General features: G+C 35.1%; 5 protein-coding genes across 7 annotated transcripts in view; 1 reads left to right on the top strand and 4 right to left on the bottom strand.

The window, feature by feature from the left end:
* The window catches only part of ccdc141 (coiled-coil domain containing 141), a 34,434-nt gene extending 29,955 nt beyond the window's left edge, over nucleotides 1-4,479 (bottom strand). Inside the window, 2 exon segments of the mRNA XM_051118288.1 lie at nucleotides 1,670-1,792; nucleotides 4,061-4,479. Coding sequence (XP_050974245.1) covers nucleotides 1,670-1,792; nucleotides 4,061-4,171 — 234 coding nt within the window. The 5' untranslated portion in view covers nucleotides 4,172-4,479.
* A 4,630-nt stretch (nucleotides 4,480-9,109) lies between these two features.
* sestd1 (SEC14 and spectrin domains 1) lies at nucleotides 9,110-51,121 on the bottom strand. 2 transcript variants are annotated; one of them, XM_051118300.1, is made up of 19 exons: nucleotides 51,019-51,121; nucleotides 48,298-48,393; nucleotides 47,157-47,242; nucleotides 45,082-45,190; nucleotides 43,530-43,620; nucleotides 38,462-38,575; nucleotides 30,772-30,885; nucleotides 29,613-29,707; nucleotides 29,348-29,403; nucleotides 26,811-27,034; nucleotides 23,622-23,744; nucleotides 15,369-15,563; nucleotides 14,500-14,614; nucleotides 13,853-14,012; nucleotides 13,683-13,764; nucleotides 13,472-13,594; nucleotides 12,542-12,733; nucleotides 10,912-11,033; nucleotides 9,110-10,292 (listed from the first exon to the last, which is right to left on the bottom strand). In XM_051118300.1, exons 3-19 carry the CDS (start codon nucleotides 47,209-47,211, stop codon nucleotides 10,136-10,138), a joined length of 2,127 nt encoding a protein of 708 aa, XP_050974257.1. In that variant the 5' UTR covers nucleotides 47,212-47,242; nucleotides 48,298-48,393; nucleotides 51,019-51,121; the 3' UTR covers nucleotides 9,110-10,135. The 2 variants fall into 2 exon arrangements, with proteins under 2 accessions (XP_050974257.1, XP_050974258.1); XM_051118301.1 differs by having other exon boundaries at nucleotides 48,298-48,361; nucleotides 51,019-51,110.
* A 14,516-nt stretch (nucleotides 51,122-65,637) lies between these two features.
* On the bottom strand, nucleotides 65,638-249,325 carry znf385b (zinc finger protein 385B). 2 transcript variants are annotated; one of them, XM_051118304.1, is made up of 9 exons: nucleotides 249,216-249,325; nucleotides 214,126-214,452; nucleotides 120,192-120,334; nucleotides 100,202-100,312; nucleotides 82,319-82,499; nucleotides 72,902-73,213; nucleotides 69,522-69,706; nucleotides 69,152-69,253; nucleotides 65,638-66,920 (listed from the first exon to the last, which is right to left on the bottom strand). In XM_051118304.1, exons 2-9 carry the CDS (start codon nucleotides 214,448-214,450, stop codon nucleotides 66,708-66,710), a joined length of 1,572 nt encoding a protein of 523 aa, XP_050974261.1. In that variant the 5' UTR covers nucleotides 214,451-214,452; nucleotides 249,216-249,325; the 3' UTR covers nucleotides 65,638-66,707. The 2 variants fall into 2 exon arrangements, with proteins under 2 accessions (XP_050974261.1, XP_050974260.1); XM_051118303.1 differs by lacking the exon at nucleotides 249,216-249,325 and adding an exon at nucleotides 214,521-214,633.
* Nucleotides 249,326-255,465: 6,140 nt separating this feature from the next.
* On the bottom strand, nucleotides 255,466-310,975 carry cwc22 (CWC22 spliceosome associated protein homolog). Its single transcript, XM_051118299.1, has 21 exons — nucleotides 310,851-310,975; nucleotides 305,945-306,044; nucleotides 300,641-300,858; nucleotides 298,726-298,778; nucleotides 298,559-298,645; nucleotides 298,180-298,440; nucleotides 295,753-295,881; nucleotides 293,152-293,320; nucleotides 293,008-293,061; nucleotides 291,879-292,014; nucleotides 291,596-291,802; nucleotides 290,822-290,884; nucleotides 289,216-289,323; nucleotides 286,957-287,041; nucleotides 279,762-279,822; nucleotides 262,274-262,351; nucleotides 261,692-261,844; nucleotides 261,388-261,515; nucleotides 261,196-261,297; nucleotides 260,904-261,112; nucleotides 255,466-256,352 (listed from the first exon to the last, which is right to left on the bottom strand). The coding sequence occupies exons 1-21, from the start codon at nucleotides 310,911-310,913 to the stop codon at nucleotides 255,775-255,777; spliced, it is 3,042 nt and encodes a 1,013-aa protein (XP_050974256.1). The 5' UTR covers nucleotides 310,914-310,975; the 3' UTR covers nucleotides 255,466-255,774.
* Nucleotides 310,976-393,613: 82,638 nt separating this feature from the next.
* On the top strand, nucleotides 393,614-448,257 carry ube2e3 (ubiquitin-conjugating enzyme E2E 3 (UBC4/5 homolog, yeast)). The gene is made up of 6 exons (XM_051118332.1): nucleotides 393,614-393,752; nucleotides 395,340-395,546; nucleotides 396,497-396,547; nucleotides 436,962-437,094; nucleotides 443,084-443,231; nucleotides 447,422-448,257. Exons 2-6 carry the CDS (start codon nucleotides 395,347-395,349, stop codon nucleotides 447,517-447,519), a joined length of 630 nt encoding a protein of 209 aa, XP_050974289.1. The 5' UTR covers nucleotides 393,614-393,752; nucleotides 395,340-395,346; the 3' UTR covers nucleotides 447,520-448,257.
* The last annotated feature ends 101,190 nt before the right edge of the window (nucleotides 448,258-549,447 follow it).

The raw sequence follows: 549,447 nt of genomic DNA on the forward strand, positions 1-549,447 counted from the left end.
TAGGGCTAGCCAACACAAAATATATTTCTTTTAAATAATTAACAGATTAACAAAAGGGAAAAAATTCTTCGACAAGAATAGGTCACTTTCGTTTTGTGACACTCTTAATGCATTTTATTTATTATATCTTTACTTTATTAAATGTAACTGATTGTGCAGGCGCCTCACGTGCACACACACAAATTTCAGCGTGGCTAACTTGACATTTCAGCCATTAATCAAACAAAAATGCAGTCAGCCAAACATAAAAGTTACACTGCTCAATTTAAAAGGCTGGCTGTAAAATCAGCGTGCAGCGACAAAATAAACATTTTTGCGCATGTGAAGGATGATTTAGGCGGATACTGGAACACAAGTGAAGTACAAAGACTTGTTTACATCATGGATAATAGTTTGGCAAAAAACAGAAATATCTGAATGTCGATGAGAGAGGCTTGTGAGCCCAATTCCATTTAGTTTCGCTTTACTCATTTATTCATTTTAGCTCAACGTTTGTATTGTGTATTCATTGTAGCCTAATTTGTGTTTTACTTTATAGTTTAATATTAAATTTTAAAGCTACTAATTTTTTTATTCTTTATCTGTTAAATTAAAAGAGTTTGTTGTGGATTAAGGAGAACTAAGCTATAATGTTTATAAATGTTTCATTATATTTATTGGTATTTAAATGTACATACTGTATAAATTAATGCCATTGTTTGCAAACATTGGCTAAGGTTAAAGGTTAAAGGGTGTTTTTTAGAGTAAGATTAATTTCTCTTTCATGAGTGTACTTCCTCTTTTTGGCCAGATTTTGTTTCTAAACCTGGGTGTTTTTAGGGGAGTGATATTTAAATGACGATTTTTTTCAGCCGCCACATTTATCAACGTACGATCATTCGTACGATGGGATTGGCGGCATACGAATGTTTCATGAAATCACATGTGAACTCTGTTATAAGTTGATTTGTGCGCTCGGATCTGTGTTTGTTTCTATGTTAGATTGATAATGAGGCCCCTTTTGTTTGTGTGTGTTTGTGAATCAGTCTGAATGAACAATGTAATGGGGAAGACTAATTTAAAAAAGTAAGTAAACAACTCCTCCACTTAAATATAACCACTTCGTTATGTCAAAATACAACTTAAAATGGCATTAAAACATGATCTTTAGGTGTATTAGTGAGTAATCAGCCTGATGAAATTTAAAATAAATCTCAGTGTCTGTGACAAATATTTACCGAGATTTGATGACTGATAATCCAAAAAATTCAAAAAATAGTTAAAAGTTAAATAAATAAAATTAAATTAATTGTTACTGCCTTGAGTTATTATTTCAGAATAAATGTAAAATGCTTAAAGACACTAACTTGATGAGATTCATACTTGGCTTTAATAAATAGAATACTGACTATATGGTTAAATGTAAAAATATAAAATAGAATTTATTAGAATTTAAATAGAATTTAAAACAGAATTTTTTCTTCTTTTTCTGGTAATGTAAGTAATGTTTATTTAACCAAGAAAATGTGACTGGGACATGAATTTACTGCTGATTTAAAAACAGAAAAAAAAAAAAAGAGATCTAAAGATTGTGTTAAATCAGTCAATGTGTCCAAACATGTCTGTACATACAACTATCATGTTTTGAGACCAAAACGTTTTTATTTCGTACTGGTACAGGAGAGATTACCTTAAGTTTGGCAAGGAGCTGCTCGTGTTCCTCTAAAAGCCTTTTGGTCTCATCCTGGTTGTTTCCAATCTCCAGCAGGTTGGGCTGTGCTTCAGTCAGCTGTAGATGTACCAGCTTCCCACACTTTAAAACACACACACACACACACACACACACACACACAAAACTTGTTAATGTATGGCTATGCTTCAGCACATGCACCTCATGTATCCATGTGGCCTCAAGTGCATTTCACTCACTGTAAACAAGCCTGAAAGAAGCTAGCCAAAAAGCACTTTGATTTCAATGCAAAGCCCCCTTGGCGAATTCTCATCCGATCGATTGCAAGTCCCAATGCAAACTTTGGCACGCAAATTGCGCTGATCTTAAAATCGCATTGCAATTTGCAACTACGGGAAGAGCCATTCTGAGAGTGAATGAAATGTGGAGCTGCCACAGCTGCCACAGCCTGTCATGTTTGTTAAACAACTGCAAAAAATACAGTTTAAGGTATGTGGACTGATGGCTAATTATCATTTCTGTATACATTAAGGCTGTTTACAGGGCCTGTTGCAGGCACACATTAACTGTATAAAGAACTAGCCATATAAACAAAGAAAGGGGTGAATATTTAACCTAAAAATCAATCATGTCAAACCTGCAACACATATATAGGCGTAATCTATGAATAAAAATGAGATTTGACAGCTCTGGTGGAGAGAAGATTGTCAGTAAATAACTTAAATTCACTGTTTCCTCCTATCAAATGACTTAAGAACACTTAAGGATTAAAGGATTAGAAGCGCTGTACACTTTTATGGAGCTTTTCAGAGCCTAACACAGACACATAAGGTAGAAACAACATCAGGAGTACATAGGAGAAGTAAAAAACTGCGGTTTTCATTTTTTGGGCTGAACTATTCCCTACAAACAACAGCAGGAACAAGCATACATTAGACAATAACAGAACTCTTAAACCTAGGCACAAGGATGACCAGTCACAGAGGATCATTATGAATAATTCAGGCCATTAGGAGCTTGGACCATCACAGAGCTCTGTGTTTCTCTCACAGCTGTTTTTGCTTCCCCATTAAGTCACTGCGTCAGGCATTATGGAATATTCACATTCCATGGAATTCTCTCACGGAAAAAACAATAAGGTTTTATTGATAACCCAAGCCAAGGGTCTGTTTAATAACACGAGTTGTGTGCCCATAACATCACTGTTGAGAGCAGTTTCCTTTCCGTGTTTATAGTAATGATGTTTTTGAACAGTAAGATTTTTAATGTTTTTTAAAGAAGTCTCCTCTGCTCACCAAGCCTGCATTTATTTGATCCAAAGTACAACAAAAAATTTTAAACACAATTTTAAAAATTTTAAATTTTTGCTATTTAAAATAAGTCTTTTCTATTTGAATATATTTTAAAATGTAATTTATTCCTGTGAAAAAAGAATAATGAAAGCTGAATTTTAGCATCTTTACTTCAGTCACATGATCCATAACAATAACAACATCCAATACTACTACTACTACTACTACTACTACTACTAATAATAAATGTTTCTTGAATAGCAAATCAGCATATTAGAATGATCTGTGAAGGATTGTGTGACACTAAAGACTAAAGTAATGATGCTAAAAATATAGCTTTGATCACAGGAATAAATTACATTTTTAAAAATATTGTAATAAAAAGCAGTTATTTAAATAGTAAAAATATTTCACAATGTTACTGCTTTTGCTGTATTTTGGATCAAATAAATGCAGGCTTGATGAGCAGAAGAAAATTCTTTTAAAAAAAAATCTGACTGGTAGTGTACATATCAATAAAATAACTATTAGATGAAAAAAATGAAACATTTGAAAAGATGAAGGAATGTATTTGTACTCAAATTACTAAAACTAATAAAAATGTTTAGTAATTCAATATAAATTTAAATAATTAAGAAATAAAACTATTAGATGAAAATCATGAAATGAAAATGATTAATTGAGATGAAAATGCTTTGATTGAAGTACTAAAGTGACTAATACTAAAAAGTTAAATTGAAAAACAAAAATTACTAAAAATCAAATGACAACTGAAAATATGAAATTTAATTACTAATTTAATTACTATAATGGTATATAAATAATACTAGAATATCGCAGCTGGGACATTCTGATAAATCTCTTTCTTTGTGGTCCACAGAATACTGATTTAGAACAACATGGGGGTGACTAAATTATGATTTAACTTTCATATTTGAGAAAAAATCCTATTAAGTCATTTCAAGACATGAAACATACTGATACTACAGTACAAGCCAACCTCAGTCACACTGAATAACTGTATATACAGTACTACATTCTGAGTGACAAACATAAAATTCATATGCTCAGACTACATAAAGGATAATATCTCAAATACCTTGAGGACTGTTACAACAATCTGCGAGTCTCCAGCCTGTATGGCCACGGTGCTTATTGTTGTTGTGGAAGGCTGACCTCCAGCATCACCTTCATTGGACATTGTGAACATTGTCCCCTCGAGTCCACACGTCCAAGAAACAGAAAGGTCAGAACAAAGCTCAGTACACACAGATTCTTGCTGTAATCCAAATCTCCCCTTTTCACAACTCCATAACTGTCCCGACAGGCAGCTAAAAACAAACAGAGTGAAGTCTCTGAGGGTTTTTAAAGTGACACAGCCCACGTCCACATCAAAGATCCACTTGCCCTGCAGGTAAACTCTGCAACTCCTCAAAAGTCTTTCAGCATTGCTGGACTCCTACAGCAGTCTCCACCGGGGCCACTGGCCTGAATGAACAGTATGGTGCAAACACAGCCGTCTATGTTGACAGGGCAGAGAGAGGCGTGTTAAAAATAGAAATATCCACTAAGTTTATCACACTGTGCAGAGAGCCATTTGACACACCCCCCCGCTTGGTTGCTTTGGTGCCTCTGTTGCTCTCTCCCCTCCCCTTGCATATCTCACTACGGCTAAACTTTGCATTCACAATAGAGCGTGTCGGAAACAATTATATGCTTAGAAAAATAGCTCACCATTTTGACATTATTTAGTCCTATGTCAAAGTTACAAAAAAGTACAGCCCATGCAAGTACTGTATTCCAATACTGAAAACATAAGTCATGACTAAAAAGCACTAAAAGTCACTCACTGTGAAAATCATGACATTTAGCTTTTTCTAATGCTTTGAGGAGCAAAGCAACCACATCGTATTTTTAATTAACAATTTAACTCTAGTCAAATCTTTTCAATGACCCAATTCACAAAACCTGTCTAGACGATTCGCTCACAAATGAGACTGATCAGATTGTTTCAAGATCATCTGACTGATGCAACTCACTGGAGGGTACAAATGTTTTACATCTTTGTCTGTTTCACTATTATATGGCTTCACAACACTTTGAATATATGTAAACAATGCCCCTGAACTGAACGAAACTTGATTATTTTTGCTGAAAATGGTCAGTTATTGTGTTTATATATTTGGGGTGTACTAATTGGTCGGACCAGGAAAAACATTTGGAGTACTATAGACTGCCAAAAGTTATAACAAATCAAGGAGAAGAGTGCAAAAAACTGTCTGAGGTATACAAGACACAAGGTTGGCCAAACTGAACCAGGATTTCCAGGGCAAGAATCTTGACAACATTCATGTTTGTTCTTATGTCAGGTAGGTAAAATATTAGGCCAATATCTTAATTAATATTGCGTGCATGTATCTTTACCACCTATTAACTTAAGTTTGTCAAAATATTGCACCCTTTCCTGCTTACTAACTCCTATATGATTTAGCAGCTTCCACACGTTTTTTCCGTGGTTTAGACAGCATAAATTAGCAGAACAAGCATTCAGTAGTACATTAACCATACAAATTATGCTGTTGTTTACATCCGAGTATTGCCGTTATGGCCGTGCATCCGGGTAACTGACCAAATCGTGACTAATTGCAAAACCTCTAAGCACACAAATTTTAGAGTTAGCAAAAAAAAAAAAAAAAAAAAAAAAAAAACTTAATATTTTTTAAATAAGTTTTCTCTTTTAGTCTATTATAAAACGCAGTTTATTCCTGTGTTGACAAAGCTGAATTTTCAGCATTATTACTCCAGTCTTTAGTGTCACATGATCCTTTAGAAATCATTATATATGTCGATTTGGTGCTGTGGATAAACTAACATATATATCTGAAAACAGCTGTGCCGCTTAAAAAAGGATTAGTTCAACCAAAGAAGAAAATTTTGTCATTAATCACTCACCCTCTTATCGTTCCAACCCCATAAGACGTTTGTTCATCTTTGGAACACAAAATATGATATTTTGGATGAAATCCTAAAGCTTTCTGACCCTGCATCAACAGCAGCAGAACTACCACTTTAAGGCCCAGACCATCATCAAAACAGTCTAAGTAACATCAGTTAATGTTATAAGGCTACGAGTATACTTTTTGTGCGCAAAGAAAACAAAACAAAACAAAAAATTAATTCAACAATTTATTCTCTTCCATTTCAGTCGACCTGTGTTCTGAGTACCACAACGCAATGCGTGTGATGACGTTCTGTTGTAGAACCTGAATGTGCTGTGCATTGTTTACATGCAGAGCAATGCACAAACATGCCTCGTTTATGTTTCAAATAAAGTCCAACATTTTGAGCAACATGAGGGGAAAAATAAATTACGGAATGTTCATTTTTGGGTGAACTAATCATCTAAGAAGTGTTTATTTTCACTTTGTCAGCAGCATAATTTAATGGTAAGAAATGACAGAAAGGCATTCACAGTGTGCCCTGCATGGCATCTTTCCATGTTGTAGCATATGTTTAAAATGATCATGAAAGAGGACTGTTCTGTTCTTAAATGCCTGTTCCAAACCACAGACCACCAGAAAGCCACATTGCGTGCCTTCCTATTAAATGTCATGGATATGAAATTATTAAAATAACCACTTTTAGAAATCCCTTATATTTCTTTCTAATCCTTTATTCCACCAAACAACAACAATGTGGAACTATAAACAATCCAGTGCATAAATTAAAGAATGCCCAGATAGCAAAATGATACATGATCACCTGAATTAAGCATTTCTGAGAGATGTATTTACCTACATGTTGTTAATTCAATTACTTAGTGTATTTATGCAAATGCATAATAATACAAACACAGTAACAATGCAAGGAGTTTAAAAATATAGAAGGTTATTGAAAGGTGGCAGATTTATCAAGTCTAATGTGTATCAGTCAACCACAGCATAATGGATGGAAAAAGCCAGAGAGACACTCTGATAGTGACCAGTCCAAAGAAAAACAGTCCCCCAACCCTTAAAGGGATAGTTCAACCAAAAATTAAAATTTGCTCTCATGTCGTTCCAAAACTGTATCCATTTCTTTCTTATGCAGAACATAAAAGATGATACTGATATTTTGAGAAATATCTCAGTGTAAACAATGGAAATCAGTGGCCACCAAAGCAGTTTAGTTACTAATGTTCTTCAAAGATCTTCTTTTATGTTCCACAGAGAAGTCAAACAGATTCTGAAGGATCACGTGGCACTGAAGACTGGAGTAATGGCTGCTAATTAAGCTTTTTCAGCAAATTATTTAAAATTTCATGATGCATAAATGCATATGCATAATGATGCATTAAAAAAACTGATGCATAAAAAAAAAAAAAAAAAAAAAACAAAAAAAAAAAAACTTATTTTAAAAAAATTAATTTTTCCAACCCCAAACTTTTGAATAGTAGTATATTTCAGTGATGTGTGCCAGGCAATATGGACTTTTATACTTAGCATTCCTATAATAAAAATCACTTTCTGGAATGATCACTGCGAAACAGTGAAAAAAGTTACCTTTAGATCAGCATCACACCACATACTTACTGCTGCAGTAATGTTGTCTTTTCCATTGAGGACAATAGTGTCTGCAGAACATCCTGAGGTCTTCCTATGGGGTCTTCCTATCAAAAGCCTGCTGGAGGAAATGTTTTGAGATAAAGTGGGGGAGATTATAACAAGGCAGCATTTGAAGAGCAATTTAGCTGTACAGTTGCACATTAAAGACTTATTCAGCAAACAGAGGATTACCAATTACAGTGCACATGGAGAGGATGATTATAGACACAGTGCCATTTCATCTTCAAAGATCATTGTGAATAATGTATCGCAATACACGTTCTCATCATCTTTAAACAGGTTTTCCATGAGCGACTTTCCATGACCATGTGATTTCTAGAATAAGATTTTTATAATCATTCACATTCAAACTTAAGTACAGATATCCACTGCAAAGACTGGGAACTGTTTAAAAGTTTGCCAGATAAAAACTATTTTAAAGGTTTCCAGGAAACTGCCACAGAGGGTCTGTCTTTTTCCACTGTTAAAGACATCCCAGCAGTCCTCCCAAAACCAGCACAGAGGCGGCAGCTGCTAAGACAGCTGAGAAATCCAACGGACTTTAGAAAGCACCAATGGGCAGTGCAGGACTAAGAAGGGTCCTGTGGCCCTGGACAACACCCGTGCCACCTGTCAGGGGCCCTGATAAACTCACAAGTTTATTATTAGACAGAACTCTGATTCACACGCCAGTCATCACACAAACTCTGTGACTAAGCTTTCCGTAAACATGACAAGCATGCAAGTTAAACATGATACCCTTTATCATCTTTATAAAAATGACAATAAAATTTTGAATATCGAATTGTCACTGGATTTTTTTTTGTGGCTCTGATAGAGTGTGAAACTCAATTAACATAAGAACATTACTTAATAAAATTACTGACATTAAGATAATATTGCAATTCAAAAAATAAAAAAATAGAGACCCAAGCAAATTATTGGACAAGTGGGATCAAAATCAATGCCCAACTATGTCAGTGATTCCCAGTACAAACTAAGTAAATCATTTAGAGCCCATAAATAACCAGAAAGCGAGAGTTTGAGATGAGATGCAATATGAAATATTCAGTATATAAAAATATCTTTCATCTAAAATGATACAAAATTGACAAAGACTTTCTCCCGAGAACTCCACAGGGCAGACAGAATGTAAGTGCATAGCAATGCCTCAGGCAAATAATGACCCGCTTGATTTATGCACTCACAGCCTGGCATCTTGGGAAGTTCTAGGAAATCATTAACACAAAACAAGTCAGAGTTTATGCAATATGCATGAAGATTTTTGAAAACATTTTTAGTGCACAAACCAGTCAACAACCAAAAAAAAAAAAAAAAAAAAAAAAAAAAGTTTAACATTAATAAAGAAATTTCTTGAAATTCTTGCATCTTAAGAATTTTAATATTTCACTGTTTTCACAGTATCTTATAAACCCTTAAATAAATACACCCAAACTTTTGAACTCTGGAGTAAGTAAAATAAGTATGCATAAATGCACAACAACTGGTATAATCAGTCAGAAATGCTAATTAGTTGGCACTGCACTGACAAAAATCAAGAAACGCAATATTGCCCATGTTTATTGAAGGGTGCTAGAATGTTCCTGTACAGCAATGGACATTATGAGGCAGATTTATGCAAAGCATACATACAGTAACAAAGTCCTGTAAACTGTAACAACCTGCCAGGTTTATGACACTGTAAAAGAGACAGCCTTTCCTCTCCTGTCTTATGGCGCAATTTTTTTCTTCATTTATTTTATACAACTTATATTTTCATAAAATACACTATAGCCTTTAAAAACGGCAAAAGCATTATACAATTTAAATGGTATGCAAGATAGAAAAAAAAAAAAGAAAAAGGAAAATAAATATGCAATTAAAATTTTATGACATGCATTCATATGCAAGCAGCGTACACATTAGACTGACAATTTAAAATGAGATGAAACAGTCACATTTTACTGTTAAAACAAAGCTCTAAACGATGAGTCTACTTTAGACCTTAAAGCTTTGCTTTGTTTGTACCTTCATGGTTGAACTACAACAGTTCAATACCGGTTCGACATTAGACACCATCTTCAGCAAAGGCCTTGCGGATGGATATTTATACTGGCACAAGTGAGAGAAGGTTTGGTAATTCTCAACAGAAAGCAACTGAAGGAAAGAAATAGAAAATACAATGCTTGCGGTCAGGAAAGGCCTACAAATCTAGAGCACCAGATACAAATGGGGTAAAGATGCTGCTTTATGTACATTCTATAGGTTTAGTAGCACCATTACAAGCTCAAGGCGCCTCGCTGGGAGGAGAAAGAGTCGACAGGTAAGGATAAAGCTTTGTAGGGAGGCGAGAGTTCAAAGTAGTGTGGTCGATTTAGTATTCAGCTGTCCACGCAGGCAATGTCACGCGAGCCTGTGGAGTCTATCTTTAACTGCGCTCGGTAAGTTAAGATGGCTTGGTGAGGTGGAGTACAACAGAGACGGCGGGTGATTGGGGTCACGTTTGGACCGGGCCGGCAGAGCAGCGAGATGTGAGGATCAGGCGCTGTGCTGCCGATTGCAACGCTTCCTGCAAGAAGGGTATGGGGTTCTCAACTCTCCCTGGGCCCTGCCTCCAGAGCCTCCTCATCCAGTCGCTGCTCTGCCTCTTCCTGCAGGAATCTCTTTTCCTCCACCAGTTTCATCCGTTCACGGATGCTTTCGGCTGAGGAGGCCATATCGCCCGGGCTGCCGAAGAACTGCTCACTCCTGCAAGTGAGGCAAATGGGGATGGAGGGAAATGACGGGAAAAACAAAACATTTCCATCTTGGTGATTATTAAATAACAAGCCATGATGATAAAGCAACCCAACTGAGGAAGTAAATATTAAAAGTTTATGCTCAAGTTTCAGAGAAACTAAGGTGCAATAGTTCACCCAAAAATGAAAATTATGTTGTTAATTGCTCACCCTCAAGTCGTTCCAAACCTTTGTTCAAATTAAGATATTTTTGACGAAATCTGAGAGCTTTCTGACCCTGCATAGACAGCAACGCAACAACCACATTCAAGGCCCAGAAAGGCAGTAAGGACATTGATAAAATAGTCATGTGACAGTGGTTCAACCTTAATTTTAAGAATCTACGAGAACACTTTTTGTGCACAAAGAAAACAACTTTATTTAATAATTTCTTCTCTTCCGTGTCAGTCTTTGCCATTTTAGCCTTAAGTGTCCTTACTACCTTTCTGGAACGTGGTAGTTGCGTTGTGGTCTATATAGGGTCAGAAAGCTTTTTTTTTTTCCATTTTTGGTTGAACTATCCTTTTAGGAGAAAATATAGAGTAAAAGAGTTTGATAGGTGCACTGTACTTTAGTCTTTCAGTTCTTACCCATCAGGGAAAATGACTGGCACAGTTAGCCTGTCCAGCAGACCTTTCCCCACCGTCTCCACCTCTTCATATGCCTCCACATCCACCATCAGCTCGGCTAATTCAGGGCTTTCCCTCAGAATCTGAAAGCAGGGAGAAAACCGGTCACCGTCTGATATAGTTGAAGTCAAAAGTTTACATTCACCTTGCAGAATCTGAATTATTTAACCAAAATAAGAGAGATCATACAAAATGCATGTTATTCTTTTTTTTATTTAGTACTGACCTACTGTTTTTCAGAAAAATGCTTCATTTCCCACTAATTCTTTGATTTTTCAGCATTTTTGTGTATTTGAACCCTTTCCAACAATGACTATGATTTTGAGATCCATCTTTTCACACTGAGGACAACTGAGGGACTCATATGCAACTATTACAGTTCAAACGCTCACTGATGCTTCTGATGGAAACAATGCATTAAGAGTCGGGGGGTGAAAAGTTTTTTTTTTAAATCAGGGTAAATTTAACTTCTGTGAAATATGTAAGTTATCTTCTGTAGCTTTTGAAGGGCAGTACTAAATGAAAAAAAAAAAAAAAAGTATTTAGGCAAAATAAGAAAAATGTACACATCTTCATTCTGTTCAAAAGTTTACACTTCTGGATTTTAATGCATTGTGTTTCCTTCTGAAGCATCAGTGAGTGTTTGAACCTTCTATAATAGTTGCATATGAGTCCCTCAGTTGTCCTCAGTGTGAAAAGATGGATCTCAAAATCATACAGTCATTGTTGGGAAGAGTTCAAATACACAAAAATGCTGAAAAACCAAAGAATTTGTGGGATCTGAAGGATTTTTCTGAAGAACAGTTCAGGACAAACAAGGGACTCATGAACAACTATCACTAAAGAATCAAGTGTATGTAAACTTTTGAACGGGGTCATTTTTATAAATTCAACTACTAATTTCTCTTGTGGACTATATGTAAACATCTTTTATGTAAAATATCTTATTCAGATCAGTACTACATAAAAATTAAGCATTTTGTATGATCCCTTTTATTTTGGTGAAACAATTAACATTTTGCAGATTCTACAAGGTGTATGTAAACTTTTGACCTCAACTGTATATTACAGAGCTCTGGATCACTACAGCTGGGGAGTTTGTAAACAGTCTAGTCTTCTCTAAAATCTTGGAATGCAATTACCAATATTATTATTAATGAGAAATTAGTTTAACATACAGCATGGTCCAAAAGTCTACATCAAAATCATCATGGTTTGGATAGACTGTGGCATCCCAACTCGAATACAATATTCCCAGACTTTTCACTAAAATGATAATGATGGTGATGATGATAATAATAATAAAGGAAAAAACAAGTATTAAATAAGTAAAATGCAAATTCAGTCTTTTGAACCCGACTGTAGGTTTATAAATGTGTTTGCTTTCATTTGACTTTGCTAAAAATAGACATGAATATGCAGATTTCCTCCAGCATCAACATGAATAAACATGCAATAAAAATCCCTTAGTACTGCCAACAGCCAGACCCGGTTATTTATAAGGTCATAAATACAGTTAAGCTAACAATGGTTTTCCTTAAACTACTCTTTTAAATTTAGTATGACACTTGTTCTGTAAAACTGCATCAACCTTCTCTGCAGCTGTGTGGAAAGCACTGGCCATCTCCAGCCTGTGCTGCCTCTCGTCAGATGTGACCGTGAACTGTTTCCACACACGGTTGAGTCTGGGCAGCGTGTCCCCTGAGGAGCGGGTGGTACAACGCAGAGACTGGCACAGCACCACTGTGGCCTGCAGCAACTGGCGCCCATAATCATAGGTGCTCTGAAAGCAGAAAAGGAAGCTGTTACAGTGAACAGATAACAAAACATGTGCTGAACACTCTAATATAATACTCCAAAAAGCATAAAAATAATTTCTCATACATATAAAGAAGGAAAACAGGACTTTTAATAAGATATTAAAAAAAAAAAAAAAAACTTTTTTTAATGTTATTAATAATAATAATAATAACGGTGGAAAATTCAGATCATATAATGCTGATTAATTAAAGGAGAAGTCCACTTCCAGAACAAACATTTACAGATGTACTCACCCCCTTGTCATCCAAAATGTTGATGTCTTTCTTTCTGCAGTCGATAAGAAATTATGTTTCTTGAGGAAAACATTCCCCAATTTTCTCCCCAAGTTTGAACTTCCAAAATGTAGTTTACATGCAGCTTCAAATGGCTCTAAAACATCCCAGCCAAGGAAGAAGGGTCTTATCTAGTGAAATGATCAGTCATTTTCGAAAAACAAACTGACAATTCATATACTTTTTAACCTCAAACGCTCATCTTGTCTAGCTCTCAAACTCGCGGGCAACACTGAAGTTCACTATGTGGAGAACATTCCTGAAATGTTTTCCTCAAGAGACAATTTCTTCATGACTGAAGAAAGAAACACATGAACATCTTGGATAACAAGGAGGCGAGTACATTATCTGTAAACTTTTGTCCTGGAAGTGGACTTCTCTTTTAAGACTGTGTGTGCCAGCAGAGGAATTTCAAAACCTTCAAATACCTGTGCAACATCCACAAACTTCTTGTGTTTCTCCAGCAGCACTTTGGTTTCTTGCGAATCATCTCCCAGTCGAATGTGGGTCTTCAACAAAGCGTCGAGCAACTCTCCTAACCACTCCACCGCCTGTGAAGAAATTAAACAGCCCTTACAGCCCCGCAGGAACCACAGACGCACTTCAAAGAGTCTTTCCATTTGAATTTCAAGCTCTGACCTGTGACGCATCTTCCTCACACTTGAAGAGCTGTACCATCTGCAGCATCTTGAGTCTCCTGACATCAACCATGTCCTCACATCTATAAAACACAAGTGATCAGATCTTCGCACTCTCTTGGTACACTGGAAGTGCAGTGTCCATGACAAAAAAATCATGAAAAGAGAAACCTTTGTTTGCGGAGCTGCATGTCTTCCATGACGCTGTGAATATGGTCGATATTCTCTTTGTTCTCAATGCTTACATCCTTGCCATAAGAAAAGGACGTCTGGGTAGACATCTGGTCAAGCAGTACTTGGCCTTTTTCTCTCAAGCTTTGCAAGGCACCCTCTGCAAAACAGCAAGAGACTCAATACACAGTGTGCACATGTGGAATTTCTTTTTTTTTAATTTTAAGAATCAGATTCAGATGTCAGTCAATCTGAAATAAAAGTTGCGCTTACAAGGCATCTATCTATTAAAACAACTAAACTACTAAGAATGTATATGTAGCTTTAAGCACCAATTAGCAAGTAGAGTAGCGCATTTCACTTTTGTTTTAATGAACACCTTATGTCAGTTTAATTTTGTTTGTTTTTTTTGGTAATTAGACACTTTGTATACAAGTGTCTGGACAATTTTTTTTTTTTTTCATGTTTCATGATAAGACACACCTCTAAATGATACAAGGTGACCAGCTGAGGTTAATTTTATTTCTTGAAAATCAAACATATGGTTTCATGATACTACTGCATAACCACAAAAAAATCTGGTTTATCAGATTTTAATTGCATGAACCAGGATCAGGCATATAAGTAGAAAAGCAGATCTTCCTAACCTACGCTCTTGAGTTTCTCCTCCAGATGTTTTAGAGTTTGCTGGATTGCAGCTCCATCTGCAGGGGCGACATCTGCGCACAGCATGCCTAATAGCCCATCTAACTGCTGGGACAACTGAGACAAACACATAACATTGGCGTCAGAAAGCAGCTTGCTATACATGTATGTGTGTATGTATGTATGTATGTATGTATGTATGTATGTATATATATATTCACATACTGTTGAAACAATCAATAAAATATTACTTAAAAGGCATTATAAATTATGTAGGCACACAATGAATACGTACACTCATTTTTTGTGCTGACTGAGGAGGAAATGTGTGGCTTTAAATGTGTGTAAATGGCCTGTGAATGGCATTTTGTGTTGACTTCGAGATATGTCTGTAATTTGATAAACACGCAAGGGGTACAGGATATTTAACAAAAAAAATAAAAAATAATAAAAAGCAGGGCGAAACTCGATTTTTATCCTTCTGGAATTTCGATAGGATAGCAAAAAGTTGGTGTTAAATACCACAATGGAGCAGGGTGATGAAAATCTAAGTGGGATTCATACAGTTAAATGAAAAGAAAATGTATTTCAGAGATGAGATGATTAGATTTCATTCAGAATGACATGCACAAATGAACTAAAAGAGCAGAAATCTCTGTTTGAAAAGCAAAAATGTTCAAATTTGATTTCATGTTGAATAGTATTACACTGTATCTACTGACAGCAGAAGAATCAAAGTAGTCGAAATATTTACTTGTATCTACACGCACATGTTTGTGTTCTGTGGAAATTCGCAGAGCTTTAATTGCAATTCTGTGAATGCAGATTCCATGAAGGTCTAGTGATATAATCTGATCGTACTGAATCTTACATCTTGTGCGGTCATGTGGAACTCATGGGCAGACTGCAGGACGTTTTGTCTGAACTCTAATTGGCTGGCCTGCCGGTAACAGACGTCACTGAGCTGCTGCTGCAGACCCTTGAGCTCCATCAGATCCTCTTCATCTCCTGCGCTCAGCAGCGCTGCGATCTGCTGGTTCAGCTCCACGTAAACAGCAAACCACTCCTGCAGCAAACAGCATGACATGAGCTGTTAATACACAGTTAAACAAACCACCAGCACTCATAAAGACCACAGGTCCATAAACACAGTACAGCAATGCTGCAGGCCAAAGGAATACAACAGCACCCATGAAACATAAATATACACACACAAGATTCACAAACACCACAAAATCTCTAAAATATAGAACATTTGCAGTTTATACAACGCTGATGACAAGGCCACTGAATTCTCTTTATCAAACAAACTAATCAAATGTTTTTTTGTAGTTAACAAAATGTTCAATTTACCATCTATTTTCATAGAAAAACTAAGCTAATTAAAGCTGCAAGCAGTGTTGAAAGGGCCCCGGGCTCACCACCACCGGCTTTTGGAAAATAGCGAATGGTGGGCAATATGCATTTAAAGTAGTAATAGAAGGAATATGTCAAAGTCAGTTATATGCGGCAAACTTACTGCTACCAGGTGGTGGCGCTATGACTATAACTGAATATTGGCATGTAGATGTCTTCAGGTCAGCACTTTTATAAAACATATGAAGTCTGGTGCAGATTGAACATGGTATGTTTGAGGTAGTGAAAAGCATGACGTTTCCTGTTGCCAACAGGTGGTGCTATGATTATAACTGAATATCAGCCTTTAAATGTCTTTAGGCCAGAACTCTTACCAAACAAAGTTTGGTGCAGATTGGACATTGCATTTTTTGTTGCCAGCAGGTGGCACTATGATTATAACAGGATATTGGCCTTGACGTGTTCAGGCCAGGATTCTTATCGAACGTGTGAAGTTTGGGGCAGATCGGACATCACATGGCTGAGCTACAACACCTCCCTGATATCACACGTACGTCTGCAAGATGTCTGTTAAAGATCACTTGATCTGGAAAGCGTCTGCGGTGTACAAAGTTCTGACAGACATCTGTAAGATGTCAGTTTTACAAACATTCTAAATCATCTGATAGACATCTAATAGACGTCTGTTTGACATCTGATAGGAAACGTCCAATAGACGTATGAGCAAACACTCTAAAAAATACGTCGTTCAGATGTAAATGCAGATGTCAAATAGATGTCTCCATGATGTATGTGTGCTATTAGGGCTTCTGTTCCCATGATGAAACACTGAACTTTGTCAGGCCGCCACAAACACACCCTTTAATGAAAACTCAAGATCTTCGCAATTTAACATTGCAAAGGCCTTTAGAGTAGACTGAGCAAATATAATGTTGATGTCACTAAATCTTTATGAGGAGTTTGTTAGAGCATAAAACATGCCACTTTGTGTTGCCAGCAGGTGGCGCTATAGCTATAAGTGAATATGGTCATGGCCATGTGTTCAGGACAGGACTCTTAGCAAACGTGTGAATTTTGGTACAGATTGGACATTGTATGCCTGAATTATAACAACTTCCTTTTTCATGGCGAAACAAAGTTTGTCAGGCCGCCACAGAAACGCCCTTCAGCGAAAACTCAAGATCTTTGCAATTTAACGTCTCAAAAGGCTTTAGATTACACTGACAAAATTTGGTGTTAATCGGTTTAAATCTCTAGAAGGATATTTTATATACGATGCCTGAAAATGGCAAAAACAGCACAAAGCTTGCTGAGAAAATGCAAAATAACAGACTTCCTGTTGGGTTTCGGACTTCGTATTTTGCCACACCCACTCCCGAAAACCATATCAAATTTATGTAAATTTACACCACTTTGGCATGTGTGCAAAGTTTCATGAGTTTGAGCATTTTTAGGCCCTCAGAAATGTGATTCATTTTGAAGACAGGTCCTCACACCAGAAATATGTGATAAAAGCATTAAAAAAAGTTAATAACACCACTGCTAAACTATCTATCTAGAAAAGCCCACCACTATGGCTACATATTGCATACTGACTAACAACTAAATCACTTTTACATAACCTACAGTTTGAACCATGTCTATAATTGGCTCAGTTCCTGACTCAACGTGACAAAGAGGCTGCTGTTCAACAAACCATAAAGCTACTGAGTCACACACACACACACTCCCAAAAAACACCTTCCTGTAACAAGGCATCAATACCAACAACTCTACGTCACAGAGATCCCTATCCCTGTAAATCAAAGAGGCTGTTTGTGATTTCACTGAGCCACAAACCACACCGAAGAAATACAGAGGCAGTAACTACTTCAGACAAGCCAAGAGCATACCACAAACCACTCCTAACACAGACAGCCAAACAGATGACCTTCAGGAAAACTGGCTGTGTGCAAACCTGCGGGTAAAAACCACCAATTTAAAGCAAATCAAATGCATAAAGCTTTGATTGATGTCTTTATCTACTTAAATCTATTAGGTAGCCTAAATCAAAGGTTCAAAATGAATCTAAACACAATATACTGTAATTTCTTCGAACAAAGTGTGCATAATCAGACACAAAACATACTGCGATTTAATCCAGAAGAGCAGCATGCGATTCCCTCAAATAAAATACACCAATACTGCCACCTACTGGCAGGACATAAACTGCAGCATGTGGCATTTCAGTGTCTTCTGACTGACTTTAGCTGATTTGGCAGAACAAAAAAAGCTCATAACACAAGAACACAATAGAATAAAAGACATATTACTGCACATTTTTCACTCAGCAGCTCTGATTGTTTAAGTTTTATAGTGTACAACAGTGGTTCTATAATAACAGCTGCAAGTAGTGATGAAAGGGTTTCAAGCACCTTCCCAAAATGGTCAATTTCAACAGTATTGACCTTAAGAGTCCAGAGAATTTTACCACAGTGTTTTTTTTTTTTTTCCAAGATCGAGGTAAAAAAAAAAAAAAAAAAAAAACTAGCACTAGTTTGCAAAACTAGGTTTTTTACATCATCTTGATCATTTAACAAACAATTTGATTGAAAGCAGTGGTTTTAGAGGCAAAGTTGTCCGGAATGAGGAATTCCATCATATAATATGAATATTGTGTGCATATGCGAAAAACCATGAAATGTACAATTGCTTATGCCCTTGAAAAATGCGACAATGCCCCCCCGTGGCCGTTTCCCCCAAAATTTTTCTCAGGTCTTTGGGGCCGTCAGTCAAACATGCCCACCGAGTTTCATTTTGATCGGCCGTTAACCTTGTCTAACAGTTGTTCAAACCTCATCAGGCAATGGCGGCCATGTTTTTTTGAGGTACGCAAATGTCCTTATAGACACTTGTCGCACTTTGGACTTTTTAATGTTGATAGGCCAAATGGTTGCGTAGTTATAGGCATTTTTACTTTTTCCCCCTCTTACTGCGCCACCAATTGTGCCAAGTTCTTTGATTTTTTTTCCTGTTACCTCAGATTGAGCTCTTACATGGGTGTTCTGAGACCCTGCCCTTTTCAAAAAAGTTTTGCCATCCATTTGCGATGGGGAGTCGAAAGTTCAACCTTATATTTTGATAATTATCGATATTCAGTCTCCAGAGAATCTTCCTGGACTGGTTTGGTTCCTATCAGGTGAAAAATCTAGGACTAGTTCGCAAAAGTATGTTTATATTTTAAAAATCCAAAACACTCGAAATTCTGCCAGGTTCACGATCGAATCTGAGGCATGCGTTGTGTCCAGCATGAGCCAAGGATTCCAATGACACAAGACACCTGAGCCTGCAATTGACATTTGGAGTAGTTATGAGCAATTTTGCACTTTTGATTATTGTAGCGCCCCCGTCAGGCCGATTGGGGCGAGCCTTGGTGATGTTGTAGATGGTGTGAGTACTACCATCCCTACAAGTTTCAAGTCTCAACGACTTACGGTTTGGTCTGCATGATCAGTTTTACGTGGAGATTGCTGATCCTTGGCCATTTTAACAATTACAATAGGGTTTCAGCGCTACGCTCTTGAACCTCTAATAATTTACACACCCACATTTATTTCTATACATTTAAATGTACACAAAATGCTTGAAGCTGCAGTTCTTAAGTTTTGCCTCTTTGTTTGAAATTAGAAATTGCAAAATAAGAAGCTTCACTGGAAAATGTCGTCTGAACAAGTAACATGTCTGCCATGTTTTGCTCTGACCACTAAAAGTGCAATAAATCACACTACCAACGGTGACGAAATCTACAATCATTGATCCGTGCAAACTACTGTTGTTATATTGCTCTCAAAATTTTAATGTTAACATCAACATTGTGTGACTGTGTGTATTTAGTGTGTAACAGCGTTATCTGTACATTTCAATTTCTGTAGTCTAATCTGTAATTATCATACCATTCAAATGCCATTGAAAGTAGTTGTTTTTACCCTTAAAAAGCAATTTTAACCTTCCTCGTTCTCTTCGAAATTCAAATCTTTTGTAAGTACAGTGTAATCTCACTTATCTGTAATCAGACGCACAATTAAAACTGGAATATAATCTAATTTCAGTCCCTTATGAGTTTCATTACCATCATGCACCGTTTAAGACTCTATTCTCAAAATGACAAGTTTAATTATTCCAGCTGCTGTGAGAAGAGGCTACAAACGATCCGCCAGCGGCAGCATCCACACACGATATAGCATAATAACTGGGACTCCTTTTTTATGTCTACAAATGTAACGTAATGACACCAAGACGAATGACCTGAACCACTCAAATTAGAAAACATTACTACAAGCTTACCATTGTGAATTACGCTAAGGTAAGGAGATAGTTTTGAACACTGATTGATTATGTACTTGCTCAATTAATGATCGTTTTTAACCAAAAAAACAAAACAAAAAAGCAGCTTTAAGCATCAACGCTATTATTTATTTAACACAGACACACACAAAACAAAACAAGACAAAAAAAAAGATAAAAAATACATTGACAATCTTCACCTCCATAAGCTGTTAACTCGAGAACTATGGAAGCATATGGGTAGCAAAATTAATTTTGAAATGTAATATGCAAAATGGCAATGCAATATGTAAAATGACAATGTATTTCTGTATTTAAAAATGTACATTTTCCCATACATATGTGCGATATTTAGTGCAAAACGAAAATTTAATAATGTAATTTAGACTAGATTTAATATGGAAATTAAAACCATATTTTAATGCTTTATAAAATGTCCTATCCATAAGTCTAAACGCATTTAGGAAAAATAGCATTTTTAAATGATAACCCTAATTTTGCTAGCAGTTTTTTCTTGGACATGTTAAACTTATCTGATCAATTTTGGAAATACATTTTAAATCTAGTGTAGGAAATGGCAAGTTTAAATTATATAAATTAATTTTCATTTTGCACTAAATGTTGCAAACTGACAGACTTCATTTCCAATGAATAAATTGATTCAGTTTGATTTGTATGATTTGAGAAGACCTGGAATATAGTGCATGAGCCATATGGATGACTTTCATGCTACTTTTAGGGCCATATGAAATCAGTTTTATTTTTTCCCTCATTCCGTTTTTTCCGTTTTAATTTCTTTTTTTTTTTTTCTCTCGTTTTTATTTAGTAATCAACTCCTTTTTAATGGTTAAATTTTATTTTATTAATCATCATCTAATTAATTAAAATCATGAAACATACAATTTAATAAAGGTTTAACAAAAATAACACGTTTAGGGTCCTATGAAATGTTTTATTTTTTCTCACCATATGTTTTATTGTTATCAAATTCTGTGTTTTAGCATGTCTAATTATTTAAATGTTACTTACAGCGGGGAAAATAAGTATTTGACACATCAGCATTTTTATCAGTAAAGGGATTTCTAAGTGGGCTATTGACACAAAATTTCCACCAGATGTAGCCATCAAGCCAAATACTGAATTCATACAAAGAAATCAGAACATTTAAGTATACAAATTGAGTCATAATAAATAAAGTGAAATAACACAGGGAATAAGTACTGAACACACTTTATTTAATACTTTGTAGAAAAGCCTTCTTATTATTACAGCTTCTAGACGCCTCTTGTATGGAGAGACCAGTCGTCTGCATTGCTCAGGAGTGATTCTGGCCCATTCTTCCACACAAACGGTCTTTAAATCTTGAAGGTTCCTTGGGCCTCTTTTATGAACTTTGATCTTCAGTTCTCTCCATAGATTTTCTATGGGATTTAGGTCAGGTGATTGACTGGGCCATTCAAGCAACTTGATTTTCTTTCTTTGAAACCACTTCATTGTTTCCTTGGCCTTGTGTTTGGGATCATTGTCTTGCTGAAATGTCCACCCTCTTTTCATTTTCAGCTTTCTGGTAGATGGCAGCAGATTTTTATCCAGAATGTCCCGGTACATTTCTCCATTCATCCTGCCTTCAATAATATGAAGTCTGCCAGTACCCCTTGCTGAAAACCAGCCCCAAACCATGATGCTTCCACCCCCAAACTTAACTGTTGGTATGGTGCTCTTGGGGTGGTGGGCAGTGCCATTTCTTCTCCAAACATGGTGTGTAGAATGACTGCCAAAAAGTTCAATTTTGCTTTCATCTGACCATACCATAGTCTCCCAATAATCCACAGGCTTCTCCAAATGCTGTTTCGCAAACTTTAACCGAGCCTCAACATGCTTTTTGCTCAGCAATGGAGTCTTGCGTGGTGAGCGTGCATGGATGCCATGGCGGTTCAGTGCATTGCTTATAGTTTTCTTTGAAACAACAGTACCTGCTGATGCAAGGTCTTCCTGAAGTTCTGCCCGAGTGGTTCTTGGCTCTTGGAGAACTCTCCTGATTATTCTTTGGACTCCTCGGACAGGGATCTTACGTGGAGCACCTGATCGTGGCCGGTTTATGGTGAACTGATGCTCTTTCCATTTCCGGATAATGGCCCCCACAGTGCTCACAGGAACATTCAGCATTCTGGAAATGCGCCTATAACCATTCCCATCAGAATGCTTTTCAACGATAAGATTACAAAGATCTTGGGAGAGTTCTTTGCTTTTACCCATCATGAAGTCTTTCCTGTGTGACTCCTTGGTAATGGGAAGCCTTTATAGGCCATCAATTAGGACTAAAGCAGCTGATATCAATTAGTACTGATAGGAGGCAGGGTTTCTCTCTCAATACTGACAGATTTCAGGTGATCTCCTGGCTTTCTATGCCATTTTGCACCTTATCTTCATGTGTTCAATACTTATTCCCTGTGTCATTTCACTTTATTTATTATGACTCAACTTGTATACTTAAATGTTCTGATTTCTTTGTATGAATTCAATATTTGGCTTGATGGCTACATCTGGTGGGAATTTTGTGTCAATAGCCCGCTTAGAAATCCCCTTACTGATAAAAATGCTGATGTGTCAAATACTTATTTTCCCCGCTGTAATTTATTCTTAAAATAGCATTAGGAAAGGTTTTTTACCCTCAAAAATTCTGTTGTGTATTTAAAATGTTCTGGTTATCAAATGAAGGCATAAATCATTAATTTCATTTATCTTTTAATTATTGAAAATTAAGCAAACTTTTTTTGACAAAAAAGGGGAATTTTCTATTAAAATTAAAACATGAAAGAAATGTTGTGTGATTATACCCTAAAAAATAATGTCTGTTTCATTTTAGTAGTAGTAGTAATAGTAGTAATATATTTCTGGCACAATCTCTTCAAGTTAAACCGGACTTTTATTTTGATGGGTTGCCGTGTCTACCTTTACATTTCTGTATGTATATGATATAATGCTAGTTTTCCTAAAATGGGAAGGTCAAATGTTGAAATCACCACGAGTATCATGTGCGCTTCAGTGTGTGTATTAAACAAAACTTCTCGTCTGCTCCATTTATTAAAACAGAGACACGCAGAACATGCAGGATTCATATTTAAATGGTATTTTCGCAGTGTAATATTTACAGATACTACTCCATATTGTGGTTTGATTTAAGTGAAATGACCTACTTTTGATTAATTAATTCAAATTTTGACAAACTCTGTGACATTCTGCGCTAACCAGTAAATTCCGTTTTTATGACTGGATTCCGCATCGTGTTTTCTACACTTTCTTTGTAATTTTTGGATCTCACCTAACATGGTCATTCCAAACTGTCTTTGTATGGAATAGACCCATGTATAAATTCTGCATTTCAAAGAGGCTAGATATACCACAAAAGCCACATGCACAAGTCAGAGATTATGGTTGTACTTACACTATGTTGACTCTCAATCTCCTCGTGTTTCTGCTGCAAGGCCTGAGACGCGCGAATGGAGTCTCCGATCCCCCACTGTGTGCGGAGCTGCTCTGTGCCAGGACCCTCCAGCCAATTTACAACCTGCTCACAAACAAAACACATAAACACAGACAAAAAAAAACCTTTAATTAGTGAATCACTACCACATTTGACCTCCGAGCCACTGAGAAGACTCTAATCGGAAAGAAATCGGGAGGAACAGTGAGCAAACCTAATTAACTAAATGACAGGATAGGGTCGATGAGAGCTCAAATTAGAGATTTACTCAATCAGATATTTACTTGTTCACAAAAAGACAAATGTAGGTTGCATGTCTGGAGGGCTGCACAATCCTTCAGCTGTCAGATTTTGAATGAACATCAGTATGAGAGCACAAATGGGATTTCAGAGCTGCAGGAAAAACTAAAGTGAATAATGACTTACTTTTTAGTCTGTTCCTCAAACAAATATTTCATCTTCACAAGTCAAATGAACTGTAAGGTGTTGTTTTGTTCTTTTAAAATCATCTTTTTGTGTTGCAATAAACTAACCATTTAATTAACTTGCTTGATATGCTAGTTCAGTCTCAAACAGCTGAGAGTTAAAAATGGGAATTACAACTGAAATTGCAGACAAATTAATTTCACTTGTGTTGTTCAATGAACTAGGGGAGCAAATGCAAAGTCTGGAACAGCAGCGAGAGAACCTGCTTTGTGAAGAAAGTCATTAATTTGTCTAATGCTGAGGTGACTGAACTTTTTAAGAATCGCTGCTTAGCTTGCACGGCTTCCTGTCTGTAATTGCTTCAGGCACTGCGGCTTACAAATGACTCCTTGCACAATTTTTCACAGAAGGTAAGAAGTAGGCCACACTCAAAGATGTGCACCTTCCAATATCCTGATCACCATGGAAACAGACATTTTATTTTCTCCAACAAGAGTGGTTCTGAGAAACTTTCATAGGATAAACAACCTCTGAGCTCACCATCACCTTACATGACCTAAACATTACCCTTGCTGATTCCAGATGTAACACTAACCACACAAATACTGGTTTTAGAGTTTAAAACTTACAAATTCTTAGTTTAATTCAATGAAGAATGTCTATGAGCGCACAGTTAAATATTAATATAAATTACATCCATCAGAGGCTTTTCAAGATTTTAAAGTGTAATAATATTATTTCCTTCACATGGTGCCACATAAGTTGAATTCAAAAGAAAAATGAAAAAAAAAAAAAAAAAATACAATTTATAAAACTGGTTTTCTATATTAATATATTTTAAAAGGTGCTTTATTCCTTTGATATTTTCAACATCATTACTTCAGTCTTTAATGTCACACAATCCTTCATAAATAATTGTAAAATGCTGACTTTGTGCTTTAGAAACATTATTATTATTATTATTATTATTATTATCATCATCATCATTATTCAAACAGCAGCTTATTATTTTTTGTGGAAACTATGACATTTTTTTCCAGGATTCTTTGATGAATGGAAAGTTTCAGTACAAGTTCTAAACCAAATGATATCAACTGGTGCAGTGAGAGAAACAAAACAAAACACCGAAGCGCTATATATAGATATATAGATATATAGATATAGATATATAGAGATATAGATATACACATAGAGATATAGATATACACATATAGATATACACATAGATAGATAGACAGATAGATAGATAGATAGATGTACACTGTTTTTCAACAGTTTATGATCAGTAAGATTTTTATTTAATGTTTTTTTAAGTTTCTTAAGGCTGCGTTTTATTTGATCAAGGCTGCATTTATTTGATCTTGGAAAAAAAAAAAAAAAAAAAAAGTAAAATTGTGAAATATTATTTTAATATAAAACAACTGTTTTCCGTGTGAATACATTTTAAAATGTAATTTATTCCTGTGATGCAAAGCTGAATTTTCAGCATCATTACTCCAGTCTTCAGTGTCATATGATCCTTCAGAAATCAATCTAAAATGCTGATTTATTATCAATGCTGAAAACAGTTGTGCTGGTTACAATTTTGTTGCAACCCGTGACATTTTTTTTAGAATGCTTTAATAAATAAAACATTAAAAAGAACAGCATTTATTTAAAATTTTAATATTTTGTAACAATATAAACTACCATTTAAAAGTTTGTGGTGAGTAAATTTTTATTCTTGCTTTTTTTAAAATTAATATTTGTATTCACCAAGGATGTGTTAAATTGATAAAAAAAAAAAAAGGATAGCAAAGACTTTTTAAAGATTTCTATTTTGAATAAATGTTGTTCTTTTTAACTTTGTATTCAAAGAATCCTGAAAAAAAGAATCAGAAGAAAAAAATATTAAGCAGCACAACTATTTCTAACATTGATAATAAATCAGAATATTCAATTGATTTCTGATAGATAATGTGACACTGAAGACTGGAGTAATGGGTGATGAAAAATTCAGCTCTGCATTATAGAAATTAATTATATTTTCAAATATATTAAATTAGAAAACCATTATTTTAAACTGTAATAATATTTCATAATATTACTGTTTTTTTCTGTATTTTTGATCAAGTAAATGCAGCGTTGATGAGCATAACATTAAAAACATTAAAAATCATACTAATCTCAAACTTTAGAAAGGCAGCCCTACTCTCTACGGTAATCGGATTCTCGGTGGGAATTTTGTGGGAGTGCATTTTGTAAGCCTTCCAAGAAGTCAGCACAGCACCGCTTGTGAAAGAATTATGTGACAAATCTTCTCTGTGGAAAGACTCAAAGATTGTATGGTGCGAAGAACCACCAAAAACAGCTCTATTTGTAGACCAAGACTGCTGATTCACCAAGTACCAGAGCCCAGCCAGTCTTCTTTCAAACCTCAATGATATTTAGACATACAAATAAAGCAGAATGGATGACAGATGAAATTGTAGCTCACACTCCACATTATCATGTGGCGTTCATGAAAAATGACTGTGCAAATGTATTTGGAAAAACTCAAGGCTATGTTCTCCCAAACAAAAAAGTTTTGTTTCTTAGCACAAAGAAAGAGCACAAGAATGTCTGAAGCTGAAAAGCACCAAAGGCAATCTAAGGACAGTTCTTCTACAAGCACAACCCAAATATCTGAAAGAAATCTTTTACTTTTTGGTTTACAATTCTTACAAATCCCCTCAAGCGTTTTACCTGCATGACCTTGGTTTGGATTTCTTCTAGCTGGGAGCGTTTGCTGCGCTGTCGGCAAACTTCCTGATACTTTGTGTACTGCTCCCTCAGAGAGTCTAGGAGCTTCATCACCTGAGGCTGAGCCAGCAGCTCATCGTCCATGGGCGACCAGGCTGTGCCTCCTCCTCCTCCACCCTCAGAGCCATTGAAACGCCTTTGCTGGAGCTCCGAGAGCAACTCATGTCCTGTAAGAGAGGAAAACAACAGGGGAGAAAAATAACATTTAGGAAGGAAATCAGCCATTTGAAAACTGATCGCAGTAAACAGTAATAAAATGTTTCATAAGCAAACTGTCAAACAGAAAGAAAATGATGAACGCAAATGTGATGGCAAACTTTCCCATCTGTCAAGGAGTACAGATTGAACTGATGTAGTATGAATACAAGCAGCCAGTTTTTCACCTAAATTAGACACAAAGTGACAGATTCAAATACAAGAGAAAGGAACAGAGGAAAAGCAAACAAAAATTGTACCATTGCTGTGTTTTTTATTTGTCCCAATACCAAGGTTAGAATTTATTGCTTTTCAAATATGAACATGAATAGAATTGGACTAACAGGATGCTACATCGAAATTTGAATTGTAATGACAGGAATTTAAGGAATTTAATAGGCAAAACAAAAGCACAGAGGACCTGAATTAGCTCAAAACAAAAACAAAATAGGCAAGAACTGAAGAATGTTGAGAACAAAAGAGGACCCAAAAAAAAAAAAAAAACCTGAAATGCAGCAATCCAAAAAAATTTTCATAAATGTGATCATGGATCACAAAACCAGTCTTAAGGGTTTTAAGATTTATACATCATCTGAAAGCTGAACAAATAAGTTTTCCATTAACGTATGGTTTGTTAGGATAAGACAATATTTGGCCGAGATCTGGAATCTGAGGGTGCAAAAAAAACAAAACACAAAAAAAAACCCCAAAACAAAATATTGATAAAATTATCTTTAAAGTTGTCCAAATGAAGTTCTTAGTAATGCATATTACTAATCAAAAATTAAGTTTTGATATATTTATGGTAGAAAATTTACAAAATATCTTCATGGAACATGATCTTTACTTAATCTCCTAATGATTTTTGGCATAAAATAAAAATAGATCATTTTGATCAATACAATGTATTTTCGGCTATTGCTACAAATATACATGTGTTACTTATGACTGGTTTTGTGGTCATACGTCAATAAAAAAAAATATAAAAAAAATATTTACAAACATTTCTTTTCTTTCTTTCTTTTTTATATATATTATCTGTTATATTTACTTCATTTTATTTTTTTATTTTTTATTTTATTATTTGGTTTTTTTTTTTGTTTTGTTTTTTTACATTAATTTCAAATGTTCATTGAAAATGCACATTTGAACATTGTAGATAAGGCAGAAGAGGGCTGATGCAAGATCAATACCAATATATTCACATAAAAATAAATACACAAAATATATTTTATTTAAATTGCTTGACACGTTATTTTAAAATAAATTTATAATGAACAATTCAATCAAACATTTATTTCATACAGAAAAACAAAGAACATTAATTAAAAATACAATACTAAAATATAATTACATTCTAATCCCTTTTAAATGCCTTAAAATTCAAATTGCAGCCTGAATTGCCCTTCCCAAACAGCTTGATTGACAGGCGATCTGATCAATCATTCTGCCCAACAAACAAATCAGACAGGAGAGTAGATTAACTTCGGTGGACTTAAACTTGAAACGTTATGTGTATTGACGTCTTTCCGCAGTTGAAATAAAATATGTTCTGATGTTCATTCATGTTTTTTTATGTTTGAATTAAAGAAGAAAAGCCGATCAGTTCATTGATCATTGTCATTGATCTATAAGGCAATACACTGATCTGTCACAACACATTAAAGAGCCACAAAACAGTATATATTGTTTCAGTTTCTTAAATGACAACATTTTAAAGCTAAGACTTGTCTGTCAGCATGTTGTCACTTTTCTCTTTGCTCCACAATGTTTTTTTCATTTTTTTTGTCGGACATAGCAACAGTAACTGAGGAGGGCGGGTTTTTTGTGTTTTTACAGGCATTTATAAAGGATTCTCAATTCAGTTCTAAATGGTGAACCATCCTGCCAATAACAGTTTATTCAAAACACAGTCACTTACACTGGGCACAAGTTCACTGAACTGACGGAGCCATTATTTAGAGTAGGGCATGGTGTCAAAGAAATATTTAGAAATACGGAAATACTGATCAGGGCAGAGTCAGCATGTTATACAATAGCTGTGAAATCGCTTTAGTGTGTTAAACAACTTTAAAGCCAAGCTCTTAGCTCTACCCCACCAATAAAACTGAATGGAGTCACAGGCCAGCTGGAAAAACAGCTTCACTGTTGACATCACATGCTGGATAGAGCATTCCAATTAAAATTCCCAAACCAAAATCTGCTTTTGCAACTAGTTGTACAAATCAAACCCAAAATATTTAAGCAGCAACTACAGGCATACAATCACAGAAGTTGGCACTTACCAGTTTGAAGGACCGTTTCTGGATCAAATGAAGGCAGGATGTTACTCTCTGAAGACCTATGAGTTTAACAATATGTTGTTGCTGAGCATTTATCTTTAAAAGCATGACCATTTAATGTAACAAACATGTTGGTTTCTCTGTATACGTGATTGGTTTTTTAAATCCATTAACATTATAATTATTAGCTAACAGAAAACAGTGGCCCTTGAAATGACTCATGTCTTAATTAGCAGCTCACACCAGGAGATAATGAGACATATAATACCTGTCCTTCTCCGCCTGGCTTCCTTTCTCATTTTCATTGATGACGGTAAGTTCATCCAGAAGGGATGTGGATTCCTTCGTGAATTTTTCGAAGACCTAAACAAGGAACAAATCCCAAATAAGACCTTAAGTTAAAGGAGAAGTCCACTTCCAGAACAACAATTTACTAATAATTTACTCACCCCCTTGTCATCCAAGGGGGAGTAAAGAAATTATTTTTGAGGAAAACATTTCAGGATTTTTCTTCATATAATGGACTTAAATTGTGCCCCCGATTTTGAACTTCCAAAATGTAGTTTAAATGTGAGCCGAGGATAAAGGGTCTTATCTAGAGAAACAATCTGTTTTTTTTTTGTTTGTTTTTTTTTTTGTTTTTTTTTCGAAAAATAAAAATTTGTGTACTTTTTAAGCACAAAAGCTAGTGTAGCACAGGCTCAGAGATGCGCATTCACGACACTATGTACTATTGAATCACGTCGAAAGGTCAAAGCGCAAAGACTAACAAAGTGCAAGTAAGTCAAACTCGGTTTACAAACAAAAAGCTATAACGGCTCAAAAAGGTAGAGAATGGCGAAAAACTCCATCTTATTTTCTCCTACAACTTCAGAATCGTCCGTCATCGTTATAGCTTTTTGTTTGTAAACAGGATTTGACTTAGTTGCACTTTGTTAGTCTTTGCACGTTAGCTTTGTAAACACTGGGTCTGTAGTTTGACCTTTCGACGTGAGTCAATAGTACGTAGTGTCATGAACGTGCATCTCAAAGCCTGTGCTACACCAGCTTTTGTGCTTAAAAAGTATAATTTTTTTTTTTTTTTTTTTTTTTTTTTTTCCAAAAGACAGATTGTTTCTCTAGATAATACTCATTTAGAGCCTTTTGAAGCTGCATTTAAACTACATTTTGGAAGTTCAAAATCGGGGGCGCAATTGTAGTCCATTATATAAAGAAAAATCCTGAAATGTTTTCCTCAAAAACCATAATTTCTTTACGACTGGAGACAGAAAGACATGAATATCTTGGATGACAAGGGGGTGAGTAAATTATTTGTAAATTGTTGTTCTGGAAGTGCTATTAACTACAATAAACATAAACCTGAAATCACTGTGGTCTACCAATTAGGAGAGCAATTTAAATTTGAAAATAAGGGATTTGGTTCTCACCAATCTTTTGTTAAGCCAGTCCAAATGATCATAAACCAGACTCCCGCCAAATTCATCTGTAAGCTGGCATGGTTCAATGTAGCGTGTGAGTTTATTGGCAGACACCAGAATCACCTGAAACAGAGAAAATTAACTCTGAGGTTTGATTGAGGACCAAAGCTATTTCATCATCTGTGCTGAGAATATTAAAAGACAACAAAATAAAACCACCCCGACTCATTTTGGAGAAGAAATAGTAGTAACTGAGAGCAAAGTGCAGCATCCACTAATGTTACCAATTAAACAAGCATCTGTGTGTGTAATGTAGCATAATCTGAAACCGTTCAAGACCTTCTGCAGTGGAAATGTCATGCAAGGTTAATATCCATGAATAATTTATTTGATATTTGAAGGCATATAGGACAAACTCTGCAGGTGACACAGCTCTTCTGCTGGGTCGAAATCACAAATCATCATTTAATGTCAGAAGCACAAAACTCTTTAATAAAAACAAGGAAATGACTGTAGCTTTTTATATAATGTTGGCTGACAGCTATATATTATAAATAACTTTTTTTTTTCCTTCTTTTTTAAAGATGAGTAATTTTTATTACTACTACTACTACTACTACTACTACTACTACTACTACTACTACTACTACTACTACTACTACTACTACTACTACTACTACTACTACTACTACTACTACTACTACTACTACTACTACTACTACTACTACTACTACTACTACTACTACTACTACTACTACTACTACTACTACTACTACTACTACTACTACTACTACTACTACTACTACTAATTCTATAGGACAAAAACTATATTTGACTGTTTAGCTTAGACATAAAAAATTAGTGTACAGACTGATGTGCAAATTAAATACTTAAAATCATACAGTAACAATGTCAATTATTATTTTTATAATTATTACTTTTTCTGTAAAAAAGCAATTGATATGATTTATGATAATATATATAACAATGTGTGTCAATTATTTGACTGTTTTTGGCTGCTTTACATAAAATAGCACAGAGACTTTTGTCCCACACACACCACATAGCAGTCTTTCTTTTCAGAAGATAACCAGCTTAAAATCAATATTTCTTGTCTATTTACTTATTAAATTGATATGTAGCCATGTAACAAGCGGGATAAATGTACAATCAGCTGGTCATTAATGCAAAACCAAAATGTTTACAGCTGCCAAACAGCGTAACAACTTTGCATTAATACAACGAGAACGAGGCTCATTAAATCAGAATTTAGAACCGGAAGCTTATGTTATGCTTTAAATGCAAATGTTTATCACTACTATGTCTGTGCTTTACACATGCCATTTCAAAAAGCCCTCCACCCTGCACTTTGGTGTGTGCTGTGTGGACAGGAAGACAGACAGCACAGCTGTCTTTACAAATATGTTCAGCTGAGTCAACACACGGGACGGAGGGACAAGGCCTCGCTGCAAACAAATCCGGTCCACGTTCCAGTGTAGAGGAGATGGGGAAAAATATTTTGGATTCATAATATCTGGGGTACATTACTCACAGGATGTCAGGGGCGTGTTTGCATCTGCTGTGTGGCTGTCTGCCTGGGACAGTTTGGGGAAAAAAAAGCCTCTTCAAGTATGAGCCACAGTGAGGTTTGTTCATGTCAACTTCACAAATTCTTTCTAACAGGAGTTCTTGCATCTAAAAAGCCTTGTTTTGAGCTGTGAAGTTTCCGTGGCAGATACTAAAATCCAGTTTGAGCATAAAAGCTTTTGAACTATTTCGTTTTATCTCCTTCTGTCATGACATCACTGCAAGTCCACAGATGGAAGGTGTGCAGACTAGCGAAAAAGACAGGGGAAAAAAAAAGCCCAACACCTTTCTCAGAAGCCTTAAAAGAAAAAGTTACCACTCATACTCCAAATGTGTGTGTGTGTGTGTGTGTGTATAAAATAAAGGCATATCAAACAACAGCAGGTGGGGAATGAGATTTAGGAGCTACAGCAGAGAAGAAAACTATTAGCAAAATGATCGGTCATCACACAAAGCGGTCGTATGATTTCAGAATCCTTTTTGGGGCTTGACATCTGTGGACAATCTTAACTATCTGTGTCAGTGAAAAAAAAAAAATCATACAAGTGCAGTATGAGAGTAAATAAATGACAGAATTTTCATTTTGGTGTATACTACGCCTTGTAAAAACCATCTGCTCACAAAACTTTAAATCTGTCTATTTAATCAAAGTAATGTGCACTCTTTGAAAACCTCCTCACGCACAGTGACCCTAAGCACAGGGACGCAACAGCTTGGACGTGTGCCAGTGGTGCCCTCACATCTGCAAGGTTAGCTGGAGGAGATTAAACACTGCATCTGCTAAAGCACTCTGATCAATACAGTCCCCTCAAAGCAGCTCGCGTTTTTGGTTACCATAACACAATTTTAAAAAAGTACAAGCAAAAAAAAAAGGAAAAAAATGCTGTGCTCTTAAGTGCTTGAAACTGAAGGGGGTCAGTAAGTTTTTTTTTTTTTTAATTTCTTTTCATTTCTGCAAGGATTCTATTCAGTAAGGACACACTAAATTGATCAAAAGTAACAAAGATATTTGTGTTTGAAAAGACCTTTTCAAATAAATGCTGTTCTTTTAAATTTATTCCAAGGAAGAAAAAAAAAAAAAAAAAAAAAAAAAAAAAAAAAAGTATTACACTTTCTACAAAAAAAGACTAAGTTGCACAATGGTTTTCAACACTGATAATATTAAGAAATGTTTCTTTAGCCCTAAATCATCATATTAGACTTTGCAACGTATCATGTGACACTGAAGACTGAAGTAATGTCTGGCAATTCAGCTTTGCCATCACATGTATAAATTACATTTTAAAATGCATTTAAATAGAAAAGTTACTTTATACTGTAATATTTTAACAATATTAGTATTTTACTGCATAAAATAAATGCAGCTTTGGTGATAAGAGATTTCTTTCAAAACAAACAAACAAAATCTTACTAACCCCAAACATTTGAACAGTACTTTTTAAGTTGTTTATAATGACAAATTAGGGGGAAAAAAAAGTAGTACTTGTTTAACAACACCTGAGTAAAATAAAATTAAAAATAAAAAATAACAAAATAAAATAAAATAAAACCTTAATTTTACAGAGCAGGGTGGCTGATATAATGAGAACTTATGTATTACAGCAATAAGTTCTACACATAAGGAAAAAAAGAAAAATAAATAAATAAATAAATAAATAAATAATAATAATAATAATAATAATAATAATAATAATAATAATAATAATAATTTAAAAAAAAAAAAAAAAAAAAAAATCACCACATGAATTTTTTTAAAAGTTGTATTTATAATTTACATTTATATAATATGCTAAACTGTCAATGCCTGCCAAAAAGTCATCAGTTAATGTAAAGCGATTCAAAATGTCAAAACTGACCCGGTCAATAAATTAATCAGTGGGTCAAGATTTGGCTGGTTAGCATGATCCACTTAACCTCTGCTTGCAGATGTCAATACCCTTATGAAAATTAACCATGGTTTTGTTGTAGTAAAAGTGCAGTAACCATGTTTTTTTGGCATATTGTTATTATTTGTATAACCACAGTTTTACTACAAACACCACTGTTAAACTATGGTTAGTGGTTACCATAGTTTAACTATAGAAACCATGTTTTTAGATTTTATTTGTAGTAAAACCATGGTTAATTTTCATGAAGGGTAATACAAAAAAAAACAACAACTCAACTTTGTGTCACTGAAGGCCTTGCTCTTTCAGCAAGCAACATAAATACGAGTCAAAAGTATGAATGAAAATTCTGCTGATTGACCCTTCACAAACAGCTTGATCTGACCAATCATGACGCCGAATCCGCCATTCTGTCTGACAAACATACCAGACGGGAGAATAGATTAACTTTGGTGGACTTAAACTTGAGAAATGGTGTGTATTGACGCATTTCCACGATTTAAATAAAATACGTTCTGATTTTCATTCATGTTTTATTTTGTGTTTTAAGCAAATAAGCTTGGTTCACGTGTCATTAATCTAATAAGGCAATATAGTGATCTGTCACGACACATTAAAGAGCCACAAAACAGGATTTATTATTTGAACATTTCAAAGCTGAGACCTTGTTTCATACCTAAAGTAACCTGCTCTGTCTTGTCTGTCGGCGTGTTGTAAGTTTCATCTTTGCTCCACAATGTATTTTTCACTGAATGAAAACATGATGCGCAGTGTGAGAGTGGCATTGTTTGTCGGACATAGCGACAGTAAGGAGGGCGGGTTTTAGCGAAGAGTCAATTCCAGGTAATAAAGACCTTTTTGATATCAGTGTATCACTATCATCTCCCTTTGTTCTAAATGAAAGTGAATCTCAGCATCAGCATCTTGAACTCCTTAAGAAGAGAAAAATCAGCAATAATAATCATAAAAAATGTGCAGTCCTGTAACAGATGGCCCTGTGGACCCTAAATGGCAGTGAAAGAGGATCCACTTATTTAATAAGGCCTCCGGGTCTTTTCCTTCCCATATGCTCACTTATGCCTGGCCAAGCAAAAGTGATGAAGAGGTTATTGGGCAGAATGATTAATGCAGAGCGTACGGTCCTCGTGCACCTCAGCGATCGGCCGCACATACAAAACCCCCATTCAAGTATGGATCCTCAAGTAGGTCAAGAATATGGTAATGACCATTTTCACTAGTCGCCGTATTCAAGCCTCCACTTCCTAATGCTGATACACTGACCTCCATTCAGCCAAAACTGTGCCATCTGGTTGTTGTAGGGAGCTAGAGGGGCCTGCTGGCCCAGATCACAGCGCAAACAACACAATGACCCCAACAAACATACACATACAGAGGTTTCTATTTAGGAGACAGTGGTTTGACTGTCCTTCTCAACACGTCATCCAGCTCTTGGCAGGATCCATGTGATGGTTGCCAGGCAACATGGCGTTATTGGTTCATGCCCAGTGAGGGCACGGAGCAAGACTTCAGCCAGACAAATGAGTATGCGGTTCGAGGCCAGGCCTCATCAGCGAACACACTATGCACAGCTGCATACTGTAGTGCACATCTGCACAATCATGCTACGGTTACGTTCACATACAACTCCATTTTCTGCTCCTAAAGTGCATGCCGAAGGGCTGCCCATTTAACACAAATGCCACCGGCTGCCAACTTTACCCATTTTCTTCATGGCCCAATTAGGAGGAAACACTGCAGTCTGCTGTAATTTATGATCTTACAGGAGAGATGATGAAATGGAGAGATCTATTAAAATGAAGGCTCAAATCCAACCTATTTGAAACAGTCCCTTGTATTTAAACACGTACTACATGCTTAAAGTACTATTCAGCAGGGATGCGTCAATTAAAAATAAGACCATTCTGAAAAAAAAATAATAATAATAATAAATAACAGCAAAATATGCATTTTTTACTTTAAGTAATAATAATAATAATAATAATAATAATAATAATAATATAATTTAGATTTATAATTATTGTACTAAATATTCTTATAATAATAATAATTACAATTTATAATTAAATATCTAAATTTAATGAAAATAAACTACTACTACTACTACTAATAATATCACTTATATATAATTATCGCACTAAATATTTATATAGTTTTAAATACAATTTATAATTAAATAAATTAAATGGTTATTTTATTTCTACTAAAAATAAATGTAGTTATTTTGTTATTAACAACAACAACAACAATAATAATAATAATAATAATAATAATAAACAACAACACTTACATATTTATAACTATTGTACTAAATATTCATTTAATTACAAATACATGTTATATATTTTTACTAAAAAAATTTTTATAAATAATAATGATAATAAAAAAAATAATAAACAACATAATATAATTTATATATTTATAATTATTGTACTAAATATTCATAGATTTATTACAATTTATAATTAAATATCTAAATTTAAGTTAGTTTTATTACTGAAAAAAACAACTATTTTATAATAATAATAATAATAATAATAATAATAATAATAATAATGATAACAACAACAGCAATAATAATAATAACAATAATAACAGCTTACATATGTATAATTATTGTGCTAAATATTTATATACATTTTAATTAGTTAAATTAAACTATTAAATAGTAAGCTTATTTTTACTAAAATAAATGCAATTATCATCAATAATAATAATAATAATAATAATAATAATAATAATAATAATAATAATAATAATAATAATAATAATAATAATAATAATAATAATATCACATACATATTTATACTAATTTATACTAAATATTTAATATTTATACTTAATAATAATAATTGATTATACACCATGAAGCTATTTTCAGCTCTGCTAAAGGTTCTATTAAATTTACTGAGATACTAAAGAATAGCTTTCGATAAGTGCTAGATGACAGAAAAGGTAAAGTGAACGCAAAAATAATTTAAACCAGTAAACAAGAAAAATAAAACAAGAAACAAAAAAACAAAAAAAAAACAAAAAAAAAAAAAAAAAACAAAACAAAAAAAAAAAAAGTAAAAAAGCTGAAATCAATGAAATAAACTTTTGATGTTTCGCAACCGTTTCCAAGCATGATTAATTCAGGCATGCCCAGATGTGCTTCATGACCTTTAAAGCCATAAAACTGCTCTAAAAAAAAAAAACTTTATTCTCATCACAGCACAACCCTCATAGTGAAGCCCCAGACCATTGTAAATGAAGATGTGCAGCTTCTGTACTTGGAGTTTCATTATTCACAGCGAATGAGGGAAATTACCTACTTATACGCATGAGATCCTTCGGGCGTTACTAATTAAATACACTGTCTGTTTGATTATATTTTGCACAGCTATACAAAGTGATGATGCCATGGTCTGGTGTATATGGGAAAACACAGGGGAACCATTCTTAATGGTCCATTTACAATGAAAACAAAAGCTGGGGTGACGAAATCAGTTTTTAAAAAAAATAAATTGTGGAAACAAAAAAAAAAAAAAAAAAAAAAAAAAAAAGAGATTTAATTAAATAACTGAGTGCTGAAATATTGCCAATAACTTGCCAATAAATAAATATATTACAAAAAAAAAAAAATCTGAAGTTTAAAAAAAAATTCTGAATTTGTTTTCCATAATCTTAAGAATCATTTAATAGAAACAAAAAGTGGTTTAAATAATACATTATAAAACAACAAGTTACCCAATTTAAATAATTAAATACATTAATTTAAAAAAAAGGCTAAAACGTAAAAAATTTAACAATAAAATAAGCAAATGTGCCCAAACCAGAAGTGTTAACCTGGTAATTTTGTGCACTTTCTCTCAACTTTAATGTTAGAATTAAAGAGTACGGTTTCCTGTACAGCTGTTTTGAACAGTATGTATTGTAAAAAGTCAATGTACAAATAAAACTGTGAACAGTGTCTGTAAACGTTTGTGGTCCCAACCTGTAACCAATCACACCACAAGATACCACCCAGCATGTAACCGCAACCAGTCACAAAATGAAAAATGAAATGTTTAGCAGCTGAAAAGTAACACAAATATTACATTCTCATGTTTGACCACTGCTGTCACTGCCAAGTACTTGTGTACTCTTGCCCATCCCTAATGTCAAACACAGTTGATTTAAAGTGTAGCTCTTTGTCTGCTAAAAGAAAACATCTCTAGTACACTTACCTCAAAGCCAAGCCTGTCCTTCTCCTTCCAGAAGCAGAAATGGGTCACTTTTTTGTCCCAGAATTCATCAGGTTTCACCACACACACAAGAGAGACCTCAGCTGGGATCACATTCTAAAGGAAAAAAAACAACACAGTTCACACTCCAGCTCCAAATAACAAAAAAAAAAAAAAAAAAAAAAAAAAAAAAAAAAAAAAAAAAAAAAGCAAACATAAAAGGTCAGCATTTTCATTTTATTGATCAATAGTGATGGATCAATCATTGATGTACAGATATAACAGTGGACAGAGGTAACACAAACATTTCAGTTCACTCAACATAACTGCCAAACCAACATCTTATTTCACCTCCTGGTCTAAGGGGCAGTTTGATTTCAGAACAAACTCTTATAATTTCATATTTCCTGAAGCTCTCAAACAGAGAAACAGCTGAAAGATAAAACTGCTGCATTCTATCTGTAAGGTCTGTTTAAAAGTGACACTCAACTAAAAGCTGCAGGTCATGCGGAGGACACGTCAAGCAGAGAACAAGGAGAGGTTTTGACATCTCCACCAACAATAGTCTGAGCTGAACTGCACAAATCTACAAGGTATAAACTACTTTTAACAGGGTTTAAGAAGGTTGTTTAGCAAATCAATATTGCAATATATAATAAATAGTCCATATGCTGTGTTCAATTCACATAGATGTTACAGGGTATAGACTTTTCACAAACATTGATTTTCTTCACAAATATCTGCAATAAATTAATAAGGAACACAACAAAATGAAGAGAATTCATCCTTTGCCTGAAGGTAATGCTGGTTTTATTTTGCCTTCTGCTATTTCCTTCAGAAAACCTAGTAAATCTAATGCCTGAGGCTGAGATGAAGTACAAAGAAACAAAATGGCAAGTGCAAAAATGCAAGTGTATGTAAAAACAGGGGTCTTCTAATAACTAAACTGCAAAAAAGAACTACCATTCAAAAGTTTGGGATTAGAATATTTTAATGTTTTCAAAAAAAGAAAAAAAAAAAATTTGATGCTCACCAAGGCTGCATTTATTTAATCAAAAATATAGTAAAAACAGTACTATTATGAAATGATATGATTTCTGTTTGACTCTATTTTAAAACGTAATCTATTCCAGTGATGGCTGAATTTTTAGCATCATTACTCCTGTCCTCAGTGTCACATGATCATTCAGAAATCAATGTAATTAGAGCTGCAAGATTCTGGAGTATCACGATTTTTCTGTTTTAAATAGAGATCACGATTTTCACACAATTTTGAATTTAGCAAAATAACATGTAACAATATGATTTAATGACAAATAAACTAAACCGTCACTTGTCACTTTGTCTACTAAAACAACACCCCACCTTTCAGTTAAAAGAGAAACAATGTAATCAACACTGTAATCACCAAACATTATTTGATGTGCCAATTTGAAGTAAAAATTACTTTCAAAAGATGATTTGCTCCATTTTAATTGCTGCCTATAACTATAAACTGGTAGGGCTACCCTCGACTAAAGATTCCCCGATCATCCCCTTGTCATCATGTCTTTCTTTCTTCAGCCGTAAAGAAATGATGTTTTTTGAGAGAAACATTTCAGGATTTTTCTCCAATGGACTGCTATGGTGCCCCGATTTTGAACGTCCAAAATGCAGTTTAAGTGTGGCTTCAAACGATCCCAAATCTGGTTGTAAATGATCCCAGCCGAGGAAGAAGGGGCTTATCTAGCAAAACGACCATTATTTTCAATTAAAAAAAAAAAAAAAAAAAAAAAAAAAACACTATTTAAATACTTTTAAATCTCAAACGCTCATCTTGTCTTGCTCTGCCTGAACTCTTTGTATTCTGACTCAAGACAGTTAGGGTATGTCGAAAAACTCCAATTGTATTTTCAGTCTAAACTTCAAAAATCATTTCAAAATCATCCTACATCATCGAGCCAGTCTTTGCAAAGTAAACATGCAAAGAAGATCAAACACCCTTAACAAAAAAGGTAAAACAGCGATACAGGACGATTGTGATGTTGAGGGAGAACATGAGAACATACCCTGTCAAAAAAAACTTGTTCAGACAGAGTAAGACAAGACAAGCGTTTGACAATAAAAAGTATATAAATTGTATTATTTTTATTAAAATAACCGATCGTTTCGCTAGAGAAGACCCTTCTTCCTCGGCTGGGATCGTTTACAACTGCATTTGGGATCGTTTGAAGCCCCATTTAAACTGCATTTTGGAAGTTCAAAATCGGGGCACCATATCAGTCCATTATATGGAGAAAAATCCTGAAATGTTTTCCTTAAAAAACAATTTCTTTATGGCTGAAGAAAGAAAGACATGGGGTGACAAGGGGTGAGTACATTATCTGTCAATTTTTATTCTGGTAGTGGACTTCTTTAATAAACCATATAAATCATAATAATGAGCTTTTAACTGCCTACATGGGCTAATGAGCGCTGAAGCACATGCAAAAAAAGCACTGCAAGAGCAGATTTAATAATTATGAATGTGTCTGCACGTTCTTTGTTTTCGGCTTAAGAGATGAAGTTGGTGACATTGGCTCGTTACCTCCGCAGTAGTGGATGCACCTGTATGCTTGTTTCATACAGATTACGTAATCTGAGAATATTTGTTTTCTATTTGAACCAGTTCAATTGAAAGTAGACATTTCACTCTCTATAGATATATTTTTTAATGTCAGAGTTTCGAAGTTTCGTGCTCAAGTTCACAGAGGCCGAGACAGCAGAATGCGCATCCTGTTTGCTTGAATTATTTTAATCAACATTTCGTTGTTATTGTGAGAGCACACAAATAACAGCTTTAAAAGACCAAAAATTACAAAGTATTTTAAGAGCAAGTAAGCACACCAGCGTCTCCATCCGTCATGCAGTCAGTGAGCTACTGTTCAGCTTTCACACTCCGCACAGACACTTGAATAGCACACATTTTTCTAGGTTAACATAAGATTGAGCGGCTATGTTAAGCTGCTACTACATACATCTTTCAGATGAAAAGCCAAATGTCCTGCCCGATGTATTGTACTACCACATAACTTAAAAAATAACTTTTTGTGAAGCTGTTCATACTGTACCTAAACATGATAACTGCTCTCTCTGTGTTAGCAGCAAACGCAGATTTGCATGTTCCAATAATGACTTTGTCAAAGGTTTAAAAGAGACAGAAATATTTGTTGTCATTAAGAAATATGATTGTGTGAATGTTTGAACCGAGATCACAATCTTTTCAAGGGGTCACCAGATGCCCATTTTCCACAAGTTGATATGATTCTTTACGAATGATTTGCGTGAACACATACGCATTTATGTTGATCGGGAGGCACATTCCCTTCACAAACAAGTAATTCTCTGTAACTTCAGCAGCTCAGATGTTGGGAGTAAATGACGACTATGTTCATTATTACACCCAAAAACAAAACACCTCAATCACTTAGGAGCCATTCTTGTCTACGTCCCTGCTCCGGCGTCGAAACAACGGCGGTCAGACTGTTACAGCTCACTCAGGGCGGGTCTAAGGTAAGACGGCCATGTCAATCAACTATCAGAGGAGCGGCCTTGGCACGTGTGACATCACACAGGCAAGAAGCTAAGAACGGCCTGATTTGAAAAAGGGGATATTAATTTTAGGGATTAAATAAAAAACACTGGGTGACTTTTTATCATTATAGGGTGGATGTGTACATACAGTGCCAACACACATTTATGTTCAAACAATGTAAAAGTGAACTTGCATCCAATGATCCCTTTAATGATTAATCACGCAGCTCTAACTGTCATATGCTGACTTGGTGCTTAAGAAACATTTATTATCAATATAGAAAAAGATAATGTTTTTAAACCCTGATATATAATTTACTTAATATAAACTGCCTTTACTTGTACACAAGTATTTTGTAACATTATACTTTTTTACTGTAAGTTAATGTGTCCTTGATTCCTTGAATAAAAGAATACATTTCTTTAAAAAAAAATCCCTAACTTTTGAACAGTAGTGTGAATTACACTGTTACGCTAGTATGTGTATCAAGTGTACCACTATAAACAGAGAATATCACTATTATGTTCAACCCATCTGTCTCTACAAACACATCAGTGTAATGTAGAGGGCCATTCACTGATGCATTTTATTTGTTTGAAAGTGGCTGTTTATCATTAACTATGTGCAACGCCCTGGATGTTGCCATGTTTGTGCAATGTCGCACACCAGCATCACTGATTTCACAACAAAAACTTCTGAGTTGGAAGCTTAGCTGCAAGTGGCATTTAACTGTAATCTTTGGGATCAGAAATTCTTTGATACAGTATAGGATACATAATAATAGGATACATAATAGGATGCTACAATAAAAAAATAAAACTGCAATGATTAATACAGGCACTGTAGGACATCTCACCTTTCAGTTAAAAGAGCCAACTCCCTATGTTCACTCAAAACATGCGCCTTAGTTGGCACATCCTAAAGAAAGTATTTTAGCACAATTTCAGCTTAATTTATTATACCACCGTCGCCAATATTTTATTGGCGCTGCCCAGAAAATAGCTGCCCAGAGGCACTGCCAAGATGGCCACTTAGTGATTGGACTTGCATTTTGGGACCTTGATGGAATGCACAGCAAGTCATAATATAAAATAAAAGCCCAAGTTAACAGGAGCAATTCAGTGGTGTGTCCCATAAACGGGAAAATAACAGGGCAGAACAAGCATCCATTCTGTTCAACCAAGCTCACAGTCAACGATTTCCAACAACACAATGTGCTCGACAAAACCAGGGAAGGCCGCCAACACACAAGCCGCATGGGTTTCTCATAATAGAAGTGAAATCTCATTATTTACAGGTATTCCTTCAGAAGTGACTTGCATTTGAGGGGAGTTAAGCGCTCATTAAATAATCACCACAAATATTAATGGGGTTCATTAGTGAAAAGCAAGAACCAGATGTCAAAGAAACAAGAACATAAGTTTCACATAAACTACTTCTCCCTTGCTGCTTTCCAACAATCTGAACAAAACTCAAAAGCGCCCAAATAAAACAAAAAAAAAAAATCTATTTTCCTACCTGCAACATCAGAACCACCGTCTTCACTATATTCCACTGAGATTTCCTGCCATCGACGATGACGGTGAAACCACGAGCTTTGCACTTCTCACTGCAGAGATACAAGAGAAAAACATGACATTTGGTTGCATAACACAAATGATACGCAAATACGTGCTGTCAGTCCACATACAATGAATCGATTACAATGACTCCACTGTGGCTGTGTTGCTAAACAGACTAATTTGTTTGTTCTGTGGTGGCATTTTAAAAATGAACAAACTGAGTCGCAGTGACTCACAGATTCCAAGAAATATGTATTCAATCATAGTTACTATTTTGGTTTGTAAAAAGAAAAAAAAAAGAAAAAGCATTTTAGGCCAGAACAACATTTCTTTTCATTCTTGAGGGAAGAGAACAGCCAACTCACCCTGTAAAACGACTCTAAAAATGTCACCAGAAAGTAATTTGGTGAAGGTCACTATAAAAGCGTTAAACAAAAGAGACTACAGAACCAGTGAGGCTCAACTGTCAGACTTTTATGATTCGTCAAAACTGAACGCTGCAGCTCAGGATATGATTATCTTTTTAATAACAGGATCAGATTAAAGTCATAAGAAACTGTGCTTTACCTTGATTTTTACCATGGACAATGTACATGCACAAGCACATGCTAAGTACATTTTAACTTAACTTTTTTCCTAGGTAAGTTTTGACTGATATTACACTTATTCATTGGTCATCAAAAAATGAATATTTAAATGTCATAAAAAATAATTTCCCACATTTTTACATTTAAATTACATTTATCATCCAATGCTCCCTTTTAAAGTTCATCTTTACAAACACTTTTGTCTAAATTTAATTTTAACCAGTCAAAATTGATTTGAAATTTCTAATCTTTTTAAATCTTTAAAAGTTTAGAATTATGTATAATAATTAAATAGTAAAGAGATGTACACAATTCACAGTGATGAAGAAATCTAAATTTATTTTCTTATTTTTTGTTCATTTCTACCAACTTATTTTTATAAAAATGCAGCAACAGCAATATGATAAAAGCATAGTCTTTGCTAAATATTTTCATTAACCCTAAGAATTAGAATACATTTATTCTGTATAAAGCTTGTGGTTGCCAAGCAACACAGCAACTTGCACGAATACAGAATGTGCATATTTATCCATTTGGCTTAGAATGTGCTTCATCCAATCAGAATTTAGAATCAGAACAATTTGTTCCATATAAAAACCAACACAGTACAATACAAATGTAATAACTACAAACTAACAAGAAACATACAGCAAAATCCTTCCAGAGCCTTGGAGCCTAAAAGACCTTCAAAGGTCTGGAGAAATCAATAAAAGCATTTTTCAACTTCTAACCACAGTCTGACCATGAATTATGGCCACTTTCCATTCCATGTGTGAATACCGTAATAGTGTGCATTAGAATTGCAATGATCAGATTAATGTTCCATTTCTGCTTTCAATGCTTTGACAGGTGCTTAACATTCAGCCTTTGCAATGGAGTAACACACTCATTTCAAGAAAGGTTTCCAAAGCTGTGTTTTACCTGGGAATACTCAGTAGGTAATCCAAAGTGGCACTGAGCTCCTCCATGCTGGTCTGTTCAGTGCATAGTGGGATGGTCAGGATCAAACCACTGCGCCTGTCCTTGCCTCCTGGAAAACCAAACAGGCCGAGTCAGGAAATATGCAGAAAATCCAGCAGCACAGAGTGAAGTATGATGTACGAATGGAAAAAAGAGTGTCAGAGTCTGAGGCTTTAAGGAAAAGACTGAAAAAAAACACCACTGAAGTAACACAAAAAACGATTGGAGGAGTAGAGCCTTGTGATGTTGCAACCTACAATTAATTCAAAGGATGCCAACTATGGGAACATGCACAGTTTCAAGGACACCAAGCATGAAATGCTTCAGCAGTTTCTTTCCTATAAGCTTTCATTATCCAATTTAGTGCAAAGACCTTGATAACAAAAAAATACTGTTGAGGCACAGTGCATCTCAACAAAATGACAGACATTCAAAGAACTTATCAGAATCCAATTTGCCAGTGTTCTTGTTGATATGCAAGTGTCATTCAGAAGACATTTCAAAGCGGGATCCATGCTGACATAAAAAGTGCAACCATTAGGCTATGATAATGGGCAAAGCAGCCAGGGGTGCCAGGTTTTCACAACAAAACCCAACCATTTGCTACTCAAAACTAGCCCAATAGTAGCTCAGTGATGTTTTTGAGGGGGATCTCCTGGTAAAAATTGCATTCCAAGAGGTAAAGTACAAGTTTTTTGGTGTGGATCCTCTGGTAAATTAGAATTCTAGGAGCTAAATATTACGCTATTGGGGTGGCTTCAACCCATCAACATTATTAAAAAAAAAACAAAAAAAAAAGCAACAGTAATATGAAAGCAACTCAATTCCGTGGAAAAAAACACAGACTTGACAACACTGAAAGCAGCCTCATACTGTGATAATACTGAGTTCTGGAAGGTATATGAAATAAGATAGACATAAGAACGTCCTCTCAGAGTTATGGTACATATGAGTGAAAGCAATTTTTCATACGGCGTTGCTGTCAGAGATGTGGTTTAAGGGATTTTGCATGTTGAGCCATGGTGTTAACTCTTATATTCTCAAAATTTAGGACAATTTTACAACTATCATTATGGTTAGCCTTGGTGTGAATGGGCCTTTAAAGTCCAGCTTGTGTAAATAACTAAGAAAATAAAATAAAACTACTTCCCATTATTTGCCCCCTAAAAATCCCTTGCTAACACTCTCTGAAGCAATTTTAAAAGCCAACACCTTATATATGAGTCTACAATACAGTGTTCAGCTTCACTGAGTCTAAGCTGAAAGTAATAACAACATATAATGATCTCTGACTACATTTTATTGAGATGAAAATCTTTTGCAGTCTTTCACTTCCATCAAAGCAAACAAGAAAGCAAGTGTAGGGTTTCAAATCATCACTTAGCACTGTTGGTTTTATCGAATAGCAGCTTATTTCTGCTTCACTGCTAGTCACATCTAATCATGAAATGTGAATGGAGTATTCACATCACGTACTACACCATAGAGGAGAGCGGCCTGCAGCAAACATTTCCATAACACACTGAGAGAGTTTTTTTTTTTGCTGTGCTAAACTACAATCTTCATTAATTAATTAAACACTTCAAAGTTAGCAAATCTCTCTCAATCTCTCTATATGCACATTATACATTATATGTAAACCTGGACCACAAAACCAGTCTTAAGTAGCACAGGTATATTTGTAGCAACAAAAATTTTTCTTTTATGCCAAAAATCATTGGGATATTAAGTAAAGATCATGTTCCATGAAGATATTTGGTAAATTTCCTACTGTAAATGTATAAAAAAATAATTTTTGATTAGTAATATGTATTGCTTTAAACTTTAAAGGCGATTTTCTCAATGTTTTGATTTTTTTTTGCACTCTCAGATTCCAGATTTTCAGTTTTATCTTGGCCAAATATTATCCTAACAAACCCTACATCAACAGAAAGCTTATTTATTTAGCTTTCAAATGTATAAATCTCAGTTTCAAAAAACTGACCCTTATGATTGGTTTTGTGGTTCAGGGTCACATATATATTGCAGGTCTTTACCTGACAGAAAGGCCAGCTTCTTCTTCAGCACAGGCAGTATTTTGGAGGCCTCCATCCTGGAAAGTGACTTTTCTCTACTTATGCAGCTGCAAGAAGTTGACAACATAGTATCTTGTTAAGAACATATTAAAAGATAGACTTGATAGAAGATAACAAATTCATACAGGATTGGAACAACTTGAGGGTGAGTAAATGACTGGATTTTAATCTTTAGGTGAACTATCCCTTTATGATTCAGTTGATAAGTCATACGTGATCATTTAGAAGTAAATTACCTGCATTTTCATGATTATATCTCTAAAAATGTTCCGCAGAATGTGCCTATGACAAAATATTTCTTCTTTGAGAGATTTTAGACACAAAAACTGCCTTTCTGTAAATAAAGGAATAGTCTACCCTAAAACAGAAACCACTAATGTTAAGATCTGAAAAAACACTTTAACAGAAACATAAAATACAACAGCTCTGCATTAGAAGCCAACCAACCATAACTGAAGTCATTATTCACACAATATCAAACCTGTTGTGACCGGTCATCATTTACTCAACCTCATGTTGTTTCAAACCTGTATGACGTACTTTCTTCTGGAACACAATAGATACTTCAAAGAATGTTGGCAACCAAATTGTTTTGTCCATAAAATCAAAGTCAACTGTAACCAAAATGAAGACAGTTCTTAAAATATCTTCTTTATTGTTCTATAGAACAGTCATACTGGTTTGGAACAACATGGAAAGATGACTTCAGAAGATAGCTTGAAGGAACTGAGTAAAGATTCTTCAATATTTTTTCACTATTGTTTCATTGAAAAAATAGGTTTGGAACGCCATGAGTGACTAACTAATGGCAGAATTTCAATGGAGTGGACCATTCCTTTAATGCCAAGTCACACACTGCATTCCTCTTCATTTTGATGATAAATAAAAGTGCTTCCAAAACCCTTAACAGAGCAACATTCACCATGCCAGAAATACCAGAATGATACAAAAACAGACAAACTGGCAAAACAAGCAGAAAAGTAGGTTAAATCACTATAATTAGGAAACAATTGAACATTCACAGCATGATTCAACTACATAGCGATCTGAGTCCTCAAAGGCAGGCTGATCTAGATTTCAAAAAGCTGACAGTCTCACTCACCTTCAACAGTGACGCGGCACATCAAGTACATTCCATCTCACACGATTCCCTCCTGGTCCATGTTCTGCAAAGAGGCAGAAAGATGCAGAAGAGAAGCTGAGGAGGAGAAAGGGGAAAGCAGGACGTGTGGAAGAGTTACAGATAGTGAGAAAGAAGGGAAAAAAAAAAAAAAAAATTCTACTTTAAGACCTTCTCTGATGATTTGGATTCTGGCATCCAGCTTATAGCAAAGACAGTTTGATTAATCTGAATACATCAGAATTAATTCGAGTGGTAAAGACCTCTTCATAAACTGCTGCGAATGCAAGCATCCAATAATCAACCAGCAACAATCAATTGCTAGTAAAAATCATTCCAATAAATAAGCATAATAAAAGATTATCAGCAACACCCTTTAACGGCAAAAAAGATTTAGGGAGGATTGCACAGGAAACATGGCTTGGCAAACTTATCTTAACATAAGCTGATGCACGGAAAAGCGCCTCATCATTTAGAAAAGAACAGCTCAGCAGCGATTACAAGGTTTGCTGATGTGTCTGCAAGCCAGAAATGAGTGCTAGCACAAAAAAATAGGCCTTTGGACCTTTAAAAGTATTACATTGCACTGCTGCACAAAGAATTACCAAGCAACCCACTGGCCAACCCCAATGCAAATGTCTGCCAATGCCCATGTTTGTGCAAATCTCTCCAAATGGTTTTAAGACGTAATACTAACAATCATTCTGCATTGTCGCTTGTAGGCAAAACTGATTTTAACACTAACTTCAGCTTCAATATGTAAAACATGGCATATTTTGCATTTACAAAGAATTAACTGAGTTACTATAACACTAAAAGAATAACGAATAATTCAATCCAAAAGAAAAAGCACAAAAATGATGCCTTTTAAATCCATTAAAGACTTTCGCAACAACTTTCCCTCAGATTCTCACGACCATAATACATCTGGCTGTTTCACTATTGAGTATAGAGTGTTCACACGTCATCAATCAGCCATATTGGTGGCACTGAATGTAAACAATGCCACCAAACCGAACGCAACTTGCATATTTTGCTGTTTATGACTGCTGAAAATGGTAAGTTATTGTCATGTTTTGGGTTGGACTAATTGTTCAGACCAGGAAAAAAAACACTTGGAATACTACAGACTGCCAAAGGTTACAACAAAATGAAGGAGAAGAGTAAAAAAAAAAAAAAAAAAAAAAAAAACTGTCCAAGGAACGAAAGGCATTTGAGGTTGGCCAGACTGAACCAGGATTTCCAGGGCAAGAATCTTAACACTTGTGTTTGTTCTTATTTCCAGTCAGGTAGGTGAAATATAAGGCTAATATCTTAATTAATACTGCTCGTAAGTACTTTAGTTTGTCAAAATATTGCACCCTTTCCTGCTTACTAAGTCCTTCTCTATATGATTTAGCAGCATCTACACATTTCTTCCATGGTTTAGACAGCACAAATTAGCAAAACAATGGATTCAGTAGTACATTAACCATGCACCTGACCAAATCGTGCCGCAAGTGCAAACCCTCTATTGAGTATTTTTTCTTTAGTGAGAAGGAATGAAAGATTTCCATTTCATATGGATTATATTTGGATATTACAAACACCATCTTTATTAAATTAAAGACTGACATTTACTTTGATTTAGATTAGGCAGTTAAGCAAGTTGTAACTGTAAAACAAAAACCTAAGCATTGCATATCATCACAAATCAAAAGAAAAATAAACCTTTTTTGGACCTTTAATTACATTATGACAATTTCATGACAAACAGATACATTTTTCCATCAAAATTTACAATGCAATTCACATGACTGTAACAGTCAGTCATGAGATTCTCTTTACTGTACTTTGCTGTATTCAGTAAAACCAATACTGTGATCCAAGACAAGCATAAATGAACTATAAATATGATCTGATTTTGGATTACAGTAATGAGAATCAGAGGAAATGTGCTTTTAAGTTATAAACAATGTCAACATGTAAAAAAGAGGCTATTTTATTTAAGCAAAGCATAATTGTTGTATCCATTTGCTTTAATTAAATGATGAGATAGGACTTGGACGTCTCTTTTGAGATTCACTCTGTGCGTGTGAGTGCAGTTCTAGAAACATAAACTTGGGCAGTTCAAGCATTAAAATTCATACTGTGGTCTTTGAGACTCATTTCTGGACACATAAAGACAACAGTTGGCTGGTCCTGGGAATCAGTGTCTGGACTCAACCAACAGCTGGCTGAGAGTTGCAGAAATGAGTCGTTTGGTGCTCAGGAGCGAGACAAAGACGGGATCCACCTATATGGCCTACATAATATTATGATTACAGGTCATCTACGCAGTGAAACAATCGCCCCTATTAACGACAACGTACGAGGTTGGGGTGTCATGAGAGAATACATATTAAAATGCAGTTTGGCATTCATTCCACATGAGCATGAAGCATATTTTCTGGCAGCGTGCATGGCTGCTGGCACACACGAACCGCAGATCCGCATGCAATGACCTATATTTCATTCTGTGGAGGTTAATGCATGACTAACATGAATGCGGTGTATTCTGGGGTTGAATATAAGGGCAATCCCTGACTAACTTACCTTAGATGGACGTCGAGAATAATGCTGTGATTGTTAGCCCTGCTAAAGACGCGGATGCATGATCCATGTGCTTTCGATCAGCACCTCACAGCATATCACATTCATGGATTATATGAAAAATAAAATTACCTTTCTCCGTAATGGGCCCCGGAGACGATCTACGTTATTGATAATCGCCTTTGATACCGAGAAGACTCTCGGCGTTGTGTTTTGTTAGAAAGGGGCTGGTATGTTCATATAACTCCTCCCACATGACGGCGCAGGGCGTGTCTTTCACGGTAAGGGGCGGGGTCTGGAGTTTCTTTAAACACACAGTGCATCTTTTAAATAAATGATATATGTGACCCTGGACCACAAAACCAGTCTTTAGTAGCATGGGTATATTTGTAGCAATAGCCAAGAATACAAATCAAAAGAATCAATTTTTCTTTTATGCCAAAAATCATTTGGATATTAAGTAAAGATCATGTTTCATGAAGATATTTTGTAAATTTCCTACTGTAAATATATCAAAACTTAATTTCTGATTAGTAATATGCATTGCTACAAACTTCATTTTCAACTTTAAAGGTGATTTTCTCAATTTTCAGATTTTTTTGCACCCTCAGATTCCAGATTTTAGCCAAATCTTGTCCTGTCCTAACAAACCATATACCAATGTAAAGTTTTCAAAAAAACTGTCCCTTATGACTGGTTTTGTGGTCCAGGGTCACATATTATATTTATACGGCGATTGAGAGGAACACTGACGTCAAACATTACATGAATTGAATTTCTTTTTGCCATAGGAAAACTGTCAATATAATAAAACATAATCTGGGTGTTTCTTGTTTTTTACTGTCTCTAATCAAAATGTTTCAAATATAAATATATTTTATATTAAGAAATCAGTTGAAGGTTACAAAATGTTGAAACAAACAGATGGTAACAGACAAGTAAAGACTGCTTTAAAAATACAGCATTAACATACTAAATTATTCTGAGAAGAAAGAAAGAAAGAAAGAAATGTGTAAAATCCTTAAAATTAATAGTTTTTTATATTTATTTATTTATTTTTAGGGACTTTTACAGTGTATATTTTTTTAGTCAAAATAAATTAGATTTTGGTATAGACTACATTTTGCACATATTTGTGAATGTATTCTTTGGCATGCTGTATCTAGAAGTTTATCATCTCTATTTTAAATTCAACACATTTTCTTTAGAATACTGGTTACTGACAGGAAGTGGCGATTTTAAAGAGAAAACAAAAATGAGCAAAACATTTATTTCATATTAGGTACAGTTCAGATCTATTAACATATTCACTGACAGATTGCTCATGACTTAATGACATAAAAATTATAATGAAAGTTTATTTGGAGTACTACTTGTGCACAGTGCACATTTCTTAATATTAAGCCTAAAATGTGTTTTAATGTCACTGTTGTTGAGGACTGTATGATCTTTGAGCAATATCGGTCTTTAAATGCAAGATATTTCAAGTGTACCTAAAGTATACTTGCAATAGTTTCACTTTAGCACAATCAAATATACTTCAGTATATGTTTAGTTGGACTTCAACACTATTTCAATTAAGTATACCAGTTTAGTATGCTAAAAGTACAATTGCAGGGCATTTTTATTAAGTACATAAATATGCAAACACATTTGTAGTATACTTAGCATGAAATAAATGTATTAAAATACAATTTAGTATATTTATTTTTCACTAAGGGTTTTAGAAATAGATTTGATTAAGTAATCTTGTTGTTTTGTGGTTGCTGTTTTGTTGTGTCACTTTAAAACATTACATTCTGTTTAATAAATGACAGAAATCTGTATGATGACTTCAAATTGTAAAAGATTAATAGGGTCTATTATTGAGAGGACCATATTTCTGAAATATCTCCTAAAATTACAAGACAAGCATATTTATAAATGTCACAAAGACACTGCATGACATGTTCAAAGAACTGTATAGTTTGTATTAAAAGGTCCTTGGCAATAAAAGTAAAAATGTTTAATAGCTTTTCTCTAGCCAATACAATATTGCATTTTGAAATATAAAATATACTGACATTTAAAAAAAACCCAACTAACATTCACTGCAAAGTGTAAACCTCATTCTTTCCTGTAGTATATACAGTACGCAGTTTTTATACAAGCCTATATTTATGTATATTTATGTTTTTTTAAGTTTAAAAATCAATTGGTATGCTTTGGTATTTGGTATATGTACACTGCTATTAGTCTCAATAAGTTCACCGAGTTCCCCCTCAGTCACATGCTGTTTATTAACCTCCATCTTCTATTTGACTCACAATCAGTTAGTGGGACTATGACTGACAAGTAGTTGAAAAACCCCTCTGCTAAATGCTACTATAAAACAGACTTGGCACTTGGATTTCTTAACAATTTTGGTTTAAGATGAAAACATGATGTTGTGGATTGTAAACAGTAACATATGAGGCATTTGTAAATTATTTTGTGGTGTGCATGGAAAACAACCTAATTTACATTGAATACTGCAGTGTCACTATTACTATTTTAATAAACAAAATGCAATAGAACAAACTAATACATATGACAGACGAATCAGGCTGTAACTGATGACAGACTCATCTAAATGCGCTTTAAGATGCATGAAAGGGAAATGAAGATAAGTGGGCCCACGTTCTATGTTGTGTGGGTTCCAAAAATAGAAGAACATGGATAGATTCAGTTGCTATGGTAATAATATTAGCTCAGAGTAGCCTAATTATCGAGATTTAAAAAGGTGTAGAAAGATGCCACTAGATGTCTCTGTTTGCTCATTGAGTCACCATACTGGAAACTCTTCTGATTTGTCACTTGTGTCAAAGAATCATTTTTCGCTTTGTCTACAGGAACCTTTTTTGACCAAAGAGCCTTTTTTTTTCTTCCATTTTTGGTTCATTTTTTTCACACACACAATTAAACTTTTTTTTTAAACATTTCAATCATATAACATTATTAGGTCTCAGTCTCGACAACTAAAAACAAACAAATATGAAATATGGAATTAATTGTGCAGGGCTTTCAGTGAGAGGTTGGCTAAATCCTCTTCTGAGTTTTGTGTGTGTGTGTGTGTGTGTGTGTGTGGTTTGAGGTTTAGACCATCTGTGTGAGGACAAAAGAGAATAAAAGTGAGGTCATTTTGGCTAGTCCTCACTTTCTGACAGCCATTTAATGGCCTGTTTGAGGGTCAAGACTTGGTTTTAGGGATGAGGTCATAATCGGGTAGAGATTAGGTTTAGGGTAAGGGTTTGGGTGAGGCACTTAGTTCTGATATAGGGTAAGGAGCTAGAGATTGCATTGTGTCAGTGAATGTCCTCACAAAGACAGCTGTACAGGGTTGTGTGTGTGTGTGTGTGTGTGTACTTGTTTTTGCTACATTGTGGGGACCAAATGTCCCAACAAGGATAGTAAAACCTGAAATTTTTGACATTGTGGGGACCGGCCTGCAGTCCCCACAATGTTAAAAAATGTTTAAAAATAGTAAATGATGTTTATCTGAAAGTGTAACGATGCAAACATGTTTTCTGTGAGGGCTAGGTTTAGGGTTAGGGTTGGGTTAGGGGATAGACAATATCATTTGGTCAGTATAAAATCTATAGAAGTCTATGGAAAGTCCCCACAATTCACAAAAACAAACGTGTGTGTGTGTGTGAGTGAGTGCTTACACTGACTGTGTTTAAGGCTGGACATATTTCTGTCACACAATGAATCTCTTATTTACATCATGTCTATGCTTTGTTTGTTATAATAAGAGGATTCTCAAGCATGTAGAAGTCAGTACTGGACAAAAAAAAAAAAAAAAAAAAAGCTTGTTGAACAGTGAGTGATTCTGACTATGTCTCTGATTGGCCAATGCGTTCAAGAAATCAAAAGATATGTCTGTAATTGGCTACACTGCTCAATGCTGCATGAACACATTAACATATTACAGCAGGGGTGCCCAACTCTGTTCCTGGAGATCGACTTTCCTGCAGAGTTTAGTACCGACCCTAATCAAACCCACCTGTCTGTAATTATCAAGCGCTCCTTGAGATCCTAATTAGCTAGTTCAGGTGTGTTCGGTCAGGGTTGGAGCTGAACTCTGCAGGAAAGTCGATCTCCAGGACCAGGACTGAGCACCCCTGTGTTACAGCAACTGAGGGCACTTTTGTTTTCAATTAAATTTAATCCAATTCAAATAGGTTTTTGTATCCACTTTGTACCCCGTAAGAATAAACATGGCCATTTGTAAATTTTATGGGTCAGTCTCATCCGCATCCAGCTATTTTTAGCTGTACAAAACAGCTAATTTTGCTACTTGATATTTCAAATGGTGTGTCTTACCATATTATTTCAATGTACTATCTTAATTATGAACACACTGGTTTGTAGTGCAAACAGCTTTACGGTTTACTGCAAGTTTATTCTGCTCCTTATTTCCTTATAGCGGCTAATGAACCGGAAGTTTCACCCATAGGCTTACTTATGCGTTTAAGAATAAGATGGATATACTTTTACATTTTCACTGCTGTTCTTGAAATCTTTTATGTCATTACCACTAACAAGCTACATAGATCCATTCCAGATCTTTGGAAGTGAGATAGGAAACTTTTCAGGTTGACCCTCCGTCATGTCTGAACAGTTCTATTTTAGAATTCACCTTTGTTATGAAACTTTATTAGGCTTTGAACGGGTTGTTTGGCCACTGGTGCATCTGATAAATACACTTTGTTGGCTTGAATTTCAGTGATTTGGCGAGATCAAGTTGTTGGTCAAATAAAGCTGCTGGGCTTAATGGAATGGCAGTGAAAATGATATGCGGTCACCACAGCGAGACGCTTGCCGCTGGATTACACAATGAGCTTTACTGCAGTAATGAGCAGATGCAAAGATACGGCCAGCTCAGCGTATTGTTCTCATGGCAGTGCGCAGTAATTGTGCTGATATGTAATTACTGCCTGTCACCCCTGGGGACAGTTTGACAAGAGCAGACTGGCAGGGCATCTGTGTTCCCCACACAGGAGTTTCTACTGGAACTCACATTGCAAGGACAGTGTGTCCAGCCACCATTGGTGCCGTTCTTGTTTTCCTCAGGCATCAGCTAAATTGGATCTCGTCCACTTTTGAATGTATGATGTACTAGTACTTTTCTATCTATCTACAGTCATGTGAAAAAGTTAGGACACCCTATTGAATTTCATGGTTTTCTGTATCGGGACATAATAAAAAATTATCTGGTCCTTGGCAGGTCTTAAAATTTAGAAAATAAATCATCAATCATCAAATAAAACATCATCACATGTCATATCACACTGTGTCATTATTTATTTAACAATAATAAAGCCAATATGGAAAGGCCATGTGTGACAATGTTAGGACATCCTATGAGTCAGTTGCCTGTAGATCCACTTTTAGCAGCAATAACTTAAAGCATTCATTTTCTGTGTGACTTTATCAGTCTCTCACATCGCTCTGGAGGAATTTGGACCACTCTTCTTTTTTTTAACGTTGCTCCATTTTATTGAGGTTTGTGGGCATTTGCTTATGCACAGCTCTCACCACAGCATTTGAGCCAGGATGAGCTCTAGACATGGACTGGGCTATTGCAACACCCATTCTGTTGTAGATTTGCTGCTGTGCTTGGGATCATTGTCCTGTTGCATGACCCAATTTTGGCCCAACTTTAGATGTCGGACAGATGCTCTCGCATTTGACTCTAGAATACTTTGATATACAGATGAGTTTATGGATAACTCAATGACTGTGAGGTGCTCAGGTCATGTGGCTACAAAACAAGCCCAAAATGATCAGCCCTCCTCCAGCATGTTTGTCTTTTGGTATGAGGTGTTTGTGCTGATATGCTTTTTAGGTTTTCACCAAACTTGGTGCTGTGCATTATGGCCAAACATCTCCACTTCGGTCTCGTCTTTTCAAAGGACATTATTCTAGAAGACTTGTGTTTTGTTCAGATGCAACTTTGCAGACCTAAACTGTGCTGCAATGCTGCAATGAAGCTTTCTTCTGCCAAGCCTTCCAAACCTGACATTTTCGTCCCATATTTTTCTAATGGCATTGTCATGAACTTTATCATTTAACATGTTAACTGAGGCCTGTAGAGTCTGAGGTGTAGTTCTTGGGTTGTCTGCCATTTCTCTGAGCTTTACATGGTCTGATCTTAAGGTGAATTTTCTGGGACATCCACTCCTGGAAGGAGAGGTGTCTGTTTTAAATGTCTTCCACTTGTGAATAAACTTCAAATTGTTTGGAAATGGCTGTATTACTCTTCTCAGATTGATGGCAGCAACATTTGCTTCTCTAAGATGATTGCGGATGTCTTACCTCCTTGGCAATGTGTTAACGCACACCTGAAGGCTCCAGACCAGCAAACTGCCAAAGCTCATGCTTTTATAGAGGCGCTCAGACTTGCTGATGATCAGTTAATCAAAGGTATTTAATTAGCAATGCTTGACTGTGATTTACCCTCTTAATTCCAATGTTAACAGTAAGGGTGTCCTAACTTTGTCACACATGGCTTTTCTATTTTGGCTTTATTTTTGTTCAGTGAATAATGACACGGTGCAATTTGTTATGTGTTGTTATTCATCTGAGGTTTTATTTTCAAAATAAGACCAGCCAAGCACCTTTTTTTAAAAAAAAAAAAATTATGTCCTGATACAGAAAACCATGGAATTCAATAGGGTGTCCTAACTTTTTCACATGACTGTGTCTATCTATCTATCTATCTCGTGTAGCATTGAAATTTCTGAGTAAAGGAAGTTTGAAACACTCGTCTAAATATCAGCAGACTAAATGCAGTCAACAGAGGGCGCTGGAGAGAATCCCAGCGACTTCAAATGGCCATAATTAATAGCAATTATATGGCTCAGACATCACATCAAGAGCACATGTTAATATATTTTTTTAGTCAGGTGTGAATTATCATGCTAATAGATACCGAAGAAAATGAATGTATTACATACCTGGGGTGTGAAAATGCAATGTCCATACATGAATTTAAGCACTTTGTGCTTGTTCTGTTCTTTGATTGTGTGTAAAAGACATTATAAAAGGATGGAGATGGTCCATTAGTACAATGAATGAAGAGAAAAACTTTATGGCAGCTGTAGTAACGCATTCCACTTAAAAGACTCAGTCTCACTTTTGATAGACAAGTGGAAGCCCCGCCCTACAGGTAAATTAGCCAATCGCACTCTTGGGGGGAAAAAGTCCCGCCCTGTCAAGAGAGATGATTGCCAAGTAAACTGATTTACCTTAATACTGATCTTTGTTGTGCATGCAGATGACAAATCATTTGTTTACAACAGTTTTATATATACATAGTGCAGACAAAGTTTCTGGAGTTTCCAGCAGTCTCATGAGATTCCAATTTATCTTACAAATCCCATTTACAAGAATAAATTGGAAATTCACCAACAAGTCTGAATTAAATCAATTCATGCTTGTAAATAGATCTTCTGTTGGGGCTTTTAGAAGAAGTATAATGCAATTTTGTAGGTTGGCACTGGATTATGGGTCACTTTATGTAGAAAAACCAGTATTGATCAGTCTTGCAAAAAGAAATTAATTACAGTACATTAAAGACTTAACGACAAAAAAAGCAAGCTATTGTGAGAAGCCAATACAGTCCAGAGATGACTGTTGATTTATAGGGAATTTAGTTATATTAACTCAGCATATATCTGTGGTGAAAGTTGGAAATAGTCAATACTAGAATACCAGCTGGGTTGTAGTGTTGGAAAACTTGAATCACATGAGACTCTCAACAAAATATATCTTATAAGCTTCATTGCTGTGAAGTACATTTATGGTTTGATCTGAAGCAGAGTTGACTGATATTTGTTAGTAAAGAGCCCTTGTGAAAATGTTAAAGTGTCTTACTGCAGTAAGCGACAGTGAGCTTGATTTACACTAACAGCCTATAGTCAGTGTACTTTAGGTAGTTAACAAGTTGGCACACAAGGATTTTGAGAGTGCTTGTCAGAGAAAAGCTGAATACAAGCAATTTCAAGTTGTGTGGGCTGTGCTTATAGCAGAGAGGATGTGTTAGTATAAAATGAGCTTATGAAATGAGTTTTTATAAAAGTGGCATTATGTCACAAAAATGTGGTCTCTGTCCGGGTTTAGGGTGCCATTTTTGACAGGGGTGGCCACATTTTTCTGACATAATGCCACTTTTATAAAAACTCATTTCATGATTTTCCTGTCAAAAAATCCTCAGGTCAGCCTGTCTTTTTAAGAAAATTAACAAGACAGGTTGTACCTCAAAAATGTACTCCCATGTATCTATTTTTGCATTTTAAATGATTTTAAAATAAACATTTGAAACAAAAATGATATTTAAAAGCTATAAATGACCTACTGATCTATGAAAGAGCAACCTCTGAGCAATAACATTTTCCAAATATGTCAAAGAAAGCCACGGGAGATGGCAAATAAGACTTCCCTCGCCGGATCCTGTCGAAGACAAATGATTTCGGTTTTTATTGAAATGCTGAGTAAACAGTGAGGATTAGCTGCCCTTTCAATGGAGCTGAGCGACGAAACTGCTCTTGTTCGCAGATTCAGTCTCCAAGGCACAATATTGTCTCCATGTGAAGATCTCTACAGCTGATTTATACTTGACAGAAATGGAGTATCCGTCCAGTTCAAACACAAGAGACCAAAGCATGAGCTGGACACACACTAGCCGCTCAAATAGACCCCCACTGTCACTCAAAAGGATTTACAATCAGCCAGCATTAGTGGCCGTGTATTATATTACATTAGTTGACTGCCAGCCGTTCCTCATGTATTTTCGGATAAGGCTTGAGTGGACAGGCCGTGTAGCCAGCGATATCCTCTGACAATAATTCCTGTTCTTTTTTTACGCCGATTACAGAATCTATACATAGACATAAGAACGGTGTGTGTAACTATGCGGGCATCTAACACAAACTATCCTACACGTTCATAATCTTGTTTACCAAAATGAGTCACTATTTTGTTAAAGCTCAACCTGGACCCAGCGACTTTGACGCAAACGTTTTGAAAATGAGAAAATGGCACAAATAATTGGGGCACTTAAAATGATCTGGCTGCTGCATCAAAAGCGTTGCGTGAGTCAATAGAGAACATCATGTACATTCTGTTAAATGTGCCGTTATCTAACGAGCAAATATGTTTTTGGATGTAGGCCTGTACTGTAGATGAATGCTTTTGTGGATGAAACGTCTGGAAAATCTTCAATCCTTTCAGCAAACCCTCTTTTTGGATCAGCAGTCGCACTACCTTTCTGCCTGTAGGACAGAAAAATATGAAAAACATACAAAAAAAAAGACAAAAAGCTATTGTAGAATTGATGAGACAGGCGCCTACCAATCACCCGCTCCACGCAGAGCCCATTCTTTTCAAAATGACTCTCTTTTGCTGTCGGGATTCATTCGTGCACTTTCTTAGGGCATCAAAGTTACACAATGGAATACACAAACCAAACACATTACTGACAAAGTCAACAGCAATGACAGCAATGCATTTTTTATTACAATATTTATACTCTAGAATTGATTGTCAGGGCCTTTTAAGTAGGATTATTTGTTTTCAGCGTGTGTTTGTGCCAAAACAAAACCAACTTAACCCTTCAAAGCAAATTTATAAGTCCACTAAATGATCAACATAATCAAAAATTGGCAGAAAAACCTCTTGAACACAATCTCCTACATGTGTTCTGTCATCCGACTGATTAAAATGAAAAGTAAATGCCTTTTAGTGCAATTATAAAACATGCTCCTTTTCATGGTACACGTGTCTTTTTGCTGTGAAACCTTTGCTGATTGTTATTAAGGAAATGTAAGAATAACCCCTATATTTTTAATATATCAACGTGAACATTTACTGTAACTTTGATGTTCTTGACTGTCCTTACATAAATCTTTTGAAGAAGGTTTAGTTGTACATCTCTCAATCATCATATTATTGCACTACATTATGTATGCACAATAAAAACTACAGAGCTCTGATCATTAAACAAAGCATTTAAATATCATCTTAAAACATTATTGGGAGATATAAAGTAGCAACTGATATTTATATGCATTTTATGTCTGCTATACTGTTATAAAGATGTCACTGATTTACATCACAAGCAAAAATGTAATCTTTTTGGCCATAAAAACATCAAACGTCACCAAATTGCACATTTTTCTCAGTTTGGGCCTCTGAATAAAAGTTCTATGAGCGTAAAACAAACAATAACTAGCAATCACCTTGTTTTGCCCTGTCTTGTCATCAGACAGACGACACAAATCTGAAATGCATGAAGTGCAATGGACTGTCAAAGAGGACTGTTTTACCTTTTTTCACTCTGTCGTTGTAGTCCCTCATAAAGAATGCATGAGTATTGTTGCTGTAGCTCCACAAATATTTCCTCTATTGTAAAATTCCACCTAGCAGGTTTCGGCATGTTTGAAAGCTTGTACGAAGGTGTTTCTGTACTCCTATTGGCCTGTGTCACAGATGTGACGGAACTTGTCCTGTATGATGGGGGAAAAAAATAAACATGCTAGTCTTTCTGTATTGACATTGTGAAGCATGCACTTGTATGGCTTAATATAACATAAATGATGTCTCTTACTAGTAGTAAAAAAACCTATTAAAAGTGTATGTTATTTAAAAAATTCACATCGTTTTATACATATTTTGGACTATGGGGGGCACCATTATGACGTGAAATGGTTACATTTGGTGAGCTACTGGTGCTACTACCTGTTACTATTTTTACCGCAACACAACTCCGAAAACAAAACAATGATACGATAACTACAGCTACTGAAAGAGCTTACAGTTGGCGATGGATATAAGTGCAGGCCTCAACCAAATGCCTTACCATCGATTTTCCCCACAAGGAGTCTAAACGCCCCGGATATCGAGTGAAATCCTTGCTGAGAAAAACTCCTTCAATGGCTGCTGCGTCATGACAAGCGTCAACATGTTTACATCCTGCCAGGATGGCATCTAGTGTTTCTTGTCTCTGCCGTTTGTAGCTCTTTCAGTAGCTGTGGTCTACTAAAAGCCTCAAAGCAAAACAGCATAATGTGGTATTGTATCAGCATTTTATTTTTAGAGTTGTGTTGTGGTAAAAATACACCAGTAACTCACCAAGTGTTGCCATTTCGCATCATTGAAATAATGGCGCCCCCATAGTCTAAAATATGAATAAAACGTGGATTTTTTTTAAGGGGTCATCGAATGCGAAGTTTTCTTTTTCATGTTGTTCGAACATTAATGTGTGTTGGCAGTGTATGTACATATCTACCCTATAATGATAAAAATCCATGCAGTGGTTTTTAATTAATCTGTAAAAATAATATCCTCTTTTTCAAATCGAGCCATTCTCAGATGCCTGTCGGTGTGGCGTCACACCAAAAGAGGCCACTCCCACGATAGCTGATTGACATGAGCATCTTACCTCAGCTAGATCAGCTGTCACAGTCTGACCTCCATTGTTTCGATGCTGGAGCAGGGATGTAAGTTAGACAAGAATATCTCAGATTGAGCGATTGCGGTGTTGTGTTACTGGATGTAATAATGAACATAGTGGTCATCATTTACTCCCGACATCTGAAGATGCAGTGGATTAAGTTTGTTTGTGAAGGGAACGCACCTCCTGATCTACATAAATGTGTCTATGTTCATGCAAATCATTTGTGATCCAGATTCACCTACAGCAGAAGTGAGTATAGGAGTTTTTTTTATGAATCTCTGCAATCACCTTTCCTAATAACGTGCTAGTTAGCAGGTTTAGCGGGTAAATGCAGCTAAAGTAAACAGGCTCGTCACTCCACAGAGAGAAGAGAGGGGCGGGGTGAGCAGAGCTCATTTGCATTTAAAGCAGCCTCGACCAGAACATGATGATTTTTGCAGAGCTGATTTTGGCAAGGTAAAAATTGTGTTGTTTTACACTACCATTGAGAATTTTTAACCAAAGTATATTATAGACTTTTCATTAAGACCCTAAAGAATCATATCAACTTGTGGAAAATGGGCATCCGATGACCCCTTTAACTAACCTAATGTTAGAAAGTTTCTCATGGGTTTTCTACTATATATTTCAATAAGAGACATTATGTATGTTATATTAAACCATACAAGTCTTAATACCTGGGGTTCCTTTTAGGAGGAATGCTTTTTTAGATTTTTTTTTTTTTCCACTTCTGGTGACATTTATACCCTGAGCACTGGTTAATGTCTTCCTCTGGTAAACTGAGACTTATTTTCTTTTAGCCATCCTGAAATATAACCTCCGACTTACCTCTCTAAAAGTACTGTATGTGGAATGTTGCCACATCATTTTATTAATGCCAAGGGTGACATTGGTATAGGTCAGTGGGGGTGTTCAGTACGCGGTGAACCAGAGTCTGGCCCGTGGTTTTGATTGGCTCTTCTGAGTGTTTGAAGGGAGTATGTCAGAAAGGATTGAGCGTCTCTAAGCTGCTCTCACTGAGAGCTGGACATCTGTCAGCCAGTATTACTATCACAATCCTAATGAAAAGCAGAGGTGAAGGGCAGTCCCATTATATCAGCAATCACGGGCTAGACGTCCTGATCTGTGTCTTATTGCAGTTGTCATTGCATACATAATCACAGGCAAATTATCATGACAAATGAAGTCACAATATGGGAGAAATAGTGAGGTGGTAAATCAAAATGTCAAAACAAATACACAGAGATGATACATTGTGCTTGGCATTTACTACACAAATATTATCACTATATATGTACATTGGGGTGAAAAAGTATGAAACAACGTTGAAATATAGATTTTTTAAATTAAAATAAAATAGAATTAATAATAGAACTATAAAATGAATAACATCCAAAAATATTTTAAAAGAAAATTTTAAATAAATATTTAAGTCAATGCACTAATTCTAGGTCACTAGTCAAATAAGTGAATTTGTGACATTGATTATGGGAGAAAATAGATTTCTGAGGTTCATGGACAATGTGTGCATTCAAATCACCCAAATTGTAATGATAAAGTAATTTGTAATGAAAAAAAAAGATGAGAAATTATTAATAAAATGCACAACTGAACCATTTTCACCAGTGGTCTCACACTTTTGAAGCACTTAATATAAAACCCCCACATTAACTGAACAAATATGTAAGAAGCCACTTTGATTAGGATGTTTTAAACCTTGAAATATACATTTTTTTAAAAAACATTTAAAGTCAATGCACTAATTCTAGGTCACTAATAAAATATTTTTTTAAGAATTTGTGACTGATTATGGGAGAAAATAGACTTTCTGACGTTCATGGACAATGTATGCACTCAAATCACAAATAGTGATAATTAAATAATTTGAAATGAAAAGAAGTTAAGAAAAATATTAATAATAAAAAGCAAAACAGCCATTTTCACAAGTGGTCTCACACCTTTGAAGCACATAATGTGAAACCCCACGTTAACTGAACAAATATGTAAGAAACCACTTTGATTAGGATGTTTTAAACCTTGAAATATTTTTAAATTAAATCAAAATAGAATTAACAATAAAATTATAAAATTAATAACGTTAAAATAATAAAATAATGTTATATAACATTGAAAATAAATATTTAAGCCAATGCACTAATTCTAGGTTACAAATCAAATAAGTGAATTTGTGACAGTGATTATGGGAGAAAATAGATTTTCTGAGGTTCATGGACAATGTGTGCACTCAAATCGCTCAAATTGTAATGATAAAGTAATCTGTAATGAAAAAAAAGATGTAAAATTAAAATAAAATGCAAGACAGAACCATTTCCACTAGTGGTCTCACACTTTTGAAGCACTTTATATAAAACCCCCACATTAACTGAATAAATATGTAAGAAACCACTTTGATTGGAATGTTTTAAACCTTAAAATATAATTTTTAAAATTAAAATAAAATAGAATTAATAATAAAATAATATATAATATATATATATATAATAAACAACATTAAAACAATAAAATAATTTTATATACATTTTTTTAAATATTTAAGTCAATGCACTAATTCTAGGTCACATATCAAGTAAATTTTTAAGAATTTGTGACATTGATTATGGGAGAAGATAGACTTTCTGAGGTTCATGGACAATGTGTGCACTCAAATCACTCAAATTGTGATGATAAAGTAATTTGTAATGAAACAAACAAACAAAAAAAAGAATATGAAAAATTATTAATAAAATGCAAAACAGAACCATTTTCACTAGTGGTCTCACACTTTTCAAGCACTTTATATAAAACCCCCACATTAACTGAATAAATATGTAAGAAACCACTTTGATTGGAATGTTTTAAACCTTAAAATATAATTTTTAAAATGAAAATAAAATAGAATTAATAATAAAATTATAAAATAAACAACATTAAAATAATACAATAATTGTATATAAAATTTAAAATAAATATTTAGGTCAATGCACTAATTCTAGGTCACATATCAAATAAGTTTTTAAGAATTTGTGACTGATTATGGGAGAAAAAAGACTTTCTGAGGTTCATGGACAATGTGTGCACTCAAATCACTCAAATTGTGATAACATTATTAATAAAATGCAATATATATATATATATATATATACATATATATATATACACTATTAGCAAACAACATTTGAATGACTCATTCATCAAGAAGATGAAATCACATGAAAAGACTAGAGACTCTGGAGGAAAAAAAATAAATTAATAATCAAATTAGACAACACTGATCTGGTTTTAATAAAATTTATCAAACAAACCTCCTGCACAAATGAATGAAGTCAAAGAAAAATGTACAGCAGAAACAACATAATTAAAAAAGTCTCTGAAAATAAATATGAAGATGATTCATGTGATATTGATTCACTTCACTAAACATTTAATAATGACCTGTAATGATTCATGAAAAGCAATATACAGTATAAATGCATGAAGAAATCATTTAAATATATTATTTTATTGAAAATGTAGTATCTTTATGTACAGACTCTCATACATACATACATTTATACTATGGATGATGAAATTCCACAGCCAAATAAAGAATTCTCAGTGAATGGAAATTGTTCTCTCTCGATCTCTAAAAATAATGTACCAAATATCGTACCTAGTGCCTCCTTCAGCTCATAAAATACAACTAGTATTGCAACCTGGTAGGTAAACATTAAATACACTATGGAGAATATCAATATTTAACGATCTATACATTATTGCATCATCGGAGAGCTGCAAAGAAATACAGTCTCGTGACAAATAAGGATTTCACAGAGAGATGAAAGGCCCACAGTTTTCCTAGTACACAAAAAGAGAGTTTGTTCCATGATGAAAACAGGTTGAATCTACTTATATGAACCCCAACACATGAGGAGAAGAGAAACGCTGTGTTTCCTGTTAAAAGGGAAAGAGTGGGCGGCACTGAAGTACTGGTGATTGAGCTTATTGACTACACGATACAAGACCAAAACTGCATCACAGGCTCCCTGACAACATCAAGCCGTTGACTGAACACGTACTGTCCTACGGTAAGATTTGGGATCGTTTCGAGCGCTTGTCGAGTTGGTTGGTTGAGTTGAAAAGGAAGACCATGATAATTCAAGTCTTTCAGGAAGCAGTTCAACACTTTGTTCTCGTTTATTTGTAGTGTTTCAAATGCAAAAGCCCTCACGGAGACGACATCCTTCCTGGGTTTTGTGACGGTGAGGACAGTTGAGGAGAAGTTTTAATAAATACACCGTTGTTTCAAGATCTGCACTCAGCGTGGCATAGTTCGAGAAACGTCCGCTGCGACGTGGATGCTCGCTCAGTAAGGCGCAAATAAGATGGAGCCCGTGGTGGGTCGGATCGGTCCCGGGGCGGCGCGGAGAAAGGAGGGCGGAAGCGAGGCCGTCTGAAAGATGGAGGCGCTGGGACGAGGGTGGAGGGAGATGGACGGGACTGTGGTGGGGGAGAAGGGTGTTGTGAGGAAAGCTGGTGAAATGGGCTTTACCAAGTCGTTCTGCAGGGCGAGTTTGGCCTGGAGGAAAAAGAAAAATCACTGAATCACTTTGGCGGCAGAGGAACAGCAGTGTCAATAATGAAATTAGAGCAGCACAATTAATCGAAAGGAAATTGATTTTATGGCCTAGTGTGAGTAATAAACCACAAAAGCCTGAGATGTAATTAAATACTGAGATTGAGTTCTATTTTTTAATATATATTACATATTTGTGAAAATAATAATACAATAGTTGATCACTTTACAAATAATAATTATTTTATTACTGTCGCTGTAATTATTATAATTATACCATCTTAATATCTTACTGATGATGATAATATAATTACATAATAATAATATAGTTATAAATATTCTAATTAACTATATATTTTTTCAATTTTTAATACTAAAATATAAATATTATTACTAATAAATACTATTATTTATTACTAAAATTAATAATTAAATATAATAATAACAACAATTATTATCATTATAGTTTAACACTTTATAAATAATAATAATTTTATTATTGTTGCTGTAATTATTATAATTATTAGTTATACCTATTTTAATAGTATACTACTCTATTATATAAATTATACTAATATAATTAGACAATAACATAGCTATAAATATTTTATTTAACTATAAATACAGTTATTTTTCAAATATTTTATTACTATACTGATAACAACAACAATAATAGTAATTATTATTATACAATTATTATTGTTATATATTATATTATTATTTATATTTTATACTTTGCAAACAATTATTTTATTATTGTAGCTGTAATTACTATAATTATTATTTATACCTGTTTTAATAGTTTACTGTAATATAATAATAATAACAACAACAACAATAATAAAAAAAATATTTTTATTATTATATTTTAACACTTTAAAATAATACTTTTTATTATTGTTGCTGTAATTATTATAATTATTATTATACCAATTTTAATAGTTTACTGATTATAATAATAATAATTTTATTTAAAAAAATTGTATTACTATAATAATAATAATAATAATAATAATAATAATATATTAATGAACCACAAAAGCCTGAGATGTAATTAAATATTGAGTGATTAAGTGATTGTATTTTATAATATACATTATATATTTGTGATAATAATAATAATAATGATAATAATAAAATATAGTTTAACACTTTACAAATAATAATTTTATTACAATTATTATTATTTATACCTATTTTTACTGATATAATAATAATAATAATAATAATAATAATAATATAACGATAAATATAATTAACTATAAATACGTTATTTCTAAATACTATTATTAGATAATAATCTAATAATAATTAGATAATAATAATAATAATAATAATAATAATATAATTATACATGTTATAATTAACTTTAAATATAATTATATTTATTTTAAATATGTTATTACTATAATAATAATAACAGTTATAATAATAATAAATTGTAAAAATGGCAAAAATTGCAATTAAGAACATTATTACTATTATTTTAATAAATAATATTTTAGTAATAGTAGTACAATAGTAAATATTTTAATACTTCACACTGTTATTCGTAATCATCATCATTATAAATTGTTTTATACTCCACAAATAAGAATTATTATTATTGATATTATTGATAGTAATAATATCGATAATTGTTGATAATAATATTGACTGTTTTTATTAACATTTGAATACTTTACAAATTATATTTTTATTAGTTTTTATTATAATTATTTCTATTAATAATAATCATAATAATTTTACATTTTTTAATACTTTACTGACAACAACAACAGTAATTGTTGTTATGTGTAAAATATTTACAATAACATTACAATTATTTTCTAGTGCAAGTCTATGGATAGTGCATATGGATCTGTAAGTGTAGACAGATTCAAATGAGATTTCTATAAATAATTCACAAATATGGTAAACAAAGAACAAAGAAAAATCAATCCTACGTGACATTTTTAAGCTTGTCTGAGCTAGCAGGCTAAGACAGTAACCACGGTAGGCAGAGTTTAGCGACGGGCCAACTGCTCTACAAACAGCAAGTTGTTTCAAACATATTTTGCATATAATTTGAAAACGGACGCGCGAGCATTAAACCCTTGTGAAGCATTAACATCCCAAAGAGGCATTTGTCAGCCTAGAAAGTGCGCAACAAACTCCTCACAGCACTGACACTTGAGATGCAAGTAACACTTGATGAAAGCGCTTGATTATAAAGAGCATAAATAATGCATTACTGCCAGAGAGCCGGAGCTCCGCTGCTGCTTGTTGTAAGGGCTGTATTTGGGTTTGGTGGGTTTGCCTGCCACTCTGTCCTTGTGCCGCCTACTGGAGATGTGCTGTGAAGAAAGCAGAATTCATTTCCATTGAAATGCAAGTAAAACACATTTGTGACCGAACGTAACGCTGAACTGAATTATCAAAGCCTGAACTACATAATAGAAAGTACAACATGCAAATTTGGAAAGATCAAGCTACAGAATCACATTACTATTTAAAGTGCTTTCATTATTCATCAGTGTTACGTGTTATGTTTTGTTGTCAACTGCATAAGTAATGATCGCGCCAAATGCAAAAACAAAAACGCATGCAAACTGAACTGAATACCTGTTTAAGCTGGATTTCTGAGTTGACGTGGACATCGCAGATTTCGCAATGAAACGTCTTGTTCTGTAAGCCTGAGCCTTTGTTAATTTGTGTGGCTTGAACTTTGAGTTTGGACCCGGGTCTGGGGTACGCTTTAATGGGACCAGCTCCATTTCGTGCCTCCAGCATCGTTTTGTGCTTTGAACCTGATGAAACAGACAAAGCATGATGTTTTTTTGATTGTATTCAGTGCAAACTGTAAAGCTTTGGGTGTCGGAAGTCAAGTTCTAACACCGAATGTTTGAATTTTGTCACTTAAGAACTAAAATTTACTCGCTGACGTGCTTATTTGTACAGTTTAGGGTTTTGGAATAGACTAGTACACAGTGATTTTATTGTGGGTTTAATTAAAGGGATAGTTCACCCAAAAATGAAAATTCTGTTATCAAATACTCACCTCATGTCGTTCCAAACCCGTAAGATCTTCGTTCACATTCAGAACCGCATTGAGATATTTTTAATGAAATCCAAGAAAGGGCTTTGAACATGTCAGATGTGTTGCTGTCTATACAGGGTGAGAAATATCTCGAATTTCATCCAAAATATCTTAATTTGTGTTCTAAAGATGAACAAAGGTCTTATGGGTTTGAAACAACATGAGGGTGATTAATGTGTAATTAATGACACAACTTTCATTTTGGGGTGAACTATCTATTTAATTTGCATTGTATTTGCCCATTGTGTTTACTAAAGACTCATTAGACTAATTTTGTGTTTCCTCTTTATCTCATGACTTGGGAGTAAGAGACTATTAAGAGATGCTGAGTCTCTAAATGACACTTCAGATGCAACAGAAGTATTAGAGCTGTATTATCCATGAATCAGTTCAAACTGTGTTTAAGTGAATCAGTTTAAAATTACACGATTGTTCAAAAGCTTGGGGCGATGTGAGATTTTACTTGAAAAAAATAAAAATAAATAAATTATATATATATATACACACAAATACATACATATACATACTGCCGTTCAAAAGTTTGGGATCAGTACGTTTTTTTTTTTTTTTTTTTTATAGAATCTCTTATGCTCATCAAAGTTCTAATCAAAAATACAGAAAAAAGTAATATTGCAATTTAAAATAACAGTTTCCTATTTCAATATACTTGAAAATATGATTTATTTCTGTGATGCAAAGCTGAATTTTCATCAGTCTTTACTCCAGTCTTAAGTGTCACATGATCCTTCAGAAATCATTCTAATATAATAATTTTCATTTAATTTTTATTTTTAAATCATTAGTGTTGGAAACGGTTGTGCTGCTTAATTTCTTTTTGAAACTTATTTGATTAAAAATACAGAAAAAACATTATTGCAATTTAAAGTAGTGTTTTTTTATTTATTTATTTTAATATACTTTTAAAGTAGAATTTATTCCTGTGATGCAAAGCTGAAATTTCAGCAGTCATTACTCCAGTCTTTAGTGTCACATGATCCTTTAGAAATCATTCTAATATGCAGATTTATTATCAATTTTAAAAACACTTGTGCTACTTAATATTTATTCATTCATTCATTCATTTATTTTTGGAACCTGTGATACTTTTTTCAGAATTCTTTGATGAATAAAATGTTAAAAAGAACAGCATTTATTCAAAATAATAATAATAAGTCTTTATTATCACTTTTTATCAATTTAATGTATCCTTGCTGAATAAAAGTATTAATTTCTTTCAACTAAATTACTGAACCCAAACTTTGAACAGTAGTTTATATTGTTAAAAGGTTCTATTTTAAATAAATGCTGATCTTTGTAATGTTTTATTTATCAAAGAATCCTGAAAAAGTATCACAGGTTCCAAAAAGAAATAAATATATGAATGAATGAATATTAGGCAGCACAATGGTTTCCAACACTGATAATAAATCAGCGTATTAGAATGATTCCTGAAGGATCATGTGACACTGAAGACTAGAGTAATGATGCTGAAAATTCAGCTTTGCATCACAGGAATAAATTCTATTTTAAGGTATATTAAAATAATAATAAAAAAAACACTATTTTAAATTGCAATATTATTTCACAATATTACAGTTTTTCTGTATTGTTAATCAACTAAACAGCCTTGATGAGCAGAAACGATTTCTTTAAAAAAAAACATCCAAAATTTTACTGATCCCAAAATTTTGAATGGCAGTGTACATAAATAAATTAATAAATGAGTACATTAAAAAATAAAATAATAGTAATAATAATAATACTTTTATTCTGCAAGGACCTATTAAAGTAATCAAAAGTGATTGTAAAGATTTATAATATTTCAAAACTGAAATTATAATTTCCACCCAAAATTAAGCAGGCACTTTTTCTAAAATGGATAATAATAATACATTTTTCTTCAATAGCAAATCATCATACTAAGATTCCTGAAGGACCATGTGACACTGAAGACTGGAGTAATAGCTGCTAAAAATTCAGCTTTGCATCACAGGAATAAATTACATTTTAAAATATAATCAAATAGAAAACAGGTATTTTAAATCGCAATAATTTTTCACAATATTACAGTTTTTACTGTATTTTTAAACAAATACATACAGCGTTGGTGAGCAGACGAGACTTCTTTCAAAAACTATTAAAAACAATATTGACCTCGAACTTTTGAACTGTAGTGTATGTTTCAATTATAGACTTTTGTGTTACTGTGATATATATAACTCTTATATAATTCTTCTTAATGTTCAGTGAAAAAAATGATTAACTACACTTTTACTGTATTTTACTTTACATTTTAAAAAGTACTTTGCTAAAACTGGATGTTTGGTTAAAATACTAGTTCTTTTGTTTGAAATAAAGCCTTTTAAGCCATTTCAGAGCAAATACATAAATATCAAGATGTACAGCGAATGTCGCCTGAACCATGAAAAATATGAATATATTAATACTAGTCTGACTGCAGCCCACACATCTGAACATTTTCCTTCCAGTGTGTCTGGAGAATGTTTCTGAGCATTAAAAAAAAAGCAATTTCTTGCAGCTGAAATATTTTCAACCTAGAAACTAGAAAAAATGCATACTGACTACATAAACGTCCATGACTTTTTAATATTGCATTAGTTTCCATGAATTTTCCAGGCTTAGAAATTGCCTAAAATTCCACAATATCTCCAGGTTTTCTACGACCGTGGGAACCCCGTCTACATTTTCCAGTTCTTTATATATTATCGATGATGAGCCTCGCATCGCTACGCTGGTTTTGATTTACGTCTTAACTGTAAGTACAGTTCCATACTCTTAAGCCTCGGAGGGTCACCCTATGAAACATTTATGATAAAGAAGAACGCATAACCATGAGAAAACCGTGGGAAAGACACTGTGATGCAGAGGCAGATGTTCAGCACACCTGTGTTGTGCGCCTCCAGCTGCGAGAGGGAGTTGACAGCCACTTTGCACAGCGAACAGTACAGGAGCTTCTTGGCTTTCTCCTCCTCGGACTCCACGCTGGGCTCTGACGGGGCCGTTGGCACCGCTGCTGGTTTGGAGGTGTTCTTCAGGGCCGTCGCGTGTCCTGTGGGCTCAGCGGGTGGGCTGGCATGCGCCGGTGTCGTCTTGCTAGGGCTGGGCACTAATGCCACCGCAGGTGCTGCGGGAGCTGGCACAAAGGCTTGCGGGGAGTCTGGGACTTTGTGCACAGTCAGTGGCTCTGTGCTTTTCTCTGGGAACATAAGAGAGAGAGAAAGAAACAAGGAAAGAGCAAATCTGACAGTTAGTGGTGAAGGGCTCAGCATGTTGTACTGTGCGCTGGCACATTTTTCAACTTCTTCCTGTCTATTTTTTTTTACTATTTCATGTATTAGGGTTTGATATAAGGCAGCTTGCTGCAAGGAAAGTGCTCTAGTTTCTATGTCAGATGACTTAGGTGAAGAAGCAAAAACAGTTTCTATGTCAATAAAAAAAATCAGGGCTGCACAATTAGTTGAAAAGATTACATGGTCTAATGCGATTAATAAACCACAAAAGGCTGAAATGTAATGAAACATATTTGGTCTATATCCACCATATACATTTTTTTTCCTTAAGATTTGCAATAAAATGCCTTTTTTCAGTTCTCCAAAACAAAGACTTGAGTAAATGCATATAATAATAATAATAATTATATTATTATTTTAAACTTTTTTTCAAATAAGAATGACTTTTTATTGATTGTTATTGTTATTTTATTGACTGACTGATTGATCCAATTTGTAATAAGAAGCATACTAAAATAGTCAACAACATCAAATTATTATTATTGTTATTAAAACACTTTTCAAAATAAGAATGACTATTTTATTGTTAAGCTTATTTTTACACATTTATTTATTTAGACTTTAAATATATATAACATAATAAAAAGGATCAACTACAACCTAAAATGTCTTCCTTCAGTTCCTTCAAAAAAAAAAAAAAAATTATAAGCCTTTTGTAATAATAATAATAATAATAATAATAATAAATAATTTTAACCCTTTTCAAATACGAATAACCATTTTTATATTTTGACAATTATTTTAACAATTATTTTATTGTAATGTATTTATTTATTTATTTATAGATTTTGATTAAAAACAATAATAATATTTATTTATTTATTTTGATTTAGAATAAGAAGCATATAACAACAACAACAATAATAATAATAACAATAAAATTATTATTATTATTATTATTATTTTATATTTGTATCATTTTATAGATTTATTTATCTATTTATTTATTTATTGGAATAGGAGGCATATTAAAATTAGTCAACTATAACCTCAAATGTCTTCCTTCAGTTCACCAAAAAAAAAGTGTTTAAAAACATGTTATAATAATAATAATAATAATAATAATAATAATAACAACAATAATAATAATAATAATTATTATTATTAATACGATTAATTATAATATTATTATTATTATTTTAACTTTTTTTTCAAATAAGAATAAATATTTGTAATTTTTAAAAAATATGTGTTACATTTTATTTTTTTTTTACAATTATTTTAAAATATTTTTAATGGATTTATTTATTTATTTATTTTGGAATAAAAACATTATAATAATAATAATAATAACTACTTTTAATTTTTACAATTATTTTTATATTTTGGTTTGTTTGTTTGTTTATTTATTTATTTTATTTTATGGGTAAGGTTAGGGACAGGTTCGGTAGGTTGCGGTATGGGTAGGTTTAAGGGTAGGTTAAGGTGTTAGCGACGCATCAACAGTGTAACTATAAATATAATTCCAGATGTAATTACATGCAGGTATTTATTAAAATATAAGTACTATGTAAAAAACATGTATGTACGCAATAAGTGTATTGTATCAAATGATTAATTTACATGTAAGTACACAGTAGTTGAGGCAACCTAATATAAAGCTGACACTTATTTGTTCATTCATTTTTTTTTATAACCTATTTTTGTGTGGATGGGTTTGATATAAGGCCCTTCGCTGCAGGCAGGCACTCTAGTTTCTATGTCAGATGAGTTACACCGGGTCAGGCTCCCTTCTAACGCCGCAGTGACTGCTCCGGTCCCACGTGCTGTAATGTGATAGGACGTGACCCCTGGATCGCCCACCACCCTTACGCCCTTGTCATAGCGTTACATGCCACGGGAGGCCCTAAAAGCACTTGATGTCGGATGCCTGTACTCTCCACCCACTCTCTAACAGGCCTCTGAGGGAATACTCCGCTGGTTTATATGAATGTCACTCTCTGCTCGTGCTTTTTCTCTCTCCCCTAGGACTCAAAGCAGCCAGAACAGTCTAATGTTCCCCCATACAGTGACATTACACTCACTGACACTAACCTGAACCTCTAGGCTGGAGCTGCTGCTCTTTTGCATTTTTTCTCTCTATCCAAGTTCAAGTTTATATTTCAAATCTTCCAAAGCATGGTAGGTTGATGTGGAGACATATGCCTCTTTGTTCTTGTTCTCGATATTTTTGCGATGAGTCATAAAGAACATATTGTAGCCGAATAAGAAAATAAATCAGAGGTAAAGTACAACTATTTGGCAAACTTTTCCAAACTAACAGAATCAAGGCTCTGTTTCAATACCTAGAAAGCTTCCTCATTCCCTACATAGACAGCATTCTAAACCAGTTTGTAAGACTCAAGATACGCTGTAACTCTTCCTAAAAATATTGGTTACACTTTATTTTAATGCATCTTTGTAACGGTGTAATTATACCTTTAAGTACCGAGTGATATTAATTAACTACATGAACTTACTATATGGTTAGGGTTAAGATAAGGTCTGGCTTAGGGTTACTTGCATGCAATTATGCATAATTTATTGTTATTATAAAAACAGCCCCTTAAAATAAAGTCTTTCCAATCTAAAGTATACAGAGACAGCAGCACACACAAATATTGAGTAATTTAATTTTTTTTTTAATAGTTTTTTTTTCCATTAATAGTCATAAACTAAACTAAACTAAACTAATATAATATAATATAATATAATATAATATAATATAATATAATATAATATAATATAATATAATATAATATAATATAATATAATAATTATATAAATCTTGAATATAGCTCATAATAATAAAAAAAGTTTTTGTTTGGTAATTTTTAAATGTTTTTTTATGTTTTTATTTTTGTTTGTTTGTTTGTTTTTCTTATGCTCACTAAGGATGCATTTATTTAAAAAATAATGCATAAATAAAATATAGGAAATAAACTAAACTGAACTACTGTAATATATAATATAATATAATATAATATACTGAATATAGCTCATAATAATAAAATACACACACAACCATGTGGTTGGTAATTTTTAAAATGTTTTTTTTATTGTTTTTATGTTCATCATTATTATCATTATTTATTTATGTATTTTTTTAATTTTTATTCTTATGCTCACCAAGGCTGCATTTATATAAAATAAATAATGCGTAAATAAAATAAATGGAATGCATAAACTAAACTGAAGTAATATTAAATCATATAATATAATATAATATAATATAATATAATATAATATAATATAATATAATATAATATAATATAATATAATATAATATAATATAATATAAATAAAATCAATATAATATATCTTGAATATAGCTCAAAATAATAAAATACACACATAACCATTAAGTTTGTGGTTGGTAATTATTAAAATGTTTTTTTTTTTTTTTTTTTTTTTTTTTTTTTAAATGTTTTTATGTTTTTTTTTTTTATTATTATTATTATTTTTTTTTTTTTTTTTCATTTTTATTCTTCTTACCAAGGCTGCATTTATATAAAATAATATAATATAATATAATAATATATAAATATCTTGAATGAATATAGCTCATAATAATAAAATAATAAATTGGCACAAGTATTGAGTTTGTGGTTAGTGCATTTTTTGATTTTTCGTTTTAAAGTTTCTTATGTTAACCAAGGCTGCATTTATTTAAAATAAATAATGCATACATAAAATAAAGGGAATGCATAAAATATATAATATAATATAATATAATATAATATAATATAATATAATATAATATAATATAATATAATATAATATAATATAATATAATATAGCTTATGATAATAAAATGGCACAAAAAATGTTGTTTTTGAAAGTTTCTTAAGCTCAACAAGGCTGCATTTATTTAAAAGAAAGAAAGAAAGAAAGAAAGAAAGAAATACAATAAAACAGTAATATTATGAAATATATTTAAAAAGGTTTCTATTTGAATGAATATATATATATATATATATATATATATATAGCTGAATTTTCTGCAGCCATTATAACATGATCTTTAAAAATTAATTTTATGCTCAACAAACATTCCTTAATATTATTAATGTTGTGTGGCTTAATATTTTTGTGGAAAAAATTATACATTTTTACAGGATTATATGATGAATAGAAAGTTCAAAAGATCAGCACTTATCTGAAACTGAAATTTTTGTAACAATGTCTTTAATGTCAGTTTTGATCAATTAAAATTTGTAGCATATAATTCCAATTTAGAATTTATCTAAGAAAAGCTGTCCGTCCTTCGGAACAAGAGTGTGCCTATGACGCCTTAAAATACAGCCTGCATAGGCAGCTCCCTAGGTTTTGGAACAGAGCCAAAGAGATGACAATTGCCACTTGTTGTTTAGATGCAGATCAAGCAGTGACCGCAATGTTGAAACGACCTTGCTCTATCCTTTCTGGGAAAGTCAGTGAGTGCAGAACATTACTTGCATCTTTAAAAAAACAAAAAACAGAGCAATTACCGTGCACACACACACCCCGTGAGTACATAATCCAACACGCCGAGTTGAAACGTTACATAAAGCGGGCTCTTACGTAAAGCACTGGAGCTAGCAATTTTAATGATTTAGTGCTTGAAGTTTTCCCATGTAAACTAAATCTGACTATATTGTGCGTTGCCAGGGTTCGGGGAGAGAGACGGCTTCAGCAACCCGCCCCGCCCCCATCCCGAGTCTCGGTCCGAGCTCAACGCCGCGATAATACGGCGGCGTGACAGCGAGGACCCATAAGCCATCTGTGAATCAGGATGACATTCATTTGGCCTGATTTGCGCAAAGACACTGCATATCAATGAGGACCACCACTGCCTAATAAATGAGGCGCACCCAAATCTGTCTCCGGCTAGAGAGCGAATGAATTCAGAAAGTATGCGTTGGCTTGGGTTTTGCACCCCGTAGGGCATGTGTCTTGGTACATCCCGGTCTTGATTCTTAATCAGACACAAGGGCCTGAAATTGAGTGGGTCACAGCATGAAGCAAAGATCAGATGATTATGTTCTTTGAAATGTAACACAAATCTAATTCAGTCAAATCAAAGGCCAGGGAGGAAGAAATAACAGCATCCCAGCACGCATCCGACCACCCACTCCAATCCCGTATGCGTTTTCCATAATTAAACATTTAGACGCAACACAAAAACAGACAAGAAGATCATGTGCAGGAAACTCAATATGCAGGTACAGATTTTTAGAATCTGCAAAATGTTAATTATTTTACCAAAATAAGAGGCATCATACAAAACGAACCTGAATGAGATATTTCACATAAAAGATGTTTACATACAGTCCACAAAAGAAAATAATAGTTGAATTTATAAAAATGACCCCATTCAAAAGTTTTCATCCCCTTGATTCTTAATACTGTGTTGTTACCTGAATGATCCACAGCTGTGTTTTTGAACCCTTTCCAACAACGACTGTATGATTTTGAGATCCATCTTTTCACACTGAGAACAACGGAGGGACTCATATGCAACTATTACAAAAGGTTTTTATGTAACTTATTTTAACTTATTTAAATGTAAATGTAACTTATTTTGTCTTCTAGTAAGCAAGTAAATATCGTCTGTAGCTTCTATAGGACAGTACTAAATGAAAAAATATGACATTTAAGCAAAATAAGAAAAAAAAAATTGTACACATCTCCATTCTGTTCAAAAGTTTTCACCCCCTGGCTCCTAATGCATTGTTTTTCCTTCTGAAGCATCATATGAGTCCCTTAGTTGGGGGATTAGCCAAACTTTAGCGATGCAGTGCGGAGAGCCGCTTCAACGAGCCGCAGTGCGGCAGGTATAAACACAAGCATTGATTAGAGTGGCCGCTTCAGAGCTGTAACACGCCAGACGTGTGCAGCACATAACGAAGCCGCAATCTATTCTAGTTGCCGTGTCGGAGCCGTAACGCGCCGTGTGCAGTGTGTGGAAAGAGATTTATTCATCATACAGTGTAGATCAGGGATGTCAAACTCAGTTCCTGGAGGGACGCAGCCCTGCACAGTTTAGATTCAACCCTAATTAAACACACCTGATCCAGCTAATCAAGTCAATCAGGCTTATTTGACAACTACATGGTTTGTGTGTTAGAACAGGGTTGGAACTAAACTCTGCAGGGCTGCGGCCCTCCAGGACTGGAGTTTGACACCACTGGTGTAGACAGCGTCACTTATAACGTGAGTGTTTTTTAAAATGCATAAACTTGCACTAGAATAGGCTAGGCTGATCAGTGATGATGTTTTATGAGAATGTTAGGCTGCTTTTAGCCTTATGCTGGAGCTGGTTTTGGGCAATGAAACTAAGTATGTAAAATAATTAAATAAATTAGCATAATAATATCATGTACAGTGGGTACGGAAAGTATTTAGACCCCCTTAAATTTTTCACTCTTTGTTATATTGCAGCCATTTGCTAAAATCATTTAAGTTCATTTTTTTTCCTCATTAATGTACACACAGCACCCCATATTGACAGAAAAACACAGAATTGTTGACATTTTTGCAGATTTATTAAAAAAGAAAAACTGAAATATCGCATGGTCCTAAGTATTCAGACCCTTTGCTGTGACACTCATATATTTAACTCGGGTGCTGTCCATTTCTTCTGATCATCCTTGAGATGGTTCTACACCTTCATTTGAGTCCAGCTGTGTTTGATTATACTGATTGGACTTGATTAGGAAAGCCACACACCTGTCTATATAAGACCTTACAGCTCACAGTGCATGTCAGAGCAAATGAGAATCATGAGGTCAAAGGAACTGCCTGAAGAGCTCAGAGACAGAATTGTGGCAAGGCACAGATCTGGCCAAGGTTACAAAAAATTTCTGCTGCACTTAAGGTTCCTAAGAGCACAGTGGCCTCCAAAATCCTTAAATGGAAGACGTTCGGGACGACCAGAACCCTTCCTAGAGCTGGCCGTCTGGCCAAACTGAGCTATCGGGGGAGAAGAGCCTTGGTGAGAGAGGTAAAGAAGAACCCAAAGATCACTGTGGCTGAGCTCCAGAGATGCAGTCGGGAGATGGGAGAAAGTTGTAGAAAGTCAACCATCACTGCGGCCCTCCACCAGTCGGGGCTTTATGGCAGAGTGGCCCGACAGAAGCCTCTCCTCATGGAGTTTGCTAAAAAACACCTGAAGGACTCCAAGATGGTGAGAAATAAGATTCTCTGGTTTGATGAGACCAAGATAGAGCTTTTTGGCCTTAATTCTAAGCGGTATGTGTGGAGAAAACCAGGCACTGCTCATCACCTGTCCAATACAGTCCCAACAGTGAAGCATGGTGGTGGCAGCATCATACTGTGGGGGTGTTTTTCAGCTGCAGGGACAGAACAACTGGTTGCAATCGAGGGAAAGATGAATGCGGCCAAGTACAGGGATATCCTGGACTAAAACCTTCTCCAGAGTGCTCAGGACCTCAGACTGGGCTGAAGGTTTACCTTCCAACAAGACAATGAACCTAAGCACACAGCTAAAATAACAAAGGAGTGGCTTCACAACAACTCCGTGACTGTTCTTGAATGGCCCAGCCAGAGCCCTGACTTAAACCCAATTGAGCATCTCTGAAGAGACCTAAAAATGGCTGTCTACCAACGTTTACCATCCAACCTGACAGAACTGGAGAGGATCTGCAAGGAGGAATGGCAGAGGATCCCCAAATCCAGGTGTGAAAAACTTGTTGCATCTTTCCCAAAAAGACTCATGGCTGTATTAGATCAAAAGGGTGCTTCTACTAAATACTGAGCAAAGGGTCTGAATACTTAGGATCATGTGATATTTCAGTTTTTCTTTTTTAATAAATCTGCAAAAATGTCAACAGTTCTGTGTTTTTCTGTCAATATGGGGTGCTGTGTGTACATTAATGAGGAAAAAAAATGAACTTAAATGATTTTAGCAAATGGCTGCAATATAACAAAGAGTGAAACATTTAAGGGGGTCTGAATACTTTCCGTACCCACTGTATCTGTGATCTCGTAGGCTGAGGATGGGACTCAACACTACTGTAGCGTATTATTTACTCACCCTCCATGCATCCTAGGTGTATATTCTTTCTTTCAGACGAATGCAATCAGAGTCTAATCTCAAGTCTAATAAAGTGCATCCATCCATAATAAAAATTGCCTCACACGGCTCCCGGGGGTCTCCTGTAGCAAATCGATGCACTTTTGTAAGAAAAATATCCATATTTAAAACGTAAGATTCACCATTAATCTAGCTTGCGCTAACTGCTTTGACAAGGGGCGTGGCAGTACTGAAACACTGTCTAAGCTGTTCGCCAATCGCAACGCACTGGGATAGTTAACCAATCATAACACATTTCCTTTTTTTGGAAGGCTGGCCTTCATTAAACCCAGAACTAATCGAGCTATTTGTGCCAGAATGGGGAGAAAGGTATTGTAATAATGTTTTTCGAACCACCAAGCATTAGAGCATGTTCTAGTACACCCCCAAAACAAAATCAAGACTTTGAAAATGAGCATAATAGGACCCCTTTAAGAATCAAGTGTATGTAAACTTTTGAACAGGGTCACAGGGTTAACTATTATTTTCTCTTGTGCACTATATGTATGTGAAATATCTTATTCAGGTCAGTACTAAATAAACAATAACAAGCATTTTGTATGATCTGTCTTATTTTGGTAAATAATTAACATTTAGCAGATTCTGAAAGGGGGATGTAAACTTTTGACTTCAACTGTAATGATGAAACAAGCAGGAAAAGTGATCTGTTGTTAGCATGATAAAGCATATGGCTGATTACAGCTGCACCTTACCTCACACACAAGCATGTTTTTGAGCTTGACAGATGCCCCGGTCACCCTAAAGTGGCTTTTACGGGGAAAAATATGACTACATAAAGTACACACAAACACAAGCACATAGATGAAGCGTTAACAGGGTTCAGGGTTAGAGCGGCGGGAAGAAAAGCATGGGAGTAAACACACACAAAGAAGGTAGGAGTGGAGAAAGAGGACGGGACAGGTGATGTGGAGCAAGAACAAAAGGAGCTATTAACCTGGTTGGTCAGAGCAGCTGGCAGTGACTGCAGTGCAGGAGGAAGTGGTGGTGGTGGTGGTGGTGATTGTCTTAGCGCCGCTGTCCTGGGCGGCTGCGCTTTTCTGCTTATTTTTCGTGGACTCCTGTGCTTTGAGCTTCTTGGCATGTTTACTGCCTTTGTAGTGCGCCTCGGCTTGGCTCTACAAAGGAGAACAAATGAACCATCCAATCAGGCTCATTTCTCACACTAGCATCTACCATCATGGACTGCAATCACACACGCACACACATACACACACACATCTCAAACGTGCTTTCAATAGCAGGCACTGTTCCAATCAAGGTAACGATGAGATTGACATGGAGCCGGACACACTGTTCGGAGGGAATTGATTGTCAATGGAGAAAACTAAACAGACGTCGATAGCCGGCACTCGTTGAGGCCGTTAATGGAGTTCACTCATATCTCTGGTTCAACTTCCATGTGAAGATTTATAAAGGGAAAATGACTACTTCACACTTAAATAGAGCGAGATGAAGCGGGAGAGAGTGCTTATGAGGGATTAGGATTCCTTTGAATATCTGACTGCTAAGAATTAGGAGCTCAATTTCTCATTTTTATGACATCAAAAGTGACAAAATCCCAAAAGACCTGCAGATGGATTTTCTCTCCAAACGCTGATACCGTGTCACATTCGCTAACTGCAGGTTTAAGGGATTTCTGACAGTGCCAGGAAAAGCCAGACAGCACCGCTCATGGATGTTTTTACTGCAAAGTTTGGGGTATTCTAGGTGTTTAAATAGCAATTACAGGAATGTGACTGCTTTGTATTCATTTTTGCCCTCCATTAATGAGATAAACATTTAAAACAATAGCATTTTCATTATAAATCAGAGAACTAAAATCTAAGGTAAGGGCCAAGTTCACACTGACAGAGACCTTTCAGACCAACACAGAATAAGAAATACACAATAAAATATTATTTATAAATAATTATTTAATTTAAAACAACAATAATAATTTCTAATTACTTCTAATTAATTTCTAATTACTAAAATAATATACGTATAATCAATTGATTTTTATGTTTCATAATTTTCATTTTCAAAATAAAACATAAAACGTATATTATAAAAATGTTTTAATAAATCAATAAAATAATGGTAATTATGGTTTTTAAATAAAATAATGAAATGTATTCATTTATTAACTGGTAATTTATTAATTGGTACTGTCATTTTTTTTTAAATGTTTAAAATAATACATAAAATATGTATTATAAAAATGTAAAAAAAAAAAAAAAAAAAAAAACACAACCCCGGCAATAAAATGTACAATAAAATGATTCTAAAATAAACACTATGTAATAGTTATTTCATAATTAGGATTTTTAAATCAACTATTAAAACCTAATAATTCATTAATTGGTGCCGTCATAACTGATTTTTAATGTTTAAAATAATAAATATTTCATAATTATGGTTTTACAATAAACTAATAAAATGCATAAATTTATGAAATGTTGCTGTCATAATTTATTTTATTAGAAAAATGTTTCAATAAAACAATAAAATGTACATTAAAATATTTCTAAAATAAATACTATATAATATTTCATAATTATGTTTTTAAATAAATTTAAAATGTATTCATTTATTAATTTGGGGGAGTCATAATTGATTTTTGATGTTTAAAACAATATATAAAATGTTTATTTTAAAAATGTTTCAATAAAACAATAAAATGTATAATTCTAAAATAAACACTATGCAATATTTGTTTTGTTTTTTTCATAATTATGGTTTTTAAATAAACTAATAAAATGTATTAATTAAGTGGTGCCATCATAATTGATTTTTAATTTTTAAAGTAATACATAAAATGTTTGTTAGAAAACTGTTTCAATAAAACAATAAAATGTACATTACAATAATTCAAAAATAAATACTAGATAATATATTTTTTTCATAATTATGTTTTTTAAATAAACTAATCAATTGTATTAATTTATTAATTGGTGCAGTCATAAATGATTAATGTTTAAAATAATACATAAAATGTTTATTATAAAAATGTTTCAGTAAAACAATAAATTGTACATTAAAATAGTTCTAAAATAAATACTATATAATATTTATTTCATAATTATGTTTTTTTTTTTTTAAATCAAATTTTATACATTTTATAAATTAATTTTTTTATTAATTTGATCAAATTTATTGTGTGCCATCAGCTAATTCAATCACTGTCAGTCTAAACACAACTTCATTGAACCTGTATTTGGGGGACTTGGAAATTGGGACAAGTGATTTTAGAACAGTATTGGATGTGCCTCTATTGAAAGAAACATATTAACTTTACTAGTTAATACATATATACATTTGATCAAAACAAACACACAAACAGACAGACAAAAGAACATCTATAACAAAGCATGCGGCTAACACCATATCGCAAGGGTGCTGTGATCAAAGAGGGGTCAAAGTTCTTTTCTTTCTCTTTTCTGTTGTAAAGATAAAATGGCTGCAGTTCACTTGTGATCTTGTGAATGTGTGTTGAACCATCTGAGCCAGAGCTGGAAAAACATGAAATATGATAAGATAGAAGAAAGAGAGAGACAGACCAAGCGAAAATGAGGTGCGCAATGTCCATCGCACCAACAGCACAGACTGCTTGTTCAAGTGACAGGCATGAAAGTCATAATGACACACAGGACGCTGCTGCAGACAGTGACAGAAGAGAATGATGTGACGACCCGGGGCGTTTTGTCTTCTCTGCACTGTGCAAATGTTAGCAGCTCCTGTGACCTGGATTAAGTGCACTTGACATTTATAAATTGACTTTCTCCCAAGCTAAGTGTGTGCGCCAGTTTTTAATATTTACTAAACATCCACACTCTGACTGTAATTTCAGTCTTTATAACATCAAGTGTCTTCCAGCTTAGTTCCAGCAATCATGGGGCTTCATTCATGGAACACGAGCAGCACAAATTTCCCTGTAAATTGTTCTGAACTAAGTTTCGTCAAAATTAAAGGGAAAGTTCATCCACAAATTAAAATTCTGTCATCATTTGCTCATGTCGTTCCAAACCTGTATGCATTTCTTTCTTCTGTAAAACACAAAAGATGATATTTTGAAGAATGCTGTGGTCCAGACAACACTGGAATAAGGCATTTTTTTTAAATACAGTCATGGCCAAAAATGTTGGCACCCTTGCAATTCTGTCAGAAAATGCAACCCTTCTCTCAGAAAATTGTTGCAGTTGCAAATGTTTTGGTACTCAATTTTTTTTTTTGTTGTTTGTTTGCATTGGAACAACACAAAAATTATCTGATACAGTTCCACACAGAACCCAAAAAATGCACTGGACAAAATTATTGGCACTCCTAACTTATGGTAACACCCACTTTGGAAAAAATAACTGGAATCAACCGCTTCCTGTAACCATGAATGAGTTTACACCTCTCTACTGGAATTCTGGACCACTCTTCTTTTGCAAACTGCTCCAGGTCATTCAGATTTGAAGGATGCCTTCTCCCAACTGCTGTTTTGAGATCTCTCCACAGGTGGGACTCAGATCTGGACTTATTGCTGACCATTTCAGAACTCTTCAGAGCTTTGTTTGTAACCATTTTTGAGTGCTTTTTGAAGTGTGTTTCGGGTCATTGTCCTGCTGGAAGACCCAAGAGATGCAGCTTTCTGATACTGGCCACCATGTTGCGCCCCAAAATTCTTTGGCAATCATCAGATTTCATGATACTGTTCACACAGTCAAGGCATCCAGTGCCAGAAGCAGCAAAGCAACCCCAAAACATCTTTGAACCTCCACCATGTTTGACTGTAGGGACTGTGTTCTTTTCTTTGAAGGCCTCATTTCTTTTTTTGTAAACAGTGCCATGATGTCCTTTACCAAAAAGCTCTACTTTTGTCTCAGATGTCCACAGTACATTCTCCCAGAAGGATTGCGGTTTTGTCACATAAGTTTTGTCAAACTCCAGTTTTGCTTTTTTATGCCTTTGTGTCAGCAATGGTCTCCTACCATAGCGTCCCTTTTCATTCAGATGGCGACGGATAGTGCAAGCTGACACTGTTGTACCCTGTGTCTGCAGATCAGCTTGAATTTGTTTGGAAGTTAATCAGGGTTCTTTATCCACCATTCGAACAATCCTTTGTTGTAATTTTTCATTAATTTTGCTCTTCCGTCCACATCCAGGGAGGTTAGCTACAGTGTCATGGGCTGCAAACCTCTTTATGATATTGCGCACAGTGGATACAGGAACATTAAGATCTCTGGAGATGGACTTGTAGCCTTGAGATTGTCCATGCTTTTCCACAATTTTTCTCTCAAATCCACAGATAACTCTTTACACTTCTTTCTTTTCTCCATGCTCAGTGTGACACACAACACAAAGGTTGAGTCAACTTTTCTCCATTTTAACTGGTTGCAAGTGTGATTACTATATTGCCCACACGTTACTTGCCACAGGTGTGTCTAAATACAAATTACAGGAGCATCACATGCTTGAAAAGCAATTATTTCTTACAATTTTGACAAGGTGCCAATAATTTTGTCCAGTCCATTTCTGAGTTCTGTGTGAAATTTGATCAAGTTTCTTCTTTGTTTTTTTGTGTTGTTGCATTGCAAACAAAAACAATAGGCATGTGAATACCAAAACATTTGCAACTGGAACAATTTTATGAGAGTTGCATTTTCTGACAGAATTACAAGGGTGCAGATATTTTTGGCCATGACCGTATCTTGTTTTGTGTTCCACAGAAAAAAAAAGTCACAAATAAATGTAAAATTCCAGATGTTAAAAGTGGAAATCAGCTTCACTGATTTGAAAAAAATCTGTAACTGGGATCAAAGTCATTAAAAAAAAAAAAAAATCTACAAATCAAACAGACCTTTGAATTACACTTTCCATTCAACAGTTTGTTTAAAATGTTTATTTATTTGTTTATTTTATAAAATTAATTATTTATTTATGTTTATTAAGTTTTTAAAAGAAACACCTTATGCTCAACATATCTGGATGTATTTTTATCAAAACAGTAAAAAATTAATATTGTGAAATACTATTAAAAAAATTCTACTTAAATATATTTTTAAAATGTAATTTATTCATGTGATGGGAAAGCTGATTTGCTGTTCAAGAATCATTTCTTCGTATTATCAGTGTTGAATATACACGTTATACACGAACATGTATACATATGTATACATATGTATACAAACGTTTTGGAAGAGTACGATTTTTAATGTTTTTTAAACAAGGCTCTTCTGCTCACCAACCCTGAATTTATTTAAACCAAAGTACAGCAAAAACAGTAACATTCTGAAATATTTTTACTATTCAAAATAACAGTTTTCTATTTGAATATATTTTAAAATGTAATTTATTCCTGTGATTTCAAAGCTGAATTTTTGGCATTATTACTCTAGTCACATGATCCTTCAGAAATCATACTAATATTCAGATTTTCTGCCTAAAAACATGTATTGTTGTTGTTGTTGTTGTTGTTGTTGTTATGTTGAAAACAGCTGAGTAGAATTTTTGTCAGGTTTCTTTGATGAACAGAAAGTTTAGAAGAACAGCATTTTGATCAATTTAAACCATCCTTGTTAAATAAAAGTATTAATTTCTATAAATTCATTAAAAAAAGTTATACTGACTCTAAGCTTTTGAATGGTATATCATTTTATAATAAATTACATTTTAAAATATATTCAAATAGAAAGATTATTTTAAATAGTAAAAATATTTCTAAATTTTATTGTTTTGCTGTACTTTGAATCAAATAAATACAGGCTTGGTGAGCAAAAGAGACTTCTTAAAAAAAAAAAAATAATAATCTTACTGTTCAAAAACTTTTGACTGATAGTGTAGTTGTTCTGCTTAAAATTTATGTGGAAAGCATAATACATTTAGAAATAGAAATCATTTGTAACAATGTAAATGTATTTAATATCACTTTTGATTTATTTAATGCATCCTTGCTGAATATAAGTATTATTTAGAAAAAAAAAAATCTTACCAACCCCAAAATTTTGAATGGCAGTATACACAAAGATTATCAAAATTAATCAAAATTTTATGCAAGAAAGTTTTGCCAGACATTTTAAATTCTTAGAAATTTGTTCTGCTTGTTTTGTATGAACTCAACTAATTCTGCAATTTGCTTAAGAATCGTTTATCAAACTTGTTACACAGAAATTAATTCTGTTGGTGTTTCATGAACAAGGCCCACTGAGCGTATATGACATCCTCAGTGAACAGTCAAGACACATACACTCTTTATTAATAGCTATGTTGCAAAAACGTCTTTGCAACAAGAGCAGGACACGAACGAGCAAACAAAAAAAGGCTTGCATATGCAATAAGCACCAGTAAGCCTTTCTGCTGATATTTGCAAATAGGAGCTGCCAGCAATATCAGTGTATTACCCTACAGCTGTCTGTGTATCCTCCCGTTCAGCGCTCATGTACTGTACAAGAAACCTGTCAAAGACATACACACCTACACATTGTAACAGCTTGTTTTATGAAAGTACACAGTTGATCTTGTAGGGAGCCTATTTTCTCATGCATACATGCTTTGTCTTTTTGGTTTTCACAGGCTGGCTGATGCAATAAACAGACCGGCCTCAGATGGGGCATCACTGTCAAACATGTATTTGCTTTTCTATTTCTCACACATTTTTTGGTTATGCTCTGATCCCACTTCAATTTGATGTCTTGTACGCTATTTCTCTTACAGGAAAGACTAGTTCAATGTGTGGAAAAGCCTATGAGAAAGCCATCTGCATCACTCTGAACACAGCTCCATTTGTAGTAGGACTACCCGTCTTTCCAAACAACTACAGGTGGATAAAAAGTTCAGAAAACCTATTTAGAAACAGTCATTGTATCTGAAAATCTTGGTTTTTGCTTTTAAATGCGTAAATGTGCTTGTAGTTGTGCATGCAACAAATTTGGTCTTGCACTGACAATCTCAGATGATTCAGCCAATTATGCAATACAAGCATTATTAGTGCTAACCGCTGTTGTTTTTCCGAGGCCACAGGTCCCTGCCACAAAACCTCTGCTCGCAAACTCCCTCAATGCATGAAGTCATACGGTAATTATGGCATACTCTTTCCCTTCACTTTACCCTTTAAAATAATTTTTAAGCACAATAACAATCTTAATTTGATGAAAAAAAAACATGCCAAATGTTAAAGTCTGATTACTAGCCAATTTACACTCTTCAGTTCTTTATCTCAGAGCACAGATAAAAGTGTTTTATAATATGCATTTTCATTTAAAACAACAATAACGTCACACACACACTTTTCCCCTTACTCAAAGCTCAATACATCAGAAGACTTTTAGCAAAACATGCCTTGATCTGAACTCCCACCGGTAATCCATCTTCCAAATAACTACTTTCTAAAAGACAAAAGAATTAGCTCTGATTTCTAACTAGGGATGGGAATAACAAGGACTCGAATTACTCTGATTTGAGTTTCTTAATGATTCTGTTATTGATTCTTTTAGTCATTTTAAAGAAATGCAAGAGCACGGTCAGTTGAAGTCAAAAGTTTACATACACCTTGCAGAATCTGCTAAATGTTAATTATTTTATCAAAATAAAAGGGATCATACAAAATGCATGTTATTTTTATTTTAGTACAGACCTGAATAAGATATTTCACATAAAAAGATGTTTAGTCCACAAGAGAAAATAATTCTTAATACTCGGTTGTTACCTGATTGATCCACAGCTGTGTTTTTTTGTTTAGTGATAGTTGTTCAAGAGTTTCTTGTGTGTCCTAAACAGTTAAACTGCCTGCTGTTCTTCAGAAAAATCCTTTACAAGGATTTGTGCGCCACAAATTCTTTGGTTTTCCAGCATTTTTTTGTGTATTTGGACCCTTTCCAACAATGACTGTATGATTTTGAGATCCATCTTTTCACACTGATGACAACTGAGGGACACATATGCAACTATTACAGAAGGTTCAAGCGCTCACTGATGCTTCAGAAGGAAAAAACATGCATGCATTAAGAGTCGGGGGTGAAAACTTTTGGAATTTGAAGATCAGGGTAAATGTAACTTATTTTGTCTTCTGGGAAACATGAGAGTATCTTCTGTAGCCTCTGAAGGGCAATACTAAATGAAAAAATATGATATTTAAGCAAAATAAGAAGAAATTGTACACATCTTCATTCTGTTCAAAAGTTTTCACCCCTGGCTCTTAATGCATTGTGTTTCGTTCTGAAGCACCAGTTATTGTTTAAACCTTCTTTAATAGTTACATGAGACCCTCAGTTGTCCTCAGTGTGAAAAGATGGAACTCAAAACCATACAGTCATTACTGGAAAGGGTTCAAATACACACAAATGCTGAAAAAACAATTTGTGGGACCTAAAGGATTTTTTTTTTTTTTGAAGAACAGAGGACAGTTTAACTGTTCAGGACAAACAAGGGACTCGTGAACCACTATCACTAAACAAAAAAACACAGCTGTGGATCATTTAGGTAACAACAAAGTGTTAAGAATCATGTATATGTAAACTTTTTAACGGGGTAATTTTTATAAATTCAACCATTTTTTTTTTCATTTGTGGACTATATGTAAATGTCTTTTATGTGAAATATCTTACTCATTTCAGTACTAAAAAAGTAACATGTTTTTTGTATGACCCCTCTTATTTTGATAAAATAATTAACATTTTGCAGATTCTGCAAGGTGTAAACTTTTGACTTCAACTGTACATATACTCTAGAGAAAAAGGCAATAGGAAAACAAAGCTAAAACCCAGACATTTTGGGCATTTTATCCAAGTACCAGTATTATTAGAACTGATTCTCAATTCCCAAACCTCAAGTTTACAAAAACATCTGCAGATCTCAGTTCAGTGAAACATTCCTATTTCCAGCTTTTTTCCCGCTTATCTCCTCACATGTAAGCTCTGCACAAACCTGGTTTTAAGATCTGTCTCTGTGATCCAATCACGAGTAGTCATCCGAGAAATATCACTGGGTACACCTGTTAGCATGGTTTAAATTGAGGTTTTAAAGGTGGAAAACCCCTAATATCTGGCATGCATTCTGATGCCCTAGACAAGATCTGATACAACATCCTCAAAAAAACTGAAACAATTACTTATGCTCACAAAACCTGCATTTATTTACCTAAAACACAGCAAAAACTAAAATATTGTGAGTATTATTATAATATAGATATAAAATAATATATTTTAAAATGTAATTTATTCCTATGATGTCAAAGCTGAATTTTCTGCAGTCTGAAGTGTCACATGATCCTTCAGAAATCATTCTAATATGCCAATTTGGTGCTCAAGAAACATTTCCTAATTTTATTAATGCTGAAAACAGTCGTTGATTGTGTGATTGTCACTATCATTCAATTTAATGCTTTCTTGCTGAATAAAATGTATTTAAAAAATAATAAATGACAAATAAAAACATAAAAACAATTACACTTGCTGAAAAAAAATACAAATACATATGAAATACAAATAAATGTATTTAATGGTGCATAAAAACAAAACCAAAACAAAATATGAGCTTGTTCCACATCTTAATACCAGGTGTAAACAGGAAATTTGAGACTAGGTTTTCCTTATGCTGCTTGGTAACGTTAGTCAAGCAACGACACAGCAGTTCAACAGAGACACGTGTTGCGGGGGTGTGACGGCTGTACTGACACGGCATGTATAAGAGACCATAAAGCTTTAATGAGATGTGCTGGTTATCTGCCATATTGGCTTGTTCTCACATAAGGGCTGTGTGTCTCTGGAGGGAAGCCACCACTTCACCTAATGTCACATCACAGCAGGCCACACACCTTCAGATCAGGTAACTTCAAATGAAATGGCCGGGGCTTCTCTGTTACGCAGAGCGCAAATGGAGATAAAACAGCTCATTTACAGGAGATAAGGGAAACCTAAGAGTGCACGCCAGCCATTATTCTCATTTCTTTAATGCAGTCTTCAAAAGAACACACAACCTTCAAAACACACACATCAGACCTCATCAGACAATGTAATGTAACTGAAAAAAAGACAAAGCTGACGGGGAATAAAAGGTTTTTGTGTGTTTGTAAAAGGCAGTAGAGTGAAAAGCTAAAAATTCAGCTTCAGTTTTCCCACATTCGCAGAGTTTATTCAGGCCACATCTGCAAAAATTTATTTTAACAGCTAAACAGAGGGCCAAGATTTCTGAGTCAAAATATGAAATAAAAACACCATATCAAACCAAAAACAATTTATAGAATTGTCAGCTGCCTGCAGGCCTTGCCTGAAGTGTAATTACGGCATTAAAAAAGTTGCATTCTACAGAAAATGGGAGCATGTTTCGTTCGTGGAAAGCACATAAAAAATAATGCTGAACACATTAATGGTAAGGTCATTTATATGAGGCATTTCAAAGGCTGGAGTTGAACTATAAACTTGCACGGGGTCAGTAAATTGCGTGGCGCATTTGAACAGTTAAAGACCGTAATTATACGCCTGGCAAAGTTTTAAAACATAATGGACATGAATGCCATTTAAGGTTTGGCTTTTACTCACATTGATCTGAGCCATTAATTAGCGCTAATCTATAGTGATTCGGGGAACATGTAATGCGTGTGAGTGTGTCCATTTGTACACATTAGCCCGACGGCAGTGGTGATGCTCACCAGCAAGTCACATTCGTGATGACTGATGATGTGATGTTAAAATACTTAGTGTGACAGCAGCTACATGACCGTTTAAAAGTCTCTCATGCTCACTAGGGATACAGTAAAAACAGTAAAACTGTGAAATATTATTGCAATTTAAAATAACTGTGTTCTATTTCAATATATATTAAAATGAAATTTATTCCTTAGTCTTCAGTGTCACATGATCCTTCAGAAATCAGTCTAATATGCTTATTTGTTAATCAAGAATCATGTCCCATTATAACTAATGTTAAATTTTTTTGTGGAAACCATGATACATTTTATATATGTGACCCTGGACCACAAAACCAGTCTTAAGTAGCACGGGTATATTATATATGTAAATTATATGTATATTATATATGTATATTTATGTAGCAATAGCCAACAATACTATGTATGGGTCAAAATTATTGATTTTTCTTTTATGCCAAAAATCATTAGGATATAAAGTAAAGATCAAGTTCCATGAAGATATTTTGTAATTTTACTCCCATAAACATATCAAAACTTAATTTTTGATTAGTAATATGCATTGCTAAGAACTTCATTTGGACAACATTAAAGGCGATTTTCTCAACATCTTGATTTTTTTGCACCCTTACATTGCAGATATTCAAATAGTTGTATCTCAGACAAATATTGTCCTGTTCTAACAAGCCATATATCAATGCAAAGCTTATTTATTCAGTTTATAAATCTCAGTTTAAAAAAATTGACCCTTATGACTGATTTTGGGGTCCGGGGTCACATATTCAGATTTTTTTAAAGAATAGAATGTTTGGATGCAATGATGATTTGAATTCAAAATTCAACATTGGCCCCGAACATTCAGCAACAACCTAGAACATTCTAGCAAATACAAAGCAACAACCTGGCAACCACCTAGAATGCTCTGGAAATCATACAGGAACAGTCTAGCAACTACTCGTTAAAAAAAAAAATGAAATAGTAGAAATACCAGAAACATCCAACCAAAAATATACTATATATATTTTTTTCTCTAAATAATAAATAATATGTGACCCTGGACCACAAAACCAGTCATAAGGGTCAGTTTTTCGAAACTGAGAAACTATTTGAAAATCTGGAATCTTGAGAAAATCACATTTAAAGTTGTCCAAATTAAATTCTTCAATGCATATTACTAATCAGAAATTACGTTTTGATACATTTACGGTATGAAATTTGCAAAATAGTTTAATGGAACATGATCTTTACTTAATATCTTAATGATTTTTGGCACAAAAGAAAAAATGGATAATTTTGACCCATAAAATGTATCTTTGGCCATTGATAGTATGATAATATAGTATGATAATAAATGTCTTACTATAACAATGTGAGACCTTGGACCGCAAAACCAGTCAGTAAGGTCAGTTTTTTAAAACTGGGATTTATCATCCCATCTGAAGCTGAATAAATAAGCTTTCCATTGATGTATGGTTTGTTAGGATATACAATATTTGGCTGAGATGTGACTATTTACAAAAACATCTGAATATTGAGAAAATCACCTTTAAAGTTGCCCATATTAAGTTCTTAGCAATGCATATTACTAACCAAAGTTTTGATATATGTACGGTAGGAAATTTACTAAATAACTTTATAGAACATGATCTTTACTTAGTATCCTAATGACTGTTGGCATAAAAGAAAAATCAATAATTTTGACCCATACAATGTATTGTTGGCTATTGCTGCAAATATACCCGTGCTACCTATGACCGGTTTTGTGGTCCAGGGTCACATATACTAATGCATTGTTTTTAAGATCCAAATGAATCTAAATATCATTGCTATTTTACACCACTGTGGGAATATTTTGCAGAATAAGCAGAGAGGAATATCACAGCCTATTTATTTAATCTGTTTATGGTGTATTTTCACAGAAAATGCCCATTAGACACTTCACAGCGGCACACTTGGACTCATTATGGAAACAAAAGCACTGAGTGGAACTACTGCTTCCCTCAAAACTTCATTAGAGCTTGGCCGAGGATGTGTTCAACCTTTAGTTGCACAATGTTTTTCCCCCTCTGGCAACAGGATTGGATGACACAGTGAGTCCAGAGCGTGCACTAAATATGGGATTAAATTACATCACAGAACTGTGGCAAAACGAAGAGGCGTTTGAGCTTTAATAAAGCCACAGATGAAGTTTGCAGCTTCCGAGGGCAATGGCTAATCTGCATGAGCAAGCTGTGAGACCGATACAAGTAATTTTGCCTGTGCAAAACGTGTGCGGATCTCTGTTCCCTTGGAACATAAAATAGTAACAGCACAGCGCTCGACAAACACGGCATCTTCAGGCCTGCAGAGAATGAAGGTAAACACGGGACATGGACTGATTTGTTCTGACACGCCAACCAGAGCATCACTTCCACTTAAGCAAGATGTGCTTTGGACTGGGCCTGCAGATGAGCATCTCCAGGGAGCATGGAGAGCAGGAGAGACAGCTCTATCGGTGGAGATCACAACGTGGCAACACATGCACCCTGAATTAGCATCAAAGAGCTTAGCGATCTGGGGAACATCCGTTGACACTTCTGCTCGCCCCACGCTAGCTCAGATACGCCGCTTAAGCTTTAAAGCATTGTTCAAACGGGCAATTGCAAGAGGAAACTGTTTTAAATTATCCCAAGAAAGGCAGTCATTTCACTTTCCGCTTTATTGTGCATGTTTGGAGCATGAGAGAGAGAGAGGGGAGGACGATAACAGGAAGCTGAGACAAGTTAATCTCTAGCAGTCGCTTCTATTCAGAAGCATGTTGGCTGTGTTGGAAAACGTTGGTTTCGAACTCGATAGCAATCAAGCAATTATGCACCGCAGGAGCGAACAACAGGCCGGCTGGGACACCCAGCGATCGCCCCACTGAGACAACAGGACCACGTCTGCCTTTGCTCAGAAGTCCAAAGGGGTTCCCCGGGTTCCTATGCTGCATTCCTGCCTGTTTGTCATGATAAAGATGAAAAAGACCTGGAGGAGACAAAACAGATGCACAATGGTGCTCCTGTGTCTGTTTTCCACTCGGAGAGAAACCTTTTCTCAATTACCGCTCGCAGTGGGAGCCCTCTGTCAGCCAGGGCTTATTGCCACCCTGTGCCATTCATCTTAAATTAAATGGCTTAATCAATGCCAAGACAGAGTGGAACAACATGGCAGTACAGTAAGTAATTACCCCTCTCCCATAGAGAACAACGCAACACAAGCCTCTGCCAGCGAACTCGGCGCTGAACCCCACACCTGTATGCGCACTCGTAAACACAACGGTACTGTTTAGTGCAACCGCTGAGATTTTACCACTTTGCCAGTGAGTAAACAATGCCACATTTTATTTGGGACATTATGCATGAAAATCTATTACAGATTACAAAAAGTATGGAAAATCATAAACAGCATCTGAGTGACAAACCAACAAACTAATGTTTGTTGTACTATATGTATCTGTATCTACAGTTGAGGTCAAAAGTTCACATACACCTTGCAGAATCTGCAAAATGTTAATTATTTTATCAAAATAAGAGGGATCATACAAAATGCATGCTTTTTTTTAATTAGTACTGACCTGAATAAGATATTTCACATAAAAGATGTTTACATATAGTCCACAAGAGAAAATAATAGTTGAATTTATAAAAATGACTCTGTTCAAAAGTTTACATACACTTGATTCTTAATACTGTGTTGTTCCCTGAATGATCCACAGCTGTTTTTTTTTTTGTTTGTTAGTGATAGTTGTTCATGAGTCCCTTGTTTGTCCTGAAGAGTTAAACTGCCCCCTGTTCTTCAGAAGAATCCTTCAGGTCCCACAAATTCTTTGGTTTTTCAGCAATTTTGTGTATTTGAACCCTTTCCAACAATGAGTGTGTGATTTTGAGATCCATCTTTTCACACTGAGGACAACTGAGAGACTCATACGCAACTATTACAGAAGGTTCAAACGCTCACTGATGCTTCAGAAGAAAACACAATGCATTAAAGGCTATTAAGCTTTTTTTCACTTTCTGAATTTTAGTCAGTGTGTGGTGTGTATGTTCGGGCATAAAAAAGATCTACAAAGTTACAAATCTCAAAGTCCACTCCAAAGGGAGATATTTTGTTTTAAAAAAAATCTACATTGAACGGCTCCTTTGGACTACAGCGTTTGTTTTCCGCATGCAATGATGTCACAACGCGGTCCGTTAAAATATCATTAAATTACATCCCGCCTAGGGAAATTCAAATTGTTGGGGAGGGGGGGTGTAGCGGTGTGTAGGGATGAGGTGGGGGATTAACCAAACTTTAGAGATGCAGCGCAGAGAGCCGCTTCAACGAGCTGCAGAGCGGCGGGTATAAACACAAACATTGACTAGAGTGCCCGCTTCAGAGCAGTAACACATTGCAGACGTGTGCAGTACAGGGGGTCGAAACACATGCCAAATCTGCAATCCACTCCGGTTGCCGCGTCAGAGCCGCAAAGCGCCGCAGATGTGTGCAGTGTGTGGTAAGAGATTTATTCATCATACAGTGTAGATAGCTTCACTTATTACGCGAGTGTTTTTTTAAAATGCATAAACTTGCACTAGACTAGGCTAGGCTGATCAGTGATGATGTTCTTTGATAATGTTAGGCTGCTTTTAGCCTTATGCTGGAGCTGGTTTCGGGCAATGAAACTAAGTATGTAAAATTAATTAAGTAAGTATTAAGTAAGTATTTACTCACCCTCCATGCATCCTAGGTGTATATGACTTCCTTCTTTCAGACGCATGCAGTCGGAGTCTAATAAAGTCTAATAAAACGTTTCCATTCATAATAAAAAGTACCTCACACGGCTCCCGGGGATCTCCTGTAGCGAATCAATGCGTTTTTATGAGAAAAATATCCATATTTAAAACGTAAGATTCACTATTAATCTAGCTTGCACTAACTGCTTTGACAAGGGGCGTGGCAGTACTGAAACACTGTCTAAGCTGTTTGCCACTGGGACACACTGGGACAGCTAACTAATCATAACACATTTCCTTTTTTCGGAAGGTCTTCATTAAACCCTGAACTAATCGATACCTAAAAGGTACTGTAATAATGTAAATGATGTGAAAAATAATGTGTTTTTCGAACCACCAAGCATGAGAACATGTTCTAGTACACCCCCAAAACAAAATCAAGACTTTGTAAAACAGCATAATAGGACTCCTTTAAGAGCCGGGGGGTGAAAATTTTTGAACAGAATAAAAATGTGTACATTTTTCTTATTTTGCCTAAATATCATATTTTTTTTTTTCATTTAGTACTCCCCTTCAGAAGCTACAGAAGATATTTACATGTTTTCCCAGAAGACAAAATAAGTTAAATGATGTTCAAAAAGTAAATATGTTCAAATTAAAAAAATCCACCCCCACCCCCCAGCTCTTAATGCATCGTGTTTCTTCTGAAATGCTGAAAAACCAAAGAATTTGTGGAACCTGAAGGATTTTTTTCTGAAGAACAGCAGGCAGTTTAACTATTCAGTACAAACTAAGGAGCTTATGAACAACTATCACTAAACAAACAAACAACCAAACAAAAAAAAAAGAAGAAACACAGCTGTGGATAATTTTTAATGGGGCCATTTTTATAAATAAACTATCATTTTCTCTTGTGGACTATATGTAAATGTCTTTTATGTGAAATATCTTATTCAGGTCAGTACTAAATAAAAAAAATAGCATGCATTTTGTATGATCCCTCTTATTTTGGTAAAATAATTAACATTTTGCAGATTCTGCAACGTGTATGTAAACTTTTGACTTCAACTGTATCTATCTATCTACAGTATCTATCTATCTCTCTACGCACACACACACACACACACAGTACTGGAAAAAATAAATGAATGAAATAAATGAAGGAATAAGTCACCATTTTCATTTCTGGGTGACTTATCCCTTCAAGTGGTTTTAGACTGAATTGTGAGTCTTTCTGATGATTCATCAAAAAGAATCTCATCAAAAGAGTCCTTCATTGAAAGATTAATTCACAAAATGGACTACAATGTTGCTGTAGTGTGTAATCAGCACTGGCAGGGCAAAATAAAGATGTTTTTCCAATTTATTGTCTTTTTTCTTACAGTCCTTCACTTTGATATTCAATTTAAGCTGCAAGCTCGTAACCAGGGTTTTGAAAAATTCAAGTGAAGACAATTTACTTGTTTTTTTTTTTATTTAATGAGTTAAATTTAAAAATATCACAACCCACAGGAAGCTGAATTGGAATAACATGAATTGTAATTCAACAAATCTTCACACTTCAAGGCTTTTTAAATAGTTTCCAAAGCTTTCAAACAAGGCTTTCTCAAGGAAACATTCAAGTTTTATGAATTGCTTTAAGTTAATTTCCTTGCATTTAAATTTGAATTGCAATTCTGCATTCTATTTCAGAACTGACTGGGAATTAAAAAAGACATTTTTAATTCAATTTTAAATGGCACACAGGCCCATTCACAAATTTAATTTGCCATCGTTTGGCCATGATTCATGCAACAGGAATCAAAAACAGTAAACAAAACCAATTATTGTTAAAATAAATTATTTTTAATAAAATGAAACATTTCTGAATAAGAAATGATTTTTGATTCCAAACCCTATGTAAACACTAAGCCTGTGTATATATGACTAACAACATCAAAAATGCATTTTGAAGGCGTACTTGGGTATCTGTGCTGAATTGCTGAGTGTATTATGGGCCTAATGATTTGCAATCAACACAGGTAAAGAAAGTGAATGAGAGAAAACGGCAAACATAACAATTGATTTAATGAAACGATTTAAATGATCCAGCATGCGTCTTGTCAAAAATGGCTGAGAAGTGTTCATTAAAAGCTGGCTGAGGGAACTGGCAGCATCACGTCTGCTAAAATTACCATACATTAGCGCACTTACCTTGTTTTGTATGATTAATGAAGAGCGTTGCCACTTGCACCCTAAACGGCTGTACTGGGGCTAGTTTTAATCAGCCATCAGCGTGCAGAGCAAAACACAGCACTATAACAGCCACTTTTACACAGGCAAAACTGGAATGGGCTAAGATCACTTCTCTTTCCATATTTAAGAGAAAAGTGTACACTGAAAGGAGATGCCGCACATGCACAAACCAAAAGACAAACATTTACACGTCCTCATATAAACACACACGAATAACCAAAGGAGAGTTTGTTTTTGTACTCACATCTGAATTAAAGCGGAGCTGACAGATGTTGCAAGAAATAACTTGCTTTTTCTTGGGAGGAATGGAGACTCCAAATGTGTGGTTGATTACTGCTTTCTGGACAGGGTCCATCTGGAAGACAAAGAGCAGAGGAACACACTTTAGGGCGCTGGTGTGGACTACAGTCTGTTTGTTGTCAGAGTTTGAATCATTTGGCTGGTGTAAAAGGGTTTTTCTGAACTTACTGTGCTCTTAAACAAATCTTCAGTTCACAGTTGGTACAGCGGTAATCTGTCTATTTTGTTGATGTGAACTGCTACTACTGATGTTAATATTCCATCTTTTCATGATATAAAATCAAAGTCATTTGGGGTTAGAAATAAATACTTTTATCTATAAAACATGCAATAAATTGACAGTAAATACATTTATAATGTTACAAAAATAGGTTTTCATCAAAAAATACTGTAAAACATTTATCCCAGTTTTCATAAAATTATGAAGCAGCACAACAGATATTAGTAAGATATGTTTCTTGAGCAGCATATCTGCATATTAGATGATTTCTGACGAATCATGTGACACTGAGGACTGGAATAATTACTGATTTAAAATTCAGCTTTGCAATGCAGAAATAAATTACATTTTAAAATATATTAAAACAAAAAACAGTTATTTTAAATTGTAATAACATTTCATAATATTACTGTTTTTACTGTATTTTTAATCAAATAAATTCAGACTTAGTGTATTTTATATGCTTCCGGTTAGTTTTAAAAAGCCTGCTTTAGGACAATTTCATATTTAACATTATTAAAATATAAACATAAAATGTTGTCACTGAGGTGGTATGCTTTCAAAAGGTACTAATATATACCATTTAGGTGTGAATATGTACACTTTAGGTACTAATATGTGGATCATTCCAAGAAATCGGTGCCTTTTTGCATCCTTAAGAAATAATCAAACATTGATTTAATATAACAACAGATAAATGTGCAATTTAAAAACATAACAATACTATGTATGCTTTCATCAAAAAATCAATTAAATATTATTTTAAATAAATTAAATAGCATTTATGCTGGTAAGGGTAAGGTTTTTGGCCTGTCCCTCACTATGATTTTTCTTTTTCAGCAGGACTATTAATTAGCAAAATTATGGCAAAATTATATAAAAGGCACATTTGCATATTGTTGTAAATATAGTCTCATTATTAAGCAATGTTTTTGGCATAAGTATGCATTTTTTCTATTCATGTCAGCCCTGTTACCCTCATCTAAAAACACCTGTAAAATAATGTACATTCAAGTGGCATCATTTCTAGGAGGTTACATCATCTCACAATCAGGATTCCAAAACTTAAAACACAAGCTTGTTTCTCTCACTCCTCTATAATGTTCTATTTTTGATGATTTATGAGGCTTGACTGAGCTTGGCCATTATGCAATGTCAATCCTGTTACCATTTTTAAAATGTAAATTTAAACAATTATTTCTTACATTTAATATAAACAATATCTACAAGTAAAATCCTTTCAAAGTGTACAATATGTGCTTTTTAGCAATTAGCAAATTCGTTTGAAATAATCAAACCTGTTACTGTCAACCTGTTACTTTTTAGAGTAACAGGTTTTGACGTGGGTAACAGGGATGACATTGATTAGGTTTGACCCTGTTTTTAAAGATCGTCAAACATTTTAAAGGTCACCCTTGGTATATTATTGAGCTAATGCCTATATCGTTCAGTGGCATTTGAGTTCTAATTAAACTATAGAATTTAGTAACGCTTGTGTCGGTAACAGGGTTGACAAAAATACCAAAACATGAGGTAGAAAAATAGTTATTAAATAATAAATGACATAGCCTGAGATAGCACAGTACAATTTCTTGTCATTTTAGGGTGTCTCCATTTCATAGATATTTAAAAAATATTGATTAAACTTTTTTTTTTTTTTTTTCAATTTTTCCACATTTGTACTAATATGCACCATTTCGGGGTAAATAAGGAAGGTAAACAATTTCTGATTTACTAATGCAGGATAACTGAAGAATGCAGGTGTAAATGACAGCACAAACCAACCAGCCAACCAAACAAAAAGTGTGACAGAGATTTGCATCATAAAATTTGGAGAAAACATTTCTCCTTGCAAACCTTAAGATTCTAATTTGAAGTCCAAGCCAACTGACTGTTTATCTGAGTCGAGTCATGTTGATTTTGTGAACTAGATTTGAGTTTCCATCTCTGCTCAACAGCGGTTTCTATTGCAGCAAGTGCCTGGGTTCTATGCACGTTTGGTGGTAAATTCTAAGTGACAAAAACAAACAAAACAGTAAAGCTGGCATCTTCTTGTCCTGACTCGTTAACTAGTTGCAGTGGTACCCAGCTGCTGCTAGTACTCATTGATGAACGCACCAAAAATTTCAAATCGTAAAGAGACCAAGAAAATAATCAAAAAAGTATGAAATCAGCAATATAAATGAGAGTTAGAAAAAAATAAGTTGATGTAAGATGTGAATCAGACACACATAGTCTCGACGACCCTGAATGCTAGGTGGAAATGAGAGCAATAAGGATCCCAAGCTGCAGGCAAGACAGCTGTTTAATGGTGAGAATCAATGGCAGCCTTGCTGGTCTCCTGGGCTCAACCTGATCGAAATAGATACTTTGATTACTGAACCAAGGAGGATGAAGACAGGAAAGCAAATGTGAACTCTGCCACATCAGAACAGGAGAGCATCCAAGCACCTCTGTGGACTTGATCACTTGCAGCCTCTGAAGTTCTGCCAGCTAGTTATCCCTCATTCAAACAAATAAAATGAAATTCGAGCAAACAAAAGCCTTTTATAAACCTTTACAAATATGCCCTCATTTTCTCCAATTAAATCCTAAATGCTTGTAATGTGACAGCGAAATGACACAACAAATACAATTACTGCAATCCAGAAATAGCTCAGCGTAGGCTGGGTTTTAACATTTACAGGCATGTATTAAAATCAAACAAATATTTTCATCTAAACAGTGAAAAGTTTGTTCAAGTTCAGAGCAGTTGCTCTTTTCATATAAATAATTGTCTTCCATCTTTGAACACTGAATAGAAACATTAAAACAAAAGATTCTTTTTGATTGCTTTTTATAAATGTTTAAATGCAATGATTTGACAAGTAAAAGTCAACATCTGGTTTGTGCCAGAGCTAACGCATCAATCAAAAACATCTGCCATTATTTATTCAACCTTTTTTTTTGTAAAACACAAAAGAATGTTTTTGAATAATCTTCACACATCTCATTTCCAGCTGTCAAGCTCCCAAAAAAAAAGATAAACACCATGTGTGTGCTATTTTCCCTCCAGCACAGCTCTAAAATATCATTTTATAACATTTAAATGAAAAAAGTGTAAACGTGATGTCTTGACATGCCAGTGTGTCATAAGCGAAGCTGTGACTTCGATTTTTTAAATTTAAAATTTATATTTTTTAAAGAAATCTCTTATGTTTACCAAGGCTGAATTTATTTGATCAAGAGTAAAACCATAACTAATGACAAATATCATCAGCTTTTAAAAGAACTATTTTACCCCTTTAACTGTCACCGCCTTTTTTGAACATAGACATGAAAGTGCAAACTTAAATTGTTATAATTCATGAACAAACACATTTTCTAATATGATTTTGAAGTACCATTTCCATGGTAATACAAGGAAGAATTCTGAGCTTTTAAACTTTCAATTAATATAGAATTTATGATAATTTCTAAGGATGGGATGATAAATCGTTGCAATGCGAATCGAGAAATGAATTGAGATTTTCCAAACACATCGCGATTCTTTCTCAAATCGATTCTGAGCTTAGTTTTGAACAGCAGATGACACTGCTTGCTTTAGACACAGCCGTACTCTGCTTGTTTCCAAATCCTTACACGCACCTGAACCTAAAATAATTATTTATACATTTTAAAAAGGTTGAAGCGAAATACAAGGGTGTTCACAGAGAGCTGTTTACAATAATCTCACGTCATAAAAGCATTCTGAGCCGAGGTGAAATTACATGACTCAGCCGAACGCACAAGTTCTCTTTAGCACTCTTCTTCACGAGAATTTGAGTGTGCAGTTAAAATCCAAGCTCAGAATCGATTCCAAAGAGAATGGTGATGCATTCGGAAGATCTCAGAATCGATCCACAAATCGATTTATTGTCCCATCCCTAATAATTTCTAAAACAAGGAAAAAGCCATCGTAAAAACAGACTTTTGGTGACAAAGATCAGAACTAAGTTATGATATAGATTTTTTAAGGTGCACACATGTCATAAATGAATCTATTACTGTTCCTACATAATTTGTAACAAAAAAAAAAAAACAATGGTAAAATATCTATTTAGGAGTCTTAAGCCATTTCTCAATATGTGTTCTTGTCTGTACTTGTGTTCTTGTCTTGCCGTCACCCAAGTACTGTTCCAATTCAAAGTTTACATCTAGCCAAGCACAGTTCAAAACCCTGGATGTGTTTTTACTCTGTCCCTTTTATCAAGCATGCATCAAGAGGAGACTTGTGCGAACCTGAGGCATGTATCCCAGAATGCATTTCGCACCAATTAGAGAGCGTTAATGAAGAAAAAATCCGCAAATTTTTCAAAATTTTACTGTTATTGTGTCATGAAATGTACTTTTAAGAGTATTTCAGGTGAGAATGTAGTTGTTTAAAACTCAAATGTGTGGTTTGTTTATAAAGACAGCGCCTATTTGAAAATTTGTTTCGCCGATTTCTGAGATGTGAGCTCCAGATGAACACCGGGCGCTCAGTGCTCATGTATCCCGCAGAGAGAGCCTCACCACGGCTTCACATGCCTGGTAGATATGTTTTGATGCTGGTTTAAGCTGGTCCTTTGCTGGTTTAAGCTGATCATGTTGCTGGTCAAGGACCAGCATAAACCAGCGAAGGACCAGCATGAACCAGCAAAGAACCAGCTTAAACCAGCATCAAAACATACCTAACTAGCATCCCAGCATCAAAACATAGCTACCAGCATATGGTGGTTTTTTCACCAGGGTTGTCCTTCTGACGTTTGCCGCTGATTCTGATGTCTCTGTAGTGGTTAAACGAGAGGTATAATTCGTTTTGAGTAAATCTAACAGCTAATTTTTGGTCTTGTGAATCTATTATTTATTCCAAGTCATATAGTTTTGACTGAGGACAAGTTATGCTTCATAAATTATTTATTTATCAATCGTAATTCAACGCTGACTTCGTAGCATGCATTTGACTGAATTGTTTACTTTTGCCTTTATTTCCGATTAACTTACGTAAGTCTCTTATACTTTATACTTATACTTTTATAACAGCTAATATTGTTCATTAAAACTGACATTTAACAAAAAAGGCAGAGTTGTGCTCGTTAGGTTTCATTTTATCATACATAGTGTAAATATGTATTATACACAGTGCACATATTGCCTAAATCAAAAATTAATATATTTTATTTTTTAAAATGAGTACAAAAAGAGGGTTGTGGTTTATATTTTGAAGAAAACAAAAAGAGGCAGTGGTGTTTGATATCATTTCGTTTTACTGTAATGCGTGTACGCGTTGCATGAAACGCATTTTTGTCACTATTAAATTAAATGTTTAAATATTAAATATGTTTAAATGAAACAGAAAAGAGGCAGTGCTGTTTGATATAATATTTCGTTTCACTGTAATGTTATGTACATTGCCTGAACTACATTTTTGCAGCTATGAATGTGTTTAAATGAAAACGAAACGAGGCGTTGGTGGTTGATATCATATTTCTTCATGTAAATCCATACAGTGAAGATAACCGGAGTAGAAGATATTAAGTTTGTACTCCCGAGCCAAACTTGTGAAACACAAACTTGTGAAACACAAACTTTGTGTACTTGGTATTGAGAAACGGCCTTAGTCCTTTCCAAGGATATATAGTTTGCCATGATTATAATAGGATTTAATTGCAATATAGTGACGTAAACAAAAAAATAAAATTAATTATAATTAAATTAATAAAACGTAATTTATTCCTGTGATGCAAATCTGAATTTTCAGCATCATTACTCCAGTCTTCAGTGTCACATGATCTATTAGACATCATTCTAATATGTTGATTTGCTGCTCAAGAAATATTTTTTTTACTATTAGATTTTTGCCAGGATTCTATGATGAATAGAAAGTTAAAAATAACAACATTTATTTTAATAATAATTTGTAACATTATAAATTAATTCACTGCTACTCCATACTTTTGAACAGTATTGTAATTAAAAGCATCAGAGCTGGATTTTCAGCGAATAACTACTAACTTTAACAGCAAGTAGTGTCCCTGTTAATTTATATTTATAGATAAAATAATCTAACCAATAAAAATATGCCAGAAACATGCAATGCTTAAATTACATACAATTACAGCAGCAATAATGACAAGGACTATTCAATAGTTTCTAACTGTGGTAGGGACATGTTTCCGTTCATATGGTATCCCAAATCTACGCTCATGGATCTGAGAATTTAATGAGACAAGAAAATAAACGGACAAAATTTAACAAGCTCTAAAATATGTGCTGTGCAGCGTCCAACAGGATTACGCACAGTGTTTCACTACTTCTCGAAGCCATGCATGAAACCCTGGCACGAGAGAGACGACTTCTGAGTTTGCCTCCAAGTCATTTAACCATTTCACACACTCGTCTCTCTGAGCAAGAAAGCATTTCACAGCTCACTTAAACAAACAGACAGAAAAAGCCCAGCATACTCAACTTGAGGCACAATCCTGGCATATTTTACCTGGAGCAAACGGAGAGCGTCCATAGCGCACTTTTGTGTGGAATCACAAGCGAAGATAGAGACGTGGTGTGGCGTGCGCTCCGACAGCGATGCGGTGGAGGTCTGTTTGCACAGCAACACCTCTCCCTCTCTCGCTCTCTCTCTCCATCTCTCAAACACACATGCACGCTCGCTCGTTGTCACCCTGCCTGCCTGCTGATCCTTGCATCTCAGGCTGATTAGCTCTGAATAACTGATGAGCTTGGGTAAACAGGAGTCAACTCTACACAGCGAATTCTGTTCACTCCTGATAAGAGTTGGTATGAACTCGGTCCATTAAGTATTTACGACAGTTACCCTTCGAGCTGGATGGATTACACCTAAAGCCTTGACTTTATTTAACTAAAATGGATGGTTTGAATGAATTCCATGTTAACCAGCTGGATGTTTAACTTAATGACATTTCAAGCCCAGTTCACAGCGACAGCAATTAAATCAGTGGATCACTGAAAGTCTGCAAGTCCCTGCGCTGCTAGTTTTTAGCACTGACAGCACTGTCAGTGGATAGAAGCAGATTTTTGTATTTCTTTTGAGCATTTTGAGTGAACAATATTTTTTTAAATTTCAGTATATACATATACATTTTGTAAACTACGAAAATATTTAGTTTTTAATGTTTTTTTAAAGAAATCTCTTATGCTCAAAGTTCCATTTATTTGATTTGAAAATACAGAAAAAAATAATATTATGAAACATTTCTGCAATTTAAAATAACCGTTTTCTATTTTAATATACTTTAAAATATAATTTATTTCTGTGATGCAAAGCTGAATTTTCATCAGCCATTACTCCAGTCTTTAGTGTCATATGATCCTTCAGAAATAATTCTAATATGCTGATTTATTATCAATGGAAACAATTGTGCTGCTTAATATTTTTTGGAACCTGTGATACTATTTTCAGGATCATTCACTTTTTATCAATTTAACATCCTTACTGAATAAAAATATACATTTCTTCGAAAGAAAGAAAAAAATTACTGACCCCAAACTTTGAACGATAGTGTATATTATTAAAAAAAGATTTTTATTTTAAATAAATGCTGCTCTTTTTATCATTTTATTCCTCAAAGAATCCTGAAAAAAGGATCACAGGCTCCAAAAAAATATTAAGCACAACGATTTCCAACACTGATAATAAGTCAGCACTGAAGACTGGAGTAATGATGCTGAAATTTCATTATTGCATCACAGGAATAAATTCTACTTTAAAGTATATTAAAACAGAAAAAAATTATTTTAGATTGCAATAATATTTCACAAAATTACATTTTTTTCTGTATTTTTAATCAAAGGAATGCCTTGAAGAGCAAAAAAGACTTCTTTAATAAAAATTAAAAATCTTACTGATCCCAAACTTGAATGGAAGTGTACATTAATACAACTTTAAATGAATTAAATTAATACATTAATATAATAAATTAATTTTAAAAAGTGTGACAGAAGCAATTGCTGCTAAAAAAAAAAAATCAGCTTTGCCATCATATATAAATTATTAAAATATATTAAATGGAAATAAGTTATTTTAAACTGTAAAACAAATAAATAAATGCAATACAATAAAAAATTAAAAATCCATTATTACTGTTTTGACTGTAATTTAGACTAAACAAATGCAGCCTTTGTGCGCATAAAATACTTCTTTTAGTGTAAAAACTACATATAATACATATTTATTGTTTACTGTTTTTGGAAAATGTTATCATGCTACAAATATGCAAATTATGCCATCAATAACAATTCACTTTCTCAGATTAAGAAAGATTTATTTTAACCAATTATGAGTTTGTGTGAACCGTACCACCTTTTCAAGCAGACTTGGTTGCATTTTGCTGCTGCCATTTTATCCCTGGATAAGAGTGGCATCCTCTCTATTTGATTAGGGGACAGTAGAGTGGACTACCAGCCATCCATTCATGACCTCTGTGGGTCACTAATGCATTTCCTCACCGCTCCGCTGCTAACTCTACAAACCACAACACAGAAAATGCCCCCTACCACCCCCAAAAATGTCCTGTTTTTAAAGAATCCAAAGTCCATAGATGCAGTCTGTCAGTTCTCTGACACGCTACCTGTTGTGCATGACGCTGAACAGCGGTAATCTGTAATTAAAATCTCGCTCTCCCACCACAACAACCACAACAGCTATCAGTAAAGAGAAGGCACAGGCTAAAGATATAATGACTGCGGGAAATGGAGGGGTCAGGAGAGAAGATACAGCTGGTGGGATTGTTGTTGTGCTCTTCCTCGGCATGTGGCCCGAGCGCCCTGATGTGTATTAAAAATCTGGCGTATAGGACGCAGCTCAACCTGTGGTGCTGGGTTGTGATGTCCTTATACGGCAAAATATGAGCTCATGAATATTAATTAGCTTGCACTGACATTACTCAGAGATTGCAAATCTGAAATGTCAACAATATGATTTTAAATTTAAATGGACAATCAATTTTTAAATGTCAAACGTCAAAATACTATGCGATCGGACATAACATATTCAAAACCATAAACGAATAAATGTAAATAAATGTTAAACCATCAGAAGTGTAAATAGTACACTGAATGGCTATATGAAATTCCTTCCTATACAAATACTGTATTTTCATTTTAATTTTGTACTAAATTTTAAATAATCAAAACAGATGTCCAATTAATTGAATTTATTTTAAAAAATCATAACATTTCTGAATTTTCAACTCCTCAAAAATCCTCAAAAAGTCTGAGAATACAAGTAAAATGCCTGTAATTTGCATTTTTTTCTTATTTAATTAAATCAGAAAACCTGTTTGGTTGAAAACTGAACTGAAAAATGTAGACATTCCAGAATAATTAGCTTCAATGACAGCACCACTGGAGATAACATGAAGAATTGAGTAATTTATTACAATTTTAACAATATTAGTGCCTTGTGATTTTTCCCCTCCACAAATTCTGCAGTCTGTTTTAATTTTTTTGGATTCTGTGTTTATGATTCATTACAAAATTATTATCAAAAATGGTGGTTATCAAACAAATATATACTTTTTATGCTTAATTACTATAAAATTAATACTATTGTATAAATGTGTCCTTTTAACTTAATTCACAAGTTCACATGAATGTGGCCATTTTATATTTTAATAATCAAAACAGATCCAATTCATTGAATTTATTTTTAAAAAATCATAACATTTCGGATTTTTTTTAACTTCTCAAAAATGAAAAAGTCTGAGAACACAAGTATTTTTCTTATTTAATTAAATCAGAAAACCTGTTTGGTTGAAAATTGAACTGAAAAATGTATACATTCCAGAATATTAAGCTTTAATGACGGCAGCACTGAAAATAACATGAAGAATTTAATAATCGATTACAATTTTAACAATAATAGTTCCTTTTAATTGTGTTCCACCTCCAGAAATTTTATGCTGTCTGTTATGATTTGTTTGGGGATTCTGTTTATGAATCCCCGAACAAAAAAAGACATACAACTTCTTATGCATAATTACTATAAAATGAATACTATTGTATAAATTTGTTCTTCTAACTTGTTTACAAGTTCACATGAATGTGGCCGTTTTATTCATTTTAAATTTTAATAATCAAAACAGATCCAATTCATTGAATTTATTAAAAAAAAAAAAATCATTTTTTTTAACTCCTCAATAATGATAATTAAATCATTATTTATTTGGTTGAAAACTGAACTGAAAAATGTATTCCAGAATAATTAGCTTTAATGACACAGCACTGGAGATAACATGAAGAATTTTTAATTATTGACTACAATTTTAACAATAATAGTGCCTTATGATTTTTTCCCCTCCAGAATTTCTGCACTGTCTGTTTTAATTTTTTTTAATTCTGTATTTATTACAAATTCATTGTCAAAAATGGCGGTTATCAAACAAACACATACTTTTTATGCATAATTACTAAAAAATTAATACTATTGTATAAATTTGTTCTTTTAACTCAATTCGCAATTTCACATGAATGTGATTTTAATTTATTTTTTATTAATTTAACTTATAAAACAAATTTGCTCTCATATGTTTGATCTGTCAAGATTTATCACATCTTGCATATGATTTTCTTACTTATTTATGTCTCTGTTCAAGTGTGTTCTGACTCTTCATTCCATCTGCCTTTTTTTTTTTTTTTTTACTTCCCATACAAACAGAGATGATGATGATGTCATGTTTTGTGGGCGGAGTATAATCTCATGAGAATTACCTGTCAGTCAGGCGTTGTTAATCTCATTAGCTTGAGTGGAAGTGAAGAGCTCTCAGTCACTGTCAAATGAATTTAAATTACACTTCCCCATCATTCACCTCTATTCTGACATAATTAAAAATCTAACAAGTAAACAAACATGAAATTTGAAAAAGTAATACCATCCAGAAAGCGTGCGCTCACACAGTTGACCTGCAATTTCAAGAACGCACGCAAATGAAAAGGCAGATTGACTGATCTAAACATGCAAATTTTAATTAATTCTCTTTAAACTGTTGCGAAGCCATGACAATAGTCGAACGAAAAGAGAAAACAGTCCAAGAAGCAAGGAGTTCATGGTAATGCCCTCTGTGGCATCTCTCAGGGACAAGACTGACAATGCAACAATCTTTCTTTCTCTTCCATCATTCTTTCCCCGGCTGTCTCTGAACCTATTTTCGAGCTCCCTCAATGATATCTGTAGCTCTGTAATAGCAAGAATATCTTGGAGTGAGTCGATAGCTGTGACCTTGCCAAGGCCAGAGCCCGTCTCTGAAGCACAGAAAGTGCAGCAGATGGATAATGTGGTGCTTCTCTTCATGGCTGAGAACACCTGGCTGAGCACAAACCGGCCTCAGTCTGTTGTGACTCTGGCAGCATTGATTTCAGTCAAGGAGAGAGAGAGCCATGACTATGCGGCCGCTGTAATCATGCTGGGATCCCTGATCGGGCACAGTGCTCTCAAGCACATAAACACAATCACACTGATGACTAACTCCTCTTTATCCAATGCAGCCGCAACTGCTTCCACCGCAGAGATTTATTCATTATATTTGACAAATCATGAAACAAATTAGTCCAATTCCACTTATTGTTGTTATGATTTGTGTTCATTAGAGACGGAAACGGAGAATCGGTTCTTATTCAGAGCAGGTGTCAATCGGTTTAGTTAACATTTCTGATCCGCCAATGTGGAACAATAAACAACGTATCATGGTTTAACCATGATATATATTTGTAATTTATTTATATAAAAACAAATAGAAATATTATTTATATACAGTCAAAAGTCTAAAAGTTTACATACACTTTGCAGAATCTGCAAAATGTTAACTATTTTACCAAAATAAGAGGGATCATACAAAATGCATGCTATTTTTTATTTAGTACTGACCTGAATAAAATATTTCACATAAAAGACGTTTACATATAGTCCACAAGCTGAATTTCGAAAGTTTACATACACTTGATTCTTAATACTGTGTTGTTACCTGAATGATCCACAGCTGTGTTTTCAGTTTAGTGATAGTTGTTCATGAGTCCCTTGTTTGTCCTGAACACATAAACTTGCTGTTCTTCATAAAAATCCTTTAGGTCTCAACAATGCTTTGGTTTTCCAACATTTTTGTGTATTTGAACCCTTTCCAACAATGACTGTATGATTTTGAGATGCATCTTTTCACACTGAGGACGACTGAGGGACTCATCTGCACTATTACAGAAGGTTCCAATGCTCACTGATGCTTCAGAAGGAAACACAATGCATTAAAAGCCGGGGAGTTAAAACTTTTTTAATTTGAAGATTTAACTTTCATTCGAGATTAACTTATTTTGTCTATTGGGAAACGTATGTAATTTCTGTTGCTTCTGAAGGGCAGTACTAAATGAAAAAATATATTTTGGCATATAAGAAAAATGTACACATCTTTACTATGTTCAAAAGTTTACACCCCTGGGTCTTAATGCATCATGGTTCCTTTCAAAGCATCAGTGAGCGTTTGAACCTTCTGCAATAGTTGCATATGAGTCCCTCAGTTGTCCTCAGTGTGAAAAGATGGATCAAACAGAAATTGCTGGAAAGGGTTCAAATACACAAAAATGCTGAAAAACCAAAGAATTTGTGGGACCTGAAGGCTTTCTCTGAAGAACAGCAGACAGTTTAACTGTTCAGGACAAACAAGGGACTCACAACACAGAATCAAGTGTATGTAAACTTTTGAACAAGGTCATTTTTATAAATTCAGCTACTATTTTCTCTTGTGCACTATATGTAAACATCCTTCATGTGAAATATCTTATTCAGCTCAGTAATAAATAAAAAACAACATGCATTTTGTATGCTCCGTCTTATCTTTGTAAAATAATAAACATTTTGCAGATTCTGCAAGGAGTATGTAAACTTTTGACTTTGACTGCATATATGGTTACTTTTTATTAATTAGCTGTATTTCCTGCTAATTAAAGGAGAACTCCACTTCCAGAACAACAATTTACAAATAATTTACTCACCCCTTTGTCATCCAAGATGCTCATCTGTTTCTTTCTTCAGTTGTAAAGAAATTATGGTTTTTGAGGAAAACATTTCAGCATTTTTCTCCATATAATGGACTGATATGGTGCCCCAATTTTGAACATCCAAAATGCAGTTTAAATGCGGCTTCAAATGATCCCAAATGCGGTTGTAAACGATCCCAGCCGAGAAAGAAGGGTCTTATGTAGTGTAACGATTGGTTATTTTAATAAAAAGAATACAATTTATATACTTTTTAATACCAAACACTCGTCTTGTCTTACTCTGCTTGGACTGTTTTTGTTCCGGTTCGTGACAGTTAGGGTATGTTGAAAAACTCCCATCTCATGTTCTCCCTCAACTTTGAAATCATCCTATATCACTGTTTTCAGAATCAGAATCAGAATTAGCTTTATTCGCCAGGTGTGCGCAAACACGCAAGGAATTTGTTGAAAGTAAAAAAAAGTAATGTCTCCAAACCTTTGAACATAAGTGGAATAATATTTAGGAATTTCTTGTTGCTTTTATTGGAACCGTTAATAACCCAATTATTCAATTCTTCACAATTCCCATCCCTAGCATGCATCATATTGTTATCACCTGCAAGAGGCAGAATGTGTTTTTTTGAGATATTGTCTTCAGTAAGACGAGGGGTGCTTGTGTTAATAGCAGCTTGGGAGGACTTGCAGGCTTCTCTGCATGTGGAGTGGAGGAAGCACTAATTATACATAAGGACACCTGCTCATGATGTTCCACAAACAGTCGGCTCTGACGGTGTGCCAGGAGAGGCATATGTCAAGGCACACACATGAACAACTTTTGTTATTATGACACAATGGCAGCTCTCTTTCCTCTAAATCTCATCCACTGAGTCATGCCTGTTATGCAGTACTTTCAAAACTCAGTAACTTAAAAATAAAAAAAATATTTATGCTGTAATTTAAAGAAGCATTTCTAAAAGAGGATATATGAAACTTTCTGAAAGATGCCCTGGTAGAGCTGAGAAATTTATATTTGACTCTTTACTCAGTGGCAAGAAAATGATTCCTGACAGGACATAAAGAATTAATGGTAGGATGTTTTTTTTCTTTCAAAATTATGACTTATACCAATTTCTGTCATTTAATCAAAGAAGATGAAACAAAACAGCTAATATCACAAAACATCACAAAAAGCATCATAGGTTTGGTCAGTTACCTGGAAGCACAGCCATATTGGAGATACTCGGATGTAAACAACAGCATGGATTGTGCATGGACTGTAGAAGCTGCTAAATCATATAGAGAAGAACTTAGTAAGCAGGAAAGGGTGTAATATTTTGACAAACTAAAGTTAAGAGGTGGTGAAGATACATACAAGCAGTATGAATAAGGATATCAGCCTAATATTTCACCTACCTGACTGGAAATTATAAGAACAAACACGAATGTTGTCAAGATTCTTGCCCTGGAAATCCTGGTTCAGTTTAGCCAACTACAAACGCCTTCTTTCCTCACACTTTTTGGCACTCTTCTCCTTGATTTGTTGTGATTTAACTTTTTGGCAGTCTATAGCACTCCAAATGTTTTTCTCGGGCCGACTGATTAGTACAGCCCAAAACATGACAAAAATTGACCATTTTCAGCAGCAATAATCAGCAAAATATGCAAGTTGCGTTCGGTTCAGTGGCATTGTTTATGTTCAGTGTGACCAATATGGATTTACGACGTGTCGGTAAAACGACCTACACTCACTGAAGCTTGAGCTGTTGTTTTACATCCAAAATTATGTCACTTCCTGAAAGATGATGTCATTAAGTAGCTTTTGTTATGTGATATTACAAAAGACTGACAGGATATGAAGTGAAACTGAGGACAAAACCCTATCATTTGGTTATCAATTAAAACAATCCCTTACCAAAATTAACCATGGTTTTACTACAAATAAAACCAAAAAAATCATGGTTGCTATAGTTAAACTACTGTATAGGCCTAGTTATAGTTAAATTAACCATGGTTTTGCTACACTAACCATAGTATTTGTAGTAAAACTGTGCTTATATAAATGGTAATCAATACACAAACACTTTCACTATAATAAAACCATGGTCAATTTTCATAAGGGATATGACCAAGAAAATAAGTTTTTCAATTCAGTTTCAAAAATGAATTCACTTCAGGAAAAATGGTAATATATGCTTAAACCAAACTGCTGAAATTGTTCACTGTGTGATATTTTGATGAAAGAAAACTCAATGTTAAAACTGAGTTCAATGTTTTATTCAAGATATTAAGACAGGTAGACACATGGAAATGTATTACATAGTAGAAATGACCCAACTAAGCACCTCAGGTGCTGATTAGAGGGGAATCACCATGACTCCATGAGAGGCAGGAGAGGTGAGTTCAGTATAAAGGACAAACAAACAACAGCGCTGATCAAGCGCTACCTCAAAAATACCCACAAATCATGTGCATCACTAACTATAATTAGCCTATGCCATTCCTGGGAAGCTCAACAGAGACTACTGTGATTAGTTTCATTAGGAGAAAATAATTCATTTGATGGCCTTGTAGGGAGACGGTATAATTACGCTAATTTTGCGGCGCCGTGATTGCAGCCCGGAGAACCTCTTGATTTGCACCAACAGCCAAGCAGTAATTATGACAGCTTCTGCCATGTTTATTTGTTTATTTTCATTGCAGTCCATTGGGTTCTGGGCCATAAAAACACTACGGTCAACTGCAGGCAAATCGGTGAGAATTTAAGAATTTTAAAAGCAAATTAGCACACAGGAAACTGAACTGGAATTAGAGGAACAGGACGCAGAAAGCAAAATAGCAAAGATAGATAGACAGATTCTGTCATTTGGAATGGCACACTATCCGTGTGTCATGCTGACCCAAGACTTGGCCTTCCCTAACCGCATTAAAGAGCATTGTCACTTTGAGTCAAGGCAGGACAATGCATTGCAGAGAGTGAGAAGAGACAAGAAAGTGAAGGAGACAGAGGGAGAAAGTGAAAAGAAAGAAGGAGAAAGGCTTTGAGCCGCACAATAAAACGGCGGCAGTTAAACAAGCCCCAAATTCAGACTGACTTTCTTTCTATTTCAGAACCCATCAACCTCTCTCTCTCTCTGTCTCCCTCTGTCTCCCTTCATTGCCATCACTGCAGCAGTCTGGGTGTGGGGAGATAAAAGCACAAATCGATTTTGCTCCCTCTCATTTTGGGGGTTTGGATCGGGGCTGGAATCAATGCATGAGGGGTCGACACGGCTGTAGACTTTCCGTCATACACACACTGGCGACGTTCAGATTAGGGGTGGGTGATATGGCAAAAATATCACGCATTTATTTTTCAGGAAAATCACAATCCACGATTTTATCATGATTTCTTTAGTCATGTTGGTTACGCTATTTTGCAAGTTGTCTGAACAGTACAGCCAAATTACTTGCCCTATTTTAAAAACAAAGCCTTACAAAGTGACAAAATATTAAAATAAAACAGAATAGCAGACATTTACGGCTATAGTACTGTTAGTCTGCTGTCACTTTAGCTGCATCTAATATACAGGCATGCATCTGTTTTTCTCTCAACTGTTTACTATTACTTCAGACATAAGCTGTGTTTTTATGCAAACCATGTGTGTTTTTGACTGTATTGGTGCAATCGGATGCGAAAGATAACTTAGTCGAGTAATCAGGTGATGTTTGATAGGCTTTTTAGTGTACGCTTAGAAAAAACATGTTAGAACAGCACGCAAATTAAATGTTTTAACTGGCAAGGCTTTAAAGCATAAGCAGATAATGTACTTTTGTGATTGCGATTTAGTGCAGTGTCCCGTGAATGTTACCCTGCCCCTTAGTTAACATTTGATGTGAATGTTTGTTGCGTTGTACAGTATATTAAGACGAAGGTGCCAGAACTGCAACTGATAAAATGTGTGCTGTAGCACGATACTACAATATTTCTTCAAAAGCAGACCATGGAGACATTTTAATCATTCACGATCAAAAATCGTGATACCACGTACCCCTAGTTCAGGACGGAACATACTGCATAGGGCTGCATATCTTGAAAAATAAAACAAAAAAATAAATAAAATAATGAACTGCACGTGATACTGCTACTGTTTATATATCAAGCCTACAAGAAAAAAGGCAGGACATTAAAAATAAAACATTTCATGTTGAAAAGAGTGAGCAAAAATGACTCTGCTAAAAATAGAAAAAGTAAAAAAGAAATAGACGAAAAAGTGAAAAAAGAACCCAATTTATGTTGAATTCATATTGAAATGTATTAATATATACTACATAAGCCCAACAATAGTTTGAGGGCTGTATAATATTTTAAAGTTTTGGAAAGAAGTCTCACCAAGGCTGCATTTAATTGATCAGAAATACAATATATTGTCAAATAATATTACAAATCAAAATAATTGTTTTCTATTTGAATATATTTTAAAATGTAATTTATTTACGTGAGGCAAAGCAGAATTTTCAGCATCATTACTCCAGTCTTCAGGGTAACACAATCCTTCAGAAACCATTCTAATATGCAGATTTTTTGCTCAAGAACCATTTCTTGTTGAAAACAGTTGTACTGCTTATATTTATATGGAAACACTTTTGATTCTTTGATGAATAGAAAGTTCAAAATACTAGGATTTATCTTTTGTAACATAATTAATGTCATTTTAATGGAAGCCCATTTCTGCCACTGAATGAAAAGTGTAAAAAAAGGTATTGTGACTTTTTAATCTCACAATTCTAACTTTTTTCTCGCAATTACAAGTTTTTCGCAATTCTGACTTTTTTCACAGAATTATGTGATAAAAACTCGCAATTCTGACTTTTTTCTCAGAATTGTGAGATATAAAGCCACGATTGTGAGTTATAAAGTCAGAATTGGGGGATATGAACTTTTTTCTCACAATTGCGAGTTTAAATCTCGCAATTCTGACTTTTTTCATCAGAATTGCTTGATATAAACTAGCAATTGTGAGTTATAAAGTCAGAATTGCAAGATATAAAGCTGCAATTATGGGACATAAACTCACGCAGTTTTTACTTTTTTCCTTGCAATTCTGACTTTTTTCTCATAATTGAGAGATATAAACTCTTTGCGAGTTATAAAGTCCCATTCCAAGGGGGAAAAAAGTTTATATCTTACAATTCTCACTTGAAGGGATAGTTCACCCAAAAATGAAAATTAGCCCATTATTTACTCACCCTCCAGGCATCCTAGGTGTATCTGACTTCTTTCTTTCAGACGAATGCAATCGGAGCTAAATTTTAAAAATTTATCCTGGCTCTCACAAGCTCTGACATGGCAATGGGTGGGTGCTTCTCGTCAACAGTCCAAAACAAGTCCAATAAAGTGCATCCATCCACAATAAAAAGTGCCTCACACGGCTCCGGGGGGTGAACAAAGGCCTCCTGTAGTGAACTGATGTGTATTTGTTAGAAAAATATCCATATGCAAAACATAATAATCACTTTAATCTAGCTTGTACACGGAAGCAGCTCCGGGCAGATGACGTAATACGTCGCCGTTGCGCATGTGTCTGTAAACCTCGTTAAAACCAACGTTTCTTTACAGGAGCAAAGGAAGCAAAGTTTCCTTACTTTCACAAAGGAAAACCAGTTTCCTCTTTGCTAATATCGAAATCCTCCGACATTTTTCTTTACAAATCCTCGTTTTGTACTTCTACTTCATGACCGTTGTTATGTTTTGGTTTCTCCACTGCGCGTTCGCATTTGTCAATTCTCAACGCAGACATCCTACGTTATCCGGCTGGAGCCGCTTCTGTGTATGACCAGTTGGTGCAAGCTAGAATAAAGTGATTATTACGTATCAAATCTGGATATTTTTCTTACAAAAAGGCTTCGATTTGCTACAGGAGGCCTTTATTCACCCTCCGGAGCTGTGTGGAGTTCTTTTTATTGTGGATGAATGCACTTTATTGGACTTGTTTTGGACTGATGAAGAGAAACTTCATTGCCATGATAGAGCTTGGGAGAGCCAGGATAATTTTTAATACAAAACCGATTGCATTCGTCTGAAAGACGGAAGTCATATACACCTCCAGATACCTGGAGGGTGAGTAAATAATGAGCTAATTTTCATTTTTTGGGTGAACTAACCCTTTAAAAACTTTAAAAATTGTAGTGTTATAATGTCAGAATTGTGTGATATATTTAAAAAAAAGTTCGATTTACCTGGGTAAATAAATATTTCTCTACCTTAGTTTTTTGATGAGACCATATCGCACAACCTGTCCATGTTGGCATCTAATTTGGCAAGGTTCTAGGTTTCTGCAAGCCACGAAATTGCCAATTACCTTTTAAACACTGAAAAGCCAGTTTATGTCGCTGTCCTAACTATGCAGGATTATATGGCTAGTCGCATTTTGTTACTTGCATTCAGCATGTCTGCTAAACTCATGTCTCGTTTTTGGCCAAGCCTCCAGTGTAGTAGCCATTCTGAATAGCCGCTAGCACATATTTATCGGACCCTCTTCCGAACAACCACACATGCTGCAGTTTGTGAAGGACGATATATATACACCTAACAAAGAACATTATCCCTCCTCACTCCATGTTTTTGTGAACCTTCAGAGAAGGTTTTAATTCCATCAGTGTCAACGTACTCAGGAACGAGGCCAACATTAAAGGGGCAGGCGGCCAAGAGCAGGGAGATGAAAGCAGGCTTGCTTACCGTATTGAAATTAGGGAACAGGCCGACCGGAGAGGAACTCTCCACGGGGAAGGTCATGAAAGGCTTCATGTCCAGACCGGACTGCATCATTAGAGAAGGAGTCCGAACCAACGCGGGGAGTGTGTTGCTATGACAGGAACTTCCTGCAGACGAAGAAGAGGGAGAGAGTTAAGACACAGAAGAGAGGAAACTTACAAAGCTTCAGGGACAAAATATCCATTCTTGCATTCACTCATGCATACACGAGGAGAGCAAGAGAAAGTACATTAGAGAATGGGCAGTGATTAGAGGAAACTCATCATCATCATCCTTGGCTAAAGAAGCAGAATACCTGAGCGCTCTAGGGAGGAAGACTGGCACAAATAGAGACAGAACAGAAAGAAACGTTGACAGAGAGTCAAAAACAGATCAGAAAAGACTATTTCTGGTATGCTATTTTCCAATGATGTTAATTCACCCATAAAAATTCTGTCATAATTTACTATTCCTCATCATATTTCTTTATGACATCACTGACACGCATATTATTTGCAGAGAAACTAATTCTACAATAAATTGCAACAAGCTCCATGCAAAAATCTAAAAAAAGCTTACATTATAACATGCTTATATTATAGTCTTTTTTTTTCCACCCAAAATTCATTTATACATTTGTTTATTAATGTATTAGAGCAGGCTTACACAAACCAGTGTTGTTATTAACAAAAACTATTAAAACGAAAAATATTAAAAATCATTTTTTGAAATAAATAATAAAAATAAAAATAAATATTAGAAGACAAACCAAAAAAAAAAAAAAAATGTAACACTAAATAATCACTACCTTGGCAACTAACTAAAATACATTTAGGCAGAAGTACTAAAACTACAAAATAATAAAATAAAACAAAATAGAATAAAATAAAATTCATGAATAAATAAATGCATTTCTTAATATTAAAATTACAAAAGCACAATAAAAATTACTAAATTTTTAATGTTAAAATGAAAAGTGAAAATAAAAAAAAAATAAAAAAGATATAAAATAAAAATAAAAGGCAATTCAAAAACTATCTGTAAAAAAAGAGACAATTCTCTGTAAAAAATTAAATAAATCAATTTTAAAAAATGAGAATAAAAGCCAAAACAGTGTTGTTATTGTTAACAAAAACTATTAAAACTAAAAAAAAACAATTAAAAATAATTTTAAAATAAAAATAAATACTACATGAAAAACTCAAAAAAAAGAAAGAAAAGAAAAAAGAAAAGAAATTTAACACTACTAAAATAAGTTTAAATTGACGTAATAAAATTACTTAAACAACAAATACAAATAAATCATTTTTTTTCCATTCAATAATTAATTAATTAATAAATGCATTTATTAATTTATAATAAGGTTACAAAAGCACTAAAAATGACTAAAACTAATATTAAACTGAAAAGTGACAATTAAAAAAATAATATATAAAATAAAAATAAAAGGTAATTCAAAACTGTAAATAAATACTGATATTTCTCTGTAAAAACATAAAAAATAACTCATAATATTTATAAATGTCATTCTTTTGTACCCAATATTCATTTATACATTTGTATATTAATAGATTAGAATATACCTAAGCCAAGCTAGTGTTGTTATTGTTAACAAAAATTATTAAAACAAAAACTCAAAATTCAAAAATAAAAAAATACTAGATGAAAAACTCAATAAATTTAAATTTAACACTAAATAAACACTGCTGTGGCAACTAACTGACATAAGTTTAGGCTAAAATAAAATAAAATAAAATAAAATAAAATAAAATAAAATAAAATAAAATAAATAGATAATTCAAAAACTGTAAATAAAAAAATGACAATTCTCTGTAAAAAAAAAAAAAAAGATTCAAACACTATAAAAGTCCAATAAAAGTATAAAAGTACTATAAAAGCACATAAGATCAAATTCTATTAAAATTGTTTCTCCTTACATGTGGAGAACTATTTGTAACAATGGAGTTGTGTGACAGAGAATAATGATCTTGGCTTGAACACTGATTTTCACTATCGCGATAATGACAAGTCTATAGTAAGCGGCTCTGAATAAAACCATCTGCTAAATGGCTTCTTGTCATTTTAGCATGCACATTTGCTACAAGTAAGCTCATTCATTTAATCACTTTTAATTCTATACACTCAGTAACTTAGTCTCTTTTCATTTACTCACAGTTATTCATCCTGACCGGAGATCTGGATCACGTACTTCAACTCTAATAGAAGCGAGTCGTAACGTTAGTGCGACATCGCTGAATAAATTGGCCCCTAATACGCTTTGATCAGCGTGAGCAGCACCATGTCCATTCATATGACACAATGACAGCTCCAATCGGACGTGTAATAAAGAAGGATCTCGTGTAATGCGGCATGGAGATATCTAATCATGTATGTGACGAAAGGAAAAGGGTCCTTTCCAGTTCCCTGCACGATTAAAAGAGATCCAAGATCTTCGTTGTATGCATCAGAGGTCAAGCTGTGAAACATAATCAGCCTGAGCACAGCCAAAAAACCTCTGACCGTGTCATCTTAGTCTTGAATTTCTATAATGGTTAACAAATCCTTGTCTTGTAATGCTTCTACTGTAAAAACGAGGGTAAAGCAAACATGCTTTCAGCATGGCAGGGGATACGAGAACGGCACCCCGGGAGGTATAATGCACACTAATGCTGGTTTAATCATAAGCTAGCATGGAACATTTCTGCTCTTTGCAGAAAAAAGCAGGCTGCAAATGTGCTTTTTTCTTGTCATTTGGTCTGAACAAAAGTATGAAAAATAAACAGGGAATCAGTGGCTGTCAGAGTGAGCTAAACGGCTAAAGCAGAGTACGAGGAATGCTTTTTGGCTTTCTTTTCACATGTCATCCAACAAGTCGAGGCTGACTAGACGCCCTCAATGAGGCGTCTTGTAGTATGTTTTGTGGCTGCCTTACAAGTATTATTTGGTTATATAAAACTGCATTCGTGGCTGTAAAACAAAATCAAATTATGGAGATGAAAAAACAACTGTAATGGTTACACAGAGCTCAGACTGTCAGAGTCGACATCTCAAGAAAATCGCTTCTAATTTATGTGTAAAAGCGTGTTGTTTTTTTCGAAACATGCACAGGCCAGAACAAGTCCACTTCGGTATAATACAAACGCACACTCTCCATCACTAGACAGATGTCTCCCTCACCACCTGTACATCCGAGCGTTGAAACAGACTTATTTTATTCCCATTTGCTGAGTTTAATGAGAACCACATGCAATAACTGAACTTGGTCCTCTGACTGGCATCAAAATTCATAGCCGTGATTTGAAGCTCTGTGGCCCGACCAGAACATTCAGTTTCAATAAAACAACTGCGTTTTCATGGTTCAGATGAGGCAAAACGCTGCATATTTCAAAGTTTAATGAAACCATCAGAGATGCAAAGACTCTGATGGGTAATGATTGTCCTCATCATTTAGGTTTTGACTCACTGTATTAGCTTAACCGCTTTGATGCATGAATTGTTTAATCGCAAAGGAAAATATTCTTAGTGATTTTTTGCTTCAAAATAAGACTATAATCGTTACCAATATTTTTATCTGCCAAAATGATTCATTTTAAGAGAGTTACACATCTGGCCACTGCAATAAAAGATGCTATTTCAGAGGTACTTTGTGCATTATCACGTTTGTCAGCCAATTCTTTGTCATACAATAAAAACACAGGCTGGATCTAGAATCACATACTTTTATACAAGTAGGCGAAAAATAGCATGTGAAAAAAAAGTATGTACGAATTTACAGGCTGCATCCGAAATCACATAGTTCCCTACTACAACAATAGACGAAAACAGTATGTGAAAAGAGAAGTATGTCCGATGCAGGCTGCATCCAAAATCACATACTTCTGTACTACATAGTAGGTGAAAAGTAGTATTTGATAAGAGAAGTATGTGCAAACTCGCAGGGTGCATCCGAAATCGCATACTTCCCATTATACAGTATGTTAAAACAGTAGAATGTAAGAATTTACAGGCAGCATTTGAAATTGCATACGTCTGTACTATACAGTAGGAGAAAACAGTATGTGAAAAGAGAAGTATGTCCGAACTCACAGGCTGCATCCAAAATAACATACTTCTGTACTTATATAGTAGGTGAAAAACAGTATTTGAAAAGAGAAGTACATGTGCAAATTCCCAGGGTGCATCCGAAATCACATACTTCCATACCTTACAGTAGGCGAAAACAGTATGTGAAAAGAGAAGTATGTCTGAATTTACAAGCTGCATCTGAAATCACATACTTCCCTACAATAGGCAAAAACAGTATGTGAAGCGTAGTATGGACAGATTCACATTCTGCATCCAAAATCACATACTTCCCTACTACACAGTAGGCAAAAACAGTGTGTATGTGAAAAGAGAAGTATGTTCAAATTTACAAGCAGTATCTGAAATCGCATACTTCCTTGCCATACAGTACAAACAGTATGTGAAGAGTAGTATGTACAAATTCACAGGTTGCATCCAAAATTGCATACTTCCCTTCTATATAGTAGGTAAAACAGTATGTGAAAAGAGAAGTATGTCCACATTTACAGGCAGTATCTGAAATCGCATAATTCCGTACCATACAGTAAAAACAGTATGTGAAGAGTAGTATGTATAAATTCACAGGCTGCATCCAAAATCACATACTTTCATACTATACAGTAGGAGAAAACAGTATGTGAAAAGAGAAGTATGTCTGAATTTACAGGCAGCTCTGAAAATCGCATACGTCCGTACTATAAAGTAAGTGAAACACATTATGTGAAAAGAGAAGTACGTTTAAATTCACAGGGTGCATCCAAAATCACATACTTTCATACTATACAGTAGGAGAAAACAGTATGTGAAAAGAGAAGTATGTCCGAATTTACAGGCAGCATCTGAAAATCGCATACGTCCGTACTATAAAGTAAGTGAAACACATTATGTGAAAAGAGAAGTACGTTTAAATTCACAGGGTGCACCCGAAATCACATACTTCCCTACGATATAGTAGACACAATTTGTATGTGAAAAGAGAAGTATGTCCAAATGGCTGCATCTGAAAATCGCATACTTCCCTACTATACAGTAGGCAAAAATAGCATGTAAAGATTAGTATCTACAAATTCACAGGCGTCATTTAAAATTGCATACTTCCTTCTATATATAGGTGAAACCGTATGTGAAAAAAAGTATGTCGGAATTCACAGGCTGCATCCAAAATCACATACTTCCTAACTATACAGTAGGCAAAAACAGTATGTGAAGAGTAGTATGTACAAATTAAGAGGTTGCATCCAAAATCGCATACTTCCTTAGTGAAACACAGTATGTGGGAAAAAAAGTATGTCAGGATTCAAAGGCTGCGTCCGAAATCACATACTTCCCTACTACACATTAGGTGAAAACAGTATGTGAAAAGAGAAGTATGTCCAAAATTACAGGCAGTATCTGAAATCTCATACTTCCCTGCCATACAGTAAAAACAGTGTGCAAAGAGTAGTATGTACAAATTTACACGCTGCGTCCAAAATCGCATACTTCCATACTGTATAGTAAGTGAAAAACAGTATGTGAAAAAAGAATTATGTTCATATTCACAGGCTGCATCCGAAATCATATTCTTCAATAGTATACAGTAGGCGAAAACTGTATGTGAAAAGAGAAGTATGTCAGAATTCACAGGCTGCATGCAAAATTGCATACTTGCCTTCTATATAGTAGGTGAAACACAGTATGTGGGAAAAAGTATGTCAGATTTAACAGGCTGCATCCGAAATTGCATACTTCCCTACTATACAGCAGGTGAAAATAGCATGTGAAGAGTAGTATGTACAAATTAACAGGCTGCATCCAAAATTGTATACTTCTCTACTATACTGTATGTGAAAATAGTATGTGAAGAGCAGTATATACAAAAATCACAGGCTGCATCCGAAATTGCATACTTCCATAGTAGGTTATATAGTTTTTTTTTTTTTTTTTTAAAAAGAAGTACCTACTCAGACAGCACATGATTTTGGATGCTGTCACTGTGACATATGAAGACAAAGGTCATAGAATTTTGGATGGGGTCAAAGGTCATGATGGATAGGTTAGGATGCAACTTTAAAACCTGGAGTAAATGATGGTTGCCTAGCATCAAAGAGTTAAAAACAAAGTGAATGTATTTCCCTAGCAGTTTCTCTTTTTGTCTCTATTTATTTTAGCACTCATACTCTACTTCAAGCGCCAGCATAAATTGCTGGGAACAATACTGGAAGACCATTACAGAGAGACATGGAGCTGTGTTGCAGGGCAGACATGCCAGTGGTTTGAAGACTGTGGTCAGGGCCAATCAGTAAAACCGATGACAGGATAAAGTGTGTGTGTGAAAGGGGCCGCAGTAATTACTGTTCTTCATTGTGCACTCTGCAGGCAAAAAGCTGTGTTTGGCCAGAACAGGTGTTATGAAGCAGACCAGAGCATACAGAGCATTGGGAGGAAAAGGCATCATGAGAGTCAATGATGATTTATGATGTGCACTGTTACAGGAAAATCCTGTTAATGGTACCGTTACCTCACCGTATATTGTTATATACTCACACGCGTACATGCATAGTTTAAAACAAACCATACTTTTGTGATTCAAATAAAATAATATAGCGATTGCTTTTTTAAAACAAGAACATATTTATTAACATATATTGCAGACACGACACTGCCACTAACTTTGTGTGGTTTTGCTCTGCCAAAGAAAGCTAAACTCCAAACCACTGCATCGTGCATCTAATTTTTGAACGAACAGTGAAGAATTCTATGACTCACCAAGACACTAGACAACTGAATGAACCAGTGCATTTGAATGAATCGCCTGAATGATTGATTGATTCAATTAGTTACTAGAAGTCTGTGGCCAAACTCGCATACTCTCAAGAAGATACTTATATAGTGAGCACTAAAAAAGTACATTCTATATAGCATGAATGAGTGCAGTATGTAATCTGGACGTAATGCATTTGCTATTTTGTCATTATCATGTGACCAATCAGTTGTATCGTTTCACTGCCATTCACAAATCCTCTCTAGTGGAACAGTAAAGTGCCCATCATATACCTACACATCAGAATCTCGCTGGAAGTTTTTGGTCATCCAGGTACTTTTTGCATACTCATTTAAGAGTACTGTGATTTCAGACACTCTTCCTTTGTCACATAATGTTTTCATCTACTATGTAGTAGGGAAGTATGTGATTTCGGATGCAGCCATAAAGACATACACATGTTTTCTTATGAATAAATCTGGATGTTTGAACAAATTGGTTCAATGACTGATTCAATGACTCACTCATAAAGACATTCACATGTTTTTTCACAAATATATCAGAATGTTTGAGTGAATCGGTTGAATGGATGATTCAATGACTCACTCATGAAGACATTCACATGTTTTTTCCCCTAACAAATCAGGATGTTTGAGCAAATCAGCTGAATGAATGATTCAATGACTCACTCATGAAGACATTCACATGTTTTTTCCCCTAACAAATCAGGATGTTTGAGCAAATCAGCTGAATGAATGATTCAATGACTCACTCATAAAGACATTAACATGTTTTTTCATGAATAAATCTGGATGTTCGAGCGCATCGGTTGAACAACTGATTCAATGACTCACTCTTCAAGACATTCAGATGGTTTTTTTTTTACAAATAAATCTGAATGTTTGAGCAAATTGGTTGAACAGATGATTCAATGACTCACTCACAAAGACATTAACATGTTTTTTCACTAACAAATCAGGATGTTTGAGCAAATCAGCTGAACGAATGATTCAATGACTCACTCATAAAGACATTCACATGTTTTTTCACAAATATATCAGGATGTTTGAGTGAATCGGTCGAACGGATGACTCAATGACTCACTCAAAGACATTCACATGTTTTTTCACTAACAAATCAGGATGTTTGAGCGAATCAGCTGAACGAATGATTCAATGACTCATAAAGACATTAACGTTTTTTCATGAATAAATATGGATGTTTGAGCGCATCGGTTGAACAAATGATTCAATGACTCACTCATAAAGACATTCACATGAATTGGTTGAACAAATGATTCAATTCACATGTTTATTTTCACAAATGAATCTGTATGTTTGAGCAAATTCATTGAGTAAGCGAATTAGTTGATTGAATGATTTCTACTGGCATAACTATGCAATTTGCAGAAAGAGTCAACAATCCTCAGTCCTAAAAATCCTCACCACTAATACACAGACCAACATTATGACTCAAAGCAAACAATGGTATGAAGAGATAATATAACACAATAAATAGAAATATGAATCATACCATGTAGCTATGGAAATTAATAGCTACCATATTGCTACGATGCCATAGTATATCCAAAAACCATCCATTCTATTTATTGTGTTCAATAAGATTATAGACTCCAAACATGAATGAACAGGGAGCTTCTGATGTGATATTCAATTTGTTTCTCTTAGAGCAACAGTCATCAGGTCTGTCAGAGGCTTGAATGTATGTGTCATTCAAATAGATTCAAAAGCACCATCCCTTAAACCACATCAGCATCCAGCCAATGAAACTGATGAAAATAATGACTGTTACCTGGGAAACGGTGGTGACAGCCAGAGAACATGTTGTGAGGTGAGGTGGAGTTCTGTGTAATTTACTTGGTTTCTGAGGATGTGATTTGAACCGTATCAGGATTTGCATTGACCCTGATAATGGAGAGAGTACAAATAAACTCTTCATTTACCTTTGTAAATCTGTTTGGTGTTTGCATATGCTGATAGTAATTCAATCTGAACACGGGGCATGTTTTCATTTGGAGGTTTAAAAACAAGCAAAATGGGGTAAACGCTATTAAAAATGTGTGTTTATTATGCATCCGGTTCTGTTGACATAGTAATTAACCCCTTAAAAGGGAAAAACAGCAGCAAACACTCTACAATCAACCTCCAACAGGCTAAAGTGCCTTATACGCTCATAAAAAGCAGTCCAACATCTACCGCATTCAGCTGCTGATGCAGGTACTGTAATGATCATACCAGTTCCCTGTTTCCAAGGTTAGCTTCTCCTAACAAAGCTAAAAAAAAATTAGCCGCACCACCGAAAGCTTGTGTGGTGCATGTCATTAGTAAAGGTAAATGAAAGGTTAGAATCAATTGCAGGATATAATCCGAAGCTGAAACTACCTCGGCCAGGTAAACAACAGGGGGTTTTATAACAACCTCACAAAGACCCACTAGTGTTTTTAGCCTCTCGCCTGATGGCTTGTTAGTGAAGCTGAAAATGTGTCCACAGGTAGTCTTAAGGTTCCTTAGAAAACATTTGTTTCTTCATTACTGCATTGTGTTTTGCCAGTTTATTACATACCTATTAAAATACTAATTTGTAATTTAGCTGAAAATTGCTGGCAGGAAAATGTCTGTGATTATGCTATATGTGAACAAGGCTGTATGATTAACAGTTTGAGAAGATATGAGGTTTGACGTTTGAGTAGGGCTACTTCTGGATAAATTGAGATTATCCCATGATTCTGGACATAGCAAAAATAACATGTAATTTACTAGAGGCTGTGAAAAAGATTGCCTCATTCTATTAAAAAATGTCAACTAATTGTAAATTTGTAAAAAAAAAAAAAAAAAAAAAAAAATTATATATATATATATATATATATATTTGAATTAATGATTTAACGTCTTACTGACTTATAAATATTTGACTTGTTCCATTACTAAATAATCAGCATTTTTGAACAAATCACTTGAATGAATGAATCAGTGACAATTTTTTAACAGTCACTTATTGTCACCACCGCGGTCTCTGTGGCTCCCTCCGACCGCCGCCAGCGGGAACCCTCCCCGGACTTTTAACCAACTACATTTCCCATAACCCCGTACCTGGACTCCCACTTCCGGTTCCGGGTTTCCCGGTTCACTTCCCGTCAGTCGGCCATTTTAAGCCGGCCGATCTGGCGGGATCTTCGCGAAGTTTTGGTTAGCTAGACTATCAATCCTGAGCGTTTTCCTTTCTATTGTTATTCTGTTGCCGACTGGACTGTTTGTTATCGTTTGTTGATTCTTGCTGCCTGCCCCGACCCCTTTGCCTGGATTACTGTTTACTCTTTGGATACTCCTCGTTGTTCCCGTTTGCTGGTGTTTTGAACTCTGCCTGGTGTACTCCGTTTTGCTAATAAAGATGTCGCATGTGGATCGCCCGTCTCCGGATCAGTCTCTGACCCCGTCACAGAAAACTTCGCCACCTCACGATCCAGCGACAGTTCAACCAGCGCCCACAACGGACCCCGCTACGGTACTGCAAATCGCTACGGAGTTATCTTCACAAGCCTCCACGCTATTGGCCCATCAGCAGCAGCTGGACCGTTTAACCAACCTCACAGGACAGCTTGTGCAAGCTTTGCAGGGATTGCAGCTGAGCCCACCAGCGACACCACCGCCGGCGCCCACACCACCACCACCACCAGCAGCGCAAGCGGTCGCCGCCGGCCCACGCCTGGCTTTCCCGGAAAAGTTTGATGGGACTCCCGCGAAATGTAAGGGCTTCCTGCTTCAATGTTCACTTTTTGTCATTCAGCAGCCGCACTTACACCCCACTGACGAGGCTAAGATAGCGTTTGTGTGTTCACTGCTTACTGGGAGGGCATTGGAGTGGGCCACGGCGGTTTGGCGCCTAGACCAACCCACCTTTCCTTCGTTCTCTGCTTTCCTGCAACGTTTTAGGGAGGTGTTTGAACCTAGCTCAGGGAACGGAGAGGCGGGAGAGCAAATAATGGCGCTGCGGCAGGGCCGGCGTACGGCGGCTGATTACGCACCGACCTTCCGAACACTCGCGGCCCAGAGTGGTTGGAACGATGGCCCCTTAAAATTACACTACCGCAAGGGACTCAACCCGGACTTACAAGTTGAGCTGGCGTGTCGGGATGAGGGCCTCCCATTAGAGCAGTTTATCGATCTCTCGATCCGGGTGGACAACATCATGCGGGCTCGCAAACCCAGCCGGCTGCTTGCGCCCACGCCTCATGCTACCTCCGTAGTTGACACCACGCCTGAACCTATGCAGATCGGCACGACTAAGCTGTCTTCGGAGGAGAGGGAGAGAAGCTCTCGAAGCAACTTGTGTCTGTATTGCGGGCAACCTGGACACATCAGAGCAAACTGCCCCACGCGTCCGCCACGTCCGCCAACCTCGGTGAGTAGTGATGAATGTTCACTCAATCGCTGTGAGATCCCAGTGACTGTGGCCTTCGGGAATATTACAATTAAGACTACCGCTCTGATAGACTCGGGGGCTGCGGGGAATTTTATGGATGCCCAGTTTGTCACCACTAATCACGTACCTGTTTCCTCTTGTTCCTCACATATTACAGTGGCCGCCCTCGACGGGCGACCACTAGGCTCCGGCAAGATCCATCACACCACTGATGACATCACCCTCCACATCGAACCCAACCATCACGAGATCATTCGCTTCTTTGTCATCACATCACCCCACACTCCCGTCATATTAGGCTACCCCTGGCTCAACCTTCATGGACCCACCATCACCTGGACCAATCGCACCATTTCACATTGGTCACCCTACTGCCAAGAACACTGTCTCCAACCTAGGATCCCCCTCGTTACAGATCCCTTCTAAGACCCAGCCCGTCAAGAAAGCCATCCCCACGGAATATCAAGACCTCCTCGAGGCCTTCAGCCCTCTCAAGGCCACCCAGCTACCTCCCCACCGGCCAGGGATTGTGCCATCGACCTCCTTCCCGGGGCAACACCCCCTAGAGGGCGCATCTTCCCACTATCACAAGCCGAATCTACAGCCATGAACACATACATCCAGGAGGAGCTGGCCAAGGGCTTCATTAGACCATCCACCTCACCAGCTTCGGCGGGTTTCTTCTTCGTCAAAAAGAAGGACGGAGGTCTCCGCCCCTGCATCGACTACCGAGGGCTAAATGACATCACCATCAAATACCGCTATCCACTTCCGCTCGTCCCCGCCGCCCTGGAACAACTCCGCACTGCCAGAATCTTCACCAAGTTGGACCTACGGTCAGCCTATAACCTCATCAGGATCCGCGCTGGGGATGAATGGAAGACCGCCTTCTCCACAACCTCGGGCCACTATGAATACACGGTGATGCCCTTTGGGCTGGCCAACAGTCCGTCGTTCTTCCAGGCCTTCATCAACGACGTGTTTCGAGATATGTTGAACCGCTGGGTGATAGTCTATATTGATGATATCCTCGTGTATTCCAACACCTATGATGAACACATCACTCACGTTCGGGCAGTCCTCCAGCGTCTCATTTCACACCAGCTCTATGCCAAAGAGGAAAAGTGTGAATTCCACCTGGACAAGATCTCCTTTCTTGGTTACGTCATCAGCCCCGAAGGAGTATCTATGGACGAGCAGAAGGTGAACGCTGTGTTAAACTGGCCCCGACCCAAGACCCTCAAAGAACTCCAGCGCTTCCTGGGCTTTTCGAACTTTTACCGACGATTTATCCGCCACTTCAGTACCGTAGCGGCACCACTCACGGCCATGGTTAAGAAGGGCACCTCACGTCTTACCTGGTCCGAACCAGCACTCCAGGCCTTTAATGATCTCCGTCACAGATTCACATCGGCGCCTGTCCTCCACCATCCCGACCCTGACAAACCTTTCATAGTGGAGGTGGACGCTTCTAGCACCGGGGTAGGAGCGGTGCTCTCCCAACGTCAGGGCGAGTCACTTAAGATGTTCCCCTGTGCGTACTTCTCCCACAAGCTGACTTCCCCCGAGAGAAATTACGACGTGGGCAACCGCGAAACTCCTAGCCATCAAACTAGCCCTGGAGGAGTGGCGACATTGGCTAGAGGGCGCCAAACACCCCTTTACAGTTCTCACCGATCACAAGAACTTGGAATACCTCCGCTCAGCTAAGCTACTCAATCATCGCCAGGCCCGTTGGGCTCTGTTTTTCTCTCGCTTCGACTTCACAGTCACCTACCGCCCCGGTTCCCAGAATACTAAGGCCGACGCGCTCTCCCGCCAGTTCGAACCCGACCAACCCGCCAGCTCATCAGAAACCATCCTGCCCACAGCCATCATCGTGGCTCCCGTGAACTGGGATATTATGACTGAAATCTCTGAGGCCCAGGCCCAAGACCCTACACCAGCCGACTGCCCCGCCAACCTTACTTACGTACCGCTCGCCCTTCGACCCCGGGTCCTAGCTGACGTACACAACTCCCCTAGCTCGGGCCACCCGGGGATCGAGGCCACCCTGCAGTTGCTCTCCAACCGATTCTGGTGGCCCCACCAACGCGCCCGACCATCGACCTTGTCAAGAGATGCGCTACATGCAACATCTCCAAAGTTCCCCGCCGCCTGCCGGCCGGCCTGCTCCAGCCCTTGCCCTTGCCACAACGCCCTTGGTCACACATAGCCGTCGATTTTATCACAGACCTGCCTCCCTCTAACGGCTACACCACGGTACTCTCGGTAATTGATCGCTTCTCCAAGGGTTGCCGATTCATCCCCCTCACCAAACTTCCCACCACCATGGAGACAGCTGAACTCCTCTGTAACTGGGTTTTTCGATTCTATGGGCTACCTGAAGATATAGTGTCCGATCGTGGACCCCAGTTCTCGTCTCGCCTCTGGACCAGCTTCTGTCGTCTGCTCGGAATAAACGTCAGCCTCACCTCGGGATACCACCCCCAGGCCAATGGCCAGGTCGAGAGACTAAACCAGGAACTGTCTCGCTTCCTACGATCCTACTGCCACGATCATCAGGAGGACTGGAGTCGCTTCCTGTTTTGGGCCGAATACGCACAGAACTCATTACGGAAACCCACCACTCAGCTCACCCCCTTCCAATGCATCCTAGGGTTCCAACCGCCTTTGTTTCCCTGGTCAGGTGAACCATCAGACCACCCCGCAGTCAATTCCTGGTTTCAGCAGAGCGAGGAGACGTGGAACCGGGCTCATGTCCATCTCCAGAGTGCTGTGCGCCGCACCCAAGCCCAGGCCGACCGCAGGCGCCGGCCCAACCCTCCTTATGAACCGGGACAGTGGGTTTGGCTCTCAACTCGAGACCTGCGCCTCCGCCGACCCTGCAAAAAGTTAAATCCCAGGTACGTGGGTCCCTTTAAGATCATTAAACAAATCACACCTGTATCATTCAGATTGGAACTGCCTGCAGAGTATCGTATCTCACCCACTTTTCATGTTTCTCTGTTGAAGCCCGCTGACGACCCGGGAGGAGTGGAGAACCTAGAGGAGACCGCCTCACAGGGACCTCCCCCATCATCATCGACGGCGAGGAGGTCTAAGGTCAACACGATCTTGGACTCCCGGCGCCGGAGAGGTCACCTCCAATATCTCATAGACTGGGAGGGCTTTGGCCCTGAAGAGAGATCCTGGGTCGCGGCCGAGGACATCCTCGACCCCTCACTCACACTCAGCTTTCACTCGGCGCACCCGGATCGACCAGCTCCTCGTAGGAGAGGTAGACCCCGGCGTCGGGCACCTCCTCGCGCCAGGAGTCGCTCGCAGGGGGGGGGCTCTGTCACCACCGCGGTCTCTGTGGCTCCCTCCGACCGCCGCCAGCGGGAACCCTCCCCGGACTTTTAACCAACTACATTTCCCATAACCCCGTACCTGGACTCCCACTTCCGGTTCCGGGTTTCCCGGTTCACTTCCCGTCAGTCGGCCATTTTAAGCCGGCCGATCTGGCGGGATCTTCGCAAAGTTTTGGTTAGCTAGACTATCAATCCTGAGCGTTTTCCTTTCTATTGTTATTCTGTTGCCGACTGGACTGTTTGTTGATTCTTGCTGCCTGCCCAGACCCCTTTGCCTGGATTACTGTTTACTCTTTGGATACTCCTCGTTGTTCCCGTTTGCTGGTGTTTTGAACTCTGCCTGGTGTACTCCGTTTTGCTAATAAAGATGTCGCATGTGGATCGCCCGTCTCCGGATCAGTCTCTGACCCCGTCACACTTATCACCTTATAACCAACAAACGTTATTTGAAGCGTCAATTTAAAGTGACTTTGAAAAGATAGTATGCCCCATTTTGATCACCACCGCAGACATCAGTGTTTAAATCCAAACTATATACATTTATCCCAGTGCCTCTGGGAAAAAAGGTCTCAAAGTACCTACTCAGAGATGTAAATCTGGATGTTTGAGCAAATAATTTGAATGAATGATTCAATGACTCATTCATAAAGACATTCACATGTTTTTTCACAAATAAATCTGGATGTTTGAGCAAATCAGTTGAACGAATGATTCAATGACTCATTCATGAAGACATTCACATGTTATTTTTACGAATAAATCTGGATGTTTGAGCAAATCAGTTGGACGAATGATAAAATGACTCTATCCCAGTACTCTATCTCTAGAATGACTTCTATCCCAGTACTTCTTTGATAATATGAATGACTGTAAGACAGAAATAATACTGTGTGGTTGAAAAGACTGTGAAGCTGTTTCAAATATAAACATGATAATTGGTCTCTCTGTGTCAGCAGCGAAAAAAACGGAATGTTCCGATATGACTTTGTTGAAGTTTTAACAAACACAGATGAATCGTTGTCATTATAAAATAAGATTGTGTGGGTGTTGGAATCGAGATTATCTACGATACTGTTCAAAAGTTTGAGGTCAGTATGATTTTTATTCTTATTATTTTAGCAAGGACACATTAATTATAATGCTGCAAAAGATTTCTATTTCATATAAATGCTGTTCTTTTGAACTGTTTTGCAACACTGATAATTAGAAATGTTTCTTGAGCAAAAAAATGGATTGTGTAACACTGAACACTGGAACAATGGCTGCTAAAAAGTCAGCTTTGCCATCATAGGAATAAATTACATTTTAAAATACATATTTTACAACATTACTGTTTGTACTGTACTTTTGCACTTCTATTAATAAAAAGCAATATTACTTTTCTTTTTATTTTAAGAAATATTACAGACCCCAAACTTTCCTGTTCATGTACAAACGTTTCTCTTCTTCCCAAAGGTGTTTACTCTATCACTGTACCTTTATTTCCAGGTGAATTGGTGCACCCCTGATTCCCAGCTATCAGAATATCTTGAGATTTCATCAAGCTCTTTCTGTTTTGTGTTTGCAATATGCATCAGACGGTCAACAAGCAGACTGTGAGCAGCCTGTGGGCGTGAGACTATATCTGGCTCGACAGACTCTAAGATGCAAAGCGCTTGTAAGTCACAAAAGCACAAAGAAAGAAACCATGGCAGACCACTTCTGATTGTGAAAAAGCAACATGTTCAAGTCTACCATAAAGCCATGAAACCTGAGTTCAAAAGTCAGTCTAGGTGGATTCAATTGACCATTCAACAAAGAGAGACTGAAGTAATCTGTAATTAAAGCTCACAGAATGGGTCAAAGATCTTCTGCGGACAAGAATGCTGTATTTGCACTCAAAGTCGTCTGCTTTTTTGAGAGTATGAAGTCTGAAATTGAGAAGATAAAAAGTTATTCTCAAATCAGCCTTGACCCAAGTTTCTCTTTCAACTCGGTTTCATCATCTAGCCACGTGCTTCCAAGTCCGATTCGAGAAATGAAACGCATGAGCAGCAGCTGGCAGAGACACTTGTCTCTCAAAGGTTTGCTCTCGGAGCAAACGGCCAGCAGACTTCAGTGCCATTAATAAAACTGCAACATACAGCGGCCAGAAAATATTTGGACACTTCAGCAACACTAAAAAATGTTTGAATTTGTTGGGTTTTAAATGATAAAACAATATGTATACTGCATAAAATTAAAAAACTAAAGGTAACTGCACAGACTGTTTAAAATGTACACATTTTAAACTGTAATAACATTTCACTGTGTTTATCAAAAAAAAAAAAAAGATTAAAAAGATTAAAAACACAAAACATTATTCCAGAGTTTAAAGTCTAAAATCTTTCATATTTTGTTATCTAAAGCAGTGACATTTGTACAGTTTTAAGTGTGACTTAAGTGTCTAAAATCGTTCTGGGCCACCGTAGGTCAGGACCGAAGTGCTTATCAGTGCTTTGCCTTGTCGGATGGGACGCCGTGACATTTGCAGTGTTGATTTAGTGAGAGGTTGGGCCCTCCCGCAGAGCAGGAACGAGAGCTGGCAAGAGCCCCTTGGCTCACCTTCACCCTTTCGCAATTCTGAGTCTCTCCGTCTGATTGTATTTGACAACGGCAAATCAAGTGGTGCGCTGTGTGAGGCTGCTCTTTTCCCAAAGGTTAGCCAACATGCACCTTATCTCACAGGGGCACTCTGAGAGATAAAAATAAGTAGAGAAAAGCACACAAATAGAGACTTTTCATTCCAAATTTAGCTCTTAAGAGCCCGACAGGGATTTTCTACAAAAACTTTTTAAAAAAGAGACTCGCAAGCTATCTATAAAACGTGTGAAGTCACAATTTTTTCGAAAAGCGTGGAAAAATTTATTCACAGAGAAAGTATGAAAAGATTACCAAATGTTTTCCACATACAAATCTTGAATATTTTACCTTAAACCGACCTGTGAACCAAATCCAATGTGTCTTCCAAAGCACACGATGCGAGAAATGCTATACGAATGCCTTCTGATGAATCAGAGAAATGTGACAGCGTAAAGAAGCCTGCAGCAGAAAACAGAGGCTATGTGTCCTTGAATAGAGTCCTAACATTAATTCAGTGCATACAGAACAACAACCGCCAAAAATGCACTCTCCATTAATCACACTGACTGAATTGTAACGCTTTGGAACAACGCATGGAATCAAGCAGAGCTTTTGGAGTCAAAAGTCTACGTTTGGGTAAGTTCTGTGTGCCTTATTTCTTTCACTACTGGACAGCTTTGTGAAAAATGTAACAGACGCACATGAAGATTCTGAGTATTAGGAATTCTGACTAACTGCAAATCACTTACATTGAACCGTTTGTTACAATAAACTGAATCAAGGAATGATTCAATGATTCTTTTATGGTCGCTTCCATCCTGACATGGTATGTTGCATGCTCTAAATCGTTCTAATAAAACCAATAAAGTAATTTCATATTTCTTAGGTCAGTTTGTTGCAAAACTGCTTCAGCTTGCAGAAACAAAGTAATTTGGAACCCAAACATAACTTAAAAGGGTAACACTTTACAAGGTTCATTAGTTATCATTAGTTAAGTACATTAGTTAACATGAACTAAGAATGAACAATACTCCTGCAGCATTTATTAATCTTAGGTAATGTTAATTTCAGCATGTACTAATGCATTATTCAAATCACAAGTTGTGTTTAACATGTAACGCACTGTGAACATGAACAAAAGAATGACTATTTTTTATTAACTAACATTAAAAAAAGATTAATGAATAGTGTAATAAATGCATTGTTCACTGTTAGTTTATGTTACTAATGTTAACAAATAACGCATTGTTTTTCTTAAAAAAATTAATAATTGTATTCAGCAAGAATACATTAAATCAATTAAAAGTGACAGTAACAACATCGTCTCTATTTTAAATAAATACTGAATTTTCTATACATGAAAGTTTGTTTGCCATTGCAGGAATGGATTAAATTTTAAAATATATTACAACAGAAAACATGTTTTTATTAAAATATTATTTTACAATAGTACAGTTTTTACTGTATTTTAAACAAGATATATAAAAGCTAGTGTATATTAAACAATAAATAAATTATTTAAATTACATATGCTTTGCACATTAATAAATAAAAAGCAAAAATATTTATTAAACAATGTAAAAAAATGCACTTATGCAGATGCTTTATTATTTTTTTATTTATTTTATTTATTTTTTTTTTATGTTTTTGATATTTGTTTATTAATATACAAAAACAGCCAAGAAATGCACATTTATTTTATCTTAATAATTTATTCTTTAGTGTACACTACAGTTCAAAAGTTTGGGGCCATTATTGTCATAATTATTATTATTTTATTTTTTTAAATGTTTTTTTTTTTTTTTAAGGGGTCATCAGATGCCCATTTTCAACAAGTTGGTATGATCCTTTAGGGTCTTCATGAAATGTCTGCAACATACTTCCTCTGTGTTCGTGTAAAACAACACCTTTTTACCTTCTCAAAAACAGCTTTGTTCACAGTGACCCGTTTCGGTGCATGTCTCTTTAAGTGATAATGAGCCACTACAGACCCCACCCCTCGCGTCCGCTGTTTGTGTATTCGAGTTACCATCAAAAACAAAGCATATCCACTTCTTCTTCAGTGGCTCTGAGGCTCTGTTCACTTTTACATCCAACTAAAAAAAACACCTGCATTGCTGACGAAACGTTGTCACAGTTTGATCGAACACGGAGAAAATAGCATACTGGCTGAGGGTGGAAATATGGTAATGTGGGACAGTACATCAGCATTCGTGGGCGGGGCCTGAGCAGTATGATGTCATATTGATATCAAAACGGCTTGATGACTGAAACTGTTCAGGTTTTTGCGGGTTAAAAAAAGAGTGAATGGATTTTCATCATTGTAGGGTGGTTGTGTCCACACACTGCTAAGACGCAGTTATAAGCAAACACCATGTAAAAGTGAATTTTGCATCCGATGTCCCCTTTAAATATTATCTAAAACTAAAAACTATCTTCTATTCGATATTCTACTATCATCTATTTTATTATTAATAGATTATTAATATTTAACTCATATTTCAAAAATGTTAGCCAATAAAGTAATGTGATATGTGAATGATTCATGAACGAATGATTCCGAATGTTTTTTTGCACACAGATTCACCGAAAAGATCCAACTCAGAAGAAATGATTCATTCACTGCACTGTGTGGTCTCTGATTCCAGGCTGTTTGTCAGGTCTAGGTTTTCACTCCATCTCTCCCAGGCGGGAATGGAAAAGGTGAGGTAGGTTTCGGAGAAGGGGGTCTCTTCGGAGGGGGCGAGTGCATCTGTGGCAGGTGGGATTTAATCAGTTTAATCCTTGTACTGGAAGCAAGAAACCAAGCTGAGAAAGAGAGATAGAGCGAGCGAGGGAGATCTTGAGATGTGGTCAGTCGCTTGCACCCTGCAGGTCTCTAGCCACCTGGTGCAACAAATGAGCGGCAAAGAGAAATCATATTGGACTTGCACTGGCTCAGATGTCATTTGAAACCTAATCTAACCCAAGCTGCAATGAAAAACCACATCTTTGCACTTCAGCAAACACTACAGCAGAAGCTTTTCCAGAGATCACAAACATCGGATTTGTATTTTCACATAGCGCTGCCCTGATATTTCTATCCACGAGACAAAATAACAGCTGAATTTAGGCAATTAGAGTAGAGTACAGTAAATGAGGGTGGTGGCGAGGTTTTTCAGATCTAGCTGGAAAAACAAGCAAGACCAGTACTTTGAGTAAATTAAGCCCTCCCAAATTCTGACAGCCTTCCAAACCCAACCGAGAGTGACTTTTCCTTTTAAATGGCCCTCGGAGAATGATTTCATCGCTAATTCCTACAAAAGGCCTTTCCAAAGGGTGTACGTTATTAGACTGGGATAATGTTTCTTAAGCTTTTGTACAGGGGAAAACAGATACTGTGGTTATGACTTCATATTTTTTCTGGCTGTGACTATTGGAAGCGTAGAAACCCACTGAACGGGAAACTGAAAAAAGGCTGCGGTGAGATGCAGCTTGCAGAATTAAACAACAGGAGAACACTCTGAATCGCAGAAACACTCGTTTCTGACAGTTTGAGGACAATTTCCTACGCCAACAAAGAAAAACGTTTGGGATTAAATGAGCACACATCAGGCCAGGTATAGAGGGGCTTATTCATCCTTGCCATAAACGACGAACATTCAATGCCGCAGCTATTCTCTGAGAGCGCTGCCGAAACCCACACATCTGAATCTGATTCTGAGATCTCTGAGGAGAGAAAATAATTCAGCCCAACAGAAGACTGTCTCTGTGATCTACGGTGTTTAGGATATCCGCAAGCAGGTGCACGATTAAACTCAACGGTGGATTGCTTCTGCTGTTTAAAGGAGTAGTTGCGACAGAAATGAAAATCCTGTCATCATTTTTCCACCCAGAATTATTCATCAGAATTTCAAAGCTGTTCTGTTTCATTCAGTAAAAGAGAACACATATAAAAGCGGTCCATATGACTCCTGCACTATATTATAGGGGTAGTCATAAGGGACAGTTTTTAGAAACTGAGATTTATATATCATTTGAAAGCTGAATAAATAAGCTTTCCATTGATGTATGGTTTGTTAGGACAATATTTGGCTGAGATACAACTATTTGAAAATCTGGAATCTCAGGGTGCAAAAAGTCAAAATATGGAGAAAATCACCTTTAAAGTTGTCAAAAATTAGGTTTTGATATATTTACGATAGGAAATTAACAAAATATCTTCATGGAACATGATCTTTACTTAATATATAAAGAAAAATCGATTTACAATGTATTTTTTGGCTATTGCTACAAATATACTTGTGCTGCTTAAGACTGGTGTTGTGGTCCAGGGTCACATACAGTGGGTACGGAAAGTATTCAGACCCCCTTAAATTTTTCACTCTTTGTTATATTGCAGCCATTTGCTAAAATCATTTAAGTTCATTTTTTTTCCTCATTAATGTACACACAGCACCCCATATTGACAGAAAAACACAGAATTGTTGACATTTTTGCAGATTTATTAAAAAAGAAAAACTGAAATATCACATGGTCCTAAGTATTCAGTATTTGGGGGAGAAGAGCCTTGGTGAGAGAGGTAAAGAAAAACCCAAAGATCACTGTGGCTGAGCTCCAGAGATGCAGTCGGGAGATGGGAGAAAGTTGTAGAAAGTCAACCATCCCTGCAGCCCTCCACCAGTCGGGGCTTTATGGCAGAGTGGCCCGACGGAAGCCTCTCCTCATTTTTAGCATGGAGTTTGCTAAAAAACACCTGAAGGACTCCAAGATGGTGAGAAATAAGATTCTCTGGTCTGATGAGACCAAGATGGAACTTTTTGGCCTTAATTCTAAGCGGTATGTGTGGAGAAAACCAGGCACTGCTCATCACCTGTCCAATACAGTCCCAACAGTGAAGCATGGTGGTGGCAGCATCATGCTGTGGGGGTGTTTTTCAGCTGCAGGGACAGGACGACCGGTTGCAATCGAGGGAAAGATGAATGCGGTCAAGTACAGGGATATCCTGGATGAAAACCTTCTCCAGAGTGCTCAGGACTTCAGACTGGGCCGAAGGTTTACCTTCCAACAAGACAATGACCCTAAGCACACAGCTAAAATAACGAAGGAGTGGCTTCACAACAACTCCGTGACTGTTCTTGAATGGCCCAGCCAGAGCCCTGACTTAAACCCAATTGAGCATCTCTGGAGAGACCTAAAAATGGCTGTCCACCAACATTTACCATCCAACCTGACAGAACTGGAGAGGATCTGCAAGGAGGAATGGCAGAGGATCCCCAAATCCAGGTGTGAAAAACTTGTTGCATCTTTCCCAAAAGACTCATGGCTGTATTAGATCAAAAGGGTGCTTCTACTAAATACTGAGCAAAGGGTCTGAATACTTAGGACCATGTGATATTTTAGTTTTTCTTTTTTAATAAATCTGCAAAAATGTCAACAATTCTGTGTTTTTCTGTCAATATGGGGTGTTGTGTGTACATTAATGAGGAAAAAAAATGAACTTAAATGATTTTAGCAAATGGCTGCAATATAACAAAGAGTGAAACATTTAAGGGGGTCTGAATACTTTCCGTACCCACTGTATGAATTTTGATTCAGTCTTTTAGAAAATAGCACTGATTCATCGATTCAAAAAAATCAATTTTTTTCCAATCAAACATGATGTTGTTGGAACAATGGAAGAGAAAAAACAAATGCATCTTGCCTCATTTTTTAGCAAGGGCATGTGTTTGGAAAAACATTATATTAATTATTGATCTTTTGGTATTATAAGAAATAGGGATGTGCCCGAATAGCGAATCTGTATTTGGAAAGGCACGGAAAATGAATAACATGTTTTACAGAGCTGCTAAAGCGGACATTGTTAACTGCTTGTTAGCGGTAGCCTGTTACATTACACTACATAAAATTTCACTTACCACATAAACAGAATAAGGAGATATGACTGATAAGATGATGGTGAATGATTTGCAGATCCTGACAAACATCTAATCTTGTAAAATGATTGGGAAGTACTGCTGCTCCATAGTATACACAGAGAACGTGTGATCGCGAATTTCGCAAGTGAAAGTAAAAAGCGAGCGTGCATTCAAAAGCGATTTCAATGCCCTGCATATTATTAGTGGTTCCCTGATGTCCGCAATTTATATACAGTGTAATTACCCAACAATTGTGAAAGAAACCACTGACATATATTTTTTTTCCTCCCATCTCGTATTTATTCCCTTTAGAGGTTCCATAGCACACGTCTTTCCTTCCGAATTCGGGCACATTGATTTATTTTTGATTTTTGATTTATTAGTAAGTTAACAGTTTCTTGAGTCAGGACTACCTATACTATAGACTGCTGTGTTTTGTATCAAAATGCTGGTGTGCTTGATCTCCAGTGTGCACAATTTGATGAAAAATCTACCTGATCTCATGACAAAAATGTACCTGTGGGAACTTTTTTGCAAGACGTGAAATACATACCAATAAGTACACATCACTGCAGTTTCCAACAGAAATGAACACTAGAGGGTGTAAACGGCGAGCACTTGTATTCAGTTTCATATACAGTTATTAAAGTAGATTAAAGCTCCATATTTTTTGTTTCTGGACGTAAGTTTGCTTGGTAGCTCAGCCGGCAAGGAATTGGACTTAGGATGTGGAATCCTTGGGTGCGAATCAGGGTTGCCAGGTTTTTGCAACAAAACCCGCCCAACTGCTATTCAAAACTAACCCTAAATAGCCCAGTTGCGTTTCAGTGGTAATTCCGGTAAAATTGAATTCCGGGGGTAAAATACACGTCTTTTTGGCAGGGTTCCCCTGCTAAAATTCGCATTCCAGGGGATAAATAGCACATCATTGGGGGCGCTTTAATCCCTGAACATGAAAAACAACCCGCAACAACAGTGTTAGCCCAAATTTTTGGCAACACTAGTATGAATCCCGTGAAAAACATGACTGAAAGATGAAAGCTGAAAGATGAGAGATCAAAAAAGAAGCTAAAGCGGCATGCTTGCGATTGTGTTTTTACATCAAATTCACTTTTGTTAATATTATCGGGTAGGTTTAGGTGTAGTGCAGATGGTACGTTATTTTAAAATGTCAAGGAGCCTTAGATTTATAGCGCTACCTAATGGACATTTCAAGTCTGAACTGCGATACAAAACCAATGTCACATTAAATGTACCATAGATACATTCATCTGTTCCAACAAACACTCTTTTTAGCGCCACTCACATCGAATATGTAATGAAACGTACATGGCAGTACGTATTTCGCGCATAGTTCCCACAGATACGTTTTCCTCATAAGATCAGGTTGTGAAAAATCATGAACCGTGATTAAAAATCGAAAAATTGTGAATCGAATCATGAGGTACGGAATGATTCCCACCGCTACTATATTACAAGGATCACTGATCCTTGCATGACCAACTGAGAGCTTTTTTAATTGAATGCAAATGAGATTTCAGAGCAATGTGGAGTAACAGCTAAAACTTCAGTCTGTTTCTCACAAAAATCTGTCATATAACTTCAGAAGCCTTGGAATCTAGTGGACAAGCCACACTTTTATAGTATACTTTTATAGTGCCTTTTTGTTCCTTTTGGAGCTTGACAATACCAGTTCACTTTCATTGTATGGAAAAGATCAGCCTAGCACCTCCTTTTTTTGCATTCCACACAAGAACATAAACCCTGTGGGTTTGGAACAACATGACATAATGATATCTTCATTTTTGGCTGAATTATTTCTTTATTTTGTAATAGACCTTTTTGCCACTGTACATGTACTGGTGCCAAATTGCCTGGCTTCTCTTAAAGCGTTGCTTCTCCACTACTGTCACCTGACAGAGTTTGGGTTCCTTGCCACTTTCGCCTTTAAATTGCTTACTTCGGGTTTAAAAAAAAGGAATAATTCATCCGAAAATGAAAATTCTGTCATTAATTACTCACCTTCATGTCTTCCAAACCCATAAGACCTTTGTTCACCTTCAGAACACAAATGAAGATGTTTTTGATAAAATCTGAGAGCTTTCTGACCCTGCATAGACAGCAACGCAACTGACACGTTCAAGGCCCAGAAAGGTAATAAGGACATTGTTAAAATAGTCCATGTGACACCAGTGGTTCAACTGTAATGCAATGAAGCTATGAGAATACTTTTTGTGCACAAAGAAAACAAAAATAATGACACATATTCATGAGAGTACCACAACACATGAGTGCGGTGCTGCTGACAATATTTCGAAGCTTAATCAGGTCCAATGTTGTTTGACTTCCATTGTATGCACCAAAAACTTTAAATCAAATTAGCATTAAATTAGGATCAGGCTTGCTGACGTCAAAGTTTCAGGTTAAAGTCAGGTGATTCTGGAAATGAGGAGATGCTAAACACAGCATCCTATTCATTCATCAATGAGGCTTTTGAGGACAGCACTTAACCCTCGCTTCCTCTAGAGGGATGGTCTGTGTAATTAGTGCACCGTAAGTCACAATAGATGGAAAATGTCTACTAAGGGCGAGTAACTTCCTTCCATCACAAAGATATTCATTAGAAAGAAGACAGCAGGTCAATGATATTAGCTTCATCTGATTTGAAGCCTGCAGAGGAGAGTCTAAAAGAGCAACAGCAAAAACCCGCTGTGAAATGTACTGAACTAAACCGTACGAGCATATAGACGCAGTGCTATTATAACAGCAGCATTCAGCTCTCCATCCACCACCCACACACCAAGTTTACATGTTTACAAACTAGCTGGCGCACTGAGTACACAGAGTGTCTAAAAACACTCATTCATAGTAATTAGATTAAAAGAGAATTATGTGTTAGAGCACTGCATTAAAGAAAAAAGCTACTTCAATAAATTATTTACTTCCTGGAAAACTGCTCAGTGATGCAAAAAGAGTCTTGGCTATGGTAATTAACAGGTTTAAATCATTGAGGTGCCCTGAAATCACACGCACTAACACTGTCCACTTTTACGGAGAATGGAAAGATCAGGAAATGTTGCAAGTCTGCATTGTCTGCATGTGCACCAGAGCTCAATGTGTCAGAGCATTGCACAAACTGCTAAGTTACAGCTTCAAAACACACACACACTTGCATAGGGTATATCTAAAACACACACACTTTTATCACTTTTTAATGTAATTTCCAACCTATTTACTTCCATAATCTGATATTTCTAAATATTAAGTACATGTATATTAGGAAAAAAAAAAGAAGAAGTAATTTTGGGATTTGAGAAAATGCACACTGTGACATTCAAAGTCAGATTTGTCTTAATTTTAAAGTATATCCTACCATTTAGTCAGTAATTTTTTTTTTTTTTTGAGAATTGTGAAAGTCAGAATGGCAAGAAGTAAACTTAGAATTCATCGAAATTGGGAGCATTTCACAATTCTCACTTTTTCTCAGAACTCTGAGATTATATCTTGCAGTTCTGAGTTTATATCTCAAAATTTAAAGTTTTTTTCCTCCAATTTTTTATCTGGCAATTCTGAGTTTAGACTTCACAATTCTGACTTTTTATCAGAATTCTGAGTTTATATCTCAAAATTCTGAGCTTTTTCTCAGAATTCCAAGTTTTTATCTTGCGGTTTGGAGGGTAATTTTGGGATTTAAGAAAATGCACACTGTGACATTCAAATTCATAATTGTCTCAATTTTAAGATATATACTACCATTTAGTCAAAACGATGAAAAGTGACAGAAACATTATATTTACAAAATAATTCTACTTGCTGTTTTTCTTTTTTCTATTCATCAAAAAATCCTTAAAATTTTTGTGGAAATTATATTTTTAAGCAGAACAATCATTTTTAACACTGATAATAATAAGACATGTTTCTTGAGCAGAAAATCAGCATATTAAAATGATTTCTGAAGGATCATGTGACACTGAAGACTGGAGTAATGATGCTGAAAATTCAGTTTTGCATCACAGGAATAAATTAAATTTTAAAATATATTAAAATAGAAAAGAGTTATTTTGAAATATAATAAAATTGTACAATATTGTTGCTTTTATTTTATTACAGTTTTTATTTTATTTATGATTTTGTTTTGTTTGTTTGTTTTTGTTTTTTATTAATCAGATTAGCTTGGTGAGTGTAAGACACTTATCTCAAAAACATTAAAACAATGTTAGTGACCAAAAACCTTTGAACGGGATTGTGTACAATTAAAAAGTATAAAGTCACATTACCAAAAAATTACAACTAATAATTGTGGTAATACAGCATATAGTCACATTGTGGAACAAAGTTTATATATATATATATATATGAGACAGCTATTAGATATATAGTCACATTGTAAGAAAGTGAGATTAGATTTGTGTCAGAGTTGCAATAGGGCAACAGAAAGAAAGTAAATGGGATCAATTTTGATTTCATGTCGACTTCAAAACATATTTTTGGATTTAATAAGTCTGGGCTTAGTATTGACTGACTGTCTAGTGTAAATGGATATGATACTGAAATAGACCAACTATTAGCCGGCTTACGTGGCTTTATGAAGTCAGTCATAGATCATGAGTGGTGCTGAAAAGTAAACAGGAGGCATAATTCTGGCACATTCTCTGTCAGACTAGATGACACAAAGGGTGATATAGACTGTCCATCGCAGCTAGACGCAGGTATAATGAGACAGTCTCTAGATGCCATAGTGACCGCGGTCGGGATGAAACTACTTAATGCGACGCAGCTGCTCAAATGTGTTTTTTCAGTGGAGCTGTTCATATGTAGACGACGCATGCAAAGCCATCACTATTTCAGGCAAATCTAATAATGTCCTAAATTCAATTTAAATGCAGATTTACAAGCCAGTGCTTCAGGTCTGCATCAGAGCGAGACAGAGCGGGCTCAGTCTGTGCCTTTAAACACAATTTGTGAAAACGAAGTTGGTGTGGCTTCTAATAAAAATCTCCTGACAACGGGGTAAATGAAATCATGCCTCACAATGAGCGTGTGTCCTTGTGCTACAGGGAATGATTAGATTGCCAGAAATTGCCAGGTGATGCAATGAACATCTTGGAATTACGAGAGCATCCACAGGTCACAATGGAGCGTTCTCACGCTGCGCTGTTTTTCTCGCAGTCTTTCCGTGGATTTGGAAAGTGTTTGCGCATATGAATAGCTGATTATAGCTGGAAATGTATAGCCAGTTACCAGAATAACATCTCATCCAGTTTAATTTGTTAGATTGATAGCCATTCAGTTTTTTTTCCAACGACTTATAATTTTGAAAGTTGATTAATTTGTTGATCTATAAATCTGAAATCTATTAATCTTTCTTTACTCACAATTCTAAGAAAAAAAAGTCAGAATTGTGATATATAAAGTCAGAACTGCGAGATCTAATGTCAAAATTGAGAGATAAAAACTCAGTTCTGAGAAGAAAAGTTATAATTATAAGATATATACAAAAAGTTCGAATTATGAGATGAAGTCAAAATTGTGAGATAAATATCTTTTATTTTTAATTTCATGGCGCAAACAAAAGAAATTAATTTCAAGACGTACAGTGAGAATTGTGAGAGAAAAAGTCAGAATTGCAAGAATTAATTCATCAAAATAGTCAGAATTGTGAGAATAATAGTCAGAATTCTGAAATTATATTTCACAATTCTCACTTTTTCTCAGAATTCTGAGATTATATCTTGCAATTCTGAGTTTATATCTCAAAATGCTGAGCATTTTTCTCAGAATTCCAAGTTTTTATCTTGCAACTCTGAAATTATCTCTCACAGTTCTGACTTTAGTATCTTGCAATTCCAAATTTTTCTCAAAATTCTAAACTTTTTTCCAGTTTTTATCTTGTAATTCTAAGATTATACTTCACAATTCATATTTTCCTTAGAATTCTGAGTTTATATCTTGCAATTCTTAGTTTATATCTCAAAATTCTATTTTTTTTTCTCAGAATTCAAAGTTTTTATCTTGTGATTCTGAAATTATATCTCACAATTTTGACTTTTTTCTAAAATCCTTAGTTAATATTTTGCAATTCTAAATTTTTCTCAAAATTCTAAGCTTTTTTCTCAGAATTCCAAGTTTTTATCTTGCAATTCTGAAACTATATTTTACAATTCTGACTTTTTCCAAAAATTCTGAGTTAACATCTTGCAATTCCAATTTTTTTTTTTTGCAATTCTAAGTTTATTTTCCAGTTTGTTTTTCCCAGAATTGTGAGATAAAACGTTGCAATTACCTTTTATGTATATATTTCAGTTTATTTATTTATTTGTTTTTTATTCCATGGCAGAATCGGGCTTCCATATTAAACTAGTCAAAAGTGGCAGTAAAGTCTTTTTACTTTGTTACAATTAAATTTATTTCAAATGTATCACAGTGTCCACAAAAATATTAAGCAGCACAACTGTTATCAATAGAGTCCTCTTCAAATATGCATCTCATAAAAATCCAAATACAGAACGATTCCTTGCATTTTAAAGTTGACTTTATCGCCCCCTTGAGTTCTGAGGTTTGTTACTTCCAAAACAGCAAAGTAAAACAGGACCTTGCCTGCAATGACTTTCTGGCTCAGTCATGTCTATCTTTGCATACTTGGAATAAAAATGTTTCTGGCTTTGGTTGAATGAACACAAAAATAATGTTACAAAGCACACCATCTCATTCTCAGAGCGTCGCTGCCGTCTACCATCTGTTTAGTATACTCAAAGCGTACTTCACAATAAAATGGGTTCACTTATCTCAAATACTGGCTTTTGAGTAATACATATACAAGAACCAGAGCGCTACAGATTGTTTTGTAACACATTTTGTGGGAGACGATGGAAAAGTTTCGCCCCCACCCTCAGGTGTAAAGCGTGCGGGAAGTAGAGCGGCGTTTGTTCTCCTGAGAGGGGGCGGACAACTAAAAGTGAGTGTGCAAATGGAAGCGAGGTCCTTGAGTGAAAGTGCAAATGAGCAGATGCATTTCAGCTATACCGAGAAAGGTTACTCTCGCTCTCTCAATCACCCTGTGGAATAGTGGGTGGTGAATCTTTTACTCTTATTTTACTCTATATATGTACCCCGGAGTGACTCATTGAGATCGACTCAATCCACCTGCAAGATATGACCGATGTAAATAGAGATAAAGGCTGGAAGGAGGTGGAGGAGGATAAGCATGGAATCAAAGGGCAAAAACTGGAGCCAACTTCTAGTGTTTGGATGCTCAGAAGATGCAATGCATCCCACCGCCAAAATCCACAGCTGTCAGACCCTCGCCGTCAGAATGAAGTACAGGAGATGTGCGTGTCCACGGATGGATCGTTTGCTGAGATATACTCTCGTGTTGACAGAAGGATTAGAGGTTCTCTGGAAGATACCGACTGGGAGACAATGCTCCGGGAACATTCCAGAGATCCATCACCTGCTTTCTGGGCACCTGTGAATTCACCGCACTGAGACGTGCCAGCAATGGGATGGCAGCTAAATCTGTGGCAATATTCAGCCCACTGAGAGACATGCATCAGAAACGTAATGTTGGCGAAACACAGCATGAAAGAAATACCACCAATATCATCGGTCCCAAAGGCTGCATAATAAAACACCGCATACCAAATCAAACCACAAGAAAGTGATATAATAGACTGCGTACAGTTATTCAGCTACAACACTTTAGCTGAGAATGTCTGACATGTTGGCAGCTTGTCAATAATATGATTACTAGTTTCTCTAGGCGTTTTCTGAAGACTAGAATCAGACAAAAAACATTCAGTCTTCCCAATGTCACAGTAACATGTTAAAAGCTGTGATGAGGAAAAGTGCAGAGTAAAATCAACTAAATATTTACACTTTCAAAAGAAATTGTGAGTGCTTTTGCCTTTTCCAAAGAGTCTTCTATTTGTTTGCTGCTATGTGCTCGCTAAGATGCTCTGAGTGGTGTTTAACACTTATTACACAGTTGCTGGGGTGTTCTAAATGATTACTGATGTGTTCTGTGTAGTTGCTAAGGCTTTTTCATGTGTTCTGAATGTTTTAGCACAATGGTGTTTTGGGTGGTTGTGAAGGTGTTGCTGAAGAATTGAAAACGGCTCAAAATTTGTTTTAGAACTCGCTAAAGCACCGCTTCACAACAAGCCAAAAAACGCCCCCTTAACTGTTAAATTCACTGTAAACTAGGGATTGAATAACTTCGTTTTTTAAAGGGATCATCGGATGCCCATTTTCCACAAGTTGATATGATTTTTTAGGGTCTTAATGAAAAGTCTGTATTATACTTTGGTTTAAAATTCTCAATGGTAGTGTAAAACAACACCCTTTTTACCTTGCCAAAATCAGCTCTGCAAAAATCATCCTGTTCTAGTTGAGGTTGCTTTAAATGTTAATGAGCTCTGCTCGCCCCGCCCCTCTCTTCTCTCTGTGGAGTGACGAGCATGTTTACTTTAGCCACATTTAGCCGCGTTTAGCTGCTAAACTTGCTAACTAGCATGTTATTAGGAAAGGCGATCACAAAGATTCTTAAAAAACCCTTATACTCACTTCTGCTGTGAGTAAATCTGGATCAAGAATGATTTGCGTGAACATAGACGGATATATGTAGATCGGGAGGCGCATTCCATTCACAAACAAATGTAATCCACTGCATCTTCAGCAGCTCAGATGTCGGGAGTAAATGACGACCACTATGTTCATTATTACATCCAGCAACACAACACCTCAATCACTATTAAATATTCTTAACCTACTATTAAGGCCAACTATTATGGGAGCGGCCTCTGTCGGTGTGACAGGCATCTGAGAATGACTCGATTTGAAAAGGGGGATATTATTTTTACAGATTAATTAAAAACCACTGCATGGATTTTTATCATTATAGGCTAGATTTGTACATACACTGCCAACACACATTAATGTTCAAACAACATGTAAAAGTGAACTTTGCATCCAATGACCCCTTTAAAGTCGACATTTATGCGATGAGATTCAACATCGACTAGTCGCTGATGATGTAATTAATAAACAAATAAGCCTGAATCTTGAACACCTTGTGCACAGCTATGGCATATGACACAGCACTGCCCACATGGCTCTGCTCCTATAAAAGCTCATTTTTATTAGTTCATTTGTTAGATTCCTGCTCGTTCTAAATCAGATACAGAAAAAGTAGCACAGTAAAGATTACATTTATATGAATGCATTAGTGAGAGCGATTGTGTGTGTGAATTAATTCGACCTGGCAGTGTCTCTCTACTAAAAGCGAAGCTGTGGGTTTTAGTTACTAAGAAATATGTGCTAGAACATTTCCGTTTCTAAGGTATTTTATTAAAAAATTCAACGTGACATCATGAGAATCTGTATGTATTTTACATAAAATATGGTTTTACACAACGTAGATTTACTTACGTTTTCACAGGCACTAAAGTGTACAATACTGACATTTTTAAATAATTTTAACATGCAGTATTGACATATTGATAACACCTAACTTGACAACCAACTTTACAGACAAATGAATCCTTATGAATACTGAAATCGTGGCATTAATTTTATTATTATTGTATTATGCCATATCAACAGCATTATGTTTTCACCTGCATAACTAAATTAACTTTATTCATTTACTTAACATGAAATGATAACATCACTTATCATGTAATATTTATTTTGTTTGCTGTGGGACACAAAAGATGTTTTCTGCTGACAGTAGAATCATAAAATACACCAAAAACACAACATAAGAAAGAATCTGTTTTATTCCGTTTTATTATACTGCCAGAGAGGACTACGATTACAACACATCATTTGGACTGCTTTTGGTATTTTTGCAAAAAAAAATTATTTAATTGATCTTATCTTTGTCAAGTTTTTCTTTATACTGTATGTTTTTAAGAATTCTTTTTAATGCTACATTGTTACTAAAATGGTCATTTCCCTGCAGATTTTGGTCAATTATGTTTTATATCTTTTTATATTCACTATAAAATGGGTAGGTTTAGGTTTGGGGGTAGGTTAAGGGGTCTAAAAATCTAATGGCTTATCAATACAACTATAAAAATGCATTGATACAAATATCAAGTAGCTAAAAATACATATCAATTTTTATGTTTTAAACACTGTAATATGTCCAAATTGTACATTTCAGCATTAACAAAAACACACAAAAATGTATGTTTTGTGCTTGTAACTGTTATGTACTAATACCTACGTATAAACGCATATGTCAGATTACCTCATGTCTCATCCACCTGTGAGAAAACGTACAATACAAAGCGCATACATAATATTACAAAAATAACGCCTTTTTCTCATTTCGTCTGCAATAGCGCAATGGAGTGTGCTGATTACATATGTCTGCACGAGGTATGCAAATACATATGTTGACAGGCAGGTATGACAGCCTGTCATAGCTCTCGGACTGAGGGATATGATTGGACAAACATTTTATGTTTTTACACCTTCCACAGACAATATGGAATGTGAAGAGACTTTCAACCAGCATAACAAAAATGTTTTTTAACCAAAAGACCTACCCTGCTTTTAAAAGCAAAATATATGTACAGAATATATGTTACTTTTTCCAAAAAATCATTAAATGCAATACTTCGGCTAGAAAAATCAGTCTCATCTTGTCTTACTCTGCTTGGACTGTTTTTGTTCCGGTTTGTGACAGTTAGGGTATGTCGAAAAACTCTCATCTCATGTTCTCCCTCAACTTCAAAATCCCCCTATATCGCTGTTCTACCTTTTTTGTTAAGGGTGTTTGATCTTCTTTGCATGCTGGAAGCGGACTTCTCCTTTAAACATAATGCCAGAAGGACTCACTTATACTTCATTAAATAAACAATAGTTAATTTTGCTGAAATACATCATATGTGAACCACGACAAAACACAGACGCAGTGGTACAGGAATACTGATGTAATGAGGTCAAAGGTGTATGTTTGTAGAGTAATTTACAATGGAACATGGCTCAACCAATCAGAATCAAGGTCTGCAACTATCCGTTTGCATTTTTAAAGTTACAGTCACACAAGATTGCACTCCATTCACTTTTATTCATTCACATGTACAGTTGAAGTCAAAAGTTGCAGAATCTGCAAAATGTTAATTATTTAATTAAATATTTTAAGCTGGAGGGGGGGTTAATTTAACTTATTTTGTCTTCTGGAAAACATGTATGTATCTACTGTAGCTTCTGAAGGACAGCAGTAAATGAAAAAAATATGATATTTAGGCAAAATAAGAAAAATGTACACATCTTCATTCTGTTCAAAAGTTTTCACCCCTCGACTCTTAATGCATCGTTTTTCCTTCTGGAGCATCAGTAAATGTTTGAACCTTCTGTAATAGTTGCATATGAGTCTCTTAGTTGTCCTCAATGTGAAAAGATGCATTTCAAAATCATACAGTCATTTCTGGAAAGGGTTCAAATACACAAAAATGTTGAAAAACCAAAAAATTTGTGGGACCTGAAGAATTTTTCTGAAGAACAGTGGGTGGTTTAACTGTTCAGGACAAACAAGGGACTCATGAACAACTATCACTAAACGAAAAAACAGCTGTGGATCATTCAGGTAACAACACACTGTTAAGAATCAAATGTATGTAAACTTTTGAACCGGGTCATTTTTATATATTAATATTTTCTCTTGTAAACATCTATGAGAAATATCTTATTCAGGTCAGTACTAAATAAACAATAAAATGCATTTTGTATGATCCCTGTCATTTTGGCCAAATTATGAACATTTTGCAGATTCAGAAACTTCTGACTTGAACTGTATATGTGGTACACCAGAAATGTTCTGCTGGGTGCCAATGTTGACCTGTAAAGCACAAAAACATTTATTTGACCAAACACACAAATGTAAGGCTTACTTGACTGCAGCAAAAATTAATGGAACCACTCCATTTTGGACCCCAAAAAACATAAACCTAAGCATGAACAACAATTACATCGGTAATGTCTGGCTTAGCAAGAAGCACTGATAATTAAAAGCTTACAAAAATGCAAATAGATGCAGCGCAAATCAAACACAGAGATTTATGGGACGGTAATGTTGGGAAAAGTGGGAGATCACAAAACGCAAACAATCGTTAAGTCACCAACATCTGTTCTGCAAAGAACAATAACAAGATCATTAAAGCGGGCTGTCACGGGATCTCTCACACACGACTCGGGGAGCATGTTTCATTATTCACACTAAGAACAAACCCTGTCACATTCAGCGAGCGGAGCGACACAAGACCCCCTGTCGGAAACAGATCTGGATTAACAAACCTCCCGTAAAGTGCGAGCGATACCATTAGGGCTGTGTGTGTTCACCTATAAAAGCATCAGCCAGGCAGTATCAAATGACACAGTGGTTTTCGTGTGGCTCGGCCTAAGATAACACGGTATCCGAGTGGGCTGTTTTTGTTTTTAACACAAGAACGGTCAAAAACAGAAACGTAAATATCACTCTCCTAAGAGTATGCGGCCCGCTCGTCAGCACGCACGTATCCGAACGCAACACTCTTGCTGTGCAAATTACTTTCATAAAGTGATTTTACCAGCGGCAGTACTTGTTGTTTCAGCTCTGTGGTTTCCATGGAGACTAAGGAACAGCAGGAACAGGAGAACCTCTTGTCACGCTCGAGCCCAAACTCCGTCCCTAATGCCTGTTTCCAAGCCTGCCTCTCTCTGGTAACAACATCCCTTGAGCAGACAGACGCATAGACAGACAGATAGACAGACCGACCGACCGCCCCCTCCGGCCACCCGTGTTAATGTGCTTTGGGCGTTTTTTTGTCAAAGAATCTTGAGTGCCTGCTAAAAGCCAGCTCTGAGCTTTGGCAACTCCAAAACCCCAGGGCTGGTTCGAAATGTACCTTGCGTCGGCCCCGGTAGGTTTGCTCCCTCGCCGCGTGGGCCGATGCTCCGAGTGACTACTCTCTCTCTCTCCTCCCGATGTACTCTCTGATTTTACTTTATCAAACAATATTGGGCATTAATATTCAGTGCAGTGAGAAGCATAGAAGTGCATGCAAATCAAATCCTGTCAAGGGGATTATTGCTTTGCTCAAAGCTACGGCTGACATATTCGCTATGTAAGCCTGCCGTGCCATGCCGCGCCGTTCCTCCTGGGCAGGAGTTACGTTTTGCGTCAATTAAAACCAAAACGGCGGCTGTATTAACCTAAGGTCAATGAGACAGGCCTGTAGATTTATCACTGTTACTGCTGACAGAGTTGTTTGCTATAACAAATGTTTGCAATTACGATTACTTCGCGGTGAAGCGTGGAAGAGCGCTTCGACTCTAATTACAGATAAGAGACGAGAGATCAGGTCCACAAATGGTGACCACGGTAATTGTCATGCATATCAGTGCAGTCTACCATGGCAACACAAGACACTTGGTACCTGCAAACTTATTTCCCTTAATGATTTGGAAATATTTTAAAACAATGGACCTCAGAGTCTCGCTTGTTTTGCATACTGATAGACCTGGGCTTAAAGGGACAGTCCAACCAGACATTTCATTATTCACTTACCCTTATATCGCTCTAAACCTGTGTTACTTACTCATGTGAAATACAAATTATATATATTTTCGGGGTCCAAACAACATTGCACTCTATATATATATATATATATATATATATATATATATATATATATATATATATATATATATATATATATATGGGTTGTTGACATGAGATGGCATTTTCACTGTCCCACATAAAAATGTATATAATTAATACTGTCGTTATTTAAAATGCAGTAAATGCTTAAACATTTCTTTTTCCTAAATGGACCTGTTGTTATAAAACCTGCCATGTTATTCGATTTTTTTAAATTGTTGTAACATGGCAAATCTCCTGTCACAATTGTCCTATGGTGTGACTGTCTCAATCATGGTTCAACAACTTTTATAAACTAAGAAAAGCATAAAAATGTTAATCTTGATTTTAAATTGGCCAATTCTAGAGAAAACTTTAATTAGTTGAAGGATCCCATTCATGATCATGATACTGAAGCCCCCTGTGAAGCCCATGACACGTGAACATGGTCAATTTTTGTCTTAGAATTGTTCAGTTAACTTTTTTGGAACCTCTACAAAAGCGTTACGTTTTGTTGTCCTCTGGTGTGACAAACCTGAATTATATTTTTTAAATAAAACTGTATGTTAAACTACATAATCATGGAAAATTATGCAAATGTGTCTCGCTAACCGCTAACGACAGACTAGCTCGGAATAGCAAGGTCATTAATTGACATAAAAGGCTGAAATGTCCTCTGGAGTGACAGAAAATGTCCTCCAGTGTGACGCCTGTACTGTCACACCATTGGACAAAGATGTCTCTCCAGAGGACACGGTCTCTTTAAAAAGCATTTTAAATGATTAAATAAGATTTGCTTTAATTATTTATTTTTTGATCATTTTCAGTATTTTTAAATGCAATAATTACATTAATTAAATTATTTTCTGTACCATTATAAAGTGTCATAAAAATAAATGCTGCAAATGCCATTTACCATTTCTGTCCTTTAGTGTGACGTAATGTCCTATGGTGTGACACACATAAAATAACCACAGATTTGTCTTTTATCTCAAAATATTTTTAAAAAACAGTTTAGTATTGCAATAGGTTAGATAAAAATATAAAAACACTTTGAGTGGACGGCAGCAAAATTTGTCTTCTTGTCAAAGTTTGTCTTGAAATTGGCAACAAGCCATGGGGAAAAATTATGTCCATTAGAATTTTATATTAAATAAAAAACACTATATGAAAATAAGTGTCTAACAATGAAGATACTGTATCTCTCTCATGCTATTTATATATTTATATAAAAGGTTTTTTTTCTTAATTTTTGCTATGTTACACAATAGGACAAATTTATGGTACAGTTCAGTAAAAATGTATAAAAAACAAAACAAGCAAACAAAAGAATTCACGAAGTTAGGGACCCTTTATATTTTCTCAAAGATCAGACTTCACACTACATAAATATATGCATTTCTTCTTCAAAAATGTTTTTTTACAAAATTAATATTTTTACTGCCTATATCGATAGATAGATAGATAGATAGATAGATAGATAGATATTATATATTACATCTTGTCAGAAGAAATAATGTCATATATTTTTGCAAGGACATAAATGTGAGTATATGAACATTTTTAATTAAAGGTTAATTTAAAAAATGTGTGAACAAAATGCTAGATATAGAGTGTGAATTTTATCATTTCTGTTCTTAATAAATGTCTCAATAAAGCTATTTAATTAAGCCACACTTTCTCACTGGTACAAAAATGTCTTTCAAATAAATGCTGTTCTTCTTAACTTTCACATGAAAAATATGTATCACAGAATCCACAAAAATAATAACAGCACAGATGCTTTCAACATTAATAACAATATAAATTATTTTTCTTAATAACCAAATCAGCATATAAGAATGATTTCTGAAGTCAAGTGACACTGAAGACTGGAGTAATGATGCTGAAAATTCAGCTTTCCCATCACAGAAATAAATTACGTTTATTAAAACAGAAAACTGTTATTTTAGATTGCAATAATAATTCATATTTTTGATGTAGTTTTAATTAAATAAATACCTTAACTTTTAATAAGCAGTTAGGAAACCAATTAATTTGCCTTTTTACTTTCTTTATGCAACATACATATGAGTCAGCATTTTATTTGGATTTCAAGTTGTATTTAAGGTATAACAACTGTGCAACTGGCAAGCACAACAGGACTGGAGAGTATGAATCATAATTAAGATATATTTTCATGAAGACAAGTATAGCAAGCCAAAAAGCATTCCTTCTTTCAACACTCAACTATCAGATTCCTCTGACAGAAAGCGGAAACGGTGAGAGAGAGAGAGAGAGAGAAAGAAAGAGAGAGCATCAAAACTGCCTTTGCTCACAGGGGATGATGCTCAAATACAGTGCTTAAATATTTAATTACATATACACCAATTTAAGAAACCTGATTATGCAAATGCCTCCACAATGAGAGACATTATATTCTGAAATCGAATGATGTAGAATCTGCTTTGAAACATTATTTCAGGTATGTGGAATGTCGTGAATGTTTAAATATATCTGTGTGGGCATAAACACCTCTAAAAATGGTGGTAGTGGGTGATGAAGAACATCCTGGATGAAAAACAAAACCAGTTTCGATGAGTATTCTGTACTGAGCAACAGATGAGATCAGAAGTCATGTACTACGCCTCCACACACCGTGAAAAAAAAACATGATGCACTTGTTTGAAAAAGAGAAAACAAAAAAATAAATAACTACCACAGAAAAAAAAAAAATCTAATTATTAAATGTATTTTTTGACAAGCTAAAATAAAAAAAATAAAAATAATAATAAAATAAAATAAAATAATATAAAATAAAATAAAATAAAATGTTCATCAGTTGCTTTGGGTGAAAAAATGAGTTTTTCTGATTTTCTGTGTTAATTGTGTTATTTTACGTGATTTTTGTGCCACTAATGGCACCCATTAAAACTGCTAGTTTTTTCAAACAGGTTTCCCTAGGCACTCAGTCTTCCGTAATCCGACAGATCGTCTCACCCCAGACTCATGCCATGCTAAGTTGGGATACTTAAACAAACAGCACAATGTTTTGATATAGCCACAGAGCCACAGTGTTTACTCTTTTTGGTCAAATCACCCCATAAATGGCTTACTTACAGTCTCTGCACATTAAAATGGGGTGTAAAAAGTATTTGAATATTTAAAAAACCCTTGCACTGAACTCATTTCTTTAAGTCCCTCTATTAGTGCAATGGAGCTGCAAGCTTAGCGAAACTGCTAAAGTTCTGGCAAAAGCCTGAGCCCCCCAGGTCTTCTCCACGGGGGGCTTCGGGAGACTGGCAGACAGCCGCACAGCGACCATCCACAGCAATTTCAAGCCTTTGCTCCCCACAGACATGCCTGATTATTCCAAGTCGCACTCCTCCGGAATGTGACACTGCATTAGTACTTCATCGAACGAGACGCTCCTGAGAGAGGCTTTCCATCTCGCTCGTATCAATGAGCTTTTGAAGGAGCCCGATCGCTCACGAACACCCACGCGTCAGTGGTGGAGCGTGTAAGCCGCAATGTCACGCTACGAGGGCGATCAGCACGGGTTTCGGAGCGGGTAGGTGTGAATATGACGTGAGAAAATTCAGGATAAAAGTGTGTCAGAAGATCAAATCAAGGCTTTAAAATAAAAACAGATAATTCAGTGTCAAAGATAAAAACTGTTAATAGAGACTTCTGGTCGTACTGTAAGTCGCCAGGTATTATAAGATCAAATGTCTGATCTTTAACTGAGCCACTGATTGTCTTTATTGCAATCAGTTTGGAGAAGTTAACGTCAGCGTAAGGTGTCACGGTGTATTAGCGCTGGCACAAACTTAACCCACATAAACAAACAATGGTGCTGACAGGATCTCTTACATAAATCCAGAGCACAGTTGTATTTCAAAGCTCAGTTCCCCTGGCAAACAAACAGCAAAGCGAAACAGAATATATCACAAATCACAAGCTATCAACTACATATCTGGATTGAAGGCAGGTCCATTCAGATACGGGAAAATAAGCATGCAGACGAATCAATGCCGTAAACCCTACTCACCTAAGAGCATGGCTGTGTTTAGGCGCAGCTGGTGAGGGTTTCGGTGCCGGTCAAGCTCAGTGATGAAGCACTCGTGCAAGAGCAGTCCGTGCACTACAACGCTGACAGAGAGAGAATACACTCTGAACGCGTGCTGCTCTCAGCTGAGACGAAGCGGAGAGAGAGAGCTAAGAGAGAGAGAGAGAGAGAAAAGAGAGAGAGAGTCTACCCAGTGACGGAGTCGGCAGATGCGGCTCCCACAGTCCCTCTGAGCGTGGAGAAAAAGGGAAAATCTGGGTCGCTGCGCTGTGGATGTGGCACGAAAAGCTGTGTAAAATCAGCAGAGCAGCTGATCAGACGGGGTTTTGGCCGATCTGCTTTGGAAATCACGCACCTGGCTGTGATTCAGCTCGGAGGAATCTGGTTCTCGTAAATCAGGGGCAACCCCAGGCTCACTTTGTGAATGCTGGAACACAGACTGGTCACTCAAATCATACAGAAAGAGTCAGTGCTGGAAAGTGAGTGCTGCAAAAGCTCCTGTTAGGATTTGGATGAAATATTAAGCAAAATGTCTTTTATGAAATAAGGTGTGGAGTGCACTAAGGCATTGAGAATATCCAATGTGCATGGCAAAAGAAATCCTGTTTTTGTGAAACAGAAAAGTTCTTCAGATGTTAAAGGTTCTCTATGAAACCATTAATACAAAAAAGGTTCTTCTACAGCATCGTGAAGCACCTTTATTTTTAAGAGTGTATCATTACATTTTTTTAATCATTTTAATATGAATATATACTTGTTTTACTTGATCCCACGATGAAAACGTACCTATAGGAACTTTTCACCGCAAAATACGTACCAGTAAGTAGGGATCAAACGATAACCGGTTTGACGATAAATCATGATAAAAATCCCCACGGTTAGCATTACCATTTTATAATTTAATCATCACTGAAACAGTATTTGATTACCGCAGTTTGAACAACTGATGATAAATAAATACTATCCAGCATAAAGCAAAACCATGTAGAATAGTTTTGTTTTGTGTGAAAAGGGTGCTGAGGGAATTATACAAATAAAAACATGAATGAACTAATTAAATGAATTTAATTTAGGTTCTGAATGTCTTCAGAAAAGATTCGATGGAATTTTGTTTTCATATTTGCTCCATGTAATACCTAATAAAATAGTGTTCCTAATCGCAATGCTGTTCTGTCAACAGAGTTTACAAGGAAACAGCTGTAACAGTGTTGCCAAGTCTGCAGTTTTCCCGGGAAATCGGACTACTTCAACGCTGTTGCTGTGGGTTGTTTTTAATGTCCGCGGGTTGAATCCAACCCAATAATGTCATATTTAGCCCCTGAAATAAGAATTAACCAGGGGAACCCTGACAAAAAAAATGTGTATTTTATCCCCCAGAATGCGATTTTTAATGGGGGACCCCCCTCGAAACGCCATTGGGCTAGTTTTGAGTTGCAATTGGGCGGGTTTTGTTGTGAAAACCTGGCAACCCTGAGCTGTAACTTTGCTGTTCCCTAAGCGCCACCTACTGTCAGAGAGTGGATTTACACAGACTTACATTTACATTCAGCCTGTGTCTGGCAAAAACGGACTGAATTTGACCGAGTTTAAATTTGATGATTTGTAAATTTTGACCGGTTGATGAAAAACAAGCTTATGTGGATTCTACACACTGAAACAATTCTGAATTGAATGAAAAGATGAAAAATATACATGCCTGTCTATTGAATCCCTCGTGGGGTTGAAAGAAAAAACAAACAGACTGTGACCAATGCAAGCAGATTTATTAACAAATGATGACTTTTATGAGTCAGTTCTTGTAATCACTCAATCAAAAATAACTAATTTAAAAAGTTACTGGTTTAAATTGGTCGAATTCTTCACTGAACCAATCAGAGCGGTTAATAAAAAACAAAAAACAAAACAAACAAAAAAAAAAACGGGAAAAGCTGTAAAATTGTGAAATATTACTACAATTAAAAATAGGAGTTTTCTACTTTATTATATTTTAAAATACAATTTACTCCGGTGATGGTAAAGCTGAATTTTTAGCATCATTACTCCAGTTTTTAGTGTCACATGATGCTTCAGAAATCATTCTAATATGCTGATTTGCTGCTCACAAAATATTTCCAGTTAACAGTTACTATTTTTGTGGAATTTGTTTCAAACATTTATCCGGAAAAAAATCTAAATAAAATAAAATAAAATGAAACAAAACAAAACAAAACAAAACATACTGTCCCCAAACACTTAAAAGGGGTAGTTCAGAAGAGATTAAATTGCTGAATAAGTTGTTATTTTTGTTTTGTTTGCACACAAAAATATTTTAGTACCTTTACAAAATTACAGTCGAACCACTGATTTCACATGGACTACTTTATTGATGCCCTTACTACATTTCTGGGCCTTGAATGAGATTACGTTGCTGTCTATGCAGTGTAAGAAAGCACTCGGATTTCATCAAAAATATCTAAAAATTGCTTACTGAAATCTCAAATCAGCTGGCTGCTTATAAATATATGTGCTATCAGATCTTATAAAGACATATTGTGGCAGACCACCTGTCCTCTGTGTTCAAAAGAAAACCAGCAACCCTGACAAAGTACAGAGCTAGTAAATACAACCAAACAACAGAAACCTCTGAACAGAATCGCACGTCAGCCACCGAGATAAGCGACAGCACATACAATGAAAACAAGACAAAATCGTGACTGAGCTGCAACCATGTGCCGCATTTGCGGAGAAATCATAATACGATTCTGTCACAGCAGACCCAGCATGTGCAAATACACCAGGAGCGCTAACGAAACCAGATCTGCATTCAGAGAAAACAAGCAGCCACACAGTGACTTCATGAAGGAAGCGCTCCGAACGTGTATATATAAATACACAGGTGGAGAGGAGGTGCAAATCTGGGGGTGAAACATCTGTGAGTGGGCTTTTTTCAAGTCTCAAAGCCCTTCATCTGGTATCGGGTTTCCTAGGGAACATTTTGAAAGAAATTAAACAGAATTCTCACAGGATCAAGTTACTCTTCAGGCTCGCGATGAGTGCAAGACCTCACATTCGTGAATACAAGGGTTCATGGCATGTAAATCCGAAGGGCTTACAAAAGAGAGACATGCATTGGTTGCAGCTGAGGAAGGGCGGAGAACAAAATGGCAAAATGAGATTACTCTACATTCAACCACTCCTACTTCTTTTTGAAGTGCCTAGATCTGGTTTCCGACCTACAGGTTCGACCTGAATGGAAACTCGTAATCGCTGTCCACTCGGACATACCACAAGTATTATTTTAGTGTCTTAGATTAGGTTGCAGAGTCCATAAGAGTTACAATGAGCTGACAAACCTGTGACAGCAGCAATTTCCATCTCCTTTTCAACAGAAATCCGCTTCGGAGAACAACGGTTCGCACAACAACGCTTCGCAATGCTCCTGACGCCGTTGTCCCGATCATCACGACAAATATTCCAGCGTCCAGCCGGTGCCCGCGGAGCCTAGGAGGTTATGAGGGTTATCGCACCCTCCCCCCCGGAGGTGCTGATGTGATTTACAGGGACAGGGACAGCGGCATCTGTTTGCAACATTTCAGCAACTGGAAGTTTGTCTCCTTCTCTGGTTACAGTGCTGGATAGAGAGGCCTTACAAGCGCTGATCACTTAGCAGACTGCCTCCATTACGTTCCGAAAACTACTCTAACCTTTCTCTGTTTACAACAACATGCAAAGCTAAGGGAGAACTATAAATATATCAAGCATATCAAGGATTCTTTCCACTGACAATACAATGCAGTCTTGAATTCGGAGGGTTGCACAGTGTCTAAGGTGAAGTTTGCTTCTGGACCAAAAATAAATTACTTAAAGGAATAAATAGATTTTTAGTCATATTTTTATGCGTTATGTCGTTCCAAACCTACAAGACTTTGATTAATCTTCAATTAATTGAGATATTTTTAATGAAACATAAAGGTTTCTGTTACTCCATTGAATATCCAGGTAACCAAAATTTAGAAGATTCAAAAAGTTAATTAAGATGATTTGATCTATTTGAATTGTGGGGTCTTAATTCATGTGAATTAATTTGTCATCTTTTTTAACTTTTTGGATCTTCTAAAGTTTGGTTACCTGGATTTCAGTGAAGGGACTGAGGTTCCATTAAAATATCTTAATTTGGGTTTTAAAGTTGATCCAAAATCATATTGATTTAGAAGGACATATGGTTGAATAAATGATAGATGACAGGGTTTTAATTTTTGGGTCTATCACTTTAAGGATGACCTTCAGTCTTCCATACTTCACCATTAAACATGAAAGAATACAGAATTTCTTTTATTTTTTATTTTTACTTTTTTTTTTAATTTATACTATACTTTTATAGAATTTATTCATATTTTGAATTTTTTTTAGTTTTAAGTTGTAGTTATTATGTTGTGTTTTTGTTATTTTTTATTAGTTTCTTATTCTTATTCAATCTTATCATTATTACTTATTTACTTTGTCAGTTTTAGTAATTTTAGTATTCTTAAATGAAAATTAGATCTAACTGATCTAATATTTATATTGTATTTTATTATTTCAATAAACAAAATTATTTTTACGGTGCCTTGCGAATGTATTTATTTATTCATTTTTTTCATGTTTGTTATGTTGCAGCCTTATGTTAAACAACTTTAAATTACCTTTTCCCCCCACATCAAACTATACTCCATACACTATAATGACAAAGCACAAAACAGGTTTGTAACAACTTTGCAAATTTATTAGAAATAAAAAATTCTGAAATGATTCTATTGCATAAGTATTCATACCCTTATCTGGAACACTTGAAATTGAGCTCAGGAGCACTCATATGACTTGTAGATGTTACTACACTTTGAGTGGAGTTAAGCTGTGGCAAATTCATTTGAATGAGTATGGTTTGGAAAGGCACACACCTCTCAGAAAAGGTTTAACAGTTGAAAATGCATATCAGAGCAAAAACCAAGCCCTGAGGTCAAAATAACTGATGGTAGAGCTCAGAAACAGGTTTGCGTCAAGGCACAGATCTGTGGAAGAGTTCAGAAAAAAATCTGCTGCATTGAAGGTTCACAGAAGCATGTAGCCTCCATTATCCACAATGGAAGAAGCTTGAAATAACTAGGACTCTTCCTAGAGCTGGCTTCTTTGCCAAACTGAGCAACTGATTGAGAAAGGGCTTGGTTATACTGGTGACCAAGAAGCTGATGGTCACTTTAGTTGAGCTCCATGATCATATATGCAGATGGAAGAAACTTAGCAAAAAAAGCACTTAAAGGACCCTCAGACTGTAAGAAACAAGATTCTCTGGTCTGATGAACCTCACTTTCCCAAAAGTAAACTTGAAACAGAACTTGAAAAGTGATGAGCTGAAGCGAAGAATGGCAGATAATTGCCAAATGCATATGGACAAAGCTTGTCGCATCATACCTAAAAAGACTTGAGGCTGTAAAGGTGTTTAAATTAAGTTCTCAGTTAAGGGTATGAATACTTATGCAATGTACTTATTTCAGTGTTTTATTTTTAATAAATTTGTAAAGTTGTTACAAATCTGTTTTTGCTTTGTCATTATGGTGTATGGAGTGTAAAGTGATGTGGGGAAAAAAAAGTAATTTAAAGCTTTTTAAAATAAAGCAACACAACAAAACGTGAAAAAAAATTAAGAGGTATGAATACTTTTGCAAGGCACTTAGCTTTTATAGTTTTAGTTTTACAAGTAGATACACAAAGTAAAAAGAAGATAAAATGCAAGAAGATGTTTTGAAAATTCTAAAAAAAAAAATTTTTGGACCCCATTTTAACTGGACAAAAACAGAAGAAATTCACAGTTTTTACCCAGCCCACACTGCTGTGGACTTTACAGGGGGACTATTACCCACCAGCCTACGCGGCAAAGTATAGGATTGTGAGCGCTGAGGGTGCCATTTGGGACATTTTGTAAACTGCTCCATTTCACCTTGGTGCTGTCAAAGACATTCATTTGAGAACTGCTGCCCTAAGCGCTTGTTTGGCCTGTCGTCATTGTCTAGGATAATATAGCATGTGCGAACGGTCAGGAATCGAAGTAAATAATGGCTTCCTCTATAAGGACGCTGTCAGGCCGCAGAGTTGTAAATAACCTTTCTTCTGAACAATAGCGAGCGCAGGGAAAAAAAAAAAAAGGCACAGAGCACCGGGCGGTTTGTGTCTTCTTACAGGGAGTCAGTTACTTCAGATCGCCATAATCTGTTTTATAATATCCAGATTTCAGCTGCCTTTTCCCAGGAGACGGATCAATACGGTAAAAAAAAACCCCATATATATCTTAGAGATGCTTTTATTTTGCCTGGATAGCCTTCAGCCATCTAATTTCTCAGAAGTATCTGTGAACTTCCTCGTGAATATTTTTTAATGCGATGAAGAGAAACAGCAGCCATAAAACTAAATTGTTACATTTCATTTTTGCCTGAGGTTGCTATGTGGTTGCTAGTGTCAATGTCAAGGTCAATTTTATTTTTATATCACCATTAAACACAGAAAAGTGTGTTTTCTTATTATACATCTTATTAACTGATCTACATAATTGAACCTAATCTTATTGACTTACTTTAACAGTCACTTTAAGTAAACTGTAAACGGTTTAATTCAGCGTGTTAATTGCTGTCGCTTTGTAATTGTTTGTGAAATTAATTAGCAATTTCTGAGTGAAAATTGTTTCTACACCAATTTTTATTTTCAGTGTACATAAATGCTTACGAAGAGCATTAAAAATTCTCCATAGGATACTCTAATGTATTACTTATGTTTAAAGCACAAATTAGGTATTTTTGTTCCCTTACTGTTTTTCAAACATTTAATTATTAAAAGCTATTTAAGGAACAGACATCACTGCTTAACTAACTTACACAGCATTTAATATTATGCAAGTTTATATGCAGCTGTAAGAGCCATACAGTGTGTCTGTATTTCATTAAGATATCATTAAACTCGAGGGTGCCAGACCTTTACGTGACTATGTTTAAAGTGTGGGTGGTGTACAACACAAACAAAGACAGCCTGTGGCAACAGTTTGCTAATGAGGATGAAGACATGTAGGAGAGATCTCCAATTTGTTAATGCTGTAAAGGGCAGAGTAAAGATAAGAGGTGGGATTGAGTCAGGCACAGGAACATTAGTGTTAAATCAGGTACAAAGCGCATTGAACCTTGAGAGGACGGCACACTGCGCAAGCTAATGGACTAAAAGCTGGGTTGCTGTTGGCAGACGCCAGGCAAGCAGACAAGAACAAACCCAAAAATTGAGTGTGACGAATACTTGTTGTTTGAGCACTTTATGAGCTGACATGAAAACGAAAGGGTCGGTTCACCTAGAAATAGATTTTGTCATTGTTTACAATACAAAGCTAACGATTGTATTGAAAACAGCTGCATGAAAGTGTTTCAAAATGATTTCCACAGAAAAATAATTACATATGAGGATGAGTTAATAATGATGTCATCACATAAAATGATAAAAATGATCAATATTGTATGCCTAGACTTAATAGATCTTAACTCGACTTGAATAAATCTAAGCCTGAATAAGCCAATATGAAAAATCACAAATTAAATTTTTTATTATCTCCACTGCTTCTCCCACACAGCAGTCTATGGAAGCCATTTCTGAATTCACTGAATAAAAAAGGGTAACTGCAACTTTTTATCTTACATTTATGACTTTTTCTTGTAATTGCAAATTTAGCGACTATTTTTCTCAGAATTGTGATATAAACTTGCAATTGCGAGTTATAAAGTCAGAATTGCGAGATATAAATTCACAATTTTGACTCAAACTTGGGACTTTAACTCGCAAATGTGAGTTTATATCACGTAATTCTGAAAAAAAGTCTGAATTGTGACTTTGTATGTTGCAATTCTGACTTTATAACTCACAATTGCGATTTATATCACAATTCTGAGAAAGAAAGTCAGAATTACGAGTTTATATGCCCCAATTACAACTTTTCTGACTTTTTTTTTCTTGCAATTGAGTTTATATCTTACAGTTCAGACTTTATAACTTGCAACTGCGCGTTTAAATTTTACAAAAAGGTCAGAATTGCAAGAAAAAAGTCAGAATTAGGCGAGTTTGTCCCACCATTGCAACTTTCTATCTCGCAATTCTGACTTTATAATTCGCAATTTTGACTATTTCTTGCAATTGTGAGTTTATATCATGCAATTCTGAGAAAAAAAAGGTCAAAATTGTGACTTTATGTCTCACAATTATGACTTTATATCACAATTCTGAGAAAAAAAGAGTCAGAATTACGAGTTTATATCTCACAATTGCAACTTTATATCTTGCAATTCTGAATTTTTTCTTGCAATTGAGTTTATATCTAGCAATTCTGACTTTATAACTTGCAATTGCGAGTTTATATCTTACAATTCTGAGAAAAAAGGTCAGAATTGCAAGAAAAAATCAGAATTGTTTATGTTCAACAATTGCAACTTTCTGTCTCGCAATTCTGACTTTATAACTCACAATTGTGAGTTTTTAAATCACTCAATTCTGAGAAAAAAAGGCAAAATTGCAAATGTATATCTCACAATTCTGTCTTTATATCTCAGAGTTTATATCATGCAATTCTGAGAAAAATTCTGAATTGCAAGTTTTATCTCACAATTCTGACTTCATTTCTTAGAATTGCAAGTTTCTCTCGCAAGTTTGACTTTATAACTCTCATAATTGTATATTAACAATTCAGAGAAAAAAGTCAGAATTGTGAAATAAAAAGTCACAATAACCTTTTCTTTATTTTTTATTCAGTGGCAGAAACAGGCAGATTCAGTGAAGAGCAATGACAATTTTGCTTAAGTCTTTTGCTTCTCATTTTTTTCTTCTGAGAAAAAGAACGCTGAAATCTCATGTGCATTTCAACGTTTTAAAAAAGTCAAAACAAGTCATATTTTTCACCAAATTCATCCAAGAGCAAATGATCTGAGTTTCACATTGATTTTATGGCTTACTGTACAGAAAGAACTGCTTAATTTGTTCCAATTCGTTTTTTATTTCCCCTAAAGCAATTTAGAAGAATCTGAGACAAAGAGGAACATCTGAGCAAAACCTGTCCGGGTGGTTATTTTACTACTACTACTACTACTACTACTACTACTACTACTACTGCTGCTATGTAAATAATATGCACTGAAGAATGATGCACATTAAGACCAAGCAAATAAATCATTTCAGTTATAATTTCATGTCAGCCGTCCGAGGTGGTTCTCATTAAAAGAATATCTGAAGAGAACCAAGGTAAAACTCACACCGCCCTTTGAGTTAGCAAACTAGCAAAATCAGAGGCGATCTGTTGTCTGACATGCCTCGTGTCTGGAACACACAGGGAAAACCCTTCAGGCCTTCCGATTTCACACGGTTTAGAATTAAACAATTTTTTATCGTTTTCTCTCCGGGCATTAGATCAGAATGACAACCACTACAAAGATTCCACTTCTGGAAGTTCACATTTTCCCAATTTAAAGATTTATCCCCTGCCACCTTCATGCTCTTGGACACATCGCACGCTGGGAATCTCTGCAGCCGGGACACAAATATTTCACTCAACATGGCTGGCCGCCTCCACCAGATCGTAAATCAAAATGCTCACGAGACAATACAAAATCTGCTTAAGAGTCCAAATGAAAGATGTTAGACACATTGCACTAATGAACTCCAGTGTGGATTGCGTACCTCAGCGGGAGAGCCCAATCCCGGGATCACTCTGTGCTGTCGCTGGCTCTAACAGGATTCTTCTGCACATTAGACATCAAAACACGTTGGAATGTGGACTGCCTGTTCTATCTCAAACTCGGTCCTCTTTAATTTCTTTCAGCCCTCCCCTCAGGCCTGTCCCTCTAGCTATCTTTATCTCTTACTATCCTGTTCTCTTGACCCCTCCTGAATCTTCCAGAGTCCTTCACCTCCCTTTGTTTCTCCTTAAACGTCTTTATTTTAGGACTTCCGAGGAGAACCTTATCAAAGCCTGGGCCAAACTCGCTGTGAGAGCTCCTTCTCATGCCAGTAGAGTGCTGATTGAATTACTGCCCGGGGACTGGTTGTTTGTCATCGCCATTTGAGCTGCAGCCCCATGGTGACTGGAATGATCACTTGTGTCAGGTGCGGCACAACTGCTTAATCCTGCTGTGATTTCTTCAGGCTGGGGCCGGGGGCGTAATACAATCCCAATCGTGCCCCTCAGGCTGTGGAAACACGGGGCATGAGAATAGAAAAGGCAATTTGCGGAACTGCTGAGGCTGTCTGATACTGTAAAATCTCTCTTCTAGGCTAACGATTAATATAATTCTTGATTTTTGTGCAAGATTTGGGATTTGAGGTAAATTTAGGCCTTGTCCACACTAATATGTTTTTGTTTGAAAATGCATCTTTTTCTGCCCGTTTTTGTCAAGGAAAACTGAAATTTGACTGCTGCACGTGTGTCTCTTGCAGCGTCTCATGCATGAAATGGCATTCAAAAAAACACGGCACTCAAAGTTAAAAAAAGTTTAAGCCTGGAATACACTACACAATTTTTGCCCCGATTTACAGTCTAAAGGCCTGTTCACACCGGGACGAATATCGCGTGCGAATATCGCCGACGTTTAACGCGCCGTGACTAAACAAAGGGCGCCAATGTAAGTGTACACACCGACGCGCAAAACGCCAGGCGTAAAAGCGTAATTTTTTAAAGAACGCCTCGGGCTCGTTTTTTTGGTTTGACGCGCCGCGTTAAAAACTGGCAGACCAATGAGATTGGTGCTTTTGCCAAGTGCCTGGAGCTGCTGAAGTTACAGTAAAACACGACTTGGTGGCGCTCAAGCACAAAACACTGTCATGTTTTGGATTGTTATTGGAAACTGTAGTTCATTCACAAAAATAAATGTTTGCTTTTTCCAAAAATATTTAAAACAAAAATAAGTGACATACTTGCAAATAACTGGATATATTTTGGAAATTGGCATATATTTGTACATAAGTAGTCTTGTCCTCTTATTGAAATGTATTATTATAATTTAAACATTAATTGTAATAAATATTATAAATTAATTATTCGATTGTTTAAAATACTGTTTTAACGTATGTCGCAGCAGCCAAATCATAAAAATTAAAAATGCACATTTTCAAAAAGACAGAACATGTTATATCAAAAAAATATTTAATATGCTGTGGTGAGTGCTGGTATATTAACTGATGAAAGAATTGGGTGCAATAGATTCGATAAATCGTCTATGGGGTGTATCCAATATCAGCGTCTTTTCCGTCGTCTTTCCTCATTCAACACAACAATAATTTCCTCATCGCTGAAGGAGGAGAAGCTGCTGCTGCTGCTTTTTGAAAAATCCATGTTCTGTTTAGCAGTTAACAAAAAGCGTGTGAATAGGTTTGACCATAGATATATAAATTTATATATGTCTATGGGTTTGACAAGCGCGTATGCTGGCTCTCTTCTTCTTCTGTGTGACAAGCGTCAGAAGCGCAGCGCCATCTTGTGTACAGAGGTATTTCTGTTGTTTATTAAGCGCCATGCGAGTGAATTCGCCAGTGAAAATCGCATGGGTATCCTGGCGAAAAACGTCTCAAAAAACGCTGAAGAAATGCGCACGCGATATTCGTCCCGGTGTGTACAGGCCTTTAATCACATACACTGACATGTGGTTGGATCGTTCTTTTCTCTTTACTGTGGCCTAATGGCTGGGGAGTTGGGCTTGTAACTGAAAGGTTGCAGGTTAAAGCCCCAGGTCCAGCATGGATTGAAGGTGGGGGGAGTGAATAACCAGTGCTCTCTCTCCACTCCTAACACCATGACTGAGGCGAGTCCCTTGAGCAAGGTACCAATCCCCCAACTGCTCCCCGGGCGCCGCAGCGATAGCAATATTGCTGCCCACTGCTCCGGGTGTGTGTTCACGGTGTGTGTGTGTGTGCGTGTTTGTTCACTACTCACTACTGTGTGTGTGCACTTGGATGGGTTAAATGCAGAGCACAAATTTCGAGTATGGGTCACCGTACTTGGCCACACGTCACGTCCTGTTCCTTTATTGGCACATTGTTAAAGTGCCTAATTCTAACATTTGGTAATATTTCTTTTCAAACTTGTAATTCCTTGATTTCTAAAAAATAAAATCGTGGCAAAACATTAAATTCAAGTTAACTGACTTAATTCAAATTAATGTAGACGTAAAAGCTTAAAAGCATCTCACGAGCATCTCATTAGATATCTTAACAATGCCTCAAACTGTACTTTGATTGGCAAGTTCAAAATTCCAAAAGCAAGAGTCGATTTACATTAAAGAGCAAGTGATCAGCACTTGCAAAAAAGGCATTCAGAAATAAATAAATTAATACATTTCTCATTATAGTGTTACTGTAAGTCTTGAAAAATTGGTCTACCTCTTAAAAAAAATAATTAATTAAAATTCTACCCTCATATGTACACTTAAATTTTAGTTAGTCTGTTTTTTTTTTATCCAAAACAGACATGATTTCATTTTTAATGACCATTTCTCACCCTCTTTCTGAACTTTAGCACTAAACAAGCCGTACACTTAATTTTTAGTTTTTTTTTTTTTTTTTTTTTTTTTTTTTTTTTTACCCAAAACAGTCATGATTTAGTTTTAATGACCGTTTCTCATCCTCTTTCTGAACCTTAGCTCTAAACAAGCAGTATTTTTTTTTTTTTGCATGTGAATTGAGGACCACTAGGTTGCTCACAAAAGAGCAGGTTTGTTCCAACAGCCCCATCCTTCAATATCAGCCTCTTCAAAGCCTGAATTACACGGTAAAGATCTACACTAAAATCTGTGATGGAATGTGCCACTCAAACCGTTCAGGTCAGACATACAATTATCAGGCATCCTGTTAAACTTCAGTAGAAAAATGGCAGGTGCTAAACAGTCAGGAATAACACATTTTCTGCAGCTTCACTTACCTATTTCAGAGAAACTACATCTATTTCGTATGTATTACATCAACACGAGTGAGCAGGTTAGATTATCTGATGACGTAACAGCAGTCAACGACCTTTTTTTCTGCTGTGGATAAAGTTTTGAAGTCTGAAAGTTTCGAAGTCTGAAAGTTTCAGTATGTTTTGGTAGTACAATGAACTCTTTTATCTCAAAAGATCAAGGGAAATTTTATCCCTTATGAAATGACCCCTCTAATAGATTCCCATCTCACTGCTGCACTTCATATTAAATTATTTGTGATGTTTTGAAAATAACGACATGCTTCATTTCAAGTATATTTGTATTCATACCGAATACCACCAGTCATGTCTAAATCTGAATGAGGTTAAGGGAATTCCTCAAGTTCAATACAAGTTAAGCTTTATTGACAGCATCTGTGGCATACACTAACAATCAACACTGTGGAGTCAGTTTTCTCTAAAAATCTCTTACGCTTACTAAGGCTGCATTTATTTGATCAATTCTGTAAAAATAAATAAATGTAACAAAACATAAAAACCTGAGGAATGAGAAATTATTTGAGTAGTAAACAGAGCTCGACTTGTATTACACCCGGAACGTTCCTTCAACGGCGGAAAACGGAATCATACGGCTCTAATAGTGTACACATTTGAAGCTTTTGAAGTGAGAATATCAAACACATTTAAACGCCTCGCTACATAAGCGCAGCCGTGCACCGGAGGCCTGCTGGGAAATTCTCTGAAGAACAGTAGCTACAGGCCCCTATTGTTACACCACTAAAACGCCTCAAGAGTGAACGGTGTTCAACTCACCGCAATTTAGCCATCTGACTGCTTTTAATTATACTTGTAGAGTTAACTTATTCAATAATTGGCTCTCAAAAATGTCAGTCTACCCCAGCTGCTACCCAGAAGCTTCTCAGGGAGAATTCCGTCTAGTGTTGGAAGGGCGACGGCATCGGCACCATCAGAGGAAGCTCATCAAAAATAGATTAGAGGGGCTTCATATCAAGTCTTTTCCAAATAAAAGCTCAAATACGCCTTGAAGAGTCTGGCACGGTGATTCCCTTAGTGCAGAATCATGTCTTATTCCGCCATGCCAGTTTCAGAAATTAGGTTGCAACACTCAGGGGAATTTGCATACACTTATCTTCTCTCATGAGCGTGAGGAAACGGTAATGAGCGGCGTATGTGGCCAGTCATAGTCGGGAGGAGAACACGAGGCCAGTCAAAGTTAAGAATTTACCTTCTGCTACTTCACTGCACAATGGACAGGCCAAGCTGTCGTTCTCCATCTGGACTTTCCTTCTGCTGAAGCTTTCAGTGAGATGTCCTTCATGCTAATTCTCTTTCCTTCCAAACACTTTTCAACTCGATCACCGCATTACATCCCTAATGCCGGACTCTTCTGGAGTGCTGTAATGGCCGTGACTGACAAGTTCATGTTTACAGATTTTTTTTATAGAGGAAGAAGCCCTCGTGTCTTTTGGTTTCCTGATTTTTGGCCTCTTTGTTCCTAAGAGTCAACAGCTAAATCACATCCTTAAAGGGACACTTAGTGAAATACTCTCAGCGTTAGATGAGCTCTGCGTCAGAATGAATTAGTCTGGCAATGAAGAAAAGAGTCGGCCACTTTAGAAGTTTGAAGTACAATCACTAGGCCGACCTACAAAGGACTTCCACTGACCTCTTATAAAACTACATGCAATTCCGTTTTAAGGACCGCAGAGCAATAAAGGCTAAATTGCAACCTGTAATGAACAGGGAGCCCATGAAAAGAGCTAATAAAAGGAGCTCCCAAGATCAATTTACAATAATGACGACAACATGATTTCCCAGAGTCTCTACCAATGCAATCATAGCTTTCGTGATTCAATGGCTAAATCAGTAAAGGGCTCAACAACAAGACTTTTTGTTTGCTTAAAACGGTTCGTTTTTGTACCTTTTGAAGTCAAATGCTTACATACACACTCCAGAATCTGCAAAATGATAAATATTTGACCAAAATAAGAGGGATCATTCAAAATGCTTGTTATTTTTTGTTTAGTACTGACCTGAATAAGATATTTCACATAAAAGACGTTTACATATAGTCCACAAAAGAAAATAAAAGTTGAAATTATAAAAATGACCCCGTTCAAAAGTTTACATAAACATTATTCATTGTACTGTTTTGTTACCTCATTGATTGAAACAATAAATGTTTTTTTTTTGTTGTTGTTGTTGTTGTTTAGTGATAGTTGTTCATGAGTCCCTTGTTTGTCCTGAACAGTTAAACTGTCCGCTGTTCTTCAGAAAAATCCTTCAGGTCCCACAAATTCTTAGTTTTTTTTTTTTTTAAGCATTTTTGTGTATTTGAACTCAAACAATGACTGTGTGATTTTGAGATCAATCTTTTCACACTGAGAACAACTGAGGGACTCATATGCAACTATTACAGAAGGTTCAAATGCTCGCTCAAAAAGGAAAAACAATGCATTAAGAGCCAGGGGGTGAAAACTTTTGGAATTTGAAGATCAGGGTAAATTTTACTTATTTTGTCTTCTGGGAAACAAGTAAGTATCTTCCGTAGCTTCTGAAGGGCAGTACTAAATGAGAAAATATGATATTTAAGCAAAACAAAAAACAATTGTACACATCTTGATTCCATTCAAAAGTTTACACCTCCAGTTCTTAATGCATCGTGTTTCCTTCTAAAGCATCAGTAAGCGTTTGAACCTTCTGTAATAGTTGCATATGAGTTGCAAAATCATACAGTCATTGTTGGAAAGGGTTCAAATACACAGAAATGCTGAAAAACCAAAGAATTTGTGGGACCTGAAAGTTTTTTCTGAAGAACAGCAGGCAGTTTAACTGTTCAGGACAAACAAGAGACAACTGTCTCAAAAAACAGCTGTGGATCATTCAGGTAACAACACATTACTAAGAATCAAGTGTATGTAAACTTTTAAATGGGGTCATTTCTTTTTAAATTTAACTATTATTTTCTCTTGTTGACTACATGTAAATATCTTTTATGTGAAATATCTTATTCAGGTCAGTACTAAATAAAAAATAACATGCATTTTGTATCATTCCTCTTATTTTGGTAAAATAATTCACATTTTGCACATTCTGCAAGGTCTGAAGTAAACTTTTGACTTCAACTGCATTATAGTTATTAAGTATATTGACATACATTTTTGACACTTCAGGAATATCTATATATCCAGAACTATTTAGTAATTATACATAAAAATCAAAATATTCCGTTGTAAATATGTTGTTTATTGTATTGTAGTGTACTTTTCCTCAGCTGTACAGTAGGTGTGTATCTAAAAGGATCACATTTACATTTTTCATATTTTATGCATTTTAAACTAATGCTTCCCAGACACACTCCTTGCAATTCTGACAAAAAATGTTTAAATGAAGCAAGTCATAACAATTCATGCATACTATTAACAAATGTAAGATTGTTGGAACGTTACAACGTTCTGACTTGATAGACAAAGCCAACTGGCCTAAAACTCATTCACACCGACTCCACAGCATCTCTATTGTTGAACCCCATCGTATTCATCTAAAAAACATAATGTCTCTAACCTGCCACAGTTGGAAAACACACGTCTCAGTGAGATGTGCACATAGACACAATCCCAAACATTAAAGACATGTCAAATCAAAATGACACACAAGCAGACAAACTGTGAGGCAGTTCAGAGGCAATTACTTTTGATGCTCTGTGCTGAGAAAGAAAATATGTGCACAGACAAACTCCGACTCGCTACGTGGCTCTGAGAGAGGACTTGCATATGGAGCGTATCTGTTATTTAAAGAGCAATAGAAATGACAGTCTGGGGGCTGCAGGAAATGTGCAGTATGCACTTTTAAAAGCAGTAATGTAACACTCATTAAAGGAACAGTTTGGCTAAAAATGAACATTCTGTCATTGTTTACTCAACCTCTCGTCGTTTTAAAACCGTATGAGCTTCTTTCTTGTTTAGAACAAAAAAGGGAAAAAAATGTTGTACATGCTAATACTTAAAAAGGTCTTGATGATGACACTTTCATTTGTGGCTAAACTGTACCTTTAAGACTCAACTCTGTTGCTTAGGGCTGTTCCTACATAACATCATAAAAGCATGACAATACTCTCAGTGAAATCATGTTTGTGTTGCAGCGCTACAAAGGAAATCAATCACAGTGGACGGACACGTTCCCCGGAGAGTCCAACGTTTCATTAGCCTAATGGTACAATAATTACTTCCCACTTGAATCTAGCAAGTCACAGAAGAAAGCTTCGGAGACCAAACAGCACGTGATGGAAAACAGGTGCCGATTTGGTGGGCTTTTGTCTTCTTTTTCTATCAGCATCTCCCAGTTCTTCAGCTAACCTAATCCATGTGTAACACTTATTGGAAGGATGAAAATGAGCTTTGACGTGAGGCTTGGAAATGTGATCCAGAGCCAAAAGGTACAATTCTCTGAACTCCAGAGTCCAGCTGCAGGTTTTCACCATGACATCATCTCCGAATAACATCGTTTTAGGAAAATTGATTCCAGATAACCCTTGGAGTGAGTTTCCAAGGGAAACCACAACTATTGGCTTTCTCTTGTGGACTTTGATTGGAATTTACATCCAAGAATTTATTATACACCTCTACGACATTCCAGAGACTCAACCACTTATTCTCAGAAACATTCTGCATTTCCAGACTATTTAAAATGGGATTTGAGGTCAGTCACCTGAATTTTCAGTTGGTACCAATGGCAAGCCTAGCTCATTTGGTTCCTTAGACTAGATAAAACTATAAAATGCTTTTTAATATCCTTGCAGTTCATTATTTGAAGGAACTTTGGCCTCTCTATTGCCATTTGTGGTTGATACATGTGATTTTTCCCCACAAATGAATGGCATAAAATCCAAAAGCTTACTGCAGTAAAGCAAATAAGGAAAGTTTTGTTCATTTTTACCCAAGAAATCTTCCAAAGTACATTTTCAAAGAAACAGTTCACCCAATAATACAAATTCAGTCAACATTTACTAACCTTTGTGTCATTGTCAACTGGCTGCTATTAAACCTCTCATTAAAAAACCACAACTTGACCCCAACGAATCAATTAATTACAGACCTATTTCGAATCTCCCATTTCTGTCAAAGATATTAGAAAAGGTTGTATCCTCACAATTATCTTCCTTTTTACAGAAAAATGGTATCTGTGAGTAGGGCTGCACGATTAATCGCACGATGTCGTGAGGCGCGTTTAGAATTAGAAAATCGTTTAGAAAATCGAATTCGATTTTGCGCGCGATTTGGCGTAGCTTGTCAGTGCTTTACGGCTCTGCGTATTACTTGCCGCTCCAGCTGAACGCACGTGATGGAGCTTTACTACTAATCAACGTACCGGCTTCATTAACTAAACGCGCCTCAGGACATCGTGCGATTAATCGTGCAGCCCTATCTGTGAGGATTTCCAGTCAGGTTTTAGACCGTACCATAGTACTGAGACTGCTCTTATTAGAGTTACAAATGATCTACTCTTGTCATCCGATCGTGGTTGTATCTCTGTTAGTGCTACTGGATCTTAGTGCTGCGTTCGATACTGTTGACCACAACATTCTCTTGAACAGACTTGAAAATTATGTTGGCATTAGGGGTACTGCATTGGCATGGTTCAAATCGTACTTATCTGACCGCTATCAATTCGTGGCAGTAAATGAAGAGGTATCATATCGGTCACAAGTGCAGTATGGAGTACCGCAAGGCTCAGTGCTAGGGCCATTACTTTTTACGCTTTACATGTTATCCTTGGGAGATATCATCAGGAAATATGGTGTTAGCTTTCACTGTTACGCTGATGATACTCAGCTCTATATTTCTTCGCGGCCCGGCGAAATATACCAATTGGAAAAACTAACGGATTGTGTAGTTGAGTTAAAAAATTGGATGACAAGTAATTTCTTACTGCTAAATTCTGAAAAAACAGAGGTGTTAATTATTGGACCTAAAACCTCAATGTGTAATAACCTAAAACACTGTCTAATACTTGATGGCTGTTCTGTCAATTCTTCGTCATCAGTTAGGAACCTAGGTGTGCTATCTGATGGCAGTCTTTCCTTTGAAAACCACATCTCTAGTATTTGCAAAACTGCATTTTTCATCTCAAAAATATATCTAAATTACGACCTATGCTCTCAATGTCAAATGCTGAAACATTAATTGATGCGTTTATGACCTCAAGATTAGATTATTGTAATGCTTTATTGGGTGGTTGTTCTGCACGCTTAATAAACAAACACCAGCTGGACCAAAATGCAGCAGCTAGAGTTCTTACTAGAACCAAAATGTATGATCATATTAGCCCGGTTCTGTCAACACTGCACTGGCTCCTTATTAAACATTGTATAGATTTTAAAATCGTGCTAATTACTTATAAAGCCCTGAATGGTTTAGCTCCTCAGTACCTGAGCGAGCTCTTATCGCATTATAGTCCCTCATGTTTGCTGCGTTCTCAAAACTCTGGCAATTTGATAATACCTAGAATATCAAAATCAACCGCGGGTGGCAGATCATTTTCTTATTTAGCACCCAAACTTTGGAACAATCTACCCAACACTGTTCGGGACGCAGACACACTCTGTCAGTTTAAATCTAGATTAAAGACCCATCTCTTTAACCTGGCTTACACATAACACGTTAACACATTTCTATAATTCAAATCTGTTAAAGGATTGTTAGGCTGCACTAATTAGGTCAACCGGAACCGAGAACACTTCCCATAACACCCAATGTACTCAGTGCATCGTCAGAAGAATGGCATCTACGCTAATATTAGTCTGTTTCTTTCTTATTCCGAGGTCACCTTAACCACCAGATCCAGTCCGTATCCAGATCAGATGGTCACTGCAGTCCTCCGGATCCAGTCCGTACTCAGCCCAGATGGTGGATCAGCACCTAGAGACGACCTCTACAGCACTGAATGTCAGGGAGACCACTTTGACTAGATGAGCCCCAGAGACGGATCTCCAGTGAAGACCTTGTCACCTAGACGGCTGTCGGCACAGAACCACGGGACCTGGTGAGTCCTCTGTGTCTGGCCAGAGGAGAACTGGCCACCTGACTGAGGCTGGTTTCTCCCAAGGTTTTTTTCTCCATTTGTCACCGATGGAGTTTTGGTTCCTTGCCGCTGTCGCCTCTGGTTTGCTTAGTTGGGGACACTTTATCTTCACTTTATCTTCACACAATATTGTATTTTATTTCATTGTATTTGATTAACTACCTTTACCTGAAAATTGAGTGTTTACTGTTGCCCTTGGCACTGTTGATGTACTATTTCCTATTTAATACTGTACAGCCACCTTGTCACAATTCTGTATTGTTAAAGGCAGTATATAAATAAAGGTGATTTGATTAGATTTAATTTCTTTCTTCTGAAAACAAAAAAGATGATATTTTAAAAGACAGCAATGAAAGTCAATGGGGTCCAAAATGGGTTCTTTTCAGATGAACTATCCCTTTAAGAGTACTGTATGTTAGTCTAGTCATGCCCATTCAAGTTTGAATGGGCATAACACTTCTGTTTAGGTTGATGAGGTTTTATATGACATCCAAAGAAAACTATTCACAAGTCATGTATCTACATTTGCAAGGCCGGCAGTCATGCAGAAAGCTCATGCAAAATGGTATTACTCTGGAAGAACTCGAGCTCTGGTTCAGTAAACTGCAACTTTGGGCTACATTCAAATGCACCGTAGGGAACTTGAAGTCGACGCAGTCTGACAGCCAGAGCCTCTAGATGCTCAGATGGCGCTTAACTCATTTTAGATAGCCAGTCCTGCTAAGCAATAACAAAAAGAAACAGAATATGTGTAAGTTCTCATATGAATTGAGATGGTCTCAATAGACTTTCACACAGTAATTTGCAGGTTATATGTACATTATCCTCTCTTCCTGCCTCCAGCCCTCATGCATTTAGAATGCAGTACAACAGAGGGATTTAAAATGTTACTTACTGAAAATTATAAAACAGTCCAGCTGCAGTGCTCATAACACCAGTGTATAAAAATATCATATCTGCATGCATGAAAATGTGAATAATCTATTAGAAGGCAAAAGACGTAGGAAATCATAGACAAAAAGCATCAAATATAATGCTTATAGCTTTATATGATTGCACAATTTTGACCTGGCATTGAAATTTCTATGTGAAGTTGTACTGATAATCCATTTATCCATACAAATGTACATTTGCTATCTTGAAGAAAATGACTTCTGATTAGCTGATTTTGTTCTGATTGACTAAATCCATCCATGTATAGAGGTTATAAAAGGTGACATTATGTTTTATGAATAGACTTGCTCTATTGTGTCTGTGATCAGCTGAAGATAAAGGCTGTCAATCCTTAACAGCTGAGCTGCCCATTATTCAAAGCAGCTGGCCAGGTAGCAAAATCCTTTATTAACTCACCACAATAAAGACATTATCAGCTGTTCACATCTATTTCTGAAATTAAGCCTTTTAAATTGAATGCATTCAATTTAAGAACATGAATATCCTTTCTTTCCATCTGAGTTTTATCGCCATCTCTTGAGGATAAAAGTGAAGGAAACTCATTAACAAAAGAGGTTCATTTCTCACAGTGATTTCGAGAGGAACAATCACTGCTGCGGCAATAATAAAATATTCATCTTAACAAAACTTTAGTTGGAGGATTATGACTAAAGTTTGACATTTATAAGATTAACAAGTCCAATAGTGCAAACTGTTTAATTTGGCATTTAACTGAGATCCCAGTTCAAAGTTTTGAGTCTAAACAAAGGTTTTAAACATAATAGGATTGTAGCAGGGGTAAGCAGAGCGTCACCGTAGCACACTTGAACAATGCTTCAGAGGGGAAAATGGGTTGCGTGAGCCAAGACTTACATAACAGCGCACTAAATGAGAGAGAATGAGCTCTTCTAAATCATAATACACATTCTGACTTCTGAAAGAGATGAAGACAATTGCTGGGAGCTTAATTAGTCCAGCAAACCAACACAACTACTGAAGATCCCCACAAATCATCTGGAAATTTCACTTCACAACTCTGATCTAATTTATGAATTCTATGTAATTCTATTCTAACTATTCTTTTACTAGATAGATAGATAGATAGATAGATAGATAGATAGAAAGACAGATAGGTAGATAGACAGATAGACAGAAAACGACAGAACGATAAAACAACATCTATAATAGATACATAGAAAGAAACGACAGAACGATAAAACAATATCTATAGATAGATAGAAACGACAGAATGATAAAACAACATCTATAATAGATACATAGATAGATAGAAACGACAGAACAATAAAACTATCTATAGATAGAAAGATAGATTGACAGATAGATAGATAGAAATGACAGAACAATAAAACAACATCTATAATAGATACATAGATAGATAGAAATGACAGAACGATAAAACAATATCTATAATAGATACATAGATAGATAGAAACGACAAAACGATAAAACAATATCTATAGATAGATAGGCCTATAGAATGAATGATAGAACAAATGATAGATAGACAGATAGATAGAAAACGACAGAACAATAAAACAATATCTATAAATACACAGATAGATAGATAGATAGATAAAACGACAGAACGATAAAACAATATCTAGATAGAAAGATAGAAAGATAGACAGAACGATAAAAAACAATATCTAGATAGATAGATGATAGAAAATAGATAGATAGATAGATAGATAGATAGATAAAACAATATCTATAGATAGATAGAACTTTGGAATAATAGAACAAATGATAGAACGAATGATAGACAGATGGAATAATAGAACGGTACAAAGAACGGCAGATAGAAGGACAGAAAGATGGATGGATGGATAGATAAATAGATGGAATGATAGAACAATACAGAATGGCAGATAGAATGAAAAAATGATAGAACGATAGAAAGATAGACAGATAGATAGAACTTTAGAACATTAGATAGAACAATAAATAGAACGATAAATAGAACGATAGATAGATAGATAGATAGGTATATAGAAAACAACAGAACAATAAAACAATATCTATAGATAGATCGACAGAACGAATGATAGATAGAAAGAAAATGACAGAACGATAAAACAGTATCTATAGATAGATAGATAAAAACGACAGAACAATAAAACAATATCTATAGATAGATCGAACTTTAGAACAATAGGACGAATGATAGATAGATAGAACTTTAGAATGATAGATAGATAGAAAATGACAGAACAATAAAACAATATCTATAAATAGATAGATCAATAGAACAAATGATAGAACGAATGATAGATAGACAGATAGATACAAAACAACAGAACGATAAAACAATATAGATAGATAGATAGATAGATAGATAGATAGATAGATAGATTTTTTTTTAAAGATTAATTTCTAAACAGATTAATTTTTAAAAGTACAAATATTCTATGTAGTCTCTGAATTAATATGAAGTCATGAAAATTGCCTGCATATTAATCATGCAAGCACTGAAATGATAGCATGTCACACCGCAGGAAACTGCAGAAACTGCCTAAAATGTGTCGACCAGAGCTGTAGCCATGTGATAGCCAATGTGACAGCTAATCTAACCACCCATTCAAAGCTACTGAAATGATGTTTGGAAATAATAACAAAGCACATTTGTCAGCCTTCCTACTGATTTGAACTCATGCATGCTAACATCAGTAGAGCACTCAAAGAGAGATGATTTACAAAGCAGGAATCTAAAACTGCAGGTTTTTAGTAAACGTGGAAAACGTTTCTTTAAAGCATTGTTTCAAGAACTGCATCACAAAACTTCACTACCACGAGGAGCTTTCAGACGACGTCAAGGATTTCATTCATCACGCCCACTGTCACGGTGGCCTCTTCACAAAGGACACAAGCTGAACACCATGTTAACGCAGGCTTTGAAAAGACATGAATCAAATGCAATTCTCTAATCCAAGGGCATCACAGGCTCTTTCGGGTATTTCGCAGAGTAAAAACTGACACGGTAATGGCCCGCATATGGCGGAGGTCTCTTTTGACTGAGGACAAACCACACAAAAGCTTGGCAAAGTGCATGTGAATGAGACACCAGCTGTTTCTCACCATAATTCCACTATCAGGCGTCAAGAAAAGACATTTGTGGTGAGGATGAAGCCATAATGCCTATAATAAAATGCAGAGAGGATGCTCAATCACACGCAGGTCTCGACCTCCATGCTGCGGTGGAAAGAGTCATGTCAGTCTTCTAATAGCACAAAACCAGTGTCACTGTGGCTCTAAGCTCTTTAATACACACAGACACAGCTCACTGAACTCCAAATCCTCACATTTGGCCATTTACGTCAGTCTTCAAAACTAAATACAGACATTTGCTGCTCCTCAAAAAAAACAAAAACAAAAGAGAACTAAATAACTAACAGCTCTGGTTCTACAATCTGATTCACATTCTGAATATCAAACTACTAATAAAACACAGATCTGCATCATGGAAAAAAAGACAGATTTGCAAAAAACAAACTAATATTGCCTAATTTGATACTGTAGAATTTAAAGATCCCACAAATAAAATAAAAATAAAATAAAATAAAATAAAATAAAACCAAATAAAATAAAATAAAATAAAACCATAGGTAAAAGAATAATTATTTTTCAAATAAAATAAAATATCAATTATGTAAAAAAAATGAAAATTTTTCAAAATAAACAAATAATAAAATAAAATAAAAAAATCAATTAGGTAAAAGATGATTTTTCAAATAAAATAAAATAAAAATCCATAGGTAAAAGAATGAACATTTTTCAAATTAAACAAATAAAATAAAATAAAATAAAATAAAATAAAATAAAATAAAATAAAATAAAATAAAATAAAATAAAATATCAATTATGTAAAAGAACGAACATTTTTCAAATCAAACAAATAAAAAAAAATACAATAAAACCATAGGTAAAAGAATAATCATTTTTCAAATAAAATAAATAAAATAAAATAAAAACATTAGTTAAAGGAATTAACTTTTTTCTTCAAATTAAACAAATAAAATAAATTAATAAATTAAATTAAATTAAAAATGCATTAGGTAAAAAAATGAACAATTTTCAAATTAAACAAATAATAAAATAAAACAATAAAATAAAAGTCATGTTAGCATTTTCTTTTGTCACTGGACCTAATTTTAACCCTGAAATCAGGATAAATTAGGATAGTAAGAAACAAATATCAGTATTCATTCAGCAAATATGATGCAGGGCGGTGAATGCATTTTATTGAAAACATCTTTTATCACACTGCTGCTGTCGCCATTTATACAATATGATGCATTATGCATGGATTTTATCACAGATGCATGGATTTTAGGTGTATTCCTGGTAAAAATCACTAAAATGCATGACCTCAAGTGACTTTCTTTATATACACAACCAGAAATGGATCTGTGGTCATCAAACATACATTTGTACATTTTTAATAATCAATTGACCGCTATTATATTTGTTTACATTCATAATGAATGGTGGAAATGCCTGTGTGTAATGTGCCTGTATGTCAATGTCCAAATCAATTAACATCAGCTGTTATCTGAGACGACTGATATTGCGTGCAGAGCGGCTCAGAGTAGTGCAGCGGTAACACTGCTGCAGCATCTGTGTTTGCAGACTATCAATGCTGAAATCTTAATTGCTGCAGCACTACTTGAAGGTGATGAAGTAACAACATTAGAGCTAGTTTTCTCCAGAGACGCTGCAGATGAAAAGACAGAGATACACGCTGACAGGAGCCTCGCAGGAGCAAAAATCAGCGAAAACACAAGAGCCTTGTACCAATTCGACGCGCTGGAGAAACCATATCTCGACACTCTTTTTTAAATTGAGAATATGTGAAATGAAGTGACTTCAATTGATGAGGCTAACCCAATTTAAATGAAACTGAAAAGGTGGATAAAAGCTGCTGGGAAAATAAATGAAAACAAACTTGAAGTGAAAAATCAAAGGAACATTCTTACATGAGCAGATATTGGATTGGGGCGTTAAATGAACGCTGCTGCTTTCATGGTGCTTCTTAACTACTGCGTATTTACTTATTTCTATAGCAGCATTAATGGCTATTGACTCACATTTTATCTCATGGCCAGTGTGCTTTTTTATGATGGTTCTTCTTACAACAGCTGATAAGATGAAAAGAAGCAATTATAGGGGAATAAATCGTATGAATGAGTCTACAGAAAGGTCATGGGAAAAAAACTGCCAAGCTTAGAGCTAAAACATTTAAATTTGTTTCACAGCTGAAAGTCATCTTTATCAACTCGCTCTATATTCTTTTTTTCCCTCCCAGATGAAGTCAAGGAAAACAGTCCTCCATATCTGCTGGTAATGAGTACTTTTCTCTGTGAAGATTCATGAGCCAGACAGAAAACAAAAGAGCAGAAGCGATAAAAAGCGATGAAAACACCTGCCACTGTCCTTTCAAAACCAATCTCTCTGAACCTTTAAAAAGAGCAGTTTTCTCCTAAAACTTGTCCTGGGTGAACTACATTTTGTTTGTATTTCATAAGACTGTGAATATTGCACACAAGACATACAGACTACATTTATTAGTATTCCTGTTTTTATAGACTTCTGGAGCTTTGTCAGTGAAAGTCGACTGATAATTTCATGTTTAAATGGCTGATAACAAATATTCAGAAACAATTTTACTAAATTATTATTATTCTAATTTCAATATGTTAATATTATTATTTTATCTAAATATATACAATATAATATTTAACCTAAACAGTCAAAGGTTTATTTTTGTCTTTGTTTCCAGTCACATTACCATGCAAAAGTTTGGGGTAAGTAAAAATAAAATAAAATAAATAAAAAGTCTAAGTTCACCGCAATGAACTGACACTTTCCCTCTACTGAGCTGTTAACTGCTGCAGCTGAATCACTGAATCGGTTCAGTCCAATCAGAATCATAAAAACTTCTGAACTGAGGACTTTACAACCAAAGTTCTCTATAACCGAATCAATTTGATTCACTAAATTTGTGAATCAGATCAAGTGTTTCAACTCAAATAATGGTTTGCTGACAAGTAATTCATGATGGTGCCAAGAATCAAGGACTTTATAACCAAAGTTCTCTATAACCGAATCAATTTGATTCACTGAGTCATTCAGTTTGGCAAATCAGATAAAAGAGGATTTTATAACCAAAGTTCTCTATAACCGAATCAATTTGATTCACTGAATCATTCAGTTTTGTGGATCAGATCAAATGTTACAACTCAAATAATGGTTTGCTGACAAGTGATTCATGATGGTGCCAAGATATGAGGATTTTATAACCAAAGTTCTCTTTAACCGAATCAATTTGATTCACTGAGTCGTTCAGTTTTGTGAATCAGATCAAATGTTTCAACTCATATAATGGTTTGCTGACAAGTAATTCATGATGGTGCCAAGAATTAAGGACTTTATAACCAAAGTTCTCTATAACTGAATCAATTTGATTCACTGAATCATTCAGTTTTGTGAATCAGATCAAATGTTTCAACTCACATAATGGTTTGCTGACAAATGACTCAAGATGGTGCCAAGATATGAGAATTTTATAACCAAAGTTCTCTATAACAGAATCAATTTGATTCACTGAGTCATTCAGTATCGTGAATCAAATCAAATGTTTCGACTCAAATAATGGTTTAACAAGCTCTATTCGACTGTAGCAAGCTCTATTCAACTGTAATGGCTACACAATGTCCGTAGAAGACTCTCCTCTTGTGTTCCACCATACAGGACTGGAACAAGTAGGAAGGACTGGAAGGTAATTAATGACAGGATTTTCATCTCTAGAAAGTGTCCTCACTTCAATCAGCTGGGGATCAGAGTTCTTGTCAAGGGGAAAAACAAAAGGACTCAGCATGCCAAGCGATTACGGAGGAAAAGAGGCAGAGATCGGTTTGCGGCAGCTGTGTGGTCTGAAGGGAGAAATCGATTAGTGGAGCTAATAAAATCATGCTCTAAAAGCCGGCCGACTCACCACGGCTCTGCTGACATACAGCTCCTTTACGCCGAGTGCTTATTGATCTGCCAAGGAAGTTAAACTTCATGTGCATTGTCAGTCAGCATTGGTTGTAAAACACTCTCACACATCACAACAGTAATTCCTAGAGACAAGCGCACATACATCCAATGCTGTGTTTCTCATACAAACACAAAAGCGTGCACGAAAAGCCATTACATGAAATTAGATGGCGGTAATGAATCGTGCATTTCCCAGCACTGACAGTGATCCCGCTGAATTAATGCAATAACGCCCTTGGCGTCTCGGTTGGATGGTTAGCCTGCTCTCCGGTGTGTCATTGTGGTGTTTTATCTCACACAGACACCTTGGCTGTCCCGATACCGCATCAGGGCTAGAAACAGAAAGCGGCCAATCCTGGCAGTGAACCATAAACTGACCATTGCAATAAAAGAGCCTGTAAACAGGGGAAAGAGAGCACGGATCAAATGCAATTTCCAGCCTTCAAAGCCCACTGAAAAACTCAAGAAGAGCTCTGTGGAGTTCAAAAGTCTGATAGGAAAACTTATTTATTTCTGTGATAGTCGTTTGAAAATGCTATCAATAAACTAACCTTCAAAAAAAGATGCTGATTTTGTTCCAGCCATCGGCATGTCAACATAAGAAGTCTACAATCTGACTAACTACCATAAGTGTAACCTACAATTTTAATTCAGAAGCAACCAGATACAACCTTTTTGAGGAGAACATTACTGCATTTTTCTCCATGCAATGAACTGTTATGGTGCCCCAATTTTGAACTTCCAAAATGCAGTTTAAATGCGGCTTCAAACGATCCCAAATGCGGTCGTAAACGATCCCAGCCGAGGAAGTAGGGTTTTATCTAGCAAAAAGATCTGTTATTTTCATTAAAAATTGCAATTTAAATACTTTTTATCTCAAATGCTCATCTTGCCTTTCTCTCCATGAACTCTGTGTATTCTGGCTCAAGACAGTTAGGGTATGTCGAAAATCATTTCAAAATCATTTCAAAATCATCCTACATCGCTGCACAAGTACCAACACAGGCTTTGCAACGTGAACATGCAAAGAAGATCAAACACCCTTAACGAAAAAGGTAAAACAGCGATATAGGACGATTTTGAAGTTGAGGGAGAACATGAGATGGGAGTTTTTCGACATACCCTAACTGTCATGAACCGGAACAAAAAGAGTCCGGGCAGAGTAAGACAAGATGAGCGTTTGGCATTAAAAAGTATATAAATTGTATTTTTTTAAATGAAAATAACCGATCGTTTTGCTAGATAAGACCCTTCCTCCTCGGCTGGGATTATTTACAACCACATTTGGGATCGTTTGAAGCCGCATTTAAACTACATTTTGGAAGTTCAAAATCGGGGCAACATATCAGAAGAAGAAAAATGCTGAAATGTTTTCCTCAGAAAACTATTTCTTTCCGAATGAAGAAAGAAAGACATGAATACTTGGATGACAAAGGGGTGAGCAAATTATTTGTAAATTGTTGTTCTGGAAGTGGAGTCCTTTAAACTGAAGTGGGAAGAAGTCAATTGTTTGGTGGTAACTGTGGTCTGACTCACCTTTCAAAAGCAGGCAAAGCACAACTGAATGTTTTTAAAATTCAAGTGGACACTTGAAATACGAAAAACGTGATGCTCATGAAAAAAGGTGAGACTCAATGCAACATTCAAAGATTTACATGTAAACAAACTTAGAATTAAAAAGCACAGAAGTATATTAGGGGCTTATTAATTTGAGGAATATACAAAAATACCAAAAGGCCATCCTTATTTGGCATGACATCTTGAATGTTTATTGTTTTATGTTGCTCATACATAAATTAATTTATTTTCACTCATTATTTTTTTTTAACTAATAGTCTGGCTGTGCTTCAGTATACCTTTATGTGCCAAAAAATAAAGTATTTTTAAAGGCTATTGCTTGCTTAAGTTTATTTTTATTACCTCAAAAAATGTATTTTAGTTATCCAATTACTCAATTAATTATCAGACGAATCTTCTGATTACTCGATTACCAAAATTTTAAGTAAAAAGTACCCATTAGTGCTGTCTGTTTTAGCATCACGCCTTTAACGGGACCTCAAGTCATATTGACATATTAACACAAAATAATTTACATTTAAAATTTAGTTTGCTAATGAATGTATCAAGGTTAAACAACCACCATGTAGAACAGGCCTGGAAAATTAACCATGTTTTTTAGCGGCTTGATTACAATGTGTTTTAATTCACAACTATAGTTTTACTACAAATTGCATGGTTAGACTCTGGTTAGTGTGGCAAAACCATGGTTTTATCTATAGTAACCACGATTTTTGGTTTTAATTTTCGTAAGGGTTGTGTTATCTGCTCTAGCTCCCTCTAAACGTATTATGAAACGATCTCTTAGAACATTTGTTTGCTAAATTACTACTATAACTTTACAGTAGATAATAATGATGCCCTTTTGCATACAGTATTTTGAGTAATTGTAATTTTGTAATAATTGTAATTGTAAAAGTTTAGTTTACAGTATTATTAATCCTCTGGCTGCTACTGCTAAGAGTTGCTAGCACTTAACTAAGTAATCAAAGACAAAACAACAGATGAAACTGACCTGAACTTGAAGTCCTGGTCAATAGTTTTGCCTTTCAGATCCATTCCATTCTCGAATCACTTGCAATAATTACTATTACTCTGATAAAAACCGTTCAGCGAAGATTTTTTTTTTTCATTTGGCGAAGATGCGGAGCGCGCACGAGAGCCGAATCGCGTTGCCAGTACAGACTAACCGATTAATGATTTAGCGATTCGTCATCGAATGGTGATCCACCAAATGCAGACTAAAACTAAAGTAACGAGCCTGTTTTGAAAATGTAAGTAAAAAGTACAGATATTTATGTAAAAATGTAAGGAGTAAAAGTAAAAAGTAGTCAAAAAATAAATAGTGAAGTAAAGTACTGATACCAGAAAAATCTACTTAAGTACAGTAATGAAGAGTTGTACTTAGTTACTTCCCATCTCTGTCTAAAATAAATAAATATTATGCTTATTATGAATAGTAATAATAACATTCAAGCACAAGATAGGTTTTTCAACTGTGTGTGTTTTACGCATTGCCAACAACCAATTAACATGATACTGTGGCTCCAACATGATTAGTCACAGTCACACCTGAGGTGATTTTCTCAAAGACAGCACCGAGTTGGCAATGCTAACTGAAATCTTCCTCCAGGTATTATCCACCTCTCCTTGCAGATTACCTCCTCATCTGCATGCAGCGAGTCGTACTGTAATCTGCCTCAAATCCACGTTTTGCTCCATATTGAGCAAAACAAGCTGAATTCTCTCTCCCATTTCACCTGATCCCAGCATCCTTCTTTCCTCTGCATGTCACACTCCATTGCCTCTCACGCACACAGGAGAGTTTGTCCGTTATGCCCCGCGGATGCAGACACAGACATGGAAAACTTCTGCCTCCTCCCTTCATGCAGTCTCCACACTGCCCTGCCGCTGACCTGAAGTCTGGAGATGAATTACGGATGAAAGCATCCACGACTCCTGTCACGATGCTGGGTTACAAACAGGGCTTCAGATTAAATGAGAATTTGCCTTAGAAATTAGTGACTACATTAAAACTGCCACAAACAATGGGCGAGAGCAGAAATAACATGCTACACTGTTGTGTATCCATGTTAGGGTTTCATTTAAGTATCAACTTTGTCTTAAATGTTTCTCCTACTATTCCAGCAGAAATAAAGACTGAACAGTAAGTGAAATTAACATAAAATTAGAAGAAGAATTAGAAGAAAATACTTGATCTTATGCTGAGATCTTTCACCTTAAAGTCTTTAAAATATCAACACCGACCAGTCAGTTTCAAAAAAACATTTAGGTTTTAAAGTTTTCATTTTTTAATCATGAATGTAAGTACTCGTAAGGTAATTAAACTTCTCAATATTTGACTCACTATTAATAACGTAAATAACAAAATTAAATTAATAAAAAATACAAATAATGTAAAATACAAATACAAATGTACCAAATAATAAAACTAAATCTAAAAATCATAAAAAACTTAAAGTGATTCAATTTCTCAATATTTGACTCACTATTAATAACGTAAATAACAAAATTAAATTAATAAAAAATAATTGAAAATATAATATAATAATATAATAATGTAAAAAAAACATACAAAATGACAACAAATAATAAAACTATATCTAAAAATCATGAAGAACTCGAGGTCATTCAATTTCTCAATATTTGACTCAATATTAATAATATAAATAAATAAATTAATTAAATGAATAAAAAATAAAAATAAATTAAAAAATAATTTAAAATACAATATAATGATAAATAATAACAAAAAAACACAAAATGACAACAAATAATAAAACTAAATCTAAAAATCATAAATAAAAACTTAAGGTTATTCAGTTTCTCAATATCTGACTCAATATTAATAATATAAATAAAAAAGTAAACAAATAAATAAAAAATAATTTAAAATATAATATAATAATGTAAAAAAACATACAAAATGACAACAAATAATAAAACTAAATCTAAAAATCATAAAAAAAACTTAAGGTTATTCAATTTCTCAATGTTAATAATATAAATAAAAAAGTAAATAAATAAAGAAAGAATTTAAAATATAATATAAATATATATATATAATAACGTAAAAAACATACAAAATGACAACAAATAATAAAACTATATTTTAATAAAAGGATATTCTTAGATTATGATTAGGTTTCATTTAGGTATGAACACTGTATATCCTAAATTTTCCTAAATATCTATATATTTTTTAAATATTCGACTTCATGTTGAGATCTCTCACTTTCTTTGGTGACAAATGTGAGCACAGACATTTTTATGATCTTTTCTGAAACTCCAAATGAGATTACTAAGGTCTTTTCTCAGGAGAAACATCTGAGACGCAATAGATTTGTGCAAAGACATTTGTTCTCCATTTAATCTTGCTTCTGAGATATTAGAGAGATCTCATTAGCAATTTGTCATTGCTATGAATACTGCTGCTAGAAATCATTAAGACTATTCTCAAGGCACTTTTTGTCAAAAACAACAGTGCAAATGTGACCACAGGGTCATTTTTTAATTATAGAACAGTAAATTAATTTATTCCGCAAGTGACAGGAACATTAATACGCAAAAACAGAGAGCAAATTTGTAATGCAAACAAGATTGCTCACCTCTGTTGAGAAAGCTTGTCCACATTTTCACCAACAATAATGTATTCAAGTGACGAGTCAAAAAAAATCTAAACCATAAGCGTGAATCCCACAGATTGCGCGGTGCTGTGAGCAGCGCTACAGCGGCTCAGCCTTGTGTCTTATCATCTGTGTGACAATAGTCTTTAAGATCAATGCACCACCTCAGACACTGCTTCATTTCCCCTCTCAGTGGAATCCCTGAGTCTCTGACACACACACAGTCACACACACATAGATTCATATACCCATCTGCATGAGGAGGAGGGAGAGAGAGGGAAAACTGTGTCAGCCGGCTAATTACCTCAGGTCACTGATGCTCACTCATTGTAATGCACAGACCACATATTTTGCACCATAAGGCATAACTCAATGACAAAAACACATCATTTTCCATCCCTCTTCTTCCTATAGACTAGCAGAGGCAGCAGTACAGATGATGTTCAATGAATATTTGTTTGTAAATGCAATGATTAAACTTGTCAGTGGGCATCAGAGATGATGAAAGTGTGAAATATTTGCAAAATCTAGTTTAAAGGGTAAGTGGCAAGTTCTCAGAAATGTAAGCTTTATTCATGTTGTTTGCATATGTTTTAAGTGAAAATGTAAAAAACAAAATGTCAAACATAATCATCAGGTGAAATGTAATAAAATGAATTTCCTTGCACATTAAAAGCACACAAGCTTAAACATCATAAATAGCAATTTCAAAAATGCTTTTAAAATATTAAACATTTTTAATTATATCAATTTATTAAAAATGCAATACAATATAATATATATATAATATATAATATAATATATATATATATATATATAATAACTATGTATATATTTTATATATTATTTACATTGTTAAAATATTTTTAAACATGTTTATATATATATATATATATATATATATATGTATGTGTGTGTGTGATAAAATATGCATATATGTATATATAGGTATGTAAAACAATAATTTCCTTGCACATTAAAAGCAACCAAACTTAAACATCATAAACAGCAGTTTCAAAAATGTTTTCAAAATATATCAAAATGTTTCATTTATTTATTTATTCATTTATTTTTTAAATAAGCAATGCAATATGATATATATGTAAAACATACAAAATAAAAATCAATAAAAAAATATATTTTTAAATAATTATTTTACATATTATTAATTTATTATTAATTAATACAATTTACATATTATTATATATTTAAAATATATATATACAATTATTCATATATTTATTTTATATATTATTTATATTTGTATCATTTATTTTTACATTTTTATGTTTAATATCAAAATAAGAAATAATACAATTAAATTATTAATAATTATACATTTTATTTTACCAGATGGTTATTTTGACATTTTGTTTTTTAAAATTATATTAAATCAGGTTATTCTAAAATTCTCCTACCACTCATCATCTGTGACTCATCATCAGTCTCTACTCTCATCTACAGACAGCTTGTTTTGGCCACAGGAATGGGTGGTTTTACTGCTTTGATAAATGTAAGCACAAAGCTTCACCTGCTTGTCGTCTCCTAATTAGGATCCAAAACAGATAATTATTATGTCTGCTATTTAAAACAAAGAAAAGAAGCAACGGCAGATCAATAGTACATGCAAAACAAGAGGAAACTCTGTATATTCATGCAGCGTGCATGTCAAATGATCAAATCCTTTTGGAAGTGTGTGACATAAACACGTACATCGACCCAATCATGTAATTTAGCGTTCGTGTAAACTCTACTCTACTCTAACGTTTGGATGCATCAGTCAGAATGCTTTAAATCCCAGAATGCTTAAAAACACTGAAAGTAGTGACAGAGCTCTGCTGATGACTGTACTAAACCGAATGACACATTCATGGCACCCCGTCGCTCAGAAGAGCCTTGTCACAAATCAGAATGATTGGCGATCTGAAAGGACCCGGGACGCTGAGAGAGAGAGAATCAGATGGACGGGCCCTGCCACTGGAGGTGACAAAATGAATGGAGAAGTGTCTTGTACAACCTGACACTCGTGAGTAAACGGCCATGCTGGCTTAGATAAATGTGTGAGTATATGTCACCGGATGAGCCCCGTTACCCCACGGCTCAGAAAGCTTCAAACAGCTGCCAAACGACATACTAACACTGTGGGTAACTGAATATTTCAGCCCTGGTTAGACTACACAAGCCATCAGTAATGTCACACTGAGCTATCACGGTTACATCTAGTCATCATTTCCAAAGACTAGCATCACCTGTTCGTGTGTGTGTGTGTGTTAATTACAGAACAGTGACAATGTTCCACTGATGACCGCTCGCTGAATGAGATGGATGTAAAAATAATCTTTACTTAAGCCACGCAGCTACACAGAAGTTCAACATGTGATGCAAAACATATTAAGTGAACACGAAATACAAGCTGTGATCCAAAACCTATTGCACTGTAATCATGCTACTGTAACTGAAATGGAAACAAGTCTGTTAACAACTCATTTGCCTTTGACATTTCACATTTCATCACCTGTGATATAACTAACTAAAAATAAATACATACAGTGCCCTTCACCAAGGTGGCCATGAAAATAAATCTGCATTGTTAATCTTTTTGATCTTTCATTTTAAAAAGTCACAAAATTCTAATTTACATACACCTTTACATACACCTTGCAGAATCGGCAAAATGTTTATTTTACCAAAAAAAAGAGGGATTATACAAAATGCATGGTATTTTTTATTTAGTACTGACCTGAATATGACATTTCACATAAAAGACATTTACATTGCATTTATAAAAATGACCCTTGATTTTTAATATTGTGTTGTTACCTGAATGATCCACAGATTCCGGTCAAATAAATTATTTGTTCTTTCAGCATTTTTGTGTATTTGAACCCTTTCCAACAATGATTGTATGATTTTGAGATCCATCTTTTCACACTGACGACAACTGATAGACTCATATGCAACTATTACAGAAGGTTCAAATGCTTCAGAAGGAAACAAGATGCATTAAGAGTCGGGAGATGAAACAATTTTGAATTTGAAGATCAGGGTAAATTTAACCTATTTTGTCTTCTGGGAAGTCTTGTTTTCATGTAAGTATCTTCTGTAGATTTTGAAGGGCAATATTAAATGAAAAAATATGATATTTAGGCAAAATAAGAAAAATTTACACATCTTCATTCTGTTCAAAAGTTTTCACCCCCAGCTCTTAACGCATTATGTTTCCTTCTGAAGCATCAGTGAGTGTTTGAACCTTCTGTAATAACTGCATATGAGTCCCTCAGTTGTCCTCAGTGTGAAATGATGGATCTCAAAATCATACAGTCATTGTTGGAAAGGGTTCAAATACACAAAAATGCAGAAAAAACAAAGAATTTTTGGGAACCCCAAGGGTTTTTCTGAAGAACAGTGGGCAAATTAACTGTTCTCGACAAACAAAACTCAAAAAAAAAAAAAAAAAAAATACAGCTGTGGATCATTCAGGTAACAACACAGTATTAAGAATCAAGTGTATGTAAACTTTTGAACCGGGTCATTTTTACTATTATTTTCTCTTGTGGACTATATGTAAATGTCTTTTATGTGAAATATCTTATTCAGGTCAGTACTAAATTTAATAAAAAAAAAATTACATGCATTTTGTATGATCCCTCTTATTTTGGTAAAATAATATTTGCAGATTGCAGATTCTGGTGTATGTAAACTTTTGACTTCAAATGTATATTCTCATTCATATTTCTATTTTTTTTTAGCACACCAGGGTGACTAGGAGCATTAAATTCTCCAGCCCTAACATTTTTTTCCACAGTGTGGAACACAAAGGACAAATTCCCTTATTTATCTACCATAAGTAGTAAAACCAATGAATGTAGTTCTGATGTGGCTGCAAGAAAACAGCAAAGACATTAAAAACCCTCATTTCCACCATCGGGGCTATAATTAAGAAGCTCCAATCAACTGATGATGTTACATATCTGCCTGGAAGAAGACGTGTGTCTATATCATCCTAAATCATGAAGAGAAGAGTTTGAGTGGTCAAAGACTCTCCAAGGAACACAGATGGAGAATTGCAGAGATCATATGTATATATACATATATATATCAAACAGCCCCTACATCACCACATGTTGTTCAGGAGGGTTTTAAGAAAAATTCTCCTCGCTTATCCAAAAACAAACTCCAGAATATTCAGTTGTCAGACACATCTGAAACTTCAAACAGGACTGGCTTCTATGGTCAGAGAGCTTTTTGGCAGCAAACCCACCAGATGCCCATGGTTAAATATACTGCTAGATCTTTAATGTTGTGGGCCTATTTTTCTGCCGGAGGTCCTGGACATCTTGTTCAGATACACAGCATTATGGATTCTATCAAATAACAGCAGATATAAAAAATAAATAAACAAAAAATCTAAACCTGACTGCCTCTGGGCTGTGGCTGGATCTTCAGTCAGGACAATGATTCAAAACAAACATTAAAAAAAAAACACAAAAACATGTCATTGAGCACAAAATGACGATATATACATTTGTGCAAATGACATACCTTATGGCACGTTTCGCAGCAGTTTTGTAGTGAAAAGTCCAAAGAGTGGGGCTATAACACACATTCAATATGTGACCACGGCACATTTTTATTACTTATTGCTGCGTTTTTATTACGCTGCTTGAAGTACATATTGCGGCTGTTCAGAATTCGAATATCCGGGAAATGTCACTAAAGGTTAAAGCTGTATCGTGTTGGAAATATCACTTACACCAAAAACCCAACCCTAAATCTAACAAACGCAAAAGTGACAAAAAAAATTTGTTGATGCAGCCATGCTATTTTAACTTCCTTATGCGGATTACAGCTGTTTTGTCGAACCATAGTTTCACAGGGTTTGTATCAGAGCTCTTTATCACTCAAGTGCAACACAATATCGCGAGCTACCGAACAAACCTACTGAATTAAAAAAACTCATGCGTATGAAGCTGTATATGTGACGACAACGTTCAGAAGTATCAGTTTTCAAATCGCGCAGGATTGTTTTGAAGCCACAATATAATATTCTGCAAGTAATTGAAAATTAGGCTTTATTAATCAAAACTCTGTGTGTAAATCATACTTTGTGTGAAATAAAAGTTGTCAGAGTTTTACTGCCTCTAGTGTTTATTTTAACTGGAAACTGCAGTGATTTGTCCATATAGGTACATTTTTTCAGTTTTGCAGAAATGTATGTAGAGGCACACATTTCCAGTGTTGGTTTCCTGATCTGAACCCTAAAGAAAATGAGTGGGGTGAGTGAACTGAAGAGAAGAAGCACCAACATGGTGCTTGGTGATAATGTTTTTAAAATACTATATAAAACTTCTTCTAAAAAAAATCTTTTTTAATTGAAACTTTCCCATATTTAAGTAATTATACAAAACATATTGAAATAAAATATTAAATTATATTATATTATAATACATATTTTAAACAATATCTTGCCTTGTCTGCTGTTGTGGATGGATTTTTCATTGCACTTGTTGCAATGCAGTGCATTATAGTACTGCTTTATCACTGGAAGCTACATGCAACATTGCCTTAGAATTTGTGCCAAAAAACAACCACAGAGTATATTTTTGGCCTTAGACCGGAACTGCGCACACTCCAGCTCAAGAGCTCCACATAATCTAAACAATGAACTGCCTAACAACCTAACAACTGCTCATAGACAAATCTGCCGAAGCATGAGAGGAAATTATTCATGCAATCATCCGGTGAAATGCCGAGGGTAAAGCCATTAGGCTTAAATCCATTGTTAATGAAATGTCACACCTCTGGAGTAGAGTCCTGCTGTGTTCCTCATTTACGTTCCTCTCCATCTCATCTGTATCCGTGCTCCGGTCAGGCCAGCTCACTAGCTTTGAGCATTCTGTGAGACAGGAGTCAGACAGGAATACTGAAACAGCCAGTCAGGCTGCCTTCCCACAAGAAACAATGATTCACTTTACTCAGGAAAAGAATAATTGGATATATCATGGGATATTTTCTCCTGTTATATAGAATTTCCTATAAATTGAATGAATGAATAAATAAATAAATAAATACCTTTTATATAGAATATGAATGAATCTCCCAACAATAAGTAATTAAATAAATAAATAAATAAATAAATATCCTTTATATAGAATAAGAATGAATCTCCTAGCAATCAATCAAAATAAATAAATAAATAAATAAATAAATAAACAAACTCATTTTATATAAAATAAGAATGAATCTCCTAGCATTAAATAAATAAATAATTATCTTTTATACAGAATAAAAATGAATCTCCTAGCAATAAATATAAATAAATAAATAAATAAGATCAATTTCTTTTATACAGAATAATAATTGATTTCCTGATAATAAATATAAATAAATAAATATATATAAATTATATAGAATAAGAATTGATCTCCTAGAAATAATTAAATAAATAAATAAATAAATAAATAAGATCCATTTCTTTTATACAGAATAAGAATTAATTTCCTGATAATAAATACAAACAAACAAATAAATAAATAAATAAATAAATAAATAAATAAATAAATAAATTTTATATAGAATAAGAATTGATCTCCTAGAAATAATTAAATAAATAAATAAATAAATAAGATACATTTCTTTTATACAGAATAAGAACTAATTTTCTGGTAATAAATAAATATAAATAAAATAAATATCTTTTATATAGAATAAGAATTAATCTCCTAGAAATAAATAAATAAATAAATAAATAAATAAGATCAATTTCTTTTATATAGAATAAGAATATATATATATATATATATATGTGTGTGTGTGTGCGTGTGTGTGTGTGAGTGTGTATGTTATATGTATCACTTAATAAATATCGTTTCTATAGAATAAGAAGAAATAAATAAATGAATAAATAAATAAATAAATAAATAAATACGATCAATTTCTTTTATACAGAATAAGAATTAATTTCCTGGTAATAAAAATAAATAAATAAATAAATAAATAAATAAAATCATATCAATTCATTAAATCAATTCAAAACGTGCCACTGCTCTGCTTTCTGGAATCCCTTTACACTCCTTTCAGGTCAAGTCAATATTTCTTGTCTATTTATGTATGTATTTGGCAAGGAACTGTATAATAAGCAAGGAAACTCAAGTCAGCTGGTCATTACTGCTAAATAAACCCTTCTGAGTTTATTTTGCAATAATGACCAGCTGACTTTCTTATTTTGGTGGGGGGATCAAAGTGAAGTGTCTAGAGTAGCTGTGCAGCATAACAAAATAAAAAGAACCAGGTGTCTGTCTACTGATCTGTCCCCATTGGCCACTGCAGACAGTTCAGTTGATTATAATTGAAGTGATCTAGCTCTATCATGTCAGTCCAGCAAGATTTTGAATGCTTTAAGTGTTAAAAACATTACCCAGCACCATTAACCATTCCAGATTTCCAGACTTTTGTCAGCATTTTTTCCAGCCCTTGGTTTGTGAAATGGTGCTTTAAGATGTTTAGATGCTTTGTGGTCACACAAAGCAGCAGCATCTCTCTCCAAAACATGCTTTTTGCATAATGATGAGCTCATGCTTCGGAAGAAAGAGGAAACGAGAACATAAACAACAATGAAAAATAATTCAAATATCTTTTGTTTACCTCCAAACATATGGGCCCATTTTTCAACTTCAAACGGCGAGTAAAGGCTGTTTTCAAGAACAAGGCACGGCATATTCAAAGAAAAACCCACACCAAACTAATCCCAGGCTACTTATTTTACAATGCAGAACGGCAGGTCAGAGAGGCAAATGAAGATAAGGTGCCTGCTGCATATAAACAAACAGAAAGCAAGAAATTCATGCTGCACACACGCTCCCAACAACATCACAGCCATGAATAACTTGTCATGCTGTGTGTGTGACCCAAACAGTTTCTCTCCAGGATATATTTTGAAGGTTAATCTAAAGGAGCTGGACGGGGGGGAGTTCGTTTACGGACACACGGACAAATGTAAACCCACATGGAAAACAGGCCGACGGGAAGGACAGGCCATCTGCTGGGAGGCGTGTGCTGGCCGTCCTAGACTCATCAAACGCCCGTTGGGTGGGTTGTCTCTCCCTCTGTCTATTCGACAGAAACACGTTTGATGGCGTTTGAATAGCAAATCGTCCGTGCAGCGTAGCACTCACATGGAAAATTGGATCTGAACATTTGCATAATTTTTCTTGCTCAAACAGGAGATGGTTTTTTGTGCAACAGGATGCATTTTTTTTCTCCCATCACAGCACATATATGGCCTACTCTACACCTGGCATGCTTCACAATCATATGTGCCTGACCACTGAATTCAAATGTAGATGAAGAAGGAGGAGGAAGAGGGGGAGGAAGAAGATGTGAAGGTGGTGGAGGAGGAGGAGGTTAAGATCAAGAAGAAAAAGGTTTAAAAAAAAAAGGACTTAGAAAGAAGATGAAAACAGCGAAGAAGAAGAAGAATAAGAAGAAGAAGAAGAAGAAAGGATAAGAGGGTGTCAAGAAAGAAGAAGGGATGAAGAAGAAGAAAAAGAAGAAGAAGGTCTTGGAGAAGGAGGAAGTGGTTAAGATCAAGAAGAAGAAGGTTAAGAAAAAAGACTGGTAAAGAAGAAGAAAATTGTTAAGAAGAAGAAGGTGAAGAAACTGGAGAATAAGAAGAATCTGAAGAAGAAGAAGGAGGAGGAGGAGGAAGTTAGAAAGAAGGGGAAAAACTGTGAAGAAGATGAAGAAGAAGGAGGAGGAGGAGAAGGAAGAGGAGAAGGTGGTAGAGAAGGAGGAGGTTAAGATCAAGAAGAAGAAGATTAAGAAAAAGACTGGTAAAGAAAAAAGAAAATTGTTAAGAAGAAGGTAAAGAATCTGAAGAAGAAGAAGGTGAAGGAGGAGGAGGAGGAAGTTAGAAAGAAGGTGAAAACAATGAAGAAGAAGGAGGAGGAGGAAGAAGAAGAAGAAAAAGGAGGAGGAAGAGAAAGTTAGAAAGAAGGTGAAAATGAAGAAGAAGAAGAAAAAGAAGAAGAAGAAGGAGGAGAAGGAGGAGGAGGTGCAAGAAGAAGCAAAGGAGAAGGTCGTGTAGGAGGAGGAGGAGGTTAAGATAAAAAGACTGGTAAAGAAGAAGAAGAAAATTGTTATGAAGAAGAAAGTGAAGAAATAGGAGAATAAGAAGAATCTAACGAAGAAGAAGCTGAATAAGAAGAAGGAGGTGGAGCAGGAAGTAAGAAAGAAGGTGATAACAGTGTAGAGGATGAAAAAGGAGGAGGAGGAGAAGGTGGTAGAGGAAGAAGAGGTTAAGATCAAGAAGAAGAAGATTAAGCAAAAGACTGGTAAAGAAAAAGAAGAAAATTGTTAAGAAGAAGGTGAAGAATCTGAAGAAGAAGAAGGAGGTGAAGGAGGAGGAGGAAGTTAAAAAAAAGGTGAAAACAATGAAGAAGAAGGAGGAGGAGGAGGAGAAGGAAGAAGAAGAGTAAAAGGAGAAGGTCGTGTAGGAGGAGGAGGTTAAGATAAAAAAGAAGGTGGTTAAGAAAAAAGACTGGTGAAGAAGGAAAAGGAAATTGTTAAGAAGAAGAAGGTGAAGAATCTGAAGAAGAAGAAGAAGAGATGGTCTTGGAGGAGGAGGAGGAGGAGGAGGATAAGATCAAGAAGAATAAGGTTAAGAAAAAAGACTGGTAAAGAAGAAGAAAAATGTTAAGAAGAAGAAGGTGAAAAAAACTGGAGGAGAAGAAGAAGGAGTAGGAAGTTGGAAAGAAGGTGAAAACTGAAGAAGAAGAAGAAGAAGAAGAAGAAGAAAAAGGAGAAAAAGAAAAGAAGAAGAGAGGGTCTTGGAGGAGGAGGTTAAGATCAAGAAGTAGTTTAAGAAAAAGACTGGTAAAGAAGAAGAAAACTTAAGAAGAAGAAGGTGAAGAAACTGGAGAAAGAAGAAGAAGAAGAAGGGGGAGAAGGTCTTGGAGGAAGAGGTTAAGATCAAGAAGAAGAAAGTTAAGAAAAAATGACTGGTAAAGAAGAAGAAGAAAATGTTAAGAAGAAGGTAAAGAAACTGGAGAATAAGAAGAATCTGAATAATAATAAGAAGAAGACAAAGAAGAAGAAGAAGAAGAAGAAGAAGAAGAAGAAGAAGAAGAAGAAGAAGAAGGAGGAGGAGGTTAGAAAGACGGTGAAAACAGTGAATAAGTAGAAAATACAGCAAAAAATACAGCAAAGAAGAAGGAGAATGTCTTGGAGGAGGAGGTTAAGATCAAGAAAAAGGTTAAGAAAAAAGACTGGTAAAGAAGAAGAAGAAAACTTCAGAAGGTGAAGAATCTGAAGAAGAAGAAGGAGAAGAAGGAGGAGGAAGAAGAGAAGAAGGGGTTGAAGAAGAAGAAGAAGAAAATAAGGTGGTTAAGAAAAAGAAGAGGAAAAAGAAGAATGTGAAGAAAAAGAAGAACGTGAAGAAGTTTAAAAGAAAAGAAGGGTAAAAAGATTTAAAAAGCAGACAAAAAGAAGAAAAAGAAAAATGCAAGAAGAAGGTTAAAAAGAAGAACAAGAAGCCTTTTTTATTTTGTGCTGGTAACTAAGATCAGAGCTCCATCCGATCACACTGGAGACGTCTTGGATTCTAAGGTATAACTGTAATCCAGCTAAAGAATACCCACATACAATCTGGATACGAGATGCATGTTAATGGCAGGTGTAAAGGTGACTATGTGTTTGAAGTACACATTCACAAGGGAAGCCCACAGGGCAACATGCTCTCACAGCTCCGCTCTAAGAGACTAATTTTCCCAGGTTGAGATGAGGGCCGCGTTCAGGACATGATGTGAGAACGCCACCTCACACCCCTGCTGCTCTAAATAGTATAAATCTTTCAACGAAAACCATTAAAGTTTCATTCTGGCGATGGTCGTACCTCACGCACACGTCATGACTCATCAACTGAAACTACATCACCATGAGGCGACCACATTTCACCAGACGGCAGACGACTCGCCAAATGATTTATGACATTTATTCATCAACACGCTGCATAATTCAAGCCGTTTCACTAATGAGTTCATTTACAAAAAAAACTCTCCTGAGCAAAGAAAACATCTCAAATCTGCCGTTTTTTGTGTGGTTGCTCTCTTTAAATGTGGTCCATGCAGACACAGGTTTGTTCATAAACTGACCCGCATGCATTAAAGACCTTACACTGGCTTTTTCATAAGAAGTAAACAAATAAAAGGAGGCACTGCCTGTGAAGCTGATGCGCAGTGAAGGCTGGCATCATATTGCATGTTGATTAATTATGAGGGCGGAAGGTAAAAAAGGGTAAAATTTGAATAATGCATTCTATGGAGTCATGCACAACATCAACAGAGCAGACTAGATGATCAAAACTAGGAAAGATGGGACAAATCAGCATATTAAAACGATTTCTAAAGTAATTTCTGAGTAATGGATGGGGAAAATGTAGCTTTGCCATTACAGGAATAAATTAGATTTTAAAATACTAAATCAAAGTAATAGTAAACATTTGTTTTTTTGGTGATCTAATAAATGCAGTCTTGGTGAGCATGCATTTTCAATTTATTTCCAGACATGACAGTGGACAAATCAGAAATGAAAAGGTCAGATTCAATCTCTGAAAAAAAAAAGCAAAAGTGCAAAACATGAATCTTATGGGGTACAACAGCTTGTTAAAAGGGCATCTTTGCATCTTATTTAACCCTAAAAGGCTCATAGTACTCTACTCCATTTACCTTTAAGGGGTAAATAAGGTAAATAAGGTCTCTAAAATGGTACTGCCCCAGTGACAAGTGGCTGTAACCTTAAAGGTATAATTTTTTACACACTTTATGTCTGGCAGTGTTTTTGCTGGTAACATTATAATCAGACAAAAAAACACTATGACGCATGTGATAGAAAAAAAAAATACTTTTGAGCCACACTCATCTGTGCTGTGAATGTAGCTTATGTTTGTTTTAATCTGAGGTACTTCAGAGAGAATCAGAGCAGACAGGCGTGAACCGTGATGACTCAAAGAACAGGAGGAATGAATTTGTCTGGTTTATTCATGTCATTAGTCATAATGTTCTTTGGCCACTTTATCAATAGTGTAAAGGGAACAGGACTTGGAAATATGCGTCTGCCAGACTTGTCAAAGTCTGACTTTTTTAAATTATGTTTACAAACACCATTAATCTTTAAAGTTAAAAATAGATCACATTTACTTGCAATGAACAAGCCATAATGATGAAAATGTCCTTTTTTTAAGATGAAAGCACTGCCATCTAGTGGTCACTGCTGCTCTGACCACAACAAGGATGTACACAGGTACTGTAGGTCTACAGTCACACACACACGTATGCGGTTTCACACACATTGATTATAGAAACGTACTCATATACTAAGTAAATGAAGTGCCACGTTGGCAGAAATGCTCTCAATAATCCATCAAAGTCAGCGCACAGATGTGAGGAGTGAGGCGAGCACAGCTTTTTTTCCACAGCTTTGAACAGTGCTGATCTACTGTCAGTCTACAGGACACCGCGGTAAAGCACAGCACATCCTCCCTGCTGTAATTACATATGTCCGGCTCAGACTACAGCAAATAATGAGCAGCCTGCTTAAAGATTCAGAGCCACTGACACCGCCTGCAGCGCGAGCCACTGTCCAACTCAAACGGCCTCAATCACAAACACAAACGCTTAATGAATTCATTTGAATGAGAATTCACTTTACAAACACAAAATCTATACAACAGATAAAGTGAGCAGAACGTTAATGTTTATAAAAACAATAATATATATATATATATATATAATTAATAATGATAGATAGATAGATAGATAGATAGATACACACATACATACATAGATAAAATTCTTTTAATTTTAGTTTAATTTAGAATTTTTAAGTGTAACCTGAATGCACATGAGATGTTTATGACAAGTACATTATTTTCCAGACAATTTAGAATTTCAGATATTCACATTAAATTCAACGTGAATTTGTGCATGATAGAAAAATTATGTAATATTTTATGCAATAAAATATAGCACAAAATATAAATATACACTACCAGTCAAAAGTTTTTGAACAGTAAGATTTTTTAAATTCTTACTGTTGGTGTTCACCAAGCCTGCATTTATTTGATCCAAAGTACAGCAAAAACAGTAAAAAATGTAAAATATTTTTACTATTTAAAATAATGGTTTTCTATTTGAATATATTTTAAAAGGTAATTTATTCTTGTGATTTCAAAGCTGAATTCTTAGCATCATTACTCCAGTCACATGATCCTTCAGAAATAATTCTAATATTCTGATTTGCTGCTCCAAACAAATATTATTATTATTATTATTATTATTATTATTATTATGCTGAATGTTTTTTTTTTTTCAGGTTTCTTTGATGAATAAAAAGTTAAAAAAAAAAAAACGCATTTATCTGAATTAGAAATCTATTGTAACATTATAAATGTCTTTATCATCACTTTTGATCAATTTAAAGCATCCTTGCTAAATAAAAGTATTAATTTCTATGATGTTACAAAAGCTTTTAATTTCAGATAAATGCTGATCTTTGGATCTTTCTATTCATCAAAGAATCCTGCAAAAAATGTACTGTTTTAAATATATTATATTTAATAATAATAATAATAATGAATATTTCTTGAACAGCAAATCAGCATATTAAAATGATTTCTGAAGAATGATGAAAATTTAGTTTTGATCCCAGGAATAAATTACATTTTAAAATATATTCAAATGGAAAACAGTTATTTTAAATAACAAAAATATTTCACAGTGTTGCTGCTTTTTCTGTATTTTAGATCAAATGCTGGCTTGGTGAGCAGAAGAGAATTCTTTAAAAAAAAAAAACATTAAAAATCTACTTGTATGTAAATAATTTTAAAGGTGTATTATGACAATGAAAAAAAAAACATACGGGAATATATATCAAATATTATAAATGTGCAAAAAAAAGAAAAAATACTGCGTAAATGTGAAAATTTCTTTGGCTCTTTGGCCTAGCCCTAGCCAACCTATTCTTTTAAATGGCAGTTGAGGTGTTTACAGATGACTGCTCAAATGCACCAGCCCCTGCAGCTCTTATTGCTGTTTATTGAAGCTCCATAGAGCATCAGAGACGTTCCTACTGAGAGAAAAAGATGAAAACACGTGAGCTTTCACTCCCAGACACCCCTGCAGGAGCAGCAGCTGTGCGGGGTAAATCAAACATCACCTCTGCTTTTCACACACTCATACAGTTAAAAATAAATAAATAAATATATAATTACACTCACAGTCTCACAGTGATGCACATGTGGGCTGACGTACAAAACACCAGCCAAATGTATAAGCTGACAAACACATGAAAAACTTGATGACACTTACAAACTATGCACTTACATTATGTTATGAGTTTCAAAACCAAATTCACTATGGGAAAATTCAGGTCGTGACACGTGCATTTTAAATCTGCACAGTCTGTATAGAACTGAACTGAACAACTAAGGCATTTAAGGCATTTAAGCACATATGAAAAAAGATATTATTTAGCAAGCCTGTAACCACCTAAATCAATTACGCATTTTTGGCAAATTTTTGGTAATTTACCATAGAATTATTATGTTTTTTTTATTGTTTATGACTGTTATAGCGGCAACTGTGGTCCAATCTCCTTAAAATTTTGCATGCTTGTTTAGGATCACCTGTCGTATGTGCTCAGCAGGTTTTGTACAGTGTTTTCTTTTTTGCTTTATAAGATTTGGGGTAAATTTAGAACAGGCCCCTTTTCTAAACGACCCTGTTATAGCTTCCCAAAGGGTAAATTGGAACATTTTTTGATAAGTGTTGACCTAAAGAGTCCAGAAAATTGTACCACAGTGTTTTTTTCCAGACTGAGTGAAAAATCATGTTTTTTTTTTTACATCTTCTTGATCATTTAAAGAAGTCCACTTTCAGAGAAACAATTTACAAATAGTGTACTCACCCCCCTTGTCATCCACGATGTTCATGTCTTTCTTTCTTCAGTCGTAAAGAAATTATGGTTTTTGAGGAAAACATTTGAACATTTTTCTCAATATAATGGACTGCTATGGTGCTATGGTACTATTACTTTGGTTATTTTAATAAAAATAATACAATTTATATACTTTTTAATGCCAAATGCTTGTCTTGTCTTACTCTGCCTGGACTGTTTTTTTCCGGTTCATGACAATTAGGGTATGTCGAAAAATTCCCATCTCATGTTCTCCCTCAACTTCAAAATCACCCTATGTCGCTGTTTTACCTTTTTGTTAAGGGTGTTTGATCTTCTTTGCATGTTCACTTTGCAAAGACTGGGTCGGTACTTCGGCAGCGATGTAGGATGATTTTGAAATGATTTTTGAAGTTGAGGGAGAAAATACGATTGGAGCTTTTCAACATACCCTAACTATCTTGAGCCAGAACACACAGAGTTCATGGAGAGAAAGGCAACACGAGCGTTTGAGATTAAAACATTTCGCTTGATAAGACCCTTCTGGGATCGTTTACAACCGCATTTGGGATCGTTTGAAGCTGCATTTAAACTGCATTTTGGAAGTTCAAAATCTGGCACCATAGCAGTCTATTATATGAAGAAAAATGCAGAAATGTTTTCCTCAAAAAACAATTTCTTTGCAACTGAAGAAAGAAAGACACGAACATCGTGGATGACAAGGGGTGAGTACATTTTATGTGAATCTTTATTTTGGAAGTGGACTTCTTTAACAAACGATTTAATTGACAGCAGTGGCAAAGCTGTCCGGACTGAGGAGTTCTATCATGTGATCCAAATATCGCATGTATTTGCGAAAAACCGCACAGTGTACAACCATTTACGCCCTTGAAAAATGCAATATCGCCCCCCCCGTGGCCCGGTTTCTTAAAAATTGCTCACAGATCTTTGTGGCCATGTGTCAAACAGGCCCACTGTGTTTCGTACTGATCAGCCTCTGTTAACCTTGTCTAAAAGGTGCTCAAACTTCATATGCAAATGGCGGCCATATTTTTTTAAGATATGTAAATCTATCTCAAATCTATTAAAGACGCTTGTGGCACTTTGGACCATATCTGTCCACAGCTATTTTAAAATTGACAGGATAAATAGTTGCGTAGTTATAGCCATTTTTAAGGTATTTCCTTCTTATAGCACCACCAAGTGGCCAAACTCCATGAATTTTGTACCTGTGACGTCAGATTGAGTTATAGGCGTTTTACTAAAAGTGTCCCCACCCCTTTCGAACGTTTTGGCGTCCCTTTGCGACGGTGAGTCAAGAGTTCAGTTTTTTTTTTTTTGGATAATTATTGATATTCACCCTACAGAAAATCTTTCAGCACTGGTTTAGGCTCCGATCGAGTGAAAAACCAAGTAGTTGGCAAAAGTAGGTTTTTAAAAAATTTCAAAATACCCGAAAGATGTTTTGTCCGGCGCGAGTCAATGACATAAGACACTTGAGCCTACGACTGACAGTTTAGGAGTTACAAGCGATTTCGTACTTTTGATCGCTGTAGCGCCCCCGTCAGGCCGACTGGGGCAAGCCTTGGCAACGTTGTTGGCGGTGTGTGTACTACCATCCCTCCAAGTCTCTGCAACTTACGGTTTGGTCTGCACAATCAGTTTTACATAGAGATTGATGATCCTTGGCCATTCTAACTATTACAATTTAAAAAAAATAAAAAAATAAAAAAAATTCACAGAAACGGATAAGTGTCTAAACTCATCCACAATTTTTAATATCAGATTTTTCACAAGTAGGTTCTACCACCACCAGCCAAATATTATGACATACATCTTTTACATCTTTTAATAGTAGAGTTACATCATGGTGGGAAAAAAAAATCGTATCTGGGATTCTTCATGAGGGAAAGCACCCAGATTATTTTACCAGCAATCATAAAGTCACGAAACTCGCTCTGACATAGTAGACTTTCTAATAGTGCAATAAGCTCTTTAAACTGAATAAAAATTTCCATTTTGCTCTGGCTGCCCCTTCAAAAGAGGCAACAGTTTTCCCATGGACTCCAACACAGTCTGTCTAATGTCTGTAGCCTTTATGCTACTTTTCCACCAATCTAATGAAAGCTTGGTCACCACCGTTCTGACACAACGCTGGCAGCAACAGTCTCGCCTGCCAGTCCAGTAGCAACTTCTCACGTTCCTCTGCTCATCTTGCACCAGTGCAACTCAAACAGTTTCCCAGGTAACATGCAAAACAAGAGCATGTGTGTTTAAATATAAGGGTAACCTGGTCTGCATGTGGATCCTGCTCGTAAACTGAATGAGCTGTTAATACAGGTTCATCTTTAGACTCAACAGTGCAAATAGCTTTGTTCCACCCACCAACTAGACTGTGAACACACTGATAAATTGTCACTTACTGGTCAAGTGCAGGTGCTGCCATTCGCACCAGTAACACATGCCAGCACCACCACAGGCCTGTTAAAGAGACAAGTTATCCTTGAAGGCCCATGTGAGAAGCATACATCAGGAAAAAAACTGACATTATTTGGCAGAGACACCTAAGATGTTACAAATATGATGTGCACATCTCGGTTCTGATATTTACAGGGTCAGAAATTAACCAGGGTTCACAACAAAAATGCTACAGAAAGGCCCGTATGGCCTATGGAAGGCACCTAATATGTGACCCTGGACCACAAAACCAGCCATAAGTGTAAATTTTTTGAGATTTATACATAAAAGCTGAATTACAATCTATCTATTGATGTATGGTTTGTTAGGATAGGACAATATTTGGTCAAGATATAACTATTTGAAAATCCGGAATCTGAGAGTGCAAAAAAATCGAAATATTAAGAAAATCTTCTTTAAAGTTGTCCAAATGAAGTTCTTAACAATGCATATAGCTAATCAAAAATTAAGTTTTGAGATATTTACGGTATAAAATTTACAACATATCTTCATTGAACCTGATTAAACTTATATATCCTAATGATTTTTGGCATAAAAGAAAAATTATACCCATGCTACTTAAGACTGGTTTTGTGGTCCATGGTCACATATGGTCAAAAATAATTGAAGGAATAGTTTACTTAGAAATGAAAGGTTGCCTTATTTATTAATGTTCTAAACCTCTATGGCCTTTCTTACATAAAATAAAAGCAGTACCCTGGCCACTGTTTTCACTACAATGAACGTAATGAGGAGTGAGACTGTAAAATGACAAAAAAGGCATCATAAAAGTTACACCGAAATCACAACTTGTACGTTATATTCTAAGTCTTCTGAAGACAGACAAATAGTTGTTTCCACTAATAATTCAGTGAGCTGTTACTTTAATATTTCTGACCACATAATTGAGTCAGTGAGTTCAAGTTTGAGATCTAAACTTGAGAACAAATCACTCAGGGTTGTTTTCCAAAAGCAACTATGGTTGCAAGTTCTGATGCTACTAGGGCTGGGTATCAAATTTGATACATATTAGGCACCTACTGAATTGCCTTGATCGAGTATCCAAAAATATCCTGTTGTTCGGTACCAAACATCGATACCTAAAGGGTTAAATCTCACCAGTTTCAATGAGCCAATAAGCATGCAGCATGCTTGATGTGCCTAAATCAAGTGCTGGTAATTGGGCTTGGTGAGGTATCAAGGAAAACACTAGTTTATACCAGTTAGGCCCAGAAATATTCCTTGTCATGTCTTGTTCATGTCTTTCTTTCTTCAGTCATAAAGAAATTATGTTTTTGAGGAAAGCATTTCAGAATTTTTCTCTATATAGTGGACTTCAATGGTGCCCGTGATTTTGAACTTCCAAAGTGCAGTTTAAATGCAGCTTTAAAGTGCTCTAAACGGTCCCAGCCGAGGAAGAAGGGTCTTACTTAGCGAAACGATCTGTCATTTTCATTAATAAATTAATATTTTTACACTTTTTAACCTCAAATGCGTGTCCCGTCTAGCTCTGCGTTGCGCATGTGTACTCTGTGCACTCCCAAGACATCTCATTGTCTCCTCTAACTTAAAAATCGTCCTACAATACTGTTTTACCTTCATCTGTAAAGGGCGTTTGACCTTCTTTGCACATTCACTTTGTAAACACTGGGTCGGTACTTCTGCAGTGATGTAGGACGATTTTAAACTTGGAGGAGAAAATGAGAGTTTTTCGACCTACCCTAACTGTCTTGAACGGAAGGAGTGCACACAGTACGTATGCGCAACGCAGAGCTAGACAGGACGAGCATTTGTGGTTAAAACATGTACATATATTACATTATTTATAAAAATGACCGATTGTTTTGCTAGATAAGACCCTTCTTCCTCGGCTGGGATCATTTAGAGCCCTTTGAAGCTGCATTTTGGAAGTTCAAACTCGTGGGCACCACTGAAGTCCACTATATGGAGAAAAATCCTGGAATGTTTTCCTCAAAAAACATAATTTGACTGAAGAAAGCAAGACATGAACATCTTGGATGACAAGGGGGTGAGTAAATTACCTGTAAATTTTTGTTCTGGAAGTGAACTAATCCTTTAAATTTCGATCTGTTCTGTACAAGAGGGAATCATTTGACTTAAGATACCCTGAAATAACAGTGAACATGTAGAAATAGACAACATCCATGACCCTTTCTATGATGGCCTTTTGTCATTTCGGAGTTCGACATCCATAAAACTTGCCAGGATATTCTTTAAAAAAATTCTCGGTCACAAAAGAAATAAAATCAAACAGATTTGGAAATGCTGTAAGGGTAAGGAAAGATGACAGAATATTCATTTCTAGGTGAACTATGACTTTAATAAGAACAACTCTTTAAAAATGCCACATGAAATGACAAGTCGGGCCCTCTGAGTCAAACGCTAACTCAGGGCGCATTACCGTCAGAGCTGTTTACGCCTGCACGAAAAAAGCACGTCATCTCAAAGCATCTGAGCATTTTATCCTCTGGGTTACGGAGGTCTTACCTTGACTGCTGCCGCCGCCGCTGCTGCTGAGAGCGTGCAGAGGAGCGGGAGCCGAGCTGATGCTCGCCGCGGGCAGCTCTCCATTATTCAACTGTTTGACCCTCTTGAGGTGAGACTTTCCATTGTAGTGGACCTGGGCCTGCGCGGCGGAGTGCAACTGGATGTTGCAGACTTCGCAGAGCGAGTAGAGCAGCTTTTTCTTCTCTTGTTGGAGCTGCATGTCAGAGTTGGTATCACTGGGTTCCTTTACCTCCACGCAGCCTGGGATGGTGAAGCACAGCTGTCCATTTTCAATCAGTTGGGTGGGGCTCAAGGGGGTCTTCATACCTGCGGGACAACAAAGGGGTTGAAAAACGGTAAGTGTTTAATCCAAACTAGGTCTGGTGATGACTCACCTTCTGAATTCTGCATCACCCCACAGACAGCTTTCTGAAAACCAGGTGGGGAGAGTTTACATCCTAAAACCACCAAGGTAGAGAACCGCAAACGTGTGTGAGTGCGGATGTCTGGAGCGCTTGTGTGGGCTACACGGGTGGCTGAATGTTCTCATCTCCCTGAGCTCTGACTCCTCCCCTCCGCACGCTCAAGCCAAGCTTCCCCACTTGTGGAACGGGCACAGAGCTACGAACTGACCTCCTGTTCCCATCTGTTGCCTTTGGTAAGAGACCCGACTTGCATACCTCATGCCTACGGTTCTTACACAACCAACGTGAAGAAAGTCGGCCCAGGGGGCCACGTGCAGCAACGAAGGGCTTATTCCTGTCAGTGGCAGCAGACGCCAAACTCACTATTGTGTTTCTAGGGGTCTGTAAGATTGAATAAATTACATAAAACCTCCCTCCTGAGCCTCGACCTCTCAAGCACTACAATTGAATGGCCGGCGTAATGGATAACTGGAAAAGGGGAGTGATGCGCTCTGGGAAACGGTGATCTCTTTAATCTGAAAATTGCAAAAACTACATGTCTACCCAGTCTGCACTAATGCCACGGCTGGAGGCTTCCTTTGCTGGATGATAGAGGATAAAGGAGCATAAAGATACCAATTGAGTCAGCTGTACTTTTGAGAGCATGCTGGGGATGAAATATCCATTGCTGTGCGCACGTATGCGTGTGTACATGAGTGTGAGAAGAGATAAATTGCTGCTAAGCTCAGCCAGGTGAATCTTATGAAAACATGTCTACATGTCATCTCAAAATCAAAAAGAAAAAACTGCATTTTGCATTGGGAAATCATTTCCAGGTTGCTGAGTTTTGCATATTGAGTCTTTTTGTAATTTCAGTACATATGTAACTGACAGTAAAATGACTTTAGAACATAAATGAAAGGCAATGCAACAAATTGTATGATGTACAAATATGATGTACACCAAGATGTCAAACTCAAGTATTTTCAAATGCATTATTATATATTATTACATTATTATTATTATCATATTACCATAATAATACATATTACATAATGTTCTGTCTAGATTACTCTAGATTACTAGATTTTATATAAATATATATATATATATATATATGAGGAATGAGTATTCTAGACAAGCAGGCAGATTTTATTTCATATATACACATAATGGTTAGGGAGTCGGGCTTGTAACCAAAAGGTTGCGGGTTCGAATCCCTCAATACCACGACTGAGGTGAGTCCCTTGAGCAAGGCACTGAACCCCTTTGTATAATTTGTATTTAAGCAAAATAAAATTTCTTGTTTCTTCCTGTTGATTTTAGGGTGAAATTACCCAGACACGGATGCAAGTATAAATGCTGCACACATGGAGTCCATGTTTGGGTCTCTGTCCAATAATCCTCCTGACACTGTCTCAGTAATCTCTGCGGGCAGCTGCACACTCTAATCCCTGCAGATAAACTTCCTCTAACTTCCCCTGCCTCTCGGGCCCTTCAGCTCTCCTCCATTCCTTCGCACTTTCTCAAGAATCTATTGTATTCAGAGAAAGAAAAACTGTAAGTGGAAATCCCTGATGTTAATCACTTTCTTTCAGTGTTGTGAATCTATTTCTCTAACTCCCTGCTATTACTTAAGCTTGAGCTTTGCTCTACTTTGTGGTGGAAATGAGGCCAGTGAGAAAAAAAAAAAAAGAGAGAGAAGCTGCAGTGGTTTTTGTTGACCTGTATTCGCAGGCAGGGTTTCCAGATATGTTGCGCGGGTTGTGTCCTGGGGTTTGGAGGAAGTAAGCCGCCTGTGATGCTCAGTTCATATCACAGACACATCTGTTCATTTAGCGGTCAACTAATCAACCAGCCAGAGTTCTCTACTTTTCTCCAGTATCATCTCCAACACCAACCATCTCACATCAATGTGCAAACACTTGGAATGCAAACCTACTCCACAATATGCACTGTAGTATAGTATTTATGCATTATTCCACAATAAACATTTTTAAAAAAGTATGAAAATGACTGCTCATTTTAATTCTGGTTCATTTGTCAATTTGGAAAGTACGGAAGCCTGTTTCCACCACAGAAAATAGTAATTGCAACTTTTTATCTATCACTTTTTAACTCACAATTCTGACTTACGAGATATAATATCTAAGTTTACATGTCACACTTCTGAAACTCTCTCTTTTTTTCTCAAAACTGTGACGAAAAGTCTGAATTGTAGGTTATAAACTCAAAATCGCAAGAAAAATTTGAAAAAAACTTGAATTGTGTGATAAAAGAATTTATTTACAAGAAAAATGTAGTATTTCTGAAAAAAGTAATAATTTTTTATAAAATAAATTAATTATAAAATAAATTGATTATTAAATCCAGAATCCAGAAAATAAATGGAAAATACAGAATCTGGTAAAAATAAAACTGAATTTAAGAGAGAAAAAAGGAGTATTTCATTAGGGCCTTTAAATTTATTTATTTATTTATTTTTAATAAATTGCTGTTAAATTGTGCAAGTTTCATGATTTCAATTAATTAGACATGCTTTTGGATTAATCAAATTTAAACAGAGTCGAAAATAAAATCTTGCAAGTCTCTCAATTTCATTTTTTTTTTTTGCCACAAAATAAAAAAAGGTAAGTGTGAGCTTTATTTTATAATTCCGACTTTTATCTTGCAATTGTGACCTTATATGTCAAAATTCTAACTTTTTTCTCAGAATTGTGATAGAAAGTCTGAATTGTAAGTTATAAACTCCGTAAAAATTTCTGAGAAAAACTTAAATTGTGTAATAAAAAGAGTTTATTTACAAGAAAAATGTAGTATTTCTGGAAAAAGTAATTATTTTTTATAAAATAAATTAATTATAAAATAAATTGATTATTAAAATTTATTAAAACCATTAAAATGGAATCCAGAAAATAATGGAAAATACAGAATTTGGTAAAAATAAAATTGGTAAAAAAAAAAAAAAAAAAAAAAAAAAAAAAAGTATTTCATTAGGGCCTTAAAATTGTATTTTTTTTAATATAAATTGCTGTTAAATTGTGCCAGTTTCATGATTTCAAATAATTCTCTCAATTTTTTTTTTTTTTTTTTGCCACAAAATGAAAAAAGTAACTGACCTTTATTATATCTTATAATTCCGACTTTTATCTTGCAATTGTGAGTTTATATCTTAAAAAAAAATTCTTAAAAAATTATGTCTTAAAAAGATGTACATTACGTCATGAAATTTGGGGACAAAAGGTTTGTCACAAGCCTATTCAAAATGTGACCCTGGACCACAAAACCAGTCATAAGTAACACGGGTATATTTATAGCAATAGCCAACAATATTTTGTATGGGTCCAAATTATAGATTTTTTTCTTTTATGCCAAAATCATTAGGATATTAAATAAAGATCATGTTAAGATCATATTAATATATCAAAATTTATTTTTTGATTAGTAACATGCATTGCTAAGAACTTCATTTGGACAACTTGGCAATTTTCTTAATATTTCAATTTTTTTCCGAACCCTCAGATTACAGATTTTCAAATAGTTGTATCAGTTGTATCTTGTCCAAACATCAATGGAAAGCTTATTTATTCAGCTTTCAGATGTTGTATCAATCAAAAATTTACCCTTATGACTGGTTTTGTGGTTCAGGGTCGCAAATAATAATAGTTCTGTGTATAATAGTCCTATTTGAATCTTTTGAAGTTGAACCGAACCACTAGGATTTATCATTTAATCAAGATAATACATAATTTAGTACTAGAAACTACTGAATTGCTCAATAAACTCTGTGCCCTTGCTATATATAATAGGAAGGCCATAAATGCAGTAATCTTGAATCAGATCACAGATCAAAGCAGCCCAAGAACTATAAAATGTTATCAATATGACTGATCAGCTGAATGCAGTGACTTCATGAAAGTGGTCTTTTGAAATTTATGAAGCAGTTCGACTGTGTGAAGTGCAAACATTTCACTGAAGGTCTTTCTGGAAAATGCATTTGATACATACAGTGAAAATAAAGAGTGATTTGATCCTGATACTGAATTTCCACAAAATGTCCATTACAGCACTCTGGTACAGAGAAATACAGACTGATGTGGACAATTCAAAGGAGGTCAAAAGGCTTTGCTTCTTAGGTAAACATTTGATTATTTCATGATAAAGCTGACCTTTGAATTAAATTGTCTAAATGTGCATCAAGTTTCACTTATTCACTAAGCCAAGCAGGAGAGCAAATGCAAATGTTGGTGCAAGATATGACAGACTGCAGAGGTTTAAAATAGTGTGAGAACATTGCAAATGCATTATATTAGCATGCAGAATGTGAAAGCTGAATGTGATGTTGGCAGAGCTTTTGACTGATTAGCGTGTTCATTTCATTGCACATTCTTTGTAGTTAACTGTTCTTGAACATTTCGTACCCTCAAATCATTCCTATTTCTTTCCCTCTCTCACTCCTGAGATATAACTCCTAAAGGTCAGGTGATTATTGGATTAAAACAAATGCGATTTGATAAGTGTCAAGCTGTGGTCATGTCAGATGGATGCCTGAGGGCAAAGGTGAGACCGCCAGCTGAGGAAATCTTTGTTTTCACATTTGAGACGATGAAACACACTCCCACCCCCCAACTGCTCTCCTCCATCAGCTTTAAGAACGAGAGCTGTGCACTCAAGCATGTCATGTGCAATCAATAGTGAGATTCTGAGGTCAGACAACAGGAACTTAATCAGGTGCTCACCAGTCAAGCGAACGGTAATAGACGGAGATGCGTAATGCACACACACACACAAAAAAATACACATCAAAGGAGGTCAGAAAAGAAAAGTCAAACTTGATAAAATTTTACACAGAACCCAAAAATGGACTGGAAGAAATAATTACTTTTCAAGCATGTGATGCTCCTGTAATTTGTATTTAGACATACCTGTGGCAAGTAACAGGTGTGGCCAATATAGTAATCACACTTGCAACCAGTTAAAATGAAGAAAAGTTGACTCAACCTTTGTGTTGTGTGTCACACTGAGTATGGAGAAAAGAAAGAAGTGTAAAGAGTTGTGAAAAAACATGGACAATCTCAAGGCTACAAGTCCATCTCCAGAGATCTTAATGTTCCTGTGTCCACTGTGCGCAATATCATCAAGAGGTTTACAGCCCATGACACTGTAGCTAACCTCCCTGGACATGGACGGAAGAGCAAAATTAATGAAAAACTACAACAAAGGATTGTTCAAATGGTGGATAAAGAATCCTGATTAACTTCCAAACAAATTCAAGCTGATCTGCAGACATTTATATGCACACACAGTGTTTCCCATTCATTAAGTAGACTGTGGCGGCCCGCCAGTCTAATTTGTCCCACCACAGTTTCATAACAAATATATTAAAATATTCAGAAAAAATATTTAAACGTCTTTAAAGCTTTGGCATTGAAAAGTATGTAGATTGTATTTTTTTTAATGAAAATAACCGATCGTTTTGCTAGATAAGACCCTTTTTCCTTGGCTGGGATCGTTTACAACCACATTTGGGATTGTTTGAAGCCGCATTTAAACTGCATTTTGGAAGTTCAAAATCGGGGCACCTTAGCAGTCCATTATATGAATAAAAATGCTGAAATGTTTTCCTCAAAAAACATAATTTCTTTACGACTGAAGAAAGAAAGACATGAATACTTGGATGACAAAGGGGTGAGCAAATTATTACTTCTCCTTTAATTTTGAACCCTCAAAGTGCATTAGATATAAGAATGGAACTTTTGAATGTCTGAAATTTTCTTAAAACCACAGTCCACCCACCACAGTCTCACAAAACCCTGCGGGGAAACACTGTAGAGAAGCATCTGCTGTATCTTTCTATGTAGAGTAGCTAGAGTCCATTTATTAAGTGAAGGCACTTCACGTTGTGACACGATACGACAGAATTGGTGCTTCCAGTCTAGACAGCTTTGCTGATGATAATGGGGATGGTCTACTTTCGTTGCGCTGCACTCATAAAATGTACAAAACAGAGAAAGGATCTTAGGGAACTATGAAAAAAGTGAGAGTTTATCTACACTCTGTTTAGAGATGCTAAAATCCAAACAGAGGCATGTCTGAGGATCAACAGTGAATCGGGAATCAGCACTAAACACATGTCTCAAGTATAATGGTTTGTGACCTTTGGCACAGAGCTTGAAAGGGTGACCTTTGTGTGGGCAGGTGCTGATGAATATACTGCAGGCAATATTTAAGAGCCGCAAAAGGTAAATGTTACTGCTTTGGCACCCTTAGCTTCTATAACAGTTTGGGCTTAATTACCAGCTTTACCCAGATATTGAATTCTATGCCAGGTTGTGGGAGTGGGATAAAAATAGCAACAGTAACTAAAAATCACTGTTCATCTAGAGACCACAGACAGTGAGAGAGAGAGACAGAGAAAGAAAAGACAGAAAATAGAGATGGAAGGAGAAAAGCATGGATATGAAGCTTTTTTTTTTTAAATACAGAGAAATCCTGAGAAAGGATTATTGTATTTTATTGATTATTTAATTCTATTTAAATTACTGAATCATTGCAAATGTATTTGTGCCACTGAAACCTTAAAAAGTAATGGCACAACTTCTTAAAAAACATAATCCTATGTATTAACAATAGTAATATGCTTGTGTTTTATTCATTATTCAATCCTATTTAAATCACTGAATTTTTGCAAAGTACGCATCACAGGAACTTTAAAAAGTAATACCACAACTTCTTAAAAAAACGTCTAACCCTATGCATTAGCAATAGCATGCTTTCATCAGCAATCACTGATAATTATGATATTCACCGCTAATTGCAAAGTCTAAAAATACAGAATATATTCAAGACCAAGAACCTATACATTTGGTTTGATTTTAACATTATAAATACATAAATGTGTAACCCTTTGGATGGCAAAACAACTTTGCATACATAAAAATGTCTTAATAATGAAAATTAATTATATTAACAATTAAATGATTTATTAAAAATAATTAAAAACTGTATTGCATTTTCACTGATTATTTATTACATATTCAAAAGCTGAAAAAGATCTGCATGTCTGGACACTTGAACATAAAATATGTTATAAAACTGACTGGCCATAAACAAAAAATTAATACAAATAAAACACAGACACACTATCGCACACCTCAGTGGTCAAATGAGTGTATATTAAACATAAAAAATAAATAAATAAAAAAATCAGTGCCACATGATCTTTCAGAAATCATTCTAATATGCTGTTAATATGTAATATGTAATTTGCTGTTCAAAAAACATTATTATTATTATTATTATTATTATTATTATTATCATTATTATTATTATCATCATCAATATTTAAAACAGTTGAGTACCTTTTTTCATGATTCTTTAATGAATAGAAAGAGTCAGTATCATTTTACTTCTAAACTTTCTATACATCAAAGAAACCTGAGAAAAAAATTCTACACAGCTTTAATAATGAATGTTTTTTTGTTGTTTGTTTGTTTTAGATCACATGAACACCTACACACACGAGCAAAATTCTGCTTTGAAATCACAGGAATAAATTAAAAAAAAAAAATTCAAATAGAAATCGTTATATTTTAAATAGTAAAAATATTTAAAAATTGTACTGTTTACGTTGTACTTTGAATCAAATAAATGCAGGCTTGTTGAGCAAAAGAGATTTCTTTATAAAACATTAAAAATCTTACTGTTCAAATACTTTTGACAGGTACTGTATATTTAATTTTTTATTTTTTATTTTTTGCTTTCGGTGTTAACTACATTTTTAGCTTTACACACTGCACCTGGTTAGGACAGAGTGTAATTGCTAGGAAGCACATCAGAAAGTAAATTACTCCACAGCTCTCCCAGGGATCGTAAAGATGGAGAGACGCTCGTGTCGCACCCGGTCAGCCGTGGCTATTTCAAACTTGCGGCCCATTACGAAACCCAGAGCTAAAATCTCACAGATGGAAAGGCCGCGGACGTGTTTCTGCAGCCTAATTCCACGCTAATGCCTTTCACTGAAAGCTCTTCGCAGAAACACAGAAAAAGAAAATGAATGTGAAAGTTTTCCACTCCGTGTGCGTCTGTCACACGCAGGGAGGGCTTGGCATGCACATGCGTAACATCTGGACAGGAAGCGGTCTGTTAATGGAGGGTCGGCAGCTTACAGCAGTGTCAGGTGAGGACTGGAGAGTCTCGATTGCTAAGCTGTTCACAGATGTCCTCAATGTGCCTTTGGTCAGGGCACATGGATATTATATAGCCATTTACGCCAATCCACTATATAAGCAGTTTGTATGGAAAATTCCTGCACTGATAAGACTGTGAGTTCAGCAGACATATGTTGGCATGCGCTTGACCTTGTGCTGTCGCTGTCTGATGTCAAAAATATTCGCTGACCATTAAAAGCTGACAGAACAGACACAGGGACAGTAGTTAAGTGGAGCATCGGATGGGCATTAGTTGTGTTGATGGAGGTCTTTCACAGTGCTGAAGCGTGTGGAAACACAAGAGGTAAATCTGCTTACAAAGGAGTCTGGTATCACTGCACCTGCTCTGCCGGTTACGCACAGCCTGCGTTCCCGATGAGTGACCTCTCAGATTCAGCACACGAAGAAAGTAACTATGAGGGAAGGAACATTCCCTATTACATTATAACTCAATAACTCAAAGCAGAACATTCATAATTGACCACTTATATTGGATGTTTCTGTCCAAAAAGTGTTGTAATGAGAGACCATGTACATATATATAGATATATGATATAGATATATATATATATAAACTTTTCCGATCATTTCCATTTATGAAATATCATGTGGCGCGACTATCAAGAAACTACCATTTTGGGACTTTTACGTTGAAATCCATTCAAAGATAGGACTTTGTATCATATACCAATTTGCCAATGACTCATGGAGGCATCAAACAGGTTTCTAACTCTCTTTCAAATTTTGAAAAAAAAAAAAAAAGACCTTTTTAACGGCTGGTATGTAGTAACCACATTTGGATATCATGTGGTATGACCTCAAAAAAAAAAAAAAAAAAAAAAAAAAATTAACTTTTCATTTAAGTATTTTTTTTATTATTATTTTATAATTTCATATTGACCTTTTGTGGGAAGCTAGCTTGTTTTGTTTAGGTGGTCAATTCTGTGCTTGTAAATTTTGACTTAATTTTAAATATGTGGTGATCAAATGCATCAACATAAGAAATTATGTTAATATGTTAAGCACGTTAAGGACTTTAAAACACTAAAATCACTTAATTTTAAATTCTAATATGAATTTATGTGTACACAACATTCTTAATGTTTGAAGATAGTATTATTTTTTATTACCCTGTCGCAAATACTTATACGTTAATAACCCATAACGCTAAGTGCCATCTGAAATTTTCATCAAATTTTCATAGATAGATAGATAGATGTGTGTGTGTGTGTGTTTTATTTTTAACTTGGTACTGGTACTTTCAACTTCTCTAATTGGAAACTGAGTATGAACAGTGTGTGAAAATTCATAATTCACCACATATATTGGATTTTTCCTCTCTAACAAGTGTTGCAATGAAAGATGGTGTCATGAAAGAGCAGCAGAAACTAGATGTTTTTCATTTTCTACAAGAAATGTCAGTTGTGTTTGCACATACAAACTACCTACCAGTGAAGGAACATTTCGACTTGTGTTTTGAAACCATAAAAAAGCAGGAAATTCATAATTTGCCTCATATATTGGGTAAAAAACTGTCAAAGTTCCAAACTTTCAGTAGTCAATTCTAATACCACATGAGTTCTAGAAAGAAATGGTCTGGAAAGAACGGATAATATTGTGAAATATTATTACAATTTAAAATAATAGTTTTGTAATTTAATACATCTGAAATTGTAATTTATTCCTGTGAAGTCAAAGCTGAATTTTCATCATCATTACTCCAGTCTTCGTGTCATCTGTATGTTCTAATGTTCTTCTGTTCTAATATGTCAATGTCAATTATCAAAAAGTTGTGCTGTCCAATTAAATATTCCAAGTTTGTCATTGAATATTTCAAGTAGCCAAAGAATTACATTAAAAGCAATGAGTCTGTGCATTAAGCACATACCAGTAATTGAAATCAGCAGCCTGTCAGTCCGCCTTAGCAAACATATATTCACTTGATTCTGAAAAAGTAATTCAGACCTAAAAAACAGACAACATAAATTTGAAGAAAAACAAAATTATCAGTGAAAAAATAAAACAGGCTATTGCATGGACACTCATACGCACATGAGTGCACACACACAATCTCAGACAGACTATAAATAACGGTGATGAGACATGACTGTATTTACCACTCATTATCAAAGAGATCCATGGAGAGACAAGCTGAAGAAGAAAGAGGCAGACAGAGAAAGTGATGAGGGCACTGAAGAAAAGATGGAAAAATAGAGTGAAAGAGACAGGAATAAAATAACAGGGTATGTGAGAGAAAGATCAGCAGAGATTGCAAAAGAGACAGAATAAAAAAAAAAGAGACAGAATTAACGGTACAGGCCTGTACATGCCCGCATAGCTGTTCCAAGATTACTATATTAGCGTTCAATAGTTGGGGTGAGTAAGATTTGAGTAAGTCCCCCTGTAGTCAAAATTTTTATCCCTTAAAACTGCAAATGTTTGAGAAAATAATTTTCTCATGCCTTAAAACAGCTTGAATGTAACTCTACCCCCCTTGCCTCATTTACTATATGTGGATATGAATATGCAAATTAGCCACGCCCCCACGCAGTCACACCAGTCAGATCCCCTTGATCCACTAACTGAACTGTAGTAAACGCGATATTATGGCGAAACACGGATAATGACTGATAAAACTACGTTTTTACTAGTGGTCAACTACAGTGGATACTGTAACATTTGTTAAAGTTACTTACTTGATGCTGTGCCCTCAAAATGCCTTGAAGGTTCGAATGCAGCCTAGTTTGTGATTCCAGTTTGCGCCCGCGAGCATATGCGAGTAAAGTGCAGACGGCAGTGCGGATAGGTGCGTCTGACTCCGGGCTGCTTTTACACTGTTGCCGTGGTTTATTTTTCAAGTTAGCGGTTAGTGCCTAGCGGTTGTGCTCTATTTAATATTTGGTTTTGTGCTGATAATCCTATTGGTGTATTGTGCATGCTAATTATAGGAATCTATCCTTTAATGTGATTGGTTACTTAGTTTGTGACGTAGCAAAAAAAGGGCTGTTTCAAACCGCATTTCTGGGACAGGCCTTTGGGAAACTACAGTTTTAAGGAGAAAATACTCAGCAATGGTGTTGATTAGTGGACTGGCACATGGTTTGTCTAAAAGCATACTAAAAACACCACATAGACAAATAAACAACATAAAAATCTTGATTTTCACTACAGGGGGACTTTACATTTTTAAAGAAATTAATTATTTTATTCAGAAAGAACGCACTGAACTGATCAAAAGAGACACTTTTCATCCAGTTGCAAATTTAACTTTGAGCAAAATGGAATTTAACTGTGCGCAAAATTGGAATATTGCATAAAACAGTTGGGAATAATCACAGCGCTTCCATCCTATGAGTCAAAGAGAACAAAATCGCCACTTCTTAATAAACTGGCACTAAACATCACTAAGAAAAGTAGGAGAAGCCAACTGAATATAACCATTTTTATATATAATAAATTACTCGTGCCTTAGAGCGAGCAGACGAAACACAACAAATGCGGTCATTGCTTTCAGAAGTGGATGCCTGCTGTTTGGGAACACAGTCATGTAAGACAGTTCTGGGAGGCAATTAAACAGAAATACTTTGATGACAGACTTTGCTCTGGCATTTCAGAATGGCCATAACAACATTTCAGATGCTGTGTAACAAGATCAGTCCTCCGGTTAGACGGGTTATGCCGTCCCATAGAGCAAAGTCACATGACTTTTTAAAGCGGATGGAAGAATTTATTCAGCAAATGCGTTTCCATTTCCATTTATTCACATTTTTTCGCAACTCTTTTTCGCACGAGTCAAAAGCCACCTCAAACGAGTGTAAAAACATTTTTGCGAATTAAGGGATTTTTTATTTTGTATTTTTCGAAATTTGGCATTGCCATCATTAATTTCTGTTGCAAAACTTCAAAGTGTGCATAAAAACAGAGCTACTAAAGAAATGTATGATGTTACAAAAGATTTCGCTTTTAAAAAGCAGGTCATATGATATTTTAAAGTGTTCTAATATTGTGTTGCTGTCCCCTATAACAGGTTTAAATGCATCTAAGGTCAGAAAACATTCTAAGTTTCTCAGAACATACATTTAAAATTATAGTCATTTTTCAGTTATTTCAAAACGATTCATTCAAAGTAGGGCTGTGCCGATAGACATAGTATTGTGTATCGACGATAGTCAGAGATATCACCTGTCGCTGATGCCTTTGACGATAGCAAGACGATTATTATTATTATTCATCAAAAATAGACTAGGCGCCTAACTTTAGCAATGCAGTGCAGAGAGCCGCTTCTGGGGCACTTCAGAAACTTGCCGCAAAGTGGCTGGTATAAATACAAAGGCACAAATCATGGTGAGCGGGAGGGGGTGTTTCAGGTGGGAAGCATGCAATCTGTAATTGCGTCCAGTTGCTGACGCTCACGAAAGCATGTAATCGCTTTATTATTAGTGCTGTTTTTCTGGTTTTACTTTCATTTTGAAATCGATCCTGTTCAGCAAGGAGGGGAGAAGGAAAAGGGGGACACACTAACTTGTTTTAGGAGGAACGGCCTCCCTTCGCACCACAGACCTGTGTAGTGTAAATAAGAAGTAAGAAATAATGTAAATGTTCTTTGCATGTTTTCTATAGCTGCTTTTTAAATAACTAAGGAAATGTAAGCACTAGTTACTTACAATGTTTTTATTAAATTGTTATCATGTTAAACACAAATGAAGTCATATTGAAAACATTAGGCTGCTTTTAGCCTTATGCTGGTTCATTTGCCAGCAATGAAACTAATTAAGTAAATAATTAAATTAATTAGCATGATAATATCGTGCATCGGCGATCTCACAGGCTGACGATAGGATGATATGAAAATTGAGCATATCGCCCAACACTAGTTCAAAGCAGTTCTGAGCGTAAGGTCTGTAAACCCCTCCCTTCCATATGCCTACTCTGCTCTGATTGGCCAGCTGGCCAAGTCTGTTGTGATTGGTCTTTTTGTATACAATGCGTGGCAGAAATGAAACGACCAATTACCATAATTATTTTTTTGCTCTAGAGGGACGTATTGACTGCTGAAAATGAAATAATACAATTATTTCTTAAACATTCTGTTTAACTATTTACAATTCTGTGTTTTTGAATGAATGAACTGAATAAATGACTCAATGGCTCACCTATAAAGACAATCACTAGTTTAGTTTCAGAAAGAATCAGTGTTTTTAATCAATTAGCTGAATGAATGATTCAGTGACTCACTCAAAAAGACAAACAATTCAATTCCAACAAATCAATCAATCAACAAATTATTAAATAAATCACTCATAAGCATGGCAGCTCTTGGCATAAAAGTGTAACCTGCAGGGAAATAAAATGTAAATTACAAAACTAGAACCGCTGAAAAAAACTAAACTTCATAAAAATCATTTTGGTTACTGTATCTCTGTAAAAAATACAAACTGGTTTTCCATTCCCAGCCCTATGACTGAATGAGAGTTGAGCGGCTCAAGCACACAGAAGGCCTTTGGGCACATTGCTGCCAACTTAGTGACACAGCTCATGAGGCGCTTATAAAAAACCATCACACATGCCATTTCTATGTAATCGCACCCTCTGACTGCAGACTTACTGTAAAACTTACTCAACTGTGAATTCATTGTGGTCCAAAGTATGCATTTCATGGCTCTGTCACATACTGGAACTCAGAGCCAAGCTGCTTAATGGTAAAGTGGTGTAATTGTGTTTTTCTCCCATTCTGTGACTAAGTATGGACGCATTGGGTTGTCTGAAAATGTGTCTGGTCCGTTTGACTAATTTGGACTTCGTTGTACTGCTTTAGCTGGCATGTCTGAGAAAAACAACAACATTTGCAGCTGATTCATGCAGTCAAATCTAAAGGTGGGAAAGCAAATGAAAGGAAAGGACGCTACTGGTTTGGAGGTACATGCTGGTCATTTGTCATGCACATGTTTCACCGTCTGAGGAAGGCTCTTAAATAGTCCAGACTTGAGTAAATACTTCTCTTGGTTGAGCTGGCACTTCTAAGAAAAACAACAACATTTGTGGGTAGTTTCAATATGAATGGGAAAGTGTGACATTCTTGACGTTTGCAACAGAGCAAGGTTAGACTCAACACCAGCAGACTGTCTCTCCAAACCAGAGGAGGTAGAAATGCATTCAGGGTGTTCAAGGGGAAAGTACAAATGAAATTCATGAGGAAACACAGGAGATTTGAATGGTTCTATTTCATGACCTTGATTTCAGGACAACATTCAGTTTAAAGGAATGTGACGTTAAATTGTATGTTTCAGGTTGATTATAAACTCGTCGTTTTTCATAGAAAATCATTTTGATTCAACCCTTATTTTGTTAAAAAATAAATAAATAAATAAAATGTGTTTAATGTATTTGCAATGGAAGTCTATGGAAAAATGCAATGCACAGAGATCATATATTATACACATATTACAAAAAAAAAAAAAAATCACTATGTCATTAAAAGTGCATATAGTACTTTAAAAATACATATTAGTACCAAAAATGACCATATTAGTACTTTTTTGTGTACAGGCAAATATTATCCTAGAATATAGTGTTCAGGAGAGGTTTAAAAAATATGAAGTGAAAATGAATTGAAATAACCCTGTTAACAGATGTATTTTAAACTGTTTTATTTATTCTGTCAGACCAAACCTCGTGTCCAGCTTTTTATTCAGACCTCACTGTGTGCCAGCTCTCCACTCACACTAGCTGCATTCACAAACCCACACAGAACCGAGTTTAATTCCACAAGTTATTGCTTGACTGTACACAGAGAATGAACGCATTGACCTCTGACAAGGTGAACTAGCCTAAAACAACCCTGCAGACGATCCCAAATGTGGTTGTAAACGATCCCAGTCAAGGAAGAAGGGTCTTATCTAGTGAAATGATTGCTTAAAAAATAATACAGTTTAAATACTTTTTAATCTCAAACGCATGTTTTCCTCAGAAACCTTAATTTCTTTGCGACTGAAGACAGACAGACATGAACATCTTGGATGGCATGGGGGTAAGTAAATGATCAGGATAATTTAATTCTGGAAGTGAGCTTCTCCTTTAAGACCATCACCAATCTAGATGGGGATCAAAATGCAGTAATCCCTTGAAACCAGATTCCCCATCCAGCACCAGTGCAACAAAACAACCACACCTCAGACCTCGAAACCAGAGCAGAGTGATACAAACATTTCCACCCTTAAAGTCCCTACGGCATTCACATGTGCGCTGCAGGAGCATGCAAACAGTCAGAGTGTACCATTACAAAGCGCCGCTGTAAGCACGCGTGTCCTTGCAATAGCGGTCACGTCTGCCAAAGCGTGCAATGTATATGTGTCTGATGAGTTGTGTTTCAAAGGCTGGGCATCACCTTGATGACAGCATCCATTGATTGGTTATGAACATCAATATTGCTGAGCTATTTAAAGCAGAAGGTGATGATGATAAAAATGCACGGCATACAAGGAAGCTGAGAAGAAACACTCTTGTAGCTTCATAAAATTATGGTTGAACTACTAATGTCACATGGACTATTTTAACAAAGTCCTTACTACCTTTCTGGGCCTTGAACGTGGTGCATGCAGGGTCAGAAGGCTCTTAGATTTTGTGTGGAACAACATGAAGGTGAGTATTTAATGACCGAATTTTCATTTCTGGTTGAACTATGCCTTTAACACAGGTTTTCTGCACTAAAGATGTCAAAAGTACCAGTACTTTGTCAAAAAAATTGTTTTTGCAATATTACAGTTGAAGACAGATAAAGAGAGTGCTGCAAGTATTACATATTTTTGTAGGCCAAAACCTAGAAACGATTTAACACCCATATCCTCTCATCAACAGTCCAATTCTCATTGAAAAATCAATGATTCCAAGGTTCCTTTGCTCTCAGTCAGTGTGAACACCCGCTGAAGGCTGAAATTATCAATACATTTAAATTTAATGGAGTCTATAGGTTTAACTTGGGCTGAATTAGTCATAGAAATTTGTAAAGTAAAGCAGCATAAAAATCGCAATGTTTGAGACCTTGAGAGCACTGTAATGAAAAAAGTAAATAACAAATATGCTAATAGCTTACGTGTGTTTATTTGCTCACACATCAGAGCACAGTAGCGTGGCTGCTCTGCCAAAGAGCCTGACACAGGTCAAGGTCACTGTATTTAGCCCAGAAGCTCACAGGCTGCTTAGACAGGAGAAGAACGTGACGCCGTTACTGATGAATAAGAGCCACATACGCTCTATGAGCAAGAAAAACGAGAAAAGACTCTACCTGACAGTTCATCGCCTGACACAACCAGGCTGTCAGCTCTCTCACTGAGCCAAAGGAGGAGAAAAATGTCTCCTTTTGCCCTTCAGCTTGAAGAAAAACCACCCTATTTGAAAGCTAGCAAGGAGACGGTTCCTCGCATTAGTGGCACTTCCTGTCACTGGGGTTGGAGAGCTAGGGGGTAAAGCAAGGAGGAAAGATGCACGAGCACACCTGCACACACATACATCAACACAAATACAAAACACACAAAATAGGCATGTTTAAATTGAGTTTTTCAAGCCTAGAAAAGTCATGAACTTGCTTGACCACTAAGCGACTCTGGGAACAGAACATTCAGATGGTACCAGTTTTTGTTGGGAGAGAAAGAGATCTGGAGAAGCACGCAGTTTATCTGAAGGAGTGAAGGTTTTCAGATTCGACTCACCTTGCTGCGGGACATCCTAATGAACCTGGCCTGACTATATGTGCCGTAAACCAAGATGACAGATGAATTATTAAAAAGGGTCCAGAGACAGGACAAGCTGGACATTTTATCAATAGACTTAAGTTGCTGCAATGTAAAGAGCCCAGTGGCAGGCAGACAATATTTAACCAAAAATTCTTATTTGTGACTCTGGACGACAAAACCAGTCATAAGGGTCAATTTTTTTTGACATTTTGATTTATACATTATCTGAAAGCTGAATAAATAAGCTTTCCATTGATATATGGTTAGGAGAATATAGTACAATATTTGCCTGAGATACAACTATTTGAAAATCTAGAATCTGAGGGTGCAAAAAAAATAAAATAAATCTAAATATAAAAAACAAAAAAAAAACAAAAAAAAAACACCTTTACAGTTTTCCAAATTAAGTTCTTAGCAATGCACATTACTAATCAAAAATTACATTTTGATATATTTACAGTAGGAAATTTACTAAATATCTTCATGGAACATGATCTTTACTTAATATCTTTTACTTAATATACTTATTTTTGGCATTAAAAAAATCGATAATTTTGTCCCACACAATGTATTTTTTGGCTATTGCTACAAAAATATCCATGCTACTTAAGACTGCATTGGTGGTCCAGAGTCACATTTAAATTTTAGAAAAAAGCAAAAATGATGATTTAAGTCACGCTATGTCAGTGTTAGTTGGACTGCAGATAGTTTGTAAATAAGACAATGCATCTTTGCAATAAAAACAAAGAACAGAGAAAACTAAAAGGGCAAAAAAGGGGGCAAAATTGAAAAAGGGGGCACATTTGACCCTCAATTTGATTCACAATTGACCGTTCGCAAACAGCTTGATTGACAGGTGATCTGACCAATCATAATGCATTTAAGTAAAGAAGACAAGACGATCAGTTCATCATCAGTCATTGATCTAATAAGGCAATACACTGATCTGTCATGACACATTAAAGAGCCACAAAACAGTACTGTTTGAATTTCTTAAAAAACTGACAACATTTTAAAGCTGAGACCTTGTTTCATACCAGAAGTAACCTGCTCTGTCTTGTCTGCCGCCGTGTTGTCAGTTTCCTTTTTGTTCCATTATGTATTTTTCACTGCGTGAGAACATGGTGTGTAGTGTGAGAGCGGCGTGTTTGTCGGACATAGCAACAGTAACTAAGGAGGGCGGGCTTTTGCGAAGGGTCCATTACTCAACATTGCAAAATGAAACAATAAATAAATAAATAAGGCAAGCAAGCTTTCTCGGTTAACAGATAATACACGGCCAAATCCCCTCAACTTTGTTTTCCCAATATTTTACCAGGGGGTCAGGAAGAGGGCATATTATTATTGGCTGCGGGATTGCGCAATACTATTCATATTTGTGTACTGAAACACCAACTGGATTAGCAGTCATAACCGATTTACAATCATACCACACAGAGAGAAAGGAAGAAAGGGGCAGGGAGTATTTTCAATATCATAACAGCACAGGGAAAAAGGCCATGTTTGTCCGTACAGCTGCAGTGTATTCAGGATTGGGGATTTACCCGCATAATTATCTCTGAGTTAGTAATCCATCGCTGACCAATCATCTGAGAGATGGGGCTTACAAAGGCCGGCTGTTACCCTACTTGTGTGGCCCTTTATGCTATAATTTGTACCTACTATGCAATCAGATTACTCTTAATCTAAATGACTTGCGTCCTCTCTGGACAGATAATCTTTAAGCTTCATGTTCCAAGAATGAGCGAACATGAGACTCCATGTAAAAAAATAGACAGATGACAAATTAAATAATTCAAATGCATTTCATTCTTTACTTGCATTCATAAAACATCTTACAGTAGTAAAATCCCTCTAGGAGAATGATGATGCTTCATGAAACATTAAGTTCATGTCAGTGGCATCCTAAATCAGAACAGATCCAAGGAGGGGGAAAACTGAATCAGCATGTTCTCTTCTCTTTAGCAGAAATTTAAAAATTAAATTATATCTTATGCTAAGATATAATCAGGAAGAGCTATCAGGAAGGGTGGTAAAGTAGCCTCAATCACTATGATTTCCGTTATAGGAGACGATTCACGAAAGATTAACAAGCAGCTCCTTAGATCACATCAACTAACATCTGACAGTGAGAGAGAAGTGGTCCTGTGAGGTGCAGCCCAGGGTTAGTCCAGAAGCTAAAGAAGCTGATCATATTAAGGGTTTCCCCTGTGGGTAATAATCAAGAACGCCTACAATACCTGGAGAAACTATCCATTACTGCTTATCACAATGGCAGTTGCTTATTTCCTTTACCTGAATTTAAATTACAAAAATTGAGGTAAGAGTACAGAATTACAATTTTAAACAAAGATATGAAAGAGTGATAGATAGAACCACAGAATGATGGATAGAAAAAAGAGATATATTGCAAAAGACAGACAGAATAACAGACAGAATGACAGACAGACAGAACGACAGACAGACAGAACGATAGACAGATAGGCAGACAGAACAATAGACAGGCATATAGAGTGATAGACCGACAGACAAGACCGACATGACAGAAATCCAGACAGTCATAACGACAGACAGGCAGACAGAATGACAGATAGAAAGACAGACAAAACAATAGATAGACAGGATGAAAGATTGACAGGCAGGGCGACAGACAGGCAGACAGTAGGACAGACAGACAGAACAACAGACAAAGAGACAACATCATGACTGAATGATAGAAAGACAGACAGAACAGTAAACATATTGGCATACAGTACAGATAGACAAAAAGACAGATAAACAGGCTGACAGAATGACAGAAATACAGACAGGTAGAACGACAGACAGGCAGACAGTAGGACAGACAGACCAGCAGACAGGATGACAGACAGACAGACAGACAGGGCAGTGAGACGACAGACAGGCAGACAGACAAACAAACAAAATGAGAAACAGACAGAACAATGACAGACAAGACAGAACAACAGGCATACAGAGTAACAGACAGACAGACAAAAGGATAGACACACAGGCAGGCAGAACGACAGGTAAACGAAATGACAGAAAAACAGAACGATACATAGAACAATGGATAGACAGACATAAAGACAGACAGAATGACAGACAGATAGAACAAAAGACAGACAGTCAGAACGACAGATAGAGAGACAGAAAAAACCACAGAAAAACAGACAGAATGACAGACAGAGAGACAGACAGGATGACAGAAAGACAAAATGCTAGAAAGACAGACAGACAGAACAATAGACAGACAGGCTCGTAGAATGATTGATAGACAGGCAGACAGATAGACAGAACGACAGTCAGAACAACAGACAAACAAACAGAATGATAGACAGGCATACAGAACAACAGATAGACAGACAAAACATCAGAAAGACAGACAGACAAAACAGTAAACAGATAGGCAGACAGTACAATAGACAGGCATACAGAGCAACAGACAGACAAAATGATAGACAGGCAGACAGAATGAAGGACATACAGACAAAACAACAGAAAGACAGAACGACTGACAGACAGACAGACAAAACGAAGGCAGACAGAACGATAGACAGACAGGCTGACAGAATGATAGAAAGATAGACAGGCAGACCGACAGACAGGCAGACAGTAGGACAGACAGACCAGCAAGCTAACTGAAAGACATAGAGATGGACAGAAAGACAGACAGACAGACAGGCAGACAGAATGACAGACAGAACAACAGTCAGAACAACAGACAGACAGGCAGACGGAACAACTGATAGACAGACAGACGATACGACAGAAAGACAGACAGAACAAAAGAAAGACAAAATGACAGAAAGATAGACAGAACAATAGAGAGACAGGCTGACAGAATGATTGATAGACAGACAGAGAGATACACAGACAGAACAACAGACAGTCAAACAGAATGATAGACAGACAGGCAAACAGAACGACAGATCAACAAAATGACAGAAGGACAGACAGAACGACAGATCGACAAAACAACAGAAGGACAGACAGACTGACCAACAGACAGACAAAATGAAAAAAAAAACAGACAGAACAACAGACAGAATGAAAGATATGCACATTCACAAAACCCCTTTAGCAGTGATCCTGCTCTGTGACATTCAAGGCAGCAAGCAAAAAAATATAGCCTAAAAACATATCTCATGCTTTCAACAGCCCCCAAAAGAATAAAAAACTCTGCTATAATAATATATTGCAAGAACATCTGAGCGATTTATGTGCTGCTTGCAATAAAATGTTATTTTATCTGACTAAATAATAACTTTTGAATGACATTTAATGAAGAAAATGCTTTTGCTCAAATTATGGTGCAGTTACAACATCTACCAGCAGGGGCTAATTGGGTCATGCTAACCACCAAACTCTGACCCCTTGATAGAATTGCATTAACTCTGCCTTCAGTGTGTATATAAAGCTGCACCGAATGCTCTCTATTCAAACAGAGCAGGTCACTGACCCATGCCGCTGCTCTGCTCCTTCGGTAGCTTTAAGAGATATACCGCGTAAGGTTTTCTGCTTTGTACGTTGGTTTCAGGCACTGTGGGTGTGAGTTACCTCTCTCACACTCTGGTGTCAATGTTGAAAGGATTAGAGGAGCCCTAATGTTTCCCATCTGTCACTGAGCCAAACCGTCCCTCGGCTCATCTGATCCGCAAGCTGCTTCCTTCCTCAAAATCACATTTAACAAATGACTCCTCGCTCTCTGATTAAAGTCTAGATTCTGTTTTAATCCACAGTCCATCGCTTACATTCTACATCAATATTTACCTACCTTTCTGTTCTGTTATCTTTTTGTTTATTTATTTATTCATTTATTTACACTTTCTGGGCCACATACGCATATACCACCTGTGCAGACCTATAAAAAGGCCCAACAGCTTTTCCAAAAACTACGTAGGCAGCATTTTAAGGCATCATGGGCAAACACACAACATGATGTCTATTCTGCCTTATAAAATATCTTCAAGACAGAATCTCAGAATCCGGTCATAAAAATAGAATTTACAGTACACCACGGAATGTCCTGGAATTTGGATTATTAAATCAAAAGCAGGGTTATACAACAAACCAAATTGTGAAATGGACTAATGTCTATGATTATTAAAGCACAAAAAGACTGCTACTGAATATGAAGTCTGCATGTTCTGCAAGTCTACTGCACACATCCAAGTATGCATGAAGCTCATGGTGTTTTCAGTGTCTGCATCTCAATATGAGGAAAATGTACATGAGCTTCATCTCCAGAGCTGCTCTAAAAGCTCACTGCATTTCACTATTTTATTTGACAAAACTAATGTCATATCATATAAACACAAAAACTCTTCACAACTTAAAGAAATTGCAACAGAACTACATTAATATTGTCCAGTGGACTGCACTTCTTAAAATTGTTAAAACTTTATTATTTAACAGAAAACCTCCGTTGTAAAAAATAAAAATAACTGTTACAGTTTTGAATTAATTACATTTTAAAAGATTAATTACATTTTTAATGTTTGATGCCTTTCATTAATGTTTGATTGCCACTGATAATACATTTGTATCAATCATAAATCCAGAAAAATTAAAACAAACAACACAGAAATAAATGAACAAACAAACAAATAAATAAATGTCATAGGGCCATATTACTATAAAAATTGTAAAAATACTGTACTAAACATTGATTGTCAAAATGTAACTAAACCATTAGAACTTTAAATAAATTGTTGTCAAACGTTTCATGATTTCAATTACTTAGACGTGTGTAATTACACACGTAAATTTTATTTAAACAGAAAAGTTTGGGGAAAAAACTAAAATAGAATCTGGGAAAAAATTAAACAGATTTCATAGGGCTCTTTTTCTGAGTTTTTTCGAAGTATTAGAGACTGTAAAAAATATGGACGTAGTGTCCATCACCCGTAGGTTTCTGAAGAGCATTTCTGAAGCTGGGCGGGAGTCGGTCATCGCCATCTTGGAATTGCATCACTACACGTCACTCCCGGATAATTGCAAATGGGCAAAGAGGCGGGACGTGGGTGGAGCTGGTTGCTGAAACCACGCCCGCCTAGCGCAACAGTGATGACAGCAGCAGCAATCCACCTGTCACTCAAGTGGCCACGCCCTAAATTATGATTAACTTTAAGACTTAATATAAATTAAACGGATGAGTTATAAAAAAATTCACCCCCCTCACAGTTGACATATAGGGCAAAATTGGCTATACAGACCAAAACCACTTTTTGTACCAGGCTATAAACAAATTTTTTTCTGCTGTAAATTTGGGCATTTTAACATGGGGAGTCTATGGGATTGACTCCCTTTTGGAGCCAGTCTCTAGCGGCCAGTCGATGAATTGCAGTCTATGGGATTGACTCCCTTTTGGAGCCAGTCTCTAGCGGCCAGTCAATGAATTGCAGTTTTAGTCACTTCCGCGTTGGCTTCAAGAGGGAGGTTTCCGCTGGGAGACCACATGCAAATATACAAGATTTACCAAAAAAAAAAAAAAAATTCCAAAAGTGGGTTGTTGGAGTGTTGCAATAAGAAGAACCATTTTGGGTTCCCCAAAGAACCTTTTTATTCAAATTATTTTTTTCCATTAATGTGAAGCTCATTAATAATCTATAAATAAAAAAAGAATTTAAAGAATTTCAGATTCTAAAGAACCTTTTTCCACTCTAAAGAATCTTGTGCAATGGGGATGTCAAATGGATGTCTTCATGTAACTATAGATGCCAATAAAGTCTTTATTTTTAAGAGTGTAGGCAGCAAGGCGGCTAGTCTGTCTGCTGCTGGATCCTCTCTGATTGAGTTACACGCATGCCATTATCTAGGATTAGGTATGTGGTGAAATTCCAACATGAGCTACACTCATGACTTAAATCATTAATGCACATGCTGAAATATAAATAGAGAAGAGGGGCTTTTATCAGATTTTTTCAGGGTTACATTTAACCTGAGGCGATGCTAAATAAACCACTATAGTTGGGGCAGCTGTTGCAGTTCAGTTCCTCTCTTAGGTCCATTACCCAGACCTGGATTTCAGCAGTGGGAGGAAGTTTCTATCCCAGTAACCACAGCTGACTGACAGGAAATCTAAAGAACTTCGAAGTCTAGGTGAGGACAGACACCTCGTGCCAGTAGCCAATCAAAAAGAGATCAGCGAAAGCCCAGTTGAGCCAAGAGTTTTAAGAGGTAATGGATGCATGCAACCTGATTAGAGTCAAACTGAATTAGCGGATGCAGACTCAGAACTTAAAGTCTGAAGTTTACATAATGTTAATTATTTTACCAAAATAAGAGGGATCATACAATTGCATGTTATTTTTTTTTATTTAGCACTGACCTGAATAAGATATGCCACATAAAAGACATTTACATATAGTCCACAAGAGAAAAAATAGTTGCATTTATAAAAATGTTCAGAAGTTTACACTTGATTCTTAATACTGTGTTGTTACCTGAATGAATTTTTTTTTTTTGAATAAATTTTTTTTTTTTTTTTTTTTTTTTGTTTAGTGATAGTTGTTCCTGAGTTCCTTGTTTGTCCTGAACAGTTAGACTGCCTGCTGTTCTTCAGAAAAAATATTTCAGGTTTCACAAATTCTTTGGTTTTTCAGCATTTTTGTATTGTGGAACCCTGTTTAACAATGTCTATATGATTTTGAGATCCATCTTTTCACATTGAGGACAACTGAGGGAATCACATGCAACTATTACAGAAGGTTCAAACGCTGACTGATGCTCTAGAAGGAAACATGATGCATTAAGAGCCAGGGGGTGAAAACTTTTGAACACAATAAAGATGTGTAAATTTTTCTTATTTGGCCAAAATATCATATTTTTTTTCATTTAGTACTGCCCTTCAGAAGACACTTGCATGTTTCCCAGAAGACAAAATAAGTTCAGTTTACCCTGATCTTCAAATTCAAAAAAGTATTCACCCCTCGGCTCTTAATGCATCGTGTTTTCTTTTTTTTTGTTTTCCCTCAGTTGTCCTCAGTGTGAAAAGATGGATCTCAAAATCATACATTCATTGTTGGAAAAGGTTCAAATACACAAAAATTCTAAAAAAAAAAATTTCTGAAGAACAGCGGGCAGTTTAACTATTCAGGACAAACAAGGGACTCATGAACAACAACGACAACAACAACAACAACAACAACAAAAAAAACGACTGTGGTTCATTCAACACAGGTAACAACACAGTATTAAAAATCAAGTGTACGTAAACTTTTGAACAGGATCATTTTTATAAATGTAACTATTATTTCTCTTGTGGACTATATGTCTTATATATGAAATATCTTATTCAGGTCAGTACTAAATAAAAAAAAAATAGCATGCATTTGTATGATCCCTCTTATTTTGGTAAAATAATTAACATTTTGCACATTCTGCAAGGTGTATGTAAACTTTTTAGTTTAACTCTAACTCTGATTATATACTGTACAAATATGTTGTCAGCTTACTCAGAAATCCTCTGCTCAGTACATAAGGTGCACTGAATGCTGTACAGCCAAATGAATTAGAACACAGTCAAACAGTACAACTCAGCATTTGTCACCCGCTATAAAGCTCGAAGCGGTTTCTGGCCACTCTGTCCTCGCTTCCAGACTAGGACCAATCACACGGCCTGTAGGAGCGACTGATGTAAACCATTTTGACATCAGGGTTACATCCTAGATATTGGGAAAACATAAAGAGATGACGGCTTCAAAAGCACTGACATCATTAGCACTGACCTCAACAGTTTAATTGTGGTATAAACTATTTGAATAAATACAGTTACTGTCAGTCAAAGAGGTACGACTAAGAGTGTTAATTGATTTCTGTATGCACCACAGTAAGACAACTGCACCTCATTTTGCTGATGCAGAAAAACAGTTTTAGGTCTGTTGCTGAAGAGAGTCTAATTGGACGCCACAGAGGGATCATTTGAAAGTGCTGACTCCTTTACCTTTTGATTTGAACTTTCTATTATGTTAATTTTTTTTTCTTTTAATGATAGAGGGAACAACAGTGACAAAGAAAGTCAGCCACAAAAGCACCACAGTTCACCATTAATCATAGTCAACAAAGTCAAAAATAACTTGAAAATAAGTCCAAATAAGACCTGGTAGAAAAATAATTTTTCCAGTCCTTCTCTAAATCCGATCAGTTTCCTCCCATAAAATCAAGTTTTGCCTCCATACAGCTCATATCCTGCTTCTCTGTCAGATGCATATGTTTTGCAGCATCCATAGGTCTTTTAAAGTAAAGACATGATCTATTAATATAAAAGATTATAAAAGATCTATTATGCATATAAAATCTACCATTGAGTTGTCAGTTCACATGTGTATTTAATAATGCAAAAGATACTGTATCTGTCTGCCTCTCTTTGGGAAATGTAATGATGTCTTAGTCCCTGTGCTGCTCTTTCTCATGGCACCCATAGCATCCGTCCCTTGTCATCGGCACGCGGTGTGATTTCTCACAGCTACATTACAAATATAAACACACGTGACAAACTGGGACGTGACAAGCAGGAGCTGGCCAACTTAGCATCAGCTTGATGGGACACCTACAGCAGCGCATCGTTTGACTTCACAAAGCAAGAACAAAATGAAATGGCTAATTCAGAGGAACTTAATGGATGTTGGAAGAAAGATGCACACAGGGGACATCCACACAGGGGTTAGGGAGCAGAAGAGAAGAGGAGGCAGGGCGGGGCCAAAGGGAAAGGCAATGAAATATTCAGAGAGCATGTGGTTTATACAGCACAATAGTGATGCCCACTTGCATCCTGACCGTGGTTTCCGGAAATGTTTTTTTTATTGTTTTTTTCCTCCACAGCAATTAAAAAATATATTTTTTAATCCATATAGACTTTGAAAGGAACTGAAATGAACATTTGATTATAAGCAATAAAGCATTTAAAAATAGCATATGGCTGACCACTTAAATGCATTTTTGGAGGAATGTAATAAAATGTAATAAAAAATAAATCAATAAGAAATAAAATTTAAAAAATAATATAAAGTAAAAATGTAAAAACATAATAAATACAATAAATAAAATAAATAAAAATAAAATAACTATAAAGTAAAAATTTAAAGAAATGTAATAAAAGAACTAATAAAATAAATAAATGTAAAAATTATATAAAATATATTTATAATAAAATAAAACAATGTAAAGTAAAATATAAAGAAAAATGCATTTATATAATAATAAATAAAATTAAAATATAAAGAGATATAATAAACTTTTAATTCACTTTTAAATTAAATATTTATACATAAATATTATATTTTATATACATACACACACACACACACACACACACACATACATATATATATATATATATATATATATATATATATACACACACAATACCGACGATTATTCAGAATATCTGCCAGTGCAGAAAGTTTTGTTTTCTTAAGGAAATATAAATCTCTGCCAACAAATGTTGTAAACTATATAGGAAACCCTCTAATTTAGTACAACAGAGAATAACATGAACAACAACACTATTATATTTAATGCTATTTATTTTCTGATATAATAATCACACCTAAATAAAAACATTTGTATACATCTTAATTGCAAATGTCTTCATGACAGATTTATTCAAACATACATATATAGCTAACAGTAAATAAGCTCTCTCTAGTGTATTTATAGCTAAGTAATTATAGCTAAGTAGTGTATCATATGTATGAACTTCATAATATCATATGTAAATGCAATGTTAAGTATATATTGTTCACATGCTGTTTCACTTGACATCTTTCTTTCGGTTGAAATGCTGACTGAGTATATGAGACATGATACATTTCGGTAAGCTGTATCTTTCAACATACCTTTTGATGTTTGTTCATGTTTATTTTGTGCTATAACTTGTATTAAACTGGAAGAGACACACTACTACTTAAACTAAAACTGCTACGGCAATCCTTCACGCTATATTTAAGAGTGTCTATATAATGGCATTTATTGTTTGAATTTTGTCCTAAAAAGCACAGGATTTCAAAGCTGAAACTCATAAGAAACAAAGCACAAAGCTCTTTGACATAACTGGATTGGAGGTGCATTACAAATAAAGTTTTATGAAGGGAAAATGCGGACTTGGCCACCCTGGCTTGAACTACGGGTGGTTCATAGTGCTGATAATTGTGTTTATAGGCCGACACCTCAGTCACACACATAGAGGTTGTTTTAAAGTGTAGGGAAACTGATTTGATTTGTAGTGTTTCATGGACGGGGGAGCAGTTCTTGCCGAGGTATTTTGCTTTTAACAATCTCAAAGTTCATGGTGGAACTTTCAAGATGGAACTTTCAAGAAGTTACAGTTAAAACTAATTTCTCTGTGGAGAAAATAAACAAGACACTTAATTCCGGAACCATATTGTTGCTGTTTTCTGCCAGATTTTGTGAGGCTTCTCAATTATTTGATTTTCTTAAGTCTCTGAAAATATTCCCAGTCCTGTCAGTAAAAGCACAGTAAGAGGGATTCATTACCCCCTCCAAAGAGGAATATTTCCCCTCTCCCTATTTCACCTTCCATCTCCATCCCTCCTGCTAATTACTAGAACTAGCTGACCTTCCCAATATCCTAGTTTCCCAGCTACGTTATCATTCGTTAAACTCCGCAGAGACGCAGGAGATGTGGAGGCAATTTATTTCTGCCCCATTCCATACCCAGCCAGGAGCTGCAACAGCCCCCTCCCGGGCTTTTCCGTCAGTAAAAATAAATGTAAGGTCAAAGGAGCTACGCACACAATGACGAAGGTATACGTACGTGCCTTTGTGAATATTGACAGTAATATACATGCTAATTTAGGTCACGTCAGACATCATGTCACAATTGCATGTCACTCCAAAGCAGTCATGACCTTAACAGCAAATGAGTTTTTATATAATTTAGCTGGTGAAAGACTCTCAGTAGTACTGTGCTAAAATGACAAATGACTATTAGACCAACTGAGACGTATGTTAATAGACATTACCGGGCTGCGGTGAGATGATGCTATGTACTGTGTGACAGTAGAAATGTGTCAGGTTTTATAGTGCGGCATGAATATTTGCATTGAAAACATGGAATAATGTCAAAAAAAAACAGGTTGATGTCTTCCAAAAAAGACCATACCTAGTAGTAGTAAAAATGTGGAACCAAAAAAGGCCACAAAAATAAACTGTAAAGATATTAAAATTTAAAGGGCCGATTAATGGTTTGAGATTGTATTACTCTAGGTTAACCTACATAATTTTACTAACACATGAAAATGCAACTAGCTCACTTGTGCAAAGCGTCTACCTTTTTGGCTCATGGATCACTTTCACGCCTGATGGTGAGCTCCATAAATCATGGCAGACAGAATGGGACTAATTACCAGTCACCTATACAGGCATCTCACAGCTGCAGGGGGGGGACAAGCTATACCACAAAAGCAGGCGTTATTGTGGCATGGCAGCAAGGCTTTTGTGCAATAAACGAAAAAGATATGAACCACAATAGGGTTGGTGACTCAAAAAAAAACAAAACAAAAAAGCCATGAGGCAAACAATAACATTCATGTGGAGTATGAAACAAATTACTGAGAATGGCTCATGTGAGTTGTTTACTGTAAATAATGCACAATGTATGGTCTGCAAGCAATACCGGGGAGATTTGAGGAAACAGCATTTTTCTAGAACTGTACGTGGGTGCACTCTTCTTTTCTAGTAATCAGGACAACATGCTATATAAGTTCATTTAATGAGAACATGCCATTTGCAACCTGTTCTGTTAACATAATCTGATGTATTTTTAGAGTTAAAAAAAACCCAGGCTATTCAACTATAGGCTATTTTTCTGTTTTTATATTTTTGAAAGGAGTCTCTCATCTTTACCTTTCAACTTTTTCTCAGAATTGCGTGACATAAACTTGCAATTTTGAGTTATAAAGTCATAATTGCGAGATATAAACTCACATTTTTGATTCTTTTTCTCAGAATTCTGATATAAACTCGCATTTGTGAGAACAAAGTCAGAATTGCAAGATAAAAACATGTAATTTTGACTTTTTTCTTGCAAATGCAAGTTTATATCTCAGAATTGCGAGCAAAAATTTGAGATATAAACTCGCATTTGCGAGAAAGTCAGAGTTGCAAGTTTTTATCTCTCAATTCTTTTTATTTTATTTTCTTCCTCATAATTGTAAGTTTATATCTCGCAATTCTGAGAAAAAATTAAAACAATTGCGAGATAAAAACTTGCAATTCTGATTTTTTTTCCTTGCAAATGCGAGCTTATATCTCACAATTCTGACTATTTTTCAGAATTGTGAGATAAACTCACAATTCAGATGTTTTTTTTTTCAGAATTCTGAAATATAAAAAAAAATTTTCAGGTCAAAAGTGCAAGTTTTTCCCTTGCAATACTGACTTTTTTCCTTGCAAATGCGAGTTTATATCTCACAATTCTAACTTTTTTCTTGCAATTCTGAGATATAAACTCACATTTGCAAGAAAACAGTCAGAATTACACGTTTTTAATCTCGCAATTCTTACCTTATATCTCGCAAATGAGAAAAAATAAAAACGGAATTGTGAAATAAACTCAAAATTCTGACTTTTTTCTCACAAATGCATTATATACTTGGCAATTGCAATTATATACTTGGCAATTGAGAGTTATAAAGTCAGAATTGCGAGATATAAACTTGCAATTCTGAGAAAAAAGTCACAATTTGGAAGTTTATAGAATTTTGAGTTATATATATCTTGCAGTTGACTTTATTTCTCAGAATTGCGATTTTGTCTGACTTGATAACTTGCAATTGCGAGTTCATATCACACAATTCTGACTTTTTTCTTAGAAATATGAGTTCATATCTCACAATTCTGACTTTATAACTCGCGGTTGCGAGTTTATTTCTCAATTTTGAGAAAAAAAGTCAGAATTGCAAGTTCGTATCATGCAATTTTGAGAAAAAAGTCAGAATAACAAGACGTAAACTTTCAATTGTGAGAAAAAGTCAGAATTGTGAAATAAAAAGTCACAATTACCTTTTTTTTTCAGTGGCGGAAACAGACTTCTATAGTATTGCATTGTTACTGCCGAACTATTTTTTCATCTGGGTGACAAAGGTAACAAAGACTCTCCCAATGTTAAAAACTCATCAGCTATGACCTACTTTGGATTCAAAACCAAAAGGTTTTGAAAAGTTCGCCAAAAGGTGACAAGTTTGCTTCCCTGCTGCAGACAGATATCATACTACAAGATGACACACACTGCTCAGTTCTCACCAAGAAGCTCGATTCCTGCTGTAAACCTGTGAATTACGCATTAAAAATCTCATGCCGTCGCCAGATCTCCAGGGTATAAACTTTCCTTTCAAAAGGAAAGTATGAAGTGACATCATATTTATTAAACCAACCAATGACAGACAGGAGAATGCATTCGGGAAAACTGCTTGAAAACAAACATTATTTTTGCAATTCCATGTAGTGGTGCAGAAATAACACACTTCCACTTTATGAAAATCTATGACATTGCCAAGATATTCTTACTGACCTTGAATAACCCCAAAGTGGGGTTAAAAAATATCAGTGAAATTGCCAGGATGTTCTTGGTAACCTTGTATAACCATTAGTGGAGGTGAGGAGGTTAAATACTGTACAGGCAAGCATTTTCTCTCTGGATCTTAAAGCATGCCTTCTGTATAACGAGAAGCAGCATGATGTTGATTGAGATTTTACGAGTGTGATTAATACAGATATTGAACAGCAGCAAAGAGACGCTGTGCAGAAAGGAAACTCTTTGATTGTTCTCTCCACAAGTGCTACACTGCACTTATTGAGCAAGCAAGTGCACATCACCAGCTCCTATATTTCTGAGGGAGACAGCAGGTATAATAACAGCCCTGTGAACATTTGAGAGCTCTGGGTTACAATTTTGTGCTGAGCTGAAGTACAATCTCAAAAGTTGAATTAGACAGCTCTCTTTACTTAAAAAAAAAAATGCATAGTTCATAATATTTCAGACTTACTAAATGTTCTAGAAACTCTTCCAAGAAGAAAGTATGTGTGGGAATAATGAAATGCAGAAGGAAGGAAGCAGGGAAGGAAGAAGGAAGAGGAAGAATAAGCATGTGCGCTGTACTATTCTCTGCCTGCAAACACTTACTTATTGTCACTGTGGGTACATTTATCTTCGGGACGCCTAGAACAAAGGTGGACTAATATGTGTTTATGAAAAGAGGCTTCTAAAAAACCCATTTCCCAAGTTGCTTTGAGTCTACAATGTGTTTTGCCTTTCAAGGCATGATGCAACACTGCTGAACAAATTAGTCCTGATGAGGAAAGGACTTAAGTGCTCTATTAATTATGTACAGGTAGACCACACTTCAGGGAGAAGCCACACCTTCTGCCTTATGTTCACGTTACACAGAGAGAAAAAGAAAGAAAGAGAGTGAGCGCAACAACCCCACGCAGAAACTGACACAAAAGGTCAAATTTTCAAAGCCTCTGGCTGCATTAAACTAAGCAAATTTTGTTGAAATAATGCATGAAAGAAACACTTCTTGACCAGCATGCAATCAACTGTTCATTCAGTATTTGATTTTGGACATTTATAATGCATTTACAATTATTTAAATAAATAAATAAACAATGGTTGTCTAAAGACACAAAGGGCAGAGCTTAAAGTCAGTAAAAAGCCTTTAGGTTGCATATATTCTGAGGCTTACTGTAGAATTACAAATATGAGAGGATTATTTAGTACAAGGACAAATGCAAAAACATGACATCAAACTGTCAAAGATGCAAATTGCAATCCTGTATTACTGGCGTACATGCACTTCCATTATTTGTTTCTTATTTTACACACAATTACATCAATATAGACAAAAATAGCTATAATCAATATACAGGGATGAGAATGTCTGAAGTTGAACACCTGAGAATACCACAGAACTAATGTATGTATATATAGTGTTTACATAGGTGTATATGTGACACTGGACCACACAAACAGTCATAATGGTCAATTTTTTACAATGGTCAAAAGCTGAATAAATAATCTTTTTTTTTTTAATTTATGGTTTGTTAGAATAGGACAATATTTGGCCAAGATGTAGCTATTTGAAAATCTGGTATCTGAGGGTGCAAAAAATCATAATACTGAGAAAATTGCCTTTAAAGTTGTCTAAATGAAGTTCTTAGCAATGCATATTACTAATCAAAAATTGCAGTAGGAAGTTTACAAAATATCTTCATGGAACATAATCTTTATTTAATATCCTAATGATTTTGGCATAAAAGAAAAATGGAAATTTTATACCCATACAATGCATTTTTGGCTATTGCTACAAATATTAACAAATATTATAATATTACAAATATTATATTTGCAACTTAAGCCTGGTCTTGTGGTACATGGTCACATATAATTTATTTAATTTAATTAATTAATTGAATTTAATTTAATGTATTTAATTATTATAATTTAATTTAATGAATTGTTTATTTATGAATATAGTTTATTTTATTATTATTATTACTATTATTATTGAAATGTGTCTAACAATAAAAGATGCCTAAAATAGATGCATGATTACGGATCGCTGAAACCAGTTTATTGAATCAGCGAGTTAACCTCAAGAACCGGATCAGTTTGATTCGTTAACGAATCATTTACATTACAATTGGCGATTAATTCAAAAGATTCGATTCAAATGAATCGTTCATTCATGAATCAGACATTCTACTTCTCAAATGTGACCCTGGACCACAAAACCAGTCATAAGGGTCAGTTTGATCATCTGATGAGTAAACAAGCGTTCTGGTGAATAAATAAGCTTTCCATTGATGTATGATTTGTTAGGATAGGACAATATTTGGCCGAGACACAACTATTTGAAAATCTGAAATCTGAGGGTGCAAAATAAAAAATTTAAAAAAATTCTAAATATTGATAAAATCGCCTGATCTCCAAATAAAGTTCTTAGCAATGCATATTACTAATCAAAAATTAAGTACAGTATGAAACTTACAAAATATCTTCATGGAGCATGATCTTTACTTAATATCCTAATGATTTTGGCATAAAAGATAAATCGATCATTTTGACCCATGCAATGTATTTTTGGCTATTGCTACAAATATACCCATGCTACTCAACATTGTTTGTTCCACAAACCATCATGTTTTATGAAAACCTGGTATGTAGAATACAATTAATTTGGATTACATTACATTCTTCAACAACAGAAAGTAAGCCATATGCTTTGAACTGTATGATGCTGAGGAAATAATGACAGACTTTTGCTTTCTGAGTGAACTATCCCTTTAAGTCGTATAAATATCTGTAACACAGAGAAACTGTCTTAAAACCTCGTTCACTACAACCTTTTTCCCATCACTAGCGCGTCAGTTGAGATACAACGCCTGTGGTGCCTCAACACTGACAGAAATGACAACCGCTTTGACGCTGAATTGGAAAGCGGCGCGAACAGGTAACGTAAGGGGAAAGTGTTTGCTAAAGTTGTTAATGAAATACACGCTCCGGTTACGGAAAGACTCCAGAAACACTGAGAAAAGATGCGCTTACGTGAGATTTCTATCTAAAACATTAATAAATCACATAGGAGGTGGAATATCAAACACTGGCTTGATGCTTCAAGTTGCTCTTTCCCTCACTAAAATGAAGTTGTGATAGACTGAGCGGCTGTCAGTATTAAAGCTGTCAAAAACGCATTTGCATATGAATCCTCCTGAGGCTCACTTACCTGAACAGCCGATGTTTGCCGGTAAACTTGAACAGACTTGGCGTCACTCTGTGTTGCAGGTTGCAGGGCGCACACGGACTGTGAGGCGATGAGCCGCGTCCTGACTGAAGTTTACGATTCATACTATGGCGACGGTTATGGGAGTAATATTCATGACACAGGGCTTCGCCATTGGCAGGTTACAAAACAACGTCAACCTAAACTAATTAATATTCACCATCGGTATTATGCCATTGGAGCGTTAAATAGAACGTCAGCGTTGTGTTATTAATATTCACGAGCTGAGACTCGCTATTGGATAGTAACCACGCGACGTCAGCACGGCGTGAGTAATATTCATAAACCGGAACGTCGCCATAGTATTTGTATAGAATTCGGAATTTTGCGTTAGAAATCATCACGCATGCTCATCCCGATACCTCAGGGGCAAAGCTACCTGAGCACATACTGTATGCCCTACTTTCACTGTCTGTACACTGCTTTCCTCTCATTCTCCCCATGGAAGCAATCATTTTGCAATGATAATTATATGCCAATAAATTGAAAAAAAAATTCCCTTGGAATTAAAAGTTTTCTTTTCTTGTAAATGAAGTCCTTGTTAAGCAGATGTTGTTGATTCATAATTTTGCGTCTCAGGGGAAACTTAAAAAAAAAAAAAAAAAAAAAAAAAAACGTGGAAACTGTGAAACGTTTTAATTTTTCAGGTCATTCCATACAATACCTGCCTTGTCTGTTTTAAAAGGTGATTTTAAAGTAAATTTCCATGAGATTTTAAACACTATCAGACCAATAACATTTATATTTACATGCAAGCTAAATATCAGTTATATACACTACCGTTCAAAAGTTTGGGGTCAGTAAGACTTGTAATAGTCTTTAAAGAAGTCTCTTATGCTCATCAAGGCTGCATTTATTTGATTAAAAATATAGAAAAAAAACACACAGTAATATTGCAAAATGTTTTTACAATATAAAATAATGTTTTTTATTTTAACGTACTTTAAAATAGAATTTATTCCTGTGATGAAAAGCTGAATTTTTTTTATCAGCTGTTACTCCAGTCTTAAGTGTCACATGATCCTTCAGAAATCATTCTAATATGCGCATTTATTATTAGAATGATCAATGTTGGATAATATCAACAGTTGTGCTGCCAAATATCTTTTGGAACCTGTGATTTTTTTTTTTTTTTTCAGGATTCTTTCATGAATAAGTTTAAAAAGTACAGTGTTTATTCAAAATATAAATATTTTATAACAATGTAAATTATTTATTATTAACTTTTAATAAACTTTTAATTATTAACTTAATACATCCTTGGTGAATAAAAGTATTAATTTCTTTAAAAACAAACAATAAAAATGCACTGACCCCAAACTTTTGAACAGTAGTGTATATTTAGCTTGAGATATTGCTGGTTACATGAATTTAAGCAATGGTCCTGGGTATAATATTAAGTTTTAGATATGAAATAATTTCACAGTTGTGCACTATTTTACAGAATGGAAAGATCTGGATAGAGGAACATCTGCAACCCAAGAATTCCCTAGCAGGACCAATGGCTCTCATTCTTTAAGGAAGGGGCAGCTTGAGTCAAGTTGTACTTCAGTAAACAAGGTTTGAATAATGTGTAAGATGTCTGCTGTGGCGAGACGGTCTGTGGCCAGAACGTATGGACCCCTAATTGCACGCTACAGTAATAGTGATCTACAAAAACTCTATTTTAGAATTTAAAAGCAGGGTTTGAGGAAGCACCCACGCTGAACTCCACCCGTTCATTCACTTCCTGTGGTGACGTTGGGCAGAGCTTCCATTCACAGAGATATTTTCTTTCCAGGCATTCACAGGACTGCCCATTCTCACACTGACAGTCGTCGGCATGAATATGAAACGTACCGGCTGTATTTTTCAGTGAGATATCTGTAGCAGTAGGAGGTAGATGAGAGTGGTAGGTGTAAATCAATTTTTCTATTAATAATCCTAATACAAACATGCATGCAGAGATATTAAAGGAATAGTTCACCCAAAAAATGAAAAACTGCTGATAATTTATTCACCCTCAGGTCATCCAAAATATAGATGAGTTTGTTTCTTCATCAGATCTGGAGGAATTCAGCATTACATCGCTTGCTCACCAGAGAATGCCACTAGACTGAGAGTCCAAACAGCTGATAAAAACATCACAATAATCCACACCACGCTTTCAATAAACACTTGTGGATTGTAATGTTTTTATCAGATGTTTGGACTCTCATTCTGATGGCACCCATTCATTATTGATGAGAGAGTGCTACATTTCTCCAAATCTGTTTCGATAAGGCATCAAACTCATCTACTGTACATCTTGGATGGCCTGAGGGTGACAAAATTTTCAGTAAATTTTACTTTTGAGTGAACTACTACTTTAATGGAGATGGATGCATTATATCACTTACTAACCAATGGATCATCTGCAGTGAATGGGTGCCGTCAAATTGAGAGTGCAAAAAGCTGATAAAAACATCATGATACTCCACACTACTCTCTCAATTAATACTTGTGGATTATTGTAATATTTTTATCAGCTGTTTGGACTCTCATTCTGACGGCACCCATTCACTACAGAGGATCTATTGGTGAGCAAGGGATGTAATGCTAAATTTCCCAAATCTGTTCTGATGAAGCAATAAATTCATCTGCTTTTACATCTAGGTTGGCCTGAGGGTGACTAAATTCTCAGCAAATTGTACTTTTTGAGTGAACTATTCTTTTAACAGAGATGGACGCATTATATCACTTACTAACCAATGGATCCTTTGCAGTGTCGTATTGAGAGCCCAAACAGCTGATTAAAAACATTAAGATCATCCACAAGCAATGCACACTACTCTCTCAATTAATACTTGTGGATTAATGTAATGTTTTTATCTTATTCTGATGGCACCCATTCACTACAGAGAATCTATTGTGAGCAAGTGATGGAATGCTACATTTCTCCAAATCTGTTCTGATAAAACAAACTCATCTACTGTACATATTGGAAGGCCTGACTAAATTTTCAGAAAATTTTACTTTTTAAGTGAACTATTCCTTTAATAGAGATGGATGCACTACCTCACTTGCTCACCAATGAATCCTCTGCAGTGAATGGGCGCCATCAGATTGAGAATCCAAACAGCTGATAAAAACAATGATAACCCACACAACTCAATTATTACTTCTGGATTATTTTAATGTTTTTATCAGCTGTTTGAACTCTCACTCTGACGGCACCCATTCACTACAGAGGATCCATTGGTGAGCAAGTGATGTAATGCTACATTTCTCCAAATCGGTTCCAATAAGGCAACAAACTCATCTCCTTGTACATCTTGGATGGCGTGAGGGTGACTAAATTTTTATCAAATTGTACTTTTTGAGTAAACTATTCTTTTAATAGAGATAGATGCATTACCCACTAACCAATGGATCCTGTGAATGGGTGCCGTCAGATTGAACGTCCAAACAGCTGATATAAACATCAATAATCCACAAGTAATCCACACTATTCTCTCAATTAATATGTTGATTATTGTATTGTTTTTATCAGCTGTTTTATATTTTCATTCTGACAGCACCCATTAACAACAGAGGATCCACAGGTGAGTTTTGTAATGCTACAGTACATTTCTCCAAATCTTTTTCAATAAGGCAACTAACTCATCTACTGTACATCTTGGATGGTCTGAGGGTCTATTATTCCTTTAACAGAGATGGATGCAACTATCTTAAGTGAATCAGATGTGGATGTCGTCTGTCCCATGAGTCCCAGGAGTGAGTTGGGTCTGATAAATGCTGGAGTCACATCTCTAAATGTATTCAACTATCTCACCTCACTTCACATAATATCCACCATAATGCATTTATGTATAAATGCTGATTTAAATGACACCAACAGAAGATGATCTGATGCATATATGCACAAAAACCAAAACGTTCTGCAATAAATGACCACATGGAGCAAAGTGAATCTTGAGTCATGCATGCAAATTGGCAGTTAGCTGTGAATGGAAAGGGTCTGCTTACAAAAATGTCTCGTGATACCGAAGTGCAAAATTCCTGCGGAGCTGCTGGTGACGAAGAAGGAGCTTTTCCAGAAGTGACTCTGACAGTGTGGTGTCGAAGGAGTTGGAAATAACAGGTCTATCTCTTGCTCCACTGATAATGAAACGGGCAAGCTTTTCCCTCCAGAGCGCTTTTCTGCATCTCTTGTAGCGAGAATCAAGTTCTTGTACTCTGATACTGTCAAGAGCCTGTCTCGAACAAAAACAGATGATAAACAAGACATTTAAGCACAGAAACAAGAAAGTCATTAGATATTAATGTCATAGAGACACAGCGCTTGTTATTTGCTTTAAAAAAAAAAAAAAAAAAAAAGACTAGGAAAAAAATCTTAGAACAAATAATCTAATGCTTATAGAAAAAAACCCCGTTACATCCAATGTTTTTTTTATTACATGTATTTCTATAAAAATGAAGCACATTTACCAATGTACTATGTATGCTATGTTAAATATATGGGGATAACTAAAAGAGGCACATTTTTGTTTTTCATAAAACAACCCTGGGATCCTTCCTCTCTGAATTGACTGGCAGCTCTCTATTGATGACCTTTAATTCATATGCGTTTCGCTGCTTTACAATCCCAGTGGGCTTGTCCTGCATCCCATTAACATTGGCTACAAAGGAACGGGCTGTTTCTATATCGGGCTTCACTTATGCAGTCTAGGCTCAGTTACCCCTGAAGGTCACGGCAGATGTGAATCCTATAGGGCAGCACGACAGAAATCAGTGAAAGCAAAGTAGCTTCATCTTCAGTGCCGGCATGCTGCTAGAAACACTGCAATGAAATTTCAGTGCATCTGAAATGAGATGTGACAGAAATCGCATGTGGTGTATTACACTAGGCGCAACACCGAACAGATTGTGTACCACAGAAATGTTACTTGATTAAGCTCTAACACAGACATGAGCTACAAACTGAGACAGAAAACCTATTGAGACATAAAAAATAAAAAAGAGTTTTTTTTCATTTGTATTATTACCTGTAAAATGAAAATCAGAACAGTCAGGGCTAGGTGAAACAAAAATATGCATATCCTGATAACCATCATTACATAGCCACCAAGATATAAATAATTCTAAGTGATTCTGGAAATTGAATCATTTTGAATCGATTAACTGAAACTGACAAAAGAATGAACCTTGGAAATACAATATTTGCTTAGTGATGCACTTGTTTTAAAATTTAAATATCAAAAAGCTGATAAGAAATATTTCTTAATCAGCATATTAGAATGATTTCTGAAGGATCATGTGACAGTAAAGAATGGAGTGATGTTGAAAATTCAGCTTTGCATCACAGGAATAAATTACATTTTTAAATATACTAAAATAAAAGTTATTTGTAATTGTAAAATTATTTCACAAAATGACTTTTTATGGAAGCCCATTCAATCACTGAATAAAAAAAAAAGGTTAAAAAAAAAAAAAAAAAAAAAAAAAGGTAAATGCAACTTTTTTCGCAATCGTGAGTTTATATCTTGTTTATATATGAACTTACAATTGCGAGAAAAATATCCAGAATTGCGAGAGAAAAAAACTCCCAGTTGCCAGAAAAAAAGTCAGAATTGTGAGAAGTCAATTGTGAAATCTAAACTTAAAATTGTGATAAAGTCAGAATAGCAAGATACAAACTTGCAGTTGCGAGAAAAATATCAGAATTGTGAGTTTTTAAATCACGCAATTCTGAGAAAAGTCAACGGCAAGAAAAAAGTCAGAATTGCGAAATATAAACTTACAATGAGGAAAAGTCAGAATTGCAAGATATAAACTTGCAGTTGCCAGGAAAAAAAAAAAAAATCAGAATTGTGAGTTTTTAATCACGCAATTCTGAGAAAAAAGCCAGAACTGTGAAATATAAACGTACAATTAAGAGGAAAAAGTCAGAATTGCGAGTTTATATCTTAAAATTCTTCATTTCTCAGAATTGCAAGATTGACAATCCTGAGAAATGCTTTATAACTTGCAATTTTGAGTCTATATCTCACAATTCAGAGAAAAAAGTCAGAATTGCAATTTGTATCACGCAATTCTGAGAAAAACTGCATTACATATACATATATATGTATGCATGTATGCATGTATGTATGTATGTATGTATGTATGTATTTTCCTAATTTAGAATCAAATGTGACTGTAAAAAGCACAACGAACCTTTTAAATTTCTAGCAAATGTCATCTTTAATCTTGCTTTTCCCAATTACTTCCAAAACAACAGCAAAAATACTATTGGGCAAGGATACATAAAATACAAAACGTCCCCGAAATATGAACATAGCCTCATTTAACCGCTAAAATTGTTTTGTGTGTACGGTACATTTCCACGAGTCCTTCAGCGACTGCTCAAAAAAAATCATTATGTTTTACTGTATAACAACATGAAGGCTAAGCAAAAGCACATGGGTGAAAGCCACAGTGAACAAGGAACGGCTCAAAATTGGTATGATATCGCAATCTTATTCCGTCTTCCTTCAGGCAGCTATCTGTGTCTCCTCGGTGAGCTATCCCTGCTCCTCTCGTCTTTTTTCCTGGACTCTTTGTATCTGTCAGAATGCCTGTTCTCTTTGTCCGCCCTCTCCAAGCCATTCCTGTACGAGTCCCTGGAGTCAACCTCTTTGCGGCTCCTCTCTCGTGACTTTGACCTGTCCCGGCTCCGCCGCAGAGGCTCCTTCTCTCTGCTTCGGCGTCTATCTTTGTCCTTGTCCGCTCGGGAGTTTTTGCCGTCGTCCTTGTGCCTGCGTGAATCCGGCTGTCTCTCCTCGTGGTCCTGAGTGTGCCTGTGGTGCTGCTGCTCTTTATGTCCTCTCCCACGCTCAGGTTCTCCTCGTTGTCGAGCAGGAGGCGACTCGTCCTCGTGTCCCCGGCGGCGAGAATCTCTGTGGTGCTTGTCAGCTCCGCGGCGGTCCTCGTTGCTGCCGTCTTGCCGCCGGTTTTCATGTCTCTTGCTCGGCCGCTCTTCCAGAGGTGAGCGCTGATTTGCTGCCTTGCTGGACTTTTTCTTCTCCTTGTTTTTGTCCTTTTTCTTGCTCGAGGCCTTCTTATGCCTTGAGTCGGAGTCTGTGAAGGGAGAGAGGAATTCGTAAGTATTCAGAGGAACTGAACATAAATCTAAAACAATGTTCAGTTTGAAGAAGTTCATTCAGTAATGTATGAAAAGCAGAAGGAATTGAAAGGAATTCTGGTTCAGATTTGCAATAACGCATTGACCTTAGGGGCCATTTACACAGAACTCATTTTTCCATTTCAATGCACTACTCAAGCTGATCTACTAAAGACCAAGTTTCTTCTTCTTCTGAGCCACATTTTAACACCTAATTCCTCCTACAGTTTTAAGGGTATAACCACCAAACTCCGGTCAGACCTTCAGACTGGTCTGACTTGGTGTTCTATATCTTTCCTAACTGTTCTGACTTACGGTTTTCGTAAACCAGACTTTTAAAAACCACCAAAAAACCCATAGACTTTAATAGAGGGGGTGAAAACTTTCGGAAAATGAGTCTTAATGGTGTATTTAAGCTGTCTACTGCTATAGCAAAGCTAACAACTCCCTTCAGAAAAAGCAACTAAAACCAGCCTAAGGTCGATGGCTGCTTTGGCTGGTTTTAAAGTGGTTTTGGCCTTAGCTGGTCAAGCTGGGAGACCTGCTAATAGACCAAGCAAGCGTAAACCATCTAAGGCTAGACATCCAGCTTAGGGTGGTTTTAGTATGTCTTTTAATAAAATCAACTGGTTTTACCTGGTTGTTAACTTATTTTTTTGTTATTTTTTTTGGTTTTATGTGGTTTTTAGCTGTTTTTGCTAAATGAGCTGGTTTTAAGCTTTTCTTTTTAATGGAATCTGCTGATTTTAGCTGGTTTTTTTCTAAACCAGCTGGTTTTTAGATTCAGATTTCATGTTAACAACATGCTAATCATGTTAACAGCTAGAAATCATTTTAGACATGCTAAAAACAAGTTAATCATGCTTGTAACATGCTAACAACATACTAACAGCATGTTAATCATGCTAACAACATGCTTGTTATGCTATAAACATGCTGCCAACATGTTAAATCATGTTAGCAACATGTTAAATGAAGCTATCAATATACTATCAACATCTAACTACCCTAGTGAAAAATAAATATACTAAAATGTATTTAAAATACATTTATTTCATGCTAAGTATACTACAAATACATTTACATATTATGTACTTAATAAAAATACCCTGCAATTGTACTTTTAATATACTAAACTAGTATATTTAAAGTCTGCTAAATTAGAACAACTAATTTTGTACGTAATGCACTTTAATTGTCCAGAAGTAGTGCTGAAGTCCAAGTAAACACTACTGCACTACCAAACTACTGCAAGTATACTTTAGGTACACTTTAAATATTTCGCATTTAAAGACTGATTTTATTTAATGACATGCGATATGTCAATAATAATGTTAATAGACTTGAAATAAATGCATTTTAAATGTATCACTTTTTTACTATAGTAATCAAACCATCCATCTATACTTTCAAACTTCAAGCTTTAACAGCTGCTTCATATGTTCAGGCTAGGCTTTCTCAAGCCAACTTTAAAGTTTTTCTTTCCAAACTTTACTTATCTAGTTTCCTATTGTTTGTCTATGCAAAATTGTGCTAGACAGACGTGTCTAACCATTGCGCTCGTATCTTGCCTCTTTTGCAGCTTCTCACACGAGTGCCGTGTTTTTAAGATGCGTCAAGTTAAAGGAAATTCAACTTTTACATGCAACACAACTCTATGTCAGTTCCAAATCAATGGACCAATCAGAAGACCCCGGAGGCGGGGCAAGGCATTTTTAGGCGCTAAGACGAATTCCATCAGAACGGCCCCTTAAATCTGCATTGTAACTTAAATAGTGACAAATCTTTTCTTACATATTTTCTATTTTTAATTCCACTTTTGCAATCATGCACTAGCCTTAAAGTTGTGATCTTCCATATTCTTCCATGTATGATTTCACTTTTACGATTACTCACTGGCCTTAAAGTTGCGATATATATCTTAAACAGTTACAGATTCAAGAGTGGTGTGTGAGGTTTGGTGAACCTACAGCACTCAAAAAAAAAAAAAAAAACCCAGCAGGATCAAACCACTAACTTGTTTACACACAGAAAAATGAGCCACGTTTAATACGCTTGCACATGCACACGTTTGAGAGAACTGTTAGAGAACGAGAAGTATGTCTTTCCTGAAAAGCAGCAATAAACATCAATTAGCATTCATTAAACGGTATCAGAGGAGATGAGAGGCCTGACATCACATCTTTTCTAAAAATGCAACTTCATTAACAGCCTCGAGAACAAATTACTGCACTTGAATGGCTGCGGCTCACAGACTCCTGTCAGAATCTGCCTGTTCTCAAATCTAATTATAATCACTTTTTACACAGTGTTGAAACCATAAAAAGTGTCTATTTGCATGCAGCCTGGGAGGGGAAGTGTTTAAAACGGTGTTTGTCATCATGCTGTAATTCAAAAGAACTATTTATGAGCAATTTCTGGCTGGGATGAAGATATTTCTGCCCTGGAAATCCGATCCATTACACAAATCAGGGTTGTGTGCTTTTGATCAATCAATCTGAAGTCTTTCTTTTCACACAGACTGTACCTCATAACAGGAAATGTTTTAAAAGTGAGCAAAACTAGGAAAATGACGGAAAAAATTGCATACTGTTTCAAAGCCTGGAAACTTAAAAATGCCCTGATTTTTTTCCAAGTTTTCCATTTATCCAGGAATTCCAAATAGCTGAAACTTGAATGAATTTCTTGACATTTACAAACAACTGAATTTGAGCTTTGGAAAAAATTGTGCATTAATGTAATGCGATCTACAAAGTGGACACTCCGTCCTGAAGTGCAGGTTGGTGAGCGACCGGTCATCTCAGCTCAGGAAGGGAGGGGGAAAACACTCCATAACAAGCAGAATAATTAAGGAAGAAAAACAAACACAAACACAAAACAGATCTCGCATCAAGTCCAGACATGAGCGGCATAAATAATTAGGCCCTGGGCCAATGGCCACACTTTCTTTCCCACTTAACGAGGTTTTAAAGTTATGATGGAAAGCAGGATTGTCCCTGCTCTTGTTCCATACGACAGTTTAGTCTACTATGCATACACAATGTAATCTCAACAATCCAAATCTTTCCATTCAATCTTAACCATAAAAATGGGACATTTAGTCGTGATGACGACAACACAATCATGAGCAAATTAAAGAAATGTTCGAGTTGGCCTGCATGACTTAGGCTTTGGCACTGCTTGGCTTAGTGTGATAGTGAAGGCTGTGATTTCACTCAAATGCTGGTTTTACTGAGCTGCTTGCATGTAAACGAACACAGTGCTGCGCTCCAAAGTGCATCAAAGTAATATATTCCATTATTAAATGCATTCATTGATCACTTTATGGTAATTCAAAGAGGTTTGGGCTGGTTCTTATAAAAATGAAAACACAAGTGTGAACACCCACATTTTTCAAGTCTTTCCCCAACAGTTCGACCCTAAAACCAACCCAGGCTCATGAAAATACATGCCTCTATATACATTTCTGCAACACTGTAATTACATACCTTACTGCATGGAGAGAGTGACGCTAAAACATACATTCAATACGTGAACGTGGCACATTTTTAACACAGACATTTAAATGAAAAGCTTAAAAACACTGCACAGTTTTCTTTTCATAAATAAAATATAGATTAAAAGTAAAATTATAAAATATATTCAGTCAAAATCGGTTAATGATTTTTGTTCTTGCATTAACATTAATGACAGGCAGCACATTTATCAGGCTGCTGTCTCTTTAACACAGAACTCACACAGATCTAAAAATACTGTTACACATGCTTTTTCTTTCTCATCTGTTTACTTTCACTTTCAAGTTTCATTTGCGTTTATGATGATATACTGGTGTATTTTGTGCATATTAGGTGGTAAATGTGAAAGAGAAGTTAGATATGGCCCGGAACAACCTTTCCTGGAGTGGAAATGCACGAAACGAGAAAGTTCGAGAATGGACACAGGTCGGGAACCCGCACAAACAGTGAGCAAGTTCTTTCCCTTCCTGTGCTTAAATCATTTGATTTTAAACTTTAAAATCGCATTAAAATGCAAATGCAGGAATCCTTAAGCGGAACTGAAATGCATGTGTCTTATCACATACCCGGTTCTTGGAAATTTGGAACCGGTTCTCGATACCCAACACTATTCATAACATTACTTTTGAATCACTGATGCTCCATGGACTATTTTATAAATGTCCTTACTACCTTTCAGGGCTGTTTGAACATTTCTGTTGTGTTGCTATCTATGCAAGGTTAGAAAACTCTTGGCTTTCATCAAAAACATCTTGTGTTCTGAAGATGAACGAAGGTCTTACGGATTTGGAACGACATGAGAGTGAGTAATTAATGACAGAATTTTCATTTTTGAGTGAACCGTCCCTTTAATTATAAGGAATATTTAACTAGTTTAATCTATTATAGATATGAATCCACTTAACCGCTCAATAATGATCATAATAGAAGATTTGAGGAAGAGAATAACAAACTCTTTTTAAACTAAACTGAAAATTCTGATGGTTTTGTTACCCGAGGAGCTGTCGCTGCTGGAGGAGGAATCTGAGTCGCTGGACGAATCCGAGTCGCTGTCGCTGCTGTCACTATCAGATGAGGAATCTGAAGATGAGGAGGAGTCTGAAGAAGAAGAGGAAGAGGAGGAAGAATCAGAAGACTCCACCTCCTGTTTCTGGGTCATGATCATCTTAGGAGCATTCTTCAGATGTTCTCTCAACTCATCCCTGAAAGGAAAAAAAACAGTTTGGTGAGAATTAGTTCACAATATTTGAAGAAAAAGAGGTACATAGATTTTACAAGCACGTACGTAAGACCTCCAAGGCCAATTGATGTGAAAAAATTAATGGCAAATCTTGTGTTCCTCGGGTTGTCACGTGGGAAAAGACCCTCGAAGAAAGACTGAAGAGTCCTGAGGAATGAACAAACGATACGCTCCATTATTATTTATCGATTGATTTAACTCAATAAAACAGCACAGTACTTAAAGAAAAGCACTTACATGTCCTTTAGCCTCTCGTTCAGTTTTGGCAAACCCATATAAGCACAAAGTTCCTGGAACAAAATTTTCACAAAGATTCGGCTGGAGGACGTTGTTGTGTCTTCACTCATTTTAACGCATTCAAGGACCTGAGGAGAAAAAAAACCCAACTGTATAATTGCATCAGGAAACTAATAATGTGTCTGGCCGTATTGATGTGTTGCGGTCTAAAACGTAATCACAGCTTGCGTGATGCATTCGTTTATTAGCCTAGCTAAATGCTGATGTGGTGAACATAAAGAAAGAAGTAATAAAAGTTACTCACACTCCATGGAATGGAGTCCGTGTAGAGCAGATGAGCAAACATTCGAGCAACGTTGCGGAGTTTGTTGGTTTCAAGCCGGTGGATGGTTTCGTACTGTTCCTGGAAGATGGCCTCAAAACTCTCCATGTATTCTTTCTTCAGCAAGCAAAACCTCTACATAAAAGATGAAAATATCAGATGAAGAAACAAAGACAACTCTTGCAATCTTGTACCAATATTGCAGATGAGGTTTATGCCACTTTAAATATTCATAAATCTAGAGAGAAATAATGTCACCCTACGCCATGTTGGAATCTATAAATAAATAAATAATTGTATAAATTATGAATTTAACAAAAAAAAAAAAAAAACATTTAAACAAGAGAAAAAAAAAACTCATGATAAAAAGCAAAATGAAATAAAAAAAGAATAACTAAAATAATAAACAGTAATAAATAAAATGTAAATAAATAAAATCACCCTACAGTAAAATAACAAACAAAATAAAGATTAAAAAAAAAAAATCTAACTTGCAAACGTATAATTAAACTTAAACAATGAAAAATTTAAACAAAATTTAAAAAAAGCAAAAGATAGACTCACCCCAGCTAGGAGACCAAAGAACTTCTCGTATGTTCTTTGCTGGGCACAACAGTCCAGGATCATGTTGCACAGCTCTTTCTGTTGAGAAAAACAGATGCTCATAAGAAAAAAAAAAAAATCTCAAATGCAGACTGAGCGTCAGGGAACGGCACTTTGAATCAAACATCAAGGAAAGGTGTGGGGCTGATCATCCATTCCCAGCACTTCTCCACTAATGCCTATTGATCTCATAACCTCATATCTTCACCAAGGAGCCTGTGATTCTGAGACAGACAGAGAGCGACAGACAGGCTCAAGATCAATTTAACAAATTAAACCTGAATGCATTTGATGCGATGATCTAAAAACAGTTCGGGTGAACTCAAGGCTCTTTCCTCAAGTGCACTGGATATTGGTCCAGGCAGATGAAGCACTAAGCACTTGAGATATGGATTAATCATTAAGAGGTTTTTGTAAAATAGAAAAAAATACTTAATGAAAATATCACACAAAAATTGGCTTCAGAAGACTTGGAAAAACAGTGCATGAGTCAAACAGACTACTTTTATGATGCTTTTTGTGTCATTTTGGTGCTTTAATCCTCATTTACATTATGTTCAAAAGTGTTGCCAGGATTTTATACAAATTTATGGGTATGGAAAAAATTAGAATGTTATGAAAGACTTTTAAAATAAATGCAAATGTTTTCAACATTTTCTTTAGAACAAAATCAGGATATTAGAATGATTTCTGAAGATTCACGTGACACTGAAGACTGGAGAAAAATTCAGCTTTGCCATTACAGGAATAAATTAAACAGAAAATATAGCTGCAAGCAGCGATTACTGGGGTTAAAGCGTTTTAAGGCATTTAAGCACATATGAGAAAATACATTATTTAGCAAGCCTGTAATCACCTAAATCAATGATTTAAAACAGCATTTTTGGCTTATTTATTATGTTTTATAATGTTTATGACTGTTAAATCACCAGCTGTGATCTGATCTCCTTTAAACTTTGCATGCTTGAATCACCTGTTGCATGTGCTCAACAGGTTTCGTGAAGTTTTCAGTTTTCCTTTAGGCCTCATGGGATTTGGGAAGAATTTGGACAGGCCCCTTTTCTAAACGACCCCTTTATAGCTTAACAAAGGATAAATTTCAACCTTCTTTTGATAATTATTGACCTAGAGCGTCCAGAGAATTGTACTGCGTTTTTTCCAGATTGAGCGAGAAACCTACAACCAGTTTGCGCAAAAGTAGTTGGGGGGCTTTTTTCCATTTTTCTTTGATAGGACAGTGGAGAGACAGGAAGTGAGCGGGAGAGAGAGAGGGGGTGGGATCGGGAAAGGTCCATGAGGCGGGATTCGAACTCAGAACACCCGAGGCGCAACTGCACCATATGTCGGTGCACTGTCCACAAGGCCACTGGCGCCGACTGAGTACGTGTGGAAAAATTGCGCAATCGTTTACACCCCTAAAAAAATGTGATATCGCCCTCCCAGTGGCCGATTTCTTTCACAGACCTTTGGAGTCATAAGTCAAACAGGCCCACCAAGTTTCATTCCGATCGGCCTCCGTTAACCTTGTCTAATATGTGCTCAAACTTCATTAGCCAATGGAGGCCATGTTTTTTTGAGAAACGAAAATGTCCTTATAGACACTTGTGGAACTTTGGAACAAGACCATGCACAGCGATTTTCATTTTGATAAGATTATGATATGATTTTCATGTTTTGTCTGACGTGAGCCAATGATTCCAACGACACTTGAGCCTGTGACTGACAGTTAGGAGTCATGAGCAAATTCGTACTTTTGAGCGCTGTAGCGCCCTCGTCAGGCCGATTGGTGCGAGCCTTAGTCACGTTTTTGGAGGTGTGAGTACTACCATCAGAAGCTGCTACGTGCTTGAATCCCGAAAATATATTAAAATAGAAAACAGGTATTTTCAATAATAATTATATTTGACAAAATTGCTGTTTTTATTACAGACTAATCGACCCCAAATGTAGCATGGAAAAAAATACTATGGAAGTGAATGGGGACCAAAAACATTTTTCAAAACATCTTCTTTAGCTTTCAGCAGAAGAAATAATTTCATACAGGGTTGGAACAACTTGAGGGTGAGTAAGTCATGACAATCTTCCTTTTTAGGTGAGCTATCGCTTTAAGGAAGGTTATTCCAAGCATCTAGAGCAGAAATGTCAAAAGGTCTGCTGTGACTGGAGGCACGCAAAGAAACCTATGGTGAAGTCAGGTAATTCTCTTCAGGTCAAAAGTTTGAAATCCCTTATCGAACCTTTCCTCATGTCTGGCCTTGCTGTGAGCCTACCTCTACAGATGTCCATTCCACCCCTCACAGGAAACAAGAGCCATTCAACTCTTCCCACTTCACACCTGCGGCTCAGCTAAGCTCCAGAGGCTTGTGCTGCCCTTCGCTGTAGGTATAACATCTCATCCTGCTGCACAGATATAGGAGCTGCCACACTTCTGTGCTTATAGCACTCCATAAGCCTATTGATTTCAGGCCCACATATATTCATCAGGGAGCTCAGGATTATATGGAGGAAAGGCATGCTTGTGATCAACTTACAACCGAAACCCCGACAGGCTGCAGTCTGGCACCAAATTAGTGCTGAAACTAAAACTTAAAAAGGTTTAAAACACTTTCAACAGAAGGATATCAAAAAACCGTAGAGTCCAGACAGAAAAAAGTACTGAGTACTTGAGGTACGGCAGAGTTTTTTTAGCCCTGATGAGATTGGTTCTGACTCTTCTAACAGGTGCCTGCAGGCAGCGAGCCACATGTACCAGGTGTGACGGTAAGGTGTTCTGATCACAGGACAGTTTGTGACAGAGTATATATAGCACATTATATATACTGTTCAAAAGCCTAGGGTTCGGAGGTAATAACAGTAATATTGTGAAATATCATTATCAGTTTTCTATTTAAATTTATTTTGAATTCTCATTTATTCCTGTTATGCAAAACTGAATTTCCCACAGCCATTACACCGTTTCAGAAATCATTTTGGTGCTCAAGAAACATAATCATTTTGAAAACAGTTGTGCTGTGAAATATTTAACTGTGAGGGAAAATGCTTTACTGCATTTGATAATGCAAGACCTTACTTTCACATTTGATCAATTTAATGGATACTCACCCTCAAGCTATCCTAGGTGCATATGACTTTCTTCTTTCAGATGAATATATTTGGAGTTGTATTAAAAATGTCCTGGCTCTTCCAAGCTTTACAATGGCAGTGAATGTCCAAAAAAGTGCATCCATCATAAAAAGTGCTCCACATGACTCTGGAGGGTTAATAAAGAACTTCTGAACTGAATCGATGTGTTTGTGTAAGAAAAATACCCATATTTAAAGCTTTATAAACCATAATCTGTAGCTTCCGCTAACTGTCATACGCGTGTTCACAAAGAGTGGCGTTAAAGTGGCGTAGGCATAGCGTAAGATCATAAGTGAATAAGTAAGTATAAGTGAAAATAAGCTAGTCTTGTGAGAACCAAGTTTACAGCAAAAGAAGAACCAGTCTCCTCTTGGCTTATATAGAAATCCTGTCATTTTTCTTGACAAAGACTAATTTTTTACTTCTAATTTTTTTTTTTTGCTCTCTCATCTCTTCGCCCACGTCCTACATCCATTGTAATGCACTCTCTTGTGACCGGTTAGCATAAGATAAAAATGACAGATTATAAAGTTGTAAATATGGATATTTTTATCATGCATTGATTCGCTTCAGAAGGCCTTTATTAAAGGATTAGTTCCAGAACAAAAATTTACAGATAATTTACTCAACCCTTCGTCATCCAAAATGCTTGGGTCTTTCATCAGTCGTAAAGTAGTTATGTTTTTTGAGGAAAACATTTCAGGATTTTTCTCCATATAGTGGACTTTTATGGTGTCTGCAAGTTTAAAATTCCAAAACACAGTTTAAGTGCAGCTTCAAAAGGCTCTAAACGATACCAGCCTAGTAAGAAAGGGTGTTATCTAGTAAAACAATTGGTTATTTTCGAAAAAAAATGCAATTTATATAATTTTTAACCTCAAATGCTCGCCTTGTCTAGCTCTGTGATGCACATGTGTACTCTCTAAGACAGTTAGGGTATGTCAAAAAACTCCCATGCCCCAACTCCCATTCCCCCAACTTCAAAATCGTCCTACATCGCTGCAGAAGTACCGACCCAGTGTTTACAAAGTAAATGTGCAAAGAAGGTCAAACGCCCTTTACAAAAAAAAAACAAAAACAAAAAAACAGCGATTTAGGATGATTTTGAAGATTTTGAAGAGAAAATGAAATGGGAGTTTTTCGACATATCCTAACTGTATTGAACGGGACTACACAGAGTACAAATACTTGTTGCAGAACTAGACAAGACTAGCATTTGTGGTTAAAAAGTGTTTAAAGTGACTTTTTTTTTTTTTAGGAAAATAACCGATCGTTTCGCTAGATAAGACCCTTCAGCTGGAATCGTTTAGAGCCTTTATGAAGCTGCATTTAAACTGTTCAACTGTTCGTGAGTTCAAACTCACGGCACAACAGAAGTCCACTACATAGAGAAAATCCCTGAAATGTTTTCCTCAAAAAACAATTTCTTTACAACTAAAGAGAGAAAGACATGAACATCTTAGATGACAAGGGGGCGAGTAAATGATCTATACATTTTTGTTCTGGAAGTGAACTAATCCTTTAACCCCTGGACCACCATTTACTGCCATTATAAAGCTTAGTAAAGCCAGGACATTTTTTTTTATATAACTGACTGTATTAACTGAAAGCGGAAAGTCATTAAACAATGATGATTTTTATTTAGCTTTTCTTTATATCTGAGATCACCACACCAGAAATTAGCAATACAACCATCAGTAAAGCTTACAGTTCCAGAAGAAATCCAACTACGGTTCCCTGACTCGGCTAATACCTGTTCCTCATGTATGAACGGGGAAATCCCTGCTAATTAAACTGCTCTTATAACACCGGCAGCATTACTGTGCAGCCAACCAAGCAGGAGTACAAATCTACATTTTGGCATCGGTGAATCATTCTGATTCGCTCATTAGCATTATCCCCATTGCTTCTAGCAGAGAAACCATGGTGGAGCTTTAGAGATTCCGTCAAGGGAGATGTCAGGTAAATCTCTTCAGCCCAAAAGGCCAGAATCCCATAGTGACCCTTTGCGCTAATCCTACCAACACAGCAAACTAGAGGGATTACATGAGCAAAACAGCCATTTTAGCACTTTCTTTTTCGCACCTGCATGCCCTCACTGTAATGCAACATCTTATCCCTCTCCCCTCTGCTTTGACTGCTTGGATATATTATATCTAGAGGAACTACAGAATGATGGACAGATTGTGATTGACATGAACTGATAAAAGCGTTCCCCTCAGGACAGACTAGTAATTTTTGAAGAGAGATATGAGAGGAAGGGAGCGCAGGGGAGCATCCGTGATGTGAAATCTGTAATCGTGCACAGCAAGACTGTTGCCACAGATGACCGGCCATCTGCTCTGCAAAGAGTGATGGAAAAGAAATGACGAAATGCCATTAGCTTTTATTAAAGCAGCAGCACATGAAGAACAGAAAGAAACAAATGAAGGGCTTTAACCATTTAAAGAAACTTCAAAACCACGGCAGGCTATTTCAATTCCTCTGAAAAGAAATTGGCAATGCTGTCAAATCGACAGCACAAGAACTGAAACCCAGACTCACACCCAGACAATCAATAACCATTTACCTCCAGTATATCCACAACACAATAAAACTTCTATATTGACAGCAAAAAAAAAAAGAGAAAAACTTCTCATCACGTCTCTTGCTAAAACCCCAGTATCAAAAAATTAGAAGCTGAAACCTCACAAACAAACCGGCTCGACTGAATCACTGGCACACATGGGACACAGAGTGAACTTGGTCAGTGCTCAGCACCACAACCTTTTCTTTTTGCGTGGATGAGCGCAGCCTGAGTCTACACATCTACCTGTGGGACAGGCAGAAAAAGTCAGGCTGAAGAACTGGCCGGTCAAAAACAAGCTGGAGGATTCAATCAATAACTCCAAGCAGTGAAAGCTCCAGTGAAGAGCACTGTGCAGGAGAAATGTTTTTTCCATTACCCCCATATCGGGTGTGAAAAATACTCCACACGATGAATACATTTTGCATGCGATTTCATAAAGATGTCAAAAACACCATAACTACTAATAGCAAAAATCTTCATTGTTAGTATTTAGTATAGTATGAAAAATTTTGAAATTTCTACTACCTGTTGCTATTTTTCCGCAAAACAACTGGGAATACACAACTCAGAAAATAAAATACTGAGAAAATGCCACATTGTGTAGCTTTTGATTGCAATTTTCAGCTGAAGAGCAACAAGAGAAGCGATATAAGTCTATATAAGAAGCTATATATGAAGAGGAGAAAAGAATGGGAAGATGCATGCAGACGAATAAAACTTCCTAAAGACCCACGTCTTTGTTCTCTCCACTTCAGCCCTGACACCTTTAAGGATTTTAGTAGACCACAGCTACTGAAACAGCAGAGACAAGAAATGCTAGATGCCATCCTGGCAGGATGCAAACATGCCAAAGCTTGTCATGAAGCTGCAGCTACTGTTTCTCTGCGCAGATTCGAATGTTTCATTGTTTAGACTTCTTGTTGGGAAACTTTGATGGTATTAGGGTATCTTGGTATCTTTCAGCAGCTATTGTCTTCATATCAGTATTTTATTTTCTGAGTTGTGTTGCGGTAAAAATAGGGCTGCCCTCGACTAAAGATTCTCCTGCTCGACTAGTAGTCGTTCATTTTAAGCATTGGTCGACTATTTGTCTAATGTTTTTTTTTTTAAAAAACATCAGTAACAATAATGAGACTTTAATTGCCTACATTTCCTAATAAGCACTTAAGTGCACACATAAAGCTTGCCACAGCACATAAACAGATTTAATAATTATGAATGCGTCATGGAAAAACAGCAAGGAGACTGCATTAACGTTTTAATCTATTAATAAACTAGCTTTTTCTTTGTTTTCGGCTTCAGAGATGTAGTCGGCGACACTGACTAGTCACCTCCGCAGTAGTGGATGCACCTGTATGCGCGTTTCATACGGATTACATAATCGGAGAACATTTGTTTTCCATTTGCGTTTCAAAGTTTTGCGCTCAATTTCAGAGACCAAGATGACAGAGAGTGCATCCTGTTTGCTTTATTTTACAAAAGCACAACATTTCATTGTTATTGTGAGTGCACACAAATAAACTTTACAGTCTTTACAGATTCGAAAGATGCATTTTATCTGTATGACCATAAATGACGGAGTATTTTAAGAGCAAGTGACCACACCGGCACCTCCATCTGTCATGCAGTGAGTGAGCTACTGTTCAGCTTCCACACTTCGCACAGGTCTAGGTTAATATTAAATTGAGTGGCCATGTAAAGAAGCTACTACATGCATCTTTCAGATGAAAAGCCATATTTGAGGTCGCTGAATGATAGGTGAGCATTTTGATGTCCTGCCTGATGTACTATATTACTACATAGACAAGCTGTTAACGATCTGTCTGTCAATGCGCGACTTCCCCATTTCCTGTGGAATATTATTTTTCTCCAACTAAACAATTAATAAAGTCGATCCAGCCTCCTCTCTCGTCGACCAACAGTTAGTCAACTATTAGGGGGTAGCCCTAAGTGAAAATAGCAACAGGTAGCACCAGTAGCTCACCAAGTGGAACCATTTCACTTAATCAAAATAATGGCACTCCTTATAGGCCAAAATATGTATAAAATGATTTGGAAGGCTTTCATGGGGTTTCTACAAGGTATTTCCATATGAGACATCATTTGTTATATTAAGCCATACAAGTCTTAATACCTGGGGTTCCCTTTAAGAAATTAATGCTTTTATTCAGCAAGGATGAATTTAACTTATCAAAAGTGACAGCAAAGTTGTAACATTTATAATGTTACAAAAGATTACATATAAACGCTACTCTTTTGAACTTCCTATTTTGAACTTTCTGGAAAAGTGCATCATGGTTTCCACAAAAATATTAGGGATATTACAGATCAATTCAGTGTTGGCAAACTGTGATGTCATTTTTTTTGGGGTGAAGCCTATCTGGTGGCAGAAAATGAGTTTTCAAGAGGCAGTCTATGGAAGTCATGGAATAAAAGAACTAAAAAAAGGTAAATTTGAGTTTATATTTCAAAATTCTGACTTTATTCTTGCAGTTCCGAGAATATATAACACAATTCTGATAAGAAAAATCAACTTGTCATTCTCTATTTTCCCCTCGTCTCACAATTATGTGTTTATATAGCACTACCTCTGGCTTTCCCCCCCCCTCAGAATTAACAAACTAACTATTGTTGAGTTAAATCGTAAAAAAATGATAAAGTCCAAAATACAAACTTGAATTTGCAAGAACAAAAAGTATGAATTGTGAGATTAAATGTGGTGGTCTATTACTTTAAGTGACTAGTCTTAGTATTTTAAATGGAGATACAATAAATAGGTATAATATAAAAATGGGTAATAATAATAATAATAATAATAATTATAATATCACAGAAACTTAAGCAAGTAAACCACCTAACAAGCAATGCCCTGTCATCTAACTACAACATCCAGTTTCTTCCAACTCAATACTGTTTTGATTAAACCAAAAAACAAAATGATAATCCGACACAATTATCCTAAATGAAAACAGACCACAGAGGAAAGCTAGTTATAAATACTAGACGACACACCAAATAATCAATATCCTTCTCTGAACTTGATGCACTCTCACTCAGTAAGAAATACAAAGGCAGCAGAAGCTCTTTGTGAAATGAATCATCATTCGATTAGCATCTCATGCAGATAAATTATCTATCCGCTAACTGAATGTAGTTGTGATTCAGTCTGATGCGCTCGATCCATACGTTTGTACTCCATGTGGCTGAGGCTGGCGGAGGCAGAAATGTGGCTGAATAATGAACAGGCCATCTGTGAAGTCCCATGATTCATTCTGCACTTGTGATGTGTTTATTGCTCACAAGACTAATAATCGCGCCATCAACTTCACTGCCAGACAGCGGCTGCTCAGCATCAATTGTCATCGCCTTTACTAATTTTCAATCGAACTTTGTCGAAAGTGTGCACTATGAAACATTTTACAATACTCTTCTGGAAGGGAAACTTTGATGTGGCGACACGGAAATTATGAGACTGGCTGTGATGTTTTCAATACTTTCTGCACTCGACATTTTAATGTAAACATCAACGCAGCAAGTTAAACCATTTACATTTTCAGACGCCAAGGTTTGGCCTTCATGAAACGATCGCTTTAAGCAGAAGGCTGAATAAGAGCGAATCATTTCTGCTTCATGGACCTCAGTCAGTGCAGACAGAATATTTAATGTGACATGAATGAAAATGAGGCTTCCTAGTTTTCAAAATCCACATTTTTTCTTTCACTAGAAGTTAGGGCCTGACCTACTGTTGAACTACTTTTAAAAATTTTTTTTTTAAAAAAGATTACTTTTATTTGGCAAGGATTCATGAAATTGATTTAAAGTGACAGTAAATACTTTTACAATGTTACAGTTTTTTTATTTCAAATAAATTTGTTTTTTTTTTTCTACTCAAATAATTTTGGTTTATTTTCTACTCATCCAAAAAATGCACCATGACAAATATGAGCAGCACAACCGTTTTCAACAATGCATTTTAAAATATATTAAAATAGAATAAGGTTTCAATTTAAATTGTAATAATATTTCACAATATTACGGTTTTTACTGCATTTTTGATTAAATAAACACAGCCTTTATAAGCAGAAGAAACTTTTTTCAAAAGCATTATAAAAATAAAAAAAAATAAAAAAAAATAAAAAAAACTTACTAGGGCTCTATGATTTCTTCTATCATTTTTTTCAATTGCAGTATCCAGTCATAAGACTGGAATTCACTGTATAACACGGAATGTCACGGAATGTGACCATTTTTGGATGAATACATCAAAAGTAGGTCAGTACATTTAAATCAAAACGCAATATGAACTACTGTCTGTGAATACTGAGCTGCAAAAATACTATTTAAATATGAATCTTGCATGTTCTGATGCTCAGTTCCATTTACTACACAAATACTGAAATGCGCGTGACATTTGCAGTCTTTTCAGCCTCCGCCGCCTCTATATACGAGTACATGAACACAAATATAATCTGTAGAACTGTATATATATTAGGGGTGTGCAAAGCAGCCGGTATTTGTATCTGTATTTGTATTTGTTGAGGGGGGGAAAAGTATTTGTATTTGCATTCGAGTAAAATTCAAAATAGGCGTAAAAATCCATTTTTTTTTTTTTTTTTGCGTTACACTTCTACACACTTTTTTTGGCTGGTGGAGGACCAAGAGATCTCAGCAGCAGCCACACTCTTTTCTATTTGGTTGCCCAAATCCATGTGAGGAGTTTCAACTAAGTTAATGGGTGACGGGAAGCTATGCTAAGGTGAACTGGGGAGTCGCTCTCTAAACGAGGGCTATTAAAATTGCTTTTGAATGCGCGCGCGCGTTTTACTTTCGGTTTCGTTTTAACGATGGCGCGAAACTCTCGGCGGTGCTAAGCGTGCATTCCACAATACAAGACATTAATTTAACAAAACTATTCAAAAGTGGTGGGACACAAACGGGATTTTGAAAAGTGTGTCCCCAGTGGAAATTACGCCCCTGCGTGAGTGGAGTTATCATTTGATGTGAGTGTATGCCAGAATGTGCGCTGTAGCACAAAATATAGTATATTTCTTCAAAAGCAGATTGTGGAGACATTTTAATTGTCCACAATCAAAAATCGTCATATCACACACCCCTAATTGCAATGTAGTTTGTGCAAATCCGGAACAGAGGTTGGTTAAGAGAGAGAGAAAAAACGGCCGGTTCCGAGTTTCAGCGGAGCAGTGTCAGTGACAGGGAGTGATTGACGACTAATATCTAAAATCTGTTAAGAATGTACAGATCGAGTTTCATTAGTTATGTAATGTTGGAGAAAACGGCGAAACTGTCACTGTATCAGCTCACAGCGGTCTGGGCAGTAGTTCGGCTAGCGAAAGTTTTGCAAAGAAATAAAAACAAGTCGCACCGCAACGATTTCTCGCACTCGCACAAATGCTTCCAAATATATTTTGAGGTCGCGCAGATTAAATTTTGGGAGCATATGCCCTGCCCCCAACCCCTCCGACTCCTGAATGTCACTAACTCACTCGCTCATGCGGGCGTGCACTGCGGTCTCATGAGGAAACGCAGCTTTTTGATATAAAGTTTTTCTTGTTCCCGAATACAAATATTTTTTTAAGTATTTGTTCGAAATAAGTATTTGTAAAAACACGCTATTTGTGCCTTTCCGAATACCGTATTCGGGTTCGGCTCCACCCCTAAATATATATATATATATATATATATATATATATATATATATAAAATCTGTATATATATATATATATATATATATATATATATATATATATATATATATATATATATAAAATCTGTATATATATATATATATATATATATAGACACATATGTGTATGTATGTGTGTATATATATATATATGTGTGTGTGTATGTATGTATACATGTATGTATATGCATAGAAAAATTAAAACAGAAAATTAAATGGAATCCAGAAAATTTTAACTGGAAAAAAACAGAACTTAAATAAATAAAACGGGAAAAAAATTAAACAGATTTCATTGGGTCCTATCTTAACAACCCCTAAATTTTGACCAATATTGTTTGTTAGATGTTTTTAACAACTTTTCTGCTAACCGAAAACAAGGTAAATATGTTAAATGAAGCTGAGAGTACTACATACCCTTACTGGTAACTAAAAGCATACAACCAACAAACTGGCCAACCAGTTAAACACACAAGGGGCAAAGTATGTGTAGAACCTTGGTAATAATGGAAGTTCCAATTCCACATGGGCTCAGTGCAGATCTTCAGCTCGTCAACATCGAGTGGAAACTGGAAACCAAACATGTGGTGGACTTCTTACAGACTATAAACAAGCTCCACCCTAACAGAGACACCTGCCAATCAGTAGCAGCTGCACAGAATTTAAAGCTACATTCCAACTTTTTATAGTAATCTTTAGAACACATGAAAGTGAATGACCTCATCCAGAGGGATATTCCTAAAATAGTAATATTCCTTATCTTAATAATGACAAAAAATATCCACCTTGGAATTACAGCTGAAATTCCTGTGTTTTGTAAGGCAAATTCAGTGTTATGATTTTACAGCCTTCCCACACTTTTGACTAATGAATTTTCATGAAAATGAAAAAATGAATACATGAAAAGGGAATAAGGGAATAAGTGAACTCAATAAATAAAAACCATTCAAATTCATACTGAATGACTCATTTATCATTCAGATGGATTTTAAAGCAATATATACCTTATACATTTCCATACAACCTTATACATTTCCATACATTTCAAGCTTTGATTATCCCCATGACTTTTGCAGTCATGGAAAGCCATTTCAAAATTCCCTCATATTTTCAGGTCTTCCATAACTGTGGGAACACTGCAATTTAGGAGCAATGCCAGATCACTGGGCAGAAAGAGCCATCACTAAACACTCAAGGACGGTTTATTCTGGAGCGACAACTCAGGAGGGACAAAACGCAGTGGGTTCCAAGGACGTGAACCCATATGTGTGAAAGAAACACAGCGCATGCCGCGATGTTAAAACGAGCTCTAAACAAGGGACTGCACTTATTGTCTCTCATTAAACGGAACGACCTTTAAAGATAGATGCGGCATACTAAAAAGAATCAGGCTCAGGTAAAAATATATTCGTTTTATGTTACGTTATACGTGTATGTCACTGAGACGCCTATAAGAGTGAACATTTCATTGACCGTACAAAACCCTAGCCAAACTTTCAGATTCTCAGTTTCAGATGTCTAGTTCCAATAATAACTTATTTATCAAACAGTGATGTTGAGGAAACCAGAGGAGTTGACGTGTTTCCTCATGTTGCAGAGACACATGGGGGTTTGAGGCAGGCTCAGGTGTGTGTGTATGTGTGTGTGATGACGCAGAGGACTGTGGTAGGTCTGGACGTGAGCCATGTTCTGCCAGTTTTGGCTTCAGGGACAGATCTGAGTACATCCCACTGCTAACAAACTGGCAAACACGAGCACTTCTTTGGAATGAGGTAATCATTTACACATGTATTTATTTCATGATTTAAATCACTTTTACGACGCATTATCAGCTCAATAAAACAGTCTTGTCAATTTGCTTGATTTCAACCCTTTAAGACCTAAGGGTAAAATAGGTCATTTTCACATATTTTGTTTATCTGACTGTAAAATTCTAAATGAATGTGCTATTTTCAAGTGCAAAATGTCATTTTTCTCAGAAAACAAAAGGCTTAAACAAAAAAAAAAAAAAAAAACACAGTTATTGATCATTAATATTGTGTGGTGAGTTTGTAAACAGAATTTATTTAGACCAAAAAAAATTCACAAAAAAGAAAAATCATGATCTAAATAATCCAACACTTCTTACTTCAAAATTCAACTATTTTACATATATACAAGTAATTTTGTTGAGGCTTTTTTATTCATACACGCGCACATTTACATATGCATACACCCATACATTTACACGCAGAGACTCATTTTAGCGATGCACACAATACATATGGAACATTTGCCAACAGAGTGCAAAAATTACTGTAATAAGCCATATATTGCTGAAAAGCGCAAGTTGTCTGCTGTCAATAGTATAAACGGTTATGGCAACCAGGTATACAGCTTGGTTTAATGTGTCAGCGCCGACACATTAGGTTTAAAACGGTTAATAACGTAACAGTTAATATAAAAACACAATAAGAATTTAGGTCTCACAGTAAATTGTTAATATATTTATAAAAAAAAAAAAAAAAAAAAAAAAACACTTTTCCTGGCTTCTTTATACACAAAAACCGATCAGTATCTGCCGATCCGATCATCGATACCGACCTTTTTAAAGCTTCCTACTAATCATGTAAAATTATTTATAGAGACACTCCAATCAGGATTTTTAGACAGGATTTCTCTTAGTCAGGGCCTGTTTTTTTTTGTTTGTTTGTTTTTTTTTTTTTTTAAAGGAGAGAGAGAGATGGGAGTTTTTTAATTTGAGGGGTGGAGGGGAGCTTTTTTTTTTTTTTTTTTTTTAAACATATATCTCACATAAATGTTTGATCATGCAGTGCATTTTTGTTTTTAGAATTGTGCAATTATTGCACAATCGCTTACACACAGCACAAGTCTGATTTCCACAAACACATTTATCCATTCTTTTGATTTCGAATCCAAACATTGTTATTGAAAATACTTTTCAGCATATTTACCGCAAACAATGCGCTGTCACTAATTCTGCACGTGCAGCACAGATTCCGTTCAGAAACGATCTCTACACTGCTGCAGATGCACCGTTCCTGGAACGCACTACTAGACTGCAACCGTGTGCAGCCTGAACACTTTAATACCTTAAAGGGGTCATCGGATGCCCATTTTCCACAAGTTGATATGATTCTTTAGGGTCTTAATGAAAAGTCTCTAATATACTTTGGTTAAAAATTCTCAATAGTTGTGTAAAACAACACCCTTTTTACCTTGTCAAAATCAGCTCTGCAAAAATCATCTCATTCTGGTCGAGGCTGCTTTAAATGCAAATGAGCTCTGCTCACCCCGCCCCTTTCTTCTCTTTGTGGAAAGATGAGCCTGTTTACTTTAGCCGCTAAACTTGCTAACTAGCACTTTATTAGGAAAAGCGATCGCAAAGATTTATAAAAAACAAAACAAAACAAAAAAAACCTTATACTCACTTCTGCTGTAAGTGAAGCTGGATCATGAATGATTCGCACGGATATATGTAGATCGGGAAGCGCATTCCCTTCACAAACAAATGTGACAAACGTAATCTACTGCATCTTCAGCGGCTCAGATGTCGGGAGTAAATGACGACACTACGTTCATTATTACATCCAGCAACACAACACCTCAATCACTCTATCGGAGATATTCTTGTCTAACTTACATCCCTGCTCCGGCATCGAAACAAAGAGGGCGGACTGTTACACCTGATCTGAGGTAAAATGCTCATTTCAATCAACTATCGTGGACATGACAGGCATCTGAGAAAGGCTCGATTTGAAAAAGGGAATATTATTTTTTACATATTTTTAATCCCCCAAGGGATTATTGTCCAATAATGATTGGTAACCGATCAATCGGACCAGCCCTAAAAAATTGACAAGAATTTTTTTTTTTTTTTTGAGCAGAAAATGTAAGTGCAGCCTAAATGTGAAGACTAAAAGCCAGCCAACATATAAACAATTACAATTATTTAACAAAAAGAATAAATATAGCGAGAAAAGTACATTTTTGATGTGAAATGAAAATACTGGCAAGGAAAGTGTAAAATTGGACTACTGGCTTCAAAAGAAATAAATCTTTACTGCAAAGACATAGCAGATTTATTTGGAGGTGACAGTGGGCTGTAGTGATGTCACCCACACCACAGCTGACATATGTTTGTATGCTGTGGAGTGAGTAGATGCTTTCCCCCTCCTGACCCGCTCTCGCTCCTAAGCCTGTGCAGAGGGCTGGAGCGACGCGATAAAGAAGACATTTGTAGGATGCTACCCCTGTTACACAATCTCCCTCAGGCCTGCAAACACAATGTTTCCATCTTGTGCACCTCACTGGCTCTTTTCTCAAATGGCCAAAAGCAGCAGATGTGGTGGTGAGGCTGAGGGGGCTCTATTCTATTTCGGGACATTTTTACAATCCCATCTTATTTGATACAGTTCCGTCTTAGCAGAAGTCATTTCAAAAGGGGGACAAAACATGATGACATGAGGATTTTTGTTGACATTACATATATGCTCCAGGGACAACATACAGATTTATCTGTATAGCACAAGCTAAACAAGACAGCCCATATTTGGAATAAGAAGGCAGAGTGGACCCAGGGGATTTAATCCGGTTATCATCCACATCTCTCTTAAAAGGTCAAACGGAGCGATTAAAAGGCTGAAAGCCAAGAAAACCAATGTGTGCAGAGTAGGGCCGAGGGATACAGCCAAAAACATCTATTTCAATATTTAGCTTTTCAATGACATTTGATATATAGCTTGAGATTTATGTATTTTTGCTCTGAAAAGGCTTAAACGGCTGATTTTTTTTTTATTTCAACAGGGGAAGCACTGCAGCTGATAAAATTCACAGGATAAACACAAGGAAAATTGATAATTACAAATAAAAATAATAAATTATATTTAATATTTTAAATAAAGCTGTCACTAACGATTATTTTGGTAAGCGAGTAATTGGCCGAATATTCGGATGATTAATCGAGTAAACGGATAGCCAAATATTAAAAACTAAATAGATATTTGAGGTTTATGAATAAAACCAATGAACAGAATCTTGTTGGTGTTTGAATAGTGTTCATGATCTTTAACAATCTGTTAAAATAAAGTGCTTTTTGTCATGTTGGCGGTGACACATTTCTTGCAATAGCAGCTTATCACAAATATTATATTTGGCTTTTCCAGCCTCTGATCGCAAGTGTAGCCAAACTCTGAAGTGCTTAGATTAGCGAGCAATGTCCTGGCAGATCGCTATCGCTAGGTCGGGTTCTCACAGATTTAAAAAAAAAAAAAAAAAAAAAGCATACAAAGGAATCAATATGCGGAATCAAAATTTTAACTTTACAACAAGTACCCGATTCCTGAACTTAAGTATCCGATTCTGGAATTGGAAACAATTTTTGATTCCCAACCAAACGTGCTCATCTACTGAATTTACATAGAAAAACAATGGCAAAGCAGTGCAAGTGTAATGGAAAAACAGACCCTTATTCAACTAATAATTTGCTTAATCCACTCACATGTGGCATTTTAAATTATTATTAGATTGTTAAATCCATTTAATAGTCTATGAACACTGTTATCTGCCACATAAAAGGGCATTTAAGTTTATATTGTCAGAAAAAATAGCTAAAGAGACGTTGTGAATATTCAACATATCGCCTACTCCAGTGCTGTAACGGCAGATCTGCAAAGCAGAGCTCAGGTGCTGACAAATACAGAAATTTCCATCAAACTGATGAGCTGCTGGCACTGAACTTGTGTTTTATGAAACAGCAGGGTGACAATCACAAACGGGCCGTTTCTGGAGAAAGACATTTGATCAGTTAAACAGGAGGGAACACCCAGTTGCCATTAGCCAAAACAGCCATTTTTCCCTACTGTGAAACTGCAAAACAAGGATATTAAGATGACAAATGCTTCCCAAGTGACCACAAAGGCACAAATTACCTCTGAGACTGAAAACAAATATTTAGATGAAGTTAAAAGCTTCCGATAAACAGCTGTGTGCAGGGACACGGAAAGCAACATAGATCTGCAGGGCTTTAGAGAGAACAGCAGCGTTTATTTACGTACCGTCTGGCTCTCGGGGAAATCCATTTTTATCAACTTGTGGGCGCATTCTTCGAAGTCCAAACTGTGAAAATAAAACGTGAAAACGTCACCTTCTGCATCTCATGTGCTAATGAAACACATTGAGTTTAAACAGACCCCATGATATGCATGCAATTTCAATACATTACATATAACTTCAGTGCATAATTAATTCAATGTAATATATTAAATATAAACCAGACTGCATTCAAATTAAGCAAAACAGCATCAGAGGGCATCATCTGTTGAAGGTTAACAAGGGGAACACCATGATCAGAATAATAATATAGCTCTAACACCCCGAAGATATTACAAAATATGTCCGCTCTGAAGAGGATTGAGGATTTCTATCTTAAGCAGGCTGGCTCTTTTGCCATCCTGGGATTGTGTTGGCTCTTCAGTGCTTCATTTAAGGTCAGACCAAGATTCTCTCGCTTCAAAGCCACACACAAACGACTCTCACAACCCATTTCTGTATAATGAATCAGTCACGATAACTACAATCAGGGGTCTGACCAAAAAAAAAAAAAAAAAAAAAAAAAAAAAACACAACCAAATCCTATACCTAATTTTTGTATATTTTTAGACATTGCTTTGCCGAAAAACACAATAAATATATTTTAAGGAACATTTTTGCATTATTTGTGCATTTTTAGGCATTATATTTTCCTTAAAAAGAAAATTAATTTATTTTAAGGACAAATATTTTAATATTTTGATAAGGAAGAAAAACAATGGCCATTTGTTATTATTATGTGTGTGTGTGTGTGTGTGTGTGTGTATATATACACACACATATACATATATATAAAATAATGTATATATGTAAGAGAAATGTTATTTATGTCCAAAATATTTATATTCATATATAATATAAATTATATAAAAAATATATAAAAATATAAATAAATACATAAACTTGTAAACATTTCTTAAGTATATACATGAATGTGTTTGTATTTGCATATACATAATTACACACAGTACACACACACAAATATATGGCAAACCCGTTGGATAGCCCTACTATATTCATATAAAAATTAACCTAAATTTTTTTCGTATGTATGTGTAAAATTTCACCTAAAAATAGATTTGTTTCTCTTATATTAATATAACAACTCACCCAAAATATATTTTTTTTTCTTTTGTATATTCGTATGAAAAGTCACCCAAAATTTAAAAAATAAAAAAGGCAAAGGTTTGTATGTATGAATTGGATGAATGAATCGGTCAGGATCATCAAGAAAGAGGTATTTTAATCAAGAAAATATACTTTATCAAGAAAATCAAAATTAAAATAAATATAAAATACATCTATGCGCTATACCCATTATGTTTGACTTAATACTGTCATTTAAATTACATAGGGCTTGGTTATACAAAAGTCTTTCTACACTTTGCTAGTGCAAAGCAAACTAAAGCAGTGGCCATTAGTCTTGCATCTCTTTCAGACATTTTTGCCAGAATTTTGCATCTATCAGTTACTTTCACAATCTGCTGACAAACACAGTCATGTGAGACCAACAGATACTAATCTCTCCTGCACACAAAACAAAACAGCCCAAGAAACAAACTCAGCTAAATGCTTTAGTTTACGGAGTGGAAATGCGGTGAAGTCTGACCAGACTAGAATCTGAATATTTCTGTTCTAAATAAAGTTCACTCTGCTCTACTTCTTTAATGTTTGAATGCTGTGCCAAGACCACTTCAAAGGGCAGGGGCAGCCAAAAAGAGAGGGACGTGACAGCTAGACCTGACACTACAGGTCCCATGGTGCACAGTTAGCCACCAGGACTACTCCATATAACTGCCAGTCAACCCAGTCCCTATCCACATCAACACACAGCAGTACACAGCCAGTATCAGAAATTTTGATATCAAGACCTTATTTAAAGTACAAATCTTGTTTATATATATATATATATATATATATATGTGTGTGTTTTTAAATTCAGTCTTAGATTAAAAATTAAAAAAGTCTTACAAAATTACTTTTTATTATTTAATAAAATAATTATTACTACAAAGCGTTTTCGTTTCAGTTTTTGGTAAAGTGCGGTTAAGGGTTCGAAATTACTTTTTATTATATATAAAAGTTATATCTGACTCTGTTGCATAGAACTGAATAAAAATAAAATATTGATATTTAATATTAATATGATATAATATATTTTCTCTCCAATTTTACTGCGTTACTTTCAATAAATATGTGGTTGTTTTATTGGCTTGTTTTTGTTACTGTGAAATAAAAGTACTCATATCATGAAATAAATTTTTGGTCATATCGCCCAAAAAGTAGAGACAATTGTAATGTTACATAACATTTCTATTTTAAAATAAATGCTGTTCTTTTGAACTTTATATTCATCAAGGAATCCAGCAAAAAAAAAAAGTTACACTGCATTTTAAACATTTTTAAAATCATTTTAAAATAGCATTTTAAAATACATTACATTTAAAAACAGTTCTTTTAAAGGGGTCATCAGATGCCCATTTTCCAGAAGTTGATATGATGCTTTAGGGTCTTAATGAAAAGTCTATAATGTACTTCTCAATGGTTGTGTAAAACAGCACCCTTTTTACCTTGCCAAAACGAGCTCTGCAAAAATCATCCCATTCTGAGGGACTGTTCCTTTAAATCCAAATGAGCTCTGCTCACCCCGCCCCTCTCTTCTCTCTGTGGAGTGACAAGATGCTCTGAGAGATTGTTTACTTTAGCCGTGAAACTGGCTAAGTAGCACGTTATTAGGAAAGGTGATTGCAGAGATTCATAAAAAAATTCTTATACTCACTTCTGCTGTAAGTGAAGCTGGATCACAAATGATTTGTGCGAACATGGATGCATTTATGTAGAGGGAGGTGCATTCCCTTCACAAACAAATGTAATCTACTGCATCTTTAGCGGCTCAGAGGTCGGGAGTAAATGACGACCACTATGTTCATTATTACATCCAGCAACACAACACCTCAATCGCTGAATCCGAGATATTCTTGTCTAACTTGCATCTTGCATCTAACTTGAGGTAAGACGCTCATGTCAATCAACTATCGTGGGAGCAGCCTCTGTTGGTGTGATGCCACACCGACAGGCATCTGAGAATGGCTCGATTTGAAATAGGGGATATTATTTTTACAGATTAATTCAACTGTACATACACTGCCAACACACAATGTTCAAACAATGTGTAAAAGTGAAGTTTGCATCTGATGACCCCTTTAAATTGCAGAAATATTTCACAATACTGGTTTACAAAATTTTTAAACAAAGCATAAGACACTTCTTTATATAATATTCAAAAAGCAGCTCTTTAAATCAATTTAAAGGAGAAATTATTTTCCAGGAAAAAAAAAAAAAATACAGATAATGTACTCACCCCCTTGTCATACAAGATGTTCATGTCTTTCTTTCTTCAGTCGTAAAGAAATTATGTTCTTTGAGGAAAACATTTCAGGATTTTTCTCCATATAGTGGACTTCAATGGTGCCCCGAGTTTGAACTTCCAAAATGTAGTTTAAATGCAGTTTCAAGGGGTTCTAAACAATCCCAGCCGAGGAAGAAGGGTCTTATCTAGCAAAACAATCGGTTATTTTCTTAAAAAAAAAAAAAAAAAAAAAAAAAAAAAAACTCAGGTTCAAGACAGCTAGGGTATGTCGAAAAACTCCCATCTCTTTTTCTCCTCCAACTTCAAAATCATCCTACATCACTGCAGAGGTACAAACCCAGTGTTTACAAAGTGAACGCGCAAGGAGGGTCAAACATCCTTTACATCCTTTACAGCGATGTAAGGCGATTTTGAAGCCTTCTTCCAAGCCTGGGATCGTTTAGAGCGTTATGAAGCTCCATTTAAACTGCATTTGGAAGTTCAAAATCATGGGCACCATAGAAGACCACTATATGGAGAACATTCCTGAAACTGTTTCCTTAAAAAACAATTTCTTTACGCCTGATAAAAGAAAGACATGAACATCTTGGATGACAAGAGGTGAGTAAATTATCTGTAAATATTTGTTCTGGAAATGAACTTTTTCTAAAGCATCCTTGCTGAATAAAAACACTGGTTTCTTTCTAAAAACCAAACTAACCAGATTTTTAAACAGTAGTGTATGACAATGTCAAAACGGCCAAACTTAGACACTGTTTTCCACTCTCTTCCCATTCTTTCCTTTCTTTTCTATATAAAAAGAAAGAAACCCACACAATGGGAATCACAGGGTTGTGCCACAAAACCAATGCACTTGATTTCAACTGAAAAATAGCTGGGGCTAATCTAATTTCCTACTGGGTCATACTTTTTCCTGTCCATACACGAGCCTTGCCTCAGGGCGGGGGATTTGTGGGCCAAATCAGTTTCATCCCATCCTCAAAGGCAGTTTGTAGAAAGGCAGAGTGAGAACCTTTGTAGTGCCTTTCTCTTTTAGCTCTGCCCTCTTTCTGCACTCAGGCCAGTTAACAGAGAGACCGGGCGACCCCTCACTGAGCTGCAGTAGAGCACTGTGAGAGACCAGGTTTGTTTAAAGAGGTGAATCCAGCTGCCAGCGGACAAGTTTAAAGACATTAAGGAAGCTAGTTGACTCCCAGCTGGTGAAATATTTAAAAGCTTGTTACACAGCAGTTGAATGTTGAATGAATGAAGCCTCACTGGAAGCTGTGTGTCATGTTAGACGTGTTCCCGTGCAGCCGCGATCGCATGCGGAGTACATGCACTTAAAGAAAACCAGATTAAATGAAGCTAGTATGCATGTAAAGCCTGATTCTGACTGCTCTAAGTTCTAGATACAGAATCAGCCTCTGCTGCATCTTTAACGTGCGAGTGCTCGGCATCCCCGAGGCGCTGAGAGGTTTAGTGCTTTCAAACATTCTCTGCAATAGAGGCCTTTTTAAAGCTCCAGGTCAATAGAAGTGGAAAAGGGAAGCTGTGAGGATGCCTGTGAATCCACACACACACAGCGAGAGAACAGTGTGTGATCTGGTGCCTGCTAGGGATGCATAAATATTCATGCTAGATTCACAGTGATTTTGCAGGTGATAGAAAAAGTAAGTCACATTGTGATTACTTTAAAGCACTTCTTATTTAACCATTAAGTTTCCTTAAGCCTCATTAGGCATTTTGCCAACATTTCCCTGGTCTCAAGACTCATCATTACGAGGCTGTGAAGGTAAATGTTGTGACAGCACCTCTGATTTAAACTTTAGTAGCACAAATTGCACTAATAGATAAAGATTGTGAGTTCAGTTCATTTATCGTGAATCAGCTGAAACGGTCAATGTGAATTAACTGCACTCGGTTTAACAATTTTCTTGCATCATATTCAAAAACGTGCAATATAAACGGTTCACAAGACTATGCATGTTAACTATTCCAGTGTTTTAGTGACAATTCATATTTTATTAAATAAAAATTATTATAAATGAACAATACACAATTATAAATTAAAAAAATAAAAAAAACAAATTAATATTTATTATTTTATTAAATAATAAAAAGTAATTTTGTAAGAATGGTTGATTTAACTTCATTTTAATGATACTGAATTTAAAAAACAAGCCAATAATCACCACACATTTCTTGAAAGTAACACAATAAAATTGTAGAGAAATTAAATAAATATTTTATTTTTATTCAGTTCTATGCAATAGATTCAGATATAACTGTTTTTTAAAATGATAAAAAGTTTCGAACCCTAAACCACACTTAGCCAAAAACCAAAAACGCTTTGATTTTTTTTTTTTTTTTTTCAAAAATAAAATTTTATTTTGTATGACTTTTTAATTTAACTCAATTTTTATTATACTGAATTAAAAAAAATGCAACCCAATAAAATAACCATACATTTATTCAAAGTAACACAATAAAACACATTGGAGGGAAAATATATTAGTACAACTTATTAACATTAATTATTCATTATTCAGTTCTATGCAACAGAATCAGATATAACTGTTTTTTTAATAATTAAAAGTAATTTCGAACCCTAAACCACACTTCACTGAAAACCGAAAGCACTTTGTAATAATTATTTATTATTTTAATATAATACAATATAATATAATTTTTTGTAAGACTTTTTAATTTAACGTAATAATTTTAATGATACTAAATTTGAAAAAACACAAGCGAATAAAATAACCGCACATTTATTAAAAGTAATAAAATTAGAAAGAAATATATATTAATATTAAATATCAATATTTTATTTTTATTCAGTTCTATCAACAGAATCAGATATTTTTTATACCAAATAATGTATAGTCCTACAAAGCTATTATTTAGCTATTATTATTGTTATTATTATTATTATTATTATTATTATATTATATATTATAATAATAATAATAATAATAATAATAATTATTATTATTATTATTATTATTATTATTATTATACTATGTAGATTTTTTAAAATAATTATTATGCTTGTTGTTTAGGGTTGTTATACTTAATTTAAAAAAATTAAATAAACTTAAAATAAAATAAAAAAAAAAAAACGGTAACTAAACTAGTTATTGACCTTACAACACAGGATGAATGTCCTTAAATTCACAATAAACTCCTAAGTAACCTAAAATTTATGTTGATATGATATAATTAAATGTTGGAGATTGTTGGAATGCTGGAAAAAAGCTCATGAACATGTTACGCTTCAACAACCCAAATATCAATATGAATATATGCATTAAATATCAAAATATCAAAAACCTGAAAAACTCATAGGACATTCACACTGAGAAAGAGTCCTGTGATGTCGAGGCAAACAGACTTGTGCTGATTCCTCCTACTCTCGTCAATCAGCGCCTGAATTGTTGTTTAAAGATTTTTCAAACCCTCTTGGTATCAAAGGATAACTGATTTTGAAGTCTTTCACCACAGCGATTTCTGATGTGTGACGGCACTTCTGCTGCTCCGCGCCGACGAAATTCAATTAAAAACAACTAATCTGAAACGTCATTAATTCAATCCGCGTACTGTGGCCCTCAGGGACTTCAGGAGCTTGGGTTCAAAAACAAGAAATAACAGCCTCATCTCTACACTCAAATCTAGGTTGTTTTCAATCCCAGACAAAAACAAGCCTGTGCACAGACTATTTCTGGTGGCTTTTAGAGCCGCTCCCGTTCTGCTGACGGAGGCACGGAAGACGACACAGAAGCATTGGATCACATGACGCACGCACTCACCTTGACTGGATGGCGAGGTAAATCGTTCGACGGAATGCAACCAAGTTCACCTCTGTCTGGTCAAATATGGTGACTTTCTCTTGTTCTAAATAAAGAGAATGAAAAGTCAGTACAGTTAAACAGGACGAGACTGGCTGAAGTTTGAGTCATATGATATGTCTCCCTCCAGAGGTCAATAGCACTTGTTCTTTGCAGAGTTATTTTAATTCACAGGTTCACAGCCTTCTTTGATGAAGCAATTAACACAGCTAAGCTCATCTGATCACAGGAACGGAACTGAAGAACAGAGAGACTCACAGCTTACACCGTCTGCGCTCAATGACAGGGAGCTCTTGAACCTTCACATTATAATCAATGAGACATCTGACAGAAGTGACAAATGCAAGAATAGAGTGGCCGATGTATTTGGTACAAAGGAGTCATTCCATGAAAACATTCATTCATTTTCTTTTCAAAATTATATTATATATATATATATATATATATATATATATATATATATATATATATATATAATATATATATATATATATATTTATTTGTTTACAAATGTAGATATAAAAACATTATTGTTGCATTAACTAAAACCATAAAAAATGTTACTTGAAATAAGTTGATTAATAAAATAAAATATAAAATAAAAACAAATATACACCAGTCAAAAGTTTTTGAACAGTAAAAAGCGCCTTTTAAAGAATTCTCTTCTGCTCACCACAGCAAAAGCAGTAATATTGTGAAATATTTTTACTATTTAAAATAACTGCTTTGTATTTGAATACATTTTAAAATGTAATTTATTCCTGTGATCAAAGCTACATTTTCTACATCATTACTCCAGTCTTCAATGTCACATGATCCTTCAGAAATCATTCTAATATGCTGATTTGCTATTATTATTATTATTATTATTATTATCATCATCAATATTTAAAACAGTTGAGTATTTTTTTTTTTCAGAGTTTCTTTGATGAATACAAAGATCCAAAGATCAGCATTTATCTGAAATAAAAAAGCTTTTGTAATATTACACACTATACCATTCAAAAGCTTGGAGTCAGTATTTTTTTTTTTTTTAAATTGTAGAAATTCTTTTATTTAGCAAAGATACTTTAAACTGGTCAAAAATGAAGATAAAGGCATTTATAATGTTACAAAAGATTTCTATTTCAGATAAATTCTGTTTTCCTGAACTTTCTATTCATCAAAAAAACCTGAAAAAAAAAAAAAAAATTCTACCCAGCATTTTTCAACATAATAATAATAATAAAATGTTTTTGAGCAGCAAATCAGCATATTATAATGATTTCTGAAGGATCATGTGACTGATGTAATGATGCTAAAATTTCAGCTTCACAGGAAATCACAGGAATAAATTACAATCGGAATTATATTCAAACAAAACAGTTATTTTAAATAAAAATATTTTAAAATTTTACTGTGTTTGCTGTATTTTGTATGAAATAGGTGAACAGAAGAAACTTTTTATAAAAGTGTAAAATATAAAAATTTCATCTAGTTGCCCAAATTTCATATTTTTGTTTAGTTTAAGTAATAAATAAACTAAAACTAATAAATAAAAATATGTACACATTAAAAAAATAATAAAAAACATAAAAACACAACAAAATTACTTTAGAATTAAAGTGAAAACAGAAAATATAAAAACTGACTGACAGAGCAACTAGTTTATAGTGAATCTTGCTAAACATGCTCGACTGTACAGGTAAATAGGACATCAAAGTAACCATCATCCATTTCCGTACTGAGGTTTCTTACCGGCATAGTAACGCAAATGTTCAACAGAACCGCATTCTTGCATCGTATTGCCCAAGCATCTGCATTTGCATACTTCTATAAAGTTGTTTCTATCTTAGACTACATTACATCTGTTTTAAGTGCAAGAAACATTGTTAGTGGACCTCAGAGAGGGAAAAGAAACAAGTTATGATCCCTTTAATGCCTGCAACACAATGTGCTACAGTCTAGAACAGGCAATCTCCTGACAGCCATAGTGTTTTATGCAGTTTCTCCTCAGCTCAAGACCCAAGAGACCATATGAGCAGGATTATCTAGGGGAACTAATGCAAAGCATTGTCCTCAAACACTGGCACTCGCATAAGAATAAGAACAAGGCTCATAAATGACAGAGGATAGCGCCACCAAGCCACATCCTAACACTGAATATTAATACAACCGTGCCCATTTTCTCTAACTATACGGCGGTGCATGTGACACATTGTACATATTTTAAATTAATACCTTCTCCAGCTGCCTCTTCATCTTCATCATCATCATCATCGTCATCCTCATCATCTCCACTGCCGCCAGCGTCGTCACCAGAATCACTGCTTCCTTCGTCAAGAATTTCTGAGGTACGAAAATAAGACAGATCAATTACATTTTAAGCTTGAACATTTGAACATTTGTTATATAACAAATCTCTGTAACACTTTACAATAAGGTGTCATTGGTTAACATAAAATAATGTATTTACAATGGATTTATTATGCATTTATTAATTTTTGTTAATGTTAGTTATTTTGTTAATGTTGTTTATTGTTAGTATATGTTAGTTCACAGTGCACGAACTAATGTTAAACACAACTTGTGATTTTGATAATGCATTAGTAAATGCTGAAATTAACATTAACATCAAGATTTATAAATGCTGTAGAAGTATTGTTCATTCTTAAATCATGTTAACTAATCAAGCTTATTGTAAAGCGTTACCAAAATATCTTTATTAAAAAACACAATAAAATGCTTTGTAACTTTATATGTTGGTCAGATGAATGTTATTATAGGTTTATTTACATTTTTTATTTCAATTTCAAATTTCAGTTTAGTTTGAGCTAATCTTGATGGTGCATAAATTGCTTTACTTTAATTGGTAATTTTGAAAATGCCTTTTATTGCTTTTATTTAGATTTTAGCACCACAAACTCTTCCATTTGTCAAGTTGAGGTTTCAAATATTTTCTTAAAATACCCCCATGAAAGGTTTTTTTTTTTTTTTTTACCCTCAGAAATTCTGTGTTGTGTATTTAAAATGTTCTGGTTATCAAATGAAGGCATAAAACATTAATTTTATAAATTTTGGAACAGGGTCATTTTTATAAACCGTTTTATAAACTTTTATAAATATTACTTTCTCTTGTGGACTATATGTAAATGTCTGCAAGATGTACGTACACTTTTGACCTCAACTGTATAAGAATTAAATTTCATTTAATTGACTGAACATTTATAGATTGTTTTATTAAAAAAAAAAAAAAACACTACTGTTATTTTTTTAACAATTATAACATTGTGCTTCCTATCTTATTGAATGGTTCTGGTCCAAAAAAAGCTGGACCAGACATTTATTTTTTATTTTTTTTTGTCTTTAGTGAATGTTTGTAGTGGAGAGCCTGCAAAAGTGAAGGGACAGATGAGTTGCATTATCGTAAATAAATTTAAGTCTCCAACAATTTAATTTTCATCCTACTTGGGATTTGACTTTAGGAAAAAGTGACAAGCGTAACACAAACACACTCTCATTTCTGCCCAGGTCTCCCATTGGCAACTTAGGTCACAACTATGTCCTGTCCCTGTCTCCACTGCCCAACGATTCCACTAGCTTTGCTTCTCAAGCCGTAAATGGAGTAATCATTTCTGCATCAGAGAACAAGCATCTCCAATTGTCGCAATCAAGGGCCACCATTTCAGCTTCCTGTACCATATGGCTGTCTCCAGTCCGTCGTACAATTAGTACACAATTAAAATTCAAATGCTCTAGCAGAGACGGTGCATCAGAGGGCATCTCTTTTAATAGGCAGTAATGAGAAGAATGGAGAATGCGTACAGCAAAAGAATCATTAACTCACCCCGTTTAATTGCTTTGTACTTCTCCTCGTTCTCCAGGAAGTTGGGATCCAACTTGAAGACATCTGCAAAAGGAATATTGTTGATGTAAAGCAGACATTCGTTTGCAATTACACGTTTCGCAGCAATTAAGTCAGTGCCAACGAGATGTAATCAGAGGCAATTACCCATAAAGAAGAATTTGCTGTGTATTAGACGTAATACATAAAAAGAGCTTAATGTGATAATGGCTGTTCGTGCTCCCCAAAGGGCCGCTTGTATGGATTTTCAATTAGCGCACTTTGTCTCAGAAGCCTCGGAAAAGATGCTTATCCGCAAACATCGGTACAGACAGTGGCTAAATATGAGAACTGAGAGAGCAAAACCCTCAATTACACACAGACAGAGCGAGGACTGCAGCCTCTGGTTTGAGAGTGTGCCTTGCCTCGTGGGTGGCTTTACAGAGAAGGAAGTCATCCATTATGATCACATCAAGGTAATTAGCCGCTAAACATGAGAAATTGAGGCCTGGCAGGTTAGGTGAGTAAGGTAGCGAATCTTACACACTCAATTCCTTCAGGAGCAATGATGAAAACACCAATGCTTTTAAACAAAACAGTGCAAATTAAAAACCTAAAGCATGTGTTTTGTCAAAACTGACACATTTTGGTATTAAAATTCATATTCCTGAAATCTTAAATTAGTACTTCAATGATAGTTCACTGGAGTACCTTACTATTTGACATTTTTAGCAACCACTCATATGAAATGGCATGTAGAAGCGCAGCCAATCTTACTTAAGATGTCTTCTGTGTTGTAATCGTCCTCTAGAGGAAGCATGTGTGTGAACTGGTCCTCTTCCTCCACTAGGTCAAGCCCTTCTGGGACGATGGGGTGGTCCTTAAACCCATCCTTCCTGATGGCAAACATCACCTCAATCATGTACTGCACACGCTTATCTATCTCCGACTCGTGCAAGATGTTTCTCAGACGTTCAAAGATAGCTGAAAAAAATGACAGTGTAGATATAACACAAGATAAAATCAACCACTCAATAACAATAACAAAAAAAAAACATACCATTGATGCCTCGGGGTGAGACCTCTGTCAGTTTGAGGCCACACTCTTTTAGGAAGCTGATGGCCACTTCAACACTGTCATCTGTGGGTCTTTCCAGCAGCAGGGTTAACATCTCTAGACACAGGACTTCATGAGCCTTGAGAGAAAGAAAATACATTTATACTAGGGATGCAAACATACAGTTAGTCCACGGTTCAATGCATACCTCGGTTTTTAGCCACGGTTTTCGGTTCTGATATCTTGCCACTTTTTTGCCAACAAATTAACAAAATACTCCCATAAACCTCTGTACACCGAAAAAGTGTCTGCTTAATTTTTCTTTCAAGTGGGGTATTATTTTTTTGACTTTTACGCAAAATATAATGGGTTTCATTCATACTGGACGCCAGAGGGCGCCCTTGTGCGAAAAATCCACATATGCGTCAAAGTAGCACTGATGACGTTCCGTTCCAGCTTCTCTAATATGGATAAAGGCATCGGTATTGCTGTAACTGATTAAAAACAAGATATAACGGTAAACGTTTTGAACGATAAAATGTAAGGACAATAAACACTCGTCTGCAATACTATATTGCTTATCTGTGTTCTTAAAGCCATCTCGGGTATTTTCATAATGCTAACTGACATACATAGAATATGAGTATAGAATTTTATTGTCTGCCTCATTCTGTGATGAGAACCCACATCAGATCACATAAGGAAGTGAAATATTGAAATTTGCAATAAACACTCGACAGATGTTGTAAATTAAAAACAAGTTATAATGTTTTTTATAACTTTTGTTTTTATTACTCGTTGGACAACAGGTTTAGAAAGGCTTTTCATTGCATGTCATTAGAATGGAAGATGCTCTGTGCGTGTTGCTTTTTCAAATATAAGCGGGGAAGTGTTTCCTCATCTCAGCACGTGAAATCACGGGCACACATACAACAAATTCCGAGATAAATAAAACAAGTTATTTAAACGCGAAACCGAAAAACCGCAATGCACAAGCACGAATTGAACCGTGGATGTTGTACCAAACAGTTCGATATTATATTGAGTATTGTGACATGCCTAATTTATACGCTATAAAATAAACTGTGGTCTATAGATGAAAGTCTGAACTTAAAGGTCTAGAAGGACATACCACATTCTGGTTGATGAGATGAGCCACGAACTTGGATGCCGTGAGACACTGTTGCTGAAAAGATAAAAGATAGAAAGAAAATTAGAACATTATTTCAATTAAAGCTACATTTAGAAACCACTACAAAGCTTCCTAAAGGCTTACTTTATCATTCCTCCTGTAACCTTTCCGGAAATTGAGGATAAGCCTCTTGAGGATAAGTTCTCCGATCTGAGGAAACTTGGAGTTGATGATGGCCACCACAGCAGCGTACACATGGGTGAAGATGGGAGAGGCAGCCTGGGCCTGAAGTGTGGACCTGGCCAGAAGACCCCTAAAGACAGACAAACATATGAGACCTCATATGAAATCTTAGAAGTGATTGGTTTAGACTACATGGGTATCTACAAGTCATACATCATACAAATATCACTGGAGACTCAACTTTACAAATGATTTTAATGGAAATTGGTGCCTAGACTATCGTAAGTTTAGAGTCAGTGCAATTTTGTTTTTGGAAAAGATAATTCTATTCAGACAGAATGCATAAAATGTATTAAAACTGACAGTAAACCCATTTATAATGTTTCCATTTAAAAAAATGCAGTTTTTATTTCTCTGTTCATGAAAGATTCCTGAAAAAATGTGAATCAAATCACCATAATACAATAAATTCTGAAGGATTATCGTGTTATGTCATTTTTCATTTAATACTGACCTTGATTAGATATTTTACATAAAAGACATTTACATATAGTCCACAAGAGAATAGCTGAATTTATAAAAATGATCCTGTTCAAAAGTTTACATACACTTGCTTTTTAATGTATTACTTGTAATTGTCGCAAACATAAATAGGGCCCTATGAAATCTGTTTTATTTTTTCCAAAATTCCGTTTTTTCCATTTTAATTTTCCTGGATTCCGTATTTTTTCATTTTAAATTTTTATCAACTCCTTTTTAATGGTTAAATTCAATTTTATCAATCAAAGAGCATGTCTAATAAATTAAAATCATGAAACGTATACAATATCACATCAGTTTAATAAAGGTTTAACAAAAATGACATGTTTAGGGCCCTATGAAATGTTTATTTTTTCTCACCATATGTTTTAATGTTATAAAATTTTGTGTTTTAACATTTCAAATTATTTGAATGCAAACTTACTTTTTCCAAATATGTTCTTAAAATATATGAAAAGTTATGAAACTTATGAAAAGTTTTTTTTTACCCTCAGAAATTCTGTGTTGCGTATTTAAAATGTTCTGGTTATCAAATGAAGGCATAAAACATTAATTTCATTTATCTTTTAATTACTAAAAATTAAGTAAACTTTTTTGGCAAAAAAGGGGAATTTACCATTAAAATTAAAACATGGAAGAAATGATGTGTGGTTATACCTTAAAAAATAATGTTGTTTCATTTTAGTAGTAGTAATTACTATATTTCTGGCACAATGTCTTTTAAAGTTAAACCAGACTTTTATTTTAACAGGTTGCCGTGTGTATCTTTACATTTCTGTGTGTATATGATATGACACTAGTTTTCCTAAAACGTAACGGTCAAATGCTGAAATCACTGCGAGCGTCATGCACGCTTCACTGTGTGTAGTAAACAAAACCGCTCGTCTGCTCCATTCATTAAAACAGAGATACGCAGAACATGCACAGGATTCACATTTAAATGGTATTTTTGTGGCGTAATATTTACAGATACTAGTCCATACTAAGTGTAATGACCTACTTTTGATTATTTCATTCAAACTTTGACAAATTCCATGACATTCCGCGTTATTCAGTAAATTCAGTTTTTATGACTGGATTTCACGATTCTGTTCACGTTTTCCACATCGCGAAAATCAAATCAAAAATTTGAATTGGTTTGAATGGCTTTACTGCAGAGCAATTACTGTATGCAATAAAATATAAATGTCACTGCCATTTGATGGTGGATGTGGTGAATAAGCTGCCAGCGATAAAAATAATGATTTTGAAGTAATTGAAAACGATAGTTTGCTTTTGCAGCAGTCAGAGATCCATCCGTGCTGGATATGTAGGTCCGTGTCGCTAAAGACCAGAATTTATAAAAGTGATTGGCGAAACAGTCATGCATTTAAAATGCTTGTGCATTTGGCCAAAGGAAGTTATCTGCTTATAGCTGAAGCGAACTTGTTTCATAATTGATTAACTTGATTACAGTTATTCAACTGAACCGAACCAACACTGAACTGCCTTGAGCTGAAAAATGACATTACTGTCTTGTTAGAGCTGCTTTACAGCAGAATTTGGGTTTGCCTCATAACTGAAGCTCGCATCACTGATTTCATTACTTTCCTGTATAATAAAGTGAAGCTGCTATCCATCAATTTTTCCTGCAAGAAGGGGCATGGCCATTTGTAAATTTTATGGGTCAGCCTTCTGGTTTTATCTGTGTCCAGCTATTTTTAGCTGTACAAAACAGCTCATTTTGCTGCTTGATACTGCAAATTGGTGTGTCATAACATGTTATTTTAATGTATTATCTTAATTATGAACACTTTTTTGCAGTGTTAACAGTTTTACCGTTTACTAAGCATTGCTATTATTCTCGTTATTTCCCTATAGTGATAATGAACCGGAAGTCTCACCCACAGGCTTACTTCCGCACTGAAGAAAAAAGCGGATATCTTTACTGTATAAAGCGACACTATAAAATGCAGCAAATGTAGACCGTACATTAGGAACATGGCCATCGATTAGTAAAAAAACAAGAGCTGTGGTCTTTACCTGCCCCTCACAATATTCTCCTGTAGCAGCTCCTGAATAATGTTGGCGATGTTGGAAACGTTCACTTTGTTGATAAGACCATTAATGGACTTCTTCAGGGCTTCCCAGCTCATCCTCTGATACTCCAAACTGTGGAATTAAAAAAAAAAAAGAACAGATGAAAAACCAACTACACAGATCTCTTAAAGACAACACTTTCAGCCTGTTAACACAGCAGTGGTCTTGAAACACTTGTCTTTAGTGCCCGGTAATAGACCATTTTAAAGGTCATATTTCGTGCATCCATAATAGCAGGACAAAACCTTCAATGCTGTCTGCTTCTCAGGCTGTACTTTAGCACGAAATAGCCTGGAAAATGCTGATGTAAAGGAGTTTTGGAGTCGTGCTTGGCTCCTTAGAGAACAGCTATTTTTCCCCACCAACTAATTTCCTGCCCTTAGCTGCTCTTGAGACTGATCTCTGATGTATTGTCTCTATCACCTATCTTCCAGTGTCTGGCCTCAAGCACAGGCTAACGCTCCACTCCTCCTGCTATAGATATCCCACATCCCTAAGGGACACCTCTATATTTCCTGGCTGGTGACCTCCATTCCAGAGTATGAAGAAATTGAATCGACCCCTACATTGAATTCATGTGGATGCGTTTCCCACCATCAATAAATCACAATCTATTCTTATCACAATGTCTGAAAAGACTTCAAAATCAATATGATTCAAAATGGATCAAAAGATCACCAGTTGTATCTGATGATTGTACCTTATTAGAACCGAGCAATGAATCTAAAAATTATATATATATATATATATATATATATTCGATTTTTAAGTCTTATGACAGTATTCAACAAATATTTTAATATTTATGAATTTGATCTGAAATGGCTTAAATGGCTGATCATTAAACAACAGTAATTTGAAGACAATTAGATTTACCTATGAACACCGCAGTTTAATATTTTGGGATCAGTAAGATTTTTAATGGTTTTTTTTTATCAAAGTTCCATTTATTTGATAAAAAATACAGAAAGTAATATCAAATATTATTGCAGTCTAATAATTGCAGTCTATTACAATATTTTTGGCAACCTGTGATGCTTTTGTCAGGATTCTTTGATGAATAAAAAGTTTTAAAAAAAGACTTTACTATCACCTTTTATCAACTTAATACATTCTTGCTGAATAAAAGCATTATTTTCTTTCGAACAAAGAAAAAAAGAAATCATTTACTGACCCCAAACTATGAACGGTAGTGTTGTTACAAAAGATTTGTATTTTAAATAAATGCTGTTCTTTTTAACATATTTTTCAAAGAATCATGAAAAAAAGTATCACAGATTCCAAAAAAAATATTAGGCAGCACAACTTTTTCCAACATTGATATTAATTTAGCATTAGAATGATTTCTGATGAATCATGTAACACCGAAGACTGAAGTAATGACGCTTAAAATTCAGCTTTGCATCGCAGAAATAAATTCTATTTTGAAATATATTAAAATTAGACGTCTTTAAAAAAAAAAAAAAAAAAAAATATATATATAATTTTTTTTTTTTTTTAAAGAAGTCTGCAGGACAGTAAAGTCATACACTGAAACATTACATTATTAAAATTAAAAAAAAAAAAAAATTCTATTTTAATATATTATCTCATAATACATGTTAAAAACAATTATGCTGCCTAATATATATATATATATATATATATATATATATATATATATATATATATATATATATATATATATATATATATATACATACATTTTTTTTTCCCCAAGATTCATGAATAGAAGGTACAAAACAGCAACATTTACTTAAAATACTTTTTTTTTTTTTTTTTTTACTTTGTACACTAATCAATGACCGTACTGTCATTTTTGATCAATTTAATGCATCCTTGCTGAATAAGTTTAATTTATAATTTAATCATGTAAATAAAAATAAAAATTTATTTAAAGCAATAATCTTACAGACACCAAATCTTTGAATGATAGCGTACATTTTTACAAAAATATTTTATGATAGATTCTACACCTAGACTTCAGTAGACAACTTTGGCCGCCAATCCAAAAGTTTTTTTTGCATAAATTAATTGCATTTTTCTTTTGTGTTTTTAATGATCCATTGCAATGGATAGTTTGAACTGATTCAGGGAAATTAATCAAATTGACCAAATCCAGTGGTATTTATACTACTGAAATTCAAATTAGAGATGCTACGCTTTATTTACATCATTAAAAATCACTAAAATATTGTGAATATTCAATAGATTGCCCTACTTCTTCATAAATCAACTTTTTTCTTTCTTGTAATCCCCAAACCCAATGATGGATTTTGTAAGTGCAATATAATCAATCAAAACACATAAATAAATAAATACATTTTAATAAATACAAAATGTAGCACTGCTGAGCAAAGTGAAACCAACCTGCTCTTGTCAGTGATCTGAGCCTGCATCATTCGCAGTTTGGCCGGTGGGATGTAGGCCCCACCAGTGCGGGTAAGGATGGGGTCCAGCGCTTCCTTTCTCTTCTTCACTGGAGGCTCCTCAGTTGGAGGTTTATCATTTTTGGCTGGGGAGGCTGACCTTCCCCTCCTCCTGTGTTCCCAATCCCTCTCTCTGCTGGAGCGCCGCTCATAATGATCCCGGTCGCCATAGCGGTCTCGATCTCGCTCACGTTCCCTGGACCTGATGCGAGGACAATGGAGAACAAAGAAAACGTCGGAACTAAAAGGCGCAATATTTTACACCAGGATGGACAAGGCAACAGCAAATTTGTCAAGAAAATAAAGGCACGTTCCCTCACCTACGACCTCTTCCGTAACGTTCTTGAGGAGAACGAGATCTGGAACGAGATCTGGAGCGAGATCTTGACTGTGACCTTTTCTCGTCCCTAAAATGGAAACAAATGACAAATGTAAAGGTCTGAATTCTGCATTGATTTTGTTCAATTGAGACTAATAACAAACTTACCTGTCAGGTGAGGAGCTTCTTCGTCTGTTTTTGCTCTCATCGTCAGAGGCACGCTGAAACAAACACAATCGCATTAGTAAAGCATAGGAGAAGTTGCATCAATTAGTCGAGCACTGGAACTTCTTACAGATCACATGACGTCAATATTGTTTGTTTGTTCACCAATATTGTTGGTGATCGTGGGACAGTTTTTAACAGGAAACTAAAACAGCATCCAATTCCATTAAATTGATGGTCAATGAATTAAACTTTAAACTACTGTAAACTCCATCTATAACTCAATATAGTCAAGATCATCAATTTAATAAAATATATATCTGAAATAAGAGTACTGGTATTTACCTTTAAATAAGTAAACAAATTTAGTCAAATCATTTTTATAGGTGTAGCTATTTTTAGCACCAATTTAATTTATTATTAATTTATTTCTCTTAATGTGTAATATATATTTGATTAATTTATGTTTTATATTTTGATAAATTAAAATGTATATAAAAATATAAATATACAAAAAGCCATTTAATTGCATTCTTTCTCCATTTAAACTTAACAGTGAATCATTAATTTTTGACATTATTTTTGACTTTGAAATTAAGTAATTTTTTAATCTTAAAATACATTTAAATGACGTGTAACACTAGCTCCAGATGAATATACAGTAGTGTTCATTTTTAAATACACTATTACAGTATTTATTTTTAGATTGATTTAGTTTAAGTTAACAAATTTCATTTTTTCAATTTCCATTAGTTCTTTTTATATCTATATTTATAATTTGTTTAAATTTTAGCATTTCACATATTGCTTTATTTTCATTACAATTCAAACTTATTTCAGTTAGTTGCCAATTTTTATTTATCAATTTAGTTTAACTTTTACCATTTTTCATATTTTCATTTATATTCTTTTTTTATATTTATATTTCACTTTAATTTCTTAGTCTTAGTTTTAGCAATTTTAGTTTTACAATTCAAACTTATTTCAGCTATTTGCCGATTTTTATTTATAATTTTACCATAAGTTCTAGCATTTTTCATATCGTTTCATTTTCATTCGTTTTTTTAATATTTATATTTTACTTTAATTTTTTGTTTTGTTTTAGCAATTTTAGTTCAATTCAAACTTATTTCAGTTAGTTGGCAATTTTTATATTTATAATTTTAGTTTAAGTTTTAGCATTTTTCATTTTGTTTCATTTTCATTAGTTTTTTTTATATTTATATTTCACTTTAATTTCTTAGTCTTAGCAATTTTAGTTCTACAACTCAAACTTATTTTAGTTAGTTGCCAGTTTTTATATTTATAATTTAAGTTTGTTTTAGCATTGTTCATATAGTTTCATTTTCATTAGTTTTTTTATATTTATATTTTACTTTAAATTTTTAAAGTTTGAATTTTTAATACAATTCAAACTTATTTCAGTTAGTTGCCTATTTTCATATTTATATTTTATATAATTATATTTTTTTATATTTTAGATATTTTTTATATATTTATATATTTTATTTTATAATTATTTTTATTTACATTTACATTTACTTTTTTAGTCTTTGTTTTTTAAAGTCTAAAATGTCTTTAAAACTTATTTCAGTTAGCTGGCAAGGTGCGAAAAAACATTTATAATTTTCTGGGTTTTTCTTTTAATTATTTTACTTGTATAACTTTATGCAAGTTTCTATTAATATTTTACTTGTCTTACTTTTTTATGCAAGTTTCTTGCACAGGCAGCATTTCTGGCAGCCGCTCAAATGCTTACATTTATGCTACTATCGATTAATCGAGTAACCAGTTAAATTATAAATTATAAATCACTGTTTAATTATAAATATTCCTAATATAACCAGCACATCCTGAATCTACCAATCTGAAGTTCCCCCCTTGAACATTATAAAAATGCTGTATGATTGGAACTCACCTTGACATGTGTGACACTGCTCTTTATCCTGTGCATTACACCATCATCACTGTCGTCTGAGCTGCTGTCACTGTCTGAGCTGCTTGACTGTTCATTGTGGCTGGTCCTGGACGATGCTCTTGCCTCTCGTGGACTCCCATCTTTGGAGCCAGCGTCCTCACGTTGAGCTGAACCAGAGCGCCCCTCGGGTCTACCTGCTTCAGGGTTATGCTTATTATCTGGGAAAAAAAAAACAAAAAAAACATTAAAGACAAGGTTTTCAGACAATTGCCATCATTCAAAACCATAGTGCTAAATGAACAAAGATAATGTTGACAGAAAACAGAGACTGCCTTCCCTTAAAAGCATAATAAAGTGGAGAAGAACACAAGTCTTGGCCACAAACACTTTTAGAGCACTGTCAGTACTAGCAGTCAACCCTTTTATTTTTTCAAAAGCATATGGGAGTATTTCAAGTATTCGGTTACTGTTGCAGGGTACACATGCCATCATAGCACCCAGGCTTGGAGTAAAATCCTGATTTGCATTGAATTGCTGCTGGGAGAGTGATTCAGTGCATGATTCTTGCAAACCCAAAGTGACATTCACAACAACAGAAGCCAAAGCTCAATAACTGAGTGTTGAATCAGTGCCGGGGAGCATGAAAGCCCATGAAATAATCATAAAGAGCAGATCATTCCGCCAAGCTCGCAACTGGGCCTGCGACTCAACACCTGCTGTTTTCCTGTGGATCCTTTTGTCACTTCAAACACAGCCACCAAATAGAGAGAACAAAAACACTGGAGCTTTTATCAATGCAGTTTCCACTCTTTCTTCGAAGGCATTTATGATAATGACTTATCACAACACGCACACAACAGTGCAACGTTTTAAAAATGCATGAAAGGATGATTATTGCTAAATGATCTTGAAATATATAATGGCTGCAGTCACAGTGCAAATTTGCTCCCAGACAGCTGGTATCATTTCCAGATATGGAGCTCAATCTCTGTGGCAGCTTCACTCTTAATGTTGAGCTTCAACAGTGATCCTGCCATTTTAGAAAGACTTCGAGGAACAAACGCAGCCAGGGCTTAAAATTAACATTTGCCATGCATCAAATGAGACTAAAACTGAATTTTTCATCTGGCCTTAAAATATTTTTTTCCTTGTTAAACTTTTAATAAATTGCTGTTAAATTTGGAAAGTTTCATGATTTAAATTAAAAATCTTTTTTTTTTTTTTTTCATTTAATCATTGAAACAGAGTCTAGAAAAATTAAATAGGAAAAATAATGGAATCCAGTAAAATTAAAAAGGCAAAAAAAAGAAAAAAAAGAAAAGGAATTTGGGGAAGAAATAAAACGGAATTTGAAAAGAAAACATTTCATATGGCTCAAAATTTTAACTTTTGATAAACTTTTAATAAATTGCTGTTTCATGTTCATGATTATCATTGAATTAATTTGGCATGCTTTGTGTTTAATATTTTTCCTTTGATCATTAAAAAAGTCTAGAAAAATTAAAAAGGAAAAAAAATGGAATCCAAAAAAAAGTTAATTGCAATAAAATAAAATAATAAAATAATAAAATAATATATATAAAACAATAAATCATTAAAATATAATAATTATTGTGAAAATACTGTTACATTATAATGGTACAACTGTGTATAAATATGGTTAAAACCAAAATTTTTAAATTAGAAGACCAGTAACAAATAAATTAATGGCAAGAATAAAATAAAATAAAATAAAAATAATCATTCAGATGTTTATGGTTGGCCATATTTTTTAATGTATTCAAAATATATTTGAACTTGCCAAGGCTGCATTTATTTGATAAATTATACAGCACTTACTTACAATTTAAAATAACTGTTTTCAATTTAAATATATTTTAAAATGTAATTTATTTGAACTTGAATTTGAAATTTGCACCATCATTACTCGAGTCTTCAGTGTCACATGATCCATCAGAAATCGAATATGCCGATTTGGTCCGTAAACATGTCTTCTTATCAATGTTGAAAACCAGTGTGCTGCTTAATTTTTTAGGGGTTGAAATGAGAGATAGACCTTGTGGTCTCCTGGAAAACTGCTTTTTCTGCTAGATAAAAACAGTAAGGTACAGTTAATCAGACCTGATATTGTGGTTCAGAAAAGCACTTAGTCCCACTACACACACTCCAGAGGCACAAAATGGCCTTTATTACCCCAGAAGAGTCCTTCGATATCAAATATTATATAATATCTGCTGTTTTCCAATATTTCACTGGATTAAAAAAAAGTACACTAGGGTCTAACTGCGCCTCAATTTCAAACGTGAAACATACTGAACTGATATACATCTTGGACACTCAACAACAGGTGAGATGTGCCCTCTGGTTTTGCAGGGCAAATCATAAAAATGAAACTCATGTGTGGTCAAGCATGCTTGTGCAGGTGTCAGGAGACTGGAAGAGACTTGTGTTGTTTTCACTCGGGCAGATTTCGGATTTGCAGCAGCTCAGCAGAAGGGATGATTGAAAGCATTTTATGGATGATAACACAGACTATGAGACCTACTCAAGTGAGACTGTTGGTGATGAGCTCTAGAGACCAGGGAGCAATAAATCAGATTAACAGGCATGAGCACCAAGGTTATATGTGTCCGCAGCGCTACACCGAGGCCAGATGCAGATGAGCCCTGAGATACAAACCTCTATGGGAAAAATAGTGATTACTGACTTGGCATTGCCATACAAGGTTGATTTAAGAGCCAACCGAGGCAAATACTAGCAGTGATATTAACAAATACACTACTGATAAAAAGTTTGGGAGGTCAGCAAGTTCATTTCTAAAAGAAATTAACACTCTTTCTCAGTAAGCATGCATTAAATTGATCAAAAGTGACAGTAAAGACAGTTATAATGTTACAAAAGATTTCAATTTCAAATAATGCAGTTCTTTTGAACTTTCTATTAATTAGAGAATCCTAAAAAATAAAGTATAAATTGTAATAATACTTCATAATATAACTTTTTACTGTATGTTTTGATTTAAGAGAAGACTTGCAAGACTGCCACTTTGATTTATTCACACCACAAATGGAAAAAACTAAAAAATATTTTCTGCAAGACTTAAAAAAATAAAAAACTATTGACTATTAAAGGCATTTTAAGTCCAACTGCAGTTAGAAATGCCTAGAACTAAAAAAGCAAAACAATGAATCCTAATTTTACAGTCTGACCAAAAAGAAAAGGTTATATTCCTCATACTTCTTAGTAACAAGCCTTTTGTTTGAGGCCATTTTTCACGTCAAATGAAACGTGCTAGCTACACAAACTGTGTGTTCACCCACAACAGGTGCGTCTACAGTGAAGCATTGCTCTGTCACCATGTTCGTCCTTGTGCTGACTTAGGAAATGTTGGAAGTAGGTCTCAACTGTGAGGAAACAAGCAGGCTTATGTGCCAGTTTAGTGCTGAGGAAACAGTTTTCTGGTCATCGGATGTACGGTTTGTTCTGCCGGAGCTGAATTATTTTTAACCATAATATAAAGAGTATATAGGGTCAGTGGCATTATGATTTAAAGGAACAGTTCACCCAAAAAGTAACTGTTTTTTTTTTTTTTGTTTTTTTTACCATTTACTCACACATATAATTCCAAACCTCTATGCTTTTTTGTGGAAACGAACAATTATTCTATTGATTATTAAATGGAATATTGTGGAAATTTGATAATTAAATGGAAGCGGACAATGAAATTTTTTATAAAAAATTAGATTTTTATAAACCATAAATTTTCCTTTAAAAAAACACCACTCCTGAATGGATGTTATTGTATTCCAGAGAGGCATAAAACGGCCTTATTACCTCAATGGAGTCCTTCGATATCTAATATTCTGCTGTTTTCCGATATTTCGCTGGATAAAAGTACCCTAGAGTTTAACTGTGCCTCCATTTCATTTAAAATTTGAAATGTGCTGTACTGATATACAGTACAAATCAAACATTTTTTTTTGTGTGGAAACGAACAATTATTCTATTGATAATTAAATGCAACATTGTGGAAATTTTATTAATCCTGAATTGATGCTATTGTTAACAAAAATTATTAAAAATGGTTTTCATTAGTGTTAAATGTTTTCATTTATTTAAATAAATCTGGAATGCAATAAAATATAAATATTAGATTAAAACAACTGAAATTAAAAAAGGTTTAAGTACTAAAATTACTAAAACTAAAATAAAACAAAGCTAAATATTAGAGATGTAACAATATCAAAATCTCACAATACGATAATATCTCGATGTGAATTCCATGATACAATATTTATTGCAATGTTTAAAAAAAACAAAAAAACAAAAAAACAAAAAACAAAGACAAATGAAGACTTAAATGAAAATTTTGTACATTTTAAAGTTAAAATTACTCTACCTAATGCACTTTGAGAGTTTAAAATTAAGAGCTCCAATCCATGTTTAAGTCAGAAAAAAGTCAGTGAACTCATCCCTCTTTTTATTTGTGGTAAGCTGTATCAGTCTAAATTACATTCAAACTTGTGTTTTAGAAATCCAAACAAAGTGGAATATAATACCAACAGTTTTATATTATTTTTATTCCTATAAAAGTAATAGCCATATATTGTAAAACAACTGCATTGTAAAATAAATGAAAATTAATATTTCATAAGTTTATTATTTTCGCTTTACACTAGTAGGGAAATTATAATACTTCTTTCCTAATTTCTACACTTGAAAGAGATATTGTGAATTTGGACTGGTGACATTAGCCATTTAAACCGTTAGTTGTCAGCAATTCATACTGCACTTTTAAGCATTCATTTTGACGGAAATGGCAGTAGAGCTATTATTTTGACGGCTTCAGTGAAAACAGGCTTACAAAAACATGTTTAGTTTAACTTAAAGAGCTTTTATATTAGAATAAGAAGTTTAAATATATTTTAAAAACTACGCTTCTTCCCCAAAAGACCTATTGTTTCATATCATCATGTGACCACAATGATATTGTGATATCACGATATTAATAATATTGCTACATCCCTACAATCAATAAAAAACGTTAATTAAAAAAAAAAAAAAAAAAAAAAAAGGGTCCACATGCTGAAAGTCAATGGGGTCCAAAACAACACTGGACTGTTCTACAACACAATAAAAATGAGTAGTTATTTTCATTTTGGGGTGAACTTTCTCTCTAACAATCCACAGCAAAAAGTGATTCATGATTAACTCTATTCAAACACTTTAAATCGTCCTGTCATAATGCTTTTTATGTGACTTGTTTTAATGCAACAGAAATACAAAATCAAAGGACAAACTTACCAACCACCCTCCTGCGGTCATCGCCATCGCTGTCTGCATCCTCAGATGAACTTGTGCTGGCCTTTCTCTCACGCTGCTCCATTTCTCCTGGGCTGGGAGGCTGGAAGACAGAGAGAGGACATAGAGTAAGAACACACTAGTGCTGTAACAAAGTACAAGTACAGTAGATCTAAATTTACGAGTGTGCACCGTGAGAACAGTGTTCTAGAAAAGAAGGCCAAAGGCAAAGGAATGGATTTTTAAATAAAGTTACTGTACTGCCCTGATTTTACCTCGTACAAGTTCTGTATGACTTTGTTCAACAATTTCTTCTCTTATGTGTCAGTCTCTGAACAAATAGTATTCTGTAGCTTCATAAAATTCCAGTTGCAGGGCTCTATGCTTACTTTTTCTAACTTAAAAAATTTAGGAGCACAGTAAAAATTTTAGGAGCACCAGCTTCTAAACAGTAGCCAAAAAAATCTGATCATTAGCCTTCCCATTACGAGGCATTTGACTCCTTAAAGTGATTTACAGGGGTATTTTATTTTTATTATATATATATATATATATATATATATATATATTATATTATATATAAGCTTTTTAAATTTTCTAATTAAAACAACAGAATAAGAACAAGTAGAATAAGAATAAGTTACGAATCAAATGAAATCAGTATTAACAAAATTAATTTGTACTACAAAGGTGGCACAGAAGAACACAAAAGTAGCTTGTAAGTGTCTTTTCATATGTTTAATGAGGCTCAGGTGTGGAATGAGTGCAGTCAAATTCATAAATTCATGTTAAGACTAATGCTGTATAAAATTTTGAATATAGAAATATTAAATGGTTTTAATAACTGAAAATATCCTTTAGAAATGAAACTAAAACTGCCAGTAGGTGGCGGCAAGTCACTGATTTAATTACTGAATCATTCATTCATTTGATTCATTTGAACAGCTGATTCATTCAGGAATAAAGCAAGTGACTGTCTTTATGAATGGGAAATTGAATCATTGACTCACTGGATTCATTTATAAACACATTTATTCATAAACGATACACCTCTGTGTTTGAACGGATATGTGCAATGGCTCAGTTGTGATTTGTTTCAAACTATTTTTGACGACGAAATGGAGCAAAATCAGGTAATAGTTTTATAGTAAAATAAAAATCATTAAAAGCTGTCACCGTTGCTGTCTATGCAGGGTCAGAAAGCTCTCGGATTTCATCAAAAATATCTTCATTTGTGTTCCAAAGATGAACAAAGGTCTTACAGTTTTGGAACAACATGAAGGTGAGTAGATGACAGAATTTAGATTTTTTGGTTAACTATCCCTTTAACATAATGAATAAGCAAGCCCCTATGTTACAAGATAACAAAGGTAAAATGACAGTTTTACTGCAGAATTGGAGATCACACAAAACACTTCAGACAGCAATACAGTATTCTGCAGTAGAGAAGTAAACTTCAACTACAAGCTGCGCTGAGAAACAATCAGACAGCAGAGGAGCTATCAATGAATTAACATCTGGAGCTGCTGTAACAGCCTGATTCTCTCCCAGCAGCAGTAAGGCATCGCTCTCTAAATTCGATTTCACTGAATATGCCACTCACAGCTGCCACGGCCACCGTTTCAATCAAAATTCAATTTGCTGTTTCAGCAGGACAGGCAGGAAGCAGATGCGTGTTTTCTGGGGTGTTGGTAATGCGAAACTCTCCGTGCTGTTTCTGCATCGGCCGCAGACGGATGCGGGACACTCAAAGAATAGCCATGAGCTTGCTTTCCTCTGTATATAACACATAGTCTCGCTCTCGACATCCTATCTGTCCCCACTGAGCCTAATCCCAGGCCATACGCAGTGGGCAACTCAAGTGATTTCTGCAAGCTTATGAGAAACTGGTCTTTCAAACATGGATCTGCCATTCAGCAGGTAGGTTGGTATTTCAGAGTTACACACACACTGAGAATGCTGAGCGCTTGAGGAATAAATCATTCAGAGAAACAGTGCCTGGCCGGCAACAAGAAAGGATAATAAGTGAGAGAGGGGAGCGATAGCCATATCAGCACTTTATGTAAAGCCAAAAAAGCTAGACTGGGATTACTTTCAGTGCCAATGACAAGAGTGACATTAAAGCACAACTATATAATAAAAAATACAGCAAATAACCAACAGCAAGATCATGGTTGATAACAGGGGTGTCCAATCTTGCTCCTGGAGGGCCACCTTCCTGCAGAGTTTAGCTCCAACACACCTGCCTACTTTTAGTTATCTTCTGAAGACATTAAATAGCTGGGGCTAGAGATAAACCCTGCTAAAAGGAGACCCTTCAGTAGCAAAAATAAAACATTCCATAGGCCCCTATCACTTTAAAAACGTTAATGAATTATTAAATTGTTGAAGTTTTACGAATTCAATTGATTAGACATGTTTTTTTCTATTTAATAAAACTTCAAAATGGAATCTAGAAAATTATAAACCGAAAAAAAAAAAAAAAAAAAAATTAATTTGGGGAAAAAACAAAATGAATTTTGGGAACAAACAAAACAGATTTCATAGGGCCCTACTATCCAACAGGAGTAGGATGGGACACCCCTAGTTTATAATATATTGGCCAGGGTTACCTGTAACAAGGAAAAAAGAAACACAATAACGTGAAAATACAGCAGGACAGGACAGGACCCAAACAAGCCAAGAAAATTGGAGTGATTTTTTTTTTTTTTTTAAAGAAATGAATAGTTTTCTTTAGCAAGGACAAATTAAATTAATCAAAATTCACAAAATTAAATTCTAAAATTTTACAAAAGATTAATATTTTAAATATTTTTTTACATTTTCTATTCATCAAGAAAATTAGAAAAATATACATCATGCTTTCCACAAAAAATATTAAGCAGAACAACTTCAACACTGATAATAAGAAATGTTTCTTGAGCAGCAAATCAGCATATTAAAATGATTTCTGAAAGATCATGTGTAAAAATTTTGCTTTGCCATCATAAGAATAGATTACACTTTAAAATATATTAAATTAAAAAAATAAAAATACTAATAATTGTAATATTGCTGTTGTTATTGCATTTTTAATCAAAAAATACAGTCTTGTTAAGCACCAGACATTAGTCAAAAAAAACATACAAAAAAAAAAAACAACCTTACCAAACCCACACTTTTTAACTGTAGTGTAGCAATACTCTGACATAAACATAGCCAGTGTTGCCAGATTGGGCAGGTTTGAATTTGACTGTGCAGGTAAAAAATTGTTTGGGTGGGTGGACAAAATTTGGGCTGGTTTGGGGTCAGTTTGGCAGTTTTCAAACATTTAAACTGTATAGGCTAATTGGTTAAAAAAAAACTGTGCATGTACTGCATCCACACACAAACTGCAACATGAAGGCAAGCACATTTTTGTACATTTTTGGTTATCAGATTATCATACAGCACCAATGAATGACAGTTTTGACTGTCATGGTGTGTGCATGAACGAGTGTGAAATACCTGCTAATTACGATGCTTCCGATCAGTTACACTGGGCTCTTCTTTCATTTAAATTCGCTTATTTGACTGTTGACACTAGATTGCCGTTTTGACATAGGTTGGTGTGTACCTGGATATTTATTTGTCTCTTTAATGAATTTGCCCTGGTTTGATCTGTTTTCCTGTGAAAATCATCCACCTGATCCAGTGTTGCAGAGTCCGCGGTTTTCCTTTAACACTGTTGCCGTGGGAAGTTTTTCCATGTTCACAGTTTTATGCCACCCCAATAACATGATATTTATCCCCTGAAATTTGAACTTTGCCAGGGAAATCTCGCCAAAAATGCATATTTTACCCCTTATAGATCGTGATTTTTACCAGGGGACCCCCACAAAAACATGACTGGGCTAGTTTTGAGTTGAGTAGCAATTGGGTGGGTTCTGCTGTAAAAACCTGGCAACCCTGACCTGATCTGGAAACACAGCCCAGCTCTGACATAAGATGGTCACCATTTTTACTGGGGAACCCCCACAAAAACATGACTGGGCTAGTTTTGAGTAGCAATTGGGTGGGTTTTGTTGTGAAAACCTGGCAGCCCTGACCTGATCTGGCAACACAGCCCAGCTCTGCCATAAGATGATCACAATCTGCACCCCTATCTTGTTGTTAAGAGCCTTGCAAAGAATAATGTACATACAAGCAAAAACAAAACAATGAAATGCTTTAATACAATTTGTGCCAAGCTAATACTTTTGGGTATTTGGTACAAGGATAATTCAACCAATGTCTGTTTTTATTCACAGGCAAACCGTGTGCTTTGTCAAGTCAAAGAAACACTGCATGGAGAAGTTGCCAGGAAAACAGAAAGACGTATGAAAGCATAAATATAATAATGCATAAATGGTCAATGTCAATTTAATTTGCATTACGACAACAAGAAGGCCAATTATTTCAACAAAAATTTCTATTAAGGCCTATGCTTGTAATCTAAACGTTCTCAAAACAATTTCCACTATATATAATGAACGATTTGACCTGCTTAATAAATAACCAGGCGTTATATTATCTAGAATAGACAGAAAACGTTTACATATAACCGTTTGTGTGACTTCATCACGTTGTTATTGTTTGAAGCCATGTTCCTTTATTAACTTGTCACGGGAACTTCATTTCACTTTAGAGAGAATCAAGGAACTCGGGGAATATAAAATACTGGTGTAACTTCCTTGCATAAAACAATATAAAGGTTTACATCTGGTGTTTATATCAATGTTACACACAACTAATCTCACACACTAACTAAAGCAGCGCCATCTGCTCCATGCGTGCAAGGCCCACCCCCATAAAACCCAACCTAACACAAACACGAGCCGCTTTAGACTTCCCCGCCGTGTCAAACACACATATTCATGTTGTCCCGCGGATAGAATGATGATGTTCCTACCTCATCTCTGGATGTAGGACTCATATTCAGTACCGTTTCGGAATCGTTTGACTCGGCCGCCATCTTTCCTGCCGTCTTCCGGAAGTGATGCTACGGATGCCCGCGAGGTTACAAAATGGAACGCAACGCGCTTTTCCTCAGCAGTCACACTGCATTACTGAACATATGCTGGATGATTACCACTAATGGAAAAAACAACTATGCGCCAGGAAACAGATGTCTTGATATTACTTTACATTATAATAAAGTCTTAAGGCTAATGTCCACGCCACAAAGTAAGTGAAATTTAATTTTACATTTTTTTAAAGGTGTATATGTCATATTCTTCTATTAGTGGCACTGTTGACTACTTAATATGTCATAATTCATTTATCGCACATCTTAGAATAAATATCTAATCATAGCTTTGCCTTTGAACACCCTTCAAACTAATAATATTTTGGTGTAATGTAAACTGGTGTTGTAATTTTTTAATCACAATTCTCCAAAAAAAAAAAAAAAAAAAAAAAAAAACTGTCTAAAATGTGTGAAAATAAAATAAAATAAAATATCAGAATTCAGGAAAAATGCTAAATCATTATTTATTCATTTATTTATTTTCATTTGTATCGATTTGGGGAAGTTTAAAAGATGCTGTCTAAAATGTTTGGCATGAAAAAATAAAATAAAATAAAACAAAACATTTTCTGAACTCTTTTTAAAAAGTGCTGTCTAAAATGTGTGAAAATAAAATAAAATAAAATATCAGAATTTAGGAAAAATGCTAAATCATTATTTATTCATTTATTTATTTTTATTTGTATCGATTTGGGGAAGTTTAAAAGATGCTGTCTAAAATGTTTGGCATGAAAAAATAAAATAAAATAAAGGAAAAATGCAAAATCATCATTTATTTATTTATTCATTTATTTCCACTTGTATCCATTTATTATGGGGGGGTTTAAAAGATGCTTTCTAAAATGCTTGGCATGAAAATTAAATTTAATTAAATTAAATTAAATATCAGAATTTAGGAAAAATTCAAAATATTTTTCTTTTTTTCTTTCTTTCTTTCTTTATTTGTATCAATTTATTATAGGGGATTTTAAAAGATGCTGTCTAAAACACTTGGCATGGTAAATAAAATAAAATACATTCTCATAGAAAATACATTTTGTTTATTTATTTATTTATTTTAATTTGCATACATTCATTCTGAGGAGAGTTTGAAAGTAGGTTTTTAGGTATTTGACATTTCTAATTTAACCAATTTAACTGAACATTTCTAGACCTTTAAATAAAGTAATTAATAGCAGTATTTATTTATTTATTTATTTATTTATGTCATAGGGGACAAAAAACTTCCACTGTTAAAGAATCATATGCATCATTAACATTATTCACATTAAACCCTCAGATTAGGATTAATGGGGTTTAATAATATAAATAATTATGTTTCCTTCTTGAACTATAAAGAAACATGAACATATTATTATCTTTTGTGAATTAAAAAATGCATATAAATAAAGCCATTATGCATCAATGACCTGCTTAACTTTCTCTCTCTCAGTATGAAGGCACATGAAAAACCCCTTGAGCAAAACAGAGTGAATGCTTTATGTCCATGAAAAGAGATTCTAATTTAGTTACAGGCCATGACACAATGCCCATATTTTCCACAGGCTCGATATCATTGTTTACGCTAATCATTTCAAGGGTTTAATTTGGTCTACTGTACAAATCTACGTGTTTATTGACACTAACCACAATCTCTGGCTCTGTATTCAACCGTACAGCTTTTAATACACAGTTTGCATGTTTTCTTAGAAGCATCATTCTGTTAAATGCATGAGTCACGAACAGCTTGTGGTTTTAAAAATACCTGCACCTGCTTTCAAACCATGTGTTTGACACACCAAGCTGCATTTATCTGCACATAATGACAAAGAAAAAATTCATAAGCTTTTAGCAACTTCATGTGAAGCATTCTTGACCCACCAGGCACTTGTTTAATAAAGGTTAAGACAGTGGTTTTGTTTAAATATTATTCTATCCCGAAGGGGGTTTATTTTCCCTGCGTTTGTTTAAGGGCTTACATGACATTTTCTTTAACCGAAAAGACACGTCCGTTGTGAAGTGACCTGAACTGCCTTCCTGCTGTTGTTGTTATTTCCACCTCCGACTCTCTCAAAGCAGTTAGTCTGCAAAAGCGTGAATGTCAAGGGACATAGAATATCTGTGCCGGGCTTCAGGCTACTCAAGACATCTCCTCCTCTTCTGGGAGCAGAGCATTTCACAATAAAGTGTGGGAGGGTATAGTTGTAGGGGGCTAGCTGTCACACTTTCTTGCTAAATGTTTACAGCAAAACAATTATGAAGCACAAAATGATTTACAGTATGACGTAACTTTCACTCAGAAATTGCTAGTAAACTAAAAAGAAATGGAAAGTAACACATTCAATTTAAATATAAAAACTGAAATAGTATTAGCAATAGTAATAGGAATTATAGTATATTAAAGTAACAGGCCTAGTAAGTAAAAATGTGCTAAAATATATAATTATTATTTTGGACAACAGATTAATTAATTAACTATTTACACAATTTACGTTGGTTAGATGGTCTTGCTTCCATTGGGAAGACAAAAATTATGAAAAACAGAAGTGGTGCTCTCAGTTTGTTAAAAAAAAATCTAAATATCTAAATATCTAAATATAAAAAAATCTAAATATATTCTACTACATTTAAAAATGATCTTGAAAAAAATCACAAAATTATCTTGAAAATATACTTAAGTTAGGATCTATAGTAGAGCAAAAACAAATCTATTATAAATATTAAATATACACTATTTTTAAAAAGTTTAGGGTCAGTAAGATTGATATTTTAACTATACGCTACCAGTCAAAAGTTTTTGGACAGTAAGATTTTTAATGTTTTTCACAGAAGCCTCTTCTGCTCACCAAGCCTGCATTTATTTGATCCAAAGTACAGCACAAACAGTAAAAATTTGAAATATTTTTGCTATTTAAAATAACTGTTTCTATTTCAATGTATTTTAAAATGTAAATTATTCCTGTGATTTCAAAGCTGAATTTTTGGCATCGTTACTCCAGTGACACGATCCTTCAGAAATCATTCAAATATTCTGATTTGCTGCTCAAAAACATGTATTATTATTATTATTATTATTATTATGATTATTATGTTGACAACAGCTGAGTAGAATTTTTTCAAGTTTCTTTGATGAATAGAAAGTTTAGAAGAAAGCATTTATCTGACATAGAAATCTTTTGTAACATTATAAATGTCTTTATCATCACTTTTGATCCATTTAAAGCATCCTTGCTAAATAAAAGTATTAATTTCTATAATTTCTAAAAAAAAAAAAAAAAAAAAATGACTTTAAGTTTTTGAATAGTGAAAAATGAAAAATCCTGAAATATTGATAATAATAATAATAATAATAATAATAATAATAATAATAATAACAATAATATATGTTTCTTAAACAGCAAAATTAGAATATTAGAATAATTTCTCAAGGATCATGTGCCACTGAAGACTGAAAATATAATGCTGAAAATGTAGATTTGATCACAGAAATAAATTACATTTTAAAATATATTCAAATAGAAAACAGTTATTTTAAACAGTAAAAATATTTCACTATATTACTGCTTTTTCTGTAATTTGGATCAAATAAATGCAGTCTTGGTGAGCAGAAGAGACTTCTTTAAAAAACATTAAAAATCCTACTGTCCAAAGAACTCTTGACTTGTAGTGTATTTTAACTCATATACACATTAGTTGTTTTTTATATTGTTACAAAATAAAATGTTCAATAATTGCTGCTCTTTTGAACTTACTATTTATCATATTCATTATTTAAGGTGAGTTAAAACTACTGTGAGGCAAATTTAAATGAATTGCATCTCTGATTCAAAAGACAACACTGCCATCTACTGGTACTTAAAATAATTCATTGCCTGTACTTTATACCCTTCATTCAAACTTAAAGCAGAAACTAAGTATGCAATTTATTAAAACAATTAAAATATTAAACTGACAGTATTCAAATGTTCAGAATACCTCACATGACTCTACAGAGACAAAATGTAGTTTAATTAAGTTCTTAGAAATCTCATCCTTGTTTTTTTTTTTTTTCCAATATATCTTTTAACTAAAGTTTTGATTTAATAACTTTAAATGTCAAGTGCAACAATGATAAAAGCCAATGAAATGTATTCTCTGTTGAATACACATGTCATTTTCACAAAAAGAAAGCTTTTAAAAACCTTTTAATTAGACATTTTCTTTCAAACATCAGCCAACATCATCAAGACAGAATTTGAATTTATCAATTATCAGTTGAAAACATGTTCATTACTGGAATGTTTTATTCAGCTCATTGTCTTGTATTTTTAATGTAATTTGAATCACTTAAATAGACTTGAAATATGCTTGTCTTGTCACTGACCCTGAACAGGCAGCCTCACTTTGATTTTCGTATTACATTTAACACGTGCCGCTGCAAAGACTCAAGACATTTATTCTGTCCAAAGTCTTACAGCAGCCAAAAGTTTAATGCTCCTACTTAACATGCAATACAAGTTACATCACATTTAATGTACCTTAAGTGCTGCTGAATGCGAACTACAGAATAAACAAGCAGGATAATGAGGCCCTTTAATGTACCTGCATAAAGAGGTGATCTCTGCACTTGTCAAAAAAAAAAAAAAAAAAAAAAAAAAAAAAAAAAAAAAAATACTGTATGCATATGCTACATTTTAGTGCGTAAAATTTTAGTGTATGTAATTTATCTTGAGTACCTGAATTAGAAACTATATTAGGGTAAATATATTTACATCATATATACACTGAACAATCAAAAGAAACATAAAATTAAAGTACCATTCACAAATGATCAGTAAGAGACACTACTGTTGAGCAAAGATGCATTAAATTGCATTAAATGCATAAAATTTTAAGTAAATGCTGTTCTCTTCTTTCTCTTCATCAAAGCATATGTGACTCCACAAAACCAGTCTTAAAGGAGAAGTCCACTTCCATAACAACAATTTACAAATAATTTACTCACCCCCTTGTCATCCAAGTTGTTCATGTCTTTCTGTCTTCAGTCGTAAATAAATTATGGTTTCTGAGGAAAGCATTTCAGGATTTTTCTGCATATAATGGACTTTAATTGTGCCCCCGATTTTGAACTTCCAAAATGTAGTTTAAAATGCAGCTTCAAAAGGCTCTAAATGATCCCAGCTGAGGAAGAAGGGTCTTATCTAGTCAAACGATCTGTCATTGTTTTCGAAAAATAAAAATTTGTATACTTTTTGAGCACAAAAGCTCGTGGATGCGCGTCCACGGGTTGTTCTTGAACGATTTTTGAGAAAAATCCTGAAATGCTTTCCTCAAAAAACATAATTTCTTCATGACTGAAGACAGAAAGACATAAACATCTTGGATGACAAGGGGGTGAGTAAATTATTTGTGAATTGTTGTTCTGGAAGTGGACTTCTCCTTTAAGTTGCACGGGTATATGTGCAGCAATAGCCAAAAACACATTGTATGGGTCAAAATTATTGATTTTTCTTTTATGCCAAAAATCAATAGGATATTAAGTAAAGCTCATGTTCAATAAAGATATTTTGTAAATTTTCTACTGTAAATATATCAAAATTTAATTTTTTTATTAGTAATATGCATTGCTAAGAACTTCATTCAGACAACTTTAAAGGCGATTTTTTTCAATATTTTGATTTTTTTTTTTTTTTGCATCATCAGATTCCAGATATTCAAATAGTTGTATCTCAGCCAGATATTGTCCTATCCTAACAAACCATACATTAATGAAAAGCTTATTTATTCATTTATAATTGATTGATATGATTTATAAATCTCAATTTCAAGAAATTGACCGTTATGACTGGTTTTGTGATCCTGGGTTACATATTTGAATGATTTCTTAAGGATTATTTGACACTGAAGACTGGAGTTATTATGCTAAAAATTCAGCTTTGTGGTCACAAGGATAAATTACATATTAAACTGAAATAGAAAAAGTTACTTTAAATTGTAATATTTCACAACAGACACAGCCTTAAGAGAGCCTGTATTCTATATTTATGCCAATCCACCAGTGACTTCACAGTTTACAGAACGCCACGTAGCCACAATAGCTGAAGTCACAGAATGTGACCCAGAACAAATATCCACAGGATGTTTGCAGAAATGCTTTCATAGCACTGCAAACACAGATATGAGATGGATATTAAAAATAGAAAGGGTCGGCTGCTTTCTAAATGCAATATCACATAGTCAAATCAAATCAAAAAAAAAAAAAGAAGGTCAGATTTTTCACGTTGTCCGGGGAGGATATAAATAAACGATTCGTCTGTTTTATTTCCTTTCTGTTCCATTAAGTGTGACTAATAGGTTTTAGCTGACATGAGTTCAAGCCATTACCACAGTTCTGCCATGATGTTATGAGACACAATATTGTTTAGAGGGCAGGTTATCACAGCTTAGAGTTTTATATGTTTGAATGTGAAATCAAAGAAGACTCGCGCTGGTTTCACCGCGGGAGACGGGAAGGATAACAAGAGGATACCGCAGTAAAGAGAAAAAAAGCAAAGGAATGTCAGAAAGAGACTCTAAAAGCTAGTGTGATGTAAGCATTGTGTGTCAGACACAAAGACTGATCCAAAAGTAATTTTGCAGCCTTCCAATATCTAGTTTTAAAAAACACAGAGTGAAAAAAGATCCATCCAAATTAAGAAAAAATGTAAAAAAAAATTGTCCTTACTTGCAAAGACTACTTTAGATTGTGCTGTTAGTTAAAGAGATAGTTCACCCAAAAATGAAATTTTCAGGTTGTTCCAAATCTAGAGTTTATTTCTTCTGTTGAGCACAAAAGAAGATATTTTAAAGAATGCTAGTAACCAAACAGTTGACGGTAGCCATTGACTTCCATAGTATGAAAAAAAAACCCACCATGGAAGTCAATGGCTACCGCCAACTGTTTGTTTTATTTTTGGGTGAACTATCCCATATAAAGATCCAGATTTTTGTTTAATATTGGACATCGTTCATGTGTGACGTCATGTTGTATGACCTCAGAAATGTAGCCGTGTCTTAAACTTTTATATGGTTTAATAAAAACAATCGGCTGTTTTATTTATGTCATGTGTTTTTCTGCTTAGTGAGTGTTGAATCATTAACTTGTCAGACTCTGTTGAAATCAATTTTGAGTTGGGCTTTCTAACTGTATGTGTTGTTCCCTCTGTAGAGCTCTCCAAAGATGTTCCCTCAAACGGCTGCTGTCTATATAGCTAGATAGCGAGGCAGGTCGGTAGGTTTTGGAGCAGAGCCACGGCGAGCCTTCGGGAGAGATGAGCTCTCAAAGTAAATAAATGGCGTGATACACAATGTGATTGTTGGTTTTCATCCCAGTGAACGGTTCTCTGGGGTTCCCAGAGCCAACACAGAAACTAATCGACATGCTCCTTGTGTTCTATGAAAAGTACATCTCGGCTCTGAATCGAGAGAGACGGAAAGTGACTGTCTGATGCATCTTGCTTTCTCCGATTTGTTTTCCTAATTGTGTCTGTAAAAAAATAATATGCACTTATTACTTTTCAGCAGGCAGAATATACACATTTTCCACTATTTTTCTTGGTGTTTTCTGTTAACCATTAGTTGAGACTATGCTGTTATTAAATGTAGATTACACTGTAAAAACAATAATTTCTGGGTTATTTGGCAACCCAGCGCTGGGTAAATATTAGACAGAACACATGCTGGGTTATTTTGACCCAGCTTGTTGGGTTTAATACATTAACTCATTTGCTGGGTTGCTTTTTGACACAGCCTAGTGCTGGGTCAGTTAACCTACTGAATATTTTTTCATTTGGAATAATAAAAATGTACCTTAAAATCTGTTATATATATACAGTACTGTGCAAAAGTTTTAGGCCACTAGTATTTTCACCAGCTAAAAAATGGTTTAAAGTAAGTTATTTCTATCTTTTGCTGTAGTGTGTCAGTAAAAAATACCGGTTTGCATTTGCAAACATTCTGTTTGCCATTAATTGTAATAATCTAGTGAGATTTTTGTTTGCACAAGGAGTCTGACAACAGCCAGTGCTCCACACAGACATCTGATCTCACCATCATCCAGTCTGTCTCTGGAATGACATGAAGAAACAGAAAAACTGAGACAGACTAAATCCAGAAGAACTGTGGCAACATCTTCAAGATGTTTCAAGTAACCTAGTGTGTCAGACACAAAGACTGATCCAAAGTAATTTTGCAGCCTTCTAATACCTAGTTTTAAGAAACACGGAGTGAAAAAAGATCCATCCTTTCTTACTCTTCAGAGTAAGAAAACTACAGCAGTGACAAGTTTGTGTTGGTTGAATATAGGCTATTTAGTAGCTTTTACAGTTCAAGATAAAACTTAAAAGATGTAGTTATTATAAATATATTATAAATATATTTATAATATATATTGATTAATATTGAATGCGTTATTTAATTCTTATACCATTAATATTTAACTCATTCAATTTGTAGTGAACTATATATATGTATTTAAATAATTCACCTTTATAGTCTGTTTGTGTGAGCTTTTTTATTTATTTATTTATTTTATTGACTTTCTGCACTTGCTATGCAATATACTTAAGTGCGGTAAAAGTACTAAAATTTGTTATACTCGTAATTATATAATAAACCAAAAAGCAGGACTAAAAAAAATAAAGAAGAAATCTCTCTTGAAGACAGAAGTCATAAAAGTTAAATCAAAAACGGCTTTACCTCGTGCCATCTGTCAGACGTTTAAGTTTCAGCCCGTCAAACGACCGCAGCTGCAACAATGGCGCACTACATCTATAGTGCTTCTGCATTCGTTTGGCGGGAGGTCAAACTTACATTGTGGCACCGGCGCGTCCTTCGTTTTGAGTGTAGATCTGGTCAGTGCTGCGTTTTTAGAAGGCTAATGTTCCAAGCAGACGGTGAGGTACATTGAAACAAAAAAGAAAAAATGTGAGACTGAAAACTTACTTACTGCATGTTGTCATTCTTTTCGTTATTTCCCTATAGCAACTAATGAACCAGAAGTCTTGTCCATATGCTTACTTCCGCGTTGAAGAATAAATGTGGCTGTGTGGTTAAAGGTGCGCTAAGATATTTTTGCCAAACGATGTTGATATTTGAAAGCACCAAAATAAACACACCCATACCCCAACAGGACCTATTCAACCAAAAACCAACACATGTAAGTTGTGTGAAACAAAGCAAAATCAACGTTACTCACCTATCAAAAAGAAACGACGCAATCTTGGATTCGATTTGAGCCCTTCCTGCTCCTTGAGTTCTCTCCGCTGCTGGAAAGCTGCTCCAATATTTTGTTCCTCTGATTTTTCCTTCATTTTTTCTCCCAATTCTCTCGGATCTATAGATAATCTGTTTATCCGCCTTGTGCACTCAAATTAAGCGCTCTCTTATATCATTACAAGACATGCCCCTTGCTGCTGATTGGCTACAAGTGTGTTTTGGGACCCGGTCCGACACTGCGGTTAAAGGCGTTTTTAAAAATTGCTTAGTGCACCTTTAATAACATATTTGTCTGTGTTGTGACAAACTCAGAACAAAACAAAATTTAAAAAAAAAAAAAAAAATAATTAACATACCAGAATGTTTTTAAAACTTTTTTTTAAAACAGCTGTATAGCCACCAATTCACCAAAACATAATATAGTTACAAATAAAAATGAGACTGTGTTGGTCACATCAGTGTGTAAGTTGCATTTTATCATTACATTCAGAAATACTGTAAAATACCAGTAAATAAACTTTTTTATAAACATTATAAACACTACAAACATATATTGTATTTTGCGTCACTTCAAAACAAATCCTTTAAATTTAATAGTATTCAGAACAGGAATGAAAAATATGAATAGGCCTATACAACAAACATAAATTATAGTGGCATTCATTATAAACACCATTTATTATAAACGTCAAGCCTAAACAAACTTAATGTGCTACACAAATAAACTTTGGCTCATGCACGCCTACCCCTCTCCTTCGGCACAAACCCAAATGTGTGCGTTTGCGTGCTTGGTGTTAATTGCATTGTATAGGTCGCTTAGGAATTTAAGTCGCAGCAAAGTTAAGGTGATTAAAAAAATGTGACTTATATTCAGGGTTGCCAGGATTTCACAACAAAACCCTCCTAATTGCTACTCAAAACTAGCCATTATTGGGGTTGCTTCAACCCATGGCAACAGTGTTAAAGTGGCCCACTTGGCAACGCTGCTTATATTTCATATATATGGTCCAATATAGATATTACAAAATGAATTGTGTTTGATTGCTTTGCATGTCAGACAGTTTCAGTCTGAAGTGTGCAGTTACAGCCAAAATAAGTGTCAGTGTGGACCAGACTACTCGTCATTTACTCAATAATCCATATCTAGATCTCTCTATGTGAGATTAGACACAGCTCAAGATTTATTTCCCAATGTTTTTTTTTTTTTTGACTGACCTGTTGAGATGTTCTACACTCCATTAAACATCACAGCGTCTGAAAGAAGTGCAGCTAGATGTGTGATGCTGGGAGGCAGACATCTAATGCCAGTCTGTCATTTACATCTGACAAAGCTGTGTTTGAGAAGCGGGAGATCTGACAATTTTTGTAACCCCTGTAACCTTGTGTTTGTATAAATTGAATAGTGGGCAATTGGACCAGAGGGGATGCAGCTGCTGTCTGAACTGAATACCAATGCTTATTTAGAAGTCTACCTCTACTCTGTGGGCAACCGCAGCGCTTCCCTTCTTTCTAAATGAACGGGGGATGTGATGAAGTGAAGCAGTAGGAGGTGAAACTGTAGGAGGAACAGGCCGACATTTAGCAGACATTTTAATTAAATTCAGGAAACAGAAGCATTATGTTGACTATCAACGTTTGTTGTCTAATATCTGCAGGATATGAGACTAAAATGCTACCTGGTTAGTGAACATCTGATTTCCCAGTATGTTCTACAGCTTTGTTGTAAGAAAAAGTTAGCAGTACTAACAAGTTTAATGTGTTTTGCATCAACATGAGGGTGCGTAAATGATTTTCATCTTTGTGAAAACTTCATTCAAAGACCAAGAAGCAGTAGAAACACACAAAGCTATCAAAGAACACCCACGACTTGCTGAAACTGACTAATTATGTTATTATGACAGGCAATTGTAGATGACGTCAAGCCGAGGAAAACCTGATGGGAACAGTGGGCAATAAGATCTTAATTTATCTCATTCTGACTGGGATTATACCCCTCTGAGCAGCTGGACATGTCTGTCACCAGCTCATTATGAAGTCTAAGCTGATAGGTAAGCAGCAAGTGTTGCCAGTTTCACAGGAGATTGGAAAGCTACTCTAATCTTGGCTTTTATATTCGTTGGCTTCTAATCTTCTTTATTTAAACCAACAAACGTCTCCAAACCATAACCTGTAAGTAGCCTACGACTGATATGTTATGTGCATATTGAGTGCTTAAAATATTTTTTTTTGTTATGTACTGTATACATAGTGCAGCTTTAGGTTTCCAGGTAAAGCACAATATAACTGTCTTACTGAAATAGTTCTGATAATTCGCTGTGAACCTATTATTTCCTAAGAATGTGTTGATTAATGTAGACTATCGTTGTTTTAATTATTTTGTTTAATAATAAAGATTGTACCCTTACGAAAAAGAAGTTTATTCAAGTGTGCTATTAGTGTATACTAAAAATAGGAAAGTATACTTTTAGTCTACTTTTTATGTACTTCCCAGAAATATATTTAAAATGACATTTAGGTATACTTGACTTATACTTAGAAAAAGTCTAAATATATTTGAGCTATACTTGTGCTCCTAGAATCTGTGTTTTCATTGTTATATAGTAATGGGCACTATTACACATCTTCTGTTCTGTAGAATTTCCAAAAAACACAAGTGAAGAAGAAACTGAAACAACAGATGTTTCCACATGTAATCTAACTGGATCATCAGACATAAAACAGCATCAAAACTGTGTAACGTTGTGGAATAAAATGTCGACCAATGAAGACGTAATATAACTGTCAAGCTTTGGGGTGTTGATCAACTCAGTGTTTTAATAAATCCAAAAGTATTAACAAGACAAAAACAACCACATAATACAACAGTGACAGGACAAAGAAACAGGAAACGTGGGGCTATAAATACTTAACAAAGGAGGACTAATGAGGATAATAAACAAGAACCAGGTGCAGGGAATAATCAATTAACTTAACAAGGAAAGGAACATGACCAAATAATGAAAACAGAAACTAAGTAGGAACATAGATGTGACAGATCGCCCCCCTCCTGGAAGGCGCGTCCCACGCCGTAAAGGTTCTACCAGGGAGGGTGGTGGGCACTCTGGAGGCTGATGCCGGGCAGGAACAGTGTGGAGACAAGAAAGGGCTCCAGGGCGGAGCAGACAGTTCGGGGAGCCATGGCTGGATGGCCTCCGTGGTTTTAACCTCTGGACCGACCACTTTGGCCACAGGAATATAATAATGCTACTACAAGTATTTAATTAGTAAACTATCAATATACCTAAGTTCACTTTTAGTATAGTTGCAGTACAAGCTAAAAAAATTGATGTAAACTAGGTGTGTACTCAAAGTTTACTATTGTTATACTTAAAGTATACTTAAAAGTATACTTTTACATACTAGAAAGCGGGCCAATTTAGTCCCAAGGAGTATTGAAATAGAACATTTAAGTATACTACTAGTACACTGATATTTGTATACTTACTACATAAAGTATACTTAAAATATACTTGAACTTTACTTAAGTATACTTAAAAAAATAAACTTGAAGTATACTTCTTTTTGGTAAGGGCAGACATACACTGTAAAAAATAAATGTATAAAATAACAGAAAAAGTACTGGCAGCTCATTATATACGACATTATCCATTAATTTTACAGATATTTCTAAAACACAATGCAATGAAGTGTAAAATTTAAAATACTGGTAAAACACCTGTAAAAAATAAATACTGAAATTTATATACAAATTATACAATATATTGTGCCCTCTTTTTAGAGTGTATTTTGGTTTACAATATTGTTTCATCAGTTAATCACATTAGCGCTCGGTTAACTTATCCACGATTATTGTTTTGTTAAGTGTTTACAGTTTAGCAGCGGTTAAAAATCGTGTTCTGGAGTGTAAAATACATGCTTTTGTTGGGTTCTAAATATTACCTTATTGGGGGCACTTCAACCCGCTAACTTGGCAACACAGATGGTAGCGCTACCTAACTTGCTCAAGTACTCCTCTCTGTACCAATCACAGCAGACTTGGCCAGCTGACCAATCAAAGCAGAGTAGGCTTATAAAAGGGAGGGGTTTACAGACCTTACACTTAGAACTGATCGAACAAATCATTCTAAATGAATCTATATATAAATGTATATTCTGAAAAAATTACAATGTTTTCTGACCTTAGATGCATTTGAACATGTTGTAGGGGACTCCAGCACAATATTAGGACACTTTAAAATACATATGACCTGCTCTTTAAGATATTTTTAAAGAAATCCAAGAGCTTTCTGAACCTACATAGACAGCAATGCAACTGACATACTACGAAAAAAGACTTACGAAAGAGAAGAAATTGTTGAATAAAGTCGTTATTTTTGTTTTCTTTGTGCACAAAACGTATTCTTGTAGCTTCATAAAATTACGGTTGAACCAACGATGTCTTACTACCTTTCTGGGCCTTGAATGTGTCAGTTGCATTGCTGTCTATGCAGGGTCAAAAAGCACTTGTATTTTATCAAAATATCTTAATTTGTGTTCTGAAGATGAACGAAGGTCTTACAGGTTTGGGATGACATGAAGGTGAGTAATTAATGACAGAATTTTCATTTTTGGGTGAACTATCTCTAAGGTATTGCAGGTCCAGCACAATGCCATAAAACTGGCAGACTGCTGTTGAAATGGGCCTGTCTAAGCAGGAAAAGCTCACCCGTAAAAGAAAAGTTGCCAAAAATGGACTCACTCTCAGGCCATCCAAGATGTACAAGTCAGTTTCTTCATCAGAAGAGATTTGGTGGAATTAAGCATAAACGTTTACTTCATCATCTGCAGTGAATGGGTACCGTCAGAAGGAGAGTCCAAACAAATGATACAAACATCACAATAATCCACAAGTAATCCAAATGACTCCAGTCCATCAATTAATGTCGGGTGAGGTGAAAAGTTTGATGGATTTGAAAACAAATCCATCATTAGGGCATTTTAATGTTAAATTGTTGCTTCTGGCCAAAAAATGAGTGCGTAGTAACTTCCTCCAATGAAAAACAAATTCATCCCCCATTGCCCTCTCACATTAAAATTCATATGTGTCATATTTGTTTACTTGTTTGGACTGTTTTCACTTGTAAAAAGTGATTTATTTCTCTTCTGATTCAGACAAGATGACTTTTTCACTGGAGAAAGAAATCTAGATAGAAGATAGTAGAAAACAGTAGTGTATTTCTGTGTGAAAAATTGTAGGGTGGCACTTTATTTTACCTTTTGAGAATTGATGTGGACATTAGTACAGCAAGGGCTGTAATGTGCAAGTCTTCTTGGCATTATCCACAAAAGAAAAGTTGTTCCACACTTAAGCAATTGCATTTCGATGAAATATTGTAAACACACTTTTTTAAACCGACAAATTGCGCACTACAAGACGCAATTTATTAAGACAGTAAACAGGGTCAGTTTTGACTTCATGTTGATTATTAATGAAAATCTGCAAAGGCGAGAGAAGAAAAGCAATATTGAGAAAGGATGATAAATCGTTGTTTGTTTTCTGGGCCTTTCATCCCCTGAGGTGTTTGTCTCCCGGTGTATGGTGTGTGTGTTGCGGCTGCTGTGCTGATGCCCTAGTTTCCTGTAATTATGTAATCTAACTTGACTGCCTTGCAGAGGTACCTTTTCATTAAACATGATTTAACACAATTTGTGGTGTCATCCTGCAAAGGTTTTTTCTGGAGGGAGTATCATCTTTGCGGTTAAGCCCATGAGACTTCTCTTATCTGCATTGTGTGTTCAGATGCAGTTTGCTTTTTCACACAGATATAAATGTCTATTCATGTCTGTTCAGGCAGCACAGCCCTGCCTGTCAAAAGCAGGTTAGATGATAGCGCCGCTTTAATCCAACAACACACGCTCGCCTGACATCTATATTGCTTATGACACTGAACACAATGTTAAATTCATCATAAATAATTAAAATGGCCCATTATGTTGCTGCCTAATTCACAATGTGTGCTCAGGGAGATTCAAAGGGAGAGAAATATAACAAGCCCATTGTAATGAGCCAATTTTTGCATGATTTTACTACGGTTAAGAGAATAGTTCACCCCAAAACTGAAAATTCAATCATTATTTTGTCACCCTCAGTTTGTTCCAAACTCATTTGCTGGATTTTTTTGGCCTGATAAGCACGAAGACGTATCTCAGCCAGATAAATGAGTTTAAACAAATAAGCACAAATAAAAATTTGCTGAAAATGTTCTCAGCCTAAGGCCATCCAAAACATAGATGAGTTTGTTTCTTCATTTGAATAGATTTGAAGAAATTTAGCATTAGCATTGCAGCTCACCAGTGCTGCCAGAATGAGAGTTCAAACAGCTGATAAAAACATCGCAATAATCCACAAGTAAACCATACAACTCCAGTCCATCAATTAACATCCTTTAAAGTGAAAAGCTGCTTGTTTGTAAGAAACACTTTTAACTTTAAACCATTGCTCCCACCAAAAATACAAGTCCGCTCTCCATAATCTTGCTTTGTCCAGTGAAAAAGTTGTCTCATCTGATTTTGGATTACTATTCATTGGATTAATCTGGATTACTATGTTGTTATCAGATGTTTGAATTCACATTCTGACGGCACCCATTCACTGCAGGGGATCTATTAGTGAGCAAGTGATGTAATGCTAAATTTCCCCAAATCTGTTCTGTTGAAGAAACAAACTTCATCTTGGATGGCCTGAGGGAAAGCAGTTTTTCAGTGTTGGGTGAACCATTCCTTTAATCTCATCAAATGAAATGAAAACCACATCTTATCATCAGCCATGAAGCTCTGTTTTCATCAGTGAAAAGCCCTGATCTCTAGTCTCTGGCAATTAAGAGGCCCCTTGAGTGCCCTTCTGAATGCCTGAGGAACTTTACTGGTTTTTGTCTATGATTGTGTAATGCTGAGTGGAAAGAATTCACTCCGTGACTCAAAGAGGTCATCATGAACCATCGGGCGCAGGAGCAGGTTGATGGGGGTCCTGTCATTCCAAACCCTGACACATGAGAAAGAGCAGGGCGTTGAAGAACGCAGATCTGTTTCTGAAGGGTCACCCGAGGTTCCTCCAGAACCAAAACATATGCTGGTGTGCCTGAACATGGATCAACAAATAGAATGAGAAGCAAGTGAAATATTCTTTTGACATTTATACACAAAAAGTGAAGAAATTGTAAATGGGAAACAGGCGTTCAGCTCTTATTTAAAGCAACTTACAGTACAACTGAGCTTGAATTTATCCTCACTAACTATTTAAACTAAATGTTTCTTTCTTTTTTTTCTTTTACAGTTGAGGTCAAAAGTTTACGTACCCCTTTCCGAACCTGCAAAATGTTAATTATTTTACCAAAATAAGAGGGATCCGAATAAGTTATTTCACATAAAAGATGTTTACATATAGAAAGAAAATAATAATTGAACTTATAAAAATGACCCTGTTCAAAAGTTTACATCTCCTAGATTTTTAATACCGTGTTGTTACCTGAATGATCCACAGCTGTGTTTTTTCCTTTAGTGATAGTTGTTCATGAGTCCCTTGTTTGTCCTAAACAGTTAAACTGCCTGCTGTTCTTCAGAAAAATTCTTCAGATCCCACAAATTCTTTGGTTTTCCAGCATTTCTGTGTTTTTGAACCCTTTCCAAAAATGACTGTATGATTACAGAAGGTTCAAATGCTCACTGATGCTTCAGAAGCAAAAACCACGCATTAAGAGCCGGGGGGTGAAAACTTTTGAACAGAATGGCAATGTGTACGTTTTTTTCTTATTTTGCCTAAATATCATATTTTTCATTTAGTACTGCCCTTTAGAGGCTACAGAAGATACTTACATTTTTCCCTGAAGACAAAATAAGTTCAATTTACCCTGATCTTCAAATGCAAAAAGTTTTCACCCCCCAGCTCTTAATGCATGGTTTTTCCTTCTGGAGCATCAGTGGGCTCCAGAAATATCTTATTCAGTTCAGTACTAAATAAACAATAACATGCATTTTGTATGTTTTTGTTTTGGTAAAACAATTAACATTTTGCAGATTCTGAAAGGGGGATGTAAACTTTTGACCTCAACTGTCTTTTTCATTTTTTTTTTTTTTTTTTTTTAGGTCTTTTTCATATTTATCATCTTTCATTTCATAATTATTGATCTTCTATTATTATCTACATTGTTAATCATGTTACTGCATACTGTTATTTGAAGAAAAATGTCAGATTTGCTAGACCCAAAAAGGATATTTATTTTTACAACTTTATGAATGCATAAACTGTGCTGCTGTCCAGCCGAATCCAGCTGAAAAGAACAAAACGTTATTGTAATCCAGCATCATTTTTAAAGGTTAAAATGAGATTTTCAATTTATAACGTTACCACGTGGAACTTTACAATCTGTTGAAGTGTCCACCCAGTAATTAACCCTGACAGAGGTAATTTTAGCTTTGTCATATACTCGCTATAAGCATCCTCATCAATATAATCTTCATAAATAACCACCGAGTAATTGGAGGGCGCAATCTTAGTCTTAACCGACACACCAACCACCCTCAAAGTGCATTACTATCCATCAGCATAATTAAGATGACAGACAGGGCTGCCGCGTTAGCTTCCCGGCTCTGAGCGGATGTGACAGGGGGTTTATTTCATGTCAGTAAATTCAGAAGCATTACAGTAATCTGGCTATAGATTTCATTAGTTTTGAATAATAGCGTTAATGACTTGGAACAGAATGTTTAATCCACTTATGACGACACAGGCTGATAGATGATTCTGCTCGATGAGCTGACTTGAAGGAAATCGCTGAGCAGGCTTGAGGAGCTTTTTAAATTCATTGAACATGGATGTCCATCAACGCAACGCCTGTCATAAACAACTGAATTTGTGTAATTTGAAGTTCTTGGAAAGCATCTCATTTTGATTTAACCGCGTTTCTGCAAATATGGCTTTAATAACCATGGATTTTAAAACGATGAATTCGATATCCTCGAGAATGTGAACTTGGAGATTCAGTGAAGGAGCACAACAATATTGGAAAACTGCTTTACTCTAAAGAAACAACAGCCTGTTAGCGTTCTCAATAAATATTTCCCATTAAAGGTCAACACCTCCTGAATTAATTATTGTTTTTGAACGAACTGTTTGAGCGAATGATTCACTTATAAATGTCACTTTTGTTTCACTCCTGAATGAATCGTTGTTGCTGAACAAATCAGTTGAGTGAATGATTCAGTGACTTATTTATGAAAACATAGTTCACTCAAAATGTAATATACTGACCCTCATTTTGATTTATACCATGCTGTTATAGTAATCCATGACTGCATAACAACTTTCGTTACTGAATTAATCGTTTTTGAACAAACTGTTTGAGCAAATGATTCAGTGATTCACTTATAAATGTCACTTTTGTTTCACTCCTGATATGAATCGTTGTTGTTGAATGAATCAGTTGAGTGAATGATTCAGTGACTTATTTATAAAAACATAGCTCACTCAAAATGTAAATTTACTCACCCTCATTTTGACCTAAACCATGCTGTTATTTTCGCCCATGACTGCGTAACAACTGCCGTTATTGAATTAATCGTTTTTGAATTGTCTGAGTGAATGATTCAGTGATTCACTTATAAATATCACTTTTGTTTCGCTCCTAAATGATTCGTTGTTGCTGAACGAATCAGTTGAGTGAATGATTCAGTGACTCATTTAAACATTGTTCACTCAAAATGTCATTTACTCACCCTTATTTTGCTATGCTGTTATTTTCCTCCAAGACTGCATAACAACAACTCGCATTACTAAATGAATCATTTTTGAACAAACTTGTTTCATTCCTGAATAAATCGTTGTTGTTGAGCAAATTAGTTGAGTGAATGATTCAGTGACTCATTTATAAAAAAACAGCTATATTTTTCATCCCCAAATGAATCAGGGTTTTGAAGGAATCAGTTTAGTAAATACTTTATTGACTCCCTCATAAAGACAACAGTAGATTGCTAAATACATTTTGTTTTAAACAAATGAGTTCAGTGAATGATTCAGTAAACAGTCACTTCTTTTTTTTTCAGATTGAATCATGTTGCATTAGGAACCGCATACTAGCATTCTACTCATTACTATTATTGCTATAGAAAAAAGGAAAACAATGTAATATTTGTATGCTAGTATGCGGTCCTGAATTCAGCATTAGTGTTTTCGAAGGAATCGACTGACTGCGATTCAGTCATTCACGCATAAAGATAGTTTCTTGTCGCCACCTACTGGTGTATTAGTGTAACCTGCATAAATATTCACTGAAAAATCTCAAATTTGAGAACCTGAAATAACTGTTAAAAGGTATAAGGTCCTGATTACCCTGTCAGGGTTTAATTTGTGACCATAAGCTGACTGTTCATTTTTGACTGAAATACACATTGCATTTATTTTTTCAACAAAGCTTTCTGCAGCTGTTTGTCAGAACTGTACGTTTTTTGTACAAATGGGTACCATCCGAAACCATAGACATGCACACACTGTTCACATTGTACATATTTGTGCATCTCTATCATCCAGCCCCTTATGAGGAAACAAGCCTGAGGCTTTAATGGAGGATGACACCTCTTTCAAACATCAGCTCTCACTACAGCTGCTAAACGCAAACACTGTGTTGTCGACCAGTGTCCAGGGCAGGAACTAATTGTCTCAGCACATGTGGTGAGCTTGGAATAATCATACAACTTGAGTGAACTGTGCAGGTTCTCACTGGAGCTTGCTCAGCACTCCATACGCTCCTAATTACGCTGATCAGGTTTCACTCACTTCCATATCTGATAATTATGCTGAGAGAGGGGGATATGGATGCCAAAAAGAAAAATAAAATGTAACTGTGAGATATTAACTTACACCAGAATAATTTTAGATGTGTTAGAGACGCTTCACATTTGCTTTAAAATTATTCATTCAAGCTATCCGCCATCACTGACAGGATGTTATTTGTATTCAAAACTAAAAAGGTTTGTCAAAACAAACTTAGTATTTTGAAATGACAAAACCTTGCATGCAACTTTGACGATTAGTTTGACATTGAAAGGTTATAAACCTTGTAATATTTGAATGAATAGATGGATAGACAGACAGACAGATAGAACAATGACAGACAGACAGACAGACAGATAGATAGATAGATAGATAGATAGATAGATAGATAGACAGATAGATAGATACAATGATAGATAGATAGATAGATAGATAGATAGATAGATAGATAGATAGATAGATAGATAGATAGATAGACAAACAGACAGAATGATACACAGAACGATAGATACAATGATAGATAGATAGATAGATAGATAGATAGACAGACAGACAGACAGATAGATAGATAGATAGATAGATAGACAGACAGAATGATAGATACAGATAGATAGATAGATAGATAGATAGATAGAATCAATGATAAATAGATTGACAGACACAGACAGACAGATAGATAGATAGATAGATAGATAGATAGATAGATAGATAGATAGATACAATGATAGATACAATGACAGACAGACAGACAGATAGATCGATAGATAGATAGATAGACAAAAAAACAGAATGATAGACAGAACGATTGATACAATGATAGACAGATAGATAGATAGATAGATAGATAGATAGATAGATAGATAGATAAACAGGCAAACATACAAACAGACAGAATGATAGACAGAACGATAGATACAATGATAGATAGATAGATAGATAGATAGATAGATAGATGGATAGATAGATAGATAGATAGATAGATAGATAGATAGATAGATAGACAGATAGATTCAATGATAAATAGATTGACAGACAGACGGACAGACAGACAGACAGATAGATAGTGTGTATGTGCACGTGTGTGTGTGTGTGAGAGAGAGGGAGAGAGAGAGAGAGAGAGAGAGAGAGAAAGAGAAAGACAGAACAATAGAATGATAGAACAATACAAAATTACAACCATAAATAGGATAAATATGATATGACTCATTTGCTTTATCCATGCTAAAAACAAGCCAGTAAACAGAGTCCTGATTCTGGCAGTGTTGAGATAAGGACAAAAACAGACACTTCAAGCTAAATCCTCATTGTTAAGCGACAGCTCATTGTAATGTATCTTTAAGTGAAGTGCATTGCCCCAGGGTAGTATGATCTGTTTAACCTGAGGTAAGCTTTAAAATAGGTATAGAGTATTAAACAGCTCGCTGTAGGCTGTCATAATGCATTCAAAGCAGAATTTGCACAATGACAGCCACCTAGTCTGAAATAAATGAGATGAGCTTTAAACAGCCTGCAGAAATTGCTCTTTGCCCACCAGTTGTGTCTCATAGAAAAAAATTGAATAAGAAAAATATTAAAGCAAGCAGACAACATAATTACAAGCGGGTTTGACATTTTATTGTTACACAGTGAGATTTTTTTTAGCAGCTCTGGTTCCGAAAGTAATTTTTACCCATTAATTTTCACCAGTGGGAATTCAAAAAAGTCTTCAATAAAGCCAAACCAACTAGCAAGTTGAATCAAGACAAATCAGACCATTACATCTGATTCAGAGCAAAATGGAGACTTATGTCTAGTACAAACAGGTGTGATGAGAAAGAGGTTAACAATAAACAGAGAGGGTGGAAAAGAAGTTCTCCGCGCTGAGCACCACAGGAGGGCAGGACGCATTCTGAATGCCAGAGGTACCAGTGAGGACCCAGAGTCACTGCTGAGTGTGTGTGTGTGTGTGTGTGTGTGTGTGTGTGGGAGAGACAGAGAAAGTGAGAAGGGTGCCGATGAAAAGCTTTTGGCTCACGTTTTGCACGGCATGTCTGTTCATGCCAAAAACACAAAGGGGAATTTAGCACACCTTTCAGCTGAATAGTTTATCAATTATGCTGTTGCATTCAAAGCTTTAGGAACAATGTACAGTGAGATGAATTATGTACTAATGAAAATCACAAAACATCTCTCAAGATAATTTCCTTGGAGATGCATATCAGATAGCTAGATAGATGGAGTTTATATATATTGAATATATATTTTTTAAACTTCACATAGAAAATCTCAGGCTTTTGGACCCCACAGTATCCTCTATTTGAACTGTATTTTCCAATTCGGACATGAGGGATTGAGTGTGAAAGCAGCTTTACTCGGCATCCTGGTCCGCTGTAGGCTACGACTGTGCCCGTGTGCCACAGCGAACACCAGACGCACGCAACAGCCAGCACTCTTTCCCCTTTCCAGGGGCACGGCGTATAATGCACCCATTGTTTCTCCAGCCAAATACATTACTGGGTGTAAAAAGTACATCACCTTTGTGCCGCTGAGGCTTTCAAACGGATTTCACATGTAGAAGGATATTTCCTCAACTTATTAAATATTTATTCTGAAGCAGACGGAGCAGGGGACTCTAGAACCGGAAAACTCATTGAATTGCATTAATTCATTTGGCAGATGCTTTTTTTTTTTTACACATTATGATATAGCCTATAGTTTATCAGCATGCATGTCCCTGGGAATCGTACCCATGACCTATATGAGAAACAAGATTAGGGTTGTCAAAAGGTACCGGGTTTCGTCCTTTCGGTACTGAAATTTTAAAAATGTCCATTTCCCGCTCACATTTGTGCGCTGTTAAGCCGATTTTTAAACATCGCTGATTGGCCATAGTGTTCACGCGCTCAACAGACATGACTGTGATTGGCTACAATGATAAGCGCTTCACGCTCCTCACCGAGCGCTCACACGTAAGCACAACGGAAGCGTCTGAAAGCCGTGTCTGTCAGCGGATCTGTCTATATGCAGATGTATTAGGGAACCCGGTACCTTTTGATCTGGGAATTTCACCAAAAAGAGGTCATTGTACTAAAAAACATCCTGTAAGTTTCAGAACTCAAAACTTTTTCATTAGTCTATAAACAGCTTAGATTGAAGCCAGTCTGCCAAAACAACAAGTTGCAACAATGTGCAACTTTGTGATGTAATAGTGTGGCTAAACACCACCTTTGCAGAAGAAGATCAATGCCTGCTTCTGCATCACTGCCTGTTTAGCCCCGCCCACTAATTTGTGCATGTAGTGTAAATAACGAGACTGCAGGTCTATGCAAAAACAAAATGATAAAGATGGCTCCAAAGACGACAAGATGCTGTGCAGTGCAAACTTGTAGAAAAACAGTCTTTGCATTGCCTTCCTTTTGATGTTGGGACATTAGGAAAGAGTGGATAAACTTTATTTTTAATAAAGTTCCAGACTGAATCAGTAAGAACTTGGTCCTTTGTTCACTTCATTTTACCACGGATTCATTTTTCAAACAAGCCACAATTCGACGGTATGTGCCGACTACATTGCATCCGACAGTAATGTCACACCAATCAATAATCAAAACATCTGATCAAAAATTAGCCTTCCCATTACGAGGTGATATTTGACTCCTAAAAATGATTTATTGGGGATTTTGTTTTTACCTTTGTAATGGAATTTTTCTAACTTTATTACAAGTATGTCATCTTTTATGTCAAATTTACAAAAACAGCTTTTTACTTTTTTTTTTTTATTAAAACAAAATAAAAACAAGCAGAATAAAAATACGTTACCAATCAAATAAAATCAGTATTAACAAAATTAATTTGTACTACAGAAGTGGCACAGAAGAACACAAAAGTGGCTTGTAGGTGTATTTTCATATGTTTAATGAGGCTCAGAGGTGGCATTAGTGCAATCAAATTCATAAATTCATGTTGAGATTCATGTTTTAAATATAAAATTTTGAATACAGAAATATTAAATGATTTAAATAACTGAAAAGATACTTGAAACTAAAACTGCCAGTAGGTGGTGGCAAGTCACTGATTTAATTACTGAATCATTCATTCATTTGATTTGTTCGAATGGCTGATTCGTTCAGGAATACACCAAGAGTCTTTATGAATACGAAATTGAATCATTGACTCACTAGGTTTGTTTAAAAATGCACATTCATTCATAAACGAAACAACGGTGTGTTTGAATGAAGATGTGCAGCGGCTCAGTTGTGACTTGTTTTAAACTAATTTTGACAACGAAATAGAGCAAAATCAGGCAATAGTGTTATAGTCAGACAATGTAAGTCACTTAATATTAACTTCTTGTTTATTGTTGTATTAAATCAATATTTCATTTACAAAATCATTAACAGCTGTCACTCATAGTTCCTCACAATCTCACAAAGTTCCATTACAATCAACAAAGCTCTCTACATTGCTCTCTTATTTCAGTCGCAATAGCCCTGTTATTACGTGGTCGCTATTGCTTTGTCTGTTATTACAGATGGTTTGATATGTACTGAATATTTATGGATCCATCTGTGAAGGATGTAGGCTGTCAAACATACAAAATTAGCCAATCATAACAGTGGACATCTACTTCTGAGACTACAATCTGCCACACCTATTCAAACAGAGTGTTCCGATGAGGCGGGTCAAAACAGGACAGAAAATAGCCTATTACTTTTAAGTTATGAATTAAGTTTTGTAAAAAAAAAAAAAAAAAAAAAAAAAAATCTTGAAAATACCTTAATAACATTCTAAGTGGACTTCAGAGAACAGTACAAAATAATAAAAAAGGCATTTTACAACACATTTAAAAGACAAATATAGCCCAAAAGGCCAGTTTTCCACTATGAATAAATAGTGATGCTTATAGTGAAAGCACACACTAAAGTTACTGTTGAAATGACTGGATTTCATCTGCATCATTTTGCAGAGCAACTTAACTGCACTGTAATATGAGGACAAATCACATATGAAAAAAAAGACGTTTTATACAAATTAAGACTATTAGTCTGCATGTCCCTGGGAATCAAACCCATGACCTTGGTGCTAATACTAAGTTCTACCAGTTAAGCCACAGAACTACATTTTAATGTCCTTCAGTGAAAAATTCAGGCCTTTCCTTTATTCTTCATTATCAAATATTTAAACGGATTGAATAACACTAATAAAAAACTCTTTACAAACAGCTTCCCCCTAAACAAAAGTGTTCTGCCAAATCTCTAGAAAACATTTGGCAAACATTGCTGTCGCAAATTAACCACACATTAACAGCAAATTGTTGCAAAGAAAGATGTTTTGCAAAGGAAACCAATATCATATGTCTCTACAGCTCTGGTTTCTAAACTAGTGAGCAGCCATAGCAGCATCACAACTGAAATTAAATCTCATACCTATTTGGAACACTATAAGAGCGAATCATTAAAAATATAGATAAGAAGGTCAGTTTTGCACTGTAAATAGTGCACCTCTCACACAGAATTCACTTTCAGAGCAAAAAGTAGCATTCTGTTAGTCACTGCGGCAATTTTGCGTGAAAAAGCAAAATCTACTTGATGAAACAGTTTGCCCTTTGGTGAAAAATTCCAGATTGCGTAGATTTAAAATGACTGGATTTTGACGTTTTGCAAAGGAACTTAACTGCACAGTAACAGCTTTTCCCCCTCCCAAGAGTATGGTCATAGGATGTTGCTAATCTAACAGAAATACTGAGTAAAATAGTCAAATCAATTCTTTCAAGTACTGAATGAATTCTAAGTATATTTATAATTGCCACTTCCCATTTTCTTCTCCACCACTTCTTTAGTTTTTAGTGATATTGTCATGATGCGTTTTGGGATTGCATTTCTTCACAAAACATATGCAAAGCTGCCTTAAAGGGATAGTTCCCCCTGAAAATTGTCATTAACACCCTCATGTTGTTCCAAACCCTTCGTTTATCTTTTGTCCCTAATACCTTTTTGGGTCTTAAACGTGTCAGTTGTGTTGCTGTCTATACAGGGTCAGAAATAAGGCTGGGCGATATGGGCAAAAAAAAAAAAAAAAAAAAAAAAAAAAACCACAATATTTTTTTTCCATATCAGTCGATATCGATAATTATCACAATAAATGTCAAATTTTTTATTTCTTTTAAGTTTAAAGGCATACTTTTGCTACAATGTGAAAGTTGTAAAAACCAGACTGTTAATTGTGGCTTTAACCTATTATTTATGGTCAGAATATGACAAACACTTTATGTTTTTTGAATTCTTTACACTAAATTACATAAATAATAGAAAAAAATAATTTCTTAGTTCTGCAGTTTTAATGAGTAATATTGCTTAAAATCAAGAAACAGCTTTGTGCTGCCTGATAATATTAATAATAAAGCATTTTTGTCTCTTAGAAATACACAATTGATAGTAGCCTGAGTTAGAATGCAGATATAGATTTATGTTCATTATCAAAATCAGCAATATCTGTAAAAAAATGTAGAAACCTCATTTTTATGTTGCAATTCAATTATGAAATGAACAGTTTGCTTGTTTTTTAGACAATCTATTTTTTTTTTTTTGTTTGTTTTGTTTTTTAATTAACCATTGCTCTTCCATAGTATCATCTATAGATCATGATAATAACAGTTAAAACCACAAATATAACACCTCAATATGGTAAAAATGTAATATGGTTCCAGGGTATTTGTATGAAAAACAGTAGTCTAAATACTTTTAGTATAAATGCATAAACACTATAACTTAATCACAAACAATACTGTATTTATATTCCATTACTCCTCCTTCAATACATTTAATACATGTCTACATTAATAATATAATTAAATTTGCCACAAATATACCCACATTTCTGACACAATATCATTGTGCAGTTAGTGCTACTACAGTAAATCTATGGTAAATGATAGAGATTTTTACATTAAAAAGCCTTCTGACTGTATTGTTGCGCACAGTGTTTCTCCTGTTTGTCAGCGCTGATTCATCTGGCTTTAATCCGAATCATTTGTGTTCTTCACTGAATTCAAACGCTTCACACTGGATCTCACAAAACTGTTTAGTCACCAGGACTCATCAGAGTGAATGCATCTACTCTAGTAAGCTGAAATTGTCTAATTTGTATTCCGAAGATGAAAAACCCTGGTGAAAAAAACAGCATATGCTGGTAGGTAGGTTTTGTTGCTGGTTTAAGCTGGTCCTTAGCTGGTCATGTTGCTGGTCAAGGATCAGGGAAAGGTCTTATGAGTTTGGAAAGAAATCAATATCCTTGCTAATTTGGCTATTGTTTATTTTTAAAGAAACCCTTTTTGATCTTATGCTTTAGAGGCTGTGGTGACCAGATTTCCCACTTGATTTTCAGAACAGACCAGCATCTATGCCGGACACTCAGTGAGGCGTGCCAGATGCCCTCAGCGAGATCTAGTTTTTCGGCCCTCTAGAATTAATTCTCACTTTAGTGTCTGCGATCCAGTCCACTTCCTCTTTATAAATATTTCATGCGACCGGTCTCTGTGGGAAATCTCTCTCAGCTCCTAAGCAAGAGCTGACAGAAGGTATCTTCAGGCTTACCGTCCTCCTCCAACACCAAATGGACGCAGTCAGGCACTTACACCTCAACCAGCCCGGTTAATAGCCGACTTGCTCGCTTCCTGTTGGTTCCATCACAACAACGGCATGTGAAACGAACAAAAGAAATAATTGGTCAAATGAATGAGGCCTACTTGTCTAAAAAACATTTCAAGCAAACTGTTCATTTCATTTCACCGCAGGATGCTGACATCTCTATTTTCCTCTGTGAAAGCACTTCACTTTTTATAGCATCTTTGGGTCACGGCAGCTCGTTTCCTTAAAAGAGGCTCGCGCAGGATCTGCCAGACTCAATCAGAAAGGCAGGGATGCATAATTGAACAGCTGGTAAATTACACAAGAGTAGGTGATTACATTTCATGAAGGTCTTTTAGCGGTAATGATGCTACATTACACTCACGGTGTATTGTCTAAAGGTCTGTTTGGTGAATCCCACTCTTTTATTGGTGCTTTTATAGGAGCTTATTTTTTCTTAAACTGTTTGTTATTTGACAGTCACAATATTTTTATTTTTTTTAAATCTTTTTCCAATAGTCCAGAAATGGCCACAGTTAAAGAAACACACTTGTACGTTTAACACGCAGCTCAGTTGATGGAGAGGGGCCGTTTTCATCCTGGCTCTTGTTACGCACAAGCTTTTATCATCTTGTCAAGTGATAAACCTGTGTCATGTTCTTCATTATCTCCCCCCAGCGCTGGAATCACCATAATGAATCCACTATTATGTGTGAGCTTTGTAAAGAGCACACGGCTCTTTTTTCACATGCTGTAATGTGATCTTAAAGTCTACGGCCTTTTAGAGAGATTGCAGTTTAAAAGCTTCCATATTTATTTCATGTCCATTCATTCATGAGACGAGACTGTGGTTACGGCGTTCTCTCAGAAAAACGAAAAAGGAAATGCAAGATTGCATGTGCCTTCAAGGAACCTTTTCACTTGTTAGATAAAGAACAGACAGTTTTTTCTGCACTAATAAATGTACAAATACAGACATTAAGTAATAAGAGGTAAGTAACTCATAAATGATATATATTGTTGAAATCAAAAGTTTACACACACCTTGCAGAATCTGCAAAATGTTAATTAATTATTAATTATTTTATTTGGGGGGGACTTTTGAATGGAATGAGGATGTGTACATTTTTCTTATTTAGTACTGCCCTTTAGAAGCTACAGAAGACACTTACAATTTCCCAGAAGACAAAATAAGTTAAATTTACTCTAAAATTCCAAAAGTTTTCACCCCCGGCTCTTAAAGCATCGTGTTTCCTTCTGAAGCATCAGTGAGCGTTTGAACCTTCTGTAATAGTTGCATATGAGTCCCTCAGTTGTCCTCAGTGCGAAGACTGTATATATGGGTTTAATTAACAGGGCATGCATGAAATGTATAAGTTGAATCTTTGAATCCTTGAATCTAATATAAAGCTTTGAATGCTTAAATGTAAAAGCATAAAAATAAATATCACAATAAAAAGTGTAAAGAAAAAACGTAAAATAAAAATTAAAAGCTAACATTTAATATTTTTGTACAATATCATGCTTTCTGAAGACTAGAAGGAAACTATTAACTGTAATTTTATTTTATATCCAGACATGGCCTTTAAAATTAAAGGGAAAAATTATTTACTTATAATCTTCATTCTTGAATACCTTCAAGAATTGTATCTTGTATCTGGTATCTAAGAAGTTTCTCCACACCACCATTGCTTTACTCACCAAGAGTTCAAAATAGGGGTGTTGTTTTGACTCCGCAGCCCTACAGAGTTTAGTTCCAAACCTGCTCCAACACACATAATATGCAGTTTTCAATTAAGCCTGAAGGACTTGATTAGTTGGATCAGGTGTGTTTAATTAGGGTTGCATCTAAACTCTGCAGGGTTCCGGCCCTCCAGGAATTGAGTTTGACACCCCTGGTTTAAAAGGAATAGTTCACCCAAAGATGAAAATTTGCTGAACATTTACTCACATCCAAGATGTGATTTTGTTTTTTCATTGGAATAGATTTGGAGAAATTTAGCATTACATCACTTGCTCTCCAATAGATCCTCTGCAGTGAATGGGTGCCATCAGAATGGAGTCCAAACAGCTGGTAAAAACATCACAATAATTCACAAGTAATGTAAAAAGCTGTGTGTTTATAATAAACAAATCCATCATTATAACGTTTTTAAGTTCAAACTGCTGCTTCTGGCTAAAATGCAAGTCCTCTATCCATAATCTTGCTTTCTTCAGTCATCTTGTCTGAATCAGGAGAGAGATATGCACAGATCAAGCACTGTTACAAGCAAAAAACAGCTCTAAGCAAGTATGTCGGTAGATTTTGATGTGAGAGAATAAATAGGGGATGGACTTTAATTATAGGAAGTGTTATTATGTATTATGAACTACCACTTTGGCCAGAAGCGACGTTTTAAACTTAAAACACATGATAGATTTGTTTTTTTTAGAAACATGGAGCTTTTTCACTTCACAAGATGTTGACTGATGGACTGGAGTCATGTGGATTACTTGTGAATGTTTTTATCAGCTGTTTGGACTTTCATTCCGACGGCACCCATTCACTACAGAGGAGAAAGTGATAAAAGTGAACAAAATCACATCTTGGATGGCCTGAGAGCGAGTACATTTTCAGCAAATTTTTATTTTTGGGTGAACTATTGCTTTAAGGCAATATTCTGTTTCTCTTTAGGTTCATACATCACTCTGCTCATAGCTGGAAAAATATGCTGTCAACTTAATACAAAGTAAATATTTTCCAGATAATATTTTCCGCTGAGCTTGGGAGCAGACGAGCGACAACTTATTCCCTGCGACTGTAAAGACTTCATTAAACTTTACTGAAATGATGAGCCCTCAAGGACAAGAGCGCTTGAGAAACATGGCAGGATTCAGCGTCTACCTCCCCGGAGACTCCTCTGAGGCATTTGAGACGGAGAATAAAGAGTCACACTCTCCAGATCTAAAACTGGCTTGAGAAAGAAGAAACCTCAGAAATGTTGGATAAGATCTTGTTGGCTATAAACAAATGAATAAAGCTGAGATTTTGGTTACTTGCATTCAGTTAGACGTCAATGTAAATGTGATAAGTGCTCAAACCCAAGAGGGTTGCGCTTGGTCTTGAGCAAGACTGTTTTGGCTATCTTCATTAGAGTGTTCTTCTCACTTACAGCCATGAAAACCCCCAGAGGAGAACCCAGGGAGTGTGCTGCCGCCTGTCTGCTCCTTAGGAGGAATAAAAATAGAAACAAATGAGAAAATTGTTGACATACAATAGAGCTATAAAATTAATTTGGATATGATAGCTCAGATAATGGTTTTGGGAGAATTTCATTCAAGACGTTCATAGTGAAATCATTTCATTATTGACTTTGGTAATCTGACAAATGAAGCTTTTTTCCCCACTGATATCATGTCATGCACATCGTCATTTGAAAGTTTGTGGTTGGTGAGATTTTTTAAAGAAATGCTCTCCAAGGCAGTAAAACCTGCAATATTGTGAAATATTAATCTTGACAAACTATATGTCGTTTGAAAGCTTAAAAACTCTAGTTTTCATATTTGGAGACTGATTTTTATTTATTTGTGAGAAGAGTACTCATCAGAGTCAGAGAGCGAGTCCTGGCCTTTATTTTAAAATAGTGATGCACATGCAAAATCATGAAAAATCTGTAAAAACCTCTAAAAATTAGATTCCGTGTTAAGAGTTCAAAAGATAAGATCCATTGTATTTTTGAAGAAAAAAAGTCTAAAAGTGTTTTGAATATAAATCAAATCTCAATTTTTGATGAACTATAACACAGGGTTCTCGTCAGATGTCTTTTATGTGTTTGTTAGAGGTTGAATTTAAATCAAATACTGCCATACTGCCCATAAGTAATGTCTACTTCAAAAATATAGTGAAAAGTATGGAAAAAAACATGTTTCAGATCACTCAAATCATATTCAGTTTGAAAATGAGGTGCACTTGTATGGTTACTAATAGGGTTTGATGGTCATTAGTGGAAAAGTGTATTATTGGCCCAAACAAAATCTTACTGAAAGCTCATTTTTTGAGATATCAACCTGAAATTTGGAACACAACTTGTTCAGATTTTTGGTTTAGATTTTCTAGCAGTTATAGAGCTATATAAAATATGAAGATTTTAATTTTTACATTTTATATTTTCATAAACTTAAACTTCCATAACTTTTTTGTAATGTCATTTTTATAACTTTTTTCACTTCTACAATAATCTTCCAAGTGTCTTCTTTAAAATGAGACTGTGAAAAAGAGACCATATATCCATATAAATAAATAAATTATTAATTAATTAATTAATTAATTATTTTATTTATTTATGTATGTTAGATAAATAAAAAAAAAATACAAAAATGCTGTTCTTCTGAACTTAAAAAAAAAAAAAAAAAAAAAAAAAAAAAATCCTGGGGAATATCCTGGGGACTGTGCTCCAAAGCAATAAATAAATAAATATACATTTATAATGTTTACATTATACAAATTATTTAAAATTATTTCTGTCTCAAAATAAACTCTAAAACTAAATTCAGATTTTCTCCAGGATTTTTTTTTTTTTTGATAAATTCAGAAGAACAGATGTTTTTTTTTGTTTTTGTTTTTTTTTTTACATTTTTTTGAGACATAATTTTTAACATCATGTCTTTGCTGTCACTTTTGATCAATTTTATTCATCCTTTGAATAAAATTATTAATTTCTTCTGGTAGTCTATCATAGTTTCAACAAAAATTTTAAGCAGAAGCAGCTGTTATCAGCATTGATTTTTTTTTTTTTTTTTTTTTTTTTTAGCAAATCAGCATTTCAGACTGATTTCTGAAGGATCATGTGACACTGAAGACTGAAGTAATGATGCTGAAAATTCAGCTTTCATCATGGGAATTACAAGTATATTTTAAAATGTATTAAAATACCAAAAAAGTTATTTTAAATTGTAATTATATTTAACTATATATTTTACTTGTATTTTATATATTTTTACTGTATCAAAAAAATAAAATAAAAATAAAAAAATAATATATAAAAATCTTAATTATTCCTACCCTCAGTGTATATGTGTGTGTGTTGCTTTTCAGAAACAACATACACCACAATAAACTGACTAACTGACCTAAAAAAAAAAAAATGAAAATCAAGGACACGTTTTGCCGCCATTGTTAGGTGACATCTGTGTTTTCCCGCTCTTGAGAATCACCAGCTGCTGTCATGTTCAATAGTCCAGAGATGTGTTTCCACAGCACTGTCTTCAAGGAAGGACAGAGAGTCAACATTTAATTTGGATCATCTGGTGGAGGGAAAGAGAGGATCTTAAGGGTGGGACTCAGTTGCAGCAAGGAAGGATTTTGAATGCAATCGTGCAATCAACACTGGCTTCCTTGGGGTGCACTTCTATCAGTGGGCTGGTTTGTCTCAAACACACACACACACGGTTCTTGCTGAGAAGCTGAAGACTTGTAAAGCATATGCCTATTTCCCAAAGCCCCTATCCAGAAGTTGTCAAAATCTACAGCAATGTCGGAAATGATGTTGCATTAAAAACCCAAGCATGCTTTTTGTAATGATGCTGTATTACAGGATCAAACATCTGTTACAGCAAACACATACACAGCTATGAGGTTTTGCAGGAAGAGCCATTTCAAAACACGCTCAACTGCCAAACTGGATCCATTTTCAAGATCTAACTGCTATAGGGGTTTGGAAAGATGTCCTACTTTACCTTAAGCTCTTTTTGACTGCAAAGGTGTGTGTTCATGCGGAGAAGAGCTCTGTAAATCACATGCCGGAGTGAGGAGGAACATCCATATTTTATGACTGAATAAGGCGGAAAGCTCCAGCAATTCCAAACACATTTTCGTACATGAGTGGGAGGTCACGGCCCGTTTTACAAACAGTCAATCAGGTGGATGAGCCATTGATTTATGTCCCATCGCTTCCTTAAAACAACCATATGAATCACATTTCATTAGGCAAAGTATCACTGAATTAATTCACTCCATTCATAATTGGAGTCAGTCTAAATGAGCCAGGGTCATATTTGATTTGAGCGGGAGCCTTGCAGACCAATCTATCAACCTCTGTGATGTGTAACATTAGTTTAAAGCCCTCATGGCCTCAAGAAGCTGAACGCTGGGTGTGAGGGATTAAAGACGGCCTCTTATTAAAGGCTCATCTTCAAGAGAGGCCATTCAAGCACTGGACCCATAAGCATGGGATTTATTTAATGGATTTTAAAGGGCCGCCAACAAATGAACGAGGAAATATACAAGTAAAATAATGAAATAGAGCATGCTGGCACAGGCAGGTCAACTAAATCTTTAACAAAATCGTTTCTGGCCATTGAACAAAGAGGTGTCTCTTATAGTATTACACAACATTCTCATTATAGCATATCATAGTAAAATAAACTAAAATAAAAATACAATACCAGTTGCATTATAGTACTGACCTGGAAAGTAAAATATGCCATTATTTGTCATGAAAATACTGTCATAATGCAAAAATATTCTATAAAGCATAGCATAATAAAAAATAAATAAAATAAAAAGACAATACAAGCTGCATTATAGTACTGACCTGGGAAGTAAAATATGCCATTATTTGCCATGAAAATAATGTCATAATGCAAAAATATTCTATAAAGCATAGCGTGGTAAAATAAAATAAAATAAAATAAAAAGACAATACAAGCTGCATTATAAAACTGACCTGGGAAGTAAAATATGCCATTATTTGCCATGAAAATACTGTCATAATGCAAAAAATTCTATAAAGCATAGCATAGTAAAATAAAAAATAAAATAAAATAAAATAAAATAAAATAAAATAAAATAAAATAAAATAAAATAAAATAAAATGAAAAGACAATACCAGCTGCATTATAGTACTGACCTGGGAAGTATAATATGCCATTATTTGCCATGAAAATACTGTCATAACGCAAAAATATGCTATAAAGTATAGCATAGTAAAATAAAATAAAATAAAATAAAATAAAATAAAATAAAATAAAAAGACAGTACCAGCTGCATTATAGTACTGACCTAAGAAGGATAATATGCCATTATTTGCCATGAAAATACTGTCATAATGCAAAAATATTCTATAAAGTATAGCATAGAAAAATAAAAAATAATAAAATAAAATAAAATAAAATAAAATAAAAAGACAACACCAGCTGCATAGTAATGACCTGGGAAATAAAATATGCCATTATTTGTCATGAAAATACTGTCATAATGCAAAAATATTCTATAAAGCAAAATAAAATAAAATAAAATAAAAATAACCATTAATTTATTTCTTTTTATCTAATTATCAAAACTTTTATACAGAGCATCATTCTCATCACTGTTACATGGAAAAAAATGATTAATATATAAAATGTAATAAATGATGTATTTATACAATAGATAAATCATTATATTCCAAATATAATTTGTTTTATTCATTATATTATGTAGAAATATAAAATATATATTTTATTATATCATGAATATTATATATAAATCACTACTGCAGCAATATGAATCAACATAAAAAATTTGAAAAAGAGGATCCTTATTTTTGTTTCATGTTAAAATTTATGTAAGAAATACTGTACAGTCAGCCAGTCATTACTGCAAAACAAAACTAAATAAAACTGATAAGTTGATCAGGACCTCAATTTGAAGCCCTGAAGGGGTTAATTCATCAATAACGACAAACTGCAATGTATCAATTCTATTCCCCCTCTCGCTTTTAATCCCATCATTTCTTGTCTTTTCTCTGCTGTTTTACAAAGAAGAAGCAGCAAGAGGCCCCAAAATACAACAAAAAGACAAATGTTTAGAGGAAGTTGAGCTGAAACAACTTTAACTCCATAAAAAGAAATAAAAGTAATAGGCCCCTAAAGGGCACACAAATACCCTGAGAGTGTTTCCTTAAGCAAAAGAAGTCCATCAGCCAACAGCAAATCTCTTAAGCTACGCCGTGGAATCTGCACACAATTCAACACCATGACAACAGATGGAGAAATGCTATTCTTTCACGCACCCCACCCCACAAAGATTATCTCAAAAGGCTTCGGCCCTGTGGAAACCACAGCAACACTACAGATGACCACAGAGCGCTATACGTGACAAAACTGCTATCTGCTCCCAAATTAAATCCAGCTGAGAACTGCGGCAAAGAGAGCCGAGCAGAGAGAGAGAGAGAGTACATGAGAATAAAGACGCCTCACACTTAAGACTGAGGCGCATCTCTTTTCCCCAGCGGGACAGAGGCTCTTTTCTCCTCCCTGAAGGGGGTTGAATGTGACACAGAGGCAGAGCCATCCCCTGACAGAGAAGCTCCAATGCAGGGGACAGATGTTCCAGCTGGGCTCAGCCGCCGTGACATCTCGGCCTCCAGCTGCTGACCGCCCACTTTCCCATTGCTCGGCGCAGTCTTGTTAGGGCCGGGTCTTGGCTTTTCAAAAAGAAGAAATGGAATGGAGGGAAACTAAATAAATTAGAGCGTAAAAACCGCAGCCTCAGCTTGAGACTAGATACTGTAAGATGACTAGACAGATCCACACTGCAGAGGATTCTGGTCAGGAACGTCCAGTGGGACAGGAGAGACGTTTAAAGTAACCAATCGTATTTTCACTTGTTTTACAAGGCCTTTAGGGCCAATCTAAAATTAGATAATACAGAGAAAAAATTTGCAATGTTTTTATAGTCTTAAAGAGACAGTTCACCCAAAAATGAAAATTGCTATTAATTCTCATGTTTTTCCCAACCCGTAAGACCTTTGTTCATCTTCAGAAACACAAATTATGATATTTTTGATGAAATCTGAGAGCTTTCTGACCCTGGATAAACAGCTACACAACTGACAAGTTCAAGACCCAGAAAGGTAGTAAGAACATTGATAAAATAGTCCATGTGACATCAGTGATTCAACCGTAATGTTATGAACGACAATACTTTTTTGTGCACAAAGAAAACAAAAATAATGACTTTATTTAACACTTTTTCTTGTCCGTGTCAGTCTCCGCTGTGCATTCGAAAAGAGCATTATTTTTTCTTCCAAATATAATTGTTTTGTATCAATGTAACTGACCAATTTAATGCATCCTTGCTGAATAAAAATAACAATAAATATAGCTGCAAGCAGTGATTACCGGGGTTCAAGCACTTTAAGGCATTTAAGCACATATGAAAAAATACATTATTCAGCAAGCCTGTAACCACCAAATGAATGATTTAAAAAAGCATTTTTGGCAAATCCAGGTAATTTACCATAGAAATATCATGTTTTTAATGTTTATGACTGTTATACGCAAATGACCTTGCAGACACTTGTGGCGTTTCGGACCAAGACCACGCACACTAACTTCCATGTTGATAGGACAAATGGTTGCACAGTTATAGCCTTTTTTAAACGTTTTTTTTCCCCTCTCATAGCGCCACCAAGTGGCCAACTACGCATTCTTTTTCCTGTGACCTTAAATTGAGCTGATACATAAGTATTCTGAGTTTGGTGAAGATATCTAATTTCGTTCAGGAGTTATAGGTATTTTTTTAAAAGCGCCCCTTTCAAACGTTTTGGCGTCCCTTTGCGAAGTTGAGTTGAAAGTTCAACTTTTTTTTTTGGTAATTATTGATATTTACTCTCCAGAGAGTCTTTCTGCACTGGTTTAGTTCCGATCTGGCAAAAAACAAAACAAAAAACCTAGGACTAGTTTGCAAAAGTTTTTTAACAATTTTTTTTTTTTTTTTTTTTGCCAGGCTCAAGATGGAATCTGAGGCATGTATGCATTATGTTCATCGTGAGCCAAGGATTCCAACAACATAAGACACTTGAGTGTGCGACTGACTGTTTTGCGATTTCGTACTTTTGATCACTGTAGCGCCCCCCTCAGGCCAATTGGGCGAGCCTTGGTCATGTTGTAGGTGGTGTAAGCACTATCATCCCTCCAAATTTCGAGTCTCTACAACTTACGGTTTATTCTGCACGATTAGTTTTAAAAAGGTCTTTGAATAAAAAAACTACAGGGTTTCAGCACTTCAAACTTAAAAAAACTTATCAAGCCAGGAGGCATGTGCATCGGAGAGGAAAAAGATCACCTTTTGCACTTTAGGTAATTTTTCGTTGAAATACAGTTTTTTTTTTTCAGTTTTATAGTGTAATAAGCACTAATTATGGCCCAATCACCATAGAAGTTTGCATGCTTCTTCAGGGTCATACTGCGCATATGCTCACCTAATTTTGTGAAGTTCTACGTAAAGCAGACTATTTTTTTTGTTCATTTTCATTCCATTTTGCATAGGGAATAATGCAGCATTTTTCACCTTTACAACAGCTGATGTGCCAGCTATGGCCCGATGTGCATAAAAGTTTCCGTGCTTATTTAAAGTCATGTGACGCATATGCTCACCTAACTTCATGAAGCTGGACATAAATCAGGCAGGAAGAGGACCATTTCAACCATTTCATGGGATTTTCCAGCATTTTTGCACCTTTTTAACAGTCACAGCAGTTAATGGGCTGATCTCCATAAATGTTTGCATGCTTGTTTAGAGGCAAAGTTGTTCAGAATCAGGAGATTGATCGTATGATGGGAGGATCTAGTGTATGCATGAACGTATGAATGTTTTCTGCAAGTTGAGGTCCTTTACCATAGAAATACTAGAGTCCTTTTTAACTTTCGGGTATATTTGGACAAACCCACTTTTCTAAACGACCCTATTATAACTTCCCGAAGAGTAAATTGTATTTTTTTTTTAATTATTGGCCTAGAGAGTCCAGAGAATCCTATTGCAGTGTTTTTTTCCAGATTGAGCAAAAAACCTAGGACAAGTTTGCAAAAGTATTTTATTTATTTATTTTTTAAAATGTTCTCAATCATTTAACAAATGGTTTGATTGAGAGCAGTGGTTCTAGAAGCAAAGTTGTTCGGAATTAGGTCATATCGTATGATATGAATATTGTGTGTATGTTTAAAAAAGTGTGCAATATACAATCATTTACGCCCTTGAAAAATGCAGTATCGCTCCCCTACTGGTCGATTTCGTTCAAATTTCTCAAGTTAAACAGGCCCATGGAGTTCCAAACAACCTTCGCTTTACCTTGTCTAATAGGTTCTCAAAATTCATCGGCCTATGGCGGCCATATTTTTTAAGATACACAAATGTCCTTACAGCCATCTGTAACAATTTGGACCAAGGCAGGGCATACCAAATATCATGTCAATAGGACAAACGGTTGCGTAGTTATGGCGTTTTGTGTTTTTCCCTTTAAAGTGGACAAGCTTCCTGACTTTTTTCTTGTGACCTCAGATTCAGCTCTTACATATACATTGTGAGTTTGATGAAGATATCTCATTCTTTTAGAATGGTATAGCCATTTTAGTAAAAGTAGTAATAGTGGCTCCCTGATGCCCTCAGTTTATATATAGTATAATCACCCAACAACATAATTGCTAGAGAAAGTATTGAAATATATTTTTTCCTCCCATCTTGTATTTATTCCAATTAGAGGTTCCATAGTAAACATCATTTCTTTTCTGAAAATGGTATTTGGATTGCGGCGGGTTGCAGGAGGGGAGGAATCACGATGCTGGCTCAACCGTGGATGATACCATCATCTATCGGCCCAACCCTAAGTGTATATTATTACATAAATGCATTTTTTACTTTTTGAAAGCTCAAGGTCATTTCTAATTAACACAGAATAATCAGCAATATGTAACAATGTGACAATAATGTAGCATACTCCTTTTACTTGCTATTTTTAAACAACTGTAGGCAGTATACAGTGTCTACTGTGCAGGTTTCAGTAAATAGTAGCCAGTATTCCATCTAAACACAGCCAAAGCTGCACTTGTTTACTTTCTACTAAGTGTCTCAAACAAATCTTTGAGTCAAGAGGTTTGATGCCGTAGACTTTGGCAAATTCTAGTTGTTGTTTCCTGGAAGCGTTCACTGCCTGGGAACTTGTAAACATAACTGTTTCCCGACGGACTGATAAAAACCTGTGTACTGACTCCTAGAAATTGCATCTGGACAATCAGATTGGACATTTTGAGGAAGCTCTTGGCATTTTTAAGGGGAGTTTATATCAAACATGGTCATGCCGTCTGAGGCCGGACTGGACAAGCACAACACAACTGTATAACTCTGGGATGCTGGCCAGGGTCTGAAGACCCAACATTCATTCCTTGGCATCAATGCCAGGCGGCCTCCAATGACATTGAGCTCCAGGGAGAACCAGAGAACTCTACACCCTGCTGTCCGCTGTCACTGACCGGATCGCTACCACACGATCCGGCACAGGTGGAAAAATTAAAGGGGTAATTCACCACTGGTAAGATGGGGTTTTAATAAAACCTGGCTGTTTATGCAGCAGAAATATGATTTTATTTTACAATCAGTATACATGACTACCCACCTTTTTCTTCAACGTGGAAGTAAGCCTTTGGGTGAGACTTCTGGTTCATTGTGTGCTAAATAACGCAAAAAATAACAATGTGCAGTAAACAGTAAAACTGTTTCATAATTAAGTGTTCATAATTAAGATAATATATTAAAATAACATGGTAAAACACACCAATTTGCAATATCAGCTAAAAATAGCTGGACGTGGATGAGACCGGAAGCCTGACCCATAAAATGTATAAATGGCCGCGACCACTCTTATGGGAAGAAAAGGATGGATAGAAAAAGACCCAAACAAGTAAGAAAACTTTAGTAGAAAACTTGCAGTTTTCAGAAAAGCCCTGGAGCTCTGGTGGACTTTTGCTGACAAATAAACAGGGATATCTTGGCACAGGGAAACACATATTTTCTTTAGTGAAATTGAAGAAAAACACATTATTGTGTCTAAAATGTACCATAATAACTTCTTGTTTACTAAAATGTTTCATAAAATCAATAACATGTTTGCAATCTTGCTTGTGAGATATTGCTAAACTATTTCATATGGCATAAATATAAGTCAAAAACCCACACAAGGGCAGTTTTTGCCCTTATATCTGAAATTTTAGGAGCATATAACTGCATTCTAATAGAAAATACATTTAAAATAAAAAAATATACAAGAAAATACCGTGCCTTGCAAAAGTATTCATACCCCTTTTTTTCCACGTATTATGCTGCTGCCTAATGTTGAACTGCTTTAAATTGCTTTTTTCCCACATCAATCTACACTCTAATGTATACTATAATGACAAAGCAAAAACAGAATTGTCACAACATTGTAAATTTATTTAAAAAAAAAAAAATTGAAATAAGTACATTGCATAAGTATTCATACCCTTAACTCAGTACTTAGCTGAAGCACCTTTACAGCCTCAAGTCTTTTTGGATATGATGCGACAAGCTTTGCATATATGCATTTGGCAATTATCTGCCATTCTTCACCTCTCAGACTCTGTCAGCCTGAATGGGTTCAGACACACATTTTCAGGTTTCTGCAGAAATGTTTGACTGGGTTCAAGCCAAAGGCTCTGGCTGGGCCACTCGAGGACATTCACAGAGTTGTTTATATGCCACTCTTGCTGTGTGCTTAGGGTCATTGTCCTGTTGGAAGGTGAATCTTCTGCCCAGTCTGAGGTTCTGAATGCTCTGGACTGGGTTTTCATTAAGAGAAATCTCGCTTTCCTTCTACTCTGACGAGACCTTTAGTCCCTGCCACTAAAAAATGGCCCCACAGCATGAGGCTGTTGGGATGCTACTGTTCAGGTGATGAGCAGTGCCTGGTTTTCTTCCAACACTATTCTTGGAATTAAGCTTCAACAGACCAGAGAATCTTGTTTCTCACAGTCTGAGGGTCCTTTACTTTTCTGGAAATTCCAAGTGGATTTTGAGGTGTCTTCACTGAGGAGAGGATTGAGTCTTGCCACACCACCATAAAGCCCAGATTGGTGGAGTGTTGCAGTGACGTTTGTCCTTCTTTAGGTTTCTCCTATCTTCAGATCATGGAGTTCAACTAGAGTGACCATCAGGTTCTTGGTCACCAGTCTAACCAAAGCCCTTTCCCATCAATTGCTCAGTTTGACCAGGAGGCAAACTCTTGGAAGAGTCCTGGTTGTTTCAAACTTCCATTAAGGTTAACTGAGACTACATGCATCTGTGAACCTTCAATGCAGGAGGTTTATTTTTGAACTCTTCTCCAGATGTGTGGCTTGATACAATCCTCTTTCTGAGCTCTACAGGCAGTTTTTTTTTTACCTCAGGGCTCTGATGTGCATTTTCAGCTGTTAGACCTTTTATTCAGACGTATGTGCCTTTCCAGATCTTACCCATTCAATTAAATTTGCCACACGTTAACTTCACTCGAAGTGTAGTAACATCTACAAGCAATATAAATGCTGCTGAGCTAAAATTCATCTGTCCCAGATAAGGGTGTAAATACTTATGCAATAGAATTATTTAATTTTTTTTTTAAATGAAGCTGTTAAAAAACGTTTTTTTGCTTTGCCATTATGATGTATGGAGTGTAGTTTGATATGGGAAAAAAGTATTTTAAAGCAGTTTAACAAAAGGCAGCAACATAAAATGTGAAAAATAATTAAAAGGTGTGAATACTTTCGCAAGGTATTGTATAAGTTAATAAAAACACATTGAAAACAAATCTAAATATATTTTAGCAATATATTTTGGGCCATTTATTAATATTGTAGATTTTGATATATATAAAAATGTCAAGAAACTGTCCTGCAATCAAAACTTAGATTACAGTTTTAACTAAAATATCTGTCATTCATCTCTCATTCATTATCTGAACTCAGCTGCCTAATTGATGTCTATTTTTATATTTCCAAAACATCTGAGACAAAGTTAATAGTTAATTGAGACAAAACTGAGAACACCATTACGTCAAAACACCATTATAAAATAAAAAGACATTTGATAAAATCTAAAGAAAAATAAAGACATATTTTTATATAATTAATTTTTATCATTCATTTTTGTCTGCAAAGAAATCAATAACTGTAATAATATGAGCAAGATCCATTGTATGCATAGCATCCATATGGCAGCACAGCAGGATTTCCATTGTGGTACAGCACTGTCATATGGCAAACTTCATACTTCATAATCATAATTCATCATACTTTCTCAATTTTTTGCAAAGCTGTTTTGTTTCAGTTTTGTAAGGAAGCAACAGCATATTACTGGTTAGATTAATATACTGTTAGAAACAACGGAGCAATCTTTAAATTTGTAGTGTTTTTCTGAATGCTGAGAAAGTCAGGAAAAACAATACCTTGCCAAATGGCTATGCTTTATGCCATACAGGGCTCAATAAGTCTACAAAAAATGAAAAACCCCACAGTGCTCCACATTAAACCACCACACACAGAACACACAGTTCTCCGCTTACACGGCACGGCTGCACTCCAGAGAATCACACTCATATCAACCAGACAGAGAGAGAGAGAGAGAGGAAACAAGAAGAAAGGAGGCCGATAAGATCCACTCAACTCAGATTCGTTTCTCACACGAAGCGGAGGCGCTGTGCGACGGTGATATTCAGGACTTTAAAACACTGAGACAAATTGGCTTTGTGTAAAATCTCAGAGCCAGGTCTAATGGAGGCTCCCTGAGGGAGTACGGAGAGTAATTTGTGGCGGCACGGAGACAAACAAAATGCGCAGGCTTGCTCTGACAGCCGCAGATGGATTGCGTAAAGACTTTATGGGAAGATGGGGTTCAGCGCGCGAGTCGACTTAAACATGACCCACATTCTTCAGTCTCAAACCCTTCTCCGCTTGGCTGCACGCTCACGGCCACTGTAGGCCTCAGGTCGACGAGTAGAAGCATTCTAAAAGCTGCTCAGCAAATCAATTGAGTCTATGAGGGGAAAAGAATCACAGGAGGTTGAAAACTGTTGACATGTTTAAAAGAAAAAGTTAATTGCTGTCTTGTCTTCAACCAGCTTTGTGTAAAAATATTCTGCTGTTTTTAAAACGTGTTTTTGGGATATTTTCGGGCTAACTGAGACTTGTCATAGCACTTGCATGTTATTGCTCTTTTGTTGATTTTGATTGCTTTCATTGCCCTCTTTTGTAATTGGCTTTGGATAAAAGCGACTGCTATATGTCTAAATGTAAATGTGTATATATATATATATATATATATATATACACACACACACACACACATAAATACACACAAGTTTGATGAATATGGCCCTAAATGTGCAATTTTTGCTTTAAAAAATGCAATTGCAAAAATAAAAAAGTAATAAATTAATACAATTGCAATATATATATATATACATATATATATATATATATATATTATATATATATATATATAAAAATACAAATAATAATATTAAAATTTAAATAATATATTTATTTTTACACATTTTTGAACAATTATATATATAGGTACTGTTATATATACATATATATATATATAAGGTACTAAATGTGCAATTTTTCCTTAATATATGCAAAAAAAAAAAACAACAAAAAAAACATAATAATAATAATTTCAGACAGGTTTCTTGAACAGTCGCATTCAGCCATTGGTTGATAAAAAGAAGAAAAAAAAAGTCCAGCCTGGTTGAGCCAATGGAATATTTTGATTTGGAAATTTATGATACTATTATAACAGACTGGTATTAATTCAAAATTGTGATGCATCAATATTCATAGTCCTGACTTATAAAATTTCTGATATTAATGTTCTTTATTTGACTAAATAAATAAAATACTAAAAACCAATCTTTTAACATTTTTTAATGTGAATGTTTAACTTCAAAAGAAAAAAAGCCACTATAATACTTACATAAATATAAAAATAGAACATAAACAATTAAAAACTGATAAAAAAAAAAAAAGTCTTTGGATTGTGCATTTAAAAAACCAAAAAAAAACCAAAAAAAAAAACCAAAAAAAAAAACAATATTAATTAATAGTTCCCTGTGGACAGTAATAAAGTAGAAAACACCAGAAACATATTTATTAAACTATTATTAATTGCATTTATTTGATGAAAAATACAAACTAAAAATACAAAATCAAAACTAAAAACAGTAATATTGTGAAATATTATTACAATTTAAAATAACTGTTTTCTAATTCAATATACACAATAAATAAATATTTTTTAAAAAATCCTGTGATGGCAAAGCTAAATTTTAAGTTTCTTCAGTGTTAAATGATCCTTCAGAAATAATTCTAATATGCTGATTTGGTGCTCAAAAACATTTCTTGTTATCAATGTTGAAAACAGCTGCTGAGAGTATTTATGGCGAATATGAATCAATTTAATGCATCATTGCCAATTTAAAGTATTAATTTCTTAAAAAAAAAAAACTCCCAGCAGTTTAACTAAGAAGCCAAACAGTCAGTCAGAGTTTAAAATACACATAAAAAAACACATATCACCTTAAAAAAAGGCACAAGAAGACAGACATCAAATGAAGCATTCTTAAGTAGCACCATGCTCTTGCCTAACAGTGACAGCTTTTTTCCACAACCAGAAATGAAACTAGCGGTCAGGAAACTGCGGTGCACTAACAAGAGCATTACTAAAGAAATGGGCAGAAGAGGCCTGTGGAGGCAGAGGCGTAGAGAAAAGCTCTGCCAATCTATCTCAAAAAAAGCCTTTTGTTCTGGGCTGAATGTGAAGGCCCAGCTCCCAGACTGTGATACCCTCCTCCAGCATGGCACCTCTGGCCGTGTCAAGTCCTCCATCTCTGGCAAGAGGCACTGGAGGGAAGCGACCCGCCGATTAATAACCTGTAACGGCACGAAAAGCCCTCTGCCGGCCGGGCGTGATCCTCAGTGTGAGTGACCGCTCTCCTGTGGCACAGAGCGCTATTCATCACGGCCAAATGAAAGCGGCTACGGCAGAATGGACCTCATTCACGCCGCTGTCCGTTCAAATTACACCGGCCACAAGGGGCCGCCACACAATGTGCCTTGTTTTGGATTTTCCTGATGGGATTCTTCCAAAAGGCCGTTCACGGAAACACCTTGTATGAATGGACCGCCGGCAGCCATTAAGCATGGAGGATGGCCAATCAGTCTCCAAAGTGTTGAGCGTGAAGAGCACAAACTGTAATGGAGCAAAACCACGAGAGCCAAAGACATCAGTCACAGACAGTGTGCCAATGGAATTAAACCATTTTTTAATATCTTAATACTGGAGGATGTAAACTGATGCAAAGATAATAATTAGATCACTTGCCATCTTGTTAAATGCAGCATGAACTGCACAGTCTGATTGTGAAAAATGACTCGGCTCTTTAATGAAATGGCCACAAAGACCAGTCTTGAACTCATGAGTCACTAGTTTGACTCTAATGAGTCTGATGACTCACTTAATTCATCGTGTCAGAGTCGTATTAAAGGGATGGTCTGAACAAAAAATAGAATTCTGTCATCATTTACTCAACCTCTACTTGTTCCAAAACTGTATGCGTTTCTTTCTTCTGCTGAACACACACACACACACAAAAGATATCCTGAATGACCAAACAGTTGACGGTAACCAGCGACTTCCATAGCTGACTTAAAAAATTGCTTCTTCTGTGTTAAACAGAACAAAAAAACAACTATAAATGATGACAGAGTTTTCTTTAGAATTTCCATTTCTTTCTATAGTCACAAAGAAATTAAGGTTTTTAAAGAAAACATTCCAGGATTTTTCTCCATATAGTGGACTTCAGTGGTGGCTGTCTACTTTGGTTCAAAAAGGTAGTGTAGGGCAAAGAACTCCATCTCGTTTTCTCCTCCAACTTCAAAATCATCTGAAATCATTGTTTTACCTTTTTTTTTTGTAAAGTGACTTTGCACGTTCGCTTTGTATACACTGGGTTGGTACTTCCGCCTACTTCACACGCGACCTTTCCAATGTGACTGCATAATGCGTGAAGTCAAGCTAGTGCAAGATGAGCATTTGTGGTTAAAAAGTATATCAAATGTAAACATTTTTTGAAAATGGCTTGTTTTACTAGATAAGACCCTCATTCATTGGCCAGTGTTCATACAGCTACTGTAAAAAGAATTTTTTTTTTTTTCAAGCACTTCTTCAATTTTCGAGGACTTCAAACAAAGATCTTACTTATCTTATCTTAGATCTTACTTGTTTTTTGAGGAAAATATTTCAGGATTTTTCTCCATATAATGGACTGATATGGTCCCCCGAGTTTGAACTTCCAAAATGCACTATAAATGCAGCTTCAAATGATCCCAAATGCGGTTGTAAACGATCCCAGCCGAGGAAGAAGGGACTTATCTAGCGAAACTATCTGTTATTTTCATAAAAATAATACAATCTAAATACTTTTTAATCTCAAATGCTCGTCTTGTCTTGTTCTCCCTGAGCTGTGTATTCTGACTCAAGACAGTTAGGGTATGTCGAAAAACTCCAATCGTATTTTCTCCCTCAAATTCGTAAATCATTTCAAAATCATCCTACATCACTGCAGAAGTACCGACCCAGTCTTTGCAAAGTAAACATGCAAAGACGATCAAACACCCTTAACAAAAAAGGTAAAACAGCAATATAGGATGATTTTGAAGTTGAGGGAGAAAATCCGATCTGAGTTTTTCGACATATCCTAATTCGCTAAATGATTCACAAACCCATTATGATCTAAATCAAATGATTAGCAATATGCGCTCGCTCCGAAGTACCAATCTGAATCAAATGATTTGCGTAACACAAAGTTCTGATCTAAGTCAAATGATTCGCAATCATGGGCTCCGAGCCCTGATCTGAAATGATGGTTCGCAAATCATTATTCAGATCGGGACTTCAGTGTGGGTTTGCGAATCATTTAAATCAGTTCAGGACTTCGAAGCACGTGTGGCGTATCATTTGTTTCCAATCAGGATTTTGGAGCTATTTCGCAAATCTTTTTTTAATGATTTTTTTTTTCTAAACAGTACAAAACATCTAACCATGAAGGCAGTAAAGTTATAAAAACAAAACAAAGACATTTTACAGTATTTGTACGAACCCAGACTAAGGAATAAGGGTCTTATCTAGCAAAAAGATCAGTCACTTTCTAAAAAAATAAATAAACATTTCCAAAGTCCCGATCTAAATCAAATGATTCGCGATACGTGATTTGAAGTTCCTACTCGAAGCAAATGATTCACAATACACGATCCGATTGGAGCGCTTCGAAACACTGAATCATTTTGCGACACAACTGATTCAGGTTTAAAAAGCTACATTTCACTCATCATGCTTTTTAAAATCATTACAAGTGATGACAATTTGAAAATGAATGGCTCTTATGATTTTATCTGTTTTTTGCTAGTGAATCACTTGAAATGAATGATCAAAGTCAGGAGTTTGAATCAGTCGGAGCGGTTCCAGCATAAATGACTCAATTGATTTGGTTCATCTGTTCCTCTTTTCATGTCTTCAGCTATGTTTACACAACACTGTCAGTACTACTACTGCTCGCTAGTTTTATGAAATTAACTGAAATAAGCATAAAAGGTGATGTTTTTTGAATTGCATGAAAAGATGTGCTTATTGAAAATATTAAACACTTATTTCATAGATACATTGTCTGTCAATAATTCAAGCACTTTTCAAGTACCTCTTCAGGAATATTAATATTTTCAAGGGTTTTCCATGCCAAATTTCAAAAAGTCAAATTCAAGTACTTCAAGCACTTTAAGCACTGTACAAACCCTGCTCGGCTGGGATTGTGTAGAGCCTTTTGAAGCTGCATTGAAACTGCAATTTGGACCTTCAACCCGTTGATCCCCATTGAAGTCTAGTATACAGAGAAAAATCCTGGAAGGTTTTCCTCAAAAACCTTCATTTCTTTTCAACTGAGACATGAAAGAAAGACATGAACATCTTGCATGACATGGGGTGAGTAAATTATCAGGACATTTTTATTCTGGAAGTGAACTGATTCTTTAAGTCAAATCAGACTCGTTAACTTCCCATTACAATTCCCATTCTAACTCAAAACTGTAACGGCGGCCCTCCACACACTCACCACACTTAATCAGAGTAATCAGGTCAAAACAAACCAGGCGAAAGAGAGACAAAGCGAGAAAAAGAGAGCAGAATGAGAGACGGGGTGACGAAGGCAGGAACAGACAGCGAGAGATGAGATGGACATAGTGCGGCTCCTCAGATGTCATTAAACCATTTAAGCAATTTCCACAATCTGACATCACATGACAGGCTGTCATAACTAAGTGGAGATATGAGCGGCTGAGTTATTGGAAGGTGTTCAGTCTGTTGTAAAGGCAGGCAGTGGTGTTGTGTGTTTTTTCCCGGCTGTATACTAACACACGGCATTAATGATGAGGCCCATCACATAGAACCAGCACAGGGGCATGGAGAACTGAAGATAAGAGCTGCTGATCAATCTCCAGACTCGTACCTCAGACGCTGCCTTCCATTAAACCAGGTCACAGACTGCCTCTGGAGTCATTCAAATGGATGGTGGATTTCCTAAAAAAAAAAAAAAGAATTCAAAGCAATATTATATCAAAATGAATTTACATTCTTAATATTTGTGACCTTGGAGCACAAAACCAGTCATAAGTAGTACGGGTATATTTATAGCAATAGCCAAAAATGCACTGTATGGGTCAAAATTATTATTTTTCTTTTATGCCAAAAATCATTAGGATATTAAAGATCATGTCCCATGAAGATATTTTGTAAATTTCCTACCGTAAATATATCAAAACTTTATATTTAATTAGTAATATGCATACTAAGAACTTCATTTGGACAACTTTAAGGGTGATTTTCTCAATAATTTTGCACCCTCAGATTCCAGGTTTTCAAAAAGTTGTATCTTGGCCAAATATTGTCCTATCCTAACAAACCACACATCAATGGAAAGCTTATTTATTCAGCTTTCATTATATATAATCACAATTAAAAAAAAAAAAAAAAAGAACCTTATGACTGGTTTTGGTCTTAATGTAAGGGTTCACATACTTTTGCACCAATAATTTTCCTTAACAAAAATCCTTTAAATGACTTTACAGTACTGCTTGGAGATGTCAAACAATGTAACAGCATAAAAAACATCTGACTGGTTTCAGCAGAAGGATTTTCAGGTTGAAATAAAATATTAAGACAGAAGATGAACTATTGGCTTGCTGAGAGAGGATTTCGTCTCTCACAGCACGGTCTGACACGTCATCCATGAGTGTTTCATGAGAGCGTGAGGAGCTGAGGTCGGCTGCTATCTCAGCAGTCAGAGAGCATCTGTGTCTCCTCCTGCGAGAATCACTGAGAAAAGCCAAGCAATAATCCACCTCTTCACAGGTCCGCTTCAATTTTCATTACCTACGCACCTAGCAGACGCAGCCCACAGGGCCTCAAGCACACAAAGAAGCCGCTAAAGACCCAGACATCATACAGACCCCTGACAGAGAAACAAGCTTATTATCGACTCGAAAGTCACACTAAACCAACCGAGATAAGATAAAACAGTACTGTGGTAAAACCCTAAAGTAAAGGACTGGCTTTATTAGTGCAAAAAGATATTCTCGCTATCAAGAATAATCTAAAATAGTGGTATAAGGAATCATATCACCTTGGTTTAGAACATACAGTTGAAGTCAAAAGTTTACATACACCTTGCAGAATCTGCAAAATGGTAATTATTTTACCAAAATAAGAGGGATCATACAAAATGCATGTAGTACTAAGCTGAATAAGACGTTTACATATAGTAAACAAGAGAAAATAATTCAAGTTCAAACGCTCACTGATGCTTCAGAAGGAAACATGTTGCATTAAGAGCTGGGGGTGAAAACTTTTGAACAGAATGTGTACGCTTTTCTTATTTTGCCTAAATATCTTTTTTTTTTTCATTTAGTACTGCCCTTCAGAAACTACAGAAGATACTTACATGTTTCCCAGAAGACAAAATAAGTTCAATTTACCCTAATCTTCAAATTCCAAAAGTTTTCACCCTCTGGCTCTTGATTAATTGTTTTGAGTCCCTCAGTTGTCTTCAGTGTAAAAAGATGGATCTCAAAATCATACAGTCATTGTTTGAATGCGTTCAAATACATGAAAATGCTGGAAAACCAAAGAATTTGTGGGACCTGAAAGATTTTTCTGAAGAGCAGTAGGTAGTTTAACTGTTTAGGATAAACAAGTGACTGGTGAACAACTATCATTACACAGAAAAACCCCACAGCTGTTGATCATTCAGGTAACAACAGTATTAAGAATCAAGTGTACATAAACTTTTGAACGGGGTCATTTTTATAAATTCAACTATTATTTTCTCTTGTGGACTATATATAAACATCTTTTATGCGAAATATCTCATTCAGGTCAGTACTAAATAAAAAATAACATGCATTTTGTATGATCCCTCTTTACTTTGGTAAAATAATTAACATTTTGCATATTCTGCAAGGTGTATGTAAACTTTTGACCTCAACTGTATTTTTTGACCAGTCGTCCTATGTTTTTTTATTTTGTGTTGTTCATCTGGCTCAGGACCCACTGGATGTAAATGCTGTCATGCTATTAAACAGCCACAGTGTAAACATATGTAAAAAAAGTTGCTATGGCAGTGAAAAAAACCTCTACTTGTCAAGTAGTGAGCAGAGAAAGGCAGTAGGGTATCCTCACGCTGAAATTTTGTGAATGAAAAATAGCCTCGGTAATGAATAATGCATTGACTGTAAAGGAAACATCTCCATCCAGTCGAGCTGCTCCTTGTTTGTTATCGGCGGTCGCTGCTGAGGGGGTTTTGTTCAACACAATCTAATACTGGGAACGTTTCTGAAACATTCGTTCCAGTCTCGTTTCTCATTCGTAATCACTAATAGAGCCACTGAGCCTGATGTGTGTGGGGAACAGAGAAATGTATTGCTTGTAATGCAGTCATTTGGAACAGCTGGGAAGAATTGAGCTTGGGAGAGAGAGAGAGAGTCTTACATCATTATTACAGCACGTCAGAGGAAGAGAAAGAGAGACAAAGAGATGGAGGAGAGAAAGGAAGGGTGGATCACATAACCTGTAAATATAGCCTACAGTCAGGTTTCTCTGCAGGGTAGGAGGACAGCACATTTAGGCTGTTCTCTGACATCCTTGTAGGTAATTATAATACATCCGGCACAATGGGGCGATCACATCTACCAGCTCGTGTCTTTTCATCTCAACCTCCCATAAAATAATGATTAAGGGGGCCATATTCTACAATGCTGCATTGTATTTCAATGAAGTCCACTAATGTTAGCGAAAGCTATGTGATATGATGATATATGCAGAAATGTGTCAATCAGTAGAGGTTCTGCTACAGTATCTCTAGCATAATATGTATACCAGCGCAGCTAACAGTGGACAAGACTGCTTTACGATATTTACATACAATCAAGATACAGAATAAGCTCAAGGTCAGAATAAGCTTGGTTTCAGATTTTTGATAGACACATGAACACAACTATAGGCAGACAGATAGACAGAATAACAGATAGAATGACAGAGAGAAAGATAGAATGACAGTAGATAAAACGATAGCCAGATGACCGATAAAATGATAGACAGAACAACAGATACAGGTAGAGAAAGACAGAACAATAGATTGACAGGTAGACAGATAGAAAGATAGACAGAATGATCGACAGATGATAGATAGAATGTACGAATGAATAATAGAATAAACGACAGAACCAGCAAACAATAGATAGAATGACAAGTAGAAAGATAGTATGATAGACAGAATGGTAGATAGAGCGACAGATAGAATGATAGAACGATAGATGACAGATAGATAGACAGACAGACAGATAGATAGATCAAGAGATAAACAAATAGAACGACATAACGAACAATAGATAGATACAGAACGGCAGAACAATAGATAGATAGAAGAAACAACATAGAACGATAGAACGATGGAAAGAACAAATGACAGAATAATAGAACGACAGAATGCTAGACAGATAGAATGATTGATAGAACGATAGAATAATAGAACAATAGATAGAATTAACGAAGGAACAACAGAATGATAGAACGATAAAACAACACAACGACTGATAGAATAATAGAACGATAGATGCTTGATAGATAGATAGATAGATAGATAGATAGACAGATAGATAAAATGAACGAAGGAACAACAGAACGACAGAATGATAAAAGAACTATAAAACGAACTACAGAATGATAGATAGAATGACAGAACGCTAGACAGATAGAATGATAGATAGAGCAATAGAGTAACAGAACAATATATAGAATTAACGAAGGAACAACAGAACGATAGAATGATAGAACGATAAAACGAACGAACAACAGAATGACAGATAGATAGATAGACAGACAGACAGAACAATAGATAGAAGATAGATAGATAGACAGACAGACAGACAGAACGATAGATAGAACGACAGAATGCTAGACAGATAGAATGACAGATAAAACAATAGAATAGAACAATAGATAGGATTAATGAAGGAACATCAGAACGATAGAATGATAAATAGAATGATAGAACGATAAAACAAACGAATGAACGACAGAACGATAGAACAACAGACAGACAGAACGACAGATAGATAACAGATAGATAGATAGATAGATAGATAGATAGACAGACAGAACAACAGAACGATAGAACAAACTATAGAACAAGCAATAGATAGAACAACAGAACGATAGACAGAATGATAAACAGAACAACAGAATGAACGATAGATAGATCGACAGAACACTGGACAGAATGATAGAACAATATCTAGAATTAAGTAAGGAACAACAGAACGATAGATAGAACGATAGATAGAACGATATAGACAGAACAAACTATAGAACTAGCGACAGATAGAACGATAGACAGAATGACAGATAAATAGAATGACAAAATGAGCGATAGATAGAACGACAGAACACTGGACAGAACGATAGAACAATAGATAGAATTAACGAAGGAACAACAAAACGATAGAACGATAGATAGAATGACAGAATGCTAGACAGATAGAATGATAGAACAATAGAACAACAGAAGATAAGATTAATGAAAGAACATCAGAATGATAGAATTATAAATAGAATGATAGAATGATAAAATGAACGAACGACAGAACGATAGAACAACAGACAGACAGAACGATAGAACGATAGATAGATAGAACAACAGAACAATAGACAGAATGATAAAAACAGAACAACAGAATGAACGATAGAACGACAGAACACTGTACAGAACGATAGAACAATAGCTAGAATTAACTAAGGAACAACAGAACGATAGATAGATAGAAGAAACTATAGAACTAACGATAGATAGAACAATAGAATGATAGACAGAATGACAGATAAATAGAACGACAGAATGAACGATAGATAGAATGACAGAACACTGGACAACGATAGAACAATAGATAGAATTAACGAAGGAACAACAAAACGATAGAATGATAGATAGAACGATAGATAGAATGACAGAATGCTAGACAGATAGAATGATAGATAGAACAATAGAACAACAGAACAATAGATAAGATTAATGAAGGAACATCAGAATGATAGAATTATAAATAGAATGATAGAATGATAAAATGAACGAACGACAGAACGATAGAACAACAGACAGAATAGAACGATAGATAGATAGATAGATAGAACAGAAGAACGACAGAACACTGTACAGAACGATAGAACAATAGCTAGAATTAACTAAGGAACAACAGAACGATAGATAGACAGAAGAAACTATAGAACAATAGACAGAATGATAGATAAACAGAACAACAGAATGAACGATAGAAACGACAGAACACTGTACAGAACGATAGAACAATAGCTAGAATTAACTAAGGAACAACAGAACGATAGATAGATAGACAGAAGAAACTATAGAACTAACGATAGATAGAACAATAGAATGATAGACAATGAACGATAGATAGAATGACAGAACACTGGACAACGATAGAACAATAGATAGAATTAACAAAGGAACAACAGAATGATAGAACGATAGAACGATAGATAGATAGATAGATAGATAGATAGATAGATAGATAGATAGATAGACAGATCACTTTGAAACTACAGGTTTCAGGTCTTTTTCATCATGTTCAAATATTCTGAAAAGCCATGGCATGAAATCTGAGGAACATTATCAGTGTGATTAACCGCCAAGCTGCATATTTGAGGCCAAATTAATGATAAGGTAAATGACGCAGACATGCTTAAACCCACAAAAAAGGGGGGGAAAATCAGAGGCAAATAAATTTGTGAAATCACAAAAAGCCATCAATTAGAAAGCAGAGAAGCCCCCGCAGCCGCTGCCTCTCAAACGCCCAGTGTGCTGTACTGTGCTTTGGAACAGCCTGTCATTAGCAGCAGTGGCTGAACCTCATTATGACTAATGGAGGTACTGAGACATGCAGGAACATTCACATTACTAGATTGCAGGTCTTAACCACGCTCACCCAAAGCTCTCTCAGATCAGCAGAGCCTACTGGGGCTGCATGCTGGAACAGAAGGTGTTGATTAAAGCCATTTTTACCCACAGATCTGAAACCAGTTTCATTGTTTTCCCCATTCGGTATGTAAACGCTTAAAGCCTTTCTCAGATCAAATCTTTGAGCCATTAAACAACCACCACACATGCAGTGTCCTCACACCACCCTTGCTAAAAACACAGAGAGAGCCAGTCCACCCCAAGGTGCAGGAATCCTCCTCAAGTGCAATCTGAGAAGCACCAGCGCTGTCATTTTCTGCTGAGTGTATTTTTAGAGTGCATTTAGGTCCAGCGGCTCAATCATGTGCGTGGGAGAGGGACACAGCCATCATTTCCATGCCCTCCTGTTGCTGTTTTTTTTTTCTGCTGATGGTGCTGTGCAGTCCCCTTTCAAATTACTGTTTCCAAAAGCTTTTTATCTCTCTGTCACTCCATGCTGAAATCTGAATCTCGACGTTGCCCTTGGGCACACACACTTGATTTAAGGGTTGCAGGTGTGTGCTGTGTCGACAGCTCTTTCCGTGAATGAATATGCAAGCTCATCTCTAAAGTCATGTTGTAACATCAGAGCTGATGGTGTACTGTGACGCAGCTCGTAGAAAAAGATACTGGATAAACTGCAGCAGATGCAAAGGTGTTAGTTACATGTACTCGTGCAACAAGAACCACTTCACGTGTCACTTTGAAAGTGTAGCTTCACAAGCAACAATTTATAAATAAATAAATATGCACATTTTAAAATCTTTTAAACTGTATGTATATTATATGAATAAATACAAATCACATGTTGGTGAGTGTGTGTAGAGTATGTATACTATTTTTAAGTATTAGTTAGATGTGTGTCTTATATAAATAAATTAGGTATTATATTACATTTTTGTTATTTTTTTACATTTTAAATACTTAATAGTATTTTCACCAGCTAAAAAAATGGTTTGAAGTAAGTTATTTCTATCTTTCACTGTAGTGTGTCAGTAAAAAATATCGGTTTACATTTCCAAACATTCTGTTTGCCATTAATTGTAATAATCTAGTGAGATTTTTGTTTGCACAAGGAGTCTGACAACAGCCAGTGCTCCACACAGACATCTGATCTCACCATCATCCAGTCTGTCTCTGGAATGACATGAAGAAACAGAAAAACTGAGACACACTAAATCCAGAAGAACTGTGGCAACATCTCCAAGATGTTTCAAGTAACCTACCTGAAAAACTATGCACAAGTGCACACAGGGTAAAAGCTGCTTTAAACGCCAAGGATGGTTACATCAAATGCTTATTTATTTTAGTTAACAGAAGTTCTTTGATAAAGAAAATCTATTTATGCCATTGTTTTTGACAGCATCCTCATTTTATGTGCCTAACTGCCTAAAAATTGTAACAGTACTGTAGCTTTGTAGGTATAGGACTCTTAAAGCATCTTGGAGATGTTGCCACAGTTCTTCTGGATTTAGTCTTTCTCCATTTTTTCATTTCTTAAGATAGACTGGATTGAATGATAGAGAGATCACATCTCTGTTTGCACAAGGAGTCTGACAACAGCCTGTGCTCCATACAAAAATCTCACTGGATTATTATAATTAATGGCAAAATGAATGTTTAGAAATGTAAACTGATATTTCCTACTGACACACTACAGCAAAAGGTAGACTTTAACTGACTTTAAACCATTTTTTAGCTGATGAAAATACTAGCGGCCTAAGACTTTTGCACAGTACTGTATGTGCTTGTGTATGTGTGTGTAAGACATTATGTTTATAAATTACATGTGTGTGTTTAGAATATATTATGTGTGTATGTGTATTATAAAAATATTTTTTTATAAATTATGTGTGTGTGTTTAGAATATAGCATATGTGTGTGTATTATAAAAATAAATAAAAAATAAAAATAAATAAATGTGTGTGTGTGTATAAAATACTGTTTATTATTCTTAAAAATTAGTCAAATGTGTGTATTATATACACATGTGTATCTAAGCTCTAATTTTTTGTATATATTATGTATATATGTGTGTGTGTGTGTATGTGGGCACACACACACACACACACACACAGTTATAGCTAAGTTTTTGTAAATATTTTACAGATAAATAATAAATATATTTACATACGTAAATAACTAAATAAATAAAGGCAAAATAAAGATTCAGTAGTTCACCAGAACATTTAAAAAAATTAGCCAAATGTGTGTATTATATAAAAACACACAAACAAACACATGCACACACACAGTTATAGCTAAGCTCTAAATATTTAGCAAATATTTAGCATATAAATAATAAATAAATAAATAAATGAAAAACAAAGATTCAGTAGTTCACCAGAACATTTTAAAAAATTAGTCAAATGCGTGTATTATATAAATAAACACACACACACACACACACACACACACACACACACAGTTATAGCTAAGCTCTATGTTTTTGTAAATATTTTACATACAAATAATAAATATAAATAAATAAAAGGAAAAATAAAAATTCATTACTTCACCAGAACATTTTAAAAAATTTGTCAAATGTCTGTATTATATAAATAAACACACACACAGTTATTGATGAGCTCTACGTTTTTTGTAAATATTTTACATATAAATAAGAAATATAAATAAATAAATAAAGGAAAAATAAAGATTCAGTGGTTCACCAGAACATTCTAAAAAATTAGTTAAATGTGTATTATCTAAATAAACACACACACTCACACAGTTAGATCTAACTTTAAGTGTTTTGTCAATATATGTGTGTGTACTCTAGATCATTTTACATGGACAGATAATTCAAATATTTTACATAAAAAAAATAATAAATATAAAAAATGTTTTTAAATATTATATATATTTTTATATTTTACATCTATATTTATGTTAGTTATATTTTTGTAAATACTGTAAATATTTTACATACAAATATTATATATATTTATATTTACATTATATTTACATTATATCTACAATTCAGAGCAGAATTCAAATCAGAATTTAAGATTAAATACTTCCCTAAAAGCACATTTAAATTCAAAGACAATTTCTGCATTCTGCGTTCCACATTAATTCAAATTCAATTCCAACAAAAAGTGCACATTTGAATGCTGATGATAAGTCCTGCTAAACGGCAACACTAAAAACAGCTGAGCTACTGGAAAGTGCAGTTACGTTATAGTGTCGCTGCGTTTTCTTCCCAACATTGGCCTGTGGGCTGACTGCACCACAATAAAACAATCAAACACTGCTTTAAACACACTGCGGTCCATTTGCTTAAAGCCACAGTGTCACAGCAGGGAAAATATCTTTTTAATAGCTTGCTGGATGATAATCAATTAGCCCCTGAGTGCCATATCTGAATGCATCTGAGTATGCTGATGTTGAGTGACATTGACTCGTGTCCTGTGAATGCCCATTAACGGGAGGACCGATCGAGTAGTCAGCTCATTGGAAATGCCTGTTTAACCTCTTCTCCCACAGCTTGAACAAGCTGACAGAGCGCCCTGGGCACGATGGGAGCAGGACCTGGCCAATGGGGCGGTAATGACAGCCGCTTTTCAAAGGGAAATTAATTCAGCGGCGGTTCGCTCAGCTGACACGCTTCACATTCTCAGTGGTCCATAAAGGATCTCGTCCAGAGTCAAAATTTTCTTTAAATGAATCACACCGTGCTGGTATTGCGGACACGGACCGGCTCATCCCTCACGGATGTCGATAAAGTGATCCGCGGCTCACCGTAAGAAACCTTTTAGTGAAGCATTCGTTCATCTGTCAGAACGTGGCGGAGGAGATGATCTTACAAAATGATGGGAAATCAATAATCTGTGAACGCACAATGTCCTGGTCGACTTTACCTCACATTATGATTGGATGTTAAATGAAACTGATTGATTTTTTAATCATAACATTTCCACAAATCCAATGACATCAACATAACAGGGGTAAAAGGCACCCTTTAAATTAAGGATGTGCAAAATTACACATTTTCTTTATTAACTAGTCCACCACATACTGATCAGACATGTTTTCTAAAGATCAAACAGACAGCATAGATAATCAAAGTACTGATTTTTTTTCAGTATGCTGTTTCTAAAGTTAAAAACACTTAAACAGTCTACTGCTGCTATGGTTACCTCAATAAAATGCAATTTCTAATTCATTTAGCATCTATTTATTGCAAGACAGTGCAATAATAATACATAAATAAAATATCAAACAAGAACATATAAAAAAGATTTGTTGTAATATTTCACTGACAAAATTATTAGTAGTGATGATGATGATAAATAAATAAATACATAAATAAATAAATCAGGAAATAAAATATCAAACTAAATTAGTAATATTAAACTAAATTGTAATATTTCATTACAAAAATTAATAATAACAATAATAAATAAATAAATAAGTAAAAATCAAGAATAGCAAACAAAATTAGTTGTAATATTTCACTGCAAAAATAAATAAATAAATAAGTTGTAATATTTCACTGAAAAAATGAATAATAATAATAATAATAATAATAAATAATAATAAAAAACAAGTAAATATCAAACAAGAATATTAAACCAAATTAACTGTAATTAATTGTAATATTTCGCTTTAAAAATGATTAATAATAAATAAATAAATAAATCAAACAAAATTAGTTGTAATATTTCCCTGCATAAATAAATAAATAAATAAATAAATAAAGTTGTAATATATCACTGTAAAAAAAAAGAATATCAAACCAGAATATTAAACCAACTTAATTGTAATTAATTGTAATATTTTACCGTAAAAATTATTATTAATAATAAATATAAAACAAGAATATCAAACAAAATTAGTTAGTTCACTGTAATAATAATAATAATAATAATAATAACAACAACAACAATAATAATAATCATAGATAAACAAAATAAATAATCAACCAAAATTACAGTTGTAATATTTACTGTAACAAAAAAAAAAAAAAAAATACAAATATAATATTTTTGAGATGTTAATATGACAACAACAATAATAATAATAATAATAAACAAGTAAATATCAAACAAGAATATCAAACCAAATTAATTGTAAATAATTTCACTGTAATTTCACTAGTAATATTTCACTGTAAAATTATAATTAATAATAAATAAATACATATCAAACAAGAATATCAAACAAAATTTGTTATTTCACTGTAATAACAAATAAATAAATAAACAAACAAACAAAAACTAAAATTACAGTTCTAATATTTACTGTAACAAATTATTTAAAAATATAATATGTAATGACAACAACAACAACAACAACAACAATAATAATATCAGACAAAATTACAGTTTTTTTTTTTTTCGGTTGTAAAAACATGTAATAAATAATAATAATAATAATAATAATAATAATAATAATAATAATAATTTAATTTACTGTCTAACTGTAAAATTACATTTTCTTCATTTTCATACATCAAACAACTGACCTTTTATTTTCCCAATTTGCACCCTGGATTTTTACAAATTATATTTACAGCTGTTAATTATTAAGACACTTCTACCCAAAGCAACCTAACTGAACCAGGCATTATAGGATGATTAAAAACTGACACATCGTCTTCAAAACACAGTACTCATAGCATGAGACAATAGACAGCCTAACACAACAGCGTTAGAGTAACTGTAACAGATATTAAAAAAATAAACAAATAGGCTGAATATCTGTAACGCGTTGTTAAACAAAAATATCACTCCTCACAAAATACAGCAACCTTTATGAATAATAACAAAAGCTTTGCTCGCAGCAGGAAATTTCATGTCTGACAGTAGTTGTTTTGAACTTCACTGTTAAAGGTGGATTTGCTACATGGCTGTATCAGCGGTGCTATAAAGGGGATGAATATAGAGTTGCAATATTTAGGAGAGACTTTACAGCACTGACAATCTAACAATACACTGTCAGCATGCAAAAACTCTCTCTGAGAAATCTGGCCTCTAAATTCATCCACCTCACAACATTGCTAGTATTATTGGTACCAAAACGCAGGACTCTCATGAACGCACATCGAAGACTGACACGGAAAAAAGAAATTGTTTAATAAAGTTGTTGTTTTTGTTTTCTTTGCACCCAGAAAGTATTCTTACAGCTTCATAAAAGTACGACTGAACCACCGATGGGCTATTTTAACAACGTCCTTACTACCTTACTACCTTTCTGGGCCTTGAATGTGACAGTTGCAATTCTGTCTATGCAGAATCAGAAAGCTGTCGGATTTCATCAAAATCAGAAGATGAACGAAGGTCTTGGATAGACATGAGGGTGAGCAATTAACTGGTTTCACAATGTTCAGGTGAGAAAAAAGCTGCTGTAGAAAGTTCTGTGGCAGGTTTTCCAGAGGACTATCAAGCGCATCACTTTTGCATACATCGCATGGGTGACGTGAGAGGCCATCAATCAGGTATTCATGAGGACCTGAGGTCAGCTGCAGTCTGACTGAAACAAATCGAGCGAATGAATGCATAGAGAAATACTCAGACCTCATGAAACACGCATGCAAATCACGTGAACATGCATTTTTCGTGCATGCAGCACCACAGTCATGTATGAGACATCAGAAAGAGTCTTTCTGACATATAACAATGAACTGTCAGTGCCTACTATTTCCATGCTGAACCTGAAGTTTGCAAATTAAACAGAAAGTTCCAGACTTATCCAGGTTTGGGATTTGCAGAGAAGTTAAAATGTAAATGTACATTTTATCATCATTTACTCACCAACTCTAAGCTATCATAAAGCTTCGGAAGAATTATAAAAGTTGTATGGACTACTTTTATGGCGTTTTTTTTTTTTTAACAGAGGTAGTAAAAACCCAATTTCCTTTCCTTGTATGGAACAGATGCACTGAAATTGAATTTATTACTGAAATAAAATTTTATTTTAGCTGAATACCTAAACCTAAACTTCATTTAATAATCAATTATGTAAACAAATTTACTTAACAATCAGCATTGAAATAAAAACAGGAATTAAATTCCACATACAACAGTTTTATATATTTTTTTAAGTCAAATAATTACGTTTCTACTCCAATTTGTTGTTGAAATGGCTGCAATAAAAATGTACACAAACATTAAATAAAGTCAAGAGGTTAAGTAAAAATGAACAATATAGTGGATATAGCTGAAATAAAATAAAATAACATAAAAACATTAAAACTAAAATAAAAATTGAACTGCTACTTCGACAGCTCCAATTCTAATTGGAGTGCTAAAATGCATAATGCATATACCTGAAAAAAGTAAAAATAAAATAAAAATAAAATAAAATAAAATAAAATAAAATAAAATAAAATAAAATAAAATAAAATAAAATAAAATAAAATAAATATATGCAGTGGCTGCAATCAAAATTTACACAAACATTAAATAATATAGTCAAGAGGTTAGGTAAAAATGAATAATATAGTGGATATAGCTGAAATAAAATAAAATTAAACAACAACAAAAAACATTAAAATAAAATTGTAAAATGTTACTATCTGCAATAAATTGAAGCTAAAGCGCAAAAATGCATAATGCACATTGCTGAAATAAAATAAAATAAAATAAAATTTGAAATGTTACTTTGACAACCGTTTCAAAAACGGACCCTTATGACTGGTTGTGTGGTCCAGGGTCAAATTTTGGTTAACATCTCATTTTGTTGTTCATGGAAGAAAAGAAAACCTAACTGGGTTGGAATGGCATGGGAGTGAGTAAATGGCACAATCAGCATGTGCATGACATTCATTCTTAGCAAATTCCTCCCTAAGTCTACATTATACAACAACAAGAGGCGTTACAGTGCAAAAGTAGCTCCTGCTCTATTAAAACAGCCATTCTTCCCACACCGGGGAGTAATATTTGAGCAGCTATTTTAATAACTTCACCAACATGATTTCTGTTTGATTAAGCAATTGACTAAAAGACATGATAACTTGTCAGTTTACATTCTATGACTATTATGTAAATACCACAGGATTTCCCTCATAAATCTTGTTGATGTTTGCCACCACCCACATTTGTGTGGAAACGTCCTGGTGAGGCGCAACCTACACAAACCATCTCCAGCCCCGTCTCTGCTCCATCATGTCTCTTTAATGCAACAGCACCACAGCACCTCTATCACATCTGACCGCGGGGAGCTGCCGTTAACCACCAGCCGCCTCACAAATCACAGGCGCTGCGGTTTGATCTACATTTCACAGAGCTGCAGGACGGTACATTGCGTCGGCCTCTTATTAAAGTAACAGGTGTGACACAAGAGAGCCTCATAGCCTGCATGGCTCTTTCTCCACACAACAGAATTCTGATAATATAAGTCGTTAATTATGGGATATAAAATAAATTGCTTGTTGAATGCTTAATTAGATTCCACTGAGATTTGTAACTTTATTTATTTATTTAATGGTTTTAAAAAACCCAATCATGAAAACTGTCAAATTTATTCAACCTCAGGCCATCCATAACATCTAAGGCAACTTTGTCGCTTAAAACTAAACAACACTAAACGAAACTAATTAAAAATAAAAATTAGATTAGAGAAACTTAAAATTTGAAGTATTGCCTTAAACATATTAAAACTAAAGTTTATAACTATACTAGTGTATAACTATAAACTACCCACATGTAAAATATAAACTAAAATAGTTTATAACTATAGTAGTTTATTCTGTACTGTAACTATAATTTAGTTATGTATAGCTAATTAAAAATAAAATTAGATGAAAAACGTAAAGTTTGAGGTATTGCCTTAAACATATTGAAACTAAAATAACTATGACATACTAAAACTAAAAATGACTAAAACTGAAATAAAAAAATTATTTAATACTCAATTTTATATATATATATATATATATATATATATATATATATATATATATATATATATATATATATATTATATATACAATCCACAAAAAAATTAATTGTTGACAAGTTTCTAATGAAGCACTAAAATTACTAACTGGAAATAAAACTAAATTAAAATTAAAACTAAAATAAAAATTTATTAACCTTAAGATTTAAAATATAAATTTTATATGTTACAAAATTACAAATAATAATAATAATAATAATAATAATAATAATAATAATAATAATAATAATATCAACCATAATAATAATAATAATAATAAAAAAAAAAAAAAAAAAAAAAAAAAAAAAGAAAATAAAATGAGAAACCCCTAAAATAAAAATATTGCCTTGAACATACTGGCAAAAAATTAAATTTAATCAAAGCTACATAGAAATACTTGCAATTAAAATGAAAATATCAAATAAAAGCTAATTCACAATATTAATAAACACTATATGTGACCTTGGACCACAAAACCAGTCATGTGGGTCAATTTTTTGAAAAATTTTTGAATACATAACCTCAGAGCTGAATAAATAATCTTTCCATTGACATTTGGTTTGTTAAAATAGGACAATATTTGGCTGAGATACAACTATTTGAAAATCTGGGATCTGAGGGTGCAAAAAAAAATAATTGAGAAAATCGCCTTTAATGTTGTCCAAATGAAGTTCTTAGCGATGCATATTACTAATCAAAAATTAAGTTTTGATATATTTACAGTAGGAAATTTACAAAATATCTTCATGGAACATGATCTATACTTAACATCCTAATGATTTTTGGCATAAAAGAAAAAAATGATAATTTGACCCATACAATGTATTTTTGGCTATTGCTACAAATATACCCATGCTGCTTAAGACAGTGTCACATTTAAATAATAATGATTATACATTGGAGACAATGTTTCCTAAACTATGAATGGACAATATATTTGCACCATAAAATGCTGGTGACAAAAACATAACCAGCGATCAATCTAAACTTGACACAACTACAAGCACACTATCCATGTGGCAGCCCTCCTTAATTGAGTGTGTATAGAAATGAATGTATCGACAGAACAAAGGAAGACAAAAGGGATGAAAAAAGACTGCGGTAATGGAACACAAAATCAGCTGTCTTTGTGTATATCCTGTAATCCCTCTTTTAGCCCCAGGCCTCAGCAGCAAAAACTGGAAGTAATGTCCCTAGACACTCTAAAGACAACAAAGAGAGCACACACCCATCGCATTCACAGCTCACACCCATTTCTCACTCAACACGGCTCTCATGCGAGAAATCATTGCGAGAAGTCTGCGGTGATTGTAAATACATTTGTCGTGCGAGAAACGGCATTTCTTTTTAAACGTCCCTCAGGTTGCAGCACAGAAGCTTCTGCGTGAATCTGTGATCTAAGTGGTTTCTGTCTCTGCGGCGAGCTGCGAGTTCGGAACAGTAATCTGTCATAATCTTTTTCTTGCAGAAAGCATTGTTTAAATGACTGCGAAATGACACAAGGGCCTTCGAAATGCAGCATTCAAGAGAAAACCTGGGCATTGAAAACAATGGAAGGACGCATGCCTTCAGCCACTCGCAGGAAACGCAGCTCCTCCAGGGGCCGCTTTGACCCCTGCCATACCGAACTTGAGGTCTACACAGATGCAAAGATCCCATCCTGTAGAACATGATAGCTTAACTAGAGGAAGAAAAGATCCACGTGCTATTAGGGCTGGGGTACGGAGGTTGTGAGCTCTTGCATACTGTAAAGAAGCAATGGTACACTACAGAATTGTAAAACAATTTCCCACGGAACATTCATTTTTGGCTCTATGTTTAATATGCATTTAATAATAGGACATGTCAAAACTTCTTTGGGCCCCAAAACATCCTCAGACCCCATAGGGTTAAAAACATGGCATTAGATAAAATAACTGATGCAAAACGGACTAAAACTTAAATCAAAAATTAAATAATAATCAACTGCATACTTACTTACTTACTTACTTACTCATTTACTTATTTCATTTAATTTCTACTCCAGGTTGTTTTGGAAATATGTTCGAAAAATAAAACCATAAACATTCATTCAATAAAAAAGACAGCTATTAAAGTAAAAAAAAAAAAAGTTGTAAAAAATCCACAAAAAAAAAACAAACAAAACAAAACAAAACAAAAAAAAAGAATTGTTACTTTGACAATTGAGTGAAATACATTTAAAATGAAGCACTAAAATTACTACTAATAATAAATAAATAAAAATAAAAAATTTAATATAAAATATAATATAAACACATAATAAAATAAATAAATAAATAAAAGATAAAACTAAACTAAAACTGAAATAAAAAATTGACCCGAAGAGTAATATATAAAAAAGTCTAAAAAATAAGTAAATAAATAAATAAATAAAAAAATTAAATACTAATAATAATACTAATAATACTAATAATAATAATAATAATAATAATATAAAAGCCTGGAATTACAAAAAATAATTCAAAATAAAAAATAAAAAAAAACCTAAAATAAGAAATATTGCTGTGAACATACTGAAACTAAATTATCTGAAATAGATAAGTTTTTAATTACAAAAATTTATAAAACTGAAATAAAATGAAATCAAAGCTAAATAGAAATACTAAAAATCAATATTTTTAAATATTAAAAATGACAAGCACAAAACTTCAAATAAAATTAAAATGAGAATATATCAAATAAAAACTAACTGTAAAACAATTTCCCATGGCACATTAATCTTTGGCTCTATGTTTAATATGTTTTTAAGATACTGAAAAAAATGTCAGGCCATGATCGCATTTACTTCAAGCCAAAATCAGCTGAATTTTTAGAAATATTTAGCTTGTAGGAAGCTCGCTAGTAAAGCCTCTCACACAAAGTCTAAGTAACTTGCCTTTTTATAAAAAGCTTGACTGAAAGTCAAAACTGAGTTCATACTTAATGTTTTAAATGGAATTGGCAGCACCATAAGTTGACTTGGAATTAAAGTAGTATTTACCAAATTACAGTTCATAGAAATTCAACAGGTGTGAAATAAACTGTCCCATTATGGTCTAAATACATATAAATTAAGTACGCATTTCTATACACTATTAAACCATTTTCATTTAACTTAAAAAACTTTGTTAAAAAGTCTTTGTTTTGCCTTAGATATTTGAGTTGACTAAAGGCAGCACGAACACTTATTTTAAGTTGAAACAACCATTTTTTTTACAGTGATAGGCGATATTCAAAATTCAATTGTCTTTTTTTTTTAATTATTTAAAACTTTCAGATAAGTATGGAAACCTGTTTCCGCCACTAAATTAAAAAATAAAAGAAGGCAATTGTGACTTTTTCACAATTCTGACTTTGATGCAACTGCAAGTTCTGGCTTTTTTTCCCAGAATTGTGATATAAACTCGCAATTCTAAAAAATGAAGTCAGAATTGCTTGATATAAACTCACAATTGCGAGTTATAAAGTCAGAACTGTGAGATAAACTTTTTTTCTCAGAATTGTGAGTTTACATCTGGCACTTCTAACTTAGACACAAATGCGAGTTTACATCACGCAATTCTGAGAAATCCTGACTTCATTTCTCAGAATTGCAAGTTCATATCTCACAATTCTGAGAAAAAAAACTGAACTGTGAGTTTGTCACTTTACACTCAATTCTGAGGAAAAAAAAGTCAGAACTGAGAGATAAGTGTTTAACACACTTGTTTAACAACGGGCTTCCATAGATTACGTTTTGTAAAATCACAAACCCTATTTTTGTAGTTAAAAATGACAATCATTGCAGTTATATGAATTTCTACATCCTTAAAATTAAATTCAAATGACAAATCTGCATTCTGTTTGTTAACTCAATTCATAAAACAAAAAATAAAGATAAAATAAAATGAAAAACAAACAAAAATTAGAAATGTTGCCTTGGCATTGTTGGCAACTAAATGAAATAGTTAAGTTTAAGCTGAAAAATTACTAAAACTGAAATAAAAAAAGAACAGAAATATTCAAAATATATACAAAAAACAAAAGCACATACTAAAATGGCTAAAAGTAAAATGAAAACTAATTCAAAAACAAAATCAAATTCAAAATATTAATAAATACTATATAAATCATACTAAAATAATACTAGTTATACATTGAAGTCAATGTTATTTAAACTACAAAAGAACAATTTTTGCACAATAAAATGTTAGTGACAAAAACAATCTAATCGCCTACAAATCCAAACTTGACACAACTGAAAGCACAGTATCCAAGTAGCAGCCCTCTGTAATTGAGTGTGTATAAAAATAAATGCATCAAATTCAATCAATTTAAATTCAATAACTGAATTGGAATATAACACAAATTCTAAATTCAATTTTAAACAACACACAACCTTGGAAAACCCCTGGCCACATTTTAATATGTAACGCACATGTTTCACAACCAAACAAATTCCTTATGGATAAATCACCACCTTGAATCAATTCCTCAAGACCTAATGAATCAAATCCTTATGGATACAGTGTCAAATCACTAAATACCCTGTTTTTGTTGGAAATGCATTGGATTACAGAGGCCAAATGAGACCCAAATGTGTTAGAGACCTTAGTCTACAAGCCGCTCCATGCTTGTAGCCTACAGTAGCTTCACCAAGTAAGTTTTGCAGGGCTAACCAGCAAACTACACCAGCCTGGAAACTCACGCTGGTTTAAGCAGATCCTTGCCACAGGAAATAAGAACGTGAAGGAGTGAAATCACAAAAGAAACAGGCTATAAAAGTGGAAACCTACACGGCTGAGCGAGCTAAATCTCAAAGAAATGTTGCTAGCCACGCCAAGCCTAGAATCAGCCCACCATTACATTCTATTACCCATCAGGGGAGCCAGGGAAGAAGTGGCCGCAGATTGCAGTGATTAAAAACAAACTCTGCCAGTGAGCAGTCAGAAAGGAGGGGCTGCACTTCACTTTGTGGGAGCTGAATAATACAGCTGCTCTTCCATACGGAGAGGGGCTGGAGTCGGCTCGCTCTGTCTGTCTGTGGCCTTGGGGACGCCTCTTGAAATGCCTGCACCGGCCAACAAAAATAACCAGCGCCGACTTCCCACTGTCGCCACAAACCACCAATGCACACCTTCCACCAAGCCACAGCTAAAACCAGACAGACTGAACACGTACAAAAAATAGATCAACATGGGACAATGGCTCCTCAGTTTCTTCACTCTGTAAGTACGTGAGCGTGAACACTTCTAGCTACGCAAGCATGATTTCACACGTTGCTATGTTCCGAAATGTGTCAGAAACTCTAGCGTACCATAAATCTCTGAGGCTCCCTCACCCAAGAGCAATGACGTCACGCATTGAAGTTGTGCATGGAATCTAGCTCTTTCTTCTATAGTTTCGATTCATTAACTTAAATGATTAGTTCGCTTACAGAATAAAAATTTCCTGATAATTTACTCACCCCCATGTCATCCAGGATGTTCATGACTTTCTTCCTTTAGTCAAAAAGAATGTTTTTTTTTTTTGAGGTTTTTGAGGAAAACATTCTCAATATAGTAGATTTCAGTGGCAGCCAGCGGGTTGAAGGTCCAAACTGCAGTTTGAATGCAGCTTCAAAGGGCTCTACATGATCCCAGCCAAGGAATAAGGGTCTTATCTAGCAGAACTAGCAGGTCATTTTCTAAAAAAAAAAAAAATGCGATGCGTGTCAACGTGATTACGTAATGCGTGAAGTCGAGCTAGTGCGAGATGAGCATTTGTGGTAAAAAAGTATATAAATTGTAATTTCTTTTAAAAAATGACAAATCGTTTTGCTAGATCCCTTATCCCTCAAAATATAAATGCGCAATTCTGACTTTTTTTTATCCCCAAATTGCGTGATATAAACTCACAATTGCAAGTTAAAGTCAGAACTGTGAGATATAAATAAAGTCAGAAGTGTGTGTTATATACTCGCAACTGTGAGTTATAAAGTCAGAATTGCAAAATATAAACTCGCAATTCAGACTTTTTTCCCAGAGTTGCGTGATATAAACTCACAATTGCGAGTTATAGTCAAAACTGCAAGATATAAACTCGCAATTCTGCCTTTTTTTTCCCGAGCTGCGTGATACAAACTTGCAATTGCAAGTTAAAGTCAGAACTGTGAGATATAAATGAAGTCAGAACTGCAAAATATAAACTCGCAATTCAGACTTTTTTCTCAGAGTTGCGTGATATAAACTCACAATTGCGAGTTATAGTCAAAACTGCAAGATATAAACTCGCAATTCTGCCATTTTTCCCCGAGCTGCGTGATACAAACTTGCAATTGCAAGTTAAAGTCAGAACTGTGAGATATAAATGAAGTCAGAATTGCAAAATATAAACTCGCAATTTTGACTTTTTTCTCATATATATAAACTCGCAGTTCTAAAAAATAAAGTCAGAATTGTGTGATATAAACTGGCAATTGCGAGTTATAAAGTCAGAACTGTGAGACATAAATTGAGAAAAAAAAGTCAGAATTGTGAGATAAAAAGTGTCTGAAACAGGAAGTCGAGCTAGTGCGAGATGAGCATTTGTGGTTAAAAAGTATATAAATTGCAATTTCTTTTAGAAAATGACAGATCGTTTTGCTAGATAAGACCCTTATTCCTCAAAAAGAAAAAAAAAATTTCATCAGGAAATTGTTATTGTATTTTGCTGCTTCTTATGCTTGAAAATGATTCAAAATCATTTAAAATGTAAACTGCCAAGAATTAAAAGCATGCTAACTGATCCTGAAAGTACATTTGCAACTTTTTTCAATCCGGTAAAAGTATCTCTATCACCCTACTAAGGCCCAGATTTACTAACAGGCTTTTGGCGTTAAAATATTACTGATTTACTAAAAATGCGCAGTGAAGAATTAGCGCTAAAAAGCCGTGGACACAGTTATTTTTGCTCCTGACCTTACTGAATATGCATTCGTAGGAGTTTTCCTTTCAGATGCAAAATTTATGGGAGGAGAGTATTAAAATGAATCACGCAACACAATTAACTAACGTTTGCACTTGTCAAATTACTGGTATTTGCCCCATTGTTTAACACCCCAAAAAAAATAAGGCACGTCTTAAAGCAGAAGCTAATTTGTGCTGCTCTTGATAGATTGCGGTGGTCATTATGGAAATGATCTGGCCCTATAACTACTCATTTTATATTGATCAAGAATCAAAATCTGCATGTTTCTGAACATCTAGAGAGCCATAGTCAAACATATGAGCATATTCTAACCTATAATCCCACAATTTATCACACATTCTACAGCACATTTGTTGCACTATGGAGAAAGTGTATTCCTGTTTGTTATTGTGAGGCAGGAAAGGTGTGGAATTCTTCAGCACTCATAAGTAACAATATTAATTCAGTCTATTTCCATTTGAACACACAGCCGGTGGCAGCGTAGCAATTGTGCTGTCAGAGGACAATGGACCCGGTGGAGACGCAGAAAAGGACGAGGAACGAGAGGGGGGTGTTGATGATTTGAGTTCAGCGGCATGTTAAAGCATCATGCCAGAGGCAAATAAAAGAATATAAAACACTCCTGGACGGCACCCACCAGATCAGGTTTCCACTCCATCATCGTAAACCACTTTCTAATTTTTGAATATAAACAGTGACTGACAGTGTAGGATTCTATCCTGAGAGTTTCACATATATGTAGCAGATTTGAGAATTCATGTATTAATGCACTTACCCCAATCTGCTCGAATGTTTTGAACAATTTTGCAAATTCACTGCATAGTTATTCCAGGATTCTCTGATAAATAGAGAAAACGTGTGATAATTCTAGAGTAAATTAAGAGTACTCAGAAGTGACAGCAAAGACGGATCACGAAAACATAATAATTGCACAACTTGAGTGTTTTACAACTTCAAAGTGTTTCACACCCATTGAAGTCCATTAACTTTACATAAGTATTGCGGAGTTCTTCTGGTGCAATTTCACAAACCAAAACAAAAAGAATCAATGATTCATGGATTCTTTTATTTCTCCACACCACAAGTGTTGCTGGTTTTGTGTCCAAATTGAAAAGATTTGCCAAAAGGTTCTCATATTTACTTTTGCAGTTTATCATGCACTCCGATTTGTCAACACTATATGCAGTGACTTTCAATTGAGTGTAGTAACAGCCATACAATACAACGACATCACAAAGTTGACTGGCATGATGTCCAATTAATAAAGGGAAAAAAATAAAAATGCACATAACAACTTAACAATTTAATTGAAAACTAAAAATTAAAATGAAATAAAAATACTGCAATAATATATAAATAAAACACTGTGCAAAACACGTTTCCACCACTGAATAACAAGTTTTTAAAAAGTTAGCACGACTTTTTAATCACATAATTCTGACTTTTTTTCAGAATTGTGAGATAAATTCACAGTTGCGAGTTATAAAGTCAGTTCTGACTTTTACTCGCAAATGCAAGTTTATATCTCGCAGTTCTGATTTTATTTCTCTCAACTGTGAGTTTATATCACAATTCTGAGAAGAAAAAGTCACAAATTTTTTTTAAAATTGTCTTTTTTTCTCAGAATTGTGAGATATAAATTGGTAATTGCAAGTTACAAAATCCAATTTCGAGAGGAAAAAGACGTTTAAATCTCATTCTGAGATATAAATTTGCAATCTGAGAAAAAAGTCACAACTGTGAGTTTATATCTCGCAATTTTGACTTCTCAGAATTGCAAGTTTACATCTCATAATTCTGAGAAAAAAATCAGAATGTTGAGTTTATATCTCGCAATTCTTTTATTTCTCTTAATTGTAAGTATCGCAATTCTGAGAGAAAAAAAAGTCACAACTACAAAAGACCCACTTGATATTTTGCAAGATGGGTTTATAAAAAAAAAGCTGACACACCATATTACAAAAAAAGATTATGGCATAAGAGATGCTTTGCAGTGTTTAAAAATGTCCATCTGACGCTTACGCACACTGACCAGCTACTAAAAATAGAGCTGATGTGTGCTACCACCCCACTTCCTAGATCTTGGTTGATGATCTGACTAGTTGAATAAACAAAATAACCAAAATTGCCATCCTAGCGTATCCTATGCAAATGTTACATTGACTACTGAATGAAAACACAAACATTAAAACAGTAGCTTCCAACAGATGAGGCACTGTGGTTTTTCTGCTGAAAATAGAGACTCCAGAGTTTCCACTGCTTACAGGGCAGCATTCACTGGAATCCCATCAATCAATGGGACCTTATCTCTGCTGCAAGTGTTTGGCACACTTCCATGCAAATTTGCACAACACAAACAAACACAAACGCACACGCTCACAAGCCTGGCGGAGTTTGAATAGACAGAACAAAGAGAAGACAATATATTAATGACCAGTTATCAATTTCCTCTCTGCTGGTGGATAACAGGATTTTTTTTTTTTTCACTTTTAGCATAACCAATCTTGTTTACAAAAGCAGTGAGTGAGTACAGTGCCTGTCTGCGGCAGTATCAAAAAGATCAGAAAGATGGTTGTTATTAGAACACCAGACAGGGATCATCTGATTTTGTCTAAAGAAAGAATAACACACTCATGAATGCTTTATTTATACGGCTGACACAGTAGGCTTGTTTGAGATTAGCAAGCTGTATGCATAACGATCACCACCAGGTGCATGCTGGGTACAAATGCTGTCCGACTTGCTGTGATGTCAAAATACAAAATACTTTCACAATTACAAGTTTTTCAGAGCCAGATGCAGCAACCGTTTTTTCAAAATGAGGAAACTAAATGTATAATGGGAAAAAATTTGCTGACAGTGGAGCTTAGCAGTCATTGCTTATTATTCTAAATATAGAATGCCATGTCTGTGGTTAGTAATTAGCATACACACCCACTCCATCTCCATATACGGGCGTCACAAAACCTCACAAAAACGTATTATTTTATTTATTTATTTTTTTTTTACTTTTTTCTGGAAATATCCAGTGCACAGACACATAATAAAAAATTGATAATAATAATAATAATAATAATAATATGTTTTTATTATTATAATAAAATATTTTTTATTGTTATATTTTTAATAAAATAAATATATAATACTACTTGAAATTTTATTATTTAAACATTAAAAAATGCAATTATACATGCCAAAGACATTTTAGTGTCCACATCAAATTAAATTTGCAAAAATTATATGCCTAATGCATATTAAATGCAAGTGAAGTGTCTACTTTAATGTTGTTGTAAAAAAAATGACAACATATGTTTGAAATAATGTTCCATCGTCATTCTGTGTAACAGATTTATTTATGTAAAAATGAAAAAATAAACAAAAAAAAACACACACTTATTCTGACTTGTTAAAATATATGAAAGAGATCATACTAATTTTAAATGATTTAAAACTTGCCAGATAGGTAAAACATAGCGGTTAGAAGAATAGTGATTTACAATTAGGGTAGTATTAATTAGTTTTTGGGGGCTCCACTGTGAGTCCTTTAATGTCATCTAATGATTATTGTACTAAATATGCTTGACAAGTTTTTTTGGTATGAACTATTGTTACACTGAATGACATTTGCTGACAATGGAGCTTAGCGGTTATTGCTTATAATAATAAATACAGGAGGGCGTGTCTGTAGTTAGTATTTAGCATAATACACACCCACTCCGTCTCCATATACGGGCGTTTCATGGAAAAATTCCGGTACCCAACCTTTTTTCCCGGAATATCCAGTACACAGACACATACATTTTTTTTTTTTTATAAAAATAATATTTCTTTTGTAATTTTAATAAAATATTTACATTTATCTTTATAATTTTTAATAAAATAAATATACAATAATAATTCCTTAAAATGTATTATTTAAACACAAAAAAAGTTATATTGGCATATTAAATGCAAGTAAAATGTCCACTTTAATGTTGCTGTGAAAATGAAATGTCAAAATATGAGTGAAATAATGTTCCATTGTCATTCTGTGCAACAGATTTATTCATGTAAAAATAAAAAAAACATTCTTATTCTGACTTATTAAAATACATTAAAACAAGTGACCATACTAAATTTTATTTTATTTTAAATTATTTAAAACTTGCCAGATAGGTAAAACATAGTGGTTAGAAGGATAGTGATTTACATTAATTCATTTTTGGGGGTCCATTAATGTCATTTAATGATTCTTCTACTAAATATGCCTGACAAGGTTTTTTGGTTGATGAACTATTGTCACACAAAAATCATTTTAGTAGGAGTCTTCTGTAAATCATGGTTAAAAAAAAGTATTAAAGTCATTCTTTTTTCTCAAATACTTACAGTAAAACAAAGAATGCATTTTTGTTTTGATGAAGGGTTACCTGAAGCCTTACTGATGGGGCTATGTGGATACACAAGACAAAAAAAGGTTCGGGAACATTCGTATACAGCATATACTTTTCCGTTTTCCTAGAACTAGTAAGCTAGTATTCCATTTCAAACATTCTGAGGCTCTGTGCCAGTGTCAATAAGCTCAGTATTGTATCACAAATGTAGAGCCTGGTGGGCTGCTCCTCTCTCTGACATCAGACATGCGTTCATAAGTTCACACAAGCTCCTATTCAAACATGGTCTCCGTAAAAGCCTCAGTGATGGGTCTCTCACTCTTGAGTAGGTCCTCAACGTCGCACTTCAGCATCTACATGACCGTATGTACAATAAGCGGCCCACCGTTAAACCTGTGAGGTCAGGAAAAGCAGAACAGATTGCACACAGCTGCTCTCTTAGTATCTGCATACAAAAGCAGTTGGAGTGAAACGCCCTGTTGCAGCAAGAAATTGGTATTTAAACAATTCTAATTGAATTAGTTATAAAGGCTCTGATCCAACACTATTGAATATGCATAAACACAAAATCTCATCTACTATGTCAGCCAAAACGCACATGGTATAAAGCAAAGTTGACTTTTAAAAGCACTGCTCTTACGTTATCATAAAGTGCTGTCATGAATCAGTACAACTTAACGGCAATAGGAACAGCAACCAGCTGTGCTATTAAATATTAATGCTCTTTTCTGCCTCTGTATGCTGACAGCCTAATTAGGAGCTCATTAATATTCAAGTGCACAATCATTTTGGGTTAAAGCAATTCCAAAATTTAATCTCGTTTAACCTTTAAGGCACAAAATGTGGATTTTAGTGGAGGCGGTGTTGTATGTTTATCAGCAATGCTCTGGGTAAAGTAAACTTGATGATTTTTAACATAAGGCTCTGTTTTATTTTTTTCATCAGTTCGGGTTTAAACAGCTTTGAGTAGCAGATTATTTGTTGCATTTAAATGGTTATAGGTCAACCACAACCTCACATGGATTTTTAGTTTCCAAAAAAGCATCATTCATTGTTATAGAGCAAAAAAAAAAAAAAGTGTATTTTTCTTGGCAAGCGCAATAACAGCTCCCTTGTTATAGGCACTATTATTGTCTGTCCCAATGCTCTCTTCTTCCTGTATATGTCATTCCGTGCATTTTTCAGCACACACAAGCATATTCAATCAGAAATAGCTTCTCAATGCAGAATGGCATTTATAGGCCATTTTGTGTTATAAATATAGAGAAAAGGAAATAAAATGATCATAATTCTTGTATTTAAAGTCAACATTACATCAAAATTGATCGTTTTTCCTTTCCTAATGCACAATCCAAGACTTTAAAGTCTATAATTCATCAGTTGTGTCTATTATTCACAGTTCAATAAATTCACATTGGATAAAATCAAGTTATATCCTGCATTTTATACTTGCTTCATACTGAAATATGTTGAAGAATGAAAGTAAAATGGGTTGCAGAAAGACTTTAAAGGGGTCATGACATGGATTTGTTTTAGATTTTAATGTGTTCCTTGAGTTTCACCTATAATGCCAATAAAGTTATTTTTCGCACAAAAAAAGAACAAACAAACAAAAGTCACATATTGACTAGAAATATTATTTTCAACACTCAAGCTGTCCAAAATGAACAATTTTAGAGGGCATGTCCCTAAAGACTAAATCACCCCCGCCCGCTACTATTTCATGATAGTGCTTTGAAAGCATTATTCATATAAAAATATTATTCATATAAAGCTACATTGCTCCTGTCAGACCCAGTACAGTTGGCTGCTTCATCTTTCAACAAACATTTCATTGCAAACTCTCCGTTAAACTGAGCCTTGTTTACAAAACAATAATCAGCAGGGCTCTACGGTGCAACCATTTGCGTCTGAAAACTACTGCGTGCGACTACGAAAAATTATTTAGGTGCACCATGTGCGACTGACCCGATCAGCATATTTGTGTTTGTGCTGAGGGGAGCTTCAAAAGTTTCTACGTGTTTTTGCAACGTTGAGTAATGCATCACAGACATATCTCACGAATCCTTTCATAAACAAAGCGTAGAGAGAGTGTAAATAAGATTTTCACTGTGCAGTGTAGAGAGCTTCGTTGACTGTAATGGAACTTTGTGAGATTGCAATGAACGACATTGAGTGACAGCTGTTAAGGGAGTTTGTAAATTAGGTATTGATTTAATACAACAGTTAAATAAACAAGAAGTTAATATTAAGTGACTTACATTGTCTGACTATAACACTATTGCCTGATTTTGCTCTATTTCGTTGTCAAAAATAGTCTGAAAAGTCAAACCTGAGCTGCTGCACATCTCCATTCAAACACAGCGGTGTTTCGTTTATGAATGAATGTGCGTTTTTAAATGAATCAATCAGTCAATGATTCAATTTCCCATTCATAAAGACAGTCACTTGCTTTATTCCTGAATGAATCAGCCGTTCGAACGAATCAAATAAATAATATGATTCAGTAACTAAATCAGTGACTTGCCGCCACCTACTGGCAGATTTTGTTTCATTTTTAAAGTATCTTTTCAGTTTTTTAAATCATTTAATATTTATGTATTCAAATGTTTATATTTAAAATATTAAATCTCAACATAAAATTATTTATTTGATTGCACTCAACTCTGAGCCTCATTAAACATGAAAATACACCTACAAGCCACCTCTGTAGTACAAATTAATTTTGTTAATACTGATTTCAGTTGATTAGTAACTTACTCTTATTCTACTTGTTATTATTATTTTGTTGTTTAAATTAGATTTTAAAAAGCTTAATTTCTTTTTTTTTAATAAAATTTGACATAAAAGATGACATACTTTTAATAAAGTCAGAAAACAAAATTCCCCTGCAAATCACTTTAAGGAGTCAAATATCACCTTGTAATGGAAAGGCTAATCTTTGATCAGATTTTTTTTGTATTATTGATTAGAAGGTCCTAAAACTTTGACTGTGCTTCTAAATTGTGCTCATAAAAAAAGGAAGTGTGGAGCCCTCATCAGTCAAATATTCAGAAAAAAATAACATAATCATTATATGCTCTCTTCTTCCTGTATATGTCATTCCTGTGCAGACACAAATATGCGGTTTAAACCGGACATGTCAAAACAAACTTTTTACTCTTCTATTTGTCCTATTGTTGGGAGTAGCTCAAGCAAGTGAATTTAAAATAAAAAAGTTGTTATTTTTGTTTTCTTTGCAAAAAGTACTGTAATAGCTTCATAAAACTAAGGTTGAAGTTAAACCATTGATGTCACATGAACTATTTTAACAATGTCTTTACTACCTTTCTAGGCCTTGAACGTTTCATTTCCATTGCTTTCTATGCAGGGTCAGAAAGCTCTCGAATTTCATCAAAAATATCACGATTTGTGCTCTGAAAATAAACAAAGGTCTTACGGGTTTGGAACGACATGATGTTGAGTAATTAATGACAGAATTTTCATTTTTGGGTGAAATGTCCCTTTAAGTCATTGAACACCAGTGGGCGGGGTCTATGATGCCATGATGTAAAATGATTCGTCAAGGACTTGCTCTAGAAGTATTCATATGCAAATGAAGTTTCCATGTGTGACATCACAGATTCCACATTAGCCAGCTAACACGTTTTTGGCGGTTAAATAAATGAGCTATGAAACTTGCAGGAAGTTTTAATGGTACAAAGACCTCTTTTAAGTCCAAAGATCAAATTTCTCATGTCACGACCCCATTAAAGACAACCGTCACATTAAGCAATTTAATGTAAATTCTGCCATCATTTACATTCCGAAGTCCCTGATCCCCATCCATTTTCATATGAAAAACAGCATCTTGGACATTCTGCTAAGTCCTTCTGTGCTCTGCTGAAGACAGAAAGTCATACGGGTTTGGAATGCCATGAACGTTTTTGGGCAAACTTTCCCTTTGACAAACTGTCTAAGGTAATAATTTCTCTTGTGATACGAGTCAATTCTACTCTCTTGTTTCTTAATATCAACATTCCTGTCCTTACAAGCCATCTAAAGCGTTTTATCTCTCCACTTATATTTGATTCATATCATGGCTTTTGTATTTCACTCTGAGCTCCCGTATGTCATTTTTTTGACATCCAGTGGTAAGCACAAACCCACACGGTTCTGTTTTCTTTTCCTTCCCCCTGCTGTCAATGCGCTGTCACACACGATAAGCACAAGAAGTGAGACACCCGCACACATCACGCTGCCGAGACGTTAAAAAAAAAAAAAAGAGAAAAAACTAATACAGCCTCCTAAACCTGCCCTGCTCCCATCTCACCTGGAGATTATCACTTAGAATGCGCTTAGAGTGACGGCCCCGTAGCAGACGGGAAAACAGTGTTGCTCTCATCGCAGCCATCTAGTTCAGTGGAGCGCGACATCATTTGCTTCAAAAGTGTTCTTTAATCTAACATTTCAAAGTAGGTGAAACTGAAACCGATTTGGTAGGAGCCATACCAATGAAACGGAGATTAACATCTCAGTCCACTGACAAAGAACAATAGAGTTTGAAAGATCTCGCAGATATGAGCTCTCTAAAAGTATTTGGACACTTCAAGTCACACTTAAAATGTCTGAATGGCTTCAGTAACTAAATATCAAACAAAGAGAAGAAGCAATGGGGAAAAAAATCAATTACTGTCAGCTGAAGGAGTTTGGGTTCCTTGACACTCTCGCCTTTTTATTGCTTAGTTGGGGTTTAAAAGGCACTTAATATACAGTGATATTATCAATTTACTCAAACACTATTGGATGAGAACACAACTTCAAATGAACTGAATTTGTATAATGAAAATATTGTCTTCTATAGAGCAGCTTTATAGCTGAATCGAATTGGTTTATAATTGACAAACTCTGAAAGATCCACACTGTTATTGAACTGAATTAAATTAATACTGAAGTGACTTGAATAACAATACTACTGTCTACAGCAGAGCAAAATAACAGAATCAATGATGCAAACTTCTTCAAAGACATTACGAGACAATTTCAAATTCTGCTGTAAAGACAATAAAGACTAAACTAAGATCAGTTAGGTGATTCTCCTAAACCTGTACACATTTTAAGTTTTGGACCAAAGACTAAAACTAAAGCTTGCTAATGTAGAATAAACTGTGCCTTTTGGAGATACCTGAGTGGCCTTACTGTACAGAAATACACATGCAACCTCAGAGCTATTTTTAAAGCCTGTCAGAGAAAGGATGACTAACAATCCAGCGAGGGAAATAATTGGACAATGTTCCTTAACATGTCAAATCACTCATTACAAAAAACAGACGCTATTGTCTACACTGGAGTGTCTCAAATATAGCTGTACAGATTAAATATAATGAATGAACTCTAGCTTTTTAGAATCTAAATGGCTACACTTAAACTAAGCATGCACTGCAGAGTGTATTCATGACATTGAGGGAAAACAGAATCTTTACTTTAACACACTATACTATAAAATATACAGAAGACATGCGTTATACAACTAGCTGAGAATACAGAGGCCTACAACAGGTTACAGAGAACTGAAACAGTACATACAGTACATAGACCAGTATGTACTATAAAGAGACATCATATAACATGTATTGTTTTATAAAGCAGTATACTCTTCACTATAGAAAAGTCTATACAATACTGACTTTACAGTATAGAAAGACATGTTAGCCTGCTATAAACTACAGATAAGTCATCTTACTATAGGTATTATTAGGTATTACAAATCAAAATACTAAAGACTAGAAGTCATGAAGTAAATGCTACAGAGCAGAATGTAATATAGACTATACTGTAGTAAGCAAATAATATGGAGAAGTAATTAATAACTACACAGAATAGCACTACAGACAATAAAGATAACATACACCATATAATATATAGACGACAGACAGAACATAGAACAGTAGCCTGTATGTAACCCTGGACCTCAAAACCAGTCAGAAGTAGCACAGGTATATTTGTAGCAATAGCCAACAAAACATTGTATGGGTCAAAATGATCTATTTTTCTTTTATGCCAAAAATCATTAGGATACTAGGTAAAGATCATGTTCCATGAAGATATTTTGTAATTTTCCTACCGTAAATATATCAAAACTTATTTTTTGATTAGTAATATGCATTGCTAAGAACTTCATTTGGAAAACTTTAAAGGGGATTTTCTCAATATTTCATTTTTTTTTTTGCATCCTCAGGTTCCAGATTGAGTTGTATCATAACAAACCATACATCAATTATTGATTCAGTTTTAAATAAAAAAATATATATATCAATCCTTATGACTGGTTTTGTGGTCCAGGGACACATATACTAATGTCAATAAAGAAGCGAAGCAGGAGACATAGATTAGTCATGTAGTATCACAGAGAATAATGTACTATGTAGAATTTGTGCAGAAATTATTGATAAGTAAACCAGCATACAGAATAGAGAACACACTTTACTGACTATAGACCCAATATAGTGACCCAACATTGTATAGACTACAATGTTATGCATTATTATAAAGCAGAGTTTACTTTAGACTAGAAGTTATGCAGTATACACTATAGAGCAGAATGTAATAAAGACTATACACTCTTAAAAATAAAGGTGCTTAAAAGGTTCCATAGAGGAACCATTATTGGTTCCACAAAGAATCATTCAGTCAAAGGTTCTTTAAAGAATCATGTCTTTCTTACCTTTTTATAATCTGAAGAACCTTCTTTCGCCACAAAGAACCTTTTGTGAAACAGAAAGATGTTGAAGGTTCTTTATGGAACCATTTAGACAAAAAAGGTTCTTCTATGGCATCGTGAAGCACCTTTATTTTTAAGAGTGTAGCAGTGCTATACATTGAAGTCACTAAAGAGCAGTATATACAGTACTCATGACAACAGAGAAGTGAAGCGGTTGACTATAGAGAAAGCAGAATGTACTTTGGACTATAATGACCTCATGCAGAATATACTATAGAGCAGAGAGTAATACAGACTATAGAGAAGTAAATAAGCATATAACTACTATTGACTACAGAGGAGTCCTACAGCTGTACGGAATGAGGTGTCGCAAACAATAGAGAAGTCATGCAGTAAGTCATGCAGTGCTGTACAGGGACTCCCACCTGCAGTGGAATTCCAGCCAAACTTCTCACCCACGCTCAAAGTTTCCGTGAGCTGATTGCTCTCACCATGGAGCCCTCACAACAACAACATGTCAAAACTTCCTCCCGACAACACAACATCCCCTCGCTCTCGACAAGTGACACGGCGGCGACCGCCGCTGATGTCTTCTTCACACGCACGGCAGAACGTTTCTGAATCCGACTCAGGTGGAGCAATATTGTGAGGTGATACAATTTCACGTTGGTTTAAAGGTTGTGTGAGACCATCCAAGGCGGTAGGCGCTTATGTCCACGCGCTGTACAGCGCCACCCGTCGGCCCCGAGTAAAACTGCAGCGCCTCCTCTCCTTCCTACTCTCCAATGTTCACAGCTCGGCCGGAGCCCGTCGTCTTCCCGGCTCCATTTCAACTGGATTTTTAACACTCCTAACCACCCCAGATCAGGACAGGACCGCGTCTAAGGTAAAGAAGAAGCTCTAAGGGACTCGTAGAGTCCACATTAGGCGGGGTAACATCGTCCTTTCTTAGTGTTTTCAGGTCTGAAGAGAGGGGAGCTCGAAACTGACTTCACGCATCAGTTGGTACACCATGCTGATACTGGAGTGCCTCCTACCATAACAAACCTCTTACAAAGGATTTTAAAAGATCCAATCTGAATCTTTTCGCCCCGGCGTGCGCTAAACCACTCGATTTTTCCTCGCTATCCGCTCGCGATATCGCCTTGTTCTCCTAAAGTGAAGGGGGTGGACATGCTGCGAATAGGTGCAATTATTGCTTTCCTTTGCAGCTCTTCAAATCTCCTTCTTCTCAGCGATAGATTCTGCTGGAACCGCCGTGTGTTTTTCTCGTTTACTCTCGTAAGCTCAGCCACTTGCACCTATTCGGCAGATGGAAAGCGAAAAAACTCAAGGCTCTTTTCGCGGAGGAGGGTTTTGTGAACGTGTGATGGTCGCTGCAGCTTGTAACATTAAGCGCAAAACTGATACAATGTATCGCGGATCCATGTGAAACGTCATAATGGTTGCAACAATGTTGCCGCTGCGCTATTTACAAATACTATCAGCTCAGTCGCTAATGGATTAAGTTGCGGTGTGTGTGGCTTTACGTGTGAAAACGTGGACGTTTTGTCCTTCAGAATGACAACAGTTTGATGTAATTGGATCGGATCGGATCGGATCATCTATAGATACGTTTGCTTGGGTTTTCGGAGTCCAAATACTGTGGATTCATTTTGATTGTTGCTCTCATGGCAAGCCGTTTTAACGTCTGGTCCTTAAAACTAACAAATACCTATTTTAATGTTTACTAGTACTTCTTGTAATTACCAGTGCAAGTAATCCAACACTGACTAGTAGCCTTATTAGATACCCAGTGATGACTAGCAATCATTCCTGTAGTGACAGTGATTATTCCATTCACTGGAAACAGATTTCTGTGGGAATCTGTGATTCAGATATTAGATATTCACTTCCAACTATGGAGCATTCCAGCTGTTGCAAGCACCTATTCCAGTTTTTCTAGTACCTGTTTATTAGATACCTGTGCGTATTAGTTTCTTGTAACTATTCAAATAGTTGCAACTATTTCACTTTTCCTTAAAGGCCTGTTTGTTAAAGACAATTGTTGCTCGAACATTTAGATTTATCCCTTTGACGGATGCTTTTATCCAAGTGACCTGCATTGCATTCATGTTACACATCTTTAATTGAACTATTAATTAGCCATTCCGACTAGTGATCACATGTGACATTTACTAGTGGAAATTGGTCAGAAAATCTGAACTGGATACAAATAGATGCAGAAATAAATGTCAAAAGAGCTTGCCATGATTTTCTGATTTGTTTGTAGAAATCTACAAACAAATCAGTCTAAATGAAGTTTCTTCGATATGCCAATTTGTGTTTGCGTACCCTCCTTGCATCTGTTTGAGTTTAGAAACGCAAGGGTTCCAGAAGGTGTTGAGTTTAGGGTTTAAGTTTCTTCAAACCCAGGAGACTCTTGCGATCGCAGTCAGCCCTGGTTCAGAACCTCTTGTTGTCCTTTACAAAGGTGGAAAATGTCCAGTGAAAGACAACGGTCAGATGATGAAAGTCCCAGCACCAGCAGCGGCAGTTCCGATGCGGATCAGAGAGATCCTCCGGTGCCAGAACCAGAAGAACAAGAGGAGCGAAAACAACCCACGCCTCCACAACAGCAGAAGAAATCCACCAAACTGTCCAGCAAAACAACAGCCAAATTATCCTCCAGCGCGAAGAGGTAAAGCTGACACTTCTATCTTTTTTTTGGTTCTGTCAACACATTTAACAGTTTTTTTTTTATCATCACTTTTTGTGCATTCAACTTAATTTTCGCAATGCGCCAATTAACAGTTTTTGCGTCTGCGCCCCATACTTGAGAATAAAAGCACTAAGCTTAGATAATTACTTAACTGCTTGAGCAAAGAAGCCGTGTTATCGGCTTATATTTAATTTCAACGAACCACGCCGTGTTTGCTTAGCAAAAGTTCCTAGAACTTCTACGTAAAGTTGTTTGAGGAACAAGAGAAGCGAATCAAATCCGTCTGCCTCGTGGATGATTGTAAATGCACCCTCAAAATTAATTGGCATTGGAAAAAAAAAAAAAAAGAAGAAGAAAGGGTAACCAATCAATCCACATCAGTGCTCATTAAAACACCATAGGCTTTTTCAATGTGGGTGGAATGACAGATCAAAAACATAAACTGTTATTCTTAGAAAATGTCAAAAATCCTGCCCCGGCTCCTTTACACGCTGTTGATAATGCTTTAGTAACAGCACCAGAGCTGTGCATTAAAGCTCTTGTCAAATATGCCCGAGAACACCCCCCTCCCTCCCTCTGCCTCATTTGCATATAAGCTTTAAAAGAAAATCTTTTGTGCTTAAAGTGACTTAAACCCGCCGACGAGGGGTGGGGTGTGAGCTAAGGGGAGCGGGCTTTGAGCTGAGGTGAAGATCAACGGCGTGCGATGGAGGGAAAGGCAGAAACGAGCACGGCAAAGTTTTCCTGTTATGGGATTCGGGTTATGCCTCCGAGAACAAAGAGGAAGCAGCCATGTTAGCTGTGCTGAAGGGAGAGCCAGCCGTGCAGTAAACGCAGCAGAGGTAGAGGGCAGTGTAATTCCCTGGCTGCTTGCAATTCTCACAGCTTTCTCACCATCTCTCTCCCTTTCTCTCTTCTCTCCCTCGCAGAATCCAGAAAGAGCTTGCAGAAATCACTCTGGATCCTCCACCCAACTGCAGGTATGTTATTTAAGCGTGCTGTCTTATATTATTCCTTTATGGGCTGGTTTGAGAATGGATCGCTGTGGGAGAGAACTGACTTGTTGGAGTTTTTGACTCGTTTTAAACTGATGGACTTGCGCAGGACGGATATGGCATTTTGCTCCTCGGCTTCAAAGAGTTAGGAAGGATAGTGTTTTTTTTTTTTTTCTTCTTTTCCTCTGAGCATTATTGTTGCTGATGTTCCTGTGGTCTTGCCGCTGTTGTGTTTTTAATAATATGGCAGATGCTGCTCCGAAACATATGGCTTTGATTTCACATCCTCATGCTGAACTTACTGCTGAACCCCCATCTGTTTTAATGAGCTGACCTAGAGATGCCAGAACAAGACGAGGGAGCTTTTAAAATTCCCTCTGTAGCTCTTGTGTTTTTTTATGCTTTGAAGGACGGCAGTTTTCTGATTGTTTCTTGGTGTTTTTTTTAAAGTCTTTTCATTAGATGAATTTCTTTGGAAGAGTCTCCTTTGGTTGGTAATATTCTTAACAGTCTGTGTTGGATATGTGTTTTGGCTTTCTGTAATATTGAAAGAGATTTATGCTTATTGATTTATGCCTGTCAAACAAGATTTTATAGACGTTGTGTCAAGTATTGGCTGTGTCTGAGGTGGTTTGATAGTGTAAGGTTGCATTTATTATTTATTTCGAAAGGATGCATTAAATTGGTCAAAAGTGACAGAAATCTTTACAGAAGATCATTGTAAGAGCCTTTTTAATGCTTTATTGATCAGGGAAGACTTTTTACACAAATAATAAAAAGCCAACTGTTTTTAACATTGATAAATATTTCTTAAGCATCAAATCATTATATTAAAATGATTTCTGAAGGATGATATAAGTTATGACTAGAGTAATGGCTGCTGAAAATTCAGCTTTGCCATCACAGGAGTAAATTGCTTTTTAAAATGTGTTAAGATAGAAATGCAGCGTAAAAAGGAAAACAGTTTAAACTGTAATAGTATTTCACAATAATCCTGTACGTTTGATTAAATAAATACTTCTAATGTAAGAGACCTCTTTCAAAAACATAAGAAAAATTAACCATACAATGTATCTTTCAGCCGCTCTAGTTTTTGCCATTGAAAAACCACATTGGTTGATGGGTGTTACATTTAAATCAAATGTCTGTCGAACAGAGAGGCTGTAAATGTCAAGTTTCGCTGGAATGTGAACCCTAAAAAAAATTGTATCCCTGCTGTGCAACAAATGCATTTGGCCTTGTAGCTTTTTGTTAATTTAGCAGTCAAGGAGAGTGCTAGAGCGTCTCGGTTACCCAACATCAGATAAAGCCGAGTGCAAGTCCAATGTCCAAAAGCAGGCATTGAATACAGCACGTTCATTTGATCCAACGTCAAGTCAGAAACTCCTCCAGCAACTGGTCTCAGCTCAGCTGACAGGTCATGCACTACTGAGTCTACACACCAGGGCTGATAAAGCGCAGCGGATCCAAAAATGTACCATGGTATGATATTATGTTTTTGCATGTTTTAGCACCTGACCCAGATGACAGTGTGCTGCTGCTGTTCAGCACGGTTTAGGCAGTGTGATGTGAAGCGTAAAAGCAATGCATTGATGCATGAGATTCATTACATATGTTTTAAATAGATTCACTGAAATTTGACAGTTTCATACTGTGATGTATCTACAAATTAAAACTAGATTTGATGCTTAAAGTAATGGCGTTCTTTACATTTTAGCAGATTTTTGCTTAACGTACAGTGGCATGCAAAATTTGGGAACCCCTTGCAGAATCTGTGAAAATGTGAATAATTTTAACAAAATAAGAGAGAGATCAAAATGCCTGTTATTTTGGAACCCTTGGTTCTTAATACTGTCGATGATCCATGTCTGTTTTTTTTTTGTTTTGTGATGGTTGTTCATGAGTCCCTTGTTTGTTCTGAACAAATAAACTGAGCACTGTTCTTCAGAAAAATCCTCCAGGTCCTGCTGATTCTTTCCAGGATCTTTTGCATATTTGAACCTTTTCCAGCACTGACTGTATGATTTTGGGATCCAACTTTTCACACTGAGGACCATTAAGGGACTCAAACACAACTATTAAAAAAGGTTCAAACATTCACTGATGCTCCTGAAGGAAACAGGATGCATTAAGATCTGGGGTGTGAAAACTTTTTGAATTTGAAGTTCATGGTAAATTGTACTTAATTTGTCTTTCGGGAAACATCCAAGTATCTTCTGTGGCTTCCAAAGAGCAGTACTAAATGGACAAAAAATATATTTTAACAATATAAGAAAAAAATTTACATTTACATCTTGTTCAAAAGTTTTCACCCCCCGGTTCTTAATACATTGTGTTTCCTCTTGGAGCATCAGTGAATGTTTGAACCTTCTGTAATAGTTGTGTTTGAGTCCCTCAGTTGTCCTCAGTGTGAAAAGATGGATCTGAAAATAATACAGTCACTGCTGGAAAGGGTTCAGCTATGCAAAAGATGCTGGAAATCTCAAGAATCTGCAAGATCTGGAGGATTTCTCTGAAGAACAGTGCTCAGTTAAACTGTTCAGAACAAATAAGGGACTCATGGACAACCATAACAAAACAAAAACAAAAAACAGTCATGGATCATTGAGGTAACTACACACAGTAAGAGCTTAAGAACCAAGGGTTACCAAACTTTTGAAGGGGGTTATTTTAATAATTTCAGCTATTTTTTTTGTCTTGTGGACTGTATGTAAATATCTTTTATGTAAAATATTTTACTCAGGACAGTGCTAAATAAAAAAATAACATGCATTTTGTATGATCTCTCTTATTTTGTTAAAATGATTCACATTTTCACAGATTCAGCAAGGGGTTCCCAAAATTTGCACGGTCTGAAATGTGTAAGAAATATAACACTTAAATATTGGTGTTCATCACACACACAAAACAAATTGGTGTACAAACAATTTCACCATGAAATTGCAAATAAATTTCAAGTAACACATTAAAAGCTATTGTATTGCTTTAGAAGAACTAAATTCTAGTAACATCCTGAGTCTTATTTACCTCTTTTGTGATTCTTTTATGGTGCATTTTGATCTGTTTTGAAGCTTGATTACTCACTATTTATTGTGATAAAAAAACAGCCAGAATCAGAATTTCTCCCCTTTTATGTTCCGTGGAGGAAATAAAGTCGTACATTTTCGAACAACTGGAGAATTTTAAATATTTGGGTGAAATGTTCAGAAACGAAAATGCCATGCTTTTTTTGAGAGGGCGCAACACAGCGTGCGCTCTGCCAGCCGTGAGATCAGTTCAGCAGCTTGGAGCCGCGAGCCAGAGATGCTGATAATGGTAATTGACAATGCAGGGATTTGGTGGCTTTTCATGGTCGGATCTGTGCAGCCACACAGTTCAGCACACTGAGATGTTTATCCCGTAACGTTCATCATTAGCTCCCTCACTGGCTCTTTTCTCAGACAGCATTTCCCTTGAGCGCAGTTTACCTGGAGGCTGACATATTATACTGATTTGTTGGTAATGTGCCACATCACATAGTATCTGTGGGAACATATCGCATATCACTCTGGGCTTTCGTATGGCTCTGAGTTTATTTCTTACAGCAGGTCTGGGCTTCATTACTTGAATGAAATGAAAATTTACGTCATTCCAAACCTGTATGCTGTTCTTCTTCCTGGGGAAAACCATAGGCATTTTTGAAGCGTTTTATTACACAGCTCTTGCCATACAGTGAAGTTTATACTGACCAGATGCTGTCAAGCGCCAAAAAAGATTAAAGGAATAGTTCACCCAAAAATGAAAATTTGCGGAAAATCACCCTTAAGCCTTCCAAGATGTAGATCATTATTGGAACTGCGTTATTTCAGCAATGCGTTACATCACATGCTTACCAATGGGTCCTCTGCAGTGAATGGGTGCCGTCAGAATGAGAGTCCAAACAGCTGATAAAAACAATATTATGGATAGAGAACTCAGTGGTTTGAAGTTAAAAACACCTTGATGGAATTTCAGTTCATGTGGAGTCATGTGGATTACTTGTGGATTGTAGACAGCTGTTTGGATTCTCAGTCTGATAGCACCCATTCACTGCAGAGGATCCATTGGTGAGCAAGTGATGTAATGCTACATTTAAATCTTTCAATGTATTTATTTATTACTGGAGGCGGGAGATCATGACTCTCCCTTTAAAGATTCTGAATCAATTCTGGAAACTTCAGAATTGCATTCTGAGAAATGTGCTTTTTCTTGGCAATGTGTACTTTCACTTGCTAGTGTGTCAGTTTTCTCTTTTCTAAATGCTCTACGAACCATAAAGGACAGAACAAAACATGTGATATGTTAAAATGGATCTGTGCATTAGTGTAAATGCAGCCTTTTAGATCTGCCATCTGTCATCAGTAATAATCAAACAGCAATAATGCTGAAAATAAGAGGAAAAGACATTGCACTAATGCCTGTCAGGACAACTTTTAGATACTGAAAGCACTTGTTTGTTTGTTTTTTACTGGTTGTAATGTGTTTTTGTTCCTCTTTTTAATTTATTTTGATTTTGAATTTACACTCCAGAATTAAAATTTCTTGTTAATTTATTCACCCCTTTTCATCCAAGATGTTCAAGTCTTTCTTTCTTCAGTCAAAAGGGATTTTTCTCCATATAGTGGACTTCAATGGGAACCAAAGGGCTGAAAGTCTAAGGGTGCCTTCACACATGTAGATCATTTGCTTTGTTCCAAAACAGGGACAAAAAAATTATTACAGTGTTGCCTTTTATTCTTGGTGCGGTTCGCTTTCACACAGCAAAGTTTCTGAAAGGACCAAAGTGTTAATACAAGTCACGCGCAAGTAAACTGTCCACTCATTGGTCAAAATTCCATGGTTTATTTTCCGGGATTCCACTCGGTTGTCATCCGTCAGGATGGAACAACAACGGCTTTACGGGCTTATCGTTGCATTTTTTTGTAACTGTCATTATATTAAATTTATAATTTTGAGCAGGAGTCCAGGATTCGTTGGGAAAACATTTTTACCTACTACAAAGAGCTTTGTGAGCTTTGATTTTGAATGGCGAAGATGTGCCCACACACAGGCATTCCCAGGTTCATTTTAAGCGTATTAGCAAAACACCAAAGCTACTGCTGTTCACGGAACTGTAATTACCCATTATACAATGTGATATAGCCTGGTTCGTTGGTCCGTTGGATCTGATAGCTTTCTCACTACAACCGAACCGCTCCAGAGTTCGTCTTCAACCGAACCTAGACCTCCTCGTTTAGGCGTTCTCGGACCGATTGTTTTGGTGCGGATCTGAGCGTGGTTGCCGTGTTCACATATGCCCAAACGAACTGAGCTAAGGGGGGAAATGCGGCAGGTTCCGAAACAAAGTGCCAGGTGTGAAAACGTGCTAAATTGCAGTTTCATTGCAGCTTTAAATGGCTCTACACAATCCCAGCTGAGGTCTTATCTAGCGAAATGATTGGTAATTTTCTTCAAAAATAAAAATGTATTTACTTTTTAACCACAAATGCTCGTTTTGCACTAGCTCGACCTCACGTTTTACATAGTTGCGTTAGAAAGGTCACGGGTAACATAGGCGGAAGTACCGACCCAGTGTTTACAAAGCAAAAATGCAAAGAAAGTTAAATGCCCTTTATAAAAAAATTTAAAACAACGATGACGGACAATTTTAAAGTTGGACGAGAAAATTAGATGGAGTTTTTCTTCCTACCCTACCATTCTGAACCAAAGTACCTAGACTAAGATCTAACCGCATGTGACATTTCCAATGTGATCGTGCAATGCGTGAAGTCGCAGACGCGCATCGCAGAGCTAGTGCAAGATGAGCATTTATGGTTAAATGTATATAAATATTATTTTTTTATCGTTTTGCCAGATGAGACACTTATTCCTCAGCTGGGATCGTGTAAAGCTCTTTGAAGCTGCATTGAAACTACAATTTGGACCTTCAACCCATTGGCCACCATTAAAGTCCACTATATGGAGAAAAATCCTGGCATGTTTTCTTCAAAAACCTTAATTTCTTTTCGACTGAAGAAAGACAGACATGAACATCTTGGATGACATGGGGATGAGTAAATTTAATTACTAAAATGAATAAAAATGAACAGATGTGATATTCAACAACTGTAAACTCATTCATTAATACGACATGTACAACAAGAATCGTTTTGGAACTGGATCATGATTCCCAGACTCAGAATCATGATGTACCTATTTATTATAAAAAAAACAGCTAGATGGAGCACAACTCATTTGCACAGTATACATGTATCTCGAGACAAATGTTTTGGGTGAGATATTCTTTTAATCAGGCAGCGCTCTGGTGTTTTTGTCAGCACTCCGTCAGAGATTGATAGCGTAAACTGCGCTTTTGTCACTGGTTTCACGCTGCTGTTGTAATAACTGTTTAGGCAGGCGCAGTTACGCTAACGTGTTTGAAATGATGTGTTCCAGCATGACTAAAGGGGAAAATGGTTATAGTGATTCACTTAGAGACACTTTCAAATGCTTCTGTGTTCAGGTGCTGCATCACTTTCTGCATTTTCCCCTCAAATCTCTGTCCAGCCACTTGCCCTGTCGCTGTGATTTACAACTAGATCTTTTCTAAGAAGCAGATTTTTAACAGCAACGTCAAGAGCGCTCTATGAGTTTTTAAGCAATCTATTAAAATTCATGCCGTGGAGCGAGAGGCCGATTGCTTCCCGGCATGAATTTGCATGTCTTCATAAAAATAAACAGTAAAACTCAAATTGCCTCTAAAGATGAACGATGGGTACTAGTTTAAAGCATTGCGTCCATGCTGAACAGGCAGAAAGAGGAAGCATTGCAAAAAGAAAGGGAAAAAAAAAAAGATCTCGCACTGTAGTCCCAACGAAGCAACTTGCAGATAAAAGCGCATTTGATTTTATGCTCAACGACTGGTGTGTAACTTCAGTCGTGGTTTATGGTTTGAATTGTCACATTTGTGAAAATATAACATGTGCGAGTTGTAAATAATTCCCCTAAGGCTCTTAATAACCAGAGTATGTTTGAGGAAGTAAGAGGCTTTGACATGAGCTTGCTTGGTGTGTTACAGTCTGTTTAGCTGTGTTTATCCCTGTCTGGTGTGTGTATGTGTTACGCCCTGGCGATATAGCTCTGAAAATATATTAATATTTTTCAGTTTTTTTGGTGATTTTTATTTTATTTCATTTCGTTGCACTGCATTGCAAATGTGTTTATAAACAATCAAGGCAAGTATTCCAAAGCATGTAAAATTCCATTTGACAACTTTTAAACTAACTAAATCATTGCTCTTTTGCTGCCGAGTTTTAAAGCAATAAAATAGTGTAATAAAATAATCACAGTTTTGGATGATTTTTATATAACAACAAAATAGAATTGCAAATGCATTAAATATTGTGTATCAGCCAGCCCTACTATGTGTTTATGCTTGTTCTGAACTCAGAAGTGCTGGAATTAGAAGCGTTTAAAGTGGAGTTTTGAGTTGTTGTTGTTTTTTTTTTTTTTTTTTTTTTTTTGATGATAGAATTCCTCAGAGTAAAGAGTTGCCATATTGGCCCTCATTATCAAAGCTCTCTCATTTGAGAATTGAGCTTTCATTCCTCTATTGAGGCATTTTTTCCCTCGTCTCTCTGTCTAGAAGTTGAGTTTACGTGACCCGCGGCTACAGTGCCACAGTGTTCGACTTGTTGAACATGTCAGCAGGCCTGGATGAAGGTGTTTAACACAGTGCTGATGCAACAGTTTGAAACACCCGCTGTAGAGAATCTGCTCCAGGATTTCTGGGTTCCTTTTTGTTCTTGTTATTTAATAAAGAGTATACTGTTTGATTGGTTTAATGTTTGTCGTTTAATCTGCTGTGTTAATGGAATCTCTTCATTGATTGACCCAAACCTTCTGCACCACTGGTGCACAGTCTCACCAGTGTGTGAACTTGTTAGTCAAGCAGGTATTCTGGCGGGAACATTGGCGTTTCAGTTTCAGTGTGGTAAAACAGAAGACTATTTTCAGACTTGGTACTGTTTGGGCTTGTACTATTTGTTCTGCAATACTAGAGTCTTTTTTTTTTTTAACTCAAGTACAATTCACACTACCATTAATAAGACCTTTTTTTGGAAAAAAACAAAAAAACAATTCAACAAGGATGCATTAAATTAATCAAAAGACTTTTACTAAGATTATATATATATATATATATATATATATAAGAATATAAGGTTCAAAAGAACAACTTTTTTAGATTTTAAATAATACAACAAAAAAAATCTTCAGTAGTATCACAGTTTCCTCAAAACTATTAAGCAGCACGACTGAAGAATCTGAGTGATCATGTGACACTAATGGGTTTTACTTTCAGTTTCACAATATTACTATTTTTACTGTGCTTTTTATCAAATAAATGCAGTCACGGATCCATTACATTAATCAAAAGTGACAGTAAAGACTTTTACCTTGTTATAAAAGAAAGAATAGAAAGTTCAAAAGAACAGCTATTTTCCATTTTTAAATAATGTCAAAAGTTCTATTAATCAAAGAGTCCTCAAATGTATTACAGTTTCCTCAAAAATATAAAGCAGCACAACTGAAGAATCTGAAAGATCATGTGATACTAATGACTGTTACTTTCAGTTTTATAATATTACTATTTTGTACTGTATTTTATCAAATAAATGCAGTCAAGGATGCAGTAAATCAATCAAAGTGACTGTAAAGATTTAACATTGTTAAAAATAGAAAGTTCAAAAGAACAGCTTTTTTCCATGAAAATATTTTTTTTTCAAAAACATTCTATTGATCAAATAATCTTGAAATGTGTCACACTTTCCTAAAAAATATTAAGCACACAGCTGAAAAATCTGAATAATCATGTGACCCTAACTGTTGTTTTCAATTTCACCGTATTACTATTTTTACTGTATTTTTATCAAATAAAGAATACAAGAATATAAGAATGCATTAAATTAATCAAAAGGGACAGTAAAGACTTAAATTGATATAAAGGAGAGAATAGAAAGGTCAAAAGAACAGCTTTTCTATTTTTAAATAAAAATGTCAAAAACATTCTATTCAAAGAATCCCTAAATTTATCAGTTTCCTCAAAAATATTAAGCAGCAAAACTGAAAAAATCTGAATGATCATGTGACACTAGTGACTTTTATTTTCAGTTTCAGTTTACTATTTTTACAGTATTTTTATCAAATAAATGCAGTCGCAGATACATTAAATTAATCAAAAGTGACAGTAAAGACTTTTACATTATGTAAGGCAAAATAGAAAGTTAAAAAAGCTTTTTTTCAATTTTAAGTAAAAAAAAAAAAAAAGGTATTCATCAAAGAATTCGCCAATGTATCAGTTTCTTCAAAAATATTAAGCAGCAAAACTGAAAAATCTGAGTGATCATGTGACACTGATGACTGTTATTTTCAGTTTCACAATATTACTAGTTTTACTGTTTTTTTAATCAAATCAATGCAGTCAAGGATGCAGTAAATTAATCAAAAGTGACAGTAAAGACTTTTACATTGATTTTAAAAAAGAATACAAAGTTTAAAAGACCAGCGTTTTCGAATTCAAATAAAAAAAATTCTATCCATCAAAGAATCCTCAAATGTATCACAGATAAGAAAAATTTGAATGATCATGTCACACTAATTTTCAGTTTGCGGTAAATTAATCAAAAGTGACGGTAAAGAATTTTACATTGTTTTAAAAAAGCATACAAACTTCAAAAGAACAGAATTTTCGATTTCAAATAAAAAATTCAAAAGCATTCTATCCATCAAAGAATCCTCAAATGTATCACGGTTTCCTCAAAATCAGTGCAACTGAAGAAACTAAATGATCAAGTGAAACTAATGACTGTTATTTTCAATAGTAATAATTCACAATATCACTATTTTTACTGTATTTTATCAAATAAAAGCAGTCTTTGTGAGCATAATAGAATCGGCTGCATGCGGCGCTTCTGTTGCCCAGACGGGTGGTGGCCGCGCAGCGGTTTCGCTGCTTGACGCGTCCTGGAGCGAACGTTACCTCAAAAGCCGAAATGACGCTACACTTTACACCGAGGTGGGAGCAGGAACTATTATTTGATTCTTAGATTTTTTTTTCTATTCTTTGATCCTCCAACATTAGCGACGTGCCCTTATGCTAGTATTTCCTGTCACAGTTTAAGTTCAGAGATAAGAAGACTGCAATCTAGCGGTCAGGATATAAGCTCAAAACGAAGCAACTGTCATGAATCTTGTATGATTATTATTTTTTTTAATATCGATGTTCCGTTTTTGAGAATCGATACAGTATCGCCAAACAAAATCATGATACATTCGTGTATCGATATTTTTTTACACCTCTACCTTCTATTTGTAATATATTTAATTCACTGGACTTTCCCCCCCAAAATAGCACATTATTAATTAAATAGTATTCATTTACTCAATTTGTTTTGAATATATTAAGTTTTCCATCTTATCTTTATATGTCATTACCTTTATGTAAAATGACTTGTGCTGTTATTTTGGCCAGCATTTTTTCCACCGAGCCATCTATTTTAGATAGATTCATCTGTTGACCTGGAAGTGTTGCTTAGCTTGTTTTCTTTGATTTTTAATTCTGCCCACTGCTGTAGATTCCACACTGTCTTTTTGTACTGCTCTGCAAATATCGGAACAATAATATCAAATTTATGGCCTGAAAAACTAGACGGTAGATTAGAACAGAAAGCAATTTTATTTTTATATCTGTCTGCACACTACACCAAAGAAATGCTGTTTAAACTAAATGAGTCTTAGAGTTATGGCGTTTAGACAAATGAAGAGGCTCATTACAGATGTAGGGTTCAGGAACCTCGCAGCCCGTACGGCACAACATACCATCATCGTTGTGGTTATTACAGCAGACTGCCGCAGTAACTCCCCTTCATTATGGCTGAATAAAGACGCGCAAGGACAATGAAGGGAAACGGCGCACGATGCGAGTCCAGGGCCTGCGTGCTGAGACGCTCTGAGTAAATATTTAAAGAGGACTCTTGGCAAGATTGTGTAATTGAGATCTGATGCATACTCATGAATCACAGAAAGCAATCACGTCGCCAATTATGGCCTGGGTTCTCGTGTAGTTTGTGCTGATGGTGCTCTCAGCGCTATTACACACGGGTCAGGCTCTCCGCAGGCAGTTTGTACACTCAAAAAATCCTGCAAATGTATTCAATGCTCAGCAACCCTTTGTCTAAATTGAAAGGTAGCCCTTCAGCAGCGCCTCGTTTTCTCAGGGGGTCTTCCTTAACCCGCTTTCTTTCTCTCCCTGCATCTCTCTTTCTTCCCTTTCCCTCGGTGAAGCTCACATTTATTACAGGCTTGTGACAGTGACAGCGTTTATCATGCCCTGGCTCTGGTCCAGCTGTCAGATTCACTGTGGGGCTTTTTTTTTTATTGGTGTTGTGTCAGAGAATGTCCTGCAGACAGCCTCGCAGCCGTCACAAGACACCCGTCTTTCACACAAAAACAGAACAGAAATTCTCAAGGAAGTGGTATATTGAAGTCGACATGAAAATTGATCCAGTTTATTTTTTCATGCACATTTCTGCTCTTATTTTGAATGAATCATGGGTTATGTGTTATTTTAATGATAAAAGTCTCTTTTTAATCTTTTAATAAATAGTGATTTTTTTTTTTCCCCCATTTTTACCTCATCTAAGCTATTTAGGCTACTGGATAATGTTATTTAATAGCCAAGTCACTATAAAGACATTAGCAAGCTCTTTGTTTACATGACAAATTTGATTTTAGATGCATAAAAAAAATTTTCTTTTCTTTTTTTTTTTTTTTTTTTTTTTTTCTGTGGAATATCCTATGACTTCTATGTTTTATAAATTATTTTTATATATTTATTTATTTATTGCATCATGTAAAATTATTTCCCAATCCTAACCACATGTAGTTACCTCAAGGCTTTTTTTTTTTTTTTAGATTTGCATTTAATTGACGCTCATATCCAAAGTGACTTGCAAATTAGTATTTTTAGTTTAGTTTAGTTTAATTTATTTTGTTTGCTTTTTTATTATTTTATTTTATTTTGTTTGATTTTTGGCCTTATTCCTATTTTTTTCTTTGTCCTTTGTGTTTATGCATTTATTATTTAAATACATTTAAATAATTATATATAATAGATGGTAACGTTTTTATTTTATTTTATTTTATTTTATTTTATTTTATTTTATATTTTTTTTATTATATCATTTTATTTTATTTTGCTTGCTTTCCTAAAGTACAAATATATTAGTAACCTTTTGTTGATTTACGTTGTTATACGATTTATGTTGTATAGTCACGTTTTTGTAATTCTTTTGGGAATTGGGCTATTGTTAAGGTCCATTCACACCAAGATTGATAACTGTAATAAAAACTTTAAAGGTGCCCACATTAATAGATAATAACGTTTTTATTTTATATTATTTATTTTTTTTCGTTGTCCTTGTGTTTACACATATTTTGGCTAAATTGCTACTAAGTGGTGTAGTAAGAGTGTTGTACTTTCTTGTCTAACATATTCAACCCTCATATTTCCCCCCCAAAATCAGTGCAGAAAAAAAATCTGCAGATTTCCTTTAGGCATGCAGAGGCCACAGCTCCAACAATATTTAGCTGTCTAGCCTTATTCCTCACTGTGTTATAAAAAATAAATGAACAGTGGAACAGTGAAGAATTCTACATATTTTGTTCAGCTTGTTTGTTGCAGTAGTTGGGCTGGCAGTGTTGTGTAATCTGTGTCTTTTGTGCTTGATAAAGGGGATGGTAGGGCAGTCATTTCCTTTGACTGGAGCTGCAGACATTACTCCTATTGTGTCAGCGCTCACAAAGAGGTGAAATGGTCCTGAGCCGCATCTATCCATAGTCAGCGATATCCCGTGCCTCGTCTCTGAGACTGCCAGAGGAAGCTGGCCTGTTTATTTCTGCAGATCAGTATTAGTGCTTTGACTGCTCTTTGTTGAAGCTGTTATTTTTATTCAAATGTTCTGCCCTCACTGTGATAATCACTTATCAGTGTGCTTAAAGGCCGTGGTTCCTAGTAATGTACTTAGTTTTCTTGAAGTTAAAGTGAGGACGGAATATCATGCACCAAGGTTGAACAACAAAATCTTGCTCTAGTCATCTGAGTCCTAAAAATTAGGCGATATCTTAAAAAAGATAAGATGAGTGATTGTATTTACTGTACACAGAGCTCCCACAGCCATGGGACTTTAAAAAAACATGTGCTTTCAGATGTGTAGTGCTTTCTTGTCTAACATATTTTACCATATTTAAATCTTATCTGCATATTTTCTCCCCAAAATCAATGCAGAAAATAGCTGCAGATTTCCTTTAGGCATGTGGATACGCCACAGCTCTACGTCAAAGCTTTTGGGACTTTAAACTCTTTCTCCGCCAGTGTTTTTGAAAAGTTGCCAGCCACCGCCAGCGTTTTTGCTGATTTTCAACTAAATTTGACGGCCCCCAGAATATTTTCTGCTATTAATGTATGAACATGTGATGTACTGAAATAAAGATCAGAGCCTCTGCTTTTAACACCCAAAAAACTATTTTATTCTATCTTCATGTGTTCATGTTTTATCATCACTTGAATGCAGATAGGTTTCATCAGAAATGCAACATTTTGGACAAAAAAAAAACAGAGAAATTTTTTTATCAAAGTAGTGCATTTTCAAGCAAAATGCATTCAAATGTCATATTCTTTCACCTGTAAACAAGTCTCTTAATTGATGAGATATCTCGTCAATGGTGGGGAAAGTGTTCAAAAACTTGTGCTTTCAGACATGGATATGTTTTGGAAATTTTTGTGTTGTGAATAAATTTTTTTTCTGTTTCATTTATGTATGTACACTACCCTCCAAAAGTTTGGAAACGCCCTAGAAAAAGTGGGGTTTTGGACAATATTGGCATGAATCCTTTTTAATTTGTGATTTATTTTGCACTGATAAGGGACGACACAAACTACTTTTATTATATAAACAGTTTATACATAGACAAAACATACATTTTCGATTCATCAAAATATCCACCATTAGCAGCTATCACAGCTTCATAATCTGGGCCTAAATTCATTCTATTCTCAACTTAATTGGCAATCAGTTGTTAAAGCTATTAAGGTGTGCTGACCCAAAACTCTTTTAAAAACCTGGGCCAAGTTTAAACCAGTAACCAGGCATCACAGCTTTCAAAGGGGCATGTTTGACTTTGACATGTATATAGTGGCATTATTATATAATCAAAATGAAAATTATTATTGCTGGTCTTCAATGATAATGTCAGCTTACTTTAATGTTGGCGTTGGGCTATTGTTAAGGCCCTTTCACATCAAGATTAATTACTATAACAACTATATTAGCGTTTACATTAATAGATAATAACATGCTGTTTTTAAACATGCAATGCAGTTTTGCCATCTGATGCTTAAAATGAATTCTGATTGGTTCAACAGTTGGAAAAAATGCTTGGAAGATGATTCCAATAATACTGTTGTAATGTATTTTAATATACATTGTTAGCTGTGAGAGTAAATGTTCATTACAAACTCAATTATCAGCATTAAAAAAAGTTGTGCTTGCATGAACATGTCTTCTGTAAATGACCCATTAGAAACACTTCAGATGTGCTTCATTTGAAGCCAGTTCTCTCATACAACCCACCAACTAGCTGTTTTTATAAGATGTGGTTTTGCACATCCTGTTTTTTTTTTCTTTGAAAATGCAAAGGTAGCCACATTCTAGCATTAGATGTCCAAAGCATGCATGTGTACATACACCAGACATGTCTCTTGGATTCTTGTGTCCGCCCTGCCTATTAATGGTGCATGATCCTCCCCAACCCCCACACCACCGAGAGCCATCGCTCCATCACCCGTGGCTGATAAGACAGGAGAGTCATGTCGTGGCTCGACCGTTTGGCCTGGTCTTTAGATAACCACCCCATAGCACCTCACACTGTGGCTGCGATAACCAGAGCCTTTTTCTTTCAAACACACACACACACAGTAGCCTTGTTCTCCAGCGCCATTACATCCACTGCGCTACACGTCTGTTAATATGGTTGCGTTCACACATGCTGTGTTTCACAGATTTGTCGGCATGTGTAAAGACGTGTTGTATCAAAGCATGAGGGTTTTGCAGATCCGTTTGAGAGCTGAAGATGAATACATGCATCTCGTTCAGGCTCATTAAAGATGTTTATTAGTTATAACACTGCAAATACTTGATCACGCTGCTTTAATCATATATGTGGGTATCTAAAAGGGTCCCTCTGTGTTGTTTGCTCTCAAACCAGCCCCCCATTTGCTGTGTCTCCCATGGAGACGTAACCTTGTTAGGCCATTACCGCTGCACTATAGCCCCCATGATGCTTGGGCTCTCTGGGGCCGTGTATTATGATGCCTGCCGCTGGGTTATTTGCACCGTGGTGACACGAAATTAGCTCCTATTCAGCTGATTTCACAATTATCTTGAGTGTAGACTTAAAACGCTCAATAAAGTGCAGTGATTTCTTCATTCTTCAGAGCTGCACTGTTCATTTTCCTTAATGGCTTGTGTTTTGGATGAAGGCTGATGAATAATGAGCAGTTTTGGGAAATAACTACCGTAGATTTGCTGTTTTAAGATTTACTGTACTTTAGTTTCGGGTCATTAGGGTTTTTGAGGCTAGGTTTTTGATGCTCACCAAGATTTATTTGATTTAAAATACAGTAAAACAGGAATATTGTGAAATATTATTACTACGTAAAATAGCTGTTTTCTATTTTAATATGTTTTAAAATGTCATTTATTCCTTTGATGTCAAAGTGAAATTTTCAGCATCATTACTCCAGTCTCAGTGTCACGTAATTCAGAAATCATTATGCTGATTTGGTGCTCAAGAGATACTTATCTATTTTGAAAACAATTAACAACTATTTTTGTGAAAATGTAACTCCTTGATGAATATAAAATTCCAAAGAACAAAGAATTTACTTGAAATAGAAATCTTGTGTTACATCATAAATGTCTTTTAATGTCACTTTTGATCATTTCAGTGTCATCTTGCTAAATAAAATATTAGTTTCTTAAAAAAAAAGTTCATAAACTTTTAAATGTTAGTTTATGTATTTTGTCACATTGCTACTTGAAGCTGTACAGGATAACGAGTTGAAAAAATAATTAATTGCATATATCATTGAGAAATTGGATTCATTTTATTGAATCAGTTTGTTCAAAAAGAGTCCATGTCAGGTCCGTTTTGTAACAAAGTGCTGCTGTTCAGCTTTAATTTTGTTACTTTTTAAAGGGCTTGTAGTTTAACTACTTTTTAAAAAGGTTAGCTTGACTGTAGGTACTTTGTTTGAGTAGCTTGAAGGGATAATTTACCCAAAAATGAAAATTCTGTCATTACTCACCCTCATGTTGTTCCAAACCCATAAGACGAATTAAATGAGATCTGAATGATGAAATCAGAGAGCTTTCTGACCCTATATAGACTGCAACTGACACTGACACTTTCTGGCCCAGAAAGATAGTAAGGACATTGTTATAATAGTCATAGTAGAAAAATAGTCGTTTTTTTTTTCTTTGCACACAGAAAGTATTCTCATACCTTGATAAAATTAAGGTTGAACCACTGATGTCACATTAACTATTTTCATAATGTCCTTACTACCTTTGTGGGCCTTAAACATGGTAGTTGCATTGCTGTCTGTGTAGGGTCAGAAAGGATTTCAGATTTCATCTTAATTTGTGTTCCAAAGATGAACAAAGGTTTTACAGGTTTGAAACGACATGAGGGTGAGTAATTACACTTTAAAAAATACTGGGTTAAAAACAACCCAACTTGGGTTATTTGGCAACCCAGTGCTGGGTAAATATTGGACAGAACACATACTGGGTTATTTTGACCTAGCTGTTTGGGTTAAATGTTTTCCCAAACATGCTGGGTTTAAAATGGACTGGAACTTATAAAAGCACACACAGAATTACTAGAGGCAACAGCAATAATCAAAAGATGAACATTTATTATTAAGCAAGAACACATGGGCAAAATACAAGACAAATTCAATTTATTAGGGTGAATACAGTATAGTTTACAATACTACATTTACTGCAAACTCATTTAACAAGCATTTTAGACATAAAAATGTAACATTTAAAAGTAGAATTTTAATTTTAGTTTATTCAAGTGTTCTTTATAATCACTCTTTACTGAAGTAGCACTAATTCTAATGCCAGTGATTTGCCGAAATCTGAGCTGGTGATAGACTGCTGTTCGCCGGGTTAACTGCAAACTTCAGACTGCAGCTTCACGTTTCACTCGTAGCTGAAAGATGCTGTGACTGACTCCAAAACTTGTCCATAAACAAACAGTACTGACATTAGAGAACATATTTTAAGATTAATCTCAGTACAGTAACGAATAAAATCCATTTATTTTATGCAAGCCAAAAGGTGTTTTCATCCTGCGAACCAACCACTGCTCATGCAGCTGACTGACATCTCGTCCTTATGTTGCGTTGCATGAAATAATACAATTTACAGCACAGTAAAGACTTTATAAATGAAGTAAAATGTATATAAACCTTTCACTGAAGAAGTGCAAATCGGCGGTGCTGAGAATCTGTCTCTCTTGGTTAGGACTCAAAAAGACCGCGCTCTGACTGACTGTAACTCAGCAGCTGGATATTTTGTCAGAGACAGGCTTAACCCAGCGATTGGGTAGAGAAAAAATAACCCAGTGTTAAAATTGACCCAGCAATTTAGTTACAGGAAAAACTACCCAGCATCTGGGTAAAAAATATTAAAAATAACCCAATAGAATGACCCAACAAGTTGAACACTGCATTTGGGTTAAAAAATAATTACCTAGCACCTTGGTAAAATTATTAAAAATAACCCAATAAGATGCTGAACCCAGCATTTTTTAATGTAATGACAGAATTTAAATTTTTGGGTGAACTATACTTTTAAGAAGCTGCTGTTAATAAATGTTCAGAGTAACATTAATAACCAATATGACAAGAAACAAAGAAATAATATGAGTTATTACTGTAACTTTCACTTTGCCAGAAATCAACTATCGCACCATTTCTCAAATTAGGCTTGTTTCATCTTCCTGTGGTGTTCGGGTTTCCCCTGCTTACGCTGGAGAAACAAATTCTGACGTTTTTAATGTGTGTGTTCCTAATGCTTATGTCTTGTGACATAAAATGGTCTCGGGTTTAGCAAGAACTATTTCAGACAGCTGCAGTAAGTCTGCCAACTCGTCCTTATGTAAAGGCAGCAAATATTTAGCCAAATTCTTATCAGATGTCTTGACAACAACTGTTTATTGAGGTTGTTCATTGCTTTATTGCGTGTAGTATTTTTATCTCACAGACTGTGGAAATTGTTTTTATTAATGCAAGAAGCAAAGTCAAACATGTTTTGGAATAACATCAGGGTGAGTACTGGTATAATGATGACAGTTTCCATTTTTAAGGGTGAACTGTCTATTTAAGGATGATTTCGGCACTCTGTTCCTGTCATAATAGATTTACATGTATTTTTAGTCTTAATGCTTTTATGATCTTTCAGTTGGATTCAAATGGATATCATGTCAAGACTGTAAGCTGACCTTCAAAAAAACAAATCCTCCTGTCAAATAAGCACATATTTTTATCTCCAAGTTTGAGTTTTGCTCACCTGACTGAATGTTACACAAACTAGCACACCATTTACACAGAGCTTGCGTGTGTATATGTAGGACAAAGGAGAACCACGGGTCCTAGAGGGAGCCTCGCTGCTCTGCTCGGCTGGGACAAAAGCAGGCAGGCCCTTAGGCCAGGGGCCGTCTCTTTCTAACACGCTCACAAAGGGAGGATCGTCTTCAAAACATGTCAGCTCAAATCGATTAGACATTATCGCAGTTCTCCCCTTTGAACTGCACAAAGGTCCCAAAGTGGCCTGTCAAGGAGATGTCCTTCAAAACGCCACTGGTATTCAGACAGGTTTCTATATTTGCGCTATGCTGTCAGTGAGCCGTTAGCACATGTTCATCCTATTGGTGAAGTGTCACCTGATCGTAGGTGTTTTTTACTGCTGTTATTTTGAAGGGAACCATGGGTGTTAAAGGAGAAGTTCACTTCCAGAACAAAAATTTACACATAATTTATTCAACACTTTGTCATCCAAGATGTCATGTCTTTCTTTCTTCAGTCATAAAAAAAATGTTTTTTTGAGAAAAACATTCCAGGAATTATCTCCATATAATGTACTTCAGTGGTGCCCCTAAGTTTGAACTTCCAAAATGCAGTTTAAATGCAGCTTCAAATGGCTCTAAAAGATCCCAGCTGAGGAAGAATGGTCTTATCTAGCAAAACGATTGGTCATTTTCAAAACAAATTGACAATTTGACAAAATGTATATATTTAACCTCAAATGCTCGTCTTGTCTCGTCTCTGCGATACGCATATGTAGTCTGTGTAATCGTCCAAAATGGTCCTACATTGCTGTTTTACCTTTTTTTGTAAAGGACGTTTGATGATCTTTGCATGTTCACTTTGTAAACACTGGGTCAGTACTTCTGTAGAGTAGGTGTAGGATGTAGGATGATTTTTGAAGTTGGGGAAGAAAATGAGGTAGGAGTTTTTTGACCTACCCTAACGGTCTTGAACCGGAAAAAACAGAGTTCACGCAGACCTAGACGAGACGAACGTTTGAGGTTAAAAGTATATAATTTGTCGATTTGTTTCAGAAATGACTGATTGTTTCGCTAGATAAAACCATTCTTCTTTGGCTGGGATCATTTAGATTCATTTAAAGCTGGCTTAATATAACATAAATGATGTCTTGCACTGAAATATGTAGTAGAAAACCTATGAAAGACATTGTTTTATACATATTTTGGATTATGGGGGTGCCATTATTTCGATGGGGTGAAATGGCAGCACTCTGTGAGCTACTGGTGCTGCCTGTTGCTATTTTTACACAGTACAACTCAGAAAATAAAATACTGATCTGATGCCACGTTGAGTCTTTACCTAGCGATAAGACAAGGAGAAAAGAAAGGGAAGATGTCTGTGGACCAATAAAACTTCCTAAAGACCTGCGTCTTTGTTCTCTTCACTTGCCCTGATGCCTTTGAGGCTTTTAGTAGACCACATCTGCTGAAAGAGCTTACAAACGAGAAATGCTAGATGTTATCCTGGCAGGATGTAAACATGCAGACGCTTGTCTTGATGCCACAGCCACTGAAGGAGTTTTTTTTGGTGCGAATTTCACTCGATATCCGGGGGCGTTTAGACTTCTTGTGGGGAAAATCGATGGTACAGCAGTTGGTTTAAGCCTACGCTTACATCCATCGTCACCTGTAGGCTCTGTCAGTAGCTGTATTTGTCGTATGCCGTGGCCAGCCGTGGCCTAATGGTTAGGGAGTTGGACTTGTAACCAAAAGGTTGCGGGTTCGAGTCCCTGGTCCGGCAGGGATTGAAGGTGGGGGGAGTGAATAACCAGTGCTCTCTCCACCCTCAATACCACAACTGAGTTGAGTCCCTTGAGCAAGGCATCGAACCCCCAGCTGCTCCATGGGCGCCACAGTGATAGCAATAGTGAGTGCACTGTGTGTGTGCACTTGGATGGGTTAAATGCAGAGCACAAATTCCGAGTATGGGTCACCATACTTGGCCACACGTCATGTCCTTTCCTTCTTCCTTAGGTAGCACCAGTAGTTCACTGAGTGCAACCATTTGACATAATCGAAATAACGTCCCCCCATAGTCCAAAATACATATAAAACGATGTGGATTTTTTAAATAATGTTACTCTTTCATGGGTTTTCTGCTACTTTACATTATATTAAGCCATAAAAGTCTTAATACCTGGAGTTCCCCACTAAAGCATTTGTTGGTGTTTAAAAATACTGTGTGTGTAGGTTTGCAAAAATTTCCAAAATTATCTGAAAGTTCACAAAAAATCCTGGAAATTTTCCTGAAATTTACACATATTTTTCCACCTATTTCCAACCCTAGTAGTGCAACAGCAAACGTTCAACTAAATTACTATTATAAATTCACCAAACGTATTTGAAACCCATTTGGGAAAATAACACTTCCCAAGCAAGTATGGACATTGTTGATGCCGATAATCTTAAAATGGCTGGCTAATGGATGACACATCATCTGCTGTAAGTGCAAGTGAATTCTTGTCTCGCATGTCATGTCCATGTGCCGCCCAAAGTCCTTTTACTGACCTTCCAATGGACGTTCCTCTAAAAAGTGGCAGGCATGTTCTTGATTTGGCAAGCTCTTATCTAATTGGATGACTTTACAATTTTCTGTTGCAGGGATTCCCAAACTTTTTTGCCAGCCAAACCATATTGCTGTAAAATACATTAAACATTCAAATGTTTACAGTCCTCTGAGGTCAATTAATGGCCACATGACATGCAGTTGAGCAGTTTAAACAACTTTAAGTACATAATTAACTTTTATTTTAAAACTTTGATTTCATTTGACTTTTTTTTTTTTTGCAAACAACGTGAACAACGGTTTGGTGTTTTGGCAACTTGTGGCGAATCGAGATGCATCAGTTTGCCTGAAAACAAAGCTGTTTCTATCCAAAATAATACAATGAGTGCTTTTGAGGAATAGTTGCTCAGTCAGTTTTTAAAAAGTTTGTGAGGTTAGTGGTGTGAAATGTTTGACGCTTGGAAACAATCTAGATTTCCTGAGAAGTACTGTATGTTCTTGATTTTATGTCTGTTTTCTGTGCTGAATCATTACTTGGAGGCGTTTATCATGCAAGACTGTGGTTGTGGTATCAACTTTCTCAGATAAACCATTTCTAAATGACGTGTAAAAATAAAGGGAACTGTGAATACTTGGTATTGACCTTTAGTAGTCAAAAGTCTGGCTACACAAGTCTCCTCGCAAGTAAAACAGTAAAACCAGGGTCCATATCTCTCTCATCCTGACATGCTTATGCTTCCTGTAGGCTAAATGAGCTTAATTCAATCTTTCTTCGACATTAGAAAGGCTCCTGAAATAATCACCGCTCCACCGATGCCATTTTACCTCAAAGTTAATTCAGCGGCTCTTAATGGGCGTCAGATATCTCCAGTAATCCACTATTAAAAATCTTGACAGATCCCATGGCAACAAGTCTCGGCTGAGGAAGCTCAAAGCGTGACGCCGGTAATTCTTTGTCTTTTCTCGCCTCTCTTTTCCTTTGCTGAATGGGAGCGCGGTTGTTTTTAGTCTGCTTGTTTAGTGCTCGGCCGATTTCATGATTGTGAGATCTTAGGCTGGCGGTGGGCTTGACGTGTTCAGCGGGGTGAAGCTGCCTTTAAACGCACCGCTGGAGCAGGACGTGTCCTGTGAGCCCAGGAAACCACACGGTCCTGCCGTGTCATAACCCGCTAAGGTTTCTTGCAGCAGATGGGATTAAGTTCTAACTCATGAAGCATGTGGATCTTTTGCATGTTACACGAGAGGGCTGAGTGCAATATGCTGTGTCAACTGCTAGAGATATTAGCTGTACTGTTTATATATTTGTGCAGTAAACAAATACACACGTAAGTGTGCGGTTGGTTTCTTAAAATGTTTTTGAAAGAAGTCTTTTATGCTAATGCTGCATTCATTTGTATATATATGTATGTATGTATGTATGTATGTATGTATGTATGTATGTATATATATGTGTGTGTGTGTGTGTGTATATATGTGTGTATATTTCTGTATACATACATATACATATATATTTTATATATATATATATATATATATAATATATAAAATATATATGTATATGTATAGTTGAATTTTGATCAAAAGTAATTATATTGTGAAATACCATTACAATACCATTACTGTGATTTATAATATAACTTGTCGTACCATGCGCCCCTTCATCATGCTAACAGATCACTTTACAATAAGAGCTAATATGTGTAGGCCATTTGCAGCCATGAGTCTCTCGCTCTCGCTCTCGCTCTCGCTCTCTCATTCACTCAGGTGTGTGGCTGCATGCTCTGAACATGACTCTAACATGGACTGTATGTGGTTAGCTGCTGTAAATATTGCAAGGTGTAGAAAACCACTTCCTGTAGCAAGTGCATCATAATAGAGGTGATACACCTCTCGCTCAGGGGTCTCGGGTGTTTATTACAGATGTTATCCAGAATCAGAACTGCGTGTTGGGGGATACATAATAGCGGGTTTGTTTTTCTTCCATGCGAACTACAGTAACGCTCATTTTTAGCCTCACTGCGAAGTGAATATGCAAAGAAGATCAAACACCCATAACAAAAAAGATAAAACGGTGATAATTTTGAAGTTGAAGGAGAACATGGAGTTTTTCGACATACCCTAACTGTCATGAACCGCAAAAAAACAGTTCAGGCAAAGTGAGACAAAATGAGCGTCTGACATTAAAAAATATAGAGTTGTATTACTTTTATGAAAATAACTGATCGTTTCGCTAGATAAGACCCTTCTTCCTCGGCTGGGATCATTTACAACTGCATTTGGGATCGTTTGAAGCCGCATTTAAACTGCATTTTGGAAGTTTAAACTCGGGGCACCATAGCAGTCCACTATATGGAGAAAAATGCTGAAATGTTTTCCTCAAAAAACATAATTTCTTTATGACTAAAGAAAGAAAGACATAAACATCTTGGATGACACAGGGTGAGTAAATTATCTGTCCATTTTTGTTCTGGAAGTGAACTTCTCCTTTAACCTCCGGAGCCACTTGGAGTACTTTTTATAATGGATGGATGTACTTTATTTTGCTTCAAAATCTCAACACCCATTCTCTGGCATTATAAAGCTTGGAAGAGCCAGGACAATTTTAATATAACTCTAATTGTGTGAAAGAAGAAAGTCATATTCACCTAGGATGGCTTGAGGGTGAATAAATCATGGGGTGGTTTTAATTTTTGAGCGAACTATCATTTTAACAGTTGTATGGACAACATGTCCATAAAAATCATGTTTTAACTAGATTATTATTGAGTGCTGTTTGTACTCTGCTATAAAAGAGTTCAAAAACAACCATTCTGGCAAATACATAAAAATCAAGAGACAATTTGATGCCGTTGAGTGTGTTGTTATGCTGCTCACTCTCTTATTCTCCACTGTCTCTGAAGCGCTGCCTGTAGTCCTGTCATCATGCACTCCCAGACCTCACAATCAGCATCGCAAAGCAAACTCACGCTCAGTGTAATGAATCACTGTCAGCATTCAGCTCAGACAGAACAACTTCATCAAATCACCCACAAGTTCTTAACCAGCATGAGGAATCTTTACGTCTGGCTGGGTAAACTTCACCCTTAAAGGGTTAGTTCACCCGAAAATGAAAATTGTGTCGTCATGTGTTCATGCATTGATTAAAACTACACAGTATTTGTTCTGTAAACATTCATACCAAATTAAAAGACCCGTACCAAATTTTGGTATGAGTATGTGTGCTGTTACACCCCTAATGTGAATAAATCCAGCATCTAAATTCTGTTGTTTCACCTCGCTTTGTAAAACGGGCACGGGACTGCAGCTTTTCTCTAATCCGCTTTCTTATCCCCTATATAACATTGCCTGCTCTGTACGTCGAGTGGAGAGGGCATTGCTTGGCTCATTCCACTTCCCGTCCATCTACGTAGCAGAGGGCAACCCAGCCAGCTCGCTGCTTATCTGAGCTGTCAGCCTTCATCAGTCTGCTCTACATCATCATCATCACAGGCAGATGCGGCGGGCTGACGCTCCCCCTACTGATGTCTCAGCACAGGTTTATTTATACACACAGGCCATATTGACTCAGGGCTTATTTTTGCCATAGTGGCTTTTCATGCTGAGCAGAGAGAGGCAGCGCTCGTCCAGGGGTCCTGTATCAATGCACTTCAGACCGCTGAAATCAATAGGCCCTTCTCCACCAATAGCAAGGATTCCAGGGCACACAACATTGGTATTGGTGCCAACCACACAACCTGTGTACTGGAAACCTGATTAACCTGAGATTTTTTTTATTATTTATAATACTATCAGCAACAATCACAATTATGTTATTTTTGTATTTTAATTTATTTGTATATTATGTAATAAGTATATAGCATGTATTTTTTGATTGCCCTACTGATATACAGTATATATCATTTTTTAAAATTTATTTTATAATATATATTCCTGTTATTTTTAGTAACATTGAGATACTTATAGATACTTTTGAATTTTTAAGTGAATTTTTTGTGCATTTTTCTCATTTTTGTGTGTCTATAGAAAAAATGTCTATAGATTTTTAAAAAATTAGTACATCGAGTTAAACAAAACTTGAGTGTTATTGGCAACTGAAATAAACAAATGTGTTTGTGTATGTATATTTAGTTAGTATCATTGAGGTACTGTTATAGTTTTTAATATATTAAATCATTTCTTTCTGTAATGTTTTCTATATTCATTTTTAATTTTTTTTTAGTAATTCTGTTGTGCATTTTGGTCATTTTAGCAGTTCATTTTGGTATTTTTTTTTTTTTATCTTTTCTTTTTTTGTAAATTTTGATAGTTTTTTTTTAAAAAAACAAGCTGAAATAAACATTATTTTGTAAATAATTTTGTTGTGCGTTTTGGTAATTTTTAGCTTTTTTTATGTTGATCGTTTATTAAAAATTTGCTGAAATGCTGTGTGTATATATATATATTTAGCTGGTATCATTGAGGGACTATTATAGTTTTTATTAATATTTTAAATCATTTTTTTATTAAATTAATTTCTGTATTTAATTTTTTAAATAATTTTGTTGTACATTTTGGTCATTTTTAGCAGTTTATTTTGGTCATTTTGAGGTCATTTCTGAGGTACTATTATAGCTTTTGTTAATATTTTAAATATTTTTTATTTTCATGTGTTCCATTGTATTTTATGTGTTTTTTTTTTTTTTGTTTTTTGTGCATTTTGGTCATATTTGCAGTTTATTTTGGTCATCTATCTATCTGCCTATCTGTCTATCTATCTATCTCCATGTATGTTTACATATTACATTTTTTTTTTTTTTTATGTAAAAGGGTATATTTTTTTTTAACATGATTGTTAGTCCTGTATCACAAAATATGAGTTTTTCTCCTGCCTTCGTACTTGCATTGCACTTGCTAAAGCTGACAAATTATAAAAGGTATCAGTCAGTATTGATGTATTTTTTTCCCATTTATGTTCATTATGTTTTTTCCCCTACAATCATTTTCTCTGAGCAGTTTTTCATTTGCTCGTTGATGTAAAACAATGCGTCTGCCGGTAAATAATGTACGCCGATAAAAAGGGAATATAAACTCAGTCATGGTCTGAATAAAAGATTGCAACCGCATCTGAAAAGCATTGCTACTTACATTCACAGCTGATTAGATTACAGCACAACCGTCAGTGTGCGTTCTGTCTTAGTGAAACGCTGAGGGTATCTCATTAATTCCTGCTGAACAGTTTAGCAAGTACAGTGCTGCATTTCAATAACCTGCTCTAAATCAATGTCTGCAGGAATAGTGTTGAAAGAGAGTGAGATCTCACGCTTTCCGCTTGATAAATGGACCAGAGCGATATAGCGCGTGTGTACAGTGTGTGAGAGTGGTTACGCATATATTTGATGTCGCAGGATGTTTGTGATGTGTTTATGCGATTGTGTTACGCCTCTTTTGGGAAGCGTCGCTCAGAAAAATTCAATCTTTTGTCTTAGAGTTGCTTTTGTCAGATTTGTTTTTCTACTATAGCAGAGTAATTGTATTACTTTAAGGTGTTTTTCCAGTGCAGTGTGAATCAAAGGATCTGGTGTTACATTTTTAATGCTGTCTGTTTCATGCAGAAATGAGGTGAATCTAACGTTATCTACACTAGGAGAAAAATGTTTCAGTGATCTGTTGAGCCCTAAAAAAGGCATTTCACCATTGTGAAATGCCTTCAGAAATCATAGACCAAAATTTAACCCTTACTTATAATCTTGCCCTCCATAGTAACACTCATATTTATGGAAGCCAGTTTCTGCCACTGAATCAAAAATTTAAAAAGATGATTGCTACTTATTATCTCACAATTCTGACTTCTTTTCTTGCAATTGCAAGTTTACATCTCTCAATTCTGACTTTTTTTCTCAGAATTGCATGATATGAACTTGCAATTGTGAGCTATAAAGTAAGAATTGCAAGACATAAACTCGCAGTTCTGAAAACATATCAGTCTTTTTTCCCCTCAGAATAGGACTTTATAACTCACAAATTCTAAAAAAAAAAAAAAAAAGTCAGATTTGCGAGATATAAACTCTCATCTGTGAGGGGAAAAAAGTAAGAATTGTCAGTTTATATCTTGCGATTCTGACTTTAGAACTCGCAGTTGTAAGTTTATATCACACAATTCTTAGAATTCTTGCAATTGTGAGTTTTTTTTTTATGCAATTCTAAGAAAAAAATTCAGAATTGTTCATTTATATTTCACAATTTTGACTTTATTTATATTATGCAATTCTGAGAAAAAAATCAGAATGGAGATTATATCTTGCAATTTTGACTTTATAAGATTTGTGAGTTTATATAATGCAATTCTGTAAAAAAAAAAAAAAAAAAAAAAAAAAAACATTGCAAAATTGTGATTTCATATCACGCAATTCTGAGAAAAAGTTAGAACTGTGAGATAAAAAGATCAGTTTTTTTTTTTTTTTTATTAATTCAGTGGTGGAAACGGGCTTCCATACATATTGAACCCTATTTCTGTCACAAAATAAAAGAGAAAACGGTGATTGCGCCTTTTATCTTGCGATTCAGTTTTTATCTTGCAATTCTAAGAAAAAGGTCAGAATTCTTTCCCATAATTCTGAGTTCTTGCAGTTTAAGAAAAACAGGCAATCTTGAAATTGTGAGTTTAGATCTCACAATTCAGATTTTTTTTTTTTTCAAAATCACTAGTTTACAATTCTGACTTTGTTTCCGCCATGAATATTTTGTAATTCTGTGTTTGTATCATGCAGTTATAAGTTTATATGTTGAAATTTTCTTGCAATTCTAAGAATTTTTTTGAATTGTGTGATATAAACTCTTATATTTATACATTCTTTCTCGTAATTATTCCAAGTTTACATCTCTTTCAGCCACAAAGTAAAAATTAAAAGTAATAAAAATAATTAAAAGTATCTTGCAATTCTGTTTATATCTTGGAATTCTGAGATTATATGCAAGAACGCAGTTGGAATTGTGAAATATAATCTCAGAACTGTGAGGAAAAGTCAGAATTGTGAGAGAAAAAGTTGCAATTACCCATTTTATTTTTTTTATTCCATGGCAGAAACTGGCCTCCATACAAATCTCATTTGCATTCACACATATTCAGATTTGCCACACAAGAACCAATGTCCATGGCTTCACTTCAATGCATTGCATTTTCACCTAGCAAATTTGAACACATTCAAATGCGAGTGAGATTAGGAAAAAAGAAAAAAAAAAAAAAAGTTTCAGATAAAGACTTAAATTATAGTCTGTTCCTCACATTATCCCTTCATATAGCTCCAGAGGAAAGCAAAAGCTTTAAGAAACATCCCACACAATTCCTCTGCAGTGAATTAGCATATGAACAAGCACTTATCCTCCAAAGAGCTTCATGTTTATAACATCATGAATCTGAACAGGATATGAAATGAAACTGATGGAGGTGTTGGTGAAAATGCTATTTATCTGATATAATCTGTCTGTGCTCTTTCCAATGTAGTTTTTTTGGTTTTATATGTATTTTCCAGACTTTGCAGTGAAGTTGTCGTCAAGCTCTGTGCCAAATGCTTCTTGCGTTCATCAGTCTGTTGTATGTCCGCTGTCCGCGCTTTGGTAACGTAATGCCCCATAGATCATCAGGTTGCAAAGGAGGTCATAAAGAAAGATCACGACCACAAAGAGGACGCTCGTTAGAAGCCTTTTGAGTCATACCATGACAAATGGTAAACACTGCGGTTTCGTAGACTTCGTGAGCAAAGACCGCAAGTCCATTTCAAGTACATTATTTGGGACAAGGCCTCATTGTTATTGCTTGTCGTTGAAAATTTGGTCTCATGAAATCAAAATTGCCATTTTGTGGCTTTCAGTCCATGTATGTTAGCTTTGAGGAGTACTAAACTACTGTTTTAAAGTTTGTGGTCGGCAAGATGTATTCTTATGCACAGAAGGGCCGCATTTATTTGTTCAAAAATACAGTAAAACAGTCATATTGTGAAATATTATTGGAATTTAAAACACATTGTCAAATATATTAAAGAAATGTATTTCTGTGATGGCAAAGCCGAATATTCAGCAGCGTTTACTCCAGTCTTCACTGAAAAAAAGGTTGTAAAAACAACTTTCATTAAAGTTTACTTCCAGAACAAACATTTACAAATGATCTACTCACCCTCTTGTCATCCAAGATGTTAATGTCTTTCTTTCTTCAGTCGATTTTCAGCAATGTTCTCCAGATAGTGGACTTCTATGGTGCCCCCAAGTTTGAACTTCAAAAATGTAGTTTAAATGCAGCTTCAAATGGCTCTAAACGATCTATATGATCGGTCATTTTCGAAACAAATAGACAGTTTACATACATTTTGACCTCAAATGCTTGTCTTATCTTGTCTCTGCAATGTGCATGTGTAGTCTGTGTAATCCGGGTCAATACAGTTAGGGTATGTCGAAAAAAAAAAAACTCCCGTCTGTTTTTTTTCTGCAACGACAAAATCGTCCTACATTGCTGTTTTACGTTTTTTTTTTTTTTTTTTTGAAAGGCCATTTGACCTTCTTTGCATGTTCACTTTGTAAACATTGGGTCGGTACTTCTGTAGCGATGTAGGATGAATTTGAAGTTGTGGAAGAAAATGAGATGGGAGTTTTCCGACATACCCTAACTGTATTGACCGTATTGAACCAGAAAAAAAAGTTCACGCAGACAAGACAAGCATTTGAGGTTAAAAGGTATATGAATTGTCCATTTGTTTTGAAAATGACTGATCATTTCGCTAGATGCGGCCCTCCAGGAACTGAATTTGACACCCCTGGTTTAGAGCCATTTAAACTGCATTTTGGAAGTTCAGACTTGGGGGCACCATAGAAGTCCATTATATGGAGATAATTCCACTTTTTTTTTTTTCTCAAGAAACATTTCTTTTCGACTGAAGAAAGAAAGACACAAACATCTTGGATGACAAGGGAGTGAGTAAATTATCTGTAATTTTTTTTTTTTTTCTGGAAGTAATCTTCTCCTTTAAGAAATTGGTGGTACATTTTACAAACAATTACAAAGAAATGGCAAGTAACGCATTGAATAAAAAATTAAAGTAGAAACTAAAAAATAAAAATAAAACACTAAACTAAACTTCTTCCTCAAACTAAAAAAAAAAAATTCTTGTAAAACGTTTTTTTTTTTTTTTTTTTTTTTTTTTTTTTTTTACAGTGTTCTATGTCTCTTGATCCTTCAAAAATCAATATAATGTGCTGATTTAAGTGTAGAAAACCATTGTGCTGCTAAATATTTTAGTGAAAATTGTCATACTTTATTCAGGATTCTCTAATTAATAGAACATTTAAAAGAACAGCATTTATCTTTGATGACATAACAAATGTCTTTACTATCACTTTTGATTTATGGCTTCCTTGCAAAATAAAAGTATAAACTTGATTTAAAAAAAAAAAAAAAAGTTGCAATGACTCTAAACTTAGTAGTCTGTACAATAACAGTCAAAAGTTTTTGAACAGTAAGATTTTTAATGTTTTTAAAAGACGTCTCTTCTGTTCACCAAGCCTGCATTGATTTGATTTCCAAAATACAGCAAAACAGTAAAATTGTAAATATTTTTACTATTTAAAATAACTGATTTCTATTTGAATATATTTTATTTTTGTGATTTCAAAGCTGAATTTATTTTTTTTTTTTTATTATTTTTTTTTTAAAAGATAATGACTCCAAGCTTTTGAATCGTATAGTGTATAATGTTACAAAAGCATTTTTATTTCAGATAAATGCTGATCTTTAGATCTTTCTATTCAGCAAAGAATCCTGAAAAAATGCACTCAACAGTTTTAAATATTGCTAATAATAAAAATGTTTATTGAACAGAAAATTAGCATATTAGAATGATTTCTGAAGGATCATGTGACACTGAATACTGGAGTAATGATGCTGAAAATTTAGCTTTAAAGGGATAGTTTAGCCAAAAAATGAAAATTTGATGTTTATCTGCTGACCCCCAGGGCATCCAAGATGTAGGTGACTTTGTTTCTTCAGTAGAACACAAATGAAGATGTTTAACTCAAACCGTTGCACTCTGTCAGTCATATAACGGCAGTGAATGGCTACCAAATCTTTGAGAGTAAAAAAAAACATATACAAACAAAACCAAATTAAACCCTGCGACTCGTGACGATAAACTGATGTCCTAAGACACGAAACGATCGGTTTGTGCGAGAAACTGAACACTTTAATCACATTAAGTAGTTTAAATTTCAAAATGTATTAAAATATAAAGCAGTTAAGTAGTAAAAATATTTTACAGTATTACTGCTTTTGCTGTATTTTGGATGAAATAAATGCAGGCTTGGCAAGCAGAAAAGACTTCTTCCAAAAACATTAAAAATCTTACTGTTCAAAAATTTTTGACTGGTAGTGTATGTTAGCGTACTTGTAAACATTGCTAAGTTAACCTTTCCAAGAAAACATTAAAATATGAATGACTCATCTTGCTCTTGTAGGCGTAAAATATATCTGTAGGCATCTAATCAAAATAATAATTTTGTCCTAGAAGAAGTAAGTCTCTCATCTTAGTAAAGCCTGTCTCTTACTAGCAATAGCAAGTAGCAAATCATGGTTAATGGCTGAGGTAAACAAAAGCCTAAAAATACGTCCATTGCCGGATCTATATATCAACACTTGAATCATCTCTCTCTCTCTGTTTTCGTAGAATACTGATGTTGGCGAATAACATTGTTCTGTTTGATTCTCTTTTCTTTTGCTCTTTGTATGGTAATAAATTGCCCTGGATTTGACATTTTAAGAGCTGAAATTATAGTTATTCATATAATGTCATCATAATTACAGGGCTGACCATGACTTTATTCCAATTGTCAGATAAATAACAGAGTGGGACACTGGCAGGCAGTTGATTATAGTTGTGTATGCCAGCAGGAGTGGAGGAACAGGGGGTTGATAGCTGAAAGAGAAAGTATAAAGCCCAGCCCCAGAGGTTAGCGCATTAATTGTGGCCAATTTTAAAATCAGCATCAGGTCATTGACTCCGCTGCTGAATATTACCTGACATTTCGGTGTGTGTTCGCTGGGAAATGTAACGTTGAGTGGCGGGTGATATATTACGGGATGTAAAGCGAGTGTAGTTTTATTAATAGTACATTTCAGTTGCTGATATAATTCCATTGTGGCCTGCTGTAAATGTGAGAGCATGTATTTGAATGCTTGTTTCCAACTGTAATGCATCATATGGTTATTTATGAATATGAAGAGGATTTTTCTTGTTGCTGTTGTAAAATTGGTTTATTGATTGGTGCTGGGGCTTAGTGATTCACACATGCACAGACATGTTAGACGGTGGTTCTGATGTCTAACGTGGTTTTGAGCCCAGCTTGCATATATTTTACCAGTTGCTAATATCAATTTTAACATGAAGAATATCTCTGGTAAGCTCTTAAAACAGTTGTTGTATTTTAGCGATGTGAGAAGTGGTTGACAGGATTGCGTTTATAATGTTTCTGACTCTTAGCACTCATTTTACATCAAGTACACTTTTAGATATGCAAGTTCAGTTTTTTTTTCTTTGTTTTTTTTTTTTGTTTTTTTTTTTTTTTTAAAGAAGGTACTTCTGTACTTTCACAGGTATCTTGTGAAACAATGGTGATTCAGGCGTGCCAAACTGTTGATGACGAAGTATTTTTATTTTATTTTACTTTATTTTTTTTTATTTTATTTTGTTTTGTTTTGTTTTGTTTTATTTATTGTTTTATTTTATTTTTTACTTTTTTATTTTATGTTACTTTTATTTTATTTTATTTTATTTTATTTTATTTTATTTTATTTTTTTTATTTTACTTTATTATTTTATTCTGTTTTACTTTATTTTATTATTTTATTTTACTTTTTATTTTACTTTTTATTTTTTTATTGAATTTAATTTTGTTTTGTTGTTTTATTTTACTTTATTGTATTTTTTTTTTTTGTATGAGTTCCCTGAAACTCGTACAAAAACGTGAGAGAGTGAAATTTTCAGAGTGAATTTGAGAGAGGTTGCGTTTATATAATTGTATATAATTTTCATTTATTTATTTATTTGCTAATTACATTTAGTTTGTAATTTTTGTTTTTTTTGTTTTTTGCTTTATTTTTATTTGATCTTAGTTTGATTTTATTTTTTTAGTTTTCTGGTTGTAGTTTATTTAGGATTTTTTTTTTTTTTTATTTGATTTACTTTTTGTTGTTTTAATTTATTCTATTTTATTTTACTTTTTGTTTATTTTATTTTTCATTTTATTTTACTTATTTTATTTTGTGATTTTAATTGATTTAAGTTTTATTTGATTTGATTTTATGTTATTTTAATTATTTTATTTTGTTTATTTTCTTATTTTTATTTTATGTTATTTTATTTTTTTTGTTGTTGAATTTTTTTTATATGAGAACCATGTAAATCTGGTTTCTAAGTGTGTTTGGAGGTACGAGTTTCTTGGGTACATTTTTGATATGTTTTCATAAAAAAAACACCATTCTCCAGTGCTTTGCTTGCCCTAACCATCTTTCTGGGTTATCTGAAATGACAGATGAAGATTGATAAATGGTATATGTTTACGCTTAGGTTAACTTAATTAGTTTCTCAGGACTATCCTCTGTGTAATTCACTACACCCTGAGCTCTTCGCAGACAAGCAGATAGACTGTTGAGCCGAAAGCTTTCGATTTCCCAGCCGCAGCGGTAGCTTAATATCATAAAGGCTTGCTCCTTTCAAGAGAGTGTGTAAGAATGTGAACGGAAGCTTGTTTTGTTAAATGGTAGGAGTTTGCTCTGAAGCGTTAAAGGATAACAAGTCCTTGCTTGGTCATTAAAGCAGTCTCTGCAGAGAGAAATGTGTGCTACAGGAAGTGGGCGAACTGCAAACACATTTGAGGTGATTATAGTGTGTGTGCGCCTCGAGGGAGCGCTGGATTACACAATACCCGAGCCCAGAGCCCATCGCAGCGGTGGCAGAGCTGCCTACCATAGGGCCGCTGGATTATTGAGGTCGCCCCTGTTTTTTAGCAGGATTACTGCCTGAAATTCACCACTAACATACTTTCTGAGTTATGTAACATCGACACAGGGTATTTGTTGTAATTGCATCATAAACGTGGTGATTATCGCAGGCGTACCTAACCGTACCTGCTTTAGGTTTCCCTGAAACTCATACAAAAACGTGAGAGAGGGAAATTTCCGGAGTGAGTTTGAGAGAGGTTGCGTTTATATCATTTTCATTTATTTATTTATTTGCTAATATTTTTTACTTTGTCATATTTTATTTTTTTATTTTATCTTTGTTTTGTTTTATTTTATTTTATATATTTTATTTTTTAGTTTTCTGGTTTAGTTTATTTAGGTCATTTTTATAATATACCATGTTTTGAAATACATTTTTTTTATTATTTATGGTCATGAAAATATATTTTAGTTTAATTTTGAATTTTCCTCAGTTACACTGGTTTAAGTTCACAAAAACATTTTGATTTAGTATTTTCATTTAGTTTTTATTGTAAATAGGACCCTATGAAGTCCATTTTTTTTCCCCAAATTTCATTTTATTTTTTTCCAAATTCTGTTTTTTTTTTTACTTTAATTTTTCAGCATTCTGTTTTTTTTTTTTTTTTCCGTTTTAATTTTTTTTTTTTTAATGGTTAAATTAAATAATATCAATCAAAAAAAAACATTAAACTTACACAATTTGACAGGAATTTATTAAAATTTTCTATGAAATCAGTTTTTTTGTTTTATTAAAAGGTCCTATGAAATACTTTTTTCCCCCTCAGTTCCTCAGTTTTTTTTTTTTAAATTCAAATTCTGTTTTCCATTAATTTTCTGGATTCGTTTTAATGGTTTCATTTCATGTTAATAATCAAAAGCATGTCTAGTTAATTGATTTATAAAATATTTATTAACTTATCCAGATTTACTATGTTGTGTATTTACATTTTAAATAAATTCTGGTAAATCTATTTTTCTGACTTTAAAAAAAAAAGAGTTTTATTTATTTATTTATTTTATTTATTTTTATTTAGTTTATTTATTTTTCATATTTTATTTATTTTCATTTTACTTTATTTTATGTTTTAATAATTATTTTATGTGTTGTTAGTATTTATATTATTATTTGTAGTGCTATATTTCTGTAAGTAATATATTTCTGTCACAGTTTCTTCGTTAAACCAAACCTTTTCTACAATTTCTTTTTCTACAGTGTGATAGAAAAGAAATATGTATATAAAATACTGTTCAAAACATCGGTACTTTTTTTTTATTTTTTTTTTTTATGTTTTTGAAGAAAGTCTCTTATGCTTACCAATTATTTAATCAAAATGTATAAATAAATGCAATTTATTTTTCTATTTTAATGGGGTTTTTTTTTGTAGTTTGTAGTAGATTTTTATAGTTCACATGTTATTTTTATATAATTAAGATAATTAAAAATTTTGGTTTACACATAAATATTAAATCAAATTTTTATGTGTCCTTTTTATGTGTCCTTGCAGAATACTTTTATATAATTTATGTAATTGACATAATTATTAAAAAACATGGTTTACACAGAAATAAGTAAGTAAATTTTTATATATATATATATATATATATATATATATATATATATATATACATGGCAATATATTCTTCTGTATTGTGAAGGTAACCAATGAGTTGATTTGAATCTTTATTATTTCTGTGTAGATCTGATCCTTTTATTCTCCCGTCATTGTATGAATCTGTCGTATTTGCTGGAAACCATGTGGAGGTGATTGTGTGTTTCCGAGAAGCGTGCGTGTCGGCCTTGGTCTCAACAAACACGATTGTCCACTTGATTGCCAAGAATTCATTAGAGTCTAGAGGACTCTTTGGGCTATTAACAGTGGCTTTTTTCAGTAATTTGCCACTGTTATGTTCCTGTTAAGAGTTTGCTAAATCTGTTACGAGTGGCTCTTCAGCGTCAACATAATTGCTTCACATCTTCACAGTCCAGCAACAAGAGCGCAGGCAGACACTTTAGCATGGATGGTAATACATAAAGCCACATTAGCAGCGGCTGCTCATTACTGTGATGCGTCTGTGCATCCACCGTATTGAAGAGGTCATGATCCGCTGTAAACACATGCAAGTGAATTGACAGATGCGGCACCAGCAGTGTTTTTTCCAGGATTTTCACGAGATTTGGTTTGTCGTCCGTGTCGGATAATTTTGCATATTGCAGATTAGCAAAACACAAAATGAATGAGTATTTATAAAATGTACATTTGTGTATGAGGCTGTATTGGAGAGTGACTTTAAATGCCCACCGATACCTTACAAAGCATTAAACAGTAAAGTAAGGTTCATTAGTTAACTACATTACTTAACATGAACTAAGAATGAACAATACTACTACAGCATTTATTAATCTTAATGTTCATTTCAGCATTTACTAATGCATTATTAGAATCGCAAGTTGTTTGTTAACATTAGTTAATGCACTGTAAACTAAAATGAACAATGAACTATTTTTATTAACTAACATTAACAAAAATTAATAAATGTTGTAATAAATGTATTGTTCATTGTTCATAAATTAACTGTTAACAAATGACACCTTATTGTAAAGTGTTACCATTTAATGTAATTGATTTACCATTCAACAACAATATAAAAAAAGTAATGAAAATGACATATATGCAATACTGTTCAACACATTGGTATGTTTTTTGTTTGTTTGTTTAGTTTTTTGTATGTTTTTGAAATAATTCTCTTATTTTTACCAATTATTTGATTTTTTTTTTTTTTTTTTATAAATTTATACAAATATTTAAAAAATAAAACAATTATTTCATAAACACAGTGATATTGTGGAATAAATATAGCATTTTGAAATAAATGTAATTTATTTTTGTTTAGTTTTTTTGTTTGTAATTTTTTCCTTTTGATGTTTTTTATTAGTTAAGTGTTATATTTCTTTATATAATTTATGTAATTAATATATTATGATTTAAAAAATATGGTTAACACAAATATTAAATAAATAAATATACATGAATTATATATATATAATTTTTGTTTAATTTTGATCACCGTGGTTTATTCAAAAATAATAAAAACATGAATATAATAGAAATAAAATATTAACATTTTGATTTGTCCTTGCTGAATACATTTTATATAATTGATATATAATTATTTAAAGTATTATTGTTTACACATTAATTATAAATTATAAATGCATTAATATAATAGAAATAGAAATAGAAATAAAATATCTTTGTTACCTTTGATAACTTTTGTTGTCATTTTATTTATTTTTTTAGATATTTTATAAAAAATGTCAATAATTGATATGATTATTAAAACACCATGGTTTATACAAAAATAATAAATAAATACATGTATTTAATATATATGTATATGTGTGTGTGTGTGTGTGTGTGTATGTATATATATATATATATATATATATATGTGTATGTGTGTGTATATATATATATATATATATATATGTGTGTGTGTGTGTGTATATATATATATATATATATGTGTATATATATATATATATGTATATATATGTGTATATGTATATATATATAGAGATAGATAGATAGATAGATAGATAGATAGATATAGATATAGAGATTGTCATTTTATTACTTTTGTTACTTTTGATCACTTTTGATGTGTCCTTGAATTATTAATTTCTTTAAAAAAAAAAAAAAAAATCTATCAATAAATAAATAAAATCTTACTGGCTCCAAACTTCAAAACCGTAGTTTTTATTATGTTTACATATTTAGTTAAGCTTTCTGTTTTCTTATAAAATGTATGTGTTTTTAAGACTGGTATTATGTTAAAATGATTACAGTTTGTAAATAAAATGCCTTCAGCTTCTGTATGAGGTTAGAATAAACAGGGTTTACTAGTTGGTTGACTAGTTGATTTAGAAATGAAATGGTTTTTCCAAACCCTTATGTTGAGGTGGCACACTTCCCTTTGTGTTTATTTAGTTGCTCTGCGGTAACGCTGAGAACCCCTGACAGTGGCGGGGCAATGCATTACGCTGGCATGAAGCTCGCCTCGCTTTACTGAAAACTCCCTACCAAAGGCCTGTCAGATTGATGTTCAGAGGCGTTAAAAAGATATTTCTATTTCCTCATTTTTTCCCCTCGTAAACTACGGTTATATGATTCACTTTGACGTGAGCTAAGGCCTCTCTAAATGTCATGTGTTGATTTTATGGCGATAAGCGATGGCCAAAGACAACCCCGCATGTTGTTGTGCTGTTAAATGATCTATGTAGCAGGTTGCTCTTGTTAAATCTGCCATTTATTGCTCTCTACTGTATTCAAAGCATTTTTCCACCCTCGCTGCTGGGCGAGAGGCAGGCCAATAGTCCCGGATAATTTATCAGGCTCAAGGAATTAAGTAAGCTACATGGCGGCAATGAATTGTTCTATTACTCTTCACGCCGTCCGCTCCTATTATCTTCCTGCTTCGCTGTAATCCTGCCTATTTTTGGCCCTCTACTTTATGCCGAGTCGAGTTTGACAGCCGTCCTCTCTCGCTCTAAAGCACGAGTGGATATCCAGTGTGTAGGCTGGTGACTTGCTGGCAGAGATGAGCGTTTCATCACATGCTAATTGAGCAATAGATGCCGACGATAAGTGCCTGCTTACGGCTGCGTCTGCTACATTCACCTGTCTCCTCCATTAGAGGCCGGCTTTCTCACGCTTCTACACCAAGCACTGAATCGAAAGAGTGGGCCTTTATTTTTCTTCATTGCCCTTATTTTCCTCCATTAGCCGTGTTTGTGTGCTTGTCCCTGTTATCTCAATCTGTACTCTGACTTTCCTTCTCTGCAACCTGTGTTGCAGATTTTTAGCTTAATTTTTTAGGTGCAACACAATTTGAGCCAAGTTCAGTTCTGATGCATTTTAAGCACAAAGATTCTGTTGTACTAACATGCACAACCGGTTTGGAATAATTGTATATTCACAGTGAATTGCTCATGAGTAATGATTTTTTTTTTTTTTTTAACACAAAGGCTGCATTTATTTAAGTCAAACAGTACTATTCTTAAAAATGATTACAGTCTAAAGTAACAAGCATATTAAAATGATTTTTGAAGGATCATGTGACACTAAAGACTGGGGTAAAGGCTGCTGAAAATTCAGCTTTGCATTACAGTAATAAAGTAAATTTCATTTTAAAATATGTTAAAATAGAAAAGATATTTTGAATTGTAATATTTATTATCAGTAATTTAATTTTACTGTTTTTTTTTTTTATTAAATAAATGTGACCTTGGTAAGCATAATATATAAAAACAACAACTTCTTCAATTTTTTCATACTTTTGGCGGGTAGTGTAGGTTCTCTCTGACCTGTCAATAAAAATAGTATAAGAGGATTTAATTCAGTGCCACATCAGAGCGACCCTTTATTTCTCATTGTTAGTGCATGTCTTGTTTTCTTGCCTGTGAGCAAGAATGATCAACTTGCAAGTGTTACGTTGTGTCCTGCAATTGTGGTCCATATGTAAATATATTTATACCACCTCAGTGCTACTTAAAAAAAAAAAAAAATTGTGGTGGCATCATGCACAAAGACAAGAGTCTATTAATAACATGTTATATTTTGTCCTGTATACTATATACATTGTGGATTCACAGAATTAAGAACAGTTTACATAAAAATCTGATTTTATTTCATTTTATTTTATTTTATTTTATTTATAATAATTTATTGCTGAAATGTACATAAGCTACATAAGCTTTACTTTTAGTTTAGTTTAGTTTTTTATTTTATTATTTTATTTTATTTTATTTTATTTTTAATACTTTTATGCTGAAATGTACATGAGCTGAAACCAAACCCAATCAAATATTTTGTTTTGTTTTGTTTTTTGTTTTATTTAGTTTTATCCATAATCATTTTATGCTGAAATGTGCATACATAAGCTGAAACCAAACCAAATTGTGTATTGTATGTTATTTTATTTTAATCATTTTATGCTGAAATGTACATACATAAGCTGAAACAAACTAAAACAAATATTTTATTTATTTTAATTATTTTAATTTATTGCTTTATATATATATATATATATATTTTAGTCTGGGTGTAAAATGTTCACTCACCTTGGCTTATGTGTATATGTGTTTGTGTGTTTTTCAGTGCGGGACCCAAGGGCGACAACATCTATGAGTGGAGATCCACCATCCTGGGCCCTCCAGGTTCAGTCTATGAGGGAGGCGTGTTCTTTCTGGATATCACCTTCTCTTCCGATTACCCCTTCAAGCCACCAAAGGTACAGTATGGGAAAACATCTTCCTTTTTATTCACTCTTCATGAGGTATTAAACATGGGATGCTCAATTCGTCTTCTAGAGATCTGCATCTAATCAGTGTTTTAGTTCCCTTGAAATTTTTTTCAAACCTAGCGAACAGGCATACTTAATGCTGCCTATCACTTAAAAAAAAAAAAAGATACAAAAGCTGTCACTGGGTCGTAATAGCACCCAAATTGTAAATATAAGTACTTTCTGAAAAGGTAACAGATTTTGTACCTTTTTTTTCTGAGAGTGTAGGATGCTGCCTTCTAAGGGAGAATCCTGACAGAAATGGAGTGATGATACATGAAATACTTATGAATGCCTTAGAACTTGGCCAGAAGAAGGCATCTTAGAAGGCAGCATCATCATGCTTTCAGAAGCTGCATAGGCAGCTCATTACTTTCACAACAGGGCCTCAATATAAATGCAAAATCAAATGCGTTGGAATGTATTTGGAAGCACTTCAGACTCAATACATCAAAGCTGTTGTTGAATATGCGGCAGAACTTAAAACAGCTGTATCAGCCATTTGATGCTGTTCTTGAGAATAAAAGTTCATGAATTGAAGTCCCAAGACATTTCTAACCTACGTATGAAAGTAAATGATCATTTAAGAATTATATAATATAAAAGTCAATGTAAAGTGGTACCTCACATAGGGCCCTGTGATTTCCAAAATGCAGACGGAATCGCAGAATCCAGTCATAAAAATGGAATGTATGTAACACGGAATGTCATGGAATTTGGTCAATTTTGTATTAATAAATATTAATAAAAGTAGGTCAGTACACTTGAATCAAAACACGATATGGACCAGTGTCTGTGATTATTAAGCTGCAATAATACTGTACAAATCCTGTATGTTCGGCGTGCATGTTCTGTGAATGAATGGCGCAGATGCGCGGTTTCGTTTACTACACGCATACTGAAGCGCACCTGACGCTCACAGTGTTTTCAGCCTCTGCTGCCTCAATTTATGAGTAAATGAACGCAAACATAATCTGTAGAACTGCTCTGAAAGTCACTTTATGAGCATTTTACCGTTTGTTTTGAGAAGAACTATCATCATATCATATATACAAACAGAAACGTATAGGTCTTCACAGGAGCCTGTCAAAATAAAGGTTCGGTTTAACTTGAAAAAAATGTGACAGAAATATATAGAATTTAATGTAATCATTGTAGTACTACTACTAATAATAAAATTATTAATAAAACATTCATTTTTGAGGAATATTTACCAGAAAAATATTTACCAGAAATTATTTACCAGGAAAATGTAAATACATAACATAGTATTTCTAAAAGAAAAAAAGAAATGAAGCAATAATAATTTTTTTTATACAATCAATTAATTAGACATGCTTTTCTGTATTAAAATTTAATGAAACCATTAAAACAGAATCCAGAAAATTAATGGAAAACACAGAATTTGGTAAAAAACAAACAAACAAACAAAAAACCCTGAAATAAATAAACCGTACTTCATAGGGCCTTAATTTAAATTTTTGTAAAATTTTTAATAAATGAAATCATGATTTCAATTATTTAGACATGCTTTTGAGTATTAAAATTTAATGAAACCTTTAAAACAGGATCCAGAAAATTAATGGAAAACGCAAAATTTGTTTTAAAAAAACTGAATTGGATAAATAAATCAATCAATCAATAAACAAACATACTTCTTATGGCCTTAAAATGTAATTTTTGTTAAACTTACGTTAAATTGCTGTTAAATTGTGTTAGTTTAATGAGTTCAATTAATTAGACATGCTTTTGAGTATTAAAATGTATTAAAACAGAATCCAGGAAATTAATGGAAGACAAAATTTGGTTAAAAAAAATTAATTGGATAAATAATAAACAAATAAACAAACAAACCGTACTTCATAGGGCCTTAAAATGTAATTTTTGTTGAACTTATAACAAAATTGTTATTAATTTGTGTTAGTTTCATGATTTCAAGTAATTACAAATGCTTTTGAGTACTAAGATTTTGTGAAACCATTCAAATATCCAGAACATTAATGGAAAACAGAATTTGGTAAAAAAAAAAAAAAAAAATTAATTGGATAAATAAACAAATAAACCGTACTTCATAGGGCCTTAAAATGTAATTTTTGTTAAACTTAAAAGTTTTTTTTACTTTTAATAAATTGCTGTTAAATTGTGTTAGTTTCATGATTTTAATTAAATAGACATACTTTTTAATTAATAGTTTTTTTTAATGTATTTTATGAACCATTAAAACAGTGTCTAGAAGAATTAAAATGGAGAAAAAAAAACAGCATTTAGAAAAAAAAAAAAAGGAATTTGGGGAAAACATAAAACTGATTTAATAGACCCTAGAGTTTTATTCTACAGCCTTACCACACATCAACATGGTGGAAAAACATTTGTACACCCATTGTTGGATATTCAAAGAGTTTTCTTGTTGCGTGTTCATATAACAATGGTAAAAATGCTTCCCAACCACATTTAAAAAAAAAAAAAAAAAAAGTGGTTGGCTTTGAACCAATTTTTACTGCAACTGCTAGTAATTACAAAGAAATGGCAAATAACACACTGAATTAAATGTGAAATTTTGAAGTTGAAAGACAGAAAAAGTATTTTAAAACATACTACATTAATCCGTTTTATTTGCAACATCAAAAAATCATTTTTAAAGTGCAAACTGATGTGTTGTAAAAAGCTGAATTAAAAATACATTTATTAATACAATGATTAACTTTATTTTAAAGTCCTTGTTTTTGACATGTAATTTTATTCTGGAAGTAAAGTTACAAGATTTATAAGTGTAAAATAGAAAATGTTATGATGTAAAAGCACTATTTCTAGGTCACTAATCTTACTAGTCTTTTGTGCAGATTGTACAGATTTTCTTGCTTCCATTAAAGTTCAAGATGTCTCAGTTCACCTTTTCACTGGAAATACAGCTGCTAATATAATTTTTATAATGGAAAAAAAAGCTATTAGACTATTATAGTAAAACACGAAATTGAAGCATTTGCTCAAGTAGACTCTTGAACCTGTGTATGTGTGTGTTTTTGCTATTATTAGTCTATATTCGGTCACAAAGAGCAGCGGCCTTTAATTAAGATGTATTAGCTCTACCACGGACACTCTGAAACAGATCATTCAGAACAGGTATTGACCTCTGTTGAAATACCTCAAGGATAATGTGAAGCTGAACGATTATATTTGACTATTTTTGTGTGCTGAATAACTGAACGTACTCCTTCGAGCATCAGCTATTTCCAGCGTAAAGCAATTAGCGAGATGCCGACAGGCAGCGATGTGGTTTAGGGAAGCTGGTTTACTACGGCTCCAGCTAGAAAGGTGAAAAGTCAACCACGGCATTTCGGATTAATTAGCATCCGAATCTCCTTCCTCAGCATGTTTGGGAATTTGCGCCGCTCCGAGTGGCTCTCCGCCTCAGTCTGGCCCTCATCTCGACCGTCAGCGGCATCTGTAAACAAGAAGTTTATATAAAGCTTGTGGGCTGGAGGGGGCTCTTTGTTCAGATCAAGCCACTGCAAAGCTCTAATCCACTAATTATAAACAGGATTCATCCTCTGCGGTGGATGCCGGGCAGAGCCGGCGGCCCGCACCCCCTCATTCTTTTGACACCAGATGAAACACAGGGCGACTTGGGGGCCGATCTCGCCTACGTTCGCTTGCGTCGGTGCTCTGTGAAGTCGTCGCTCGCTAAGAGGTGCGCCTTGGTTTGTGGTCCGCTAATCTGTGCTTTTGTGAATGGAGTCTGTCTGTGTTTAGGAGCAGGACGGAAAAGACAGAGAGACAGCCGTTTCATCCTTAAAAGTCTATCTAGAAATAAGAGTATCGATTAACTCTAGCTGTAAAAGGCTCTAATGCATTGGCTTGTTTACGGCGTAGTTTGTTTGGCTCGTTATGTGCATTTAAAAAGAACTATTTCTCTTTTATTTTGTGTCTTGTTTCTTTCTTTCTGTCTGTCTGTCTGTCTCTGTCTGTTTAGAAACTCTAAAACCCTACCTGGCCATCTGCTGCCTGCACAGATGCTTTTTTTTTTTTTTTGACAAGCTAATGATGTCGTTCCATAGTAAAATTCCCATAATAATTCAGTAAGATCTGATTATGGCTTTGATTAACATTCAAATGGATTCGACTATCAGCAAGTTCACTTGCATGCAATTATCTCTGAACTTAGGGGGTGTTTACACAACATTAGTTTTCAACTAAAAACGTATGCCTTTGGCATGGCCATTCATTTACACCGCAACAGTGTTTTGGGGGGGGGGGGGGGTTGAAAACTTTTGAAAAAGGTTTCAAAGTGCAAGTTTTTGACATTAATACTGTCATCGCCTCTGTGTAATCTGCAAAAACACAAATTTGTGAAAACATGCTTACGCATATTACGTTCGCATAGTGTTTCTTTACAAGGTGACATCGCCAACTACTGGCCCGGGATGCATAATACAATGTTAGTCATGTTCGGGGATCGTTTTTACAGTGTCGTATGAATATTTATAAAAATGCAAAGGAAAAAACTTTTCCATGTATTTACTTTTTATAGTTTTAAATATTTTTATTTATCAAATAAAATATTTATATTAATATTCAATTATATTTTTGTTATTAAGTGTATGTCTGTGATGCATTAAAAATACTATAAATTTGATGTTAAAATTTGATTAATTTATATTCATATTAAATTATAATTATTTTATAATTAATATTGGATTTGTAATTTTTTGCAAAATATAAAATTCTGGAGCAAGTTTAATTTTTTTAGCCGCCTTAAAATGTAGACTTTATTTATTAAAGTATATTTATATTAATAATAAATTATTTTTTATATTTATTAAGTGTAAATATACTATAAATTTGATGTTAAAATGTATGCATTTATATTAATATCAAATTATAATTCTTTTATAATTAATATTGGATTCGTAATTTCTTGCAAAATTCTAAATTCTGTGGCAAGTTTAACTTTTTAGCCACCTTAAAACTTAGACTTTTTTTATTTATTAGGAGTGCAAAGGGATGGGATGTGGGAGTTTTTAAATTGTCTGTTTATCCTGTTTAGTTTAGAACTAAAAAAAAAAAAGTTTTTTTTTTTTTCTTTTTTTTTTTTTTTTTTTTTTTTCCAGTTGTTCAGTGTGTTTATATTCATTCTTTACTTACATTTGACTAGAAAAGCCATCTTAAAGGGCAGCTTCTCAACTTCAGGAACAGTCTTTGCATTGCTACTGTCATTATGATTTCTTAAAATGCCATTTAGGCAACTCGCTAGATTTTTCTCTCCATAGGGCCGTATGTCATGAAATCTCTCGTTTTATTTCCCAGCGTTGGTCGTGAGGCCTCATACAGGCTGCCCGTGTCATGCTGGCTGTGTTTTTTGGACTCCAAGACCACCGTGTTCATACAATACCCACATTGTGCCAGGCAAGCAGGGTTATTTTGGTCACTCAGTTTATGCTGCATCATGTGACGGACGTCTTAGTAGCTGCTGCGGGGGGCAGAGTGAGACGCAGTCAACAAACAAGAAGCACTCTTTATGTGCTAAGGGAGCAGACTAATGCATGACCCGGACTATCCCTTGACCCTTATCCTGCAGACTCGGCCCTCCCACAATACTGCAGTCGGCGGCGTCCCGCCGGTCCTGTAAGCCAGGGCCATAAGTCGTCAATACTCTAGATAAGGGCTACTGAAACACAGTTGGGAAGTTGGGTCAGGTTAAGCTTGCTTGGCTTTCTTTTCTCAGCGGATCGATAGCTTTCAGGATTCAGCCCTGGTTTCTGAGAGAGCCGTTAATGAGAGTGAAAGCTGCGATCCAGCTCTCAAAAGCCCCGTCTATAATGAAAGCCCTGTTAAAACACATCCAGAGTATTAAAGTGTGGTTCTGGACTGGTGAGCTAACGCCATCCTTTTTTAGAAGGACTTGTTTTGTGATGGCTTTGGTTTTTTTCCTCTTCTGCAGGTCACGTTCCGCACGAGGATCTATCACTGCAACATCAACAGTCAGGGTGTGATCTGCCTGGACATCCTGAAGGATAACTGGAGCCCAGCTCTGACCATCTCGAAGGTCCTGCTTTCCATCTGTTCTCTGCTGACAGACTGCAATCCAGGTGAGTACAGTGACTCAAGGCTGATGAAAAATAGCCTAGCTTTATTAGTAAAATCAGAGGACAGAGTGATAGATCATCCACAAATAAGAATTCTGTCATCATTTACTGACCTTAATGTCCTTCCAAAAATGTACTGTACTTTCTTAGTGGGCCTCATTCATTCAATGAAAGTTAACTTCCACACAGTAGTTCCTACATTTGTTTGTGAAAATGCTGGTACACAGATTATGGTACACAGTATATTTTCATGAACAAACCATGATTTGCCAATAACTTTCATACTAAAATTTATTATAAATTTAGGAATACATGTAGGAACTTTTGTATAGAAGCCTATTTCCACCATGTAATACAAAAATAAAAAGGTAAAAAGTTGCAGTGATCATAAAGGTATAAACTCAGATTCCAGAGGAAAAAAAGCCAGAATTGTAAGATGTAAACTTAGAATTCTAACGGAAGAAGTCGGAATTGTGAGATGTAAAGTCGGAATTCTAACAAAAAATTCAGAATTGTGAGATGTAAACTCAAAATTCTAACAAAAAAGTCAGAATTGCAGAGATTTAAACTAACTTGTGGGATGTAAACTCAGAATTCTAACAAAAAAAAGTCAGAATCGTGACATGTAAACTCGGAATTCTAACAAAAAAGTCAGAACTGTGAGATATAAACTCGGAATTCTAACAAAAAAAGTCAGAACTGAGAGACAAACTCGAAATTCTAACAAAAAAGTCAGAATCGTGACATGTAAACTCGGAATTCTAACAAAAAAGTCAGAACTGTGAGATATAAACTCGGAATTCTAACAAAAAAAGTCAGAACTGAGAGACAAACTCGAAATTCTAACAAAAAAGTCAGAATCGTGACATGTAAACTCGGAATTCTAACAAAAAAGTCAGAACTGTGAGATATAAACTCGGAATTCTAACAATAGAAAGTTGGAATTGTGAGATGTAAACTTGGAATTCTAACAAAAAAGCCAGAACTGTGAGATATAAACTCGGAATTCTAACAATAGAAAGTCGGAATTGTGAGATGTAAATTTGAAATTCTAACAAAAAGTTTGAATTATGAGATGTAAACTCAGAATTCTAACAAAAAAAGTCAGAACTGTGAGACAAACTCGGAATTCTAACAAAAAGTCAGAATTGTGAGATGTAAACTCGAAATTCTAACAAAAAAGTCAGAATTGCAGAGATTTAAACTAACTTGTGAGATGTAAACTCAGAATTCTAACAAAAAAAAGTCAGAATCGTGACATGTAAACTCGGAATTCTAACAAAAAAGTCAGAACTGTGAGATGTAAGCTCAGAATTGTGAGGAAAAAGCTACAAATTTTAAGTTTATCTCATGTCTCTCTTTTCTTTTTTTTTCTCAGAATTGATTAGAGACTCAAATTATGAGAGACAAACTTTTAAGAAGCAAATACATATGTGAATTAGACTTAATTTTTTGAGAAAGTTTTTCTGTTCTTGCAAATACAAAATAATCCAAACAAATATTAACAAATGAGATCCAGTGTTTTTGTGTTTATACAATGAAAATAAATGAGTTCTGATGTTGTTTGGACTCAAATGACTTTCAAAGCATTATCTTATCTGCTCTGCAAATTCCAGACAGTTCTGGAATGACTTGACTATGAGGGAATGATGGCATAATTGTCATTTTTGGGTGAACTGTCCCTTTTAAGTCTGGTCTTGCTATGTAAGATAGGACAATCTATAAACGTGGTAGATTGCATTCTTTAAATCACAGCCAACTTACATTACCTAAGAGGCTACTGACATAGTAATCAATTAGCAAATTAGAAAACTTCCAAACAACGCAATTACTGAATCATTCATCTCTTGTTGTTTATCTACAAATCAGTAATTGCAGAACATCTCTTGCAGTGTTCTCTAATTTCGTACCTCACCTAATGCCTCATTGCATAACTTGGGTTCACTGAAAGGTCTCAGCCATGACATATCTAAAGGACTACACCCATCCAGATAAAAATAAAACTGTTTGATTAGTTGATGATTCTGACCATGTGAAATGATCCTGTTCATTTGCGCTTTAAATTATTTATTTCACTAAAGGCCCTAAGGCAGGGGTGTCCAATCCTGCTCTTGGAGAGACACCTTCCTGCAGCGTTCAGCTCCAGTTTGCTCCAACACACCTACAAAGATGTTTCTATTAATCCTAAAGACCTTGATTAGCCGGTTCAGGTGTGTTAAGTTATTATTCAATTTAAAGGTTACACTCAGCAGGAAGGTGGGCCTCCAGGAGCAGATATGGACACTCCTGATGCTTAAGACTGAAGAAACTTAGAGAAATAAATTCTGATTGCATAGACCTTTTAACAGTGTTTGCATCAGATCATATGTACACAGTGCTAAATAGGACATTGCAGAATCACTCACAAGTTCTTGATATTGAATGAAGATCCATCGATATGTGAAGATACACTCAAGTCCAGCATCTCTTAGGTGTACAGTATTACTATGGGGATTACTTACAGTATTACTTTATAAAGGGATAGTTTACCCAAAAATGAAAATTACCCCATGATTTACTCACCCTCAAGCCATCCTAGGTGTATATGACTTTCTTCTTTCAGACGAATACAATCTGAGTTATATTAAAAAATGCCCTGGCTCTTTCAAGCTTTATAATGTCAGTGAATGGCTGTTGAGATTTGGAGTCCAATAAAGTGCATCCATCCATCATAAAAAGTACTCCACACAGCTCCAGGGGGTTAATAAAAGCCTTCTGAACTGAAATGATGCATTCGTGTAAGAAAAATATCCATTTTATAAAACTTTATAAACTGAGAGAGTGGCGTTCCAGCGGATGATGTAGGTCATAGATGTAAACTCGGAATTCTAACAAAAAAAAGTCAGAACTGTGAGATGTAAACTCGGAATTTTAACAAAAGGAGTCAAAATTGCAGAGATTTAAACTGAATTGTGAGATGTAAACTCGGAATTCTAACAAAAAAGACAGAACTATGAGATGTAAACTCGGAATTCTAACAAAAAAAAAAGTCAGAATTGCAGAGATTTGAACTCTGAATTGTGAGATGTAAATTTGGGATTCTAACAAAAAAAGTCGGAAATTGTGAGATGTAAACTCGGAATTCTAGCAAAAAAGAACAGATTTAAACTCTGAATTCTAACAAAAAAAGTCATAATTGCAGATTTAAACTGAATTGTGAGATGTAAACTTGGAATTCTAACAAATTAGTCAGAATTGTGAGATGTAAACTTGGAATTCTAACAAAAAAAGTCAGAACTGGGAGATGTAAACTTGGAATTCTAACAAAAAAAGTCAGAACTGCGGAGATTTAAACTCTGAATTGTGAGATGTAAACTTGGGATTTTAACAACATTAGTCAGAATTGTGAGATGTAAATTTGGGATTCTAAAAAAAAACTCAGAATTGTGAGATGTAAACTCGGAATTCTAAGAAAAAAAGTCAGAACTTTGAGATGTAAACTTGGAATTTTAACAAAAGAAGCCAGAATTACAGAGATTTAAACTAAATTGTGAGATGTAAACTGAATTCTAAGAAAAAAGTCAAATTGTGAGATGTAAACTTGGAATTCTAACAAAAACGGACTGTGACATTTAAACTCGGAATTCTAACAAAAAAAGTCATAATTGCAGATTTAAACTGAATTGTAAGATGTAAACTCGAAATTCTACGATTTATACTCTGAAATGTGAGATGTAAAATAAAGCTGCATGGAAATGTAAGGTAATGTAAAGGAAAAAAAAGACAAAAGTGCACAAAAAACTCAGGCTCTAGTCAGGTTCATTTTAGATCTTCATTGTAGTGTTTCTTGAAGTGAAGGTTTTGTCGCAAGTGAGGAAATCCAGACCTTTCGGAAAGGCCTAGAGTTTTGAATCCTGTAAAGCCGTGACGGTGTTTGTCTCGAAAACATCTCTGACATTGTTGTGTCAGCTGAGTCAGCACATGACAGATGTGTCTGTTGAATCCCACACAGCTCTTTCATTTACTCTCGACGATGGCTCGCTTCCCACTGCTCTCTCTCTCTCTCTCTCTCTCTCTCTCTCTCTCTCTCTCTCTGTCCTTCCCAGCGCCTGTCTGCGTCTTTCAGAATACTGTGTTCTCGCTGACTCCTGGGTATAAGAATGTCTCACTATTTTTCCTTTCCGTTCTTCTTTTTTTTTCCTCCCGTCTCTCAGCGGATCCTCTGGTGGGAAGCATAGCTACTCAGTACCTGACCAACAGAGCAGAGCATGACAGGATAGCTCGACAGTGGACCAAGAGATACGCCACATAGACGGCGGCCGCCGGCGACACCTAAACCCCGCTCGCCCTCTTCCCATCCGCAACCCCCGCCCCCCCCTCACCTGTACACCACCCCCTTGTTCCCAGCTTCCCTTTGTCCGCCCCTCCTTCCCGCACTCTTCTCCAGCGCCGCCCCAGTTCCCATCACCCGCAGGAGTGTAAAGATCCAGGAGAGGCAACTTTACAACGTGCAACAAATCTTTATAGCCTTTACAATACGGACTTCTGTGTATATGTCATACTGATTCTACCCCGTGTTTTTACCCGATACGGACTGGGAGTGCAGACAGGACCCACCAAGGTGTAAAGGCTGCCGGAGTAGAATTTTGTAGCTGTAGATTTAGTTCTGTTTAAAAGCCTACTTGCAAGTCTTGCTTCTTTGGGATATAAAAAATGTATTTTGTGATGTAATAAGGAAAATGTTCCTAAAGTCAACCAAATATTATGGTGCATTTTAGCCTAATTCATTATCTGTATGAAGTCAAAGAAAACGACAAAAAAAAGATGGAAAAAAACTAAAAATAAAATAAAAACAAGCTGTAGATTATTAGAAATGATGTCATTTATATGAGACCCACACTCATTTCCAGTTCTGTGGTACATGCTGTTGTGAATCTGTTATACCTTTGTCAGTTTGTAATGAAGCGATCTCATTGAACGTTTTGTAGCTCAGCTGAAATGAGCAACCACTGTAACATCCCCTCCAACACAATAAAAAAAGAAAACTGTCCCCCGGGTGAGGTGTTGCTGTGTGCTGTTTTCTCAACAATGTCTGCTGCGCTCTTAAGATGTGATCAGTGTTCAGACTGTGCTAAATGATACATTACCGTTCTTTTTTTTTTTTTCTTTTGAAAGAAATTAATACTTTTATTCAGCAAGGAATGGTTGCAGTAAATGGGTCAAAAGTAACAGTAAAGGCATTTAAAATACTCCAAAAGATTTCTATTTTAAATGAATGTTCTTATGAACTTGGTATTCATCAAGGAATCTAAAAAAAAAAAAAAAATCATACAAAAATATTAAGTAGCTGTTTTCAACACTGATATTAATTTAAGAAATTTATTCAAAAGCATTAAGATCCCACTAACCCCAAACTTTTGAATGGTAATTTTTTTAAAACAAATTTCTTTATTTTAAAATTATTATGTTTTTAAAGGGCCTTATTTGGATCTTTACTTATGCATGTATAAATATATATATATATATATATATATATATATATATATATATATTTTAAATATAAGGCATTTTCTATTGTGTTCAGTGAATCTTTGTTTTTGTTTTTGTTTTGTTTTTTTAATTTTGACTAAAGATTATTTTGATAACTGATCATTGAATTTTTTTGGTAGGTAGGTAATTGCATAAAAATAATCAAAATATTGTTTTCTGTATCTCATTGAAAAACATTTACAGTCATCACAGTTTAAAGCAAAAACACTTGTATATACAGTTTTAATGGTGACACTTTACAATAAGGTGTCATTATTTTTATTTTATTTTATTTTTGTAAACCCACAGCTACATATGCATTTTTTTTCAAATATAATGCATTTTCTTTTTTTTTTAATTTTGACTAAAGATTATTTAGATAACTGTTTAGTCTAGTGATTTTTTTTTATTTCTTTTTTTATTTCTTTTTTTTATTTTGTAGGTAATTGCATAAAAGAATCCAAATATTGTTTTCTGTATCTCATTGAAAAACATTTACAATCATCACAGTTTAAAGCAAAAACACTTGTATATACTGTTTTAATAGTGACACTTTACAATAAGGTGTCATTAATTGTTATTTTATTTTATTATTTTATTTTAAACCCACAGCTACATATGCCTGATTCATTTTTCATTTATTTATTTATTTACTTATTTTTTAATATAAGGCATGTTCAGTACTTTTTGTATGTTTGCTTGTTTTTTTTTAAATTTTGACTAAAGACTAAACTGATTAGTCTGTTTTGTTTTTTTTGTAGGTAATTGCATAACAAAATTCAAATATTGTTTTCTGTATCTAAAGACATTTACAATCATCACAATTTAAAGCAACACTTAAATCACTTGTATACAGTTTTATTGGTGACACCTTACAATAAGGTGTCATTTGTTAACATTAATGTATTAACTAACATGAACGAACAATGAAAAATACATTACACTATTAATATTTGTTAATGTTAGTTGATAAAAATGCAGTCATTCATTGTTTGCTCATTACTTTACAGTGCATTAACTAATGTTAAACACAACTTGTGATTTTAATAATGCATTAGTAAATGCTGAAATGAACGTTTAAGATTAAATAAGTGTTTAGTATTGTATTGTTACCTAATAAACCTTATTGTAAAGTGTTACTGTTTTTAATATATGTATATACAATGGTCACAAAATTATAAATATTAGTGGAAAAAAAAAGCACAAATTAATTGTTAACTGGAAAGATGTTGACTATTCTATAGGAATGTTGCACATTTATTCTTCTTGTCTGGTTTTTGTAGAAAAATATAAGCTTTATATGCAAAAAATAAAAAACTCTGGTAATTATTATTAGTATTTTTGATGACTTCATTATTTTTCAAAAATATGTAAAAATAATCCATAACACATTTGGCAAGACCCGGAAGTACTCAACCCATTGGGCTCTCAGTTGTGGTTGCTTTTAAAAAGCGTTAAAAAAAAGTCATGGCACTTGCAAAATATCTACTGTAACAAAATGAAATACTTGCAGTTTGTATGTTGCTTGCAAAACATTTCATCAGAATATACGCCTCTTTTTAAATGGCCAACAAAGCAGAAACAGACTTTTTGCCAGCATATTGATGTAGCCAAAACTAACCAGCAAACTTAATATGAGTGACATGAGCAGCTGTCCATCAAAACCTGCCTGTTTAATAATACTTCCTGTTGATTTAGGGTCATACTGGGTCACAGCACTGACTTGTGGACTCTCTAACTCCACAAAACACGTGGGTATGACATTCATTAGCACTGTTATGTCATTTTTGGCATCAATGAGGGGTCACTTGGTCTCCTGTGTACATCTCGCATTCATATTGGCTCTGCCTTCTGGATGTTTCTATAGTCAGAGTGAGACGAGATTTTTTAGGGTCGCTCCCAAAAGAGCATTGGTCACGGGTCTGAACTCGCTGTGGTTGAAGTGAGATTCATTTGGACCTGTGTTGATAGTGTCAGATTTACACCCGTGGGGGCAGGGGAATGTGAAGTGCCATCTGACCCAACTTGAATGTTTGCAGCCCCCTGGTGGAAACTTTCTTAATCACACTTGGGAGGGTAATGGAGATCCAACCAATGTAGTGTAGGGACTGATTATTTTATTGGGTATTGATTGTCAGCTGCTCATCCGTTTTATGATGCGATTATGTTTTTCTTTTCGCGTGGAATCAATCAAGGCGTGCAACCACCTTCTAACGTGGAAGTAAGCCTATTCCGGTTCATTCTGCTATAGGGAAATAACAAGGAGAATAACAACGTGCAGCAAAAGGTAAAACTAGTATATTCATAATTAAGATAATACATTCAAATAATATGGCAAGACTAACTTTCTGTTCAGCAAGGATTGTGGGAAAAATAAATAATGGTTTCCACATATTAATATTATGTTATGGATGGATAAATGGATGCTAACTGTAAAGTGCTACCATTAGTTTATATATATATATATATATATATATATATATATATATATATATATGTGTGTGTATATATATATATATATATATATATATATATATGTGTGTGTGTATACTAATATATTTGTGTATATAATATAATATAATATATTATATATATATATATATACACACACACAAACACTAACATACAAATTAACATGAACAATTTTATCAACTAACATTAACAAAGGTTAATAACTGCTCATTATTAGTTCATGTTAATTAATGCATTGTTAACAAATGAGACTTGAAACAGTTATCAGTTTTATTCTAAAATAATACTTTTTCCCACAAAAAAATGTATTAAAATATTTAAAAACATAAAAATATATAGAATTTTATTAATCAGTGTGACTGTTTTTTACATTAATACTTTTTTTTTTTGCTATTTTTGCTATATTTTCTACAAAATATTAATATTATAAAAATCTTATTAATCAGAACAACTGCTTTCAATATTAATTTATATATTAATTTAATAAATTACATTTATATATATATATATATATTTATGTGAAATTCGTGACATTAGGACAAACATTTGGACTGCGTTTATGTTTCTTTAAATACATTTTTTAATCTAAAAACTTTTGTGTTTAAAATTACATTTGTAAACAAATATAAACTATTTATGGAAAAATAAAATACAGTGAGTAATAATTTTTGTTTCTCATTACTTTCTTTCTTTACTTCATGTACAGTTTTTTTTTTTTTTTTTTTATAATAATGCATTTGATTGGATAAATGTTTTGATGACATCATAATTCCTAAAATGTGACCCTGGACCACAAAACATATTGTAATTTGTACAACTTTAAGAGCGATTTTCTCAATATTTAGATTTTTTTGCACCCTCAGATTCCTGATTTTCAAATAGTTGCATCTCAGCTACATATTGCCCTAACAATACATCAATGGAAAGCTTATTTATTCAGCTTTTAGATGATGTATAAAACGTTTAAATTTAATAAATTATTGTTTATGACTGGTTTTGTGGTCCAAGGTCACAAATATGGATATAATAATAATAAACAATAAGTAGGTGTGTCCACACTTTTGACTGGTATTGCAAAGACACATTTTAGTTGCTAAAGCATAGTGTTTTCGGCTGTAAAGCTTTGTGTTAATGAAGAACCTGTTGGAGACAGAACTGGGTTTTCATCGCATGGCCACAAGAGGGAGACAAACCATAACGTCTCTTCCTCACGCGCTTCCTTTGTTTATAAAGAGCTTTTATTCGAGTTTTTCAGCTATTTGCCTGATTATTTATTCATTTGATTGATACCGTCAGGGAGGGGCATCATTAAATGACCTCCGGCAGGTCGAATGAGAAATGAAGCTGTAAGGAAAAGATTAGCCTCATGTCCATGACTCGACGAGAGGGGTCGAATACTAATGAAGCCATCGTACACGCGGCCCAGTGTCATAAAGAGCCTCAAATTCAGTAATGGACGATGGCTTATTGATTTTATAAAACAAGGGAAATAGAAGAAAAATAAGACAACATTGTTAAATAGTTGTAACATGTATTGTTAACCCCTTACTGGTATGGTTCATTTTGTTAACATTAATGCATGAGGTATCATAAGCTAAGAGTAAACAACTTTTTACATCGTTTTTAATCCAAGTTAGAGGTAATTTGTAAATAAACTATTCATTTTTGTTCATAATACATAAACGATATATATTATTTGTTAACATGAATGCATTCATTAACATGAACTAGTAAGCAATATATTTTATGGCACTTATTAACTTTTTTTCATGTTTATATTAATTCACAGTACATGGACTAATGCAAATATAACTTTAACAGTGATTAACAATAGCTAAGATTAATAAGTGCTGTAAATATACTAACGTTTAGTTCATATTTAACTTTTAAATATTTTAACATTAACAACATTGTGTTTTGTTAAATTAAATCTAATTGTAGAATTAATAATAATAATAGTAATAATTATTATTAATGAACTTTATTAGTTGAATTAGTTTATTATTGTTTTTAATACATCATCATCAGAGTATAGTTCATTATATATAGTTTATTAGTTAAATTTTTTGTAGCTTTTAGAAATGCACATAAATCAAGATTAATATATGTTGTGAACATTTTTATTTTTATTTGATATTTAAAGCATTAACTATGTATTAACAAATTAAATCTTATGTATAATATGTAAAACTATTTATTATTGTTATTGTTATTGTTGTTATTATTATTATTATCATTATTATTTTAATAAAATATATAGGTTAAATTAGTTTATTATTATTAATTAGTCATCAGATATAGTTCATTAGCTGAACAAAAAACAAAATAATGAATAATAATAATATTAATTTTTAAAGAAATTATAATTAATAATAATAATAATAATAATAATAACATTATTTAATTTTTAAGTAATAATAAAAATAATAATAGTAATTATTATTATTATTAAATTATTGTTATAACAACAATAAGATTGTGATGATGATTAAGAATATTAATAATAATAATTATAATAAATTATAGTGGCTTAAAAATAGGTCGGGTTGTTATTATTGCTAATATTATTAATTGTCCTGTATTATTAAAATATTATTTGTAGTTAATTTATTATTATTATTATTATTATTATTAATGATTATTATTGGAATTATGATTATTACTATTTTTTAATGAAACATATTTGTTGAATTAGTTTATTATAAATTAGCCATCATCATCAGATATAGTTCATTATATATTGTTCATCAGCTGATCAAAAACAAAGTAAACAATAATAATTATAATAATAATAATAGTATTATTAATAATAATAATAATAACATTAATACAATTTGTTATAAGTAATTATAATACTAATAATAATTATAATTATTATATTATTGTTACAATAACAATAATTATAATTATCATTATAATTATTAATAATAATAACAATATTATTATTGTTATTAATTATATTTCATTATTATTATTATCATCAGAGTAAGCAGTTCTTTCATTTTTGTAGTTCATTAGCCAAATAAAAGCCGTCTAGCAACTTGATATATTAATGTTCAGTCACCTGCTTTTATCGTTATGTTTTATGATGTGGTTCATCCAATCAGAATCAGAACAGAATCTGTTTTATAAGAAGGGTTAACATGCTTTGAGCCGATTTTCTTAAGCTATCATTACATTCTCATAAGTAGCGTTCTGCCTATTAACCCCTCTTTGGCCGTGTTAGTTAATACCTGTGAGACAAAGGAAGGGGGTGGAAGCGTTCAGTCAGCGAGTTCAAGTGTGTTGTAGGCCTGTGAACGCCAGCCGCGGCGATCGGGTCGTCACAGGCCTCTTGTGCGCAGCTACAAGTGGAGAACACAAAGGCTTAATTGAGATGAAGTGAGCCGTGGATTAGTATGGGTGCTGCTAAATGCCCTCATCCTGACTGACAATAGAGGCCCTCTGACGGGGTCCCGTCGGCTGAGACGACCCAGCCTTCTCTTTTGTTTTTCAAGGACCCGTGTGTTTGCCTCCACCAAACCACACAGCAATCGTGCAGCAGACGATTCTTGAGTGCTGTAAGTGTGTCGAAATTAGGCTGGATGAGAATGAGTGTTAATCAGGTTCGGTTTGTTGGGTTTTCATTAAGCAAATGGGGAGAAAAGCTCAGTGTTATACAGATATGAAATGTAATTTTCCTAAGGCAAATGCAGTGTTTGAGCCAAAAGTTCTGTTGCACAAATGTGTTTTTTCCTTTAGCAGTGTTAGATTTTTTTGTGTAAGATTTTTAGTGTTTTTGAAAGACATCTCTTATCCTCACCAAGGCTGCTTTTATTTGATTAAAAATGCAGTAATACTGTGAAATATTTTTACTGTTTTACATAATTGTTTTCTATTTGAATATATTTTAAAATTTCATTTATTCCTGTGATGCAATGCTGAATTTACAGCAGCCATTACTTCAGTTTTTAGTGTCACGTGATCTTTCAGAAATCACTCTAATATGCTGTTTCTGTGCTTATTAAACATTAGTATAATCAATGTTGAAAACAGCTCTGCTGCTTAATATTTTTGTGGCAACAGATGTTTTTAGAGTTCTTTCATGAATAGAAAGTTAAAATAAACAGCATTTAAACAGTAAAGAAATTCGTTCATGTTAAAAAAAGATGTCACGTTTGATCAGTTTAATGTGTCCTTGCTGAATCAAATATTGATTTCTTTAAAAAAAAAAAAAAAAAATCTTACTGACCCAAAACATTTGGAATGAAGATCAAAACAATTATTGTTTTATTTTATTTTATTTTATTTAAAAAAAAAAATGTATTCTGTATTACAAATTAAAATTGCACTGTTATTATATTTTTATACTAGCTGTTAGGTAAACTTTATTTTATTTTATTTATTTATTTATTGCTGTTTTTTTATATATATATGAAAACAATTTTTATATGGTGTAATTTTATAGAATTTATTGAATAATGAACAAAGAAATAATAATTATTATATTATATTATATTTTATTATATAAAAAAAAATCTTACTGATCTTACTGATGTAAAAATCAGAACAATCATACATTTTATTTTATTTTATTTTATTTTATTTCATTTTATTTCATTTTATTCTGTGTTATGTTATGTTGTGTTATGTTATGTTATGTTATGTTATGTTATGTAATGTTATATTTTATTATTATTATTATGTTACATATTTAAAAAAAAACCTTACTGACACAAAACATTTGGAATGAAGATCAAAACAGTCATAATTATTATATTGTATTATATTACATTACATTACATTACATTATATTATATTATATTAATAATAATGTATTACATTATATACCCAAATGAAGATTAAAACAATCATTAATATATATATATATTTTATTATTATTATTTTACATATATAAAAAAAAAAACCTTACTGACACAAAACATTTGGAATGAAGATCAAAACAATCATTATTTAATTTAATTTAATTTAATTTAATTTAATTTAAGTTTTTATTTTATTTTATTTTTAAAAAATCTTACTGATCCAGAACATTTGGAATGAAGATCAAAACAATCATTATTTAATTTAATTTAATTTAATTTAAGTTTTTATTTTATTTTATTTTTAAAAAATCTTACTGATCCAGAACATTTGGAATGATGATCAAAACAGTCATAAATATTATAATTATTATATTATATTATATTATATTTCCTATAGATATATTAAACAGCCTATATTAGACATTTTAAGTTTTTATTGTGACAATCGGTCAATATGGTGTGACAACATGCCCCAATAGCGAGTTATATATATATATATATATATATATATATATATATATATATATATATATTATAATGGTCAGTTAGATAAGTACATTTGGCTGCACTATTTCCTTTACATAACATTGTATTAACACATTAAAAGTTTTGCTTTCCATCAGTAATACTCCTCACTCTATTTTTATACAAGACACAAGCATTTCAAGCAATTGGAGATGAAGTACAATCCCTGTAGACCCCAATTAGGTCTCACCACATTCTTTCATTAACAAGTCTTCTGATTTTAGGCACCGAGAGGTGTGAAACTCTCCCACTCGAACCAGTATGTTCCAGAATCATAATATTTAGATCAGCCGTGTGTTTTGAGACAGCTGATTGCATGGAGGGTGAGGGTTTAATAAATTATTTTACTAAAATTGCTTAAAATGTTTTTAGAATCTGACTAAAATTCCTTCTGAGAACATCTTTTAGAGAAAACTGATTAATAAATGTTTCTGAAAATATTTAAATTATTCTTAGGTGTAGTGAAGAGTAAAAGGTAGTATTTATTTTAAATCATTACTATGTTCCCATTTAGATAGTGTACATATTTCTGCATTTGTCTTTATGGTGCAACTATATAAAATATTTTGGACTGTAAATTCCTCTTCACCAAATTCCTTATATCTTTAATAAAACGTGTTACTGGCCTGAGTCTTGAGATTCGTAATGCTTTTGTTCCTATCTTCCCCCTGGCTGATAGGGTGAGCTTTAAGTGTAAAGCTGTCGCAGCCAACAGATGGCACTGATTCCACGTGTGTGAGGCTTCTGGCCCACAAATTGGAGAGCCTTTGTCTTCATGATGATGCTCGGATAGCTCGCTAAGTAGCTCCTCAGGGAGGTTATTGTAATGGCAGTTTTAGCAGTCACACACCAACACTAGATGCTTCCACAGATCGCAGCTGCTGCTGGGATTACTGCACTGTTAACCTGTCAACTTTAAGAAGTGCCTGCGATCCCCCTTCTCTATCCGCAGGAAACATGCCAGAAAAAAAAAACATCAACTATTAGAAAAGCTCCTTCAGATTCTTGGCAAAAGGCTCAATGCAAGATATGTTTATCACTGAAGGTCTCAACTGAAATATAAATGTTTATTTCTGACATTTTTATTCTAGCAAAGAATATAGAGTGAATAGGTCAGTCGCACCAAACCCAGCAAGAATGTGTTCGGGTCACATTTCGGACCCACGATAAAAAATAAAAATAAAGAAATAATTTGCAAAAAAAAGCAGTAAATCACTTAATTCTCATTTATATATATATATATATATATATATACATATATATATACATATATATATATATATATTAGCTGTTGCAGATTATTGCGCCCTAAATTTAAGAGAATTTTAAAAAGAAATAAAATTAAATAATTTTGCATAACCATATTATTTTGAGTAAACAGTAAATTGAGTAAACAGTAAATCACTTAATTCTTATTATTTCGTTACATTTTTGTACTAGCTGTTGATCATTTTTGCCCCAAATTCAAAAGAATAAAAAAAACTAAAATTAAATATTCATTAAAAAAAAAAAAACATTGCATAAAATAACCACAACCTATTTTTAGGACTTTTTAAAAATGTAATTAAATTAATTAATTAACATTTTTGCTGCTTTATGAATTTTGTATTTTAGAATTGTTTTACTATTTGCATTATTTTCCTAACAGTTTAAAGCTTAATTCACATTAAATCACATTATGATTCTAAAAAAAAAAAAAATCCAGCATTAGAAATTTTAAATTTTAATAAAGGAATGAAGATGCTAACTTGTATAAATACTTAATTCATTTTTTTGTAGAGATTAGATATAAAATAAAATAAATAATAAAACACATGCATTTTATTTATTCATTTGATTGCATTTTATATTTTATTTTATTGCTTTTTTTGCATTTCAGTAATAAAAGCTGGCCTTTTCATAAATAAATAAAGTTGCATAATTTGCATAACATAAACAACATATTTTTAGGACTTTTTTTCACTGTAACATTATTTTTTCTTTTGTTACCTTTTACCTTTTACATTGTATTTTAATATTTTCATTATAACAGCTTAACATAATAAAAATTATAAATAAAGGAATGAAGATATTAACTTGTATAAATACTCTGATTTAAATTAAATCTACTTAGACATTATATAAATATAAATTCATTTTGTTTTTATTGTATTTTATTTTATTTTGCATTTCAGTAATACAAGTTTCATCTATCTCTATCTATCTATCTATCTATCTATCTATCTATCTATCTGTCTGTCTGTCTGTCTGTCTGTCTGTCTGTCTCTGTCTAGAAATAATTTATATTGTTTCATTTAAGAGTGTAATATGACCTGAACATGTTTTGTGAACAGTCTACTGTGATATTTACCCATATACACATACAGGTCTTGAATTTTTCTTATTCTAGAAACATATCCATTGTGTTTAATGTGCGCATGTCACCTTCTGTGAGATATGAGTTAGTGTGGGAGTGAACCTCTCTCACAACTGTCTGTCTGCATGAGCTTAACCAACTCTCAGCCGTCCTATGCTGATCCTCAGGCTTTGAGCAATTTTGACTCCAAAATGAATCTGTCAGAATGTATCTGTGTTGATAACAAACATTATGTGACACAGAAGTGATTTCTTGTGGTCAGATTCCATTGTTGTGGACTCAAAGCCAGTGCGTCGTATTCCTAAAAGAGTATGTTTCAAATTAGTCAGGGCACATTTGTCCAGAATGTCCCAAACAATGGGTCTTTGTGAGGGCTTGCAGAATGCCTCATCTGGGCTTCAAACACACAGATTGCTGGTGGTGAGGAACCAGTCGGCAGACAGTCTCCTCCTAATTATTTTAGCCCCTAATTGGCGTTCAAAACAAGGCAACAACACCGTCTCTCACTCTCCCTTTCTGTCTTTGTGTTTTACGGTGGGAGTTTCCAAGCCTGTGTGCTCCTGTGCCATCCATCATAAAGTGGAAAGTCACAGTGTCATACGGGTGAATCTGGCTTAACTGTGATATGAGCTCATTCTGGATCCTTTCACCCAGTTTATTTGATTTGTAACTTTTACAGTATGCCCTTCCTTTCCTTTATTATGTCCAAATGTGCAATGTTGTCACTTAAAATCATAGTTCACCAAAAAATGAACTTTTTTAAATAGAAATGTTCCAGGTATACATTTCTGTATGATAGATAGATAGATAGATAGATAGATAGATAGACAGATAGATAGATAGATAGATAGATAGATAAATAAATAGATAGATAGATAGATAGATAGATAGATAGATAGATAGATAGATATTATTTATTTTATTATTTATTTTTATTTTATTTTTTATTTTTTTATGTATTGTCCTGCATATTATTTCAAATCTGCAAAATTGCATGCAATTTATCCTTGTGTTGTATAATTATTATTATTTTTTCTAGCACATAAAATGTTTCAGATAAATGTAAATAAAATAATAAAATTAATTTCTATTATTTTGACCAGGATATTCTTCAAGAAGAAGAAAAAAATCAAGTTAGGAATGATATAATTTTGACATAATTATGACAGTCATCATTTATTTTATTTTATTTTATTTATTTATTTTCTAAAACAAATATTTATTTTCTTTCATATTATTTAAAATCTGCAAAATTGTTTGCAGTGTATTGTATTATATAATTATTATTAATATTATTTATTTATTTTTTTGGGACATAAAATGTGTAATATATATATATATATATAAATATATATCAATGTGTGTGTGTGTGTGTGTGTGTATATATATATATGTGTGTGTGTGTGTGTGTGTGTGTGTGTGTATATATATATATATATATATATATATATATATATATATATATAAATTAATAAAATAACTAGGTATAAATTAATAAAACTAAGTATTTTTCAATGTATACTTGTGTTATATAGTTATTATTATTTTTATTTTTGCTAGCACATAAAATGTTTCAAATGAAATAAAATTAAATTAAAATCATTTACATTAAGTAAAATATATATTTTTTTTAAAAAAGTATAAATAAATTAATGAAAATTAATTACCATTATTTTGACCACAATATTCTTCAAGAAGAAGAAAAAAAATCATACAGGTTTGGAATTATATCATTTTGACATAATTATGACAGTCATAATCATGACAGTCATTTTATTATTATTATTTTATTTTAGAAGATAATTTTGACAATTACAACAGTCATTATTATTATTATTATTATTATTATTATTATTATTTTGCTAGCACATAAAATGTTTAAAATGAAATTAAATTAAATTAAAATAATTTTATATTAAATGAAATATTTTTTAATTAATTAAATTAATTTCAATTATTTTGACCAGAATATTATTCATAAAGACAAATTCTAACATAATTTCATATCATAATTTGCTAGAATGACAGAATTTGATCAACATTTGGGTGATCTGTCTCTTTAAGCAAGAAGATCTGTTTAAAAACACTTCATAAATTATGCAAAATACTCTTTTCTTAATCATATTTTTAAAAATAAAGGTTCTTTAATAGTGTCAATGGTTTCATAAAGAATCTTTAACATCCATGATATCTTTTTATTACAAAAAAACGGTTCTTTAGTGGAAAAACATTCTTCAGATTAATAAAATGTTCTTTAAACAAAGAAAATAATGGTTCTTTTAAGAACTGGTATCTGAAACATTCTTTGAGGGGAACCCAAATCTAAAAACACAAGTAAAAAAGAAAAACGAGGCCCAGGAAAAGCAGCGAAACAAAAAGTAGAGTTTCTCTCACAGTCCTGTAAGTGAGCTGTAGAGACCTGCGGACCACCGTCATGTGAAAGATTAAGTTGCACTTTTTTTTATGAAGTCCATTTTAATGATCCTGAATGTCTTGTAATCCAAATCTGGGAGCGTGTGAGCCGAGCTCAGATCTCACAGGAATCTCAGATCCAGACGGGGCGGCAGGAAGAGGAATCGCCTACATGTCCAAATAAGGACAGAAACGTTCGTGTGCTTCTGTCCGGCCTGCTTTTGTTCTTCCAGAATGGGGTTTCCCCCTCCTCTATAAATGCTTTTTGCCAAATAAGTCAGTGCTATTAGCACACTAAACCACCGTGACCCCATCAAACCAACAAAAGCAGCTGGTTTCCATCATAAGGAATGAGACCACTGGGCCATTTTTGGGGGAAAGGTTGTGTAAGGCTTTAACTAAAGTATGAGTAACTCTATGCACGATGCAGACCTACAGGACGTAAACAGAAAAGATGCTCCGACCCCTTCGTGACCTCACCTCATAAAAGTTCAGAGGAAGTGAACTGCACCCTCAGGTGGTTTGAGTTGTGTTTTAAATTAGTGCGCTCCGCTCTCAGGTGACTCACGCTGTACTTAACGTTGGATGAGCCACTTGCCCCAGAATAGCTCAGGATTATAAAAATAATCACATGTAGATAAATAAACCCGCAGCCCACAGCTCAGCGCCGAGAGAAGCTCACTATCCTGCCAATTACAGAGAACAGGTTTTCATGGATTACCTCAGCCATGTGCAGGATCCATCAGCACTACCAGCTTTCCAGATGCTGTCAGCCGCAGTTCATTTATGAGCAGGTTTTTAAAGGGATAGTTCACCCTCAAATGAAAACTGTCACTGTTTATTCAGCCTCATGTTGTTCCAAACTTGTTTGATTTACTTTGTTACACAGAACACAAAAGGCAAATTTTATATTTATATTCATACATTTGGCAGACGCTTTTGCAGAATGTGACACTGCACTTTTTTTCTTATTTCTAATTGATATTGTTTATTAAAAAATGTATGTTATCCAAAGAGACTTGCATTGCATTCAAGGTTTAAATGTTTAAAATGTATTTATTTGTTACATTTTTTATATATAAAATATTGGTAAAGCAAGGTACACAAGGTATATGCAATGTATACATTATATTATATTATATTATATTATATTATATTATAATTCTAATATAATATTTTACTTATTTGTTACATTCATATTTTATATAAAATAAAATTACTGTATAATATATAAAATATAAAAATAATTAAATATAATAAACTGCATAAAATATGTACAATTATTTTTATTACTTGTATACATTGTATTGTGATACAATGTATAATTGTGATATACATTTTTATATTATATTATTTTATATTATATTATTTTTTGTCCTTCGCATTATTTGTCCATTAACAATGAATGAAGATGGATAATTTGACATATATTTTAAATGAATAAATAAATATTTTTTTTACTTATTTGTTTTAATTTATATTTTATATGATAAAATATTTATTTTTTATGAAATATTATTACTATATTATAAAAAATATTAATATAAAATATTAATATAATTAAAAATAATAAAATGCAAAAATATATATAAAATAATTACAGTGTATTGTGATGTATACATTATTATATTATATTATACTATAAAAACTATTTTTATCCTCCACATTATTTGTCCATTTACAATGAATGAAGACTGATGCTTAAATTAAATAAATACATATTTTATTTATTTGTACATTTATATTAATATAATTACTATAAAATAAATACAATATAAATATAATTAAATATACTACAATTCATACTTTCTATTACTTGTGTTGTATTGTGATATATAAATTTGTATTATATGTTATTATATTATATTAAACTATTTTTGTCCTGCACATTAATATTATATTAAAACTCATTATTTGTCCATTTACAATGCATTAAAACTAAAACTTAAATGAAAAAATAAATAAATACTAATATTTTACTTATTTGTTATTTATATTTTATAATAATAATAAAATTTATATTATACATACATTGTGTTGTGTTGTATATTTATTATATGTATTATATTATATTATATTATATTATATTATGCTGATTGATATTTTGTGTCCAGTTACAATGAATCCAGCCTCAAAGAGGATAGGAAGCACTATTATTTAATATTTTAATTATTTCTTACATTACATTTATATTTTCTATACAAATGAAGCAACTTAAATTGTGTATAATGTATTATTATATTATATTATATTATATTATATTATATTATATTATATTATATTATATTATGTTATGTTATGTTATGTTATATTATATTATATTATATTATATATATTTTTGGGTGAACTAATTCTTTACAACTAAATAATTTGATGAGTTGATGACAAAGTGTTTTCTGAATGTTCCTGACACACATTACACCATGTTTCTCTTGTGATCAACTCATATGACTCATTGAGAGTGAATCATCTAGAAAAACGAGACATATCAGAGAGGGGCTTGGAGGAAATGCAGGAGACAACGAATCCATCATAGTTTTTTCTCCTTCTGCTGCCTGGATTGATTTAGCCTAACCGCAGAGCCCCAAATTATTTCAGCAGCAATTAAAAGCAAGCTCATTTTCAGCAAGAAGACATTAAAACTATCTGGGAAAATACAGTCTGACGTCTAGCAGAGACTTTTCACTTTTTATCTCAGCAGCCGACTGAATCCAGCAGCGCCGATGACTTTGAGAGAGGAGGACGCGTGTCAGGACGTCTGGAGCCTGGAGTTTCAGCCGCACATTACTTCTGCAGATTGCCAATCTTTATGTGCTTCATGCGGGTCCCCTGGCTACTCTTGCGATAAATGCCATCAGTGGCAGGCTGGCAGCACAGGGTACCAGCCTTAAACTTAATGCAGATCACTGGGGAGATAAAGCAAGCACAGCCAGTTTAGTAAACAACAGCATATCACAATAGAAAGACTGTATTCCCAAAGAACATTACGCTCTAATAGAATTACTGCAATGACGCTTACAAAAACATTGTCATGCAGTGAGACAAATTAACTTCTTTTTTTTTTCTCCAGGGAACAATATTTGTTCCCAAGGACTGATTTTACAAGTTTTTTTTTTTTTTTTTTTTTTACCTTTACCGTTTTTTCTAATGATATGAGCATACCATCCATGTCAATACAAATTCAGTCAAATAACTGAAATTGTTGTGAAGGCAAATGTTGTGCAATGTTGAATATAAAATAGGTTTTACTGAAAAATAAATATAATATAAATTTACATAATTATTGTGATTCTAATATTACAAAATGGTTAATATTTTTTAAAGCTAGAACTTTTCCAAAAACTTTATATGTGTGTGTGTGTGTGTGCACATATATATATATATATATATATATAGTGTGTAATTATGTTACTTTATATTATAGTTATTTTTTTAGCAAAAACAAATATATATACTAGAACCTAAAAAAACGAAACTATATAGTTAATAATTGTTAATTTATATTTTTCAGCAAAAAGTCTAATATAAAGTAACAATTATAATTTTAATATTATAGAATATTTATTTTTTTTATTTAAACTATATATATTATATATATATATATATATGTATGTATGTATGTATATATATATATATATATATATATATATATATATATATTACAATATAAATTAACATAATTATTATTATTCTAATATTACAATATATGTAATTTTTAAAGCTAGAGCTTTTTTCAAAAATGAATGATAATATATATATATATATATATATAATTAATAATATAATATAAATTACACACACACACACACACACACATATATATATATATATATATAAAACATAAATTATTCTAATATTACAAAATATTTAATAGTTTTTAAAATAGAACTTTTTTTTAAAAAAAAACTTAATAATTACATTATATTTATATTTATTTTTCAGCAAAACAAATATAATATAAATAAACATCATTATTATAATTCTAATGTTACAAAATAACCAATATTTAAGCTAGAACTTTTTTTAAATCCTAAGCTATTATATTATATTACATTATATTATATTATATTATATTATATTATATTATATTATATTATATTATATTATATTATATTATATTATATTATATTATTTCTGCATAAAAACAAAACAAAACAAAACAAAACAAAACCCCTGCATATTAGTTCCGCTTTCAACAATAAAATATATTAGATAAAATGTAGGAAGGTACTTTTTGCTCACAATTCTCAAGATATTTCAGAAAATTGTGTCACTTTTTTTGACCCCACACCCTTGTTAATTTCTAACCCTATTCTCATATTTTGGGAAATTCTGTCTATTTTTTTTAATCATTTTTGCTCCACACCCTTGTTAATTTATGAGCCTATTCTCAAGGGAATCTCCTAAAAATAATACTGAATTGGGAAGTTCACTATTATGAAATTTGCTCATGTTTCAGTAGAAGTCTGTGGTGAGGTTTTTGACCACACACTTTCAGTAAACTGTATTTACTCACATCTGCATTTGCATACATGTGTAGAGGATGTGTTTATGGCCTACAAAGCACTAAAACATTACAACCTATTAGTTTGAGAAAAACAAACCACCGTTCCGCTGTTGCTCTGTTTGATGTTGTCCTCATTAACTCTGTGGATTATAGATGTCATTTAAGGTTAAACCGAAGGTAAGGCTTGGGCTAATATGTCACGGCTTTAATCTCGACACGCTTAAGAGGGAAGAGCCCTGTAAAACTGCTCTACTACAGCTTTTCTGGACTCTGTAATTGAGCGTGACAGGGAAGCAGCGCTGTGTAACGTCCAACCTTAAAGACTCGCTCCGAGACATCTGATAAGTCAGATAGACACTCCACAGAAACCAGCGAGGTGAGATTTCACAGGAACAAGAATTTTCAACAAACTGCTCAATTGTCAACTTATTTTACCTTGTTTAGTTTGGACGCATTTCAGCAGTGAGGCCTTGACAACTTACGATCTGTTTTGTTAAGGGGTCAAGGTTTGGCTGGTTAGCATGAGATCCTGCTGCCAGATGCTGTAACTATTGCATTTTGGGGCCAAAATGTACCTTTTCCACTGAATGGTGAAATATCACTTTGTAATTAAACATATAAATCACAAATGTTTAAAAGTTTTGCCAGACTTTTCCCCTGTCTGTTATCTTTGACTTCAAAGCTAGTTGGTGACTCACCAATCACTAGTGAATCCAACAAGAAATAGTAAATTATATGTTATAATGTAGGAGAGTTGTAGAGGTGTCTGTTTTTTTTTTTTTTTTTTTTCCCAAACTAAATTGAATTAGTTGTCATTTGTATTCATTAAAATGTATTTTAGTTTCAGTTTCAGTTCAGTTATGTTAGGTTTGTTGGTTGGTTGGTCGGTTTATTTATTTAGAGGGTTCAATATTTGCTCCCTACAATTGGGATTTGAATATTTCATAATTTTAAAGTTTTTTTTTTTTTTTTACCTCATCAGTGTCAATTAGCTAAATTCAGTATTTACTGAAAAGCAAAAAAATAACAAACTATAATGTAATTAATAAATCAACGAAAATAATATAATTGATTAAAAAATTGTTTATACTATTTTAGAAAATCTTTTTTTCATATATATTTTATCATTAAAAATTATTTGAATGCAATTTTTTGCTAAAGAAAAAATATACAGAATAATGGCTTTTATATTATTATATTAGTGCATTTTTCAGATATTAGTGGATCTTTTATTAATTATAATTTAATTAATAAATTAATGAAAATAGTAAAATTAAAACATATTAATACTAAATACATTTTTATTTACTAATGTATTATATATGTATTTACTAAATACATTTTTATACTATATAAATATACATAAAAACATTTTATTGCATATATTTTATCAGCAATTCAGGTTTTCTTCTAAGCAAATATATTTTAAAAAATCAACACAAATAGTATAATTGATGAAAAAATTATTTATACTACTTTTGAAAACATTTTATTTCATATATTTTATCAGCAAAAATGTATTTAAATAAACTAATTGCTAAAAAAATAAATAAGACAATATATAGTGGCTTTTATATATTATATTATATTATATTACATTACATTATATTAGGGCATTTTAATTAATTATAATGTAATAAATTAATGAAAAATTACAATTATTGTAAAGTTTACACACACACACACACACACACACACACACACACACATATATATTAGAAAACATTATTATATTATATTATGTTATATTATATTATATTATATTATATTATATTAGTGCATTTTTTACATTTTATTTCCATTAATGAAATAGCTTTTCTTTTCAGTATTTGCACTGGGCCATCATGAATGGTCACATGGCATTTATGGCTGATGTGATTGGTTTAAGAACTTTTGCGCCCATAATTGAGTTCCCGGGAGCAAAGGCGTCTGTAAGCCAGTCATGTATTTCCGGGGGGTCCCACACTAGCTGAACAACTGCCACTGAGATGTACGGGAACGCTAATGGATATTCTTCAGGTGTTACAGACATCTCAGTTTGTCGTTCAGAACTTTTCTTTACGAAGAAGAAACTTCACATGGAGTTGAAGAAAGCTTGCTGCTTGCTAATGCACACTAGCTAGCTGAATCCGTTCAGTGGGTAATTAACAAGAAAACGCTCTCTACCATCGGAATCCATTTCCAAAGTCGAAGCGTGCTGTTTCTCCCTCTTGTACATGTCTGGAGCCAACAGAGTCCTGCAAATGACTGATGGAACAGCTCCGCACATTACGGTATAAATAACTGCACTGGTACATTAATTACCACCTCCGACTGGATCTCGCCCTGATCACACTCCCGTCTAATGGCAAAGCCTGTCAAAGCGTCAGTGGGAACCTTGACACCTTCCTGTGAGAATAAAGTGATGAGAACAGCGAGCTATCCGCTATCAGAGGCTGTGGCAAAGACGTGCCAAAGTGCTCAGAAAAAAAACGAGAAGAGAAGAGATGAGATGAGGTGCAAACCTTGGCACCTTTTTGGGCGTGTGTGGGTGGGTGGGTGGGAGATGAGGGGCTAGACATGTTGTCATGAATCTGTCATCATACCACTTGTCCTCCATCCATGATCCCCCCTTCCCATCAGTCCTGCTGAACACTGACACCTGCCTCAGAAATCATTTCACTTTTACACACAGAACATCTGTCATCTGATTAGCACTTCGCTTACCAGTCAAATACTTTTTACGCCGATTCTTTATGCATATAGAATGTTATTGCTTGCTATTGTAAACCTGTAGCAATTGTTTGACTTTTTTTTAAATTGTAACTTTAGTTAAATTTTATTTTTAATTAAAGGGGACACATCATGAAAATCCATGTTTAAGCGCTATAATTGAGTCCCCAGTGCATCTATCAACCCAGAAAGCGATAAAGAATCCATCACATTTTTTTCTCTGCAAGCTTGTGAAAAAACGAGCTGTTTAGTGATGTAGAAAGAGGATCTTATTATAATATTACCGCCCCCTAATCTGCAAATTTCCACACATGGCACTGTCTTTTAGTTTTTTGCAAGTGACAACCGTGTACCAGTTCTAACACCATAGCAAAAGTTCAAGCAAAGCATTTTAACTGTTCTCTCATTGGCTGCACGGATGAGCACAGGACACTATTTATAATCCCAGCCTCAGAGAAGACGAGAGCAGTGGAATTATTGATTTATTTACTGTATATTATGCCGCTGCCACACAGATCTATTATAAACATGCAATTTATTTCCCAGCTGTTTACTTTCACAGACATAACCACACTTTTTTTGTAACTCCTGTGTTTTATTAACATAAATGTGTGTGTATTTGTCAGCTTAAGCGCAATATGACATGAAAGAGAACTTTAGTTTAGTACTCACATGCCGTGTGACAGCCGCTTTCTGGGTGTGTGCTTTGGATGTGTGCGTTTAGAGAACCGTTTATCGGAAGTTTTAACAAATATGGTTAAAATGCACAATTTCAGTGCAATAGACAAGATAATCAAAACCAAACAGATGTTTTTGAGCAGAGCATCGAAGCTAGGAGCTGTAAAGACACAGCCCTATTCTGGAAAAGGGGACGGGGAGCAGCAGCTCATTTGCATTTAAAGAGACATGCACAAAAACAGCGTGTTTCTGCTTACATTTAAAATAGGCAATTTCAAAATGATATCAAAATGGTATTTTGAGATGAAACTTCACAGACACATTCTGTGTACAACTGAGACTTATATTACATATATTACATTATATTTTTTATTTACTTGATTGATTGATTATTTTTATTATGGTTTTTACAAAATCCAAAACAAACAATAACTCAGAACAAACAGGTGAAAAAAAAAAAAAAGACAAACAAAGCCTTTGTATCAGTTAATATATTAGAATTCTGCATAAATATTTTTATATACGACTACATATATTATCTTTAATTTTTCATTTATGCATTTGGCAATATACATATACATACATACATATATATGTATATGCCAATATCCGGTATGCTGATATTTTTCAACTCATTTTGGCCGAAAACCGATTCTGATGCCAATATTTTTCCTTTTGTTTGGAAACAACACCAAGTCTCTCCTGTATTGAAATTATAATCAAATTATTTTTAATTACGGTTAGTTTTTAACAAGAACGTGTTCGTAGAATTAAATAAACAATAATGAAGTTCTTTTATAATGACAGTACACGGAAGCTTTGAAAATAACTATAAATAAACAAAATATTAATCGCTGCATTTTTTTTCCTCAGAAAAATGCAGTGGTATCCTTTAAGATTTCACATTAGTAGATGGTCTAAAGCAAAAGGGTTTTAAAAATTTTGAAAATCTTTTAGAGCTCATAATTTGTTTAAAAAATATAACATATTACAAACTAATGAATAGAACATTATATATAAAATTATTTAATTTACATCTGTCATGTTTGTGATTTTTTTTATTCATGTAAGCTATAGCTTCTGACCTTTAAATCAAAACATACTCATGATTTATAACATCAGTTACTGCTTTATTTAATCGGAAACGCAGCCTAAATGTTATTTGTGTATTTTGCTTTCATTTTATCAGAAGTAGGCCAACAGCGCCCACTACGGAATTAAAAGTCATTACCAAACCAGCATTAGGACCCGGGGAAGGCTGCTGCTGCCGTGGGAGGGAGTTTGATTGACAGGCGATCTGACCAATCATAACGCTGAATCTGCCATTTTGTCGGACAAACAACTGAGACAGAAGAATAGATTATAATCGGTGGACTTGAAATTGAAAAATGGTGTGTATTGACGTCTTTACACGGTTGAAACAAAATACCTTATCATATTAATTCATGTTTATTTCGTTCTATATACCAATAAAGAGGGAGATGATCGGTTCATCTTCCGCTTGAACTGAGGCGCTACAGCGATCTGTCACGACACAATCACAAACAGCCACAAAACGATATGTATTGTTTGAATTTCTTACAAAATGACAACATTTGAAAGCTGAGACTTTGTTTCATACCTAAAGTAACCTGCTCTGTCTTGTCTGTCGGTGTGTTGTCAGTTTCCTCTCTGTTCCGCGATGTATTTTTCACTGTATGACAACATAATGTGTGGCGTGAGAGCGCCGTGGTTTGTCTGACATAGCAACAGTAACGATGGGGGGCGAGTCTCTGCTAATTTTTCTCATGGAATCCGTATTTAACATCCTTTAGCTGTATTTTAATTTATTGGATCCCTAGGTAGTCGTCACTGCTTCCTACACACTGAGCATGACACATCTTTTTACATTAAATTGTATATAATTTAAAAGATATTATATATTAATCATAGTGACAGAGTTGCGACACATGTCTTATTTGTGCAGGACAGTCTTTAAAATGTTGCAAGTGTTGATATGAGACCTCTACACTATATCCCTGCACCCTTATCTTGTGAGTGCATCCTCCCTAATGCTGTGTATGTGTAAACAACATGCATATTTTACATGAACTAGTCTTTTGCAAAGTCTTGTGTGGCATTTCTGAAGCCATCCGAACAGGCCTTTCCCGAAGCCCTGCATTCTTCACCGAACAGGAAGTGGCAGGGAGACGAGGTTCACAAAAGCTCACTGACCCTGATGGTCCACAGCCCATATCCTTCCACTCTCACTTAAACATGTGGTCACTCCCTTCAAGTTCGGCTGCTGTTTGTAGACAGGCTTAATGTCCCAGCCGTCTATTTGTAAGGGAACACTAGACTTCCTGAAACTTGATTTTTCAGACTGCTTCTCCAACACTGTAACTTTCTGTCTTCATTGCTTGTTTCAGATTTGTAATCAGTTTATGATCTTTTGACTTACATTGAAATACTAGAATTTCTCTTGATTTTTCAATATGAACTAGAGTAGAATAGAATATTTAAATAGAATATCTGGGGAACAGAAACAAAAATCTTGAAATATTTTCCAAAAAATTTTTGTGTTATGACAACAAAAATGCTTAAAAATATGCATATGTAAAATACATAATACAAAAATATACATAAAATATTTTATTTTATAATAAATTAAATTATGCAACAACATGGGTGTGCTTTAAAAAATTAATTTGAAAACAGAATACAAAAATTACTAAAAAAAATAATAAAACTAATTCATAATATTAAAAAAAAAATCGATCTATATATATATAATACACAATACCTTAAATAAATGTAAATATATTTTTTAAATTGTTATATTATATTATATTATATTATTTTGTGATTTTTATGGCCTATGGTGTAATAACAAATTAAATGTAGCAGCTTGGATCATTGTTTTGTTGGTAAAATCTGATTTTTTTGCTCTCTGTTTGCAAATTTACATTGATAAGTCAAGAAGAACCATTTGCCGAGCATAATTCTAAAAATCACAACATGATTATTGTAGTTATTTATTTCTTTGTATGACTGTAGAAACTGTGAATTTAATGTTGCTGTTTCTCAGATATAAAAACATTATTTGATTTCACTATGTTTGTACAGACCACAGCCTCTGAGGTATTGAATATTTCAACAGCCACATAAATAATGCTCCGGTGGCCCTGTTTCCACAGGCGTTTTACACACAATAGCAGGAACAGAAGGGAAAACAGACTCAGTGGGATTGGGGTAACACCCCTCAGAGAGGCTTTTATGAAGACTACAAAAAAAATAGGCCTTTAATAAAAGTACAAATACAAATGGAGTAATGTGTCCATGGGACATGAGAGAATAGTGCTGGGGGAAGTGAAGGTTACATTCACTCACCCTCATGATGTTCCAAACCCAGATGATTGTCTTTCCTCTATGGGACACAACAGGAGACGGTAGACCAAATGAACAAGCTGCTCTTTTCTAAACAGTGAAAAAAGACAATTAAGACATTTCTTAATGTTCACAGCTAATATTATCCGAAGATTACTTTTTTATTAAAAAAAATAATAATAATAATCCCAAATTATTTAATTTAGTATGAATTTAAATATGACTATTTATGATAGAAAATAAATAAATAAATAAATAAATAAATATATTTTTAACTCGGTGATTTTGTGGTGAAATTACATAAAATATTAAGATTTGTTTCCACAGCATAAGTGTATGATAAATTATTTGCAAATGTTGTAGGTTGTAAAAATTGTTGTAAAAATGTATTTAAGACATGTTCTTTGAAAACAGATCCTGTTATCTATTATCTTATTATTTATCTAAGTAAATTTATCTTGTTTTTTTTTTTTTTTTGCATTGTGAATCCAAGTCTCTTAAAAACTATAAAAAAATACATATATAAAATACAAAATACCTTAAATAAAAATAAATATATCATGTTTTTTATAAATGTGTCATCAGTGTCAATTAGCTAAATTCAGTAAAAAAAAAAAAAAAAAAAAATTTAATCTTAAAGGAAATAAATAAAAATTAATTGTAATTTAATTAATAAATAAATGAAAATGAAGTATAATTGATTAAAAAGTAATTTATTCTAGAAAACATTTTATTTCATATTTTATCATATTATATATTGTCTTATTTATTTTTTAATTAAATAAGACAATATATAATGGCTTATATTATATTATAATATATTACATTTTATATTATTATACTGCATTTTTCATGTTATATTAGAGCATTTTTTATAATATGTATAATTTAATAAATGAATGAAAATAGTACAGTTAATTACAAAAACAACTAATTACAAAAAAAAGTTATTTATATGGTCCATGGTGGAAGAACAAAGTAAATGTATCAGCACTAAACACTGTTTTGTTGCATTTTTGCATTGTGATCTAAATAATTTTTTAACATTAGGCTTGATTTTTTTTTTTTTTTTCACAGACCATCTTTTCTTCAGATACTCTTATGAAGAAAAGAGCTGGGGGTTTTCGTGGGGTAAGGTTGTGTTCGGTGAGAAATTTCAACTGGAGGTGGGTGGAAATTGGCAGGAAGTGAGTGTCCTATCTTTCTGGGACCATTGCATAAATGTCTACAAATTCTCAGTAAAGAAAACACATATTGTAGACATAGTAAAGAGTTTCTATAAACGTCAGAATCAAGTGACTCAAAACGACTTAATCTTCATGAAGTCATGTTTAGATTTGTTGTTGTTGTTTTTAGTCTCGTTCAAGGAGTTTTTCCCAGCATGTATGTTATGAATGTGTGATCTTACGCTATCCAGAGTCATGAACATGCATATTTCCAGCCTTACTTCACATGGACAAATTCCCATCCACGTTCACAGCAGGAGAAGGCACGTCTTGCATCTGTGGGACAGCTCTCTAAGGAACGGCCTGCCCTGAGTCATGTTTATATTACCGTCTGATGCATCTTTTCACAGTAATATGAGCCTGCTTATGTACACTCTGATAAACCACACAGCTCCTTTTATAAATCCTCAACCATCTAGCTCGATCTCCCAAGGGAAAAATGACATCACGAGTGGATACGATTGCTTTTATCACTATTCAAGGATTAGTTCACTTCCAGAATAAAAATTTCCTGATAATTTACTCACCCCAATGTCATCCAAGATGTTCATGTCTTTCGTTCTTCAGTCAAAAAGAAGATAATGTTTTTGAGAAAAACAGTGCAATTACAAAGGGCTCTACATGATCCCAGCTGAGAAAGAAGGGTCTTATCTAGCGAAACGATAGGTCATTTTCTACAAAAAAATACAAATTTATACTTGCAAAAGTATTCATACACCATTTTTTTCATGTTTTGCTGTGTTGCTGCCTTATATTAAACAGTTTTAAATGACCTTTTTCCCACATCAATCTACACTCCATAAAGCATTATGACAAAGCAAAAAACTGATTTGTCACAACGTTTTAAATTTATTACAGATGAAACACTGAAATGCGTATAATGCATAAGTATTCATACCCTTAGCTGACGTGCCTTTACAGCCTCAAGTCTTTTTGGGTATGACAAGCTTCACACATCTGCATTTGACAACTATCTGCCATTCTTCTCCTCGCCCCTTCACCTCTCAAGCTCTGTCAGCTTGGATGGGGGCAGATGCACATTTTCAGGTTTCTCCAAAAATGTTTAATTGGGTTCAAGTCCAGGCTGTGGCTGGGCCACTCAAGAGTTGTCCATAAGCCACTCTTGCTGTGAGTTTAGGGTCATTGTCATGTTGGAAGGTGAACCTTCTGCCCAGTTCAAGGTTCTGAATTCTCTGGACTGGGTTTTCATTAAGGCTATCTTCCTAGTTGTTCCAAACTTCTTCCATTAAGGGGAACTGCTTCGTGAACCATCAATGCAGCGAGTTGTGTCGAGCAATCCTGTTTGTGAGCTTTACAGGCAGTTTTTTCCCTCAGGACTTGGTTCCCTCAGTTCCCTCACTAGGGGTCGCTCTTGGGAGCCCAAACACCTCTGACAGTATAGAAACAGGCCAATGAAAATTGGGTGTGCAGATTTGCATAGCTGGCCACGCCCCGTTCATCCGGGTATAAATAGGGCAGCGTGTGCATCTGCTCACTCGTTCTGTTTTTCGGAGCCGAATGCAGCGTCTCTGCGTGAGAAGCGGCAACATTCACCTCTTCGTCGTTGGATCTACGGCACAGACAGCGGTCTCTCCCTTCTCTCTAGCACGGCTGGGTGTGCGAGAGTCCCCTGGGTGCGTCGACGGCGATCTTCAAGAGAAACTTCTCCTCTAAAAAGAGCAAATTTCTCTAAAAGAGCTAGCACAAACGGTTTGTGTGTTTCACTATGCCTTTCCGTTTGTGCCCTTCTGGTTGCGGATTCTACCTCTCCCTAACGATCGGCACGATCGCTGTGTTCAATGCCTGGAGCGTGGGCATGCGGAAGCAGCGTTCGCTGATGGTGGTTGCCAAGCTTGCGAGGAACTGCCATTAAGCACGCTTCGTTCGAGACTCGAGACTCGGTTCGTTTTTTACGAAGAAGCCGCGGCTCGCCCCAGCTGCTTCCCGCTCCGGTCCTTCTACCCCCGGGTATGAGGCCACGGCGGGCGCTGGGGATGAACGAGAGGAATCGAGCGATGTTTTGCCGGGTGCTTCCCCGAAAACCGCTCGCTCCGAGTGTTTACCGATGGAGTGTCCGGATGACTTTGAAAACTCGTCTCAGTATGGGTTGGATTTGTTATTCGGCGCTCCTGCTGGGGAAAAGGAGGATGCTGCTGCATCGGAGGGAGAGCGCGAGCTGTCAGAGGTTGACGTCACGGCTGAATTCGCCGCTCCGGCCGCCGCACTTCAGCGGGCAGCCAGAGAGATCGGGGTCGCGTGGGCTCCCCCGCCCGGCCCAGAGCCTTCTAGGCTGGATGATTGGTTCCTGGGGAAGGGGCGTGACCCCCGGCCGCGCTCCTCCCCGGTTCCGTTCTTCCCGGAAGTGCATGAGGAGTTGACGAGATCGTGGAAAGCCCCTCTGTCGGCTCGTTAACGGTATGCCAACTCCTCATCCCTCACCACCCTCGATGGCGGTCCGGCGAGGGGGTACACGGAGGTCCCCCAGGTGGAGAGAGCGATTGCGATGCACTTGTGCCCGCAAAACGCCGCCTCCTGGAGGGGCCAACCGAAACTCCCGTCCAGGGCCTGTAAGTTTTCGTCTACTCTCGTAGCGAAGGCTTATTCGGCCTCTGGGCAAGCCGCGTCCGCCCTGCACGCCATGGCAATCCTGCAGGTCTACCAAGCCAAGGTTTTAAAAGATCTGCACGAGGGTGTTCCCGACCCAGAGCTGGTGCAGGAACTGCGCTCGGCGACTGACTATGCTCTACGAGCTACGAAGGTCACGGCGCAGGCTCTGGGGAGGGCGATGTCCACTATGGTGGTCCAGGAGCGCCACCTGTGGCTAAACCTGGCAGAGATGCGAGATGCCGAGAAGGTTCGCTTTCTCGACGCTCCCATTTCCCAGGCTGGTCTCTTTGGCGAAACCGTGGAGGAATTTGCACTACAATTTTCCACGGTGAAGAAGCAGACGGAGGCCATCAAGCACATCCTGCCTCGGCGTGTGGCGAGCTCCAGCCCAGCTCCGCCGAGGCAGCAACCCCCGCCTGCTCCGCGCCGAGGGAGGCCGCCTACGAGAGCAGCTCAGGACCCGCGACCTGCCGGTCCTGCAGCTGCACCCGCCCCGCGGTCCAGCTCTCGTAGGAAGGTGGCACCGTCAGCTCGTCCTCAGGCCACTAAGAACCCTCGCCAGGCTTCGAAGCGGTCCTGAGACGGGCCGCCCAGGGAGGAGGGATCGCCTGACCTGTCCGGATCCGCACTCGACGAGGGGACGAGCGCTGGATTCGGCTTCCAACCGGCTGTCTGCCCCCGGGCAGACGGCCACCACATGGTCAATAAAAGAGCAATTTCTTCCTTCTCTGGGCGTTACACACAGCACTTCCGACCCTCTGCTCGACGGTCGGGTGCTGTGTCCTCCATCCAGGACATGCGGTCACACACCCACTGTGTTCCCCCATGTCCTGAAACATCGAGCTTGTTCGGACGATTTCCCCTCTCGGGGGAATCCTCTGGTCAGCTCTCATGGCACAAATTTGCTGGGTGTGGCAGCCAGTGGGTCCCGGGGCTTCTTATCTCCGGCCACGCACTGCCCTCCCAGCCACACGACCCCCATCCCTGGTGCATCGGGTGTAACTCCCTTGAGACCCCTAGCGGAGAATATTTCGGGTTGGCTGAATATCCCCAACCTTTCCCGCTGGCTCCTCAGGACCATCCGACTCGGCTACGCTATCCAGTTTGCACGACGTCCGCCCAAGTTCCGGGGTGTGTTAGCTACCTCAGTGCGAGGCAGCAGCGCCACGGTTCTTCGTGCGGAGATCGCAGTCCTTCTGGCGAAGGGTGCGATAGAAACTGTCCCCTCAGCCGAGATGAAGAAAGGGTTTTACAGCCCCTACTTCATTGTACCCAAGAAGGGTGGTGGGCTCAGGCCAATTCTGGACCTGAGGATTTTGAATCGGACCCTACACAAGCGCCCGTTCAAAATGCTAACCCTCAAGCACCTTTTCACGTGCGTCAGGGCTCAGGATTGGTTTGTGGCGATAGACTTAAAGGACGCGTACTTTCATGTCTCGATTCTTCCAAGACACAGGCCGTTCCTGCGGTTTGCCTTCGAAGGACGGGCGTATCAGTACAGAGTTCTTCCCTTCAGCCTCTCCCTGTCTCCCCTCATCTTTACGAAGATAGCGGAGGCTGCCCTAACCCCTCTCAGGGAAATGGGCATCCGCGTCTGCAACTATCTCGACGACTGGCTAATCCTAGCTCACTCGTTGGAGTTAGTGTGCACGCACAGGGAGGTGGTTCTCAACCACTTGGCTCAGTTGGGACTCCGGGTCAACTGGGAAAAGAGCAAACTCTCCCCAGTGCAGAGGATCTCTTTTCTCGGTGTGGAACTGGACTCAATCAGTATGTCGGCACGTCTCTCCCCGGAACGTGCACAGTCAGTGCTGAGGTGTGCGGCGACACTCAGATGCAGGTCTATGGTCCCCCTAAAACAGGTTCAGAGGCTTCTAGGGCACATGGCATCCGCAGCCGCGGTCACGCCGCTGGGTTTGATGCACATGAGACCACTGCAACACTGGCTACATACTCGAGTCCCGAGATGGGCATGGCGCAGAGGCACGCTCCGTGTGGGCATCACACCGTCGTGTCGCAAAACTCTCAGCCCTTGGACGGACCTTGCGTTCCTACGGTCAGGAGTACCCTTGGAACAAGTGTCCAGACGCATCGTTGTCACCACAGATGCCTCCAAGACAGGCTGGGGCGCCGTTTGCAATGGGCAAGCAGCTTCCGGGGTCTGGACGGGCCCCGACTGCTTTGGCACATCAACTGCCTAGAGTTGTTGGCAGTGCTCTTGGCCCTGAAGAGGTTCCGACCTTTGGTTCAGGGCAAGCATGTGTTGGTCCGGTCAGACAACACAGCGACTGTAGCCTACATCAACCACCAGGGCGGTGTACGCTCCTTTCTCATGTCACGACTCGCCCGCCATCTCTGGTTATGGAGCCAACACAGACTCAGGTCTCTTCGGGCCACTCACATTCCGGGCGAAGCCAACCGTGTGGCCGATTCTCTGTCACGCCAAGTTTCGCTCGGAGACGAGTGGAGGCTCCACCCCAGGCGGTCCAGCTGATTTGGGAGCGATTCGGCCAGGCACAAGTAGATCTCTTTGCCTCACCGGAATCCACCCACTGCCAGTTGTGGTACGGGCTATCCGAGGCTCCCCTCGGGATAGATGCACTGGCACACAGCTGGCCAAAGAACCGGCTCAAGTATGCGTTTCCCCCAGTGAGCCTCATCGCACAGACCCTGTGCAAAGTCAGGGAGGACAGGGAACAGATTCTCTTGGTGGCTCCTTTCTGGCCCCACAGAACCTGGTTCTCAGACCTGGTGCTCCTGGCATCAGCCCCTCCCTGGCACATTCCCCTGAGGAAGGACCTCCTCTCTCAGGGGAAGGGCACAATTTGGCACCCGCGCCCAGATCTCTGGAACCTCCATCTATGGTCCCTGGACGCGACCAAGAGGACTTCAGAGACCTTTCACCATCAGTGGTAAACACTCTCCTACAGGCAAGAGCTCCCTCCACCAGGCGGCTGTATGACCTGAAATGGCGCATATTTGTGAACTGGTGTTCCTCTCGAGGGGGACCCACGGAGGTGTGGCGTCGAGTCAGTGTTATCCTTCCTCCAGGGGGGCCTGGACAGGCACCTTTCTGCCTCAACACTCAAGGTTCATGTCGCCGCTATATCAGCTAATCATGACTTGATGGGGGGCAGATCGGTGGGGAAACACGATTTGATAATCAGATTTCTGAAAGGAGCCCGGAGACTGAACCCTCCCCGGCCGCATCTGATCCCCTCTTGGGATCTCGCTGTGGTTCTCCAGGGCCTACAGCGGGATCCATTTGAGCCACTCCAATCGGTCGAGGTTGACGCCCTCTCCCTTAAGACGGCGCTCCTGACTGCGCTCACTTCTGTCAAAAGAGTGGGAGATCTCCAAGCCCTCTCCGTCAACAATGCGTGCCTAGAATTCGGACCGGCAGACTCTCACGTTGTCCTGAGACCCCGGCCTGGATACGTGCCCAAGGTCCCCACCACTCCCTTCAGAGATCAGGTGGTGACCTTGCAAGCCATCTCTTCCCAGGAAGATGATCCCAACCTGACCTTGTTATGCCCAGTCCGTGCCCTGCGCATTTACTTGGAACGAACTCAACCCTTCAGACGTTCGGAACAGCTCTTTGTCTGTTATGGAGGACAGCAGAAGGGGAAGGCTGTCTCCAAACAGAGGATTTCCCACTGGTTAGTGGACGCAATCCGGATGGCCTACGAGGCCAGAGGTTTACCCTGCCCACTAGGAATAAGAGCGCATTCAACCAGGGGCGTCGCTGCTTCGGCAGCTCTTGCAAACGGGGCCTCATTAACAGACATCTGTCGAGCTGCAGGTTGGGCTACACCAAATACATTCGCCAGATTTTACAATTTGCGCATGGAGCCAGTTTCAGCTAGAGTCTTGAACGCAAGCACTTGACTTAAGCACACTGGTCGGTGTAGAGCTTGCTCAAAGCGCTTCCCCTAATTGGTGATTACGCTTCTAAGTTTCAGTAGGTTTCCTGATGTGAACCCTGGACTCCTCCCTCCATCATTGGCACTTCCAGACGTGGCAGAGTTTTGCGGAGGAACTCGCTGCTAACTCCAGCATAAGGTATGAACACTGTTTATTCATGATTGGAGTTGTGCCCCATATGTAGTGGCTCCTCAGGCGGCCCCATGTGTATATTTTCCACCTATAGCTCATTATGGTGCGGTGTTTCCCCTGAGATCAGGTTGGTCTCTAAGGTCCTAGGTTTGGCTGTCTCCCTTACGTGAGGTCCATCCTGAGTCCCATACCTAACAATTTTCACTTATACCCCCCCTCCACTGGGCAGGTTGTGATCTCCGTAGTGCCTCTTTCCCTCGGGAAACAGTCACTTCCCCAACGTCCGCCAAGACGCTCAGCCGCTCCACTGAGACAGGCCCGGCTGCAGGACACTGCTGTAACAGGTCAGTTCTTGGACGTTGGAAGGTCACGAAGAGGTGAGTCGCACTTATGTTAACACGCTGGCTTGTTACTATCTGCGCCCGGTCACTCGTGACACGGCCAGACTTGTGGCGTGATTTGACAGGGGACCCCTAGTGTCGTACACTACTCGACACAACTCGGAGTGTACGACAGATAGGGAACGTCTCGGTTACGTGGTTACATGGTAACCCTCGTTCCCTGATGGAGGGAACGGAGACGTTGTGTCTCCCATGCCACAACTCTGGACCGTCTCTGAGTGAGTTGAGACGCTCGGCTCCTCACATCAGAACGAGTGAGCAGATGCACATGCTGCCCTATTTATACCCAGATGAACGGGGCGTGGCCAGCTATGCAAATCTGCACACCCAATTTTCATTGGCCTGTTTCTATACTGTCAGAGGTGTTTGGGCTCCCAAGAGCGACCCCTAGTGTCGTACACTACTCGACACAACGTCTCCGTTCCCTCCATCAGGGAACGAGGGTTACCATACGTAACCGAGACGTTTTGCTCTGATATGCATTTTCAGACCTTTTATTAAGACGTGTACCTTTCCAAATCATACCAATTCAATTGAATTTGCCACAGGTTATAACTCCACTCAAGTGTAGTAACATCTACAAGCAATATGAGTGCTCCTGAGCTAAATTTTAACTGTCCCAGATAAGGGTATGAATACTTATGCAATGGAATCATTTAAGTTTTTTATTTCTAATAAATTTGCTAAATGTTAAACACCTGATTTTGCTTTGTTGTATGGTGGGTAGATTGATGTGTGGGAAAAAGTAATATAAAAAACAGTTTAACACAAGACAGAAACATCACAAAATGTGAAAAAATTAAGTGGTATGAATACTTTTGCAAAGCACTATATTATTATATATTACTATATTATTACAGATCGATAACCCATATTTTGAGCCGATATGCTTTTACATTAATTTATCTGCAAATCGGTTTTGAAAATGGCCAATACCGATAACCATTAAAAAATGCTTATTTTGAACCGATATGTCTGGTATACAAATGAAAATTAATCGGTCAGGCCGATAATTGGTCAACCCCTTCACTGTATATTTTTTAACCACAAATGCTTGTCTTGCAGAAGTACCCGTTGTTGCTTGTGTGCAAAGAACTTGTGGGTAAACATGAGATTGAGTTTTTCGCCCTACCCTACTATTTTAAACCAAAATACACAGACGGAGAACTAACCGTGCATGACTTTTCCAACGTTGATTACTCATGCGCTTCGCAGTGTAATCTAGCATTTGTGGTTAAAAAGTATGTATATTTGTATTTTAAGAAAATTGCTGATTTTTTGATAGATAAGTCCTTGGTTGGGATCGTGTAGAGCCCTTTGTAGCTGCATTGAAACTGCAGCTGGCCAACATTGAAGTCCACTATATGGAGGAAAATCCTGGAGTGTTTTCCTCAAAAACATTAATTTCTTTTCAACTAAAGAAAGAAGGATGACATAGGGGTGAGTAAATTATCAGGAAATTTTCATTCTGGAAGTGAACTAATCCTTTAAGATCGCACAGCCAACCATCTGAATCCAAACACACGTTAAATGTACCATATGTTTGTGCTCAAATTAAAGGTTAAGAACTTGCTTAAGATCATAAATTTGTCTGTTTATCAAAAAGTGCGTGGGTGCTGTTATCATTCTTTAATGTTTTTATCAAGTTTAACTCTACACATCACATTCAAAATAAATCTCATACAAATGAATATTTTTTTCTTTTTCAGCAGATGGTCAGTGAAGTCATCATCATCGTTTTTAATCATCAATGTTTATAAATAACATAATGGTCACTTATAATCATCAGCAGGTGTTTTTTATCATAAAAGCATGTTTTGCACTTGAATGCTTGAGCAGTTCCTGCAAGAATTATTTATATACAAACAAAATAAATGGGCGTAGCAACGTGCAAAACCACAAACCTCCCGTGCATTTCTGACATTAAAAGAAAGATGCTAGTTTTGTTTTGCTTTTGACTTACTTTCTATCCAAACATAGCTTCTGGAAATATTATAATACTATTTAAATGCACCAAAGTCATTTAATTAAGTCTAAAAACAGCAGAAGTCTCAAATTAGAGTGTGGGAGGACATGATTTGTCCCCAAACAAGAGATCTACTTCCTTCTAATGTGTGCAGGGGCCAGATTTAGCATTGTCCCTGGGAACCGCTGGTGTGTCCTGCCGTACCAGTCTATGACTTCCACACACATTGTTTTCGGAAGACGTTCCCCAGCTGCGCTTTTGCACGGGACCAATTAGCACAGAAGGTTCAAGTCCACCGTGAACGTGCACAGACCCACCCACCCCCCCTCCCTTCGGCTTCCTCTCGTCCTTCCGCCTACTCATCTTCACGTTTGATGAATTGGAAACGGTCTCCTTTATTTTAGCGTCAGCCTGACCGCGCTTCTTTTGTATTTCTCTTACTCATCGATCTCTCACCTGAGCGCACATTAATAAACTCGTGCCCTCACGTGCTCTCCTCACAAAATAAACACATTATTGCCGTCATTACGGAGCAGGCGGTACGGTGGCGCGGCCCTGACAGCGGCAGCCATCGTGCTTTTTGATCGCGGTGATAAATGAGCCGTTGCTTCTCAACCACACAGGGGTATTTCATTTAGATTACTCTTACTTTAGGGCCGCTGACAGTGGGAAACGCTGTGGGTACAGGTTAGCATTGTTTTGTTACGTCCCTGTGGTACATTTGTATAACAAACAGACAGGATAATAGAGCGTCGTTGTCACGGCTGCTGCTTTTGGCTGCATTTTTTCCCTTTTTTTATGATTATTATTCCAGGCCGAGGGAGGAATGAGGGGGTCAGACCCGAAGACCTCATTTCACACCTCGCGTTGAGGCAAGGTCAGTGCAAACTCAGTATGGCTTTTGCCCTTTCGGGCCGGTTTCATCCTGTTTCGGTGCACCTGCAACAATACAGTTCCTATATTTAAGGTAGTCGCTCTTAATGACGCTGTCTCCTGAAGCTGTGGCTGTAGGCCTCATTTGAATGGAAGTAAATGTTAAGTGAATCAGTCCTGCTGAGGCTCCCCGTGGAGCTGGATTATGCCAACGTTTTGGGTCTGGAACTCCATCATGGGCTCAGATGGGGCTCCTTCTGCATGGAGATAAGCTTGCCTTCAAGCCATGCTGTCAACACAACATGAAATTACAGTGTTTGCTGCCTCATTTAAGCTGCTCAAAGTTGTTCTTTGCATAAAACTTAGACCTTCAAACTGAAAGATTGTCTGTGATGGTGGAGGGTCGTAGGTCTTCGCTGATCTCAGATGGCAGGAGAAAAACAGTTTGGACAGAAAAATAAATAGGCCTATTAACTTAAACCAAAGAATTGAGGATAGTTTGTAAAGACTGAAGCCTTTGTTTTGTGTGTGTATGTGTTGTGTTGAGCACTTTGCTTACTTTTTTTGCTTGTCATGCCTGTTTTAGGCACTAACAAATAATATTTATATATAATGTTAATATATACTGAAAAATATATAAAACAATTGATTTGCAAAAATTAAAAGAATAAAAATTCATGAAAACACTGTCTAAAAATTTAAATATTTCAGATTTGTTTTAAAATGAAAAATGATAATAATAGTGTTATGTAGAATAGATGGCGGAAAACATTAAAATTCAATTAGTCATTTATGAACTAATTTTTAATTATTTTTGCGTATTGTTGGCCTTGTAGCATATGCAGCTGTCTATTAATATACAAAATTGTAACCACTTTCTTTTCAGGCATTGAAAAATAATAATAATATTATATAATATTTTTTAATTAATTATTTTGCAAAGATTGTTTTTGTTTCTACTTAAAAAAATTATTTCTACTTAAAATAAAAGAATAAAAATTGAGGAAAAACATTAGACGTGTCTAAGCAATTTTTTAATATTTTAGAATATTTCAATAATATTTTATTATTTAAATGTTAACTAAATTATGATATTATCAATTTAATATTAAAACTATCTACCAAGTGTTAAGAAGAATAGATGCCAGAAAACAATAAAATTCAATAGTCATTTATAAAAAATAAAAAAATTCTGTTATGTTATTTATTTTGCGTATTGTTGGCCTTGTGTAGTTTGCATTGTAGCATATACAGCTGTCTATTTTAAGTCAAAATTGTATAAATAATAATTTTATATAATACAATATGATTTTTTGTGAAGATTATTTTTGTTTCTATTAAAAACTTTAAAAAATTAAAAATTCAAGAAACAAATTGATGTCTGTCAATGAAATTTCTAAATATTTTTTATAATATTTTATTATTTAAATGTTAACTAAATGATAATATCAGCTGTATATTTTAAGTCAAAATTGTAACAGCTTTTTTCACTAAAAAATAATATTATATAATACAATACAATAATTTTACAAAGATTATTTTTGTTTCTACTTAAAAAAATTTAAAAAAAAAAAGATTCAGAAAAAATAGACAGGTCTGTCAAAGAAATTTGTAATTATCTGAGATATTTTTTAAAGAATATTTTATTATTTAAATGTTAACTAAATCATAATATCATTAATTTAATAATATTAAATATTTCTATCTGGCTCTCTATCTAAAGTTTTATGGAAAATGGATGGCAGAAAACATTACAATTCAAGAGTAATTTATGAACTGTATATTTTTTCTTTGCCATTTTTTACAATTTTGCATATTGTTGGCCTTGTGTAGTTTGCATTGTAGCATATGCAGCTGTCTATATTAAAACCAAAATTGTAATTTTTTTCAGCCACTGAAAAATAATAATAATAATATATAATACAGTGCAATTATTTTTGTACTGTAGTATTTTTTTTTTATTATTTAAAAAATTAAAAAGAATAAAAATTCAGAAAAAATTTTGGCAGGTCTGTCAAAGAAAGTTATAAATATTTTAGATTTTTTTTTTAAATAATATTTTATTATTTAAATGCTAACTAAATGATAACTAAATGATATTAATTTAATTATATTAAATATTTTATATACACTAACTATATCTATCTATCTATCTATCTATCTATCTATGTATCTGTATATCTATCTGTATATCTATCTATTTATCTGTCTGTCTATCTATCTATCTATCTATCTATCTATCTATCTATCTATCTATCTGTAAGTGTTTTGGAAAAAGGATAGCAGAAAACATTTAAATTCAAGAGTGATTTATAGTCTGCTTTATTTTTTTCTGTCATGTTATTAATTGTACATATTGTGTAGTTTGCATTGTAGCATATGCAACTGTTTATATTAAGTCAAAATTGTAACACCCCCTTTTTTAAGGAACATTTGCATCTCAGAAAGGCTGATGTTGTTTGTGTATCCACAGTTTTGTTTGAGACTCAAGCTGTGGGCCCCGATCGGACCGTTCCCCTGCTGGGTGACCCTGGTGGGCACTGAAGGAGGAGGTGGGCATGGTTTGCATTTCCTCTATTTCAAAGCTGGAAGCTATCGACCACAGCCTCCTAAACAGGGAGCAGACCCATGTCTGTTTGATCATATGGCACGTGAAAGAGAAGTAATTAGGAGTGAAAAGACCCTTATTTGAGTCAGGACATGCATGATATCCCATTACAGCTCTATGAATCCTCTGCTTGTGCAAAAGATTTGTGTGAAGTCCGACAGATGATATTTACACGAGCTCGTGCCTTGACTTGACCATGTGTTAAAACCTCATATTTAGTTACTATATTTTTATAAAAATAATATATTTGCACGTTGGGCAAGCAAAATCTCATGTCTAAATCAAGTGTATTTTAAAAAAAAAGATCACAAAACAAATGTTTGTTTGTTTTATACATGTTTTGTGTGTTTGTAGATGGCCTAATTTTATTTTTAGTTTTTTGCACTTTGGAAATTTTCAAAATCTGATTATTATTTAGTGTTTGTCTAGAACAATATTAAAATGTATAATATTTTTACAATTTATAATATATTTCTAATTGAATATATTTTAAAAAGTAATTAATTCATGTGATTTCAAAGCTGAATTTTTAGCATTAGAATGATTTCTGAAGGATCATGTGACTAGACATTACTCCAATCACAGGATCCTTCAGAAATCATTCTAATATAATATTATTCTATTTTGCTGCTTAAAAACATTTATTATTATTATTATGTTGAAAATAGCTCAGTAGAATTTTTTCAGGTTTCTTTGATGAATAGAAAGTTCAGAAGAACATTATTTATCTGAAATAGAAATCTTTGGTAACATTATAAATGTCTATCATCACTTTTTATCAATTTAAAGCATCCGTGCTAAATAAAAGTATTAATTTCTATACCCCCAACCCCCCAATATTGTTAGAATTATTATAAATTGTTGTTAGAATTATAATTACATGGACTGCAAGCTTTTGTATGCAGTTATATTAAACATAAAAAATATTTTACAGTATTACTGCTTTTGCTGTATTTTGGATTATAGCAGAAGAGGCTTATTTAAAATAAAAAAAAGGATTAAAAATCCTTTGACTGGTAGCATATAATGCTTAAATTGTCTTTTTCTAAAGCAAAATTAAAATATAATGAATACTTAAATGCATGTATATGCATTAATATATGTATTGCCTGTCTATTGCATATTTGTTTATATCTTTATAAATCTCTTATTAAATGCTAATATATAATATTTAATATAATTAACTGTTATAATATTTAATATTAATATAACTGCTTTATTTTACAGTCATAAACAATATTAAACTCTCTCTCTCTATATATATATATAATTTTTTTTTTTAAATGGCAAAAATAGCTTTCCACATAAAACAGCTACAACTAGAAGCCTCTGTCAACTGAATACATCAACACTAGCCTAAATAAACCTGCTTGTTTAGCAGTTAGCACCATTAAAGGAAATATTACATCACCTAATTAATATTCATGAGACTAGTTCCTAGGCCCTGTTTTCCACGACTTTATAAAACTATTCCAGATATTTACAGTTATCCATTAAAACAGCAGGGGATGGGCGGTGTGGTCGGCCAAGTAGACGTATACCAGCGACTGTCTCTTTCTCCTTCTTTCCCCTCGCATACTACAGCATGCCTCTCTGTCAGTGCATACTTCAGATAGTGTGTTTTATGTGCGTGTAGTGGTGTGTAGCACTGGGCCCTCGGGCTAATGACCTCCAGCTGTCGGAACAGTGATGGCTCGCGGCTTTTCTGAGGGACACAGCGGTCGGCAGCACATTCCATATGTTCCTCCGTCGTTTCCCCCTCCTCCTTTTCTCCTAGTCTTTTCTCCTCCTCCGGCTCCTCCCGAGAACAGCTGGGGCCGACCTGGGTGTGCGCTGTACTGCCATGTCTCAGTGCCTTGCCTCAGGACCCCTCATTTGTTTATGTTATTGCTGTCATTTCACAAGAAGCGCATTTATAACCCTGTGACAAATCGAAGTAGGGAGTGAATTACTCCTTGGTCTCCAAATAAACAAAGCGATGTGTACAGACACATCAGTCACTGGTGCAATGGTCAGTGTCTCCCATTGGAATGTTGTGAATTTAAAGTTATAGTTCATCCAAAAAGATAAAATTTCTTATTGTTGAGTCATTCACAAAAGTATAAGTCTTAGGCCATGTTGAAGCTGGTCTTTTCCATATAAGGAAAAACAATGATTATTTATACAGCCAAGATCCAAAAAGCACCATAAACGTAGCGCATACGACTCGTTCACTATATTTCAAGTGTTCTGACTGAAATGTAAATTGTTCATTGATTCAATTTTCCTCTGCTGTATATCTAAAATCTCATTTGCAATTGCATGTTACTAATGTAAGACTTGGAATGTAGCGCACAAGTTGTATGGACTTTATAAATGACACTTATGTGTTTTTTTTTTTTGTTTTGTTTTGTTTTTAGTTTTTTGCTTTGGCAGTACAAATCTTGATTGAACAATTTCCAAACATGACCCGGTTACTCGAATGCAAAGCAAGTTCATATTATTTATTATAGAACTGATTATTCTGACTGTAAAATTCTCGTTAGATTAGCCATGTTCAAAGCCGTTGTAATATCTAATATGAAAGCTTGTTTTAACCATGGGATAAAAGAATAAGGTAATTGTGTAACTGAATTTTTAGCACACAATTTAGACTTTTTCTCAGCTGAGATCTGCATTTCTTGTTTTTTTTTTTTTTTTTTTTTTTTAACATAAAACAAATTCTTGACTTTTTTTTCTTACAGTTGTGGTTTATGTTGCACAATTCCAAATATTTCTCTCACAATTGCGGTTTATGTTGCACAATTCTTGACTTTTTTTCTCTTACAGTTGTAGTTTATATCGCACAATTCCGACTTTTTTACTACAATTCCGGTTTATATCGCACAATTCTGAGCTTTTTTTTCCTCTCACAATTGCAGTTTATTCAAAGACTATAGAATACCCAAGACTTGTCAAGACTATTGAAAAAAAGATTATAGTTTTGAAGATGCAATGCTCATTATGGCCGCTAAGCCCCGCCTTCTTAATGAAAGAGCCAACCATTGATTAGTAAAGTCAGTGTTTATGTTGCACAATTCTGACTTCTTTTCCGACACAATTCCGACTTTTTTCTCTCACAATTCGGTTTATGTCGCACAATTCTTGACTTTTTCTCTCACAATTGCAGTTTATGTCGCACAATCCTGACTTTTTTTCTCTCACAATTATGGTTTTTGATGCACAATTCCGACTTTTTCCTCTCACAATTGCAGTTTATATCTCACAATTCCTACTTTTTTCTCTTACAATTACGCTTATGTTTTACAATTCCGACTTTTTTCTCTCACAATTACGGTTTATGTCACACAATTCCGACTTTTTTCTCTTACAGTTGTGGATTATGTTGCACAATTCTTGACTTTTTTCTCTCACAGTTGCAGTTTATATCACACAATATTGACTTTTTTTTCCTAACAATTCCGGTTTATATCACACAATTCTGACTATTTTTCTCTCTCACAATTATGGTTTATATTGCACAATTCTGACTTTTTTTCCCTCTCACAACTGCAGTTTATACAAAGACTATAGAATACCCAAGACTTGTCGCTTGTATAGTTTTGAATGGGGAAAGATGCAACGATCATTATGGCTGCTAAGCCCCGCCTTCTTAATAAAAGAGCCAATGGTTGACTAGTAAAGTCAGTGTTTATGTTGCACAATTCCAACTTGTTTTCCCACAATTCTGACTTTTTTCTCTCGTAATTGCGGTTTATGTCACACAATTCTTGACTTTTTCTCTTACAATTAAGGTTTATAACACAATTCCGACTTTTTCCTCTCACAATGACGGTTTATGTCGCACAATTCCGACTTTTTTCTCACAATTGCGGTTTATATCTCACAATTCTGACTTTTGTCCCTCACACTTGCAGTTTGTATTTCGTAATTCCAACTTTTTTTTCCTTTCACAATTGCAGTTTATATCTCAAAATTCATTTTTTTTTTTTTTTTTTTTCCCAATTCCAATTTTTATAGAACTGATTATTCTGACTGTAAAATTCTCGTTAGATTAGCCATGTTCAAAGCCGTTGTAATATCTAATATGAAAGCTTGTTTTAACCATGGGATAAAAGAATAAGGTAATTGTGTAACTGAATTTTTAGCACACAATTTAGACTTTTTCTCAGCTGAGATCTGCATTTCTTGTTTTTTTTTGTTTTTCTATTAAATGATGATTTTCTTTTCAATTCAAATGCACATTTCTTTTAGAAATTGATGCATCCAGTCTTAATTTCCATCAAAATATGCCACACACACATGCTTTCACATATTTACATGCAAAAACACACTCATCATTACAGTCACTGAAGGCTAACTCATCCTCATTGTCATTACATGGAAGAGGCAGCTCTGCACCTTTTCTCATTTTACAGAAAAACTTTTTTAGATAATGTTGATTTATGAATACAAATACGTAATTTACTAACCAAAGATGATGCAAAAAAGACCCCCTTGAGAAGAGATGTTCAGAAATTAGGTTTACAGAGCAATATCTGGCACACTTTAACAGGTGTCCTCCATGTTGGGGTGACAGCGGAAAAAAAGTGTTTTGGAGGAACATTCAAATGTCATGTGGCTTAAAACAGCACATCATTGACTACCTTAAGGCCGGCCCTTTTAATTGCCATATTGCAATATATTGTAATTTTTTCAGAATAACAAAGAAATAAGTAGAAAGTAATTGTTGCCATATGGCAACACCATACCATAGAGGGTTAAATCTCACAATTATAACTTAACATCTCTTAAATTAGAGTTTTTTCCCACAGTATTGTAAGTTTACATCTTGCAATTCTGATTTTATGTCTTGGAATAAAGTCATTGTGAGAGATGAACTCAGAACAACAAAAACAATAGTGGGTAATTCCATGCAAAGGCCAACCTTACCATGAAAAAATAGTTTTTACCAAAGGTTTTTACTACACAGATGTCAAAATTTGGTGGTTCAAAAATCCATGTGAGGTCTCTCTTAAAGTTTTTAATGCATTTTTATTTTTATTTTTAGTGCATGATTTTCCATAGTCTGGTAGGTGCTATTTTCAGGCTTGTCACATCCAAAACAGTACATATTCCTCATAAATAGACACTTAAAAATAAAAATAAAGTAACAATTGTGTTCTGTGAAGAGCCATCACTTCTCTATTTGTTGGGTATTATTTCTGCATTTTAATTCGTAGAAATCCTACGAAGTGTGCAGTCTCTTAAAAACAGTCCTTTTTTGTCACATCCATAACGCATGATTTTTTTAACATGGAAAGCTTGTGCATAGGCTAATATTTTTCTGATGTTTAAACTCTATCAACAAAGGTTTATTAAAATATAAGATAGTTCGCTATATTGGTAACACATACATTCTCTAAGCATTTATATGTCACATTCATAATGCAAAATGTCACATCCATAACGCTGGATTTGCCCTTTGTGTGAATTGTGAGGTAAAAGGTCTCAGTTACCTTTCTTTTTTTATCCTGTAGCTGAAACAAGCTTCCATACTGTAAACGTGATAAATGAACCAAAATTTAAGGTGCTCATTAGTATTTTTTCATCTACTTTATTATTCAAATCTTAATTACAGTTGCATGTACCTTACACAAAGCTATTGTATGACTTCAGAAGACATGTAATATGGTGCATGATATGCACTATGGTCTACATTTATAGCAGTTTTATGGTGCTTTTTCTTACCATCTACTTTTCTGAAAAACATTTTATTTTTATTTCAAGGAAGAAAGAAAATAATACAGATATGGAGCAGCATAAATGGAGCAGATATGCAGCAACCAAAATTTCAAAAACTGGTTCAACTGTTCCTTTAAATTTTGCACTGAAGGCTCAAACTGCTCGGAACAAAAGTGCAAAAATAAAATGTGCTAGAATAAAGACAAAAGTATGATGTGAGTGAATTTCACACCTCAGCAGAATGGGACATCATGCAGGAAGGGCCTGTGTGTTGTGTGTGTGGGCGGATGGGTGTATGTTAGCGGATGTGTGGATAAACTCACACTCCAACAGAGAGCATGAGTTTGCAGCTCCTTGCTGTGGTTTTGCCTTGTTTGTCATAGCTCAGGTGTTCATCACTAAGTATTGACCCAGCAGTCTCACTGGAGGCTTAAAACCAAGCAAACACAGGTTGCTGAGAAAACTTGACCTGGTTAGAGAATACTAGACAATATACAAAAAAATACTGTATAATCGATTGCACAAATGTAAAGCAAATTCCTATTATTTATTTATTATTAAACTGATCATTCTGACTCTAAAATAATGCATCACATTCAAAGTCACATTCAAATTTTAAGGAAACATTTTATTCAGCAAGGATGCATTAAAATGATCAAAAGTGACTTTTACATTGTTACAAAGATGTTTTTAAATGCTGTTCTTTTGGAGCTTTCTTTTTCATCAAAGAATTCCTTAAAAATGTGACAATATTTCTCAATATTACTGTTTTTGCTGTATTTTTTTGTTACTTTTCAATCAAATAAGTGCAGCCTTGCTGAGCATGAGGGACTGACTTCTTTCAAAAACATTAAAAAATGACATTGACCCCAAAATTTTAGATAATATTTACATCCTTGATCAGAAGTGATTTGACTAATTGTGTTGATGTTGGTAATGAGGTGTTACAGTATAATACTGGATGTCTGGTTTCCGCAATTGGGCCTTTTTTTCTGTTCTCTCTGTAGGCAAACGTGGGAAAATGCTCTGACCCTCGTCCTCTCACAATCCCGCCTTATTAGGAGGTCCAGCTCAGCCTTACAGCCCAAGTATACACTACAGAAGGAAAGGGAAGTCAGAAAAGCAGAAGAGAGAAGTTGCATGAAAACCCCTTATGTATCAGTGATGAACACACCCTGTTACAAACATCATCTCTGTGAATTGCCAACAATAGAGTTGGAAGCTGATCTGAAACTATTGTGATCTGTAGGGAAGCTGTCTGAAATGTTTTAAAAAAAGAACAATAGATGTTGATGAAAATCTCAAGATGTTCAACTCACATGTATTGCATTACAAAGGCTGGCTATACAGTACATGTGCAGCTAGTCAAAAGTTGAAACATCTTATTTGTTACTGTTACAGTTTTACTCATTTAGTTAGAAAATCTAAATGACGAAATAACAAAGAAGAATAGGAATTATGTAGTGGAAAAACAACAAAAACAATAGTGGGTAATTCCATGCAAAGGCCAACCTTACCATGAAAAAATAGTTTTTACCAAAGGTTTTTACTACACAGATGTCAAAATTTGGTGGTTCAAAAATCCATGTGAGGTCTCTCTTAAAGTTTTTAATGCATTTTTATTTTTATTTTTAGTGCATGATTTTCCATAGTCTGGTAGTATAAATAAATGTTAAATAAATGTTAAATGAAAATTCACTTATATTTGAGCTTCAATTTTTAAATTGCTCTTGAATGAATCATTTTTGAACAAATCAGTTGACTGAATGATTAAATGATTCATTCATACATATACTCATTTTAAATTAAGTTTTTTTTTTTCCAACCAATTAGTTGATTGAATCATTCAACTAAATATAAAAAGGATTTCAGAATTTACACTGCTCATAATAGAGACTTGAATCAGGATTATTATTGTTAGCTAAACCTAAATGTAAATATAAAAACAAAATTGTTTAGTTTAAGTAATGAAGTCACCAAAACTAAAACTGAAATATAAATGGAAAAAAACCCACCATATTCATATTTAAAAACAAAAACACAAAATTACAAAACATTACTCAAAAATATCAGAAAAATTAGAAAACATAGAATTCAAAATATTAATAAAGGCTATTAATAATAGCTCCTTATGTTTACACTGTTATAAATTAACAGAAAAATCTGTTAATCTTTTCTTTCAGCTATAGTTGCCAAGACAACAATTCTCGTTTTTGTTTAGTTTAAGTATTAAATAACTACAACTAAAATAAATAAAAAAATAAATAATACTAGTAATAATAACCATACAGACATTAATAAAAAGTAACTAAAAATGAAAACCAATTGAAAATATGACTAAAAACTGTAATAGTAAATCAGTGACACCAAAATAACATTCACTTGAATGTACGCATATGCTGTTGTGTTGGACCAATTACTGATGTGTGTGTGTGTGTGTGTGTGTTTATGCTTGGCTGATGTGTGAGTGTATTGTGCAGCAGAAGAGGATATGGTGGTGGCACTGTGTTCGGCATGGCTGCAGCTGGTTGAGATTCAGGTTCAGAAGACAGTGGCTCTTCAGCACAAAGCTCATGAAGTCAGCAGCCCTGCTCCCACCTGGCAGCCCCCGCTGGAACCGCTCAGCCTGGGAGAGGCGAACACGTCACATCAGCTTTAATGCTCTACTTCCCTCCTCCAGAGGCCAGAGCCCAGATCCTCCAGCGTCAGCGAGCGAACAGCTGCACCGCGTCCTCCGTGAATGCACACAAATGCACATGCACACATAAACACATGTGCACGTAGGCCTACACATGCTCACACGCGCATCCCATAAGCATACTGTTTGCCTCAACACTCAAGGCTAGAAGGCGCCGTTATGTACACTGTTAAACACCCAAACACCCAATTAGACTCCGACATTCACATGCATGCAGCTTTCTACTTGCCTGTAAATGTAATGCATACTTATAGCGCTTTATAATTCACTTTATTTTTAGTTGCACAGTTGTAACCACGTTTGTGGTTTACTCAAAAATGAAAATTTGCTGAAAATGTACTCACCCTTCCAAGATGTAGATGAGTTTGTTTCTTCATTGTAACAGATTTCGAGAATTTTTGCATTACATCACTTGCTCACAGATGGATCCATTCATTACATCACTTAAAACAACCATTTTTGGGTTATTTGGCAACCCAGCACTGGGTAAATATTGGACAGAACACATGGTGGGTTATTTAAAAAAACAACAACATTTTTTTAGAGAGCAGAAAAACTACACAGCACCTGGGTAAAAAAATATTTAAAAAATAACCCAATAAAATGACCCAACACGCTGAACCCAGCATTTGGGTTTTTTAAAAAAAAATAACCCAGCATTTTTTAGAGTGCAAACAAACTACTATTTTTTTAAGGGTATAAATAACCCAATAAAAAACAGTGAACCCAGCATTTGGGTTAAACTTTTTTCAGAGTGCGACAATTGGGTTAAAAAAATAACAGAGCATTGATTAGAGTGCAGAAAAACTACTCAGCACCTGGGTAAAAAAAAAAATAATAATTAAAAATATCCCAATAAAATGACCCAACACATTGAACCCAGCATTTGGGTTAGAAAAAAAAAAAACAGTATTATTTAAAAAATTATTTTAAAAAACAACCCAATAAAATGACCCAACATGCTGAACCCAGCATTTGGGTTAAAAAAATAACCCAGCATTTTTAGAGTGCAGGAAAACTACTCAGCACCTATATATATATATATATATATATATATATATTCCAATAAAAGAGTTCGCATGATGCACATGACAGTGTGTTTGTGTCATTATATGCTTTAAACGCAGATGTGTGTCAGCATCAATAAGCACATTTTAAAGCTCTGTTTAAAGAGCCCATAAGCTGTCAATCACCAATACAGAGAATTTACAGTCTGAGCATCTATCTCTAAACCAGTCTGATCTGGTTTAAGTCAATCAAAATTAAACTGCCACATAATGCAGTATCACATTGGAGACCATCCAGATATAATTCTGTTTTGTCCAAATACAACACCATTTAAACTGCATAAAAAAAGAAGTGGAGATTATTTAGGATAAATAAGACAACAATCTAAATAGAAGGAGTTTTTAATAACTGGTGGGAAAATATACTGCAGAGCATGCAAGGGTGAAATAAAAAGCATGGGAACCAGCCGTCTCTAACCGGAAGAGAGAGTTTGGAATACAATTAAAGCTTCCATTTATATCGTGTACATCTATGATGTACGATGTAGACTTGCTTCTAAAGGTCTTTTGTATGGCAGTGAGATTGTTTGCAGAGATGACAACCGGCCAAATATAAATGGCTTCTAATCATGTTTATGAGCTGGCAGACGGCCCGCCCTGGGCCCAGCCCTGCCCGAGCTCTGCCCAGCACTCAGGGGCACGTCCTGCTTTTTTCTGTGATATACCATTTCACTAAAGCTTGGTGGAAAGGGAGGAACGTTAAATGAGCTATGCGTCCACTTATTTCCTGTTCCAGATTCTTTCTCTCTCACCCTTCAGTGCTGTGGGCAGAGTTGATTTTAAATGAGGCGTGTTGTGTATAGCCTTGTGACCTATACTGCCTTTCTAACTTTGGCCAGTGACAACATTAAGACAATGCCAACTATTAGATTTCCCATTCACCTCAGTGGCAGTGTAGAATCCAAGTAATGAAACTCTGCTCAGTGTACAAAGAACTGTATTTTGCGGCAATGTGAATGTGGCTATAGTCTGAGAATCACAGTGCACAGTTTTCACAGTGCAATGTCATCCAAGATGTTCATGTATTTCTTTCTTCAGTCAAAAAGAAATAGAAAACATTCCAGGACCTTTCTCCATATAGTGGACTTTAATGGGGTCCAACGGGTTGAAGGTCCAAATTGCAGTTTCAGTGCAGCTTCAAAGGGCTCTACATGATCCCAGTCGAGGAATAGCTAAACAGTCATTTTCTTAAAAAATAAAAATGTAATAATAAGCGTCTGTGATGCATTACAAAATCATGTTGAAAAGATCACGCACAGTTAGTTTTTCGCCTGTGTACGTTGGTTCAAAAAGGTAGGGTAGGGCGAAAAACTCCAAAAATGGTTCAACATTGTTTTTTTTTACCTTTTTTTGTAAAGGCCGTTTGACTTTCTTTGCACGTTCGCTTTGTAAACACTGGATTGGTACTTCTATCTACGTCCTGCATGACCTTTCCAACATGACTACAAAATGTGTAATGTTGAGCTAGTGCAAGATGAGCATTTGTGATTAGTCTCAATCTCAGACGTCACGCCTGCGGACCGTTGGCTGAACGTCTGATGCATACGGCACACAGAAACACTTCAGGAGTTTCAAAGTCGTCATCGGATTGGTTAAATTATACAGGATTTCTGGGAGACGTGTGTGTCACATTCTTTAATGTTCCGTCTGAAAAAAAAGATGCCGTGATGCCAAACCATCTCATGTTAGTAAACAAGCTGTCGTGTTTACAACGGCGATGATGAGCACTTATTAGGATTAACCAAAGGTTGGATTTTTAAAAGTATGTGAAATATTTGTAGTTTGCGGAAAAGAATCTTTAAAGTTTCTTCAGAGTTTTACACTCTGGTCTGTTATTGTGGCGACATATCAAAACCAGTCATAAGGGTAAATCTTTTTGAAATCGAGATTTATACATCATATGAAAACTGAATAAATTAGCTTTCCATTGATGTATTGTTATGATAGGACATGAAATATGATAGGAATTTGGCTGAGATGCGACTATTTAAAAATATGGAACCTGAGAAATATTGAGAAAACACCTTTAAAATTGTCTAAATTAAGTTATTAGCATTGCACATTACTAATTAGAAATTAAGTTTTGATATATTTGTGGTAGGAAATTTACAAAATATCTTCATGGAACATGATCTTTACTTACTATCCTAATGATAACGATAATTTTAACCCATAAAATGTATTGTTGGCTATTGCTTCAAATGTACCCGTGCTACTTAAGACTGTTTTTTTTTTTTTTTTAGAAAACAACTGATCGTTTCGCTATATAAGACCCTTATTCCTAGGCTGGGATTGTGTAGAGCCCTTTGAAGTTGCACTGAAACTGCAGTTTAGACCTTTAACTCATTGATCACCATTGAAGTCCACCATATGGAGAAAAATCCAGGAATGTTTTCCTCAAAAACCTTAATTTCTTTTCAACTAAAGAAAGAAAGACATGAACATCTTGGATGACATGGGGGTGAGTACATTATCAGGAAATGTTTATTCTGGAAAGGAACTAATCCTAACCTGGCATTACCTAAACATGGGCAGGGGATTTTTAGTTTCCAGCATGCTTTGCATGGGACCAGAAAGAACATTTTGAAATGAAGTGTTTTTGTATATGTTCTTGAGCAAGATGAAAAAGGGGAAGCTTGTTGGTGTTTAATGTTTTGTTATGTTGGAATGTAGAAGAGTTTCTGTTTTGGTTACCGTTATGATGATGAACTGTGGAACTTGTACTTAAGTTGAGAATGATTTTAAAAAGCTTGGAATTCCTATTGTAAGAATGCATTATTTTTACATATTGCAAGAAAAAAATGGCTTTTATCAAGTTAAGCTAATTGTGAACTGAAAAGGGTTTTTGAGTTACCATATTTTATGGGTTTATCTCAACACACTTTTAAAAATAAAAGTTCTTTATTGGCATCTGTGGTTCCATGAAGAACCTTCTACATCACTGGAACCTTTCTATTGCACAAAACATTCTTTATAGTGAAAAGGGTTATATAAATGATTCAAGTGTTCTTCACATTAAAGAGAACCCTGGGTATTAAGACTTGTATGGTGTAATGTAATGTAAATGATGTCTCTTACTAAAGTATGTAATAAGGGGCACCATTATTTGATGATGTCAAATGGTTGCACTCAGTAGGCTACGAACGCTACCTGTTGCTTTTTTAAGTTCAGCACAACTCAGAAAATAAAATACTGATACAATGTACAACATATTTCACTACAACGTATTTCTTTAAGAGACCACATTTATGTTATAAGCCATACAAGTCTTAATACACAGGGCTCCCTTGGTTCTTTTAAGAATTGCTCCCTGAAACGTTCTTTTATGGAATCACTGTGAAAACTCACTTTTGGATCCTTTATTTTTAAGACAGTACTTAAGTCTTTGCAGTGTATTATATTAGTTTATGGCAGTGTCATGTTAAGAAAACTAAGTTCCAACATGTGGATCTACTGTTCACAAATGAAGAAGTACTTTTATGCATGAATTTGAAAAGGCAACACACACTTTAACATAAATAGATCTCTGCCAATATCTAAGAAAGACATTACTGTTATGATGATAAAGTCCAGTAATAGAAATCATCCTTATTTTTTTACATGAGGGCCAGGCTGTGACACTAAAGGGCCACACTAATGGGATCATGTGCCAGTTTTTACTCCCACTGGTTCACGCTTCCTTGTCTGTCTGCATTCTTTAGCACATTAATAAAGCCACAGTAGTTTACTGAGTGTGAATATGTAATTTACAACACATAATCCAAAGACAGCATCCCACTAGCCAACTTGATTTTCAGACTACTATGCAAATGAAGCATTTGACTGAAAATTGGCAGAAAAATCAGCTAGTAGGATCACATCACAATATAGACTCGTCTACTATCCATACAGTGTCTCATTAGGAGAGTAATTAGTGTAGTTCTTGCACATATATTCATACAGATACAAGCACACAGCTCACGTACTAACATGCTTCCAGCTGTATCAACATACCGTTTAAAATGGGGTTCTGTCTAACTTGGTCACAACGTGGGTGGACAAAATAAACTGTGGAAGTGTTTTTGGATTGTTGAGGATGTGAGAAAATGTATCAGAGCAACAAGAGGACAAATATAAGGAGCTATATTATGGTGTTGTATATGGAAAAGAGGAAACAAGACTGATGATGTCATGAATGAGCTCTTATAATGACTTAAGTTCTTTTTTTTGCACATTTTAGGAAGTTCAGAGTTAAGCATGTTCTGTTGTAACAAGGAGTGGCTTTTACATATATATGTATGCATGCATTCCGTATGTTTAGTGTTATTTATTTCTTATAAATCAATAAAAGAACTGTAAACTTTGACTTGAATTCAGATTCATTCGAATGTATTCAGATTTAGATTTGGATTTGGAAAATGAATGTGGATTCCATTAAAGATTTAGGTTAAAGTTCACTTCCAGAACAAAAATGTATAGCTCATTTACTCACCCCCTTGTCATCCAAGATGTGTATGTCTGTCTTTCTTCAATTGTAAAGAAATCATGTTTTTTTTGAGGAAAACATTTCAGGATTTCTCTCCATAAAGTGGACTTCAGTGGTGCCTGTGATTTTGAACTTCCAAAATGTAGTTTAAATGCAACTTCAAAAGGCTCTAAATGATCCCAGTCGAGAAAGAAGGGTCTTATCTGGAGAAACGATCAACCATTTTCTAAACAAATTATAATTTACATACTTTTTAACCTTAAATGCTTGTCTTGTCTAGCTCTGTGTGAACTCCGGTGTGTATTCCGGTTCATGACAGTTAGGGTGTGTCGAAAAACTCCATCTCATTTTCTTCTCCAACTTCAAAATCGCTGTTTTACCTTTTTTTGTAAATGGCGTTTGATCTTCTTTGCATGTTCACTTTGTAAACACTGGGTTGGTACTTCTGCAGCGATGTAGGACGATTTTAAAGTTGCACTGGAATACACAGAGTTCACGCAGAGCTAGACAAGATGAGCATTTGAGGTTAAAAGATATATAAATTGTCAATTTGTTTAGAAAATGACCAATCGTCTCACTAGATAAGACCCTTCTTCCTTGGCTGGGACTGTTTAGAGCCCTTTGAAGCTGCATTTAAACTGCATTTTGGAAGTTCAATCTCACGGGCACCATAGAAGTCCACTATATGGAGAGAAATCCTGAAATGTTTTCCTCAAAAAACCTAATTTCTTATCGACTGAAGAAAGAAAGACATGAACATCTTGGATGACTAAACGAGTCATCCAAGTGAGTAAATTATCTGTAAATTTTGTTCCTATTATGCCGCGTTTTACAAAATGTAATTTAAGTCTCAGGTGTTCCCAGAATGTGTCTGTGAAGTTTCAGCTCAAAATACCCCACAGATCACTTATTATATTATATTTAAAATGCCCATTTTGAGTGGAAGCAGAAACATGCTGTTTTCATGCAAGACTCTTTAAATGCAAATGAGCTGCTGCTCCCCACCTCCTTTTCCAGAATAGGGCTGTGCCTTTACAGCTCATAGGTCAGATACTCACACCAAAAAACACCTGTTTGGTTTTGATTATCATGTCTATCACACTGAAATCATGCTTTTTAAAGCCATATCAGTTTAAACTTCTGATATGTGGTTTTCTGAGCACTCACATCCGAAGCACACACACAGAAAGCAGCATGTGTTTACTGAACTTCTCTTTCATGTCTTATTGTGCTTAAACTGTCAAATACACACCTGAAGTATATGTTAAAAAACACACAGGAGTTACAAAAATAGTCGGTTATGTCTGTGAAGGTACACACCAGCTGGTTGTCATTGCAAAAAAGGTCTTGCGTCGTTTGTTTGAAGATGCTTCTTAGTTTGATATTAAAAAATTGAATCTGCCTTTTTTAAGTTTTTAATACTGTTCGGGGTTTCTTTACACACTCACACACAATTAAGGTGTCTGTCTCTCTTGTTGTCTATCTCCAGGGGTGGAAGCAGCCCCTCCTCATTTCTTCGGTCCTGACTTCATCTCTTTGCCTGTGGCTGGAACAGCTGTTGCAGAGGCTGAGGATTCTGGGTACACAGCACTGGGGCACCGCTGCCAGTCATGCTCATCCTCAGCACAGCTGCCACTCTCCATGCAGAGAAACGAAAAACTCCAGCAAAACTTCATCGCAGTTGCTCTGGTAATAAAGAGCTGCACTCTTGAATTTGTAGAAAACGTGATTTTCAGTCCTCTGGGTGGATGTGAAACATTGCACAATGAAAATCAGTCTGCGCTCTTCCCTCATTGAAAAAAGGCAAGACAGTTTCCAAAATACAACCCATGGGACAGTCAGTCAGCTCACTGATTACTTTACAAGGATCATTTCTCCAGCAGACAGGCCTCTCGCCAGGCCCACACAAAATCTGAGCCTATAAGATTCTGTTTAGACAATTCAGCAGATTACTGTTACTGTCACCATTTCTTTAAAAAAGTATATCCATCTTATTCTTCAATGTGGAAGTAAGCCTTTGGGCGAGACTTGCGGTTGATTAGCCACTATACGAAAATAATGAGAAGAGTAACAATGTGCAGTAAACAGTAAAACTTGCTTTCACAAACCAGTGTGTTCATAATTAACATAATACATTAAAATAATATGGTAAGACACCAATTTGCAATTGCAATTTGCAAGCAGCAAAACAAGCTGTTTTGTACAGCTAAAAATAGCTGGACAACTATGAGGCCTAAAGCTAGAACCATAAAATCCATTACAAATGGCCACGCCCACTCTTGTGGGAAAAATAAGGTGGGCATGTTTGTGTTTTCATTCATTTGGCTAATTTAATTCATACTTTTTTTTTTCCAATTTATTCTGCAGAATCCATTTTTTCCCTTTAAATCTGACAGCCTTCGATGACAACACTGTTGGCCATTGAACACTTTTGGAAATAAATACTTAAGGCTGGAATACACTACAAGACTTTTGCTCTGATTTGCAGTCTGGACAAGTTGACTCCAGTTGCCCAAAGTCAGTGCCAATTTGATGATTTCAGGCAGTTAGACTTGACAGACTTTTTTTAGTTTAAGACTTTTGCTGTATCCCAATTCACATACTAACCATCCTAAATATTATTCAAAACTAGAATTATTGTGTTCTAAATTGGAGTATGTTAATTGGAGTATTCCAAAGGTACCTGAATAGTCTATATATATATATGTATATACCATCTATATATTCTATATCTCCCAAATTCAATGAAAATTCAGTGCAAGTCCATATATACTCCATGCTAATGGCTAAAATTGCCCACAACCCATTGCGCTTCAGAAGAGGATTCGGTTCGGGACTACTAAAGGGGTTTGAGTGATTAATAATCAACCCAGCAGGCACACAGCATCATAAAACATTGCTATTTGGGTAAATTTCAGTTGTGACATCGGGTGACCAAAATTCAATGTCTATTGTCGTGTTAATTTGATGTCCAATACCGACGTCAACTGACGATGATTTTTGAGATTGTGTATCCAAAATCAAAACTTAAGTCAACGTCAAACTGACGTCAAATACTGACGTCAACCCGATTTTCATTCATCAAAATACAACATTATCCGACATTTGCGTCCAACGTCAACCTGGCGTTATATTGACGCCCAGTACCTGCTGGGAATATCTAACCTAAAAAATGCTGGGTTATTTTTTTAACTCAAATGCTGGGGTCAGCCTGTTGGGTCATTTTATTGGGTTGTTTTTTTTCTATTCAGCCGCTGGGATACGCTAAAATTAACGTACTAATAAACGCTACTTTTAAATGTTACATATTTTATGTCTAAAATGCTTAAATGTATGTAATATTATAAACTATGCTGTATTAACCCAAATATATTAAATAAATAATAAATTAGATTATTGCTGTTGCCTCTATAGTGATTCTGTGTGTCTTTTATAAGTTCCAGTCCATTTTAAGCCAGCAATATAATAATTTTTAAACAATAGTTGACTTAAATAAAATAACCCAGCATGTTTGGTAAAAACATTTAACCCAACCAGCTAGGTCAATATAACACAGCATGTGTTCTGTCCAATATTTACCCAGCGCTGGGTTGCCAAATAACCCAAGTTGGGATATTTTTAACCCAGCATTTATTGGAGTGTGATGGAAATATATTAATATTCTTATTATATTCTGTCTAACTTTAACTTTAATGCAAAAACGTGAAGAAATTCTCCACTTTTTTTTTCTTCATTTCTGTCACCTGATGAAGTTTGGGTTTCTTGCCACTGTCGCCCATTGGTTTGCTTGTTTGTACAGTTTTGTACAGCTAAAAATAGCTGGATGTGGATGAGACCGGAAGCCAGACCCATAAAATTTACAAATGGCCATGCCCACTCGTACGGGAAGAAAAAAGTGGATAGCTAAACTGAATTTGTTCATAACTTATAATTAACAAACTTTGCAAGATCAACACTGTTACTAAACTAATTTGAATCAACATCAAACTGACTTGAGCTGAATAACTACACTGTTATCAGAGTTATATTCAGTATAGCTTAATTTAACTTTTTCGTAATGAATGAACTTTTATGCAGTTATTAAACTGAACACTGAACTGATTTAGGTTAAATAATGACACTATTGTCTTGATGCAGCTGCTTTTGGGACACAACATATGATTTCATCCTGTCGGATGATATCAAACATGTTTGATATTTTGAGCTACTTTTTGGTTTCATTTGTCTCTTAGCAATGAAGCCCATGTTTTTGTCAGCTGTGTTTGGAAAAACTTGAAAGTCTGATGTGATCCTTAGTCATTTAGTATATGTCACCCTGGACCTAGTCTTAAGCAGCATGGCTATATTTGTAGCAGTAGCCAAAAATACATTGTACGGGTCAAAATGATCATTTTTTTTCTATTAGGCCAAAAATCATTAGTATATTAGGTAAAGATCATGTTCCATAAAGATTTTTTTGTAAATTTCCTACCGTAAATATATTAAAACTTGATCAGTAATATGCATTGCTAAGAGATCCATTTGGACTAATTTAAAGGTGATTTTCTCAGTATTGTGATTTATTAGCACACCGACATTCCAGATTTTCCAATAGTTGTATCTCAAATATTGTCCTGTCCTAACAAACTGTACATCAATAAAAAGCTTATTTATTCAGCTTTGTATAAATCTCATTTTCAAACAATTGACCCTTATGACTGGTTTTGTGGTCCAGGGTCACATATTTAGTTAGTCTGTAAGTGTAAGATGCCTAGTGTTTTAAAATCTGATTTTGAAAGCCATGTGTATTTCAACCTTAAGGCCAGCAACTGCCTGGTAATGTAATATTCAGAGAAACTTGAATCTGAAGTGATTTATGACTAAATCGCATGGGTCATTTATTGTAGGATGTTGTGCTCAAGGACACAGACATTTAAACTCTACAGCTTCTGTTTCACTGACACAACCTTGAGATAAAGTCTCCAGTTTGTATACTAGCAACCTTGAACATCAGCTACAGGACCACCCTATACTGCTTGCAGTAAATACAATTTACTTAGTAAATTTACCTTACCTGTCATTTACTAAACCAGGCCATGTACTGTTGTTGTGTCCCTACAACAGGAAGTCAGGCACCCCCCTCACTTCCTTCACTCTATTTTCCCTAAATTCTGTAGGAAATGACAGCTTCATTTACACAAAGCAAGGCCTCGTACACTGAAGACAAACACATCCTCCCTGTCTGCTGGAGGATTATTGTTCCTCATTGCACAATCTTCAGACAAAAGACTTCCTCTGTTCATTGCCGAGCAGAGACTTAGCCATGCAGTTACTGAAATTCTCATATATCCCATTAGGCACCTGAATGTACGCCGAATTCCCATGGTGCATGGGGAACATCTCCTTCTCTGAAGCACAGCAGTTTGGCCCACATCTGTCAAGCAGCGGTGTGATAGACAGAAACCAAATATCAAATATTTCCAACATATGGCCATGAATTTTAGAAATGGAACTTTGGCTCTGACATGCTTCAGTGAAGATTTTTGGGAACAGGGTGAACATTTGTGAAATTTCTGCATGACATCAGAGGATTATAAAAGGTTTGAGCCTGGAATGAGAATCTTAATAAAACTGGATGATTCTACTTCTGATTCTCTTTAATGATTCAAATTTCTTAATGGTTCCATTATTTTTCTTTAAAGAATATTTGGTAAAAAAAAAGAAATCCACTGCCAAATAATGAGATAATTACAGTAATACATTTAAAAGTTTTTGCAAAAGGTGTGTTTACATGAATAACTTTTCACTGAGACTGGAAAAGTGTAGTCCAATAATTGGTCTTACAGTGTAGCATGCGTCCACCCTGGTGAAAAAAACAGCATATGCTGGCAGGTATGTTTTGATGCTGGTTTAAACTGGTCCTTAGCTGGTTTATGCTGTGCTTTTATAGCGATGTTGTGATGAACTTAAATATGCTACTGCTAGAAAAAACTTTTTAAGAGTATTTTATGCACATGCGGCGATAACAGAAGCGAACGTCACGTGGTTTCGAACTTCCGGTATTTTAGAAAACGGTTCTCATTTCTCAACCTGTATTGACTGTTAGTTCGGGGATCAAGGATTGTCTATAATAGCAGTTAAAACAAGCAGAGGCCAGGGCCGTGTGTCAGGAAGAGGCCCACAGAGAGAGCAGAGTTTAAAGTGAAAAGGAAATAGTCTTTTTTCTGATTCCAGCACAGGAACTCATAACGTATACAGGATAGTGCTGTAAGTGTGCTTTAGAGAGCTTACACTGACATTTTTACTACATTCAATTGACCTTGACACTTCATCATCAGTTAATTTGCATAAAAATACAAAGGGAAAAACACAATCCACAGACACTTATTTGTTTACCCATGTTGTTAAAACTATAAAAATATTTCACAATATGTGCAGTCTTGGTGAGCGTAAGAGAATTTTTTCTTAAGAAAAAAAATCAAGTTGATTCAGTCATAAGTGAGTCATGCATTTTTGACGTAAATAATGAGACTAAACACAGGAATGTACTACATTTTGTTTTGATTTGCAGGAACAACGAGCTTATTACTTTATTTGTCTAGTCTAGCATAAGTTTAACAACATTTTGGTGAATCATTAAGGAAAACATCTTGATTTATAGTCCTAGGAGATTTTTCGCTCTAAGCACATTCCCCCTTTGAGGTCTAACAGTTAGTCAGTATTACTCATGACCACAAATTACAGGACATAGATGTTCTTTGAACAAGGGACAGGTTTGATGCTTCAAACACTGAAATGTATTCATTTGTCTGTGTGTGTGTGTGTGTAGTCCTGGTATTCCCTATATTATGGGGACCAAATGTCCCAACAGGTATAGTAATACCAGTACATTTTAAAAAACAAACTTATAAATCATACAAAACATATTCTTTGAGAATCTAAAATAGCAGAGCATTTTCTGTGAGGGGTAGGGTGAGAAGTATGTTTAGGGTAAGGGGGTAAATACAGTTTATAAAAAACATAACAAATATGGATAAATCATGGAAACCCAACTTGTGTGGTAATAGTTGACCAGTAGGTGGTGACAAATGAGTGTCTTTTACGTGGGTTTGACTAACTCGACTTGGGTGAATTATTGAATCATTCACTCAGGTGGTTCAAAAAACAGATTCATTTAGGATGAAACACCACTACTACTGTGTGTGTTGCTCAGATTTGCAACGATTGGGCTTTCAATTGGGCTGTCATTCAATTGCTTATTGCTCATTGAACTGTTCTATAACAGCAGCATTACAGAATCATCTGTCCTTATTACTCCAATAACTGCTCCGTTTTTTTGTTTAGTAAGGAGGTGTTAAATTGATCAAAAGTGACAGTAAGACATTTATCATGTTAGAAAAGATTTCTGTTTCAAATAAATTCTATTCTTTTGAACTTTCTATTTATCAAATAATCCTAAAAAAAATATATTACAGTTTCCACACACATATAAGCAAATACACCCAAATAAGCAGCATAACTGTTGTTGATATTGATAATAATAAGAAATTTTTCTTAAAGGTGAAGTCCACTTCCAGAACAACAATTTACAAATAAATTACTCACCGCCTTGTCATCCAAGATGTTCATGTCTTTCTGTCTTCAGTTGTAAAGAAATTATGGTTTTTGAGGCAAAAAACATTTCAGGATTTTCCTCCATATAATGGACTTGACTGGTGCCCCGATTTTGAACTTCCAAAATGCAGTTTAAATGCGGCTTCAAAAGGCTCTAAACAATCCCAGCCGAGGAAGAAGGGTCTTATCTAGCGAAACGATTATAATTTGTATACTTTTTAAGAACAAAAGCTCATGTAGCACAGGCTCTGGGATGCGCGTCCATGATGCTATGAATTAGTAATGGGTTGTTCTTAAACGATTCTTTAATTTTGAACAAATCTTTAATGTGACTCAGGAAGAACGAGTCGTCTCGGGGAGTGATTTGTTCAGTTGCGCATGCGCAACATCCTATTAGGTTCTGTACTGGAATTAGTTGACCTGTTTCGAGTCTCTTTCAAGTCACATGATGAACGAACGACTCAAACCCAAAAACTTGTCAGATAGGAGGTGAGGTGAGCTAATCATAGACTAAAGATCCAGGTAAACAATGAATTGATCTTTTCTGTTTCTTATAGCATTATAGTTTTGTGTTGTTTGTAGTGTGATCAGTAGTGTGATGAGTTTGTGTAAGCAGTAGATGTGTTAGAGAAGTAACACTTAACGTTTTAATTATATTTTGCTAAAATGAACGAAATTACTTGAAAAAAGATTCGTTCATTTTGCTGAACGAGACTCAAAGGTCCAAGTTGGTAAAATGATCCAAATTTCCCATAACTACTACGAATCATGTCTAAGCTCATTGTCTGTGTACTAAGTATGGTGAAAAACTCCATCTTATTTTCTCCTACAACTTGAGGGGACATCGTTGTAGCTTTTTGTTTGTAAACAGCGTTTGACTTACTTGCACTTTCTTCGCTTTGTAAACACTGGGTCTGTAGTTCTGCCAACGTTCCGCGTGACCTTTCGACGTGATTCAATAGTATGTAGCGTCGTGGACGCGCATCCCAGAGCCTGTTCTACATGAGCTTTTGTGCTTAAAAAGTATACAAATTTTTATTTTTTGAAAAAAATATGACCCATCGTTTCGCTAGATAAGACCCTTCTTCCTTGGCTGGGATCATTTAGAGCCCTTTGATGCTGCATTTGAACTACATTTTGGAAGTTCAAAATCACAGGCACCAATGAAGTCCAATATGGAAAAAAATCCTGAATTGTTTTCCTTAAAATCCATAATTTCTTCACGGCTGAAGGCAGAAAGACATGAACATCTTGGATGACAAGAGGGTGAGTAAATTATTTGTGAATTGTTGCTCTGGAAGTGGAGTTCTCCTTTAAGCACATGTTAAGTTACATTTTAAAATATATTACAATGGAAGCAGTTATTTTAAATTGTAATAATATTTCACAGTATTACTGTTTTATTTTTAATCAAATAATTGCAGCCTTGGTGGGCATAAGAGACTTCTTTCAGACACTTATGATGTGTTGCTTAGATGAAACTGTCTTAGAAATGCCAAAATATAACCCACATTCAACACCAAACTAAATTCACCTTCAGCTTTAGTTTACACCAATCCAAGTTTCAAATAAGCAAATCCTAACTTATCATCCTTGTGGATTCACCTTTCAACCTTTACCCCTGGAAAGCAAGAGCTTAAAAGATTTCAACCAGCGCTCTGATTTTAATTTGGAGACTTTTGACCCTGTGGCTTTGTGCCCACTTGTGCACGCTGAAAAGGGTGACCACTCTCTGTGCATCTCTCCAGCTTCCTGTTTGTCTTTGAGTCTGTCCTCTAAGCTGTCAGTACCCTACTGCAGTCTCTCTCTGCAGGATCCATCTCTCTCTTGACCCTTCCTCTTTGTTGAGCCTGCAGGGATCTGGGTGATCTGATCCATAATCACAGCTTTCTGGCCCACATCTGGCATTCTTCCTCCTTCAAACCCCCCAGTCTTGATCTTTGATGGTTAAAACAAGCACTGCCAACATCCAGCAGACCCAGTTATTGAAGATGACCTCACACGCATCGGTTCCTCCCATGCAGAGGCTGTTAAATTTGCTGATCGTAGATTATTGCATTGCGGTTGTTCTCATGTTAAGGACTGTTGTGACAGCGTCATGGCTTTGTGTCTAAGGAAATGCTTAGGAAAGAAAACATGTGTGCTAATTACAGTGTGACTGATCAGATGAGGAAAGCTGTGAAAGAAAGCGGCACTCGAGGATAAAGAGAAAGAGAGAGTCTGTTTCTTATTCAACTGCTGAGTCAAATGCACCACACCCATGAAACAATGTTTCCATTGCATCTGGATCAGTAAGATATTGTAGTCGCCATGTTTGTTTATTTAAGAGAGTTTTGATTCTGTAAACTGTGAATGAAGACGGAAGAACAGTTAAAGGAATAGTGTATATTTTCTTAAATTTTACTCGATCTCATGCCACTCAAGTTGTAAATAAATTTGTTTCATCATCAGAACAGATTTGGACAAATGTAGCATTACATCACTTGCTCAGCAACTGATCCTCTGCAGTGAATGGGTGCCATCAGAATAAGAGTTCAAACGACTTTTAAAACATCATAATAATCCACACCACTCTCATTCTAATAATTAATGTCCTCTGAGGCGAAACGCTGTGTGTTTGTAAGAAACAAATCCATCAGTGGGACGTTTTTAACTGCAAACCATTGCTTCTGGCTTAAATACAAGTCCTATATCCATAATATTGCTTTCTTCAGTGAAAAAGTCATCTTGTTTGAATCGGAAAAGAAATATGCACAGACCACGCAGTGTTTACAAGCAAAAACAGTCCAAAACAATTATGTTGGTAGTTTTTTAATGTGAGAGGACAAAAGGGAATTAACTTTTTCACAGAAAGAATGCATTATTATGGATTATAGACTAGAATTTTGGTCAGAAGCAGTGTTTTAAAGTACAAGCACTCAGCTTTTAACTTTACAAGACATTAACTGATGGACTGGAGTCATGTGGATTATTATGATGTTTTTATCAGCTGTTTGGACTATCATTCTGACGGCACCCATTCACTGCAGAGGAGCCACTGGTGAAGAAGCGGTTTCTCCAGATCTGTTTAGATCATCCAAATCATCTTCAATGGCCTGAAGCTGAGAAATTTTCTGAAAATTTAATTTTGAGATGAACTATTCCTTTGGTGCTCTTCGGTCAAAAAAAAAAACAGAAAAAAAAATCTGTTTTGATTTTTTACAAATCACAGCTTCATCGGAATGGTATGAAACTTGGTGACTTTTATGGCATTTGGAATGTGAACACACAAAAAAATTGAGGGCATGATTTGAGCAAAAAAAAAAGTCATACTTGTGGTCTTCAGTCATAAATGACAGACCATAGCAAATGAATGGGAAATCGACAAAAACAATCTGCAATCTACAAATCTGCCACAATGCAGAAAAAAGTACACAGCAATGATGCAGTGAAATTCTAAAACATCAAAAGCAACACATCCACTCACACACACATGCGTACACACACTTATGCACACACACACCTATGAACTACAATTAAACTACAATGCAGTAAAAAAGTGGACAGCAAGGAAGAGGTTACCCTTTAAAACATCAAGAGTGCAAAACAGGCACATCCACTCATGCACACACACACACACGCGCGCTCACACACACACAAACACACACACATATACACACTCAAATGAACTGGTATGGCTATACCCATATAGCCAAAACTGAAATCAGATCAGACCCAGAAAAATTAAGCTCTGATAAAGCATTCCTGTTCATTTTTGTTACATTTTTATAGAGTGTAATAAAATACTTTCTCTTTGTTCAGGTTTGACTGTAGTAATAATAATTCAAAACGGATGCTTCAAATCAACATTTGATCAACAAACAAACCAAAAAATCGAAACCTTTACAAAAAGTTGTCTTTGAGAGTGTCTAAATATATATCTAAACCCACAACTTAATAAAAATAAGAATTTATGTCTAAAAACAATTATAGAATTTATAGGCCTTTTATATAGATAGATAGATAGATAGATAGATAGATAGATATACTTTATTGTCAAACTTTAAGTCTGAAATTTTTCTTGCATAACAGTATGTTTGTTGCACACTCTTTACAAGCACAATTCACAAACATAAACATAAACTTAAAAAGATTTTAATTTGGTTTCTCAACTTTGTCTTTAGCCTCACAGACAAGCTCATGTACCAAACAGAATTGCAATACTGTAAGACACTCATAATTACAGACATACAGAACAGTGCAAGAATCTGTTTTGATGCTCCAAAGATCATCATATATAGAGCTATATAGGAATCTATTGGCTAAACCATGGAATTGCAGAGGTTTTTCTTATTTTACTCCCACCAGATGGCATTAATCAGGCTTCAAAAATTGTATTTTATAGACATTGACTCTATTTTAACATGAAATACTGCATTAATTTAAAAATAATATAAAAATATATATTTTAAAAATATTTTAAATATATTTTTAGTTTCAATGGGAAGAAATTGATCATAATTATTGCATAAATATTAATTAGTACCATGAAATTATCTCAAAATACTAAAAAAAATTTTATATTGTTTTAATATTATTTATTTTTTTTGGCTGTCCAGTCACTTTTGACTGTGAAGATCACAAGTGTGACTCCCAAATGAGGAGCACCAGAGGGTTTTAAAGAAATGCTTCAGGTTCATTACAAGTCAAGCTCGACAGCATCTGTGGCACAAAGTTGATTACTGCAGAAAAAAGTGTGAACTCACCCCTAATTAAAAATAAAAGATGTAAAAGTTGCAGTTTCAGTAACACCCATTCCAGAAAGTTCAAAAGCAGAAATGTGAAATTCAACATTTTGCACTGACATGAACTATTCAGTAATCATGAATATATTATTTGAGCTGTTGAGAAGTTGCTTCTCTTTATCCCTCAAAATTGTGTGCATTTTAATCTTATTGTCTGGCCCAGTGTACTTCCATTATAAAAATAGCTTTTATTGCCTTTAATGTCAAATACAAATTTTTGCATGTAATACCCTGCTGATACATTTAGTATTTTCCTCTATTATTTTATATATTCCAGATAGATAGATAGATAGATATTTTTGCTGTAGATAAACCACTTTCAAGTTTGTTTTGCCCTCAATTAGTCTTTTTATAATACATGACCGTTTCCTTGTAAACAGGCAAATTCATCTATTATAGATCAATTTACACTTCTTGTGAGTTTTTTGAGCGGATGGCACCACAGTGCTGTTTATTCTCTTCCTCTTGGGAAATGTGTGCATATTGATTTGCTTCCCTGTGCTACATAAAGAAGTAACATCATGCAGAACTTGGTCACACCTGGTCTGTGGATTTGTGTCACTGTCCAGTAAACCTCTTCTGAAGACGTAATGAAAGACTCCGAGCCGTTAGTATGGGTGGTCCACACGCCTGCTAATGAATCGGGTCATGTGATGGACGCAGAGAAATCTAACAGTGAGATAATTATAGACACACACGCTCCATTACAAGACACACATCAAAGGAAGAGGCACTTTGAGAGCTTGTTCCTACGAGGCATGCCCCACCACCCCCTTTAAACAGAATCTCAAATCTTGAATGCCAACGACTCAGCAATTACCCAAATTATCTGAAAGACTCGAACGGTTTTGGCACGCCTTGCAAGACCCAGTCATTACTGCAGGGGTTAGCAGAGGTTGGGGCTATGCCAAATATGCTTTAGAAAACTTTAAATAAATAAGTGAATGAATAAATAAGTTGATAATTTATCTATTTACTCAGGGTGCTCTCATTTTTATTTGTATGTAGGGTGTACATGCTTGTATGTTGGATAGGCACTGAAACTTTTATTTAACTTATGACTGATTTTCTAATAAGAAAAACGTAAGAGCATAATTACATTTTCAGTTGGTTATCTTTAAAGCTCAGCTGAATTTGTTCTTGATCATTAGACATGATGTTATGGTACCTTAGTTTCTTTAAAAGGTGCCTTCGTATTAAAATCAAGGCAGTGAGGCAGCAAGGCATCTGTCTGTGGTTTCAGACACAGCTTCATTTATCAGTAAATGACGGAGAAATTTTGTCAGAAAAGGGTCTTTTTAATAGAAAATGTATTTAGAAATGAAATCCAGATGGGGCTAATAAAAGAAAAGTTTTTGTATTTTATATTAATTATCATCGAATCAATAAGTATGAAATGGTGTGCAACACCAACGCTACAGTTTAAAGGGATACTCCACACAAAAAAGAAAATTCCGTCTTGATTTACTTACTCTCGTCTCGTGTGGTTTCAAACCTGCATTGCATTGCTTTTCTTCTGCAAAACAAAAAAGAAACAAATACCATTAGAGCCTGTTGACTTTTATTGTATGGACAAAACTGAGACATTTTATAAAATATCTTTTACACAGAATAAAGAAAATCATATAGTTTTGAAACGACATAAGCGTGAGCAAATAATGGCATCATTTTCATTTTTGGGGAGTATCTCTTTAAGACGAATGGGTGTAACTGTCTATCTATCATTCTATCTATCTGTCTGTCTGTCTTTCTGTCTGTCTGTCTGTTTGTCTTTCTGTCTGTCTGTCTATCTATCTATCTATCCATCATAAAAAGACTAATTGGGGCAAAACTTACTTGAAAGTGATTAATCTACAGCAAAACTGTCAGTCTGTCTGTCTGTCCTTTTTTTTTTTTAATCTTTCAAGCAAGGCTCTGTCAAGCTGACATTCTATGCTTGTCTTGACAAATTGTTGCAAAAAAATGTATATATGTGAGCCTGGACCACAAAACCAGTCATAAGAGTCAATTTTTTGAAATTGAGATTCATACATCATCTGAAAGCTGAATAAATAAGCTTTCATAAGACAATATTTGGCCGAGATACAACAATTTGAAAATCTGGAATCTGAGGGTGCAAAAAATTGAAATACTGAGAAAATCTGTCCAAATGAAGTTCTTAGCAATGCATATTACTAATCAAAAATTAAGTTTTTATATATTTATGGTAGAAAATGTACCAAATAACTTAATGGAACATGATCTTTACTTAAAGGGGTCGTCAGATGCAAAGTTCACCTTTACATGTTGTTTGAACATTAATGTATGTACACATCTACCCTATAATGATAAAAATCCATGCAGTGGTTTTTAATTAATCTGTAAAAATAATATCTCCTTTTTCAAATCGAGCCATTCTCAGAGAGGCTGCTCCCACGATAGTTGGTTGACATGAGCGTCTTACCTCAGACCCGCCTAAATCTGCTGTAACAGTCCGACCTCCACTGTTTCGATGCAGGAGCAGGGATGTAAATTAGAAAAGAATACCTCTGATTGAGCGATTGAGGTGTTATGTTGCTGGATGTAATAATGAACATAGTGGTCGTCATTTACTCCCGACATCTGAGCTGCTGAAGATGCAGTAGATTACGTTTGTTTGTGAAAAGCGCCTCCCGATCTACATATATCCGTCTATGTTCGTGCAAATCATTCGTGATCCAGCTTCACGTACAGCAGAAGTGAGTATAAGGGTTTTTTATGAATCTTTGTGATCGCCTTTCTACATGCTAGTTAGCAAGTTTAGCAGCTAAATGCGGCTAAAAGCGGTTAAAGTAAACAGGCTCGTCACTCCACAGAGAGTAGAGAGGGGCAGGCTGAGCAGAGCTCATTAACATTTAAAGCAACCTCGATCAGAACAGGACGATTTTTGCAGAGCTGATTTTGGCAAGGTAAAAAAGGTGTTATTTACACTACCATTGAGAAATTTTAACCAAAGCATGTTATAGACTTTTCATTAAGACCCTAAAGACCTTGTATCAACTTGTGGAAAACGGGCATCCGATGACCCCTTTAATATCAATAATATTTGACCCATACAATATATTTTTGGTTATTGCTCCAAATATACCCATGCTACTTAAGACTGGTTTTGTGGTCCAGGGTCACATATAGGCCATGATAGTTGGTTCATATTTCTGAGTAAAATGAAAAGGAGACTAGAAGTTAAAACTGCATCTTAAACCAAAGCCACAATCTGTGAAAATAATTGTTTTACACAAACATTGAGCTTTAGTCATTATTTTACAAAAGTAGGTCTCAGTTCTGCACATGTTTGCTTGTTTGGCCAGCTTTTTCTCTACCCCGTTCCAACTGAGAGGCTGAAAATGAGAGGAGTGAGAGGAAAGCTCCTCAAGGCTCTCATTGTTGTGTTTAATCCCCTTCAGACCGACCCGGACAGAGAAAAAAGGCACTTTTTCTAAAGCGTGCTCTGGTTCTATTCATCCACAGAGCTCTTGCTCACCATCAGCTCAGTAGGCCCACAGTGTCGCGTGTCTCACCCCACGCAACCAACAACGCCTTTAGTTATGCAAAAGACCAACCTTTAGCCACTTTATTTAGCTGAGCGGTGGTGAGGACATTACTGAGCTATGCAGTATGGCTCATGACACGGAAATGAGATCAGTGACTGTTGATAGGATGATATATATATATATATAAGAACTCAACAGAAATGAAGAGCAGTTCACATAGGAAGAAATGAGGTTAACATGCTGTCCTGATACAATTTCCGAATAAGCAGGCCAAGCACATTATAAATCATAATTTTGGTGTGACGTAAACCTTGTGTAGATATCACATGACAACTTATATCATTAAAAGCAATGTTAAAGAATGAATGGAGGGTTTGTTTTCTATTTGCTATGTGTCTGTGACTGAAATACAGAACATGCATGACAGGAACTAATTAAGACCCTAATCAAAAAGTTGATCAAATTTTCACAGGATATTAAAGCTCTGACTGTAATTTGAAGCAGATTCTGTTTATTGACTTGTAAAAAGTACCCATTTAGATATACCAAAACAAATTTCATGTCCTTTTTGCTTTTCTCCAATCCTTTAATCTTCTCCCAATCTTCAGTGTCACATGAGCCTTAAGCAATCATTTTAACATGCCGATTTGCTGCTCAATAAATATTTCTTTTATAATCAGTGTTGATAACAGTTGTGTTCCTTAATATTTGTGTGGAAATGTTGATGAATACAAAGTTAAAAGCAGTGTTTATTGCAATATAAATATTTTGTAACATTATAAATGTCTAAAATATCACTGTTATGTGTGCTGAATAAAAGTATTTCATTAAGAAAAATCTTACTGATCTCAAACGTTTGAGGGGTGATAAATGTATTAGTATTACATTTGACATTTTTATTGAATATCATATGATATTTCTGGGTCATTCCACAAAACTGGTGCCTTTTTAATTTTATTTAAAAATAAAATAAGTTTAATCAGTAATTTATTATTTTATGACTATTTTTCAACCTCATGTTTTGGTATCTCTGTCAACCCTGTTATAGACACAAGCGTTACTAGAAACTATAGTTTAATTAGAACTCATATGCCACTGGATGATATAATACACTGAGGGTGACCTTTAAAATAAATTTTACACAGACAATCTTTAAAAACAGGGTCAGACCTAATCAGTGTCATCCCTGTTACCCACATCAAAACCCGTTACTCTAAAAAGTAACAGGTTGACAGTAACAGGTTTGACGATTTCAAACAAATTTGCTAATTGCTAGCTAATAATCAAGTTCACAAAAGCACATATTGTACACTTTGAAAGGATTTTACTTTAGATATTGATTATATTAAAGGTAAAAAAAAAAAAAATATTGTTTGAATTTACATTTTAAAAATGGTAACAGGTTTGACATTGCGTGATGTCCCCCCCACCCTTTATTGAGGAGTGAGAGAAACATGCTTATGTTTTAAGTGTTGGAATTCTGGTTGAGAGATGATGAAACCACCAAAAACATTGCTTAACAATGAGACTATATTTAGAGCAGTAAGCAACTGCTGAGATTTTTATAGCATTTTGCCTTCATCATGCAAATTAAAAGTCCTGCTGAAAAAGAAAAATTACAGTGAGGGGACAGGCCAAAAACCTTACCCTAGCATAAATGCTTTTTAAATTATTTAAAATAACATTTAATTGACCTTTCTTTTTAATGTAACATTGATGAAAGCATACATAGTATTATGTTTTTAAACTGCACATTTATTTATTTATTTATCATGAATCTATGTTTGATTATTTCTTAGGGATGCAAAAGGCACCGATTTCATGGAATGAACCTTCTGTTGCGTCATTTGTGTTTGTTTAAAGCAATAAGCCACTCAAGTGTTACAATGATTTTACTACATGTAAAGGTTAGTACACATTCTACATCAGAGCGCCAGCTCCTGCCTCAGCAGCACCACATGTAAACTGTTGAAATTGTTGAAAGTTATTTTTGCTTTGTGCACAAAAAGTATTCTCATAACTTTGTAAAATTAAAGTTGAACCACTGATATCACATGGACTGTTTTAACAATGTCCTTACTAGCTTTCTGGGCCTTGAACGTGTCAGTTGCGTTGCTGTCTATGCAGGGTCAGAAAGCTCTGGGATTTCATCCATCTGATTTTTTACGGGTTTGGAATGACAAAATGAGGGTAAGTAATTAATGACTGAATATTTATTTTTGAGTGAACTATTCCTTGCACAGTGTTTCACGTCATGACTATCAAAGTTTTTCTGTAAGAGTCTTGTCCATTTGTCAATTTTATGGGTCTGGCTTCCAGTAACAGCCCGTTGGCTGCTTGATTTTGCAAATTGGCATGTTTTACCATATTATGAACACACTGGTTTGTAGTGCAAACAGTTTTACCGTTTACTGCACGTGGTTACTGCACCATAGACTTACTTCCGCGTTAAAGAATAAGGTGGATAAACGCGTACCTGTGGTAAAATCACTCTAAAACGCAGCTCCTTTTGTGGATTATTGCTGTATTTGATTTAGTAAAGACGTTTCAACTCGACAGCAGCGCTATCAAAGTGTGACATGAATGCTGAACACGGTAAACTTCACACACTTCATAGGGAATGACGGGGTGACAGGGTGGCCGTGACTGTACAGCGCCGCTGATCCGAGCAGAAAGTCTGTTTCACGGCTGCGAATTATCCTCAGTCAGTGTGAAATATCTGCTGTGTTTGACAGCGTGTGGTGTCGTAGGAGGCATTGTGTTATGGATCTGACGGCCCATCAAGAGCGCTGACAGCACAAACCTCTCTATCTATTAGAAGCCTGACAGAGGCCGTGACAGACCGCTTGATGGAGAAGAGGAAAGAGGGAAACGCGGATCTGAGGAAACTGAGTCAGCAGCACACATCTGTTGCCGGAGCACCGGGGCGAGCCAGGGTAACAATAACCAAGCACAGATGAAAATCACTGTCAAACTCGAGCTAAACATATTGGGCAAAATAAATGCACCTGTGGCAGCTGCATCTGGTCAAAGACACTGTGTGGAAAATAAATGACAATTCTTAGAAAATGTCATACTAAAAATCTAATTTAATTAATGACGTAACAATACTTACAATTTATCATAAGTAGTCAAATGTGACCATGGACCACAAAACCAGTCTTAAGTAGCAGTTTTTTTTAGCAGTAGCCAAAAATGCACTGTATGGGTCAAAATTATCAATTTTTCTTTTATGGCAAAAATCATTAGGATATTAAGTAAAGATCATGTTCCATAAATATATTTTGTAAATATCTTACTGTAAATATATCAAAACGTAATTTTTAATTAGTAATATGCATTGCTAAGAACTTCATTTGGACAACTTTAAAGGCGATTTTCTCAATATTTAGATTTTTTTGCACCTTCAGTTTCCAGATTTTCAAATAGTTGTATCTCGGCCAAATATGGTCCTATCCTAACAAACCATACATTTGCAAAGCTTATTTATTCAGATTTCAGATGATGTATAAATCTCAATTTTAAAAAAACTGCCCCTTATGACTGTTTTTTTTGGTCCAGGGTCACAAATAGTATTTGATTTTAATATCATATAAACATATTTTGTGTCCTTTAAAAAATGTTAATATTAATGTGTAGTTACAATAAATGCAGTACGTTTCCATGCATTTTTTAATAAAAAACTAAATATATAATACATATTATAAATATTCAGCTATTTTTTGTTATTGTTTAGATAAAGTGTATGTTTCCAAACAAAACAAAATGTTTTCTTTGGAATACTGATTTAACTGGACGTCAGTTTGTAGATTTTTTTTTTTTTTTTTTTTTTTGTGTCCCTCACTATCTTATTTCATCCTGTCTGTCTTTTGTAATATAACAAAAGACACTTCCTTAATGACATCATCATCCAGGAAGTGACATCATATTGGAGGGAAACCAGCAGCACAAACATCAGTGAGTATTTGATGGATTTTATCTTATTTCATGGTATCCGTTTGTCTGCTTATTTTGCAATTTAAGTAACTTTGGATGCATGTACAGGTAGTTTTCCAGCTCACTGTTTGAATGATTACCAACCATTTTTGTACTCAAATTCAAAAAACTTAAAATTATTGACATTGTTTTGTTGAAAAAAAAAACACGCCAAGGGATGGGCCCTGACTCACTCAGTAGTTGTCTGCCAGGAACTTCCACTTTCCAGTAGTTATGATTGTACTTTTTTGATATTTCTAATGAAATTAGAGTGATTCTGTGAATCACAAGTAATTCTACTGAGTACTGAGATCAGCTGAAAACAGATAGACCAGGCAATTACAGTTAAGGTCAAAAGTTTACATACACCTTGCAGAATCTGCAAAATGTTAATTATTTTACCAAAATAAGAGGGATCATACAAAATGCATGTTATTTTTTATTTAGTACTGACCTGAGTAAACAATTTCACATTACCCTGTTTAAAAGTTTACATACACTTGATTCTTGATATTGTGTTGTTACCTGTTTTTTTTAAGTTTAGTGATGGTCATGAGTCCCTTGTTTGTCCTGAACAGTTAAACTGCCTGCTGTTCTTCAGAAAAATCTCTTAGGTCCCACAAATTCTTGGGTTTTTCAGCATTTTTGTGTATTTGAACCCTTTCCAACGATGACTTGAGAGCCATCTTTTCACATTGAGGACGACTGAGTTTAAACACTCACTGATGCTCCAAAAGGAAACACGATGCATTAAAAGCCAGGGGTGTAAACTTTTAAACCGAATGAAGATGTGTACATTTTTCTTATTTTGCCTAAATATCATATTTTTTTCATTTAGTACTGCCGTTCAGAAGCTACAGAAGATACCTGAATGTTTCCCAGAAGACAAAATAAGTTAAATTTATCCTGATCTTCAAATTCCAAAAGTTTTCACCCCCCTGCTCTTAATGCATGGTTTGTCCTTCTGAAGCATCAGTGAACATTTGTACCTTCTGTAATAGTTGTCTAAGTCCCTCAGTGTGAAAAGATGGATCTCAAAATCATACAGTCATTGTTGGAAAGGATTCAAATACAAAGAAATGCTGAAAAACCAAAGAATTTGTGGGACCTGAAGGATTTTTCTGAAAAACAGTGGCAGGTTAACTGTCCAGGACAAATAAGAGACTCATGAACAACTATAACTAAACAATAAATAAAAACAGGGTGATTTTTATAAATTCAGCTATTATTTTCTTTCTTGTGGACTATAGGTAAACATCTTTTATGTATAATATCTTATTCAGGTCAGTACTAAATAAAAAAACAACATGCATTTTGTATGATCTGTCTTATTTGGGTTAAATAATAAACATTTTGTAGATTCTGCAAGGTATATGTAAACTTTCTCCCTCAACTGTATTTGTAGTAACAATGACAATGATGTGAATAAAATGAGTTGTCATAGTGTTGTCTGTCATGTCTTGTCTATATGTTTTATGCAAAAGAGCATGATGCCACAGACGGCTAGTACATGTAGGCAAGCGTGTGTTTTGGGAATTGGCAAGTAGCCATCTGAAAGTCCCTAGATGACTACTAATGAATTGGGCTTTCAATGACTACTGCAGTTTGGGGGCTCCACCCTTAGCTTTCGTGCAATGTTTTTGTGTCTGGTGGTAAAATGCATGTTTAAGACTGATGTAAGACTATCTGATAATGTTTGTCTACAATGATGTCATATATCTTCCTTTGATCTTCCTGTAGCTGTAGTGTGTCACTCTAGCTACAGTTATAGATATAATTTCTGTTGAATGATACGTATGCCTTAAATGTTGAGATTAATAAATGTAAATGTTCTTCTGAATGTTTTAGTCATCACTTGAGGGTTATGTCATATTTTTATTTTCCATGCTTTACTTGTAAAACATACAGTTAGCAGCCACTTCCATGTCAGTTCCATGATGTCAACAACCTGTTTCAGTCTTTTGTGTAAAAAGAGCTAGCGTGTGGCAGTGTTACTTTGTAGATTCTTCATTATTTTTTTTAAAAGAAAGAGCTGAAGTTGAATTTCGACCTCCGAATGGCTAGCTAATGAATAATCATCGGTTGGGGGCCAATTAAATGATATTCAAAGGCATTTTGGGCAATGAACTCCGATATTAGCTAGTGTGTGTTAGCATGCAGAGTCTTGGTGGATAAGTAATAAGACCCACTTAACTCTTCAATTATTTTCCATTACAGGGGAGCCACGGCAGTGTTTTGCCTGCTCAGTTTATTGGTAATAGAAGGCTTCATACTGGGGAGTGTTAATTGGTAGGTGTCAGAACTAGAGAGTTGCGGGTTATGTTTAGAGCATCTTCATTAGCGCATATAGCTCCTTAAGTGAAACTCGTCGCTGCCTGCACGTTTTATCGTGGCGCTTTTTTCAAGCTGAGGCCCTTTCAGAAGGGTGGGTAAATTATGTACATTTTTTAGCATTTAGCTGAAACTGTCTTTCATTGGGCGCAGCTGCACTCATGGGCACTTTCTTGATTTCTGTGGTGATTAATTCAGTTCACATCTTTATTTTCAAAAGCCGATTACTTCATTTAAAGTCATTACAGATTTATCCTCATTCAGTTTCTCTGGATAATTCACGCAGCCAGAATTAATAGGCTGTCCTTTGAAACTGACCATCAATATCTGAATAGAGGCACCATAGGTTTGTTGTTGTTTATTTTTAATTATAATAAAAATATTTGAGTTTTTTGTTTCTTAATTGTATTTAAATATACATACACTACTGTTGAAAGAATTTTGGAATGAAATAAATACTTTTATTCAGCATAGGTGCATTTAATTAAGCAAATTAAAAAAATGGAAATGTAAGAAATATTTTTACTTCAAATAATTACATTTTTCCTGGGAATCTTGGGAAAAATGTATCACAAAAATATTAATCAGCACAACAGCACATATCGATAGGTTAGATTGATTTCTGAAGGATCATAATATTACTGTTCTGTATTTTTAATCAAACAAATGCATCCTTGGTAAGATTTTTAAAATCTTACCAACCTTTTTTTGTTGTTGTTAAATGTAGAATATACTTATTTTGTAAAAATATGTGACCCTGGACCACAAAACCTTAAGTAGCACGGGTATGTTTGTAGCAATGGCCAAAAATACATTGTATGGGTCAAAATTATAGTTTTTTTCTTTTATGACAAAAATCATTAAGATATTAAGTAAAGATCAAGTTCCATGAAGATATTTAGTAAATTTTCGACCATAAATTTATCAAAACCTAATTTTTGATTAGTAATATTCATTGCTAAGAACTTAATTTGGACAACTTTAAAGGCAATTTTCTCAATATTTAGATTTTTTGTATTTTTTTTTTTTGCACCCTCAGCTTCTCAAATAAATTGCATCTTGCCCAAATATTGTCCCATCCTAACAAACCATATGTCAATGGAAAGCTTAGTTATTCAGCTTTCAGGTGATTTAAATAAATAAAAAAAATTACCCTTATGACTGCTTTTGCGGTTGAGGGTCACATATATATTTGCTTTATAAATATTTATGTATAGGAAATATGTTTAAGCATATTCAAAAACTATATTAAAATATATTTGTTAAAATAAAAAAATGAAAATGCATACATTCTATGAGACCCAAAACAACATGAAGCTCAATAATAAATTTTATTGAACGTTATAATCTTTTATTGTTTGAATTGTTGCAGCTGCACTCTAATGCATGGCCTCTAGTGTTTTTCTTCAATAAACTCAGATTTCAGAAAGTGCCATTTGATCAAGAAGGACATCAGTGGAGATAAAAGACATTTGTTCTGACAGAGCATTTCGGTTTTGTTTAAGGGGTGTTAGGAAGCACACTACACGGACTATGTGCATACACTCATGCCTCATTGTGTGTACGGTTTCATTAAACTTTAACTGCAGAGCCCTTCTGGCTCAAAATCTGTTTAGTTTAGCCCCAAATCCGGCACCCCTCCCCCCAAAAAAACCACCCTGTCTCCCACGTCTCACGGGACGGCTAGATCCCATTTAAACACGGCCAAGTCACACGAACGCATTCGCCCTAGAGAAGTTTGCTTCCTTTGACAGACTACCCTTCACCGACGGCGCGTTTTCATTAAGGCTTGCAATTTGGACACTTTCCAAATCACCTCTATTCTTTCGGGCGAGAAGCACACTAATTATGCCAGCGTCTTAAGGAGAACTGGAAACACAATTACGCATCTTCCTTCTGGTGCCTGTGCGCAGTGGTTTGTAGGTCAGGGGGACGCAGGCCCATTTCATCACAATGAACGCATGAGCTGCATGGCTAATGTTTTAATCGTAATAATTAATACCACTTCGCTCTCATGCTGCTGCTAATTATGCATCCACACGTCACGGCGCAGACCTCGTTGATATCTGGAGAGAGGGGATTTCAGCCAGGTTTTCCAAACCCCCGGGAAGTCAGGGTTCATTTGGCAAGCCATTTCCAACACTTCACTTGAATGCGAAACGTGTGAAAAAGGCTTTCTTACTTTCTAGATTAAGTTGCATGTTTAGTTGTACAGTATGGTGAAAAAGCAGACTGACAAATGGTCTATTCACACCAAGAGTGAAATTAATGTTAGCCAATACTTACAATATGTGCCACTGGTTGATGATCAAATGTAAGTAGTTCATTTCAGGAGTTTGCTGCTATATGCCATAATTATGCCAATATGAAGGAAAAAACATATTTCTCCATTGCTTTGGCTATTTATAAAGTAGAGGTGTAAAGATTTTTGTATGCAACTCCACTGACCCTTCACAAAAATCAGCTCTCTTTAGTTACTATTGCTATGTCTGACAAACAGTGCCGCTCTCACACTACACATCATGGGTTCACGCGGTGAAAAATACACTGTGGAACAAAGAGGAAACTGACAACAGAGCAGGTTTCTTCTGGTATGAAACAAGGTCTCAGCTTTAAAGTGTTGTCTTTTTTTTTTTTTTTTTTTTTTTTTTTTTTTTTAAACATTAAATAAATACCGTTTTGTGACTGTATTGCCTTATCAGATTAATCAACACGTGAACCGTCTTTTCTTATTTACTTAAAGCATGAAATAAACATAAATGAACATCATAATGTATTTTATTTCAACCGTGGAAAGACGTCAATACACACAATTTCTGTAGTGAAGTAAAACTACTCTCCTGTCTGATTTGTTTGTCGGACAAAATGGCAGATTCGGCATTATGATTGGTCTGATCGCCTGAACATCAACATTACACAAACAACATGAGTGAAATATTAGGACATTATTTACAAACATTTTCAGGACTCTTAATGATTCACTCATGTCTTTACAAACCTGTTTGACTATCTTTGTTCTGCAAAACACAACAGATAATATTTTAAAGAATGTCTTTGTTTTTAATCCATAAAATGTAAGCTTATAAAGTCCAATGTTGTTTGAGTCCCAGTGTTCTTCAATTATTTGTATTTCATAGAACAAAGAAAATTAAACAGGTTTGGAATGACGTGAGTGAATTATTGTGGCATTACTTGCAAATATTTTCATGTTTTTTTGGAGGACTCTTGTTGTTTCAAACCTCTTTGACTTTGTTTTGTGAAGCACAAATGAAGACATTTTGAAAACTGTTTTTGTTTCCTTGTCCAGTCCAGTGTTGTTTAAAAACTGGTTCAAACGGTAAACCAGTTTGAATTATGCACACAGAATGAATTTTTAAAAAACATGGCATATTTGTACAAAAGTGGCTAAGCAACATAAACATAACTTGTTAATTGCACTGTTCACTATGTGCAAAATATTGGAAGAAAATCCTAAATCCTGAATTGGGATTTATATTAACGTATGGGTTTATATGGATATGTATTGCTGAGGCAGTGTTGCCAAGTCTGTGGTTTTCCTATGGAATTAGGCTACTTTAACACTGTTGCTGCAGGTTGTTTTTCATGTCTGCGGGTTGAAACAACCCCAATAACTTGATATTTAGCCCCTAAAATGCAAATTTTACCAGGGGCACACCACCAAAAATCGTGTATTTTACCCTCTGGAACATGATTTTGGGCTACATTTGGGCTGCATTTGTAGGAATTTGGCAGGTTTTGTTGTGAGAAACTGGCAACCCTGCCTGAAATGCAGATCTTACTAATGGAACCCCACTTAAAAAAAAGTGTATTTTACCCCGGAATGCAATTTTTATTGGGGGACCCCCACTGAAACGCGATTGGGCTAGGTTTGGGCTACTTTTGAGTAGGAATTTGGCAGGTTTTGTTGTGAAAAACTGGCAACCCTGTCTGGAATTCAGATCTTACCAATAAAACCCCACTAAAAAAATTTGTATTTTACCCTGGAATGCAATTTTTATTGGGGGACCCCCCACTGAAACGCAATTGGGCTAGGTTTGGACTACTTTTGTGTGGCAACCTGGTAGGTTTTGTTTACATATCCACCTGGCAACCCTACATGGATTGCGAATTTTAGCAGGGGAACCCCACCAAAAAAAATGTGTATATTACCCTACGGAATGTGACCTCACCAAAAAACTGTATTTTAACCCCTAGAGTGCAATTTTTACCCGGGGACCCCCCCACTGAACCGCATTTGGGCTGCTTTTGAGTAGGATTTAAGTGGGTTTTGTTGTGAAAACCTGGCAACCCTGCATGGAATACGAATTTTACCAAAAATTTAAAATTAAAAATTACCAAAAAAAAAGTGTGTATTTTACCCTACAGAATGTGATTTTTACCGGGGACCCCCCCCACTGAACCGTATTTGGGCTAGTTTTGGCCTACTTTTGAGTAGGATTCAAGTGGGTTTTGTTCTGAAAACCTGGCAACCCTGCCTGGAATGCAAGTTTTACCAGGGGATCCCCACCAAAAAAAAAAAACGTGTATTTTACCTCCCGGGACAATTTTTACAGAGACGCCCCATACCAAAACACAATTGGGCTAGTTTTGGGCTACTTTTGAGTAACAGTTAGGTGGGTTTTGTTGTGAAAATCTGGCAACCCTGCACTTAGGGAAACTGACTGTATTCAGAAAAGTTTAGATACATTTTCTTTTCATCTTACCTCCATATAATGCATAATGTAGCATTTAAAAGCACAGCGGTGCTTTGTTTAAAGCGGAAACAAAGAAAACGCTACATTGCTGCTGTCCCATAAGTGCCACCTGCTGTCAGAGAGTGAATTTGTGTTCTTATTCAGCCCGTCTGCTGTTTCTGTTTTGTGCAGTCTAATTTACATCAAAAACTGCTCATGTTTGTTTGGATGATTGAAATGTCACGGTTCTGCAAAAATTCCTTTAAAATTGTGACATTTGTGGTTTTCTTGCTTTATGGAGTTTTAAGGAATTAGTGATTGGCTCAGAAGTTGGCTGCATAGCTACTGCTGTTGAGATATATGGTAATGTTAACAGACAGTTTCTCCAGGTTGTAGACCTTGTTGGTTGTCTAGACCTTTCCCATTTCACACATTTATGAAGTCTCCTTATTTTCCTGAGGAAATACATCACTTCCCAACTGTCAGGAACACTTCAATGCAGAGGGGGCGTAGGTCAGGGTCGAGGGGGAGGATTTTCAGCAGCAAAGTTGCTGAGGAGGTGAACTGAAATGTCCGTTAGTGGGTGGAGGAGGTCCTTGGAGATAATAAAAGAGCAGCTCCAGCGCTTCAGATCAGGGCTGAGAGATAGTAGCCTGGCTGAAATCCGGCCAAACACTCCAAACGCAGATGTTCTTCAAAAGACCTCTGATAACATGGAGATATCCCGCTTCATTCAGAGACATAGACTCCTGACTGTTTAGTCTGTCCGTCCAGGCTCTCCCGGGCAAGTGTGACTTTACAACCCCATATAATTATACAGTAGTACATAAATCCTGTACGCTGTTAAAAAAGTGTTCAGGGTAATAAATACTTTCTTTGAAGATGCAGATAAACGTTTGTGTTTTTCTGATCAAATTCCGGTGACACACATTATTAATTTGTACTTGTTTTAAAAGCATCGATGGTAATATCAGTTGGAGACTCACACTGTGCATTTAATGTATCTATCTACCCAATTAAATAATGTCACAACCATGCAGTTCATTAACATGCAAATGGCGTCTTATGAAGAGATTAGTTAATTGCAACTCATTTGCATAATTAATGAACACTCGAATGAATAATGCTTTAGCGAATTTGTGCTGCGCTGTCAAGAAATAAATTATAAAAGACAGGCTGAGACCATTGTGTAAAATCCCTGTGAACTGCATGAAATAATAAGCAGGTGAGAGATGTATAATAAAATCAGAACATGGGAGAAATATGCATGTATGGTCATTTGTACACATTACTTAAAGCTGGATGTTAGCCTGTCACAGTGACAGCACGCAATATCCCATACGGTCTCTGTAGGGTATCTGACTCTGTAATAAAAAAGACTGATTGTCATTGGGAAAAGTTATGATGGCCATTTATAATACAAAAACGACACAAAGGGTCTGTCAAGATGCTTTCGTAACCTCTTTGCTGTGCGATTATAAGATTTTTGTCCTCTAGTCAGAAGAACAGGCACACTTTATCCATTTTTAAGCTGATGTGAATTCCAAATGTCATCTTGGCAGCCTAGAAGGGCATTGTGAAAGGATATTGTAATCTTAGAGTCATTGCAAATAAACTTAAGCAACCAAATCCAATTAACTAAAGGTCCTTCTAAAAGACTATGTAATGATCACTTTAAGTAATAATTTTGTAGTTTATATGTATGTGGTATAGTTCATTTTGAGGTCTTTACCTGAAGTTTTCTAAAAAACATTCATTGCATATTACATATTTTCATGTTTGCTTGATTTTAATTTATGCCACATGGAGAGATGCATATTTTAAGCTTAAAGGAGAAGTCCACTTCCAAAACAAAGATTCACACCCCCTTTTCATCCAAAATGTTGTTCATTTCAGGATTTTTCTCCATATATTGGACTGATATGGTGCCCCGATTTTGGACTTCCAAAATGCAGTTTAAATGCAGCGTCAAAAGATCCCAAATGCCGTTGTAAATGATCCCAGCCAAGGAAGAAGGGTCTTATCTAGCGAAACGATCATACTTTCTCCCTCAGCTTCAAAAGTCATTTTAAAATCATCCTACATCGCTGCAGAAGTACCGACCCAGTCTTTGCAAAATGAACATGCAAAGAAGAGCAAACACCCTTAACAAAAAAGGTAAAACAGTGATATAGGACGATTTTGAAGTTGAGGGAGAACATGAGATGGGAGTTTTTCGACATACCCTAACTGTCATGAACCAGAAAAAAACAGTCCAGGCAGAGTAAGACAAGACGAGCGTTTGACATTTAAAAAGTATTTAACTTGTATTTTTTTTTTATGAAAATAACCGATTGTTTCACCAGATAATATCCAAAATCGGGGCACCATATCAGTCCATTATATGGAGAAAAATCCTGAAATGTTGCCCTCAAAAAATTTCTTTACGACTAAAGAAAGAAAGACATGAACATCTTGGATGACAAGGGGGTGAGTAAATTATATGTGAATCTTTGTTTTGGAAGTGGACTTCTCCTTTAAGTTTTTACATATTTTTACAGTCTTTACATCTACGCTCTTAAAAAAGGTGCAAAAGTTGTCACTAGTATGGTATCGTTTCAAAAGGTACCTTTGTACCTTTTTTTTTTTTTTTTTTTTTTTTAGTGCCTAAATGGTACATATTTGTACATGTTTGGCAACCCTTATAACTTTTTTTCCAGGATTATCAAGGTATTTAAAAATGGATTGTACATATTTTTCAGCAAATATGAACAAATGAGAAAACTAATTACTAGAAGACATTTTTAATTGTTTTTGTGTATAAAAGCAATAATCTCTCTGTTCTGGTGAACTGCGGAGCGGGTGTTTGCTTTGTGTTTTATGACTCTTGCTATGATTCAATTGTTCAGATTTAAACATTCTTAATTATTTACTGGCAGTAATTAATTTCCTTCCGAAACTGCAGTTGTGGTTGACAGTAAGATGTTTAATGATATCGCATGATCATGCAAATTTAACCACAACTGCAGAATCAGATGCTACTGATTTAGCACATTGTTTTCCTCTTTTCTGTCATTTTGTACTTCTAAAAGGTCAGTGTCCTACATTAAGACAAATAACCGTGACATGACCTCACAAAAAATGAGGAAGCCAGTCTCTTCCTGTGTAGAATTAAACGAACAGCTCACTCGATAATATTTATTATTAAATCAAGCCATGTTGCTCCATGTTTTTTGTTTTTAGCTATGCAACACAAAAGTAGTAGAAAGTAACTCCTTTACTTTCTACTTTGGCGTTGCATGGAAAAAAATAAGTTTAGAATGTAAATAATTGAATGAACTATTACTTGAAAGTGATGAAAATTCTGTAATTAATTACTCGCCTTCATGTCGTTCCAAACCTGTAAGACCTTTGTTTATCTTCAGAACGCAATTGAAGATATTTTTGATGACATCCAAGAGCTTTCTGACCCTGCGAGGACAGCAATGCAACTGATCATCGATAAAATAGTCACATCATGTGACATCAGCGGTTCAACCATAATGTTGTGAAGCAACGAGAATACTTTTTGTGCACAATCGGGAAGTAACTAAAGACAGAATTTAAACTTTTGGGTGAGCTATCCCTTTAACTCGCATTTACACAGTAGCACACCAACTCGTCTTTTATGTAAAATCTGTATTGTAATATTAGGGCTCCCTGCCCTACTAACACAAAAACCCAAAGAATCATTTCACAAATTGAATTGCAATATCCTACAATCCCTCTGCTTTTATAAAGTCAGTGAGTCTGGGATTACATTTGCTTTTACTTGCCTTTAATCTTTCACAGCATTCATATTACATTCTTTCTAGGGATTTACTTGCTGAAATTTTATTAACCTGCGGCACTGAATTTTTTTTTAAATTTGTTTCCCTGCAGATTTGCTCATAAATCACATTCACGGTCATTACTGCAGTTGTTATGTGGCTTTTTCTATACTGGACAACTTTAGTACCAATTTTGAACCATAATGATACTGTTATTTTCTGGAACACTTCAGAACGCAAAGTACTTAATGCATTTGTGCACATTTAAAAAAAAAAATGGCATTGTAAGACAGACCTCATTAAAACACTCATGGCTAATGTAGCCATTTCTAAATGTTTTGCAAAGGATTTCAAAAGCTAAGCATATCATATCTAGTGCAGTGGTCTGGGGTGGTCAGGAAGGAAGCTGTAATCTTTGGGGAATATTGCAGCTTTGGGCTTGGGGGGGGGGTTAAACGGCATTCAGATCCTGCTGACTGCCGGTTTATTTAGACGAGACACAAGTAGGTCATTGATATATCACTAATTAGTGTTCCCCTCACATCCTTGACTTTGTATACAGACCTAGAAAATCCTCAGCGGTTTGACTGTGCATACCTAAATGAAACCAAAGCGAGGTCATTCCCATCCTGTTTATTTAGACATGCAGTTTAAGGTAAACTGTTAAGCAAAGATGGTCTACTGTAAGTCTTTTGGGTGGTTTAAAATAACATTTGCACTTAATAGACCAGTTGTGACTGTGTATTCCTATTTGGAATGGGAGATGTTGAGTAAATTCATGTCATTGAACTTGTTAAACTGGTATTGTGTTATTTTGTGGACAGTGTTGCAAATGCAGTTGAGCAATGTCATGACTTTTATCTTGTACTGGAAAAACAGTCATCAGCTAACCACAGTTCTTTCCTGCATACCTCATTGTCTACTTCATTTTGACCTCCTGGTTGGTTCTCCGTGACTTTGACCCAATGGATCAAACTCAGGCTAAACACAGGCTAAAGGGAACTTTTCTAAGAAGGTCTTAAAGAAGAATTGCACATCCAGAATGAAAATTTCCTGATAATTTAGAATGTCGTTCTTAAGTCGAAAAGAAATTAAGGTTTTTGTTGAAGGTCCAAATTGCAGTTTCAATGCAGCTTCAAAGAGCTCTACACGATCCCGGCTGAGAAATAAGGGTCAGGATCAGTCATTTTCTAAGAAAATGCAAATTTATATACTTTTTAACCACAAATGCTCATCTCGCACCAGCTCGCCCTTTACAAAAAAAGGTAAAATGGAGGAGAATTCTTTTTTTAAATAAATAAAATGCACAGACGAAGAACTATTTTTTAAAAAATTTTTTTTTAACTTATTTTTATTTATTTATTTATTTATTTTTTTTTTTCCCAATATGCAATGCATGAAGAAGCAAATGTGCATTGCAGAGCTAGAGCATTTGTGGTTAAAAAGTATAGAATTTTTTTTTTTTTGGAAAATGATCAATCATTTCACCTGATAAGAGCCTTATTCCTTGGCTGGGATTGTGTAGAGCCCTTAGAAGCTACATTGAGACTGCAGTTCGGTCCTTCAACCCACTGGCCACCAATGAAGTCCATGATATAGAGAGAATTCCTGTAATGTTTTCTTTAAAAACCTTAATTTCTTTGTGACTGAAGAAAGAAAGGATGGCATGGGGTGAGTAAATTTCAGGAAAGTGAACTTCTCCTTATAAATAAACTCGTGCTTGACAGTTTTATAGCCTCTAACACAATGAGTGGTATAGTATGATAGAAGAGGACCAGGGCTGTATGCCAGGCCCTGGTTATGTACATAGGTTATTCTGTTCCCTAAAATAATTTAAATTATGTTCCATGTGTAATAATTTAAATTCTATTCTGTTATGTTTTCTGTCCTGCCTACTGTCTGCCTTCTAAGGCCAAAGCATTAGAGCGCAAACTTGATTTCATGTGTTTAGAAATGTCTCAGACTTCAGTTTATAATGAGCAAAAATGGTGTTTGTGATAGCATGCCAAGGTAACAATGCTGTAAACAAATCATCCAAAAGATGCACACACAAATATTCCAAACAATAGTCTGTTTTGAATTATCTTTCAGTACTGATTGGATTATAGGCTACATTTATGATCATCTTGTATCTTGCTTTGTCCACCATCTTGCATGTGTTATGCATTTTGTGCATGCACAACCTTGGCCAGAACTGTAGTGGACACACGCATTGTCTTAGAATTTGGACTAGAGACTGTATCTCCAATGCAGGCTAGGCATGAGTCATAGGCATAGCTCACTAGTTTTTGGAACAAAAATAATGTCTTTGCCCATTTCTCCTACTCTCTTGGTCTTTCAGTCTTTCTCTCTAAACCCTGAATGCCATTACATTCTACGCTGGAGACATGGTGTGTGTTAATAAGCTGGGACATCTGGTAACCAGCTTCTTTTCTGATTCATTAACTGACGTAGTTGCAGTGGCCAGAGGGGTTTACGGTAGATATTTGAGGGGAGGTTGTGGTGCTGGGTGGGGGATAGAGGGGTGTATATGTGAAGTAAGAGACAGCATACTGCCTGGGATATGTTCAGGGTGTGTGTCAACGGAAAGTCCTTGTAATGATAGGAGTACCGGTGTGTTAACCCCACCACAGGCATAAGTTACACCTATTTGAGCTCAGATCAAGACATAAAACATTGATCCAGGTTCAATATCAGTTACAGCAGGATGGTGATTGATTGATTGATTGATTTTATTAAATGTGAATTGAAATGAATTGAAAAAAGTGACCTATTATGTCCCTTTTTACAAGATGTAAAATATGTCTCTGATGTCCCCAGAGTGTATATGTGAAGTTTTAGTTTAAAATACCCAACCGGTTTAGGGTATTTTTTTTGGGGGGGGGGTATGAGCCAAAACACACCGCTTTTGTGTTAGAGGGTGGATCTTCAAGAGCCAGCCAAAACAAAACAGGCCAATCTCATGCACTGAAAATGTCAGAAACTCTCAGTATAAGTGTTCAGTAAAGGTCAGTCATCTGATTGTACTGTGCATAATAAATGTGCGTTTATGAATTACAACACAGTGAGATAAAAATAACAACGTATTTGGTCTCACAGCGCCATAGCGTGCTAGCACAAACTTTAGTCCGACTTATTCAAGTGATCGACTTCGCATTGCTTTCATATGCCAATTTTAACTACCACATTCCTATTTATGATGATTCTGGTAGCATTTGAAGGCAGCAGCATCAGTGAAAACAGGCAGAGACAATGGTAGCTATAGCAATGCCAAGAAGCGCTTTCAAAAAAAACAAGTCATATCACAGGTGATACTTTGTCTGGAGCTGATGCTTGCACATGAAGTGTTGGTATTGGTCCCTGCACATATAGGGGACTTTACATATTTTTTTCCTTCGAAAATGAAATTTAACCATTGTCCTCAGGTGAAGGGAGTCTGTGGAGACTCTGTGTTGGGGAGTAACCAGTTACATGTAACGGAATTATGTAATTCAATTACAAAATAAATGGAATTGTAATTAGTTACAGTTACTGAGAAAAAATATGTAATTAAATTAGTTTCTAAAATGTTAATGATTACAAAGGGGGTTACATCTTACTTTTTTCACACACACACATACAGATTTAATTGACGTCTTTGATTTATTGCACTGACTGCTCTAAAATGAGACACCAATGTTTCAGGAGTTTAGGACACAGAATGGGACACTTATTTGATAACTGTTTTATGTCCTATTTGAGTTTATGCATATACTTTATTTTTTAAAGATTAGTTGTTTTTTTTCCAAGGCATTGTTAGATGCCTGTGTTTCCTGTCATAACTGCAAACATTTGATTTTAAAGCCAGTATCATAGTTATTAAACTATCTCTTGTTATGATTTCAAATCTGTATTTAACCTCAAAATGATTTCGAAGTAAATAAGAGCTGAATTTATGGTGGCTGTGCTTTAAATTAAATTATTACACGGCTCTGTGAAATGCTTGATTCTGATTGGTCAGTCATGACATTCCAAGGTATGTTATTCCCCGATAACAACTGGTAAAAGCTAATAACACAGACTCACTTGGGCAACTTAAGTCGGCGTTATATGCTTGATAGTTTTTCTTGGTGGTAACTTTGCATTTGGTTAGCTAATACAGTTTTAAACCTGATTCAATATTATGTGTACAATTTCTTAATTCGGTCATCCTGGTATTGTGGACTCGCTCTATTTATTTATTGAAAGTCTGACAGTAATCAGCGTTGAGTGCTACTGTAAGGTTTACTGTGCCTGGTTTAAATGTTTCAAAATGATTAACAGTTGAAAATATTAGAAATTTAGAAAAGTAATCAAAAAGTAATCAAATGTAATAAGTTACATTACTTTAATAAAGTAATTGAAAAGTTACTACATTTTAAATAGAGTAACTTGTAATCCGTAGCCTATTACATTTTCCAAAGTAACTTTCCAAGCACTGGAGATGTTTGTAAAGCCTCTTTGTCGCTGACATTGTATATCTCCAGCAGCTACAGCAAGAAAACAGTAATGGCGGACTGCTGCTTCTAACTCGGGGCTGTCTCTATGTTGTGTTTTTCCCTACAATGACATTTGTAGGGAGAAATTTGGAATCGTGTTTATGATTTATTGGGATAATCTAAAAAAATGAGTGGGTGGATTTTTACCATTATAGGCTGGTTGTTTTGACACACTGCAGCCACACAACCGTTCAATCACCTTAAAAGTGATTTTGCCAATAGAGAAAGAAAGAATAAACCTGTACGAAATGTGTTGGATTAATTGAAGTGTAATGGTAGCCACAGTAAATAAGATCATCAGCCCGTCACAGGAAAGCCCCTCCCACCGCTGAAGATGATTGAGCAAGAAAAATACGACTTGATGGCACACATTGAAGGATGAAATGGACAATGAAGTTTCCATATGTTGTTTTTACACAGTAATTAGAATCTGTCCTATGCTTTTTCTCTCACACACACGTAAATACGAACAAACACTGATTTAAAGGTTCTACTGACACATATGATGTCATTATTCCGGTCAGTTCTTCTGATGATGCGTCTGTTCTCAGACCGACAGATCGTCAAAACCAAATACCTGCTGCGAACTTTGACCTCCGGAACACGCAAAGGTCGCATTCCGAGTTGCAGTTCCACTGAGAACCAGTTAGTTCGTACTGTTTGGCCTGCTTTCAATTAATTGCAAACATAACAAACATAAATAAAAACAAAAGGGGAATGCGGAGCGCATAAACCGCCTCATTTATTGCGATATCACGTCTGTTATTCATCACCATGGCGACCTGCGAGAGAGCCTTGATGCGTCCCACTCACAGATGTGACCGGTTTGTATTCATTGGATATGCAAATGTGTTGATCCAATGCTCATTGTTATTCACTGCCCCTGAGACAAATGAGGTTGATTCTGTTTGCGTATTTGCTGTCTGCCTTCATTCTCGGGAAGAAAACGCGACACAGATCGCTGGATGCTTCAACAGGGCTGAAAATGAATGCCGTGCGACGCCGGTGGATTTTTCGAGGGTCGCCTCGAAGCAGCTGCGAAAGCGAGAGGTAGAGCTTTGGCTCCTCTCTTCTCTAATCTCATCCCCCGTGGAGGGAAGCATTGGGCCGTGAACCTGGCTGCGAGCTGATTGGCTGCCGAGGTGATGGGTAGGGGGCTGTCAGTGTGAGGGCCGCAGCTGTTTTGGAAGAGCCTGTGTCGGTATCTGCAGCATGTCGACGTGTGAAGTACAAAAGATGAATCCTATTTCTCAAGAGAGCCCCACATATGTCAAGTATATTGTCCCATTATACCAATTCATTTATCAAGCCACTGAATGCCAATTAGATTCACAGGATGGTGCAGGTATATGGCGAGTGGTCGGTGCCAACGCTTCGCCGCAGCTGAGCTTCTCTGGCTGGCTGCACCTCGAGCGCCACCGCTGCCTCCCTGGCTTACCGGGGCGTTGTAACCTTCCCGAAAGGGCGAGAGGCCTCCCGGCGGTGACGCCCTGTGCCGAAACGAGAGAGTTCCCGTTGCAGCTCGGCCCCCCTGATGAAGATGTCAGGGAGAGGGGCCCGAGCCGCGTGCCAAATGTCTCCACAGCCTGGAGATCTGATGAGATGAGAGGATCGGATGATGAAGCGGCCCGCCGCACGCCTTCAGCTGGGTACGTCCCAGCTGAGAACGAGGGAAGGGGAGCTGAATCTGAGAAGTTGGAGAGTGAAAAGAAACCAGCCAAAGGAGAAATGGATATTGTGACATCAGTGTGCTTTCTGTTCAGGATCACAACTGGATTGTGTTTAATACATTCAAGATGCGCTGTGGTCAGATCATTGAAACCACACCACAGATGGACTGATATTTTACTTTTAAGTCTTCAATTATTGTCATGTTTCTGCTTTTAGACACAATAATAACTAAATCATTCATTATTAGCATCAAGTGAGCAATCTGCTTTATAACACTAATATTGCACATTGTCAAGAAAGAATTAGTTTAATCAGTTTTTGCAAGTACATTTGTCCAAGGCTCGCCATTTTATTTATAGATATTAATGAATGTAACTAATTCAGATGTCTTTAGAAATTTAAGATTTTGCATGTGAAATAATCAGTGTTTTTTGCTTATGTCTAACTTTATTTGTAAAACTACACTACCAGTCAAATGTGTTTTTAAAGGATTCTCTTCTGCTCAAAAAGCCGTCATTTATTTGTTCCAAAAATACAGCAAAATCAGTAATATTGTGAAATATTTTTACTATTTAAAATAAGTGCTTTCTATTTAAATATATTTTAAAATGTAATTGTCACATGATCGGCATTTATCTAAATAAAAAAACTTTTGTAACATACAGTACACTATAACATCAAGAAAAGAATTTTGAAATGATAGAAATTTATACTTTTTATTTAGCAAGAATGCATTAAATTGATCAAAAGTGATGATAAAGACATTTAAAAATGTAACAAAAGCTTTCCATTTCAGAAAATTCTGTTCTTATGAACTTTGTTCATCAAAAAAAAAAAAAAAAAAAAAACTGAAAAAATTCTACCCAGCTGTTTTCAACAACAACAACAACAACAATAATAAATATTTTTTGAGCAGCAATCAGAATATTAGAATGACTGGATTAATGATGTTAAAAATTCAGCTTTGAAATCAGAAAAATATTGGTTAATAAAGGTGTAACTGTTATTTTAGTATTATTTATATACTATTTTTATACTTTTATTATTTTTGAATTAGTTTTTTGTTTTATATTTTCAGGTTTCATTTAAATTTAAGTTTTAATTATTTTATGTTTTTTTTTTTTTCATTTTTATCAGTGGTTTCTTTTTTAATTTTATTTAGTTAAACTTTTAACTATTTGACTATTTTAACTTTTTTTTTTTTTTCAGTTTTAGTTTTTTAGTAAAATTTTAGTAATTTAGTAATTTTAGTATTTTAGCTGCAACCTATTAGACTTATTTGCCAAGGCTATTTTTTTAGATAATTTATTTACAAATTTATCTACATGAAAAGTTTTTAATAGTTTTAGTTAACAGTAACAACAATGAAATGTAAATGCTTTTGTATTTTAATCATTGTGAATTCATCCTCTTTTTGTTTGTTTTGTTTTTATTTAGCTTGTAATGTGAAAAAGACAACAGAACGATACTTACATCTTTTTATCTGTTTTTGTGGGGTAATCTCTATTAGCATTCTTTACTGTGCTTTCTAAGGGTTTCTAAAGTTAAGGGTTTCTAAAGTTAAAGCTTTCAAAGTGATGGCAAGCATTTTGAATTTACAGTATTTTTTCAACCTCAACCACTGATGTAACGGAATATGATGAAACACAGATACAGTTAATGCCAGGTGAAACGGGCCAATGAAAGTACAGTTATGACTGTCAAAAATTCCCTCACGTCGATTCAAAATGACAGCCAGTGATTGAAAAGTAATGATGACTAATTACGGTCCCACGTGAGAGATCTGCCCGGCTCCCCGGCAGCGTAACGTCATAAGATTTAAATAGTCTTTATTCCCATGGCTGTGGTTCACATTCTCCACGGCTGTGCTCATGTGCTGATGGATTCAATTAGCTGGGATGTATATGCGCCTGTGGACGATTTAGTGACCGTTTGTTTGCCCAAAGGGCCTGGAGTTGCCTGGTTTCCTACATCCGGTTTTATTTTACTTGATTAAATTGTGTCACTGGCTTTTTTGGAGTTACTACATTTTTACATAGAAGTAGTTTCTTAGAAATGACTTCATTTTTCCCTTTTTCTTGATCTGTGGAGATGCAGCAATGCTGGGCGGCCTACTAAAAATCCTAAGCCAGTGGTTCACAGTTAGTGTGTTGCAACCCAAAAATATCCACAGAGAGAAGGGAAAAAACAATGCTACATTTGTGGTAAAAGCATCCCGCAACTTTTGCTGTTGACATCAAAGACCGTGCAACCAATCAAACACTTAGTAGTATGACTACTAGTAATTAACGTGTCATGTTTTTATGTTCTCATGTTTTTATTCTTAGTTTTTGTAATTTATTGTACAGAGTACAGAGACATTTGATGATATATTTATTGTACCAGTGTAAAATCTGGGTCCAGTTAACAAGTTCTGCTTTTGGGTGTATAGATGAATACTGTTGTTGTGCTTTGTCTCTCAAATCGTTTCCTCAAACAGAGGTTAGAGGAGAAAGATTGTGAGATTTGAAGCCCCCTGGGACATGACATGCCACGGCCACAGCTGGGCTTCATCTTTACTGATAGCTTTGGGTGCCATCACTGATGTTACCTCTTATCATATCACTCCTGAGCACCCCAAACCTCCCAGACAGTTCTCAGAGAAAAATCATATTGCTCTGAGGTTTTTCTATCATTGACGTAATGGTGTTCTTAGTTTTGTTCCATTTAAATTTATATACTTTTTAATGTCAAATGCTTGTCTTGTCTTGCTCTGCCTGTACTCTGTTTTTGTTCCGGTTCATGACAGTTAGGGTATGTAAAAAAAAAAACTCCCATCTCATGTTCTCCCTCAACTTCAAAATTGTCCTACATCGCTGTTTTACCTTTTTTATTAAGGGTGTGTGATCTTCTTTGCATGTTCATTTTGAAAAGACTGTGTCGGTACTGTGTCGCTACGGAAGTGGACTTCTCCTTTAATAAGAAATATTTTATATAAAACTGAAATCTAAGTTTTGATTGAGTTTCTTGATATTTTTAGATAAATCAAAATATACAATATTAACAAATGGCCCAAAATATATTGGTAAAATTAATTTTAAAATACTATTATATTTACATATTTCTTTTTCTCAGTGTGTTTTACAAAATTATATTTTCTCATTTTTGCCAATTTTCAATTTTTATTCAAAGTATGTTTATATTGTCCAAAATAAAAAATATATATATATATATAATTTTTTTTTTTGTTTGTTTGTTTGTTTGTTTGTTTGTTTTTTGGGTTTTTTTTTTTTTTTTTTTTTTTTTTTTGGCCTTTGACTTGCATTTTGCAATATACTATGGCATTTGGAGGTTTAAATGAAATTTACGTTCAATTATGAATTTCTATTTGATATATTTAGCATATATATTTTGGCCAGAAAACATGTATGGATGTTTCCGATTTCCAATGTCTTAAAGGAGAAGTCCACTTCCAAAACAAAGATTCACATATAATGTACTCACCCCCTTGTCATCCAAGATGTTCATGTCTTTCTTTCTTCAGCTGTAAAGAAATTGTTTTTTAAGGAAAACATTTCAGCATTTTTCTCCATATAATGGACTGATATGGTTCCCGATTTTGAACTTCCAAAATGCAGTTTAAATGTGGCTTCAAATGATCCCAAATTAGGTTGTAAACGATCCCAGCCGAGGAAGAAGGGTCTTATCTAGCAAAACAATCGGTTATTTTCAATCGGTTATTTTCATTAAAAAAATACATTTATTTAAATACATTTATTTATTTAGATACTTTTTAATCTTAAATGCTCGTCTGGCCTTTCTCTCCATGAACTCTGTGTATTCTTACTCAAGACAGTTAGGGTATGTCGAAAAACTCCAATCGTATTTTCTCCCTCAACTTCAAAAATCATTTCAAAATCATCCTACATCGCTGCAGAAGTTCTGACCCAGTGTTTGCAAAGTGAACATGCAAAGAAGAGCAAACACCCTTAACAAAAAAGGTAAAACAGCGATATGGGGCGATTTTTGAAGTTGAGGGAGAACATGAGATGGGAGTTTTTCGACATACCCTAACTGTCACGAACCGGAACAAAAACAGTCCAGGCAGAGTAAGAGAAGATGAGCATTTGACATTAAAAAGTATAGAAATTGTATTATTTTCATGAAAATAACCGATCGTTATGCTAGATAAGACCCTTCTTTCTCGGCTGGGGTCGTCACAATTTCTTTACGACTGAAGAAAGAAAGACATGAACATCTTGGATGACAAGGGGGTGAGTAAATTATTTGTAAATTGTTGTTCTGGAAGTGGAGTTCTCCTTTAAAGGTTCATTAGTTAACATGAACTAAGAATGAACAATACTTCTACAGCATTTATTAATGTTAATGTTAATTTTAATGTTAATTTCAGCATTTACTAATTTTTTCAAAATCACAAGTTGTTAACACTAGTTAATGCACTGTGAACTAACATGAACAAACAATGAACGACTCCATTTTCATTAACTAACATTACCAAAGATTAATAAATAGTGTAATAAATGTATTGTTCATTGTTCATTCATGTTAGTTAATACATGAACCAATGTTAACAAATTACACTTGCTGTAAAGTGCTATCTTTATTTCTTAATGATAAAACTAAGTAGATTTGTTTTCTGTTGTAAAACAAACTCACTAAAAAGTTTTTGCTACAGTTTCTTCATATGGAGGCAAGGGCTATTAATACACAGGAAGTTCTAAAATAATTTTTATGTAAAAGGAAAATGTACCAAAACAAGGTTTCCGGTCATATTTTTTATGTTGATGCTGGAATTTTTTTTTCTTCATGTAAATGTGAATATAGGGCTCACATTGTAAAATATCAAACAGACAGCAAGTCTGAGTGGACTTAAGTTTAACATCCTCTATAATGTTTTTATGCCTCCTTAAATGTTGCCGTCAGTAATTGAAAGGTGATGAAGGTAGTGATCTCATGGGGGAAGAGTTTCTGGAACGGTAGCGGGGGAAGGAGAGAAGGTCTCTACCCCGCTGTGAGGCCACATTCTTGGCTTTGCATAGGTAAGAGGTGAATCCCATTAGCATTTCTGCTGATAGCGGTATCTGCCAAGAACAGCCTGCTGCAGAATCTCTGCTGCTTTGAGAGATCTGAAGCCTCAATGTAGAGTGATTAGCAGGCCAGTGTGAAATCTGCACACTTTATGGGCAATCTACACTGATTTTGAATGGAATTAAACATATTAGAATTTTTTTAAATAAAGTTGAGAATACTGTGGTTGTACAGGTATCTGCAAAATGTTAATTATTTTACCAAAATAAGAGGGATCATACAATATCCATGTCATTTTTTTGTATTTAGAACAGACCTGAATAAGATATTTCACATAAAAGATGTTTACATATAGTCCAGAAAATAATGGTTGAATTTATAAAAATGACTCTGTTCAAAAGTTTACATCCCCTTGATTCTTAATACTGCTGTTACCTGAATGATCCACAGCTGTGTTTTGTTTTGTTTTTTTCTTTATAGTGATAGTTGTTGATGAGTCTCTTGTTTGTCCTGAACAGTTAAACTGGCAGCTGTTCTTCAAAAAAAATCCTTTAGGCCCCACAAATTATTTGGTATTCTAGCATTTTTGTGTATTTAAACCCTTTCCAACAATGACTGTATGATTTTGAGGTCCTTCTGAGGACAACTGAGGGACTCATATGCAACTATTACAGAAGGTTCAAACGCTCACTGATGCTTCAGAAGAAAACCCAGTGCATTAAGAGCCGGGGGGTAAAAACTTTTGAAGATTAGGGTAAATTTAACTTATTTTATCTTCTGGGAAACATGAAAGTGTCTTCTGTATCATCTGAAGGGCAGTACTAAATGAAGAAGAAGAAGAAAAAAAAAGATATTTAGGCAAAATAAGAAAAATGTACACATCTTCATTCTGTTCAGAAGTTTACACCCCCAGCTCTTAATGTGTTGTTTTTCTTTCTGGAGCATCAGTGAGTGTTTTAACCTTCTGTAATAGTTGCATGTGAGTCCCTCAGTTGTCCTCCATGTAAAACATGGATTTCAAAACCATACAGTCTTTTTTGGAAAGGGTTCAAATACACAAAAATGCTGAAAAACCGAAGAATTTGTGGGACCTGAAGGATTTTTTTGAAGAACAGCAGACAGTTGGGATGTTAAGTTAACTTTTATTTTTATATTTTCAGTTTTTACTGTAATTGTAACTTATGTTTTATCCATTTTATGTGCTTTATTTTGTGCTTTAAATTATGTGTCTAATATTATGATTATGATGCAAAACGTCCACAGCTATTGAAGCTTCTTTTCGTCCACAGGTTAAAAAAAGGTATAAAAGGTAATTTTTGTCTCACAATTTTGACTGAGATTTGTGGGATATAAAGTCATAATTGCATGATGTAAACATGAACTTGGAATTCCGAGAAAGAGTTGTAATTGTGAGATATAAACACAAGATCATAATTATGTTTTACATTTTTTCTTAATTGTGAGATGTGTACTGAGAATTCAGAGCAAAAAAGTCAGAACTGTGAAATATAAACTTGAACTTGCAAATATGAACTTGTAATTCTGACACTTAGTTAGAATTGTGAGATGAAAAGTCACAATTACCTTTTTTTTAAAATGGAAACAGGTTTCTACATAGCAGATTGTTGTTACTGCTGCATAGCAGTTTTTTGTCAATGACTGTCAAGATGGTATCTTTTTTTTTTTTTTTTTTTTTTTTTTTTTTCAGTGGAATTGTGGCCTAATTTTTTTAATGTATTCAGTGTTATATAAAGGCAATAGGGCACTAATTTTACATAGGGACTCTGTTTAGCCATGACCATATTTACAGTGTTCAGTAGTAGCAGATTCCATGTTGATCTGCTGATTAGCGTAACTGTTTTTCTATCGCAGCTCCAGAGACGTCACCAGTGTCATGAGGTGTTTCACATAACAAGGACGTTTTGATGTTAAAGGCAATTCATCAAGCATTACTTCTACTCCCAGAGGCCATAACAGCACAGAGCAAAGAGGAAAATGACTTTTTTTTTTTTCTTTTTTCCTCAGGTCTCTTATCAGGATTGTACATTATAACCCTCATTTTATCTTACCAGATCCATTCTCTTTCCACTTTGTTTGCAGGATCAGATAGCAGCATCCCCTCGATGTGTTCAGAATGGGAGCTTTCCAAAAGATGAGGAATTTGGGTCACATTTTAGAATAACTCCACTCATGTGCTACTCTAACTAATCTGCAGATTCAAAATAATCCCCTAATGCTGTAATAACCCTTTATCTAATTATGTATGGCTTTTATTCTCAGTATATGTCATAGTTTGAATAGGCACAACTGCAGAAATGCTCAACGGTCCATCTGGTTGGTGTTAGCAAGGACAGTTTTCCCAGACCAGTTGTGAATCACTGGAAGGTCATGACCTACAGGGAAATAGAGGGAATCAGAGTGACATAAAGCATTTTGTTTAATACTAATGTTTAATGCAACCTGACTATATGGCTTTATTGTAATTTGCATGTTAATAAATGTAGCTTAAGTGCACCCCCTTCCCCTTCACATGATAATTTATTAAATATTTTGGCTCATTTGATGCTATTAACTACTGATATGAGTGTTGTACTCCATTGAACACATTTTAGGATGTTTACATTTTTGTAATTTCACCAACATGTCACACATCTGCCATTAATTGGACAAAAATATCCTGCAAGTTAAGCTAATGCTATTAGGCTGGTTGGGCTGTTAATTTAATATTATTTATATACTGATATAGTATTAGTAATGAAATAGCTTTCATTATTGGATTTTCACTTTAATTTTAGTTTACATTGTAGCAATTTTGTGTGTGTGTTTTTATATATGTATATATATATATATATATAATATTTCTATGTATCTATAATGTAGTTTTTAGCACTTAAACCTAATTAGAATTTAAAAATCAGATTTTTTTTTTTTTTTTTTTTTTTTTTTGAAATTAGATTTATTTTTAACTTTATATTTTATTTTATTTTTACTTTCAATTACCAAAAAGGTCAAACAAATAAATAATAATTTTATAATATTTTGAATAATAATAATATTTAAATTGTTCATATAATAAAAATATTTACATTTATTATTATTATTATTATTATTATTATTATTTTAATAGGTTGCGATAGAAGAAAAGACATTTTTAAAACATACTCTGCAGACGTCCACCTAAAATCAGTGCGGGAAAGTTTTGTCTGGTGTTTATGAACTGTGATGTTGAAGGAAGCATGAAAAATGAAGTTGTGAAATGCATTTGGCTGAATGTGGAACCATATATACTGTATATACATATGTATGTATGTGCATGTGCTTTCCATGCTTTGCACGTGGTGTCTTGCGCAAACCTCAGCAACATGCATTGCAATGACCATGCAAAATAACCATGAAGAGTTAGTCATCCCTTCTACGACCTTTGCTCTTTTTCTGCTCTTTGCATTTGCACATGTTAGTGAATTTAACAACTCTGAAAATTCAGTTAATTCCCTTTCTCACTCTCTTCTTTTTTTTTTTTTTCAGGACCTCCCAGAAGTTTACACAAATCAGCCCCCTTTTGTTCCCCAACACGCTGTAAGGATTGTTTGTTTATCCAAAAACAGATTTCATAAACTCCATCAGCAAGGGTGAAAATATTAGGGCTGCACTCTTGGACAGAACAGCTGTGTGTGTGTGTTTTTTTTTTTTTTTTTTTTTTTTTTTTTTTTTTAAGCATTTGACTGTCGGCAAAGTTAAAGTTAAAGCGTCTAATCTCTGGCTTTTATTGTAAATTAAAAAAGTAATGATTGTATTCTAACAGGTTTCCCAAACACTCTCGCTATTTGCCAGTGGTCAAACAAACAGCCAGTGTTAGTTAGTTGGGATTTGGGGGTCATATTTTGATTTTCGCATGATTCTGTTAACTCCACAACAGTTTAAAAGTTTGGGGTCAGTATTTTTATTTATTTATTTTTAAGGGGGTGGGGCTAATGAAAATCTGACTTTTTCTGTGTTTAAGTGCTAGCGAGTCCTCCTAATATAAACATACGATTTCTTTCGCAGCTGTTTACCTTCACAGACATAACTGACTGTTTTTGTAACTCCTGTGTGTTTTTAACATACTTGTGTATATTTGACAGTTTAAGCGCAATAACACATGAAAGAGAAGTTAGTTTAGTACTCACATGCCGTGTGACAGCCGCTTTCTGTGTGCGTGTTTCGGATGTGCGCACTCAGAAAACCATAAATCAGAAGTTTAAACTAATATAGTTTAAAACGCATTACGTAAGTGCGATAGACATGATAATCAAAATCAGATGTTTTTTTGGCAGAGTATCTGAGTTATGAGCTGTAAAGGCACAACCCTATTCTGGAAAAGGGGGAGGGGAGCAGCAGCTCATTTGCATTTAAAGAGACATGCACAAAAACAGCGTGTTTCGCTTCCACTCAAAATAAACATTTTCAAAATGAAATAATAAATGACCTGTGGGTTTTTTTTGAGCTGTAACTTCACAGACACATTTTAGGGACACCTGAGACTTATAGTACATATTGTACAAAGGGGCATAATAGGTCTTCTTTAAGTAATTAATAGAGTTGGGGTACTCAGACTCGTACTTGGACTCGAGTCCAGTCTCGAGTACCTTTTTTAGCGGACTCTGACTTGTCACGGACTTGAGCCTTTCGGACTCAGAAGTCCAACCAGGTCCAGGGACCGTTGACGGAAATATCACTGAAAGTGATATTTCACTGAAAGTGAAATATCACTGAAAGTGATATTTAGTATTTGCATGTGTTTTTAAGCTTTGTCCAGTAGGCTACTTGAAAGCTGACGGGTTTATGTGCGCACACACTCAAAGCGCACTCACAGAATGCGCCTCTCAGTCAGTAAGCAAATGTCAGTGAGTTCTCTTTTGCTTAAATTCTATTAGGTTCTGTTATTGCTACACACATGCTCGTCTTGGAGACTATTGCATCAAAATATTTGATCTGTGCGTCAGATCTTAAAGCGACAGCAGCATAAACCTGCTGCCGCCGACCGTGTTATAAATGTTCATCAAACAACAAAAGAAAAAGAGAAAATCACTCACCGTTCTTCACTGAATCACTTATTAACTTTTATATGAATCACCTTTAATGTATACAGTGGAGATTTTGCAGTGTTTTATTTTTACATTTATTACTTCATGAAATGTCTGTAGTATGCTATTTCAATAGCCTTTAGATAGAGTTCGAAGATCTGAAAAACTTCAAAAAACTAAAATTCTATTTTTAAAAAAGATTCTGTTGTTATACATACTATTTCATTTGAATTTTTGATTAATATATTTATCTGTCATTTTGCTTGTAAATAATACTTTAAGTGTTTACTTGCCTTCAGTAAGCTTGAGAATGTTTTACTTAAATTAGTTTTAGTTTTTGCTGTATTGAAATTACTATTATTTTTTTTAAACATGGTGGCAGTTATAGCTTCAATGAAAAATAATTTATCTAACATCTTAGCAACAAGAATTTTTTTTTTTTTTTTTTTAGGTCCAAAACCACCTTGGGTGTGCATGATTTTCTAATAATTCAATGGCCTGTCATCAATTATTCCTTACATAATGTAATTTATTGTAATTAATGTAACTATAAAAACATTCACAAATAAAACAGGTGTGAGTTGGCTTGTAAAGTCTTTGTAAGGTTGTAAAGACTAAGTTTATCATTCTTTTCATCCAAGCAAAAAAACTCAAAATGCCCTCCCTAAGGTCTAACCATTTGTCATATACAACCCAAAACAAACAGCCACAATCAGAGATAAAGTAAGAAGTGCATTTTCTGCTCTTAAGGTCCCATTCACCCTTGAAATTATACATTACTGTATTGATGAATAAAGTCAGGTCCCACCGTATCATTTTTCACATTTTAAAACCTGTTTCATTCAAAAAAATGTCACATAATTTCTGTTACATGACTTTAAGTTTGCTAAGCAGAGCAAGACACCAATTATGAGATATCAAAAAATCAAAGAAAAAAGAAAGAAATCAAAAATCAAAATGGCAAGATCGAGTAGAGGTTTGCTTCTCTTACATTTCAATTGATATTGTGGTTTTTTTAGTTGTAAAGGTTAAAAACGAGGGTTGGCCAAACGTGGTCCTGGTCCTTGGTTTACCTCCATCTTGCCTCAACACACCTGCCAGGGAGTTTCTAGTATGCCTAGTAAGAGCTTGATTAGCTGGTTCAGGTGTGTCTAATTGGGGCTGGAGCTAAAATCTGTAGGACACCGGCCCTCCAGGACTGAGTTTCGGTTAAAACAATGTAAAGATACTGACAAACAGTACTGTTTCCTTGGACTCAGACTCGACTCAGACTCGGCCCTTCAGGACTCGGACTTGAGTATGACTCGGACTCGTCTCAGACTCGACTTAGGTGGACTCAAACCCAACACTAGTAATTAATATTTATAATTTCAAAAGGACACTAATGTTTTTTCTATTATGGATGTATTTACTATTTCAAATAAAATGTTTTTTTCAATTCATCCAAGAAACCTGAAGAAAAATATTAAGCAGCAAAACTGTTTTCAACAGATAAAATGTTTCTTGAGCACCAAATCAGCATATTAGAATGATTTCTGAAGGATCATGTGACACTATGGACTGGAGTAATGATGCTGAAAATTCAGCTTTGTATCACAGAAATAAATTACATTTTAAAATATGTTCAAACAGAAAAGTTTTTTTTTTTAAATTGTAAAATTATTCCATAACATTGCTGTTTTACTGTGTTTTAAAACAAATAAAGTAGTCTCTGTGAGCATAAGAGTCTTTCAAAAATATTAAAAAATCTTACCAACCCAAATATTTGAACAGTAGCGTAGACGCATGGAAAAAGCATTGTTCTCTGTTGATGGCCATTCAAAATAGCAAATATTTTAACTGCAAAGGATAAAATCACTTTTAAGAAGTGAACTACAAAATCTAGAATAACCAAGTGAGTGATGCAGCTGGCTGGTCATTCATTGCCTCTCATTCGCAAAAACAGAGAGAGAGAGAGAGAGAGAGAGACAAGACTCTCTTTCACACTTATTAAAGAGTCTCTGTGGATCCTTCCCTATGGAGGAAGGAGAGAGCGGCTGTAACTATTGATAGGTACTGAAAGAAATGCACACACAAACTGTGAGTCTCAGAGCAAGAAAGTGACACACAAATGTGCTTAAAGAGTGTCTGAGAGACTTGATGATGTCCCAGGACTCACACTGTGCTCCTTATCCACAGCACATGTGCGCTCGGTATTATCACTCAGAGGGGAATTGTGTCTGAGGCGTCCTGAGACTCACACATTTAATAAGACT

Source organism: Labeo rohita, chromosome 9, assembly GCF_022985175.1.
Source record: "Labeo rohita strain BAU-BD-2019 chromosome 9, IGBB_LRoh.1.0, whole genome shotgun sequence".
In the NCBI taxonomy this organism is placed as follows: domain Eukaryota; kingdom Metazoa; phylum Chordata; class Actinopteri; order Cypriniformes; family Cyprinidae; genus Labeo; species Labeo rohita.

What these genes read in the sequence shown, in the direction of transcription:
- sestd1 (XM_051118300.1), bottom strand. Translation starts at nt 47,211, where the DNA reads ATGGAGGCCTCCAAAATACTGCCTGTGCTGAAGAAGAAGCTGGCCTTT. An exon ending in ATGCAGCTCCGCAAACAAAG is followed by an intron (nt 13,765 to 13,852) that starts GTTTCTCTTTTC and finishes TGTGTTTTATAG; the next exon opens with ATGTGAGGACATGGTTGATG. An exon ending in CCAGTCATTTTCCCTGATGG is followed by an intron (nt 10,293 to 10,911) that starts GTAAGAACTGAA and finishes CCTCACTTGCAG; the next exon opens with GAGTGAGCAGTTCTTCGGCA.
- znf385b (XM_051118303.1), bottom strand. An exon ending in CAGCTGCTCTGACCAACCAG is followed by an intron (nt 73,214 to 82,318) that starts GTTAATAGCTCC and finishes TTATGTTCCCAG; the next exon opens with AGAAAAGCACAGAGCCACTG. An exon ending in GCTGGAGGCGCACAACACAG is followed by an intron (nt 69,707 to 72,901) that starts GTGTGCTGAACA and finishes CTGTTTCATCAG; the next exon opens with GTTCAAAGCACAAAACGATG.
- cwc22 (XM_051118299.1), bottom strand. Translation starts at nt 310,913, where the DNA reads ATGGCGGCCGAGTCAAACGATTCCGAAACGGTACTGAATATGAGTCCT. An exon ending in CGTTACGGAAGAGGTCGTAG is followed by an intron (nt 298,441 to 298,558) that starts GTGAGGGAACGT and finishes TCCTCGCATCAG; the next exon opens with GTCCAGGGAACGTGAGCGAG. An exon ending in CAGCAGCGACAGCTCCTCGG is followed by an intron (nt 256,353 to 260,903) that starts GTAACAAAACCA and finishes CTCCCTTCACAG; the next exon opens with ACTCCGACTCAAGGCATAAG.
- ube2e3 (XM_051118332.1), top strand. Translation starts at nt 395,347, where the DNA reads ATGTCCAGTGAAAGACAACGGTCAGATGATGAAAGTCCCAGCACCAGC. An exon ending in TTATCCTCCAGCGCGAAGAG is followed by an intron (nt 395,547 to 396,496) that starts GTAAAGCTGACA and finishes TCTCCCTCGCAG; the next exon opens with AATCCAGAAAGAGCTTGCAG. An exon ending in ACCCCTTCAAGCCACCAAAG is followed by an intron (nt 437,095 to 443,083) that starts GTACAGTATGGG and finishes CCTCTTCTGCAG; the next exon opens with GTCACGTTCCGCACGAGGAT.